Source organism: Ictidomys tridecemlineatus, chromosome 7, assembly GCF_052094955.1.
Source record: "Ictidomys tridecemlineatus isolate mIctTri1 chromosome 7, mIctTri1.hap1, whole genome shotgun sequence".
In the NCBI taxonomy this organism is placed as follows: Eukaryota; Metazoa; Chordata; class Mammalia; order Rodentia; family Sciuridae; genus Ictidomys; species Ictidomys tridecemlineatus.
This window is the reverse complement of record NC_135483.1, coordinates 60631792-61208507: the sequence shown is the minus strand read 5'-3', so window position 1 is coordinate 61208507 and position 576716 is coordinate 60631792. Positions and strand designations below refer to the sequence as shown.

The following is a 576716-nucleotide window of genomic DNA, read 5'->3' as shown; positions in this document are numbered from 1 at the left end:
GGAAAAAAAAAGAGAGAGATGAAAATTTCTACCTCACGGGATTTTTATGAATATCAGTTATTACATCTGGCACATTATTCTATCCAGTGTCATCAATCTGACTGTTGAGAGAGATGAGTGTCTTTGATTCAATTCAGGTATTAATTTTTTTAAAATTGTGAAACATTAGAATATAAATTAAGTTTAAAAGTATGACTTATTCCTACATCATTCAATGCATTCTAGGCTAAAATTATATATTATATATATATATGTGTGTGTGTGTGTATGTGTGTGTTTGTGTGTGGGTGTGTGTGAGTATAACAACTGACTAATCAATAGAGTCCTACAACATTAGGTGAATGATTTCAGGTTAAAGCTTGGGGAAAGGAGTGTGTCCAAGGGATCAGGGGAAAGTCCTGGGATGAGATGAGATTTAACTGTTGGGGTGTTGCCAACTTATTATGGTAGAGTGAGAAGATTGAAAGAGGCATGGAAAAACAGGTTTTAAAAGGCAAAATCCTACAAGAGAACAAGGAATTCCTATAGGAAACATCTGCTAGAATAAGGAGTACTCAACAGGAAGAAATAGAACTCAGGCTCTTGGGGTGCTTCCTCATAGCCCAGGACAGGTTTCATACCAGTCAAAAACATGCACATTATCACCTTCCATCTTGTGAGATTGCAGAGAAAGAAATGACTCAAAAGCAGTCTTTCGCTTAGGGAAAAAAAAAAAAAAAAAAAAGGTCTGATATTTACCAGACTGTCTGCATTTTTAAATTGTGTGTCCCTGCATTTATTACTAATCTTTCATATCTATCGTTATGATATCCAAAAGCTAAAGAATTTTGCCTAACAAAACGCTATGCCCATATACAATAATTATAATACTCAGTGAGATACTAATTCATAATCTAACTCAAGCTTAATTTGAACTAATTAGTAGTAGATTTTGGTGCTAGAATATTCCACATTTAATACTCCATAGATTAGGATTCATAAGACATTATTATATGTGACAAATAATGTGAAGTTAAAAGCTCTAAACTTCAACATGTAACTTATGCCCTTACCGTTTCCTTCAGGTTTATTTGAAGACTACAGACAACATGAAAGGTCAGAAAATCATAGGATAACTATGGAAGACATATATGACCTAGTAGAAACTTTGTGTACAGATAATTGGTCTGTCTTGAGATTTATTATTGTATCCTCTGTAGAACCTGGCAATACAGGTGAACTTTGTAATTATACACTCAGAGACCATAACTTACACTCAGTTGAAATCTTGACTCACAAAATAATTATGTTTGGAATCTTTGTTGCAGTCTAATGAGTAACATATGGAATGCACGTGGTATCTTTTTACCCTCCAATTACCCAAGCAAAAATGAAACCACAGTTACATAAAGACCATCCTTTTATTAAAACCCAAATGTTTTCAATTTGAGGTCTGATCTCCCTTTAGGACAATAGTAGAATCAAGTTTCTTTGGGCAGGATTTCCTTTTCTGTTCCCTTCCTCCTTCCCACAACCCATGGACAAAGATTCTATTTTATGGTCTTTACCTCAATTTTGTACACAAATGAAGGTAAGAAGTATGCTTCTTAAATGCCCATTACCAAGAATTGTTTTCCCTTAGTTAACTAGCATGTTTCTTGTCCATAAAAAATAAATATTCATTAAAATTTAGTATCTCATGGTTTCTAAGTAGCTATACATTTTAAAAGTAATTATCTATCTTTGAAGCTTTTTAGCAGTCATCCAATTGGTAGCACTGGTTTTTCTCCCTTTTTGAAAAGTGCTGTGCTTTCTCGTCTTAAAAACTCTTTTCAGTTTTAAAAATAATAATATTAAGTCATTTTCAAAGATCCCTAAGAGGTAGAGTGTATATCCACTGAAACTTTCATCTGCTCAATACTTTTATCAATACTCAATAACTGTTGCCCATTAACTATAAACTTGATTTTATGTCTGTTTACACTTAGCATCTGCTTTGGATATTAAAGAAAATTGGAATCCTGAAATTCTAAATTACTAAGTTCATTTTTTCTCTACTTAAGGAAGACTACATTTTATGTTGAAAGTAATAGAAACAATAGGTTGCACATCTCTCTCCATGTATTGAGTTGTCGAGCAGGAAAAAATACGAGTTTCTTGCCACAGAAACCTCCAAGTTCTTTACACCAAGCAACAATTCATGAGCTCCTCACATTTGGAGGGAGTGGTGTGCTCAAATTTAGAAATTAGTATGCTTTTACAATCTTCTAAAGGACCACAGACAATCCTGTGTTTTCAACAAAATTTCTAAGGTCAGAAACAACGTAGCCATCCTGCTATTTTCTGATCTTTAAACTCAGTATGTAAAATCTCCATCAGAGAAGAAGCTTAGCTGGGGACTGGTCAGAGTCTGTTTTCTGCTGCTACACAGACTGGACAATTGATAATGAACAGACAACCTATTCATGACCTAATAATCATGACCTCATACTTCTTATTAGACCCACCTCCCCACACTACTACACTGGAGATTAATTTTCCAGCACATGATAATTGGGGGGCACATTTAAACCATAGAAAAACTGATCTTTCTTTGATGCTGCTACTATTTTCATTTCATCAGACTGTTTTAATACAAAACTGTTTTTCAATTGGAAAAAAATATCTAATAACGGTAGACTATTTCTTTTTGTTTTTCTACGTCTTTGACATTTCTAATGGTCTGTAGTAACTACATTCCTCTTCTGAAACTTGCATTGAAAGTTTCATTTTATGTTTTAAAGAAGCCAACAAGAGCCCTACACATGTATATTTAAGAGGATTATTGATCTCTCTCTGACATCTTTCATAGAATGTATTCCACTAAACTATTTTCCCTTCCATTGGCATACAATCAGCCTGATCAAAGTATTACACTTTTAATTATTAATTTTCAGACAGTGCCTAGTAGTTGGCTAGTATTGGATAAATGAGCGAATGGATACTTTAGTAAACCTCATAGAGTTTTGTTGAAGGTTAGAGGTTATATTTATAAGATTATATTAAGAAAAGGCCCAGAACATAGTAAGTACTCACAAGATGAGTGGTATCCATCAGGATTATTGTGGTACAATGTGCCACATCCATTTGGTTTGAGCGTTGGGCTTTTGCTGTGCATACCATGAAGTTACATCAAATTAGTAATTCTGACATCACCTTTTATATTGGGTCTTATTCTTCTTTAGACTCAAAAAAACAGAGCAAAGTAAGAAAGGAGAGATCTTCATGATTAAAAAATCTTCATGAAGAAAAATAATAAGAAAGATATTAAAGTTTGAGGCTTCTGTATTTGGGAATTAGGTCACCAAAAGGCAAAAAAAAAAAAAAAAAAGCAATTGCAAAAAAGAAAAAAGAGAAAGAGAAAGAAAAAAAATCTCTCAGCCTACCCCTTTTCCACCCTTCTTTCAAGAAGCATTTTGCTCTTCTCTGATAACTTTCCCACTGTTCCTTTTTCCTTTTATGGTTACTGTTACTGATCAGTCTGTAGGTATGAGGTGTGTGCATATATGGTCTACTGTGGGACCCACCACCTCTGCCTCTACTTGAGGCTGGACCTATGCATAATAATTCAAAATACCTGATAAGTACTGGCAATCATTAGCTGTCAAAAGAAAACCTGACAGGTGAAGAAAAAACATGTTAAACTAAACCTGTACAATGAGTTCTCACCTGAGCAGGATGGAAAGTTGGCTAAAGTGAAACTTCATAAGCATCTCTCTTTGACTAAGAAAGCCCTGGGTGGGATGATGTTCCTTGCTTGAGACTCAGACTGTGGTACCATGAGTATCATTTTGAAACAAGAATTCTTTACCCTGCTAATATTATTACAAAATATTTTTCCAAATTGTTTCTGTCTTTGGCAGGTAGTAACTTCTTTTTAAAATTTTATTTAACTTTCATGGTCTTATTTGCACTAATTTTATCAGCAGTTTGCTTAGCTTCAGGTTTATTACAATTCAATTCTTTTAGGGCACTTATATTAATATTTTTACATACAGGCATATTTTTCCTTTTGTAAAAAGACTTAGCTTTTCTGCAATGATCTTCTTAAATGTTCCACCTACAATTTTACCACTCCTATAAAGTTTATTTTCATACCAGTCATTTCCCATTTTTTTTCCCTGAATCAAAGACTATTTTGAAATATGTACAGGAAGAATTATTTTGTTCAGCATATCATTTTATAACATAGGATATGAAAAGCAAAAATCTATAGAATGTCTTATATCAATTATTTTTAATAAGTCAGCTTTTAAAAATGATTTAGATTAATCCAGAAAGATGTCGTTGTATTCTTCACTTGCTGTATCTCAGGCACTATTAGTATTTGCGCGTGTTGGTGATTGTTTTATGTAATTACTCGTGTTGCTTTGTGAATGTGCCCCAAAACGTGGCTCTAATTAAGATTCTGACAACATGTCGCTTTGGTTGTTGAAATGCCTATTGAACAATGTCAAGTGGTTGTTTTCCAGACTAAATTCTAACATGAATAAAAATACCCAAATCACACATGTGTTGAAAGTGAGATTCTAGTTCCAAAAATGACTCTCTGGTTCCTATTTAAAGCAAGAAAATAAAAGGCACATACACACAGATAGGTGCCATTATTTGGACTGATACATAGGAAGATATATAATCCGAGGAGTACTGTACAGGACTCTTATCTCTCCTGAAATATCTGTTCCCGAAAACTTACCATTAAAAAATCAAATCACTGATATTTCAGGATGTTTTCGGGTTGTTCATTTCCCATCCTAAATCTTAGTTATTGGAGAGGGTGTTCCCTAATGGTCTCATCAAGTACAACATATGGAAATTAACTGACAGATGGCAGGGAAACGGCCTTTAGAAATGAGATGCACACAGGTACCTGGTTGAGGGCATCACCAGGAGAAGAATGAGAATCACAGAAAAGGAGCCAAGAGGACATCAAAGTCAGCAGGGTCTGCCACTGAAAATGACCTACTCTGAGCATGTGATAACAAAATACACCCCCTGTTGTTCTGTAAGGAGTGAAAATTTGAATTCAGAGATCTTGACCAAATCATTGACTGATATAAGCCTTTCATTTTAGGATTTTTTTTACATGTGCCAGAATATCAGATTGCAAATTTATATTTCTTCAAATACCTTTAAATAAATCAACACAAATCAAATTATCAGAAATTTCTTTTTCCTTTGTAATGTTTTGAACAACTAATAATAAAAAAATTTTAAAAAAGAAATTTCTTTTTCTAAAGGGAGAATTTGTAGAGAATATAACTGCAGAGAACAAGGTAGAGACATGAATGCTGGATAGAAATTAAACATGTCAAATTGGATGACCAAATATGGAACAATTCAAGGGACAAAATGAAGCAATATTAGACTATAATGCAAACTACCAAATAAATATTAGTGCAACCATACTACTATAATGATTGAATAAATAAATCAATGGGGGAGAAGAAACAGATTAACAAATAATTTTAGGTAGATTGTCTGATCTCAGGAGCATAACTCCCTACTCCTAAAACCTGGTGTAAACAGTGACTTCTTTCCAAAGAATAAAATCGGAAAAAGGGAAAATGAAACTCTATGGCAGAGAGATCTGCCAAGCACTACCTGAGCCAGGTTACTAAGGTCAACATCAACTGTGGTCATGTTGATAGTCTGTACCTTTGACATGATATGATAAAGTGCAATAAGTCAGACGTAGAAAGAAAAACACTGCATGGTCTCACTTATAGGTAGAATATGGAAAACAGTTGCATACATAGAAATGGGGCAGAATAGCAAAATCTAGGGGTGGACTAAAGGAGGAAATGGAGAAATAGGTCAAATAGAGTTATTTAAGGTGAATAGACCTAGAGATCTCATGCAGCACAAGGACTAGAGTTAATAATATTGAGAATTGATAATTTGCTAGGAAAGCATACACCAGGAGCTCTTACCACACACAAAAAGGTAACTATGGAAGGTGAAGGTTTTGTGAATTTGTTTAACTGTAAAAGTCATTTCACTATATTTGTATATATTTACATACATATTTATATATATCACGTTGAATACCTTCAATGTATATACACTTAAAATGGTGCTTTATCTCTGTGATATTTCTAAAAGTATATAAAAGCAAACTAATCACATGAAAAACATCAGTTGAAGAATATTTTTTCAAGGCACTTGACCAATTCTCAAAGTTATTAAATTCATCCAAACAATTTAAAAAAAAAAAGAAAAAGAAAACCTAAGGAGACCTAAAAACTAAAAGTAATTGTGGTATCCTGTATATGCCCTTGGAAGAGAGAAAAACAAAATGCATTAGATTAAATATATAAGGAATTATGAGTCATGTGTTTAATACTGTATTGGCATTGATTCATTCATTATAACAAATGTACCATGCTATTTAGTAAGTTGTTAAAAATAGGTGAAACTGGGTATGGGGTACATGGGAACTTTTAATATTACCTTTGCAAAATATTTAGGTAAATCTAAAACGATTCTAAAATAATGTCAATTAGAAATTTATCTAAGAGTGTAACTCCATGGCAGAGCATGTGCTTAACATGCAGGAAGACCTGGGTTCTATCCCCAAAACACACACACACACACACACACACACACACACACACAATTAATACAAGCTGCTTCATATTGATTGCTTGACACCAATTTAATCAAAAACACATAAGTATTGTGATCGTAGCAGTAATCTATAATCTTTGATTAATAGGTTAAATGATATCTAAGCATTAGATTTTCAATGTCATCTTATATATGCAAGTACTACAAACCATCCAGAATATCTAATGGTTCACTGAAGTAGAGGGTACAATATATTTAAAATTTGCAGGGCTTTCAGATCACCACCAAAGCAATCTCTAATCCCCTGAGAATCACACCTTAGTTTCTAAAATTGGGTTCAGGGAACATTATATGTTCAGTCCTAGTAACATTTCAGAGAAGAAAAGGGCAATGACTTTGGGTTTCAGCTCCACTGAGAGCTATTGGCTCTCATCTCCCAGTAACAGATGGTGATGGTAACTGACCTGTACATGTGTTATACCTAGAGTTATGTGTGTGAAGAACTATTGTGATGGCCTGTTCTCCATTAATCAGAAATTGCTGGTTTTAGTAACCAAGAGTCCTGTACTGTACTGTACAGTATTATCTGTACTACCACATCAAACCAATGTGGCCCCTTGAGATGCAGGGAATAAAGAAAGACCTGGATCCAAATCTCAACCTTGTGACTTCATACCACAAAATACTTCAGTTTTCCAAACCACACCTCCCAGTATGTAAAGTGGGCAGGATAACAGAGCAGATAGGCTTATTTGATCTGTAAGGAGAATCAGGCTATGTTAGTACAATTCACCCTCCATATCTGCAGGTTCCTTATCCATGAATTCAACCAACTGTGAATTGAAATATTTGGAGGAAAAATATATGTCTATACTAAACATACACAAATCTTTTTTTTCTTGTCATTATTCCCAAAACAATATAGTACAACACATATTTACCCAATCTTTACATTTTATTACATATTATAAGCAATCTAAAGATGACTTGAGGTATATTGGAGGATGTATGTAGGTTATTTGAAAACACTGTGGCATTTTTATAAGGGACTTGAGCATCCTTGGACTTTGTTATCTGTAGGTGTCTTGGAAACAATCATCCTCAGATAGCAAGGGATAGGCTCATAGCAGTAGGGAAAGATGGGTTTTGGTAAGTTATTGCATAATTCCTCCATGCCTTCTGCCAAGTAGCATATTGTTAAATTTTCAATGAATCATTTTACTTGACCAAAGACCATGTGGAGCCATGCTCCACAAACACTAGACCCTTCAATTCCTCAGTGGGGACATTATACTGAAAATAAAGGGATAAATTCCTGGGAGGGATGCCAATTCCTGGTTTGGGAGTACTTTTGGTACCTTTGCAACCCCAAAGACTAACAAAGAGTTGGCATTATTTTACAGGGTATTGGAATGAAACAAATTCTGGTACATCTCTGTGGTTTCACATTGTTCCAGTGCCACAACTCTGAACAAAGTAAAATGGAACTAAAATGTATAGAAAATAGGAATTTAGATGATGCAGTGAAAACAGAAATTTGAGACCAAACTCGTTAGTTACTAAAGTTAAAGTAATTTGTAGTTTTTACACATTCATCTCTGAGATATTCCAGGAATATAGATTCCAAGGACTGTCTGAATGAGATGCTGTGAGAGGTTCAAATTATAGAGTATAAATACATTTATTAATGTCAACTATGTTATGCTGTATGTATCAAGTTATTACTTGATATACACACACAAAAAAAAGACTTTATGGATCTATTTTATTGCTATGCTTCTTAATCCCAATTTAACTATGTGGTCACACTGAAGCCACTTAATTACAATATTTCCACTCAAGGCATCTTTATTCCCTAACCTCACAAGTGGTTTATTAATAGACCCTTATAAGCAGAATTCCTACTGACTTCCATTAAATGTTGAATGTTTATTTTCATTGTAACTAAATACTATAAAATATTAAAAGGAACACTGTGTAAGAAACGCAAAAGCATTTCTTTCTCTCTAGTCATAGCATACATGATGAGTTGCCTAAAAATAGCTTCATCTCCAGAGAGGTACTATCACTGCTTCACCCTTCTGGTATGTGTGCAATACAAAGCTGTGTATTTGGGGGGACAGGTTTTATTTCAAAGGATTGCTTCACTTCTATACTTCCTACCAAAGGCAAAGAAATGCCTGCGCTCTGAGTAGATGACATCAGCATCACAGATCGGGGTCATTTAATCTCTCTTGAGAGTCTTTCTTTCAAGGGGCTTGTAGGACACTATTTTTTAAATCTCTGTTCTGTGGGCTGGAGATGTACCACAGTGGAAGAGCATTTGCTTAATATATGTGAGGCTCTGAGATCAAAAAAATAATGTCTAAATAAAAATCTGTTCTCCAAGGTAGATTCTCTACAGTACACATTTTAAACAGTCAACATTACAAGGATCCAGTTTTCCCAGTGTTCATCCATGGCAAGAAGGGAAAGGGTGGAACTATGGACTTATTGGAGAAGTCAAGTGCTGAGAAATAGTCCTTTCCTCCTTGGCTTTCGTTTTCTTAGAATATATTAGTCCTTGGACAGGGCTGAATATCACAGGACACACACTCCTACTGAAGTAAGTCATAGACCCAATGATTTAATAAATGTCTACCCGTGGAGCTCAGTACTCAGAAGGAGGCCAGAGGATGGAAGGAAACAATTTTTTTTTCATCATAATATTTCTTCATTCTTTAAGTATTCTTTGAGTGTCTGTTGTAATTAGAACCTTGGTAGGCACTGGGAACTCATAATTTTTATAAGATTAATTTCCCATACTAACCTTGATTAAATAACATTAAAATTCTCCTTTGCAACGTTTATTGATTAATTGATTGATTTTTTTTGAAATGGAGTCTCACTATGAATTCCAGGCTGTCCTCTGATTCCTGGGCTTAAGTGATCCCCCTACCTCTACCTCCTGAATAGCTGGGGCTATAGGCGTGCACTGCTATGGCCAGATGTTTCATTTACAATCTGAAGACTCCTCCATCTTGCTGGTCACTAAATTTGCTTACTGTCCCTAGAACCAAGGCCAGAGGTGCTCCCGATTGATTCATGCAAAAGTGTCCTACCAGGCAATCACAACAGGAGAATCTGGTAAGGAGCACCCAGTGGAATTCTCTCCTTGAACTGGGGTGCACCAGTTAAATGCAGTGAAACTCATCTTGGTTTGTATGCTGACTCTGTGTGAGTACAGACCTCTCAGCTCCCTGACCTAGGAAACAGGTGATCACAGCAGTTACTACTTAAAGTAGCATGAAACAGAATTGTGTCAGAAAAGAATGTAACTTGTGGTAACACCAATCAATATTCTGTGGACATATCATTTATCCTTTTATTATTGGGCTATCATAACATTTTCGCATTCCTATTCGAGTATTATCATTCCATCACTATTATTATAATTAGAAAGCAGAAAAATGTGTGATTCATGAGAAGAGATTCCAAAACCATGCCACTCAAATGATAATCTCAGCTGTGCCAGTAGCCAGGAATTTACTTAGTCTCTCTGTGCCTCAATTTCTCAAGCCTTTATACAAGGACAATATTAGCACAGCTGCAGAGTTGTATAAAGATTCATCTAGTTAAAATTATTTAAAGAAAAAAGAATAAAAGGTTTCAGGCATACAAAAAGGACTACTTAATGCTGGTATCATCAGTAAATGATGATTAGTTACAGAAGTAACTGAAGCTCTGTTGGGTGAAGTGACTTGATAAAGTTCAGAGTGGACACTCAAACAAGGTAGTCACAGACTTCCTTCACTTATTAAGCAACAGAAAGAGTAACATAGAAATCCAAGTATGCAGCAATATATATTTACATAGCATCTTTCTTTCTGTTGTTAATACTTTTCTATCAAAGGTAGCCTGAACAGGCAAAACAACTTTGAGCAAATAAAACAAAGCTGGAGACAATGTGCTCCCTGATTTCAAAACATATTATAAAGTGATTGCAATCTAAACAGCTTGGTATTGACATAAATGTAGACACACTAACAGAACAGGATAGAAAGCCAATGTAGACTCTAATAAACTAACCATGATAGAGCTTGGAAACATTATGGAGAATTACACCACACAAGGAAAATGTTCATTATTACATATTTATTCTTCTTCCATTTTTATTTTCAGTATATTTCATTTTTAGCTATAAAGAAAGGACCATATAGCTCTCGGCGGTTTTTTTCCTTCTTGTTGGCTTCTAAAATGATTTTTTTTCTTGAAAAATAGCTTAAATGAACGATCACAAAAAAATTTATCTTATAGATACTTGAGAAAATTGCACCAATATTTTTCTTTAAAAACTCAAATCTTCAAGTTACCTTTCTTAATATTTACTCAGCAATATTTTACTTCTGCTTAATTGTAGCTTACAAAGTCCATAATAGAAAATGGAAAATATCTGTTTATGAGTCACTTCTTTATTTATAGTCTTCTTGCTTTTTAATGGAACTTTTGAATCTAGGCCACACCATAGTTTTATAGAAAAATCATTCTGTATTTTCTTGGGGAAAAAAATGCTTGGTTAAAGCCTATTTATATATATGTTCAAAAACTAAAAACTAGATAAGTAAAAATTGTTTCTTCTAAAAATGTAAAACCTGTGCCAAAGCCAAGCTGCAAAGCATTCAAAAAATTTTTAGTCTATTAGTAAATATTCCAGTGACATTTGGATTAATCAATTTCCCAGAAAGGGAAAGTTAAAAATGAAACAATATTTAGCTGGGGAAAAAACATCTTTTAAAAAAGAAGATATGAAGCTAGTTGCTTTAAGAAATAATAATGAGAAAATTGTATCCAAAAGGCCAAGAGGTGATAGGAAGAAATGTCAAAAAACCTAAAGGCAAAAAGGGTTTTCCCCTAGATGGTGTACATAGAAAGTTCTCAGGTTTCTTTTGTTAGAGGAAAGAAGGAAGTAAATTTTAAAAACAAAAATCTTTAACAGAGAAAAAAAAATCTGAAAGAATAGTACATTGCCTGAAGGTGTTCACTGGAGGGCTTTCTCTAAGCCAAAAATGATATTTGGTAAGATAAAGTTTATTTAATCTTTGTAGAGATACAAATCTAACCAAATCAGATTTAACTAACAAGATTTCACCATTAGTGAAATGGACATCTTAATCTACCTGGGTTCTTTTAATTTTTTTAATCATATTCCAATTTGAGTTTTCTCATTTTAAATATAATAAATTAACAATTTTAGCAAAGGTCATTTATTATGGTAATAAAATCTTACCTTAAAGATAATTAATAAACTAAAACTTTTACCCCAATTAATCATGCATGCCTAAGTCAGTCACTCTGTTAGAACTCCAAATATTTCACCTGGCAACACCATCTACTTATGTCCACTTGCCACGTTGCCAGCCTAGGAGAAAATATACACCAGATTGTTGGCCAGGCACATTTGAACCAATGAAGAATTTGTCAAATGTTAAAAATTCTACAATTTATTTGCTTCCATGGGCCTTTTTTGTGATCCATCTTTGCAAGGAAAAAAAAAAAGTACCTCTTTCTCTACATCTGCTGGAAGAACTATCCTAGTCAAAAGGGAATAACCAGAAGATTTGTTCTGGTTGTTAAAGATTTCCAACAAGGCGACTGGAAAAATCAAGAGTGTACCATCAGATGATGGTAACTTGGTAACCACAGGAGTGGAATCTCTGGTCTTCATGTTCTCTGAGACATATGTCACATGACATCCACTTGGCATGACGGACACTATTATGCTTATTTATTTGATATGACATTTGCAGATTTTACTGGACCATATCTCTTCATACATGCTGAATTCCCACTGAAGTAAAGAACCCTTCTGTTTACCATTGAAGTTTATCATCATTCTGTTTATCATAATGAAGTCAATGGGAGCTCTGTGCACACAAGGATCTAGGCAGCCAGCAAAATCAAGCTCTAAATACTACAAGTCTGGAGAGAGGCCAATGATGAACTGGCAGGAAAACGGAATTACCATCTTGCCTTTACAGCTGGTCTCTTCAAATGGGATGGGAGACTATTAGAAGACGCACTGCAAAAACAGTACCTCTGGGCAAACAGAAGACCAGAGCTGCGTAGCTGTCAGTCTGCCGCTGGATCTAGGGGACCAGTTTCCTCAGCCTTTTGTGAAATTAATTAATCTAAGGTGAAAATTAAAGCAGAGTTATCTTGAAAGCAAAAGATAAAAAAAAAGAAAGAAAAGAAAAGAACATCTAGTAGAGAAATGGTAAGTTCAATAATTCAAAAGGAAACTGGCTGAAGAGATGATCTTAGCCACATTACATCATGAGGTTCCCTCCAACCCACCCACACCCACCACAAACACTCATTTTCTGAAGGGCAAGATTGTCTCAAGGTCTTATCGGCACTAACTGCATTACCAAGGCACAGAGAATACAATCAGATCTCTCCCCTTCATAATGTAGATGTTGTCTTTTTAAAGCAAGCTTGATTATATTCTGAATAGGTCAGTCTGTGTGCCTGACATTTCTCCTCAGTTTCCTGTGACCTTTTAATAAGAATGACTTGGTTTCGCACTGCAGAAAATGGAACTGTCCCTTTTCAATCAGTGAATATGAGAAGCACAGTTTGAACATATCACATTTTCTGTACTGCATTATTATTCAGACAACAACAAAGTCAATGAAACTCTTTCTTTAAAAACATGTGTCCTATTTGGCTTTCATTTTACCTTCTTCTGCTCCTCATTCACCTACATGGGTAAATATTTAAACAAATGTGCAGTCACATTTGCTCAGGGAAAGTGACAAATTAATAAAGTCTCTGTTGAACAAATCTGACTTTTATAATGTATGCTTAAACAGATGTCATCTTTGAATAGTATTGCAGAGAATTATTAACATGGACCTCCCATGGTTATAGAAAGACAATTATCAACAGCAATCCAATTTTTTAAATTTCAGAAATGTTTCTCTTTATTAGGTTTCAGTGACAGTGGATTCAACCAGACAGATCATCAGTGCCCAGACGGACATGAGAACGGCTCTGAGCCTACTAAGCTAATGTTGTAAGTTCAACACCTTGGAAACCAGCCTCCCAATTCCCCACCAGAAAAATGATGGGCCTGTGAAATCCACAACAGGTATCCATCATGTACTATCCAGGAACAGAGGGTCTCTGTCTCAGGAGAATTCATATGTACTAGGAGAGAATTTCATGAACACAACTGAACTGAATTTTCCAATGTAGAAAGGTTCATATGACCAATTACACAAGAGTAAGCCAAGGACTGATAATTAACCTTGCGTGATGTGAACAGAGAGTAGCAGCCATAAAGTGGTATCTGGGAAATGACTGGAGACTGGGAAGTAAACCACTATATATACAGACAGACATGGTAACAAGATGCGTGTGAGGCACTAAACTCTACACTAGAGTACCCTGCACAGAGGACCCCTGTCCTTGTGGAGTGGGGAGGAAATGATCATCAACAAGTAAAAACTAATGAGAATATGATTGCAAGTGGAGGTATATGATCTAAAGAACAGAATGCACTGGTAGAGAAACATGATCCAAGTCTGGAGTTGGCAGACTTTTCCAATAAAATGCAAGATGGTAAATATATGGGGCTTTGCAGGCCACATTTGATGGCTAGTGCATTTTTTTTAAAGTTCTTTAAAAAAAAATAAAAATTGACATACCTAGTTTAAGGGCCTTACACAAACAAGAGAAAGGCCAGAACCAGCTCCATGAGTCAGTTTTTCAACATCTGATAGCAAAAGAAGAAATTGAGAGCCAGAAAACAATTATGCACAAAGGTTGAAAGTGGGGATTGGAAGCCAATGCAGGTAAGGTATCCTACAAGGAGAGAAGGGAAAGGAGCTCTCTAAAGGGAGAAGGAAGCCACTAGAGACTTTTGAGCAGGGGGGCAATGTCATCCAATTTATGTTCTTAAAAGGCCCGCTTGACTCATGTGTATAAAATTAGCACGAGTTTTATATACAGAGTGGCACCTGGAGCACAGAGAGAAGGAACAGAGGGTGGGCAGACAGGAAGGATGGGGAAGAAGATGGAAGAACATGAATTCAGGAGAAGGCAGGTCTCCTAGGCATGTTCCATCCTCTTGCTTCTAAGGACCTTCTATTTGGGTTATTGTTCCTGGCCATCATTTTTATTGTTTATACTTCTAAGAACCCAGTTGTGAATTAAAATGTATTCACTTTTCCTAATGTAATTGTTTAACCAACACTTTAAAAAAAAAAGTTTAAATGTATCTATTTAGAGGCATATGGATCAAATGAGTTAGAAAGATTTAGGAGATACTAACATGGTCCTTTTCTCTTTGTTTCCCTCTCTTCCAAAAAGGGAATAGACTTGATTAGACAGGCACAGACACAGAGGAAGCAGAAATCAATTGGTGACCCGTCTCCAGGATGTGACTCACCCTTCTACCTTCACACATTCCCCTTCCTCGCCTGGAGGACTTGGTGCACTTCTGCCAAAGTCACCCCTCCTATAAAATTGAGCCCAGCACTCACCTTTTCCACAAGCCTTTCCAGAAGGAAGGGCATGTTTGCCTGCTCTAACCAGATCTCAGGTATGCACACCTGTGCTTTGAGTCTCCTTTGTGGATTCAGCCTCTCTTCTCAGCTCCAGGTACTTATTCTTACTCTCACTTTCCAATTCTCAGCCGAGGACACTCAGGTATTTCGGGATGATTTCTACTCTGGGACATTTCCCTCAAAAGGGCTACCCAACTTGATAGTAAGAATTGCAGAAGTAGGAATAGTCTTATGAAAGGACATTACTAATTATTATTTGTGATAAAATATTACAAAGGGGGAAACCTCCCAAAATATTTTCCCTGACTCACATATTAAGGGCTTAGGAAATTCCCATCACTTCCTTAGGTTAAGCCACCAATATTCAAAGCATTTTACGCAGAATACCGTTCCCATTAAAGAACTATATTAAACCTACAGCCGGGTTTGGTCCTAGATATATATCAGGAGCATGCTGTGTACTTTCTCCCTTGGAAACAAATAAAGCATATTAGACTATTTAAAGACTGTGACCCTGTTAACTTTATTTAACCCGCTCTTTCCATATTTCCTTGAACACATATCTGCTTTACAAACACATAATAATTTCTCTAAACACTATGGGGTGATACAAAGTTAAGGCATTGGCCCAGTGGGCCTGGGGCAGGTTAGGGTGTTGGAGGGAGACAGCAGCTATTATTTTGGGTGGGTGTGACTCATCAACACTCCATTTCATGTCAAATTGGTTCCTTGTACCAAGAAGGTAACTCTGAGTTGGGTTTATAGGAAGAAGCACAGTGAGCTTGACTGGGAGCCACTTTCCAGGAAGGAATGGTCCAAGTCCACAGGAGGATGGCTGTTCATCCAAAAGTAAGAAAATGGTCACTTCCAAATGACTCTCCCAGCCAGGTGTTGTTGGAGATAGTGGGCTGCTAATCAAAATGACAAAATCATGGTGAGGGGCTCAGAGCAAAAAGCACAGGCCTTTTAACTCAAGCAGGATTGGCTTAAAATCTGGGCATTTTCTGACTTCCAGCCTTATGATTTGCTCAGTAAGTCCGGCTTCCTTCAGCTGTAAAATGGGACAAATAAATACTAACATGGAATTGTTAAAAGTATAAAAGACATTCATTTTTTAAACTAATATACTATAGCAAATAGAGCTATATAAATGAAACATCTGAAAGAACTCAGAAAGGGGTTTCAAGGACTATTCCTAAATTTACGCAGAGTCATCAGTTTTATATCATACTCAAATTTTCCTTCATGCAAATTTACTTTTTAAACTTTTATTTATTTGCTGTGTTAGGTTTGAAACCGAGGGCCCTGTACTAGGCAAGTACTCTCCCACTGAGCCATACCCTTAGCCTGGTACAAATTTAAATCAAGTGTTAGTTTCACTCAATTATATCCAAATCAAAATATATGTTTAACTTTTATCTCTTATTTTTGTAACAACAAATAAAATGTCCACTGTCACATAATTCTTCAGAATAAATGACAATTTCTGATGAATTAAAGAAGATGAACTGAACCCCATGACATGGATGAGTCTTGACTTACATAAATGTCAAGATTATTTATGTATTTCTTAAACACAAAGCTTTTCCATTAGAGATATCTCCAGTTTAGTTTCTTGTGCTTTTGGATATTTCTTTCATCAGGAAAAAAAAAAGGAGAATATTTTTATATGTAAAGTTAGAGATAAGGTAGAAAGTGAACCAATTTGTGTAACGATGGCATGAAGTGCCTGGTGGACAGTCATCAGAATTCTGCAGCTGCCCAAAATACTCTGAAAAATCAGCTGTGCTTACAGTCTCTAATTCTGACGGTGAAATGTTTTTGGCCCAGATAACACAGTATTTGCTACACAAAAGCAAAATCAAAACACATCTACCCATGTAAATGCCACTAAAAGAGGCAAATTATATGGAGGTGTTTTTGTTCATATGTCTAACTACAAGCAGCTTAAATTGAAAAGAATCTCATTATCTGAGCCTACCATATGTATGTGTGTGCATAAGTAGAAGGAAAACAAACTCAAAATATCGCCTCAGCGGGTAGGATTGTGAGAACCAGTCTAGTCTCTTTAATTGAAATATTACATATTGGCTTTAATACTAAAGACATACATATTTCAGAGACTTGCAAGTCTGGAGAGATGTAGGCCACATACACTTCTTTTATGCCTACAATTTATTAAAAATTAAATGATGAAATCTCAAATGGAGTTACCAAAGTTGGAGTCTGGTTTAAATGTTTCTTTCTGTTTTTTTTTTTTTTTCCCAGTAGAGTGACTGTAGATATCAATGACAGTGTACATTTCAAAAAAGCTAGAAGAAAGGATTTTAATGCTTTCACCACAAAGAAATTATAGATGTTTTAAAGGAAATAAATGTTTACCCTGATAGGAACATGACAAAATGTTTGTGTGTATTAAAATATCATGTGATATCCCTTAAATGTGAAAAAAATTTATGTCAATTAGAAAAATAAAAAAGGAAATAGAACCAAATGTTTCCACTTAACAATGTAAAAATTTAACACAAAAAAATGCAATGCAATAGAAATGCTTTTCACAAGATAGTTGTAATATATATTATAACTTACTATAAAACAGGTGGCCTAGTAATGGGAGAAGAGCATGAAGCTCTGTGATTAGCATTTTATTTTGTTTCTGTCAGAGTTTCTCCACAATAATGTGTGCAACAGCACTTTGAGATAATATCAAACATGCAAATATAAGACAGTGGCGAATATTAGGCAAATGTCCCCTCATCATCACCAACCAATGACAAGTCAGGCTTCCAGCATTGATCTTCTGTGTTTTGATAATTCCCTAAAGAAGGGACTTAAATATATACGCCTAAGTTCGTAGTTGGAATTAATATTAGACGTAATCTAATTCAGTGTAACTTAATGAGAAAACTGAGGCTTGGGAAGAGTTGCTTGTACTTACATACGTTTATTTATAAGAATATAGTACCAAAACCTATGTCCTTCAAGTATTTCCAAAATACTTTTATTTTATTTAATTTTAAAATGCAAACCCAAGACCAAGATCTGTTCAATATCATAAGTGGAATGAGGCCATGCACAGCGGGTACACACCTATAATCCCAGTGGCTTGGGAGGCTGAAGCAAGAGGATCTAAGTTCAAAGCCAGCCTCAAAAAGTTAGCGAGGGCCTGAGCAACATGGCAAGATCCTGTCTGAAAATAAAATGTAAAAGGGACTGGGCATGTGGCTCAGTGGTTAAGCACCCCTGGGTTCAATCCCCTTACCAAAAAAAAAAAAAAAAACGAGTGGAATGAGAACAATCTCAATTTGGGCATTTTAAATATTTCCAACGGAATTTTATAAATGACTAACACTGAATATAGAACATGCTGTGTACCCACCCACATATATTTATAAAGGAGCACTATTCATATACTGCTCTAATCAAAGAACCTAGTTAAACATATATAATATGGTGAATTAAAATAAATATGTACAATAAATCTAACTAGCTATTCAGGAGGCTGAGACTAGAAGACCACAAGTTGGAGGTCAGGCTGGGCAATTTAGTGAGACCCTGTCTCAAACTAAACTCAAAACAGGCTTCAGATATAGTTTAGAGCTAGCATGCAAGAGGTCCTGGGTTCAACCCATGGTACCACAAAAAATATAATAATAATAATTATTATTATTATTATTATTATTATTATTATATAAACACTTAAATCCATTAAAGTTGTGGAAAAAATTAATAATATTTAACTTTGCTGTGGGCTTGAGGGCTTAGTTACATATTAAAACAATGGAAGAGAAACTTCTACTTCTCCTTTTATTGTTTTCTGTTCTGTTTGAGTCTTGTAAATGCATGCCTTTCTTGATTTTATTTTATCAAAAAGTATCCAAGCTCCATACCTCTATTAAGAAACCTAATATGCTGCAAATGAATACTACAACTTCTCTGTCATACTCACAGACAATTATCTCAGAATTCAACCATGTATTAGCTGGGACAAACAGGAAGTCTCAGGAAATATAAAAACCAGAACTCAATGGGTATTACCGAACTTAATGAAATTAAGTCAATAAAGAGTTCTATTTAACTGCAAATAAAAGCTTTTTGTCCAACCAAGATGGAAAACTAGGAACCAGGTATTTATGTTCACCTGATACAACCAAAAACTGGGCACAATATATGAAACAGCACATTTCAAGTTACAGAACACCAGACAATAAATGCTAATCAGACCTGAGGGAGGGAAAAAGCAAGTTGAGCCACAGTATCGCCTACAGCTTCCTTCCTGGAGAGTTTCCAGGCAACAAATTGCTCAGGAGAGCATGACCCAGGCAAATCCAAGGGACTCTGAGTGGAGGAAAGAGAGCTGAAGTCCAAGGAGGTCCAAGCTGTTTCAGGATAAAGTACAGGAAAGCAGGGATGTTGCTCTGAGAAAACTCCAGAGAGTACCTTTGAAAAGTAATGAGTAATTTCTCTTGAGTATTGATCAATACATGCATGTGATAAAGTCACCTGAGGCTAGGAAAAGAACCATCTGAAGGATTAGAGGAAACAGTAGCCATCAGCACTCACAACACAGGTGATAATTCCTGATCTCACCAACTATATTACATGAACTCATAATTCCTAGGGCATTGGGTAAAGTACACAGAAAGTAACAACAACAACAACAACAATAACCATAAATAATAACAACATGTAAGTAGTAACAAAGAGCCCTAGGCCAAGCCATACACTAGACCCAAGTAATCCTAAAGACAAGACCTGAAGGATCACACTGCAATCATGTGCACATGATGATGCTGCAGTCAACAACAACCTGCATATTTAACAGTGGTCTTCTAAGTTTACCACCTAGTAACACTGGAGCCGTTTTTGTTTGTTAGTACATTCTATGATATTCACACAATCATTAAGCTGTGTAAGGAATCCCTTCTGAGAAATCGAGCAACATGTGGCTGTATTTCCAAGTAACACAGCTGAATGAAAACTAAGCATACGTATATCTGTATATCGATAAGGCAAAATTTCAATACCCCAAAAGTGAAATTTATAATACCTGGCATCCAATGAAAAGTCACTAAACATGCAAACAAGCTGAAATTCCTAACATATAATAAGGAGAAACATTTATTAAAAACAATTTAAAAATGACATAAATGTTCAAGTTGACAAACAAGTACATTAAAGCAGTTAATTTAATTGTATTTCAAACATTTAAAACATTAAATAGAGACATGAAAGATCTAAAAAAGAACTAAATCAAATTTCCAGAGATGGAAACTATAATGTCTGAGATGAAAAATATATTGGATGAGATTAATAGCTGAGTAGGTATTGCAATAGAAAAGATTATATTTAAAAAGACTGAGGTCATACAAAGTATTTTCCCTAACCACTATGGAATTAAATTAGAAATCACTAACAGAAAACTCTCTGAAAAATCCCTCAGCATTTGGAAACTAACATTTATAAATCATTCTTACATCAAAGAAAGAAATTGAAAGGGAAAACAGGAAGTATCTTGATCTGAATGAAAATGAAAGCACAATATTTCAAAATCTGTGGAGTAGTACTTACAGGAAATCTATAACATTAAATACTTATGAAAGTAAATAGAAAAGAAGAAAGGTCTCAAATCAGTGACCTCAATTTTTACCTCAAGAAATTCATGGGGGGGGGAGAGCATATTAAAGTAAGTAAAAGACAGAAACAGTAAAGATTAAAAACCAAAATCAATGCAATATAGAGAAATGAAAAATACTAGTGAGAGTCAATGAAACCAAAACCTTTTATATTTTAGATCAATAAAACTGATACACATTATATCCAGACTAATCAAAAAAAAAAAAAAGAGAGGAGACAAAAATTACCAATAACAGGAATGAAAGAAGCATCATCAGAACAGATTCCACAGTTAATAAAAGGATAATGAGGGAGCATGATGAACAACTTTTTGCTAATTAATTTGACAGGTGAAATGGAAAAATTCCTGCAAAGATACAAACTATCAAAACTCACTCAAGAAATAAAAAATGAATAACGTGAATAGGTCTATTTCTATTGAAGAAATTCAATTTGCACTTAAAAACCATCTGACAAAGAAGAATCTAGGTTCAAATGGATTGACTCTTGAATTCTGCCAAAGCTTTAAGGAACAAGTAATACCAATTTTACACAAATTCTTCCAGAAATTGAAGTGCACGGAATAATTCCCTCATTACACTATGATGCCAGCCTTACCCAAAATCAGACTAAAAAAGTTTTAAAACAAGAAAACTACAAGTCAATATTCTTCATAAACATAGATGCAAATATTCCCACAAAAAAATTGCACCAAATATTCCAACAAATTTTAGCACATGTCTCCAAAGATATATCAAAAATGACATATATTGAGGAAGTAGAATTAATCCCAACATTGTAAGGACTTACCACCTTTTTATTTTTTTATATTAAAAAGTATTTTTAATTTTGTCAATTGCTTATTGATTGTACTTGTGCTTAGAATTTCTCACCAATGCTTTGTAGTTTTTAGTGAACATGTCTTGTACATCTTTTGTTAGAAATACAATTGATTTTTATGTACTGATTTTATACCCGGCAACCTTGCAAAACTCACATATTAGCTTTACTAGTTTTTCTGGTTTCGTTTTGTTTTATTGCTGTCTTGGATAGATTAAATTAGATTACCTATTTAAACTATAATATCATCTGTGAATAAAGATAATTTTGCTCCTTCCTTTCCAATCTGTGTACAAAATCCTAAAATAATTATATATATATATATATATATGTATATATGTATATATATATATTGCTTTCATAAACAGAAAACAAGTATCAGGAAAATGAAAATATGTGATTATTTCTCTTCCCTTTTATATGTGAGTCTCCCCATTATATATGGATTGTAACTATTAAGAAGAGATATCAGAAAATGGGTGTTGTTTTTACTGCTTTTGCTGTCATTTAAGTAATCTAAACTCTGGTGAAAAAAATACACCATATACCATAATATTGAATAATCTAGTTCTTTCTAGATATTAAGAAGCATCAGTCTTCTGCCATTAAGTATAGTGTTAGTTTTATGGTTTTTGTAGATGTTATTTATTAGTTTGAGAAAGTCTCTCTATTCTGACTCTGTCGAGAACTTTTATAAGGAATTGATGCTCGATGTTCTTTATTTTTTCACTTCAATTGATATGATCACATCAATGGTCACCAAAAAATACCATTTAGAATCATGTAAAATATATGAAATAATTAATGATAAATCTGGCAAAAGAGGTGCAAGATCTGCATAGTAAAAACTCCAAAACATTGGTGAGAACCTGAAAAGACCTAAATAAATGAAGGTACCTCATGGTCCTGTGTGGTGAAGTTCAGTATTTCATTGATTAAAGTTTCTTTGGGCAGAGCTAGGAAGGAAGAGAGACAGCATATGTGCTGAGAACCTCTCTGAGAAAAGAGAATTCCAGGGAAAAGGAACTGCAAGATCAAATGCCCTAAAATGGGGCACATGATGTATTTAAGGAACAGAAAGGAGGTCAGTGTGGCAGGAGTGCAGAAAGCAGTGGAAGAAAAGAATGAAGATGAGATCAGAGAAATAGCCAAGTGCCTTCTCATGGAAGGCTGATGACATGGATTTAGGAGCCCATTGCAAGGTTATAGACAAGGGGCCATAATGATCTGATTTGGATTATGCTGGATACATAAACACGCAAGGGTCATTGAGAAAGTGATTTTGATAATGCATCGGAAGAATGGCGGTTCTGACAAGGCTTGTAAAAATGGAAGAGAGAATGGTTGGATTCGGAATCTATGATGGAGAGAAGGCCCCAAATGATTTGCTCATGGATTGTATGTGGATGTGAGAAAGAGAAGAATCAGGACTGAATGCACCATGTCTCATCTAGGCAACCTGGAAGAAGGAATTGCTGTTGAATAAAATGAGAAACATGACAGGAAGGGAAGGACAGAGAGGAAATGAAAAGTTTGCTCTAGTTCAAGTTCATAAGTCTATTAAGATATCCAATGGGAAATGTGAGCCTGTTGTTCAGAGGTGGGTACTGGCTGAGGCCATATGTTGGCATTTTCAGCCTGAGACCTAAGTTTAGACAGTAAGAGTATGCCCTGAGCTGCCTTGATGGTGGGAGGTGGAAAAGACAATGTAACTATTCAAACAGAGACTAAGAGTCTAGGTGAGTGGGAGAAGAAAAGAGAAACTTGTGTTCTGAGAGCCATGTGAAAATAGATGTGTCAAATCCTGCCTGGGGCAGGGCATAGTGGTGCACACCAGTAATCCCAACAGCTTGGACTGTTGAGGCAAGAGGATTGCAAGTTCAAATCCAAGCTTAGTAGTTTAGCATGGCCCTAAGTAATTTAGCCAGACCCTGTTTCAAAATAAAATATAAAAAGGGCTGGGGATGCAGCTCAGCGGTTAAGTGCCCCAGGGTTCAATCCTTACTAAAAAAAAAAAAAAAAAAAAAAAAAAAATCCTGCCTGAAGACTTATCACTGATTTAGAACCGAAGGGTTCATCTGTAACCTGAACATCAACATTTCCAGGTATGATGGGCTCCATGAGAGAATGGGAATAGAGGATTTATAAAAGAAAAGATAAAACTATTTTGAGGACATTTTCTGCAAAAGTGAGCAAAGAAATAGCACAAAAGCTAGAGAAGGAATATGAGATAAAGAATAAGGTGTGAATCTATCAATTTGTATTTGGATAATGGGATTATAGGAGGTCTTCTCCTCCCTAACCCCCACAGCCTTTTTGTATTTGTCTGTATTTTCCAAAGTCCTAAAATGATTATATATATATATATATATATATATATATATATATATATATTGCTTTCATAAAAAGAAAACAAATGAAGTAACAGAAAAATAAAAATATATGATCATTTCTCTTCCCTCTTATATGTGAGTCTCCCGCCATATATGGATTGTACCTGTTAGGAAGAGATATCAGGAAATGGGTGTTGTTGTTACTGTTTTTGCTGTTGCTTAAATAATCTAAACTCTGGTTTAAAAAAAAACAAGAAGAAGTGGGGGGCAGCTACAGAGCCTCACAATGCATGAGGAAATTCAGGCACCTTGGATCAGCCTTGCCATGCTGTAGGCTAAAACGAGAAGCATGTCTGCTGCCCAAGAAGCACCTTCAAGTCTGGGAAGGCTTTATGTTAGTACGCATCTGTTATGATGATTCATGCTGCTTACAATTATTTTGAATGGAAATTCAAATAATAACAGGCAATTTTGGTTTTATCCTATGTGTCAAGAATCCATGGCCTTGGGTTAACTATTTTTCTATTTAATTCAGCTTGGTTTTTGCTAAGGGTACAAATTCCAGGGAATCCAACATCCAGGCAGGTATACATACAGTACCACACTTTTTTAGATGATGCACTCTGTAGAGAGCACAAACCCTTCAAAAGTGAATCATCCATTGGATCCAGGAAGACATCCTGTGTTTTCATGCTTTCTAATGAAACAAATGAATAAACATCATATTTTTTGTTGTTGTAAAACAACTTTTATAAGTGGATTCAGCATTATTTTAAAAACACAGATTGGGCAAAAAAATCATGACTGCAGTCTATCCCTGGTTCTCTGGTCTTGTGATATTGTGAAATGTACATTTGGTGTTTTGTCCCCTTTCCTGGGGTACATTGCCTAAAAATCTTTAAAATGTTCAAAATCATACATTCTTAGGGTGTGCTGATGAGTCAACTGGTGGCTAGCAGCCCCTGTTTCAGGATATGGTTGTCACCAGAAAGACCAAGGTAGGATCAGAGGATTAGAACTTTCAGTGGATTCCTCAACCTTTGGGGAGTGCAGAGGAGCTGAATACCAAGTTGGTCACCAGTGGCCAATGATGTAATCACTCTTGCCTATGTGATCAAGACTTCCTAAAAACCAGAAAGAAGAGTTTAGAGAGCTTTCAGATAGCCAAACATATAGTGGTTCCTGGGAGGGGTGATACACTGGACAGAATACATTACCTCCATGCCTTTTCTCCCATACATATCTTCATCTGTATCTTTTGTAATATCCTTTAGAATAAACCAACAAATGCAATGTTTCCCTGAGTTCTGTGACCTGCTCTACAAAATTAACCCAATCAAGGAGGGGTTTGTGGGGACCCTGATTTTTTGCCAGTGTGTCTGAGCACAGGTAAATCAACCTGGGGCTTATGGTGGGCATTTAAAGTGGGGTACTTTTAGGGACTGAGCCTTTAATATGTGAAATCTGCTGTCTCTAAGCAGATTGTATCAGAACTGAATTGTGTCAAATGCTTTTTCTGCATCTATTGAGATGACCATATGATTTTTATCTTTAAGTCTATTGATATGGTGAATTACATTATTGATTTCCTTGTGTTGAACCAACCTTGCATACCTGGGATGAATCCCACTTGATCATGGGATTCATCTTTTTGGTGCACAATCTTTTTGGTATGTTTTTGTATTCAATTTGCCAGAATTTTATTGAGAATTTTTGCATCTATGTTCATAAGAGATATTGGCCTAAAGTTTTCTTTCTTTGATGTCACTTTTCCTGGTTTTGGAATCAGGGTGATATTGGACTCAGAAAATGAGATTGGAAGTGCTGCCTCTTTTTCTATTTCCTGAAATAAATTGAAGACTATTGGTATTAGTTCTTCTTTAAAGGTCTTGTAGAACTCTGTTGTGTAACCATTGGGTCCTGGGCTTTTTTTGGTTGGTAGGCTTCTGATGGCATCTTCTATTTCATTACTTGAAATTGGTCTGTTTAAATTGTGAATATCTTCCTGATTCAGTCTGGGCAAGTCATATGCCTTAAGAAATTCACCAATGCCTTCACTATCTTCTATTTTATTGGAGTATAAGTTTTCAAAATAATTTCTAATTATCCACTGTATTTCTGTAGTGTTTGTTGTGATATTACCTTTTTTCATCATGTATGCTGGTAAATTGAGTTCTCTCTCCCTCCTTCTCTTTGTTAGTGTAGATAAGGGTCTGTCAATTTTATTTATTTTTTTTCAAAGAACCAACTTTTTGTTTTGTTAATTTTTCAATTATTTCTTTTGTTTTTATTTCATTGATTTAAGCTCTAATTTTAATTATTTCTTGTCTTCTGCTTTTGCTGTTGATTTGTTCTTCTTTTTCTAGGGCTTTGAGATGTAAATTGAGGTCATTTATTATTTTTTTTTGAGTTGTAAATTGAGATAATTTATTTTTCTGCTTTTAAAAAATGAACTCCATGCAATGAGCTTTTCTCTTAGAAATGCTTTCATGGTGTCCCAGAGATATCGATATGTTGTGTCTATGCTCTTATTTATCTCTAAGAATTTTTCAATCTCCTCTTTGATGTCTTCTGCAACCCATTGTTCATTCAGTAGTATATTGTTTAGTCTCCAGGTGTTGGAGTAACTTTTATTTGTCATTGATTTCCAATTTCATCCCATTATGATCTGATAAAATACATGGTAGTATCTCTACTTTTTTGTATTTTCTAAAAGCTGCTTAGTGGCATACTATAGGGTCTATTTTAAAGAAGGATCCATGTGCTGCTGGGAAGAAAGTGTATCCACTTGATGCAGGTTGAAATATTCTATATATGTCAGTTAAGTCTAAGTTATTGATTGTAGTATTGAGTTCTATAGACTCTGTATTGAACTTTTGTTTTGAAGATCTATCCACTGGTAAGAGAGGTGTGTTAAAATCACCCAAGATTATTGTATTGTGATCAATTTGACTCTTGAACTTGAGAAGAATTTGTTTGATGAACATAGCTGCACCATTGTTTAGGGCATATATATTTATGATTGTTATGTCTTGTTGGTGTATGGTTCCCTTGAGCAGTATGTAGTGTCCATCTTTATCCCTTTTGATTAACCTTGGCTTGAAGTCTACTTTATTTGATATGAGGATGGAAATCCCTGCTTGCTTCCACAGTCAATGTGAATGGTATGATTTGTCCCAACCTTTTACCTTTAGTCTGTGTATGTCTTTACCTATCAGATGAGTCTCCTGGAAGCAGAATATTGTTGGATCTTTTTTTTTAATCCAATCTGCTAGTCTATGTCTTTTGATTAGTGAATTTAAGCCATTAACATTCAGGGACATAGTTTGTATTCTCAGCCATATTTGTTTATTTTTATTATTTAACTTGACTTGATTTTCTTCTTTGATTAGTTTTTCCTTTAGGGTACTACCTCCCTCTGCTGATTTTCATTGTTGTTTTTTGTCTCCTCTTCATGGAATATTTTTCCAAGGATGTTTTGTAGTGTCAGTTTTCTAGCTATAAATTCTTTTAACTTTTGTTTATCATGGAGGGTTTTTATTTCATCATCAAATCTAAAGCTTAATTTTGCTGGATACAGGATTCTTGGTTGCCACCCATTTTCTTTCAGAGCTTGATCTATGTTGTTCCAGGATCTTTTAGTTTTCAGGGTTCATGTCAAAAAACCTGCCGTTATCCTAATTGGTTTTCCCACATATGTAATATGATTCCTTTCTCTTGTGGCTTTTAAAATTCTCTCATTGTTCTGTATGTTGGACATTTTCATTATAATGTGCCTTGGTGTGGGTCTGTTGTGATTTTGTACATTTGGTGTCCTGTAGGCTTCTTAAATTTGGATTTCCAATTCACTCTTCATGTTTGGAAATTTTTCTAATATTATTTCATTGAATACATTGTTCATTCCTTAGGTTTGGGACCTCTATGACTTCCTCTATCCCAGTAACTCTTAAGTTTGGTCTTTTTATGCTATCCCATATTTTTTGAATGTTCTGCTCATGGTTTCTTGCCATTATCACTGTGTGATCTATATTTTTTTCTAGATGATATATTTTGTCTTCATTGTCTGATGTATGATCTTCCAAGTGGTCTACTCTGTTGGTGATTCTTTCATTTGAGCTTTTAATTTGGTTTATTATTTCTTTCATTTCAAGGATTTCTGTTTTGTTTTTTGTTTTTAGCATCTCTTGTCTCCCTGTTGAGGTGATCTTTTGCTTCCTGTATTTGTTTATGTAGCTCCTTGTGAAATTGATCCTTAACTGCCTGTATTTGCTCTCTGATATCTTCCTTGAGTTCACAGAACATTTTAACCATGTACATCCTAAACTCCTTCTCTGTCATTCCTTCTGCTGTGGCTGCCAATGATTCTAATGAAGTGGTGTCTTCATTTGTTTGGGTCACTTTTTCCCTTGTCTTTTCATGTTGCTCCTGTGTCTTCCTTTCCAGCTCTGTGGGTCTAGATTGTTATTGTTTTTAACCTATAGGTTTGTAGTGCTCTTGTAGGGTTCTAAGACCTCTCCTTTGTGGGGAAGAACAATGTTAACAGATCCCAATATCAGCAATATACTACCTATGAACACTTTGTTGTTATTAAGATGTTTACAGTTTAGTCTCAATGTCCAGAAATGTTGGATTCAATTATTGCCTAAAATATAATCAGTAGTTTTGTAAAAAGTTTCACAGTTTCTGACAGTGGACAATAAACTGGAGGTGGAACTTAGGACCATATGCTGAGGAGGTAGGATGTGAGAATATAGAGTTAATATATCTTAGGAGGTGTGAAGGAGAAATCTAATGAGGGGGGTTAGTAGCAAGAGAATAGATAGGAGGTAATTTAGGGTAGGCAAGTACGTGGGAAGGCAGTAGAGTACATAAAACATACACACATATGTATTTAGAAAAATACAGATGTTAAAACAGTAAAACTTGGAGGGAGAAAGAAAAATGAAAGAATAAAAATGAAAAGAAAAAAAAGAGCATATACAACACCTCTATATTATATTATTCAGATGACCCAGTCCTCAAAGTCCTATTTCATGCAAAGTTCTTGGTTTCACATATGTTGGGGATATGAGGGTCAGAGGATGGAGGGGTAAAAGAGAAAAAAACAACCAACCAACCAACCAACCAACCAACCAACAAACAAACAACAACAACAACAAAAAAAAAAACTCAAAGGAAGAGACCAGGGTCGTAGCTAGCTTTAGAGATCCGTATCTTTCCTGCTTCTCTTCTCATCCAATAGGTGGTGTCCTCTGTTGTCAGCTGGTGTCTCTGCCCTCTGGATGGCGGAGGTAACCAAGAGTGGGAAGAATGGTTCCAGCACAGGGCACCTGGATGCAGGGAGTGGCACTCACCAGTCCCCTATAGAAAGACTGCACCTCACTGGTCTCTTTTTGGGACCACTCGTTCATATGACCTGAGCGCCTGGTACTATCTCCCTCTCTGGCCTGGATATTCCCCATTTCCTGGTCTCCCTCTGCCCCACCAGTTCCCAATTGAGAAAGCTCTCACTCCAGGGCTCCCGTGGGTGGTTCCCTGGTTGCACTGCACACCTGTGTTGGGCAGCTACTGTGTTGGGTTACCCCTGCTAGGGAGGGGGAAGGTTGGAAACCTGGTACCTGGCCGCTGGCAACTGCCTCCAGCTCATATGGCAAGAATGTTGAGCCAAGATGGTGGGAGTCTGCTTTCAGCACCGGGCTGTCTGGTGAAGTGGAGGGAGCCTGGGGAAGTGGAGGGAACCTGGTGAGGTGGGGGAGCCTGGGGAGGTGGGGGGAGCCTGGTGAGGTGGGGGGAGCTGGCGATGGCGTTGTGCTGTGGGTAGGTAGCAGCTGAGTGACCTGCGTGGGAGTGGAGCGAAGTCTTGGTGATCTGCAGATGTGTTGTTAGGTGATTCTGCTAAGGCACTGGCCAAGTCGTGCATGGGCTAGGACTTCAGGCTTTGGTTCCTCCAGTTCAGGGCGTCCTACTCAAATGCTGAGGCCCGGAGCCCTGTGTGGGGTCACCGCACTGGTGATTTCTGCGGAGAGCAGCTCCACAGGGGTCCTCTAACTAGTGCTTCACACATGCTAGGCAAGCACTCTATCACTGAGCCACATCCCCAGCCCCAACATGGAGTACGTCTTATTGTAATTAGGATCCCAGTCTTGTGAATGTACAAGATGATGGGATTCACTATAGTGTTTTCATTTATGTACATAGAAAAGTTTCGTCTGATTCAGTCTATTATCTTTCCTATTCTATCCTCACCTCTCCATATTAGAGAGAACATTCAACCTTTGGTTTTGGGGGATTGATTTACTTCACTTAGCATGATAGTCTCCAGATCCTTCCATTTACCAGCCAATGTCATAAAGTCATTCTTCTTTATGGTTCAGTAATATTCCATTGTGTATACATACCACATTTTAGTTACCCATTCACCTTTGAAGGTTCCATAACTTAGCTATACTGAATTGAGCAGCTATAAATATTGGATACATTAATCTCTTAAGAAATACATGGTTTGTGAATGTTGTCTTCCAATTCATAAAACATCTTTTCTGGGTTATTGTTGTTGTTGTTGTTGGTTCCTATACTAGTTGAATATATTCCCATTTATTTATTTATTTAGTAGCCTGACTTCTGGTATAATATCCAAAAACTCTTACCAAAGCCAATGTCAAGTAGCTTTCTCTTATGTTTTTTTCAAAGAGTTTTATGATTTCTGGTCTTACAGTTAGGTCTTTTATCTATTTTGAGTTGATGTTTGCATATGGGCATAGGATGATTTCTTTCTTTTGAATGTATATGTTTTTCACCACCTTTTTTACCCTTTCCCATTAAATCGTCATGGTGTCTTGTTAAAAATTAGTTGATTATTCATGTTTGGATTTATTTCTGTGCTCTCTATTTTGTTTCATTCTGTCTATATGTCAGTTTTTATGTTAGTACACACTAATTTGATACAAATTATATTTGTAATATAATTCGAAATGAAGATATACAATGATTTTGATTTTGTTTTTTCTCAAGATCACTTTTTTTTTTTTTTTTTGCATTACTGGCAATCCAACCCAAGTATTCACATGAGCTAAGCAGGTAGTATACTATTGAACTATACCCCCAGACTTTCAAAATCACTTTGGTAATTCAGGTTTTTGTGGTTCCAAACAAATTTTAGAATTGATTTTTATTTATGTGAGGAATTACATCGTCATTTTGTTATCTATCATGTTCAATATGTATATTGTTCTGGGTACAATAGACATTTTAATAATAGGGATTACTTTTTATTTTGGCAAACAAAACACATTTACTTTAAATATTTATAATATGTACAGAAATTCATAAGAAGAAGTCATTTGTAAAGTGGTTAGTTTAAAAGATAAGAAGCAGGAAGGATCATTCCCCAATCCCCGCTTAGATTCCTGAGCCTTTATTGAATAGTGTGAGTAAAAACATGGATGTGGACAGAACACATTATCTGCATCTATCCTAAACTCAGTTCTCAGGCAGGTGTAAATGCCTAAGGCTTGGCAAACCTGGAAATGACAAAAGACTTCTCTTGGTATATTGAAGCTCAGGGTTTTTAGGGGAAGAATTAGGGCAAAAGGATGATGCACATTATAAATAATAAGAGTTTCCTCTTTCCATCTGCCATTGCTCAATCTGAATACCCTACTTATTGATGCTTTTATGTTTTAATACTGCTGTGTGACAGGTACAGTTAACATACTGGGAAGACAGAAAGAAACAAGACCAACAAAATCCCTGATTCCATGCAGTTTTCACAGTGATATAAAGAGGCTGATGGAGAGTCAGTGCAAATCCTGTGAGATTTTTTAAGCTATGGTGAGAAATGTACAGAATTTTATCATATGTGCAATGGAGAGGCACTGTCTGATTTTAATCAGGAAAACAACAGGATCTTATTTCCACTTTTAGAAAACCACTCTGACATCAGCATGGAGAATGAAATGGTACCAGACGAGAGAAGAAATAGAAAGATCAGGTAAGAGACTGTGTTAGTCAACTTTCTGTTGCCATAACAAAGTACCTGAAATAAACAATGTACAAGAGGAAAGGTTTATTTGTGCTCATGGGTTTAGAGATTTCAGTCCATGGATGCTTGACCCTATTGCTTTACAGCATGGCAAGAGCACATGTAGAACAAGCTGCTCATCACATGGTGGCAGAAAGCAAAGAAAAAGAGAGGGACAGGATCCCAATATCTCCTTCAAGGGCATGGCACCATAATATCCTTTCCTTCCACTAGACCCTGTCTTCTGAAGGTTTCACCTCCCAATAGCAACAAGAGTGGCAATCAATCCTTTAGTATATAGACCTCTGGGGGCCTTGTAAGGTTCGAACCATATCAGAGACTATGTCAAGGCTCTGTGATATGGGGGATGAAATCACACTCGGGTGCCCCTTAGGTCATACCTTGTTCATGCATGAGCTATGTGGCCTGCAAGAACTAACTTAATCACCTGTGCCTCTTTCCCTTGATTTGCAGAATGGCAGTAATGATTATGTTCATTTTATAGAGTTACTAGGAGGATAGACTAGACATATCACACTACAAGCGCTCTGTGTGGATTTAGTTTTGCATTATTGTGGGTTTAAGTTAGAAATATACTATTGAGGATGAATTACAGCCAGGTTTAGAGAGACCTGCTAATATTTTAATATTGAAAGTTAAGAAAAGTGATGAATCAAATGTATTCTCCTAATGTCATCTGCGTAGCTTCTTATAATTTTTTTTGGATAAATGGTAAGTCATCAAAGAGTTGAATTCAATCAGAGAATTTTCAATCTAGAAGGGAACCCAGAGCAAACTTAGTTCAGTGGTTTCCAAAAAGTGTTTCATGGAGCCCTGAAGGTTCATTAAAGCCCCTTAGAGTTAGCATCTAGGACAAGAGGGGCCTTTCCATGACAAGTCCAACTTGAAGATGGCACACTGCCTTCTACTTTTTGGTAAACATGACATTCTTTAAAATATCAGCAAAAAATTGATAGAATGAAGAAAATAACAAACAGGAAACAAGCAATTCCAAAGTTCCTTTGTAGATGTTATAATAATGTTTAATGGAAGTGACTAAACTCTTTTGCTATGGAATTACTCTAAATTTTATTTTCAATATCTTGAATATCCTGGTAACCAACTTAAAATGAGATGTTAGTTCTTAAAATATATTCCTTTTATTACTTGCCATCAAGGAATTTATTGGATCACCATTTTTTGTTAGAGTTCAGTCTCCAGCAACATTTCTGAGCTCTATCTTTGACCTCCTCCAGAACTTCTGTACCAGTAACGCCCATTTCTTATGAAAAAAAAAAAACAGTGCAGTTCTTTGTACCTTCTTGGGCCTACTTCCAAGCTCTAAATTTTCCCTTTCCATATCTAAAGTCACACATCAAGGTATTTATAAATATAGACTTTCCTCTTTGAAGAGAAATTTTAGTTACCAACATAATAAAACCGGTATTTTGTAGCTACTGTCTCTATAGGCATGGGTGGAAACAAAGCTAACCAGATTCTAGGGCTAACTTCCAAGGGGAATGAAGCATTATTAAATTAAGCCATTCATCATGGGTGACCACTTCAGGTACAACTTCAGATGGCATTGAACTTTACGGCTCAATCTGATGGGTCATGAAGAAGAATTATGCCCAATGTCAGCTAACAGAGAAGCTCCTTGATCTGGGTGATTCACCTAGTCTGAATCACAGTGTGTGTGATCACTCGTGGGAAGGGTGTCCATGAAGACCAAGGCAATCAGAATTGAACTGCATCCTGCTCTTGCCCTGAAAATTAGAGAACCAATCAGGACGTGAGCACTTGGGGACCATCCTCTGCAGCAGTAATTCTTAGAGGAATTATTGGGATTCTCTAGGCTGAGGAGGGCCTTGCATTTTGTACAAAAATTCTAATTCCAGGCCCTGGAGAAAGATCCTGAGATACAGTGTTTTTTTGGTAAGAACTACCTTTAAATATATGAGAATTGTCCTCAAAGATCGGTAACATCAGTTTCTATGGCTGAGCAATTCTGGGAAGGTTGACCATGATAAGTTAGAAGATTTGTATATATACAAAAGAAGAGTTACTTACTGGAAGCTTTGGAATTAGCTAAAAATCTACAAAGGGTTGATTTGGAATGCCTTGATTCATTTTGTCCACAAGGAATTTACAAGTGAATGTATTATGATTTTTCAGACATTTTAGGTTTTAAATTCTGGTGAATGAATTATTATTAATGGAGGAATGTGCATGTACATATAACCTTTATATCGCTGATGTGTGTGGGTGTTTTTTTTGGGGGGGGGCTGGGGGCATTGATATATGATGTATTTGTGGAAATAGTCTACAAAGTTTCCAGTAATGACAAATACTGTCTTTATATTTTCTATTATGTCATCCTTATAAATGTCTGTGTTGATATGTGCATATGAATCAATACATGCTAAATAAACATCTGTGGACTGCACATCTTCGTTTTTAAATGTGATCACAGGCACAAAGGCAGGCATGTTGGCCTCAGCCTACATTCCCTTTCACAGCAAGTACTTATGTTCTGTTTTGATGTGCCAATGTCTAGCCATGGGACATACTCCAAAGATAAAGAGATAGCCAAGAAAAGTGAGCAGATCAAGGGAAGGCAGGTGCAGAGGTTTAGAAACTGCCTTCACCATAACACACTGTCAACAGATAATCCCATTTTCAGGTGGTTATACCTTCCCCTAAATGGAAACTTGTTCTAATTATGGTACACAATTGAAATATCACCAAAATTAAATGACTTAAGAGAAAGAAATGAAAGGAATCAAAAACAATACATGCACCTATTTATTGATAGCTCTCATAAAAACCATTAATATGGGTAGAGTACAGATGTCTCATTTTTAAATACAGTGTTGAATTACTCTCAATTTTATTTCTGGTTTTTTTTTTTTCATTTTCACTCTCATCCAGCAAAACTCTCATCCAGTTTAAAAACTACAAACTCTCATTTTGTTTGACCAATAATAATATAACCAACTAGGATGGTTACATTTCTTCTTTTTCCATTTGGCCTCAAAAATGTGTAATTCGGTTTGTTTAATTGTGCTTGAGGCAACTGATTGCCATGCTTATTACAGCCATTATTATTTAAGAGTTTATGAATTTATATTCACTGCATCACATAGGCCAGCATAGCCTATTTATAATCATGCTGTTCCTCCTACACTTGTTCTGAGTCATGTTGACGACTCATCAAGTCTTGGCTTCCACAGAAGGTGCTGCTTCACTGTGTCATTTATGAAATGCCAACATTATTATCTAATTGGATATGTAAACAGTCGTTATGAATGAGAGCATTTTTCCCCATAGACTTGCATGTTGCCTAAAACTCTGCCCCCCTTTAATGTCATTTTATGAGGACTGTCATCTGATACACTGTTACTTTAACTGAACATTGTCTCAGAGAGAAAAGTAGTGCTAAAACATTGTCTCAATGGGTTTATCTGTTTAATTAACTTGTTACTGATTTACACAGCCTAAGACAAACAGAATTCAATAAAGAATGGATAAATTTTGGTTGAGATACACAAAGGAAGGCCAGAGAAATACCTTACAATCTCTTAAGTGCTGCTCAGAGTTGGTCAACACACTTCCTGACCTTTTATGGACTGTTCACTATTGGGCAATGGGAAAAGAGTACTAAAAACACGAACTAGATAGATTTGACCTCATGTGACTGCTGCAACTAATTGGAAGGACACTAACAGAGGTTCATAAAGAATTTAGGGCAACTTTTTTTCCTTCTAAGCAATTGCATGAAAATGTCTCATCAACTCTTCCAGAACTTCAGGCTTCTTGATCTGTTAAAGATTCCAGTAAGATTGGCAGCCATTATGAAGTCAAACAACAAGTGCTGGAGAGGATGTGGGGAAAAGGGTATTCTTGTACATTGCTGGTGGGACTGCAAATTGGTTCGGCCACTTTGGAAAGCAGTATGGAGATTCCTGGGAAAGCTGGGAATGGAACCACCATTTGACCCAGCTATTACCCTTCTCGGACTATTCCCTGAAGATCTTAAAAGAGTGTACTACAGGATACTGCCACATCAATGTTCATAGCAGCACAATTCACAATAGCAAGACTGTGGAACCAACCCAGATGCCCTTCAATAGATGAATGGATAAAAAAAATGTGGCATTTATACACTATGGAATATTACACAGCACTAAAAAATGACAAAATCATGGAATTCACAGGGAAATGGATGGCACTAGAGCAGATTATGCTTAGTGAAGCTAGCCAATCCCTAAAAAACAAATACCAAATGTCTTCTTTGATATAATGAGAGCAACTAAGAATAGAGCAGGGAGGAAGAGCAGGAAGAAAAGATTAACATTAAACAGAGACATGAAGTGGGAGGGAAAGGGATAGAAAAGGGGAATTGCATGGAAATGGAGGGAGACCCTCATTGTTATACAAAATTACATATAAGAGATTGTGAGGGTAATGGGAAAATAAACAAGGAGAGAAATGAATTACAGTAGATGGGGTAGAGAGAGAGGATGGGAGGGGAGGGGAGGGGAGATAGTAGAGGATAGGAAAGGTAGCAGAATACAACAGACACTAATATGGCATTATGTAAAAATGTGGATGTGTAACCGATGTGATTCTGCAATCTGTATTTGGGGTTAAAATGGGAGTTCATAACTCACTTGAATCTAATGTATGAAATATGATATATCAAGAACTTTGTAATGTTTTGAACAACCAATAAAAAATAAAAAAATTTAAAAAATAAAATAAAATGAAAAAAAAATTTCCATCTAAATCAATTGCCTAATAGTGATATTGGTCCTCCTGATGATTAAAATAAACATTTTTAATTAGCAAAATATTATGTTGATTAATGTAATACTTACATTAATACACTAATATATACTAAATGCACCACATAGAGAATAAAATCTTGATATATCTATCCCATGAAAGAAAAATGTCATCCCATTGATTGTGCCTGGAAAGAATCAAGTGCTCCATATTCTAAATGGTTTTGATCTTATATTGAGATTTACAGGAAGCTAATGCTGCATACTCAGGTTAGAGATGAGAGCTAATTCTGAAACACTGAAGTGTTTTTTTCAGATATCTGTGAGGTTGATTCATTTAAAATAAACCACAAGTCAAAGTAGCCAATATAGTAAATGTTTTTTAAAAGGAAATGTATTCCCAGACTCACATTTAAGCTGCTGCCAAAGAGACCAATTTAGGGAATTTTAAAAAGGCAGGTACTACTACCTCCCAGTACTTCAGCTCACTGTTCTTATTTTTAAAACTAAGTGCTCAGAGGAAAGAAACCCATGGCTGGAGGTTGTGGAGTCACAAGCTCCAGTGGTTTTCCAGATTGCTCTCCTCCTTTGTCTGACCCTCTCCATCCTATGTTTTGTGGTGGTTGACACTGGCCCTCTGCTAAGAAATCTGATTTCTTCTACTCACCTCCCTTCTTTATCTAAGTCATTCTGATCCTAAACAAAGAAAAAGAAGAGAAAGGCCATAGCAAACAAAGACAACGTCACCAGCAAAACTCTACCCAGAATAGACACAAACAAAAGATATTTAAAACATGTTTCAGTTTTGAAACTAAGAAGGATGAAATATTGATATTAAAAGTACTTTCAAATTATGTGTCAAAGTCTTTAAGTATTTCAAATGTGAAATTGGCCACTTTAGTAGTGATTCTAACCTGAAAAGAATGAAACAGCTTTGTATCTTGGTTTCTTTCTTAAAATCAAATAATTCCTTAGAAGAGATGTCAGTCAGGCCCCTGGTAGCACTCTTGGGCATCTTTTAAGACCCAGCTACTACCCACCATCATAGGCAGCCATCCCTCAACCACCAGTTCTTGAATGTTCTAGCACTTTGTTTCATAAAATGCACAATTGCAGTGACCATGGACGGTTCTGGAACTTCTTTGTGTGTATTTGTATCTTTGTATGTGTGTTGGTCAGCTGCACTGATATCTCCTTTAGGATAGAGTATCTAACCTCTAGATCATCCAAAATTCTTGTCCCAGTACTTTTGCATAGTCATCATCATTACAGTAATGAAATAAAACTAAAAGTTTTCCTGAATAACATCAACTCAACCTTGGAACAATATACTTTAAGGAAACCAACAGGGAAGTTAATTGGCCACCTCATAGTTAAATGTTGGTAAATAATAATTACCTACCTGCTTAATCAATTGGGACTGACAAAGCACAGATTATTAACCCTTATCACATTATAACACACAGAGAAATTATTTTGGGATTATATACTGGGGAATATGGACTGCTGGTGATGGAAAGTGACTGGTGGAAATCCATTTCTTGGCACCCCGGTGACCCATCCTTTGCTCGCCAGCATAGCATGGCAGTGTTGGGGGTACCTCTGCTATAAAGGATACACATGCTGTTACACAGTGACTTGCATAGAGAGGGTCCATGAGGCTTGATTCTTGCCATTGAAAAGTAAGGACTGAGAGGTTCTAATGTGCATATACTTAGAATCCAAGGCTAGAAAGGAGACAACAATGAGGAGGATAAAGAAGGCTTATTGCAAAAGGCAGGATTATGTTCACTGGGCCATTCAGAAACACCCATTGAGTACCTAGTGTACATCTGGCACTACGCTATGCACTGGGAATATAGTTCCAGCCCCCAAAGATCTAACTTGCAGACTTATGGAAAATATGCCTTATAACTACACTGCTCTTAGGGAGGTATATGTGGAGGCTTGTGAGAATGAAACTGAGTTCAACATTAAAAAGAAAGCTGAATTTTAATAAGGAGAGATGCAGAAAGGAGGTTGAGCTACATGAAAGACTGAAATCGAGAGACACCGCCTGGAGAAACACAGAGAAATACCCATAGAAAGCAAAGCCAAAGGTCAGTATGCTCCATGCAGAGGAAAATTGAGACCTCAGCACATTTGGAGGCAGATGAGAAGGAGCTGTTTACTCACAGTCATCAGAGATGGAAAAGGAACAAAGGAAGGGTGAAGTACAGCCTTAGGTAAGGTAAGGAGTAGGGTTCAGGTTTAGTGAATAGAACTGTAAGATGCCTAGGACATTTCAATTTCAGGCAGGCATCATAATTTTTTAGCATAAATATATCTCTTGTAATATTTAGGACTTGCTTAAGCTTAAAAAAATTATTCGCTGTTTATCTGAAAATCAAATTTAACAATGTGCCCCATCTTACATCAGCAATTCTAGTGAGAGAAATGAGATTTGGTGTCCAAGTGAAAATGAGACTTGGCCCTTAGATGGTTTCTGAGTTAGCTTGTGGTCCCCCTGCAACAAAATGGCCTTCAATACTCTGACAATTACAGATTCCTGGGCCCACTGCAAAACTGTGTCATCACCTTCCTAAGACAAATGCCGGGAACCTCTCTCCTGAACTTCTTCAATGGTTTTGTGATTGACCTAAGCCTGAGATGCTGAAAAAGGAGCACTTTTGCAAATAGAGAACATACAGAAGAGGTGGGAGCAATCACAGTGCAAAAGGACAGAGTGACAATACCTACAGTAGACAACCCCTGCATTCTGACTAATCTACAAGGTATTTTTCAGAACTGGGGAATCAGAGTTAAGTTGTATTTGAGTGAGCATTTTTTTGGTTGCTGTGACCAAAAGACCTTCCAACAATTAGAAGAGGAACAGTTTATTTGGGAGGCTCATGGTTTCAGAGATCTCAGTCCATAAATGGCCAACTTCATTCTTTGTGGCTCAAGCAGAGGCAGAATATTATGGCAAAAGAGTGTGGTAAGAAAGTGGCTTAATGGGCTGGGGATGTGGCTCAGGCGGTAGCGCGCTCGCCTGGCATGGGTGCCGCCGGGGTTCGATCCTCAGCACCACATACCAACAAAGATGTTGTGTCCGCCGAGAACTAAGAAATAAATGTTTTTTTTTAAAAAAAAAAAAAAGAAAGTGGCTTAAGGGGTTATATCAGGAAATAGAGAGAGATGAGAAGAGAGAGCTCTCTGCACCAAAATACAAACCCCAAAGGCACACCCCCGATGACCTACCCCTCCAGCTACACCCTAACTGCTTATAGTTACCACCAAGTTGATCAGGATCAGGGAATTAATTTACTGCTTAGATTAAGGCTCTTATCACCTAATCATCTTTAAACTTTCTTACAATGTCTCACATATGAGCTTTTGGGGACACCTAATATAAACAATAACTAGTTGGTCCTACGACAAGAGCTCAAAAGAATTGTTGCATTCACAACAGACACTGGGGATAGGAGTTCTCAAGTAATTATTTGAAAAAAATTAATCTCAGCAGAGTGAGATTCCCCAATTAGGCTAATTAGTATGAACGTGTAATAGATTTTCTCAACAACATAACTTTATCAACTCTTGACAGGTTAGTGGTAATAAGAGTAACAACAGAAGCTAGATTTGAACATTCATTGAGATTAAACTAATTAAACTAAATAGAAGGCAGAAATGGCAGGAAGTCAAAGATAAAGAAGGACTCCACAAGTCCACCCTGGGGAGGGAGTTACCACAACACCCAGGAAAGTGACAATGGACATTGAAATGCAGAACTACATCAGGATTAGATGGCACACCTGTCACAAAGAATAGTTTCTCTACAAAATAAAGGAAGATATTAAATAATAAGAAAGAAGCATTGGTATCCCTGATCTTCGAGTTGCTATAAGTTAAAGAGATTCATGGAATGGCCAGCCACTGACTCTAGCTATGCAGATCAGGAAGTTTGGGAAACAGAAGGCTGGGATGTTGAAGTCACCCTAAAAGACCTGAAGTCATTCCGAATTTGGTATTTTTAAAACTGTGCTTATTTATGTATGGGAAGTAAATCATAGATTCTAATGAATAAACGATTAGATTCTCACCTTTTGTGTGAAAATATTCCCCAAATGACTCTGAGGGTTATGACAGTTAGCTCTGTCTGCATAGCAACAACCAAAAGTTACCCTTCTATTTACAGCTTCTCCATTCTCTTATGATGCAAATATGTTTGTTTCCTATTGAAGAAAAGCAGCATTTTCTTCCCAATGATAAAGAGCCCTAGTTTATGGCAATCTGTGAAATGCATTAGGTGAAATGAGATTTTTTTTTTTTGCTTTTTCTCGCCTTTTATGAAAAAATTCAATAGCTTCACATTATATGTGAACATTTTCTCACAACTTTCCTATTTAGAAGCTATTATAAAATAGTCAAATGGGAAGTAAATGTTCTCTTTATTTCACAAACCACTTACAGGAAAGCACAAATGTACAGATAACAGATTCAAGAAAGTGTATGATGAAATTCTGGGGATGCCAAGAACAGAAAAAGCATCAGTAATGAATAGTCTCATCAAGATTTATACTGCAGAATTTAATCTCATTTAAAATGTGCTTTCTAAGTTCACCTGTTCTTAGAAGATTATTATCTAGAAGCGTCATCTCAGTTTTCATATCTGTTATCCATTGGACAGAAAAACATTGGCAGCATTACACTACCTGATAGAAAGACTAATTAAAGAATGCAAGTGTTCTAGAGAGGAAGATTTAGCATGTTCCTGGAGAGACCATCATAATGAAACCCAGCCTGAAATGGAAAGTACCATTAAGAGAAATTGCTGAAAGTTTATTGTCAGGGAGATGATGCATATTTCACCAATGGTGGCTCTTTGGCTGTTCAATTCCAAAGCTACCTTTGCCTGATGAAATTGTATTAAAAGTAATTTCATTTGTTATGTCACTAGGTACAATTTAAAATATACACCAATACACATTCCTTGACTTGCATAAAATTATATATAATTATAGTCCTGAGTGCCTAACAATAATCAAATTGTTACAGTATAATACATACATACAACACAATACAATGAAGCTAATAAAAAGTCACTTTCTTGAATAGTATTTATAATGTGAAAATATTCACCTTATATTGTTAAGAAAGGGAGACTCAAACCAGAAGAACTGGTTTGATTCAAATTGATTTTTTTTTAAAAAAGTGTGAGTGTGTATACATATTTAACAACAATTTAATCGGACAGAAAGAAAATTTATTTAAAAATTCATGAAAATTCATGGTTCTCTCAACTTGTGGAATTAGAGATTATTTTTATTATTTTTTTATGTTTTTCATTGTTTTCAAATGCTCTGAAGTAAACATTTATTAATTATCCTTACCAATAAATAAAAATAGTAAAGCATATAATCTGAGTTGTTAAAAACATTTGTGGGGCTAGGATGTAGCTTACTGGTGGAGAACATGCTTCGTATGCACAAGGCTATGGGTTTGATCTGCAACACACAAACAATCTTTAAAAAAAATGTGAAGCTCAAGACTGGAGCGTAAATGAGAGTTTGACAATTAACACCAGGAGGAGTCAGTAGTTGAAGCCTCTAACTGTGGTACATGAGATTGGATTTCCTAGGGAATGAGCATTTCTAAAAATCCACTATGAAATTATGGCATCCAATTATCCCTGGAGAACCCCCATTACTAATTTAATAAGGATAGCAAAGGACTGAATAATACAGTAAAGGTGGAACAATTAGATATGCATCAAACACTATAGGAATTCCTAATAGGAATCATGTCTTCTTGAAAGGGATTGTAATTTAGAGAAAGGGAAGTAAACGTTGGCATGACACACTCTGAGTTCCAGCACTACCTGTACTCCTAAAAATGTGTTCTGAGCAAGTCACTTAACTTTAAATCTATTTGTCCACAGGGGGAAAAAAAAGTTGACCTTACTGGATTGTTATAGGATTACATGAGATAAATATTGGAAGCATTTTATACGGTAGGTACTTACAAATCATTACCTCCACCCACACCATTCCAGTTGTCCAGCAGTTACAGAAAACAAACAGACATTCATACTGTGCCATGCTGAGAAAGAAAAATAGATTTTAAAACACCAAAACTTGTATGGGTTATTTTCTCAAGATCCATCACAATAAAGCCAAATACCAAACATTACAGGACATACAAACTCATAAGACACACTTCTCACAATAGCAGTTGTGTCAGAAAAAATACAAGATCACTATAAGGAAATATTTGTAAATCCATACAGAAGAAAACACTACACAATGAATCAGATCTGATGAAAATGCTAGAAATTTTAAAAATATATGTCTACTTAATGGGATCGAGTTTTGTAATTATTGTTATTTTTGTTATTTAGGGCAGAAAAGGCTTTCTAAGGCCAGGAGGTACCTCTGAGGTAGGGCACTTGCCTAGTACCTATAAGGCCTTGTATTCAATTCTCAGCACCATAGGAATAAAAAAAAATTTTAAATAAAAGAAAAAGAAAATTGGAGCAAGAAGAAAAATGAAAAAAAATTGCTTTATAGGAACACTGCATGTATATTCTTTGTTCTCTCATATTTTAATGTATTAGTGTTTAGCCAGAGAAAAATATCTTTAAAATTTGGAAATCTGAGTTGACCACTGAAGGATAATAATAGATTCCAGAAATCTATATATAATGGGTAGGCACTATTATTTCCAGAAATACTGAAGTTTGCATGAGAATAAAATGATTTGCACAGTAGAAAATAGATCAATGAGAAATCTAAAAGATTATTTTGATGGTAAGTGAATAAGCATAAAATTTTGAATTTCTAGTAAATATGATAGAAAAAAAGACTAATCAGAATAAAGAAGGAACTAAGATTTTTAAAGTATTATGATATACTTTTGGTAATTTTAGTTATTCAAATAACTTAATTTCTACAAAAATTTATAAAATATAAAAGTTAATGCAAGTTAAAAATCTATATAGGCCATTATATGTTGGAGAAATTGTGATATAGTTATTAAAATTCATTGCCTAAAAATACTAAATTTTGAGAGACTTACTAATTAATTATTCTAAATATCAAAAAAAGAGATTGTGCCTGCATTAGACTGAAAACAGAAAAATAGAAACTTCTTAATTTATTAAATGAGTAAAATATTATATGAACCTTAAGAACTTGATAAAGATATCAAACTTAGACATCTATGTAATGTCTACTAAAATTGATAATATGACATGTAAATGTGACTAAAAGCATATATACATATATAAAAAGTATATCTAAAATAATTAGGGGCTGAGATTGTGGACAGTGATAGAGCACTTGCCTAGCACGTGCGAGATGCTGGATTCAATCCTCAGCACCACATAAAATAAATAAAATAAAGGTATTGTGTCCAATGACAACTAAAAATTTTAAAAATAAAAATAAATAATAAAATAATTAATCAAGTAAAAACCTGAATATTTTTAAATTTTGTTATTTTTTTTAACAAATTCTGCCTCTTCCCCTTTAGGAGGGCTTCCACTAATTTATCAACACTTCTTTTTAATCACATATTAAATATTTTATCACTTCAGGTCAAAACAATTTATAAAAAATTGACTGACATTGATCCAGAATTGACTACTTAACATTAGTGAGAAATCCTGCTTAAAACAAAATTGATAGGGAATATTTATTTTGAGGCCAATGTTATTTTATGAAAATTTCATGATGACCAATTTGTTTCTTATAAAATTGCTTTCATTTGGGGCTGAGGACGTGGCTCAATGGGTAGCGCGCTCGCCTGGCATATATATATACACACACACATACATGATCTATCCTCCATGATGGCACACACCTATAATCCCAGTGGCTTAGAAGACTGAGGCAGAAGACTCACAAGTTCAAAACCAGCCTCAGCAATGGTGAGGCGCCGAGCAAGTCAGTGCAACTCTGTCTCTAAATAAAATACAAAATAGGGCTGGGGATGTGGCTTAGTGGTGAGTGCCCCTGAGTTCAATCCTCACTACTTTCCACCACCCACCCACCCCCCAAAAAAGAAAGGTCTACGTGGATAATTGAGCCTAAATTCAAAATGGAATCTGGTAGCCCTTTACTACTCAGGGTCACACATGTACCCCGTGTTCCTATAGACCTTGCCTGATTCAACTACCAAGATAAACAGCCTCCAGAAAGCCCCATTTCCCCACCTGAGCCTAACCAATGATCTACAGTCAAACTAAAACATCAACCAATGCCAAGGAGGACTGAGCAGTTCTTACAATGAGGCCTGGTATACGTCCATTTGCATAGCAGTTCTGAATGGGAGTCTGGGAGGTAACTTTCTCCATATAACACAGACCCTCTCCTTGTTCCTTCAGAGCACACTTCTGTTTTGTTCCAAAGGCTGTTGTCTGTGTTTTACAAAATGCTTCTTGAAATTAAGTCTCTTTTTTGTCTCAAATTCTGTCCTATACAGTGGTGGCTGGTTTGTTTTAATTGTTTTGAACACACTTTTCATAGATAGTTGCTTGTGCAAAAGGAGGGAAAGGGGAGATAAGGGAGGATAAGAGGGCATAGGAAGGAATAGAAAGTCAGTAAGAGAAATCTCAATGCCACAAACCCAGCAAAAGACAGGGAACCAAAAGTGTTATCATGAAAACCAAGAAGGAGAAAGCATAAATTGTTGAATAGCACATGAAAAAGGAAAATAAGTTAACTTAGGAGGAATGAGACAAGAGGTGATATATTACTTTTTTATACAATTTGGCTCCTGAGTTCTCTATGAACCCAATACAAATCCAAATCTTACTTGAAAGTGAGCGGACTAAAAGATGAAATAACCTGACAGGAGTTATAACCACTTTGCTACTTAATGCATTAATTAAGCTAAGTATACACAATTTCTCTAAATACTCACATTTCCACTTCATTTACAAATTCAAATGGCAGTTTACAAATATAGAGAGTACTAAAATTGAATACTTAGAAATATGTGGGTCATTGAATCAGAGTTTCAAATATTACAGCCTCTTAGACTGTTAAATATCTATTCAGACAGACACTTGCTTCAGTAACATTAATGTCTTCTACCTTTATTTGCAGTCTTGTACGTGATATTTCAAAACTCCTTTTAATCAATATCTATGAAAATTACCTAGAAGTGATAGTATCTATTGATATTACATTGATCTATTGATAGTATCTAATGAGCTTCAGACTATGCTTAACAGTATTATAATAAGCAGGTAGCAATATTTGCTGGAAAAGTAGAAAGAATCCCCCCAAAGCAGGCTTCATTTCCTGCCTTTAATAAGATAATCATTTTAGCTTATCCCAAATCACATCATAGTTCACCAAAGTGATGATTTGGGGCTGCCTTCTTGATCAATGAAGAGAATGCTTTCAGACCCATCAATTTTCTCTATTTTCTATCTCATTGATTTCCACTTTTTTCAGTCCTCTCCCCTTCCTTCTACTTTCCATGGGTTCAGGGTGATCTTCTTCTAGATTCTCAAGATAGAGGGCTATCATCATTCATGTGGAGATTTCTCTTTTTTTAGTGTCTTCAAAGCTATACTTTCACACTAAACATTTGTTTAGCAACATGGCATAATACTTTGTTCTCATTTTTAGTTAGTTAGACTTTTTGAACTCCCCTGTAACTTCTTTTTTGACCCATGGTTTATTTAGGAAGCTGTAGTCAACTTGCAAAACCTTGGAGATTTAGCATTTAAAATTTATTTGCACTAGTTTTATTGACCAGAATATCATCTACCTGTGAATGCTTATATGCTAATTTTCTGAGTTTGCCATAAATGTCTACTAGGTCTAATTCCTTGATAGTGTGGTTCATACCTTCTACATTCATTCTGCTCTTCTATCTTTTCTATCACTTACAGAGAAATGATTGTTAAAATATTCAATTATATTGGTAGAATTAATCGTATCTCTTTAACAACTATTCATATTTCCTTCAGGTATTTTGAAACTGTTATTAGGTACAAATATATTTAATTTTATTTTTAGAAATTTAAAAATGCTTTCCTTTGTAATATCATTCATGGCTTCAAAACTTAAATAATAGCTGCCCAAGTTTTCTCATAAGTTTATCATGATATAGCTAATTCCATTTTTTATCTTTAACCTACCATTTTTATATTTAAAATAGATTATTTTAGACATCTTATATTTACTATTGAGTTTTCTACCCAGCCTCTATCTTAATCAAAATTTAATTTAATGTAATTAAATTCAGGTCTAAATATGTCTTGTTGTTCTTTATCTCCTTTTGTCACATGTGTTCTGTGTTTTCTTTTTGTTGGGTGATTTTCTTTTATCCCATTTTATTTCTCATGCTGGCTTATTATCTGTCTCATTTTATCAATTATCTTTTGTGGTGACTAGGATTTGCAACATTCATCTTCTATTTAATTTAGTCTCCACCCCCTCCCTCCCCTCCCTCGATATATATACCTAGAAGTGATAGTATCTATTGAATGAAACAAATATGTATATTTGATTAACATAAAATATAAGAACCTTAAGACATGATACTTCTAATTCATCACATGTTCTTTGTGCTATTTTTGTTATATGATTTGAACATATTTTATAAACCTCACAATGCATTGTTACTATTTGGGGTTTAAACAATCGATTTTTTTTTACAAAAATCTAAAAATTGAGAGAAAAAGTTTTTTATTCATCCAAATAGTTATGATATCTGGTGTTCTTGGTTCTTGTGTGTCAATTGACACATCCATCTGATAACCTCAGATTGATTGTCTAAATTTAACCTGTCATATAGTGTGAGTCTGATTGTCATGAATCCAGTCACTTTATTTATCTGCAAAAAGTCTAAATCTGACTTTCATATTTAGAAGTAAATGTCCACTGCATACAAAATTGTACATTGGCAATGCCTGTTGCATTTTTGAGATGTTGTTCAAATGTCTTCTGGCAAGAAATGTGATATCATTCTTTGTATATCGTCTTTATTTTATCCAGCTGTCTTTAATTCTGAGATTTATTGCTTGTGTGAAATAAGTTGTTATAATGTGCTTGGTATTGGAAATTAATAATTTGTTTGGTATTATTTCTTCAAATCTTTTTTATTGTGTCCTCATCCTTTTGAAACTCAGCAGATATATTTGATCATTTGTCATTCCATAGTTTACTAGGCTCTTTAATTTTATTACATATTTTTCTTCTATGCTTCCTTTAAGTATCAGTTTCCTATCACTATGTTTTCAAGTTCATTTATCTGTTTTTATAGTGTCTGCTGGGCTATAAATTTCATCTAGTATATTTCTCATTTCAGTACCCCTCATCTTTAATTGTTATTTGATATAAATATCTTCCATTGATCACCTCATTACATGTTTTCCTTTAAATCTCTGCTTTCAAAATTCTCTTCTGCCAATTCCACCACCTTTGTCATTTCTGGGATTATTCTCTTGGCTGATCTTTATCTTAGTCATGGATGTACTTCCTGTTTCTTGACATAGCTAACAATTTCCTGCTGAATGCTGGATATAGCTCTGTTAAATCCATGAGGTCTGCACTTTTTATACTTTTCTGCTATAATTTATTACTTACAATAAGTTTGATTCTCATGATGCTACTTTTTAAGCTTTGTTAAGGGAGGTCAAGTGCACACTTTATCCTGTGCATTGTTTAGCTCTAATATTAACATGAGTTCATGTGGGAGTCTCTACTGAATTCCCTGAGTGATCAAACAAACTCTGCTCTAGTTGATAGGGAGCTTGACTATCTCTCCACTGTGTTTAAGCTGTTGGGATTTTTACACTTACAACTCCCTGCTATTTCTTCACCTAGATTCATGTACTTTCGCCCTATGCAAACAAATGTTAGAAGAAAGTACTCAATGGAACCTACATATCATTTTTGGAAAGTTTCATTTTCATGTAGTATCCACCCCTTTGAAATTTTGTCCTATAACCTCCTGCCTCTTCAGCTTCCCTACATTCTAATCTCTGTCTTCTGTTTAGAATTCCTCTCACTGCAATATGAATGGGAATGTACTTCCAAGAAAAGTTTAAAGCATTTTAGAGCTCATTTCATTTGTTTCCTTCTCAAAGACCACAGATCTGTGTTTTCTGTTCTCTAATGTGCAAAAAATTGTTGCTATATGTTTTCTCTCTAGTTGTTTATACTAACAAGGGAAATCTATTCCATATTACTCTACTTTTAGAATCTGGAAATATTGGGGGAAATCCCTCTTTGAGAGGTGTATATGTTAAAAAAAAATAATTCCTTAAAAACAAAGAAAAACTTGTAAATTCTAATGATGCAATTAACCTAATTAGTGTTAATTAAAAGCTTGCCTATACAGAATTATCCGTATTTCTTAAAGCCATTATTACTGTAAAAATTACATGTTTAAACAGCATATCCTTTTTAAATGAATGAAAACATTTAATGAATAAAATTTGAACTATATGTAAGCCCACTATGTAGAAATCTGATTACATTTCTTGTTATTGTAATGGTGTTTATGATATTTGTAATATAAGTTATTGGATTTCACATTTCACTTTCTTAGTACACTAATATTTTTGTGAATTGAGCTGAAATGTTTCTCTGCTAAAATCTAATTTTGGTAATTTATTCCAATTTAAAAGCAAAACAATGTTTGTGCGTTTGTGTTTAATTAATGGATCCATCAGAATATATTTCTCCCACATTTTCCTTAAATTTTGTCACAAATTTTTTTAATTTGTGCTTAAAATTTGTCCATGCATTCAAATAGGTGACTAAACTGATGAACAAACTACAGAGCATCAAAGAAAACCTAGAAATTATTTATCTAAACATATTAAGAATATAGTATTATTTTGAAAAACAGCATGAACATAATATAGTATTTCATGTTAATACAATTGTTCTTGGCTCGTGTGATGCTATTTCGTGTTTGTTGTAGTATGATTTCTTCAGGAATGGTCACATAAATAGTTTGAGAGTCATTGATGAATATGGTGTTGATTCTCTAATTTTGGGAATACACTTCTGATTTAGCATACTAATGAAATGTGATTTTTTATGAAAATATAGTTTATGTTTTCCTGAAATCTGTGGTTTTGAAAGGTAGAAACTATGATTGTAATGACTTCTTTTTTAATTAGCAGAAGGTAAAACTTCATTCAATTTGGTAAAAAAAAAAATTGACAATTCTTAAGTTCTACCTAATTAATACAAATCTGATCTTTAGTTGAAATAATTTCAATTATGGGAATTAGCTCAAAGCCTATGGGTAACTAAATATCATTGTCAAGAAAGAAAAATGTATGTTTGCTCTTGCTGAAAGCAGGAGTTGGAGATGAAATGTGAATGTCAAGTAGGCAAGAGAGAAATAATCCCACTTCTACTCTTTCCACCTAAGACTTAAAAGGCAGAACATCCATCTTGGTAACCTGGGTCATTTTGCAGGAAAGGTCATCTTTAATAAACAAAAGGCAAAAGAAATTCCATTCTGTTAGCCACATTTTAGGGAAAACTAGGAGATTCTGTAAGAAGCTATAGCACGGAAAAGATGAAATTATTAATAGTCATTTTTGGCATGTTATCACTTTGGCACATTGCTATTTGCTAATTTTCCAAGAATATCAGTTTGTCACCCCAGGATGAAAGCGCATTCCTGGTAGGGAAGTGTTACAAGCTCTATTCTATTTTATACCCAGAGTTAGACATGCTGGAGGACTTCAAATGCTAGCTCAATTCATTTTTTAGCCTGCTGTTCTTTTCATTAAAGTTATTTGCTCCTGCATTTTGATCTTCTAGAGATCCTTGTCTTTCTCTCATCTGTTACCTATGGGGGAAAATGATCAAGAGAACTTGAACAGGCCTTATGACTCAGACCCTTAAGAGAGAAGCTTAGTGAAAAGTTTGGAACTTTGTGCTCTAGCAGAAATATGTTTGTTTCTTTTCACCTTTCATTGCCTGCATATGGGAGAAGTAATGGCAGAGGCTCAATTACTTGCCCTGATGACAGTGAATCAGGACTCAACCAATTGTTGTTGTTCAGAGTAGAAGCTGTACCTTTATAATGTAGCCCTTTGGATGACCCTTAAGAGCTAGGACAGAGATGACTACATTTTCTGAGAAGATTAAAAATGAAATCTATTATCGGTAAGAGCAGTCAATACCACATAGATTTCCTGTTTCATCAAATGGTTAATAGTTGAGATTTATTACAGACAGAATTAAGACCACCTGCTTCTCCTCCTTGTACTATGTTTCTCTTAATAATAATAGGGTGGAATTTGGAAGTGGGAATTATTAAAAGCTCCCTTTTGTTGAGAATAAACAGTTCCTACACCTCAGACATTAAAACATGTTCTTTTAAAATATTGTCATCTTAAATTCTGCCTGATTAATCTCAGAATACTCTGAAAACACCTTTTTATTCTGCATTGCTATTGTTACAATGGACATTTTTAATATAATGCCTCCAGTGAGCAATAGCAACTTTATCCACATTAGTACACTGTTTTTCCATTCATTTATCCAGATAATAAATGTTTACGGATCTTTGTTTATAGCCAGACACTCTTCAAGGTGTTGGGGACAGAGCACTGATCCAACCATTGATCCACCAGAGAGATATTTCCTTCTTTTGGAGCTTGCATAAGTCACTGAGTAAACAAATAAAATAGATCATTTATAGTATGATAAGTGCTAAGAACATAAAAACATGGTCATATAATAGATACCAACCAGGAAGCCATTTTAGATACAATGAACACAACATGAATCTCGTGATAAAGACCTGAACAAGATGCAAAAGTTAACCATGAGAAAATTCCAGGAGAAAGGATAAGTACTGATTCCTCTCACTGAAAATAAACGTGGTTGCATTCAGGAACAGAATTAAAGCCCACTTTGTGAGTATATGATATTGAGAAAAATATATTTGGTCTTCTTCCCCATTTAATAGAATATAACCCCTAAAATTCTCAGAATCTTCAAAATGGTCGTAGTTTCTTTTTGTTGTAATGAGTTGATTGAATGCTAGCAGCCCTTATCTAGCTTCAGGATGATGGTCAGTCAAGGTAGGACGAACGAGAGGGCAGGGACATCCAGTCCCACTCTCCTGACCTTCAGAGAAAGAAGAGAGGCTGAAGAGGAAGTTGATCACCAGTGGCCTATAACTTAATCAGCCATGACTATGGAATGAAGCTCCCGTAAAAACCAAAAAAGATAGGGTAAGAGTTACTCTATTGCATGACAGAAAATCAGAATTTATTTCTGCTATCTTACCATTATTTAGTATGTACTGACCAACCCTTCTTTATTCCTCCCATTCTTCAGTAGCCATGGTTTGGCTCTCAACTTCTATGAGATCAACTTTTTTAGATGGAACACATGAATGAGATCATGCAATATTTGTCTTTCTGTGTCTGGGTTATTTCAGTTTACATAGTGACCACCAATGTCATCTATGTCATTAAAAATTAAAGAATTCATCTTTTATGGCTGAATAGTATTCCTGTGAGTGTGTGTGTGTGTGTGTGTGTGTGTGTGTGTGTGTGTGTACCACATTTTTTTCTTCATTCATTTATCAACTGATAGACATTTAGGTTGTTTCTATTTTTTGACTATTATGAAAAGTGCTGATGGCCTTTTGAAATACTGATTTTATTTCCTTTGGATTTATGCCCTGTAATATGATTTCTGGATTGTGTCATAGTCATGTCTTTAATTTTTTGAGGAACCTATATCTGTTGTCCATAACGTTGAACTAACTTATCTTCCCAATAGTGTGTAGGGGTTCCTTTATTTCCATATTCTTGTCAGCATTTTTCATATTTTTTTTGTCTTTTTGAGAATATCCATTCAACCAGAGGGAGATATTTCATGTGGTTTCTATTTTTATTTCCCTGAAGATTAGTCATGTTGAGAATGTTTGTATATAACAATTGGCCATTTCTACGTCTTGAGAAATGCCTATTGAGGTCTATTGATTATATTTAAGCAGATTGGTTGGGGGTTTTGCTATTGAATTGTTTGAATTACTGATATATTCTGGAAATTGACCCTTTGTCAAGTGTTGTATTAGCCATCTTTTCATTGTTGTGACAAATACCTTAGAAAAAACAACTTAGAGGAGGGAAGATTTATTTTGGTTCACAGTTTCAGAGGTTTCAATTCATAGTTGGCTGACTCCATTGCTCTGGGCCTGAGATGAAGTAGAAACCTTAGCAGAAAGACATGGCAGCTGAGAAACTGAGAAAGAAAGAAAGGTGTCAGTCCCCAAGTGACCTGGAGATACCTACCTCCTTCAGTGAAATCCCAGGTCCTATGGTTTCTACCACATCCAGTAATCCATTCAGCCATAATGGGTTAAGCTACTGTTGAGGTCAGATCCCTCATGAACAAATCACTTCCCCAAAGCTGCAATTCTGAACATAGCTACATGGGGGACCAAGCCTGCAACACATGAATATTTGGGGGACCCTCTATATCCAAATCAAAAAGGTGTATCGTTTGCTAACAGCTTTTCCTATTCTATAGATTGTCTGCTGTTTCTTTTGTTGTTCAGAAGCACTTTCCTTTGATGTAATCCCTCATCCATTTTGGGTTTTGCTTTCTATACTTTTGGGTTCTTCCCCAAAGACCCTTGCCCTTTGCAATGTCCTGAAGCATTTCTCCTGTTTTCTTTCTGTAGCTTCTTCGTTATAGATCTGAGATTTAAATTTTTAGGCCATTTTTGAAAGCATATGATGAGAGTCAGGGGCCAGGCTTCCTCCTGATGCATATGGATATCCCGTTTCCCCAGAAGCACTTAGTGAAGAGATTGTTGTTTTTCAGAGAGTGTTCTTAGCCCCTTTGTTGAACATCAGTTGGCTGGAGATGTCCATTTTCTTGGGAGCTCCCTCTTCTGTTCCATTGGTCTATGTGTCTGTTTTTGTGCCAAGTACCATGCTGTGGTGATTATTTAGTTTTGTTGTATATTTTGAAGTCAGTTACTGTAATATTTCCTGCTTTGCTCTTTTTGCTCAAGATGCTTTTTCGCTCTTCAGGGGTTTTTTGTTTGTTTGTTTGATTGATTGTTTTTGTAGCTCCATATAGTTTTTAGAATTGTTAAGTATTTTTTAAGTGAAAAGTCTCTTGTTAAAAACTATGGGGTGAAAAATAAAACAAATGCTACAAAACTATTCACTGACAATATCTATGTTCTGGGGATTTTTTGTGGTAAAAGTGGAAGAGTAGTTGTTTTTAAAAAGTGAGAAGCAATAGAGCAAAATGCTTATATAACTGCTATTTAGTAACATGGGTTCAGGCAGGTGTCCAGAGTTTGAGGAATGAATTTTTTTAAAAAAAAAACATATAATTGGACCTAAAAAAATTACAATTTTTAATCATAAACTTTTTCTAGTTTTGAAATAATTTTGGTAGATTTTTTGTAAGTTGATGCAAAAAAATAAAATGCTCTGGAATGGATTTTATCCTGTAAGTATCAGCTCTGAAGCCAGAGTGTTAAAATTTTTAAACAAATGAGCATCGTATTAGACTGGTTTTATTACAACAATGGTAAACATTGTTCTAAGCTACATAAGTAATTACAGAAATTATTTAGTTGCTTCTTTGGCAATTCTATTCAAGGTACAACAAATGATTTATTAATTTTTAAAAACAACAAAACATAAGTCATGTTCTTATGAGTAATTAACAGCTGTCTCTAATCATTCTTTTTTACTTTTCTTTCTTTTTTTGAATTTTAATTTGTTAAATATGACAACATAATGCATTGCAATTCATATTACACATATAGAGAACAATTTTTTATATCTTTGGACATACACAAAATAGTCACATCCTTCACATCTTCATATATGTACTTAGGGTAATGATGACCATCTTTCCTATTCATATGCTCTTTCCCTTTCCCTCCCTCCTCTTTTCCCCTTTGCCCCATCTAGAGTTCATTAATCCTCCCACCCCACCCTCTGCAGCATATTATGAATCACCATCCTTAAATCAGATAAACCATTCAGCATTTGGTTTGGGGGGACTGGCAAACTGACAGAATTTTACTTAGCATTATATTTTCCAGCTCCATCTATTTACCTGCAAATGCCATAATTTTATTCTCTTTTAATGTTGAATAATATTCCACTGCTTATATACACCACATTTTCTTTATCCATTCATCTACTGAAGGGCCTCTAGGTAGGTTCCACAGTTTAGCTATTGTGAATTGTGCTGCTATAAACATTTATGTGGCTGTGTCCCTGTAGTATGCTGTTTTTAAGTCCTTTGTGTATAGACCAAAGAGTGAGATAGCTGGGTCAAATGGTGGTTCCATTCCCAGTTTTCCAAGGATTTCCATACTGCTTTCCATATTGGTGTACCAATTTGCAGTCCTACCAGCAATGTATGAGTTTGCCTTTTTCCCCACATTCTCGCCAACATTTATTGTTGTCTGCATTCTTGATAACTGCCATTCTGACTGGAGTGAGATGAAATATTAGTTTTGATTTTCATTTCTATAATTGCTAGAGATGTTGAACATTTTTTTCATATATTTGTTGATTGATTTTATATCATCTTCTGGGAAGTGTCTGTTCAGTTCCTTGGCCCGTATATTGATTAGGCTATTTGATTTTTTGGTGTTTAGCTTTTTGAGTTCTTTATGTACCCTAGAGATTCTGCTCTGAAGGGCATGTGGTAATAATTTGTTCCCAGTTAGTAGGCACTCTATTCACCTCACTGATTGTTTCTTTTGCCCAGAAGAAGGGTTTTAGTTTGAATTCATCCCATTTATTGATTCTTGACATTAATTCTTGTGCTATAGGCATTTCTGTTGATCATTTCACAAATCCTCTGAAAAGGAAACAAGGAAAACTACAATAGCATCAAAAACAATAAAATACTTTGGAATCAACTTAACAAAAGAGGTGAAAGCCCCTACAACGAAAACTACAGAATGCTAAAGGAAGAAATCAAAGTAGACCTTAGAAGATGGACAGATCTTTCTTGTTCTTGGATAGGCAGAATTAATATTGTCAAAATGACCATACTACCAAAAGCACTATACAGATTTAATGCAATTCCAAACAAAATCCCAATGACATTCTGAACAGAAATAGAAAAAGCAGTCATGAAATTCATCTAGAAAAATAAGAGACCCAGAATAGCTAAAGCAATCCTTAGCAGAAAGAGTGAAGCAGGTGGCATCACTATATCAGACCTTAAACTATACTACAAAGCAATAGTAACAAAAACAGCATACTATTGGCACCAAAATAGACTGGTAGACGAATGGTACAGAATAGAGGATACAGAGACTAACCCACATAAATAGTTCTTATATTAGACAAAGGTGTGAAAACATATTGGAGAAAAAGTAGCCTCTTCAACAAATGGTACTGGGAAAACTGGAAATCCATATGCAACAAAATGAAATTAAACCCCTGTCTTTCACCATGCACAAAACTCAACTCAGAGTGGATCAAGAACCTAGGAATTAATCCAGAGATACTGTATCTATTAGGAGTGGATCAAGGACCTAGGAATTAAGCCAGAGACACTGTATCTATTAGAAAGAAAAGTAGGCCAAAATCTCCATCATGTTGGATTAGACCCCAACTTCCTTAATAAGACTCCTATAGCGCAAGAATCAATGTCTAACCATTCTTAAAAGTAGTAAATATAGTAAAAGTAAAACATCAAGTATATTCTAAAAAATAATTGGACAGTAGGACAATGAATGCTAGGGAAGAAATGGTAAGTTAGTATTGCATCCTGTCTCAGACCTAGCCACCAGGTCTGCTCCCTATGAATTCATGTCCCAGTTATAAAAGTATTGTCTGAAGAAACAAACTTAAATAATTTTTATACAAAATATTTGTAGAATTTTAGAAATAAAAGATCCTTTATTATCTGTTGTCTTGCTTTATTTACAAATTTTATTAGAGATTCAAACTGGATGAAAACCATGATGAGAGATAATTGGAGGGAGTTTTCTTTCTTCATCCTCATGACTGTGGAAAAGTATCATGGTGGGACACAATGCACTAGGATCCTTAACAGGATACAAGAGTCATATGTATGGGCCAATTCCTTATAGATACAGGTAAGACATCACTGAAACATCCACTACTCATCCATGGATGAAAAAATGATATATCCTTGATATAGTTTAGAAGATGACAGAAAGAGTTAACAGTGCTTAGAATATGAAAGAGAAAAATTAAAAGACAAAAATGGAATCAGCCAGAAAATCTTGCTATGGTGGTATAGGCTCATAGTCCAAGCTATTTAGGAAAATTTTATATATATATAGTGGATTTAATAGACTGAAGACTAGAATTGTAGCTCAGTGGTAAAGGGCTTGTTTAGTGTGTTTGAGGCCTTGGGTTCCATCCTCAACATTGTGAAATAAATAATAGATTGAAAAGACAATGGCAGATATTTATTTAGGAATCTATGAAGACTATCAACCTAATATTCCTCTGTAAACCTCAATAGGACAAGTGCAAAGAACTCGTGGGACACTGCAATAAGAGAAGAGGAGGAGGAGAAAGAGACAGGGAGAGGGACAAAGAAGTAGAGAGAGAGACCGAGGTTATTTCTTTAAATAAGGCTTCGAGTTGAGCTCTGAAGAGAAATATAGAAGTCAGGATAAAATAAAATATGTCATTACTATCAAGCTTAATGTGCTTCAAAACAAAGTTGACAACTTAGAATTTTATAACCAACAAAAATATTCTTAAAAAACTAAAAATGCTACCTGAGAAATAAAATATAACACATATTCTTTTCCTATAAAAGAAGATAAAAATGTAAAAGAAGGGAAATTATTCAGATATAAATGCTAAAGAAAGGGCTAGGGTTATGGCTCAGTAGTACAGTACTTGGTTAGTGTGTGGGAGGCACCGGGTTCAATCCTCAGCACACACTCAAAATAAATAAATAAATAAAATAAAGGTATTGTGCCCATCCACAAAATTTTTTTAAAATGCTAAGAAGAGTAAAAGATTTCATTTAAATAAAAATATATACTTGCTGCTTATGAGAGAAGCAACTATAAGAAACAATATTTTAAAAGTAAAAAAACAAATATCCCCAGTACCTCATAAAAAAATGTAAAAAAAAACAGGTTGGAAGATATATATCATAATAATACTACCAAAAGAAATATACTATTTTTATACCAACATTAAAACATATTTTGCTGGAGGCATAATTTCTAGTAATAAGAAGCAATATTTCATAATGATATAAGAATCAATTCACTTGGAAATTATAATAACTCAAAACCAATACTGTGCTCAATTACAAATTTAAAAAATGAAAAATTAAAAGAGCAGACAAAGCCATGATCATAATGAGAGGTTTTGGCATGTGACATTCTCAATATCTCATAAAACAAAAGATAAAAAGATATAAATAGACAGAAATCAACAAATCTAAGTTAAATGAAATATGTAGACTATTGCTTTCACCACCAACAAATACATATTTTTATCTGCATATAGATTTACCAAAATTAGTCATATGTTGCATCATAAAGTAAGCCCTAAAAATTTTAAATGGATTGCTTTCACCCAGAGAAGGTACTCTGCCAATAGTGGAATTAAACTAGAAATTAATGAGGGAAGATAAGTAGAAAATCACCAACTGTTAGCAATTAAGCAGCTAACTTCTAAATAACACACTAGTCAAAAAAGAAATCACAACAAAATTAAAAAATATCTTAGCTGAATGATAATGAGATCACATATCAACACTTTCATAATATAGCTAAAAGTCTTAGATTAAAATCTGTAGTCTTTTTAATGTGCACTAAGAAAAAAAGAGCTGGCATCTTTATGAAGATTGAAAAAATCCATCATCTAAGATTCCAAGCTGATAAAAACAAAGAAAAGCAAAAGAAAGTAGGAAGAATAAAATAATATTTAAAAATAACAGGAAATATCAATGAAATACAAAAACTAAAATATAATATGCAAAACCAAAGACACCAATAGTACTTGTTTGAAACAACTAATAAAGTTAATAAGTATTATTTATCTCCATTTAAATTAACATACTGTCAAAGACTTGAGTTAGACAATTAATAAATTTAAAAAGATAGTATCATTTAGTAAAATATAATTTATATTTAATGTTGTAAAAAGAAGTATGTTAGTAACTAAATTTGTATGCAGAACAGTTTGGGGACTATATATATTTTACCACTATATACAGTAGTATGTTTTTCTTATTCCTAAGTAGCTGAGTATTAACAGAAAAATTACCAATTAAACTGATTGGATTTATCTTAAAAATCATACTATTTAATTTCAACTGGACATATATTTTTCTTGGAAATTCAGTCTTTTATACTGAATTTTCATTGGAGCTATTTTGAACTATTCCCAAGAATACTGACATATTCCCCATAAACGGAATAAGTGATACACTGGTGAAGAATGGACTTGTGAATATAGGGAGGACTGAAGTAAATTTTGCAATTTACTGGAATTATTTCTGGCCATGTGATGGAAAAATTAAAATAGTATTGACTGGTTTATTATTTCATAATTAAATTTAAGTAACTAAGATTTGATAATTTTAAACTTCTCTTCCCTGTGGTTTTAATGAAGCTTCCAGCAGATCCTAAGAGTGGAACCATTAAAATCTACAATAAACACAACAGCATTTGGTAGCCAATGTAGACTGGGTGCTGGCCATTCTCACTTTTAGAAGAAACTAGTTGGAAATGGCACTGTTCATTCCCAAGGGAGGGAAAAATCTTTGCATTCACCAAAGGGGTAGCACAAGATTATGAGTAACAAAACCCTTCTGAATAACCCCAATGTACACAGTAGTCCCCTTTTCTGTAGATTCATTTTCCACAGTTTCCATCACCTGTAATCAATAGTAGTCTGAAAATATTAAATGGAAAATCCCAGAAATGAACAATTCAAAACTTTGAAATAAATTTTAATCATAGTGTTATATTTACTCTACTTTATAATATTTGTTGTTGATCTCTGACTGTGCTTAATTTATGAACATAACTTTATCATAGGTATGTGTATACAGGAAAAATACTACGTGTGGGGTTCAGTACTCTCTTTGGTTTCAGGTATCTGAAGAGTGCTATGGAGTCGACCCTCCGAGGATAATGGAGGTGACCACTGGTCAGCAAAGGGTGTGACTTATGATATGTCAAGAGCTTTGTAATGTTGTGAACAACCAATAAAAAAAAATAAAAAATTAAAAAAAAATGAGAAATGAGAACAAAAAGAGGTTTTTCATGAGAAAAGCATCAAATTCCACTAGAAGGGCATCCTACAAAAACCAGGATCCTGTGCATCCAAATGGTCAAAATTATCAAGAACAGGAATGTCTAAGAAACTCACAGGTAAGAAGAGCCATAGTGGACAGAAATAGCATGTGAGATCCCAAATTGGGATTTGGAATAGAAAAGGATCCTTTAATAGTAAAATCATGCCATATTAACATGAGATATTAATAATAGGGGAAGGGCAAATGGAAACTCTACTACTCACCAGTTTCTTTTTTATTTTAAAGCCTTTCTAAACATTAAGTCTACATTTTTAAAAGATTGTTGGTACTGAACTTATATTTAAGTAAGGTAAAGATCCTGGACACCTTTCCATACATCTAAAAGTTAAATTGCAGTTAAAATTAACTTTCTTAGGAATATTAAAAATCATGTAAGAAAAAGACGCCTAGAGATATATCAAGAGACTATGCTTTGGTTTGCTGGTCTTAAAGATGATAATTTGATTGCGAGTTACTTTTACAAATCATAACTCATTAAAATGGAAAATAAAGGCTTGAGGAGTGAGGGAGTTATTTACTATTTAGGACTCTATTTGTACCACTATTCTGCTCCATTTGTAGGAAAATCAGAAGTATTAAAAACAAAGCTCTTTTCCACCTAGTCAATTGCTTTCTAAATTACATGAGTTATTATTTAAAATGGACTTAATCTTTTATCATCCATTTGAGATATTACCATTCATTTGAGACTGCAGGAGTTATCACATATCTAAAGTGACATTTTTATCTTCAATAAATTCTAATTCAGTTCATACATTAACTGGAGAAACACAATTTTAGTGTGCTTAATCAAAATGCTTTATGGATTCTTCATTCCATACCAGTAATAGCATGATACTTTAACAAAAATAATAATTAGAGCATTCACCCTAACCCCCCTAAAGAAGGCTCTTCCTTTACTCCCTTCAAGGGGAATCTATCAAATGAACCAACTTTTGTCAGCAATTCACAATCCCCAAAGGTGTCAATCATATTTCAATGATTTAATTATTTTCCTAATTTCTTTTGCTTTTAAAGATTTCTCTGCAGGTATCATTTGGCAATTTGACTTTAAATAATGCATAAATAACTGAGTCTCACAACTCATGAACATATTTTATCAGCACTCCTATAAAAATATCTTTTTTCTAACTCAACATGCATTTGGTTTTAAGATAATTGACAAATGTGAATAATTGCACTAGGTGCGTTATTTTATACCATGAATGGTTGAAAAGCAGAGAGCACATTTTTGTATATAATTATAATGTCATTTTTCCACAATGGCATATTCTGAGAATTTTTTGTGAAATAATATCATATTTGGTGAATTCATATGAGCCTTACCATGCAATGTTGATGCATAAGATTTATTTCCATCTTGTGATATATTCTTGGTTTAGATTCTTATAATTAATACTCTATCATCCAAGATTTATAACCTTCTGAATAGCATTGACTGTGAGTTTAATGAACTTATATTTCTATGTATTATTTTTTAATCTAACCTTCTAATTTTCAATACCTTTAACTCCATGAGCATACAGCCATTAAGATGTTTTTTGTCTACAAACTAACATGCCTGTCTGATCAGATTTTTTAAAGTTTATTTTATAGTAAACTTTATCTATAGCTATATGCTTACATAAATGTTTTACACAGACACAAAGACACACACACAGTTTTTCTAAACCTCCTAAAAGTTTATTTTACTATTTCTATATTCTTTTGGAAACAGTTCTTACTCAGTGAATGGAAACACATATTTAATCTTTATTCAAGCCCATAAAAAAGAAGATGATCAACCCTATTTTTCCTTCAACAACCAAAGTCCTTTCAATAATATTTGAGCCATCATTAACCAAGATAAATCATGACAACATTGAACTTGTAATATTTCATTTTTTTCTCTAATATTATAGTTTGGGGCTTAAAACAAATAAGGTTGATTTTTGAGTGAGTATGTAAGCTTACTGCTAGCTTTTTAAAATATCGTAATAGTGACATGCATCCATTTTTAACTCTGAATATCTTTTTGACTATTAATATCATTTAGGGATACAAATTAGACTTCAAAAGGAACAAGTCTTAAATAATTTAGTCATTCCTTAAGGCAATTCTTCGTAGAGTTTTCACCAAGGATTTCAGGTTATAATGATGGAATATTTACTTTCAGCACAAGTTGGGAATGTGCTCTGTCTAGAGCCATAAGCTTGATTTTGACAAATACTAGTTCTCAAGTGAGGTAATTTGAGTGTTCATGTCTAGCCACTTTCCTTCCACTTTTTAATAATCTTAGGATGTCTGGGGCCAATAGTCTTTTAAACTTTAAATACAGGTTTTAGCTACCCTTCATTGCATTAATCATTCATTTGAAGTATTTTAACAAGTAAGAAAATAAATCAGCATAAAGTGGGATAAGTGAAAATCTTGCTATAGGGTTAATAGAAATCTGAATGCTATTTGGGTAAAATCCACACAGACACAAATTTGTTAATTACAGGAGAAATTGGAATATAGAGATAAAAGCACATGGGTATGGGAGAGAAGGGAATATGGAAGCAAAATATAGTCTTCATTTCTTTTCTACCTTGTTTTATAGAATTTTATAAAACTCTAGTTGGTCTAAAACAAAATATTCTTTTTTTATTGGTTGTTCAAAACATTACAAAGCTCATGATATATCATCTTTCATACATTTGACTCAATTGGGTTATGAACTCCCATTTTTACCCCAAATACAAATTGCAGAATCACATCGGTTACACACTCACATTTTTACATAATGGCATATTAGTGACTGTTGTATTCTGCTACCTTTCCTATCCCCTACTATACCCCTCCCCTCCCCTCCCATCTTCCCTCTCTACCTCCTCTGCTGTTGTTCAATTTTCTCCCTTGTTTCCCTCCCCCTTTCCCCTCACAACCTCTTATATGTAATTTTGTGTGACATTGAGGGTCTCCTACCATTTCCATATGCTTTCCCTTCTCTCTCCCTTTCTCTCCCCCCACTCATCTTTGTTTAATGTTAATCTTTTCCTCATGCTCTTCCTCCCTGTTCTGTTCTTAGTTGCTCTCTTTATATCAAAGAAGACATTTGGCATTTGTTTTTTAAGGATTGGCTAGCTTCACTTAGCATAGTCTGCTCTAATGCCATCCATTTCCCTGCAAATTCTATGATTTTGTCATTTTTTAGTGCTGCATAATACTCCATTGTGTATAGATGCCACATTTTTTTTATCCATTCATCCATTGAAGGGCATCTAGGTTGGTTCCACAGTCTAGCTATTGTGAATTGTGCCGCTATGATCATTGATGTGGCAGTATCCCTATAGTTCGCGCTTTTAAGATCCTCAGGGAATAGTCGGAGAAGGGCAATAGCTGGGTCAAATGGTAGATCCATTCCCAGCTTTCCCAGGAATCTCCATACTGCTTTTCAAATTGGCCCCACCAATTTGCAGTCCCACAGCAATGTACAAGTGTACCCTTTTCCCTGCATCCTCGCCAACACTTATTGTTGTTTGACTTCATAATGGCTGCCAATCTTACTGGAGTGAGATGGTATCTTAGGGTGGTTTTGATTTGCATTTCTCTGACTGCTAGAGATGGTGAGCATTTTTTCATGTACTTGTTGATTGATTGTATGTCCTCCTCTGTGAAGTGTCTGTGCAGGTCCTTGGCCCATTTGTTGATTGGGTTATTTGTTATCTTATTGTAAAACGAGATATTCTAACACAGACAAAACCATACCACACTTACCTCACACAAAAACGTTATTTTAAAATAGTTTATACTATATTTAAAAGTAAAAGAGTAAAAGCTGTCTATTCCTCCTGAGTTTGGCCACAATCGCAGTGACTGACATTATGTTATAGGCACATCCATCTTTCAATGACCCTCATAGTGACTAAAGAAACCTAAGATTGTAAAACCATTTTCAATTTTAAAAATGATTTAGTTTATATTTTTCAGAATGGGTATACTTTACCTAGGTATGCAAAAAAAGCTATCATTAATTTTAATATCATTATATAAACTAAAAGTGTTTGGAGATGAAATTCGCTTTTTTACCTTGATAAGAAATCATAGTAGAATCTTAGCTTAAATTATCTCTAAATCCGCATCTGATTTGTAGTGATGGTTTATAAGCAAAACAAATTTTTGTAGCTCAATTACTTCTCCGCATAGTAAAAATAGAATTCTAGCCAATAACAAAAGTTGAAATTAGAGAATGAGCAAAATCAAAAAACCCTATGTATAATTAGTTGCCTACTTGGGGATTTCTGAAAGAACAAATTTATGGAGTTAATGTAATGAGCAAGTCTGAAATCTCTTCCAAGAACATCAGCTTGTCTAATTAGAGTTTTGGACAATTTGCCAACCATAAATAAGTTACAGGAAAAGTTTCTAGTTTTTATGAGCAATATATTTTCCTAATCACTCCATTTCACTAAATTTGGCCTTTTCTCAAATCCCCATTTTATTCTTGAATATTTGTAACTGATGCTTACCCTTTTATTGATGATAGAATCATTCCCTATTTTCCAAATAAATTGCCTATTGGCTGCCACGTTCAGAGGAACTAACTCCTTTAAATGGTTCTGAGTTCAACATATATTTTCCTTTCCAGCCAGTAAAATCTAATTGTGTGGGTCATTTTAATGACTCAAATTTCCATAAACCCCAAGAACCTGTGTTTGCATTAATGCTTAACGATTAATCAAAAATGTAGCAGAAAATGAGTGGATTTTGTGTAATTTAACCTTACACCTTATTTAACTCAGCTTATAACATTCTTACAGTTTAATTATACACTGTATAGTTCCAATATACGTCCCAATGGCAACGAAGCAGTCAGCATATGGTGAGCCATGAACCCAAATTTGTCGCATTATTTTGACATTAAGGATATAAAATATAAGTTATGATGGAAATGAGTGCTTGTGTATTCATGCTGAGGAGGCTTGAGTTCAGATTTGACTTTTTCTGACCGACTTTTTTTGCCATGGTCTTTTTAATCTGTAGACATGTGAGAAAAGTAAGCCTTTTAATTTATTCCATCACAACAGACAGGTGGCATACTGCTCAGTATTTCTTAGAAGGTCTCCTAGCCCTTTATTTCCAGATTATATACAGAACTTCAAATGAAGTGATGCAATTGTGGTAGTATAAATATATTTTTCTTTTTTTATATATTGAGGATTGAACTTTGGGGTGCTTTACCACTGAACTACATCCCTATTCCTTGTTATTTTTAAATTTTGAAACAAGGTCTCTCTTAGTCTCTAAATCTGGCTTATAATTGGTGATCTTCCTGCCTCAGTCTTCTGAGTAGCTGGGATTACAGGTGTGTACCACCAGGCTCAGTGGTAATAAATATCTCTCTCTCTCTCTCTCTCTCTCTCTCTCTCATGAGAATTGAACCAAGGGACACTTAACCACTGAGCCACATTCCCAGCCAACCCCCCCTCCTTCCTTTTCATATATATTTTATCTAGAGACAGGGTCTCTTTGAGATGTTCAGTACCTCAATAAATTTCTCAGATTGGCTTTGACTTCACAGTCCTCCTGCCTCAGGCTTCAGAGTCGCTGGGATTACAGGCATGCCCCACTTCGCTCAGCAAAAATCTTTCTCTAGTGGCAGTGACACCATCCCACAAACCTTTCTCTCCTGCCAGGCCATGCAGCAGAACCAAGTGTAGTAAACAGATTTCTCAGACTTAGAAAGAAGGGGAGAAATGTCAGCTGTCAGCAGATTCTGGTATGCTTAGCTCTGCTGTAGCAGCTTGAAAGAAAACTGGAAAAATTTTAACTTTTTATCTTTGTGCATATAAATTTAGTAATAAACTTACAGCAGGAGGCTGTGCCAATTATAACCAGTTATAAGCGGTTACAACTCGACTGTTGGTCCTCACCATGTGTGGAAAGAGGATTTTGGTGTCAAAGCATAGAAGGTAGTAATGATAATGTCTTGCTCTGTTTTGTTCTTTTTTCTGAAATACGAAAGACAGGTAACTTGAGCAAATCATTACATTCTCTTCCCTACACCTCACCTCTCCCCAACCTATTTGTCTGTTTCCTTTGACTTGGGCTTCACACAATAAATGTAAATGGACAATGCAATTATTCATGGAAAGAAAAAAGAAGTGGTTTAGCTGAAACCTAAAACTCTGTTCTCTGCGTGTCCCTCCTGAAGATCCTTTTCATGTATGGCTCCATTGTCTTCTCAGTGTTGTTAAATGACACAAGTCAACTCTGTTCATCAATTTACCCACTCCCTGAGCCATCTCTGCCTCACTCTCTTGCCACATTAATAGTTCCCCTGAAATCCTATCACTTTGCTGGAGGATTGATGTAAGTCTCCAGCAATTAACATAATTACAAGCCTGATTATCTTCTAATTGCATTATGAGTATTTGGTTATTCACTACACAAATTAGAGAAAATTAAAGAGGAGCAAGATCCTGTGGTGTGGGCGTTGAGCTTTCTAAAACAGTTATAAGCATTTGAATGCAAAGTGATAACCAAAGTGAACACTATGTTGGATTCCTATTGGCTAACAGTTGACACACTGCATTTTGAAAAAAAAAGGTGCTTTATTTCTTCTCCTCTTCTTCTTCTGCTAATAGCACACAAAATTCTCTCTGAATTATTTATAAATTCTCTTCAAAATCCAACAAACGTAAAATAGAAAGTATTTTAAGTCAGACAAGAAATTTGTAAATAAAACATCATTAATTTGCAATATCACAGTAATAAAATTCCAGGATAAATTCACTGCTGTGAAGACAAATGAGATGTTAAACTCTGAAATTTGTGATCTTTGTAGACTGTACTGCAAATGAGAATTAGAAGATTAAATTTCTCTTTATTTTTATTTTATTTTATTTTTGAGTGTGTGTGTGTATGTGTGTGTATGTGCTCACGTGGCATGCACACATGTTACTGGGATGGAACCTAGGGCCTTTCTCATGCTAGGCAAATACCCTATTACTTAGCTACATCCTTAGCCTTCTTTTGAGACTTGCTAAATTGCCTAGGCAGGCCTTAAACATGGGATCCTCTTGCCTCAGCCTCCCAAGTAACTGGCATAATAACATGCCCAGCTTAAATTTCTCTTTAAATAGAGGGCAGAACTATCCATGATTGAACACATTTGTTGTGACAAGTGGAGTCACTTCTTCTCTTACTATAATTAGCCACCATGTTGCAGTCTCTCACTTTAATTCTTGTGGCTAGTCCTATGCTTGACCCTCAAGGACTCACACTTTTTTTATTATGATGATAACAAAAATGAAAACAAAGAAAGCAAAACAAATTATTAAAAAAAATTTTCCTTGGTTCCTCATGGTACATTTGGGAGCAGTTTGGCATTTTTAAATGAAACTGCATTAGATCCTTGGGGAGAACAAAATGAAAACAATTAGAGAAGAAACAAACAATATAAAATTGCCAACTTTCCAAAAGATAAGTTCCTAAGTCTACAGGAATTCCCCGAGCACTATTCAGCACCTCCTTTACCCCTGGCTCCCAGCCAGTATCTACAAGGTATGTACCACATCATTTCCTGTCCCAGGAACACATTATTTTGAGCATCTCTGTTTCTTTCGTTTTAAGAATCACATTCGCCTTTCCAAACCTTTCTCAGGCTGCACCAGTAAGAAAGACAAGTTCCATAGCTATATGGTAGGACTGGATGATCAAAACAACAGCCTCTGTCAATGCACCTAGAAAAATACTCTTTGCTACCTTTGCTGGCCCAAATAGTGTGTTATCCCACGTGATCAGAAATAGAATCATCAAAAACTGTCTCCAAATAGGTCTTAATCGGGAATCTCCAACTTTTTCTATTACCCAGGCTGGAAGGGTGGTAGAAGGAATGTGCTAGAAAGAATTTTGCTAATAGCAGGTCCTTGCTGACAGCTGAAATATTCTTGCCAATAATAACTGCAGCCAGTAAGAGAGAGCAGAGCCTAGCCAAGGTGAACTCATACAATGGCCCGAGTGGGAGGAATCAAACACTGGCTGCGTTCAACATGTTTTTTCATAAAGTTGTAGCCCGAAAAAAAAAAAAAAACAATTTTCTCCTTGCTCAGCAAAGCATCTTACCTGATCCATAAATTAGTCTTCATTTGTAAATGATTAGCATCCTCTACTAGAGTACAATAGCACTTTGCTCATCCAATCACTGATACAAGAGCTATACAAGAGAACACCTGACATGTGTTTTACGTGGTGATCAAAGCACATGCAGTCCTGCCTTCTCAAAGCACAGGGTCAAGTGGGAGACACTATAAAAGCTATAAGTGCTAAGGTAGTAGAAGTACAAAGTATAATGGGAGTTCACAGGCAGAGGCAACTTTTAGAAATTTTTTTTTTCATTTTAGTAAGAAAGTGCAAGTCAGGCAAAGCTGGGCAGGGTGGGGAAAGGTTTATAAAAAGAAGAAAGTCAAAAAAATAACCTGCACCAATGCAAACAGGCATGTGACCATGAGGTGTCTAGGAACAAAATAAGTAGCTATAGAAGTTTGGAGCAAACGGTAAAGGAGGCAGTGGTTTTACAACTTAAATAACTCTTATTTCACCAAAGTTGCCATTGATGGTTTAATGCCTGCCCTAGACTCTAAACTCCCTAAGTGTAAGCACAGCTTCTATATTGGTCGTCATTAAATTCCCTTGTATACACTGGGTGCTCAGTGAACATTGGGATAATGAGACTGAACTGAGATGAAGTCAGAAACACTACAGGAAGCAAAGTACAAAGTAAATTAAAAGCCACAGAAGAGTCTGAATATCATCCTAAACACAATCGAAAGTTCTCTACAAGATTCAAACAAGATGAAAGGAGCATGGTCTTGTTTGCATTTTGGAAGTGCTGGGGTTTTGTTGTTGTTGTTGTTCATTTCATAAATTTGGTTGAGATCCAGGCAATGCGGCAGCATCTGGGACTTCAGCTTTCACATAGCTGAGTCTTTGGGAGCATAAATGTGCTAACTGCTGTGAGGAAGGAATAGGGTTCTCTCATGTCACAGAGCAAAGAAACCTGAATGAGATTTCTTGGTCAAGAATTTTTCCCAGCCAGGTGCATGCCTTTAGTCCAACTTACCGGGGAAGTTGAGGCGGGAAGATCACTTGAGACCAGGAGTTCAAGGCCACCCTGGGCAATATAGGAAGACCCCATATATTAAAAAAGTTAAAAAAGAGTTTTTCCTGAGGAAATGACAGTGGAAGACGAGAAGGGAGGTGTGGAGAATGCTCCAGGCTGAGGGAATGTGACCTAAAGGGACGTGGAGCATGGGAGAATAGAGAAAGTGCAGGCTGCAAGAGAGAGGGGGTGAAAACATACAAAGGGAAAAAATAGGGCTTAGATCCTCTATCAACATGAAGCCATAGGAAAGATTCTGTTTTGTAACCATAGGGAGAGGGGGCAATGTAATCAGAACCTTTGAAAATATCATGAACTACCATGTGGATAATAAGATGAGGTGGGAGGAGTAGATGGAGAGGCTACTTAGAGACTATTAGAAATTCTAGGCAAATTGGGTAGGCTGGTCTAGGTTGGTGGTAATGGAGATTAGAAAGATGTGGGTGGATTCAAGATAGATCTAGCAGGTGGCATCTGCAGGAATGGATAGTGCATTAAACATTGAAATGATAATGAAGGAATATGGAGTGCCAAGCTGACTCCCACATTTCTGGTTTGTAACTTGAAGAAAGAAAAATGGAAGCTTATAGTTTAGCCTCCTCTATGTGGACTTTGGGAAGATTTGAGATTAGAGACATCTAAGTAGAAATATTTAGAAAGCAGTTGAATAGATGAATCTGGTCACAGAAGAGAAGTCTAGATTAAAGATCGAAATTTAAGAATGCTTGGTTTATAGATCATGAACTAAAGAGAAGTCTGAGAGAATGAGATTAGCTTTGGAGAGAGAACAAAGCAAACACAGGTTTAAAGAATATTTAATACTTAAATATTTAACTCCAATATTTAATGGATCTGTGGAGAAAGATTAGCATGCAAAAAAGAAAAAAAAAGTGAGTGGCCAAATAAATTTCAGGTGGATTAGTGTAGAAGGGATTCTGAGGATGGATTACAGGAAGACTAACAGCAGGGCAGGTAAGATAAAAGATAACTTGAACAGAGGTCATGTCTATGGGGATAAAGGGACTTGGGGAATGAGATTGATTGAATTATGTTATGTGCATATATGAGTAAGGCATAATGAATATAATGAATCTCACTATTATCATAAATATAAAAAACCAATTAAGAAATTGTCAAACAGTAGTAATACAAAGAAATTTCACATGGATGATGCCAGAGATTCTTAGTATATAGAATTGAAAAAGCTAGATGATGGAATGGATGGTGGGGTGGGGTGGTGGGGTGGGGTGGGCTTAGGGAAACACAGAGTTGATAAGATATGAAGTCTGTTGGTAAATTCATCAAAACAGGAAAGAGGAATGTGAGAGGCAAAAATATGAATGCATTTTAGAAATTAGTAAAAAGAGTTTTTTTAACAAATTGTCAAGAATAGTTCCAGTGAGATGATAGAAATGTTAATATGATTAAGGAGGCTAATGCTTTAACTTGGGTCACAAGTTATTTGAATATATTCTTATATTTTTTCCAACTAGATTTCAAGTCTCAGAAAGCAGGAAACATATGGAGCAAGATAACAGAATAGAAAGAGGAAGGAAGAGAACATGAGCTGGTAATTCACACCCAAAGGGAAATAATTAATAATAATTAAAATGAAACCTAATAACAAAGACATGCAAGTTAAACCAGTGACGTAGCTATTTCTAGCAGAAAATGTTTAAAATATTGAAGCTTACACACTTATATTCTTCATTAAAACTTACGTTTACATTTCCAATGCCACTTTTAATGCAATAATACAGCATAGATGTTTACAACATTAATATATACAATATAAATTATAAAATGTAAATTAGGTGTCTCCTAAATATGCAAAAATAGTAAAATGTACATGTTCTAAAATATGCAGTCATTTGCAATAAAAATTATAAAATTGTTCCCAACTTGAAATCTAATTATTGTCTAAAGTAACGTAAAAGAATAGCAAAAAAAAGGAAGTGACTTTTATTTAGTTTTTATAAAACTTACAATATGCGTGGCTGAGTTTCTACTTCTGAGTTCCACTGTGGGCACTCTGAGTGGGCATAACTTTCCTGGTTATTAGTAAGGAATAAGAAGACTCAACAAATAGTCCTGTTTCTCCAATAAAACTTTTACCATCAACATTTACCATTGTGAATTTTGTCCCAGACATCAAGGCTGACAGAATAGGAGAGAAAATTTGGTTGTACATTCAAACTCTTGAATTCCAGTCAACAGTTGAATGAGAGTAAACAGTGGCTCCCATCAAAATCATTGGAAGTGATGACCAGTCACTTATACCTGTAGCTCAAAACACATTCATGCCAGGCACATGCCTGTAATCGCAGCGGCATGGGAGGCTAAGGCTAGAGGATCACAAGTTCAAAGCCAGCCTCAGCAAAAATGAGGTGCTATGCAACTCAGTAAGACCCTGTTTCTAAATAAAATACAAATAGGGCTGGGGATATGGCTCAGTGGTCGAGTGCCCCTGAGCTCAATCCCCCAGTATCCCCCAAAAAAACAGCAAGCTAGACACACATAGTATCAGTCAGCTTCCCATCCCTATCACACATACTTGGGATAATAAATTTGAAAGAGGGAAGTTTTATTTGTAGCTTTCAGTCCATGGCTGGTCGGCCCTGTTGTTTCTAGGCCTGTGAAGAGGTAACACATGATGTAGGAAACAAATGATAGATCAAAGCTGTTCACCTCAGGATTGGGAAGTGAAAGAGAGGAAGAAGAAGGGTTGATATCCCAAAGTCCCCTTCAAGGGCATACCCCATACTAACGCCAAAGCTTGTACCACATGAGTCTTTCAAACTATAGCAGAAGTTATTCTTTCTCTTTTTTCTATTTACTATTTTGTAAGGCAGGGTCTGTAAAGGCAGGCAGTGAGGGGCATGAACAAGGGAAGGCACTTCCCTCTAAGGTTATCAAGTGGGCATGCGGAGACTGACCTTTCAAATGACTTAACTCCATTTGGTCATTTTTGACATCTCTGCTCTCGATTCCCCTCATTCTTGTGTTTAAAAAAATCAAGTAAAGCTAAATAAAATTAAGTGTAAAATATCTTAGTTTTTGCCAGGTCTATCCCTGTGTTCTATAACCTGACAAGGTCTCACTGTTCACTACACTTTTGTATGAAGTTACTAGTAATATGCTTTACTTGGGCTGCCTGACTTTGATAACGTCTTCTACATTTATACGTAAATAATTTCTTTGAGTACCCTTTCGAACCCAATAATAATTGCTTTTCATAAGTCAACAGTTTAAAACAAAACTTTTAAGAATTAAACTTACTTTATTAAGACATTGGGTGAAAGGTGAATTTCACTCTATTTTGTTTTGATTTTATCATTGTACAAAAAAAAAAATTTTTTTAAATTGATAAAGGTATCTTGGGTGGGAGTTTTAAGACCTTTCCTCCCAACTGCCCAGAGCTGTGAGGAGAAAGTTAATTCATTAATTAGTCACATGTATATATATATATATGCTTTGGAGATAACAAGCCAACTCACAAATGAATTATTACTATTCTTAAAAAGACTGCATTTATTAGTATACTTGCATGGTAACTTCGGTAAATTAGACGTTAAATTATTCTTTATGGAACAAATTAATTGTTTAATTAATAACTGGACTATGCAGGCAAAAGTCCTACACTTTCATACACCATTCTATACATTTATTATAAAATGAAACTTATAATTTCTGGGAAAATAAAAGTAACAGATTTTTCCATTGTAGGTGAAATGACTAAGCTTTGATACTAAGGATGTTAAAAAAAAAAACCTTGTTTATTAATTTTCCAGAGGAAGTGGTTTTATATCTTATAACGTTTAGTGGAAGACTTAAAATTAGGTTACCATTTTGCCTAACATTTGTGAAAATAGACTTTATTTTTAGGGGAGATCTTGGTTCACAGTAAAATAGAATGGAAGGTACAGACATTTCCATATACCTCCTGTCCTCCTACAGGCACAGCTGTGTCCAATATTTTCATCCCAAAGCACCTTGGTACGGGTGTCACAATTGACAAGCCAATATTTTTCAACACGTATTAACTAATGTTCACTCTGAACATTATTATTCAGTTTTGGTGTTGCACATTCCATGGGTTTGGACAAGTGCATAATGACTACAGAGTAGTTTCATTGCCTCAAGCATCTTCTCTGCTCTACCGATTTGTCCTCTGTCCCCATCCACCTCTGGTGGCCACTGGCATTTAGCCTCACTTTTACAACTGCAACCCAACTTCAACAAACTTTATGTTTTGGGTTATGAAAAATTTTTGCTTCTCTCCGATTCCCATCTACATCCGTTCTTTTAGTATTACAAGTTTTCGGAAATGAAAGCCTACAAGCATCAGAGCAAGAGAGTCCATTAACAATTAAAATTGAAATCCCAATGATCCGTTCATTGGCAATCATCCATTAAAAGAATATGAACTGAGAACCTACTTGGTGTCAATCTGCTATAATGAACAAAACAGATGCAGCCCAGGCTCTCACAGTACCTGCCCATGTTCTACCCACACATCAATATGCCATGGTTCCAGATGTTAGTGGGCCAGCGGTTTTCTGACTTTTCATCCTCTTGCACTTATCTGTTTGAAAACAAAAGGATAGAGTGATAAACACAAGAGTGAAAAACTATACCTCAGAACTGGTGTCCCAAAGAGAGCGGATATGGCTTTTGTCTTTCTTAAATTATTTATCAATTCTAGTTCCAAGTAGAAATTTCAAAGTTAGACGACTATAAAAGCAGAGAGCCAATTTTTTTTCTTTATTACAGTTATCATGGCACTTGAAATTTAAAAAGTTATTACATATGGGGTCTAAGTTAAATGATTCACACATGCATATGTATACTATCTTATCACAGCCTGATAAAATCTATATTATTGCCCGCATTTTACTCTCCCCAAAATACCATTGTTCAAAGCATATTTTTTAGCACCAGGATTGGCCAGAAATATGTGATAAATTATGCAAGAGATATAAAAATTATATTATTATTCTCGAATACAAAAATGTTCACAACATCAGCAGTAGATACATAAACACAAATTAGAAGCACATTTGCTTGTCCTTCTCACTTCTTCATTTTGTCCTTTGAGAAAAGAAACATCAAAGGCCCATCATATGCCAAACCCATTGCTAATTTTAAGACATGCCATGGTTAATAAGACACGATCCCTGCCTTCCAAGAGTACTTTCCAGTGTTCAATGGCAGCAAGTAAATAGAAAATTAAAATAATGTTGACTAATCATTGAACTATAGGTATTTACACAGTGGCCAGAGAGTCATGTGCATACCCATTAGGTCTTTCCCATATAGTCCTCTCCAATGTCCACAAAAATTCTTAAATTTCCCTATGTCCCATGAAATATGATGTTGGGAATCATTATGATAATTTGATAGTAATTTTTAATTTTTCTATTATTGCTGAATGAATTTAAAACAAATAGATGTTATCAAAGTTGTTGACCTAAAAATTTCAAGTCCCAACGTGAAAGATCTCCGGAAGAGCATGGGGAAAAGAAGGTTTTGGGTGGAGAATGAATTTGACACAAGAATATATTTAATTAAAATTCATGGAAATGTTTGGATCACAATGATGATATTCAGGAAAATATTTGCCACATACCCAAATTTGAAAACCCAGTTCATCCATAGTTGTTGTTTCAAGTAAAAATCCATGTTATATGAAAAAGTGGTTAGTTCCACTTGCAACTAAAACAATAACAAAAGTGTTTTTCCTGGAGTTGACCATAAGTGCGTCAATATGTAGCAGAGGGCTTTATGTGTTTACCATTGCTTCATGCAGAATATTTAAAAAAGGCATATATTGAAGATTAGGATTCAATCAAAAAAATTATTTTTACTGCTTAATCAAGGATATTCTTAAGTAAAAATGGCTTTTTTTCCTTTCTGCATGTGCAGGATGATAAAAAATATAATGAATTCTAGTAGAATTTGCTGTCACTGCCTTGATTCATGCTAAAGTTTCACCAGTATTAACCACAATTGCTTTTGCACCACCAGTGCAAATGTCTACAAAGTGCAAAAGACAAGTGCTCCCCTCTTAAGTCCACAGCCTGCACTTTGCAAACTACTGTATTAGAACATTTTGCCTCATCCCCCTCCTTCTTGTCTGTGTTCCCTCACATTCTCTCTCCTTTTCTAATTTCCTTTTATTCTCTAGTTCCTGGCCCAAAAATACAATAAGTGTTTCTGCCACATTTTTCTGCAGTATGTTATGCAATGTGAGTGATATCAAAAATTATAAGACACTACAGTTCTCAAGTCCAACAACTGTCAAGCTATCAGCAGTAGATACCACAAACAGGGTTAGAAGTAAACTTACTGGTTTCCTTCTAAATAATGTCATTTTACTCTTTCAGCTAAGAAGCATCAATCATCCAACATGTATGAAGCCGAATGCTAATTTTAGAAGGTATCATGGATAAATGACCTCATTAAACAAACCTGTAAACTTTATTCTATGACATACTCAGTAGAGAAAATGAAAAGATTACAGACTAGGAAATAATATTTGCAAACCACATATATATCATAGGACTGCTATGTATGCTATAAAAAATTTTCAAAAATCAATAGTTAAAAACAGAAACAAAAAAAAGAATAAAAATCAAAAAGATCCCAAAACAGGAACAGACATTTTGATGAAAAGGACATACAGCTGGTAATAAGCACATGAAAAGATGCTCAACTTCATTAGCCATGGGAAAGTGCGAATTAAAACCACAATGAGACATTACTACATACTTACCAGAATGACTAAAATAAAATTTTAAAAAATGTTGACAATGCTAGGTGAGAATGAGGATGCAAAGAAACCCAGTCATTCACACATCACTACAAGAATGTGAAATGAGATGATCATGATGGAAAAATTTTGGCAGTTTCTTACAAATTTAAATATGTCATAACCCAGTAATTTTATGCTTGGGCATTTGTATCAGAGAACGTAAAAAATTATTTCCACATAAAAATATTCAGAAATAGGTAAACCCAACGTAAACTTCATGTGGAGTCTCAAAAGATCCCGAAAAGCCAAAACAATCTTGGGGCAAAAGGGTAAAAGAACAAGATTGAAGGACTCACACTTCCTTATTTCAAAACTTACTAAAAAGCTACAGTATTCAAAATGGTATGGAACTGGCATCAAGACAGACACAAATACCAATAGAATAGAATTAAAATTCCTGAAATAAACTTTCATACATATTGTTAAATATTTTTTTACAAAGATGCTAGAAGCACTTAAATGAGGAAGGTCAGTCTTTACAACAAATGGAAATGCTGGAAATTTGAATATACACAGGCAAAGGAATGAAGTTGGACTCTTATCTCATACTGTGTACAAAAATCAATCAAAGATTTAAATATAAGAGCAAAAACTAAAAAAAAATTAGGAGGAAAACTTTATAATGTTGGATTTACCAATGATTTCTTGGCCATGACTACAAAAATACAGGCAACAAGAAGAAAAACTAGATAAATAAACTCCATCGAAATTAAAAACAATGTGTGTATCAAAGTACACTAAATACAGAAGAAAAAAAGATAATACATAAAGTGGAAGGAAATATTTATAAATCATATGTATAAGGAATAAGTATCCAGAATATAGAAAGTATTTCTACATATTAAGAACAACAGAAACAAAAACACAATTAAATATTACAAAGGATTTGGGCAGATATTAATCTAAAGGAAAAATAGAAGTAGCCAATAAATATGCAAAAAAAATGCTCAATATTGCTATAGGGAAATGCAAATCAAAACCACAGTAAGAATAACCTCACACCTATTAGGATGGCTCTTTTAAACAAACAAATAGAAAATAACAGTGTTAGCAAGGATGTGTGGAATTTGGATCCTTGTACATTGCTGGTGGGAGTATAAAATGATGTAACTATTGTGGAAAACAGCATTGTTGTTTTTCAAAAACTTAAACAGATTTACCATGATAGATACAGCAATTCTTTTTATGTAATTTTTTTTAATTATATATGACAGCAGAATGCATTACAATTCTTATTACATATATAGAGCACAATTTTTCATATCTCTGATTGTATACATAGTATATTCACACCAATTTGTGTCTTCATACATGTACTTTGGATAGTAATGATCATCACATTCCACCATCATTAATTACCCCATGCTCCCTCCCTTCCCCCTCAATCCCTCCAACAATTCTACTTCTGTGTATACCCCAAAGGCATTGAAACTGGGCACTCCAGCAGATGTTGGTATACTCATGATTATAGTAGCTTATTCACTTAGACTGAAATTGCCCAAATGTCACAAATGGACAAATGGACAAATAAATCTGACATACAAGTACAATGGAATATTATTCATTGTTAACTAGAATGGAAATTCTGATATGCTATGACCTGAACAAACCTTGACAGAGATTCTACGTGGAATAAGTCAGCAACAAAAGGAAAAATATTACATAATTTCACTTTCAAGAAGTACCTGCAGTAATCAAATTCAGACAGAAGAAGGTTGGGGTTACCAAGGTCTAGGAGGAAAAAAAGTAATGGAGAGTTATTGCTTATGACACAGAATTTCAGTCTAAGAAAATGAAAATTTTCTGAAGAATAATAGTGGTGATGGTTACACGAAATACGAGCATACATAATTAAAGCCACTGTACTAAAGGATTAAAAGTGATTTAAGTGACAAATTTTATGGTTTGTATATTGAACCACAATACATACTATATTTAAAAAAAACATTAAATTTTTAAAAACCCACAGGCAGGTATGATACTGTGGAAAAAAATAACAAATACAGAAGAAATGTTTTACTTTTTTAATTCTGTCTTCAGTTAGCCCTGCACAGATATGCACAATGTAAATATTTTGTGATTTTTTTTAAAAAAAACTTATCTTTAGATGCTTAAAATTTGATCATATGTTCTTGTAATATGGTTCTAATGCATTTTTGGAGCATAGGATATTTAAATTGGAACCAAAGGAATAATTGTGAAATGGATATATAAATGAAAATACAAGCAATGATACTATGTTTTCTGTAATTCTGGAGTTGAGGCTGACTTCCTCTGAGATGTGATCCCTCCATACTGAAGGTGAAAAGCAAATAAAGTATTGCTCCTTGCTTCATTACCTTATTAAGGAAGGTTGACTCTGTGCTTAGCTAGCAGGAAAAATAATTTGTTTCTCTGTCACTTTATTTATTCACCTGCAGCAAGGTAAATATAAGGTGATACTTGTTATTTATTTAGCTTTTATAAGACACCTAGCCCATCATAGGAAACATATGCTATTAAGAAAGCAATTCCCTTCTCGTCTCTGAGTACAAAGTGTATCAGTATTATTTACAGTAAAAGATTTCAACACATAAAATGTTCACATAAAATTTCTAAGAAAACACGTTTTTAAAACTTTAGAGAAAACCATTCAGTGGGCCAAATGACATCATTTGAGTAAAGTCATTACAATAAAATCAAAACCAAAGACCTCTAAATACTTACAAAAACATGGTGACATTAATTATGCCATGTCATATAGCTTCATATATGGATACGTTCCTATTCAACTTTATAAAATTTTTCAAATATATTAACTTTAATAGTTAATATGTAGTTAGAATGAAAATAAAGTAACAGGTAGGACTAAAACAAAACCCATAAATTTTTACCTCTCATATACTCGAATTAAACTGAGCAGACCTGGAAGTTGGCATGTCCATAAATCCTAGTAACCCCATGGAGGAATCTTCAGAATTCTAGTAAATTTATTTTGTTTCAAAAGAAGGGAATGATAGGGAACAAACCATCATAAGTGACTCTTAGTTCTTTTTACTGTACAATCAGATTAAATCAAAGAAATTCTGGAAAATAATTGTAAGGACTCCTTTGAGTCTCTTCCCAAGAAATCCTGATTGTCTGTGTGGTCCCCTGAGATTAACTGAAAATGTTATGATATAGGACCCTTTCAGGGTAAGGTACCTCCCACCTGCTTCTTTTTCCTATTTTCCTTCAGTCCTGTTCACAGAGTTTGATTGTAATCAGTTACAGATGAAAGGTCCAGAGAATTTCAAATTCTGTATTTCTTCACTGAGAGAATGGACATGTCTGTACACAAGAAGAACATCCTTCCATTGGTCCAATAGAACAAGACTTTCTTGGACCTTGAAGAGTATGGGGAGCATTTTTTCCTTGTAGTTGTTCTGAACTGGATACACAGTGATCCTGATATTTTTTACCAGATGGTTATCTTAAAATATTTTAAATTGTCTAAAAAGTAGGTGAGACCACAAGGCTTTCCATTAAAAAAAAAAAAAGTCGAAATTAACTGAGTAAAGAAGAGGACAAGTCTTTAGTGTTTAATTCAATTATTCAACAGGCTTCCCCCAAAATCACCAGCAGCAAAATTACAATGACCAAAGAAGCATAGCTGTACACAATTACCTCCAGTTGGCCTTCTGTACTCATAGGTCATGCATCCGCAAATTCAAACAACTGTGAATACAAAATATTCTTTAAATATTACATCTGTGGTAAACATGTACGGACATTTTTCTTATGACTTTTTCCTAAAACATACAGTATAAACAACTCTCTGAGTAGCATTTAAGTTACATTAGGTATTATAAGTCATCTAGACATTATTTATGAGAAGATATTTGTCAGTTATATGCAAATACGATGGCATTATATATAAGAAACTTGAGCACCCATGGATTTGGGGGGTCCCAGAACCTATTCCATGTGGACACCAAGCAACAGCTGCATTTATTTACAAAGGATCTGATCCATGAGGAGTGAGTCAGCCGGCAAGTCTGGAGGGTGTTGACAAACTATGCTGAGCAATCCTGCCAACATAGAGCTGGGTATAAAAATGGGATTCAGGGCTGGGGTTGTAGCTCAGCGATAGAGTGCTCACCTAGTGTGTTCGAGGCACTGGGTTCAATACTCAGCACCACATAAAAATAAATAAACAAAAGAAAGGTATTGTGTCCATCTACAACTAAAATTTTTTAAAAAATGGACTTCATATTTCAAGAAGAAGAAGTTAGCAAAAACAAAGCAGGGGATGGGCCTAGAACCAAGTAGTCTAAAATACAACATCAGAGGCCAGTCCTAGAGGTAAACAGAAATCTATATTTCAAGAACTAGAATGAAAACCAAGTCCTAAAGAGTGAGCAAAGAGGTGGACTATAAAAGGTTAGGTTAAATTTCCTGAGTTTCACTCCTTCTGTAAGTCCAAACCAGAATATAGATACAATTAATTCTGTATATCTGGTAGAGAGAGAATCCATAACACATTTTCCAGTCCATAAGCACATGGTCTGAGCCAAAAGAACAAGATCTGAAATTACACTTGAAGGATGATGTACAACTTCCCTTAGTGAAGGAATGAATTATCCTTTCTTTAGTCTGGTTACATCTGATCTTTATTTATGTGATATGAGAAGTAGAGTTAATAGTCAATGAAAATATTTTTTTTAAATCAGGAAGTATAACTGAGAAAAATTATATGGGTGGATCATTAATTATGTAAAAAGCATTTGATTAAATTCAACATTTAGGGGCTGAGGTTGTCACTCAGCAGTAGAGCACTTGCCTAGCATGTGTGAGGCCCCAAGTTCGATCCTCAGCACCCCATAAAAATGGATAAATAAAGTAAAGGTATTGTGTCCGTCCACCACTAAAAACTAAATTTAAAAAATAAATAAATTTAAAAAATATGTTCAACATTTGTTTTTTAAAAACCCTTAGCAATGTAAAAAGCGAAGGTAAATTTAGCCTGTCAAAGAAATATCTGAAAATTAACAACTACAGCTAATGGTATATTCAATGATGAAATCATGAAAATTTCTCTGAGAAACAATAAGAACACATATAATCAATTATACTCAACTGTTTACCAGAGATTTTGTTAGTATAATGAGGCAAGAAAAATAAATAAAAAGCATAATGAGACATTATTTAAGACATTATTTAAGACAACGTGGTTGTATATGTAGAAAATCTACTCAAAACCTACAGATATACTATTAGAATTGTTAAGTAAATTTTGCAAAGTTTCTGGATACAAAGCCAATAGAAAAGAATTAATTGCATTTCTACATATTATCAGGAAAGAGAAAATGAAAATCTTAAACAAATAATTTATAATAACATCAGAACCATCAAATACTTATAAACAAATCTAAATAAAATGTGCAATATGTTCACACTAGTATGTAAAAAATATCATTGAAAGCTATTAGAGATCTTTAAAAACTTCATAAATATATCCTTTTCAGAGATTAGAATACAAAATGATCAAAAGTCATTTGGAAATACTAAGCATCAAAAATATCCAAGGCCAATTTTGGAGGAGATTAATAAAATTGGTATATTATACTATAAAATATATAGAACACTATAAATTTTATAAATTCAGAGATTATGAATGTTATAAATCTACTAAGACAGTAACAAGCTCAAGAGCAGACAAACTGCACAACAGAGGTCAACAGAGTGCAGAAGCAGACCCACATTTAAACAGTTACCTAATTTGTGACTAGGGTGTCTGCACTGCAGAGGAACAAGTTCCTATGTGCATTCGTTATATATAAAAACAAGGAAAATACAGATGGATACAAAGCATAATGAAACTTCAGTGTTACATAGGTAACATACAGATAAATATAAAGCTATAGATACTCTGACCCCTACCTAACACCATAACCAAAAGTCAATTCCAAATTAATTAAAGATCTAAATATTAAATGTTAACAATAACAAAATAAAACAAAATTAAGGTTTTTAGAAGAAACCCTAATAGAACATCTTTGTAATCCTTGAGTAGTTAACAATGTCTTTTAAAAGACATTAAAAGGCTAACATCAATAATCATCAGAAAAAGGCAAATGAAACCTACAATGAGATATGGTTTATTCCCATTTGTATTATTACTATTAAAAAATAAAACAGAAAATTACAAGCATTGACAAGTGTGTGAAGAAATTGGAACTTTGATGCACAGTTGGTAGAACTGTAAAATACAACAATTCTTTTGGAAATAGTATGGAGTTTCTCAAAAAGTTAAAAATAGAAATATCATAAGACCCAGAAACCAACTTCTGGGTATATTTCCAAAAGAATTTTAGCAGACTCTTGAAGAGGTATTAGCAAACCTGTGATCATTGCAGTATTATTCATAATAGCCAACAAGCAGAAGCAATACAAGCATCCATCAGTGGACGAATGGGTAATCAAGCTGTGATCTCGATGTGCAGTGGAATATGATCTGGCCTTAAAAAGGAAGAAAACAATGCCACATGTTACAACATGGATGAACCTTGAAGATGTTAGGATAAATTAAATAAGTCAACCACAAAGAAACACAAATACTGTCTGATTCCAGTTATATGAAGTATTTGAAGTGGTTGAATTCATACAAAATAGAATGTGGCTCTCAGGAGGTGGAAGGTGGAAGGTGTAGGAGGTTGATGCTGAATCAGTGCAGAGTTTCAGATAAAAAGTTCTGGAGATCTGTTTCACTACAATGTGAGTGTACTAAACACCAGGGGACTATACATTTATAAATGATTAAAATTATATATATTTCATCTATTAAAATTATATATATATTTTATTTCATATATATATATTTAAACACAGATTTTCACTAAATTATACTACACTGTATTAAAATCAAGGATTTTTATTGAGACTGAAAAAGCAATTGATAGAATGAGATAAAATATTTACAATATGGCAACAGAATTGAATTCATATCTAGAATGTATTTTTAATTGCAAAAAATCAATAAGAAACAGACATTTAACTTAATAGAGAAATGGATAAAAGTTCTAATAGCCACTTGAAACAGAAGGTATTCAAAGGGCAAATAAACATGTGAACATCATTAGCTCAGGGAAATACTCAAATGTAAAACATAAATTAAAATATCACTATGCACCTGAAAGAACATCCAGATGAAAAAGAAGGATGATACCAAATTCTGGTGGGAGTGTGGAGCCAGCAGGAATTAATTCTCTTATTCTTAGTAAAAAATGAGTCCATGCAGTTAGCTTGGTCTTTGTCAATATTCATTAACACTAAATACATGAAAATCCTATGATCCAGCAATTCCATTCATATGTTTATATTGTATAGTCCTTTGCCCAGTTGTACTGGAACAGTGGGATCAGTTGCCAAGAGACTGAGGAAGACACCTGGGGATGAGATATCGATCTGAGAAAGGCTTCCTGGGAAAGCCCAGGAGTAACAGAACAGGCAATTCATGCAATGCCTTCAACGCCTCACCAGAAAGTCCCACCTCCTATCTTTCTCCATGCTTTGCCCTGGAGCACTGCCTAGAGGAGCACTTCACTCTCCAGGGTACTGTCATCTGTTGCCTGTTATTATGGGGAGGGGTGCTTTATAGGCTATGATAGAGAAGCAGCATCAATTTAGCACCAGTTTGTATGACCAGCATCCCAAGGAGCAGCTGTCCTGGTGTGCATGCAAGAAAGTATCTATCTACAAAAAATGTACCTTGCTCTAGTTGCTGGCATACATAAGGGAGCCAGTGTCCTTCAAGATAATAAGTATTTGGACATTCCAACCAGACTCACTTTTGTTGTTCTTTTTTTACTTATCTATGTTTGGGGGGAATGAAAAGGAGGATTCAGGAACATGGTGTTTTATCATCTTTCCTTTTTTTAAAGATGATACAATCCCCAGTAGGAATGTAAGCATTTGTTCACCACGAGAAAAGTGCTAGAAATTCATAGCAGATATGGCAGATTGCTGCTATCAGTACTATCAGAAATTAACCAAATGGCCAGAAGAAATAGAATGATAAATACATTGTGATACATTCATAGTAAATGGAATATAATTCAGCAGTAAGAATCAGTGGTATTTGACAATAAGAACCAATGAATACAACTGCTCCGTAAAAGAGATTGCATTTATATAATTGATTCCATTTACATAACTAGGCTCTGTTAGAACTCAGTTCTTTAGATGTAATCTATACCTGATATGATTCTTTAAAATGTGGCTGCTTTCCATTTGTGTAAACTTGTTGATGTACACATATGGATGTGCTTTTGTATATCTAGGTGATACACAAAAAATCTTAAAAGTTGAATAAATTCATAAGTAAGTTGTTCAAAATTTTCCTCTATTCTTCTCTTTCTTTTACCTTCTTTATCCAACTGCTCAAAAAGTTCCATGAATGTTCTTGTATACATTTTACATTTTTTCCCCAATAGCTCTGTACCTAGTGCAACTTTTGGTTTTGCCATCCATATTCTTTATTCATTCTCATTCATTCATTCAGTAATATGTATGAAACATACATACCATGTGCCTGGAACTTTATTTGAACTGAAGATACACAATGAACTAGGATGATAAGGTGAATCCTAGCCTGGTGGGTAAGGGTCTCCCATACACCATCTGTCAATCTGTCACAGTGATGGTCTCCCAATGTGTCACCCCACCAAGCCAGTAGGAATCCTCCCCAAGATTCTGATGGTCAGGGTGTGAATTGCTTTGAACTTTTGAGGATGCTTTCTGGAAATATTCATTAAAATAAACTGCACCCATAGGAAGAGGGTAATTTAGAGGAAGGATGGATGTCCCAGAAGCCCCTCAAGACCAGACTTATAAAACAGGACGATGGCTTCTCTGAGAGGTGGGTGAGTAGGGGAACTCACCAAAACTTAATACTAGGGAAAAAAAATAACTTATAGAGTCACAGAAGTCAGAAACATGAACATAAGAAATAATACATTAAAGAAGCACCAGGGTGGTGCCAGTGTGGCTGCCAACGGGGTAGGAAAAGGGAGGGCAGTGCAGCAAACAAAAATGGTGTGACCAGCAGATAAAGAAATTTAAGAATAAAGAAAAGTTGACATGGAGTAACCTGTGGATTGGAGAGGAAGGCTGATTTTAATAGATAGATTAGGTAGGGTAAGCAAACCAGTAAAAACAAATCCAGAAATAACTCAAATGAGAGAGAACGTGTTCTGGGCATGGAATAAGTCTGCCAGGCTCTCAGGGAAAGCCACCAAGATGGCACTCCCCACTGCCAGGGAAAACACACACTCGCCCTAGCAGAGAAAGTGACCACCTGCTGCATTCTTTCTGCCAAAAACCTCTAGCACTCCAGCTACTGGTATGGGAGAGAGTGGCCACCTTCTGCAGTTTTGCAGCCCAGAGAGTGTGCTCGCAAGTCCTCCACCATGCTCCCACCTCCTACAAAGTAGTCCCCCTTCCCCTGCCCAAGCTCCTTCCTGCCTCCTGAGACAGAAGATCATAGAGAGAACCCCTGAAGCTGACCCAAAAAGTTACCAGAAGTCACCTGAAAACAGAGACTGAAATAGACACACAAAAAAAAATTTGCCTGAGCAAATCAGATCTGGATCCCAAGGGAGAAAGCTCCCATTGCTTGTGACCTTACAGTGGACAGAGTATCTGTACTCGAGGACAGATTCCCAGTATTTCATATTCATAGTCATGAGGGTGAAACTTGTGAAGATTTTGTCCCTATACCCTAAAAGTGAATTTTATCAGAGACGCTAGAGTTCCACATATCCTGCAGTCATGGGCATCCCTTCTCCATGGAAGGCATAGAATAATTCTTGAACGCTCACTCACAGAGTTCCAAAGTTTCATCAAGACTAAACTCCAATTACTAGAGTCTCCAATTGAGAACTCTGAACACCTCTGCCACAGAAACACACAATTTGTCAATATGCAAACTGTGCTGAGCCACTGTATACTGAGAGACTGAAAGCTCAGGTCTACTACAACCAGATTTGCCTCCTAGCCACAAAGCCTGGGGATTAGGAGAGGAACACATAGGCATTGAGGTTAACAACATCCAATCCTCAACCTAAAGGTTATAGAACAACAACAACAAAAATACCAAGAATGAAAATCCATCCCTGCCAACAGTTTTGGCAGCCTCAGTGGAAATAAGCCCTTTATTTCTCAGCCAGATTTTTCACTTATTTTATTTCAATTTCTTATTTTTTTTCTCATCATTTCTTTTTTTCTTTTCTTTCCTTCATATTCCCATTTTAATCAATCTTTTATTATTTTTTAAAATTTAACTATTTTTAAAATTTTTTTCAACTTTTTTTATTTATTGTGTTACTTTTTACTTTTTTCTATTATGTATGATTTTGTTTTCATGTATGGGTGCATGTGGTCGGAGGGTATGTACTATGTAAATAGATGTGAAAAATATGTGTATAATCATATAATTTTAGTTTCACATTTATTGCTTCATCTTGTACCAGTTTATTATTTATCCTTCTTTTGTCTGAGGTAGGGTTCAATTATATGTGGGATAGAGATGCTTAGATCTTATAGGAACTGGTTTGTCAATACAAACCAGATAAGAGGGTTTGTTCTCATCCCTCTTATCTCCCTTCATCCTGCTCTTCCCCATTAAAAGCCAGATTTTTTCTGTTCCCATGTCCTCTCTTTCATTATTACCTTGTCAATCTTTTAGTCCTTCTTTACAGCAACATCTGCCAACTACCACTTGTCTATAGTTTGATTATTTTTTAAAATATTTCAAACTTTCTCTTATTTTACCACTTTATCTTCTCTGAGCTTTAGAAACTATAATCCCAATAAATAATATAATTATATGGTTTATGTAATTCATACCCTTTCATGCTGTTGTGATTATTAATACAGTGGATGACACAGTAGAAACTTATTTTGAGTGACTGATCTAGTCCAGTTTTGTATTGCTGGCACTGATATCAAAACCTGACCCCACCATGCCTACATAAATAGCAATTGGTGTTACAGAGATCAAAGTAGACAGTGGACATTTATCTCAAAACTACACATCTGTGGCTGACATTTGTTCTATTCCTGGCTCCTCCTCCCTGTGAGAGGAGTTGAAAGTGATTGGGACACTTCAAGACCACAAAGGATCCTTCTGGCAAGAAACACAACTCAGCTAAACAATAGTGAATCTTACCCACCTACACACAATCTAGCCACACTTGAGCTTAAACATTACTTCAATTCAAAGACCTAGGGAGACACAAACCCCAAACCCAAAACCAGGCCCTAAGGAAGAAAACCCAGAGGAGAACTTCGGGTCCCACCCCTCAATATCTATTCATACCCAAGACAGAAAGAAATTCTAGAATAAAAAATAACTACACACAAAAGGACACATGTATAAAAGAGGAAGGGGAATTCACCTCAATTGATGTGCAAATCCAGGACCTCTGACACATGAGAAAATAGGCAAACAAATCTCAGCCCCAAATTCACAATCAGTGTAATTAATGCAATCATTGAATTAATCACCTAATAGAGATTAATTGAATGTAACTGAAGCCAGATAAGGTGTGGCTATGCCTTTGAGGAATATATTTTTTATTTGCAAAGTGGAGTCACTTTCTCTTTCTCTCTCTCTCTCCCTCCCTCCCTTCCTCTATCCATCCCTCTCTCCTTCTGATCATCATGTCAGTTGTTTTCCTCCACCACACTCTTCTGCCATGATATTCTGCCTCACTTTGAGGCCCAAGGAGCCAACTGTCTATGGAGCAAGAACTCTGAAACTGTGAGCCCCAAAATAAACTTTGTCTCCTCAAAAATTGTTCTCGCCTGGTCTTTTAGTCACAGCAGCAAAAATTTAAAAAAGACTAAAACAATAAAAGATGAAAGACCAGTTCCATAAAGAAATAGAAATATTGAAAATAAACCAATAAGAACACCTCTAAATGAAAGACAAAATGAATCAAATTAATAAACCATTTAAAAGCATCACCAACAGAATATGTTTTGTAGAAAATAGAACTTCAGCACTTGAAGAGAGAACCTGAGGCCTTGAAGTCAGTATATATATATTTGAATACAAAGATTACAATAAAAGGAGAAAAAAATAATAGAACATAACCAGAATATACATGAACTCTAGGACAACATCAAGAGACTAAGTCTGAGAATAATTGGGCTCGAAGAGAACATGGTTATACAAGCTAAAGGCATTGAGAACATTTTCAATGAAACAGTCACAGAAAATTTTCCCTCATATCAGAAAGGAGATATATATCCACATACAGTAGGCATACAGGAGCCATAGAGTCCTGATCAGAAGAAAATTTCTCCAAGACACATCGTAATCAAAATGCACAACATAGAATATAAGGAAAAAATATTTATGTAAAAGAGAAACATCAGGTCACATTTATAGGCAAACCAATAAGGCTCACTTCTGATTTCTCAATTCAGATGCTAAATCAAGTAGGGCCTGGAATGAGATACTCTAAACTCTAAAAGAAAACATTTGCCAGCCAAGATTGCTATACTAAGCAAAGCTCTTCTTTATATTTGAAGGGGATACAAAAACTTTTCATGAAAAGGAAAAATTAAAAGAATTCTTGACAACCAAGCCAGCACTACAAAGAATACTTAAAGATAAATTGCACACAGAAGAACTCAAAAACAAATCCCAATCCTCTAAGTAGATGGAAATCAATAGACTAATCATCTAAATGAGGATCAAAATAGAACTAAGCATAAACAAAAACCAAAATGGCTCAAAATGGCAGTGAACCACAAACACATATCCATAATAACACTGAATATAAGTGGTCTTAATTCCCCAATTAAAAAGCATAGCTTAACAAAATGAATAACAATAATTAAAAAAAAGACCAACCATATGCTGTCTGCAAGAAATGCATCTCATGGGCAAAGACATTCACAGACTGAAGGTAAAAGTATGAAAAAAAGCTCCACACAATGGAGTCATAAACGAGCAGGAGGAGCTTTCTAATATGTGACAAAGTTGATTTAATCAAAAGAGAAAAATAAGGTCATTACATCCCAGTAAAGAAAACAATCCAACAAGAAGATAAAATGATAATACATGGATATGCCTTAAATATCAGCACACCCAGTTGCATCAAAAAAATACTCCTTGACATTAAATCCTAGAATGACCCCAATAAATAATACTGGGTAACTTCAACACACCCTTATTGCAAAAGACAGGCCATCAAAGCAGAAAATCGATAAAGATAAATTCAACCTAAATAATACTATAAATCAAATGTATCTAATAGACATCTTTAGAATATTTCACCTCAAAGCAGTTCATTGAACCTTTTCCAAAATAGACCATATTCTAGACACAATATAAATCTTAGCAAATACAGAAAGAAATTGATGTAATTCAATACATTCTATTGACACTAGAAATCAATAGCAAGAAATATAATAGAAACCATATAAACACATTGAGATTAACCAATATTCTTTTAAATGAAGACTGGGTCAGAGAAGAATTCAAGAAATTCTTAGAAATGAATAAGAACAGACAGACAACATATCTAAATATCTGGGATAGTATAAAAGCAGTATAAAGAGGAGATTATATTGCATTGAGTACATACACCAAAAAAATAAAGAGGGAGTCCTAAATAAATAAGTTTATTTTCTACCTCAAAGCCTTACAAAAGGAAGAACAAACTCACCCAAAATCATTTGAAGATGGGAAATAATAAAATCAAAGATGAAATTAAGAATAAAAAACAACAATAACACAGTAACAATGAAACAGAGAGTTAGCTTTTTTAAAAGATAAATAAGATTGATAAACCCCTAGCCAAACTGCCAAAAAGTAAAAGAAGATCCAAATCAACAAATTTAGAGATGAAAAAGGAGATATTACCACAGATACTCTGAAATTCATATGATCATTAGAAACTATTTCAAAAATTTAGACTCCAATAAATGGCAAAAATCTAGAAAACATTGAAAACTTTGACCTGTCCAAAAATTGAACCAGAAAGTTACAGAAAAACTAAACAGATTGTTAGGGTCTGTAAACAAGTCAAGATGGTGCCTGGCAAAATGCCAGAGGGAGTGGTTTGTGAAGTAACGCCAGATAGCCATTAAGTGTGGAGATTCCTTATTGGTTGACTGCTGTATCTAGTTTATGTTAATTAGATAAGCTGTGTGGAATGTATATATACCCCTCCTGTCCTACAATAAACGGCTCCCACTCCTGCTGTATCAATCTACACAAGTTGCTGGTCACCCCCACCCACCCACCGTTATTTTGCTGCAGCCGGACTTTGGCAACAGATCAACATCAAATAATGAAATTGAAACAGCAATTAAAAGTCTTCCAACATAGAAAAGCCCATGACCAAATGAATTCTCAGCTGAGTTCTACAAGATCTTTAAAGAACTAAAACCACTCTTTCTCAAATTATTCCATGAACTTGAAAGGTAAGGAACACTCTAAATACCTTTTATGAAGTCAGAATAACCTTGATTCTAGAACTAGGCAAGACACCTCCGGGAAAGAAAACTATAGAACAATCTCCTTGATGAACATAGATGCAAAAATCCTTAATTAAATATTAGTGAGCTATATTAAAAAACTTACTAAGAAGATGACACACCATGAACAAGTGGGCTTCATCCCAGGGATGCAAGATTAGTTCAATATATGTAAATCAATAAATGTAACTTATAACATAAATAGAATCAAAAACAAGAATCATATGATCATCTCAATAGATACAGAGAAGGCCTTTGATAAAATATAACAACCATTCATGTTAAAACATGGAAGAAACTAGGGATAGAAAGAACTTATCTCAATATTATAAAGTCTATATACAACAAATTCCAAACCAACATAATACTGGAGAAAAACTCAAAACTAAAAGTTTTTCCTCTAAAATCAAGAACAAGACAGAGATGTCCAATCTCAACACTTCTTTTCAATATACTTCTTTAAATTCTAGCAGGAGCAATTAGACAAGAGAAGAAAATCAAATGGATACAAATAAGAAAATAAGAAATCAAAGTATGACTGTTTGAAGATGACATGATATTATATCTAAAAGACTCAAAAATTCCACCAGAAGACTCCTAAAGCTGATAAATAAATTTAGCAAAGTAGCAGGACACAAGATCAACCCTCATAATAGCAATTCAGCTGAGAAAGAAATTAGAAAACTAACTTCTTTACAATATCAAAAAAGAATAAAACCTAGAAAGTAATCTAAGGAAATTAAAGATGGCTACAATAAAAACTATAGAACACTGAAGAAAGAAATTGAATAAGACCTCAGAAGATGGAAAGACATCCCATGTTCTTGAGTAGGCAGAATTAATATTGTCAAAATGAACATGCTACCTAAATCAATATAAAAATTCAATGCAAATCCCATCAGAAGGCCAATGACAATCTTACAGAATTTGAAAAAAATACAGTATTTAAATTCATTTTAAAGAATAAGAGAACTAGAATAGCCAAAGCAATTCTGCTTAAGAATGTGATGCAGGAGGTATCACAATACCTGATCTCAAATTATACTACAGAGCTACAATAAAAAAACAACAGCAACAACAACAATAAAAAACCCATGGGACGGCATCAAAATAGGCATGAAGACTAACCAGTGGAATAGAATAGAAAACACAGAAATAAACCCACATTAATACAGCCATCTGATATTGACAAAGGAGCCAAAAATATATGTTAATATATTAATCATTAAGATATGTTAATATCTTAATCATTTCCTTTGCTATGCAATAAGTGGGATGCCATCAAAATAAAATGCTTCTGCACAACAAAGGAAATGATTAAGAGAGTGAAGAGTGAGCCTAAGGAATGAGAGAAAATCTTTGGCTCCTTTGACAGGGGACTAAGAATTCAAAAACCTCAAAGCCAAAAAATAAAAAAATAACCCAATCAATAAAGGGGAAAAAAACTAAACAGAAGTTTTCCAAGTGAAGAAACATAAATGGCCAACAAATATATAAAATATTTTCAGCATCTCTAGCAATCAGGGAAATGCAAATCAAAACTGCAAATCAAACTGAAGTAAGATTTCATCTCACTTCAGTAGAAATGGCAATTACCAAGAATATGAATAATAAATGATGGTGAGGATGTGAGGGGAAAGGTTGTTTAGTGGGACAGCAAATTAGTACAACCACTTTGGAAAACACTATGGAGATTCCTCACAAAACTAGGAATGGAACCACCATATGACCCAGCTATTCCACTCTTTGGTATTTGTCCAAAAGAACTAAAATCAGCATTACTATTGATTACTATGATGATACAGCCACTTCAGTGTTTATAAGCAGCATAATAACCAAATTATTAAATCAACCCAGATTCCCATCAAGAGATGAATGGGTTGAGAAAATGTGGTATCCATACACAATGGAGTTTTACTCAGGCATAAAGAAGGATGAAATAATGGTGCCTGCTGGTAAATTAATAGAAATGGAGAAAATCATGCTAAGTGAAATAAGCTAGACTCAGAAAGTCAAGGGTTGAATGTTTTCTCTCCTAGTGGAAGCTAGAGCAAAATAAGGCAAAGCAGCAGTAAGGGAGGGGATTGTGTATCATGAAAATATAGGAAAGATCAGTGGAGTAGAAGAAGGAGAATAAAAGGGAGGGAGGGAGAGAGGAGGAAAAGGAAAAGAAATAGAGAATGAATCTAATATACATACATAAGTTTACCAAGGAGAACATCTCCTTTATGTATATGTAGGAAGTACCAACAAAAAATAAATAAATAAAGGAGTGAAAGGAATATTCGTAGAGAGAGAAGAGTGGGAGGGAGGAAGGAAGGAAAAGAGGTGGGAATTGTGATTGAAATCAAATGCCTTATATGTACAATTTGGTCAAAAGGAATCCGTATACTATGTATAATTATAATGCTCTAATTTAAAAAAAAAAGCTACACACAGGCTCTTTGACCCACTTTTATAAATCTATTTTACGGAAATAATAGCCCAAATGTAAGTGCCTGTGTTATTTGCAGTGATTTTATATAGTGACAAAACTTTACACACACATATATATATATATAAAACTGAAAAGCCCCAAGTCCATCTTGACAGTAATTCTTTCCTTTTATGATTTTCCCCTCGGTCTCCAGGCATTTCACCTTTTCCTCCACCTTGTGCTCACTCTCCTCTCCTTTACCTGCCATCTGCCCCTCACACTCTATGGTTGGCTTCTACCCATTCCCCAGGGCTCGGGTGATGCATTCTTGCATCTATAAAGTTCCTAGTCCCTCAAGTACTGTGGAATATGCAGCTTACTTTTTGCTTCAGTTTTACTCTGTGACACTTCTTTTGTAACCTTCAGTAAGTTCTATAAAGGATTACCCGTGACCTGTATGATTTAGTTCCAATGCAGTAGAGCGATTGAAAGCATACAAGCAGTCCTTCAAGCCAAAGTAACATTTTTGTTTTTGAAAACACCTCAAGGAGACTCAGAGTTCCCCAAAACACTTACACAAATCTTCTTTCTCCCTATCCCTAATAGGTTGCCCTCTTATGAGGCACCATAACTGACTCGAATTTCTCTTGTCCCAAATTACTCCATTGGTAGTCCTCCCTGCATTCATTTTATTATCCTCCCTTTTTATTCTTCTCACAATATTTCATCTCAAATGCATAAAAGCTCACCTGACAGGTATTCCACTACTTAGAGAGGAGAGAAAGAAAGGCACTAAAGTAGACAGATACAGAACCCTCCTTCACAGGCAGGGACAGGGAGAGGCTGGATATATTCATGGTTGTCAGCCCACTACCCATCTGTTCTAACCAATCCGTTGTATCATTGGTATTTTTTTGTTCAACTAGTTCTTACCAAAATGTGAGCTCCTTGAGGACAGGGATTGTATCGTATTTCCATTCTTTGGAACACTTGTACACCTAAATATATGATGAATACCTGGTAGACTGAATTCTGTAGATATACTGTGAATCTAACTTCGCACCTTAAAAATGCTTTTATCAGTACCATGGTATTTGCAGAGTTGTTATTTTTTGAGACAGATAACATATACTTTGATCAAAACATATTATTTCCTTCAAAGTGTATCGGTAGAGAAAATCTAACGGAGGCTGTTTTTTTCTTTTCTTTTCTTTTCTTTTTTTTTTAATGTACAGTATAATGTCCTGGACTGTATTTTTTGAACAGTCGAGAGTATTGTAAAATTCACCCTTTATCAAAAGAGCACAGGCTATGACTCAACAAAGCAGACAGCTTATACACAGGGAGTCCAGTGCTTTGATCTTAGTACCCAGCACAGTGCAGTTTGATCCTAACTCTCTTCTCCAAATTAAGAATTCTAGGTGAGAAAGATTGAATATGCCAGTGAGTCATCAGAGACTTGGTAGGTTTCCCTGAGATTTAACTAAGATGCTGAATAAAGAAGGCTCTTTGGAGAAACATTAAAGCTTCATGATACACAACAGATCTCATTCAGTTGGAATCTCAGGATAGGGATATGAACTGAAAGATATAAATATCAAATTATATTTCTCTGGCTGCAGGAATCTTTAATGAAATACTTGAGAAGGAACATCTGAAAGTATGGACTTTTACGATATTTTTCTGTTTCTATCAATCCTAAGTACTTGCCTTAACCACTATCTCACAGTTTAATTTTTTGTTGAATTTTGTTTGTTTGGGTTTGATTTTTAGTAAACATTTGCAGCTGAATTGTCTTATCAGTCTTAATTGCTTTTCTGGAATTGTGCTCAATTAGATTTTTAAATTTGTTTATTCTGATATTAGATTGTCATGGGCATTAGGCATAAAAATTTGTTTGATTTGATTATGTTTATACTGTTACCAATTATTAGTTTTTTCTTTATGATAATAATTTTTGGAAAGAAAATTGAGAATATTTTAGGAAAGAAATTATCTTTTGTCAAACTATCCTGCCTTGTAATTCTAGCATTCCTATTTTAGAGTGTGTTGTTTAGTGGTTCTTTTTAGTTATACATGACAATAGAATATACTATGGCATAATTATAAAAGCATGGAATGTAATGTTCTAATTCAGTCCCCAGTATTTCCCCTTCACACCCCCATTCCCTTCCCTGTACTCTATTTATCTTCTATTTACTTCTAGTTCTTTTTTTCAAAATCAATGTCATGTGGATAATGGAAATATTCAATGTGATATATTCATATATGTACATAGGAAAGTATGTGTGGTTTAAAAAAATTATTGCAATTTCGAGATTCACAATGTATGTCTAAACTAAAGGTCAGGTCACCAAAGGCATAACAAAATCACAGAGCTCTGCTGCTGGAAGGAGGCTGGAGAATATACACTCAAGAATGACAGTGACCTTGGACAAGGCACAATTTCTCTGTACGCAAAATATGGGTCCAAATGTGGGTGCTGACAAATGAAGTTGGATAAGCATATTTCCTGTTTTAGAGGATGTATGTTGAGAAGAGCCTGCAGGAAAAAAAAAAAGGTTAATAATCAAAAAAAAAGGCTGTGTATTTTTTGAACTTTGAAAATACCAGAAAGTTATAAAAATGTTTGAATTGTAAAAATTTAAAGGAAAATATACTATGCCACAGAAACTCTCTAAACATGGATTTGACAAGGCATATACACATAGTAGGGTAGAAAGTGATTTGACATTACACACTCAATAAAGGAAAGTTATGCAAAAGCTTACAGAGCAAGAATTGTTATAGCCCATCTGAAAGATTGCAGTTATTACATAGAACTACATCATCTGTGTCCCCTGCAATGCTCTAATTATATATATTCAAAATCCCCCTTAGCATCAGCTCTAAGAATGCATCCTTCTGTGGACTATATCCATTGCAAAGAATTGTGATTGTTTTGTTAATTCACTGGATTCTCACACCTTCTAACTATGACAAATATTGGGTCTAAATGGATAAACCAGGTTATATTTTTTTGATTCTTGTCTCTCATGCTTTCCATGTCATGATTCCAACAATAAAAATTGTGTGTATGAATCCAGCTAAAAAAAATGTATATCAATGCTTGTATACTCATATCAAAATGGATTTTGCTGTCATGTATAACTCAAAAGAAGCAATAAATTTTAAAAAAATAATTGTATATCACCAATAGATTCATTTTACTGAATCTTATTTTCTTAAACAGTAAATTTTCAGTCAAACTGAAAAGGCCCTCTTTATTATTTTAATTTTCAGAATTCATTAACTTTAATGAGATTTAGAAATGCAGAATGACCACAGGATCAGGCCATTAATTCTTCTGAAACATGAATTTTCAAAATTAACATTTGAGGAGGAAACAATCAATATCACAATGAAACCTTATTTTGAGTTCTTAGGTTGCTAAAGTAAAAAAATCTGATTTATTTTTACAGTATCACGAAGAGGAATGGGAATGTTATCCCTAGAAGGATTCATGGCTAATTAAAATTTCCAAATTGTATAATCTGAAAATTAGTGTTTGCAACTAAATCAGCCACTCAACCTTGAATGTGGCATTCTGTGTGCTCAGTTATAATGAGCTGCTTTCGTGCCTTATGCAGTCCTTGACATTTGTCATAATCCTTAGACCACCCAAATATAGCAATCTGCTATTCAGAAAGACTCCCTACAAGTTTCTCTCTTTCTCTTCTTAAGGCCATATTTTTAAAGAGCCATCAGTTATCTGTAGAATTCACTCATCATGCTAATGGCCTCTATAAATACCCTGACAGATCATCCTTCTCCAAGTTGTCTTGCAAAGAAAGGATAAGAAATGTGTCCTCAGAGGCTGTGACTAGGGCCAGGAGTTAATTCTCCACCTATGATGAGCACCACGAGCAAGCCATTGGAGACCCTACCTACTAAGTCTATGACAAAAGGTCTTCCAGGGGGAAAAAAAGTTTTAAAATACAAGAACACAGTAATTCTGAATATTTTTCAACTTTTCCCATTCTATGGTTTAAATGATGGACTATATTTGACTTACCTGAAGATTTCTTCAAGAACTCTTTTTGGAGAATCAAGGCATCTATTTTATTATCCTGTCTTAATTTGGGCTGCGGTAATAAAATTCTGTAAAAGAGGTGCTCTAAAAAAACAGACACTTATTTTTCAGCCACCAATTCTATCATGAAAACACCTACCTAGGGCTGGGGATGTGGCTCAAGGGGTAGCACGCTCACCTGGCATGCGTGCGGCCCGGGTTCCATCCTCAGCACCACATACAAAGATGTTGTGTCCACTGAAAACTAAAAAATAAATATTAAAATTCTCTCTCTCAGAAAACAAAAAACCTACCTCGTGACCTCATCTAAACTTAATCACCTCCTACAGGCTCTGTCTCCAAATACCATTCCGTTACGGATTAGTCCTTCAACATGAGAATTTGGGGAGCCACAAACTTTCACCTTTTGTAGCACATCCCCTTGAATAAAGTCAACACCTGCAATAACATAATCAATTTTCAGTTTCTTCCCTGAACCAATTGCATCACCTATACTCTTTTTTATTCACCGTAAAACTAAGAATTGCACTTACCAGCTGAAACCTATGTTCACCAGATAGAGGTGGCATGCTTTCTAAATTCTGAATTCATAACAGTCTTCTCGACCACCTGCAACAGGAAAGTGGGGAGTGCAAACTAACATTTGATGATGGTTATTAGAATGAACATATAATTTGTCATCCAAACTTTTGACACTGAAAGGGTATGCAATTAATGATTAGAATAATCACTAATATAATACAAGTACTAATTAATTTAATTATGAGTAATTATTCCAAGACAACAAGTATAATGTAGGACCTGTCCCTCCTGATGACTAAACCAGGCATTGTGCTGAGTCTACGACATGCTTTGCATTATTGATTATCTTACCCTCGCAACACAGGTAGAAAGAGTAGGTATCATCATGCCTGTTTGACAGATGAGAAACCTAATGCTTAGACAAATTAGTAAACCAAGGAACTGGCGTTTTAACACAGCTGCTCAATGACTGAGCTTTTTCTTCCATGTTTCTCCTGCTATGATTTAGAGAAATAATGCTATACACTTTTAAATTGACTACAAAGGAACATACTAAATATCACACACACACACACACACACACCTCCACACCTCCCCACCTCATCTGAATATAAGTAAACATTTGATCAAAACTAAAGATGTAAAAGATAATTCTGCAACCAGGAAAGAAAATACACATGAGATTTCACAAATCGTGAATTGAGTAACAGTATTGACTTCCACTATACTGATCTCTTTTATGGAATCACTGAGGCATCTCCTTTCTTCTCTTTGGAACTAAGACCCCAGACAAGCACAGCCTTAAGTAGCAGGGATGGGAAAGCAAAACTTTTGCTAGTGAATGCCAAAGGTCGTGCTGAGTGATGCCCATTCTTACATCATGACTTCTAGACCCATGAATCCTGCACATGGCAGATGTAGACCATACACTGGATGTTGACTTGGCACATATGCACCTCCTGGAGAACACTGACCTAGCCCCTCAAGACATCACCGATGCCATATATGGGTCTTCAAAACACCACTCCAACCTTCTATCAAGCTAAGGGTTAAGGATGAGGAGGGGCCTTGTCAGCCCAATGGGAACCATGACATGGGCCCACTGTCATGCTTCATTTGCTATGAATAAGTTTCTTGATGGAAAACAATAACGTAATAACAAAACAGTGGATAAAACATCCAATATATTCACAGAGTTTTCTATACAATCTTTGCAGGGAAGAAAATCAATTCCATGTCCAGGTTAAGAATGTATTTCAACAAAATCAAAATTCTATCTCATCCATGATGGAATGGGTCCAATATATTCAATCTGCCATTAGATTCCTGACTGATAGCCCCAGAGAATGATGCTCTACTGGGGACCCAGTGTTGGTCTCTGCTGATTGGGTACTCAGAAGAGGCCCTAACCAGGTCAGCTTTGATGAAAGAATTTCCAGGTTTCTGAGCCCGGGCATAACCTCCATCCCTGCTACCATGGTCACTTTGTTCATGAGTCTGTCAGGCAATGACAGAAATGCTGGGGAAACAGGTTGATTGCAATCCCCAGAACAAGTCATGGTATGGACTTCATCATTAAACTCTTCTTTGCCAACATCACCCATTAATGAGCATCCATGTGGGTCACAGACATCTTCACATTCTTAACCATTTGTAGACATCTAATTCTATACCTCTCTCCCAGACTTCCACATCACCAATTTTCTATGCACTATTTCTGTCTAATTCTGAGTTAGAGCAAGGGAGTTATTAGTTATTGCTGTTAGACACCAATGTTGTGCCAACATCGATCAGTCCTTAGAGGAGATATGCTCTCCAGTGAGGCAATTGTCTTCATGGAAGCCAACCCTGAAGACAACTACTGCTGAAAAACATCTTCCAGTTGCTACACCAGAAGCTGAGGGAATAAATTTGTTATTGATAAAGAAGTTCAGGCTAGTGTCTACCAAGTCATCATAGCATCCATATCATAGATCCTTGACTTCTGTTTTCTAAAAGCTAAGCAACTCAACACCAAAATTTAACAAGTCAAAATAAACCCAGCTATTATGTATAACTATAATTCACTAATAAAAACATTTTTAATTTAAGCTGGAATAGATGAATGTACAGAAACTTGACATAGTAGCCTACCACTAACATTAGCAATGTTGACATCAGCAAATTAAATTATAACAAATACTTACAATTTCAAGAATTAATTTACTACTGAACCTTTTAATCGTTGTTATTCTCAGTTTCAGAGAAGCAGCTTTCCAAGGCAGAGCATCTTTGGAATACTGGCCAGAGGTTTTTATTCCTCAGCCTGATTCGGGGCCCATTTTTTTTCTAAATAAAAAGGGCTCCATACTCCATTCTCTGTAACCTGAGTTTGACCAGATATCAATGATGGGCTTCATTATGAAAATCACTCCTCAGTTCCTTAAAGAGCCTACAAATTCCCTGGTTCTATTGATTTTTTAAAAAATTGCATAAAGTAAATTGTGCTACAGTTTCTCTGCAGCATGCACTAAATCTGTGCGGTAGAATGATTTGTAATGCTGTTCTTTTCTTGAAATGATATATACATCTAAAAGATGCCTTTATTAATGTGATTAAATCTTAATATAAAAACGGAGGTCTCTAGGAGTCTCTGCTGGCTCAGTCATGCCCTCCCCACTCCCCATTAAAAAAGAATAGAATAGCCCAAGTATAGAAAGCAATGAAGTATCCATCTGCCTGTGCCTCACTTAGCATGAGTGAAATAGTACCCATAGAACTTACTGAAACCCTCTTTAATAAACAATTTTGATAATTCATTGAGTTTTAAAATACTTGTTTTACAAAATAATTTCTATGTGGTAATTCAAAAAGGAAGAATGTATTTACTTAAGTAATTGCTTTTTATAGAATTGGCCTTATTCAAATCAGCTGAAATTTGTCACTGTGAGTATATTCCCATGTCCTCCAATTTAATTATTGACTCCCTACAAATCATTAAAGAATGAATGTCCTAGGCATTTATTTTTATATTTAAAACGTATGTTTTTTGTTTTGTTTTGTTTTGGTTTCTTAAACTAGGAAGTAAATATACATGAGTTATGGCAAGAATAGGGCTATTACATAATTTTTAAAAAGCCAGGACACTATCTCAGTGCCAACATTTTTTCAGGTAGAGGTGTACTGTCCACAGGGTCACTAGATCTCAACAAGCAGCATTCTTTCTGCCATTACTTTATAATGTGCAATGAACGGTGTCATTTATTTTCATTTCCTCACACTTAATTGCATGCTTCTTGCTTCCAGTGTTAAGCCAGAAGGCAGGTGGCAGAAGCAATGAGCTAAGCTGGGACTGTCGTGTTATAGGCTACACTTCCTCCCTTACATACAAGTCTTCTGTTTACAGCACAGCAGAAACCAGTGGACTGGAAAAACACTCCCTTCTTTTAAGTTCAGATACTGCAAAATCCCCTGTGAAGGCTAAAAGAGCTGCAGGCAAACATCCAACAATAGACATCAAACTAAGTAAGCATCCTGACAAACTATAAAAATTAACTGCTGATGAGATGATGAGAGATGGTCAGAGACAACTCTTGTTCAAAATGTATGGCTCACTCCTGACTACACTGTCTCTATAAATCAACCCTATTTGAAATTGATCAGCCAAAGGATCAGAGTAAGTCAGTTGAACAAATTAAATATCAAATATATAAATGCATATATATATATTATCTACATATAATTATTTGTACACCATTTAATGACATATTCAAAAGTAAACAATCATTTTTACTTGCTCAGAGATATCTCAGCATGGTACAACTTTGTAGCCTCAAAGTTATTTAATGTTGAGACAAAATAAAGTTAGTAAAAAGCTTTCTCTTTCCTCCAATAAGTGCAACTAATATTGGTTGAGAATTTGTTGACATGTTCCCCCACACGACAAACCCTCGTATTCCTACTACTGTCTTCAAGCAACAACTCATGACACACACGTTATGCTTTTTTTAATGATGTCACACATGTGTGGCTAATCAGATGTCCTATGGAATCTGAAAATGAACGCTGAATTGCAATGGTAAAGAGTAACAAATGTCACAGCAATCAAATTTCCTGAGGCAATTTGCTCTTTTGTTATGAAAAAAAACAACCATATTGTATGAAATGCACATTTTGCTTACTTTTGATAAATTTAATACACCTGTGGTTTGAAGACATGGAAATGAGGACTAGAGCCCGAGACCCCAACCTATTCACTTGCCATAGAATATAAGCTCTGAGGTCTCCTCGGGATTTTCCACTTTGGCCCCAAATCTATATTCTGGCTACATATCAAAACTTAGGTGCATTAATTATGATTTTTTTAAACTTCCCTCCATTGTTTATGCAAATTCTATTCTTTCTCTTAGCATCTTGCCCTAAAAAATTACAGCTGTTTTATACCCCAGCTCCTTTCCATTAGAATGTTATAAATGTTTATATTTCTACCTCCTATGTATGTCTTCCATCTAGGCAGCTGCAAATCTTTCATTCCTATGTCTGATCTCCTACAAAATGCTATCGCTAAGTAATTATTTGTAAAGAACCACAGGATACAATCACAAATATGACCACAACTCTAATACTGGATTGTATTTTTATTTGTGCCTCTTCTACCAATTTTTTTCAAAAAAGTATTTGTTATTTACCTTTATTGGAAGTTTCTGAGATCAAATAAATTTAGAAAATACCATCCACCAATTTTTTTTCATGGAAACTCAAATCCATATGCAACATGCAATGAAACAATCTGTTTGGCTCCGTGTCTTCCAAGCTTACCTGAGTTTTGAGTCCACCTTTTTATAAAATGCTCACTAACATTTCTTGGAACACATTTTAAGAAATATTGGCTTAGGAACTACATGGATAAGCAATTTTCAGATAATAATTTAAAAGCAATCAATAGCTACATTAATGAAACCACGGTGCTAATAAAGCAAATCAAAAATACATTCCAAGTATGATTTATGATATTAATATGAATAGTGTATTTTAATAACCATTTAAAATAGTTACAAAGACATGATTTGTTCATATTTTGCATTATAAAATCTAATTAGGCTGGAGTGCTGGCTTCCATTTATGCCCCAGCATAGAGGACCTTCTGCTGTTGGGAAGTTCCTCTGATAAAGATTGGAAGAATAATGTTGGCTGTTTACATGTTTATTGTCGGTCTGCATGTTTTGGCGTTTTTATGAATCTTTCCATCATCTGTTAGATGATTTTTTTTCATATAAATGAGTCAAAATCACTAATTTGTATCAATTGTAAGTTAGCATTTCTGTTATCTTTGAAAATGATTGTGACTTTCTCAGGTGGAAGACTCCTTCATTCACTCACTCAGTAAATATATATTGAGCATGTATTATGTGCTCAGCATTGGCCTCAGCTCTTGAATTCATCAGTGGAAAAAAAAGAACTAAGATGTCTTCCCTCATAGGACTTCTGTTCTAGTAGGGAAGGGGTTGTGGCTGTAAGTAAATGAAAATCAGTTCTGTACACATAACAGTACACATAACAAGGGAAAAAAATAGAGCAAGGTAAGCAACTTGGGAGAGCTGAAAAAGAGAAAGCCTAGATAAAGCAGTTCAGGAAGTTGACATTTTAGTTTGAACCTGAAGGTGAGACGGGTTTTAACTGGAGAAAGTTTATTCTTGGAACAAGCAGGTAGCCCATGGACTGGGATGAAACCTGGCACAGCCAAGGAGAAGCAGGAGAGGCCAAGTGGCCAGGACAGAGTAAGAGGTAGAGAAGTAGAAAATGAGGCCAAAGAGGTAAGCAAGGACCTGAAAATATAAGACCAAATAGGTTGCTATAAGACTTCAACTCTTAAAAAAAAAAAAAAGGCAGTAATGCCCAGAATTTTAGGAGAAAAGTAACATGACTAGGTCACATTTAGTAAGAAATAAATGTCTAATATTGAGGATGGGGAGGACAATTAAATGACATAGAAAAACTTAGGAAATACACTAATAAAGAGGATGGAATCACAAGCGTGAGGATAGACCACTGAATTTAGCAACATGAAGGTTTTTGACAATCCTGACAAGAGGGGCTCACTGGGTTGATCCATAGCAAAAGCCCTTCCTAAAAGATATAAAATGGCAGGTGCGTATTGGTTTCTAGACATCTCTTTCAGATATTGGAAGACCAATTAACTTTCTCTCTCCATAGTTTATGCAGATTCTATCCTTTCTCTTAGCTAGCATCTTGCCCTAAAAATTACAGCTGTTTTCATATCCCAGATCCTTTCCATTAGTATGTTATAAATGTTTATATTTCTGCCTTCCTATATGATATACCTTCCTATACAATCAGAAGAATATTAAAAGAGAACAAAGTCAGTGGACTGATACTATCCAACTTAAAGGCTTCTTATGAAGGTACAGCAAGCAGAACTGTGTATTATTGGCAAAATAATTGCAAATAAAAGAACCAGCCAACAGGAAGCCTGGAAATAGACCCCCATGAATATAGTCAACTGGTTGTTGGCCAAGGAGCAAAAACAACACAGTGGAGCAAAGATCATCTTCTCAACAAATGATGCGGTCACAACTGGACATCTATGTGCAAAACTATGAGTTTAGATGATAACCTTACACACTTCACAAGAATAAACTCAAATAATATCACAGATCTGAATGCAAAATGAAAAGCCATAAAATTTCTGGAAGATAACACAGGGGAAAAAATTAAATGATCTTGAGTTGATTGTGACACTAAGGGATCCTGAAAGGAAGAACTGGTAAACCAGGCGTGGTGATGCACGCCTGTAATCCCAGCAACTCAGGAGGCTGAGGCAGAGGATTGCAAGTTCAAAGCCAGCCTCTGCAATTTAGCAAGGCCCTAAGCAACTCAGCAAGACACTGTCTCTAATAAAAGATATTAAAAGACTGGGGATGTGGCTCTATGGTTAAGTGTACTAGGTTCAAACCCTGGTACCAAAAAAAAAAAAAAACTGGTAAGTTGGACTTTATTAAAATCAACATTTTCTGCTTTCAAAAAACATTGTCAAAAAGAGAATTTTTGAAAACAAGACAAGACCAGTATAATATATTTGCAATAGATATATCTGGTGAAGACTATTATCCAAAATATGCAAAGAGCTCTTAAAACTCAACAATAAGAAAACAAACAATCTGATAAAAACTGGACAGAGATTAACAGACAACCCACCAAAGAAGATATACAGAAAATTAATAAGCATATAAAAAAGATTCTTTGCATCAAATTTCATTAATGAAATACAAATTAAAACAAAAATGAAATTCTACTACCACCTATTAGAATGACCAAAATCCAGAACAATGACTATGCAAGGCACTTGCTGGTGAGGATGTTAAGCAAAAGGAACTTTCATTCACTGCTGGTGGGAATGAAAAATCGTACAGCCACTTTGGAAGATAGCTTGGCAGTTTATTAAAAAAATGAAGCATTCTCTTACCATATGATCCAGCAATTGCACTCCTTGGTATTTACCCAAAGAAGCTGAACAAATATGTCCACACAAAAGCCTGCTTAGTATGTTTATAGCTGCTTTGTTCATAAAATTAACAAAATAAGAAAACCACCAAGATGTCCTTCAGTATGTGAATTAACAAACAATGGTATATCTGGACAATGGAATATTATTAAATATGGAAAATAACTGGACTATTAAGATATGAAATGACAAGGAAAGAATATAAAGACATATTACTAGATGAAAGACACCAACATAAAAAACCACATTCTGTATAATTTTCACTATGTGACATTATGAAAAAGTCAAAACTATAAAAGTATTCTTGGTTTCCATGGTTTAGAAGAAGGGGGGGACAAAGGATTTTTAGTGCTGTGAAAATACTCTATATGATACTATAATGACATTTATATATTTTTATACTTTGTCGAAACCCATAAAATGTAAAACAAGAAGACAGTACCTTAATTTTGTGTGGTTGTGTCAATGTGATTTCAATAGAAGGCCATATAGTATCCTGATGAGAATATTGTCAATAAACAATCCATCCATGTCTCATGAAAAAGGATATATGGGAAACCTTCGTACCTTCATCTCAATTTTTTTGTGTATCTATAATCGCTCTAAAAAAAAGTATTAACTTAAAAAAAATAGATCTGGGCCTGGTGTACAAAACTTTCCTAAAAGATTCAAGATGTAATGTGAACAGTGGTTTCTAGGTGAAATCTTTAATGAACACAAATAGATCTTAATGACATTTTCTGTAGGATTTAGAAGTCAAGAACTCCTTAGTTGAAATGTACTCCTCCTGCCTGGAATTTGGGGATTAAACTCACATAGAATTAATAATAAAATCAATATTTATGGCTTTAATGCATGTATAGTTTAACAAGTATGAGAAAACTGAAAGTCATTCAACATTCTTCAGAAACATTGGTTATATGCCCAGAAAGATAATAATCATGGGAGTATCTGAATAAATAATAAAACATGTATTAGTCACAGTCTGCTAATGGCTGAAAATAGCAGTCTATTTCAACATGGGCCTGGGAAGAGTGGAGGATGGGTCCAATCCACTTTAATTTGTGTCACATTGCACCTCTACCAGCTCACCACATTGTCTGAACATCTTAGACAGCTAGAGGGATGAGTGAGAATGGGGCGGGGGGGGGGGGCCCACGGGGGGGCTGAGGGAAAATGTGGACGTGGTACAATTCTTTTTTTTTTTTTTTGCATCAGTTTAGAAATGACACATATTCTGCTTAAACTCCATTGGTTACAATGATTCACATGGCCCCACCGGAATGCTAGGAAACTACCAGGTATAGTTGAACAGTTTATATTTCCAAAAGGAAGTAATAGATTTGGTGATCATCTATCCTATATACCACAAGGCATATGCAATTTTATGCCTTCATATAAATTACCAGACCTAAATTTCTCCATTTGCTTCGTACACTAGAATTAGGAGAGCTGATCAATATTGAATATCATTCTAACATTGATAAGCCATTGCACAAAGATAACTATATAGCATGATATGATTACCTCATGTGAATAAAATTAATGATTTGTTTTCTAAATGCCATCCAAGAAAATAGTCTCACTGAAAACATTCTAAAATATTAAACTCACACAGGATATTAAGGAAACTAAAGAAAACGGTAGGAGGTTCTTTTCAAAGACTGCATTTAGGATGAAGAAGATTATTTCAGAGACATGAAATAGGATGTAAGAAAAACAATTCAGGCTAAAGAAGAGTGTAGTAGATATAACTAGTTACTGAAAGTAGGATGTGTATGAGGAAGTAGAAACAGAATCTAGAGGGATATACTCAAGCTGTATTGCACAATGCTTTGTCTATGATTTAAGGAATAAATGTTTTATCTTGTACTGGAACATCACTTTCCAAAACAAAGCATAAGACCAACGTAGCACAAAATGTCTACCATGAAAACAGTGCTAATCTGCAGATAACACAAAACAAAGGCAAATTCTTTATATGCAGAACATCCCATTTTATCCTTTTCAGTTAAATTCCCATACAAAGAATAATCATCAGCATTATAAGATTTCTGCATTTCAAATAAAGAAATCATAGCCTGGCTGAATTTCAGCTAATGAATTCCCTGCCTAGTCCCCTTTCTTGGAATCAAAACACTGACGTGGAAATTACAAGGTCCCAGCAATTCTAATGAGGATATCTGAGAAGAACTACAACAGTTGATAATCCCTAAACCTCACTCCAAAGCAACCATCACTGTTTTCCCTTTTTGACTGTCATGACATAGCATTGATTGTGGATACCGCCTTTGTATCTGGAATAGAATTAGAAACAAGAGGTTCCCTCTCTTCTTCTTGCAATCTCCATTCATAACCTGATATAAAGTCTATTTCACAGAAGGCACTTGGGATGGATTAGGTCCAAAAGGATGCTGCTAAGGCAGAGCAACCCAATGGAAATAACCCAGGTCAGGCTAATCATACGAGTGAACCCAGAGATTGGATAAACTGTATTAGATCACATTAAAGGTATTTATTAGGGAAAACTTCCAGTCTGGGCAAGATGATATTGAAAGTTTTTTCATTGTTTTCCTTACTAAACACAACTACAAACCCTTGAAGTGGTACAGGAGGTAACCAAAGGAGAAATGAGAAAGGCAATTTTTTTAAAAAGTGACCTGAATCCATGAAAACTTACCCCATTTTTTTTCTAAGAGTTTTCTAGCATTACATCTTATGCTAGGTCTTTGATCCATTTTAGTTAAATTTGGGGTATTGTGACAGGTAGCATGTCCAAGTTTATTTTTTTGCAGGTGGATATCAGGTTGTCTCAGTGCAAAAATAAAAACAATAAAAATAGATAAATTGGACTTTACTGAAATAAAAAGCAGTTGTGCTTTGAAAGAGAATAGGAATAAAGTGTAAAGGGAAGTCACTGAAAAGAAATAAATATTTGCAAATCCTATATCTTTCATGGGACTATAAAGAATACTTAACCAATAATAAAGAGATAACTAGTTCAATAAAAAATGAGAAAATAACTGAAATAAACATTTTTCCAAAGATATAAAAATGCAGAGTATACAGGAGAAGATGTTCAAAATCATTAGTCATTATGAAGATGCAGATCAAACCCTCAGTGAGAGTATCACTTTATAATAATTAGTATGACTGGAATAAAAAGATTCAGAAAACAGGAAGTGTTGGTGAGGATTCAGAGACATCAGACACTGCCAGTATGAATATAAAATGTTGCAGCCAATTTGGAAAATATTCTCACAGTTCCCCCAAATGTTCAATACCTGCTCCTAGGTATGTACCAAAAAGGAATCAGAAGCTTCACTCCTCAGCAGCAATGATATAAATAACCAAAATGGTGAACATCTATTCCATGAAATATTTTGCAGCCATTCAATATGATAATATAGGACATCCACTTTCAGATGGGATTTGATTACTCTCATGTTTCTTGTTAGAGTTACAGTCAGTATGCTAGGAACTGTGTGAATGGAGCCTGTCATATCTATACTGTAGATAACATTAAAGGTATTTTTTAGGGAAAGCTTCCAGTTTTCTGGAAGTCTAAAAAGAGAAAACACAAACCCAGTGTCAAGAATAAAATAAAAGATATCACTATAGATCTTGCAGCCATATCCTTTGATTTTTTGCAAATAAACTTATGAGCTGCTTTGGGAAATTAAAATAGAGAGCCCTCATGAAAGAAAAAAAAAAAAGAAAAGAAAGAACCAAAATGTCTAACAACTGATGGATAAACAAAATACGGCATATCCCTGCAATGAAATAGTATTCAACTATAAAATGGAATGAAATAGTGATGATGTTTTATGACATGGATAATCCTTGAAATCATTATGCTAAGTGAAGGAAACTCATCACAAAAGACCTTATTTTATATTATTCATGTATGATGAATAATTATAAAGGCAAATCTATAGAGACCAAAGAATAGTTATTGCCTAGGACTAAAGAGAGATGGTGAAGGCCATAAAGGGTTGGGAGTTGACAGCTAAAGGGTATGGGGTTTCCTTTTGAGTCAATAATAATGTAAAAATCATTCGTGATGATGGTTTCACATCCCTGTCAATAATAAAAAGTACTGAATTGTACAATTTAAGAGAGTGATATGGCATGCAAATTATGTCTGAATTAAGCTGTCATCAAAAAGAAAACAAGAGTGGCCATAGTAACATCTAATAAAATGGGCTTCAGGGCAAAGATAATTACCAGAGACAGAGAAACATTACACCACTATAAAGGCAATCCACCAGGAAAACTTAATGTTACTAAATGTGCACACACAAAATAACAGAGCCCTGAACACATGAAGCAAAGATGGATACAGCTGAAAGAGACAATGAACAAATCCAGTTATGCAGTTTCCCATTCTACTCTTAGCTATTGAGAGAATAAACAATATAGCAAATCAGCAAAGATACAGAAGATCTGAAACAACAGAACTGACCAGCATCACTGAATTGAAACAGAGAGAACACTCCACCCAACAACAGCAGGATATATATTTTTTCCAAGAAATAGTCACCACAAGAGAACATATCCTGGGCCTTAAAATGGATCTCAATAGATACAAATGAATTAAAATTATATAAAATAATAATCATCATCACAGTAGAAGAAAACTAAAAAAAAAATAGTAACTAAAAATATAACAGAAAAAATTCTAAATATATGAAAATTAAACACAGTTTCAAATATTCCATGCCCCAAAGGGAAAGTCTCAAAAATATTTTTAAAATACATAGAATGAAAATGAAAATTTATTAAAACATGTAGAATACAACTTAAACAGTGCTGAGAGGCAAATTTAGAGCAATAAACATTTATAGTAGGAAAGGGAGAAGTTCTCCAATGAATCACCTATGTTCCTACTGTGAAACCAGAAAAAGAAGAACAAAACAAACCCAAAGCAAGTAGAAAGAAAGAAATATTACAGATTAGACCTGATATCAGTGAAATTCAACATAGAAATATGATAGAAAAAATCAATGAAGAGAAGCTGGTTCTTTAAAAAAAAATCAATCAAAATCAAAATCTCTAGCAAGACTGACAAGACTAAAAAGAGAGAAAACACAAACCCCAGTGTCAAGAATAAAATAAAAGATATCACTATAGATCTTGCAGCCATTAAGATTAGTAAGGGAAAATCATGCCCTTACACAATTGGGGCTATTACTTGTGTGAGCATTATACAGTAAGCAAGCCAACAGCTTCCAAAAAAAACTAAAAGGGAGTAACGATATTGCTACCATGAACATATATCAGTGGTACCATCAAATAGTCAGGTGACAACGTCAAGTGGTATGATTAGGGGAAATCTCAGCAGGTTGATCTTTAAGCTGAGAGAGAAATAGTAAGAGGCAGCCCTAAGAAGACCTGGGTAGAGAACTGTATAGGCAGAGGTAATCGTTAGTGCAAAGACCCTTGGGCATGGGAAGTGTCTAGTGTGTTTGCAGTAAGTGTAACTGCAGTCTAGCGGGGTGGGGGGTAAACAGAAAGAAAGGTAGGCCAGGTCAGGGATTAGGGGATTATGCTGCAGAGTTTTAAGCAAAAAAGTGGCTTTTGTTCTGAATTATGTATTTGAAAGATCATATGGTTGCTATCCAAGAATGGATGATAAAAAGACAGGAATGGGCAAAAGATGAGTCGGGGGTAGGGGGTGGTGGCTTGGATGAAGCTTTTAACATGAACATAGGCTGAGATAAACTCAAATACATTTTGAAAGGTGATAATCTTTTGAACCAGCCTCAAAATTTAACTTATTGCAATTCCACCACTAAATTTTTTTCCCCAGTAGAGACATGCTAACAATATAGTAAATGCTTTTTGCTCTCCCTCATCTGCAATTATTATGTATTTTCTTGATTTCATTATGATTTGTATTGATGCAGTGCCAAAAGAGATGCAATGTAATAGTCACCACGTTTATTATTAGGAAACAAAATATACTTGAAAGAACATTTCAATTCTATACAATTTCAGCACCCGATCAAAATTAAAATTTTTTTGTTTTTACTAAGTATATATATATTTTTTTTTTTCAAAACATCTGCTTTTCCACAATTGGTTTGATTCTCATTTTAATTGTAAGCAGGACTTTGCATAATGAGACTGGCCTCACAATCATTAAAGTGCTTTTCATATTTAAAAGGGGTTATTTTTACCACTATCATTTTCAACTAAGATTTAGTTGATGTTCACTTCTATAACATGATCACATGCATATATAAAAAGAACAATAAAGATTACTCGAAATGTATAACGATACATGGTTTTCTGGGAAGACTCAGGTAATATGAATTGGGCAGTCATTAATGGAACATCTTTGTGTTTCATGGCATAAGATTTGGTAAGTTATCTGAATAAAAGAAGAAGCACTAAAGATCTATAAGTATAATCTTGCTGAATAACTTAAATGTTTCTCTAGCAGCAGCTCAGACATGTAACTCTTCTGTCATTTTGATCAAGGGTGACATCTTGGCCTCCCTCAATGGCACATGCAGGCGTGTACTAAGTCAACAGAGGGCTGAATATTCATAGCAGCTTTAAAAATGATCAACTTCTACTTCCTGCAAGAACTGGGAATCGGGTGAAGTTGCTGGCCTTCTCCAAATCACATCACAGATTTCTCAAGCATCAGAAATCTTGTCATTTCAGTTCTGTCGTCCATGAAGATAGAGAATGACTTTTCTGGGCTGTGTAGCCGAGCCAAAAGCTTAATAAACTACCAAATGACATTCCTATTATGTTTTAAGTGCTTTCCTTACGTCTCCTAATTCAATCAGGCTTAACTGGGGAAAAATTACTTCCTCTGTTGGAAGTTTTAATTAATAATTATACTGAAGCAAAACTTAGACGTTGATATATTTTAACATACATAAGAAAAGTCTTGAGGTTGATCAAATTCTCATTTTCAGACTTTCACTATCACTAAAAGAAAATTCTCTTGAAAAATATCTCAACAATGAGGCTTTGTCTTCAACTGACACTGATAAGATATGACTGGATAGAAAGGAACATTTGGCTGTGTTTTATACACATATTGGCAATCTGGAACCGTGTAGTTAAATTAAGGAAGGATCTTCATTTCAAAAACATTAACTCTTCTATTCCCAGAGCATACTAGTAATTGAAAAAAAATCAAAGCTTCTTGCCATGATCATTCTTTAATTTACTAACTTGGTGCAGATTTATCAATATTTATTTGTCAAAATGTCATGTACTAGACACTGAGCATATACCTATGAAGGAAGTAAGGTAATACCTTCTAAAGTATGTATTCTAGAAGGGGACGACTGTCCGCATGCAGGGAAAAAAAAATCGTATTAGTTAAGGGAGCTCACAAAAGACTTTGATTTACATCTGTCCCTGCCTGGGTTCTCCTGAATATCTCCTTGCATTCTTTGCTCCTGGCAGAAATGCACAATCAGAGGGTGCAAGCTGCTGAATATCCCCCTTCCCTGTGAGTACTTGAAGACTGATGTTTGCCACACCCTGTTTCTGCTGCCACTGCTGATGTCCCTCCAGAGTCAGCCTGCTTGGAAGGAAGCCTGGGCCGCTGCAGAGACCAGCTCTACTGCAATTGCTTCTAGTGGACAGGGCCCAGGCTGCTGTGTCCATATTTGATCTTTAGTCTAGACTGCAAAGCTCTAGGAGTTAAAGCCCATCGTGTCTCCCGATATGTTAGTATATACATTCCAAAATCCCTGAAACTGGGGATAGTCTCAATTCTTCAAATGAAGGAAGTCTTGCTGTTTTTTACCTATACGTACATACATATGATAAAGTTTGCTTTATAAATTAGGCATAGCAAGGAATTTAAAATAATAATGAAATAGAGCAATTATAATAATGCACTATGTCTTTTAACTGAGACAAGTAGCATATAAAGAGTGGATACACTAGGCAAAGGGATGATTCACAGCCACAGTAGGACAAAGAAGATGGGCATGGAATTTGATCACACTATTGAAAATGGCATGTAACTTTAAAATTATGGCTTGTTTATTTCTGGAATTTTCCATTAATATTTTTCAGACCCAAAGTAATGAAAACCAAGAAAATGAAACATGGATAAGAAGGAACTAGTACATACAACCAGTTCCACTATATAGCTATACAGCTTCCCCATTTTTCTTTAACCTTACATAACTTACACCTAAGTCATGGTCCTTGTTGTGATCTCTTTCAGATCCTCACGTGGCTGGCTCCTTTTCATCACCCAAATCTGATTCTCAAATATCACCTTTTCTTAGAGGACTCTCTTGACTATGTTATTAAAATGGATGTCCCCTTTCGCATCACATGACCATGTTCTATTTCCTTTACTTAACATTACCTACAATTATTGTATGCCATTGCTACTTGATTACCGTATGTCCCTCTAACTAGGATGCAGGCTCTGTACATGATGGGACTTTGTCTTGTTCTTTGGTGCATCCCCAGTGCAGAGTCTGAGACACCGTGTAACCTCAGTACACACTAGTGAGTGAATAAATGGTACTGCTACTGTACATTTCCTCTGCTTAGGCTGGCCCCTATGACCACACATTTTCAATCACATGGGGTGTGAACCTTGTGACACTCCAGAAGAACAAGTTTGGAAGGAATCACACACATTGAAGAGGAAAGATTTTCATTGCTCTCAACAAGTCTGCACTCAAAATAAGATGAGGACCTTCTCCATCTATCCTTCCAAACTTTATCCACATTGCCAAATGTTTCATATCTTAAAACTTTAATTCGAGTATTACATCTTGTGCAACCACTCTGGAAAACAGTATGAAAATTTCTCAAAAAACTTGGAATGGAACTGCCATTTGACCCAAGTATCCCATTCCTCAGTTTACACCCAAAGGACTTAAAAATCGGCATACCATAGAGATGTGGACACATCAATGTTTATAGCAGTTCAATTCATAATAGCTAATCTGTAGAACAAATCTAAGTGACTTTCAGCAGATAAATGGATAAAGAAAATGTGGAACATGTACACAGTGGAATGTGACTCAGCCTTAAAGAAGAATGAAAACATGGCATTTTCCAGTAAATGGTTGGAACTGAAGACTATCATGATAAGTGAAATAAGCTAATTCCAAAAATCCAAAGACTGAATGTTTTTTCTGACATGCAGATGCTGACTCATAATAGGACAGGGCAGAGTGGAGGTAAGAGAAGGGGATAGGAATGGGAATGAAACTAGAATGAATCAGACATAACTTTCTTATGTGCATATAAAAATACATGACCAGTGTAATACCACATCATGTATAATCACAAGAATGAGAAGTTACACTCCATGAATGTATGATATATTAAAATACATTCCACTGTCATGTATACCTAAATAAAAAGAACAAAAAAAAATCCTGTAACAGGAAAAAAAAGTATTATATCTTTAGTTCCTAGGCAAAAACAATGTGTTTCCTCTTTGATGTCCTGTAATACATTACACACACACACACACACACACACACACACACACATCTGCAGAGTAAAGTTTATGTGATAGTGAAAATTAAATGAGAAAAGAACTTACTGCTTCCAGAAGAATGAATAAAGTGTTCCCTAGAATAAAAAAAGAAATCATGAAACTGTACTGTGGGACAGCAGTTTTCAGGTTTATAACCAAAAGGAAGTGACTGTTTCTATATAAGAAATCAGAAATTCTATTACCTTTAAGCCATGTTCAGATCATCTGTCCCAAAGAGAAAATACTGTTCTTTAGGATATTTAAGTTAAAAAGACAGAGCCATAGTAGAATTCCTAAGGTTTAGAAATGAGACCAAATCTATGAGTAAAGAAAAAGAAACAAAGTTAACTTCACCAAAATGTATAATTTTGTGTATTTAAGAATATTATCAAGAAGATGAAAATACACACTTACAGAATAGGAAAAATATTTATGAATTATGTTTCTGATCAGGGTCTAGTGTGTAAAGAACTATTGCAATTTAACAATAACTAGGCAAATAATTCAATTTAAAAACTAAGCAATGGACTCAAAAAGACATCCCTCCAAAGAAAATACATAAATGGCCAGTTAGCACATGAAAAGATGTTCAAAATTATTAATTATTAGAAAAAAATTCCAGTTAAAATCACAAGAAAGTACTATTTGAATACTCATTAGGTTGTCTATCACCTTTCTAAATGGAAAATAATAAGTATTGGTGAGGTGGTGGAGGTTTGGAATCTTCATATGTAGCAAGTAGGAATGCAAAATGGTGCAGCTATGGTAGAAAAGTTTGAGTGCTCCTCAAATAAATAAATAAATAAATAATTGCCATATGGCCTCCAATTCCAATCCTAAATATTGACCCTAAAGAATTGAAAACAAGGCTGCACACTAACACATACAAATAGGTGCTCATTCCAGCACTAGTCATAATATTCTTTCCAAAAGAGACCAAATGTCCACTAAGTTATGAGTTAAATTGTGGCATATTTGCACAATAGAACAAGATTGCACATAAAAAGAATGAAATTCTGACACATGATAAAACATGGATGAACATCCAAAGCATGCTGAGTGAAGGAAGCCAGGCAAGAAAAGGTCACATATTATATAATTATAATTCAATTTATATGAAATATCCAAAATAAATAAATATATATAGAGAGAATGCAGATTAGTGGTTGCCAGAATCTGAGAAGAAACCACATAATAAGTACCACGTTTTTACTTTGGAGTGTTGGAAATGTTTTGGAACTTGATAGAGGTGGTGGTTATATGACAACGTCAATACACTAAATACCGCTGAATTGTTCATTTTTAAACAGGTGGTTTTATGTTATGTGAAATTTACAATAGGCTACTTTTTAAAATATGGGAGGAAACCAACAGTTCACTGAATATATGAGTGAGACGAAGTAAAGATCAATCAGCTCAAGCTCAGTTACATACAGCCTATATTTTGGTGTAGAAACAATTCTTCTTTTGTCTGTCTCAGAGATCAGTGTCCAAACCAAAACCCAAATTGAAAAGGAGCACTCTCATATCTTACCAGTCCTACCCCACCACCCCAGCTTTCTGATTTATTCAGAGACTGACGCCAGGAAGAGGAAATAATTCAGAAATATGGGTGCCAGAAGAACCCAGAATGAAGGTATGAGCCCACCACATGGGCAGCATTTCTTCAAGAGAAGAGATGTGGGTAGAAGGAGCCCTACAATGGAGATCTCAAACTTCAGGGGATCAGTAGTTCAGGAAGCCAGAGAGAGAGAGACAGAACAGTCTTTTACAGTATGTATATAACGTTTATACATAGGTATAGAACACCTTTCTTTTATTTTTGTATTTGTTCTTATTAGTTATACATGAGAGTAGTATGCATTTTGACACATCATACATAAATAGAGTATAACTTCTCATTCTTCTGGTTGTATATGATGTGGAATCATACTGGTCATGTAAACATATATGTACATAGGGTAATAAAGTCCAACTCATTCTACTGTCCTTCTAACCCCCATACTCCCTTCCCTCCCTTCATTCCCCTCTGTCTAATCCAAAATACTTCTATTTTCCCCTAGGCATCCCCTTTATTGTAAATTAGCACCCACATATAAGAGAAAACATTCAACGTTTGTTTTTGTTTTGTTTTGTTTTGTTTTTTTTGGACTGGCTTATTTACTTAGCATGATATTCTCCAGCTTCATGCATTTACTGGCACATGCCATAATTTCATTCTTCTTTAAGGCTGAGTAATATTCTGTTGTGTATATATACCACATTTTGTCTATCCATTCATCTATTGAAGGGCGTACAGGTTGGTTCCAAAATTTAGCTGTAGTGAATTGTGCTGCTATAAACATTGATAAGTCTGTGTCCCTGTATTATGCTGTTTTTAATTCCCTTGGGTATAAACTGAGGAGTGGGAGAGCTGCATCAAATGGTGGTTCCATTCCAAGTTTTCTGAGGAATCTCCATACTGCTTTCCAGATTGGATGCACCAATTTGCAGTCAGTGTATGAGTGTGCCTTTTTCCCCCACACCTTGTCAGCATTTATTGTTACTTATATTCTTGATAATTGCCTTTCTGACTGGAGTGAGATGAAATCTTAAGAGTCGTTTGATTTGCATTTCTGTTATTGCTAGAGATGTTGAACATTTTTTTTCATGTATTTGTTGATTTTTGTATTTTTTCTTCTTTATAGAATAGATTTGAAAATGAAGCCAGAAGCTATTCACACCATCAAGTGACTATGAGTCTTGGGGCTGACTCTCTCAGTGTTTGTACTGAACATGTGAATCTCTCTAAGAATGGGATGGGGAAGACACATAAAAAGACAATAAAGAAGACAGTCTTGGTGGCACACACCTGTAATCCCAGTTGCTCAGAAGGCTGAGGCAGAAGGATCTCAAGTTCAAAGCCAGCCTCAGCAAAAGCAGGGTGCAAAGCAGTTCAGTGAGACCCTGTCTCTAAATAAAAATACAAAATAGGGCTGGGGATGTGGCTCAGTGGTCGAGTGCCCCTGAGTTCAATCCCTGGAACCTGGAAAAAACAGAGAGAGAGAGAGAGAGAGAGAGAGAGAGAGAGAGAGAGAGAGAATAAAGAAAATGAAGGAGAGAACAAAAAAGATATAACAGTTGCATTTGTAAAGCAAATTAAAATAGCAGCAAAAAATCAAACTATAATAGCAGATATAGAAGCTATACTCAAAAGATTTAACTGAAAATGTTCTAGACTAAAATATGGAGTCTGTGATGATAAATTTTAGGCAAATTTAATTTAAAGTCTTCTTCATCTATACACAGCTAGGTTTCTTTTTTTAATTCCAAGAATTGAAAAAGATACTCTAGCTTTCAAAGGAAAAAAATTATCCTTATACTTCTTATAGCATCACTAAATGCCAGGAGAGCACAGAATAATGTTTAGAGGATTTTCAATAAACAATTTTAAATAGCTATTTTTATTAATTAAGAGAAGAAAAATAATTCTGAGACAAGCAAATGATCTCAATGTATGTGCCATCTATAGGACAATCTGAAAAATAAACAAACAGGAAACCTTGAATATATCTTCCAGAGACTCTGCACCTAAAAGAAGAAAAAGTAGGCCCAAGTCTTCATCACGTGGGATTAGGCCCCAACTTCCCTAACAAAGACTTGTATAGCACAAGAAATAAAATCAAAAATCAATAAATGAGATGAATTCAAACTGAAAATCTTCTTCTCAGGGAAAGAAACAATCAGTGAGGTGAAGAGAGAGCCTACAGAATGGGAGCAAATTCTTACCACACAAACATAAGATAGAGCACTAATCTCTAAGATATATAAAGAACTCAAAAAACTTAACATCCAAAAGACAAATAACCCAATCAATAAGTGGGCTAAGGAGCTAAGCAGATACTTCTCAGAAGATGATATATAATTGATCAACAAATATATGAAAAAAAAAACATTTAACATCTGTAACAATTAGAGAAAAGCAAGTCAAAACTAAGATTTCATCTCAAGCCAGTCAGAAAGGCAGTTATCAAAGATACAGACAACAATAAATGTTGGTGAGGATGCGGGGGAAAGGTACATTCAGACATTGCATCTGGACGGCAAATTGGTGCAACCACTCTGGAAAGCAGTATGGAGATTTCTCAGAAAAGATGGAATGGAACCACCATTTGACCCAGCTATCCCACTCCTCAGTTTATACCCAAAGGACTTAAAAACAGCATACTATAGGGACACAGCCACAATAATGTTTATAGCAGCACAATTCACAATAGCTAAACTATGGAACCAACTTAGATGCCCTTCAATAAATGAATGGATAAAGAAAATGTGGTATATATATACAATGGAATATTACTCAGCAATAAAAGAGAATAAAAATCATGGTATTTGCCAGTAAAAGAATGGAGTTAGAGAATGTCATGATAAGTGAAGTAAACCAATCCCCAAAACCAGGGACTGAATGTTTTCTATGATATATGGATGCTGATCCATAATGGGAGGGGAGGGAAACATGGAAGGAATGAAGGAACTTTGGATAGGGCAAAAGGGAGGGAGAGGGAAAGAGGGGGCATGCGATTAGGAAAGATAGTGGAATGAGATGGACATCATTACCCTAAGTCCATGTATGAAGACATGAATGGTGTAACTCTACTTTGTGTACAACCAGAGAAATGAAAATGTGTCTTCTAAATATGTGTGCTATGAATTGAAATGCATTCTGCTGTCATGTATAATAAATTAGAATAAATAAAAATTCAAATATATAGATGTATATGTGTATATATATATATGTGTGTGTGTGTGTGTGTGTGTGTGTGTGTGTGTGTGTGTGTGTCTTCCATGTGATAATGAGAATGAAAATCTCAAGGCAAAATTGTTTGGAAAAGTAGACTAGTAGAGAACAATGAAAGAAGTTAAAAACATAACTAAACCTTAATAATTTGTATGTAGATAATTATAAAATTGAAAGTAAACATCAAATCTATTTTGGAAGAAAATCCATATATTTTAAAATAACCTGAATGAGGCGGGGCCGCCGACCTGCTGGGCCCGAGCCCCACTGGAGCCCGCAGCCGGTGGCCCCGCACCCTGCCCTGCCGCCTCCTGAAGCCCGCCCCCCGCACCTCTGCAGCTGCCCCCGCTGAGCCTGGGAATGCGCCTTCCTGCCCAGGGCTGCCCCCAGCCCGCTGCTCCGTGACCCCACAGCGTCTCCCTCCGAACTGGGCTCCCGTGCACTAGAGACTTATCCCCGGACTCTGGACACTTCCCTGCAGACCAGCCTTCACCACCTCCTTCAGCCTCTTTCATTCCACCCTGTTCCAGATAACTGAAAGTAACGTGAGCGTGAATGAATTCAAGTGACTTAAACATGGAAGACAGAAGACCTCATCTGGAGGCCAGGCCCAGGAATCCCCATACCAACCACAGAGGGCCTATGGATGGAGAATTACCACCAAGAGCTAGAAATCAGGCCAATAACCCACCAGCCAATGCTCTCAGAGGAGGAACCAACCATCCTGGAAGGCATCCTAGGGCCAACAGTCATCCTGTTCCTTACCGGCAAAGGGAGGAGAGATTTAGGGCCATGGGGAGGAATCCACATCAGGGAAGGAGGAACCAGGAAGGGCATACCAGTGATGAAGCTAGAGGCCAAAGACATGGTCCAGAGAATGATACCAGGCAGAGAAATGACAACCAAGAGGGTAGGAATCGCAGACCACCATGGTCCAATGAAAATTTCCAGCAGTGGCGGACCCCCCACCAGAAGCCTACAGAATAGCCACAGCAGGTTAAGAAACTGGGCTATAAGTTCCTAGAAAGTCTTCTGCAAAAAGACCCCTCTGAGGTGGTCATCACACTTGCCACAAGTTTAGGGCTGAAAGAGCTCCTATCTCATTCTTCCATGAAATCCAACTTCCTTGAGCTCATCTGCCAGGTTCTTCGGAAGGCTTGCAGCTCCAAAATGGACTGCCAGAGTATTCTTCATGTACTAGGCATATTGAAGAACTCCAAATTCCTCAAAGTTTGCCTGCCTGCTTATGTGGTAGGGATGAGTACCGAACCCAATCCTGACATTCGAAACCAGTATCCGGAACACATAAGCAATATCACCTCCCTCCTTCAGGATCTTGTAAGCGTCTTCCCTGCCAGCTCTGTGCAGGAAACTTCCATGCTCATTTCTCTCCTGCCAGCTTCTCTTAATGCTTTGAGAGCTTCTGGTGTTGACATAGAAGAGGAGACAGAAAAAAACCTGGAAAAGGTGTAGACCATCATTGAACATCTGCAGGAAAAGAGGCGAGAGGGCACTTTGAGAATGGATACCTATACTCTGGTGCAGCCTGAGGCAGAAGGCCATGTGGAGAGCTACCGGACCATGCCCATCTACCCGACCTACAATGAAGTGCACTTAGATGAGAGGCCCTTCCTTCGTCCCAACATCATTTCTGGAAAATATGAGAGCACTGCTGTCTATCTGGATACCCACTTCCGACTCCTGAGAGAAGATTTTGTCAGACCCCTGAGGGAAGGCATTTTGGAACTTCTCCAAAGCTTTGAAGATCAGTGTTTGAGGAAGAGAAAGTTTGATGACATCCGGATCTACTTTGATACGAGGATCATCACTCCTGTGTGTTCATCATCAGGCATTGTCTATAAGGTTCAGTTTGATACAAAACCACTGAAGTTTGTTCGCTGGCAGAACTCTAAGCGATTGCTGTATGGGTCTTTGGTATGCATGTCCAAGGACAACTTTGAGACATTTCTTTTTGCCACTGTTTCTAATCGGGAGCATGAAGATCTCTGCAGAGGAATTGTCCAACTCTGTTTCAATGAGCAGAGCCAACAGCTGCTAGCAGAGGTTCAGCCCTCTGACTCTTTCCTCATGGTGGAGACAACAGCATACTTTGAGGCTTATAGGCATGTCCTGGAAGGACTCCAGGAGGTCCAGGAAGAAGACGTCCCCTTCCAGAGGAATATTGTGGAATGTGACTCTCATGTGAAGGAGCCCAGGTACTTGATAATGGGGGCAGATATGATTTCACCCCCTTAATAGAGAATCCTTCAGCCCCTGGAGAATCTCTGAGGACTGTTGAGGGTTTGAGACGTCCTAGAGTTAATGTCTTAGACCCTAGTCAGTGGCCCTCAAAAGAAGCCCTGAAGCTGGATGACTCTCAGATGGAAGCCTTGCAGTTTGCTCTCACAAGGGAGTTGGCAATTATTCAAGGACCTCCTGGAACAGGAAAAACCTATGTGGGTCTAAAAATTGTTCAAGCCCTTCTGACCAATGAGTCTGTTTGGCAAATTAGTCGCCAGAAGTTCCCCATCTTGGTTGTATGTTATACTAATCATGCTTTGGACCAGTTTCTGGAAGGCATCTACAAGTGTCAAAAGACCAGCATTGTGCGGGTGGGTGGAAGGAGCAACAGTGAAATCCTGAAGCAGTTCACCCTGAGGGAACTGAGGAACAAGCGGGAGTTCCGCCGAAACCTCCCCATGCACCTCCGAAGAGCCTACATGAGTATCATGACAGAGATGAAGGAATCAGAGCAAGAGCTCCATGAAGGTGCCCAGACCCTAGAGTGCACAATGCGTGGTGTCCTTCGGGAACAGTACCTGGAGAAGTACATCTCCCCCCGGCACTGGGAAAGCCTAATGAGTGGACCGATGCAGAACAGCGAGTGGATCTGCTTCCAGCAGTGGAAGCACTCCATGATGCTTGAATGGCTGGGTCTAGGTGTTGGTTCTTTCACTCAAAATGTTGCCTCAGCAGGACCTGAAAATGCAGCCCAGGCAGAAGGAGAAGAAGAGGAGGAAGGGGAGGAGGAGGGTTCGCTGATTGAGATTGCAGAGGAGGCTGACCTGATTCAAGCAGACCGGGTGATTGAGGAGGAAGAGGTGGTGAGGCCCCGGCGACGGAAGAAGGAAGAGAATGGGCTAGACCAGGAGTTGGCTAAAATGCTTTTGGCCATGAGGCTAGACCACTATGGCTCCGGAACTACAGCTGGACAGGAGCAAGCTACAGGAGAGTGGAAGACCCAGCGTAACCAGAAAAAGAAAATGAAGAAGAAAGTGAAGGTTGAACTTCGCAAACTGAACACCATGACTGAGGCCGAGGCCAATGCGATCCAGGATGTCTGGCAGCTGGACATGAATTCTCGCTGGCAGCTTTATAGGCTGTGGCTACAGATGTATCAGGCTGACACTCGCCGGAAGATTCTCAACTATGAACGCCAGTACCGCACATCAGCAGAGAGAATGGCTGAGCTGAGACTCCAGGAAGACCTGCATATCCTTAAAGATGCCCAGGTTGTTGGCATGACAACCACAGGTGCTGCAAAATACCGCCAAATCCTACAGAAGGTGGAGCCTCGAATTGTCATTGTGGAAGAGGCTGGTGAAGTCCTTGAGGCCCATACCATTGCTACATTGAGCAAAGCTTGCCAGCACCTCATCCTGATTGGGGACCACCAGCAGCTGCGCCCCAGTGCCAACGTGTATGATCTGGCCAAGAACTTCAATCTTGAGGTGTCCTTTTTTGAACGGCTAGTGAAAGTAAACATTCCTTTTGTCCGTCTGAATTACCAGCACCGCATGCACCCTGAAATTGCCCGCCTCTTGACCCCCCACATCTACCAGGATCTGGAGAATCATCCCTCTGTTCTCAAGTATGAGAAGATTAAGGGGGTCTCTTCCAACCTTTTCTTTGTAGAACACAACTTTCCTGAACAGGAAATCCAAGAAGGCAAAAGCCATCAGAACCAGCATGAGGCTCACTTTGTGGTAGAGTTGTGCAAGTACTTTCTGTGCCAGGAGTACCTGCCCTCCCAGATCACCATCCTCACCACCTACACTGGGCAGCTTTTCTGCCTGCGAAAACTCATGCCTGCCAAGACATTTGCTGGTGTCAAGGTCCATGTTGTGGACAAATACCAAGGGGAAGAAAATGACATCATCCTCCTCTCACTAGTGCGAAGCAACCAGGAGGGCAAAGTGGGTTTTCTCCAGATATCCAACTGTATCTGTGTGGCCTTGTCCAGAGCCAAGAAGGGGATGTACTGCATTGGAAACATGCAGATGCTAGCCAAGGTGCCCTTGTGGAGCAAGATCATCCATACCCTTCGAGAGAACAATCAGATAGGCCAAACACTCCGACTGTGCTGCCAGAACCACCCTGATACCCACACCTTAGTCTCCAAAAAGTTCCCGAAGGAGGCTGCAGCCTGCCCTGTGAGTTCCGGCTGGGCTGTGGGCATGTCTGCACCCGTGCCTGCCACCCGTATGATTCCCTGCATAAGGAGTTCCAGTGCATGAAGCCATGCCAGAAGGTCATTTGCCAGGACGGACACCGGTGCCCTCTTGTTTGCTTTCAGGAGTGTCAGCCTTGTCAAGTGAAGGTTCCTAAAACCATTCCTCAGTGTGGCCATGAACAGATGGTTCCTTGTTCAATGCCTGAGTCAGATTTCTGCTGCCAGGAGCCCTGCCCCAAGATCCTGAGATGTGGCCACAGATGTAGCCACCCATGTGGTGAGCTTTGTGTGCAGTTGTGTTCAGTAATGGTCACTGTGGAACTCAAGTGTGGACACAGCCAACAGGTGAAGTGTGGTAATGTGGAAGACCTCAAGTACGATATGCCAGTCAAGTGTACCACCAAGTGTGACACCATCTTGGACTGCGGGCATCCTTGCCCTGGCTCTTGCCATAGCTGTTTCGAAGGGCGCTTCCATGAGCGTTGTCAGCAGCCCTGCAAGCGCCTGCTCATCTGCTCACACAAGTGCCAGGAGCCCTGCATTGGTGAGTGCCCGCCCTGTCAGCGAACCTGTCAGAACCGGTGTGTCCATAGCTAGTGTAAGAAGAAGTGTGGGGAGTTGTGCAGCCCCTGTGTGGAACCCTGTGTCTGGCACTGCCAGCACTACCAGTGCACCAAACTCTGCTCTGAGCCCTGCAACCGACCCCCATGCTATGTGCCTTGTACTAAGCTACTGGCTTGTGGCCACCCTTGCATTGGTCTGTGTGGGGAGCCATGCCCCAAGAAGTGCCATGTTTGCCACCTGGATGAGGTCACACAAATTTTCTTTGGCTATGAGGATGAGCCTGATGCCCGCTTCGTGCAGCTAGAAGACTGCAGCCACATCTTCGAGGTACAAGCCCTGGACCGCTACATGAATGAGCAGAAGGATGACGAAGTTGCCATCAGGTTGAAGGTCTGCCCTATCTGCCAGGTGCCTATACGCAAAAACCTGAGGTATGGAACCAGCATCAAACAGCGACTAGAAGAGATCGAAATCGTCAAGGAAAAGATCCAGGGCTCAGCAGGGGAAATTGCAACCAGTCAGGAGCGACTTACGGCCCTGCTGGAGAGCAAGAGCCTCCTCCACCAGCTGCTCCCTGAAGACTTCTTGATGCTAATGGAGAAGTTAGCCCAGAAAAACCTATCAGTTAGAGACCTGGGGCTTGTTGAGAATTACATCAGCTTCTATGACCACTTGGCCAGCCTGTGGGATTCTCTGAAAAAGGTACATGTCTTAGAACAAAGTAAAGTGAGGACTCGACTCGACCAGGTCCATGAGTGGCTGGCCAGGAAGCGCTTGAGCTTCACTAGCCAGGAACTGAGTGACCTTCAGAGTGAAATCCAGAGGCTTACATACCTGGTGAACCTCCTGAGTCGCTGCAAGATGGCAGAAGGGAAGGTGAAAGGTAGCATAGCAGAAGAGGTCTACAGTATCCGGAACATCCTCGAGAAAACATGTAAGTTCACCCAGGAGGATGAACAGCTTGTACAGAAAAAAATGGATGCTCTGAAAGTCACCCTTCCCTGCTCTGGCCTGGGCATCTCAGAGGAAGAACGAGTGCAGATTGTTAGCGCCATGGGTTTCTCTTGTGGCCACTGGTTCAAGTGCCCCAATGGCCACATTTATGTGATTAGTGAGTGTGGAGGAGCCATGGAGAGGGCCACTTGTCCTGAGTGTCAGGAGGTAATTGGTGGTGAAAATCATACTCTGGAAAGGAGCAACCAACTTGCTTCTGAGATGGATGGAGCCCAGCACCCTGCCTGGTCGAACACAGCCAACAACCTGCTGAACTTTGAGGAGATCAGGAGGATGATCTAGGAAGATAGCGCACTGCTGCCTTTTGTCCCAGCCACCATTTGGCTGGGACCGGCTCCCTTATGGAGGAACTGAAGGGTTTTTTTTATTACTGTCCTTTAGTCTTAGCACCTACTTAAGGATCCACTTTTAGGGCTTGCCCACATTTGATTCTAGATTTACCCCTGCGCTAGAGTAAGCACTTTACCTCCAGAACTGAGAGCAGAGTTAATAGAGCTCACCTCTTTCTTTCCTGCAAGTATGGGACAGACTCTCCGAAGCACGCGTGGGGCTTCCACATAGGGCTACCTAGTGGTAACTCTGGGTCTTGACTGGATGTTTCTTCTGCAGTGTTCCCAGGGCACAAGTATGAGCTCAGTGAAGCTGACTGATGCTAATTATCAGATCCTAACCTGTAGACTAAATTTCATTGTAATAAGTGGCCCAGAGGAGTCTGGACTGCTTTTCCCTCCAAGGAGCACAAGAAACCCCACTTCCCACCTCTTCGGGCACCCCTCTTTAGAAGATGGAGGCGTGTGATGGACAAAGATTCTTCAGCTCACCCTGACCCACCGACATATTCAGAGTGGGGAAAGTGCACTACCCAATTGGAGGCTGTGTGTAGCAGGCCCAGACTAGCTGGGATGACTTCTGTGCCCTTTCCTGTAACTTACACCTGGATAGTGGTTTCATTACCTGCCATCCAAGAGGTTCCATAACAGTGCTGGTTCCCTGGCCCAAATGGAGTCAAGCTCACATTCAGTACCAGCATCACCTCTCCCAAGTGTAAGCCTTTGTCCCAGCACTCTCTCGAAGCTTTTACCTGGGCAGGGTTAGCATGCCAGCAGCTTCTGCAGGCCCCAGCCCCAGGCCAGAAGCTAGCCTCAGGCCAGCCGCCTGTGTCCGCATTCCCACTGTCCAGTGTTCCTTAGAACAGACACTTAGATATCTCAGGTCCTTTCTAATGTTGGCAAGAAAAAAACTCCCTTTCCTATGTATGCATTTTCTTTTCTGTCTTTACTATGCACTTTAGCCTATAAAGCCAATTAATAAAAACAATGACGGAGAAAAAAAAATAACCTGAATGAATAACAATATCCCCTGATGCAAGAGGATAAAAAGATATAAATTGATTATAATATCTTTGTTAAATCCTCCCAAATAAGTTGATGATGCCTATGAGAGACATTCCTAGACAAATGTCAGAAAAGGCATAGGGCATGTGTAAAGAACAAGTACTGCCATTATTAATTATAGGCAGATTATAAGTCACAGCTCTAAGTTTTAAAGCAAAGAGTGGTATATATGCATCAAAGAACAAATAAGTAGTTATTCATGAGATATACTATCATATTGAATAAAATATCATCACAGTATTTAGAACTTTTGTTTTAAGGAAAAAAAAAATCTTGTGGGAGACTTTAACATATTTCCCTTGGCCTTTATCAGATCAAAGTGGCAGAGAGTGTAGAATTTGGCTTTGTAATTTATGCCAGTATTAAATGTTTTGCTTCTTAAAAATTGTATTTTTTTGAAAGTCCATGGAACATCTATAAAAATTTAGGCAGAAAACTAAATTTCAAAATTTCAATTAATTTGAAAATTATCTGAATGGATGGTTGTGATCATAACTTGTGAAAGTTAATTTTGTTTTGTCAACTTGACTGGATTAAGGGATGCACGTATAGCTGGAGAAACATTATTTCTGGAAGTTTCTGGGAGGTTGTCTCCAGAAGAGACTATAGACGAAGTACAGAGGATCACCCTCATCCATGTGGGCAGGCGTATTCTAATCCATTGAGGCCCAGAATACAACAAAAGTTGGAAGGAGGATGATTTCTGTCTCTTCTTGAGTTGGCACATTCATCTCCTCCTGCCCTCAGCAATCAGAGTCCTGATTCTCCAGTCTTCTGACCCTGGGACTTGGGCTTCTGTCTGTCAACCAACCCCACCAGGCCCTCAGCCTTCACCTGACTTACATGATGGACTTCTGGTTCTCTAGCTTTCAGAAGGTACAGGGTGAGACTTCTTGGTCTCCTTTAATGACAAGAGACAATTTCCATAATAATCTGTGTGATAAACAGGAGAAAGGGACCCCCCCAAAAAAGTGAGAAACAAATCTGAGAGCCAAAGACTGTTCTCTGACACTCTCCTTTTTTTTTTTTTTTTGTACATAATTTTCTATCCCTCCAGTGTCATTGTGTTTGGGATGTTATAACTTATTGCAATGTACTTTATTGACTATCATGTTGGTTTTGTTTACAGCATAATAGCCTCTAAGTGAATAACAGTGTCTTTAAAACATATTTTTTCCTGAGTTTATTTTAAATTTATTTGGTACTATGTGGCTTCTTCCTTCATTCCATATTTTCAGTCTTGCAATTCAGGAAAATGCCTTCTTTCATCTCATGATCCTTCTGAGATCATTTTCTTCCTACCTGAAGTATATGAATTTTCTTTTGGCTGCATGTCTCTTAGCAATAAATTCTCTTCAATGTTATTGACCTGAACTTTTTTTTTTCACTCTTGAAAGATGATTCAGAATCAGCAATTATTTTCTTCCAAGCACCTTTCTTTTGGTTTCTGTTATGATGAAGAAGACAGTTATCTGTCTAATTATTTTTCCCTTTGTAGGTTATCTGTCTTTCTTCTGTGGCTGCTTTCAAGATCCCTTTGCCTTTAATATTTTGCCATTTAATTAAGATGTATTTAAACATCTCAAATCTCTTTTCAAGAGCCAGTACCATAAGTGGTTAAGAGCCTTGGACTCAGGAAACAAAGCACTTCTACAAATCCTGATTATAAAACCTTGGGCATGTTATTTAAGTTTTCTGTACCTCAGTTAACCTTACCTATGAGAATTAAAGGGTCAGCATTATGTAAATTGCTCAGAACTCTGTCAGTTTTGTGTGAAACACTTTCTCTGCATTTACTTTCTTAAACATTATTTTCCCTTCCCTTTTCTGTGATTCACTGAGCTTCCTAAAGCTAGGATTCATGTTTTCCTACATTTATGTATGTCAGTATTTCCTCTGCCTCATGCTTTCTGTCATGTTTGAAACCCTGATTAAACATTTACTGGATGGTCTTATTCTATCATAAAAGTCTCTTAACCTCTCATTTTTACAGGTAGGACTTCCAGTTTGCTAATTCTTTTCACAACTCTCTCTAATCTACTATTTAACCATCCCATTCTATCTCTAATTTTATTTCTAGGATCTTTATTTTTTTTAGTCAAATCTCTGATTATTTTGGTTGTCTCTCTTTCATAATACTTTCAACATCATCTTTTAAAGTTAAATAAGTCATCTTATATTCAATTAATTAATTTGTGACTCTAGGGATCAAGCTCACATGGATGCTAGGCAAGCACTTTACAAAGCACTCTACAATACCTTCCCCCAGCCCTTATATTTTTACTAGATAATCCACACATAGCAGTTAAAACTCTGAGTCTATAGTTGTGTTCTTAGTTTGATTCATTCAGTTGATTTCTCATACATCTGGAGATGGTTCTTGGAATGTCAGCCGTGGGAATTCCTTGAGGCTGGATTTTAAATGCATTATTCCAGAATATTTGGTTCTGTTCCTTATGGCTACTACGCAAGGTCTGAAATAAAGATTCAATAGTATGTGCTGCCATGATATCTAAAACCCAAAGGGCCTCCAGTAGCCAAACTGCTGCCCTCTTTCCCACTCAACTCCACTGGATAAGTTTCCTTTATCAGGGAGATCAACCATAGTACCTGCTTATCCCTGAGCGGAAGGTTTCAGTTTCCCATCCAATCTGCAGAGTTATCCAAACCAGCCAACCACAACCTCCGCAGGCGCCAGGGGCCACCTCACCCATTTAGGCCACAAAGACTGCCTTCCACAACCTATTTGTTCACTGTTTGCAAAGACATCCCCCATGTGATCCTGTGAGGTGGACTCCTCCCCCAAAGCTGCAAGTGTAGGTGATAACAGAGTGCTGCCCATCTCGTCCGTCTGTCCAGACCTGAGTGCCCTATGTTCAGCCACCTTCAAATCTTTCACCATTGGAGTAAAGAGGAGGCACATGAAACCTGGCCCAGGGTGTTACCCAGTTCCAACACCTCAATTCAATTTCCACCTTGAGAGTTTGGAATCTCATTAACATGTAGTGTAAATTCTGGCCTCAACACTAGGTAAGCAAAATGTATACCTTCTCTCAAGGAGAATTTTTTCCTCCTGGTTTCCAGCCTTTTCACCCCCCCCTTCTTTCCTCAGAGTCAACATGGACCCACATCCAGAACACTCACACACACACACACACACACACACACACACACACATTATTTCTCTCCACCCCCGCATCTCTCTCCTGTTTTTTCAACCTACTACAGATAGCAATCTCCATCCCTAGGTGTGGTTCTCTGATTATCAGAACGTCTTGGCCACGTGGATCCACATCCCCACTTGGCAGTAGCAGGCTGAAGCTCACGGTAGTGACTCCCTGTCATGGGACACCCACTCTCCTGCTTTTAATACTCACACCAGGATCACCTCCCTGACTCCTTATGTGAGACATCTGAATTGGCCAACTTGAGTTAAAGAGGAGAAAAGGAATTCTACTTAAATACAAGTGGAAAACATGGAACTCATTGTTTCCCAAAGGGTACCAATGAAAGTATAAATACATTCAAGGCAAATTCAAAGTGAATAAATCCAAAATTCCTTTGTGAAATGATGCTTAGTTACATGGCTTGACATTTTTGAGACTGCATCATAAAGAGCAAACTTTTTGCTTGTCCAAGACCAAATTTCAAGCTGGACCATTAAATATTACATAACAAGGCAATGGTATACATCACATGATAGATGTGTTTGTTAAATAAATAAAAACAGGTTTCCTTTCCCCACTCCACCCCTAAGTTTATTAAAGGCATAATAGTGAATAAAAATTATGTAGCTGAGCACCTTGTAATTTGTCTCCTGTCCATAACACACAGGAAGTATTAAATTCACTCAGGCACCTCTCAATTAAAATACTAACTTCTATGCTTACTTCATAATATAACCTTTATGCCATGCTAAAGAATTCTTTATTTTTGACTGAAGTTCCATCTTGCGCTAACCATATTTTTCTTTATTTTATGCAGCTTCTTTTTCTCCATACCAAAAGTGGCTTTCTATAAACATCTCTATCTGCCTTCACCCTCCCTCTTTCTTTCTTTCTCTTCTAATACACACATTCAGAATACAAAACTTACCTTGAGCATTTCTGAATATAATTAAATGCTTTTAAGCACATGCATATTATTGGTTTAACAGCATTTAATTATAGAAGTGCAGCAAAATTTACTAACACTTCTATTTTCAGATATCATTTCAAAAATCTTAAAATTTTCAGTAGTAATTAGTGCTACAACTACAAGAAGGAGGATAAAAATCTTTGGATCTGATAATTTCCTTAGAATACTTTCTTGGATATTTTATTAACCTGACAAAATGTATGAACTCTTTTGAGCCCTTGTTACATAGGCCAAATTACTTTCTAGAAAGGTTGTCCAATTTACCATTGGCTGCAATATGTGATGGGTGAAAAGTGATGTGTCTTTCATGATGTAAGGAGCATTTCCTGATTTCCCAAAGGGTGGAACATTAACTGAGTATGTTCTATGTTTAGCCAATTCCCTTGTGATAATAGCAGGTGATTTTAATTATCCCATTTGGAGCCTTGTTCATTTCTTTACTCAAAATATGTGTGAATCTTTCTCCACATACCGCACTGTGTTAAAATGAAGGATTAGCTCACCAGCCCATCATACTTCAATACCCATGGAATAACTGGTATACAAGGGAACAATTATGTAATGATGCAAGGAAATGTAGCGGCAAATGAAGGCTTCTGTTCAGCACACACACTGCTGCACCAAAGAAAAGATCTTTATTTCACTGTTTTGAAGAATCAGAATGAGCCTTAATGTAATCCCATGCTTTCTTTTGGAAAGAAAATACCATAATTAAATCTGAGTTTAAATGATCTTTAATTTGACTCTTTTGCCATTAATATTGTTCTTCCATTCCAGAACCTTTGGGGAACCATTCAGCACTTCCTGCTTTCCGTGCCAACAGCACACTCAACAAGATTGCTTATTTCCATTGTTTTTTGGAAGAGGACCTTCTGTTTGTCACCTAAAAAAAATGCTGGGATATTATTTAATCAACTCTACAACTGGTAAAACCATCCATTTTACTTAGTTTAATTCATTACATTTATGTGAAATCAACCTTTTTCTCCTTAAAAAAAAATCTTTCCATGTGATGCATCCTTTAGAACAATCATTCATTTGTCTTCCTGTTACACTGTCATAACTCTTCATAATAATTCTCCTTGTAACAAAGGCTACTCATGTGGAAATATGGTCATCTCAATGAAATTGTGTGATATCCCCACCAGGATGTTCCTTCCAACCCCAGATAGAGTTTCAGGTCTCTCTATTCCTTCACATTCAGTGACAGAGATCAGCTGAGCATATATGATACAGCGAGGACAAAAACTGATACACACAACTCAGTTGTCTGTGAAGCCAGCACCAGAACACAAAAGGGAAAAAATATATGTATATGGTCTGGGGTTGTGGCTCCGTGGTAGAGCACTCGCCTGGCACATGCGAGGCACTGGGTTCAACCTTCAGCACCACATAAAAAAAATAAATAAAATAAAGTTATAAAAAAGATATATATACATATATATGTTTTACATAAGTATACATTTTATATATTTATTGTGTGTTCTATTATAATGTTTATAATATTTATACTATATATTTTAATAATAGTATATTTAATACAAAATATATATTTAATACACATTCACTTCAAATACACACATACACACACATACACATAAATACATACACTTCCCCTTAGAAAATAGAAGTATGGAAAAATCAATGTGGAAAACAGTAAGCTATGTATTAAGGAATTTTTAGGGTTAGGGATATAGCTCAGTGGGTAGAGTGCCTGCCTTGCATGCATAAGGCCCTGGGTTCAATCCCCAGTGCCCTACACACAAAAATAAATAAATAAAATAAGTAAATAAAAGTTATGGAAACTTTTACTCTTCTTTTCCCAGTGCACTTGCTTCATGAAAGGGTCATTTTGTTCGTAGGTTGCCAGGCTAAACTGTCTCTCTGAACTCAGTCACTTCAAGCATAATCCTGATAGAAGTGATGGACTATCAGAGTACTCTACACCAAGTATGACATTTTTTAGAAAATTGTCTATATATTGAAAAAAAGAGAAAACAACAACAACAACAAAAATAAAGCAGAAAGGAAGGAAAGAAGGAGGGAAAGCAGAGTGAGAGATGGAAGGAGGAAGGGCAGGAGAAAAGAACTGCAGGGGGGTAAGTCAGCCCTTTGGCCCACCCTGGGTTTGTGCATGTAACTGTAGTCAACTTTACCAATCTTGGCTTCTTTCTTCCGTCATACTCACCATCATATCTACCTTCATGGTGACAGCATGGCTCAAAAAAAAGAGGAAATGGATGTGTCCTAGGCTTCTTCAGTCCTAGGTTTGAAACTAACCCACTATAGTTTCCACCATTTTCTACTTGTCCAAAGCAGATTCGGTGTCAACAGAAAATAGAGAAATGGATTCTACCTCCAGCTGGAAGAAACAAAAGCTGTGTGTTCAGGGACATGGAAAAGGAGGTAATGAAGAATTGGGGTTCTTTTTAAAAATCTTCTACCTAACATGATATTTCAATTAAAATTTTATATAAATTATTCTTAATTTTTCTTAAATGTACTCACATCTATACATGTAAGTTTAATAAAAACAAATCATGCTATAGATATTTACCTCCAAGTTTGTTGTATAAAGAACTCTATGGGATTTAGAATCTTCCCAGATTTAGCTACATCATTCTTTTTTAGGACTGTGTGGGTTTAATAAATCAGTGAACCATGATTTATTTAACCATCTCTCTATGGACAAAAATATAGTTGACTATGTAGTTTTTTCCTACTGCAATTATACCCTTACAACTACATTTTAATGTTTGTTTTCTAGAAGAGTAATTTCTGGTTCAAAGAGTATTTACATTTTTCCTATTAGTGGACTAAATTTACTTTGTAGAATGGAGCTAGTATTGTGATACTTTGTCATAGTGATTAATGCTAGTCACTGGAACAAATAACTGTAACAGGCGATGTCTTAACACAGAGTCAGATACATGTCAGTCCACTGTGAATACATGGTGATTCAGGACCCCCAGCTCTTAACACCAGGTGCCTCCACCATCTCGGGGATAGTCACAGAGTTCCTTCACTAAATCATTTGCATTCAGTGAGCTGCCAAGGATACAGAGAGATGGTACGAAAGATGATAAAAAGATAATGATAGATGTTTTAAGGCCAGTACTTGAAGTAGCTTAATTTCTTTCACCCCTATTCTTTTGGCCCAAATTTGGTCAGATATCCTCAGTTAATACCTCAGTTAAAACTATAAAATCCAAAAAAGATGTGCTTGAAAGGATATAATTTACAATAGGAAAAAAATCAACTACATTTTCATCCACAGGAAAATGGTTAAACAAATTATTTCTCATTGATTTTTTTTAAACTACAAGAGAGGCTGGGAAATATAGTTTTGTTGTGTGCCTAATAATAGGAACAAAATTGATGAGCATCTTGTCACTTTGTACTTCTAATGATAATAGGTTTCTACATGTGATGTTTCTGTTATCTTTACTATGATTTGAAAATCCTGAGAAAGTCAAAAAGCTATCATAATTCCTGGAATCATAATTCCAGACCTTTAAAAATTGTACAAGGAGGGGATGGGGATAGAGCTTGGTTGGTAGAGAGCTTGCCTCATATGCACAAGGCCATGAGTTCAATCCCCAGCACCACACAAAAAAAAAAAAAGTATAAGGAAATAAGTGTTTCCTGTTCATCCTCTCTCAATCTTAGAGATAAGCATTGCTAGTAATTTGGAGGTTCTCCTACTTGTTTTTTTTGTGTGTGTGTGAAACATATATTTATCTATTTATTATCACTACTTGTGGTTGGAATCCTCCAGAAGTTCCAATGTTGAAGTCTTTATCCTAGTACTCAGAATATGACTGCATTTGGAGACAGACAATGTCTTTAAAAAAATAATTAAAATAAATGAGGTTATAAAAATGGTCCTAAATTCAATATTACTGATAACCTTATAGGAAGAGATTAGGATACATATTTACACAGAGGAAGACCATGTCAGGACACAGAGAAAAGGTAGCCATCTATAAATCAAGGAGAGAGGTCTCCTGCATACACTTTGATGTCATACATGTAGCCTGCAGACTTGTAGGAAAATAAACTTTTGTTGTTTAAGCCACTACGCCAATGGCACTTTGTTATAGAAGCCTTCACATACTAAGAGAATACCTTACTTACACATAAAATATATGATTTCAAACTCTTTCGTATTCCTTCACATTACCCATTGTACATAAATCTCACCTTTTGCCTTTTTTGGGGGGCGGGGAGGGAACACTGGAAATAAATCTTTTTTTAGTCTTTGCCTGTAATGTTTTTAAAAATATGGGGAGAATGATTTTCACTTATATTTCTTTAATTTTGCATGAGTATTAGAATTTCTTCACATGCTATTCATTATTCATTTATTTGCATTTCCCATTCAGTAAATTGACAGTGCCATTTTCCCATTTTTAAGATAATTTTGTTATTTTTATTTTTATTTTGAAGAAATTATTTGTATGTTATGGATCATATTGCATTTTTACACAAGTTGCAAAGATTTCCTCCTCATGTGTCATTTGTGTTTTGACTTAGTTTAGGGAATGGTTTGATTTATAGATGCTTTACATTTTTCTAGTTCTTAATGAGCTTCTAACTGTTACAGAGTGATGCTAGTTACTGCAGGAGATGCTATGATAACCAAGTCAGAATTAGTATCCTCTAGAAGATGAGTCTCTGGTTGGTTGAGAAGGGTACACATATATGACTATTACCACAAAAACTATGAAAACAACTGTAGAAAAGGAAGCACTCAAGCTGGTTCAAGGAGATCAGGAACACCTTCACAAAGACAGTGGTATTTCTGAAGGATCTTGAACATAAGGTGAGGGATGGGGTGTGTATCAGTGTGGAGTGTGTCTTAGTTAGCTAATAACTTATTCAAGTTACATTCACTTATCTAATACATAGGGGCCTTGGCTTCAATTCCAGCACTACAAAAGGGAAAAAATAAAATAATAATAATAAAAAACCACAACCCTAATTTCTAATTGTAGTTTTTTACTTCTTCCTGCTTATTGAAGCCCAAAGGCCCCAGAAAAATCTTTTGAGATGTCCCCTCAGAGCTCCAGTGTTAATGAAGAAAAATTCAGAGATAAAATGATTGGATTCCAAGGGCTAGAACCTTATCAGTCCACCCTAGTTTGAATGGACTGAGTGGGTTGTAACTGTGTGCAGGTGAGGTATGGCTGGAGAAGGTGGGTCACTGGGGACGTGCTCTGAAAGTTTTATTCTTCCTGGGGCTCCTTTCTCTCTCCCTCTCCTTCTCCTTCTCTATCTCTCTCTCCTTCCTGTCCCCTATATGAGATAAATATTACATATTCCCTGGGGCCTTTTCTCCTTTCTCTCTCAACCTCATGGCCACCACGAACAGAGCAGCATCTCTCCATCAAGCCCTTCGGTCATTATCTTCTGTCCCACTTGGGCCCAGAGCAATGGACTTGGCCCACCGTGGACTGAACGAACCTCTGGAACCATGAGCCAAAGTAAACTTTTCTTCCTCTGAGTTGTCCTAATCAAGTATTTTTTTTTCACAGTAATAAATTACTCTAAGATAACTTAAACACAAGCTCTAAGGTAGGCTTATTCCAAATCCTACATCCTTAACTTCAAATACACCTTGGCCACATCTGAACTATTGAGAAATTCACAATATTCCAGGTCTTCAAACTGAGGACTCTTCATCTTATAGTTTATATAGTAAGACTTATTTTATCATTTGACTATACATCTGTTTCTGCAGATTCTAAAAAAATGAAGCTAGGCAAAAGATGACATGGTCTTAATGAATTTATTAAAAAGTGTTCTGATATGATTCTACTCTTTGAAATCAAGGTCACCAATAAAAACATATTTTGGAGACCTGAGGTGGCTCAGTGGTAGAGCACTTGCCTAACACCTACAAGACCCTGACAGGTCGGACATGGTCAGTCTTACTAGGAGAATTTCTGATTTTGCAACCAGAACCAAATTACATGACCTGAGCAACAACTTTGCAATACATATTTTGCCTGAAATCAAAAAAACAAAGTCCAAGGGTTCAAAGTGCTGTGAATTATATGTGTTCAAATCGTGGTTCTACGGCTTGCTATAATTACCGACTTGTTAAAATTATTCTGTCAACCAATAGTGGAGAGAATGTTGCTTGAATATATTTTAACTCAGTTAAAACATATAATAAATAAATAATTCTTGAGCACTTGTTATGTTCAAGAAATTGTTCTGGGTATTGTAGGATCCTCAGAGATGAACTTGATGTGGCAATATTTCCCCCCAAAACTTTGGGAAAGCTGAACAGGTAGATAGGATAAAATACATATAACTCTAGAATGAAGTAAAACAGGTGAAGTCCCATCAAAGCATCACCAACAGGTGCTCAGGAAATGAGAGGGTTGAAGACTCAGGTTCTTCTGGGCAGACCAGGAGAGATTTCCAGAAGGCAATGAGGTTAAGATGAAAACAGAGGCTAGAAGATCATGTCAGGAGGACCTGGAAGACAGGACATTGCCTGTGAACAACAGGACCAGAAAAAGCCAGAGCCTGTTAAAATAATGTGAAATGATCAACACAGATACACATACCAAAAAAAAAAAAAGAAAGAAAGAAAGAAAGAAAGGAATAAGACTAGAACCTAAGTCAGGGTCTAGAACTTTGGGTGTGTAGTTCTAACCTAATTCCAAGGGCAATAAAAATAGCCAATATTCCCTGATCTGTACCAAGTGCCTCTGGAAGCATATAGAAAGAGATTAAATACTAGCTTAAACTTTAGATGTAAATATACTAAATCAATAGGAAGCAACTTTATGAGTTTTCATATGTGAAAATAGCAGCTTAAACTCTGAATGGAAATTTATAAATTGATTTACAATTTTTAAGAATGTGTTGGAAGTTTATCACATTTTTACCAAGCAGCAGCCTCACTCAAAGACCTTTTTGCAGGAATTGAAATAATTAAATTGGAGATTCAGTGTACCTTTTCAATCATTTTATTAAAAAACTCATTCTGGTTTTTCTCTGAGGAAGAGATAAACCACTGCTAAGGATGTGGCTAAATCTTTTTTAAAGTACTGTATTCACCATAAAATATATAAAACTGTTCCCAAATAACACCTAATAGAAGCTGGTCACATCAACATCAGAAAATATTTACCTTTTTAAAGCTGGTCTTTTATACTCATTTCAATTCCAGATGTTGGGGGAACAAAGGAGATTGAGATATAATCTTGAATGAAGAAGAAGGTTTGCAAGCAAGTCATTATAACACAGAATGAAATACACAGTGTGTTTGGAGGAGAAGGAACTGACAAGGTTTCACTGAAGTCATGTTTGATTTGGTTCTGAAGGGAATAAGAGTTGTCATGTGAATACAGGTTTCTTAGACAAAGGGAACAGTAGCTGCAAATGTTCCAAATCAGGCAAAGACATGCAGGAATTCACAGGGAAGTCAATGGTTGGATGTGTTTGGGTATCAGAAAGCTGTTGTAGATCAAGGCAGTGGTGAGTTCATAAGGTCTCTAGTTTTGACAGTCACCATTGATGCACAGATCTGAATTGCAAGGGTGAAGACCCAATGAAAAGCTAGAGCAATAGTCCAGATAATGGTGAGAACCATGATTAATCATCACAGCAAGTGTCAAACTTGGCTTTTAAATGAGATAAGTATTCCAGGAGGAAAAGATTTATGTAAGTATTGCATTTATCAAAAGTATGTGTGTGTGTGTGTGTGTGAGTGTGTGCGTGTGCACTGAGTTTGAAGGTAGGCAAAAATACAGCCATGTATAGCTGTAGACAGCTGAAAGTAGGCAAGTGGAACTCAGAAAATAGGAAAGAGACATAGATTTTAGAGGGAACAAAATATGAATTAGAGTCCAAGTTTTGGAAGCAGATGACCTTATAGGAGAGGGTGTAGAAAAGCTTTGGTAGACTTGGAACCACTGCATGTCAGCACAGAGTGGACACTCAAGTATCACTTGTTGAATGGGTAACCAGCTGTGTGAGGGGACAGATGTGTGTCAGACACTCCCTTCTGGAACATTTTCCTCCTTTGGTATCTAGACGCTTTGCTCCTTGATTTCCGTTTCTCATTGGGCTAGGTTCTCCACCTGCTTTTTCTCTTTATGTGAGTGCTTCTAGGCTGTCTATGCACCAACATAGGTAAGACTGAATCTTTGAGCTCAGAAGCCTCACAATTTTATGGGAACCCACTTCTAAAGCTCCAAAAAAAGTCACATCAGGAGAGGAGTAAAAGAGTGCCTGGTGAAACTGAAAGATAAATTCAATGGGAATCTTAGAACAGTTTTAACAGAACATAGTCCAAAAGCAAACTGCCAGACTGCTATGAGTGAGTTGGAGAAGAAATGGGTGCGATGAAGAACAGAGAGGGAATCATTTCAAGAAATCTAGCAACAACAGGATGGAAGCGTCCAGAGCTCTATTTGGAAGGAGAGCAATATCAAAGCTGCTTTTGTTGAGGAAGGGGACGTTGGCAATTTATGGAAAATGTGAGTGTTCTTCAAGCCAAGAGCTCAGTAGAGCAGCAGGAACCCTGACTTTGCCCTCAATGTGCTAAGTAGTTATCACAGAAAACAGATATGCACATTGCACAGGGAGGTGCAGTATGAGAGATGCTACTAGCAGCCCTAAATATGAGAGCTGGAGGGTCCATAAGAGAAACAGGGGCTCTTCTTTCAGATCCCTGGCAACAGCACTTACGGCTGAGGAACGAGAAGAAACAAGGCAGAGGACTATTAAAAACATCAGCATGATGGTCCCTTGTTAGATGTGATTTCTCCCCATTTGAAGAGTATGTTTTTACAGTGTCCTCTGAAAAGTAAATTGTAGGGTCGTGATTTTTGTTTTGTTTTGTTTTGTTTTGGTACCAGGATTGAACTCAGGGGCACTTAGCCACTGAGCCACATCCCCAGTCCTTTTTTATCTTTATTTCAATTTGATGTGGTGCTGAGGATGGAACCCAGTGCCTCATGCGTGCTGGGTGAGAGCTCTACCGCTGAGCCACAACCCCAGCCCCAGCCCCACCCCCAGTCCTTTTTTGCATTTTATTTAGAGACAGGGTTTTACTGAGTTGCTTATGGCCTCTCTAAAGTGCTAAGGATGGCTCTGAACTTTCAATCCTCCTGTTTCAGCCTCCTGAGCTGCTGAACTTTCAATCCTCCTGTTTCAGCCTCCTGAGCTGCTACAGGTGTGCACTATTGCGCCTGGCTTGTTTTTTTTTGTTGTTTTTTGATACTGTCAGTTGAACCCAGAGGTGCTTTACCATTGAGTTACATTCTCAGTCCTTTTTATTTATTTATATTTTGTCTTGACAGGGTCTCACTAAATTGCCTTGATCTTGTATCCTCCTGCCTCAGCCTCCAAAATCCCTGGAATTACAGGCATGCACCACCATGCCCAACTAAAAAGTTTTAACTATTCTAAAATTCAAAGAAGCTTTGTCTATCCCAGCACGATGATTTGATCCTATATTTTCTTGTACTAGGTTTATAGTTTGAGCTTATATACAGGACTGTGCTTGGATGATTTTTATATTTAATGTAATATTGCACATGAATATCTAATTTTTTCAGCAGAATTTGTTGAAAAATTTATAAATTTACCATTGTATTACTGGGGCAGCTTTGTTGAAAATTAGTTGACCATTATTTGTGTCTCTATTTCTAGACTTTTATTCTGTTCAATTGGATTGTGTTAATCCTCAAGCCAATACCATTTAGTCTTCATTATTGCAGTTTTATAGTAAGTCTTAAATCAAGTTGTGTTATTATTTCAGTCTTTTCCAAATTGTTTTGGTCTTTTGAATTTCCATAAAAATATTTTAAGTAAACTTATTTTTAATTAAAATATAGTTATGATTTTTATTGAGAGTTCATTGGCTCTATACATTATTTAGGCAGAAAGATATCATATTATACTGAGGCCCTCATACCATGAACATAGTATATCCCACCTATTTTGGTCTTCTTTAATTTCTCTCAGCATTGTTTCATCATTTTTAATGCAGAGGTCTTATATATTTTTTGCAGAATTTATGTGCAAGTATTCTATTTTTATGCTTATTATGAGTAATATCCTTTAAAATACCCAATTGTTTGTGCTGGTATGTACAAAAACAATTAGATTAACATACTAATCTTGCATCCTATATTTTCTCTAAACTAACTTAGTCTGGTAGGTTTTTTTTTTCTTTTGGTAGAATCTCATAATGAACTTGCAACCCAATGTTTATATCAAGTATTCATATAGCTAAATAATAAGTGGAAAACAACTCAACTTTCGAAAGTCAGAAGCTTTTAACAAACTCATCATCAAAGAAGATATTCTAATTTCAAACAAGAAGAATTTCAATTATCTGCTCTTGAATCTTCATTGCTGCTTTATTCATAAGAGTTAAAATAAGAAATGATCCAAATGGCTATCAACCAGTAAGTAGATAGGTAAACAAATTTGTGTAATATTCAAAATGAAATGCTAGTTAGTAATGTAAAGGAGCAAATTACTCATAGACCTAACATGGACGGATGTCAAATATATTACCCTAAGGGAAAGAAATCAGACATGTAAGACTCAAGACTGAATGATCAGATGTATATGATATTTTGAAAAATAAACCTAGTAGTTTCTGGGATCAAGAGAGGGGAACAGTATTACTTACAGACAGTTATAGGCAAATGTTTCACATCTTTGTGTTGTGATTGTGACAGTGGTTTATGAATATACACATTAATCAGAGCTTACTAAATTTGTGCAATTACTTATTACCAGTGGATTTTATTGTAGATAAATTATCCCCTAATGGAAATGCTTAAAAAGTAAAAATCATTATGGGTAGGGTGACACACACCTGTAATCCCAGTGGCTCAGGAGGCTGAAGCAGGAGGATCGAGAGTTCAAAGCCAACCTCAGCAACAGCGAGGCACTAAGAAATTCAGTGAGAACTTGTCTCTAAATAAAATACAAAATAGGGCTGGGATGTGGCTTAGTGGTTGAGTGCCCCTAAATTCAACCCTGGTTACCCCCCCAAAAAATAAATAAAAATTAAAATTATGGTTAATTTGGGTTACTACAAGTATAGGTCTATAATTACTTATTTGATATCCTATAGTGCAAAAGAGTTTAAAATTCATATTGTTAGAAGTTTTTGAATGGTGATATGGTTTATTATAAAAACCTCAATTAATGCAGGATTTGAGGCAGTCCCATAATCAAACGCAGTAATATTTCCACCACGAAACATGAATATTCATTGAGTTGGATCAATGCATTCTAGAAAGAAACTTTTGTCAGCTCAGATTAGATGTTACCTCTAGGATTTCTTGCTAATATATCATAATCCAACTTAAAGTTTTGAATTTCCGAATTTCATTAAGGGTCTTACTCTTTGCCCAAGAAATTTGCTGTAATTTTAGATTATAACTGATTTAGATTATAACTGATTATAACTTTAGATTTTAGCTGATATTGGGACTGAATGAAAGAAATTGTGAAGTGGGAAAAATATGAGACTGGAGAGATAGGTAGCTACAAAGGGTTGACTTAATATTTAAAATTATTAAATATGTATGCAATATGTGATATACAATTTAATGTTTTATGCACACGTTTTTTTTTTACAAAAGTAACATTCTAAGATGTGTAAATTATTGTAATTCTTAGTTTTATGTCACATCTTAAATTTTGCCTGCAAAGTCGAATGTTTGCTTGTTTTTGTTTTTTATTGGTAAGTCCCTGAATATAGTCAAGAATTGCTGTTTTAAAAAAAAAAAAGTCGGGGGGAGCATTTTTAGACTTCAAAGATCACAAGAGAATCTTTGGCTCATTGTCTAGATGAACTTCACTGTATGTCATCTAAAATGTATGAATATGTTCAAACCTACTGTTGACTCCATCTTACAAAAGGAAAGCATATTTCAAGAAGGGCGTGTCAATGGGTGCACAGGTGTTTGGATGAACTCTCATCTGTTGTGGATATTTTAAAATCATCCTATAGAGAGTCCCAATAAGTTCAAGATCTCACTGATCACTTGTGAAATTCTTTTCATGTGCCGCTAACTCCTCTATCCTCTGGTATTACAAACACTCCCTCATGTCCTATTATCGGAGGTGTTCTGCCCACACTTGTGAAAGAACATTTGACACACACAATTTGAAGACATTACATTGCCTCTCAGTATTGTCCTTTCTAGTCCTGTCCTTTACTCTTTCTCAAAGGTCTTATTTTTCAATTCTTTAATCATCTCAGTGTAAAAGGTGGGTGGGGAACCTAAGTTCCCAAGTTCCAATCCCTCTTTGTCATGTGGAGGCACTAACATGAGCCCTGCAAGTTATCTTCCCTGTTTAAATGGAAACATTGCTGTTGACTCATCATGCCTTTTGGAAACACAACAATAACAAAACATAGCTACAAATATATTTCAAAATAAGATGTAGAGTGTGCAAATAAACCAGAATTATCTTTCCTTTGTATTACTCTAGTTCCATTTTGGGCCCCACTTCATGGAAAAATATAAGCCTTGATTATCCATTTTCACCAAAATAGCATTTACTCAGGCAAGAATATTAACTCAGGTAAGCAAAATGATTGTTCCTTTCATCTCAGCAATTCGACACCTACTCACCTTCCAATTGACTTTTTATAGAATATTAGTTTGCATTAAAAAAATCCATTTAATTGCATTGGAAAAACACTTTGCTGCCAGCTCCAGGCCCATACTATGTTGCAGCTGCTCCTATTTAAGGGATAATTGTAGCCTCACTTTTCTACAAGGACCTAATTCTGATTTTGAAAGGATTTGTCCTCACAGTTTATCCTGATGAGAGAGGACTGGATTATTGCCCTGTAAAATAGCTGAATAGTCCTATTACAGCTATTATGCCACAAATGTTGTATATTGTTGAAGATCAAAGTACTGTACCACACTCAATGGTGAGATGTACAAGCATGGCACACTTCCCATATTATGTAAAAAATACTGCATTTTATGAGTCATTTAGTACCATGTGAGGTATCTATGGACCCGGTATCATTTCCTTCAAACTTTCCCTATCATTCTGAAATCCTTTATTTTCTGGTTGAAAGACTTACAATCTAGTCATTTCTCACTAGTCTCCGCAGGAAATAAACTTTGCTACCCTGTGTTCTTCCATGGCAGGATATTACTTATTGTGTAGCATTCGATGTTACATTTAAATTAGTTCAGAAAAATGTTCAATAATCCTGGACCATTGTAAGTTCTAACTGATAAATTGACAAAATGTAAGTGTTTCTCATTACAATAATTAATGATGTATTTTTTGAATCTTTAAAATGTGTAGGACACAGTACTGATGAGGTTCTAAGGAAACCAACAGAGCTACTTTCCCTGTCTCCTGATTGGGAAGGTAAATGTGAATGAATACTCATGCATATGCCTTAAAATGCAGGATGGCCCATAGGAGGTGCCAAATGAATGGAATTTAAAAAGAATGAGGCTTTCTTCTACACAAAGATTGTATATAACCTATTGAGGAAAAACCTGACAGAGGAGGCCAGTAAAAGGACTAGATTTTAACTTAGTTATGCAATGCATTGCGCTTTTACTTTCAGTATTTGACACTTCAAAATCAGTCCCTCTGTGTGTTTCATTCTCACCATCAACCAATACAGGGTTCTTCCCACCGAAGAAAGACTAACTCCAAAATCTAACAAAAAATGCCCAACCGGAAGTGCCTTTTTCTATTGAATGATTTCTATAAGACTCTTACAAATCACAGGTAGGATAAGCTGTTGAGAGGACACATTCCATATATGTGATTTGGAGACATTACTAAAAGATTTAGGATTTACCTACATAATAGAAAGAATCAGTAAACATGAAATGTGGTCAGTGAAAATCACAAATTTGAAAACACAACAATTTATTAAACCGTAATTAAAATGAACATGAGTAATTTTGAGGCAGCAACATCAAATTCTGAATGTGGCTTATAATTATTGGTTAGGCTAGGCAATATAATTAATAGAGCTAAATGAGATAATGAAATTAAATATTTAAAAAAAATGAGACCAGGTCTAAGACATGGTAGGCATTTCCCGAATTGTAGGTATTGATATTATAACATCAATATTAATAAGAACACATTTTGTTCATGGACACATTTTACTAATTGGAGTATGTGAAGTTCCTAGTTCAGATAAATGAATTTTAACCTGGACCTATACAATAACTCATGCATGTTTATTTAGAGAAACTGGTTAAATGACCAAACTCCATAGTTATCCTTGATGTGTCCTGGTAAGGATCAACACAAAATGACAATCCAGATTATTGAATAAAGTGTAATGCTTTCAATATTTCCTTTGTGCTCGTTTTCTCATTTCTTATTGATCTGTGGCTCTCAATCTTTCCTGATCATTAAGAATCACAGGCAATTTTTAAAAAATTCCTCTGGTCAGATCCTGCCCTAAATGAATGGAATCAGAATCTACAGGGTACTTTTTCAAATGGCTAAGATGACTCAGCAGACTAGACAGGATTGCAAAAGACTGGTCTAGAAGACTATAAACTCAGCTTGAGTAGGAACCATTTTAAGTAATTTGTTTTCATATTCCTAACTTTTACACCATACATAGCATTTTTAGTTTGTGTGGCTTTCTATATATTTGTTGAATAATATACTAATGAGTGAATGGGCAACTAAATGAGTAAACTTGGCTATGATATGGAGTTGAGTGTCCTATAAATTGAAAAGTAACACAACGTCTGTCTGCTATTTTAATTCTTAGAATTCACTCAGGGGTTTAACTATTCAACTTTCCCCAAGTTTTTTTTTTTTCAATAAAATAAAATATATCCATTCAAAAGGGCATAGGTAGGGCATTAAGTTTTATTATTGTTTCAAGTAGTATTGTTATTATTACTATACCATGATGACCTTCATGATCTCCTCTCTGCATAAGTGAAATTAAAAGCTTCTTTCTTTCTTGTTTTTTTTTTTTTTTTCACCTCAACTGCTCAAATTCCCACCATGCAAAGCACAAAAACATATCCCTTGGACTGCACACTTGTTATAGAGAGGAAACCAGGCCCTTGAGTTTTAAGTAGAGGAACAACAGGCCCTATGAATTGGAGTTTTCCATCAAGTGGAGTGGTGGATATGATGTGCAGAAGATACCATTATCTGCCAGGTGTCAGGATGTTGACAGTGATATTGTTCTAGCCCTGAACCATATTATTTCATCTTCCTGATGTTCCCAGGGCCATCAAACATAAATCAGTTACAGGTCCTAGGAAAATTTTAAAAATCAACTTTCTTTAAATGATGGAATGTGTTGGTGATGAATGTGGGACTGATGACAGAACCTGAAGCTTTGATACATTCCAATTAAACCATAAAGGGTCTATTGTTATTGTGGAAGGAGATACATATAGACACATTTTAGCATCTACAGTTGAATTTTGAAAGCTGTTGCTTATAAACCATAAAACTCCATATAAATTTTATTATAAAGACCTTTATTAGGAGGATAACCACATTTTTTTTTTACCTCTTATTTTGTGCCTCAAAGGGTTTGTGAATGTGGAGAGGACTTTTTTTTTTCCCTTATTGCTTCATCTTCCCATCCCAACCTCCACCTTGTTAATCTTTATTTATTTATTTGAGAGAGAGAGAGAATTTTTTTTTCATTTTTTTATTAGTTGCTCAAAACATTACAATGATCTTGATATATCATACATTTGATTCAAGTGGGGTATGAATTCTTATTTTTCCACGTGTACAGATTGCAGTATCACATTGGTTTTACAGCCACGTTTATACATACAACCATATTAGTGTCTATTGTATTCTGCTACCCTTCCTATTCCCCCCTCCCCTCCCTTCCCCTCCCATTACTTCTCTCTACCCACTCTACTATGACACTTCTCTCTCTCTCTCTCTCTTTTTTCTTCCTCACACCATCTTATACGAGAGAGAATTTTTTAATATTTATTTATTTTTTTAGTTTTCGGTGGACACAACATCTTTATTTTTATATGGTGCTGAGGATGAACCCAGCGCTCTGCGCATGCCAGGCAAGCGTGCTACCGCTTTGAGCCACATCCCCAGCTCCACCTTGTTAATCTTGAAGGTAGGGGAAATGTTGTAGTTTTGCTATGTCTAAAACAATGATAATAGGAAGAAAGAAAACAATGATTCAGAGGATGGACACAGACTGCAAAGAGAGGACCAAAGACATTAATTTTATCATTTATTATAATGTTTTCATAGTTTTTTCTTGCTTTCCTTTTTGGTCTTTGCTTGAATTTGACTGGTACTCTTTTTCAAGAACATAAGAGACATAGCTGGAGAAAAGTTGCACAGAGCAGCTGGCAATCAACATGCCCTGGAAGGGTGTGTGGGGCAGCAAAATGTTCTCAATATTTTCCTTGGCCCCAGAAACAAACAAATGATGAAGAATTTCTGGGCTCCTTTGCAGGGTCTTGTGTTCTTAGGGAAGGGCTGCTCCACCCTGGGAAGATAATTATTGCCCACTACTATTTGAACTTCCCACCCAGGACAACCTACCCCATCCCCCACCCTTAAAAAAGATGTGCTAAACAGTGAGTGGCCAAGAGACCCCAAACTATTTCAAACACCAGGAAACAGAGTTGCAAGTCTCTGGCTTGGGGACACGAAGCAAGAAAACATGGTTGGTGATATATCCTTATTCCACTTTACCAACTGGAGAAATGGGAAGGCTGACTCCTGACTGCCAAGAGCACTATCCGGCTATAAAAAGAGAAGAGTCCCATGAGTAGCAACTAACAAACCCACAGGTTTTCCCTCTAGCCGGATAGTGTGCTGATAATCGTTTCCTTATTTACCCTTCGAATCACCCCTGTGGTCTTTTGTGAGTCCCCAAAGGCAGCCTCAGCCTTCACAAACCCTCCAGTGGGGTAGAGATAAAAGAGAGGTGCGGGCAGCAGGCGGAGCGAGAAAGAAGAGGAGCCACTTTCATAAGCCCATCTATTCCTAGACAGGAGGGTTCGGATCCGGTCCCTTGGACAGTGGCCCACTCACAACGCGCAAAGGGGTCGCGCTCCCTGCGGGTTCATGATCCCCAGGAGCAACGTTGTGCAGAAAAGTCATCCCCACCACGGTCGGGGAGTAGAAGATAGTACAGCAGTGACAGGGGCTGGGACAGTCGCTGAGGGGTAGGTGGGGGGGCGCAGATAAAGGGGTGGGGACAGTTGCAGAGTGGTGGCAGAGGGGGAGGTGGAAGCGGGGTGGGGCCGGGGCGGGCCCGGGGGCGGGGCTGCGGGGTGGGGTGCGCCACAGCGCCCCCTCGCTGCGGGATCCCCGCGGTGCCCCGAGGCCGCTAGTGCTCCGGCTCGCCAGCCCCTTTGTGTGAGACGCACTGCCCTGCGGAGCGCGGCTAGTGCACTGCAGCTGCTCCCTGGGGTCCCGCCGCTTCTTCCCGGGCCGGGCAGTACTTTCCTCTTCCTTCTCCTCTGCTCCTCCCTCTTCCAGCCCCCAGTCTCCAGCAGCAACCATTGGACCCCGAGCAGCCCGCGTCCCGCAGCGCTCACCACCCCGCCCGACCTGGGGCACTCGCCCCCCCCTCCAGTCCGGTCCCCTCTAGATCTCCCCCCACTCGCCAATCCCGGGCTTCCAAGGTGGAGAAAATAAACTAAAAGCAGAGCAACTCAGAGTCTCCAACAAAACGCCCAGTACCTAGAGCCTGAGCGCGTGTGCCGGTCGGCGAGGGGCGCGGGAGGCGGGGATGGGGGGGCGGGCGGGGGGACAATGAGCGCATGAAGTTACCTGCCCAGCAGCGGCGGCGGCGGCCGAGAGGCGGCGGCGGGGCGGAGAGGCGGCGGTGGAGCAGGCTGCGCGCTCGGCGCCGACGGGTGCGCGCTGCGCGGCTTAGGGGAGAGTTGAGCGCTTTTCCCCCCTCTTTTTTTTTTTTTTCTTTTTTTTTCTCCTCTTCTTCTTAAACAAACCACAAACGGATGTGAGGGAAGGAAGGTGTTTCTTTTACTCCTGAGCCCAGACACCTCTTTCTTTTCCGTCTAAGCTTGTTTTGCTGAGCACTTTTTTAAAAAAAGAAAAAAAAAAAGGAAAAGAAAAGGAGTTGCTTGATGTGAGAGTGAAATGGACGTAAGATTTTATCCACCTCCAGCCCAGCCCGCCGCTGCGCCCGACGCTCCCTGTCTGGGACCTTCTCCCTGCCTGGACCCCTACTATTGCAACAAGGTGAACGCTCTGCTTTTGTTTCCACTGTGTTCTGTGCTTGATCTCGGGAGGGGGGCTGCGGCGGCGGCCGAGCCGCCTTGGGACGGCTTGCCGGACGGGGCCGGCTTGCTGGAGACTGGTCCCGGGAGCGCTCGGCTTGCAGCCCGCTGCAGCCCTGTGTGCGCTAGGATAGTAAATATTGTGGAGCAGCTCCAGGGGTTTGCCAAACACCGCGATTGTGCGGAAAGTGACACGATTTGCTCGGATTCTTTCCTTCCTGCTGTTAGCGATTAGGGATCCATGTTTAGGTTTGCCGAGGCGGCGTTAAAAAAAAAATAAGAGGGAAGCCACGGAATACTTTGGGGGTGTGTCTGGGGTTTAGGGACCAAGGTAGAGTAAGAGAATTTAGTTTATTTCCCAGTTCTTCCTTCTTCCTTCCTCCCTCTCCTGGGTAGCGGGGGGGCTCGTGGCATCGTTTCTCAGCCCGGGATTAGTTGCCAGGGCAGACGCCGGGAGTTGGGGTACAGGAACCCAGGAAGGGTCCCTGCCCCCTACCTTGGAAATTGTTCTACAATTCTTGTCTCCCAAACCGATTCCAGCAGCCAAGCCCCGAATTCGGGTGCTGGCCTGCGCAGATCAAGGTATAGCCGGCTAGCCAGGTCATGATTTGGAGGACAGCTCCCCTTTCCAGGGTGCGCGCGGAAATTGCAAGTTTGTTGGAAGCAGGAGGAGCGCGTTGCGTTCAAGTCCAAAGCTCCCATACTCAGCGTCGGATTGAAGTAGGGTTCCGGGTTGGGCTGCACGTGCAGCCCACCGACCCTGGGTGCCATGTCCCAGGGGACGCGGACAAGGTGTACCATGCTGGTGACCCGGAATGGGGGCACAGGCCGGGGTTCCTGTGGAGCTCAGCTAAGACCAAGGCTAGGTCTGGGGAACGTAGGGAAGGGTTTACTTTCCGGCTGCTGGCACTCTCATCCCGGAGCGGGAGGACGCGCAGGGACCTGACCCCAAGGGGAGCCGAAGAGCCACAGCCTTTCTGGCCCACGGCTTGTTGGACGTGTCTAAGCAGTCCCACGGGATGAAGGTTGGCGGGGAGAACTGAGTTCTTTAGTCTCCGGGCGGGCCATTTAGACGCCCAATTCTTGCTTGGAGATAAACCCGCCTGACTCTTACAGCCCCTGCAGGCACTTATTATATGTAGACCTCCTTCGTGAATTTCAGGAGAAAAATCGTTAGAACTCCCAACATTTGCCTGGTGGCAAATCCTCACCAAAACGATTTTTAAGGAGATCCAGAGGTGTTTAGCAGGCGGTATTCTCAAACCCTGGGCTCCCCACCATGCGACTGACTCCTGGCTCCGAGTCTTGGTCAATCTGTGACACACACACACACACACACACACACACACACACACACACAGCTGAGAGTAAAGTGAACCTCAGGCATCACCCTGTGGAGAAGCTCCTCCATGCTGTGTAAGGTATAAGACTTATCAAAAGGGCTATGCTGTTTGTGTGCTGATGTTTAGAAAAGTTAGAAAAGAGGAAAATCTATCTTGTGAAGACAGAGGCTTTACAGTGGGAATCCTTTCGCTAAGAGGCAAGTCGAAAGGTATTGGGAACTTTGACAAGTGCAGAGGAGTTTGTGTGATGAAGTTTCATTATTTGCTGGTAACATAGTTCTTTTACTCTGAAATCTGTTTTGCCTTTACAGTTAGGTATTTTATGTTTTATTTTTATTTTGCTTACAATACGAATGATAGTATTAAATAAGAAACAATAAAGTAGCAGTTCTGTCTTGAAGACTAAAGACATATTTGTTCCATAGTAGTTACCAAAAACCAAAAGATCAGAACCATTCTGGCAATAAAACTGGACAAATCTTATTAAATTTATCAGTGATTTTAGGCTTCAAAAAGAAGGTAATGACTTGGATACACATTTCACTCCCCATTCTTGTGATAGTAGGGTCAGATTTAATTTAAAAGTTAAATGCTTTGGAAAATCAGGAATTACTTCAATATATTAAATCATTTTCCAATTAAGTGCTTTAAATAATTTTAGTGGGTTGTGCTGTGAATTGAATAAATTAATTTCCAAAGTCTTCAGAATTTCTTTACTAGCTCATTGAAGTTCCTTTTAAGTCACCCTGTGTATAAGAAGCAAACTGTTCTTTTTAAATGCAAATTAGCCATCCTTTCTATAGACTAGTTGCAAGTCTGCTATTTAACTTACCCAGGGAATAATGGATTTTTAAAAATGCAAAGTCATAAGACACATTTCTAATGGTAGGAAAAGACTTCATGGAAATGTTTCTCCAAGGACGCCTTCTCCTGTCCATTCCTGTGTAGCAGTCCATCAGATGTATTTGTCACTGACCCCTGATTGTATGAAATGTACTGAGTAGGTTTCAAGGCCCTACAAAGCTCAGGCACTTGTGTTTTCTACTCCATCATGATTAACATTGGTATGAAATTTCTCTCTACCTCCACTATTTTGGTTGCTTAGATTTTAGTCATCTAGCATTCTTTTTTCTTTCTTTCTTTTTCTTCTTCTTCTTCTTTTTTGTGATGACTTAAGTAGATTTGCAGAGATATGGAAGAAAGGCAGAAGTTCAGAAGAGGCAAAGAAAGAAATCAATATCTACATTAAAAAAAAAAAAGTTGGATCAGACTTACCAATAGAGACAAGACTAGAGACAGGACTGAAAAGTAAACCTTTCGTCTTTCTGAGGTGTAAGGAACATGAAGTTTATGACAAATAATAGTCACTTTGTCAGGTTATTTGTTTTTAATAGGATGATAAGATTATAAATTACGAATTATCTTCATTTTAAACCTGTCAACACTTTACTATTTAAAGTTGGTGGGCTAAATCCCAGTGGAACCAATATCTTTCTGTGCTTTAGTGTCATGCAATTTTAACTATAGTTTCCCAGTGACATTTTTTTCCATGTCAGTAGAGACCCTAATCGAGAAAATGAATATCCTCTTCCTGAAGCTTTTCTAAACTAAAATGTGATTGTTTTCCTCCACAGACACTTTGCAGCACTGTGGCTCTATAGATTGCCAAAACACTACTTACATTTTTCAGTTAATAAACTCTGTAGGAGGCAGTTTTGCAAACAGTTTAATCCAGGGCTCGATTGTAAGAGCACATTACATTATGAATATATCACTATGCAAACTGGCCTTCATTTTCACATAGCCTACTGCAGGAACAATGCAAGTGATGTTGGTTATAGCAAGTGTACGAGGCATCTCTTATACAAACAGAACTGATGGCATGATGTTGTATATAGGTCAGCCTTTGAAATAGCAGTGTAGCTCAGAGACTGGACGGAATTGTACGTTGGAGGGAACAGTATTCACTTCTTGCAGCTGAAAGCACAGTTATATTTTAGACATTGAAAGATGGGTACCAGAGTGGAATTTCATCTAATTAGACTATTTTAAGTAACATTGTATCCCTTAATTGAACTGAATGTTACCAAAAGAAATTGGATTAAATGAGCTCACAATTGGAGTTCAGTGCTAAAATATAGCCTTATTTTTTGTTCTAGTTGAAGATGTCAAATCATCAGTTTAAATATATACCTACAGAGTAATAACAGCTCCTTTCAGTTTCTTAGTGCAGTGTCATTTCTAAAGATTGTTTTCACTGATTTTATGTTAAAATAGGAAAAAAAGATGTGGCACTTTTTCATTTTTACAATGATGTGATATGTTCAGTTATTGCTCAGTATCTGCCCACATAAGGAGCAGTAATACAATTATGTTATGACATGGCTAATGACAGGGATGCTGACCTCGGCCAACAGTGGGAGGAGAAATAATGGGCTTTACTGTTTTCAGTGGATGCTTTTGTAGAATCATGTATTGAGTCTTTCTTTGGTGGATTTAAAAGTGAAGAAGTCCAAAACATAAACCCATGTTTAATACTAGTTACATACAAAGTAAAGAATAATAGGCATTTAGCATATTGGGCTTTTGTATTGAGAATGAGAGAGGTCTGTGTATACTCTTTCCATATAAATGCAGGGGGAAGTTCCCATTGTGATAAACTCTGCTCTTGAATGTTAGGGCAAACATTAGACATGTGATGACTTTTGAGAAAGACAAGATTGATTATAGTCTCTACAAAATCTCCTTTGAGGTTATTTTTCTATGTGTACTGTATCATACATTGTACTTTAATGTGGCAAAACTCATCACATCTAAAATACAAGACTTGCAAGCATACCAAGATGGAGTCACGATTCGTATTTTGATTAATAAATGTAAGAAAGAGGAGGAGGGTGGGAGGAGGATGGGAGGAAGGAGGGGAGAAAGGGGAGGGTCTTAGGCAATTTAGAGCATCATGCTTGATTAATTCTCTGTCCTAATTCATAACTTCTAGGACTTTGGGAAATTCATAGTGGATACTTCATACATCATTTGTATAATTAAAACTCCTCTGGGAATTTTATTAGCTGGAAGCTTCCACAAGTTTTGAGGTCTTTAAATATGTTTTAAATGTAGTTATAAGTCAGAAAGAGCATAAACCAAGAAATCATATGGCCCTGGCCACTAAATCAGATATGACACAAAACCCTCAAATGTAGCTATCTTGACTTTGTGGGATATTTCAGTGTCACAAAATCCAGTTTTAAATGTCTCTAAAAGGAAGTTATAGTTACAAACTCTGAAGGGACCTGATATTATTTATAACATAATATGCAGTTCAGTATTCTCACAACTTAGCATATATTTTTAAAATTACTGAATGATAATAATAAGGGAGAATTTAATAGTTTGGTTTGGTAGAAAAATTCACTAATATTTAAATGTCTAATTGAATGTGTAGTGTAGATGTTTTTATTTTTAAATGTTGGGATTGCAGAGGAATTGAGAAAAGAAAAAGCAGTAAGGTGTTTGGAATTGGAGGAAGTTGGGAAATTTTAACAGTGCCTTCCTGGGTACCAAACTGAGTCCTCAAGGTTGGTTTTGCCATGTAGGGCTATTTCTAGTAGTCTTACTGGTGTGTGTGTGTGTGTGTGTGTGTGTGTGTGTGTGTGTGTGTGTGTGTGAGAGAGAGAGAGAGAGAGAGAGAGAGAGAGAGAAATTGATGGACTTAATTCAAAAGGGATAGCCTGGAAAACTGGAGAAGGGTCCATTACCTGTGAAGGATGATTTATTCTAATGCTCCCCAACCTTTTGTTAAAACATGGAAAAGAAAAGTTGAAAAGATCCTGGAGATATTTCTCAAATAGTGGTCTTTCCTTCCCTAATTAAAACCAGCCATCAACTGCAGGTCTCTTACCTCCTGACTCCATAGCCCCTCCCCAGGTACCTCTGCTCCAGGGCCAACCCACCCCACTACTATCCCCAATTGTGTGTGTGTGTGTGTTCAAGTGCTCTACCACTGAGCCACATCCCCTCTCCACCATGCTTCCTCTGAACTAGGAAGTCTGTGCTTTCTAATATGAACTCTCTTCCCTCTGCCTTTAACTCACCCTGATGTTTGTCTTGTCTGCTTTCTTCCCCTTCCAGTTCACCACCATCCTTATTATCATAGGGTTCGCAAATCCATTCTTCCACCAGCATTCTGGCTCTGTTTTCTGGTATATTGGAATCTACCAGCTCTGAGGCCGATATCCACTTTTTGAAATCCTGAATTATGTTATTCTCCTTTCCCCTTCCCTCATCTGAATGAAAGACATTGAGTCTATAATAATAGACTAAGAAAAATTGAATATGGTGCTTAGAGGAAAAATAGCCATGGTTGATATTTCTAAGCTATCTTACTCTCCCACTAGTCTACTCCAAACCTGTGCAGTCTATTGGGAGCTCAGAGATGAGCTCCTTGAACTCTGTCCTCAGTGAGAAAGCTTTGATTGGTCTCCCAAATGGCATGCTGTGGTGCTTATGGTCCTTGGTGGGCATACAGTGAGATGGGTTACACTTATAGAGAGCAGAAGTGTTAGCATGCTTATGTGTATGTGTGTAGATAACTAAAATGGGCAAAGTAGGCCACGCAGAATTTATTGAACTAACCAAATTTAGATGACTTATAACTCTATAGTTCAACTCTGAGTGTGAATCTTATGATTTCTGAGGATAATTATTTTATGTCAATAAAAATTTAATTATCTTGAATTGAGTAAGTGCTATTAATGATTGCATTTTTAACATATTATTCATTGTTTAGACTAGAACTAATATTGTTTGCAACCAAATCCAAGAATATAAAATTTGTACTTTTAGGACCAAAAAAAAAAGACTGTAGCACAACATAGTTAATATATACAGTGGCCCTGAGGATCCTAATCATGGTTCTTGCCTGCAAGAAGCTTCTGTTTGAAGCATCTAACCACAAGAATGCTCCCTTGTTTGTTTAAATTGAATGTTTCCATGAGGTATTAATTTTACCAGCTAATTTATGGATGCCCTTTTGATCTTTCATCGACATCCACTTTGGAGTTGTTGATATATTTTCAATTGATCTTCTCTGCACGTGTACTTTTCAGAATCAGTAGCCTGTGGCCTCCCTTGGTTGAGAATGATTTGTGTTGTGTGGACTGCCCACTAGGAATCGCAGAGTGCCAAAGCGATACAGCTTACATCTATCCTCATGCATTTGAGAATTTTTGTTTTAAACCCCTTCTGCCAAGTTTTATCTTGAAGAGCAATTTCTCATTAAAAACAGTTGAGTTATAAACTGCTTAGAAATGTGGTTTATAATGGAAGTGCCAACAGACTGTTAATTATAGCAGTTCTTCCATAATACTTTGAGATACAGAATTCACATTAACCTGAATGAGCTTTTCCTGGTTATAACATGTTTCTCCCTACAGCGTTCATTTTGAAAATGGGAACATTATATTGCTCTGTGAGTGGCAGTGGATGGTGCAGCGGGAAGACAAGAGGGAGGGTCATAACAGAAAGAAACTCAGCTCTTTCATGGTGGAAGGTAGCAGTATTTTCCCAGACCTGTTTAGCTTGATCTATGGCAAGTTGCCTTACTTGATGAAAAAGTTTGAAGTTAACTTTGAAAAGGTATTTTCCTTTTACTCATGAAAAAAAATCACTGATATCTACTTAGAGTACCAAGTGTCACGGAACCAGTGGTACCATTAATGTTTTTTTTCATTTTTCCATTTTCACTTACCTGTTTTAAATCATTCTGCTTTGGCCAAGTGTTTATTGTTTTTCATTTTTCATGGTTTCTTATGAAATTGTCTTTAAAGAACTCCTAATTAAATGAGGGCCGTGGTTGGTAGGTAAGAAGCTTTACCAGTGGTCAAGAAAATATAATGTATTTTGAGTTACCGTGTGGACTTACAAGTTATTATATCACATTCATAGTAGAAATGAAATCAGCTTCTGGACAAACCGACTTTTGATTGATACCTTGGGTGCCATTCTCAGGGGGTAACTCAGCCAGAGAAATTAAGGTCTCTCTGTGTGTGCATACAGGAGGGCAAATGCATACTTTTGTGGATATATGTGCTCTGTGCGTGTGTTTCTCTTTCTCACTTCCCAATTTACTTCTGCCATGAGCACATATGAGATTTTATCGTCAATAGCAGAATCCATCAATGGGTATAACAGCAGTGGGAAATCATCTAGGTTACTAGGAATACCCCATGACCACTCACTCCCTTTGAAGAAACTTAACCATGTTTCTCAAGAAACAATGCTTTTCAAATGGCAGGACTTTAACTTATTATAATCTAATGAGACTAAAGAACCGGGTCTTTTTGGAATAAAACCCTCTGCTCTGCTCAATAAAAGTCACCATTTTGTTAATGACTTGAGATAAAGACCTGGTGCCCCTTTGCCTCCTGCCCCTGAGTTGACTTACCCTCTGGACCAAATAAAGCTGCATCCGAGGATGTGATTCGTTCCCTTTCTGTTTCCCATTCTCTCAAGAAGCCTGACTTTGATCTGTGACTGGTAAAAGTTACTGACACTAAAACTTTTAATCCATCTTTGTCTCAATCTTCTATGTATCCAGTAGGAAAAAAATAATAATTTTTATGTGTATGAAAAAAAAAATCTCATGAGAACTAAGGAATCAACAGAAGTATATAATTTCACAAGCCTGTGGGGAAAGACGTTCAAAAATTCAAAGAAAGGTAGGCCTTAGTAGAACACTGTACTCTCATTCCATTTCTTCCTTCCTGCTACCCTAGTGGAATAAAAGCATTCTCAAAAGTTGTAGAGCAGTGATTCTTTTGGGAAGGGAGTGAAAGAGAGAACGTTTCTGGAGGGTCAGAGGCGGATTTGGGAAAATGGGACACGTGTAGGTACAGCCTGTAATCTGCCTCCCTCAGATGTTGATAAGCCCCCCAGGGGGGCTCTTTTCCCTTCTGCACATTCAGGGTCCAGCCACCTAATGAGAGAGATGCTATTGATGGGGGCAGTTGCCTATTTTGCACTGTAAGAAGACAAGATAAAAGTTGAGAATAACTGCTACAGAAGGAAGTACCCTCTTGTAGTTCCTGACTTTGGGGAAGCAATATCGCCTCTCTGCACCTTCCTCTGATATATGGGTCAGAGAAATGTGCCAGATTAATTAGCAGATGGGCCAATTGGGTCTAAATAAAGTCCAATTACATTGAAAGAATACCTGTGCAATACCTGATTTCCGCAAGTATTTTTAACTCAATGAAATGGTTAATTTAAACATTGATGGATAAAGTGTTTTATGCACCAGCATCTTCATACCAATGTCAAAGCCAGTGCTTCCTTTTGATGCCAGTACCCCTCCACCTAAAATGCCAGTAACAATTGTATAAAGAGAAATGTTAATAATAAAGAGGCAGGATAACCTTTCAACAAAAAGTATATTTTATCATTTGGCAGATGCAGTCATGAACATTAATCATAGAAACCTGCAGATAGTAGAAGCTTAATATCAAAGCTAATGATTTATTTTATGTTAATGACTTTCTGCTAGGGTATAAAAGACTGTTCATAATGGACTCTCAGAGCTCTGTTCAGCTACTAAGGCTAATGGGATAATCTTTCCTCTCCCCAAATTAAGCTTTTTTTGAAATAAATTATGCTGTTATTTTTCAAGGTAACTCTCAAAAAATTTTCCTGCAAAACTAATCTTTTCAGAATTGCTTAAAGAAATAAAAAAAGAAGAAAAGAAGATCCCCAAGTAGCTTTCCTACTTCATGAACACTTTTACTTCATTAGGGAGAGAAAGTTTGCATGCATCTGATATCACTGAATCTGTCCTGTTGAATAATTTTAAAGTCAGGCTTCTGCAACATCGTCCCTTTTGAAATTTGGCCTTTAGAAGTATATCCCACAATGGAACATGTTTTCCTTGCCCATGGCCAGCCAATGTTGAGCTGAACGGCAGTAAAAAAACATTTGAATTTTTTTTTTTCACAGAGAAGTTTTGAAGAATCATGTTTACAATTAGCTATAACCAACATTATATTTCAATAAGAGATAATTTGCCTACTAAAGTTCACATAATGTGCTAATCATGTGTAGTGGTTAATAAAGGCCTCCTACCTCACTCCCCTGATGGCTATAAAAGGCTATTATATTCATGGCTGTAGTTCAGGTACAGCTGCTGTGTGTTAATAATGCATCATTGTCCCACTAATCAACACAGCAAAGGTCAGAACCCCTAAGCACCTAAACCACCTATTCTCTTTCCAAAATATTTATTAACACCTTAACAGCATATCTGTTCATTTTCCTTAGCCTCCAGCCAGTTAATTCCACTCCAAGCTACTTGTGTGATAAAGGTTTTGTAACCTAAGCTAGGTCGCAGAAGAGATTAATATATATTCATACTAATCTTCTCCCATAAACAGGTTTCCATTTCCACAGTCATTGACTGAATTAGGGTCGGGTTGCTGTGCCATGAGCCCCTTTATAATTAAGTATGTGGGTTCCAAAGTAAGAATATTCTTAGGTTTTACATATTATTTAAGGAATGTTTAGGAGTAAAACAACTTTTCAGTACCCAGAACCATTTCAAGTACACAGAGTAAATCAGGGAGTGGGGAGGAATGTTTAAAAAAATGTAAAGAGAAATTAATCAGCATTGGTTTATAGACCTGATACAGTGAAATATTATTTTCTTAATTGTTCTTTTGGCATAGGAAAGCAATAATAGTAAAAGCTTCTTAAGCCATATTTTCTGCACACAAAGAACATATTCACATGGGATTTCCATTTTGCTGGAAAATCGTGCAAATCAATAAGCCAGCACTTATCTGCATTAAAATTAGGTAGACAACAGTTTATAGGCATAGTGATAGTGTCGTTGTCTTCATACCCTCAGTTGGTGCTTATCTAAGATAATCCTTGCTTTTGTGTCCTTAGAGAGAAGCCAAAAGTGAACAAGATCTCATTTTCTCATCTTGTATTACTGTCTTCTGTTTTCTGTTACTCATTTTGATAACCTTGTGTGTGTGTGTGTGTGTGTGTGTGTGTGTGTGTGTGGTGTTTCTTTATGATTTGGGAACCTCAAATGTTTTAAGAGGAGGAAAAAAAAATGAAACTCAACTATGTTCCCATCATCAGGAGAAATGCAAAAGGCGAACTAGTAGGAGGAGCTTCTGTGTGTGCAGCACATTATGTACAATGGTACATTTGTCATGCTTTAAATATATAATGCCTACAATAAAATATGTACAGGCGCAGTTGTGATCTATGAAGTCCCTGGCTCCGGTGCCATTGTTTGTAGTCTCTACGGTTGTCATACATTGTTCTTTGCACATCATATCCTTACAGCAGAATTTGACACAATTTCTAGCTTTCAGTCCTGCACCATTTTCATTGCACAATATACATGAGTTTGACAGGGTGTGTTGAGGACAACTCTGGCAAGCAATTGATATTTTGAAGTGGCAAGCGTTTCAGCAGCTGCCTGCTTGTGAAAAAGGAATGATAAGATATACTGTATTGTTAGTTTCAGGGAAAGCATTAAGGTTTAAGCTCTGTAAAAATGTACACATTATTCGTCAGTGGTGAAGCAAGTCTTTTATGTTTTTTAGAGCTTAGCTCTCTGGCTGATGTGAACTACAATGACATCGGTCAGTAAATGAATAGGAGTACTTTGAATTTGAACTGCTGCCAATTTTGCACCAACAAAGGAACTGACAAAAGAAAGATTTTATGTGAAATGCAAAGCACACGCAATGTTTTTGGGGGCGGGGAAAGGAAAGGAGGGAGAGAGAGAAAAACCCACATCAGTGAATATTCTTTAACTCATATTTGCAAGGCTACCAAATAGTTAAAACACATCTCTTTTTCATGGCTCACAGCTACAACCTAAGCTGTTTTACCTAATGTGCTTTAAAAACCTGTTGTATACACATAGGCTTTCAGAATATGTTCATGTGGAATTTGGAGTGTTTTTCTAAATATCGCACTGTGCCCCGAAGGTCTGTTGGCAGAATATCAGAGTCACCCACTGCTGAAGTCCCTAACTCTCTCTGTATCTGGTAGTGGGAAATTGTAGTTTAATCAGTTATGGCACTTTCAGTGTGTAACCATCATTAGCAAGGCAATTTGTCATGACTGTTAATGGTCAGGATGCATCTGCTCTCTCAGTTACAAAGCATGATAAGTAAGAAGACAAATATTCCAATATCTGATAGTATTAACTTGTTTCAAATTTGTAATCCAAGGTTAGTTGCTCAAAACAGACACAGCAGCAGATTAACAAGCATCCTGTATTCAATTTTACTGGGCCCTGTTTTTATGGATTTATGGCCTTAAAGCACACTAATACGCTATTAGGAAGGGCACAGTCTTTGATTAGATGTTCTACAGAAACTAAGTTATGAGCAGAGTACCTTCTGGGAAGAATTTATGTGCATAATATTTTCTATAGAGCTCCATAAATTGAAAGGATTGATGCATGCAATATTTCTAACATGCTATGTATTCTTCTCATGATTAAAAAAGTCACTTTCCCATTGGTTGATAAACTGGCTGGTCACTTTTCATGTGAGTTTAGAGACTATTTTAAAAGTTAAAATTCAAGTGAAAAAAAACTTCAGAATGAATTAGAAATGGTACATTTCCCCCAGCAAACTGCTTTATAAGATCATTGTTCATTGTTCTAAACAGGAAAAAAAAAAAAAAAAAGTTTAACAGATTCCCCCAGTTGAAAAGGCCAGACTTTTTTACATACCTCCTATTCTCTAGGTATGACATCACATAGCTTGCCAGACAAAATCTTTTTGACACATTTTCATTTTTAATGAAAGATCCTAAAATTCAGAGCATAATGATTTCTTAGAAACTGAACCCGATCTTGGTTAAAAAAAAAAAAAAATCGTTCTTGCTAGTAAGAAAAGCTGTTACTGTTTAAGTTCCTGTGGAGCGGTTAGTTGGTACGCTTCACTGAATGTTGTCAAAAAGGCTTTCCTCATGATTGACAACCCGGCCGGAATGTGAATGGAGATTTTAATTGCGTATCATGTGTGCATATCAGAGTGAGTGAATTCATGACTCTGCTTAGCTCCATATCTCTGCAGGTCAGCCGAGCCAAAAAAATGCTCTTTTATGTGCAATTTTTCCAAAAAGAGAAAGGTGTATGTGTACCAAAGTCGTTCGTTATTCATTTCTGAAGTGAAACACTTGTGTTCCCTCAGCTTCAGAGTTTGAAAGTGGAACAAAAATCTATTTAGAGATTTCTTTCTTTTACTCTCTGCACTTATAATATACTTGGATGATGTAAATTTTTTTTCTTTTACAAGTTGGGAAAAGTCTGCCAGAACATATTTTTCTTATGGCACTTGCTATAGGAAGTGTGTTTATCTTTCTCCCCCCATCCCCCAAAGGGTACTTTGAAAAGAAAGAAAAGAAATGTAAGCCAGTGGAAAAATTTACTGAGGTCAACTGCCTCTCTATAACTTGCAAACTTCAGAAAAGACCTTAGGAGGGTGTGTGGGGGGTGCATTTCTAAGAGGTGGAAGGTTCATAACATTGTATCTGAATGTTTATAAAAATAGCAATAACAATGTTCACTATAAAGTGACATAACATATATGAATGTTAATTCCTTAGCAAAATGGCTTTTCAGTTGATGATGTAAAAGGTCAAAGATGTATTTCTACTTATCATTTCTTTATCAAGATACAATGGTGGTTATACTCCATTTACCCTATTGAAATGTCTAAAATCCAATACACTTGAGACTTCAAAGTGGAGTGAAACTTTCTTTGTCAGTAACATTGGCTACAATAACCCTAGACAAATGAAGAACTTATTAATCTAAAACCAAAAAACATTTTCATAATGCATATGCTATGTATAATTTTTCATTTGATGTGATAGGAAACTTTGGCACTTGGATTGTAAATTTATCACTTAAGTACTTTTCTGTTTCATTTTGAATAGGTGAGAAAAAGATTAGTGCCAGGGTCATTTTAAATATAACCATAGTAATAAGGAGGGTAATGTTGAAAGGATAGTGACTTGATAGCTTAAGGATGTCCCTTGGGGATTTAACCTTGTTCTGGGCTCTAATATGTTATCTCAACACAATTTAGAACATACCAGATTGCACCCTGAAGACTCAGCCTTAATATGGTATGCAGAATGGGGTGATGGCTATAATGAAGACACTACTACTGTACCTTTAAAATGCTAAAGCAGGAAAAAAACTATTTGATTTAAAAAATTCAGCTTTATGTATGGGGTGACATTTTTCTAATGTTATGGAAGACTATTTTGTACTTTCTACTGAGAGCTCAGGCAAGGAAGAAATCTATTTACAAAATGAAAAAAAGTGCTCAGCTGAATGCATTTCACTTTTAAAGATGATATTCTGGTAATGAACTTTATCAAGCAGAGAACATTTCAGTAAAAGTATTAAAGTAGTTCCTATTTTGGTTGCCTCACTTAGGGCTGTGTCACTGTTTCCATTATAACTTCTTATTTCCTAGGTAGCTCTGATGCAGTTCCCATACAAATATTTGCACAAGGATGAAATGAGAATATTTTAGCCTAAGTAGACTTTTTTTTCTTTCTTTTTTTTTTAATTTGGAATACACTTGTTAAGAAGCCTCAGGCATTGTTAATAAGGCATACTTAATTCATTTTTAGAAACTGAGAAGCAGTTACTAAACATCCACTGGAGGCAATTCCTTACTCTGAATGTGAAGCGGAGCTGGGAGAGACAGAGAAAGGAGTGAGATTTGGCCCCAGACTCCCTGTGGCTAATCAGGAGAGGACTAGAAATAACCCATAATGCAGCTGCAGCAAAACTGACATGCTACAATGTCTGTCGTCAAAGTGCTGGGGATGCAAAAGCAAAAGTGGTGAACTGGAATTGGAGCAATCCCCGATGCTTCCTGAAGGAGAAGGTATTTTGGTAGGCCTTAAAAACTGGGCAGCAAAGAAAGGGAAATAAAGTTACATCTAATTTTGGAAATTCTTTTTTAGATTTTTTTACTTCTTTTCAACATGAAATGAAACAACTTAAAACTAAGAAATACAGGAGATAGAAATATAGTTCAATGGTGGACCACCTACCCTAGCATGCTTGATTGGTTCCCTAGTACCAAAAAACAAATCAAAGAATATAACAAACAAACAAAAGCAGAAGAAGCACTCGAGGGCTATTCGTATTAATGTAAAATATTATAGCCAAGAAACAGACAAAAACACACTTCTTCTCCTCCATTTTAATGAAACTATCATTAAACATTGAAATTTGGCTCTTGGTCCCTCCCAGTAGGAACAAAACAAAACAAAACAAAAGGAAATGCAGAGAGTGACAGAATTCTGATTCTCTAAGAGATATACTGACCAACACTAATCATTCATGCAAAAAAAGTTTTCCTCTAGTGAAAAACTGCAAAACATGTAGTGTGAAAGGCTGAGGAAGACAGAGTGAGGAAATATACATGAAGATGTGACCTTATGGGCTATATGAGGAGGAGTCTGATATGGTGGGTTGAAGGTGCCTGAGGTAGGATTGAGCATCTGTAGAGGGAAGTGGGACTCAGTGAAGTAGGAGGGATTCCCTGGTATAAGCAACACAGAGAGAAAACTAAGACCAGTTAGGAATGAGGGGACCTGACAGAAGTAGCCAGTATTGCAGGAAGAGGCCTACATTATAGAAAGATGACCTTTGTACTTACACAGAATGGATCGAGGAAAGTGGGGCGGAATTGAGATTGCCTGTTATCAGTGGGCTAATGTTTGTCCCTGTTGAAAACATACCAGAGCCTATGCAATGGGACTTGCCTGTTATCCCAGCTACTCAGAGACTGAGGCAGGAGGATCTCAACCTTGAGGCCAGGCTTGGCAACTTACTGTCTCAAAGCAAATAATAAGAGAGGGCTGGGGATGTAGCTCAGTGGTAGAACACCCCTGGGTTCAATCTCCAGTAAATCACCCTCCCCACTACAAAAATACCAGAGAAGACTTCTCCAAAGGAAACACATGTGAAGATGAATAATTTGGTATTGACCTATTTTTTGATGATTTTTTTCCAACAATAGATGAATGATTATCTTTTAGAGGTTTAGCAAAAAGATCTTGAGTTACATTAAAATTTAACTTCTTAAAGTACACTAGAGTTGTCATCTACATGAGAATTATTATGAGAATTATCTGATTGATAAGCCCATTATCAACATCAATATTAGTGGTCAATGGGTAATCTTCATAATATATCTGCTAAATTAATTTCTTATCTGTTTTAATTGTGGTGTGATATTCGCTGAAATTAATGGTAATGACTTTCCCAAAATTTCTTGCTCAGTGATAAATATACATATTATTAGGAAATTTAGGATATATATTTAAATTATCCAAACATATTCAGAAATCTCTATTGAACTTTTGAAGTTCCCTTGAAATCTTCTAGTACTACTTGGTCAAGTTCTCAAATTTTTCCACTGAAGTGCTCGAATGAATGGGAGGGAACTTCTACCTCCAAGGGGCTAGAGGAGATACCAGGAAGTAACTCTAAAATCTACATAGGTCTTTAGAAGACTAATGTTTTATTTTTTAAAAAATATGTGGATTTGGGGCTGGGGATGTAATTCAGTGGTAGAGCACTTGCCTGGTATGAATGAGGCTCTGGGTTCTATTTCCAGCAGTGCCAAAAAGACCAGGAGACGGAGAATGTGGCTTTTATGTTATACTCTATAACACATCCATGTCTGTTTTAAAATAAATTGGATACTTTCTATCACATAGAATTGAGGCAACTGTATGTTCTAAGAAGATGGGATGGGTCATGCTGTTCTGTAGTTCTGCTCCTTTGCAATATTGTTTTGCTCCTAGGGATATGAATTTGAGAAGCATGAGATAGCATAATGGTCTTTTGTCTTTACTGTTAAAAAATGAAAGAGAGACCTTGAAGGAGTTTCTTCTACTAGGTCTTCTCTCCTACACAAAATGGAGTATTTTAAGCACCCTAATTCTTTTTCTTGACTTTCACTTGTTATCCTTCTTTGATAGGAAACTTTTAACAAAATATACTTAATCTTAGTCTAAACTGGAATACTAGCTAGGGGCTCAGTGGTTGCTAGTGCCATGGGTACAAGTGATGCTAGGTTTTTCAGGGAGAAGTGATGAAAAGGAAATCCTGTGTGTAGTTGGGAGGGTTACTGGTGCAAATTGAAAATGCTTGATGATAGATGAAGTTACTCAAGTGAACAACTTGAACTTGGCAAGAATTTGAGAAGTCTGAGAAATCGAAAGTATCTTGAAGAAATCAAACAATTATGGTAATGATTTGGAGATGAGGTAGGGAAAGGTATGGGGCAGGATGGGTCCTGCAGCACAACACATGGTCAACACTTGGAATATTCCCTCCTTCCCTCCCTTTCACCACAGGCAGAGGTAATTTGTGTGATGATTGACATTACTTTCAAGATTCCTTTGGAATCTTTTTTAGCTGCCTTTTCATTAGAGCTCCCTCTCTCTCCCACCTGCATCTTCTCTTTTCTACAGGGGGCTTCTGTTTCTGGGCAGCATCCTCTCCTGTCTTCACCATCATTAGGGTAAAGTTCACGAGACCCTCTGTCTTGGAACAGGAGTAGCTCTGGTTAGGCTAGATTCTAGGTGTGTGCATGGAGGATTTCTCAACAAATGCCAACCTACTTTTTGTTCATAACACACCCTTAAATCAAGGTGTTTTTAGTTTGTGTTAGTTCCCTCCTTCTTTACCTCATTTAATACTTGATCTTTTTTTGGTGGGGGGGTACTGAGAACTGAACCCAGGGGTGCTTAACCATTAAACCATATCCCCAGCCCCATTTTATATTTTATTTAGAGATAGGGCCTCACTGAGTTGTTTAGAATCTCCCTAAGTTACTGAGGCTGGTTTTAAACTCTCAATCATCCTGCCTCAGTCTCCCAAACTTCTGGGATTGTAGGCATGCACCACCACATCCGGCTCTTGATTGATTTTTAAAATGAGTTCATCACAACCAGTCAGGCACAGGCAAATAGTGGATGTTCCCTCTTAGTGACAACAATTATTTTTTTGTTAATTCTAGAAACTCACTTTTGGCAGGTGAACATTTTAAGTTGTATGTTTACCCAAATCAAGATCATTTTCTCTTACTTAAAGTATTTTGAAGTTTCAAATGAAATGGCAGCAGGTCAATGCACACAGGGTATGCCTGCCATTGACGCACTTTTATTCACAAGATCTCATAAAAATGGAACAAAAATTAATAACAAAGAGAAGCAGATTCCTTATATCTGACTCAAGGGCCTATTTTTTTTTTTCTGTGGGTTTTGGAGCATGTGGCACAGGTTTCTGATGGACTCAGTTTCCACAGAATGACATTTGTAAATGAGGTTCTGCATCAGCTGCCAATGGGCACGCTCTGGAAAATGCCTTGTTAGGCGATTTCATCTGCAAACCTCATAGTGTGTCCACATACTAAGACAGCTACAATATCACTGGGTGATAAAATCTTATGGGACCATCATATATGTGGCTTGTTATTTACCAAAACATGCAGTGTGTGTTGCTATTGGTTTATTTATTCATTCAATATGTTCTGTGTGCCAGGAATTGGGCTAAAATCGTGGGTGGGGAATCTATTTGTGCACTTAACAGAACTAATAATCTTAGGTGTGATACAAAATGCACTGTTAACAGGAGTTGAGGGAACCAAGGAGGAAGGGGACAACTTGGACACTCTAACTAAATACTTCTGCTGTGAAGCTTGGAATCTCTGTGCGTTCATTTGTGCATTTACCTACTCTACCCTCATTCCTTTCCTGTAGTCTAGGTGATACAGTGAGAGTAGAACCTGCATTCCTGTCCTTTCTCAAGTCTTGCCATGAGAGGAACTGATAGCCTGTGGGATGCCCGTAGCTTGGTAACCTGAACCAAAAGTGATTGTTTGTGAAGTAGCCAGAGGAATGAATTTTTAAAAATTGAAATTCTAATCGTGCAAATATTTAAACCTCTGGCAATTTGAACTAGGCATCATTCAAATATAAACAAAGGGGTTTATACTCAGCTTTCCCTTTAATGTTTTCATGGGCTGAAATCAGTGGCTTAATATTATTCAATACCATTTTTATATTGGAAGCCATTCAGAAGTTCAGAATGTTAGTCGAATGGCAAAATAATCACTGTTCATTCTGTTCAGGTTCATCATAATAGATTTCAAAAGGTAAACACCACTGTGCATTTTAAAATTATTTTTTCTTGACAAATTCTGCATAGCCTGGGAGACAGTCATTGCAGAAATGGCTCATAAAATAATTCTGTGAATCTCATGTTTTCTTACCATCTCTCTCGTTCCTTAGCCTAATATGGTATGTAACCAGACTGCAATTATACTTTCACAATTACTTTATTATATGGGCTGAAATATACTCCTGAAGCTCTTATTACCTTCTCCATACACCATTTGCACAGACCTGCTGATGGCTGTCAGCAGTGCTTCCTCGGGACAATCAGCCATTCTTAGCGGGTTGTGTTTAAATTCAGCACACCACAAATAGAAAGCACCTCTCTCTTCTTGCTGATGAATTTTTAATGTTCAAGCATTTATAATAATTCAAAGGACTTCATTACAACAGCATGCAGAATTAGCCCCGTGTGTTTTAGGATGTTGGATCTTTATTTGTGATCTTTGTCAAAGAGAGAAACAAATGAAAACAACAATATTAATAGTGTGTGTTTGTGTCTGTAGCAACCTGAGAATTATGATGTCACCCCCCCTTGTTAGGGCCCCTTTTCCCTGAAAGAGGTTGTTTAAGATTTTCTACTTCAAATAATTTGCTCAAAAGCTCCTCTATTCTCCATAATTGCATTTTATGGGAAAAAAAGATACGACTCTACTCCATGTCTTTAAATGGAAACTGGAATACCATATATTCAAATATGGAATACATTTACATTTAATAACAAAAATCAAGACCCTTTCTTTTACATTACAAAGAGAAATATTCTCCTTTAAGAAAAGCCAGTTCTTAGGGTCTTTGAGAGTCTTCCAAAAAGGAGGTTTGGTTGACTTTGAGAGCCATATGGTGCAGTCTGTTACCCTCCTTAATGAATTTTTTTCTTTACCTTTTTATTTCTCTCCCAAACTGTACTTACATTGGAACAACTACATATTAGGCCATCTCTTATAAAGTTATGACATTTAAAATTTAAATAATAGGAAATAGTTAAATTGTAATCACCTTATGGGTTTCCTGCTGTCAAATCCTAATATAGACTTCTAGCTTTCCCTTTGAAAAATTAGAGATTTGAGCCAAATGCTACTATACCCTATGGGTATGTGTATTCTTATAAGACTATAAAGTCAAATGTCCAGAAATGGTCAGATAATTGATGATGTACCTCAATTGTTTTTGGAGTGCTTAAATGTATGAATATACTTTTTGAAACAACATAATTGTTAATTTATTTGGTACCAAGTGATTGGGTATCTGTCTTCCACCTAACATCTTATATACTTCTGATTAGTGGTGAAAATGAACTTGAGTTATTAAATAGTCCTATTTTTAGTATCATGGGGTAGAAAGAAATGGAGATGGAATCCCAGGATGTAAACAATAATTATCGAGCTAAAGAAGATGTGGAGCAAGGGACTTAATTCTCATCTTTCTTATCTCAAAAACAAGGGATTTGATCATCTCTCAGATTCTTTCCTGCCCAGGGGGAGGGGGAACCATTGCATTGTTAAATAGAAAACTCCATCATATTAAGAGGTTCCGAGACTAAAAGCAACTAGAGAATCATCTCTATTGCAGACACCAAATTTAAAGCCTAATGCTGTTGTCATTTATTGCAGAGAGACACCATCACATCCATCATAATTCAATCATTATAATGACTAAAAGGCACAGTGGAGTACGTTTCCAAAGATCAAAACTTAACTTAGAGCAGACACTGAAAATGATTTTGACTAGTTGCATCATAACATCATAATAGAAAACTTCACTTTTTTGGAATTAAGGTATGTCAGAACCATTTTTGGTTAAAGGGCAACTTGAGATTATTGAAGTGACAAATGATAAAGCATTTCTCTAACGTGTTGTTGTACTAGTAGGGCAAGTCATGGATCCTAAGTTGGAAAAGGAGTTTGGGAATCATAAGTCAAGTAGGATAGCTGGCCAGAGATCCCAGAGAGCTGGGAAGGATTCAGAATTTAGCAAGTCCTAAAGGAGAAAGCTAAGCACCAGATCCAAGCATCTTGGTTAAAGCAGATTCCTACCTCACTTGCAGATCTATTATCTTAGTATTCTTGTATAGCTATAACAAATCCTAGCATTTTTGATTCAGGCAACTTGAAAGGCGCTATTTTAAGTGAAGAGTTTGCTGATTCTCAAAATGGACCTGCCTTCTATCTGCCTGCTTTATCTTGCTCAAGCATGATACCAGCAGGATTCACGGAGGCAGAGTTCCTGACTTAAAGAAGTTTTTTGCTTTGGGAAAAAAAAAAGAATATCAGAAAAACTAAAAAGTGCAGAGAGAATAGCATGAAAGAGAAAATATATTCTTGGCTCTAGATTTTGAGTCAGTTCTTAATCTTTTTGGTTCATATGTACAAGCAAATAGTCTAGAATTTCTAACACTGAATTACACTATATTCATCATTCAGTGTCTTATAAACAAAGTGACAGGAAATAGAAAAAGTAATTTTTATAGCTGCTATTCCTTAGCTTATTCTCTAGGCTGTTGAATCCATCTGCCACGTGCCCTCAGGTGATCAAGAGGCCATATTTTCAGATGTTCCAATAGCTGTCCTTTTTCTTTGACTTTGGTTTATTTTGTTTCTCTTAGGTCCTTTACCTTAGCTGCAACAAGATCATATTTGGGTAAACTGTTCCATATGACTTCCTCCCTTCAGTGCTTCTCTGACCAGATAGTACCATAAGTAATTTATCTCTGTTAAGGCAAAAATGAATGTTATGCTTTCATCAAAATTTAGAGACCCACCACAAAGAATTGGAAAACAATATGAAATGATTGAAAAAGTAATATGGTTAGACAAACAGTTTGACAGCCATTTGTTGAAGTAGTACCAAAGATAACCTTTGTTTATGGCATGGGGTAACAAAATATTAACATCCAATAATCAGAATCCATAATGCTTACATATTTTAAAACTTTTAATTTGTCAATTCCAAAACAAACAAACAAAAACCACTGGAGGATTTCTATACAACCCCATTCAACTCTTTAGTCAAGGACACAGTAATAATCGCTTGAGTGCTAATTTTTGAGTTGAGACAAGGGAGGATTTTTTCCAGCATCTCTTGAAAGGACTATGTCACAAATAAGAAAGAACCCTGTGCATAAAGAAGTTGAGGCATCAGGGCAAACTTGGGGGTAGTTTCTTCTATGCGCCTATGTCTCCCATTTGCAAATTGAAAATAATGATAACATTTTAATTATAAGATTTATGGTGAGGATTAAGTGATTAACAACTGTGTAAGGTGCCTTCCAAGCCACATGGCACAGAAACAGTCCATAAATATTAGTTGTTGCCATTGGTGCTGATGACCCTGGAAACCTTACTCTAACTGCACAAACCCTGCCTGAGAAACTGTGCTGTCTGTAAACTTCAACTCTTCTGAGATTCATTAGTAATGTTTCTCAGAGTCCCTGGATTGGTTTGGAAGATGGTGGCATCGTTGGTAAGATCACACCAGAACATCACGAGCCTGCCAAGGTGATGATCTCAGAGTAGTGCTCAAAACCCACCCAGAGATGGAGTCACTTCAGGGACAGCAGACTTCCTGATCTAGTGCTCCCTACATATAGCCCTGGATACCTTCCATCACCAGTAAACCCCTGAACAAAGCCATAGTCTTCTCTACAATTGGCCAGAGAAAAATGTGCATCTCGCCTGAGATTGCTCTTCAGCTTATTGCTTTAATACACTTACCAAGATTAACTTATCACATTAATGAGCTGATATCCTAGGATTCCAGAGATACTGGATAAAAAAAAAGATGCCTTTATTGTTCTATACACAGGACACATCATTTGGGCACAAGGTTGGAAGGAACAGGAGGCCTTTCACTGGGAGAGATTACATGAGTACACTTCTTCTATTTCTTGGCTATGCTTACCCTGTAGTTTCCCCTAGAAATGTTCTCAAATCTGTAGAAGTCTACAGAACGCCTCTCCTCCCATGCAACTCGGTACCCCTAGCTGTCTTTCTATTTTTTTCCAAAATTACCAGAAATAATTTTATAACCATTGTCTGTAAAGCAAGAACCAAAGTATCTTTGCTGTGGGTTTCTGGGTTGAGTTTTAATCTTTTAACTAAATTACAGACTTGCTTGTGCATCACTAGGTTTTAGGAGTGACAGGATAATCTGGATTTCATTGAACACAGTTTGATTACTATGTATTGCATAGAAAGGGAGAGGAGTTGACGTGGATGGTGGAGATATGCATTGTCTGTATTGGTTATCACTTTTACGTTGGGGTTGAGGTTAGTAATAGGTGAATTGCCACAGTGAAAGAAGTTCAGATGTGTTGGTAATTCCTTGCATATTAAGGGTGGAGCAAAAGCTGTTCAAATGGCCATTAATATTATTGGGAGTGCTGATAAGTGTTAAAAATTCAACTAATTGAAGTCATTGTTGAAGCCCTGTTAGTGTAGTTCACCAGGTGATAATAAGAGTGTGAAAGACACATTACCATTCCATTTTGTTTCTTTATTGGTAGCTTGATAATGAGCAATTATCCTTTAATTGGTATTGCCCTTATAGTTTTCAGTGTATTTTTGCATACATTTGAAATGTGTAGTAACACTGTGGGATGGCTGATGAGATGTTTGGGTCTTTATTTTATGGCCAAGGAAACTAAGATCCAGAGTAGGTATTTTAAAATCATGTGGCAAGAAAGTGAGGAATGAGGATGTGCTAAATGAATGAGCTGATACAAATACGTCTCCACAAATGCTATCCTACAGTCCATCCGTTCTGCTGAATTCTTACAGGAGGTTCCAGCATGCCTGACTAAACACTTGAAGTCATCGGCCCAAGGAAATGATAATTTATTTCACATTATAAAACTTTTGTTTTTGAAGAATGTGAAGGATCTTTTTATAAAAAAAATTTAATAGGATTTTTCTTATGGGGCATTGTTGGAAGAACTAAAGGCATATAAAGTCAACATTGATAATGCAAAAAATCCGGTTGAAATGATTGTTGGAAATTTTGAGCATAGCTGGGCATGGTGGTTCATACCTTAATCCCAGTTACTCAGGAGGCTGAGGCAGGAGGATCACAAGTTCAAGACCAGCCTTGGCAATTTAGTGAGACCCTGTCTCAGAATTTTAAAAATTAAAGTTAAAAAGAGCTAGGGCTGTACCTTAGTGGTAAAGCACCCTTGAGTTCAATCTCCAGTATTGAACAAAAAATTTAAAAATTGAAGTATAATTTTTAGCTTATTGGAATGTGGGAAGAATGTATCTCTGAAATTTCTATGGAAAACAACAAAAAAAATTTTTAAAACAATTTTTTAATTTCTTACATACATGACAATAATGGAGTGCATTACATTCATAATTATCCTTTCACAGCACAATTTTATGTAACTCTGTATATAGAGTATGTTCGTGCCAAATTATGCCATTATACATGAGCTCTCTTATTTTTTTTTGCATTACAATTCTTAATACACCTTTATACTACAATTTATCATATCTCTGTTTGTGTATAAGGTATGTCAACACCAAATTCACATCTGCAGGAAAATGGATGGCATTAGAGAAGATTATGCTAAGTGAAGTTAGCCAATCCCCCCCCCCATAAAAAACAATGCCAAATGTTTTCTCTGATATAAGGCGGGTGACTCAAAGTGGGGTAGGGAGGGAGAGCACGGGTGGAAAATTACCTCTAGATAGGGAAAAAGGGTGGGAGGCAAAGGGAGGGAGAAGGGGAATAGCAAGGATAGTGGAAGGAGATGGTCATCATTATACAAAAAAAAATTTTAATGTGTGTAGTTACAGGGTCAAGTTATATCCTAAAATAAGTGACCACAATCACTTTATTTAACAAAATCAACAGAACCATGGAAGACACAAACTTGATCGGGCATTCCAAAAAGTGTACTACTAGAACATATTAGGGTGCATAAGACATTTATACAAAGATCACATAAGAAGATAGTGGAGTACTATAAAAGAAATGCAAGTGTCACTAAATTTTGAATAATGATACTAGTGTGCCATTTACCAAATACAGTGACCTCAGTAAGACAAGAAGGTTGGTTGAATGTCCTTTCTTTAGGAACCATACTGAAAATAAAGTTGTTTAAATGACCACTAATATTATTAGGAGTGCTCATAGTGTTAAAAATTCAACTAATTGAAGTCATTGTTGAAGCCCTGTTAGTGTAGTTCACCAGGTGATAAGAAGAGTGTCAAACAGACATTACCATTCCATTTATTCCTTTATTGGTAGGAGCAACTATCCTTTAATTGGTATTGCCTTTATAGTTTTCAGTGTATTTTTGCATACATTTGAAATGCATGCAAATTTTTAGAGTTGTCTGTGGAAATGTAAACCTCTGTGGTATTGCCCTTATATTTAGTTAACTTTAAAAAATGTGGCTCATTCTTCAGAAATGCCAAGCCTGTTAAAAGTATAGTCTGGACCACTTTGGAAGGTCTTCCATACCCCTAATTATTCATTTGTGTTTCTTAAATATTTTAATTCTAAGCTCTTTTGAAATCAACTATTATTACTTCCAGTTAAATATGAAAATAATGAACCCCAAGTTATTATTATAAATCTTTCAAACCCAATAGTTATAGAATTGTAATATATTATTATTGGAATAGTAATATGTAGTAATATATAGTTAATATATTATATGCTATTATAAATAATATTACTGCATATTATACAATATACAACATGTTATTATATATAACAATACTACTTGTAATGGTAGAATGTATACTGATTTAATGTTATAATTATGTAATATTACAATACTTATTAATACATTTAATAGTGTTTTAAAGTGTACAGAAATTGTTAAAATAAAGTCAAAACATTTCTAATTTCCCTTTAATTCCATCTATAGAAATCATTTCTGCTAATAGTTTAATGTGCATCTTTCCCTGATTTTTATTATTTTAATTTAAGTATAAATATTTGTTATTATTAGAAATGCACATAATTGATATTGAATGTTATAGTCTATAAAATATATAATTTTCAACTAAACTGGAATCATGTTCTTTTCTATCATAGTTTTTCAGTGAATAATAACTGAAAATCCTTAGTTTGCTGATTTATGTTAATACTGTGCTACCCTTTTGATATTTTGATGTTATAAGTGAATATTTGTCTTGTTTAGTATGACAGGCCAATAGGCACATGTAAATGATGTGACAGTCTCTGCAGGAAACCTTGTTATCAACACCAGCTATCAATAAAAGTTGATCAAGTCTATAATTGATTCCTCCTGGGTTATTTATTTATTTATTGGTACTGGGGATTAAACTCAGGGACACTCGACTACTGAGCCACATCTCCAGCCCTATTTTGTATATGATTTAGAAACAGGGTCTCACCGAGTTGCTTAGCACCTCTCCATTGCCGAGGTTGGCTTTGAACACCTGATTTTCCCACCTTAGCTTCCCAATCCTATGTGATTACAGGCATGCATCATTGCACCCAGCCCTCCTGGGTTATTTTTAAAAGATTGAATTACTAGGGAAAAATTAGGATTTTGTAGCTATACACTCAAGCTACCACTCAAGTTATACACTTACTATTGAATCATGACCACATATGCAGAAGCAAGACTGTATATTCAAGCACACAGGCTGTAGTTGTGAATGAACCAGAGCAGAAAAGTTCATACTGTACAAGAGAAAGAAAACCCTTCACAGATATTTTCCATAGAGTGTTTGCTCATGATGAAAGTATAGAGATAGTTGTGCATATTGAATTATTTTTCCAGGCTAAAGAAAAACATTTATCAAAGTATCAATATTTGCAAACCTTAGGTCAAAAGCTTTTCTAGAAACTGAACTATTTCAAATGAAAGTAATGCACTTTGGCATTTAGGTTGTGTCTAAATATAACAAAATACAACAAAAAATGTTCATCACTGTTAACTGAGCACATACGTGTGCTTGGTTTTAATGACTATTAGGATAAGACATGGTTTGTTCAAGAACTCTGTAGTTGTATACACGTGTCCACATACGTTATACTTCAGCACTTCTTAATAATGTGGACACTGTCCTGGACAGAGGAAGCTCAGGCACAACAAACAAGAAGGTGTCACTGCAGAGTCTGTGTGCACAGGAAGGACAGAGAAGTCTCAGCTTCCCATGTTCTGCTGTGCCTTATCCTGTGCCCATGGAGAAATAGAAATAAAAGGTCCTGGGGCATTTTCTTGCTAGGCTCAGGTGAAACCTTCAGTTCCACTTCTAGACAGTGCTTGCTTGTTGGTCTGGGTGTCTACCTCACCACCACCATTTTGCCAGTTCTGTCTCATACATTTCCACTGTGTCTTGCTGCTTCTACACAGTACAGTAGTTTGTGTTTAAGCACAAACTATTTTTATGCATTTGTTATTATTTTGATGCACCAGGCTTGAGAGGTTAAAGATTAAGAGAACAGAGTTGATATTTGGAAAGGTACACAGTGTAGTATGGCAGAGAGACACACAGTAGATCATTATAATATATCATGGAAGGTTCTAAGGTAGGGTACACAAAGGAGAACCCAATTCCGCCTGGATTTTAAAGAAAGCATCATGAAGAGGAGGGATAATGGAAATGGAAGAATCAGTAAGAACTAGCCAGGATAAAGGTGGGAAGCTTATTCCCCGTCAAGGGACCAGAATAAGCAAAGGAGTGGTGTGTCAATCACCATGTGCCTTTGGGGGAGCTCCTTTGCAGTTTGGTTTTGCTAGAAAAACAGAGAGAGGGATGGGTAGGGTTAGAGTCTTTACTCATAAGTTATATTAAAGAGCTTGGCATTTGTGAATGTTTATAACCAACAATCAGTGGTTATATTATGAAAATAAGGTGTCAAGAGATTTTAGAGAGATTACTCTGATCTTGGTCTTCAGGAGAGTGAATGGACTTCGAGACAGGATGGAAAGAAGGAATACCAATAAGGAATCTGACTGACCATTTTTAATCGTTTAAGAAAAATCGTTATCTTGAAACTGAATAAATACAGATTATAGATAAAAAGGAATCCTAGAACTTCTCAGAATAGATTTTGAAAATCACAGAGTGAAGTAAAAATGAAAGGAGAATGGAGTGGCAGCCTTGAGCTAGCATGGTAGAGCTCACTGGGAAGATCTACAGTTAATGCAGGAGGGAAAATCAGATGTGGATGATTGGTTGGATTGTAGTCACAGGGAAAGAAAATGATTTCCAATACGACAGCAATACTGATATCATGTATTAGGTATATACGAAATTCTGTGCTGTTTACATGCATCACCTCGTTTAATTCTTATGACAACCTGATGAGAGATGTGCTCTTTTGAAACCCATTTTACAGGTAAGGAAAGTTTCATGCCTGGGCTGTTAAGCTGAAAACTGAGCTAAGACTACCACTCTTAAGACTGATAGATCATGTCTCTCGGTACTGTGCAAGAACTTCTTGGGAACAAAAATAATAGGCCAGAAATAGAATCATGGCACAGTCCAAATTTTAAGGGTGTGAAGAAAGAAAAAGATCCCTCCAAAGAAATAAGCAGCAATGATCACAGAGTAGTGGCATGGAAGCCAAGAGAACAGAGAGTTCCAGAAAATATGTTATCAACAGTGACTATTTTAAGATAAAGACAGAAAAGTGGCCATAGAATTTGCCAGTGTGGACATCATTGGCAACTTGAGTTGCCAGTGAAGGTGACCGGTTTCAATACAATGCTTCTGAAGTCAGAGCATGGTGGACTATGCATGGACTGAGAGAAAATGCAGGCTGTTGAGGTCAGCAGTATGGATAGCTCTTCCAGTATACTCGTTTGAGAAGGCAAGGAAAAGGATGGAGAGGTAGCTGGGGGAGACAGCCTGAGTGCTTATTTTTGGATTAGATAGTCATGGGTGTACTGACTTTCAGGGGGTACCACCACCAGAGAAAAATGTGGAAACCTGATGAAATCAAAGTTGATGGAGACAAGTTCAGAATCCAGGGGAGCTAAAGTGTAAGTCCCTTCAGTAGATGAAAAGACATTGATGCTTTCCCGCCAGAAGGTAGTGAGGACAGATGTAGAAGGTGACTGATGTGAACTATGGACCTGGAGGAAAGTTCTCAAGTCTATGTTCCTGGGCCCCTCGGTCCTTTGGAGATGCTTCTATTTCTACCAGGTGCTAATAAACAGGTGCCATTTTCTGGTTTTCTCTTTTCTTCTAAATTTAATTAGAAATACACCAAGGACCTATAATACGTGCACAATATCCATATCTTGATGATGTCTGGTCATATCCTGCATGGGAAACACATAATGAATTCTACCAAGGGCTATTAGATTTAAGCAAAACTTAGAGAATCATAGGGCCATGTTTCGGATAATATAATTTCATTAGCAGCAGCAGAATTTTTAAGACTGTTGCAAATATGTTTGTCTAGTGAAATGTTTAATAGGTGCTTCTTCCGAAATGTTTTCCTAGGTCAAATACATCAGGACATCTCTACATACAGTATTTTCTCCTTAGAGACTCATCATACATGAGTTTTTAAAAGACTCTGAGAAGACCTTCAGTAGTGTTAATTCTTTAACTTTGGGAATTCAAAAGAACATGCTGGGGAAAAACAACTTCATATCTAGTCACAGTACCACAGAAAGTAATGGACCACATCAGTGGCCGGCATATTGACTCTGGGCTAGGGGAGATGGGACTTCAATATGATGGGTTATCCCTAGAGAATGATGGCCAAAAAGCAGGAAGTTCCCAGAGGGCATGGCAGCCTTGGCCACAGAACTTCTGGACAAATGTTCATTAATAAGTTGGGTTGGTTTTGCCTCCCTAAGTCCTTTAGTGGTCAAGAAGTGAATGGAACTCCATCGTCACTCAATCTGGAAAGTTACTTCTATCCAACAACAACGTTAACAAAATAGGTGCTACTTGACAGATTTGGAGGAACTCTCTTTGTATCCTCCAAAATATTAGAGAGCCCAAAGAGGTCAGTATGGTGGTCCTATAACCAACTGAACTTCATACATGCCCCTAAAGTGAGAAGATATAAACTGGAAAAGACCAAAAGATAAAAGCTACTGTCGTACAACTCTGAACACGTTCTCTATGTCAGAAAGCATGTAAGCTTACGTCACGGGCATACTATGTGAAAGGCACATAGGCTCAGCCCTAATTATGTATGCTGCTATGATCAACATGGAGCTCTCTTAGCAGGCTTTTTGCAAAGTGAGTTCAAAGAGGTTAAGCTTTATTAAGATCTTGATTTCCAATTTGTCATGGAATACTATTATAAATTCTTTTGTAGGCCTATACTTAACTTTATCATAAGTAAACTTGGATGCTATCAAAGTTTACAGTCCATTGACGTTTTAAGTATAACATTTCACTAACTGTTAATAATACTACAATCAGCATTCGTTTGAGCTAATAAAAAGCCATTAATGTGATCTATAACTTGTGGCTAATAAGCACCTGCTAAAAAAAATGTGTAGCCATGTCACTGTGCAAGCCTACCCAAATGTCATCAGTTTGTTTTGATTTGCAAGCAGTGATGCATTGTCTGCGAATGCTCCAGCTTTTCTTACACCACAGCTACCTCATTTGCCAAATATGGGAATGATCCTTTGTTCATGTTAATTGAAAATGACATCCTTATTCATCATATGCAATTTTTTTAGTCATTAAAATTCTGTCCAAAGCCTATCCAACTAAGGGGAACGGCTGAGTAATACCCAGGGCTTGTTAATCTATTGTTATCAGCCTTCTGTTTTATTCTCCTGACATGAACCGAAACAGGAACTATGATGTCCAAACTTTGCCTTTAGATTCTGTACCCAAAATGTAATGCTGGAACAATTACATTCATGATCTAGAAACATGTTTTTGGCCTAATTCACTCAGAAAACATCTAAAGTCTTTCATTTCACTTGGAGGTTCAAAAATTTTTTTGGCCTGAAAATGCTCCCATTAGAAATAGAGAAATACAGAAAATTCCTACGATAAATTTTCCTGCACATTCTACCTATATATCTTTGTAGATGTACACAGAGTATAATATTGCAAAATTGATTACCATGGCAGGCTAAAATGAACTTTTGCGGAAAAAAAAAAAAAAACTTTACAAACATATTTAAAAATAAGTCTTGGGGCTGGGGATGTAGCTCGGTGGTAGAGTGTGTACTTAGCATGCCGGAGGTCCTGGGTTTGGTCTTCCAACTCATAGGGGAAAAAAAAGTTTGGGTCTAAATTAGACTGCTAATCATCACCTGAATTAAGATAGAGCCAGCCTGTATCTGTTTAATGTCTTATTCTTTTTTTTGTGTGACCTTCTGAAAAGTAGTAAAACACACATTAAAATAATTTATATTAGATGTCAAAAAAGTGTTTTTTATATAATAAAGGTTTCCATCGCTTTGATTAAATTTATGTTTATATTTGACACTTTCTTGAGGTACATAAATTCGCATGACAGTGAAAGTCCACACTCTCACAGTACCCTGGGCCAGGTTGAGTTGAATTTGGACACATGACATAAATAAAAGTGGTTTTATGTTTCACCTTCATCTGGTAGGTGAGCACTCCACCTTTTCTTGTGAAACATAATCGGTTGTGACATGGCAAAATTAGATCCTGGCTATTTATTATCTTCTGAAATCAAACCCCATAACTGGGAAAGCATGTGGTAGGTCTACTGGGGCAGCTTGCATGCAGAGAGGGAAGGGGGGGCTCTCTAGTTTTATAAGCTCAAGGTGATTTTCTCCAACATCTCAAGCATTTTAATTAATTACCCTGAAAGATTGAGTAAATTATTATTTGAATACTTTATGGCATTACATGTTAACATTTCAAGGACAAAGTGTTGTACTTTGCTTTTCAATAGTGTTTCATCTGTCAGAATATATCTTTGAAATTTATGTAGTTTGCTGCAGAGAAAAGGGGGCCCAGAGCCGGAGTCCTATGAATTATTAGGAGACACCAAAGTCAGATGATCTGTCTCACAATTAAAGGAATATTTGTCCATATCAGATTTCAAGATAGAAATTAACAAACTTAATGGTGAAATTGATTAGCTGGGTTTTCTCTAAACATTTGAAGCAATATTGGCTTTCTTTGATGAACTAATTCTGATTTTAACCCTTGGCAGAGCTGAAGGGCTAAGCTGATTTCTTCAAATCAAAACAAAATGAAATTTACAAAAATGGTCTTGGGCACACCAGCTTCACCCTAGGTGCCCTGCTTCACAAAGTGTGTTGGGAGAGGATTGCTCTTCTGTTTATCCTCACACATAAAAGGCACCTCAGCTTAGGTATTGACATCTTTAAAAATATATATTTCATTTTCAAAGCCGCCTTCAGCCTGCAGAAAGCTTTGCATGCTGAGTTTGACAAAGTCTGCTTAAAGGTAAAAAGTGCATAATATGTCATAGGCTGTTTAGTTGATCTGTGTAACCAATAACAAGCGTCTCTCTGCAGATATAATCTTTCTTTCTCCATAAGGGTGCTCAACCTTTTACTAACTTCATCCTACCATCAGTAGATTAGATTAAATCCCCATTTACTGCATCATATTAATATTTTCAATGGCACACTAATCCATGAAATAAATGTGTCAGTTTCTATGGCTACATTGTAATGGGCATAGCCATCAGAGAGTGCCTTAAGGCCACATAAAAGACTTAATGTACAGACTGAGTCGAAGCACATTATTTATTATGAAGCTATCAAGCCGAGAAATTTAGCAATCTCATTTTTTAGATTTGTTCATTTGACCTGGGCCAATTTGCCTGACTGATAATATTGAATATTTAGTATCACAATGTTTTTGCAGTTTTAAGGCTAAAGTGTTTCAGGCTAATTTGATTCTGAGCAGTTTGTTGAACTGAATGATTTTATGTCCCTTAAATCTTTATTGATAACTTCCTTTTTAGTCTTAGTGACTTAAAATTTTTAAGTGGAACTAAGGGATAGGCTCTATGATATTGGCCTTTATAATATCCATGGTGGGAGTCTATTTAGCAAAAATAAGGACAGAAAGAAACAGAAACATACCTATTTAGCCTGATTCTTCATCTGGGTAGGGACAGTTGGCTAGAGGGTAGAAATGGGGATGGATTTTTGGAGTGGAAGAATGTGCTCCCTGCAGATCACCACAACTCAAGAGTCAAACAAGGTTTTGCACTCTATGGGATTTGGTGGGATGGTTTGATTAACTCTGAAAATCTATGACAGGAGACTCGGGGAAAAAAAGGGTTTCAAGAAAAACAGCTCTCCTCTTTCTCCTAAGCCTCACACCCTTCCTTTGCTTACTACAATAATAAGAAAAACACCAGGAAAATTGAAAATGACAATTTCAAATTGGCAATTTGGTATCATAATTAAACAAAAATCTATCCAATGTGTTTGACTGGATCCAACTTTCCTTGAAAGTAAATGTACATGAATTTAGAAATTGAATACAGCCATTAGTTGCTGGTAGCTAAAAACTGGAATATGACCATTCATATGATCATATGAATAATATGGTTCATTCATTCATTGAACCACACATGAAAATAGAGGGGATTGCTTTCCTAAAAGTTTGGTAGAATTCTTCTGAAGTCAAAGGACTGTTTGCTAAATGTTACAGTTCAGTATTCGGAGGTTGCTTTAGATTTTTCAGGCAGATATGTAGGACCCCTTTCTGACTATTTTTTTATTTCTTCGGTTTGTTCCCTTTTTATTTGGCATGTCTTATCATTTAAGCAGACTTAGGATTTGGAGTTACCACCTCAGAATACACATTGACATGTCCAGTTATACTTATCCACTCTACTACATTTGGAAAATGGTAGTTTAGTTTGAGATTTGAATAGAGAATGGTTTAAAATGTGTGGATGTTTTAAAATATTCTAGAACACTGTTGAAAGACAAAATTGTTTCCCCTCATATTTCTTAACACTTCCTAAGAGAGCTACTAATAACGGCGTAAACTGTACCCTTGCCCATAGCTGACATTTCTAGAATTTCACATGTCAATGAAACTGTAAAGCAACATACAAAGCCGGTGGGAGGACAAGAGAGACTCAGCAGAGCATTTCAGTGGCTTTAAACAAGCCCTCCCAATCTATGGAAGTCTTAAACTTTATGTTCTGGAAAGTCTATTTCTAGTAAGTCAAAATAACACTCGTGACAACATTTCATCAGCGTTAGTGGTGAGAAGTAAAAGATGTTAATAACAGGTAGTGTAAAGTTGAGAAATGGGCAGAAACACTATTACCCAAGAATTAGTTGGAAATAACATATTTGCATGAATTGGTACATTTTCATTTTACCAGAATGGTACCTGTCCCTCTGTTAAAAAATGACTAATGTAGACTTTTGTGGCTCTTTTGCAGCACAATGTAAACATAGTTATCCCTTCTTTTTTCTTAAGATGTGAGAAAAGTATCTTTATTTTTGCAAAAACACCTATCTACGTTTTTCTTTATCTCTGTATCTCTAAGGATTTGGTTTATAGTCTGATAATAAAAACATAATATTTTAAAGCTTCTTTCATAATTCAAGTACAAATACCTGAAAGTTCTATTCTAAAATAAATGTATACTTTTGTAAACCTGGTGAGTGGAATAAGTATTTTAGTAAGAACATTTTGTAGTTTAGTCATATGAAAAGTTATTTAAGCCTGTGGGTAAAGAAACGTAATGTTTCCTACCATAAAAATTTTTTATAACCCGAACATAAAAGGATTATATGTATTGTGACATCTAAAACATTCTAGTATAGTACTGTGATAAAAATTAACATTCATATAGCAACAAGTGTCCTTTGTACGAACAGTATTTCTAATTTGAAGTTAAAAACTTGAGGATTTTTCTATTTTTCTACTGAAGAGTGTTTGTGAATATAAAAAGGGTAAGTGCACATATTCTTCCAGAAAAAAGAAACACACACACACACACACACACACACACACACACACACACACAAATGGAAACTTGTACTGCATTTTAGCCTCTTAGTTCTTAAAAGAGTGAGTTATTGTCTCTCTCTCCCATGGTCATTAATAATGACAAATTTACATGGTGCAGAGTTCACCTACATTATTGTCAGTAGCAGGACTGGCAAGAGAATATTTATTACAGGAGGAGGAGGGACAGAGAGACATAATGTTGAAACAGAAGACAAGAGCAGAGTTCAACTGTTTTTTCCCTACCGAAATAAAATATAATCGTTCTGTAAGCTTTCTTAATAGCGTTTACTTCAAAGCACTCTTATTGCAAATATATTTCATCTCCATAAGTGTTCCTTATTGTGTTGATTTCAAAACTGAAATGTTGAGGCACACATTTTTATTTTATTTTTTCCAGTAAACCTGTCTAATAACTAGAGGTATTTGAATAACCCTTAAAATATCACTTGAATTGTTGATAAGAGGACCATTTGGATTGTTAACGTCTCCTTCCTCCCATTACATATAGAATTTAAAATTATTTAAAATAGAGAGCTAGCGTTTAAATAGGGATTTGAACTCTTCTTAAATAAACATTATAATGAAGTGTAGGTTCCAAGAGGAAGAATTACAAAGTGCTTTTATGTAGCCTCTCCTGGAAGCCCTCCCCCACCCTTCCTTTCCTTCTTCCCTCTGCCCTTCCCCCACTTCTAATTTTAGCCTATTAAGACAACTAGACTTGGAATTCCTTTCCAGGGTTAGTCTGTTGATTGTCCATTGAGGTACAAAGGAAAGCCTGTCCTTCACTGGAGTCAGCTTTCCCTACCCCACCCCCATCTACAGCAACAGAAGTGTCCAGAAATGCAGAAGTCTAGTGGAAATACCTGACAGACTGAATTCTTTAAAAAAAAAAAAAATGTGATGAAGGGGGTGGGGCAGGTAGAAATGAAAATGTATAAATATGAGGTGCTTTTCTTCTCTGATTTCAGAATAAAGAACAGGGAGAGATGAGGAACATAGCTCTCCTCTCATTCATGGATAGAAAAATCACACAATTTCTTAAGGGTGGAGATACACAAGTGAAGATATAAGAAAAGAAAACTTAAAAGCTGTTTTATCACCTAGCTGTCAGAAATCATACAAATTCTCCACGTACTGTTTGGGAATGGTCTTTTTGTAACAAACATATATTCTAGGGTAGGGCACAGGGAAAGTAAGGATATTAGCTTCCTTTTCCATCAAGACACTATTCATGTCTTCCTTGTACCTCTTCTGCAGCAATCAGCATGCTGCCGACATGTAGAAGGCACTTAAAAAATGCATGCTTAACATGTGTGAAGAGTAGACATATGAACACCAATCAATTAAATAAAATTCATGTCCATAAATGCATGTTAAGATAGTTACTCTGTTGAATAACACGATTTGAAAGCTACCCACCATTGTTAGATCCGAAGTAATTTTCACAGTGCGGTTGGGCACAAGGAAACCTTCTACTTCGTGACCTCAAAGCCAAGCCCTCATGGACAGTTTGGCCCTCATGGACAGTTTGGCCCTCAGTGGCCAGATGGACGCACTGAAGAGTAATACTTTGATTTCCCCAGTTGTCTGTCTGGAAGATTTTCTTTAAAAGTAATCTTTAAAGCAATAGTGGTGCCTCTCTAATTTGAAAAAAAGAAAAAGAAAAAAAAGAGGAGAGGAGAGAGGAACTGCAAATTCATAACCAGCCTTGGCAATTTAGCAAGTCCGTATCTCAAAATAATATAAAAAAAGACTAGGGATGTAGCTCAGTGGTAGAGCATCCCTGGATTCCATCTGTAGTACCCCCTCCACACACACACACACACACACACACTCAAACATAACAAAACACACACACACACATATATACATTTATATATATTATGTAAAATTATATATAGAGAGATAAATAGATATGATTTTTTTTAAAGAAAGAAAAAAAATAAGCCCTTCTTAAAATTAAAACAAAGCCAAACAAAATAAAAAGTTTTAGGAAATAAAATTGAACAAATATTCCAAAATCACTAGCTGTGTCCTATGGAGTGACATTAAAGATAAGAAAAATTGAAGCCCATGAGTGTCACATGCCTGCAAACCCAGTGACTAGGGATGCTGAGGCAGGAAGAGAACAAGTTCAAAGCCAACCTGAACAACTTTATGAGACCCTGTCTCAAAATAAAAAAAAAAATAAAAAGAACTGGGAATGTAGCTCAATGGTAAAGTGCCCCTAAATTCACACAATAACAAAAAATAATTAATTGAAAAAGATTGAAACTGCTCTTAAAATGATGTTGTAGTTTCAGAAATTCATTCTCAGATAGTAAAAATGAATTAAATCACTACTTAGTTGACTGGAACTATTCTGGTCAGAGAACTAAATTAAAACAAATCTTTTGATTACTATGGCTCAAGGTAAAACAATTTTATTTTTTCTTCCCTTTATAAATATTTTATGATCTAATTTGCATTGTGGGGAAATGGAAAAATATATGCATACACAATTTTTGCTAAATGTATAAAATATTACAATAGCCAGGTAAAATCTGCTATGCAGTATTTTTTTTTCCTTCAAATAACTCCATTGTCACTTATCTGTTTTTTTTATTATTATTAAAAACAGGACACAGTTCCCTATTATTTCTTTGCCTCAATTTTATCCACTGCTTCACTGTTGCTTTAGACATGATGCTACAAGAGCTAGGGCTTCACACTAGCTGACAAGCCAGTTATTAGAGCTTTCCCAAGTATCATGATCAATACCCTCGCAGGCATTTTATTCTGTTTTTCTTAGATATCATGTAAAGACGGTTTTTCAATTCCACTTTTCAGAGATCCTGAATGATGCTCTGAGCACAAAATCAAAACCTGAAACTTAAAGCCACGGTGAACACACAGAGCCCCTCTTCTATTGCACTGTGACAGAAATATAAAAAACCTCAAGCAAATAAGTGTGTGTAGCTTAGGGATTTACAGGAGTCTGTGTGTAGGGGCAGTATCTACAGTTATGCTGTCTTTTAACTCATTTGTTCTCCGATATTGAATGAACTTCCAAACTGCCTTTCTGCACAGAATTAAATCCTTCCCATTTAATAACCGTCCACGTGTACTGTCAGATACAGCATGGAAAGTTTGTAATTTCCAGTAATCCACAGGTGAATTCTGGGCTGCAGGCTCTCAGATGGTAGATGACTGACAGATGTTTCCATAGACCTATGGGGACACAGACTACTCAAGCCACTTACTTGCCATCTCTGCTCTGTCATCATAAACAAATTGGTCCATGAGACTCTTTTTGTCCTGAGCTTGGGATGTAGCACAAATAGAACTGAGCTTAATGCCTTTTAGTGACATTATTAATATGCTTTACAATTTAGTTGTTGATGTAGATAACATTTTTTTGCTCCATTTACTTTTTTTCTTTTCTTTCCTTATGTTTTTTTTTCTCCAAAGCTGATTCATCTTCTCCCTGAAATGGTACAAGCATTCCCAAGTGTGGCCAATGCCCTCACTGGAAGCTACGAATTGCTACTTATTATGTTCAACATTTGTCTTACCATTATTAAGGGGCAAAAATGATTGTTCCATATATAGTCTTGCTAGTCTTTCAATTGCTTCTATTCTTTATAGTCCAATAAATAAATTTTCTCCTTTTAATAGCACATTTTCTACATCATAGCCCTTAGCAAACAAGCACGAATCAATAAGTATTGAACTTCATTCTGTATTAACCATGTAAATAAAATGTCAGTTGGTTAGGCCCTGAGTCTGAAAAAGTCTTAGTCTTTCATCAAGGCTATCTGGAACCTTCTGACTCCCACTGGGAAGGAATTGGTGCAGTAGCAGATTACTGTGCCAGAATAATAGCAAGTGTCTGCATGGATCTATCCAATGTCACTCAGGAAATTCTTACAAGAGGGACCTCAGAGACCTGTGGGTCAGAGCAAAGAGACACACATTCTTGGATAACAAACAAATTTTGTGCCTCCCCAGGTCATGTCCCATGTTAGAAGCAAATGGATTCATTGCTACAGAGATTTTATGATAAAAAAGTCACTGAAGAAAATACTCTGAACTTATATGCACTCTCAAGAATAGCTGGGGTATTTCCCAACATACTTACAGAGGAAGGTGGAAGCTGGTATCCCTGCGTAGACATGGAGTATCTGAAACAGTTTAAGGAGTAGAGCATTCATTGGTGGAGCAAAGATCATGAACTCCCAAGGTTATGGACTTTAACAAATGGAAGAAACATTCATAATTTAAGGAAAGTGGTTATTTTGACTACAGCAGTTTTTCTCAGGGATTTTCATCACAGAGCATAGATGCTTGTTCAGTCAATGGAATTCTGATACTGTGAGCCAGAACACTGCCAGGAACACAGGGAGTACAGGAGCTATGTGATCCAGCCCTTTCTGACTCTTTCTGCCTTCAATATTATTGCTTAAATTAGACAATTCAACAGGTTCAGTATTCCTTATCTGAAATGCTTGGGAACCAAAATGATTCAGATTTCAGATTTTTTTTCCAGATTTTGAAATATTTGCATATAGATAATGAAATATCTTGAGGATAGGACACCAAAGTCTAAACATGAAATTTGTTTATTTAATATATATCACATGACATAGCTTGAAAAGTAACTTGATACATATTTTAAATAATTTTGTGCCTGTAATGAAGTTTCCATATTTTGAGCCACTGGACTTGTGACATCATGTTGGTGCTCAAAAGTTTTGTATTTTGGAATATGTGGGATTTCAGATTTTTGGATTAGGAAGGCTTGACCTATATTGATTTTGTGGTTTGTGTGAGGGATAAGTTATAATGAGAGATAAGGCCATGTGAAATTGTAGGATGCTTAACAAATGACCGATTCATTGTGTCATAAGTTTTTGACTAGATTTTTTCCCTGAATTTAAATATTTGAAGGATCACGTGTTGTACAATTAGATAATAGTACAAAGCAGAAGGTTATTAAATGTGGGGCTGGCAATTTGGGCGCTAAAGAAAAGATACTCTTCTGCTCTCATACTTAGCAGAGAGAGTATCTTTTCACTTAAAACATACCTGAGACAATGTAGTTTTAACAACAATGAACTATTCTAATGTTTAAAAATCACCATTGTGAAAAATAACCTTTGTATTAATCACATTGTGTATTTTTACTCCTCTGAAGAATAGAAATTTGCATGCAGGAAAAGGCCAGAAACATAGAAGTTTTAAAATATCAAGGTAACCTCTTCAGCATTATTATGAATTCTTTAAAAAAAAACACGTAATTATGTTTCATTTGACTCTAATATCACCAGTGTGAAATTTCAGGTTTAGCATTTAAGCAAGTCAGAGTTAAGTGTCACGAAAAGACCTTCTCTCATCTCATCTTTGTCTGTTTCACATTTCCATATACCTAGAGCCTCCTTGCATCATTTGGGGGGTAGTGTATTTTAGTTTGCATTGATAAATAACTGTTATTTTCACTTCTTCACTAACCTTTCCTAATCAACTATTTGCAGCATTACTTTCACTTCAACCCTCTTACCACTTTGCTATCTCAGCGACGTCTCTGAGCTCTTCCATCTAAAGCCATTTTTGTCCTTAACTGGATTCTCTTGGATGCGCATTGTTCAGTGGAAAAATCTTCCTGACTTTGGAAGATCCTTCTCCTTTGGTTTACAGAGTCTTATTCTCTCTTGGTCCTTGCTTCTCGACCCTTTGCGCGGACCCTTCATGACTCCTTCATGGACTCCACCCTTCCACCATGAGCATCCTTTCTTTGCCCTTACTACTTTGGTGGGCACACCTGCTGTCAAAGTTGTAACTCTGACTCTGTGGGCAGACTGACATCTTTCATTTCAGTCTACAGACAGAAGGGAGGAAACATTTGTTTCCTTCTACCCTTTTATGTTCTTGGCTGGGATTCTGTAACAAAAGACACATTAATGACAGAAAAACTTACAAGTGTGTTTAATATGAGTTTTACATGGCACACACACCTTCATAAAGAAATGAAGACCTGAGCGCTTTCATACTAGATTTGATGAAAGATGGAGAGTGGTGGGAAAATGTGATAAGACAAAGGGTATGTGCTTGGTGTAGTGAACCAAAGGGAACAGCAAAGCCTCTCTGTTCAGATCTCTCTGGACTCCTTTGTCTGCAGTGGTAACTAAGGATGCTCTTTTCCTCTGGCTAGGGTGAGAATCTCTCCCTTTAGGATCTGGTGACCTGCTTCAGGGGAAGGTGAGAGAGTCCCTCCTATATCTGCTGTCTCTCAACTCCCTTCAGCTTAAAATCTTCAGCATTTCTCAGTCCCAGATTTAGGAGATGGCATGTTCTGAATCCATCCCAGATGTTTTTAGGCTACCATATCCCCAAACAAATCAATTGTTTCCCTTCCTCATATCCATCATTAGCATCTTTGTTCTTGACCTTCAGGTTAAAAATCTGGGAGTCTTCTTTGCACCCTTTTCTGCCTCCTATTAATAAATGTCAATTTGTCATATTGGATTATGACTGCATTCCGTTCACATGGGTACCTTCTCATGGCTGTGCCACCACAAGATTCTTTATCTGCATACGTGCCTTGAGCTTTGCGTACAGGTTACAGACTGGCAGGCAGACTCATTTTCCTTAGTCACAACTTAATTTTTTTTCATTCCTCTGATGGGTTCCTCGTTTTTTCTTGTGGGAGTCTTTCACCTTGTGTGACCTCCACATAGTCCCATCCCTCTGTTTCAAGAAGCCTGGGTGCCACCCATGCTCTCATTGGCTGCTGCACATTCTCGTGTCCTCCGTCTTTTCCATACTCTAGTGTTCACACAAGACTCAATGTTTGTTTCCTTTAGGCACAGACTCAAAGGCCACATCTTCTAAAGCTTTCCAAAATTCCAGTTCATCTTGATTTTTTTCTTCTGACTTCAATCTCATAACATCCAGAAGTGCTCTGCTGTATCTTATTACTTGGACATTGCACTGTTTTTATATACTATTTCATTCCATTCTCACCTCATCATAAACAATGTCTCAACAATTAGGCTCATGCTTCTAGAGTCAGTTTTTGTCTAGATCCATCTGGATATCCGCATGGGAAATGAACGCTCATTCAGTACTTACTGCTTCACCAACCAGTTTTCTGACCAGGAATAAGCTTCACTCATTACCTGGTTCTTTTTTTTTTTTTTTTTTTTTTTTGTAGTTGTAGATGGTCAGAATGCCTTTATTTTATTTGTTTATTTTTTTATGTGGTGCTGAGGATCGAACCCAGTGTCTCACGCCTTCTAGGTGAGCATTCTGCCACTAAACTACAGCTCTAGCCCCATTTACCTGGTTCTTTTTTCCCCTATTATCTAAATATTCAACTCTTTGCTGAGAAATGTAAATTCATGTCCTTTATGTAGGAAGTATATTTACTACTTAATTGATCCATATATATTTCTGAAGCACCCATCATATAAGTATTTGGGCAGCAATGTTAGCAGAGAACACAAGATTTTTGCTTCTCTTCAGTTGAAGTTCAACAGATGTTTGTTTAGAGAATGGATATACAGTGTCTTTGCAGATGAATTCGTTGTTAGAGAAATTAACCACTGAGAAATTAAGTGCTTGCTCAAGTTTATTTGTTTTTAGATGGTGCTTATTGCCATGGATTAGATGCCTGAAATTATTATCTGGACAATGCAAGCTTTAACAAAAACTCAAAATATATAAATATCAAGGACATGTGAAAACAGGAGAATGTTTTATCAATTTTGAAAATTAATGCTTTATCTTTGCATAACAATATCTATAACTTGTTCTAGACTTAAGTTAGATGAAGAGCCTTGTAAAGAGAATTTGGTTCCAATTCAGGGGGTCCACTGTAGGGCAGACGGAGTACTGAGCTCTTTATGTCATGTCATTTCTAGATGGCACTCTTAATATTGTTTAAGTCAGGTTTTCCAAATCTGTCCAAGGAAAGACTCTCAATTTCCATTAAATAGATTTATGAAGAACATGAACACTCTTCTCTAGCTCAGGGATTTGTATTTAATTTTCTGGGATACTATCCAATAATAATGTCATAAGCACTAGAATTCTGGGATAGAAAAACTAAGATAAAAGACCTTCTATTTTATGTGCTGGCATCAAAATAAATCAGACTCTAAATACAATGACCATGATCCCAACACCCCTTGAATTCCAATATCTATTTGGTTTTAAGCTATGTATTAGGGTGATTTTACAAGATATAAATATATATATATATACACACATATTTTTACCATAATATATATATATATTTTTTTACCAAATATATACATATATGTATATGTATATATATATATATATATATATATATAATTAATATATGTTGTTTTTAATTTTGTTTTGTTTTTGAGGTTTTCCTGATAGTTTTTAGGTATAGGAAAGGTCTATTTAGGGGTTGGGGTTTTAGCTCAGTGGCAGAGCGCTTGCCTACCATGCACAAGGCCCTGGGTGCGGTCCTCAGCCATGGGAAAAAAAAAAGCTAAAAAAAAAAAAAAAAGGAAAGGTATATTTAAAAAGATGCAGATGTAATAATGGTTATAGAATCTAAAAGTTCATATCATGCTGATTGATATCTGAGATGTTTTAACTCTTTCGAAAGTAATAAACAAAGCATTGATAGAGGTTTACATGTTTACCAATATCAGTTATAGGAGTTGTACCTGAATACAGGAAACTTTAGTTTAGAAATTCAACTTTTTGTCATTGTATGAGTTCCATTAAAAAGACCACACAGGGCTGGAGGTATAGTTCAGTGAAAGAGCACTTGCCTACCATGTATGAAGTCCTGGATTCGATCCCCAGCACTATAGAAAAGGAAATAAATATTGGTGTGTTGGCAGGGGGAGGAATTTTCCTTTTAAACTTTTCAGTTAAATATAAACTTCTTAACCATGCCAAAGAGAGCTATAATATAGGAGAATACTTTATTTATAAAATTATTTTTAAGTTCTGTCTTGTATTTAGTGTAAATTAGCTTAATTACTTTCAGCTGGTTATTAAATGCAAGTATTTGAGTTTGACAACAATATTAAATAATGCCCAATAAAATTAATTTAAAAGATTGTTTTGGAACTATTAATAAAAAATGTGAAAAGAAAATGAAATTACTATTATCCCTTATTATCAGTAATAGAATTTGTGATATTTAAAAATATTACTAAACTTATGGCACTTTAAATAGCTGCAGTGTAATAACGGCAGAATTAGAAATATGAGTGGTGAATGACAGGCATGCTTTGTCATGTTTCCAAACATTAAGACATTTTAGCTGGAGAAGATAGTATCTCAGTCTACCAAGATTAGTTTCAAATTTCCATGGTATGCACCTATATGGCTATGTTCAGAGCAAGATACTAAAAAAAACAATTTCTTAATTTATTATCATGTAATTTGCTATTTATAAGCATATTTGTGAAATTCTCTAAAATTGTTAATTTTTAATATGTTCTACAGAAGGCAGTTTTCTCAGTTCTTCCTTTTCAGTGGGAACCCTTCCAATGTCTTTTGGTGATATTGTAAATATACTGGAGCCCAACAATGATAAAACACCCCTTGATGCTAAAAAGAAAAAGAGATTCAGCACTGTTTTTACCTGCAGAGCAATATATTGAGGGTCATTGTTGCAAAATTATTTTTTATGTCTATATCAGAAGGCATTGATGATCAAGGAAGGAAGCAATCCAAATTGGTATTATCTTAGTTCTTTTTTGGTTTGAATGTTGACCTATTTTTTGGTATAGTTGTAAATTAAGGAAAACAAAAAGATCCTTGAACGGCAGTGAATTTCAATTCAATAAACTTTTTACCTGAACATCTATAATGTGTAATCTACTTGTTCCAGGGAGGCTGATAGAAAAGGATGAACTTGAGAAAATGAGAGTATGCCTAGGTCTTTCAAGTACTTAAACAATGATTTCCTTGATGTAATTTTAACTTTATATTTGTTTATCATTTTTTGTTGACTTCATAAAATTATAGGAGTGTTATGTAATATTCTGTCAGAAGGTGTTACAAAAAGACTTACAAAAATAGAAGATTTTTTTTATTAGTTGCTCATGACAATACAATGATCTTGACATATCATACATTTGAATCAAATGGGGTATAATTTCTCATTTTTCCAAGTGTTCAGGTTGCAGAATCACATTGGTTATATAGCCACGTTTATACATACAGTAATACTAGTGTCTATTTTATTCTGCTGCCCTTCCTATCCCCCCTTCCCCTCCCCTCCCCTCCCATCACCTCTCTCTACTCAATCTAATGTGACACATTTCTTTTTTTTTTTTCCCTCACATCATCATACATGTATTTTGTATAAGGATGGGGATCTCCTTCCATCTTCCGTGCAATTCCCCTTCTCCCTCCCATTCCCTCCCACTTCTCTTCCCTATTTAGTGGTAGTCTTCTTCTCATGCTCTTCCTCCCTACCCCATTTAGAAGATTTAAAACAATTGGAATTTCTTTTAAATTCATAATGTATTCAGATTTGTCTTGTTAGGCAAATCTGTCAGTAATTGGATCACCCCATGACAGAGTCAATAATCTAAGCTACTCAATGACTGGATGTAGATCAATATTCTATGGCTTCTCATGGCCACACACTCAGTTGATAACCTACTTACCTGGATGACGTTCACAGATAATTTCTTGTTCAGAATTCCCTTCAATTTAGCCTTTGAGAACACTTCCCTAGTTTAATACCTCAGGGCATTATTGTGACCAAAAAAGGTATATGGAATTTTGGCTATCTCATAACTCTAAAATTAATGAGTTTTATTCTTTCTGCAATTGTTGCCCAATAAATTCTGTATACCTTTTGCTTGTAAATGTGCTACTCTTTTAATTAAAACATAACTAAAGCCAGCTGCCACTGGAACTTGATAATTAAGCAATTAATTAAGAAAAGAGCACCTTTGTTTCTGAATATTAATATTCCAGGGGGAACAGGTACCCTGAAAGGAGAATATTCCAGATGAAGCTTTGTAAACTTGCTCACTTCTAAGACCTTCGCAGTTGGCTTGTGGTTTGTGGCATTTAAAAAAGGAGGGAGCATGAGTCTGCCTGCCTCGTGCATTGAGGGCGTTCTGATCTGAGACTTTGCTTGTACTCCAAAGTGCTGTCTGGCTCTTCTCATTCTTTTGCTCCATTTAAATTGTATATTGGTGAATTAGACACTAAACCCGCCTTACCTTTGATAACCCAGTTGATGTCTGTGGAGTTTCACCATTATGGTAGAGGGATCAACAGAAGCAATAAATAAATAAATAAAAGAAGAAGAAAAAAGAAATAAATATATAAATATGCATATTTCATATATGTAGATACATATATATTTCTACTAAATTTAAAGTTATAATGTAACTGTTAATCATTCTTTTATGTAGGTACTATCTGATTTTTCTTCTGAAAAATCAGAAACATTATATTTTGGCACTATAAAAGATATTTCTAGCTTTATCTGTGATTAAATTTTCTATTCTATGGGACTTGAGAGAGAGAGAAAAAAAATAAAACCTTTTTAGGATACAATCATGCAATAGCATCTTCCTCCTCTCCCATTTCCCTCAGAGGTAAGTGCACATTTTTATCTTTTTTCCAAACTTACTGTCCTCCTCATCATTTTCCAAAGATACACATGAATGCTTCTTCCCAACATCATCTAAACCTGTCTGCACCCACTGTACATCCTCTCTTGATGTTCTTGGATCCTGGTAGAGGAGTCATCTGCATCCCTCCCCACTTTGTAGAAACCTTTGGCCTCTGCTCTTGTCTCTGTTTTTTCTTCCCTAGCAACTTTCAAACTGGATCCATTATTCACATTCTCTCCCCTTCTTTTTCGGTATTAGGTCTCCTGGAGCTCTTGTTGCTCAACGTACACTCTTGCAGGTATCTCTTTTATTCTTGTAAATACATATGTGAGAACCCAAATTGCACTAAAGCCTTCTCTTCTCTCTTCTTCCACTGTCAATCAAATCTTTGAAAGGTTAGCTCACTCGGGTTGTAGTGTCTTCACCCCTATTTAGCCTCCAAGTCCCACTCCATGTTTCTTAGATACTTATCACTCTTAAAATCAACAATGATCTCCAAGTTGCTAGATCCATGGAACACTTTCCTTTCTGAAATCTTTCCTCTCTTGAACCTGCATGCATCTTGCTGTTTGAAGCCATGGTGAATTCACACAGGCCACCCTGTCTGATGCGAATGCCCCCTGCTTTCTTCCTCCCCTGGCTAACTCTGCAAACTCTACTCATACCCTCCTTCTAGGAAGTCTTTCCTGTCCCCCACCCCTGACACATTGTAGTTCCACAGACTCCCTCTGGATTTGGAGGTACCTCTAGATGCCTCACTCTAAACTTAGGACAGGAGGTACCACTTCAGTGAAGCAGTTGCAAACCCAGGCTCCACAATCAGTCTGGCTGGGTGGATGCCAAGCTCTAGCACTCGTGTTGGCATGGTGGCATGGTCCTTTACTGACTGGGCTTCAGTTTCCTCATCTTTAAGATGGAGAGAATATTTACCAAACCGATTGGTTGTTGTAAAGACCCAATTAACAAAAACGCAATCAGACACTTAGAATGACTAGGACACAGAGTACTTCTCAGTAGAAGTTTTCTTTTTATTCTTTCCAATTTTTTTTTCTCTTACTTCTTCCTCTTCATGTGTGTTCCCTCCTCCCCTTTCTCCTATTTCTTTTCCTCTTTTTTCTCTTTTTCTTCCTCTTTTTCTTCTCCATTTTCTCCACTCTTCCTCCTCCTCACATTCCTCCCCCCTTTATAGCCATCCCCTCTTCAGGAACTCTGTAAGGATCTGCAGTCACCGAGACTGTGGCCATATACCCTGATGTGGCCTTATAGGGAGTTCCTCTGTAACCTGTCGTAGAAAGTTGTTTTTTATTGGATATTGGAGAAAATGTGTTTTTATTTTCTCCTTTAAAAATTATTTTCACCACTCAGAGTTAATGGACATGTCTTATTAAGTTAATAATAAAATACAAAGATCTAAAAAGAACTGCTAATACGGCTCAGTGGTAGAGCTTGTTAGCATGCATAAGGCCCTGGGTTTGATTTCCAGTACCCAGGGAGAATAAATAAAGATCTTCAGGAGACCTATTTTGCAAATGCTGAATGTGAAAGAATGAGGTCCTATTGTAAATGCATGATAAGCATAATAATAATGTCACATATTTATATATCATTTACTGATTAATTAAGACATATATATGTGTGTATGTGTGTTTATAAACAAACTATATAAACACACTCACATATATATAGTTAAGCTATATATAGTTATATATATATATATATAATTAAGATATAAATAAACAATATATGTATACATATATACAGTTTGTTTATTTGGTTTTTGGTGCTGGGATTAAAAACAGGGTCTTGTGCATGGGAGGCACATGCTTTACCACCAAGCCATTCCCCCTTCCCAAAGACATTTATATATGAACTCAGTTCATTATTGTCCTCATTTATAACATCTAATATTTACAAACTATTTTATCAAGTCACATTTTTAGATGATGTACTTTTACACATAGTAATTATTATAATTAAATCTTTTCCTGCCAGAAATGGAGTGACAGATAGGATTTTCTATCTTGGAAAGTCAAAGAACAAAATGTCATTTGATCAGTGTCTTCTCTTCCTCCCTCTCCTCCTCTTCTTCTTCCTTCTTTTCCTCCTCCTCTCACGCCCACAGTTCTAATCAGGAATGAATTCAGTAATAGAAGATAAGCCTCTCCATTTTTGATAATAGAAGGAGTCAGATCCTTGGTTCTCCTTGTCCACTGTTTAGCAGCTTTGGGTCAACCAAGCTCACCAGAAACTGAGTCAGTTTTTTGACAATATGTAGGGAAGGAGAGATTGTCGAGAAACAATCAAGTGCTATGTTTGCTGTGATTGCAGGGTTTTCATTCTTTGTTTGTTCTCATGGTGCTAAGGATGGAACCCAGGGCCTCATGCATGCTAGGCAAGTGCTCCCCACTGAGTTACACTCTCAGCCCAACTGTTGTGGTTTTAAATAGAAACATAGTTAAGCTAGGCCTTTAAGATAGTTTTTGTTTGTTTGTTAGTTCTGTACCAGGTGTGGCAGCCTACCCTTGGAATTCCAGCAACTCTGAAGGCTCCTACAATGTAGTGAGGCCCTGTCTCAAAGTAAAAAATAAAGACTGGGGATATAGCTCAGTCGTAGAGCACCCCTGGGTTCAATTTCCGGTACTACAACCCTCCCCCATTTTCTACAAATGGAAAGGGCTTTGGGAATTTTTTTTTTTTTTTTTTTTTTTTATGTTTCAATTTATTTCAAAGTTAAAACATGACAGCATCTCACCCACCCCTTTCTGGATTGCAATGGGTTTAAGAGGCATTGAGAAGGTCAGCAGAAAAGTCAGTTGTTGATTTTGCCTTGGTATATAGCTCAGTATTTCCCAAGACACCCCCTCTTCCACCTCAGTATCTGTTACTATCTCCAGGTACATTAGTGTCCTATGAAACACAGTTCGCTAATATTCACATTTTAACTGGTTTGGGTTAGACCCTATAAAAGTGGTGCCTTATTTTTATTAACATTAGGGGTTTTTTTTTGCATTTTAATCATAATAAGCTTTTGTTCATAATGAGTTTGACCCTCAAGCTTGTAAGCTGAGAGTAACTGACAGTGAACAAGGAAATTAATTTGCAAATTAGACTCTTGGGGAGAATTTTTGTTTGCTTTTTTTCTTAACAGTAGCTAGAGCCTCTGAGTTTAAATGGCCTTCATCCTCGAGTTCAATTTAACATTACACGGAGCAGAAAAAGTAATAGACTGTTACTTGTTACTGAAAGAGTCTTGGTGAAGCTTTCCAATGTGAGGAATTGGTTGGATATACTTAATAGGGCTGAAGACTTATAATTTGGGTGAGGGAGATGCAAGCAATCCATAATTCATCAAGGATAGGGGCTCTTTGTGTTAGTCATCCTCACAAATACTCAGTATTATGGAATTTAGCCAGTATCTTTGATATGATTTCTTTTGCCACAGCTAATTAAAATCACAGGAACATATTATGCTGTTAATCTATTTTGAACAGGCAACTGTTGTGTGCCTGTTGCATTCATTTTTTTCTTTTATTGTTGTTTTGTTTTGTTATTGTACTGGAGATTGAACCTAGGGGCCCTCTACCCCTGAGCGACATTTCCACCCTTTTTTAAAATTTTTTATTTTGGAACAGGGCCTCACTTAGTTGTAGAGGCTGGCCCTAAAACTTGCCATCCTCCTGCCTTGGCCTCTGGAGTCACTGGGATTACAGGTCTGTGCCACACACTCATTTGTATTTTAAGGTGACCTAACAATGGGAGATGGAAGCTAATAGAAGCTCACTAATGTTGCTTTTGTACATGTGTAGTAAACTGTCACTTCTCCATCCTTAACCATGACATGTTTGTTCATTAAGTTATCCAGCAGCACATGTATGAAACTATTGTAAGTTCTTCTCTGAATGGTGGAAACTTTACTTGCCACTACTATGCCATATATGTGTTCTTAACTCTCCACAAGACTGGCATTCAGCAAAATCCAAGAAGGAAGAGGGTGGGTCTGTTTTCCCTGTGGTTTGGTACACTTTCCTTCCCCATTTAAATACTCCTGCTTTTTTTTTTTTTTTTTTGGTGTACCTTCCATGACTGAGGTAGAACCTTGGACTGATTTGGCTATCTTTTGTCTATTTGGAGGAATTCAGCTTTCAGCTTTGGGTTTTTTTTGTTTGTTTGTTTCTGGAAAACTCTTTTCCCACTCAAGCTGCCATTGCTAAATCATGGAAACACGGGATTCACTTATTGGTTGAATCCCTGTCTGAGACTTAACGTGATTGTTGGATAATTGTTGTTCCCTTTGGCACATGAGCTTTGGCTCTCCTGGGACATGGTAGAAGGAAGGAACCAGGAGTAAAAAAGAAACTGAACCTTAGCTCAGAATGGAATTTTGTTTGTACCCTAATTCACATAGTTGGTCCACTCTTTTATCTTTTTTTTTCTTCTGTCATCTCTGATGTGCAGCTGTTTCCACTCAGGCAGAGCTGTGTAGCAGAAAACTGCTGAGTTCCAGAACTAGTTCTTGTAACTAGCTAAATGATGAAGAACAAGTCGTTGAACTTTGCTGGGTCTCAGTTTCCTCATTTGTAAAAGGAAGAGGTCAGATTAGATAATCTGATCTAAGATAATGTTCAAGGATTCTCATATGCAAGTAATAAAAATACAAGACATGAAACTTTTACATCCTCTAAAAATTATTAATAAGAAAACTTGCTATCTACTTTGTATTAACTTCACTTAGCAAGAAGAACCTTAATGACTCCTGAATCCCCAAACACCACTGAACTAATGTGCAATTGTAATCCAAATTAGTCACATTGATTCTTTACTCCTTTGCCTATTTTAAGGTGCTGTGATGATTTTTGCTAGCTCTTTGGGAAAATGGTGTGGTGTGGTGTGGTGTGTGTGTGTGTGTGTGTGTGTGTGTGTGTGTAATTATGAAAATGTTATTTCAATAAATGTAATTTAATTAAAATGAGAATTTCTGCCAACTATTTCAAATAAATACAGTATTCTTTTACTAGTATGAAAGGAGTTACTATTTGCTGTCTCATTTCCTTACTAATATGCTGGTCTGTTTAGTTGAACCTGAGCTTGTGGAAGTTTATTCTTAACCAAAGCAGTTCCTTTTTCATGTAAGTAGGTTAAAAGTGAATTGGGCAGCCTCCTGGGTGCTTTTTTTTTGTTCACTTTTTAAAAAGCCCCCCTCAAGTGGGCCTCTTTTATAAACCTAGAATCATATGTTTGGAAGATTGATCTAAATTAACATTAGAATGGTCCTTTCATTTTTAAAAAAATTATATAGACTATTTAAAATATGCTAAATTGACATAGGTTGAAATAAAACTGAATAGGGGAAGTAACAGTTCTTGTTTTGTTCTACTTTTGTGATGAAAGAACTGAAATCAGAGAAAAAATGTAGAATAAGCTAAGGTACAATTTCTGCTTCCAAAATACAGGAGGAAATGTGGTAGTACAAAAGGTACAAATTAATGTCATTCATCTTCTTTTGACTTTATACGCCCTAGAATTCTGTAAGCAGATCAAGAGTTTATATATATATTTTGACTTCTGAGAAGCTTGTTTATTTATTTTTAAAGAAATATTACATTAATAGATTTTTAGAATTACATGTTAAATCATCTTGTTCTTAGAGATTCTGGCAGTGGATGAAGTATGTTAATGCGCTTTCTCATCTGCAAGTTATATAGCAATTTTGTTCAGAGTTAAAGACAATGCAAACATTTTAATTTGTTGGAAAAGACTGAGCCATTAAATATGGGTAAAATTGCTCAAACTGATTTTTTTTTAAAATATGCTGAAAAATGAGAGGACTATAAATGATGCTTTGGCTGTAATTCAGGACTATACAATAACCCAGGCCCCAAAAGGTCTCCCAAGAATGACAGAGAAGCCATGATTTTCAGACATGTGCATTATATATGCTAATAGCTTTGCAGTGAAAAAGGTCTATATCCTTGTAATAGAGGAAACACTCATTTTTAGCATTTCAGACCACAGGGAACATAGTAATTACAGCAGGCACCAATATCTGGCTCCTTTCTATCTTTCCTCTCACATCCCCCCACCCCGAGCACTTGAATAATCCCAATGGAATTAGTCAAAGGACTTTAAACCTATGTCATTTCCAAAGTCTTTTATTCTCTCTGTAGTACATTTAGCACAACACTGGTCCTGGAGGAATGTGTAGCATAGCTCATATATATAAATATATATTACAGCAAAGGAATTAAGAATGTTTTCCTTTACTTAAATATTTCTATAGACATTTTCATTTATGTGATTTACAGTGATGAGTTTTAGAAACACAGTGCACTAGTCTTTTATAGTTGAGATTAAGTCCAAAGATGCTCTAAGAGTGTGCACCGCTGATCAAGTAATCCCATTGTTAGCTAGACTTGTCTGGCCCCCATTCTATCTATTGCAACAAAATAAATTTGCCAATTTTACTGCTGGATGAGAAACATAAAATCAAACAGTTATTAGTCCTTAATTTATAGTGTTTGAAATACTGTGATAACTGCATGAGAGTAGTTAAGCAAATCGATGCTCATATGCAATACTCGGTGTTGGTAGTTGCAATATTTGATTTGAGATTCTTGTATTTTACTCAAAACAGGCAAAAATAATAATTAAAAAAACATAGAATAAATTCTTAAGCTTCCTTTTCTTCATTATGAAAAATTCATATGGTTTTAATTCCAAGGTATTAAATTAAATCATTTGGAAAAGTTAATCTATTATTAGAAAAAAAAAAGCTGGCTTAAAGCTTGACAGATCTGATTGTTTTCCTTTGATTCTTTATTTTTCTAACACTGTCTCTCCTACACACACACACACACACACACACACACACACACACACACACACACACACTTTCCCTTTCTTGCAAATGCTTTTCTAAGTCATCTAATTGTTGAGGAAAAATGAAAGTGTACAGGTGGCCTTGACTTCACTAGTGAAGAGTAATATATTGAGAAATTTTATGGTTGTTTCCACCTCTGTCGCTGGGAGCAACTATAAAACAAAAGCACCTGTTCTTGAATATTTCTCTTTGAGTGGGAAAGATAACCCATCCACCATAACCTTTTAAGCTCTCTACTTAGAGCAGGTGATAATCATCATCTAAGAAAGCCTTCCTGATATAGTACTTTTATATAAAAGCTTTAAGGAAACAGCCTCCTCCCTTCCTCCCGTGAAGCCTTCAAACTCAATTCACATTTAATTATCAGTGAAGTATTATGAAACATATTTATGAAATCATGATGCTTTCTTTAGTGCTCTTCTCGTCGCCACCTCCACCCCATGCCACCTCTGATGGATATAGATACTTGCCCTAAAAGTTGATATAAGAGGACATGTTCTCCCCTGTCAACCTAACAGGATGACATTCAGTCTTTCAGTCTCCTCTACAAAGTGTCTTCCCAAGGCCTCACTAACCTCTGGACAATTAAGATACACCCCCTTCCTTTTCAACTTCTACCACTCTCTACTCCTCATCTCCTGACCCAGATTTCAATAGAACATTCTTAGCCCTGCTTTGTAACTTTTTGTCAGTTTGCAGATTCCACCTATTTTTACTTTAATTCTTAAGGCAGAACTTCTTTGCCTTATTGATCTTAAATTCTCCAGTTCCCACAAGGTGTCTGGTGAGTGGTAAGTACTCAATGATATGTAGGAAAGGTCAGAGAAAACATCTGAGGTGACCTGAGGTGAAATAGATTGATGATGGAGAGGGAGAGAATATGAGGATGAATGAATAAATGGATGAATGGATGGACCAAGAGGAGGAAGAGGCACAGTGTCATGGGTAATGGGTATTACATGGAAATATTTCTTCGTTTCTTTCTACTTGACTTTTAGATTTGGCTTTTGACAAAACCTTCTGTTTCTGTTAAAGAAGAATCATGTAGATACTGAGGCAGAGTCTTCTCAGGGAGACATGAGAGATCTCAAAATCCTGTGCTGGAGCTTTCTTCTTGAAGTGGTTTGCTTAGGAAATGGAAATATTTCTCAAAACATGATTTTGGATTTATAAAATCTGACTGAAAATAATTAAATAAGATTTAAAAGAAAAAAAACACAAAATGTAAAATCAAAGTCTGAAACAACCCAGAAGGAGGATGAAGTGACATTAATTTACTCTGCTGACCCCGGATCCTGGGTACAGGCAGAGGATGGACAGATGTAGAATCTGCTTTTCTCTGGCTCTGCCCTCCCCTTCCATAGTGATCTCCAAAGGCCATCATTTCTGACCGTCTGAATTTGTTATCTAGATTTGTGTCAAACAAGTTAAATAGTGAAATGACCCAAAGTAAAGGAATAGGCTGAACTGAAGGAGTTTCTGTCCTCTAACTAGATCAGTTGGCCACTAACTGTGAAACTGGTTAAGAATCTCAAAAACCAGGTGGGGGTTTCACTAATAGTGAGGGACTATGGGGTAGGGGAAGAGAGGGGATTTTTCTATTTTTTATTTTTTACCAGATAAACATTTTTAAAAGTTTATTTTAAAAATGTGGTAGAGGAAATTACAGAAAAGGAGACTATCAAAGAGAGGAAATGCCAGGTAATTACTAAACCCTTACTGAATGTTATCTTTTAGAGATACAGGCTGCAAGGGGCTGAGCAACTGATTCATGGCATTACTGCTCATCAGATCTTTTTATCCAATGCCTTTTATCATACTAATCAGTACCAGTTGCTTTGGTTGCCTTTGTTGTCAATGATGATCTACCTTGATTATTTAGAAGTGGACGCACTGCCATTCATAATACCTTGATCCAGTCATTTAATGACATGTTTTTATGCACATATATACACACACACACACATTCAAACACAGATTTGGTCTGCAATTTTGAAAAAAGAAAAAAAAACAACAACTTGTTTTCATCTTCTGTTTTGCATTGTTGACGGTCTATCATTTTTACTGTACAGTGTCATGGTAATTTCCTGTAATCTTTGCTGACTCATTTCTCAGTAAATCCAAAAAGATGCTGCTTTTTGGAAGATCTTGAGTAGGGAGTGACAAAAGAGAAGAACATTCAGTGTGAAAAATCCTAATGCTGCTTTCAACTAGGTTTTTTTCCCCAAAAAAGTAGAGCTATTCTCTAGGGAGCCTTGTTTGGTTATGAGTGACTTAGTTTCTCATCCTTAATAAAAAATAGGAAGGATGCTCAGCAACAAGAGGCAGTTGACAACTGAGTGTCAAACCAAGGGAGGAAGCCCTGGTCCCTTATTTGTAACATGGAATAATGGGATTGTCTAATTTATAATATTGTGAGAGAATTGACTGGATTTTCTCAAAAAGTCATGTTCAGGCCAAGTGTGATGGCATACACCTCTAGTTCCCATGATTTGGGAGGTTGAAGCAGGAGGATTGCAAGTTTGAGGCCAGCCTCAGCAACTTAGCAAGATCTGATTCAAATGAAAATAAAAAAAGGACCAGGAATATAGTTCACTGGCAAGTGGCCCTGGGTTAAATCCTCAGTACTAAACAACAACAACAATAACAACAACAAAATAAAAAACAGAAGTTATTATTATCATATATGAAGTGATAATATGAAGAACATTGGTAAGATTGGGAGCCAAAGGATAAGGACAAAGGACAGAGTTGTGATGAGTAAATCTGATAAGATGTATTTATGTAGTCCATAGACAATGACATAGATGTACAAATTTGACCTTGACAAAATTAAATCCTGTTATAAAAATACTGGTCATGCCACCTGAGACAATGTCGAAAGATAAGAAAATGGCATCCTAATAAAATGGGAAATGGTTACAAGATTTGAGAAATTTGTCAAATTTGATGATCTATTTTCAAAAAAAATATGTTTTAGTTTTTTAAAACATAAGAACTAATGACTCATCAAGGAAAAACATGATAAAAACAGAAGCATGCATTAAGCCAGTACTCATTTGTTACAAAAGTCTCGATGATTTTCCTTCTAAAAGATGTTTCACTACATAACATAAAGGGTGGAAACAAGAGTCAGTAACTTCCCAATACTCCTGTGAACTGTTTTCTAGATGGTCTCTGCTCATTTTTGGCCAGAATAACATGAGTGCTTTTGAAACAATGCCACAAAGCAGCCCTAGGAATGGCCTCTCCCACTCGCTGCACATAAGGGAATCAAGTGGGAACAACTTCACTTAACTGTTTGCCAAGGTCAACTTTTCTGTTTTTCAAAGAGTAATGTGTTTTCCTTGACAAATAATGTAATCCTTTCTGCACTGAAATATGGGCCTCCTGATATGGAATTCTTTCTCGAATACTAATATAAATCCTTGTTATCTAATTTGACAGTAGCCCACTGTATGGACATTTAAGAAACAACATTAGTATTGATGTTGTTCCGAGGAGATGCTTTTTACTAATTCCTTTTGCTTCCTTTTCCATTCTGTCTCTTTACTAAGTAGTTGATATTTCTTCATAAAATAGTTTTTTAAACAGTAAAAGGATTTTTGTTTTCTTTTTACCTTCAGTTAAGTAGTTTCCTTCTCATATCTGGGATGGGATTCATCTGATCTTCAGTTGAACATCAAAGATAGCTCCACTTTCTTGGGCTCTTAGAAAGGATTAAATTTTATTTTAATTTTGGTGATGTGGAGGAATAAGAAGATATGATACCTTTGAGTTTCTCTTTTTCATATTCTAGATAAATGCTTGCTCTTAATTTCATAGAGATCCATGTTCAATACCTATTTCAAATACTTTTGCCTTTTTCTCTCTAACAAACTAATAAGAGAGCTGCTGGTGAACCTCAGCAAGTGCACCAAGATAAATTGGAGTCCTCTCTGTTCGTACTCCTCTTGCTCCTCTTAAAGAAGACTTTATTCTTTTTTGATTCCTGTGCTCTAGAAAAAAATCAGCCTTCCTGCCTTGTTCAGAAGTTGGCCATCGGTGTATGCCTGATTGGCAAGACTAAAAAACAAGAGCTGGGTATCTCCATGGATGCCCCAAGCTCTCTCTTGAATTTCTTTATCAAGGGAAACATTAACATGTTGAATAGACATTTTAAAACATAGCTAGTTTGCTCGCTCTCCTTCCTTCCTTCCTTCCTTCCTTCCGTGTCTTTTTGTTAATTGCAAACAGACAAAAACCTGCTTGGTGTACAAGGCTCTCACTAGATAGTGGTATTGGGAAAGAATTATGTATAGGAGTGGTACCATGAAGCATGCCAATTTAAGACTTAACACGTATGATCTCATACATGTCATGGCTGGGACCACCTAGTGACAATATGGCTTGCTTGCTTTCAAAATTGCTTTTTTATTTAAAATCAAAAAAGGGAGAAATTAAATGATAAAGGTACCTCTGCCCGTGGATGGGACTGTGGATCTAGCTTACGGTTTTCACCAGTTACCGCTACTCCTTAGGTTTCCTTCTGAATGCTCTGGTGAGGGTGGGTCGGGGGTTGCTTATTCTCTGCCACTTGAAGGCCACTTCCACCTCTGTGTCACTTTAAAAATGTATTCCTGAAACATACATGACTTCCTTCTTTCCCTTCAAAGCAGAGCTCTTCTCCAAACTTGGCTCTCCCAGAAAGTCATGGATAGGGCCATAATGCATCTTGGGGAGATAAGCTGTTCTAGCTTCCAGCTCTTGCTAAAAACTCTCCTTCTTTTATTATTTTATTTAGTGCTGAGATTTAACCCAGGGGTGCTTTACCACTGAGCTCTTGGTTTTTTATTTTGAGACAGGGTCTCACTCAGTTACGAAGGGTGTGAGTCTATACACTTGACTGAAAATTCTCCCCCTTAGCAAACTCACTTGAGTAGAACTCAGCTGAAATGAGATGATATGCTTAGTTGTCTAATCATGTTTTTTTCTTTAGGCTTCCAAATTGTAAGCAAGTCGGTGTCTAAAGAAAGAATGCTTTAAAACAGGGCAGTGATATTTATCTTCCATCTGTAGAATGTGATTTTTATTCATTAGAGCAGGGACTGACCTGCGGTCTGCATTCTAGGCCACCCTCTGCATCTTCCCCAATTACATTTAAAGCCATTCTCTGTTGACTTGGAGAATTTGGAACATTTGGAGGAACCATGTGAACTCTTTGTATCCAGTAGGGTGCCTTTTAGCACTGAAAGGGATGATTTGCTATAATTATAGTTAGCAACAAAGAAACTGCTGATATTGATGGTAAATGAAATGAGGCACTTCAAACTTCTAAGCCTTCATGATGTAAGTTTTCTGAAGATATTTGTATAAGAGCTAATTATTAAAGGAATACATATTGCTTATAGAATAGGCTTTGAAGATCTGGAAAAAGAAGCTATAAAAATAAGTAATTCTGTTAATCAACATACATTTTGTTCCAGTTTTTACACATGTAATATATAAATATGTCATTTGTGTGCATACTCTTCTATATTTGTACACTGCATGGAGAAGAGAAAGAATATACTATGTATTTTTGTTCAGACAGAGTACAGTTATAAACATAGTCTCTGGAGTTATTCGGTGTCCCTTTTGCTAGTTATTTAATAACTTTAAGCCTCAGGTGTTTGTTATGTGGATTCAGTGAGATACTAGGAGCTAATATTTATTGAGTGATTCTCATGTCTCACACATTGTTCTGAATATTTTTTTCACATACCAACTTTTTACTTTTAACAACAAATCTGTGGAGTGTGGACTATAAGGTTTCATTTTTCCTTGTGTGTAAATAATGCTTATAAAGGGCTCCATGTAGTGTCAGAGGTACAATAAATGCTATTTGTATGTGATTTTTATTTTTTATAAGATGTGGCTAGTTAGTAATAGGAAATTTTATAGCATGCTTTTCATTTTATGATTAAATACTTCCTCCAAATGATATTTTTAATGTAACTTTACTAGCTTATATCTTCAAATATAAATCAAGGGACATCTCTCATATTCTTTCTCCCAGGGAGAAAACTGAGATTCTTACATCAATAGAGGCCAAGGCCAACTTTGTATATATTATCTATTGTTCAAATCAATCTACAGTTTCTCTAGACATGTCATGACCTATCAGCTCTTGCCAAGTGGTTAGTTAAAATGGAGAGATTTAATTGGTGGCCCATATAGACCCATCCATCTTTCCTTTTTCCTAGTTATTCCCCATGTGGAATTCTAGAGCAGCCTACACAGTCTATGTCTCCAGCCCTTTTTAAAAAAATTTATTTTGAGACAAGGTCTTGCTAAATTGCTTAGGGCTCGCTAAGTTGGCTTTGAATTTGTGATCCTTCTGCCTCAGCCTCCTGAGCCTCTGTGATTCCTGGTGTACACCACTGTGCCCAGCTCACAGTTGGTTGCTTGATTAGATGTTTCCTGAACATGGGGAATGTGGATTTCCACTTAGTATAACAGAGTGGAAATTTCTGCATCAACATGCATACCTTTCATATAATGAATGCCATATGCCAGCAAATATTTTTTTCTGGGGTCTTTGTAAAATCTTGTAAGCAGGAAAGAATACCAGTGTCCAGATTCCATTTTTCAGGTCAGACTGAGGTTGAGGATCACAGCAACTACAGTCCCAGGAACATTATAAACAAAGTACTGAGAAGTTTAATCTCAGAAATTCTACTAAGGGACATTTCATCCGTTTTGTTATAAACAGTCAGCACAATTCATGGGGCCTTTTGTTAGGACAAACTTCTGTGAAGACTTCAAAAATTATTCCCCTTTACTAATTTTTACAGGAGATTCAACAACAAAACGTTTTTGATCTCCATGGCAAGAGAAATGCGTATGAGCAGTCTCTATCATGGTATCACTTTGCAATTACTTTAAAGTTCTTTTAGAATTTCTCAGGAGTAACTTGATATTTTGGGGGGGGCTTGGTCTCTGATGTCTACCAGGCCCTCAGGAAGGTCATCATCCTCATATGCTGGGCTGTGGCTTTGTGTCATCTGGCAACTTTAGCAGGATGGGACAGACAAGACTTGGCAGTTAGATATTCCTGATAATGGGAGCAAGTGCCACTAGGATTGGAGATCCATTCTGCTATTTGTGGAAAGATGCAGATTTTTAGAGTTTTGTGTTATTACTTAGGATCATCTTCCCCACTTTGAAATTAAAGTATCTTCTGCTTTGATGGTTTTATTTTTTTACTTTAAAACATTTGACCCCTCTATTGATTTAGTTTTTAATAAAGTGTGAGGCAGGGATCTAACAACGCCCCCCCAATATCTCTGTAATGGAAACTTTATGTATTAAATTTCCCATATATAGTAGGATCTGCTTCTGGCTCTTTCTGTTTGCTCAGTCCAGGCAGATGTTCATCCATGGTGGGCTATTCTGGAATCCTCATTTCCTAGCCAGTGCCTCCTGGCTGCAGCCTTTCTTGTAACCTAGAAGTTTGTGCAGACAAAATGCTAAAAGACTAACAGAAGAGGCTACATGCATCTGGGACTTGGTTATTTCTTCACAAACTTAATCATGAGAAAATGTTGCCTCTGAGGGGAACAAGTAGTGAAAAACCCTGCTTGGGGGCCCTGCAGGCTGCTGGTGATCCATGGGCAGGTTCCTATTGGCTTATAGCATTGCCTGTCCCCTGGGGCCTGTTTGCAGCTGATCTGAGAACAGCACCCCTCCTGCCTTGGTTATCACAGCAAGCTCAGCCTTTGAATCAACTCTAGGAGCATAGTTCAAAGTGAAGCAGCAAACTGGTGGTCACCCCAGCTCAGACGTAGTCTGAGAAAAGTCACTGGAAAACTTCCTGTAGGCTGTTAACAATGAAGCTGATTCATACAATTGGTCCTTTTCTTTCTTTCTCTCTTTTCTCACCATCTTTCCTTTCTTCTTCTTCTTCTTCTGCTTTCATTTAATCTTTCAATCTTTCTTCTTTCATTTTTTCTTTCTCTTCATCTTTCCTTTCTTCTTTTTCTTTTCTTTTTCATTCTTTCCTCTTTCTTTTCTCTCTTCTGTTCTCTTTTTATTTCTCTTTTTCTTCCTTGCCTCCCTTCTCTCTCTCTCTCTGTCTCTCTCTCCCCCTCCCTCCCTTCTCTCTCTCTCTTCCTCCTTTACCTTCCTTCTTTATCTATGAGATGGCAGTGGCTAGGGGGGCCTGGGAGAACATTTTTATAATTTATGAGTGCACCTTTAGAGGAATGTATTTGGTTTGTGGTGAGGAAACTTCCTTTTTCAAAGTTATAACGGGCCAGGGTTTAATATAATTCTCAGAACTACTCTTTCAAAAAAAAGTCTTGTTCCTGGAAATGTTGCTAAAGATACTCCTGAAATAATACATTTGTCTCAAAATTTTCACATCAAACCCCAAAACTTTCTTCCCTTTTAAGATTTCATCCTGATGATATTCAATTACGTGATGCAAATCATAGAAGTCATTTCCAGTGGACTCAACTGTAAGGGTAGATTGTTGAGATAAATAAAAGTTTCTGATCTCTGAAATTTTGGAGTACTGGATGAGGCTTCGAAACTGTTGTGTAGTTAAAAGGGTTTTCTTTCTGTCAGAAGGAGGAGAGTGGACAGAGATCAGAATATGCCCTATATGCTAATGTCCCAGGTACTTATGCCTATTCGTGAACTGTTTATAAAGAGTTAATTATAGCATAAATTACTTATTGGTATTCTAATGTAAGTATTTTATTAATAATTAAAATAAATTGCTATTCTGCATACGTAGCTTTAAAATGCTATGGAGTTTTATTAGATCATTCTGGGCATTCGTTATCACACATTAAGCCATGAACAATGAATTGGAGATTAACTTTCAAGTTAGTTCAAATGGTGGAACTAACAACTCTTTTGTCATTCTTGAAGATTTTTTTTTCTAATATGTTTAAAATGAATCCTAGACTTTAGACCAAAGTTGGAAAACAGTGTTAATAGCAGTACGTGTTATTTTCATTTGGACAGTTAAATTATACATACTGTTTTTGAATTAAGAATCATGTTTTCACTTTACATAAATAGGCAAGAGTATTGCTGGGTCTTGAACCACTATAATTCCAAGAAAAAGTGATATAAAAACATCATTAGAGAATTCTCCTTTTATTTTCCTTTTAAGTGGGCATACTTTAGGCATATGGCCATCTCAAGGCCCACGATAAAATCCAAATCCTTAAACACTGCACATATGTTCTCAATACCACTTACACATTGATCCAGATTCTCTGGATTCCATAAAGAAGCCATGATTGTGAGCGATAAGTCTTGCTGCAATGCTGTTTGAAATACATGACACTTACAGAAAAATGGCATAAAAATGTCAGTACTGAACAGAACGTGTTATAAAGACGACGTATCTGGATATAAGACAACTGAATTATTGGTCTTATAAAAGGAATGAAACAACAGTCAAGATTATGTTTTATGTTTTTCCTAGTTGAGGCAGACCAATATATTTCTTAGACAAACCTGCTGAAACACCAGAGGCGGCATGGTGAGAGAGAGAGAGAAAGAGAGAGAGAGAGAGAGAGGGACGGAGGGCAGGGAGGGGAGATGGAGCTGTGGGACCTGGGCAAACACGAAGCATGTGTTCTGTTTATCTTTTTGGTGAGGATTGAAAGTCCTTATTGTTTTATGGGAGATAACATTTTTTCATTGTAACATATTAAAAGACTGGAAGAAAGAAGGGATTTCTTCAATTTGGGGAGACAGAATAGTGAATGTTATGGTGTTTTTATTTTATACACTGTAGGGCTTGAACAATGAGAATATATGTTTGTGTATTAAGCAAAATGCTTTTGAACACAATTTTTTATCACTGACCTAAACAGTGGTTGGTTTGATAGTATATATGATTTTTCTTCATCCAAGAAATGTCAGGGGCATCCTCTAAAAGTAATAATCATCATTAGTTTTATTGCCATATGGATTTCAAAGAAATATTTAGACTTGTCTAAGTCTGGAATCATTTTGAACTGCATTTGTCATTCTTCTGGCTCATAGTTTGCTCCTACATAAGTAATATGAAAGTAGAGCACAGTCAAAATTTTTATTTTTTACTTTTTGGTGCTGAGGATTGAACCCAAGGCCTCACACATACTAAGCAAAAACTCTACTATTGAGTTACACTCCCCCCCCCACCCCGGCCAGTGCCTAAACACTTTTATTTCTAAGAACTTTGCAAATATGAAAATATTTAATTCTCAAACTGGCTTTTAGAGGTGTATTAATAATATTCTAAGAGATGTCATGTCAATCCTATGAGGCCCAATTTAGTATTACGAGAAGAAACTGAGGAACAGAGTTGGTAAGTCACTTTTCCAGCATCACCCAGCTGATAAATGGAAGAATGGGGTTCCTTTAAGGCAGACTGTGTTGCCTCTTGTGAAAACATAAGAGCATCTGTGGAAATCAGTTCAATAAGACCATTGGGGGCACAGCTTACAGCTTCTGGTAAATACAGAAATTGGGATTTTGTTTTAACAATGATCAGCTGAAATCCACACTTGAATTAATTCTGAAAATTAAATCTCCAAATTATTGATACTATCCCATCTTAGGTGCAGGCTCTCATCATTAAAATTCAACAGGAAAGGCGTGATTCATAAATGATGTGATTTATCTCTACGTCACATATGACTTTTGATTTTATTAAACTGATCTCTTCCATAGTCCAGAGTCTCGCTGCAGGCTCTGCAAATGCAAATGCATTGAAAATACCTTTAGTAAATTGCAAGTCGTTATGTGTGAAGATGCTCTTGGTGTGATTGTAGGAAAACATTTAGACATATCAAATAATGTTCTAACTATCCCTATGATGTTCCCACTACGTGTTTAAAATTGAGCATCCTCTCATCTATTTCAAAGTAGGTAGGAGAAAAGTGTTGTGAGATGATCCATCACGTAATCAGATTTTACTCGAAATGAAGTTTTCCCTGTGGGCTTCACATTATGCAGGACACCATGCCTTGGCTTCATTTTTTCCTCTCATATAATTTTTAATAGGGTGATGATTCTAAGGGATAAACAATGTAGAGAATCAAAACTTTAGGCAAACATACTTGCTGGGAAGGAAAATGGCTTTAGGATTGTTCATATGCACTCATTAGATCAACTCACTAAATAGAATTCATCAGCTTCTCCATTAATTTTACAACAGAGGCAAACCTGAAGTCAGAGTAAAATGGAGAGTTTAAATCTCAATTCAACTACTTTCATCAACTGTGTCACTTTATTATTTCCACCAGAAATCCAAACCTTTAATTCCATCCAACAGGTATTTTTAAAGCATCCATTGGATGCCCAGATTGTTTTTTAAAGCTTTTGAAGTTAAAAACATCAGATTTTCTATATATATTTGTTTGCTAAGATTTTAAATTGAGTAGAAACACCATGTTTTCACCGCAAACAACTGTGGTGCAATTTTAAATTAAAATGCAAATTGTGTTTGTTTTTACTTAGCTCTTGTATTGGTATATTGAAGATACTGCAATCTATTTGAAATCTATTATAATTCTTACATTTTTACTAATTTTTTTTAGAGTTACTCACTTTTTAAAAATGTTTTAAAATACGTTATTTATTTATTTTGAGACAGGGTTTTGCTATGTTGTCCCGGTTGACCTCAAACTCAAAATCCTGTCTCTGTCTCTGGAGTAGCTGGGAGGACAAGTGTGGGCCCCAGTCCCTCAGTGATTACTTTTGATGCTGTTTTAAACCCATCTACTGCTTTCTTACACATTAACTAAAAGGAACCTCATCCTTTTCAGTTAGTAGAAAATCTGTTCCTTCACAAAAGGAGCCAAATAAGCCTCTCTGACTTCAGTCTAATGCCCCCGCAAGTAGTATGAAATGCTGTTTTCTAGATTATAACTGTCATTGTATGTTGATGTCAAATGTTCAGGGTTTACCATCAACAACCCCTCCTCTTGTGTTTGGGAAGTCATCTATAATCATCCTAATTTGGCTGATAATTCTATGTCATAAATTGTGTCATAATTACCATAGTTTCTGGTACAATGCCTTTGTACTGGGATAAACGTTTGATGTTGAATAATTGATCTTTAGAGCCAAAGAATAGCTTAGAACTTTCATCAGAATTAATGCAGAGACTTCTGTGTCAGTGAAATGCCAAAGGAGACAACAGTAGCTCTTTCAGTTTTGTTTTTTAGAGATATTTCACATCAAAAGCAAACACAATTCAGTTCTGTCAAAGTGAAGTTATAAAGGTTGAGGAAACAACTTAGCGTACACCAAATGTTAACAAATGTAAGATCTGGAAGGTCAATTTGAGCTTCCTGATGTTTATAACATCTTCAAGGTTTTATATTAGTACAAGGAATTACAATGAAGTGAAAGTGTGGTCTTTGCACTGTAGAATTTGTAATAGAAATCAATTAGATTAATTTTAGCATTATGGTAGGGAAAAAATACTCAACAAAAGGTGAAATAATCTTGGTTTTAGTTAATTTATTATTCTGAGTTTTTAAGTACTGGATCAAAGAAATTAGAAGTGTTATTATTTTCTTAATGCTGGGGATCAAATGCAGAGTCAAGGGCTCTACCAACTGAGCCGTCACCCTAGCTCAGAGTGTTGCAGACTGAGCTGTAGACAGTCTATTCTCTGGTTATCACTTCCAATAGCTGTTGCATAGTTCACCCAACACGTTTGCAAACGCTATCCTAATAACAATCCCAGAAGATAGAATAAAACTGGCTGGAACTCCAAGTCTAATTCCCCATCAGCTCTGAGCCCTTGCTACCTTATATCTGCTTTCCTCTTGGGTTAGCCTTAATTCTGACTATATAATAAACTTTACAATAGGACAAAAGTTATAATACATTGTCACAAAACATGAAATTCCAAGCTCTCCTATATTTAGCACAGGGCTTAGTAGAGTGCAAGGATAGAAAATGTGCAAGGAAACAGGTGGCTGCAAAGCAACCTCACTTGAAAAGAATCTGGGGATCCATACGGGGCTTATGAAATTGTTCATGTCAGGCATCCCTGGATATGTTTTATTGCTTTTATTAGTGTGACTGTATAATACAAGAGCATATACTTCTGTGCTTTTAATTTTCAAAGCCTGCTTAGTATAGAAACCCCCCCCACACACACACACACACACACTCCACTCTTCTCTCTTCTTTGACTACATTCTGAAAGAGAGGCGAACTTTCTAAATACTCATATTTCAAACAGATTCACTTTCTTTGGGGAGACTATAAAGCACTCTGTGATCCATAGAAGTGGTTTAACTCAGGAGTTCATAAAGGTATCAGTAGCCAGCAGAAATGCTCTTCTACCTGAGTGTTTGAAATCTATTGTTTGAAATCCTATTGAAATCTTTTTTTTTTTAACAAGGGATTTAAAATAATTTATAGATTAGAAAAATGGAGAGCTGGGCAGGTTCCTCATGCTGCTGTTTTCAACAGGCTGAATAATTGCTTAGCTACAGCTCTGCTTTCGTTATCTTATTCAAAGATTTTTTTTTTTAAATCTAGTTTCGAACACTTCATACTTTGATATATTGTAGATACCATCATTAACACAGTGGATTTAATCTGTATTCAAAAGGAGAACAAGTTGTTGGATTTTTCAAGTGCTCATCCTAGTATTCGGATAAAAAATGCATATTTCCTCTACTTTATTTAGAAGAACAGACTATAAAACTTTGGGGTCTTTGTTATCCATCGAAGAGGAGAGTTTATTGATCAGCTACTTAATTGCCATTGATTCTCTGGATGACCACATAATTGCCAAGTGAAGTCTGAGTCACATTTGTTAGCAGTTGAGTGATTAATTAACTGTTCTTATGGTCCTGAAGTTGAAAGAGCAAAGCAACTTGTTTTATGGATTTAAATACAGTTAAGATGCTTTGAGCATGTCAATTCTCTTATATCACCAGCAATTTCGTTTTTCATTTTCAGTATAGTTTTAAATAATTGGTAGACAAAAGGATTTGTTTTTATTGTCTTTGAAACTGAGTCCATGAGACATATTCCAAACTAGCCAAAGAGAGCTTATGGCATAGATGAAAAAAAATTTATTTGCAATAACTATTTCATCTACTAATGTCTCTATTAAATTTTTACAAACTTATAAAAAGATGAATAGTAGTATATAAGTACAAGTTATTTTTAGGGGAAAATGTTACTTAAATGTTTAAATAATGTCTGGGGAAAATCAGCAGTTTCTTTGGGGCCTTCGTTGGTGATGGTATAAAACATGAGAGAACCTCTAAGAAGACTCCTTACTTACTTTGCCTGTTGTTGGGGTAAAGTGTATTAACTTGAAGTCAGAAGACAGGAAATTTTGCTCTACTATATATAAATTCTATCTTTTTAGGGAGAGTTTTCTAACTTCTGGTGTTTCAATGTCTTCGTGGATAAAACAAAAAAAATATCTATAGTGTTAAAATAGTGAGCTTTCATGGAACTGTGTGTGGGTTTGCAGACTCAGTGAGATACCTGGAGGCACAGACGGGGAGTCACTGCTAAAGGTAGACAAATAGGTTCGTTAGCCCAGCTGCTTCCTGAGTGTTGCTACAGATAATGACCAAGAACAGAACTTGCCAGTTACCTTTAAAACTGAAAACTGAAACCCACCAGCATATAAAGGTACTTTCTAAAACCAGACACAGTGGCCTCTTACCTGGCTTCCTTAGCTCCTGTGGAGGCAGTTTGTGCATGAATAGCTGTTCAAATTGGTATGTCTGTGGGGAGAATATCATTGGAGGATTTTTTTTTTTTTGGTACCAGGGATTGAACCCAGGTGCACTTAACCACTGGGCCACATCCCCAAACCTTTTTGTATTTTATTTAGAGACAGGGTCTTGATGAGTTGTTTGAGGACTCGTGATGTTGCTGAGACTGGGTTTGAACTTGCAATCCTCCTGCCTCAGCCTCCTGACCTGCTGGGATTACAGGTTGCTGGACAATGTTATCCAGCCTCCATCTTGCTCTGCCTGAATATTTTCCCCGGGCTCAAAGAGAAAACTTTGTAATGCAGAATGATTTTGAGAATTTTTTTTTTATTCTGAGATGTTGAGCAGTTATGATTGAAGTCTTTGGAATCATGTTCATCTTGTGGACATAGTCTCAGGAAAGTAGTTATTTTCTATAAAGATTTACTTGAAATTATTTTCTAAAGTTACATTACTATAATAATACTTAATCGATATTGACAATTATACACTATTTAATTTACTTCTATTCTGAATATCATTCCAAATTTGGCCTTGATTTTAAAAAGTTTTATGTAAGAACTTGTATTGTAAGAACTTTTTATTGGACATAATACTATTTATTCATAGTGCAAAGATAAAAATTTTGAATAAAACATTATCATTAAATAACATCAGTCACTTTTATGATGATTTTAAATATTATCTTAATGTCATTCTCTGATGTTTTGAAATGAGTTCTAAAGGTATGCTATGGTACCTTTTTAGGTCTCTTTTATCTTTAATATTCTCTGAATTGTGTTCAAGAGTTTTGGTGGCAACATGATTGCCAGTTTTATCTGAGGTTTATTATGGAATTACTCAATAAAACAAACCTGTAACTAAAAAAAATGCATGTAAGTAATTTGCAGAGTGAGTATATGTGGATATTGCTATTAGCAGGAGGCAGATACCTAGAGGCTGGAACTTGTGCTTCTTGCCTTTCTGTACGTACACAGTCTCCTCCAGCCGTGGTGCAAAGCCTTATTACCTGTGAGTAGCCATACATGTGTGCTGTGCCATATGCAATTTTAAAAGCATATCACTGAATTACAGGCAATGATCAAGTTTATTGAGACCTCAGGCTCAGAGTATTATTTTCTAGTAGGATGGTGTTTGTTCCTTCAGTGCCTCAATTGCTCCCTGTTTGTAAATTATGATCCCTCACAATCCTGAGTTTCATTAACACCTAGGTTATTATTTACTTCTTTGAAATTGCAGCTTGCCCAATAAGACCCTCAGGACCAAAAGTGTTGATGCAGCTTGAGCAGTAGGAGAATTTGGTTGTCTTGAATTAAACAATCAACAGCAGGGTAAAATAACCATATTTAATTTATAGAAAGCTTCTGCAATGGGCTGAGCATGGTGTGTGTGACTGTAATCCCAGCTATTTGGGAGGATGAGGCAGAATGATTGCAAATCTGAGGCCAGCCTTGGCAACTTAGTGAGATCCTATCTCAAAAAAAATAAAAAGGCTCAGGGATATGGCTCAGTGGTAGAGCACCCCTGGGTTCAGTTTCTAGTAATGTGTGGGAGTGCCATTGTTAATTCTTAGTTGAGAATTTAAAATGATTTATGTGATATGTGTATTGATCAGAAAATGATCTGGCAAGTGATTGGCTCTTCCTAAGTATGGGATTCATGTTATCATGATTTTTGTTGCTATTGTCCAATGAATGATTTAATGAAATGGTGCCACATGTAGGTTAAAAATCATCATCTAGCAGTAAATTTCTGTAATTTGTTTTAGTTTCTTAGAAGTCAGTATGCACAAAGGTCTTTAAGCTCAAGTGATCACAGTCATTGTTGGACACAAATACAGACAAGGGTCATATTTGCCGGAAAGGACCTGCTGTCACAAAACACAGTGAGTGACTTCTCTGGAACTGCAGCTGGAGCCCTGTTTTAATTCTAACTTTCTGGTAAATTCTCTGAAGTTCAGGGCAAAAATAGTCCTTTAACTCTTTTGGATGCATTCCATGATAACCACAGGTACTCTGCCAGAAAATTAGTTCCATAAAAGTCAACTTCTACTAAATCATTATTTAATCCTTACATTTATGAGATCACTAGATTTTTCCAGGCTGGAGAGAGAGAGAGAGAATGGAGTACAAGACCCTAGAATTTGGTTGATCTGATGGAGATGTTTTTTGAACACTCATTGTGTTTGCTTTCCATCTCATTTTAACGTGAGTGACTGTTTGAGAGGCCAAAAGCACTCTAGAATTTCTAGTGACCTTGCAATATTCTGCAGACTTAACTACTGTGCATCTAGACTGTGCCATTATTCAAATAGCAACCATGAGTAGGAAATAGAATTCTGGCTATTAAACATCAAACATGATTCCTTTGCATCTCAGCAGCAGAATTATTTTTGCACCCGTTACAAGACTTGCCTATGAATTATTTAAAAAATAAAATCCTGAGCTCTGAGGCATTTTTGAAAAATCTTTTATTACCACCATCACATAAACATAGAAAAGAACAGATGTGTACTATCAAAGGTGAAACTCTTTCATATTTTAAAAGAAACACAGGGCATTTGCTTCTAAATATAGCTTGTTGAAATAATAACTGTGAAAAGTGTCTGCAGGTAATTAAAGAAGTAAAAATCTAAAAAAGAGAATCATGTGAACATATCGAGAAAAAAGGTAAATAATTGGAAAAAAAAAAGAATGAAATTATGGAGGGAAAAATGAGTCTACTTTTCACTCCCCCCAAAAGGGGATTGAAAGTAATAAATCCCATTATTTTACAACTTGAAGACAATTCTGCACAAAGGTGACTGTCTACCATTTTTGTTTAAAGAAATGGTATGTTGAGAGCTAAATGGCCCCAAGGCCTAAATTCCCTAAGCCATTCTAGAATTAAAACTTAAATTTCAGATTAGTTTTTGAAAGAAGCAGAACACGAGGCTAGCCAATTATTCATTCATACTGTTAAACTCTTGGTTCTTTATTTTATGCATTCTTGTATTTGATAAACAGTCTGTTTATATTTTTTTTTCCCTAAGAAAGACATTTGAGTAGTGCCAGTCATTCTTAAAGTACATCATCCAACTTTGGTCCTGCCTTTAAGTATGTAGAAGGAGGAAAAGGTTGCATTTTGAAAGAGTCCTGGTGGAGAATTTTTAAATTTAGATTTTACCCCCTCTGTACTAGGTGAAGAAAGAATACATATCTGTGAAAACAAGTTAATTTATTTTAAGTCATAAAAAAGTCATTTACAGAAAACCCTCTGAAATGCTTGAAATATAAAATGTTATAAATATACTGTTATCTCCTCCAGGATTTCAAAGCCCTGACTGTACCCTGTGGAAATATGGACAGGGAAGCAATTCTCCATAGTCAGCCAGGGACAGGTGGAGAATCGTGTTTTTGAAGAAGAGTGCTCTTGTAGTAGCAAGTTACCATGGTCAACTTTCACCTCTGCCAAATGCGTGATTGGCTTAAGCTACTTATATTTTCAAATCTGTTAATTATTCACAGTTTTGGCAGTGCTGATGCTTCACACAGTGTTGGTGGCTGTCTTCCACCTTTTTTTTTTTTTGATGAGCACCATGAAAGGAAAAATGAACTTTTTTTTCTTCTGAAGTTTTTAATGATTCTGCCATAACTTTTCTGAATATGAGACAATTTTACACTTTTATTATGGAATGGTTGCTAACCTCTCAGTATAATTCTGTGGTTTCTGAGTGTTATACCAAAAGTGGCTCTGGGAAATAACAACATTCAGAGGATATGATGGGTTCCAAAAGAGAAAGGGGAACAGAAAAAAGGAAGAGTAGATTTTGTGGTTGTAAGACTTATGGTTTAGGACACCCCTTGGGGTTCAGTGCCACTCAAAGACAGGAAGTATCCATTCATAAGTCTTGGGCCTTCTCTACTGTGTTTGGTACCATAATTTAAATGAATTCAGGGCTGAATGCCAGCACCAATCAGTTCCACATGTTTGATCAAATCTCCATTCTTGCCTAATAGTCCTTTTAAAACCACAGCACCACACACAAGAGCAAAAACAGAAAAATTCTGTAGTGGAGGGCTGGGACTACTTGGAGATCACATGAATGGAGCATTTCTGCCTAGTTGAGGGAAGTCCTATAGTTACCTCCATGTTCTATAATGAATAAAATTGCAAGAATTTATAGATCCATATAAGCAACATCCCATTTAACACTGCATAATGAATCCAAAAATATTGCCATTATTTGAAACATTCTGAGAACACATCTTCCATAATTTTCTACAGAAAGGGGATTTATAAGTCATGATATATATGAAAATTAGTTTAGTTAGTTAGTTTATATTACGTTATAGGGCCAGTGAGCAACAAAACAGATTACCTTCGTTATTCATTAAACTTAGCTCTGAGTTTTTTTCCTGCAGGTCAGTATTTTGAACATATTCAAACATAGAGCAAACACAACAGATTTTTAAATGGATATTTAATTTTGTGTAATATTTTCTATACTTGCTCTAACATGTATCTGGTTGACTTTTTGGTAGTTTATCCAAATTTAATTCCCCCTGAAATTTTTTTTTTTGTTATCTCCCTCCTCTCCTGCCACCCCTGCCCCCCATACGAAAGAAATTAAAGACAATTCCAAAATAGGAGTTGTGAGGTGCAGATGGATCCATCTGAATTCTCTCGAGGTAACTTTAGTACTTTGAAAAGGACTACTTAAGTTCCAGTATGCTGGCTTAAAAATTAGCCTATCACTGTAGAGTCATTCCTCATTCCTGGCTTTAATAATTTGGATCTAGATATTTCCAAACACATGGAAGTACGTTTAAGGTTATCTAGTAAGAACTAGGTATATAGAGATTTAATTGTTAGAGGTGAATTTATTGAATACCTACTGGTACTTTTGAACCCTTACATTTTCCCTTAATGATAAAAATTTAAGTATTTTCTATGGAAAAGTAAATTATTATGAGTTATTATGGATTATCATATAAACACATATAATATTTGCCTTAAAAATGCTAAAACTTCCCCTGAACTTAAAATCTTAAGCTCTGCAAAGCTTTATTACTTTAGTATCAAGTATTTGAGGAATGTTAATATATAGGATGTGAGTGATAAGAAATGATGTTTGAGTGACTTGCATTTTATCCTTGGCAAGTAATGCTTTGGGCTCTTTGACATGTAGTACAAACACTTATAAGTACATAAATAAAAAATTCCTGTAATCTTGGATATGTCTCCTTTACCACTAGTGATGAGCATCCTGCAATACTTGAAAACAATTGGGTTTGCCTTTTTTTTTTAAGTATTTCCAATAGAAGGGAGCATCCTATGTAGAAAAGAAAATTGGAAAAATTTTCTTTTCAGTAGCATTGTATCTGGTAATATGTTAAGGAATTCTATGAGAACATTAATACAAGAAAAACATGCAAATATCCCTTAAGAATTATAAATACACAGATGAAGAGAAAATTTTAGAATTTCAAACATAGAAAAGACCTCAGAGAAACTATTTTGTTTATGCTGCCTTGTTTTACATAAACATGATGATAGATCACTTAATAAAATAATAATATAAACAATTAGTGTTGATTTCATCCACTGTTTTAAATTTGCTTATTTGATAATTGGCAGCACCAAGACAAGAATCTTAAGATTCTTAACTTGCATACTTATCACTTTCCTATGTTATGTCAAATATCACAAAAATGGGGTTTTTAACTGTGTTTTACAGTTAAAGATACTGGGCCTCAGAGACTCAGTACCTTGCTTGTAGTGACACAGTAAGTGTGAAGTGGACCAGGATTTAAATCAGTCTGGCTGGTTCAAGAGTCCATGCTTCTAATCATGGTAGATTGCTGCAAGTGAATGAATGAATGAATGAGTAGTCAGTGAGGCAGAAAGATCATGTGCCTCATCATTCTTAAAGGAAGAAATGGTAAAAATCATGCTAGATTCAGGGGTACAGCTCCTGAGAGTGCCTGGCCAATATCCCCGAAGTGGGCTTGAGGTGGGGGAGTAGAAGAAGGTGCCAAAGCAACAGAGTTTGGAAATGAAAATATTTATGAAATGAAAAAATAAAATAAAATACTATGAAATGGTACACACACACACACACACACACACACACACACACACACACACACGAAGTCCCACTTACATAGTGCCCCCTGCTGATGCCCAAAGGTGTCAATGCCAGGGAGTGAGGGCAGCATAAGACTGTGACACTTTCCATCTGAGGTGGACAGTTTTGACCTCCCCTGGTCACCCCAGGGGGCCCATGGGAGTTTGAAGCAGGATGTCTCCTGTCTCCCGCTTGCATTACATTTCTCTGGTTTTCAACAGATGCAGGGGAGCCAGGGAGAGGAGACCAGAAGGCTTACCCCAGATGAGGAGGCAGTAGATGCTTTTTCTAAGGCATGGCATGGGATTCCAAAGGCAGTTCTGGTTTTCTGCTATTTCCAGACGACCTTTCAACTTCACGGTCAAGGGGCCACTCATCTGTGCTCAGATAGGGTGGCCTCTGAGATCCAGCAGAAGTGTATAATTGGGTCCACTGCACTTTAGTAGTTGGCCAGGGTATGAAGTTGATCCCTCTGTGAGCAGATTATGGTCATTTGAGTGTTGTACACTCAAACGGTTTGTTTATTTAACTACTGATTAGTGCCCTTAGCATAGAATATTAGCACTCAAATTAGTGTTTGTTGAGCTTGACAAAATGCCTGCCGTTGGCAGGATGGAGGTTGTTGCTGGACCTCTAGAGGCCTGAACTTCAGTTGCAGTGATTGGTCTGAGATGGTGTAGGACCTCCAAATGTTTGGGTGTTTTTCAGAACCTAGTTTGAACTAAATTGTTTTTCACAGTTTAAATTCTCAGTGAATTTCTTTTAAGCGAGGAACATTGGAATTACACTTTTATGAGTTTTCTTTCTTTTTCCTTTAATGGTTATAAAACTCTGTAAGTCAGTCAGAATACAGCGTTAACTATAAAGTGTTGATACAATAAATAATGGGTCGTTTCTTCTTTGAGAACACGATTTTTTAATAAAATGCATTTAAATTAGCTTTCTTCTACCGAAAACCAGATGTAAATACATACAGGCTTTATAAAATTTTTGAAATATTTTTCTGAAGGAAAAAAAAAATAAGCCCTTTTCAATAATTTACAGAAATGTTTTAGATTCTTCAATGTTTAGCCTAAGGGGAAAACTTGTGAGATGCCAGAATGAAGTAGTTAGGGTAATTCTCAGAGAAAAATGAGAGGAAATAAAGGACAATAGAAGGACTTCATCCTGTTGGAAAGATAATGAAAGGAGACAAGAAATTTAAAAAAAGAGAGAAAATTTCATAAAAATGGGGAAGGAAATTCATTGTGTATAAAGAAATAATAAAGATATAAATAAAAATCCTAAAATCCTTAAACCTTTAGCTGTATGCATATATTTTTTTCCATACAGGGGAGTATTGAACACTAGTTATTAATAAGCAACTCAGAACAACTACAGGGAGAATAAAGGAAAGAAAAAAGTATAACAGTCCTTCTTTCCACTATGTAAACAATCTTTTAGGTTCATTAGAAGACAATTTGGAAAATATTTGATAATTGCTCCTTTCAGTCATAACAAGTATGTGAACAATACACATGCAATTCATATCAAATCCATTTGATTAAGGTTGGTTGAGTTTGACATTCTTTGCTTAATCAAGCTTACTCCATACTTTTTTAGATAAGTCCCGCTAATGAATGATTGATGTGAATTGACATAATTTAGGATTACCACAGTGTGGTTCTTAAGTGACTTCTGTGTATTTTGGGAATATTGTTTTAATTCTAAAGCAGGGAAGGGAGGTCAGAGGGCATGAAGCCCAACTGTCATTTGATAGAGGAAGAAAACAAAATCTGAGAGACTCCAAGCACCTCTGCCTGAGGCCCAAAGCTGGTTAGGAGCAGCCTAAGGACTACTCAGTTTCCCCAACCCAGTGAGACATGTGCAGCATCTCAGGAGAGTGCGGGGAGCCAGAATGCTTTCTTTTTTGCAGGCATTGTATCAGTCAACTCTTTATTCACTTCCATGTGGACTCAACCAAAGGGAAAAATAAGTAAAAAGTTTTTAAAAGTATAGTCTAAACTGCAGGAGCTATGGAGAAATGAGCACCCGTCCTGTCTCCAGAGGCCCTGCTAATTAGGGAGCATGGGGAGACAGCAAACCCCCTTTAGCAGGGCTTGTTTGGGCTCGAAGGCAGAAGCAGATTCTGATCCAGATCAAAGGTTTTTCCCAGCTTTTAAAAAGATAATATCCCTGGGTCCCAATGATCATTTTAAAGGACAATTGTGATTTATGCTTTATCAAAACGAGGGAAAATAAGTCCTATAATCTCTCTGAAGTGGCTACTGTTGTTGAGAAAGGATACTATTGCCTGAAAATCTCAGATGGAATGTGGGAAAAATGTTGATAACTCAGCTCTGCATAGCGAGGAGGTAGCAGAAGCAAAGAACAAATTTTTTACTGTAAAAAAACAAAACCAAACAAAACCTGACCTCATGTTTGCTATTTAATGGTCGGCTGCCTGGTTGTTTTTGCCTACACATTTATTTGATTAACATGAAATTTTAGAAACTGCCACCTCAACTTTGTGCTTAGACAGCCATTGATTATGATAGGAACTTATATATTTCTCTTTCCTTGGAACAAAATGAAACGCCCACTGTTATGAGAGAAGGAAATTTGTTTATTTTTTGAGGTGCTGGGGAGAGAACCCAGGGCCCTGCACATGCTCTGCCACTAAGCCGTATACCAGCCCCTGAAATACAATATTTTAAAGACCTCAATCAAAATAAACTGCCTGAGTTTACCATTATAACTATGATGTATGATTAAAGTAAATACACAAAATACACCAGGCACTTCAGATCAGATACTTCCTTTATGTCACTCTTAGGAAATTCTTCCATAGAGAAGTTTGACACCTCAAAAGTCTTAAAGACACTAGTTACCAGCTTAACATTGCCCCGGAAGCCCCAGATTTTCTGATTTACCCTTGGAATGTTGTTATGTCATAATGCTTTTTCAACAGTAAATCAGAACAGAGAAGCATACAATGTGGATATCTTAAAAAAGGAAAAGTGACTTGTTAGGATAAGAGTGAAAGAAGAAACAAGTTTAACAGACAATTGAAGCAAAGTGCAGAAAGGAATTATTAAAGCCAAAAAAAAAAAAAAGGGAGGGGACATGTTTTTATTTCATTTTGTTTTTTTAGAGCCCAGAATTATGAGCATAATACACAGTGTGTGCAATTCACAAGAAAAATGAATGTAGGTAGATTGTGATTCTGACTCTGCTTTGAATTTTACCAAGAATTTAAGAAAGGGAAGAGGACAAACTTTTTGAGACAGAATTTTAAAATGCCCAAAGAAATATACTACATTCATGAAAAATAGAAAATGAAACATGAACATTTTGATAATGTGTGAAAAAAAATCATGCCATGATATAATTAAATTGAGAGGGCAAGATATAGATGGGAAAGAAAACATTGGTGCTTCTGACAGTTATGTCTTTTCAATACAAAGCTCATCTGATCAATCACAAAGTCACACGGTATGACCAAATGACATCTCAAAAACCTTGCATAGCATAATTGTGGGCAACCCTTGAGGTGCATCCCAGGTTGTGTAAGGAATTGCCAGATGCTATTCTAGAATGTCAAGGATTATGATGATTTTTTTTTCTTTGTGGTGATAAAGACTGAACACAGGGTTTCATGCATACTAAGCTGTATGCCCTCAGTCCAAATGACCCTTGTTCTCTTCATGAGAAAGAAAAATGCATGAAGACTCAGATAGACACATAGAGCTATGCTTAGGAGTGAAGAATTACCGAGGCCAAAAAATCCAAAAAACAAAAAAACTTGTTTATTTTAAAAAATTTTTACTGTTGTAGATGGACACAATATCTTTATTTTACTTATTCATTTTAATGTTATGCTGAGGATCAAACCCAGTGCCTTACACATGCTAGACAAGCATTCTACCACTGAGCCACAACCCTAGAACCTATTTATTTTTCATTTAATATTTTATATGCTTTTGGGGGGGGTTAACCTTATTTTTAATTTTAATTAATTGTACATACTAGTGGGATTCAGTGTGATATTTCAGTGTGTGTGTACAGCATGTACTGATTAAATCCAGCTCTCTTTATCTTTCCTCTCTCCACTGCTTACCAACCTCTATCAATCACATATCACATATCTACATTGGGTTGATTTTTGCTTATTTTTTAACTTCTGCATATGAGAGAGGGCATGGGGTTCTTGTCTTTCTGTGACTGCTAGTATAATCAATTTAACATGGCCCTTATCAGGACTAATAACATCAAATAATCTTCAGATCTTCAGACACACACACACACACACACACACACACACACACACACTCATCCCTAACTTATGAAGAATAAATTATAAATTGTACCAGTGTTAAGATCAATAATGAATAAAGTAATTTCATCCTATAAACACAGATACTTACCATAGAAATAGCAGAATGAATTACCTAATGTAACTTAGTTTTATTGATTCATTGACTGATAATGTTTTCATTAATAATTTAAAACAGAGTGCCACTATTACACATAGTTGAAGAGCTGGGTAGAGAGTTTGGACACTACATATATTTAGGATTTCTAAAAGCTGTACTCTCTAGTAAGACCAACAAAGTCCTGAAATGATTAAAACTCCAAATGTCAAACTTCCCACAAAAATGCAGAATGAAATGAAGTAGAGATGAGAAAGTCCCTGTAGCGAGCAGGACTAGTACCTGTGCGAGAGGACCAGGTCTCTGGGCTTCTCTCTGTTTCTTACAATGGAACCATTGCCAGCAAACTGCAGTCTCCAAGACGGATCAGCTGTGTCTGGACTCCCTGTCTTTAGAAACTACCTCACCTTTCCAGAATACCTTCGACATCCCTTTCACCTAAATTGCTCTTACTCGAACTTTGAAATTCTACTCAAAGTATATAACTTCCAGAATCTTTCCTAGTACCATCTGCCCCCACCCACTTCTGACCCAACTGCCTTTTCCTGAGCTTTTAGAATGCTCTAAACACATGACAGCTAAGTTTTCATGGTTGCTCAGAAATGCAGCTAAAGGATATGAGGGAAAATGTCCACTGTGGTTGTTTTTCCAGAGGGGGTGGGTAGGAGGAATATGGACCTTACAAATAATAGTCTCCCCTTATCCAAAGAAATAAGTTACAGGATTCTCCAATGGATGCCTGAGATGATGGAGAGAACTCAACTCCACAGATACAGTTTTTCCCTATATATAATACCTATGGTAAAAGTTAATTTATAAATTAGGTACAATGATAACAGATGGTAAAATACAACTATTATAATAATACACTGTAATAAATGTCTAAAATTTATAAATGTTTATATATGGAATTTTCCATTTAATATTTTCAGACCCTGGGTGACTGAAACTGTGGAGAGAGAGAGAGAGAGAGACTGTGGATAAGTGGAGACAGTGTGTACCCTTTAATACTACATGACAGTTCAAATGTATTCATTTGTTGTTGTTTTTTTTCTTCTAAAATCTAGTTAAGCAAAGTTGTAATTATTCAGGAGTAGAGCAGGCTATTAAAGAAGACTCTAGCATCCTATAAAAATGGTATTCATGAGAAGCTCAGGTGAATGGTCCATTGACTGTCAGTAAAGAGGGTGGACCATAATTTTCCTTCTCTCATTTGTCTTCCAAATGACTTAGGAAGATCAAAGCCCCACTCCACTGTCCCTTTTCCCAGGATTCTTGTCACCTTCCCCCTTTCCTTCTTTCTTTTGTGAGACTTGAAGCCTCTTCTCAACTTCTTTGTATCTAAATTTGCTCATCTACAAAATGGGAATTATAACCACTTCTACCTCATAAGAGTTGTTCGAGGAATAAAATGACCTCATATTATTTGGAAGCCCTCTGAACAGAATTTGACAAGCTGTGAGAGCTGGGTGTTGAATTATCATTGCCTTTAAATTCCTCTAACTTACATTTTCTTCTCTTCAAAATATCCAAATGCAGAATGGGATGATGGTGAGCCAGAGGGATAGAGGTGGACCCTGGTTAGAAATTCATCTTTAGATTTGCTTACATGAAGGGTTCAGGGAACTTTTCATGTGTCTTTCTCACCTTCAGTGTTCAATAGGGGGCATATGCACTTAAAGGATCATGTCAGATAGAGAGTACCAAGCCAGACTTTTAGTTCTTAAATGGGTAAGAAACTATATAAATCACTGGTTTCATTTGGAATACATCTCAAGCGTGATATATTGCTTTTTGTGAGTGATGAACTGTCCACACAGGGTGGAGACAGGGCAGGGTGTCCACCACACCTGTATGCTCCAGGTGAGCTGGGAGTGGAACCACAACCTCTCCTCCTACTTCTACATCAGAGTTTGCATTTTGGCAGTAGTCTGTGTAGTAATTATAGTAGAGATTACTTTAAAATAGGACGCATAGATTTCAATCTTATCTGGTAACAGTTAACTTATTAATGATCATTTTGGCCTGTTGGCAGCCGTTCTGTCTTTAAACTGTGAGACAGATACGATCTCTAAGGCTGCAAGGGATAAGTAATTGGATGGGAGAGCTTGCAGAACTCATGTGTATTACAGGAAGCATTTTCAAGAATTCAGCCTCTGTCACTCAGACTGGGACTAGAGTTGCTGAGGATAAATATAAATGGTACATGTGTAAATCAAAATCTTGGCTGTGTCCAGATTATTCTGTGGGTACATTTTCTTTGAGTTCCTTTCCCTGGCAATCCCAAGGACTTCAGTCTGAAAGGGAAAGAGCAGGTAACAAATTACAAGAGTCATCTATGCTGAGGCAGGCTGATCTGCTGAGATACCAGGATCTACCCCATCCTGTTTTCCTTGATACCAGAAAACACATTCTATAGACAAAACTATTAAAAGCCTACACACTCCTCTTGGAACACAATCTTTACGTGCATTCCAGTGTTGGCTCTGTTATAAATAGTTTTCTTCCACTGACATGGTGGAGGTATTGGATATATAATTATGACTGGCCCCAATGTGGTAAGACAGCTTTTCTCTATGATAGATTCTCCTAACTCATGGCTTAGCAGACATTTATATTCATGTCTGAAATAAGTTCCATCTCATTCCTCCTTTCTTGCAATAGCGTGGACAAGCCATTGATCTTTTAAAAAATGTTATTGTGGTAAATTGCATAAAACTTACCACTAGAACCATTTTTAAGCATATAGTTCAGTGACATTAAATACTTGAACATTGTTGGGCAGCCATCACCACCCATCCATCTCCAGAAAGTTTTCAACATCCCCAACCCAAACTCTGTGTCCATTAAACAGCAACTCCTCATTCTTCCCTCTGCCTGCCCCTCGTAACCACTGTAGAGAGTTCTTTCTCATTTCTAGCAGCTGTTTTTTACTGAGTGCCTACTGTGTGCTGGGGGAACAAAACTGGTGCTGTAAGGACAATCAGATGTGATGCTTGCCCTCCAGGGTCTCGTAAGAGGAGCACTGAATAATTTGGGGACCATGACTTAAGTCTTCTGATAATTCAAACGAAAGAGAAATACTCAGAGATTGTACAAGGGGAAGAGCTTAGCCAAGCCTTGGACATCAGGGGAGGCCCTTGGGGGGAACTTCCAAATGGAATCTTAACTTTCTTAGCCTTAGTTTCTTATTACATAAGATTGAGATAATACTTTCCTCTTAGGGTTTCTGTGAGCTTTAAATGAAATAATGTCACTTAACCACTCATCATGGTGACTGGTGTTAACCAAGCAATCATGGGGATTAGCATTCACTATAATTTAAGGAAGTGGAGACACTAGGTAGAGGTCTAGACAGAGAAAGAGTAAGAGAGTGGGCTTCATGGTGGAAGCAAAGTTCCTCAGGCTTGACCCATGGTGTGCTAGGGAAACCACGGAGGCAACCATGCTTCCAACCATGGTCAAAGATGGAAAGAATATTATTTGTGGATTCATTAATAGTAGTAAATATGAATTAAATTATTTAATATAAGATATTGAGTAAATTTAATATTTACTTCATAGCAAATATTAAATAAAATATTAAGAATATTTCTGAATATTACTTTTGAGAGATTTGATATCACCGAGTCCCAGGTCTACTTACAAACTTGAAGGACCTCATGGAGAATTCTAGATTTTTTTCTTTACTCTGTGCCTTCCCCAGTGTTTCCAGCTCAGAGACAGTCAGTCCCTTAAGGCAATGTCCTCCAAGTCACTTTTGTGTCCCACCTCCCTTCATGCCCATGTTTGCTACGGCTCTTCCTCTATCTCTGATATTCCCAGTCTAGCCCAGCCATGATTGTGGCTCACCTAGTTTGCTGCAGAACCTTCCTAACTAAGTTTCTTGATTTTTTTGATTACTCTTCAACCATACTTTCTCCATTAGAAGGTCACATGAGGTCACTGATTCACAATCAACCCTCAGTTTCTTCCCATTACACTTTGAGGGAAATATCATTTCTTTCATGAATTCAAAGCCTTGCATTCTCGAATCCTGGACATCTCTCAAACTCAAGTTTTTAAACACTTTTCTCTGATCTCTGATTTTTTTTCCATTTTTCTCAAATTATCCAAGCTATGCCATCCAGCCTCAGGGTTGCAGCCCAACACACTCTTCTAGGCTGGCACAGTCTTCCTTTAGACAGGCTCTTTATCATTCAACTTTCAGCCTCCAAGTCACCTCCTCAGAGAAGCCTTTCTTGATTGTCCTTTTAAACCCCACCACCACTGCCATTCATTGCCTATCCTTACAGTCAGCTTTGCCTTCTTCGTGGGTTTGTGTGATTGGAAGATATCCATTTATTGTATAGCTTTTGAATCTTGTGTCTCCCCTTACTAGAATTCAAGGTCGTTGAGAACAGGGACATGCCTCATCGTTCTGCTCAATAACTTATGTTCGGTGATTAGATGATGCCTGGAACATGGTATATGCTCAGTATTTGCTGAATAAGTGTGTGAATCTTAGTAAAATCAGTAAATGGTTGACTGGGGTTCATTCTGTGTGAAACATGGACACAGCTTTGGGCACAATAACTTACTGATCTAGCTGTAGAAGTTTTCAAACTCAAACACAAAGTTTCAGTGCGCCATTTTTAATTGAAACTAGAAAAATACAACTTTTTACTTTTCACAGTGCTTCAACCTAATCCCCTTTCTCTGATCGAGTTAATCTCTTCATTGTTTTTGTTTGTTTGTTTCTTGTTCCCCACCTCCATTTCTTCTCTTGCTCATTTTTTCATGTCTAACTGGGATGTGTTTCCAAAGCTTGGTGGTGCTGATCAGTGGAGGATTGCTTATATTTGATAATACTGAGTCCCAGGTATTATTGTACCACGAATAATTTCTTCTTTGCATATGGTAAATACAGCTTAGACACTCCATTGGTATTTTTATCAATTGGCTCATAATTACTATGAATGCGATATTTCATATGAAATAGTTGGATGTGTTTTTACATTGAAATTCGGATTCTCGGTGTTGCTGACATAATGACCGGCATGTGGAGTAGCTTTATAAAGAAAAACGAGGAGAGATCCTGATTCTTACTTTAAACACACACAGGTAATGCCTACCTTTTCAAAAGTTAACAGAGGAAATCCTTGTGGCCACAGTGTAAACATTGTAAATAAGCAATCTGTTATCAATCATGTTTTATTACCATTGGAGCATGTTGAGTGCTTTGATAATGACCTTGGGAGCCAATAGGCTCAGTAACCTAGATGTTACCAAGGAGCTCTAGAACAGCTCAGAGCCTAAAACACTGACCTTCAACCCGCCTGGAAGCAGATGGAACACTCTGTGAACAACTGGCCATGTGTAAATGTTAACCTGTTTACTTTGTGACGTTAGAAGCAGCAAACGAACAGCCTATGCTTATGTTTTTCCATTTCGTCGAGCTTTGGCGGCTTTTGTTAAGGAAAGTTCTTCAAATATTAAACAAAATGCTGTGAAATATTAGAATCATTAGAAATGTACAGCTTACCACCCCTCACTACCATTGCTTTAGTGGCAACTGCGCAGCGTGCTTCAAAAAAAGTAACATTAACAAACATTACTTATTTCTGTGGTTGTCAACATTTAATTAAACAGGGCCCCTACATCTTAAGATGTCACTGTTTTGTATATGTGCAATAAAAGGTTCAAATTAAAATACTGTACAATTAGTTTGCACAGAAAAATGACTTTTGCAGACCTCTACAATAGATAGTTTAGAGAAATAAGCATTTTGTGTTTAAATTGTGCTCCTTATTATTTTAAACAGATGGCAATGGCTTTCCTCTTGATTATAACTTTGAGGCATGCTTTACTAAATGGAATCAGCGGGGTTCATTAAGGTCCCATTTGATGTATCAGTATTATAAAAATACCATGTTAATTATCCTCAAACGTTGCAAGTTACCTCCATTTTCCTGCAATCAGAAGATGAGAGAAACCCTGTGAAGCAAATTAGTCCTAATTGAAAGAGGACTGATTAATATTTAAATAAGGCATTGTGTGAGGGATTCTGCCATGAGAAAAATAGGCTGAACATCTGAATTAATTGCATAGCAGGTTAAATTAAATTTCATATAATGGGTTGGAAGATGAGTTGGCACAGGGCTTTAGCAGTGAGCACAATGGCTGAAATACCAGTCTTTTCTTTCACTCTTGGCTGGATTCCATGGAGGTCCTTGTAGCCATTACCTCTTTGTTGTCTCTCTTTCAATGCAAACAAAGGTACTAACAGAAAATTGCTACCACATTTTAAAAAATGTTAATCCTTTTTGGGAGACAGCACCTGTCTACATTTTCTCCATTTCTCTTCCACCTTGGCTGTAAAATTGGGAAACATTAGTATCTTTTTCCTTGCCAGGTTTAATGAGGATTGATGTCATAAAATGCTAATGGCTAGAATATAGTTAGAATTGTGCTATTAGTGGGTTATCACTGTCTGACATTTTCACTGCACAGGAGCGCGCATGTGGAGCCTGTTTAAAGTGATTGGGTTACTTAAGGGTCCCTGTTAGGGATATTTAATCCAACATAAATTACTTATGCACTTTGTTAGTGTTCAAAGGAAGAGTGTCACGTTGTACATGCTGGCAGTTTTCCAGTCAAGAGCTGTTAATTACTGTACAGAGAGTGAATACATTTTGCTCCCGTGGAAGTCATGGAGGTGGGGGTGGGCTGGGGTGGGAACTATATCTATATTCCATCTAACTAAAAATGAATAGAGGGAAAGAAATAGACTGAAGTCATTCTTGCCCCCAGGAATTATAGTTCCATTTGTTTTCATTTTGAAAATAAAAACAAATGACAGTATGATTCCCTCCAGGGGAAGAGTACTTTAGTTATAAAACATTCCTGCCCCCAAACAAGCAATTATCTATTTCTATGCTGTTGGAAACCAAAGAAATTTTTTTGAAAGCCTCGATTCACCATTTTATAACTTTGTGAACCTCCAGGTTTGCAAGATATTGGCAAATCAAGCCCCCAAAACCGACAGCAGTAATCAAAAACAATTTCAAAATATTTTTGGGTTAGCATAATGTTTCTAAAGTTATCTGTTTACAAGCTTTGGTAAATTAGGAACTGCCTTTTCAATGTAACTTTGAAAGATGGAGCAGACATTGTTTATAGTCATGTTATGAAATCTGCTATTGTTTGAAAACCTAAGTGTGGAAAAAGTTCTTTCAGAAGGTCTATTTCTTGATTTGATTAATTTGCAGCCAAGTTAAGGAGCTGACCTAATCTGTATCTCTGGGTTTGTACCTGTGATGTTATTTAGAAAAATGTTATATAGGCTTTATATGTACATATGCCATATATGTGTATTATAGAGACATGCATACGTAAATATATTAGATCTCCCAAATACTATCCATGTTTTTGGAAATAGCTTGCAGCATACATCATGCATTTTTTTTTTCAAACAATCCATTTTCTGTGTCTAAAAAGATACAAAATATTGTTTCCAAACATTTGTAAAAGAACCCTTTTTCTGAATTATGTCTCTGAACAAAGAATGTTTCATTTTTGTAGTTATTATTTATGGCCACCACTTTTAAATTAAGAGCTGGCAAAATGTGGCTAGCATATTTATAAACTTATATTTGAAAAAAGAAAAAAATGTATTTTCTTACAGAGGAATGATAAGTTAGGCGTAATTGGGTCAAACAGGGGTTGCTATTTTAAAAACAGAATTAAATATTTTGATTAGCAATTTTAAAGGAATTTCTCATTAAAGGGAACTCATTACTGTTTTGTCTTTTTTTTTACAAATAAAGTCTAGTAACAGATACAAATCCATATGATTAATTCTAATGTGCAGTGTATTATCTATTTATGAAGTCATGCTTCGAAAGATTTCAAAGATGTTTCTGCTTTGAACACAGAGTTGTAAGACCTGATGTTGGGGAGTTGATGCTTAATAATTCACATGGGATAGCAGAGAAATATGAAGCTGTCCTTCCTCTAACTGGCTAAAACCACGTGAACAAAGAGCAGCAGGTCACAGTTATGCAAGACAGGATCTATTACCACGTTCAAATACATAGAGGTCTATATTCATCTTTTGATGAGGATCGTATGGATATGGGTAACTCCTCATGAGGCTAATATGAGTTCACCAGAAATATTCTTTGTGCATTTCTGGGCAGTGGACCAATATCTTGAGTGTATTAGGAGTGATGAGACTATTTCAATGAAGTCCATAAAAAAAAATAGAGCAAAGGTAATAATTCCTTCATAATTGGCTTAATGATGAGAGGGAACATGAGAAGATATAAATTGATGAAACAAATCAAGAGTGTTTTAGAAAGGTGCTTAGACGTCAAGCCAGGTGGTGCTGTCAAACAGCAAGGCTGGTTTTATTTATTTAAAAATTTTTATTTGTTTTAATTAGTTATCCATGACAGTAGAATGCATTTATGCACTTTGATATATCACACATAGATGGGATATAATTACTCATTTTTCTAAGTGTACATGTTGCAGAATCATTTTGGTCATGCAGTCACATATATACATAAAGTAATAATGTCTGTTTCATTCTACTATCTTTTCTATCCCCGCATAGCCTCCCCTCTCCTTCCAGCACTTTCCTCTTCCTGTTCTAAGGTAATGCTATTCTTCCCTAGCCACCCCCCCACTTTATTGTGAATTAGCATTGGCATATTAGAGAAAACATTTGGCCTTTGGTTTTGTGGGATTGGCTTATTTTGCTTAGCATGATATTCTCCAACTGCAACCATTTACTGGCAAATGCCATAATTTCACTCTTCTTTAAAGCTGAGTAATATTCCATTGAGTATATATATCACATTTTCTTTATCCATTCATCTGTTGAGGGACACCTAGGTTGGTTCTGTAGTCTAGCTATTGTGAATTGAGCTGCTATAAACATTGATGTGGCTGCATTACTGTAGTATGCTGATTTTAAGCCCTTTGGGTATAAACCAAGGAGTGGGGTAGCAGGGTCAAATGGTGGTTCCATTCCCACTTTTCTGAGGAATTTCCATACTGCTTTGCATAGTTGTTGTACCAGTTTGCAGTCCCTCCACAATGTTTGTATGTGCCCTTTTTACCACATCCTCGCCAACATTTATTGTTGCCTGTATTCTTGATGATTGCCATTCTGACAGGAGTGAGAGGAAATCTTAGAGTGATTTGCATTTCTCTAATTGCTAGAGATGTTGAACACTTTTTCATATTCTTGTTGATCAATTGTATTTCTTCTTCTGTGAAGTGTCTGTTCGGTTCCTTAGACCATTTATTGATGGGGTTATTTGTTATTTTGGTGTTAAGTTTTCTGAGTTCTTTATATATCCTAGAGATTAATGCTTCATCAGAGGTGCAAGTGGTAAAGATTTTCTCCCAACCTATAGGCTCGCCTCACGTTATTAATTGTTTCCTTTGCTGAAAAGAAGCTTTTAAATTTGAACCCATCCCATTTATTGATTCTTGATTTTACTTCTTGTGCTTTAGGATTCTTGTTAAGGAAGTCAGAATCCTAGGCCGTCATGGAAAATATTTGGGCCTATCTTTTCTTCTATTAGGCACAGGGTCTCAGTTCTAGTGCCTAAGTCTTTGATCTACTTTGAGTTGATTTTTGTGCAGAGTGAGAGAGAGAGGTTTAATTTCATTTTGCTACATATGGATTTTCAGTTTTGCCAGCACCATTTGCTGAATATGCTATCTTTTCTCCAGTGAATGTTTTTGCATTTGCATTTCTCTAATTGCTAGAAATGTTGAACACTTTTCATATACACCTTGGCACCCTTGTCTAGTGTGAGATAACTGTATTTATGTGGATTTGTCTCTCTGTCCTCTATCCTATACCATTTGTCTACAAATCTATTTGGATGCTAATACCATGCTGTTTTTGTTACTATAGCTCTGGAGTATAGATTAAGGTCTGGTATTATGATGCCTCCTGCTTCACTTTTCTTGCTAAGGATTGCTTTAGCTATATTGGGTCTCTTATTTTTCCAAATAAACTTCATGACTGCTTTTTCTATTTCTATGAAGAATGTCATTGGTGTTTTAATAGGAATTTCATTAATCTGTAATGCTTTTGGTATTATGGCCATTTTGACAATATTAATTTTGCCTATCCAAGAGCCTGGGAGATATTTCCATCTTCTAAGGGTTTCTTTGATTTCTTTCTTTAGTGTTCTGTAGTTTTCATTGTAGAGGTCTTTCACCTCTTTTGTTAAATTTATTTTATTTTATTTTATTTTTGGAGGCTATTGTGATTGGAGTGGTTTTCCTAATTTCTCTTTCAGTGGATTCATCTCTGATGTATAGGAATGCTTTTGATTTATGAGTATTGATTTTATATCCTACCACTTTTCTGAATTCATTTATTAGTTCTAGGATTTTTCTGGTGGAATTTTTTGGATTTTCTAAATATAGAATCATCTCATTAGCACATAGTGATAGTTTGAGTTCTTCTTTACCTATTTGTATCCCTTTAACTTCTTTCTTTTGTCTAATTGTTCTGGCTAGAGTTTCAAGGATGATGTTGAATAGAAGTGGTGAAAGAGGACATCTTGTCTGGATATTCATGTCGTGTTCCAATTTATAGCGAGAATACTTTCAATTTTTCTCCATTTAGGATGTTGCTGGCCTTGGGTTTAGCATGTATAGCTTTTACAATGTTGAGGTGTGTTCTGCTATCTCTGGTTTTTCTAGTGTTTGAACATGAAGATGTGCTGTATTGTGTCAAATGCTTTTTCTGCAAATATTGAAATGATCATATGATTTTTTTTTCTAAGTCTATTAGTATGATGAATTACGTTTATTGATTTCCGTATGTTGAACCAATCCTGCATCCCTGGGATGAATCCCACTTGATCATGGTACACTATCTTTTAAATATGTTTTTGTATGCGATTTGTCAGAATTTTATTCAGAATTTTTGCATCTATGTTCATCGGGGATATTGGTCTGAAGTTTTTTTTCCTTGATGTGTCTTTGTCTGGTTTTGGTATCAGGGTGATATTAGCCTCATAGAATGAGTTTGGAAGGGTTCCCTCCTTTTCTATTTCATGGAATACTTTGGGGAATATTGGTGTTAATTCTTCTTTGAAAGTCTTGTAGAACTTGGCTGAGAATCCATCTGGTCCTGGGCTTTTCTTGGTTGGTAGACTTTTGATGGCGTTTTCCTTTCATTACTTGAAATTGATCTGTTTACATCATGTATGACCTCCTCATTCGGTTTGGGTAGGTCATATGTCTCTAGAAATTTGTTGATGTTATTTCCATGTTGTAAATCACCTTTAAGACTTTAAAAATAAACTTGTTCTTACTACATAAAGATATATTTTATGTGAATAACACAGAAACAAAGAAAATAAGCTGCAAAAAAGTCTGCAAATGGCAAAGATGACACTTTTTGATCTGAAGTACAATTGAAGAATGATTTCATGGTTTGTAATTCTAACATCTCTGAGAGAGTCTTTCTGCCTACTGGAGATTGTTTATGTGTATATTTGCATTTGAAGCCTTCTGTGTAACCTAGTGTTTTACTAACCAGTAATGCTCCAGGGCCCAGGACTAGACTAAGTCTGTGCAAAACTTGAACACTGAATCAAAAACCTGAAGCAAGCATTCCCTTTGTTGATTGCACCCAGTTTGTTTTTTAGCAGATTGTAGCATTTATGTGAGACCACACATAAAGGGGTGCAAAGGTGCAAATGGGACTAACCAGTAGAATTTTGGTCATCATTATAGTCTCCAGCAGTTACCTCTCCATCTCCAGAACCTCCCTAATGTCCCCCCCTTCTATTCTTATCACAGGGAGTTTTGTTCTTTTTGTTAGTTTTATTTTGCTTTACAGATATTTGGTAGCTATATTAAATTGTCTCAATCTCATGGAAATTTTGCATCCAAATATTTGTTGCTCCTGGGGCAAGGGGTACAGAAAATAATATTTGTTAGCTAGTGGAACTTGAGCGAAATGTATTTTTTTCCAGCAACTTGAAACTGAGTAGTTAAATGATTCAATCACTCTTATCTAGTACATGGTACCCAAATGTCACTCAAATGGCAAGTACTCTTAATCGTGTTTCTCAGAGTCCCAGGGTTATAGGCTTATGGGACTGACAATAGTGGACTCTAGATCATGTAAGCATTCTCATTGAAACACAGATTGCTGAAAAAAAAATAGCTCATTCGTCAGATTGAGAGAATTCCTTGCAGGATCTATAGCATGATGCTGTGAAGTACATGCATATGGAGTTCATAAAAGTGACCAGGTACATCCTCGTCCTGTCCTTGTTTGGGGTTATTATTTTTAAAAAGTGAGGTATGCATATTTTTGGTTTGCTAAGTCTCACTCTTTTATTGCTTTTTCATGCATTCTTCTCAGGCCTTTATTGGCCCATGATTTTACTCACACTAAAATAGCTCTTTAAGATGCAGCAGAACTCAGACTAGATGTAATTCATCACAGTGACATAGAACCTGTGGTGGCCAGTCCCAATGGCATGTGCCTGTGATTTCAAGTATTTGGAAGCTGAGGTGGGAGGATCATTTATTTGAACCTAGGAATTTGAGATCAGCATGGGTGACATAGAGACCCCATCTCAAAAATAACAGGAAAAAAAGAGCAAAAATTAAAGAAAAAAAGATAAGAAATTATTGATTATTCTAGAAAAAGTATACCTTCATGGGTTTGCAGGTAATGTGCAATATCCGTATTGACTCCTTTGGGGCTTATGTTGCTTGTTGGATGAATAAGTAAAATTAAGTGAAACAAATCCCTTTGATCCCCTTGAATGAGTGAAGATAGTAGAATCTCTAGTTTTGTCAATGTCTTCATTTTTTTTTTTACTCTTGAAACTCACACTTGATAGAGCTGTATCCGTGAACCCTCTAGCACTGATGCAATACATCTCTCACAACCAATTGGATTCTATTCACTAAATTTTGAGCACCTGCTCCATGCTTGGAACTCCCCTAAGCCTAGAGGTTAAATGGAAAGAAGACAAGGTCTCATCATTTCAGGGTCCTCCCAATGAGGAAGGTAATTTTAGGAACACAAGATGTTGGGACAGGTCCTGAGTGCAGTGACGGTGATGGGGATGAAGGGTGGAGGCAATGCAGGTGAGTGCACAGTCCTACCTGGGAGGAGGAAGAATACTGAGTGAGCTGGAGGAGATGATTATGCCAACTGAGGGATCAGAAGGAAAAGGCAGAGGGACAGTTGAACCAGGCAGAGATCTGAGGAAGTGTATTGGATATTCCCTGGAAAGAATGATCAAACTGATGTGCTTAAATATGTAGTATTTATAGCATTAGAATGGCTGCAGAGGAGGCTAAAAAACTAGGTTGGGATTGTATTCGGAGTTTTTTCTGTGTCTGGCAAGGAAGGTAAACTTCTTTCACTCTTGAAACTCACACTTGATAGAGCTGTATCCATGCCTTTTTGCTAATATGTGAGTTACCTCCCCCACTGGATAATAGTTCACCATTAGGAGCAGGGATTGGGCTTCATTTTTATATTGGGTGTGCAGTATTGCTGAATGGATATCCACTGAATAAAATTAAATAAGCAGCTAGTAAATTGATTTAAATTTACTTAACGTTTCTTTTTTTTTCTTTTGCATCACCCCCCCACACATAAATTATAATAAAGTGTCAATTAAGAAATGGCACAAAATCAGGTCCTTTCATCCTGAGAGGGACCTTAGGGGCATCATGTCCAGAATGTAAATCTTGCAGATATATACTGAGTGACTTGCAGAGAGCTGAAGTTCTAGGGGCTATCAGGGTATAACAAAATCAAGTCAAGTGTATTTTTCACATTAAGGTACCTATTAAAATTTCCTGACATATATCACTAAAAATTATGTTGTTTAACCTTTCCTACAAGGACTATATTTTTATATCAGAGAATCTGAAGACAGACTAGAAAGTGTTGCCCAGTGGTAGAGCACTTGCCCAGGATGTAGGAGGACTTGAGCTTGATTCTCAGTACTGTCAAAATATTAAAAAGAATATAGAGTTAAATATAGTCCTTATTTCTGTGCCATTTGAGAATAGGTAAAGGACTTTGTGGTAGAAGCCTGGTGATAGAAATTTCTTCCTTCATACAGGATTTCAGTGGCTACCATCATCTTCTGCTGATAGTTAGTATTTAAAAGACAGTTTAATATTATTTTTAAAAGTCCCATTAATTGAAAATGTTGCCAGATTTGACGGGGTTTTGGAATTTGTATGTGATTAATAGTTTTACTTTAAAACACAGTGACTCTTCAGATACATTGTCAATCTAAATTATATGGGATAATAATGCCACCGTTTTTCTACATTTTACACTCCTTTTTTCTTTGAGGTGGTAAATAAAGTCAAACACATAAGTTATTTTTAAAATAGTAGCATTCAGAAGAGTTGTAATTCAGATTATCTTGAACTCATGTTCTTTTTACTGTGTAGATGGGTTGGTGGTAAGTTGTATTAGACCACTGCATTTAGAAACAGCAAACTATAAAGGGCTGCTGGCTACTCCTGTCAGGCCGTTAGCCAACCACAAAAAAAATACTGCAAACTGACAGGTATGAAGGATCCTGGAAAGCTGTTTTAAAAATACTCACTTCTAAGAATTAAGAAGCATAAAGACCTGGGGCCGTCCTACAACACTAAGCACATGCTTCATAGCTCCTGAGAAAATCATCCTATGGGAGATCATCATTAAAATTACAACCAAAACTTCTGATTTGCCAAGGGAAAAGAAACTATAAGCTTTTTAATAAAATAATTACATAAATTTATTTGAGAAATATTCCCATTTAAAATGGTTCAAATTGCTTCAGCACATCTGTCCTTTCTGAGCTCTAAGTAAAAGAAGGCCTCCAGACAGTCTCTCTTAACTTCACCCAGCACAGGCTGAATGCTGCTCTCGTTCCGGGCCCTGTGTTGGTAAGGGGGTAATCAGGTAGATGTCTTAAGAAGTGAGTGTCTTGCCTTCCAGAAGCTTATAATACATGTAAGGAACCAGGAAACCCAATGCTAAAGAAAACACCACCGCTGGGAGAAAGACCTAACTATTCCGAAGTCTTCTCTAGCAATTTCTGTGTGGCTTTTCCTTTTTTTTTTTTTTTAATTCTTTCCCTCTGTTATATTACTTATTCTTTTTGTTATATCTGATGTTTATTTTGCATTGCTGGGAATGGAACCCAGGACCTTTGGCATGCTAGGCAAGCACTCTACCTTTGAGGCACATCCCCAGCTCAAGTATACTCTTGATTACAGTAAATCTCTCAGCTCTTTTCTTCCTGATTTTAACTGAGTGAGACGATTAGTAAACTCAATCCTGTTTCATCAATTTTTTTTTTTAAGCCTGAGGTTAGTGGCCCAACAGACCAGCTGTAATCATTGTGGAGTATGACACTCTATTGGAAGAACAGCACCCCATTTATTTGGTACAACAGCGCTAACGTGTTGGAGTCAATATTTTTATTCCCACTTTGAGGTAAGAAAAGCAAGATTCAGAGAAACAAAATCAAATTACTTGGTTTCACAGAGCTTATAAGTTAGGTTGGTAATTAGTAATGGTCTTTAAGTCTAGAAAATAAATCTCAATGACTTTCCATGGTATCATAACACTTAAAACTTCTCAGGGGGTGCAGTGGCACACATCTGTAATCCCAATGACTTGGGAAGCAGAGGCAAGAGGTTTATAAGTTTGAGGCTGGCCTCAGCAATTTAGCCAGACCCTGTCTCAAAATAAAAAATAAAGGGCTAGGCATATAGCTCTGTAAAGGGCCGCTGGGTTCAACTTCCAGTACCAAAGGTAGGGGGGACTTCTGTAAAAAATGTAGAATCTTTGTAACATAGTGGAAAGAGTCACCCACTCTTAGGATATTTTGTTACTAAACTGGTAATGGCACTTTGAACACACCCCTTAACTTCCATGAGTGAGTTTCTCCAATTGTAAAATTAAGGTGTTGACTGCACAAAATGCACGAGTATTTTCTTTTTACCTCTTATATGATTCTTAAATATTGAAAACCAGATTTATGGACTACTGTGGTTGTATCTGGTTTTAAGTAAAAGGAGACTACTCAAATATTTTCACAGTTCATGAGAGTATGAAGGGTGCCTGTAGCAATGTTATTAGGATTATGGAGTATTGTAGTGACAGGCATAGGTATGTCATAAATAGTGTGTTAAGCTAGACTTATAAATTATTCTCAATGCTATAAGATGTATTCAGCAAACGTAAGCTAAGCTGTGGGCTCCAAAGGGTTCTCAGAGACCTTCAGTTGCTTGGCAAGATGGGATCTCAAAGCAAATTGGCTGAACATCATTAGTAGAAGCTTCAAAAATCGTAAAGAGGAAGTCATTTGCCACTGAGACTTTCTTGATTTAAATGTCACTGTCAGGGAAACGGGTTTTGCCTCATAATTATAGCTGGCGTCCAACCATCTGGGAATGGTGTATGTTTCTCATAGTCACTTTCTTTTTGCCTACTGGCGTAGTCAAGGTCTCAATTCCAAACCTCACAACAAGCTGGGCTTTGCTGTCCTCCCTCACGACAGTGGCCCTTTAGGCAAAGTAATACAAAAATCAAGGTCACCCCATGGCCAGGTCAGCCAGCCTTTCATGCCTACCTCTTGATGGTTCACCTGTGTCTCTTTGCTTTGTGATCATTTGTCCTGTCTTTAAGGTCCATGTTCATGATCTGCTTCCACCTAGATATCTAGAGGACACCTTACTTCATCATGAATTTACAACACAGCTGCTGTGTTTCTCGAAGTAGAAATCATTTAAGAAAAAGCCAATCAATCATCATTCATAAATTCACAAGTACTGAATCACTATGATGACAAGAGGAAAGCAAGGAGTTTGGAGCCGGGGGTGTGTGTGGGTTTTAGTCTTGATTGCCGTCACTGGCTGAGAGAACCCAGGGAAGATCAGTCTCCCTCATTTCTTTATTTGTAAAGAAAACCTAGAGAGCAGGCCTCCTAGAGTTGTTCTTGTATGTAAAATGACAGTCTGTATAAAGCTCCAGAACAGTGCATGTCAGATTTTCTACACTGATCCTCCCCCTCCATTAGTGAGATAATTGTGGGTGATGGAAATGAAAATCAGGAAGTTGAAGGACTGGGAACATGCTAGTGAAATTCACAAAACTCATGAAACTTAAGTTTAACTCTGTTTACGGTATGATTATAGAGTTTCTAAGTCATAGTTAAAATATTCAGTCTAATTTGGAGAATCTAAATTGATATAATGATGGTTCATAAACACCCTCTCCATTTAATCCAGGGTGCAACTTAACATTTCCTAATTAAAAATGGTGAAATTTCAGAGGCTGATAAGTGACAAATGGCTTCCATAATGATCCCTTCCTACAAATATGAATCATTTTGTAACAGAAAATAACATGGTACGTATAGACTTTTAAAAATCCCTTCCGTACAGACAGACTACACAAGATTTTAGTGATTTTTTTCTCCTTCATCTTCTATTATGGATCCACATGGTACTATTGTGCCATTTATCACATCATAAAATTTAATGGAAAGTTTTAGGAAAAGTTAATAAAAAAAAAGATAATAGAAGCCCAGGTGGAATGGTTGGAATCTCAATCATGATTTTGACTGTTTTTATATATGTGAAAGAAAATGAAAATAGTTTATACCAGTAGGTGGTAATTATTAATGGGTACCTATGTACAGCATCACTCTGTTGTAAAGAGCTGTTGCACTATTTGACAAAAACAATCTATTTTCTACATTGGATATCCTTCCAATTCCCCACAGAGACTTTTCTATCTTGGAGGATGATCTACTCAGTTAAGAAACAGTACCATATTTTTTTTCTTCACTTACAGAAAACCTGTTGCCTGGCAAAATTTAACAAGTGACCTTTTTCTTCAGACAACAGATGGCAGTGTTTTCAGGAACAATAGCCATGTATTTATTAGCTATCAAAGAATCTCATACTGTATTTCTCTTTCCTGCCTCCCCCTCCCACCCTGCCTCCCTGAGTAAGGAGCTGGTATGCACAGGGGGGCTGGGTGGAGCCCTTGCACTTAACAGGATGCTTTGTTAATAATAATAATAATAATAATAATAATAATAATAATAATAATAATAAGATTGAAATGAATTGAATGGTACTGACCTGGTTACAAAATTCTAGATAAATTTCATTTAATAATTCTACTTCTTTTAAAACAAGGAAAAGCTTCCTTTGTAGATAGGAATGATTATTGCCTACACGGTATGCTACAGATGAATTTTTGAAGTAAAGTTGGTAATCACTAAAATGTGTGCTTATAGTGGGAACTGTACTTGTAACACTTTCAAATGAAATTTACAAAGAAATCTTAGGATGTCTGATTTTACAACTAGTTGATGGCTTTTTCATGTAAGTACTTGGATTTGGGGATTTTGAAGAGAACTCTATCTTTATTCCCCGATTATATTCATTTAACACATGTTTATGCATTGTAAGGCTGGCATGAAAAAATGTCTACTCTGATGGGGTTTAGAAAGATAAGTTTGGGACATGCAAAGAAAATAAAGCATTTTCAACAACAACAAAAAAAAAAAAAAAAACAGGGAAGTGGGAAGTCATAGAAGTGACAAATAATTTAGTTTATCCCAAGTGAAATGAGTAGAAGACATGATCGTACTCAATCCTATAGATCCTTGAGCAACTCCATAGGCCAGCAGTTTTACATTAAAACAAAAAAACACAGTGTTTGCCTTTCATAAAAATAAAACATTAATGGAAATCTAGTATAGTATATGAACAAAACTAATAATGTAGTTTCTTCTGAAGGCTAGTCTATGAACCACCTCCATAAAACTCTTGAAATAAGTTGAGTATCCCTTATCAAAAAATATCAAGACCAAAAGTGTTTCAGATTTTATATTTTTTTGAATTTAGGAATATTTGCATATACATGAGATATCTTAGGCATGGGACTCAAGTCAAAACACAGAATTTATGTTTCATATATATCTTATACACATACCCTGAAGGTAATTTTATATAATATTTTAAATAACTTTATGCAAAGTTTGATAGTGTGGAATTTTCTACTTGTGGGATCATATTAGCTTGAAAGGTTTCATATTTTGGGGAATTTTAGATTTTCAACTTTCAGATTAGAGATGCCCAACCTGTACTGTCTTCTGAAATAAGGTGAAAGCTGTCAATGTGAGAATGATTGACAGACAAGATATGCATTCATTCACTTATTTGCTTATTCATTTACAAACCAAGCACCTACTATGTACTGCTGTTATTTTATTTTTGGTTTAATATTTAAACTATTAAAGAGAAACATAATTCCTTATGGGGAATACGGTCGAGTTTAATGAGGAGAGAAGTATTTTGTATAGAAAGTCAACTCCTAAACGTCATATAGATAAATTGCAGGACATATTAGATACACTGCCTGTTGAGTAAAATAATAATCTGCAGTGATTCTACAGCAGAAAAATACATGTATCAAGCATACTCTCATGCATTTCATGTTGTCAACTACAAATGCCATCTATATGTCTACACACAGAGTACACTGCTAAATGATCATGTATCTATATGAAAAGAGTTAACCTTATTAAATTGCCATTTATTTTTATTTCACTTAGAAACGTTTTCTTCATAATTTGTCACTTGAGACACAAATTAAAATTTCATTTTTGTCTAGGCAATCACTTTTGCATTGTCTTCAACTTTCGACAGTAGTTTGTGTCTACTGGGTAAAAAGTAGGACTGTCCTCTTTCTGTCTGTTTCCATTACACTGCTCTTTCTCTGCTGCCTTTTCTTTCGCTCTGTGCCTAGTGGGACATTAAAGTTTCTATAATTATTTTGATAAGATCAGGTTTTTTGTTGTTGTTGTTCCACTTAGTTATTTGCTAATAATTCAGCTTCTGTGCAGGATAACATTCTTAATTTACAATGCACTTTTGAACATTCAGAACACAACATCCTGAGAAATACTCTGGTTAATCTACTATAAATTAGTTTTTCAGGTCATGTAATTACCTCTCAATTTTAGGAAACATTCTATATAATGTTTAAATTTTGAATTTTAAAGGAAGCAAATGAATGTTGATTATTAAAGAAAGTAAATAGCACTGACCTGGTTAGAAAATTAATCAGGATTTAGCTAAAAAATTTTATAAAATAAAGATTCTCTAACAATACAAAATCTCATGTTAAGAAACCAAAACAACGTAACAATAATGATGATTACCTGGACCATGAGACTTATAAGCAGAGCTCTCTGAAGTCTTCTGTACTGTTTTGGCAAGTTAAATCTATAATCAACCATGAACCAGGTCAACCATAACAATCTGTATCTTTTTAAAAGATATTACAATTTTTCTGTTCCCAGTCCTGAATCATTATGGTGGAATTTTTGGCTGGATCCTGAAAATCAGCACCCCACCTCCTGCCCCCAGGAAGAAAGACCCTAGCTATGAACATTGCTTTTTTAAAAATTAACAAGAAAAAGTTAGAAGTTTCAGGTCTACCTTTGAGGGTCCACGGTTTTCTCTAAGTTCTAGAATCCCAGAGGAGGAATGAAATGATTCATGGAAACCTTAGAGAATACAGAAGTGGAAAGAACACAAGGGATATTTGGACTTAAAACCCTTTTGTGAGACTCAAAGCCCTTGGGAAATCTTGCTATAAAGACACTTGTTCCACCTCTGTTTAACCTTGCATGTGTCAACTTATTTAACCTATTTGAGCATAATCTAGTGTCATATTGTGGGACCCTCTTTGAGAATTATTATTCTAGAATCTTCCAGATCCTGAAATAATCTATTAGAGTTTCCCTGTATCACTCAGCCCAACAGCCAGGGCTAAGGATGGAGAAAGGATGAGGGAGTGGGACCCTCTTCCTCTTTCTCTTTGTCACGCCCACTTCAGACATTTCCTTCCCTACCTTGTCGAGGGAAGGATCAAGTCACTCCTCTAAGGAGCAGCTGTGAAATTGCCATAATGCAGCAACATATATAAAATAACACTGCTGACTCCTTAAAACGATACCATTTTAATGGCAGAAATGTTTTGTTGAACAGTATGACATTGTGAATCCACTCGGCCTTTGCTGCAAACTTTGGAGTCCTAAATAAATTGAAAACTTGGATTAATCACAAAATTTTTAAAAAATAAGAACTTTGTCCTACCAGGGAATACAAAAGAGTGCTTTGTATTTATCGTTTACCTTTGTGGTTGTTGGTATGATGGAGAACATACACTCTCTCTTTTTGACTAGAACACATCAAGGTAAGCAGTTGAGGGAGACGGAAACCAGCTGTTTTTCCATTCACCTTATTATTGAGCTGTGGTTATACAACTTCCGTTTTTGTTATCAAAAGATCTTAACTCAAGCTTCAGTTATGCCGGGAGAAAGAGTTAACATTTAGAAGGGTAGGAAAATAGCTCTAGACACCTGTTCCAAGTTTATAATATAATATTCAGAATAATATTACCTGGTAAATTACAGTTTGAAACTGGTGTGAGAAACTTGTCTTATTATATTGTCTATCATGCATTTATGCATTTAATGTCTTTGTTCTTGTTTATTCCTCTTACTCAAGTTTTAAAGAACACCTCTCTTTCTTCCAAGAGACCTAATGCCTAGTAGGTATCTGATAGTGGAATGTCTCTGTGAAAATTAGCTCAAAGGAATCTTCAGCAAAGGACAAGCAAGTCATTAAAGACTAGCTTTAAACTGACCTCGAAGCTTTACTATTTACCGGCAAGGTATACTTGGCTTACCTCCCAGGGGATGTTATAGTGCCCGGGTAGCATTTTGAAAGGTACTGGAGGAAGCTCAAGGAGTGAGTGAGAATTTCCCCAATGCACAATTCCATTTAGAAAGAAAGGGAGAAAGAGAGGCACAGTTTAAATAGATATGGCCTTTCCCGTTCCACTTTAACATAGAAAGTCTAAACAACATGGCAATATGAATTTCTAAACAATGTGGCAGTATGAGAAGCAGCATGTTAATTACAGCTAGCTAAGGGCCTACTTGTAGCAGGACGTGGTAATTGTGTCCTGTAAGCTGGATGTGCTTCTCAAGCTGCCTGGTGGAGGTATCACGCCTCCCAGAGGTGAAACGTGGACTCTTCAGGGAGGAGGGATGTCCTCCATCCCTGTGGAAACTGTTTCTGGCTGTGCACAGTAAAGAAGCAATATAGACATCTTCAGCCAGGAGGTATTAACCTTCCTGCTAGAGGAGGTGATAGATAATATTTGGATTGGGAGAATGACCCAGAAGCTCTACCAGACTCGTACTCTACACAGCTATGAAAGTCATAAGTAGAAATATTTTATTGAAAACTCAGCATCTTAGACAGGTAAAGCAAATGGAGAGGAATCATACGGTAAAAAATAATTTATTCATATATACATAGCTTGTTTTGTTGCACAAGCTCAAATTGCCTTTTCCTCTGCAGCTAGTTTGGATCCAATTGAATACAATAAATGTCTTGTGACAGTGCTTGCATTTTTGCTTTGTGATTTTGAGCAAATGCAGAGAGATAACCAATGCATTCCTAGTATAGAAATATGGTCTCCATTGATTGCATTGACATGATAAATAGCAGTTTTACATGTTAATATTTATTCAGAGTTGCTAGTGCATCTATTATGAGCATAAGTGCTTATAGAACCATTTATCAACATTCATTTTTGGTTGAGCCAAAGTTATCATTAGTGGTCTTTCTGCAAATAGACATTTGACACTTGAATATATTTAATACAATGTATACTAATTGTGTTTACCTGTGTTCATGAGTCACAGTTTTTGAATGGAGAAAATTAGGTTGATGTAGTTAAGAAATGGATCACTCCAGTTTTGGGAGGAAAGTGAGTTATGTAAATAAAGATAATTAAAATAAATAGTTTATTTTGTGCTGATTATTGGGGACAAAAACAGTCTTCATTATTTTTAACCAGCAATAATTGAACCCAGCTATACCTGTTTTTGAATTCTTGTGTATATCTCATCATCTAATATAATACTCTGCACACAGTAGGTACTTGAATATTAAGAAACAGTGTATTTTAAAAAGAGAAGACTAATGCCATGACTAAATTCCACTAAAAATTGAAGTCTTACAATATGGATTTCTTTAGACTAATTTGTTATTTAGGTCATCAATATTAAACAGTCTGAAAATGGCCTTCTAGAGATTATCATTTAAGAGCATAAAACTGAAAGCTGGGGCGGGGGGTGGAGGGAAGATTAGTAGTACTCAAGTATTTTCTGTATTCTCTTTAATGCCAACATAGCAAATAGAAATATCTCAAATGACTAACCATTAAAACTTAGCCTCAACACGAAACCATTTGCATGTTCTGGTCCTTCTCTGAGCCACACAACCACTGTATATGTTACATTAAAAGAGTTGATTTTTTTTATTGTCTTCCTGGTTTTCATTTCATATTTTTGCAATCATCTTTATACTGTTTGTTTTTATTCCAGGGTTAGTCAGCTCTTTATTTCATTAGTATCGAGCAAAGCAAACGAACAGATAAAGAACTGTCTTTTTTTTTTAATCTATGTCTTTTATAATCATTTCTTTTTTAAGTAATAAATTTACATTTTATAATCGTAATCATGAAATTGCAAATGAAATCAGTTCTAGAAAGATTAATTCAGTCGTGCTCACAGCTGTGAAGATTGTGGAAATAAATATCATCTTGCAATAATGTATTCTTGACAAAGGGCATAACAAAAGAATGATTTCTATTCAGAGATAGTGGGTATATTTATTTTGCATGTTGGGGGAGGGGCACCCAGCGCTAGCTTTTCGACCCTGACCTAGTTTTGGAGCTACTTATTATTCAGCTATATGTTTGAGAAATCTCCGTAATTTAATTTGGCATCTTCTTCTGCATGTCTGCACCTAGCAGTAGGGGCTCATGATATTAGCAGTGTCCCATGCTGAATCGTATTTATTTTAAAATATCCTAACTCGCTCATAACTCAGAAAGAAAGTGTTAATTGTTACCAGGGAACCACTGCCTGATTACAGACTGGCTGTCCCGTCCAGGGCCCTGCCATAATTAGTAACCACTGTTGACATTTAGATTTAAATTGAATTTCCTTCTAATTAAACCCAGAGGGGGTTGATCCTCTCAGATGTACAGGTTAATAAAATTAGTCAGAAACTGTTAAACAGTAAGCTGAATTCTCCAAGAGAGCTGTCCCAATGTATTGTTAAGAATTCTGTAATTAATATTAAAGGCATTCATTAAATTTGAATTGTCTTTTTCTGCTTTGAGTTGCGTATGGTTTTGTAGCAGCTATTTCTTTAATTAGGCCTGTTTCCTTTGATAACTATAGTATTACTAATTTCTCCCTGTGTTTGTAAATTTTGCATTATAAATACCATTCCCCCATTCCATTCTGCTATGCATAATCACACCACCATTCTTCTAGGAGTACCCAATGAATAGTAATCAATGCTAAAAATAAAGACAGTGGTGGAATGAAATTGAGGAATTCCAGATGACTCTTAACTGCTATTTGTCACTGTCCTTACAACAAAGGTTTTGAAGCTTTGCAGCAGGTCATCAGCATTTCCCTGGATAGATTTTTCTATCTACTATTCACAAGTTTGGAGGATAACAGTAGCTTGAATTTGGATTGCTTTGTCTGAGGAGGGCAGTCTTTGCAGCTCCAGCTACTTTGTAGGTTTCTGCATATTAGGATAGGCTTGCTTCCTCCTCCCTTTCAGATGGAGATTGGGGGGTCGGGGAGATGAAACACACCACATTTAGTATGAAAATAGATGGCAGGAAAATGTTAAATGATCAGTCAGGAAAGAAAGTGAATTTGGTAATTTCACAAGGAGGCATCTGATTTTAACCTATGGATCGTTTCTGATTTAAAGGGACTTTGCCAAAGGCACAGCATTAACTCTCCCCTGTTAGCAGAGTTTTAGTTCTGACCTCATTTATAAAATTTCGTATGTCCCCCACAGAGTAATAGTGTATTGTCAACTTCACCATTGTACAGAAGTCTTGTTTTCGATATACTGATAATAGTTTTATGTATTAATTCTTAATCATGTTCTCCAAATAAGCTGGGGAACTACAGTTTCTTTTTTACATTATTTATTTCTGAAACAATGACTCTTTTCTTCCTCCCACCTCCCTCCCAACAATAAAAACCTTTAGTGGACAGACCTAGTCACTTGAGATAGTGGGTTTTAGAAATAGATTCGCTCAGGATTTGTCAAGGTGCTTTGATGTTATACTTAGTGCTCAAAGAGAGACATGGGTCTGTGAAATGCTTCTTAGTATCCTAATCAAAACAAACAGAGGAAAAGAATATGACTTAGTTTTTCTTGCTCAGTCTACTTAACTAAATTGAATTCAATAAAAAGCGGTTTGAGGCACAATTAAGTTCAGATGGGGGGAAATTTGGGATCAGAATGGGATCAGCACATGACTAGCCTATCTGATTGTTAATACTTAAAACCTACAGGATTTGAAATTATGGAATGATTTCTTTAATATAGTATGAAATGTCATACGTGTGTCGTTATGGATGGAGCACTTTATATAATTGATGGTAATCTCATACAGCACAATCCAAAGTGGTTCTATTGAGACTCTCCAAACCAGGATGAGAGCAACATCCTGGAGGAGGAGGAGTGATAGATCAACAACAGCAAGCCTGTGGGTAGAACGGTCTCACTCAATGCCTTGCTGGGAATCCTAGGACTGAGAAAATGTTGCTGTGTTCATAGGGACATGGAGAAATATGTAAAATGAATGACTTCTGCTAGCTACAAACACAGAAGTAGAATTGCTGGCCTGTGACAAAGAACTGTATATCACGGTGTGAACCACAGGATGGATTTCTCTGTCACCAATGTTTCCTGACTCAGTTTATTTGAGGGTATTTTTTATCCTCTGTAACAGATGTGGGTGGGGAAAAGTGTACGCTGCCTGGAAACAGGAGTTTTCTGCCGGCCAGCTGAGCAAACTGGGGCTAATAATCATTTCACTTTGCATCTCAGTTTCCTTTTCACTAAAGCTGAGAGACAGTGAGCTCCCCTCACCTCACAGGGAGTCTATCATTTTTGAAGTCAAAGAGAAAGTGAAGAATTGGCAAAGAGGCGATTCTTTAAAAGATATATTATGATCACGGTTGATATTTAATTGATGCAAGATAAAATTATGAGGATTCATGAGAATTAATTTCCTAGTTTGGGTTCCATTAATTAGAACTTCCCAGATGCTTTTCTAAAGAGAAAACAATATTCTGACTCTACACTGAGATTGAATATTATTTCGTTGAAAAAAATTTCAAGTCAGCTCCGGGGTTCAGGTTTGAGGCCCCTGCCAGCTGCAGGTGAAACACTGGAGTAGGTCAAGCTTTCTCTGACCACTCTCCCCCTGGGACAGTGTCTTCAATCCAATTTCCCCAATATCCTACTACCTTGGGGCCTCCTTGGTCCAGGTGCGCCCCCCCATGTTCCCTCCTGTTATCCCCAGTGTGCCCCAAACTCATAGCTGAAACATCTCTTTCTTGAGATCTCCCAAATTCTTTCCCCAAACATGGCATCTGACTTTGGATCTAAACTAATAATCAAAGATCCTCCAATTGTTCTTTGCTCCAAATATCACAGAGCTTGTTGACTTAATGTTAATTATGTTACTAATCCTTATAGTAGGATTCTAGGTGTGTTTGTCAGTTTTCCTTCTCTGTTGCAATACACCTGAGAAAAATAACTTAAAGGTAGAGAGACTTATTTTGGCTCACAGTTTCAGAGGTTTCAGTCCATAGCCAGCTGACTCCATTGCTTTTAAACCTGTGGAGAAGCAGAAACATCATGGTGGAAGGGCATAGCAGAGCAAAGCTGCCTACCTCGTGGTAGCCAGGAATCAGAGAAAGGGAGAGAGAAGCAGAAAGAGGGAATGAGAGGAAGTGGGCCAAGGATATGATACAGTTCCCAAGGGCATGCCCTCCACCTACTCCCTTCAACTCGGTCCTACCTCCTACAGTTTCTACCATCTCCCAGTAGTCCTACAGTCCATTCAATTATGAATCCATCAGTGGATTAATCCATTGATCGGAGCCCTCATGATCCAATTAATTCCTTAAAGCCCAGTCTCTGAACACTGCTACACTGGGGACCAAGCCTTCAACACATGAGCATTTGGGGGATATTCCAGATCCAAATCATAATGTTAGGTCATTTGACATTGATGCATGGAAGAGAGAAAGCATTTTTGTTTATTTATTTGTTCTTGTTTTTTTTTTTTTTTTTGAAGATACGAGGTTAATGGAGAGGAGGAGGTGGATGCAATGAGGCTGGGTGGCCTTGCCTGACTAAGGAATGGTTCAAACATCAAAGTCAGATCAGGCCATGTTGGAATTGTGTCCCTTTCTTTTAAATTTGTGTAAAGTCTCGCCCTGTCCTTTAATGAATTTCTCTCTGTAGCATTTCTGTACCCATCATGTGTGTTACGGGTTCCCTTGAGGAGTGGCGTCAGATCACAAGCTGAATCCTAGCCACTTACAAGAAAAAGTAGGTGGTATAGGCCCCTAAGGAGAGGGGCAGGAAGGAAGAAAATATATATTGGTTATTATTATATCCTCAGCAACTGAGTAGGAACCTTTCATGTGACCTCACGTAATCTCCAAGAAACCCAAAAAAGGGGTATTATTATTATTATTATTATTACTACTACTACTGCTGCTGCTATTATTCCCTTCTGACCAATTAGGAAATAGACAAGAACAAAGGGGAGAGGTTAAACACCGGGATCGAAGTTCCAGACAGTGAGTAATAGAGGTACCAACCGTGTGGCCCAAGGTTAAACCTAGTTTAAAAGAAAGATATGATGAACAAATGCAGATATTAGTAAGAAGATTTCAGGACCCTGGAAAAGGAATTTTCTCAGTTTTACCAATCCAGACTGCCATGGCCAGGAAGCTTAAGTTCTCTTTAAAAATAAAAAACAACAACAACAACAACAACAAAAAGATGCTGCCTTCCTCTTCTTCTCCCTTCCTAGAGCTATTCAGTTAGAGCTAGCCTGGCATGGCAGTGCCTGTGGGTGACACTAAGCTGCTTGCAGTCTTTCCTGGGTGAGGCTGCTTCATGGGGGGAAGGGATTCTTCTACACAGAAAAGCTGCTCATTGTGCTTAGGAGATGGAATAGAAATAAATAGGATTTTCCTCCAAGAGAAAGAGTTTTTGATGGATTGAAATCACATTGGTGGCAGGCTAATCTTAGGTCTCTTTGTTACCTGGGCTTTTGTTAAACAATGTCCAGTTACTACCTGTATCTTTATATTCTTTAGATAAATTATGTGTAATTGTCAAGCCTGACATGTTCCATGAGCCAAGAGAAAAAGGATCTAAAAAATACAATATATCTGAAATTAACTTCATGGTTTTTCCATGAGTTCTTCCTTTATCCCAGTAAACTTCTATTCCCAGAGGCTTTGGCTTTATTTCATTTCCCAAAGCAGTGATGAGAAAAACCCCCTTTCTTACTATCACTTTGTCAGGATGTTGATACTGCTATGTAAATGGGCCCATGTTCCAGCAACCGGGACAGTGCAAGAGAGGCTAATGGAGTTGACATGTACAATGATCCTTTGTCAAAAACCCTGCCGATCTTTTCAATTAACTCCCATTTGTTTTTAATAGGAGTTGTGACTGTAGGAGAAATATACTTGTGTTCTCCTAGTGTATCTCGAATGAGTGTAATGGCACTTGACTCATTATAAAGCATTGTCAAATGCATTATTAGAGTTGATCCTCATGATAACACTGTGTGGTAGGTATTATTATCCCAGTTTCATTGAAGAGGGTGGTAAGGACCAAGGCTCTGAAAGGTTAAATGGCTTTCATGATCTCATACCGTGATCAGATGACACAGCTGGGCTCAGTCCCATTAGAACCCACTGCACGGAGGGATAGCTAGAGTGATTGCGGTGGGCGAATTTCACATTTCTATTTCAATGGGCCCCTTGACTGTTAAATTTATACACAATATTTTAATATTATCTCATCAGCGACTCCCCACCAAAAATACTTCAGCCATCTCTTCTGATTTTTATATTCTTCTGTGATGGTCTCTCTAACGTGTAATATTAATAATCACCACCATAATTGCTAACATTTATGAACTGTTTCTTGAGTGTTAGGCAACTTACTAAGTATTTTACTCACTGTATTGGCATTGGACTTTTGATTAAGTGCTCTTTTTTTTATCCTCATTTTATTCATGAGAAAATTCAGGCTTCCAGATTTTAAGTAACTGGTCCAAGATTTCACAACAACTTAAATGGAAGAACCAGGAGTTATTGTTTACAAAGTTTTCACTATTTTGTATCTTAGATATGACCCTTGAAGATCATTTTAAAAGTCAAAACTACAGTTCTCATAGAAAGCCTACAGCACTCTAAACTTCCAAACTAAAAAATAACAAATTTAGATAAGATATTCTCTGCTCCTTTCTTGTTTATTCTAAAATGGGATTACAAATTACTCCCAACTGGTCGGTTTTTTAATACATTTTGAATTTGTAAGAAATAAACAAAAATATCTTGTTTATTTACCAAAAATAAATAAATAAATTTACCAAAACAACCCCCCCCCCAAATAAAAACCACCAAATGCATTTCTCTTTGTTGGTACGGTGGTTGCTGGTAAGATTAATTGGCAACACAAAGAGCAAGACTGAGAGTTGATAACTTTTTATTAGATTGCTCCAAGGTCATGGTTAGAGCTTGGGATAGAGAAAAGAAAGGAGCCTTTAAAAGAAAGAAAAAGAAAAAGAAATCTTCTGCCTCATCATGGAGAATTAAGAAAAAGAAAATCATAGATTGTGGAAGAGAAATAGTATGGGAAAGAAAGGAGAATATTGAAGAACCATGATAGAAGATGAGAGTGAATGTTTCTGAAAACTCTCATTCAATAAGAAAGAAGAAAGGGAAGGGAGGAGAGGAAGAAATTAAAGAAGGAAGAAGAAAAGAAAGAAGGAAGGAAGGAAAGGGCAGAAAAAGGACTGGAGGAAGGGAAGAAAGATTAAAAATTTAAACCAAAAGAGAGCTGGAATGTAGTATCTACTGAAGTCTTCCTGGGTACATCCTCCCTTTCTTGATCACAAACAACATGTTTATAAGCTTTAAACCAAAATAGTTGCCAATTAGTAATGTGCTAAATTCCATAGAGAAAGTAACTTGTTGATGGATGTGATTCAGGCCATATTTACAGCCTGACAGGTGATTTGCTGACATTTCCAGAGAAAATATCAAAAGACAGCCACCATGAGAAGCTTTGCTTCCACTGAGGAAGCCTCAACATTGAGACTCCTCTGAGATCATGGCAATACATTGAACCCTGCAGGACTCCCTCGTGGTCTTAAAGTCTCGTGGACTTTCAAGAGCAATCCTTCTTTTCTTGGTGGGGCCAGGGGTGGTATTTGGAGGCATCTGCCTCAAGCAGCCTAAGCATGTGGCACTAGTCCTTTTAGGGTTTAGGACAGGCAGACCTAGCATTAAGGGCAAATAAACTGCTCAGCAGCGCCTCCTGCAGGACATAGTTGGAGTGAGTGCAGATTTTTTTCCCCTTTATTGAAAGGTAACTACATCTCATAGAACCCCCACTGTTTCTCATTTATTTTTTATCTGTTAATAATCTTGTCACACAGATAGCGATTTAGACATGAACAATTTCTTCAAGATATTCAGCCTACATTAGTCTCAAAACTTGGACAATTAAGATAACTTGTAAATGTATGTATAGCTTAGACCTCCATCCAAACAAATGAACAGATAATTCAACCGGCCTTTTACCAGTTGGCCTGAGAAAATGGAAATCACTCCAATTAAAGCAATTTTCCTGTGATAAAAGAAATTGATAAGGGTAAAAAAATTAGTCTGTAAAAATGAAAAAAAAAATGTGTGGCATGCTTTATTCTGAAGGTCAAAACAACCATGAATTCAAATTTAAATTCAACATGAACAGGTGAAAGATAAGTGCTTGTAAAAAGATAGCCATATTAAATTAGAAAACAAGTAGGATTATCTTAAGAAAGAAAGCTTTTCAGTAATAGCTTCCAACCCTCACATAAACTTTCCTAGTTGGTTATCCCAGATTGACAGAAGATGTCAGAATTGCCATTACCCCAGTGTTTTAATATCTTTAAAGAATATTTAAATAATGTCAGTATATCATATAATTTCATGGACAGAATGATAATAATTTATCCTCAAAAGCCAAACATTACTTTATTTATTTTTATATTCCCCATATATTACTCTAGAAAGCACTAAAAGAATTTTTATTTTTTATTTAACAATAGTATTCATTCCTACTGAAATTGTGGTTTTGTAGGAAACAGATTACATCACTCAGATATCATCATTCAAAATTTCTTCATCGATTTCTAATTTCAACTGAACAGTGTGCATCCCTTCATATATATACATTTTTTAACATAGGTCCTTGGTTTATATTTATTTGATGCACTGTTTTTTAGATTTCAGTAGGTAGTTTAGACCCCCATCCTCCATCTAAATTAGTTACACACACTGTTTTTTATGAAATGCTTTAGAGTTTACATTAAGCTCTGTTTGTGAGGAACAGTTCTCTGGTTTTCTTCCTATGTTAGACACATTCTCAGTAGATTTAATTAATTTTTCAAGAAAAGAATTTCATCCAACTATGTCAAAAGACATAGCATATAATAAAAATGTTGGCATAATTGAAAAAAATGATGATGCTACCTTATTTTTCAACAGAGCAGTGGAGATTTTGACAGCTCTGAGAACATTAGAGAAGTAGTGGGGGTTTTTGAGGGTAATGGAAGAGAGAAAGGGATTGGGGAATGCACTATTGTTAGGCATGGGGTGATAAGCACTTCTGGCATCTTTTAGCCTTTGCAACCTGGGATACTGTTACCCAATGGGATTCATTCTATCAATAACTGTACAGTAAGTGTGTGCCTGTGCTTACCATTATTGTAATTAGAACAATTATTATTATTTTGTAAGTGAAGACTCTACCATTGGGCTATACCCTCTAGTCCTCAGCATTATTCTTTATGAAAACTAAGAAATCTGTCCATTCTAGAGTTAGAAAAGAGGCTCCAGAGAAGAACTTAGAATTTGAGAATTGAATGAGACAGCTAAATACTTGCATTTAAATATATTTTCCTTTTCTCCAAGAGCTATTTTTTGATCTAGGGGTTTGTGCTCAAAAAGATCCAGTTATTCTAAATTCGGTTAAATGTTTACAACTAGTTGTTAAAGAATTAAAGACCAGTAGAGTACCTAAGTCCCAAGTTTCAGATTATGCTTAAAAGAAGGTTGCTGGTATTGCTGTCAATATTAAGTTAACATTTAATGAATGTTGCTAAAGGATAAGATATATATTAGTCCTTTGTATGAAATATAAGAACAGAAAAGACGAGACACTGGTTCATGATAAATTTGCAATCTAGTCCTTGATAGTAGTGGTGGAATTATAGAACCTAAAGGGATCAAAAACATGTGAGCATGCATGTGCCCAGTCACAACTATTTTCTGCCTTCTCCTCCTATCCCTTCCTCCAGTGAAAGCATCCATCATAATAGAGCAGAAGCTACTTTTTTCAAAAGGGAAAGTAAATCCATCAGGGCATAGAATTACTATAAAAGCCCACAAAGGAACCCAGTGAGTTAGCAAAAGAGCATCCTGGCTTGCTTTTTTTGAAACCATACCTTTTGTTCCTCCTCAGGAACCTCATAATATATGTTCCTGCATATGTGGGCAAAGACCAGAGGCTTAGGAGGGATGTACAAGACATTTTCTTTTACTAAGTAAAAGAAGCACAGACACAATGCATCTAAAACATAAACAAACGCCCAGACATTTGTTTTCTGACAAATGAAAGTGACAAGCTTTGCCATGCTTATTCCAACACTATAGACAATCAGGAATTCATGGGAAATGGATCCATAATCATGAGCACATGACAAGGAGTGTGTTCCACAATGCCTGTGTGTGCTTTTGATAAACTGAGGCATGGAGGGCAGCCAAAGGCTGTGCCTACAATAATCTGACAAGTTCACACCCTGGAGTGTGTACTAATAAATAAATGATCTGAGAAAGAAACTGCATTGAATTGCTAAGTTAACGCCTTAAATCCACCCAGGATAGCAGTTCTCTTTCAATGTCAGCCAAGGGACTGGTGGACATGAGTAGACTGGGCTTTGAGCTTCCCTGCAGTAGGTGGAGAAAACATAAAAGACAAAGTGTTCCTATTCCAAGAAGTTTGTCACTGAACAAGTTCGTCAATCCAAAGCCAATTTGATTAGCAGACCCTTCTCTGTTGTTTCATGATCATTAAAAAAATAAATAAAAAGAAAGAAAGAAGTTAAAAATTTGAAGACTAATGGCTATACTTCTGGTAAATTGTAATGAAAAACTATACAGTTAAATATTATTGTAATAATTCTTACTTTTCCAAGATAATGTTATTATTTAATAAACATAACAGTGTGATTAGTAGCATCATCATTTGTATATGTAAGAATCCATTATTTATATGGATCAATTATGTATGTGTAAGAATCCATTATTATATAGGATCTCATTTTCCAATTAAGACTGCTTTTTAATTGTTATGAATTTGTAGAAAGTATCACCTTCTTTTTAGACTTATTTAGAAGTTTACCATGTTTAAATAATTTATAATTGTAATACTTGTGATAATTTTCATTGGTAAAAATTAAAATCCACTTATAAGAATGACATTTTCATGTTGAGATTACATGAAATAAATTTCTAAAAATATTTAAATAATAGCATTATTTGCAAAATAGAATCAAAACACAACCACATAATCTAGGCATAGGCTACAAGTTAGATTTCTTTTAGTGCTGGAATAAGTGAACAAATACTGTTATTTACTGTGACCACTGAAAAGTATTAGATGTTATTAGGTTAACAGTGATAATAATAAAAAAATGAATAATAACAGTCACTAATTACCACAATGCCTGGACTATGTGTCTAGCACTATATTAGATATTTACTTTGTTTCAGTCTTTAAAATTGCTCCTGAAAGATAGGAATTTTATCCTATTTTTCAGGCAATTTACTTGAGTCTCATAGAGATTAAATAATCTCCCCAAATTTTCATGGTTAATAATGGAGAGAAGCCAGGGATGTTGGCACACGCCTGTAATCCCAGTGATTAGGGAGGCTGAGGCAGGAGGACTGTGAGTTTGAGGCCAGCCTCAGACACTTAGTAAGACTCTCTCCCAAAATAAAAAAAAAAAAAAAGAGCTGAGGGCATAGCTTCGTACCAAAAAACAAAACAACAATAAAAGTGGGCCGTGAACAACCTTACTTCAAACCCATACTCTTTCTAATCTTAAGTTTAGTAAGTCATTTTATTCTAGTTTGTAACAGATCTTTAATTATTATAATGCATACAAGTGTTAAAGTCTCTGTTTCATGAAATGTAAATGTAATGCATGGATGAGTGCCATATGTGAGCCCAGAAGGATGGCTCACAGCTTGACATAAAAGCCAACGCAACCACAAAAATTGAGATAGTGTTTTGTGGATATTTCTCAAAGTCACCTCAGTGGGGGGAAAGATAAAGCTATAGAAAATTGCACTTGACTGGAATCAAACTACACTAGTTGCTTACAATTGATTGTGTGTTGTTCAACCACAAAGATAAATTAGAACATGGAATACTGCAATAGAAAAGTGGTTTAGATGTCATAGAGACGGTATGACTATTTTTATCTCTCAGTTGTAAACCATAGCTTACAGTGGCTGAAATGACATTGAACTGTTTTTCTCTTTGATGATTTACAGCCTGGATAGTGCATTTGTAAGAGCAGATGTCACATTTTATGTATTTGAAAGTGTCAACTCTGCTGACTTATGTCTGAAGATTCTGTTCTTGAATCGATAGAATGTAGTGATTTCCATTTCTTAAAAGTGATTTCCCCAACATCATAAAAAAACACGTAGTGAATATTGGTCATTATAATGCTGCAGTTAAACTCTTATTTTTGGTCTTGTATTTTACATACATCATCCTGTTGATCATGATTTCGTGGAATCCAACCTTAATAAAAAGGAAAGCTAGTGAGCTGATCATGTTTGTGCTTAAATAAATTAAAAAAATGTTTGCATTTCACCCTAAACATAACTGTCCAAAGTCTAAGATGGATTGAGCAAAGGAAAATACATCAGGGTTTTCATAATAAAAAATGATTCCCAGAAAGTCCACATATACTTTATTCATCCCATATTTCAAATTGATTTTCATTTTACCATTTAGGGTGCAGTTACGGGTAGTCCCATCTTTTAAAAAGTCAAATTTGCATTTAAATAGAAACTGTTTCAATCATTTAACATCGGAAAATCCAAACATTTTATTCATTCTTTTTTTTTTCCTTTCTTGCCTTTCATTGTTGGAAAAAAAAAATCTTGTGTTGTGCTTTTCCATAATCATCATGAATTCTGAACTTCCATAAAGACTGCAGTGCTCTCTTCCTTATGGCACTCATTAAAATCTCATTGCTAATGGCACTTTGAGAATGCACTGGGCTCAGGTGAGAATAGAGTACATAAGATAAAATAAAGAACTTCACAGCTGAGGAGTCATGGTAACACAATATTTTCTTCAATCACATCTGAAAAAGAAAACATTTCAATTCTTATTTGGCTATACATAAGTCACCAAGTGAGGAGAAAGAGGCATTGAAAATAATAACATTCAAGTTCTTTTCTAATTGAAATAACAGAATAGGGTTTTTGTTTGTTTGTTTGTTTCTAGTCAATACAACAAACATTGTAACTGCTTGAAGAGGAGTAAATATATAAACATGTTTGGAAGTTTGATCCGTTATTTATTTAAAATGAATCACATCCATTTATTTTTGAAAGAAGATAAAACCAAAGATCAGTTTTATTAAAAACTGATCAAAGACCTCATGTTAAAAATAAGAAAACAGATTAAAGCTTCAATGTGATATAGGTTTCAATGGAAAGAAATGGAATTTTCCGTGCTAGTGTTTGTTTGTATGTACAAATCCCTTTTTATTCATTTTGAGGCACCATTTCTAACAATTTAAGAACATCAAGAAATGACTTCAGTTGATGTGAACTCTAGTGCATTTATTCTGCAGCAGAATTGCTTAATGTTAATAATTAATTTATTCCTGCTGAGAAAGATCATTTTGTGATATTTACTTTACTGGCCCTTTACTGTTTTTTTCCACTTATTAAACAAAACAAAAAAATTGTAATTTTTACTTACCTGGTGGTATCATATACATATTAAATACACAGAAGGCATTTTAAATTGTTGGTGTTTCATATTATTACATGCTTTTATTTTTAAATAAAATATTTTGGTATTTTTCATCATACCATTGTCAAGGATTTTTGAAAATAGAGACTTTCATTGATTAGTGGAAAGTTGCTCAGGCCCCCTTATATATAAGACATGTTTCTCCTATGACTATCTTTTCATTTATTTTTTTTTCTGTTTGCTATTTGTTTTTGTTTTGCAGCTAACAGTGTGAATCTTTCATTTTTATATCTGACCAAATTTATAGTTATTTCTTCTTGAATATAATAACATTTCTTTTAAAAAGCAAACCAGATTTGCCCCCAAAACAGTATTTTAATCTTGTTTTGTTCCATTAGTAGATCCTTATCTGTAGAGGTCCTTATTTTTTATCTTCAAATTCAGGACTGTCTTTAAAAAAAATTCCAATGTGGACACGTCAACAAGGGCCAAAGTGACCTAGAATTTTTATGGCCAAGGGAACTTTATAGTCTGAAATCATACAGGTGTCATTCAAAAGCCAAAATGTGGTCCTGAGTGGGACTCTCTTGAAACTCCTCTGGGACACTCCAATAAAACTGGAGTGCAGACGATTCACAAAAACTCTCATTTCTGAGAGGACCCACTCTCTCCTTTAAAAGTGTCCCTTTCCCTTGTTCTATACCTTCAGTAAACTCATGCCTGTTATTCTGAAAAAAATAAATAAAAATTAAAAGACCCCAATATAGTCTTCAAAAAATAAATAAAAATAAATAAAATAAAATAAAACCAATAACTGACACTTATTTGCATCCCGGAGTGATCACAAAACTGGGTAAGGTACAAAATACCATATACCCAATTATACTCAGTCCTGTCATTTGACTTCCAAGCAAAACTGATGATGGATGAATTGCAGTGAGTTGCTAACATGGCTTTCCTCATTCTTAGATTTTGCCTGTCTCTGAGAATAGCTTTTTAGGGGTGAGGTATGTGTCAGGTAGAAGTGAGAAACACTGGACCACCCATATTTAATATTACTTAACTCATAAAAGTGTTAGTATAGATTTAGGAGAAGAAAAACAAAAACAACTGTTAGAAAGTTATAGTTGATTCTTTGATGAATCAGCATCACAGTTTACCTTGGAACAACCAGAGCTTGACACTTGTCCTAAACACCAATAACTTGGGAAAGATCCTTGAGGCCACACTGGAGGTGAATGAATGGAAGCTGATGAAAATTCATCTTAGTTCTTGCAGATGGTTAGCAGATCTCTTTCTGCTTGAGATACTGTTACAGATATTTCTCTTGTGTATACATTAATCACCAATCATATTAAGGTTGCTCTCATAATTCTACTGTGAATTCATATTCTCTTTCTGGCTTAGAGACACTAGATAGGTTAGTGGTAAGGTAGACAGAAAGACATACAAATTAGATTTTTTTAAAAAAAGCACCTTCACATTTCATAACTGAATTGTCTGGTTTGAATTTAATTTCTTGAATTACTTTAGCATTTTACTTAGTATTTTGAATTTTTAATCTGAAAGTCATATGTGACAAAGGAGAATTTCATCTGTAGTGGGGTTTTGAAATTGTTAATGTGTATGTTTCTGGCTACTGATGTAGTATTGCTATACAGAGAGCAAACATGACAATTTTTCAACATTTAGTTTCTGCATGTGACAATAATAAAAGATTCAAGGCAATACAGATCTGGAGCAAGTTCTCTGCTAAGTAACTTATGCTAAATGATCTGAGTCAAGTTAATTACACCTTTTGGTAGTAGAATTAAAATTAAAAGATCCAAAGCCAAACTAAGTCTTTCTAAACAGGAAAACTCTGGTACTCTTGGGTTGATCTAAAAGGTATTTTATAAGAATAAAAATTGGAGTCAATTATAAATCTCTCTGATAGTAAAATATCTAATTGCATTTTTCTATAGCATCCAGCTCATTTTTCCAATGAACTTTAAATAATATTCACCTAGCCTCTAGCACCTCTTTATACAGGCTGGGTATTCCCATAGTGTCTTCGCTATAATTACTTTATTATTTCTAGAGTGTATAACCATAGACACAATTTTCCTTTCTTATCACTTTCTCTTTAATATCACTTCTCCCCTGCTGCCAATCAATTTGATTTAGCTTTATTCTATACCCCCACAGCTATTATCTGCAAGAACTGAATATACACATCCATTCTTTTCATTTCCTCCCAAGGATTTCCCACTCTTTTACCGTATACTTAGTGGATCTCTTTAGATCAAATTCTACTCTCTATAAAGACACGACACTTTTAAGGGTACCCAATTGTGTTTTTTTTTTTAAAAAAAATTCTACTTGTATTTTGATTAAACATTTAGATTCCCATTCACCTTCATCTTCCTGTCTTGATTTCTGCTCTTGTAGAATCCTAAAGAAAAATACATTGACATTATTTTAAGTTTTAAATTTGAATATTAAAATCAGTGCAACCCCTCTTGTGTCTATCATATCAGCTTCTATGTGGATCATATAAAATGGCTTGACTGTTTCTTCCCAACCATGACATAATAGCAACTCATTCAAGTTAACAAATCTGATTTTTCTCTAGAAATTCCCCTGAGTCACACTGTGAATCTGACTTGATAGCTCCTCATACCTCTTTCTAAAAAAACAGATACCACCTAGCTGTTCCATCTAGGGTACAGTTGCCTCCAGTGATTTCCTCTGCCTGTCTTTGTTACACATTGTTACAATCCCGTTTGAATCTATACCCTTTCAGTTATGTCCTGCATCAGCATCTCACCTTAAAAAGTGAGCAAACCTCTTTTGTAAAATTCATGTTTCATATCAAAATATGCCTTAGGTGGCCACTAACCCCAGCAATTCCATCTCTCCCCACTTCCTTCGGGGTCTGCAGTATTATCACAGTCTGGACAATCCCTTTAGCTCCTGTTTTCTATTTTTCAGACAAATACTTTGTCAACTTTATTTCTCAGTTTTTTTTTTTTTTTTTTTTTGGTGGGGGGACTGGCTGCACCATAGAACCTTAATGTTTATTTTCAAATGATACAACTCGTAGTGCTTTAAGTTCTTCTTTCTTCTTAAAATTATTTACTGATGTTCCAAGGATCAAATAATTCAGCTTTCATCATTTGTTTTTGGACTTCATTAGGCTCTGTGTGTGTGTGTGGTGGTGGTGGTGGTACTGGAGATTGAACCCTGTGGACTTTACCTCTGAGCTACATCCTCAGTGCCTTTTATTTTTGATTTTGAGACCTGGTCTCTCGTTAAGTTCCCAGGCTGACCTCAAACTTGCAATCCCCTTGCCTCAGCCTCTCGATTTGCTGGGGCTATAGACATGAGCCACCATGCATGGCTCACCAGATTTATTTTTAATGAACTGGCCATTTGGATTGTTTTTAAATCTTTTTTTTTTCCCAGTCATGTCTATAATCTCAAAAGCAAAAATATCTTGTTCTCCCTTAATGCTAGTCTGGTTACCAATGAGATGAAAAAAAATACTCTAAATAATTTGAATTTAGTTTCTTTTCAGTTACTGGGAATTTCAGCTGCTCTTGAAAACTCATGTCACCAAAACAAATGTTTTAATTTTAAAGCAAACATTTTGATTATAAATGTAATGCCAAAGAAAACATTTGGTAGGTCTAGGAAGTAACAGATTGAACTGAATTAATAAAATAAATTAGTAACTGATGATTTTTGGAGTGTGTTCTGTTGGAAGGATTCAGAAATCATAGACAATTCACCTCTTTTTTTGCACTCAAACTATCCTATTATTTCAGATCAAGTTTAGCCTTTGGACTTTCATATTCAAAACAGATTATCTGAATTGATTGTTTCAGTTATTAGAATCTTTGTAAGCAATGAGTTTTTAATCTCTGTTCCTAATTTTTGGGGAACAGATACATCTTTTAGACTGCTATGATTAATAATTAAAATGTTAGGCTGGGTGCAGTTCAGTGTTGGAGTGCTTGCCTAGAATGCATGAGGTCTTGGGTTAGATCCCCAGTATAGAAAAAATAAAACCAGTTCAAGTTCTAATCCAAGGCTCTCCAGTCTGGCTTTTTTTTTTTTTTTTCCTTGATTCTGTTTCTCTGAGCTACTCATAACGATCTCTTTCTCTGTAGCTCTCCACTTGGTACAATGCTTATCAAATATGCTTGTAAATACCTTTCTTACCTAATGGGTAATGGGCTCCTGGATCTTTCTCTGTGTGAACACTTGGAGGAAAAACCTGTTTTGCATTGGAGACAGTCCCATGTATTTTGGTGAGGTCACAGGGGTTATCCAGTTGCGCTCTGGTTACACGTAGGAAGACATGAGTTTCATGTAGTCATGCATTTCTAAAAACTCTTAGGTAGGAAAGCCACCACCACAGCTATCTGGGTCTGAAAGGGGGAGCCACAGTATATCTGCCCATAAATATTCTTCATGTCATGTTTTTCTCCTAGTAGAGCACACTGATATAATTCAGTACCAAAAGTAGCAAATCTTTTTTAAAAATCATAAAATGTACAAGAAGAGGTGCTGAGTCATTAAAGGATACAAAGAAGCGAGACAAAGTTATAAAGAAGGAGCCTTGTCTTAATGTATCATTAATTTTTAAATTACTTGTTTACTTATTTACTGCCCTTGTTAAACTTGTCTTTTTCTACAAGGGATTTCAAGAAAGGTAAAAGATTCTAATCGAATTTGTGTACAGGTCTGAAACCTTTATGATTCTGAGATAGAATAATGTTCTAGGCTTGCTCTTCCTCTCAAATGAAAGGAGAGGGAGGGAAGCACCTTAAAACTGGACTTAGAAATTGAATTTGGTCTCAGCCAGATCAGCCCTCCTCATTCCACAACATTTATCTCTGCTCCGTTTCCTGGTGTGGAGAGAACATTTGTGAGGTCTTTTTTTGTAGAAACTAATTAAACAATGCATGCAGAAAATTTAAACCCTGAAGTATATGTTACACATGCAAGAATTTTCAGGAAAAAATGCATTTCTTCACATTCTCCAGGACTAAAAAGAAGAGTGGAAATATGCTTGTCAGAAAGAGTAAAACTGCTATAAAAATTACAATGTTCAAACTGGACGAGGAATAGATTTCCATATTTATTGAGTAAGGAGAAAGAAGCCCGGTAACGGAGGGAATACCAACTAGATGAAATGTGGCATCTGGGACAAGTAAATTAAAATGATTCCAAGCCCCAGGAAAAACCCACTAAAAACAACTGCTTTTTACTCTATCTCATTACTGAGTGAGTCACCTCGGTTTTGAAATGGCACAAAGTAATCGAAATGATATTTTACCTGTTGGTAAGGATTCATTCAAGCAAGTAACATCAGCCACTGAGGTACAAAATGCTAAAGTGTATTTTTCAAGATGGAAAAGATGACCAGCATATGAAAGGATGGGTCTGATTTCTATCCTCCAATTCGCCATATTTTACAACATGAAATGAACACATTTATTTTTCCATTTTGGAGGTAATCACTTTTGTGTGTGTTTCTAGCTTTGCTGTTGAACCATGTTCTTTCAGTGTCTCTGTTATGCAGAGAGGTGGAGAGATCTTGATGAACAGTACCCATGTGCTCTCTACATGATCTCAGTTTTATATAAATAATAAGTAACACTCATGGTGACATTAAAGTGAGACAAGGTAATGGTCATTTTACAGTCTTATTTCGCTTTTTGAATACATTCTTGTTTGTTAGTTTGCAATTTATTCTCTTAAGAGTCAAATCAGAAGAAATTTGGGGGTGCCGAAGCAAAATTTCAGAAAATCTTTTTTGTCTTTGAGAAATTAAAGTAGAAATTTTGCCTTTTTGAAATAAATCTCTAGCCTCTGTTTTATGAAGGAGCTACTCATTGGTGTTTAGCTTACGCAAAACAAATAAATCACATTAGGAACTAAATTGGGATTTGCAATAAATGCTATATTCTTAGAGCTGTATTGCTGTTATCATAGCAATTATTCCTCAAGTGAGATTTAAATAAAGTGGCAGAGGATATGGAAGTGATGATACTGGTGATGAAAGGTTAGAAATTTATACAACCTTTGCTTAGTAAGTGTATGAACTAAAGTGGTGGCATTGAAGTGCTCATAGTCCAATAACACAGACTGTTGTATAAATAATGTATTGAATCTCAATGTAATGTACACAGTGATGGAAGGGCATAGGGTACAAAGAAGGGGGAGTGACATTGGAAGAGGATAGAACGTAAGGAAGAAGGTGTCTGAAGTGACCACAAAGTAAAAAGAAGCCATTGGTTCCTCTTGTCTCCAGGGCAGTGATCTGGATGCCCCCGACCCTGGACAGGGGGACTGCTCCCGCTGTGATCTCAGGGTATTGAGCCAGCTGTGTGGGATGGGGATCCAGATGAGAGAATAGAGGCTCACAGCTTTTCCTGAAACAAACTCATTTTAGGTCACCTCTGAAGGACTAGGAAACACCTTAGAACCTCTGTTTGATTTAATATCTATTTAAAATTTTATGTCCTACTTTACATGTGTCCTCATATGTGTAACACAGTTCTATCACAGAACATCTGCCATTGGGTGTACTTCGAGGTTAGCAGTGGGGAATTAGCAGTCATGTCAGGACAGAAAGTCAACATTCCACACAATAGGACTTTTCTACTACTGCAGGACTTGGAGTTTCAAACAGGCCCTTAGGGATTTAGTCCTTAATAACATACATGTGCATACACACGCACATACACAAACAGTTGATGTTGAAAGCTACAATATATAGATATATGACTTAACTATCCTTTTTTCCTTTGTGGATGTATGTGCTTGTGTGTGTGTGTATGTGTGTGTGTACCTGCTGCACATTCCCTCATTGTACAAATCTGAAAAGTCTCATGTTCTCCTTCATCACAACACTGATTATTTCTGAGACCATCACTTCTTGGGTACTATCATGCCACTTCATTGAGCTTCCTCCAGAAGTGCAGACATTGTCTTTTTAATTTTTTTTTTTAGTTGTAGATGGACACAATACCTTTATTTTGCTTATTTATTTTTATGTGGTACTGAGGATCGAACCCAGGGCCTCACAGGTGCAAGACAAGCGCTCTCCCGCTGAGCCACAACCCCGGTGCCCAGAAAGGCAGACTTTTATAGACAAACATCTGTCTTTTACAGAAGAGTGATCATTTCACCTGGGGCTTCACAGAAGGAAAATGACTGACCAAGAATGATGGCCATTTTCAGTGACTGACTTTTGTGCTGTCTGGCTGTTCTAGTCTTCTCTCAGGTTTCTAGAAACCCCTGATAGATACTGGCAAGAAAATGTTGTGGATTTAGGTTAGAATAGGCTGTGTTCTATTTTTGAAAACTTCTTCCATGGGTAGAACATTTCACAAACTCTATACTTAGACCACACTCTATGCTGCTATGGCAACAGGCCACCCATCCAGGCAGAGTGCTCATCTCTGTGTTCTGAACAAAGCTTGGTAGGATGCCTTTCCCCCTTAGGTCATCACAGAAGATACCAGAATTGCTGAAAGTACTATTACTAATCAATGGAGGATGCAAACTATATAAAAGGGCAAAATTAATGACTGAAGAATCGAGATCTGTGATCCCAGATTTAAAGGAATATTTGGATTATCCCCTGTCTCTGCCTTTGACCCTATCCAGTGGCTGGAAAGTTGAATGACAAGGCCATGATGAAAGGCCATTGGCCTCAGAGCCCCATCTTGGCTTTACCTGTGGGCATTATTCCTATTTTTATTTCCTCTCAGAAGAAATTCTGGTCTCAACTTCTCTTAAATGCATTCAGTAATTTTCCATGGAATGTTTTGCAGTTCTTATACCTTGAGGGTGAGAAAGATGTTTCCTGGTGATTTCAAGCCTAGGCTTTGGAACATCTTCTGCTCACTTGACAGATTCCACCTTCCCTTGTTCCTGGTGAAACTGTACAACAGTAAATATTACTATCCACCAAAGTGAGGGAGCCTTTGAAGAGGGAAATATTCCTTGGCACATACCACTGTGTCCCCCAAATAAAATCTAATCTTAATTAAAATCACACATTTGCTCTGGCAGGAGAGCTCTAAGAATAACTCTAGATATCCCTTAGTTCTGACGTCCTCCTTGTTAGGAACTTCTTCACTATCTGTCAAATCTCAGAGCTTGACAGGTGACATTATGGATTTCGTTCCGGTCTGTGGATGCAGTTCCTACCCTCTGCCTTGGGAGCATCCCAATTCTCAGGGCACATGTGGAACAGAGAGGCCAGGCAGTGATTGAGTATTTCCTGTCCAAAGACCTCTTGTTCTCCTTCTCTCTGTTTTCTAACTTTGTTCTGGAGTTCTCCCATCCCAACCTCCATCATTGGAATTTTACAAAATTAAAATATTTTCAAAATATAATAGTTAAAAGCTAGAAAACAAACCCAATCTCAAGAAGAAGAAATTAATATCTTCACATTTTTGTTACATTTCCATCATCAAACTTTTAGGTAAATACAAAAAAAACATATTAAGCCCATTATATATTTATTTGGCTTTAAAGAAAAGGAGAAATGCTTAATTTTATAATTGCTACTTTGGCTTAGGAAAAATTGTCCTTTGCAACTTAAGATTGGTTTGTAATTTTTTTTCATAAGAGTAGATGACTACTATTCTCTAAAGAAATCTAACATTAAAGATTTTTGGTCTCATTAAATTAGCTTAGGGCATCTCTGAGTTGCTGAGCCTGGCTTTGAACTTGCAATCTTCCTCTCTCAGCCTCTGAGCTGCTGAGAATAGAGACATGCACCACTGCAATCAGCTTAAAGATTCTTAAACAAAGTTCAGAAGTTGATAGTGTAGGGCAGGAAATGTAGCTCAGCGGTATTGCACTTGTCCAGTGAGTGTGTGAGACCCTAGGTTCAACTCCTAGCAATAGTTAAAAAAAAAAAAAGTGTTGACATAGTATAGGTGACCATGAATCCATATATGAAAAAGAAGAATGAGAAAGAAGAAACTTGTTACCAACCAAAAAATAGTATCAGGGGGCTGGGGTTGTGGCTCAGTGTTAGAGTGCTTGCCTTGCACGTACCAGACCCTGGGTTGGATCCTCAACACCACATACAGAAATAAACAAGTGAAATAAAGTTGTTGTGTCCAACTACAACTAAAAAAAAAAAATAGTATCAGGTATCTAAAATGTACAGTTGTTTGTTTGTTTGTTTTAATGGAAGAGAAGTGGGTAGCATGAATACTAAGCATTTGCTCACTTGCTCTATCACTGAGCTACCCACTAAGCCCTTGTGCATGTGATTTTGTGATTTTGCAGGAAAAATGTATTCTGAAATACTTAAGTATAAATAATAAATACTTTATGTCCTGCTTAAGCAGTCATTCAGTGTCAATATAAGGAGCAGAAAAAATATCTGCTCAAGATTATAATATTCCACTTTTTTGGAACACTTATATGTTTCTACCTACAGCAACTGTTTGTGTACACTGACTGACCAAGACATCAAGGGCAAGTCATGTGGCTGCCTCCTGGCTGTCAGTCAACCACGGAACAACTCACTCATCAGAATTCTCAGCTCAGGCTTCTGTGTTTCACATTCATTCTCAGCTGCGGTCTCTGCTTGCTACCCTTCCACTTGCTTTCATTTCATTTCAGAAAACAACTATTTTTACATAAACTACAAAGTTGCAGCCGGCAGCATGTGCAGCCGAGACAGATAGCCTGAGGTTGCCCAGGGACTTTTTGTTTTATCTTTGCACAGAGCCAACACGGCCTGCCAGGTACAACTAGTGTAACAGGGCTCCAGAGTGGTCCCAGTGCAGTCAGCCCTGCCACGCTGAGATTTGTGCTGATAACACTGGCCGCTGACAGTGAGGCTGGTTCAGTGAGTCCTGCTGCTTACATTGAAGCCTGGAAGAATGTTAACCCTCCTTAAGCCCAGAGATACACTGTCTCCTCAAGTGTCTGTTTGTGACATCACTGTGTGACGTGGAAGCTTCTGGAAGATGAATTCGTTGCTGAAGATAAACTCCTTCACCAAAGATGGAAATGAGAAACCAAGTTGGAGTACTGTCTCCCAAGTTTCTTTAAACAATTTTTTTAGTCACAAATCTTATTTATTTCATAAATTGCTGGTGCAGAAAGTAGGTTTGAAATACATTATGGCAGTCGGAGTTATGTTGAACATTTTAAACTGAAGTACATGGATTTTTTTTTTAAAGAAGATATACTTTTAAACTAGGCTTTTATGGTCCAGGAAAAAAAGTTTGGAAAACAGAGATGAACAGGTTGATGATGTTCCAAATAACAATCCCCCTCGCCTTGTGAATTTATTGTAGTTTTCATTTCTAGTTCTTCGATTATACATTGTGAATCAGGGTATTAGTCACCTGTTCATTTCTATGACAAAGTACTTGAGATCAGTCAAATTAAAGGAGAAAAGGCTTACTTTAGTTCATGGTTTCAGAGGTTTCAGTTTGGTCCTTCTCTCTTTGGGCCTGAGATGGCTCAGTACATCATGGTGAAGACATGTGATGGAGAAAACTGCTTACTTACAGTAGCTAGGAGGCAAAGAGAGAGAGGAAGGGGCTTGGGTTCCAATATCCCCTTCCAGGACACACCCAAAGTGACCTAACTTCCTCCCACTAGGCTCCACCTCCCAAAAGTTCCACAACCTCCTCACAGCACCACAGGCTGGCAACCACGCCTTGCATATGGGCCTCTGGGGGAATTTTAAGCTCCAAAGCAAAACAGTAAAGACACTGTTAAGTTTTCCTGAATAGGACTGTCATGCTGGGAACTCAAACTTCCTCTAATGCTTGAGACAAGAAAGTGAGTCACTGTCTTTTCCAGCTTGGGAGCCATTGCTTTATTTCTTATTAATTGGATCCTAAATGAGCAATTCTCTTCAGCTTTATTAAATTGGAGCATGTAATTTGTAATTATAAATATTTTTATCTTCATCACAATGTGTGTTTGTCAGCACATTTTCCTGGTTGCCTGACCCCAATATGAGGTGAGAGGGTTGGGTAGTAATGAGGATGTCCTGTCTAGGACCTGCCACCTGAATTTCACCCTCTCAATACACTTCTTTTTAGCCTCACTTTTCCTCCTCTAGAATATTCCATATGATTTTTTTCAGGGCTTTATAAGAATTAATACAGATAAAGTACTTAGGAAAATACTCAACTTGATAAGTGCTTGGTACCCATTAGATTAAAAGACAAACAAAAGGCTCTGGATAAAGAAATTATCTTTGAGGAGCTATGACAAAAGAGGTCACCTTTGTTCTAAAGGAAATTGCTAAGGGACATATTTCGCTTAACTCTTTTCCCTACTATGGAAGGAGGAACAGAAATTGGGAGGATGCTCTGAGCGCCCAGGTAGATGAATAACTGGCCTTGACTCTACCATCATAGAGTAAGCTGCTGAATGGGACAGAGATACTTTGGCAAGGAAGTTGTGAAAAGGGGAGAATTTTAACAATGGGCAGTGAGTAGGTGCGAACCTATAGTTGGTGTGATGCTGACTTCAGGGATCCCTTGTTCCAGCCCTCTTCCCCATCTGTGACATTTTCACCTATTTCTGCATTGTAGAGTTTAGGCACTGATGGTGGCTACTGATGGTTACTTTGATATCCTTTGATGTGGTTTACAGAAGAAATCTCACTGGGAAAAGAGAGGAGTGCTTTCTCCATTAAATTTCTTCGGGTCGCAAGTAACAGAAACCAACTCTGTATCGCTTAAGCAGAAGAGTCAGAAGGATGTTGAAATAGTTCATGGAATTGAGGGATTAAAAAAAAACAAGTCTTACCTGTACACTCAGAAAAATGAGAAATTATATCCCATCTGATTCAAATGTATGATATGTCAAGATCATTGTACTGTCATGTGTAACTAATTAAAAAAAAAACAAGTCTTGGGAGGAAAAGCAAAACTTGAGACCATACTGCATGATTAAAACACAAAATCTAGGCCCAACCCCTCTCCTTTACCTGTCCCCTGCCTCAGTTTCCCCTTCTGAAAAAGAGAGATAATAACAGCACCCGCCTTAATGTGCTTATGTGAATTAAAACAGGCAGAATCTGAATGGGCTCAGGATAGTAGACATGGTTAGAGTTTTACCAGAGTTGGTTAGGTTAAACCAAGGCGCTCTCCGACACTTCCAATGAGTCAAAGCCATTCCTGGGACTCAGTGCCAAGGAATTTTTGTTGCTGGAGCACATCTGATTGACCGGATCAAGCTGACATGGATGCTTTGAAGTGTGGATTGTACTCCTGTGTGCTGAATCTTTTCTTTGGGGACAGTGTCCCAAGTAGGGGCTTTGGTCATCAGTCTGTTGACTAACATGCGATTCTACCCTTTTGAGTTAAAAAGGAAGAGTGGTCATAGAACATTTCATTTGCAAATAGTTTATATTAATAACCAACACATTGTCTCATGCTGCTAACGGGAATACACTTAATTTTTTCTTTCTGTAGAAATACCAAGTCTCCTACAACTCTAATATTTGAAGAGCTTAATGAGATGCAAGTGCAATAGCATATGTTCTTTTGTTAACACTAGAAGGGATACAATTGCTCCAGCAGACATTTAGCTCATAGTTAATGGGAACAAGAAACTCAAGGCACAGTGTGCAAAGCTGTTAAAATTATACACCAAATGCTGGGCACAAGATTGCATAGAGGGATGCTCCATTCTCTCATGGTTACTCTGCATCACAGGGCATATTTGGTTTCTTGAAAGACCCAGGTTTAGGCTAGGAAGGGCACTTTATTGTACCATATACTAAGTACAGCTGAAAGAATTTATATCTTCTGAAGTTTTATAGTACAAACATTTTCCACTTTACAATGGTTCAACTTAAGGAGTTTTTGACTTGATGGTGGTGTGACAGTGACACACATTCATTAGAAACTGGACTTTGAAATTTGAGTGTTGATCTTTGCCTGGGCTAGCAATATTTATTCTGATTCTCTCTTTTGATGTTGGGTGGCAGCCGTGAACCACAGCTCCCAATCAGCCTTGTGATCATGATGGGGAACAACCCGTCTCTACAGTGTACTCTTGCTGAGCTCAGATGTGTGATAGGTCAGTTGTATTAAGTGGATTTTCAACTTAAATGACATTTTCAACTGAGTTTATTGGGCTATAACCCTACCGTGAGATGGGGTCATCCATAGATGAGTTGATCTCTGCTAGGTTTTTGGAGGAGAACAATTTGATTATTTTTATCTTATATATAAAATATGCAATGATCAAGAAAGAAAATAAATGATATTTTTTTCCTAGTCTTGGCAGGATTGCTCTCCTTTCCATCTTCCTCCACATCTCCATGGTTATAGTAAAAGTACAACTTGCTGATCATTGTGAGGCTACTGGCTTAGTTCTACGTGTGCACATTACTGATCTAATAGGTTGGATATATACTGTATAATATGATACCCTGCACTTCAACTTGAAGACACCTAGTGCATACTGACAGATTGAAGGACAATAAATCCTCTAGTAAGTCATTTTCCAAGACTTTCCTAGACTTCTTGGTCCTTTGAATCCACTTTTACAGAATAACTTAATAACCAAAGGATTTAGTTTTTTGAGTCACAGTTTGAGAATTGTCCATCTTGACTAACAAATATGACTAGTTCATAGCACTTTTATTCTATCCTAGTTTCGTCCTGACTTAGTTCAGAGGTTAGAAAACTTTTCCTGTGAAATGTCAGAGAGTATTTTTAGCTATGCAAGCCATATGGTCTCTGTGGCAATTCCTTATCTCTGTCACTGTAGCATAAAAGCAGCTTTGGATAATACAGAAATCAATGAACATGGCTGTGTTCCCATAAAACTTTATAAAAACAGGATTTTTGCCTGTAGTGATAGTCTATGGACCACTCACATAGTTGAATAAATCCACTATTAACCTATGTTTTAGGTTGGGGTGTATCTCAGTGGAAGAGTGTTAACATAGCATGCAGGAGGCCCTGAGTTTGATCCTCAGCATTACCAAAAACCAAAATGAAACACTAACAAACCTGTTTCTTTGGTAGTCTTTGACTCATTCTTTTAAGTTTTTAGAGTCTTTGCAATGCTGAAATAGTTAGTTTAGTTCATCATTTAATGTTCCATATCACTATTCACCCAAATGTACACCTTCGTCTAAACTTTGTATTTATCTGCTGTGGTTAATCAAACTACAAGTAAGTAATGAATCCACTTAGGCCCTGGGGGTTCCAAAGACCTGAGCTAGGGAGGATTTCTTCATTACTTCCAAGTAGTTGTGATATGGGCCAAGTTCTTTTGTTGAGTCTTAAATCTCATATTTTTTAGAAGGAAGTACTTTAGTTATAGAGCAGGAGTCTCCCACTAACAGTTGCATTTGGGGACCCTCACCCAGTGTGGACATGAGATGAAAGATGTGAATTTGACCTCACTTCTGCCATCTCTGGCCATTGAGCTTAGTGCTAAGCTGACCAAGATCCAGATGGTAAAGAAACCTATCAAGTTGCTAAGCACAAGACAAATACTTCATCTGACACCAACCTGGAGATGATGCCTGGGGTTGACCAGGAGTTTGTGAGGCACAATGAAGTGACTTTGAATGGAACACCAATACTACAACCCACTCCATCTCTGATTTTCTTTCTTTTTTCCTTTCCTTTTCCTTTCTCTTCCCTTCCTCCTCTTTTCCCTTTCCCTCTCTTCCTTTCAGTGGAAGAATCAAGCCCAGGGCCTTGCCCATGCTATACAAATAAATGCTCTACCACTGAGTGGCACCCCAGCACCCATCTCAGATTCCCAACTCAACTAGCTTGAGTCAGAATTAGTGCATCTATTAATTTTATAGTCCACTTTTTCATATCTTGTGGGCTTAGAGAGTTCTCAAATGCAACTTGTACTGTCCCTATTACAGAGAAAACAAATGATAGGCTACTCTAAGGAACACAACTCCATCTTGAACAAAACAAAATGAAAAGGGACCTTTCCTAGCTCACCATGACTCTGCAGGAGTAGCAGCTGTCATTCCTGTGCAAGGCCGCCTCTCCTTTGGGCCTTTCTGTTCACAATGCTGAGGGGAGGTTCCTGTGCATCCATTGGCATGCTGTACTGCATGGCCTGAAATGCAGAAGCTCCATTTCCTTTGATCCTCAGATGATCTGAAGCACTAGAGTAGAAGGCTAAGTCACCTCATTGTGCCTCACAAACAGCTGGTCAACCTCAGGCATCATCTGGGCTCAACTGACTGCCCCCCCCCTCACCGCACACACACCTTTTCGGTCTTAGGCACCAATTTAAGAACCTAACCCTCATGATATGTCCACGACTTCTCCAAACATGTTAATCTCTAGCTTGCTCCAAAAGGGCAATAACTTTCAGAGTAGAGGCTTCTAACTCCTGCTTCTTTCGTAGGATAAGACAGGAGAGATACCTGGAGGCTACAGGAAGGCTAGTTAGTGTGTGTGGCAGCTTCTCTGATTCTTATTCAACCCTTTTTTCTGTCCTAATTCGTCTTTTCTCTGTGTACTCAAGGCAGCAAGTGAGTGTATCATTTATCGGCTAATAAGTCATCTGACAAGATAGCTACTTTGTACCTAATTGTTCAGTTTATTTATGTATTATTGATGAGCCCCGACATGAACTCTGCTTCCCTTGGAGGCTGCTTGATAAATCTCTTGACTAATCCTAAAATGCTGAATTACCTGCTGGAGCACAATACATGACATTGCTTTTACTTTGTATTCCTAAAAGGCCCTGGGTATACATTTCAATGCCTGTGTTTAACAGTAAGAAATAAAATAGGATGCATAATTCAAGATTGCTCTTTGAGCTGAAATAAAAGAAAGCATAAAAAGCATATTCCTCAAATCTCTTCCTGATTCTGGAGGCTTATTCAATCCACAGTGCTTAAAGTTATTTTGAACTGCATGAACTAAGTACCAAATTATAATCTCACTTGCTTGTCCATGGTTTCAATGGCAACCGATGAAATTGCATACCAGAAATGTTGAGTTTGAGGGTGGAACTCAATATTCTATTTCTAAATCCGATGTTAGTTTTCAGTAGACACTCTAGTTGAGATTCTGGTACTCAGCTGTAAAAACCATAAAGGTTTTCTTTCTCTTTTACAGTGCCTCCTCTGATTAGCAGAACCCTGAGTAACTTTCTTTAGGTGCCTGATTTATCATGTTTCTCTATCAGTAAATTTAAGGGATGGATCTTAATACTTTGTTGACAAAGAGTAGTGATAGTTGGGCATGGTGGCACACACCTATAATCCCAGTAACTTGGGAGGATCATGAGTTCAAGACCAGGCTCAGAAACTTAGTGGGAGACTCAGCAACTTAGTGGGAGACTCAGCAACTTGTGGGACCCTGTCTCAAAATCCAAAACTTAAAAAAAAAAAATGAGCTAGGGATGTGGCTCAATGGTTATGCACCCTTGGATTTAATCCCTAATACCAAAAAAAAAAAAAAGGTAGTGAGGATTTTTTAAATAAGCTAATCAGAGTGCACTGAGACTAGCACACACATTTAATATTATTAGGATTCATATTTGAACAATAATCAGAGCATATTAATTGTTGTTTGATTGTGAGAATTTTCTGTCCCTTATAAGATTTATTACTCTTGATGCATTGTTACAAAGGCCACTGTGCTTTCCCAAGATGAAGAAATGGAGGTTTTAAAAATGGAAGGACTTCTTACAAACTACCAACACATAACTCCTGGTGAAGTCCAAAGAGTAGTTCACAGAACATTAGGATGCCCTTCACCAATTTTCAAAAAAATGATAAGAAAAGAGATATGAGTGGTCAGGAGATCTCTTACCATGAAACCAGACAACTTTTCAAAAAAATGAATACTCACCTTGTTTTTATTTGACATTTTAATATTTTGTTCATAGACTTTGTTCAACTATTTTTTAAAATTATCACACATAACAAAATTTAGTGTCTTATCCATTTTAAGTGTGTGGCTAAGTATATTCACAGGGTTGTACAACCACTGTCCAGCACTGGCCTCACCTTGTGCAACTGAAACTTTGCTCACTAGACAACAACTTGGGGCTGGGGACATAGCTCAGCTGGTAGAGCATTTGCCTTGCTTGCACAAGGCCCTGAGTTCAATCCCCAGCACCATCAAAAAAAAAAAAAAAAGGCAATAACTCCCCATTCCCTCCTCTCTCCAGCTCCTGGTGACTGTCTTACTACTTTAATTTGAGTAGGAACTTCTATGTCTGCATAATCATACAGTATTTGTCTTTTTATAACCAAATTGTTTCACTTAGCATGATGTCCTCAAGGTTCATCCATGTTGGGTCAGAACTTTGTTCCCTTGTAAGTCTGAACAATGTTCAGCCTTGTTACACACACACACACACACACACTATATTTTGTGTATCCGTTGTCCATTAGTGGGAACCTGGGTTGCTTCTACCTGTTAACTGTTACGTGTAATGCTACTGTGACAAGGAGTGTGCATATGTGTATATATATATTCTAGACCCTGTTTTCAGTCCTTTAAGATATATATTCAGAAGTGGAATTGCTCGATCATATACCAGTCCTATGTTTAGTTTTTTTGAGAATCTGTCTTACTGTTTTTCATAATAGCTGCACAATTTCAAATTCCCACCAGCAGTATACAATGGTTCCAACTTCTCCACATCCTCATCGACACGTGTTATTTATTTATTTGTTTGGTCAGTAATAGCTATTCTAATAGATGTGGAACATTATCTCATTGTGTTTTTTGATTTGCATTTCCCTACTGGTTTGTAATGTTGAACATCATTTTATGTGCTTTTGGTCATTTATATATCATTGTTGGAGAAATACCCTTTGCTTATTTTTAAATCAGGTTGGTTGTTCTTTGTTGTTGAGTTACTGGAGTTCTTTATACATTCTGGACTTTAACCCCTTATTGTAAATTTGATTTGCAAATATTTTCTCCCATTCCGTTGATTATATTCCTTAATGTCTGGAAGTTTTTAATACTGGAAGAGTTCAGTTTATCTATTTTTTTCTTGGGCTCCCTGTACTTTTAGTGTCATATCCAAGAAATCATTGCCAACCAATCCAGTGTTATGAAACTGCTCCATCATGATTGATTTCTTGCATTAATTTTGATTTTTAAAATATTATGTTAAAATATCATTTATCGTGACTGTATTCAATTCTTTAGTGCTTTCTTAAGTTTTTACCCTGAGGCAAATTCATCTCATCCTAGTACTGGCCATGAATTTCAAGGACACATATGGAATGAACCAAGTCATTCATTTGCTTTTCAACTGATGGGCCAAGTTGTTTTTAAGTGCATTTTGCAAACCAAGTGGGGAATTTCTGAAATGTGTTCTCTGCATCTGATCTTAAATATAGCATTGGTTTTATCCAACATTTTAAAAAGATGGACCTCTATGGGGGTAAGGAAAGGAGGTGATTATTTTCCTAGAGAAAAAACCTCAAAAAATATACCCTGGAGCATGGAAAAAGAGGCATTGAGAGAAATGTCACCAAAATGGATTTGACGTTCCAAGGTGGATGGCTTAATTATTTTTATTCACTTGACATTTATTTATATGGAGTTCCAGATTTTCAGTGATTGATTTTAACAACCATCTTAGATGTATGTGTGTATTATGTATGTATGTAGGTTTGGCATTTTTTCATGGGAAGAACTTGAGCTTCAGAAAGTTTGTCTACTCATTCAAAGTTCCATAGCACTCAAGAAGAAAAGTGGAAAATGAATTTCACCTAGAAGCTTTAACCCTGTGCCACTGGTTCTCAAAGTATGGTTCCTGGACCATCAGCACCAGCATTATCTGAGAACTTGTTGGATAGGCAAATTTTCAGATCCCATTCATGACTCACCAACTCAAACACATAAGTAGTCTGGGTCCAGTAGTCTGGGTTTGAACAAGCCTCCAGGGAACTCGACTGCTTGTCAGGTGTGGGAACCAAGTCTCACAGTCTCTGCTCTAAGTGAATCTACTTAGTTTATAGTTAGAGTGAGTCACATGCGCAAATGCTTCAGGTAGATAGTGATACCAATATCAGAGAAATAGTGATAGAGAATTTTCTAATTTAGAGGAAGGATCAACATCGCTTCGGTTTAAGGATCAGGGAAGGGTATAAAAGAAAGATGGCTGAATCTGGATATATGAAGATAAAGTAAGACATTCCAGCCAGAGAACCACAGAAATAAATGCAGAGAGGAGGGCAACGGGGATCTCAGAGGGCATGTGCAGCAGCTTGGTTTGGCAGTGGCTCCAGGTTCTCTGAAAAGCGAACAGATGGCAGAAAGCTTTGGATATCAGAATAAGAAGAATTTATTTTATTCATTTGGCAGTGAGAAGCCAGGACATATTGTTGAGCAGGGGAGGACCAGGATGAAAGCTGAAATTTAATGAAAATCATCTTGGTGTTCTATTAGGTGGTTTGCATGAAGAGAAGCTGGGAAGGCCAGTGGGTAGCTCAGAAGTAGAATTTGTACCCAGCATGCCCAGAGCCCTAGGTTCAATCAGCAGCATGAGGAAGAGAGAGATAAATGAAGCAGAAAATAGAAAATCAGTTAGATAAAGACAAGAGGTGAGAAGGGCATATTTAGGCAATGAGGAGGTGAAAATGGGAACTGAGAGTTACAATCTACGGGCTTGATGTGCAAAGGAGAGAGAAAGACCCATAGATATTTAAAATTATGAGCTTCAAGGACTATGGAGCATGAGTTGTACCATAAATAAAAACAGAGGAACAGTTTTAAAAGAGAAGAAGAGTTGAGCCTTGGACATGGTCAAGGTTCGATTCTGATAGGTTTCTTTAATGAAGATATTCAGCAAGGATTAAAAATGAAAAAATGGAGACAGGCAGAGATGCTACTTCTGCAAAGATATTTGAGAGAGTCATTCCTGTAGAAGAGAGTTCATCCTAAAAAAGAAAAAAAAAATGTGATAAGCCATCATGTTGCAGAGTATCCAGAGATAAGAAAAAGGGAGTGAGAATATAGAAAAAGCTGTTGAGTGGACCCGTATAGATGTCCAAGACTGAGATCCAAAGGGAAGGGCTGGCTATCAGTTATAAATTAGGGCAAGAGAAAGAGGAACCGAATTTAAGAGGTAAAGATGTCAAACCAAGTCTCAAGAAGTCAAGGAACAAGTGAGTGTTGAGAAAGCACACAGAACGAGCATAGCATATTACTATAAGAAGTTTGGCGGTAATGGAAAGTGGAAAGATAAACTAGTATCTTGAGAGGGTAGCTAAAGATAGGCAAGAGCTCATGGTTGTTTGGGCTTTCCTTTAAAAGAAGGAGAAGGAGAAGGAGGAGGAAGAGGAGGAGGAAGAGGAGGAGGAGGAGGAGGAAGAGGAAGAGGAGGAGGAGGGGGAGGAGGAGGAGGAGGAAGAGGTGGAGGAGGAGGAAGAGGAGGAAGAGGAGGAGGAGCAGCTAAGCTTCTTTTGTAGGCTACAGGAGAAAAGAGATGAGGGGACAGAAAAATCATGGAACTTGTTCCGGCAGACTTTTTTTGCATATTCAGAGACAAGATCATTCTCAGAGAAGGTCAATGAGGATTGGGTATTCACAGATAGAAAGAATTGAGAATAGTCAAGGTGGAAAATGTGACGGCAGCTCAAAGAAATGGTTGAACAATAAAGCTAAGGCCAAGGTAAGACTGGAAAACATGACTGCAGAATGGAATTCATCAACCCAAATTCATGATTATTTCTAGTAACTTTATGTGACTTTGAATCAGGGACTAAGAAAGCAAGAGAGTTGGATTTCCCCCAGGATTGTGAAGGCCTAATACAGGTAGGGGCAAACACAAAATAAACTTTATAAAGCAAAGCTTTTAAAAGAGACAAGGATTTTAGAAGGAGTTTCCTTGCAGTGATCAACTCTGAACTATCTATCTTCTTAAAGTCAATGCCAAAACTAAGGAGAGAGGAAATAAAGGTAATTGAAGGAGCAGAGAGAAGACTATGAAGATGTTAAAGAATGGAAGGAGTGGGAGGGTAAGAAGTTCAAGTCAGAATAAGGGATTTCACAACTGGGTATCCATGTAAATTGGACCTACGTGGTAACTGTATTCACAGTGCTTATGGGAAGCTAAGGTGTGGTCATTAATTAAAACTGCAACACCAGCAAAACTGTAAAGCTACTTTTGAAAAGATGAGCAACAGAGGGATGGAAATTAGAAAGGGCAGTGGTTAGAGGGGAAGGAATGAAGGAGGTGTTAACAAGAGATGACACCAGTTAGGAGAGAAAAATATGTGAGATAAGATGATGGCGTAGCCTCCAAAGGAGAAGTTGACAGTAGTAGTGGAAAGATGTTCTGGAAAAATCTGTACTAATCTCTACCTCTTGATCTGTGAAGGAGTGGGAAGAATGATCTACACTGGAAAGGGTTTTAGGTTTTCTTTTTTAGGTGGGAAATAATGACTGACTTGACCGAGAGGCAGATGCAGGTGGCCTGAGCCACATTAGCCCAGAGTGACGAAATCTTTGAGGGAGAAGACCTAGTTATTTTAGTCTTTTGCCCCTCTGCTTTCTAGGAAGATTACTGGAACATGGGAGTGGTAACAAAAATGCCGAGTTAATCATTAAATCAATGAATAAATTTTAAAAATCATCAGCAACAAGGTAATCAGAGTGAGGGAAGTGATACCTAGAGTATTGTTAGTCTGTACTCAGTTATTTTAGTTGACACATAAAAGGGCATTTATTTATGGGAAACCATGTGATGTTTCCATATATGTATTCATTATGTGATGTTCAAGTTCAGGTAAGCATATTTATCTCCTAGAATATGTACCATTTCTTTTTGGTGAAACCATTCAAAAGCCATTTCTGGTGGCTTTTTAAAAAATATACAGAACATTGTCATTATCCATACTCCCTGTATTATGTAATAGAACAACAGAACTCACTTCTGTCTAGCAGTAATTTAGTGCCCATTGGCCAAACTTTCCCTACCACTCCCTCCCCCTATACTTCCTAAACTCTGATAATGATTATTCTGCTCTCAACCTCCATGAGATTCAGATTCCACATATAAGTGAGATCATGAAGTGCTTGTCATTCTGTTCCTGGCTTATTTAAGTTAACATGATGTTCTCCAGTTCCAACCATGTTTTCACAAATAACAAAATTCCATCTTATTTATGGCTGAATAGTATTTCTTATATTTCTTTTATCCAGTGATCACAGATGGACACATGGGTTGATCTCATTTTTTGGCTAGTATAAATAGTGCTTCAATAAACATATGAGTGCAGACATCTTTTCAACATACTGACATCAGTTCCTTTGAATATATTAGTAGGATGGCTAGATCACATGATGGTGCCATTATACCTGATCCTAAGGAACAGAGAGAAAGGAAATAAAGCATTGAGGAATAGATTCTAGACACAATTCTAAACAAAGGTTCTTGGAAATTTTTTTAAGCTCACCTCTGAGTGTTGAACATATCAGTAATAGTGACTTATGGGCTGTGGGAGGACAGACTAAGGAGAGACATGCAAGTAACATGCTCTACAGGTGAGATGTTCTATGGCTTCTGGACTGAGAAAGAGATCGCATGATGGGAGGTGACAAAGGGGCAGACTCTAGCTCATTGGATGGTCTCTCTTCCTTCCCTATATTTCTAAAATCTTACTCTTAGGCTCTTCAGGAGTTAAGGCTATTGAGTTATAAGACTACATAGTTGTTTTTAAATAATAACTTTATTGAGGTACCATTTAATCACCATGAAAATCCTCTGTGTTTAATAGACAAATGATTTTTAAATTAAATTTACAGTTATGTAACCATCCCCTAAATCTAGTTTCAGAACAATTTCATCATGCTATAAAGATCCTTCCTTGGTTTAATTAGTCTTAATGATGAATTTAATATAAGGACAATGGATTTTTTTGAGAGCATCTCATGGTATAAGCTTTATTGAAAACACTTTATATGCACTGGTTTGTTTAATTATCATAGCAACCCATGAGGTAAGCAATATCGTTTCCCACTCTACAGAGAGAAAAACTAAGACTTTGGCTCCATACATAGGAACAAGCAGAGTCAGGATTTATACTCAGGAATGCAGGCTCTGAGGTTGCCTGTATTGGCCACCATGCTGAATGGAATTATTTTTACATATATACTGGCCATTCAAATGGATAAAAATCACCATGGCTACTTATTTTTCTTTACTGTTTCACTTTACATCATCAATACAAAGTGAGAATTACAGTTTTAATGCAAGAATATCTATGTATTTATATATAGTCACTGATATTGGAGATACTGGGAAAATCATGAATAATTTTTGGAGTTGGAGTCTTTCTAGTTACCTGCCAAGTCAGATCACTGAGACAACAAAAATAGTTCTATTTGGTGGTTTGAAATATCTAGTGTGGCTGTCCACATTTATCAGATTAATGGAATAATTGCTAATTCTCTACTTCATTCTGAATCAACGTAGCCTGAAACACAAATGGAATTTTTGTCCAAATGACATAAATTTAGTCACTTGCACATATTCCTGGTCACTAACCTAGAAAGACTGTTGGGGAGAGTTGGAAATGTTCCCAGACTTTGAGTTTGAGTATGGAACAGCACAAGGGGTATAATTGTAGTATTACCTCTTTATGAAATCAACTACTGACATTTTAATCCATGTAAAATCCTGTGTCTACTTACAGACGTTTCTGGAACGGTACCATATCAAATAAGCAGAGCATTAAATAGGCATATCATTTTCCATAACCCTTCCCTAATATTAATTTAAGAAAAATCCAATTAATGTTCAGTGTGGGAGGGACTACAAGTAGCAATTCAGTCCAGATGCTTTATTTTTAGTAACAGTGCATTTTGAAGGTAAATATAGACAATACTGGCTAAAAAGAATCCTCCTAATGTAAATTGAATAGACAAAAAAATAATACTCAAAACTCTCCAGCGTAAGTTTTTTTTCTGTATGATACTGTAAAGTTTTATACATATCATTATACATTTGTCAAAAGCCATAGAATATACAACACCAAGAGTGAACCCCAAAACAAACTATGGACTTAAGTGGTGACTCCATGCAGGCTTGTTAGTTATAACTAATCCAATCTGGTGGGAAATTTTTGTAATGATGGGGGTGGTGGGTGTGGAGATAGGGATGTATGGGAATTTTCTGTGCATTCTGCTCAATTTTGCTGTGAACCTAAAACTGCCCTTAAAAGTAAATTTTATTAATTTTAAAAAGCTAAACACTATCTCACCTTAAAAACAAGACCAGTTAATGTATAATTTCCATCTAGGAATGTGTTTAAATACTTACAAATATTAGGTACACACATTAGGTAGTTTATGTCCTCTGAGATTATCAGAACACTCTGTCTGAAAATGGCCTGTCTGTTTCATGAAAACAACTTGACTGGTTTGAGTGGTGGGTCCCAGCTGCATGGAGTGTTGGGCATTCCAAGGCTTACAAGAGAATTCAGACCACGCCCTCCCAGATTTCAGCTTTATGTAAATAGTTTTTCTCTGAACACTACCAACTTGCTGGCATTTTGTTCTGATTCTACTCAGACTGAAGTGGCTTTAGGCCCCCCTCTCACTTACAGTTACAGAGGGGATCATCTACTTGGTGGGTTGCCTGGGGCCAGGTGGAATCCCCAGCTCCCTAAGCTTCTTCGGCCTCTCCCTGCATTCCTGAGACACCTCTCCATGCACGGCCACCCCAGGAGGAGAAAACCACACTTATAATGTCCTTTACCAATTAAATCACAACTGGACAGGCAAAGATACTGCTAAGACGTGTGAAATACATTCCAAATGCAGGACTCAACTGATTTTAGATGACTTGCTCTTTTAGAGGATTACTTGTTTATAGATTCCTTTCTCCTGCCCCACCCTCTTGGTATGGAAGATTGAACCCAGAGGCTGTTGACAATCGAGCCACATCCCTAGCCCTTTGTATTTATTTATTTATTTTGAGAAGAGGTCTCACTAAGTTGCTTAGAGCTTTGCTAAATTGCTGAGGCTAACCTCGAACTCACAATCCTCCTGCCTCAGTCTCCTGAGTTGATGGGATTATAGAAGTGTGCTACCATGCCTGGTTATAAATTTCTTCTCTTTAGCAAATTCAGAGAGATGATTTTATATTATTTTAAAATAGCGTCTGCCTCCCAATAATGTTTTTTTATATAATATTACATACATAGTGTTATGTTTATATTTACATCTGAATAATTCATAATGCCTACCTGATATCTAGTAAAATCACTACTTGAAAAATACTGGATAGTATGATTTGCATGTTACTGGGTTTTGTTACTGTAGAGAACTGCCCTTTTAGAATTTTTAACTGATACATAAAAAAATCATGCATATTTATGGGGTGTTATGTGATGTTTCTATGCATGTAAATATTAGGTAATGTTTAAATTAGAGTAAACATATCTATTTCCCCAAATACTATTATTTCTCTTTAGCAAAAACATTCAAAATTCTTTCTTCTATCTTACTAAAAATAAACAGTATAAAATGTACAGTCACCCTACAGTGCAATAGCACGTCAGGTCGTCTTTCTTCTGTTAACTACAACTTAGTGCCTGTTAATCGATCTTTCCCTGTTCATCTCCCAACACCAGCAACTCTCCTAAGCCTCTGATAACCACCATTCATACTTACCTTGTATGGAATCAATGTTTTTAGGCTACATATGAGTGAGATCATGTACTTGTCTTTTTGTGATTGGCTAATTTCATTTAATACAATGACCTTCGGTTCCAACCATGTGATCGAAAAGAACCAGATTTCATCCATTTTTATTTCATTGTTTATATGTACCACATTTTCTTCATCCATCCATCAGCTAATGAACACCTAGATTAGTTCCATTTCTTGGCGGTGCTCAACAGTGCTGCAATAAACATATGCGTGCAGGTGTGTCTTCAACATACGGATTTCGTTTCCTTTGGCTATATACCCAGCAATGGGATTGCTGGATCCTATGTTAGGTCTATTTTTAATTTTTTGAGGAATCTTCATACTGCTTACCACAATGGCTGTGCCAATTTACATTATCCCTGACACTGTGCACAGGTTCCCTCTTTTCCACATCCTGGATGGCAGGATGTTTTCTTTTGTATTTTTGATAATAACCATTCTAACTAGAGTGAGTGATATCTCACTGTGGTTTTGATTTACATTTCCCTGGTGACTGGTGCTGTTGAGCATATTTTCATATACCTGTTGGCAAGAGCTGCCCCTTTTAAACAGCTTGTATCATGTGGAAATATTCACTTGTTCTAAGAAGTGCTTGAAACACAGTAGTGAAATTTCAATTCCATTTATAAAATTAATACTGCCATCTACTCTGAATACTAATGGTTTTAATGAAGATGCAGCATCTTGCAAACAAATAATTAGTTTTGAGCAGGAAAGGATAAATAGAATCCTAATTAACAAATCACTAATTTTTCTTAGAGCTTTTAGGTTTTAATTGTGACAAGTGGCAGTTTTTTATGTGCAGTTTGAAGAATTTATTATTCTCTCTCTATGAAGAATAACTGTAACTCCAAAGTTTGTGCAATTTTATGTGTTTTTTTTTTATTATTATTGTAGTGGCAAGTCTGGAATCATCAGGCCTCTTTAAGTCTTTCGAATAGCACTCCCAGAACACCTGAAATAGTGCTACAGGTCTGATCAGACTTGGATAATTTTATTCCATTGTATAGACTATCCAGGCCACATCTAAGTGATTTTTTAAAAAGACATGTTGAGATTCAGAAATTGAGCTACCTTTAGTATTTATGTGAACCATTTCACAGTTGACCTCACCTTCTTTTTCACATTTTTGTCATGAAAAGGACCAAAATTACAAACTCAGCACATGTAATGGACCAGAGCTTCTCAGCTACAGCACTGTTGACATCAAGCTGGATATTTCACTGGGGCTGAGGATGTACAGGCGCATCCCTGGCCTTAACTCACTAAATGGCAGGAGATCCCATCAATCATGTCAATCAAAACTATCTCCAGATACTGTCAAACATCAAATCCCCTCCCCAGGGTGGGACCGGATCACCTCAGTTGAGAACCACATCACCCCCAGTTGAGTACCCCCAGTTGAGAACCAAGATGTGAGTCACATTGTAAGTCCTTCATAATATTATTAAATAAGAAAGATGAAAGCTATGGCCAAGCAATTGGAAAAATGAAATCAAAACAAAACTTGGAATCAAAAAAGAACCAAGGAAATATGCTAATAACCCTTTAAATAATAGGACTGCTTAAACCATATAGTTAATGCAGCTGGCATCACAGAAACCTTTCATTAAGAGAGCCTCACACCTCAAAGAATGTTTGACTGAAAACAGTGCTCAGTGGCTGCTAATGGAGAACAATAAAGAGGACTTATGGAGAAAATAGCAGATGCATGCAACCTCACGTGTTTTTCTAAAAATGCATGTTCATAAAACCTTTCCTTTTCAATAATCTGACAATGTGAAAAAATACGCTTTAAGAAAATATAGTTACGGTGCACAGAAAGGTTGGGAAGCACATGTTTCGAGAACTACATTAGCTTTTGAAACCACTAATACAAATGGACTGATACAAATGCAGGTTCATTATCTGAAAATGGAATGCAATGGGTATTGTAAAATGTGGATTTTAAATATTAGATGTAGGATATTTCCTGTCATGTATCCAAAGAGCTTTGTTGCTTAATTATGTAGAGTGGAGAACAGGCCCTGCCTTGCAACTTTGAGGGGAAAGTTATATTAGTTCTAAAGAAAAGGCAAAATTTTTCTGCTTTTTCAAAATAAAAGTTCATTTTAGATCATTTAATCTGTTCCAATGTTTAATTTCCCTCCTATTCTTACTTCAATATGTGTTTAAGTTATTTGTTCAAGTTTAATGTCTCAAGTGTCATTGAAGGATTTCTTGGAGACAAGACTCATTTGATGTATTTAAAATATGTACATTCTCCTCAGAACTATTCAGAAGGCATTTCAAGCAAAAAAATTCTTGAAGCCACTTAATCTGACATTAATATTAATTTACTTAATGGTTAAAAAATATATTATGCCAGAATCTTTCATAGCAAATATGAAATGTGCAGAAGATATTAATAATGTACTATTTCTTACAGAAGGTGAATAATAGGAGACAGAGGAATAGAGATGATGTCATTTCTTTGATGTGAGCAATACAAGGAGCATTGATGGCTCCAACAGCTTAGGTTGCTAGCAAGGTTGTGCAATTGTTGAACTAGAACAAAAATGGTTATCCAGTTCAATGAAATACAATAAACGGTAGTTATCTTGTAGATCATTTAATGTTTAACACTAATATGCTATTAAAAAAATAAAATGCTATAGAATTCCTGTTTCATCCTGTATTATACTACTGTATTGAGGTATAACCTTGTACTTTTGGGGGGAAACTCTCTGATACTTTAATTTTTATGACAATAAGTTAGCCTTATGCAATTTTTGTGAACATGGTATGATGTAGTTTGTTATAGGGGGTAGTATTTTCTGTATGAATGAAGAAGAATTCAACAACACTTTGCATTTTCAGACTATTCTTGCAGTTTTTAATATGATTCCATAATGACTGATCACCTAGGTAATCTAAAAAAACTTAAATATTAGCCACATAAAAACTTGCAAGAGAAAAATATTTTGTACACACAGAGTAACTAAATACATATATATCCAAAGAAGATATATATATGTATATATCTATACACATATATATGTATGCTTATCCTAATGTGAAAAGACATACACACATCATGAACTACAAAGTTTTCATTTATTTGGGGATTTTACTATTTTGTTCTTTTGTCCTTCCGTCACTTTTATCCTATCATCTCATATTTAAGATGTGGCTGTGTTTACACATGTATAGATAAAACATTATGTCCTCCTGTCATTTTCCGTATTAAAGACCTTTTCATAGGCAAATTTAGGGTACGTGGAGCTTGATTCTTTCCGCTACTTTCCACCTATTGCTCTTTTCAGTTATTAATGGAAACAGTCAAATAAATTTACCATGAGGGGGAAGTACCATAGTTTCCAGAATGTAGCACTGCGTATATAAGTATAAAAATTATAATTGACAGATTTTTTGCATATCTAATTTAAATCTGAACAATTACGTAAAGAAAGTCTGTTTTTTTATTCTTGTTTCCAAGACCAGTGTGTAGGAAATGTCAGGATGGCACTCTCACCTGGGTCCTTGTATCTCAAACCTCTCTGTGATAGCATCTCTTCCACTCTGTCATACCTCTAAGAGCTGGAAACAAGATCCTGGAATGACCACAAACCACACAAGAAATAGAGAAAAACAACTGCCTTCTGTCGGCCAGTCCAGTGGCTTTTCATTAACTTGCTGGTAGAGATTCAGAGCGGAGTGTTCACCAGCAACTTGACCTCAGTGCAAAAGAACAAACCAACTTGATTCTGAGCATTTTAGGCAAAGTCTTCCCCCTGGGAAAACAAACAAACAAACAAACAAAAACGTGACTGATCTGTACTGTGAAGCTTTTAGCTCTTCTCTAAGCTCTCATAAAGTGAACTTCCTTTCAAAATACTCAAACTTGAAGAAAATTTGGCCCCTATAAAACGGGAAGAAACAGAAAACTGATGCATATTCTGGTTTATGGGCACTTTGTCCCACACCCCTGGGAGGATCAGTTATTTTTATAAACGGGCATTGACTTGGAAAAAATGCACAGAAAATAAATACAAGTGTGGAATAATGTAAGAGTGAGATAGTGAAATGATTTTTACCTCTCACAGTATTGCACTGAATTTTATTTAATCATTCATTTAATGTCATTGGGTAATCATCAAAATAGCTTAAGTGCTGGGGTAGGAAAATAAATAGGATAGTCCCTGCCCTTTCTGTGCCCATAATCAATGTAGGAGAGAGGAAGTGAACAGAAGACATTACAAGAGATGCGGGCAGAGATAAGTATGAGATTCCATAAAGAGTTTATGTAAGCACAGAGAAGGAATATGCACTCATGGCAGGAAAAGCTTACCTTCTAGGGGAAAGATTCCCAGTTTATAGGATCCCCCCAAGTTTATACCTGTTGTACCATCATAATTAGCACCAGTACCTCCTTTCACACTCTAAAGGGCTCCAAATTGGATGATAAATTCTATGACCATCTTAGAAAATATGGAGAGAAAGAACAGGAAGCAAGAGAAAGACAAGAGGAAGAGGTTGGGGAAAGTCTAGAGGCAAGGGCCATCTGGCCATGTGCACATCTCTAGGCCAAGGATGAGATATAGCATGACATGAGAAAGTAGAACAGTAGAAGCAAACAGGAGTGATGTTAAGAATATCTAACACTTAATATTCTAGGGCTCAGTTTCCATGTTGATAAAAGGAAGTAAATATCACCTGCGTCACAGGGTAGTTATGAGGGTTAGACGAGTCAGGCATGTGCGTGCCTGGCATATAGTTCTTAGGGGCAAAGTGGGTGTTTGTTGAATGAATGAATTTTACCATATTTCTATGTAGGAGTATGTCCATTATAATGTATCTGACCATATTAGGTGTCTTACACCCATTAACACCAAGCCGTATTACTTTCTTCTCCCAGTTTTCAGCCAAAAAAAGCACCATAGGATTCCATTCCAGGAAGTATGACAAAGGCAACCAATCATCCCTCACCATACGGAATAAATAAGGCTTTGGAAGCAGGCATGCTACTTCTAGCAAAAAAAATTTCAGTTCCAGGTTCAACATGTTTCTGGAAATATATCATGCTTTCAAACAGACACCCTCAAAGTGGGTGGGTGAAGCAATTGGGAAAGTTCTACCAAAAAAAAAAAAAGGAGGAGATGGAGGGAGAGGAAGAGGAGGAGGTCAAATGGGAGTGGGAAAATGAATGATCTGGGGGAGTACTTAGAACGTCTACAAATAAGAAACAATAATTTAAGCCAGGCGCAGTGGTGCACATCTGTAATCCCAGCCACTCAGGAGGCTGAGGCAGAAGGATCACAAGTTCAAAGCCAGCCTCAGCAACTTAGTGAGACCCTGACTCTAAATAAAATATAAAAAGGGACTGGGGATGTGGTTCAGTGGTTAAGCACTCCTGCATTCAATCCCCAGTAACCGCCCCCCCCAAGAAAAAATAAGAAGGAGAAGGAGAAGAAGAAAAGAAACAATTAAAAAAAAAACTTTGAATCTGAAACTCTAAAACTCTAAAATGTATGTGATGAATGTGTTTTGTGTAGGGGATTTCATATACATGAAGCTTTATGCTGAAGAGTGGAAAATGATTTTTTTTAAAAAAATGTTTATACATCATCAGAATAGTCACATCAAATTGTGGGTTAAATATCAAAGGAAACTAAGCCCAAACAGATGCATTCTTATAGTATGAAGCTAGTGTACCCCTTTGGTTTTAACAAATTAATTGAATAACTTCTGGAATTCCTTAAAATGAAGTGTGCCAATGAATCCTTCCTTCCTTCCTTTCACAATAGACAGATCCATACTCAAACTCAGTGACTGTAAGGATTTGTTTTGTGCAATTCTTCAAAATGTCATTTGTTTTTTCACTTAAAAAAACAGATACTCTGGAATCTGAAAAAAAAAATGTCAGAGATGACCTCTAAAAGCAAATGGAGTTAATTGAAACTGAGCCTCTTATATTTCTAATTGGTCAGGTGCACCCTGAATATAGCAAAATGCATTTTGACATCTGTCTTACCATGAGGAGATTTTAATCACCAAAAGCCTATTCTTGTAACGTGATTGTTCTACTCAGTATCGATGCTATTTGAGTAATAATAATAAGGAAGTGAGAATATCCATTTTAATAAAAACCATGCATTCTTATGTGTATTTTATTTGGTATTAACACCTTACTCTCAAAATTATTCAATAATTATTTGTCTTCAATCTTTTTTAAAAATTAGGTTTCTTGTCTGCCCACTCAATTGTCACCTATAACTTCTGTTATTCTTATTTTAAATGTACATCTTTCGTTCAATTCTCAAAATCTTTTCAATGCCCCACATTTCTTCTAGGCTTGGATTTTTCTTATTTTGAGATTCCCAGAACTGAGCATATTCTTCTAGACTAGACATGTGTTGAAAAATATTCTCACCTTTCTCCCCACATGTCAGATACTGAAAAATGTTCACTGTGCTTAAAAAAGGAATACCAGCAATAAAAGAGCCAACCACCCCCAAAGTAATTACTTTCATACTTTTCATTCCACATCTATGTAGGATTTAGGTACTGTGGTAAATGAGGTGAGAGCTGATATGATGTGGAAATAAATGAGCTTAGGAAAGGATTGCCAGAAAGTTTGATGTACTCTCAAATTGTTCCCTTCATAGATGGATTCAGAAAATTTTGTCTAAAACAAGACAAGTCAGAGGAATGTTCTGAACCAAACATTTGGAACTCTGCTTAGTTCCAACTATGTGAGTATAGTTTTAGAACTTTAAGCTTTGTAGAATTTCAGAAATTAACTTGGAAATCCATTTCAAAGAAAACAAGACCCGTACATGGAATAAGAAATCTTTACTCCTGGTTTTCTGATATCAGATATTTTGTGGCTATCTTTTTTAGTAAAAACCAGTGAGTATTATCTTGACTATCTTGTTAAAATTATCTTATTAAAGTCATTTCCATTAAATTCACCAGAAAGATTTAGAATTAGCTTTCACCCACATGTTCTTTTCTTTTTTAAGTAATACATAATGAAAACGGACTGTTTGGTGTTGGAAGATTGGGATTAATGTAGTTTTCTAGAAACTTGCATTGCTTTTTTTCCAGTGGAGTAATACTTTCATGATATAGGAAATTTTTGTTTCTTCTACTTATTACTGTTTCATACTTTTTCATAAGTTAGTTTCTACTTTTGCATAAGAATTTAAAACAGTAATTAATGACTCCTAAAATAATAATTTAATGAAAAGAACAAAGAGGAATTACATTAGTATAACATTGCAGATAAGTGTGCAGTTACCAACTGGGACCATCAGACATTGTTTTGATCCAAGTTCCCTAGAAAGCAGATCCTACACTGAAACCTCACATGTTAACCCTGGGAGTATAAACTGAAGGAAACCAGAGTGAGGGGAAAGGAAAAAAAGCAAGTAGGCAGGAAGAATAAAGTTGACAGTGCATGTCTGCAAGCAGCCATAGTTTGGCAGCAAATCATCACTAGTTGTTGAGCATGAGGGACATCTCCAGATAGACCACAGCAGATGCCATGGGCCAGTCCTCTCCATTTGTAATTCATCTTCACTCTCAAGGATCCATTACCAGGCTATGCACACACTGATAAAGGCAAAACTTCCTCAGTTCCCACCCTGGGGTAGAGCTTTTTGATGTAAGTTGGTGCCCTACTAGCAAACATCTAGGTTTATATCCATAGTAACAGCAAGAGTGGTGCCCTGGCAGCTTAAGGATCATGGAATGGTATCAGCCATTGCTGGAAGCAAAAGTCAGTAGACAAGTCCTAAGGGTCAGGCAGGCTGAGCCAATCCAGGGAGCATGTAATTGAAAAAGTTGTAAACTTGAATCTCAGTTTTATTGTTTATAAAATAGGAGACCATTGTGGTGACTTATTACAATATTGTGACAAAAATTAAATGGCTTAATATATTTAAGTGCGATTAGAAAGTGCCTCCAAAGGATGATGTTATCAATGCTTTGAGCCACGATGGCATTATTATCTTATTACATATGGAACCTATTAGGTGACTATGTAAAAAAATACAATGTCCATTCCAATTAATAAGTTCAGTGCATTTGTTTAAAAACAACAAAAACATCCATTAACAGTAGAGAGAAATCACTGTTTCTCTCCTTGAGATCCATGCCTTTGAGCCACATTGTCGAGCACAAAGGACAGACTTAGGAAAAATGCAAAGCACTATTATTGAAAATTTTATCTATCAGAGTTAACAAAGGGAACATGATATATAATCCTTTGATGAATAAATATAACACTAGGACAAAAAAATAAAATCCAAATTCAGTTCTGAAGAAAAGCCCAGGTTCCAAGTTGTGGGGCTAGTATTTCCCCTGGCTTTGGGCAAGTCTTTTCAAGAGGCCATGTCATGCTCTGGCCATTTCCCCCTCTTCATCTCTTCCAGATCTGCAGGGAAGTGCTCACCAAATCAAGTTCAAATGACAGGAACCTGACCTAGAGAGGTTCCTCTTCCTTAGTTCCATTCTATGTGCCCCTGGGTTGGAACACACCTTTCACCAAGCACTGAAAGAGTAACTCCATGATCCTTTATTTGGATGTTGATAGCAGGGCTCTGCCTAATCACTTTTCCTTGCAATGTGAGTTTCTTCTCTTGGCCCACTGTGCGAAGCTAGGACATATTCTTGTAGCTGGTTCAGCATGGACACAGACATCCATAAGACTAGCTTGCATCAATATAATTGGCTTTGAAACTGGGAGATAGACAAGTATTCCCTCCCCAGAGCCTCCTGACCAAAAGAAAATAGTGAATATGTGTCAGAAGCGGGGGAGTTCACCTTCTTTCGTGTTTTACTGGATGCATGTTACTGCGTGTGAACTGTGCCATAACTATGCTTATGTTCATGTCACCCCGTTCGTTTTTTATGCTTAGCTTTTCAAATGCGTTTCTCTAAATGAAACAGCAAAGTATTCAACTTTGTTGCCCAAACTTAAGTTATTTCTTCCATCACAAACTAAGAAAAAGAAATGACTTGTAATCTTATACTGGGCCAAGAAACTCAAAAATGGAAATTTTATTTTAAGCATATTACCCTTTCTTATTATGATTTATCATAATACATCTTCTAAGAGAAGTCAAATTGACTCCCTGTTATAAACAGGGAGTTTTTTCCATTTTTAGCTCCTTAAAAAAAAATCAAAGATTCAAATATTCCTTCAGAAAATACCCAGAAATATCAGGTTTTTCCCCTTTATAGGCAATACAATGTGGTACTGTTTCATGAATGCCATGATGGGTTTTTTTTTCTTTTCCCTTCCCTAAGCAGTAGTTTTCTGGTTTGCTTTTAATGGTTTCCCTAAAAAAGATCCCATTTTCTGTGCCAGTGCTGATGATTGATTTATATTTCACTTTCTGTCTTTGATTTCTCTGTTTTAGTGGTTTGGGTAGCCTAATAGTGCCCAGTTCTGCTCATCATTCACGATGTTCAGACAGTGCTAGAAGTCTGCTTTCAGTTTTTAAATAGAAGAATAATAACTACCTGGTTTGAAAAGCTCTTTGGGATTATGGGTTTGGTTAATATCCTCTAAAAACAATTTTTAAAAAACCGTAGTAGATTATAAATGACTTTTTTATGTGATTGCATCCCCTGGTGCTTTGAAATAAAAACACAATAAACAGTGTGAAAGCACTTGGTCAGAAAGGCTAATCCTGGGTTGATGCCATTTAGATTTAGATTCAAATGTCAATCTATTTACTCTTTTCAAACTTTGCTTCAGGTTTTACATTAAAAACACATAGAAATTAAAAGCCCTCGCGTGCATCAATATGTTTTGAAAAGTTATGATGCCTAACTTTAGTTGACTTCAAAAAATAACAACTGAGATAAATGGAAGGAGAAAAGAAATGTAGATAGATGTGCTTGATACAACAAGTTTATTGCAGTCATTATTAACGATGGTGATCAGTAAGCAATCCACATAGAGGTATCATTATAATGTGGCCCTGCCAGTGTTGGGCCTTCACTTCTGTGGATCTACAAATATACCAGGTATGATGGTTGGACTTCAGGATTTTCCAACTCCAAGATTTTTTTGACTTATGGTGGTGTGCAGCTTATGGCGGTTACCAGCTTTGTCAGTAGATTTTGAATTTTGGTATCTTCCTGGCCTAGCAACATTGGGTCTGGTCTTCTCTTGTGATAATACCACAGTTCCCAGGTAGCCTTGGGATCACCCTGGGAAGCAGCCAACACTCCACATGCACTGTGTGACTGAGCTGCAAATTTGGTAGTTTGGGTGGATTCAGTTCATTTTTGACTCACAATATTTCCAACTTAATGATGATTTTATTGGGACCTAACTGCACTGTAAGTCAAGGAGCATCTGCAGCCATAGAATCTAATTCCCATTTTTAATGAGTGATAGAATATAAAACAGTATGTCATAGTGGAAACCTTTTCTACTAAGAACCTAGACATTGGTTCTATTCCCACATGGACTGTGTGACCAATATTCTATTTCTTTATGACATAAGAGATTCACTAGTTTATCATCAGAGATCTTTCAAAAACTGAAATTCTATGACTCTCTGTTAGCTGTAATTCTATTTCAAACGACTACTGGCCATAAGCTCATGACATGAGATGCCTTCTAAGGCTGTTGGATCAGCAGGAGACCTGTCACAACTCCTGGAAATGGCTCCTGAGAGGGTGCTATTGGGTAAGCTGTGATAGCCTGATGGAGCAGAGCCCATGCCAGGCTCTTGCTTACTGCTGGGCCTGACGGTTTGTCCAGCTACAAACTTTCAACCATAAGGGGAATAAGGTGGCCTGTTCTGACACATACATATTTTTGTTTGGTAACTCAAATTTCTTCAGAAAGAGGACATATACTTTATTTTATTGTCAAATCTCTTTTGAGTTCTCACCAATCTAAATATTTAAATAAAATGGAATAAAAATCTTGAGAATTTGGGTATAACATTTGAGTAGTGGTGTCCTGCGCATTTCTGTACCTCTCCCTTTCTTTCTCTCCCTCCCCCATCTTCTCTTTCTCTCTCCCTCTAAGGCTGTTTCTATATCAACCAATTTCAATTCACTGTAAGATTTTTTTTTTTTTTTTTTTTAGTAAAACATCAGAGCAAGAAAAGTAACTCCATGGTTGAGCATTTAACCTAGTATGCACTAAGTTCAGGGGTCAGTCCCTAGGACCACAAAAACAGAATCAAAAATTGCTAGAACATTCTTGGAAAGTTGAATCTTCTTCCTCTCCTAATGTTGCTGCCACTTTCTCTAGGAAGGTAATTTATTTAATCAAGAAAATATGATTTGATTTTTGTTAATTAGTCAATAAACGTTTCCTGAGGACTTATCACATGCTGACCCTAAGCTACACAGGCACTAAAGATAATTGAGATGTGTGGTGTCCTCTGGTAGCTCCTACTCCAGTGCAGTTAATATTCCAGCAATAAAACCAGAAGCAGAAGGCTGCCCATAGAAGCCCAGAGGCTGGAGAGGACCCAATCCTCATTCAGAAGAGCGGAAGAGTCCAAGAAACATTTGAATAAGGAAAAGGGAAGGAAGGCATTCTCTAGAAAGGGGAGTGATTGTATGCAGATTGAACAAACACAAGAAACGGGCATGATGGGAAACAAGACCAGAGACTCTCATAGCAAAAGCAAAATGGCCCTGCTCTCTAGAAAGCAAGTGACTGAGAGAAATCAATGTATTTCTACATTGTAGACCCTTTAGAAACATGCTTTTGAGCTCTGAATATCATGATAGTAGTAAAAGAGCACCTGTATTAAGGTTTTTCAGAGAAACAAAATCTGTAGGTTATGTGAAGAGATATTTAGGAGAGCAAGAGAGAGAGATTTCTTATAAGGATTTGGCTCACCCAGTTAGGGAAGCTGAGAAGTCCCTAGATTTGTAGTTGGCAAGCCAGAGACCTGGGAGAGCTGATTGAATAGCTCTAACCTGAAAGCTGGCCAACTTGAGATTCCAGAAAAGCCAGTGATTCACTTGATTCCAAAGCCAGGCAAGAGCTGATGTCCCAACTCCAGAGTCAGGCAGGAGGAATCCATGTCTTCTGAAATATACTGATTGATGCTCACCTACAGAGGAAGGAACATGTGCTTTACTCAGTCTACTGGTTAAATGCTAATGTTATCCAAAAATACTCTCATAGAAACATTCAGAATAACATTTCATCAAATATCTGGGCACCACATGGCCCAGTCACATTGCACATAAAATTGGTCATCATAACACCTCAGTCTTTTACGTATCCAATGATATTCTTGGATAATTACTAAACTAAATTATCAAAATACCATAACCCCATGGCAACTATTTTTTTTGAGAGCCTCACAATACCACAGAAATTCTGAACAATTTCTCTAAGTCATTGGAATATAGGTTGAATATCCTTTATCTGAATGCTTGAAACCTGACATATTTCAAATTTCATATTTTTTCAGATTTTAGAATATTTATATATACATAGGTATAGCCTGTTTTGTTTTGTTTTGTTTAGCATTGCTGGATATTGAACCTAGGGGCTCACACATTCTAGGCAAGTGCTCTACCATTGAGCTCTAGCCCTGGCCCTGTTTGTGTAGGAAGAGATTATCTTGGGAACAGAACCCAGGTCTCAACACAAAATTAAATTTTGTTTCACAGACACCAAATACACAAAACTGGAAAGGCAATTTTATGCAATATTTTTAGTGCACTTGTTTTGATGAGGTCAGATGTGGAAACTTTCACTGGTGGCATCATGTTGGTGCTAAAATTTAGATTTTGGAGCCTTTCAGATTAGGAATGCTCACCCAGGTTGCCATCATTGCTGTGATAGTTTATTGACATTATTTTCAGAATTGATAGCTAACTCATGATTTTGATTCAGAATATGTTGACATGCTTTGGTGGTTAACTGCATGTGCTAGAAAGACAGTCTGCCTGGGTTGGCATCTCAGCCATGCCTTTTACAAGCTGTGTAACTTTGAGTATCTAATTTAATTTCTCCATGCCTTTGTATTTTCATTTAGAAAGTGCAGGTATTAATAATACTTAACTGTGTTGCAAAGATTACATCAGTGAGTTCACATTAATGAACGCACGTAAAGGTGTTTGGGACATGGAATGTACTCAAGAAATAGTTGTGTATGTAGCCACATACCTATTATTGTAAAATTCTATTTCAGCCTTGGCTCAGTAATGCTTCAATATTGGTTCTTTTTGAGGAAAAAAAGTCCTCATCCAAAGCAGTAACATTGACTATACTCAATTAGCGTACACTTTCGATAGACTAAAACCAAAACTTAAAGCCTTAGTTGGCTTGAGAATGACACCAGATTTAGAAAATGAGTTAGAGAGGATGAAATAGAAAGTAACACATTTATAGAATATGCATAGGCAGAGGAGTATTTGATTCATTTCACTACTTCTGTTCTGTTTAGTTTGTTGTAGTCAAAGAAACTGTCCATATTTGAAATGGTTCTTTGGCATCTTAACATTAAAAAACATTTGCAAAGAAACTAGTGTCTTCCAACGTTGGGCACTAATTGAGAAATGCATGATGGTGCTCTTAGTCAGGTCTTGAGTTGGTAGGAATAACAGTCAGATAGATTGGGGCCAAACTGTGCTTGAAATTCACCTGACTGATGGAACAGCACTCTTGGGTAAGTCACTGGGATTCAAATCTCCTCAGCCAGTTAACCAAGCAACCAAAATATCCAGCTCTCCTTTTCTAAATGTGTTATTTCTGATTTGTACTAACAACCACTTCATTCAATAAGTGACCTCATATCTGTTTCAATAAGTTGTTTGTATTACATGAAATATACTTGCTGGGTGATAGTGAGGAAATTCTTTGATTTTCTTTGAGTTTGACCTAGTGAGTGCTTCTGTGTCTTTGGGAAGTTCCTTACTTTTACAGTGTCCATTGATGAGGGTCTTCAAGTCAGCCACTGTGGCTGACCACAGTTTAGAGGCCTTGGTACCTCTGAGTGTTTATATAAGTTTCTTATGAGGCTAGTAACTCATAGGTGATGGAATGTGATGCCTATAATACTTTTTTTTTCTCTTTTAATATACATTCTTTTAGTTTTTGGTGGCATATATGTCCATATCACCATGAACTTTGTATATACGTCCACAACTGCTCTATTTTAAAAAGTAATTTCCCACATTTTCAAGTTCCCATGCCTGACAAGTCTGTCACTGAACATATATTCAGACCCAGCTCTTTGAAGTTAGCTGTATTTGTCTATTTGATTATTACCTTGGGAAAATTCTTCTTCCAACTAAAAAAGAATGCTTTTCTTCTTTTTATCAAGTGACTAAAGATAGCAGAGGATTAAGTCTGAATAGAGTGATTACTACTTTCAAAAAACAAAATCATGAAAAGTATTTTGTTGTTGTTATTGTTGTAGCTTGGACTATTTGATAGAGTTCCTGCAATTGGACTGCCCCTGTAAATTCCCTTTTCCCTCTTATTTCCTAACTTGCAAATCTGTGGGTGAATTTCTATGCATTTGTAATACCTACATTAATTCTATGTCTTCAAAAATTTTAGAAAGGAAAATTGAATCATCACGTCTGTATGTCTTTATTGTTATTCGTGGTTATTCTTATATTCATTCTTAGCCGTGGGGAGAGTGGTACACGTTCTTTTCAAATATTACTATAAAGTTGATTTTTTTTTAAACAGAAGGCTATTATGGAGAAGCCAGTTTCAATCTATTATGAAAACTCTGCACTTTTTTTGAGAGCTAAACTCCGAATGCACAGAGCTGTGCCTTCTTGTATTTTCCATTATTCTTTTCTTTCAGAAATCGTGCCATTCATTTAATACTTCATTACAACCGAACTGCAATATGTATACATGGCGTGCAAAATGAGCCATTTTGTTTTAAAACAGATTGCAGATGAAAGGAAACCATTCATTTCTTGCTTGCTTGCTGTAATTACTAGAGCACTAATTACTCCAAATCACTGACATCCAGGGTCAATAAGGATGACAACAGAAACATCAAAGAAAAGATGTGGCTTGCTTGCTATGACAGATTTTTTCATATTCCCAGCCATGGTATTTTTTTATGGCTACTGTTTTCCAGTTTGATGGTGAAAAAAAAAATACAGTCAAGATTGCTGAATGTTTACTATTATTTCATTCGCAGTTTGACGGTGAGAACATGTATATGAGCATGACAGAGCCGAGCCAGGACTATGTGCCAACCAGCCAGGTGGGTTAATTAATCTTCTCTGCCTTGTTTCAAATTGTAATTAAACAAATTCAAAGAGTTGCATTGCAAATGAGTAGCACTATCAGTAACTGCCGCAATCAGGAATAATCATAATTTATAAACAAAGCATTTAAGCCTTGTTTCCAGTTAATGAGATGGAGCTGATAAAATACCAGAGTTGGCATTTGTTGAAAGATGCTACCTTGTTTCCTCTCCAGAACGGCAAGCAGCTGTTTTGCCAGCATGATCTTTCCTAAACAGTTGTTTTACCTTTAGGAAATAAAGTCTTTACAGGTGCAAGTTATTTGTGCTTCTGACTGTAGATGAGTTAATCATTATAAGATACACATGTCACAAATAGCTTTAATTATCGACTATTGGGGCCATTTTCAACAACATGTTATGTTCATCACCAAAATCTCAGGGCCAGGACTGGTGGGCCCTACTAGAAGACTGACTTTAGCACTTTCTGGGGGGCGTAGTAGGGGTGTTAGGGAGTGGTTTTGAGGCCTCAAAGCAGCATGTGATTGAAATCTTTCAAGGGCACCTTTGTATCCATTTCAGTGGGAATGGTTGACAAGGCATTTAATCATGAGAAGTGACAACAAATGTCCAATGAGAATCTAAATGGTTACATTTATGAAAGAAAATGCCTGTTTATTTATTTTTGGATACTTAAGACCAGGCCCTTCATCCAGAGAGGGCATTTAAAGCAACATTATAACTGCCCTGGGGTGCCAGTAAAACATAAAATATAAGAACATTTTAAGCAAAAATAAATAAGTGAATAAATGAGAGGGAAGGAGAGTTCATAGGAGCATTTTGTGGGATGAACAAACTTTTTATCTAGAAGAGTGAAACCAGCTTGGGATTTTACATATCAATCACTATAGCATAAACTCTAACACAGTTAAGTAGTTTTCAAGGCCTACTTATCTATCTAAATAGATCTGATAACTGGGAGGAGCAGAGGGGGAGAGTAGTATGAAACTATTTTTCTTCCTGATGGTTGTCCGGGAGTTAAATCTAATCTACCTGTTGGGGGTATGCTTCTGGAGCAAAATGCCTCATGCTTAACTCAAAACAGACAGGCCTATATCTCCATGAACTTCGCATTTATTTAGAAGCCATTATGACCACTGCCTTCTCTGCTGGACTCTGGACATGACACTATATTGTTCAGCTGAAAAGGTCATCATGAAGCTCAAAGATCTCAAAGCTCAAAGGTTTCCTTCCTTTCAGTTGAGTTGATCGATCTAAGGCTACCTTTGGAAGGCGAGCTTTTTTGCAATTCAAATTCTTACTCAACTGAATTCATGCTGCTAAGTAGTCTCCAAGATCCATAGGTAGTTCTGAATAGGACTGTTTGATTAAAAAATGAAAAATGTTACTATTAATTTTCTTCTACCCATCAGTCCCAAAACTGTACTGACAAGTTTAGTATTACTATTAGATTAAAGCAACCCGGTACCATCTCATCGGTGCCTTTAGGGTTTTGAAGTGTAAGGGCTAATTGAATTTGTTTGAAACAGTAGAAACACAAACTCAATAAATGATTACTGCTATAAAACAGCTGCTCCCTTTCAGAGAATCATTATGTCCGTCTTAAAGAGTTTTGGATAAAGGATTGGAAATTCAGAACATATGCATCATAACAACCCAGCTCCTTAGATTTCTAAATTCAAATACAATGGGTGATATTCAGCCCTTACTGAATTCAAACAACTGAAATTATTTTTCTTACTATTTCAGTCAAGAGTTTCTAAGAATGTTTCAAATACCAGTGATAAGTTATATAAAAGGAATAAAGAGTTCCAAATACCTTTATGCTTTTTAAAGATATGGCAGGTTTGTGAGCCAGAAGCAAACTATTTTTTAATAATGCAGCATATATGAAAATGTTTTTAGAATGAGCTATTTTAAAAATTAGACTAATGTAAGATAATACATACCCCGGAGGGGAATAAACTCCACAAATTACATAAGTTGAATGGCCCTTGCTATATTTTTCACTTAACATTCCTTTTGTTTACTGTAATATAGTGTGTTCAAGAATTCATTACCTGGTATTCTTTTAGGAAATTTTAATCAATTTACCCCTTTAGGCAGCCATAAATAAGATTTTAGTCATCCTGCAGGAAAAAGGAAAATAGTTTTGTTCCTTTTCCTACATAACATCAAACATCTGCATAGTTTAGTAATCCAAGACAACTTGCCTCATAGCATCACTCAACAATTATAATTCCTGTTCAATTTTCAAATCAGTACATGCTTTGGGACTTATAGACTAAGTTGCTAAGTAGCAACATATGGTGCACTACTGTTCCTGTGATGTTGCTGCAAGCATATAGCATAATTCTAAACTTGAAATGATTTTTATAGAAAGCCAATGCTGGAACTGCTCCAGAAATGAAAGTACACTGTAAAAATTAATGATATTCTTTTAGATGGTCCCAAAGGGCTCTTTGGCCCTCTCTGCAGCGTGCATTCTATACATCTTAAGCTATGTATACAAATCCTTAAATTTTTTTTTTGCATATAGCTTTGTAATTGATAGGCAGCTTTTAAATTGAACATACCACTCCATAATAAGACTGACAAATAAGTAATAAAAACCCATAACATTTCCACTGTACTCTGGCGCCATTCTTGGAATATTGACTATTTTTCCCTGTAATAGCTATAACTGAGCTGGTCATTCAGTACCTTAAACACCATTTAACTTTTTTTTTTTCTTTTTATTGCTCTGGATAAAATGTGAACCATGCAATGCAAGATTTCTTTGTGTTTCCAAACCCTGTCTAAAGGGACCCTGTTGCTCATGAACTTTGCAGAATCCTTTTCTATCATTTGTGGAACAAAATGAGTGGGCTAATGAAAGGCAAGACAGAGGAAAATGAAGGCAACAGCCCCTCAGGGACTCACTCCCTTCTCCTTCTTAATCTGTCGTGTTTGATTGAGGTTATACTCAGGCTAAAAAGTCACAAATGCAGATATACAGGATGAACAAGTCTAGAGATCTACTTTGCAACATGAGGACTGCGCATAATAAAGTGTTTGGAATTTTTGCTAAATGAGTAGATTTTGGTTGCTCTTGACACACACACACACACACACACACACACACACACACACACACACACACTGAACACATCAATAAATGGCAGCTATGTGAGATGATGGATATGTTAATTTACTTCACTATAGTAACCATTGTACTGTCTGTATGGGTCTTACAAAATCATGTTGCATATCTTAAATATATGCAACAGAATTTGTTTTTAAAAATATCTAGACCAGTGTGCCAGAGAGCCTAAGAAGACAGAAGGGACTTGGGCTTCCCTACCCCCATGCTGTGTTCCCACCAGAATCTTCTTAGCTCATTCAGGTACACGAGCTGTGGTCCTCATCTCTCACTAAAAACTCAAGCCCTTATCTCTACCCCTAGAGTCTTTATAGCCCCTTCCATAGGTCCTCACAGTGACTATACTCAGGTATCAATGACTATCTGAACTAAATGCATCAGAGGAAACAGAAGAAGAGTTCCATTCTCTTCCCTATTTTATTTTTTCCATTTTAGTTTTGAATATGTGACATTGCTTTTCCTTATTCTTTCTTCTATGGCAGCTCTGAGACTGGCCTTCTCCACAACCACCTGTGCATTCTGTACTTCTGTAGCATTGTGCCCCAGTCCTGTGGACTCAGGAAGTCTGTTCTTTCCAGGCCTTCACCTGGAACTGTGTAGAAAGATGGTAGAATGACTGATCTATTTTTGTTTTTGTTTGGTGCCAGCGATTGAACCCAGGGATGCTTAACCACTGAGCCACATCCCCAGTCTTTTGTTTTGTTTTAATTTTGAGACAGAGTCTCACTAAGTTGCTTTGGACCCCACTCATTTGCTGAGGCTGGCCTTGAACTTGTAATCCTCCTCCCTAAGCCTCCAGAGTTGCTAGGCTCACAGGCACCCACCACCATGCCTGGCTTATACTGTATGTTTTCTAAAGAAAAAAAATGATCCCTTGATAGGAATAAATTAGATGAATTTTCTGGTGTTGGGTAATGGAAAAGCTTAGATTACTTGATTGACACAGGTATTTCAATAAATATCTTCCTCCAGGCCTCGGCCCTCACTGTCTAAACCAGTTTCTTCTATTTTGTTTCTTTCTCTCCCTCTTGCTTCCTGCATTCCCTCCCTCCTTTCTTCCTACTTCTTTTCCTTCCTCCTCCTGTGAATGGTTATCCTTAAGCTTAAAGGAATTTTTGCTGTTAATTCTAAGAATCCTAATAAATGCTAAACATTAAATGTCCTGGCCTGAGGTCATCATTTAGGTTTTTCTTGGCTCGTGATCACTTTTCTGTCTGCTTCTTCTCTACCACCAACCTCTACTGGAATTCTATTTCCTACCTGGTTCCTCAAGTCTTGAGATTAAAAATAACAATGAAAAATGCTATAGTTTGGATAAGTGTCCCCAAAGGTCCATGTGTTCGAGGCTTGCTCCAAATAGTGGCACTGTTGGAAGGTGGTGGAATCTTTAGGAAGTGGGGTCTGTGGGATGTTCTAGAGTCACTAGGAACATACCCTTGGAGGGGACTGTGGGGGCCCAGTCCCTTCCTGTCTATCTTTGCACTCCTGACCATGAGATGAGCACCTCCACCATGTGCTCTCCACCTTTGCTCTCTGGCAGGCCCACCAGAGGGCTGAAATCAAGAAGTCTGTCCAATCATAGACTGGACACTCTAAAACCACAAGTCCGAATAAATGGTTTCTCTTTATAAGTTAGTTATCTCAGATATTTATTTTGCTATAGAAATAGGAAACTGACCAACATAGTAAGAACACAGCAATATCATATCTTCCTGGAATCTCACAAAGGACCCTTTCACATAGATTTCCTACGGTACCTTTTGAATATAAAAGTTAATGAGCATCTGTCCATCTAAGGCAGCTCTTTCATGAGTTTCAGGTTGGATTTCTAATCCAACTAGGCACCTGTCCCTGACGTCAGCTCAGACTTAACACATCAGTTCATCAACATGCAATTCATCACCTCTTCTGCCGCCTACTTCCTTGCCTCCCCCCACAGATTTCTTCTTCCCATATGCCTTTAGTCATAAGTATTAATACCACCTACCCAATCACCCAAGATGGAGCCTTCAGGAGTCTCCCTTACCACTCAGTTAATTCCAGAGAGTATATATTCTACTTTTTTTTTTTTTTTTTGTCTTTTTTACTCTTTCCCCTCTCCACAATGACTGCATTAATTCTGGGCCTCAGTTTCTCATAAACTCCTCTCATCTTCTCGCTTCCATCTTTCCATTTCTCCTCACTGTTCCTGGATGGTTCACACCACAGACCTTGCCAGTGTCTACACAGGAGAGGGGCTGAGGGGCACACCTGCCCCTCTGTGACACATGGCACACGAGAGTCGCCGAGGATGTTCTTGTCTTGCCCATGTGACTGTGAACTTTTGAAGGTGGGCCTTGCTCCTGTGTTTCCCTGGATCTCCTGTTTCTAGAATAGTGCTCACCTATCTGAGTTACACAGTATTATTGGTATAAAAATGAGTAAATGAGTTAAAATATTTTGCATACTCTTTCACCACATAATTTTTTGAGTCTTCTACTTGCAATAAGTCTTAGCCCTATATTATTGCAGGCATTTGGGAAATCTAATTTGGTTCACTACAGTAGCACCCCTTATCTGGGCCTCAATGCTATGACACATTAATATAAGGCTCAAATGCTCCCTCTGCCTGAGAGTCATTTCAAGGACAAGACTTGAAGAATTAATGTGATAATAAATCACATAATAATAGGCAATTATATAAAAACAATATCACATTGTTTACAAATAGCAGTTCAATGGCAGTAGAACCACTAGGACTCTCCAAGTTCTTTTTTTTGTACAGTATTCTCTCAAATCTGCAGTTTAGAATTGTGTTTTAAAATTTGCAAACGTATCAATGACTCTCTAGCTTGTGATTACATGTTTTCCTAATGAGAAAATTCTCCAGGTCAGAGTGTAAATGAGGTATGACAAAAAGAACCTAGAGAGGATAGTGTTTTTAAGAGCGGTTTTTTTTTTTTTTTTTAAAAATCTTTTTACTATGGGCCATAAAATGTCCATGATCATGACAGAAATGTGAACTATAAATTAGACCAATTACTTTTAGATTGGTTCCTTTTGGAGAAATTTCAGGAGTAAAGTCAACTTGACTTTTTGACCATCGGCCCAATAAAATGATAAAGCTGCCACGCTTTGAGTAATCTAGTTTAGTCCAACAAAGTCTGGCATCTTAACAAGGCCAGACTAGTTACTCAAACCAGTCTTCAGTGTAACATTCAAATGATTACTCTGTGCAGTCCCGGAGGTATTCATTACAGACAAAATTGCTCTTGTTGCCTTGCATACGAGCTGAGTTTTCAATGGGAAATGAAAGGATGCCTGGAAAAATAGGCCACCTAATTAAGTTAAACTACTCTAGCATTTGGCTTGACATCTTCATTACTCAAAATTAAAAAGATGCTTCACTTGAGCACACAAGTTACTATTGTTTATGTTGTTTTCTCCCTAAATTGGCTTCTTACATAGAAGTCTGTTTTTTAGCATTATATCTTGAAATAGCTCCCATATTTCTTACAGTTTATAAAAATGTCTTAATAGCTGCGTGGATACTGGATGCAGGCCCCATACAAATATCTACATATATTTGGTCTCACGATCATTAAACACACATCAGTTCTGCATATTTTCCCCATCATTTGTGTATTGGTGTGGTGGAACAATCGAATCCTTACCCACCCAGCCTTCGTTATTATGATTATTATTATTGTTGTTATTATTATTATTATTTTAGCTGGGTATTGACTCTGTTGATTATAAATGACCATTCATAAGAAATATGAATTTCTCAAAAATGTAGATCATGAAATTAAAGCTGAAATTCATTTGTCCAGTAGAAGTGTTTTCTGTCAACCTCGCCAGCAGAGCTATTTTAGGAACATTTTTAAACATAAACACATGTAAAGCTCACCATCTACTGATTGCCAGTTTCTACTCATTGACACTAATGAGGCTGCTGACAGGTTAAATGTTGTGTATCATACACATTTCCAAGCTGTGGGATTTGCGAATGTAAGACTCATTTTTTATTTCAGGAAATGAATGTTTGTTGCTGGGTATGCTAGAGAATTTTATTATAATTGTTGAACAGTATGTTTTTTTCCAACATTAGTAAAAAGTATATCAGATATCAGATAAAAATTATGAAAATATCTGAATGGGATAGCACTAGTGGTGTAAATAGATTCTTAAAACATCAAGCTCCATGTGGTGCATAGTTCACTCATTGGGAAAATGTCAAGAGACACCAAGATATTTAGGTGATGGAAAAAGGGTATGAGGCTCTAGTACGCAGACTGACAAACTAAGCAATAGCATTTGATACTTTTTGAAATCAGCATTTTGGCTTGTTCACAAATGTATTTTGAATTTTTTTCTTTAGCATGTAAACAATTATGAAAACTTAAATGATCTTCCCCTGGTAAAATTTAAAATTATAACAAGCTATACTTTTTTTTTCCTTATACACCTGTCACTAAAAAATGCCCAAAACGTAAGTGTAGCATTTCACATAGTAATATGCTGCCTAGCACAGTGGCCACGCCTATAATTCTAGCGGCTAGGGAGGCTGAGACAGGAGGACCACAAGTTCAAAGCCATCCTCAGCAATGGTGAGGCACTGAGTAACTCACTGAGACCCTGTCTCTAAATAAAATACAAAATAGGGCTGGGGATGTGGCTCAGTGGTCCAGTGCCCCTGAGTTCAATCCCCGGTACCAAAAAACAAACAAACAAACAAACAAAAAAATAGTAATATACTGAGTAATGTCACTTGTCTACAACAACTTAGTTTCCCAACACTTAGTTTCCCCAGTGTTCTAACAAACACTAAAACTTTAATACATCAATATGTCCAGTAGAAGTCGTGCCATTTTTAATATAAAACACCTAGGCTTAAAAAAAACACCTTTTAATAGTGTCAAGTTTTTCTTTATAATTTCAGTTCCTCAGTTTGGAAGCAGACCTAGCTGGACTTCCCAGAAACACGTAGAAAATTTTGGTTTAATTCTTACCTATGTCCATGAGTTTTCTTCCATGTTCTTTCTGGTGTATATTATTTCACTGAATGAGTTTTTTTTAACTATCACTCTGATGATTTTAAATTATACAAAATTAGTTGATCACTACCTTGGAAAATGTTTTCCATATCTCCCTTGCTGTTCTTTAATTATGATAATTGATCCTGTTGGTAGAAAAGCCTAAGGAGTGACTTTTAAGACACAGCATCAAATTATTCAAATGGAAAGGCCTGATCTGAAATTCACAAGAGCTGTAGTACTCATGAATTGCAACCAATAGAGAGGACTTTCCTGGATACAATTGGACTTCCTAGCATTTCAGGAAAAGACCACTCTTCAAGAAGGGCTAAGCCTACTATGAGTTGCTGTTTTCTAAAATCATAAATCAGAGTGGCCTTAGAGAAATGGGGTTGAGGGAGGAAATAATTCTCAGGCTGAGGTAGGGCCCACAGCTATGTTCTGAAGTTTCCTTCAGAGAAGTCTGGATTCAACTGTGCTTTGGGTACCCAGCTGTTATTTTCTAAAACCAGATACTATCTCACCCAGCTTCTTCTGTAGTTTTGTGAGGGTAGTTTGGTGAGTGAGTAGCTGTTCATATTAGCATCTCTGTGGGTGAGGATTGCAAGATGACAGTCTTCTTCAGCCACCATCTTGTTCCACCTCCATCTCAGCTGTGTATTCCTTATGCTCTGATTTCAGTTAAACTTCTTGCTCTCAATGATGATAGTTAAGTTTCAGTAGGAAGCTTCAGTTTGGCTGGAAGTTTAGGTTAGTATTTTCCTAGCCCAATGTTACAAATGAATTGGGTCCATAATAGCAATAGCTATCAGGTGCAAGCTACCTGTTTCTGGCAATGAACTGAGCAAAGGCTGTGCCTACATTATCATGTTTAATTCCTACAACAATTCAGTGAAAATAATCCTGATTTATTGACTTGGGAAACAAAAAGTTACTAAATTTCATAGTGAAGGACTCTGGCCTTGGGAAGGTCTAAGGCCCAAGTCAGACTCCATCCTTCTTTAACTAAGCTTAATTTTACGTTAGAACAAGATGAAAATGTTGCCAGGTGAAGTGGTCCTTGCCTATAATCCCAGTGGTAGGAAGGCTGAGGCAGGAGGATCACAAGTTCAAAGCCAGCCTCAGAAAAAGTGAGGCACTAAGCAACTCAGTGAGACCCTGTCTCTAAGTAAAATACAAAATAGGGCTTGAGTTGTGGTTCAGCGGTCGAGTGCACCTGAATTCATTCCCTGATACCAAAAAAAAAAAACAAAAAAACAAAAACCCAAAAACCCACAAAATATTGATATACTAAAGTCAGTTCTTTTCTACACCAAGATAACTGCAAAGGGTTATTCTGAAAAATATTAGGTTGAACCAAATGAAACCACCAATATTTAAACATTTTAGCTACAAAATCAGCAAATTAATATTTGTTCACATATGGAAGCTGTGTAAATATAAGGTGGTTTCTTATTGTACCTGGATTTGTGTTTCCAGGGTGATGATTCCTCCTTCCCCTTCTTTACTAGCCTTTTCCATATCTATACCACCCCTTTTATGCACTTTACAGATGAGGAAACTGAGGCCCAGAGAGGTTAAAAGATTTGCTTGATATTTTTGGACTAGTTGGGTAGATGGGAATCAATAACATCATTATTTAGATTCCTTTTTTACATTTAATAATTGAGTAAAATTCATTAGGTTTTAATATACTGTTTTTAAAAGTGGGTAGTCTTTGAACTTTAAAAGATTTTACTTAGTAAAAACCTGAGTTGATTTTTCTTAGATCCCCTCTTGAGCATAAACATTAGACTCCAGAACGTTATCCTAAGGAAAGAAATGGATAAAGTTATTCATGACAGTGATTTATAAGAGAAAAATTAGGAATACCCCCATGTTGAAAATATCATTATATTCATGTTATACAATTTATTCTATCAGTTTATTTAGCAATAATATAGATGGTATCAATTGACATGGAAAATTAGTCACGATTCATTTTACATGATCAGATTAATCTATATAATGGTATAACAATAACAATGTAGCTAACATCTATCAGTTGTTTTCATAAAGCAAGGTATTGTCCAAAGTATGTACATTATTTCTTTTGCTTTATTAAATCCTGATAAACTCTTGAATGCTACTATTATCCCTACTTTACAGATTTGGAAACTGAGGCCTAAATTAATAACAACATATACTAAGATATGACCAAAGATTTTCATACACCATTTCTAGCTCTATAATCAGATGTCTGTAATCTGGCTTCTGTTTTTAAAAACAAAAAGTTCATAAGGAAATAGCAAGTATTCATTTTTTTTTTTTTTTTTGGGTACTAGGGATTGAACACAGGATCTCATGCTTGCTAGGCCAGAATTCTGCCACTGAGCCTCATCCCCAGCCCCAAAAGGAATTGTGAAATACACAAATTTCAATATTTTGTTTTGTTTCTGAATGGCTGGATTGAAAGTGATTTTTTCTCACATGTATTTTCTGTTAAAAAAAACAGACTAAAATGGGTTATTTATAAAATTTCTAAAGTACAGTAAAAATATAAGACTAGTCTCAGAACATATCAAGCCAATATGAGAAATGAAAAAAATCAGATGAGTAAAAAGTATGGATTACATTTTACATAAGATTATAAATTAAACAATGCAATTAAATTATCCTCTTTAAACACTGAATATGGAATGGTGGCCTGTCACTGAAAAACAGGCTTGAGGCCCATTAGGGTTTGGGATTAGCTCCTCCCCTTAAATCTGCTTCCCTAATCATCCTATATGGGTTGTAAGGGGAGCACATTATTTGTTTTCTGGAAGCTTGATTTTAATTTTTTTTAAGTCGAATAAAGACCTTTATTATAACAACTACACAAAACTCTTGGTTTTAAAATATCCTATAAAAAATACTGCCTGGAGACCCATGCAGAATTCTTTAAGTGATATGAAGGCAAACCTCTTCTCCATCCCAGAATCCTTAATGATTATGGTAGGAGCCCCTGTATGAAAAATCTAAGGACTTTTCTGGAAATACATGGGGGAGGGAGTCTGACACCAGCCATCAGAGAGGACTACTAGAGAACCCTGCCCCACCTACACCCAATATGAATCAAGTGCTGGTCTCTGGAACCCCAGATCCTCTAATCTTCACCCCATTAACTTCAACCTCCAGGTTCAAAGCTCTTTTGCTCCTCCAGGAAGAACCAGTGTCAGGCATCCTCTGGGCAGGTTCCAATTCACCCTGTTCTCTGGTGTCATTCTGGCTTTGTTTTCTAGTTTTCTATAACTGAGCAAATTTTACCTGACACCCCAGGTATAGTAGAAGCCTACATTTAACCCAGTAGCCTTAGCTTGTTTTGCTTGGGAAACTAGTCTTGCCCTTGAAATTATCTGAAGGTTGAAGAGCTGACCTTAATGTGGAGCCTCCTTGTTGCTGCTGGTACCGCTGCTTGGGCTGGCTTATGGGTGTGAGTCCTCTTGGATCACTTATATCACATCTCAGCAAAAGGCCCTGTTATCAGTGTAAATCTGCTCATACTAATCCCATCTCATTCCAGCCTCAGGTCCTTCCTCTCTCATTTACATTCTGAGATCACTCAGTTTAAGACTTCAAGTATGCTGCTCCTTATTGGGAATCTAAACTCCTCTTTCTTTCCTCAAATTTATTCCTTTAAAATAAATGTATCTTCTTGTTCTTTGTTTCTCAAATCATCCTTAGCAGGATGCCTTACACATAGTAGGAACACAACACATGCTTCTATGCGGAGTAAGGCACTCACTATCTTTTACTTAATGTGGGTTACAAAATTAATGAGCATAAATAAAATAAATGCTATGCTTTCTACCAAAAATTTCATTTTGCTAACTGTTGCTTGAAAAATTAGTACATTGTGTGTTTTTAAATGAAGATGATTTATTGCTATTGTCTAACATGTGAAGAAAGACAAAAAAATTGTTTGCAGGATCATTGGCTTGAGCACATCAATGGCACTGTTGGACGATTCTTGCTGAGTGTGAAGATGATTTATGTAACAGACCGAAGCTTTCCACAGTAATACATTATAGTCTCGAGCTATCAACCCTTGTTCATGCAGAGACAAAAGAATCTGAAAAAATACCTACTTCTGAAGGTCTCCTTAAAAGAAATTAGAGATCATGTTGATGCTGTTTAAACACTTCTGGGAAAATCAACCTTACGCTGCAATATCTTTACTTCTGAAAATGTGCAGAGGAAGTTTATTATTTTTCTAATAAATTTCTCACTTCACTTTGCTTTCCTTTGAATTATTCGAATCATGCAACAAGAATGTTCAATAATAGAAGATGAAACATGTTTAAACATTGGCATTTTTCTATCTTTGGCTTTAAGGAATTATGTTACAGATTAAAAATTAAGGCATTCTGTATATGTGTGATGGCAGCAGTATTTATTTATCTTTCAAATAAAGATCTATATGAGAAACATATTTTACAATGTTATAACCATAGCCATATTTTTAGTCTATGCATGATTGCATGGATCCATCACATAATTTAAAGATGTGTACAAGATGATATCTTTTGAATTCTTCTGAGTTATGGGACTTCTGTCACCAGAGATTGAGTGCTAGTTATAATGATTGCAATATGTGGACAGAGACCCACAAATATAGGGCCCCTCTGGTAGAGAATTAGATTTTTAAAAGAGAAGAAAAAGCCAAGCCAAGAGACATTCCCATTATTTATTCCTGGTCAGCATACATTGACACTGTATTTGGACAAAATGAAAACATGCATTCTCTACAGTCAAAAGAAAAGTCTGTGTAATTAACATTCCACTTGCAGATGCAGTAATGTAGAATGAGGATAAAAAATAAGAACAGGCTGTAGCAAAGGAAATGTGAATTGCAGACAGAGAAAATAATGTAAACAGGATACCCAGGTCATTGACTATGTAAAGCATCATGATTAAAAAGGCGCGTGAGTCTGTAATTAAACAGACAGGGGAAATGAGATCTTCCAGAAATTAGGTGAGAAGTTTCTTTTTCTTTTTCATTGAAATGGGGAGCTGAGGAGGGTTGGATATGCAGGAAGAATGTTGGTTTTAGTCAAATGGCTGAAAAGACATCCATGCAAGCAGATCAATCCAGAGGAGATCTGAAGGATCCCCTTTAACTTCCCTAACCCCAGTCTCTCGATTCTAGACTCAGAATTTATCCTTTTGATTAGCAATTTTTTTTTTTTTTGGTACTAGGTATTAAACCCAGAGGTGCTTAACCACTGACCACATCCCCAGACATTTTTTTAATATTTTATTTATACAGGATAATATTGCAAAGTTGCTTCACTAAGTTGCTGAGGCTGGCTTTAAACATACAATCTGCCTGCCTCAGCCTCCTGAGCTGCTGGGATTACAGGCAGGAGGCACCATACCCAGTTGAAGATGGCCTATTTAGCGGCACAAGTCAGTGTATTAGAATGTTGTATCTTTTGTGCCCATTCAGAAGTGGACATTTCAGTTCACAAATGCCTTTTACCTTTTACCTGGGTTAGTAGGAGTTGGACGGCCAGAAACTCATCAGGCCAGTGCTGCAGGCCTGCAAATAAAGCTCCTTGAAGGAGGGAATTTGTTGATGTTCTGCACATTAAGTTTTTAATAGCACTTTCAGCATCTTTTGACTACTCCCTGTTCCCCATTCTCTTTTTATCCTTCAATGTAAGGCATGCAATTTAATCCCACCAAAACACAAGTGAGGCTTTAGCTTACCTTTTCATGGAGAGCAATTCAATGCATTATGTATAAATGGGGGTACACTTTTCTCCACTAGGATGCTTATATAATGGCAAATAGATGGAAATTCTGTCATTGTAGGGAACATATCTAGATCCCTAGCACAGTGTCTATTTGTTTTCTTAGACTCTACTCAATCCATAGCATGTCTATGAACAACCATAGCTACGCAAAGCCACCCTTTATTAAGAACTTTTAATATGGCAAACGTATATTATAGGACTTTGCACAAATGTTTTTGTTTTTAATGCTCCTAAGAAACCCATGAAGCAGGTTTTGAAACTGAGCCTCACAAGGAATAAGAAACTTGCTTCAGAACCCAACCTCAGAAATGCTTTCAAGAACCTGGACACAGACTTGTACATTGGACCCTGAAGCCTCAATTCCTTCCAACAAGCTCTGTGACTGTTATTAGTCATTGAAGGAATCATTATATGTACTCTCAACCAGTCCAAAATCTGTCTCCTTGTCGTCAGAGAAAGATGTAGCCCTTTATAAGCTAAATGTGCAAATACCACCTTTTAAGGTTTTAAGAAAATGACTTACAAGAGTCATCGACTCTATTATTTAGAATTGTAAAAATACTCTCACAAGGATGATGATATTTTAAAATTACTACTTTAATACTTCCAACACTCCCTTTGTAGCCTTGAATAGTTCATATGTTTTCTAGAATTAGCCAAGCCTCATGACAGTACACCCCCACCCCATACTCTTGGGCATTTGGATCCTTCTCCTGGAGAGAGTTAGCCATGGTGCCTCCATAGTGGGATGGAAGGGTCCCAATATGCCTGCTAGCACCAGCAACATGACAAGACTTAAGATCAGGGAGAATCTGGTTGGGTAACAACCATATAATTTTGAGTCATTTGGAGCATATAGACTGGCTATAGTTTGAACCAAATCACTTTGCATATTTAGTTATTATGGTGAAAATCTAAGGTTAAATGAAAGGTATTACCGTGATTTTACCCCACTATCCTTAAACGGTTTCTCACCATTTATGCAAGTGGTCATCGTTGACGTTGACTGTTGCCTGGGAAGAGAAACAGGCAAGGTTGAGGCTACGGTTCTGATTCTGGCCTCCTGGATGGGATAGATAAAACATAATTTAGGTCATGATCTGGCAGATGATGCTACCTTTGAATGTCTATACCTGCTCCGCCCCAGCATTCTCTACTGGACTCGAGCCCCAGAGAGCCTCCCAGGTCATGGGATTTAATCCTTGGTGGGCTCGAACTCAGGCTAAAAAAAAAAAAAAAAAAAAACTGTAGTTCTGTGATTGTGTGGGAATTTAGAGACCCTCTTGGAAAAGATCAAATTTCTTTGTTCCTGAGAGGGTTGATGAATGAATGATTATTCATACTCAAAGCCACGCTGAAATTTGAGGGATGGAAATATGTTGAATGGAAAGAGCCTGAGTCTCCTGTATCACTGGATGGCTGTGATGTAAACCTGCTCTGACTGCACAGCCCCTGCTCCCTCTCCTGTGTTCCTATTGCTGGGGTCAGAGGACCTTCTCAGGCCCATTCATCTAATTAGGCACTCACTGCTGGCCAGGTATGGGCATCAGAACTGCTGCCATGACCTGACTTCAGGTGTCTAAGCATTCACCCAAAGGGGCCCTGATGTCCTGCCTGTAGTATGTATTAAACTTCACCAGCTTCTGAGAACCAGAGGCCCATAAGCTCTCCCTTAGGAATCTCTGTGTCACCATGGTATGGTAAGTGCAAGCCAGATCAGCATCCAGAGAGGGACACAGACTTCTCCACCCAGCTGTCCCCAAGCTACTCAAGCTAATACTCTTCTAACAGAGTGTTTTTGGCCTATTGACACGCTGTGACCTGAACCGACCAGCACAAAGTCTTGGGAATACAAGATAATTATTCAAACCCAGGGAATAATAGGGGTATATTCAACAAACTTCTTGCCTTCAAAGGCTCATCTTAGCATTGCTTCATTCAAACATTTATTCATTCATTGTTTTATTTATTCATTCAGAAACATTTAACATTAATTTTAACCAAGCAGCTTCATAGATAATGAGAGAAGATACTAGATCATATCTTATGGTTCTTCCCCTACTGCAAATTGTCAGGAATATAAAATGTATTATTAAGTTAAACACCTTCCTAATAAGTTTTTAAAAATCAAAGTTAAGCTGTAATGTCATAGAAATCAATGTTGCAGAATTAGCTAATTCATGTCTATGTTTTTTTTAAATAAAAATTAGTCTGGCATTAACTTTTTAAACATTTCTGGGATGTTTTGACATTTGTACAATTACCATAAGGCTTTTACATGGCATCAGTTACACTGTTATGCACTCTCAGCAAATAATCACATCATGACTTCTAATGCAAAGTACAGAAACTACTAAGTAGCCTTACATTGTTAAAATTCTTGACCCAAATAACTACCGATTACTGGTTAAGTTGTGGAATCTGTGGTTTTGGTATATAATTGCATGGATTAAATAACGTTAATGTGTAATTACATGAAAATAAACCATGTAGCTTAGTTAAATTGCAGTACAATTGTTATCACTGAATGTAAAGGGATACCAATTAAACCTTCCTTTAAAACACCACAAATTAAGATTTAACTACTGAAGAAACTCTAGAATATAAAGTCATGGTATACTCTGGATAGAATATCTCAGTATTTTCAGAAGTTTAATGGTGTTTTTAAAATTAAAAACATCTTTCTTCTTTACTTCTGCATTAATTGTGACTTATTCAGGAAAGTTTCAAATAGGCACTGGATTAACTTCTTAAAAGATGTATCTAAAAGATGCAGCATTGTAATATTGAAAAAGAAACAATTAAGGAATTAAGAATTCCTCTGCTCATATAAAATAAATAATTTTAGTGGGTGGGCACTGGAGAAGAATTCGGAAAAAAGGAAAAAACTTGTTACTAATGCTGATTCTGTTTAACAAAGGAAATTTTGTTTAACACAATTAGGAAATTTTGTTTAACAGAGATAGTTGAGGATTAGCAATTTTGTATCATTCGACCTAATAAAATAGTAACAACTGAACCACTTATATAAATGTTTCTAAGCAAGAAAAACAGTTTCTTCATCATCTATCCAGCTCCTTCTATGTACTGAGTTGCCCGTTTACAAGCTAAGTGAACTTGGACAGGTAGTTTAACCTCTGAGCCTCAATTTTCCTTTCAGGGAAATGGGTGGTAATGATAGTTATACAAAAGCATATTATATGGTTCAACTAAAGACAGTGCAGTCAAAGAATTCCATACACTACCTTTTATGAAATAGACATTGATAAATATGCTTTCTTCTACTTCCACACTGGGCATCTTTTAGGCTTCTGTGAATATCTGTACAAGAAACTGATGACTTAGATCTGTAGACTTAGGATCTATAATACATCAGGTACAGGAGAATTTAATCAAACTGGTAGTTTTGACACAGGTCACTAACATATATTTTTCAGACAAGAAATACATATCGTTATAGAAGAATTTAGTAATGGGTGATTGAACTTTTCAAGCTGGTGACTTTTTAAAAACAGAATGTCAGAAATATCAAGAAATATGATCTATAAGGATGAATCAAATTGTTCCTTCATATACCCTAGACTGTAACCCACACTTGCCTCTCCATGACCAGGTCTAAATTTCAGGTGTTCAAAGTAACTCTTCATTTAATCTTGTCTTCTGACAGCACCTCAACAAGTATATCAAAACTTGTACAACATTTAGCAAGTGCAATTTGAAGATTTTCTTTCTGTTAGACAAATAGACGCCATCTGGAAAAAATAACCCCAGGCGCTTGGACGCAGGAGCATGAAGCTTATTGGCTGAACACCCAATGAATACCTTACACTACTTTCTTTGGCTCCTACCCTTTGCCTGCTCATTTCAAATCTTGCACACTTCAGTAGGCTCTGTGCTGTTAGACAAGGGGATCCTTGTTACCCATGCACGCAAACACTCTGAAGGCTCTCTTAATTTGAAAGATAGGCTTGCAAGAATTATCTGGACGGAAATGTTTCCTTTCACATTGAGACACCTGTTCCATAAAGGACTGCTAAATATAGCTGTGCATTGATATTAATTTCTAACAATGTTTCTTTATTCAGTTGTTGCTTATATTTTTCAACTTTTACCACATTCCATTTTTAGACATGAGTGTCTTCATATAATCTTCCCTTCCTTCTTCCCTCCCTCCCTTTCTATTTTATCTAAAGCTTGTAAAAGAAAAAGCCCCAGGTGCTATTACTTTTAATACTATTTATTTTACTGATTGACTTTTATTCCAGAATTAGGAGTATAATAATATTAGTATTATTTTGTCTGTCACAATGGACTGCACTGAATTTAAACGGTTGCAATATTATTTATCAGCTTTTAGGAGGAGATCAACTAAATGTTAATAGAAATCATGAAAGCAATCTTCACTTTTGTTTTGATGATAAAATCTTTGTGATAAAATTAGCTTTTAATGGCATGCTATATCAAACTTTTGGTGTACCCACATTTATGCAGGAAGCTTAAGTTACTTCTTTATTAGTAACTTTTCCTTTGTCAGTTGTGAGCAGGTAGCTTTTCAAAACCCAAAAGCAATTGCCCCAGACTTCTGGAATTCATTTTTATTACATCCCATAATCTGAGCAGTAGGGAGCCCTATGAAACATGTTCAATCAAACATTAATTTTATAAATTGCCTTCGTTCCCCACAATTCCCATGAAAAAGGTATTCAGCTAGATTAAAACTCTGGAAAATTTTAATGGAACCTTTGAAATCTGTTTGAGCTCGGCTTCCTGGAAAAATAAAAACTGCCTAATGGAAGCAGTCTTTATACCAGAAGTGGATGTACCTTTGAGGCAATTTTCTTCTATGTGAAATAGTGAAAACTGGCAGCTGGGTAATCTGAATGCTTGAAATGTCTCTGCCAAATTCAAGGGTCATGTGTGCTCTCTCACGGTGAGGAAGAACAAGTCTATGAAATTTGTAACAATGTCACTCTTGTCTTCTTCTCACAGTCCTACCCTGGTCCAAGTCTGGAAAGTGAAGACTTTAACATTCCTCCCATCACTCCACCTTCCCTCCCTGACCACTCCCTGGTACACCTGAATGAAGTTGAAACTGGTTACCACTCTCTGTGTCACCCAATGAACCACAATGGCCTGCTCCCATTCCATCCGCAAAACTTGGACCTACCTGAAATCACCGTCTCCAACATGCTGGGCCAGGACGGAACGCTGCTCTCCAACTCCATTTCTGTGGTAAGAGTCTGCTTACCTGTTTGTGGCAGGGAGGGAGAGACATAATAAAGGCAAGGAGTCATTTAACCCAAGGACCTTTCAGTTGGGATGATGGCATTCTGAAATGATGAAGACATTTTTAGCGTTGGAGCATGCGTCCTATAAATCTTTCAAATTCCTAACATGATTTTCCATTTTATATTTATGACAAGGCAAAATCAGTTAGTTACTTGTGTGATCGCTCATATTTGCAACCCAAAGTACTAAATGTTGCTTAACATTGAATATGCTGTCACACAAACTGGCTTCCCAGTTTTTAGATAAAAAGAATCCTCCTAAAGGTAAGATCCCCACATCTCTGAACAGGAACTGCTGTCAATCTTGATTCCTGCCCCTCCCCCCATTTTCTACTCTCAAATTTCACAAATTTACCTTATAGTGGAGGCAAGAAAGCAGTTTTTATTTCTATTTTGGGAGTGTAATTTGTTTGATCAAAACTCACCCTTTGAATTGTTGGACAGTTGAAATTTCTCGAATTTAGGGGGACTGTTTATCACCCAGAAAAGTAGTTAAAAACTGTAATTCCCAGGACCTGCCCAGAGAGTCCAGGGGTCTGTATTTTTACAAGCATCCCATAATTGAGAAACACTGACTTACCATAAAAGCTTTCCTTCTGGATTTTATGTCATCTAAAAACTTAATTTCTCTGTCTGTATTACAAGGAGTGAAAAAAATGTCAGTAATATATGGCCACGGGCAGAACTTCTGACCACGTCATTAAAAACTCCTCTCAGGTTAACTGTGACTTTTAATTAGCACTCTTTGATTTTCATTGTTCAATAAGTTAACAGTCCAACTAACTGTGTGTTTTGTTTTGTTTTGTTTTTTTGAGTCACCTAACATGGCTGTCATGTTCACAATGAGCAAATTGATTAACTTGCTCATATTACATTGCTTCTGATACAAAATGCATTTCATGTGACCACTTATCTAAATCACTTCCAGATACATCTCTAACTAGAGCCACTTCACAAGAAGGTTTTTCTGATAATCACCAACCTAATGGGGAGGGGCTAAAAGGAAAGTCAAAAGAAATCCCCAAGTGGTTTTGGAAAATGAAGCTGAATGCCACAATAGTTCATGCAGTTCTCCTGAAATCTGACAGCCAAGATGAGGAAACTTACATGCAACAGCATCAGTAGGAGAAATCCCAGCCCAGTTGCCCTGGTTTTTAGGTTAGACTACATCCATCTGAATAGATGTAGTAATCTATGAATATTAACTATGACTCCATAAGATAGAAAATAGATTTTTTTTTTGAACAAGCATGCTAAACATGTGATTCTAAACACGTTATACATGAATGGGGTCACTTTGACAAATCACATCTGTTCCTCTTTGGGTCTCAGCCTTCAGACCCAGTTCATGAGCCCACTCAGGCATCCAGGTCATATCTTTATGGGGATCCCCATTTTTATGTGGGTGTGTAGTACTGAGGACTGAGCCAAGGGTACTCTAGAACCAAGCTACATCTCTAATCTTTTTTTTATTGTTGTTTTTATTTTTAAAAAAATTAAATTTGAAACAATCTCGCTAAGTAGCTGAAACTGGCCTTGAACTTAAGATCTTCTGCCTTGGTCTCTTGAGTCACTGGGTTTACAGACCTGTGCCAGGGTGCCGAGGAGAAGCCCCATTCTTTATAAAGGAGTGGAAGGATGAAGTCAGGATATAAAATGCCAGTTTTGTCCTCCAAGCTTCATCCTCATGATGCAAATCAGAGTTGGACTGCAAGAAGGATCTGAGATGCTCAATTATACGATTTTAAGCCTCAAGGGGATTTTTTTCATTATAAAGTTGAACTCCTTCCTAGTCACCTTGTAGTCCCCTTAACATGCTCAAGGCCCTCCCAGTGTAAAAGGCAATCTTTGAGAGATGTATGTGCAATTTTAATAATGGTAGATCTGGGATTCTTCCAGATTTGCTGCCTGTAGGAGTCACTCTTGTCTTCTGATGGCACACTCATGATGGCACTTGGTTGCAACTATGACACAATCTACCTTCTAGGCCTTTCTCCCACTGTGCCTGCCCCTCTTTCTATCAGGAGCTTCTGTTCATTCATCTCTATGCTTTCCCTACCCAACCAACCGTCAAAACTGGTCTTCGGGCTGGGTGCAATGATGCATGCTTATAATGTGGCTCTGGGGGCTAAGGCAGGAGGATCACGAGTTCAAAGCCAGCCTCAAGAGGCTAAGCAACTTAGTGAGACCTTGTCTCTAAATAAAATACAAAATAGGGCTGGGGATGTGGCTCCATGGTTGAGTGCCCCTGAGTTCGATTCCTGGTACCCAAAAACAAAACAAACAAACACACAAACAAACAAAAAACTGGACTTTGGTATTTTTGACTCAACATGATATTTCTCTTAACTATGTATTTTGTCCACTTAGATATCTATTTTGTCCACTCACAGTACTGATCTGTGCATATAATACTGCAGACAAAAGGCCACTCTGATCAACACCAGCATTGGTGTGCCTTTGGCTGAGCTTTGTCACTGTCCCGTAAATTTGATACGATGCCAGAGCTCTTCTGTAATCTGCATGCCAGTAATAACAGTCTCTTGCTACTGAACACTTAGATGCAGCTCATGGAACTGAAGGACCATTTCTATATTTTCACTCAAGTACTTGACGTATAAGTATCCACATGGACCTGGTGGCTACTGTGTTAGACAGTACTGGTCTAGTTAATGATGTTGACTCTAGTTAAGTCTGTATTAAACCTATTTTTTTCAAGCAAGCCTGGTCTTGAAGAAAGTAGATTTGGAGATTAAATTTGTTGTTCTTGTTTCAAAGCTTGGCTCTCTGGCTGGATTCCAGGAGCCCAGAGTTTGATATACTCTAAAGTTGTAATGGAAATCTTACAGCGTTCAGAGAACCAGGAGCTATCTTTTGTCTCCCAAATCCTTTGAGAAACAAAGAACCTCTTCAGTTCTTGTTTTGAGTTTTTATGTGACTAGAATGCCATTCCTTCGTATGTACATTTTGAAAGCTTACCATGGCCTAAATGTTTGCAAAGGCTCAGATGATTGATGGATGGGACACCACCACTGTCTTCCAAGAGCTTTCAAATCACACAGAAAACATAAATAGTTATGAAAATTAGAGAAAAACATGAAGCAATTAGAGACCAAGGAAAGCATTAAGTGCAGTTCGACTGACCATGACCTCAGTGGCAATGCCTAGTTGGAAGAGATCACGGTAATCTATCTGGTTTGGGTATAAAGCTTAGTGGAAAAGGCAGGACTACAGTGAGAGCTGAAGGATGGTTTTGATTTGGATAAAGAGAGGGGAAAGAAAAGGCGTGTTGGAGAGTGTTCAAAAATCAGGTTGAGTATTTTAAATTGGGAGATTTGACTAAAGCCTTCAAAAACCAATGAAAGAACTCTGGGCTTGAGAGGATGGATTGTAAGAAACCATTGGCAAAGTTCAAGAGACTCAATGCAAAAGCATAATGAAAGCAGTGTTGTAGGAAAACCCTCTGGCAATAGGGAGCTGGTGGATGGACAGCAGTGGTGAGAAGCTGAGGGTGCTGACAACCCAGGAGCCTGCTGTCCCAGCTTAGCTAAGAGGACCTGCGAAGCTCTACCAGAATGATGACCAGCAGAAGAGAGAGTGCAGCCATATGCACATCGTCCCCAACAGTATGTGGATCTAAAGATGAACAACACTTTGTATTTTAATGTTTAAAATTTAGAAAGGGATTCTTTTCTTAGCAAAAGACTTTGAGTATAAGATTTCCTGATTGTACTTCCTTATAAAAATTTCCCAAAACACTTTCCTAACAACTTTGCTCATACTTGACATGATCACAAACAGCCTATTGAACATCATTCAATGCATACGTATATCAAAACATCACAAAGTACCTGATTCAAAGTTTTTGTGTCAATCACAAAAATAAATTTGAAAAATTTTAAAGAACAACCAAGCTACCACCTGGTTTGCCAATCGTTGAAGTATATTATAAATAAGGACAATTTGGGTTGTCAATGACCATACAGACAAGAAAGTAGCTGCTATAGAAATTAAGATGTGAACACTGTCCAGTTAGGAATTACAGAGCTCCTCTGACAGCTTTCAAGGTCACATGCAATATGAAACAACTAAAAAAAGCTAACATTTGTAGATTCTAAATAATGAATTTGCTTTGAATTTTAAATTCCAGGAATATAAACCAACATGGTCAGATTTATAGAGAGGATCAACTATCTCAAATTGCATTTTCCAAATGTTTTTCAATGTTACTAAAGTTGAGTCTTTTGCTGTTCGTATTGTGATCATATCTTTGTTAGTATTTTCACAGAGTAGAATTTTAATATTTAAATGAATCTAAATTAGGAAAACATTTTAGTTCTTATTTAGAGATTATGTCTATTTTAGATGTTATTGTGATACACAATACATATACATTATTGTGTTACATATTTTACTATGACAAGTAATAGTACATTATTTATAATCTCTAGTGAGATTTCATTTTCAAGGTAAATTTTTTTTATTTACCTTTGTGTCTTATCCCCAATGGTAATATAAGTGATATAGCTGCATCAATTATGAATGTTTCTTACAAATGTCTAATAAATTACACATAAAAATTTAGTCTATAATTAAAAATCAATATCTGAGTGAAGTATTAATACCCCAGTTTTGCAAATAAAAACTGGAGGTTCCAAGTAGTTAAGTGATTGCTCAATTGTTCTGCAAGCAAATATTCCAGTTCCATTATCTGGAAAAATGATGATAATGATAGTCCTTACCTCATGGGGTTAAAGATATTTGAAAAATTGCTTAGCCCATTAGCTGGCACATAGGAAGCATTATGTAAGAGTTGGTTAAATAAAACAAGAAAAGCAAGCCTGTGTGACTCTTTTGAAGAAGTTAAAATGCATGGGAGAGAAGATTTTTTGAGTTATTTATACTTTAATCCTTAATCTTCTTCACATCTGTCAGAAAAGACAGCAGTAAGCCTGCTATTAACCAAAGAGGTCTTTACCTTTTATTGAGTGTCCTTATATTTCATTGTGATTAAAATCGACTTTTTAGGGCCAGACTTCCTCAGTTCAAATCCTAGCGCTTCTGCTTAACCATAAGTGACCTTGAACAACTTACATAACCTTTTGTGCCTCTCTTTACTTAAATGGGTATAGCTGGACTTGGTGGCCTACTTTTGTAGTCCCAGCTTCTTAAGAAACTGAGGCAGGAGGATCTCTTGAGCCCAGGTGTTTGGGGCCAGCCTAAGCAACATAGTGTGACCCTATCTCATAAAAAATATTAAAATAGGGCTGAGGTTGTGGCTCAGTGGCAGAGTGCTTCCCTAGCATGTGTGAGACACTGGGTTCGATTCTCAGCACCACATACAAATAAATAAAAAAAATAAAGGTCCATCAACAACTAAAAAATAATTTTAAAAAATTAAAATAAAATAATGGGGTATAATAAGAATTAATACCATAATGTCATGATAATTAAAGTAGAATCTATAAAACAGTGCCTGGTACATGATAGATTCTTTTTTTTTAAGAGAGAGAGAGAATTTTTTAATATTTATTTTTTAGTTTTTGGTGGACACAACATCTTTATTTTATTTTTATGTGGCACTGAGGATCAAACCCAGTGCCCCACACATGCCAGGCAAACATGCTACCACTTGAGCCACATCCCCAGCCCCTACGTGGTAGATTCTGAGTTTATTTAATGGGAACCTCTTTTGAATAAAAAAAAAAGTCACCAAAGTGAGATATCTATATTACCTTCTGAAATTTATCATAGACCTATGAAGTATAGTACATACAGAGTGAAAGTTCTTTCTCAAGTTTCCCACCACTTTTTTTTTTTTTAACCTAGTCTTGCCTGTGCCATTTTATGATCAGTTGGGACTACTTATCCAGTAGACAGTCGGGAGTCTTGCAACAAGGTAGATTCTGGCACTTTAAAAAAGATTCCATTTTCTTAAACTCTATTTCAAGAACAGACTATAAAATAGGGTAGAATTTCTATAAGTGCATACTGTTGAATTAAGTGCCAATTAGTTCTTATTCTCTAGGTCCAAGTTCAACAGCCATTCATGACCCAAAATATGTAAAAGTTCCAATTTCCCCTGAGTTATTTGGATAGGTGGGCAACTGATTTGTCTTCACACAGAATATGGGTTAGAAAAGCACCTACATGCGAGTGTTGGATAAGCTTGTTAATGGTAGGTAAATCACAAGCTATGGTACCACTGGACTTGCTTAGTGGTTCCCTACTTTTAAAAGGGCAAGCCAGGAACCAGCCAGTGCTATATTGCTTTTGTGCTTCATTTCTTTACATTTCTTTTAAAAGTTTCCTTGAACAGTAGATTGCCTCCCCCAAAAGGTGGAAAGACCCCCCAAGACCAGCAGATCTCTTTGGTGCTCTCCAAGGCTAGCATTTTTCCTATCATTCATTTTCTCTTGGCCCACACAACCTTGGTCCAAACTTCAGGACTCACTCAACTTCTCGCTTTGGTTACTTAGTAATGTTTCTTGCCATTCCTTTGGTCTTTTGAGTGTTGTAACTGTGTCCCCCTCAAAGCCTAATCAGCTGTGAAGATATCTGAACCTGATGAACAGATCATTTCTTTTGAGGGGAAATGTTATTCTGTCATTAAAAAAGAAGTGATGTTGCTTTGTATGGACAGATGGGGTTTTCATGATGTTAAAAAGAAACTAGAAAACTATTTGGGGAAGAAAGACGAATGAGAAAATGCGTATTAAATATTCATGGCTTTAAAAAAAAAATCCTTTGATTCCTGCAAACTGAAATCAAGCGCCTCTCTTCTTTCTCTCCCACTCTGGTACTTTCGCTGCTGGGTTTAATCACGGATTGGTAGAAGAGAGTGCAACCTTGTATAAAGTCATCGAAGCCTCTCTGCCCGGCCTATATGTGGCCATTGCTTGTTCTTTGTGCAGTCAACAGAAGCTCTTTCATACAAAGAAAAACCGTGCAAAGTTTTAGAATGGCCTCACAGAAAGGATTCATTTAGAACCTGGGCTTTTTTTTTTTGCAGAGTGTGGCTCCTAATGACACATTATAGAAAATTTACAATGAAAAAAGCAACAAAGGAGATTTCAATTTCTTTGAATGCTTCAAATTTCCAGTTCTGGAGTTTAAAATGGAAAAAAGATGTTAAAAGGCAATGAAATTGGAGGGTTTATTTCCCAAATGCCTTCTTTTTTTTTCCAGGCAACAAAAGCAGGCATAATGTATATACTCAGATTTATTGTCATTTTTTAGCATTCAGTCATGGCACAGTTTGCATTCAAAGGCCACTGTACAACTGTTTTGACAACCATCACTTCAGTAGGTACCATACAGGACTCATGAAACGGAAGCAAGAGTGTTCCTCTGGGCCCATAGGGAGTGCCGTACATCAAGGAATTCAGATGTATTAGAACAGCATGAATTTCTAATATGTTGCTATTATGGAAAGGACCACTGGCATATTGAATAATGCAGTTTTCAAAGCCAGGCAGAAAATGTGATTACAGACAATTTGATTGCTGTTTTTAAAATAAATATTTTCAAAATCTTGAGGTGTTTTATTTCATGTAATGCATAAAATATGTAACAGTGGACAAGAGCTAAAGATCTTTCAGGACACGACTGAGCAGATGATGTTGGCCCCATTTAAGTATAAAATAATGGCAGCATTAGTTTAAAATGGAATGGATGCCACAGTGGCTTGTTTCTTTCTTTCAAAAAATAGGAAAAGGGCAATAAAAAGACATAATTTTGCTCACTTTGATAAAAGAAAAAGGATGAAGATTATTTAGCATTATGCCATAATTCATCAAATTTTACGTAATTACAGTCTGTTTTTTTCTCCGCAAATTATCCTTTTCTCTTGAACACTGCAGAACATGAAAGCAATCTATTAAAACACTTTAATACTTTGAAAAATAGGCTGGGTTTTTTTCTTAATTTTGAACATATATAACAAATGAGGTTTTTTTTTCATCTTTTAGAAAAATTCCTCGTAAGACTCAAAATAAGTGTTGTGTGGGGTTCGTTGTTAATCTTCACTGAAGCCATTTCTTTGCTCAAAACAGACAACTTTGTGATGTTGATACGTAGTTCATAGACTCGATATGTTAATGATTTGGGGCTATCTTTTAATGCTATAATAAAATGTTATTCCAAACTGAATTCTCCTTAATAATATTCAGGAAAGGAGCCAATTTTAAAATAAATTTAAAAAAATGTATGCCAAGTAATCAAAGTCAAGATTTACGGGTATGTGGGACTTCAACTTTTTCTTCAGTCCTAGAATTCATATGAAAGTGTGCCTCACTCAAGCAAGATAAAAGCCAAAAAAAAAAAAAAACTATAAAATCAGTTATATGATATGTTATTAGCAAACACTGGAAGTTACTCAATTCACTCTCTTCAGAAGTAAACCTAAACCTTTTAAGATATGTGGTTTTCTATCTAAGAGCCAAGATTCCACAACTCTCATTGGTAGCCTGTTTGTGTTTAATTAACCTTGTAACATTAAGTTAAATTTCAGTAAGAGATTTAGATTCCTTCCAGGAAGTTCCTCATTAAAATTAAACCAAAATCTCTTACTGCAATTTTAGCCTACTTTGTCTGCTTCAGCCTTCTGAATACTTGGACAACAGTTGACTTCAAATATTTGACATTTATTAAGTCGGTACTACAGTTGTGTTTTACCTGGCCCAAATAACCCCAATTCCTTGAGCCGTTCCTCAAAGGTCATTATTTTTCAACTCGTAAATCAAATTAGCTTCCTTTTTTTTTTTAACATTTATAATCTGAAGGAATGTTGACCACAGTGGAAGGCAGAGCTCCAGAGTCTGAGATTGCAGATTCGTTTCTGAATTTTTCAATTTTTTTTCTCTGCCCCTCATGGACATTTTATGATAGAGTCCTTAATAGCATCATTGATTGCTGATGCATTTAATTACTGACTCATCGATCTCTCTTACAGTGTGTCTCTTGCAGCCTTGGTATCTAGCTAGCTACTCTCTGTCATGTATTTGTGTAACTCATCTCACGTCCTAACGGCAAATGTCTGGGAAGGCCATTGTGGTGTCCCTTGAAGGTGTCTTTTTTCCTTTCCTTTTATTTATTTATTTTTTTCCTGATTGGATATCCATTAGTTAAATAGCCCTTAGCAAACAAAGAGGAAATAAAATAGAGTTATGTCTACATAATTGTCTTTAGACAAATGGGTTCTATGTAGGCCCATACAAAAGAATTCCCCATATTACAGCAGTGAACTTTTGGTCACTTGCTAAAACCTTGACATTTTTGGTAAAATGCAACCTAAAGTGTTGAGGGGAGAGTTTGAGAAAAGCAGTGCAGAACCTGGATGAAAAATAGATAGAAGGAGAAATAAACAGCAAGTAAAAACAGAACCCTAGGTCTGGGTATAGCTCAGTAGCAGAGAGTGTTCTTAGCAAGCATGAAGTCCTTGGGTTCCATCCCCAGGACTAAAATAATAAAGTAAAATACAATAAACAGACCCCTGCTCAGGGCCACAGTCATACCACACAGGCTCAATCTGAGTAGATGATTCCTATTTTACCCCTTCTTCAGTGCCCCTGCGGAAACAGAGCTGTTGTTTGCAAATCTATCTCCTTTCTGGCCCACCAAGTGTTCCATGCTCACAGCCCGAGATAATAATAATAAAAATGTCAAATGTTGCTGTTTCTGCATTCTTTCCCATTCAACATTAAAAGGATATAACCTGCCTGTGGAGTGGGAAGTTTCTTGTTCTCTCTCCTCTGCCTCAAAGATTAGTTACAGAAAAGAACATTAGAAAACGTGAGAGCGTACTTGGTTTTGTTGTTCAGACTTCCAGGTAGAAATCACTGACAATAACACTCTAAGTAGTGCACAGGCCATGGTAGCAGCCCACTATCTTTGGTCAAATATTTGAATAAACCCATTGGTCCCCATTGGAACCTGCAGTCTTTTCCCCAGATAGCTATAGTACTGTTTTTGCTTTTTTGTGTGAACACCTCTAAGAAGCTGTTCAGTGTTCTAAAATGATGCCAATGTTCCAAATTTTCTAAATGTCTAATAACTTATATCGTGGGGTCTAAATGCATTAGCCTGCTGTAATACTTTCAATTTAATTAAATGAAATCAAGCCCTGAAACATACATATAATCCTTATAGTCTCAATATTTAATCAGCTGATTGCTAGTTATTCTAACTCTTATCACTGTCATATTGATATACTTGGCAATTAATAGATTACAATGTATAGTTGACCCATCTTTTTATTTGAATAGTTTTATTTTCTGGGTGGAGCTACTTTTATGGAGGAAAAAGTATCAGTAGAATTGAAAAATTATTCTAAAGTCACATATTTCTGCTTAGGCTCCCCATCCCCAACTCTTGAGAGTCAGAAGTAGCAATGTGAAGAATTAACGTCTATGAAAGATTTGCCCATGTGACCATTGTTGACTTTTTTAAATTATTAAATGATTTTACGTTGGCTTGCCATTTGTTTGATTTGTGCCGGTAGATTATTAACATTAAAATGTTGCATTATAAACCCATTTTGTCATGGAGCCTTGGGAGAATTAATCTAAAATGTGTTTCAGGAGAACAATGAACCAGTTTCATTTCAAAACGCCACTTCCTTCATTGTTCATTAACTATTCTTATCTAGAGCATACCGAAATGTTTTAAGAGCAGGTTTTAGTTTTGTATGGCTTTTTTTTTCTTTTTTCATTTCATTTTTTTTTTCTGCTTTGAAAGTTCCAAGTTCTCTTATGGACAAGTATTACCTACGGGAATATAATAATATTTGTCTTTTTGTATTAGCAATTTATATATTTCTCTTTGCCAGCAGCAATACACATTGCATGAGAGAAAAGGTATGGAAAGCTGCAGGGATTTCTTCAAGTCACTAAAATATTAGATTTGACTTCCTTTTTTGGGTGATTTAAAATATCACCAATATCATAATCTTCCACAGAAGAGATTTTTCTTTCCTTCACCTAATAAAATATATTTAACATTTTGATAAACATATAATCACAAAACTGATAGTTGAATGTGCCTGAGTTTAGTGGATTGTACAAATTCCCCAGGGAAATATTAAGTATTATTTGACAGAAAAGATTAAACTCCTTTTTGTTACACAGGGTAGCATTTCTATTTTTGATGGGCAAGAGACTTTCTCAAAACATTTGAGAAGTATTATCCTCCAACATTTAGGAAGCTTTGTTTTCTGTAATCACGATCTTGATTGTCTCTAATAAAAAATTACCCAACCCTGAAAATATATTATACTATTAAAATTTTTCATATTTTTTTATATCCATTGTATATTTAATTGCATTCTCCACTACACAGCAGACATAACTAATGGTTTACCAAATTGAGATAGGACCATCCTTCCTCCAGTGTGAAATTTGAAACTGCTATGAGTGAAAATAACTCTCTTCAGTTCTTAAGATGATGGATTCTTAAAGTTTATTGCTAGGAACACACAACATTGTTAAGATTCTCAAAAGGCAAGCAAAAGTATTGGGATTTTGAAGCATCCTTTTATTGTTCTGTATGCATGGAATACTGGAAAGTATTATAGGAAAAGAAAAACAGTCAGGTTCTTGTGACCATGGCCACCAGTGGCCATATCCCCATAGGCAGATACAGAATGGAACGTTAGGTTAACAGCCACTATGCTGTGGAGGATATTCTCTTCGGTGTCTGGTTGCTTTCACTTTACCCCAAGCAGTGTCATTTCTGATTCCCAACAGTACACCAGGCCATCCTGTGTTTCTCAGCACATAGTCAACACCGTGATTCTTCGAAGCTGCACTCCACCATGACATCTCCATTTAGGGTACCTTTATTGTACCTCAGATCTGTGAGATGTTATGTGTAGCACAAGTTAGAATCCAGGAACTGACAATTCACTTGGGAGACTGAAGTTAGCATACATAAAACATAGAGAAAATGTGGAACCATGGAACATCAAATTCTCAAATATGGGGCACTCCTTAATCTGTCTGGGGAGTATTATAGTCACCCACAGAATCTTCCAATGACTTTGCCATCTTGAAAAGCCATGAGTGTAGATGCACCAGTGGTTTGTGGTGACAGGGCCTTCATTTAAAATCTTGGTCAGCTATTCACCATCTGTGTGTGACCGTGGGCAACCTTGACTCCTCTGGGCCTCAGTTTCCCCATGGATGGTGAGGTGTAAATGGATCTGTGTCTGAAGCCCTCTAAGCAGTACCAGCAGACAGCAAGTTCTACATCAGCTGGTTTGTTATCCCCTTCTCTGAACCCCTGCACCAAGTTTACCTTATGCCTCCTGTCATCCCTCTTCTAGTTAGTGGTGTTCGTGTTCCATGGAACATTCTGTGAACTGCTATGCTCACTCTCATTGGACACCTATTGTTCCCAGTTATTGCAATTTGGATCTTGAATGTTTCCCTAAAACCCATGTTAAAGCCTTGGTCACCAGCCTGTGACACTGTTGGGAGGTGATGGAGCTTCTACAAGGTGGGGCCTCATGGGAGGAAGTTAGGTCGTTGGAGGCGTGCCCTTGATGAGAGTATTGGGACCCCAGTCCCTTCCTGTCTTTCTCTGTTTGCTTCATGGCTGCTGTGACATAAGCAGTTTCTTCTGCCACATGCTCCCCACCATGATGGGTTGCCTCACTACTGGTTCAAAACAAAAGAGCCAAGCAACCATGGACTGACATCTGTGACACCATGAGCCAAACTATTTTTTTTCTCCTTTGAAGTTGATTTATGTCATTTTTAAAAATAACATTACAGAGATTAAAAGGCTGGCTAACATACCACATCCCAGGCTAGGGGTGTATGCAGTTTCTTCCTTAATGCTCACAATCACACCAGGAGGTGAGTGGTGTATCCTCATCCAACCCAAAAGGACCTGTGGATACAGAGGCAGACATGGAGGTGGTAGGTGGTGGACAAGGCAGCAGGGTGCTTAGCTCACCCCTTCAAAGTGTGCTTTATTTTAGCTAGAGGTTAGTAAATTTTTACTGAACAACTTGACTGAATGTTTGCCTCTTCCCTCTTGCCCCTCAGTGAGTCCTGCTGAGCTTGGCCATGTGGCTACTCACGTTGACCATGCCAACCCAGATGACACTCACAATTTTGCTCTTTTTCTTTTCTTTTATCTTTTTTAGTTGTAGATGAACACAATATCTTTATTTATTTATTTTTATGTGGTGCTGAGGATCGAACCCAGTGCCTCACATGTGCTAGGCAAGTACCCTATCATTAAGCGACAGCCCCAGCCCTCTCCTTTTCTTTTTTCTTTTTTTTTTTTTAAATAAACTCATATTGTTTTTTATATTGCTGAAATAATAATATGAGATTGAGTAGAGGAAAAGAGAAATCCATTATTTCAGTGAAAAATAGGATACATTTAGAATTCTGGCTGGGTGACTTTGACAAATCACTTGATCTCTCTAAGCCTTAATTTCCTTAGCTGTAAAAGAAGAGGGGGAAACACGTGACAGCAATAATATTTACATTACCAAGTGGTTGTGGGGATTGAGATGCAAGATTAGAATTTCTAGTACATAAGGGTTTAGGTGCATTGTGTGGACATCATGTTAAATATATTACCATTTCAGCTAAAGAAAAATGCCAACTATTTGCCAAAAAAAAATTAATTTAAATTAAACCAAGGAAGACATTGTCACCCACTCAAATAGAGTCCTCCTCTATGGTGTATTTTCTGCCATGATTTTGGGTCTGTGCCACCACAGGCCCAAATCAATAGGGCCAAATGAATATGGATTGAAACCTCTGAAACTGTGAACCAAAAAAAAAATCTTTCTCCTTTTTAAGTTGATTGCTTCAGGTATTTTGTTATAGAACAGAAGCTGACTAACAGAGTACCTGAAGTTCCAATGATCATGTGGTGATTAGAGCATGAGCCTTCCTAGGTATAGTAACTATCACAGGGTACAACTTCTTTCAAATTTGTGACATGGGGAAACTCATCGGCATGTGGTGTTCTTTTTCTCTTGTTTTAATGAGGAGAGAAATCTCTGTAGGTTCTTGTATATAGTCAATTACAAATAGGTGATAAGTGCTTACTTGAATGTACTCTAGTAGTGTAACTTCATTAATCTTATGAGAATTTATAACAACAATGAATTTTTTTTTCAGTATTGGAGAATGAACCTAGGGACACTTTACCATTGAGCTATATCCCCAATCTTTTTTGTTAATTTTTTTAAAGTTTAGAGAGAGGGTCTAAGTTGTTAAGGATGGGCTTAAACTTACAGTCCTCCTGTCTCAGCCTCCCAAGTTGCTGGGATTACAGGCATATGCCACAAAACTCAGCAAAAAACAGCGAATATTTTATATTATATGTCATCAATATAATGTGCAAGGTGTTGCCTTCTTATATGTATCCATTGATAATTTTGGCTTTTTTAAATAAAAAAAAAAGATTAAGAGATTCAAGTTTTCTAAAGTTTACAAACAGGATTTCTAAGTGTAGGGTTCGGGTTAAATATAATTTCCCCTTTAATTTGCCATTCAAAGCTTTGGTATTAATGGTGAGAGAGAGACAGGTGAGCAAAGTGGCATGGGCTGTGACTGAGGAGGGGACACATTTCCGTGTCAGCCCTAAGAGTTGTTCCTCTACAGCCAGGAAGGAGAGACACTGAGTGTGCCTCACATTGTCTCATATCATTCTGTAATGACCATATTAAAAAAAAAAAAACGGAAAAATGTAGAACTATCCCCCCCACACCCACCCACAAAAAAAAAAAAAACACAAGGGAAGTAAACAAAAATGCCTATAATATACAGCTTCTAGAAGAAGCCAGAAAAATAAAAAAAAATAGGAATTAAACTTCCCTGGGCTATCTATCAAAATGTGGAGAAAAATATATCACTAATGAGAAAATATCAAACACCTATTGGGAGACAAATGCATGTAGCTCTGAATCGTGGATCACAAAAGGGTTTCCTCAGGCACCTAGATGACAAATTTATGATGCATAAAATAGTGGATTGTCCCTGTAACAGATTATTGGATAAGCACCTTCATGAATGCAGGGCTATACCATCCAGGGGAAGGAAGGCCTTGTCCAGAGGGCTCTTTGGTTAAGTTGTGAGGAAGATGTCACTCAGGCATAAAATGTACACGATGAAAAAGCGATTAGGGTTTTGTCCACAAGAGAGCAAACAAATGTTTGCATGAGGAATAAATCTGGTTATGGATCCTTTTCTTCAAGAATCTTTGAGTGAGTGTTTATGGCAATAATCCTGCTGACAGTCATCAGGGAATTTCATTTCAAACTCTTTCCTACTTCTACCTACTATAAAAAAAAACAGAGAGCTGAGCACAACTCTAGTATATACTGTACATTGAGGAAATCTCTTCTTATGTCTTTTGTACTGTCTGTGGAAAATTTTAAAAATTTATCCAAATACCAAAAATGCCTGTTTGCCTAAAAAAGAAAAATGTTTGAGGCACACAGGTCTTCAAAGATCTGCAACTCATTATTCTGTTTTCCATCTCCTATTTGTAGACAGAGCTTGAATTTCTGCAATATGATGGGTCTTGGCATATCGATTGGGCTCTTTATCAGAACAGTATTACTTTAGATTTCATGGAATCTGAAGGGTTTTAAAATTGATCTCAAAACTGAATCCCAGTTTTGCTGTGTTGCCCTCATATACACAGACTTTGCACCTTAGAAAGGAAAAGCAGTTGGGCATCTACTCTATATGGTGGTTATATCATTCAAACCAGTAGTTTGAGAGCGTATATCTACTCTTGTGTTAGTTAGATTTTCATGGCTATGACAAAAATACTCACCAAGAACAACTTAGAGGAGGAGAAGTTTGTTTGGCTCATGGTTACAGAGGTTTAGTCTATCATGGAGCCACTCCATTGCTGTGGGCCCAAGGTGAGGCAGGATGTCATGGCAGAAGGGTATGGTATTGGAGGAGCACTTCTCTGTTTGTGGTGGCTGGGCAGCAAAGGGAGCAAGTTCAGGAAGGGGCTACAGGAAAGATGGACCATTCCAGAACACACCCCCAGTGACCCATCTCCTGCAGCCATGAACGACTTACCTATAGTTGCCATCCAGTTAGTTCATTAACTGGACTAACTGGACTGATTGAATGACAACTCTCATAGTCTAGTTATTAACCCTCCAAACATTCCTGCATTAACCCAGGAGCTTCTGGGGATATTTCATAACCAAACCGTATCAACTCTCAAAATAGTGACTAGATTAGGCTTCTGCTACATGTAGTAGTATATCCTTAAACTCAACAGAGTTTGAGAACTGGCCTTTTCTCCTAACTCTTGTTCCTCCACAATACACTCTTCTCCAAGGGTCCATATGATATTTTTAGCATACATTCGCTTGGCCACTCCATATTGCACCTAGGATAAGGAAAGCAGAAGGGAGACCAGTAGTGGATGAGGAACTGGGGAAGGAAGGGGCGGGCACTGATGAATGAAAATGAACAAATTATGTTATATGCATATGTCACAGTGAACTTCACTAATATGTATAATGATAATGCACTGATAAAAAAAAGTTAATTAAAAAAGAAAAAAAGTTCATATTTATGAACACAGTATTTAGGTTCTTCCGAGCTATCTGACACATTATTCTCTCCCTGTCCAAAACAGTCATGCAAACTTTCTGTCTCCCACCTCCCACCTTGTGACCTTTGAGCTTGCTCTTCCTTGTGTCAGGAACCTCTTGCCTCACATCTTCACCTTCAGTTCTCAGCTCAACTGTCACTTCTCAGAAATACTGGTCTAAAGTGGCACTTCACCCCTGCCCGGCCACTCACTCCTATCAGTGCCATTTTATGAAATGAGTTAACACTGAAATACACCTGGTAAAAAAGAAATGCATAAATATTAGCCATCTGGAACATTTTTACCCTCTGAAATCATGTGGTTTATTTAATGAGATGGCAGTTGCCTTCTCTTGCTATGCAGGAAGGTCTGTAAAGAAGTGGGATCTTGGCTGTCTAACCTCACTGTGGACCACACAGCTAGAATAGATGTCACAGGAGTATGGACATGGTATTTGTTGAATGGCACACATATGTTGAGTGATGTAGCTATGATAGATTAAAGGAGTACTTGAAAAATTAAAGACTGGATGAAAGCGCATACTTTCTATCTTACAAAAACAGAGATTCTATACAAACAGTTTGCAAATTTGTATACACCAATAAATATCTCATATACACTCTCATGCAAATATGTTAATTGGTAATTAGAATATGTTTTCTGCTTTTCTTCCTTTCCTGCCAAACTTCAACCCTCGAAATGTGAAATTAATAAAGCACACAGTTAGGACAATCCCAAGAAAGCATACAGATATGATTGAGACACCAGGGAGACTGCATATAAACTATATGAATTATCCCACTCTTAATATATATTTGCATGGCACCTTCATTTGGGAAGATCCTAAATTAAGAATGTTATTATATCTAGCTCAACTGCTTTAGATGGTGTCAGCTACAACATTCCATAATCCAGCAGAGGGGGAAAATTAGAGACCAAGAAAGTTGACACACAGTTCTACTTCCCATTCCAATGTATTTGATGATAAATATTCCTGATGATAAAACCTGGGACTGTACAGATAATATAAGATCGTAATAAAAATTATGTAGTTAACTGGGCTTCCAACATACCTTTGAAGTGTAAATATTAAGATAAAAATATTCCTAGTAAATAGCTTTGAAAGCCTAACTTCTTTCAGAGATTTTAAGAATTAAGAGGCATTTAGGAAGCACTTTAGTGACCTAGTTTTTAAAAACAATTATAAAAAATTCAAGCTAATTCAGTTTTAATGAGATCTGGAAGAGTGGTAAATAGTTTGCATAAGTATTTACAAAATGTACAGAGAAGGTCAGAAGAGAGTTTGAGGGATGTTTGTCTTTCCCATTTCAGCCTCTGGGAATCTAGTTTTAAAAGAGGGCATGTTGTTTAGTGAAATTAGCACTCCTTTTGAAAGCATTAGAGATATTGAGAGTGTATCTGAATATTGTGATTGTCATTTAATTTTCTGGGCCTTAACACCAAATGTATTCTAATAACCTTTTTTGGTTAAAACTTCCTATCATTACTGATAATAATTTGGGCTTTGAAAAAATGTCATACAGATTTATGTCATAAAGAAGTGTGTGAAATTTGGACCCCATCTATTCCTATCTAGATAGGGATACCAGCTAGATACTTGTTTGAAGTTGCTTATGAACTCTGATGTGACTTGACTATTATTTTTATCTTTAATGTTAATATATCAGTAATGGAATTTCAAAAATGATCATTTTATGTCACTTAAAATAGAAATAATTTTTTAAATTAAATTTTATTTGTAATTAAATTTAAATATGGTTAGCACATCAGAGTCCCAAGTCCCAAGCTGAATTTTTCTTTCAGCATTGTGAATGATATAAACCTCCAATGAATGACAGTTTTTGGTTCTCTTTCTTTTATTGACCCGTGTCTCCACCCAAGGCAGACTATGCCCTAATAAATGATTGAACACTTAATGTGAACACTCAATGTATGTGTCACTTGTCCATGAGTAATAGATGTAGTCTTAGGAGAATCTGAACAGTCTATCTCCACAGAATGATTAATGAACTTGGAATAGCAGATACTTATAAAATTATATAGGTATTCTTATAAAATTATATATATATGTATGTGTATGTATGTATACACACACACACGTACACACACACACACACACACACACACACACACACACGATGTAATATATTGAGCTCTTTTTCTGTTCCCAGAACTATTATAGATGCTAAAGAAATAATTTCACACAGAGATGTTTTATCTGGATCTCTAGATCTGATAGATCAGGGATTCTAAACTTTGGCACTATTGACTTTTTGAGCTAAATAATTCTTTATTGGGGAGATGGACGCTGTCTTTTGCCTTGCAGAATGTTATTAGCAGCACTGGCCTCTACCCATCAGACTTCAGTCCCTAGCTGTGACAACCACAAAATCTCCAGACATAATCAAATGTCTTGAAGGGCAAAATGCTTCTGAAAGAAAACTACTCTTCTAGGTAGATCATTTTGGTCAGTGTGGAAAGTGTAGTGATTAGAGGTTAGCAGAGACCTTCTTTTAAAAGCACACCACAAGAGCAAATGGCAGGGGAGGGTCTACCTATCTGTAGCACTAGACTTTCAAGAGCAATCACAGAATTTGAGATTTGAGCTGGAAATTATGTGGCTCACTGGGCAAAACTTTCATCGTACAGCCCAATCAAGTCAAGTCTCAAGTTGATACAGTTACCAGAAGCAGGACCAGACCAACCCCTCTTGACTCACCTTGGTTCTTTCCATCATACTTCAGTGCTTCTGGATAAAGGAGGCATTGGTATTGACAGCGCAGTGCTTAGGACATGACCTTTACCGTTTTCCTTGGGTAACCATTTTGACAAATGCCACTTAAGCCAGTTTCCATGGTTTAGTCAACTGCAGAATGAGGCCAGGTGGACCTCCTGCCACTACAATTCTTTCCACCCCATTGGGCAAACTTTCAGCTCTCTCTCTCCATTTCTTGTCATTCTAATAACCAGGTCATGATTTATACTTTTTCTTGAAAGATGGTAAGTGAAAACTGACTTCTAGCAAAACACCAATTCCTAAACTCTAAGTCCAACTTGTTCTTGTTTTGCAAGAATCTAAAAATCCATCAGTAAGTATTTTTTCACACTTTTGAACAGGGATTCTTAAAAAGCTCTCATACTTCTAAGTATTGGTCAGGAAAATAGTAAACATTCAACATTTTAACTGAACATCTACTAGCATCAAAGAAGGCATAACACTACCCCTGGAAAATATGAGTATCTATTGAAGTGATTCATAAACAAATCAATTTAAAGCAAAAGTCAGAAGATGGAATTTACCATGATGCCATAGATAAAGCACTAAGACAGTGAAGAAAAGAGAAGATCAAGGGGCCAATAAATGTTTCTTAACAGCAAGAATATAACTATTGTTCTATGCTCTGTATGAACAATAGTCCTGTGATTTGAAGGGGATATGACTTTCCACATTTAAAAGAAAAAAAAATTAGTGAAAGCAAGGTAAGCTAAGGCACGTAAGAAGAAAGGCAAAACAAAGAAAAATTTCAATTTCGTGACATCATAAAATGGGTGAAGGGGGAAAATGGTGTATCATTCTCTGGAGACAGAGAAGCCAAATCTTGCCAAGCATTGAATGGATGTGGATGAAAAACAAAGATAAGATTGGGGCCAGGGCCTAGTGACCCTTGGAGTGTGAAGCCAAGGCCTTTGAACTTCATTTGTTGTCATTGAGGACCATGAAGGACTTGTGATCAAAGGAGAGGTGATTGGACTTGTCCAACATACCATTGTTTCCTGAGTCATTCTGTGGATTTTGTGTGTGGACAGAGAGCTCTGTCATAGGTGAAAGCATTACTGGAGCACATTTCGAAGGACCGGGTCAGCACATTCATCAGGCTTCTGGAGAGAAAGGAGAAGGTGTGCTCATTTGGTACAAAAGCATGAAGATATAGAAAAAGAGAAGCTGGGTATTCCCATCCCACGTGCCCCACTTTGTCTAGAAACTAAGTTCACTCAGGAACCGTGGGTAGCCTCAGCATCACCTGGAACTTTGTGAAAAGGTAAACCTGGGGTCTCCAGCCCAATGGTGGTTGTCAGAACCCCCAGGTCATTCAGCTGCACTCTAGAATTTGAGAATCACTGTCTTAGAATAACTCAAACTGAAACCAAGAATATCTACATTTTCTTCCCAGAGAGAAAATAATAATAATAATAATAATAATAATAATAATAATCAGTTTGCCCCTAAAAAGGAAAGGAAATTTGTAACCATTACCTTAAATATGTATATAAAGAATCATAGACAGAGTTTGATATAGCCTAATAAGATATACATTTTGATATAACCTACTAATGACAGACAAAATGAATTAAATCCTGTTCAATTACCTGGCCATATTTCCTTATGCCTATAAGAGGAAGTAACGGTCTAGTTAAAAGTCTGACTAAACGTCTACTTTAACTAAAGGAATTAGTTAAAATAAATCATATTTTTTTATTTCAAAATACAAATTCATTAAATTTAAGAAAAATTATGATGAAATCTGTAGAGACAGACAGAATAAGGTTCTATAACCAGAAAAATATGTGATAAAAATGTAAGTCCATTTCAAAGATACTTTCTGAAAGACCAAAATTCCATTTTCATTTTAGCTGAAGCATGGAGCTACAGTAGTCCAGGCAGTTACACTGAAAAGTAATTGAACTTGAATATGAATATATTCTTCCATTGTTCTGCTCTGCGATGACCTGATCATCTCTGAAGTTCAAGATGATAACTTCAGTTGCCATGTCAGCATTTGATCAATTCAAAGCAATGTAAAACTATCAGTGAAGGCATATTTTAATATTTTATGAAATTGTACACTTTGGAAATTTGATTATTAATATTATTAAAATACAGTTAATGTAGTAAAAAGATATATGTGTCACACACACACACAAACACACACAAATGTCTATACCGTGTGAGAGAAATAACAGAAAGGGAAACAGAATTGAAGTCAGAACTAGCTATTTCTGATTCTATTTGGATATTTCCATTCTGCTGCAAGTTTTACCACTGAAATGTTTGGACATTTCTAATGACCTCTTTGGTTTAGACCCAAGATATTAAATTAAATAACTATCCTGTTCCAAACTGAGAGTGACTAACTTCAGACAGCCCTGTTCAACACTTTTCAAAGGGAACTGTTTAAAATGGGCCATCCCATATTAAGCCATAAAATAAACTCCCAAAGGAATTTGGAAGACAGCCAAGAGTTTGTATAATTTTGACAGTGAAAAGAAAAAAGACTATGAAATACATTATAGGGAGGAATGCTTTCCTGAAGAAGAAAAGAGAGAAAAAACTGGAAAATATTTCACCAAGCAATTGAATACAGCAATGTTTTTATAAACAGAAATACATTTGGTTATCTCAGATGCACTTTCTGCTGATCTTCAGACTTCCAGCATCATGTTGTCATGAGGGCACTATCTTGCAACCCCTCTTTGAATCTCTTTGCTATATGCCAATAATAGCTTCAGACTAGAATGGGGGCCTTGGGTTGGGAATACAGACAGCTAAAGTAGAAGAATACAAATAAGTCTTCTACAAGGCCTATTTCTTTGTGCCTTGGAAAGACTTGACAGGGCTATGCCACTAAGGAAACACTCTCTTTTAAAAGTGCTTGTAAAATATACTTTGGTAAATCAAATCATGCTCTTCAATGATCTTACTTTAAACTTTCAAAATTGTATTCCAGGAGAAGGAAATAAGTTCCCAAGTAATATAATTCATATTGTCACAACATCCTTCAACAAAATGTGAACCACCTGCTAGACACAAGAATATATCCACTGCAGAAAAGCCAGTTGGACATGGAAACCTTATGTTATTTCTGTTTATACTAGTTCTAGTAACCATCTACCCACTCTTTGACATGTTGACCTTAAATATTTTAACTCTAATAGTTCCCAAAATTTTATATTCTAATTTCAAAATTTTATCAAATTTCTCCCACTCTATCATAGTTGAACTTTCGAGATTCATTGATTCAGGAAATGCATAACTTAGAAGATTTGATAATGCTGTTAAGTTAATTTGTATTTTACAAATCTCTATAGCATCTGTATAGACTTGCAGAACACTTATCTGATATATTTTTCATTTATATGGTTTGCATATGGATTCCTCAACTTTTGCACTAACTCCAAATGGTCTTAATTTAAACTAGGATTTTATCACATTGATGTGTTAGAAAATTGGGGCAATTTAAGATGATGCCGGAATGGTCTCTAAGACTGATGTCAATTTTTGTCCATATTACCTACCAGAAACAGAGATGGCTTCCTGATGTGCATTTTGGAAACTTGAGATTTAAAATAAATTAAGAGTTATTCTCAAATTTGAATGTTCATGCAAACCATTGAGATCATGTTAATGTATAAATTTTGATTCTGCCAGTCAGGGGTGGGACCTCATAGGGCAGCCTGTCCTGCTGCTGGTCTGTAATTCACATTTTAGGTAGTACAAAGAATTCTCTTTTCAAGCCAAAGTACTCAGCAGAGACATAGTGCACTGGGCTCCATCCCAGAGCCATTTGATCTAACTGTTCTGGGTGGGGTCCAAAGATTAGTATCTTTTCACTATTCCCCAGGTTATTCTAACTCTCAGCCAGGGTTAAACACCTCAAAGCTCTACTCTCCCCATGTTCCTTTAATGCTAGGTAATCCCTAAACTTCCCTAAAATTGAGAATCAATATCATCTTGTTAATGAAAAACTCTAGGAAACCAATGAAAAAGGAGAGAAAGTTACAGGCAGTTTTCCCAATTTGTGCAATAAAATAATTTGTATAAAATAGGTGTCTATGCCTTAAGCAGGCCCATTGGGTTGAAATAATTGTCCCTAGAGACTGAGGCCAGAAAACTCTTCATCAAAAATGGGAAGACGAGATGCTTATATTAATTCATTCGGTAACACATATTGTCTTCTGTATTCAAGGTGCTAAGCTAGGCAGCTTTGATTCTGCAATGATATAGCAGCCCTTGCTTTCACTCTCAGACATGGACAAACTATTATAACATGTTATGATCATTGCTTTGGAGAGGTATAGACAAATGCTTAAGGAACATAGGAGAAGTTGCTCATGAAACTGCCAGCAATGTTCAGAAAAGGCTATCTAGACATAGTCAAAGTTAAGGTTTGCAGTATTTGGAGGAGGGAAACCCTCAAGAACAAGAAGGGCAAGCTTTCAAAACAGCATAATCAGAGAAAGGCAGAGAAGTGAGAATGACATGGTTGGGAAACAAATAATAAGTGCTAAAAGAATAAGATGCATGAAAGAAAAGGGGACCAGCCATGTGAGCTGGAATCCTATCATAAAGGATCTCTGTGTGCTGTGGTTTGGATGTGAAGTATTCCCCAAATCTTCTATGATTATAAGTGCTGTGACCTAATTTGAATGGGCCAAGTGGTGGTAACTCTAGGCAGGTGGGATATAAATGGAGAAAGTGGGTCACTGAAGCTTGACCTTGGGGATTATAACTTGTCCTCCTGCCTCCTCCCTCTCATTCTCTTTCCCAGATTCCATTAGCTGAGCCATTTCCATTGCCATGCCCTTCCGCCATGATGTTCTGCCTCACCTCAGGCCCAGAGCAATGGAATTGGCCAACCATGAATGGAATCTCTGAAACATGAGCTCAAAATTAAACTTTTCCTCCTCTAAATTGTTTTTGTCACAGCAACAAAGACCTATTAATTATGCCATACTGAGAGAGTATATGTAACCTTATGTGTAAAAGCTTGGAAATGATGATGCTCAATATTCTCCATCCATGCAATTTGATAGTACACTTCTAAGATGAGGGATTTTAGATCATAAAATGGATATGCTGGGCTGGGGATGTGGCTCAAGCGGTAATGGGCTCGCCTGGCATGCGCGGGGTGCTGGGTTCAATCCTCAGTACCACATAAAAAAGTAAAATAAAAATGTTGTGTCCACCGAAAACTAAAAAATAAATATTAAAAAATTCTCCATCTCTCTCTCTCTCTCTCTCTCTCTCTCTCTCTCTCTCTCTCTCTCTCTCTCTCTCTCTCTCTCTCTCTCTCTCTCTCTCTCTCTCTCTTTCTCAAAAAAAAATGCCTCATGTTTAACAAATCATAATTTCCCCTTCTAATTTATAAGTTTGGCACTTTTTTATGTATTTGAAAACTTCTAGCAAATTTGAAACCCAATGAGTAGAATTTGGATCACTTGCCTCACAAGCTTCTTTTTTAAAAAATTTTGGTTTTCATTGGCACATAATTATAGATATTTACAGAGTATGATGAGATGTTTACATAGATGTATACATTGTATAATAAATAATTAAATCAGGCAGGATATTTAGCATATCCATCATCTCATATATTTATCACTTGTTTTTGGTGAGAACATTCAAAATTCCCTGTAGGTATTTTGGAATATACAATACAGTAGTGTTAGCCAAGGTCATCCTACTGTGCAAGTGTAAACCAGAACTTATTCCCCATGACTACTCTTTTCCTATTGCTCCATTCCCTGTACCTCTGATAAACAGTATTTTCTCCTTTTTGAGTTCAACTCTGAACATCTTGCTTGTGCCCTCCAGGAATTGCCCCTGGTTTTATTCTGTTGGTATTAATTATACCAACTCGAAATAGTCTAGCGGTCTATTAGAGAACATCATCAATGCTAGGCTAGCTAGACAGTTCAACATGAGAAGGATCCAATTCAGCCTTTGGTCCTAAAATACCATGTGTGCTTCCTCCATGCTTGAAAACAATATTTCTGGTCCTCCATTAAGCTGGTTCACTAACTTTTTAAACAAAAAGCCCTTAGTTATCACCCACAAATATCTTGGGACAAATATATAGGACTGGCAAGTCCTTCACTTAAATGGACCCTCAGTGGAAAGGAAGCAAAGCATGCATGATTTAATTTGTGCTAACTATTTGGGACATTTCCATGGCATCTATGGCAAGGTGGACAACCTAAGAAGAGGAAGGACAACTGAGTGCCTTAGAAGTTCATGGGCAAGAGAAGTGCCAGGGGTTAGGATGGGAGATCTCTGGGAAAAGTCCTCCCAGTTGACCAGTATTTTTCCTCCTGTGGTCCACTAGCTTGGTCCTCCTGGTGTCTGTAGAGGGTTTCTAGGTCTTGAATATCAGAATGTAATTATGAAAAGAGACTTAGATTTTCATTGCTATAGACTGGAGGAATTTCATGATCTCCAAGACAATCAGAAGCCGTGTTGCCAGAACAGCCCCAAACTGTTGGTTTTATTCGTAATCTCATGCCAGGAGAGAGAGGGACATAAGCAAATATTTTTGTATTTTGAAAAGGATGTTTTATTTTACAACATCTTGAAGGAAAGAAAGCAAACAAGCCTGGCTAATGCCTTTTTAAAGGGGAGAATATGTTTTTCCTAGTTAACGACAAAGATTTCACTGAGATGGAGGAAAAAAAATGTAGCGTTTATAAAAATGTTGATGTAGATATAATTAGATCCATTTTAGGACCAAAAGTTTTATGCAGAAACTGACAGAAGGATACACAATAATTATAGTTTCCTGACAAGCTGAATAGAGTTTTCTTTTTTTATCTTATGGTTTTAGAAAACCAAACTGTAAATAAATATGCAGTTTGACAGATTGTAATTGCGATCAGCAAGGCGTCTTTTCATTTAATCAGATGGTGTTATTAAAATGGGGTTACAATTAAACATTTTATAATGTGACGTAGAACTCCATTAAAATTCTCCAGCAAACAGCAATTTACATCTGATGTTTCTGCATCCCTTTTCTATTTGCAGAAACGTTATTGGCTGTGACCTTCCACTGGATGGGTCTCTGTTTTTCTTTTTTCTTTTTTTCTTCTTACTTTGATGAATGATATTGAGCAGCCACCTTTTTTTTTTCCTTTGCACAACTGAGATATTAGTTTTGTATGTTCTTCTTGAATTATTGTGACCCTTATGGTGGATGTACTGGACCAAACAAGGTTTGAAAAAGGCATGTTTGCTTGACAGGAAATTCATTTTCTCTGTTTATATAATAGGCAACCCCATCAACTTCAAATTAATATTGAACTTACAGTTAAATTTGTTTCAGAGAAGGATTAATAGGAAGCTTTTGCAAAATGTAAATATCAGTTAATATTCTATATTCCTAGAAAAGTACATCTTTAAACAAAGAATGAAAAGGTATGAAATTGAATTTGACAGTAATTAAAAGGAAAATGTTCTCAAAATGGTGGTGGGACAAAATTATGAGAGACTTTCCTATTCTTTCATAGAGTCTCTGGCCTGAGTGTGATGATACGTTGTCCCATCTTCCTAAAGAGCATTCAAAAATGTGACTAAACCTTGCCATAAGCTCAACAGGGGATGACTGGGTCATGGAGCATAATGAAAAAGGGAACCCAAATTGTAACTGTATACTTTTGACAGTACAAAGGAATAAGTCAAGCATGGGACACAGTGAACTTGCACTGTGCAGTCACTAGAAATCTATCTCCACACAAAACTTAGATAGATTGATAGAACAGAAGGCAAATTCAGCAAGATGTTATGGGAGAGCTTCTTAGTCTCATGTTCATACCTCCCTGTATGTCATCCAGCAAAGAAGACAGAGTTTACTGGTCATGACCATGATCACCCTCTGACGACCTGAATATATCCCATTTTCAAAACAAAGCAAAACTGATCTAGTAAAGTATAACTAAAGTTTTTTTTTCCAAAGGACATGTTTCAAATTAGAGAATGTTCAAATGGTAAATAGAGTGATGTGAGGTCCTTCAAGGAAAAAAAATGATTTCAAATTTGTTAGGCATTGTATGTAGATCATTTTGATAATTTTCTCTCCATTGTACAAATGGGGAAGGAACCCCAATTCTGGAAAGTTAAATGGTCATACAGCTAAGTCCTGGACAAACTAGAACAAGGACAGATGCTCACTCTGAACCTATTCTAGTTCCTCTGCAATGGGAGTACCATTTATTCAGATGTGGTTACTTTATTTTACTCATTCATTCAGTAAATATTTATGGAACTCCTACTATGTGGCAGGTCGGCTGATGTTGCAGTGAACTTGCTGAAACTGTGAAGAGAGCTCTCTCTCAGAGAATGCAGTATGGGGAAAGGAGAAATGGACCACAGCATCATTATCAGGGCCAGGCCCCTGTTGTCACTGCTTAAGAGTAAAAAATAAAAGTGATTGGTGGAGTGGAGCTCTTATCTCTGGGCCTGCCAGGAATACAGTGGTAGAGCTTGTCATTTTGTGTCAACAGAACGAGGGTGAATGTTGTTTTCCGGAGACTGCCAGATCTCACCCACAGGTGGAAATGGTTCTCCAGTCCCCAGTAGGCTCTGGAAGTAGAGTGAAATAATAAATGAGAAAATGCTTTCTTTGTAACCCGGAAAGCCCCTAAGTAATCTAACAGCAAACGTTTATTATACCTCCTACTGAGAACTCGGCTCTGTGCCTTAGCAGCATGTAGAGCAGTACACAAAACACACACATACATACACACACACACGTGTGTGTGTGTGTGTGTGTGTGAGACGTGTGTGTGTGTGTGTGTGACGTGTGTGTGTGTGTGTGTGTGTGTGTGTGTGTTTGAGTATGTTTGAATATTTTTCTCATTGGAACAGATCATTTCTAATATATGATCTAGACCCAGTTTCCTAAGTATATATTCTTTCCTAATGACTTAAGTAAGGATTTGGCAATTCTCGTGTGATGGTCCACTTTTACACTGCTTGATCATCTAACCTGTATAACCATGCATAAAATAATTCATTTTATTAGAAATATATAGAGAATTTAGCAGCATAGGAACAAGAGCCCTGGATGATCAAAAGAGGATTGAGGATTAGGAGTTCTGGCCTGATGTTATGCATTTCTGTTTCTTTGGGCAGTTCATTAATTAAATATCTCTAAGTTCACCTAAGAGGACCCAGATCTATGTTAACTCATTAGTAATTAGTCCTCTTCCTCCAAGGAAAGATGCAAGACTAGTTGATCCCTAAGGTCTCTCCCTCTTTAGAAATTCTCTATTTACCATATGCCCCCAACTCAGTGAGACTTTTAGTAATGTAAATATTAGCCAATATTCAAAAAGATCCCTTATTAAACTTGGAAAGCAAAGATGAATATTTCTAGAGTTGATGGAAAACCCATCCGAGTCCACTTGTAAATACCATAGAGGGTAAAAAACGCAGCAGCTGTTTAGCAGTGCAGAGAAAACTACATCTGAATTTTGGATTAGAAGTGAAAAATACCTTATCCAATTGAAACTACAGAAGGAATTTAAATAGGATGTAATTACACAGTTGGAATTTGTCCAAAAGCTTTTGACTAACCCGCCTCCTTCTACAAGAAGTACATTTACCATGGGATCTTTAATGATGGCATATGATCAAGACCCTCAATTTTAACACCCAATCTAAAACAAAAGAGTCCACTACACATTTGTAATATTGTGAATTCCCTTGACACCCATCTTGGGACATTTGTTTAATACTGAGTTTCAACAGCACCAATTCTTACAACATCTTGTCTTTCCTCCAGGGTCTCTTGCCTCACTCTGACTTAATGTCTGCAGTTCTTAATTTTTGTGATCAGTATCTGGAATGGTACCGATGAATCCTATGTGCTCAATTGGTGTTTTCCACAAAAGGTTAAGCTCCATGCAATAACATAATATTTTTTTAAATGTTAAATGGTGTTTTTAAAATTTAGGACAACTACTTTCATCTTCTGTATGCAGGCCGGGCTGTCAGCCAGAATTTAATGATAGAGTGGAGGATAGTATAAAGTCATTTTACGGCTTTGTAATGGAGTGACACTTACCGAGAACTGGTGGAGCTGACATTATTCTAAGCAAGTAGATCCCCGGTAGAGTTCATAAGAATTCATGAAAAATTTGCTGGATTTTCAAACACTCACAAAGGAGATTCAGCATTTTTTCTATTCTTTTTTTTTCCCTTTGGTACAGGATGGAATGAAGAAGAAACAAAAAGACACATTTCACTGTGAGGTGGTAGATATAACTCAGTCAGCTGTTGAGAGAAAAATGGACTTAAATAATTCAAATGAGCAGAGGATAGGAAGATTTATATCTTATTTTTGACAAAGTAATATGATCAACTAACTAACTCATCTCCCCAGAAAACATGTAGGATGCACCCTTGTTACAATATAAGACACACTTTTATTATAATAAAAGTTCCCTGATGCAAATACAAACTAAAGCAATACTCAAATTCTAGATTTGGAAAGGCCTCTAGATTTTAAATAGTTTCCTCAACTTGGGTTTGAATTCCAAATTAAGTGTTTTCCCTATCAACACCCCATTTCCAGAGATTCCGATTTATAGAGCAGGATGAGTCAAATGATTCTCTTACAGGTCTCCCTCCAAATACCACCAGCTTAGAACTGCTGATCTGGATGAACATGTAAATGATGGAGTAAATTGTTCACGTCTCATTTGTGCACAAGAATAAAGACATACTTGTTATTTTTCAATCCAGAAATTGATGATGGCGAATAAGTAAATGCAATAAGAAAGAGTTAAATATGGAATCTATCAGATAAAGTCTATTACATTTGCAAATTGAGGAGAAAATAAGGGGGAAATACATGCATTCTAATGAAGATCGCCTTGGGTTAAAACCCTACATTTATTTTTTAATTCAATGAAATGAATCTGTGTATAAAAAAATGTAGAGATAAGTTACCATTATGAAGAAAATGAAAATGATGTTTCACATTAAATCAAGAGCTATGTACTATACAATGAATACGGTATTGCATTAATATGCATTTTCCATTTGCAACAATGAGGTAAGTTGCATAATGCATTCCAATTCTGTTGAATAAACTAAATGTGGACATGCAAATGTCCCCAGCATACATATACCTGTTTGTGAAGTCTGCCTAGGTTATTTGAAGACTTTCAATATATTCTCTCTATTGTTGTATTTTTACATTTGAACTTGTATGTACCACATATTTATAAACCATCCTGATCAAGCTGGAACCAGCTTGATTACTTTTGATTTGTGCTGTAAGATTTCTTCATTCTTCCTGGAAATTTCAAGACATTTTACTCTAAACCTATTCTTTCTTTCTTTAGATTTATTTACTACCTTTAGAAGTAGAAAAGTCCAATTTCAATCATGTTTGAAATAACTCATTTTAGACAAGTACGTGCTGCTCTGCTTACAAAACATATATGAGTGGAATATGCAATTACTACAACTCAGTTTCCTGCCACAGAAACATTTCAGCATTATAGCATTACAGAAATAGAATGACATGCATAATGAAAGATTTCAAGATTCACCCAAGGCATTTATTCTCTTCACCTTAATGTTCTCAGCAGTAGCAGAGTATCCATTAAAAGGTACTATGAATTATGGTTGCCTAGCAACTGGAAGGAGCTTGTAACAGCACCAAAGAATGAAATGGCTGGTTGATAAAATGAATTTTCTCTGAGCATTAGCCTGTTGAAACTGCCTTTTCTTGTGGAACATAAAGTGCATTTATTTGTCTCATGCATTTTTTATTAGAAAATTATTTGAGTTCCAGGGACTTGAATCGTTTTGCTACAGGAGATATTTGATTTTAATGTGTTGTACTAAAATAAGTAATAAAAGACACTTTCTTCAAAGCAAAGTCACCAAACAATCCTATGTGGATTTTTGAAGGAAGAAATAAAATATTTGATAAGCTATTCCATTACCAGGTTTCTAATTAAGAACAGCCTCAGATACAATTTAAAATTCTACTGATGCTGTCCAAGGTATAATATTAAAATAGTGGGTTCATCTTAGTAATATGAACTATGGAAACATCCTATTGGCAATGAAATACAAAAGGAGACTGGATTATTTAAATCTTAGTCATTGGGATTTGTAAAAATTCATTTCAACAAAAGTCTAAATATTTACCAAAAAGTTTACCAATTATACATTATGTTCATTTCATCTTATATAATTTTATTACATTAGAGATCACCTTTGTGTTCTGTCCACTTGGAGAAAAGCATCGATTTCACCATCTTTCCTAGATTTTCCTTATTTGCTGTGATTAAATTGTCGTCCATATATTACTTTACATTGCAGATCCTTTGTCCTAGAAAATAGACTCAGAATTGAAATTGTTATATTACATAAGCATTATTTAAATTTAAATTATATCAGACTAACCAACAATTGGGGGGGCAGTTAAAAACAGCCTAAATCAGAAACACATAAGAGTTGATATATGTATACAATTATTATTGTTTCACAATATCATCATTGTATATACATGGAGAATGCTTCATATGCTATTTATATCGTGCTTTGTAAAATATAGTACCATATTTATTCATCTAGTTGTATGTATGGAAATGGGATTACTTAAATACCAGGCATTACATTTTTAATAGCCATTTTATATAATATATTGCTTCTGAATGTTAAGCACATGATTCATTTTATGATAACATAATTTCAGGTTGAAAAAAGTTATATTGAGCCAATGTTTATTCCATTTGGTGAACAGTAAATACTTTTTTGTCCATAAGTAAATGGATAATTCAAACTAGGGCCAGCACAAGTTAGTTTCAAGAGGAAGGTCAAATGGGAAAGTTGTTGATCACTCTAAGGGGACTCATATAGCTAGCAACAAAAAGACCATATCCCAAAGTAACAATCCTAGCACTCCTTTGGAGTCCAACTAAGGAAGAGCATTGAAATGTATTTGTTGAAACATATCAATGTAGGCAAACAGTTTTGTGTGCGGTTAACAGTACTTATTGATAGTGTTTCCTGGGAGCCAGAAATTTTTTAACAATAGTTTTACATCTTCACTTCAATGAGGGGGTTTAAGCTTTTCTTACATTGTTCCCTTAACTAAAACTAGGATACTGTATTTTCCTCTTTGGGAATTAGAAAATTGACCTAGCTTTCTCTTTGTCAAGGTGAAGTTCTCATATGAGCACTCTATCACAATTGTGTATAAGATTTAGATACCGTTTTGCTTGAGCAAGTCTCAAAGCACTTATCAAAAGAGATAGAATTTATATCTTTTAAAAAGACTGTGTCTACAGCACAGATTGTAGCCAAAAATATAAAAATGAGGATGCCTACCTACCTTGATGATTAGTGTTTTCCCAAAATAATTATCTAGAGGGCTAATTTTCCCTGGGAAAGAATAAGAAGCTTAAAATATTGTTAAGTAGTTAATTCAAAAGCAGGAAAATAAAGATGAGAAATGATCATAGCATGAACCCTACATTCTCCTTTTGGCTTCCATAGAACTTCCACATACATGATGGCATTTGATTTTCACAACCACCCTGTGGTGGTGGTGAGTACCCTCTGATATAATTAGAAAAGACAGAGTTTCAAAAAAAAAAAAAAGCACTAGATTTATAGTGATAAGATCAGGTCAAGGCTTCAACCTCCCTGTATCTGCTTAACTAAGTCTCTCAAACTTTCAGAGCTTTTATTTTCTTTAAAGGAAAAGACCTCAGCCAGTAAACCTCAAGATTAAGTGTGTAACCTTGCATGCAACTTTAGTATGTAATAGATCCTCAGTAAATAGGAATGGAATCTGGATTGAAATGAGCAATTTGCAACATTGAGACTTGGAGTAGACAATGGACTTCCCAAGGATAAGCACATACAAAGACATAAAAGGAATTGAATATCTCTAAATCCTATTTAGGGTTTGAGTGGGATTTCACCCTACACTTTCCATTGTGAAGGAATACTAGGACTCCTTTCATTTGAGAAGAAGCTGGATTGGGGAGTGCAGGAGAAACTTGGACTTGAGCAGATATGTGAGCACTAATGATTGAGTTATTCACTTGTCTAAGCCCAAACACTTCCTTTAGCCCCCATTCCAGAAACCTTTCCCGAGGGCTCCCAACTTACATATCCTGAAACATGTGACGTGACATTCTACTACTAGATCACAACTGTGTCAAACTTAGAAGCAATATGAGTTTCTTCCCCCAAACCAGACATTTTGTAGAATAAATTTTGCTTTGATCTTTAATGCACTAGCAGTGATGTTACTAAAGTTAATTGTAACCTGTTGAGATGAAAATGTATAGCTTTCCAGCATAACTAAAGATAAAAGAAGGCAGCTCAGAGAGGCAAGAACCATCTTTTTAAAGCCATATATGAATAGTCAAACATATGAATAAATCAGACATTAATCACAGCTAATATTTTGCAAAGGTATAAATTGAAATTCCAGAGAGAGAGCTTGACTGGTTTGATTAACAATGAGTTTAATACAGCAGAATCCCACTTGAACGTAAAACTATTACACTCATAATAATCCTATGTTGCTATTGAAGAAGCCAAATTGAAAACTCTTTCTGATATTTGCATAGAATTATGAGATACAGACTGTATGTGTTTACCATGTACTTATGGGCTAAAGGATCTTTAATGGAGAAAGGTGCCCAAAAATATTTTTACGTTTTTATCAAATTTATTCTCAAAATGTTATGATATTGCTGTAGTTTAGGACCCTATTATTAGTTTATCTTGTGATTATAGGAAATGAGTATTAAATTCAAAATAACTGTTTTCTTTTCACATGAAAACCTTTAATTTAAAAATGTTTTCTCCATAGAAGTAATGAGGAGCTAGCCAATCCTTTGACCATTTGCCAAGCTGTTAAGGATAAAAAAAAAAAAAAAGCTATAGAAATAGCTAACATAAAGGGGCAAACAAGATTTATCATTCATGGGAAATACATTCATGGTTCAACCACGATTGTTACTGACTCATATATGTAGGATTTGTTTTAAAAAATTCTATTTAAATGAAATCCCGCTTCTACAGCCATCTATGAAAAAGTGGCAGAATCTAACATTTTAGTCTTGGAATGACTACAGCCTCATGAATATTCCATCACTGACAGTTGCCAGGATCTTCAAATAAGCAACAACAGAAGGTCAAAAAGAAGCAGAGAACACATTACTGAGTTTAGGTTGATGTTGCAGTTTGATTTTGAGAGAGAGATTTCTCCATACAATGAGTCCCTATCATGCCTGTGGTTGACATGCACTATGAGATATGGCATCTGCCATCCTGGATGTATCCTAAACACGCCATCTTCACAGGGTATTGTTTTTCTGACATGTTAATTTATTCTGTATATCCAGGAATTCTACAACCAAATTCCTGAATTCTGCCAGCTTGATAAATCTTTTAAAAAATTTAAGTTAAATATTACTCTTATAAATGTGCTTATACAGTAAGACGTATGGGATAATTAGTTGAAATGGTGATCATGATTTAGGAAAAGCAGGGCAATTTTGTTTAGGTGAATTTGCTTCTAGAACTTTCTATATCTAGGAAAGTATTGTATAATCCAAATGGATAATTGCCCTGATTTTTCAAACCATCAGTACCCTTAATAATGATACCAGAAGGTGGATACAGTTATTAGGGATGTTGTTTATTATCTTCAGAGATAGTACTCTAAGAACTACAAACATAGAGCTTTAATCTAGGAAAAGCAACCATCTGACAAAAGACTAAAGAAGTGTCTTACATGCCTTTATGCAGATTGAGAGAGAATACATATGTCTCATCCCTAATTCAGGAATATGTTGCTAAAATAAATCTCAACATTTCTTTGTATATGATGCACAAGCGTGAGTGAGTAAATGATGGGTGTCTTGCCTCTTCTTATGCAAGATGTCATGTGGTCCACACTGGGTAATTGTACTAAGCCCAGCATGTTAGACAGAAGAACATATTGGAGTGGCATTTCCTCTGTTGGGTAAAAAAAGGATTAAAAGAAAAAACATGTTGGGGGTAATATGGTGCTTTGGTGGCCACTTCAAAAAGTGTCATACCCTTCACCTGTTACAAGAGGTTCCATAGCAGAGCCACCTCCCATAAGTTGGGGATGACATACCCAATAGCCAATTTGGCTGCATCCTAATGGAGCCAGGGCTCTGTCACTCATGCCTCCATATGAGCATCCCTGACTCGTCATCTCTATCATGGCAGAAAATTTTTACCCCATATTTGCACATATCCAATATAGAAAGCAAAGAAATTTAGGGAATGGAAGTTTTGTAAACACTAGAATCTTAATAGTATTGAATGAAAAAGAGTCCACAAAAGGTCCAACAACTAACATCTATTGAGGTTACTTACAGTCCTCTCTGAAATAATCTATATGTATTCTGATTCCCTCTTTAATAACTTACAAGTCACCCACTAAGGGTCCGACTGCACTGGGAGATTTATAACTGAGTTGTAATTAATCTTCATAGCATCCTTCAGAGGTAGGTACTTTAATCTCCTTTTCCATAGACAGAGAAACCAAGGCTCAGAGGAATTAAAGCAAACATCAAAACTCAAACTGCCTCTCTGGTGATCTTTCCAGAACATCCACAACTCAAATAATTTGCTGTTATGCAGAAAAAAAAAATAATGGAACCATAATATATCCCTGCCTAGGACAGTTACTGAAGAGGAGCCTGTGACAGTGACACACAGTGATGCAGACTCACATGATCTTTGAATCAGGAAAAATGCTTTCAATCAGATTTTGGGTTAATTCTACAACCAAACTACGCACAACAAAATGTTTTAACTCCTGTACTTTATATCCTGCCTTATTAAGACTTGAGTGGTGAGAACCAACTTACAAAATCACTAAAGCACTACAGGACTTAAAATTTCCTAAAGATTTTTCCTCTTCTGTACAGCTTGGTTTGTGTTTGATTTTTACATTCTGTTTTTATAGGGTATCTATATAAAAATAAATGGTATAATGAACATTTTATATCATATGTATTTATTATACACAAATAATCTGAAGCATAGTGAGCTACAATCTTTGTATTTATACAGACTCTCCCTTTTATGTTTTCCAAAGACAAACTGTACTTTTAAAATAGGTTGAAGATGATATGTCATGAGCTTTGTAATGTTTTGAACAACCAATAAAAAAAAAATAAAATAGGTTGTTCAACTAGAGCTAATAACATTCCAAATTATCAGAACCCTAAAATTACTAAAATTATTAATAATGCACATACAAAGATAGATAAATAAATGATTAGCAAACTAGATAATATCAGTTATTTTTAAGAATACTTCATTATATCAAAATTGACATTAATTTAGCTTTTTCTCTTCATCTTTTTAAAACAATATCAATAAAAAGGCAATGTGCCCCAGGAGTGAAGCCAGAACACCTAGGTTTTGAAAGGTCAACTTAACCTCTTGCTAAAAATGGATGACAGTTAGCCTTAATAAGCCTTTATTAATTCATCTATAAAATGGGCATAATAGAACCCCCCACACTGAGATGTATTGAGAACTGTCACAATGTTTTAAAATACCTGTGCAGATTGCAGTAGCTACATTTACAATCAACAAAGATTTTTCTGAATCCAAATCTGAAGAAGTGTCTCATAACATGGGAAGATTTTCAATTTTCAAAGAAACATTGACAATGGCCGTTGTACCATTATCTCAAAGCACATATGCAATTTAGGAACATTTGCAATACAATTAAAAACAAAGAGTGCATTCTCACAAACGAAGTTTCCAATAAGCTAACAAGAACCATTTTATCCTAGCAAGTAGTTTTTGTGTTCAGTCAGAAAGTGATCCTTATTCTTAACTGACATGGCCGCAGGTAGCCCCTCCATGGACAGAAAGGGTCTCTTACCCATTACCTGAGGCAGCTCCTGTTTTTAACTGTTCAGGAAGAAGCAGCACACATGAAATTCACTGCTTCCTGCATTTACAAATTCACTGTTTTCTTTCCCAGTGCCTTCATTGGTCCACCATAAGCAATTTGGAAGTTGAGACCAATGTTCAGTTGTATCCTCAGGTGAAGTATTTGAAAGCTTCAATTACTTTCTATGGAAAAACAACTTAGTCTTATGAAGTGCTTTGTTGGTATTTATGGGGGGGAAAAAACACCATAGGCCACCAAAACAATGAGAACCCCCAGACTAGAAAGGTTGCTATTTTGTTTTATTGAAGAGCTACTGAGTTACCTCAGCCAAGAGAATAACTGCATTGATTGAACATTAAAGGGTTTTTATGAACATGCACTGAAAGGAGTTATGTGCTCTGTGTTTTAAATTATATTTTCAGTTTTGAAAAGATTTTGGTGAACGTTTCTTGGGTGCTGGTAGTGAGTATCATCTAGAGATGGGTAATATCTGGAATAGGAAATAATTTCAGAAGATAAACTATATCTTTGGAGAAAAGAAGGATTTTTTTCCCTGATCAACCAAAGTATGGAATTAAGAGTTGGATTTTTGTCCCATATCATAGCAGTGTATGCGTGTGTGTGTGTGTGTGTGTGTGTGTGTGTGTGCATGTGTGATTAATTTGGGGTAATTTGAAGGAGAGGTCATGATTTCCATACAAAATTTGTGTCTACATAATTATTGTAGACACAAAGCAATTAAGATTGCTGGGTTAAATGTCAAATAAAGAAAATGGTAGGGAAATATAATTTATCTGCATTTATACTTTTATTTGAACTCAAGCATGTGGTATTGGACCAATAGATTCATCTGCTTCTAGGTATTTGTAAGACTAGTTACATAGTTCTGTAACTTATTTATTTGTTTGTTTGTTTGTTTGTGTATTTAGTGCTACCGAAGCTCAAACCCAGGGCTTTGCTAGAGCTAGGCAAATGCTCAGCATACATCCTCAGTCCTTTTTATTTTTATTTTTTTATTTTGAGACAGGGTCACACTCAGTTACTAAGGGCCTTGCTAAATCACTCGCTAAGTCAAACTTTCAATCCTTCTGCCTCCACCTTCCCAGTAGCTGGAATTAGAAGCCTGGGGTATATTTTATTTTACTGTTGCTTACATTTTTGTAATTCTAATGTTTGTAATTCTAATGTTTAAGCCCAAATTACTCCTCCAACACTTGGTCAGTGAGGGGCTCCATTTTATTGTTAAGTAAATTGGGGAACTCAATTGGGTTAAGTGACTTACCCAAGGTCATAGAGAATCAATGCAGAAATAAACTAAAAACAATGAAATGTTTATTCGAAATGTAGTATTCCTCCATAGACCACCCCAAAGAAGAAACACAACCCATCCATTTATCCTGGACTCTGACATAGACAGCCTGCATCTGTCTCAGATTTAATCAGTTTTACCTGTGTCTCTGTTAACCAGTGCTTCTACTGCACAGGCAGAGTTCTCGTGACCATGTGACAATTTTAAGGGAGTCCAAAGTCATATTCAATTCCCTTTCATCTGTTTTGGATACAATATAGGTAACATTCATCTTGCAATTGTTATCCAAATCAATTTCAATACAATCTCAGGGCAGTTGAAGTTTATATTTGTTCATTTTAATTTTCAGTATCTATTAGAAAAATGCAAGAGACAAAGCCATGAGGAAAAGCAGTATTTTTCTAAGTGGAGAAGAAACTGTCTGTTCCTATCAATTTATGTGTTGTGTGTGTGTATCCCTCTCTCTCTCTCTCTCTCTCTCTCTCTCTCTCTCTCTCTCTCTCTCTCTCTCTCTCTCTCCTTACTTCTACCTATCTTAGAACTTTGTACCTTCTGGAATTGAATCCATCATTGCTTTTACAATAACACATTATAAAATGAAGAAACACTGAGAATCAAAATGTTAGACAATGCTCAGAAAGTGAGGCAAAGCAATGATAACAATGGTAAATTATTGAGTTGCTGAAAAACTTGATAATGAAGGTCTTTGAAATGGTTTCCACCCAGGAATGATGGTGTTTCTATCCTTTTCATATGATGTCATCCTCATTGTCTAACTTTGTCTGTCTACAGCATGTTACAAATACAAATGGTTTAGAAGATATTCTAGGTTGTAGAAATTGGGTGCTATCAGCAGCAGAACAACTTGTGCAAATGAACAGATAGGCATAGCTCTCTGACAAACAATATTTGCCAGAACCAGAGCCCAGACCCTGCCCTTCACAAAGCCTGCACACAAGGCGAATTTCACTTGAAAACTAGAGCTGCTTCCTGTATTTAAAATCATGTTCAGAATCAAGCTATCCACTCCTTCAGTTCCCAGCTTGTTAGTTTGGCAATGGAGCTGAACTTCTGTGAATAAGGAAATCAATTATCTCACAAAAACACTTCAACTTTCTTCTTTCCTAATCTAAGGAATGTACTCTAAGATTTCACCTATATCCTTTCTCTACGTAGGTAGTGCAGAGGCGTGATGGGTGGCCAAGGGTGGAAACTACTTGAATCGGGAACCCCGGAGCACCCCACTATTCATCCTTCCAGACTCCTCAACACTCCTTGCCCCCTTACAGACACCTGGGCCTGAACAGGAGCATGCAACTTCTTAGTCCCCTGAATATCCGTTCTCTTTGCATCTGGCAAAGAAGCGTCCTTCCTTTTTCATTCTTTTCCCCCTTCTTCCTTTTTCTTCTAATTTCTTTCTTTAGATTAACATAACTAAAAGTGTACTTGACCCTCTCGTACTTCTCATTAGTTTAAATATTAGCTGTCTCACTCCAGGCTTATTTCCTTCTACCTACAAAAGTATTCGAGTCTCAGTTTCTTAAAAAGGACTTAACTATTCCTAAAGATTGCTGTTTTCTCAAGAGCTGTCCCCTTCTCTCCCTTCCTCATTCCTGCCCCAACACTCAAAAACGGCTTTATTTTCCCTCTATGATTTCCTGGTGGTCATCGGCTCACTCTTCTCCCGTGATGATCTCCGTTGCTCACCTGTGATCTCACTGTGATCTCCATTGCTCACTCTTGTCTGGAGTAACGTTATTCAGATCTCAATGTACAATGCACGGAAGGGAGGAGAGGAAGGCAGACCTTAGAGGTAAGCGTGGGGATCCAAGGAGCTCTCTGATCTCTAAGATCCTTTCCTGCCTGGATGTGATTCCAGCTCCCATCCCCTCACCACCCCTGGCTTCTCACCAGCTCCATCTCTCCTGGGGATCTGAAGTGTGCTCACCACCCAAGGTTCTGTGTCCTCAAGATCTCCAGCACACCCATAGTTCTATCCACTCCCTCATTCAGGGGAAGGATACGTCTGTGTCTTCTAGTGTTCGTCCACTTTTTTTTTTTTTTGTCACTGTGACCACAATACCGGATGGGAACAACTTAGAAATGGGAAAGTTTATTTTAGCTCATGAATTCAGAGATTTAGTCCGTGGTGAGTTGACTCCATTGCTCTGGGCCCAAGGTAAGAACAACATCAAGGCAGAGGGTGTGGTGGAGGATTGCTGTCCATTCATAGTTTCATGGGTGGCCAGGAAGCAGCGAGAGAGAGAGAGAGAGAGAGAGAGAGAGAGAGAGAGAGAGAGAGAGAGAAAGAAGATGGGAGCAGAAAGGAAGGTGAGCCCTTTCAGGGCATGGTCCCAGTGACCCCCCTCCCCCAGCCACACGTCACCTGCCAATCATTATCTCTGAATATTCCTGCACTAGCAAGGAAGCTTTTTTGGTGGGGGACACCTCATATCCAAACCACAACACCCACACCCCTCTCATTTTCAACTTCAAATTGACGACCTCAGATGTCTAGTAAACACTGTCTTCAGGGTTTTCTGCCAGCATCTTGGACTTAACAGTTTTCTCAATATACGAGTCCTTCCTTCTGACTTCATCGCTGTTCCTGCGATTCTCCTGGTTGTCAGGACTGAAAGCCTCACTAGCAGCATTTTCTGCTCACTGGTCTCTGTCTCTGCCTCTGCCACATCTCTCACAGGTTTGCTCCTGACATATTCCAGGGAATGCTTGGAATTTTCGGAGGCTTCTAATAATCCCAAATGGGAGAAAGTGAGAGATCGCCTCTTGTCTGGAGTAATGTTATTCAGATCCCCAAGTATTTATTCCCCTGCTACTTCTTTACACACAAATTACCAGAGCAATTCTTTTCAATTTCATTTTATTTCATCATTTCCGTGCTCACAAATTTTTTACTGGGTCCCCATTGTCTGGTCAACAGAAGACATGCTCCATGAGCGGAGCAGACATTAGGTAGAGCAAGGACCCTGAAATTATGTGACCTGGTGGCCTCTCCTCCCTCCTATTCTATGTCATGAACTATCCATCCTGATTAGAGTCCTATTTCTCTTGTTCCCTGTAGAACCAGTAAACATTCTTGTAAAATTAAACACTTTGACACTTATGAATTCTTTCTGTGCTTCCTGCCACCTGAAATTATTTTGACTTGGAATTTTATATTTTCTTTTCCTCTGCTTACTAAAATTCTACTCACCCTTCAAAGTGAACATAGTCTGTCTCCTAACATACCATGTGACCCTCTCTTGCTCTTTATCATTCTCTCTTTCCTTGGTAATGCTTGTCCTAATTTTGTGAGCACTCTGAATACAATAACTACACTGGATCCCTCTTTAAATTCCAACCACTGTGGAATAACAATTATATTTTGTACATGATAGCCCTCATTTATTCAATCGATTGATGTGCATTGTTTTTAAATATATCTTGTTATTAAAAGTAAAAAAAAGTTTATCAAAATTATGAACATAAAATATTTTGCAAAATGTGTGGAATGATTATACCTCCACGGGTCTGATTTTTCACCAACATAACTTTTTAAAAATGATTTTCAATGTTCACACCCAACCTTGGTGAATAATACATATCCATCTGGAAAGCTGTGAGTCATATGTCATAACATATATAGCCTTTCATGTTTTTAAATTGAAAAATCTTGTGTCTATAGTGTTAAGAGATCATTTTAGTTTTTATTTGAATCTTGAACTCTTGGTAACTAATATATACCTTGCGCTGGTGTTGAAATGCAAATTTAGCACTATTAAAGTGATTACGAGATGCGTGATATTGAAATTTTGCTGGGACAAGTCTTTTGGACACAATAATTTCACATCCTAAACCATGGTTTCCATGGATATGCATCCTTCTAAATAATGAAACCTTTTTTGAAGAGGCCTATGGAAGAGTCATCTAGTACTGATGACTGTCTTCAGATCAAAAATGTCATTTTGAAATTGTTAACTTTTCCTTTTAAAATGCAATCATTTGAATTAGTAATACAAACACATAGGACAAAACCAGAAAGTATCTCCTTCTCATCCCAATCTTCCCCTTTCTACGCCCCCACAACCAAGCAAGACAACCAGACTTGTTTCTTCTGTCTCCTCCCAGAGCATAGAGCTTCTTATTCCATCTGCATTTCCTTTACAAAAGATGACGCTCTGCTCCGCTCTGTCCTTTATTTCACTTGCAGACAGACTGTTCACGTGACAGCTACTGCTTCATTATTTTTTATTGTTGTACCTTGTTCTGTTGTTTGAATTCTTCATGATTCAGTTAATCCATCTCCTATTGAAAGGTATTTGTTTTCAGTTCTTGGTTTGTTTGTTTGCTAATGTAAACCATGCTTTAGTGAAGAGCCCTGTCTAAATATTTTATATGAGTTCAAGTGCTGTGGTGGGATTTTGGGATAAAAAGGTAATACATTTATTATTTTAACAGATATGCCAAATTGCACTTCTTATGTATAAAACAGATTTACATTGTCATTATCTAGATATAGGACTGTTTGTTCCCTTAACCTTATCAAATTTTTGAATTCCGAACAATCTGATACATGAAAAAAAATCTAGGTATATGTTTTCTACAATTAAGAACTATAGGTATTTCCTCTTGGAGGAATTTAAACTTTCAGAATTTATCCTGGTATTTTATAGGAAGTAGGTAGGATTCAGTTTTCTTTACTTAGCTCACCAGTTAACTCAATGGTATGCATTGAGCAATGCCTCCTTAATTCTCTGGTTTGAATCCAGAAGATTATATGATTCACATCTGTTAGGTATTATAGTCAAATGAGCATATTTCCAGATTTTCTATCTTCTTTCTTTCCCTGCAATACTCTACTGTTGTGATTTTTTTTTCAAAAGTTTCAATGGATTTTAGTATCTCTTAGCCTTAATCCTTCTTCATGGCTTTTCTCTGCAATTTCTGTTATTTTTCATTTGTGCTTTAGGACAACTTGCCCAACTCCATGAAACAGAATGAAAAAAGTTAAATCCTGGTAGTCTTCTATTCATGTCACACTATATTTATAAACTAATCTATAGAGAACTGGTACTTTAATGATGTTAAGTCCTTTTCTTTTTAAGTATATTGTAAGTACTCTATTTCCATTTTTTTAATCTTCTTGCATGAACTTCAGCAGTGTTTAAAGTGTGTGTGTGTGTGTGTGTGTGTGTGTTTTATACCCTTTTTATTTTTATGGCTTTTTAAAAAGGATTTTAATATTTTTATAATTTTACAAATGATGAAACAATAATACTCAGTTACTATACACAAACAATAAGAGTATTGAACAGAATGAACCTGAAAGAAATCTTTATATATCTTATACAATTCTTAGTAAACTTATTACTAACTACTTATTACTAGTTATATTTCATGTTGCTTTTGTAAATGGTATGCTTATTCTATTATATTTTATATGTGCTTGGAGAATTTCTTAAAAATAAGAAAATGAAATATGACATATCAGAACGTATAAAATGCAGCATATTCTGGCTTACAGGAAAATTTGTAGACTTCAATACTTGTGTTATAAGTATATAAGGTCTATAAAAATGAAGCTGAAATGTTAAATTTTAGTGTTAGACATATTAGGAAATAAACAACAATAAATATGAGGAAAGCAAAAAAAGGTATTATGGAAGAGCAGAAAATAACAAATTAGGAAACAAAAAATGGTAGAACTAATAAATAAATTTAAATCTAGTTCTGTTAAAAAATAAAATGAAATATATTGGTTAAAGAAAAGAGTACAGAAGAAAACAGAAAATAAACAGTATTATAGAGAATTAAAAGAATTATTAGCAACTGCTTTCTTCAATTCTTCATAAAAATGTTTCAAAAATCTGGAAGAATCTAATTTTTTAAGAAAAATAATTCCAGAAGAGATAGAAAGTCAATGTTGAGTGATATTAAAAAATGGTTATAAAAGTTCTCTCCTTAACCAATACAAATAACAAACATGTCTCAATGGCTCTAGAGGTGAATTTTAACAAAAACTGTCAAAAACTCTTTGAAAACAGAAAGGGAAAAATGAAACTGCAACTTTTTTGGTATGAAGTTAGTATTACATTGAGATTAAAAATGGAAAAGAATTGCACACACACAATGAATGAGAAAGAAAACACACTAGTGAATATATCAAGATAAAAGCATAAATAAAACATTAGTGAACAGAAATCAGGAGTAAGAATTACCCCTGACCGAAGAAGGTTTAGTCCAGAGAAGTTTAAGACTGGCTCAATTTTAGGAAATATTAATTTCACAAGAATTATGTGATAAGTCCACAGCAGTATCTAAAAACCTCAACACCTATTCTATTTATTTGTTTGTTTGTTTTACAGTAGAATGCATTTTGACACATTGTACACAAATGGAGCACAACTTCTCCTTCCTCTGACTATATATGGTACAGAGTCACTCACATAGAGAATTCATGTATGTACTAGGGTAATAATGTCTTTCTTTTTCTACCATCCTTCCCATGCCCACAACCCTACCTCTCCCTTCACTCCCCTCTACACAAACCAAAACATTCAGCTTTTGGGTTTGGGGGATTGGCTTATTTCACTTAGCATGACACTCTCGAGTCCCTCCATTTACCTGCAAATGGCATAATTTTATTCTTTTTTAAAGCTGAGTAATATTCCATTGTGTATATGTACCATGTTTTCTTTAGCCATTCTTCTGTTGAAGGGCATCTAGGTGATTCCATGGTTTAGTTGTTGTGAGTTGAGCTGCTATAAACATTGATGTGGCTGCATCACTGTAGTATGCCCTTTTCTTGACTTTAAAATTTAATAAAATAAACCTTCACAGATACTTCCTAAATGTTCAGGACTACATTTATCTAAGCATAAAAATCAGTCTTATTTACTGGAGAAATATTAATAATCCTCATTATAGTTAAAGATGGGACAAGGATGTCCCCTTTAATAACTGTTTTTGACATTAAAAGTAGCAGCCAATACAATTATGCCAAAGAAAGCAATTAAAGATAGAAAAAAATAGAGGGAAGTAAAAAGGTAAAATTGTTCTTATTTGCAGATGATTTAATTGCATGCTTGGAAAGCTCACAAGTCTAGAGTAAACCTGCTATAAACAACAGGATGATTCAAATGAAAATTTGGCATAAAGGAATTAATATTTGGGGGCTGGGGTTGTGGCTTAGTGGTAGAGCACTTGCCTATCATGTCCGAGGGCATGGATTCGAACCTCAGCACCACATAAAAATAAAGACAATAAAGTCCATCAGCAACTAAAAAATAAATAAATAAAATTAAAAATAAATAAATAAAATAAAGATATTGTGTCCAACTACAACTAAAAAATAAATATTTTGATATACTATTGTCAAAAACTCAATATTTGTTTGAAGAATGTTTTTGTTGTCTTGTCACTTGACCATCATATAATTATTTTTAACTACCAAATATGTAGATTTTTACCTGACCACAAGTAGAATACGTCTTCTCTTTGCCATTGGTCTTCCTACTTTTCGTGTATGAAGAAATCCACTTCAGACACATATAGGAAGTCCGCTTGTGTCTTGGCTGTGTCTCAGCAAGGAAGGCATTCAGTTTCCAGTTACAGTGTCAACAATTTCAACTTCTGCCATTTGCAGCAGAAAATGATAGATTTAGAAAACAATTTGACACAATAACTAGGGTTAGTTGCACTTTGAAATTAAACTTTAAGGCGCTCCTGTCATTATTTGCCTTCCTTAATATCTGGTCATTTCATGACAGTGTCAGGAACTTAGGGTGTAAGAGGGCAGCCGACTAAGAATTCCAGCATTGTGCTGAATGAAGTCTGAATCCATTTGAGAATATCTAGGCAGGAGCACATCAAGCTAAGATGATTGTTCTCTCCTGGAAATTCTTCCCTGTTAGCCTCTGCAGTAGCAATCAATTGGTAGATGCATTCTGAGACAATCATCAGGAATACATGGTGACAGGGATACAAATGTGTGAGAATCGAAACCTCAACATGCAATTATTTTCAAAGTTCCAATCTCCAGAGTATGTTGTCGATGGAGTTGTGATTTACTATTCCAGTAAGACTCGTGTGGTTGCAAATTTTCTATTTGAGGAATCTCTGTAATTGACATTTCAGAACCTATAATGTGTACATTAATGAAGTAACAGACAAATTTTACAGACTCAATACTCAAAGTTCACAGTGAAGCTTGAGTGTCAGGGATTGATATACTGCAGTTAACGTGGAAATCAACACAGCAAACAAGAGACTAACTTGCAGCACTTGAGGGCAGAATGGCTCTTGTTAACCAGGGGCTCTTGTATTCCTTGTCATGAAGCCACAACAGTGAATCATGGAAATATTATCAAAGCACAGGCAACAAATGAATCTGAATTAAAAATTGGGTTTTGGTGCTATTTGGCATTGGCAGGGCATATCAACTTTTCCCTCCCCACTAACATAGTAAGACTCTTTAGATACCCAAATGAATGATCATTTTTATAGGGATAGGGCCCATTTGGTGAGAACAAGTTCAACAGTTAGCATGCCTAGAGAAGGTGATATAGCAAGCGATAGGATTTAACATGTAGCTAAAGCTACCCAAAAAAAGAGACTGTTTGAAAATAAGCACACCTGTATCAGCTTTGTGGCCAAAAGTAACAACAGAAAAATTTCAATCTCATTACTTTAATAAAAGAAAATTATGTGTTAAGTGATTTCTTTTAAATAAAATACAAATAGCCATGAAATTGCTTCTTTTCCCATGTTTCCCAATACAAAATAGGAGTGATAGAAAATATAATTTTTCTCTGTTGTGTATATCCAAAGTAAGTGCATATCATCTATGACCCATTTCTCTGACAGAATATCAAACTAGCCTTTCAATGAGAAAACTCTTCCTATTTTCTAAAAAATATTAATACTGTTTTAACTTAATTCTCTTTTCCTGGAGGACAAAGAGTACCCGAAAATGATCTGATTCTTTTGAAAAATAGGAATATTAAAAACATTGTTATACATGTTTATAAATAAAAATTTCAGACCATGTTCAGTTTTGAATCACTTCATTACTAATAGCTTAGAATTTTAAATGCTTGGGAATGTATTTGCTATTAATATTATCATGCATGGAGTTAATCTTACAGGAATAATTATCACTGGAAAAAAGCTAATGAAATTTAAGCAAAGGTTACAATGCACCTTTGTAGGATAAATGAAGAAAAGAGTTTTAAAAGCCTTTATAAGACAATAGTAATTCAAAGCAGGAGTAAGGATGGACTAAATTGAAACTTGATATTTTTAGGCCAACAAGAGACAAACATAGTTATTGCAGGTTTGTTGTGTTGGTGGTGGTGTGTGATTACTCTAAGCTATCACTATTTGGGGAAAAGCACCAGAAACAGCGTTCTTAGGTCTGCAAAGCTCTTCCACAGTCTATTGTAATGCATTTCAAACAACTTATAAATCATTTTGCAGAGACTAATGATTTATTACCGCTGTAATGAACTTCACAGGCATCAATACATTAGTATCCACTTTGAAAAGAAACTTGTCAGGTCCCATTGGAATGATGATCAGTTTACTATTGTTATTAATGACCCTGATCAGCTCTTTGGATCTAGGAATAACCTTTTTAGATGACAGAGGTCTTCCATTTGGGGGAGAAATCAATGCATATGTAAAATAAAAATATATGCTGTTCTTCATCCCTTTATCAATGCCATGGGTTGTTGTCAGCTTTCAAAGCTTAAAGCTTTAAAATTATTTTCAAGTCTACCTAATTCAAACCTATTAAAATGCTAGTGAATACATCTTAAAAAGGATATTGTCATTCCAATTGCTTGTCTCTGTGTTACTGAATTATGGTGTTTTCTTTCTTCCTTTAAACCTCAGCTGGACTCTGGTGGTTTGACTAAAATAGAAATTACTATGTTAGGGCTTTTTTTCCTTTTTTTTTTTTTAAATGTTCGGTGATGTCAGACATTTGACCTGTGAGGCTTTTAAAACTGACCTTGTTGCTTCTTCCCATTCATTAAACTACAACCTTTGCTCTCTTGTCATAAAAGATAAATGAAGATTCACACAATCTTTGTTTAAGAGAAGATTTATTGTTTACATTAATGTAGATTAAGTGGAAAGATACCAATTATTTTTCAAGGCAATCAGATGTCGGCTTTGAGGTTTCAATTTGTGGACTGTTTCCTGTTATTATAATATTTGTATACTCAGTAGAACTTTTTTTCAAATATGTCATACAAATGAACAGAAATCCTACATTCCATACTTTGTCTACTTATCCAGAAAAAGAAATTCTCAAGTATGATGTTTTTTGAAAAGTGATTAAAATTGGTTTTAAAATGGTAGTGTTCATTCTACAAGGCTGTCACAATGATTAATTTGAACAGGTAAAAATTTTGGAGAAAAACTTTTTAAGTAGGGTGATTATTTGTAAGTGTAGAAAATAGTCTTAAGTATAGAAATGATACAAACTGTATAAAATTTAAAAAAGCATTTTGATCACTGTGTACAAAAATACTGAAATAAGTCAATTTGAATGTATAATTTTTAAGGCTTTCAAAGGTTGCATAATTGAAAAATAAGATGGATATTTAAAACGGACAATCTACAAAATATAAATATGTCCTGCAATCCAAGTTCTGTCTGTTGGTAAGAAAATAGAAGCCAGAGCTTAAGGAATGACCTCCTGTCCAAAGTTCACAGCGCACTGGTCAGGGCAGTCTGGGTACTGGAAAGTTGTGTGTTGAACAGGTTGTAGGGACTGCAGGTGAGATCCTTAAACACTATAGCTCTAACCCTAGAGCTAAGCACTGTCCCTGTCTGTGCAAATGATCCCAGTGAGTTTGATGGGTCAGTGGTGAGGACAGAGATCACTGAGTAAATGAAATACAAGAAGAAAATCTCAAAGCAAGTGAGTTGTAACTTGTGGTCCTAGAGCGCCTTCTGCTTCTTTGTCTCTCACACAACCATGTTTACCTGAAAACAATGGTTTACTTTTATCTAATGATTTTATTTGGACATTTGCAAGTGAAATATGGTCTTCCTGTACCTTAAAGAATAGACTCCCCAATTTGGGTGGATGTGTGGATGTGTCTCATGAACTCTAGATCCCATCAGTAAATAAAACTCGTGAGAGTTTGAGGATTCTCGAAGTCAAGAGTGACATCACCAGGTAACTTGCTTTGCAGTATAGTAATATATCCTACACAGTCTCCACCCTGTGTTAGTCAGGCCTGTGCATTAACACTCTGAGTAATGGGAGTTGACTTCTTTGCCTGGCAGACCATTCAAATTCCCTATAGTCTTTTGTTGAAAGGTCTTCTTTATGTTGAACTTGACCTGCCTTTTAAATTTTTTTTTTCAAAATATAGTGACATTGACTGAGTGCTTTTAGAGGAAGTGGGTCAATGTCTAGTGAAATCAGTCTGACTGTATGGACACAGGTGCCCTCAGGTTTAGATAAGCACAGAGAAAAGCAGGGGACAGGACAGCCTCTCAAACATCATTTGAAATTTATTTTCTTATTGTCTGATATGATGATCACTACATGTCCAATGAAAATAAAGGTAATGTGAAGGAAGGCATAGAGTATTTCAGAAAGTTCAGGAAACCAGGTTCCAAACAAATGCATTAGGACAATCTTCCTATTTCATATGTAGGCCATCCTGAGGGCATTAGGGTGGCATAACAGCGAGAAAATCAGAGTATTTATTTTCTGTAGCAGTCATGGTCCAGCAGGTGTGTATGTGGGATCTTGACATGGCTACTGGAGTGGAAGAGATGGGTTTCAGTCACAATCATACAATAGATGAGCCTCCGGCAAATGATTGTACCTTTCTGAGTATCACTTTCCCCCTCTCAGAAAGCGAGTGTTATGCCTTTCCTATCTGCTTTATAGGGTAAAGATTGAGATGATGTATGACCAAATTGTATGACAATGACAAAAGGATCCTTACTGTGCTCCTGACACTCTGTCTCGGTGTTCATGACAGTTCACCTGAACTAGACTGTGGGCCCTTAACTGGAAGGTTATAATTATTCAGATATCCATGCAAGGATGCACGCTAGTTAATCCTAAAATTGTTACTGGTCCTCAAGAAAAAAAGGAAAAAGGATGAAATTTTTTCCTTAACTTAAATTCTCTTTAGAAGATGGTTTTTTCTTCAAAAATGATCTTTCAATTTCATCGGTTTTAAAATTTCTTTCTCTTATGAATGGTAGTGCTGAGGTACCAATCACATTCACAATGTGCTTATTTAACAACCTAATCAAATCTATGTCATACCCAGCAACTGGAAAACACTTTCTTGGTGATGAAATCCTTAAGTTTGGGCAACCCTGTTCTGAATCTTTATAGCTCACCTCTTCCTACTTACATCCACTCAACATAGCCCACCCCAACCCCCGTTGAATAAAATAATGTATTGGTGATGTGATTGCTCTAGAGCCTAGGGGTAACTATTGTAACTATTTATGGGCATCTTCAATGTATGCAACCAGATGGAGTAAAAGTAACGCTCTGCTTTCAGCATGCCCAATAAAACTAGTTGCTTCTTCTCCAGTAATACTTTATTAAATGCATAAATGACTTCGATAGATGGAACAGAAATATTACAAGATTCAAAGACAGTGTTAGGTACTTGTAAGTATTTAACTTTTCATTTTGTTCTGATCTTATCAACCATATGAGCATATTCACAGTCTTCACCTCTCATCTTACTTTAGTGTGTTTGGTTTTTAATCTTAAAGTAACAGAAAGGGAGGGATTGCCCACATTTACTATTATTTCATAACCCATCCAGCATCCATTAAAAGGGATACTCAGCTGTGCCATTCTGATCTGTTCTGAGTAATGGGAGTTGACTTCTTTGCCTGGAAGACCATTCAAATTCCCTATAGTCTTTTGTTAAAAAGAATTGTGAATGTGATTGGTACCTCAACACTACCATTCATAAGGGAAAGAAATTTTAAAACCATGTTTATTCCCCCAGATAGAAAAATAAAGTCTTAAGTTTATTAAAACTTAACTCCAGTTAATGACTAAATTATAATAGTCACTCCTGTTAAGATTTTACTACCAGCCATATATCATACATACACCATAATTATGTGTCTGATAACATTTCAGTCAACAAGGTATCACAGGTATCATCTCCATGCCCCTAAGATTATAATGGAGCTGAAAATTTCTTCCTGCCTAGTGACATCATAGTACAGTGCAGTACTCACATGTTTGTGGTGGTGCTGGTGTAAATGAACCTACTGCATTGCCAGTCATATAAAAGCATACCTCATACAATTATGTACAGAGCATAATACAGGAAAATAGCAATAAATGACCATGTTCCTGGTTTGGTTTTTTAACTATACTTTTATCGTTATTTTAGAGTATATTTCTACTTATGAAAAAAGGGTTTACTATAAAACAGTATGCTGTGTTGCATTGGCAGCAGCCTCATACATCTGGTATTTATGTATCTCTTGATTGCATCAAGGGGCCACATGAAGTGATTGGCCTAGACCATCTAGGTTTGTGCAAGTGCACTTTATGATGTTCACATAACAGTGAAAGTGCCTTATTCCTCAGTTCTCTGAACCTGTCTCCATTGTTAAGCACCGCCTGATTGTATTTATTTCTCACAGCTCTCTGAGAACCCTGGGTTTTATTTGCACCTTCTTATATTTTAGGGACTTGAGCTCAGGTCTATTTAATTACTTGCCCATAGCTTTCCCTCTTGGTCATGACTTCACTCTGTAATGCCATCACTGATTTGCCCACCCAGAACTCTGGCTTCCAGGGAGATAGGACCAACATGCATCCCACTATGCCACTCTATCCCATAGCTCCCTGTCCCTGTCTTAGGAGTCTCCCAGGCCCCAAGAATAATCTCTCCTGCTCTCAGTTTCTTCAGAGATGAATTTCCAGAAGCACATGTGTTTCTTTTTCAGTGTTCCAAACAGAGCCCAGAACAGTGTTAAAAGTCACCGAAGACAACAAAACCTAATAATTGTCTCCTCAGTGCCATTATTGCAAGAATAAACGGGATAGAAAAGACAGGTTTCAAAATGAGTTTCCTGATACCTTGATGACATAACAGGTGAATGACATTATAGAAAAAGAATTTTTTTAATTCTTAAGGATAAAATAATTAGATTATGGAGAGATTTGTTACAGTTCATCCCATAAAACTTCAGTTGTTTTTGCAATTTGATCAACTATAAACACGTGTTTTCTTGGTTGTTCTTTATTTTTTTGTTTGTTTTTTTGTTTTTTCCAATCCTTTTTGTTTTTAAGAAATGCTTTGCTTGCTAAGAGCCAATTCCTTGATTTTTTTTGCAGGGAATGTAATGTGGCATTTCCCAAAGGACTAGTCAACCACAGTGAAGAATTTATTAGACATCTAGATTACATGGTTGAGCACTTTGGGGGCATATTTTTTTTTCATTTATAATGAAGTATATTTGTTTGATGTAATGCAATGACTAAAAATATGTTAGTGAACACAATCTCCCAGTCACAAAATTAGGTGATTTCTTTTGGTCTTTAAATAGAAATTAGGGAGGGTTTCTTGAAATGTGGTAACATTCCTTGGGAGAAAATTAATTTCTATTCTGTAGGGAGAACATCTGATTTTTACTTAAAATTCTGGAAAGCTTAAGTATAATTTCTAAATTATATGCACTAATTGACATTTCATTTTAACCACCATGGCAAAACTATCTAAAATAAATTACCATAGAAACACAGAAATTCTTAGCTATCATGCCAGCAGTCTAGTATGGTTTCTGTACCAAATATCAAAGTATCATCAATCCTATAGAATTCTAATTGGAGGCCTTTGTACATGAATGTAGCTCTTAATGGAAATGAGATTTTATACATTTTCCTTCTGTCGAATTTACCCCAAACACAATTCTGTCTATTGGCAAAGAATATCACATCCTTAAAAAAAATGCCTTTATATTTTTTTCTCTTTTCTCCATAAGAGAGCTGGAAGATACAGAAAGGCTTTGGGAGTGCTATAGGACTCAAAAAAGCTTCAGAAGAATAGAATTCTTATCAAAGACAAATCAAGTTGACCACATTAGGCCAAGAATGCATTGTTTTAGTAGTGGTGTTGTGAAACAGAACTTGATTAATGATTTTTCTGCTTTCAAATGATATGGTTTATTTCCACATTCACTTAAGGATTAAGGAATTATTTCAGAGCAAATTTAAAAAGAAAGCTGGTAAATCTTACTGATTTTTAAGGACGATTAAGAAAAAAGACGATAAACCTAATATTCTAAAGTGTCTTTGGCATGCAAAAAATTTTCATTTGCAATTTTGAAAAAGGAGATTGTAGAAGCATGTACCAAAGCTGACCTTGGACAGACAATTCCATACTCTTTTGATATTGGCTTGAACCTATAGAGGGCAACTTTGAGACACTTCCTCTTTTCACCTTTCCATAAAGAAGGGGAAAGAAGAGTAAGTCAAGATGGAATACACCAAAAGCTGATTGCACTGCTAATAGTGAGTTTCAGAGCTGAATTCGTACACCTAAGAAGGAGTCTGTGCACCCTGGTTGCTGGGAACCCTTGGACAGTTGGTGCTCCGTGTTTGATTCTGTTTTTCTGTTCCCCACCAGAGTCACCTGAAGCAACTCTTTTGTCATCCTCTTTACCTTGAGCAATCAGAACACAATATTGAGAGCAGGTAGAATCAATTGGAGAGTTTTCCTGAGGCTTTTTTTTTTTTTTTTAAGTTGCAAGCTTTCTCCAAACACTCATCTATTTCTACAATGAAACAGGCTGTTGCCAGGATTGAGAAGTGTTTGATAGGCCTGCACATTTTAGTACACGGCACGACTTCATGTTTGCTTTGGATGACAGACATATATTTTCTTTCTGCCTGAAAAGTCTGTTTGTTTTGTGAAGTACAAGTTAAAAGAGACTGAATCTAACCTAGAGGACATCTGTCAGATCCTTGATTACATATATCTTTGGTGGTGTGAGTTTTATTGGATTATGTGCAGTGCTGTGATTCCACTAACTGTGTGTGCAAACAGCAGGCAAGTTTGGAGAGTTATTAAAATGGCTTGTTGATTCTCTATTTCACAAGATTGAGTAAGGGAATACGTATATTATAAGCAGAGTGTGCCAATGCAAAATTAAAGAAGTTTGGGGAAGAGGTGTGCTGGTCTACAAATTATCTCTCATACTGCTGTAAGTAGCAATATTTGTGCTTTTCTCTTCCTTTCTTGAACTGGAGCCCATGTTATAGAGTGAAGCCCAGTGATAGAGTGCTTACCTTGCATGAACAAGGTCCTGGGTTTGATCCCCAGCACCCACAAAAAAAAAAAAAAATATATATATATATATATATATATGTATATATACCCACACATTGTTTATGTTCAAGTGCATGTCACTTTCATTGCTGTTCTTGATGGATAAAGGCAACATGAAGATCTTGTGTTTCTAAAGGAGTTATTTGGAAATCATATGTAATGCTGCTATAGATCATCTAGAGGCATTGCTGTAATAATTAATGAAAAGGATGACATATTGAAAATCTTTTCATAATGAAAAACACAATTCTAAAAGTTGGTTCCAGCTTTAGCTCCTTCTGTAAACTGAGATCTCAGGAACTAGGACATAAATCATTCTGTAAATGCAATCCGTTAGTCCAAATACAGTCTCCATAAATATTTTAGCAGCATTTGTGATGCTTTTAATTCTACATCATTTCACTTTAGTTCACTTCAAAGCTAAATTATTAATGTGCCTCGTCCTAAAAGTTCAAAATAACAATATACTGAAGGGACTGTGCTAACTGGAATTCAGAACATTCTCTGAATGTTTAAAAATAGATTATCTGTATTTATTTGCATTTCTCGGAGAAAAAAAAATAGGGAGGCAAAGTTGTCATTGTTCCCTTCCACTCTGCAGAGAGAAATGGCAAATAATAGGTGCTTACAAATCATCGTGGAATGAAGTTCCCAAATACAAATTTTATTCTAGTTTCTAAGGCGTTCTTCTTTTCTTTTCCATAAACACCCAAATCTCTTATGCTATGATAAAAATATGTATAAAACTTCAAGTATAATATGCATATAATATAAACTTGTAGATAATTCAGAAGTATGAAGGGTAAGAGTCACCTTTAGACTTTCATTAATTATCTTAATATGTCCTCTCGCGGATGCATTAAAACAGATTGTATATACAGGTATTTTGTGCAAATATTTACATTTCTGAAATACCTATTTCTAAACCTATTTTATTAATAAAATATTAACACCTGACATAAAAATAAGTCCTGCTTGGAAGCTTCATCAAATATTTTGGAATAGGTATACAAATGAAAATAATCTAAAATTTGAGAGTCAGTATGTAGTAGCCTCTTCGAGTAACAGTTACAACTTCAGTGATACCAAAGCACTGCTGTTTCTTCATTCTTCTATAATTCATGCAACGAAGAAATACAATCCCAGAACAGGAGAACCTCAGCAATCATCTATTTTAAAAAAGAAAACGGAGGCATGAAATCTATTTGTGGTTGCCAATTGTGGTTGACTTGGAGCCACCTGGTTCACTCTACTGACCCTTCCAAGACTTTTGAAAGGACACGATCCATGCCTTCAGCTCACTTCTCTTCTCTTCTCTCACTGCACGCAAAACCCATTGCCTATGATTGTCACCCAAAACATCAAAGGTGGCTTTTCCCGAAGAATCGGGTTTAAGTTATTCTGGTACATAGCCAGGAGATTGTACATCCTAGCCTTTTAGCATCGTATGCTCTCCTTTTTAGGGTGCTTTGCTATTCTAAGAGGAAATCATTTTTCTGAGTGTAGGCTGTCATGGAGACTGCCCCCACAAAAAGAAAAGTTCTCAGAACTCAGAATATTATCTTTGAGGAACTTAATGATAGAGAGAAGATGCAGAAAGGTAAAATTACTGTATGCTAGATAATCCATGTCAGAAGGGAATACTTTAGCAATCCATGTACTCAAGTCCTGGAGGTTTTCTGGTGACTTAAGAGTTTCTACAGAAAATCATCTCAGCAGACAATGTGAAGTGTGTGCCGTTTCACCATGTTAGAAACCACTACCTCTGTTTTCAAAGACATAAAAGAAATATTTGAAAAATAAAGAAATAAATTAAAGATCTCCTGAGTTGGCTTCCCATGGGTGCGGTAGAAGCTGTGATGAAAGTCATCTCCAGAAAGGCTTTGTCCTGAATCCCAAACTCTAACCTGAGAAGTTCAGGTGGGACTCACAGATCTGATCTAGTTTCCTCTCTCCTAGGACAAGTGAAACGCAGAATAGACTCCTCTTCTCCAGCATTTAGATTCAGCCTTCAAAGCCAAATGATAATGTTTTTTCACCATCTACAAAGTTCTGAGCAATAGTAGGAATTCCCAGTCTCTTAGTGTTGGACACCCTACATAGTTTTGCATTCTTTGAAACATTGTTTTCTGCTTCTAAAAGACTTTTATAGCATAGTATCTGCATTTTAAATGAAGGTGGATTAAAATTAATTTTGCCTCATTTTTCATTTGCAACATCCATTGCGATTTTTAGACATCCTTCTTTGGGATTCAAGTCCAATACAAATAGACTCTCCTCGCTCAAGAATAAAAACTGTATGAATCTCGCCTTGGCTCTGATTTTCTACTCTTGGCTCAGAAATGCCTCAAGTGGGCGAATCCAGAAGCCAGTGTTACCTTAGTGCTCACAACATCTTAGGAAGCCAGAATGTTCTTAGGAACACATATATTCCTACCACTGTCTACCCACACACCTTCAAAACATCCCTCCTACTATTCCTTTCCCTAAACAATATTAAAATTCCATCATTCTGAAAAGGGACTCTTGTATTCCTATGAAAACAAAAAGATTACTAAAACTTACTAAAATTTTAAGACCGAAGTTTTTAAAAAAATCCACCACAGGGTTGGTTATGAGGAGATTGTTCAGTTAACACAGTTCCAGCACTTTGAAATCTAGTAGAATGGATGTCAAGACAGATGGATGTAGCCCCTTACAGGAAACTCTCTAGGTAAGAGACACACTCTGGAAGTTGGTTTGTCTTCCTTATGATTAATGATAGGGCCCAGCTTTCTGTCATGCCTGGTCAACAATAGGCCCTCATCTATCATGGAGAGAAAAGCTTTCTGGCACTCAGGTTGTATATTTCATTCAGAAGGGATAAGTCACTCAGGAAATCTCTGGTCTTTGTTCTTAAACAGATTATGGATGAGAAATATCCAATATTCATGGAACATCTGGCAGCTAGGTAGTTAAATAGAGTCTCTCTCATGAGCAAATACCAAAGACAGTCAGATATTCTACTAAATACCATCCACTGATGTTTAGCAGAAATTTAGCACTTGCATCTCGAAAGATTCCATCAAATACCATTACAGTGAGTACTTGGGGAGTGACAAAAATCCAATTATAACACCCTCAGCCACACTTTGACTCACACATGGGAGATTGTAGCATGCAGAGAATTACATTCTACTTACAGTTAAAATCATTAAAATATAGTAGAAAGATCAAGAGACAGTAGTTACTTGCTTTCAAAGGCAGTTAAACTTGTAAGTATCCAGTCACGTGGGGGTAGAACCAAGGCGATGTCTGTGTTTGATCCCATGTTTGTATCTGTGTGGTCCTTTAGTATGAACAACAACCATAATACCATGTCTTTGAAAATTTTGCTAGACTTCTTTACCATGTTGCCAGAAGCTAAAGATTTTTATGAGACAATCTAAAGGATGATTCTTTATGGATTTGACACTATTTTTCGTAATTGTTTACAGTATCATGTCATAATCAAGCGGCAAGTTTTTAAGCAACATGTCTTTATTCAGTCTTCCAGAGCTAATTTAATAATTCTCTTTGCATGCACTTTGATTTGATCAGTCTGAATATTATTTGAATGAATGTTGTAATCACATTAACAAGTACAATGGGCATAAACAGATTTGAAAACTAATATTCCTCATTATTTGCTAGGGTGGAACTCAATTTTTAGAGAGTAAAACTGGGCCAGGTTCTTTTAAATGAATGTTTTATTTTGGAAAAGACTTTCATTTAAAAATTTATTGTGAGACTACTACATAGATGTGTTAGCATTTCATCACTGTGACCAAATCCCTGACAAGAGCAACTTAGAGGAAGAATAGTTTATTTGGGGACCATGGTTTCAGAATTTCAGTCCATGGACTACCTACTCCAATGGCTCTGGGCCAAAAGCAAGGCAGAACATCATGGCAGGAGAATATGGTAGAGAAGCCCTTCTCAACTCTTGGCAGCCTAGAAGCAGTCAGAAAGAGAGAAGAGCCAGAGACAAGATAGAGTTCCTAAAGCCTGCCCAAAGTGACCTACTTCCTCTAGGAATACCCTCTGTCCTACTTTCACCACCCAGTAGTTTGTTCAAATTACTGACCCATTAATTGTGTTGATGCAGTGAGGAGGTTACAGTTCTCAGGATTCAATCACCTCCTAAAAACCTTGCTGCACTGGGGACCATTTTTTCAATATGAGATTTGGGGAAGTATTCTAAATCCAAAATGTAATAATATACTTCCCAAACTTCATTTCTTTTGTTTTTAACATTACATTGGTATGGTACATGTGTCACACTTATTAAACCAATGTTAATACTTTACTATTATGTAAAGTCATATTTCATTTGAATGCCTTCAGCTCTTCCGGAATGTTCCTTTTTTTTTTTTTTTTTCCAGGATCCCATCCAGGATACCACATTACATTTAGCCATCATGTCTCATTAGACTCCTCCTAGTTAGGATAGTTTCTCAGACTTCTCTTGTTTTTTGTTGACCATAACAGTTTTGATGAGTTCTGGCCAGATATTTCAGAAATTGTTCTTCCATTGGAATTTGTCTGATGTTTTTCTCGTGATTAGACTGGTGTAATAGATCGTCCGTGTGAATCATCACTGTTGATATTGACATTGATTACATACCTGAGATACTGTTTGTCAGGTTTCCCTACTCTTTTTAATTTCTTCCTTTCCATGCTGTACTCTTTGGGGGAGACTCATTATGAGCAAACCACACACAAGGAGTAGAGAGCTATGCTCTCACCTCCATGAAGGTGAATGTCTATACAAATTGAGTTTCCCCTGTACTAAAGACTTGTCTACTCTCACATTTATTTATTTGTTTGTTTGTTTATTCATTCATTCATTCATTCAAGCATTTTCTTTTATCTTGATGGGCTTATGAGTATTTTTATACTTTGAGTTATGATTCAACACTACTTTATTTTTATCTATTTATTACTTATTTATATTTGCTCAATGGTTTTAGCTTTGGCCAGTAGAAACTCTTTCAGTTGGTTCTTATATCCCTTCAGCAAATATTTTATCAGTGTGTTTGGAGTTGTTTTTATAATTTAAATACTATATTTATATACTATATAAATACCACTATAAAAGATGAGCTCTAGATTTTTTTGTTTTGGTTTTGTCTGAGACAGTGTCTCCCTCCCTATACTGCCTAGACTAGGCTTGAACTTGTGGTCCTTTGGCCTCAACCTCTCAAGTGGCTGGGACTACAGGTATGTGTCACTATTCCTAGCAATGAGGATCATCTTGTGTAGTTTCTTCTTCTGCCTTAGAACCAGTCATTTCTTCAAGGAGACCTGGCTCCCTTTATTGGAGAATAGTATCAACTAAGATCTGGTAACTGCATGTGGTCATTGCTAATGGGGTTTCCTTGTTTCATGGCCCTCTTAGCTAATGGAGCCCAGGGATAGATGTATGAATAATGACTTAGATAAATACACATATCTATAAATATTATTACATATAAACATCTGTATATATATTAAGCTAAAAGGTATTCGTATTAATGTTTTCAACTCTAATCATTTCCAGATAGCTCCTTCCCTTGCTTCTCTTACTAAAGCCTCCTACCAGAAAGAGAATCCTGGCCTACACCATCCCCTGTCCATTGCTTCATTATTCCATTCCATGATTCATGTATAGCAATATCAGAATTGTAAACATCTATCCCCACAGGAAACAGCTTTATCTACAAGGGCTCAGTGCTTATGTACCATTCTTTTGCCTTTATTCTTATTCTTTATTCCAGGCTTAGCTAGATCAACATCTCATTTTCCCACTCCCTTCCATGAGGTTGATTCACACATGTGCAATACACTGAATATTTCTGTTTCACTATACACTTCATCTTGGGATTCCCCAACAGCCTAAAAAAATTTAATTTGTATACATTAAGGTATACTATTTGTATAGTTGGAGTTCTATGGGTTTTAACCAATGCTTACTATCTCATATTCACTATTACATTTTTCTTACAGAATAGTTTTACCAACCTAAAATAACCCCTTTGCTTAGCAATCAATCAATGTTTATCATCTCTCTAGTGTTGCCTTCTCCAGAATGTCATCTAGAATCATAAAATACACACCTTTGACTTCTTTCACTTAGCAATATGTATTAACATTTCTTCCATGTCTTTTCATGACTTGATGGTTTGTCTATCACTGAGTCATTTCCATTGTATAGAAAAGCCACAGTTTATTTCTTCATTCACCCATTGAAGGACACTTTTGGTGATTATGACTAATTCTATTTTAAGCATTTGTGCACACATTTTGACGTGGACATGTTTTCAAATGTGCTGGGTAAATCCCCATAAGCATTATTGTTTAATTTTACAGGAAAGTGTCCAGTTGTCTTCCATAGTAACTGTTCTATTTGAATTCCCATTTGCATTGAATGAAAGATCCTATTTTTTGTGGGGATTTTTTTTCGCATATGAGTATTAAACATTTCCTGTGCCATTTGTGGAAAAGACTATCTTTCTCCATTGAATTGCCTTTGCTCCTATTCCAAAGATCAGCGATTATATTTGTGGGTTCTATTTCTGGTTTCTCTATTGTGTTCCAGTGATCTGTGTGTCTTTTCTTTCATCAAAACATTCTGTCTTCATCATTGTACCCTTATAGTAAGTCTTGAAACCTACCAGTATGAATTCTCCAACTTCGTTCTTTTTTAGATTGTGTTGCTTCTTTGGAGAAGTCCTTTACCTCTCTGTATCAATTTCAGAACCAGTTTGTCAGTATCTATGAAATAGCTTGCTGAGATTTCATTGGGATTTCATTGAGTTTACAGATCAAGGTGAGAAGACTTAGACATGTTGACAATATTAAGATTTCCAATCCGTGAACACTAAATTATTTAGATCTCCTTTCCTTTTTTTGATTCAGTGTTTTGTAGGTTTCCATACATCACATCTATGTATGTTTCCTTAGATTATAACTAAGTGTTACATTTGGGGAGTACTATTTTGTAAATGGTATTTTAAAATTTTTCAATTCCAAATTTTTATTGCTATTTTTATAGGAAAGCATTTTCTCTTAAATACTTTATGTATTATTTCTAGATGTTTTAAATTTTAAAATTTTTAAATTGAGCTCAATTATTTTGAATTATTGACTTACAAAATCATGTCATCTGTGAACAGAGACAGTTTTATTTCTTCCTTTTCCATCTGTATAGCCATTTTTTTTTCTTTAATTACATTAAGTCAGACATCCAAGACCTTGTTGGACAGAAGTAGTAAGAGGGGGACATCCTGGTCTTGCTTCTGAACTTAGAGGGAAATCATTCAATGTGGTATTGAAATTCATTAGCTGCAATCTGAATCTCCTCTCTGAGGTCAATTCTTCAGTGTTCCTAAGTTTGGCACCAAGAAATGAGCAATAAACAAAACAGGCCAAGTACCCTGCCTATAGAATTTATATTCTGGTCAAGGGAGTCAAATAAGTGCCTTTCTACTCAGAACTTGAGTCCTGCACCAGGCATATTGGCCCATCTTGGAGTTTAGTAGAAATGTGGAGTACAGGCCTGTCCCTGGAGTTCAAGAATCAGAATCACATTTTAGTAGGATCCCTAGGAATTTCTTATGTGTGTTGAAGTTTATAGAACATTGTCCTAAATAATTGTAGACTGTGATGAGACCATGAAAAAGATGCCTAGGGTGGAATGAATGGGTCTTTTGATAGGCTTGTCAGGTAAAAATCTCTCCAAGGAGGTTGCCCTTGAGTGAGACTGAAGAGTAGAGACTTGTCCATCTATACTCCTCCTCTTTAGTTCCTCCAATCCCCACCTGCAAATCTGGCTCAGCATCTGTGTGTGTCAACCTTCAGCAGCAGCCAAGAAAAATTGAGAGAAGTGGTAAGCAAGGAACATACCCCACCCACCCACAAGTGACTTCCCTATTTCATTAAAAAAAGGAAAACATTAAAATATAAGTGTTTATAGGTTTCAGCTAAAATACCCCTAAACTATAAAAGGGGAAATAAAATATAGTGCACTTTTCCAAAAAGTTCTGACTTTTGCCTTTCCCAAGAGCATGTATTTTTCTTCAGAAAATAAATTATGACTGAAAAATTCTATTAGCTTTTGTAAGTGTAGATGTAGAAAAATGATCAGGTGGTATTAAATTTAAAAACTGCTGGGTAGATATTCTTTCTTGTTCCCTTATAATAGGCTCTAAACTTTAATAGTATGAGTTTTTCTCTTTCCTTCAGTTGATCAATGTAATTGAGATTTTCCTCATTTATTGGAGCTGTCATCTTGTGGTCATATAATAATGCTAGAGATATTAAATATGTTTTCGATGCAAAATTGTAAATACAATACAGAGGAACTGTGAACTTATTTCCATATCATTAAACCACATTTTACCCATGAGCAAAGTACATTTTTCATAACTTGCAAGAAAGATCTTCCCTTTGTAGTAGCAAACATATTTTACATTCTTTTAAAAAGCCTCTCAATTTGACATTGATATTTGGATTAATTTATGATCAGAGAACAAGAGAACAGCAGAGTTGCAAGTATCAATATATACATGGCCAAATGGTCAGAGTCTCATTCTATCCTAAATACCATTCTTCTGCCAACTAACATTTTTTCAGGAGGCCAAGTTATCATTTTGGAAAAATCTACCTAAGTTAAAATCTCATTTTATTGCTTATGAAAGGATAGAAAGCATAAAAGTTTGTGTCCAAAGGTAAATTCTAATAAAACAGGGATTCCTATCTGTTACTTTGTTGCAATTAAGTTTTAGTAATAAATAATGCTGCTATTTTTCTTTTCCTGGCATTGCAATGTCTGAGACTTTTCAGTCTTGTAGATATGCAAATCCCAAAATAATTCACCCTTTGCAAAATACAGAACTCTGCTCCTATGGGACTGTATTTTTTAACCAGTGCTTGATGAATATGTCAGTAAGTCACCTTCCATATAGCAATCTCTATACAGCCAAATTCGAGTAGAGTCTTCTATATTGCCAAATGTACTCTCGGTACAGAATTTTATTGTTTAAATAGTACTGTTAGTACAGCACAATGATTTAACCTCAAACAGGCTTTAGGCTTTAGCTAAAGTGATAACAGTTCTCTTTGCCAAAGTTATTATTATATTTCTTTTTAAAAGGTATTAAAGTAATAAATGGAACATTGTTCTTAACAAAAGTTATCTATTAAGAGTGCAACCTGGGCTGGGAATGTCGCTCAAGCAGTAGTGTGCTCACCTGGCATGCATGGGGTGCTGAGTTTGATCCTCAGCACCATATAAAAATAAAATACAGATGTTGTGTCCACCGAAAACTGAAAAAAAAATAAATATTAAGAAATTCTCTCTCTCTTAAAAAAAAGAGTACAACCAAACAAGTGTCTCACTAGTCTATCATTTATATTTCTTTTTTCTTTTATTTTTTCTGCATAGCACTTTAAAAACTAGAAATACATTTAATAAGAAGGATGTGTCCATAGATCAATATACAGACAATTCAGTCCAGTTTGTTCCACATTCCACAAACACAAAACAGCAAAATAACTAAGAGGAAAAATGACGTTCCTGAAATCATTAAGAAATATGAAAAGTATGCATTCTAAAACAGTTTTCAACAATATTTGAAAAAAAATACTAGGATACCAAATTTAAATTAAATGAAAAAGGACTAGAAATGTTTGGACATCTTATCAAAATTATGGCACCCAGATTAGTGGCATGAATATTCAGAGCTAACTTAGTTGAAACTTAATTGAATTCTTATTCAAAGATAGTCTCCCAGTAATGGCAAGGAACACAACCAGAAGGTTATAATCAACCTGTACATACATCACCCTCCTGTTTGAAAATAGACCTCCTAGACCATTTCAAAAATTTAGAATGGCACACAAATTGGTTCCTTCAGGTTAGGCTGCGTCTAAGGTAAGTTCTCCAGTGGGATCAGGAAAGATAATATCTAATGATTAAATCTAAAAACTTGTCTTCATCTAAATTGAGTATAATATGTATGGAAAGCTCTCCTTTCCATTAAAATTTCCTAATACCATCTCATCAATCCATGAACATCCAGCAAACAGTATCTACTTGTTTATTTCTCACCACAAATCTGTTTTCAAGCACTTTTTCCCTTTCCTCCCCACTAGGAATTGAACTCCCTACTAGGAATTGAACTCAGGGACACTCTACCATGGAGCTACATCACCAGTCCTTTTAATTTTTTTTTTTTTTTTTTTTTTTTGAGACGGGCACTCACTTAGTTATCCAGGCTGGCCTTCAATTTACTCTCCTTGTGCCTCAGTCTCCTGAGTGGCTGGGATTGCAGGCAGTGTGCATCCACATGCCTGGCTCTTTTTCCTCCCTGTGGCAAAGTTTGTAAGCTTGCAAATCATGAATTCACGAGCCTGATTTGGACCTAGAATGAGACTCCTGTGCTCTACTTTCCCTGAGCATTCTGCTTTTCTTCTTCCCTCTGGATTACAAGCTTCACCAGCAAGTGGAGGTCACTGGTTGACAAGGCAGGCAATATAAAGAAAGGTTGTGACCAAAATGCTTGAGGCAGTCATTCTAGAAAAGCATAATTTATGTGGCAACATTTTTACCTAATGAAGTTCATACTATGAGGATCCAGGTAAACATGACGATAGTTGCTATGCCCATAAAGGTTTTTAAAGACCCAATGAAAAATCCTGAGCTATTTTTGAAACATTAAGACCCCTGTTTAGGCACTGGTGAAATGGTCCTTCTGTTCAGGTAGCATCAAATGTTAGTGTATTTTTTATTTTGGGGTTTCTCTCAGAACAACTTTCTACTTCAGAACGTAGTCTTAAAACCAGGATGAAACACTTGACAATCAAAATTGCTAATTGCTCAATGGAAATCAAACTGGCAGATTTCTCTCATCGCAAGTTTAAAAATATAGTTTGATGATATGTTGAATATTTAAGGTTTAAAATGATTACTTGAATATCATTCTTTACTTTTCATCTTTGAATTAGAAAAGGCCCTGATACTTTTCTTTCATTTTATTTCATATTATCTAAGATAAATCATTACTTTTATGAGACTGTAACAGATAAATTCCAACTGGCCAATAATCGGAATGTGCAGTGTCGCAGAGTGTGTGCGTGGAGTGTGGAGTGTTGCATTGCTTCCAGTGTTAAACTCTCCTCATTCCCATTCTTTATATGTCTTCCTGTGTTAAAAATCATTCTGTATCCTAAGTGATCATCATTGTAGTTCAATGTGACTCAGACAGACTCACTGCAGCAACATTCTCTGAAATTCTAAAGTAGTGTGTTTTTGGTTACAACAACCTGCCTTGTATCATGATACATTTGCCTGCCCATGAGTCCTTAAACATAGGAGCAGTATTATCTGCCTTTATTTCCCCTGAGGTTTCTCCTAATACCAAGCACAGAGTAAATGTTCACTAAAAAAATTTTAAGTTGAATTTCCTTTCCAAGGAATCAAGGATAAACTTGATTCCTTGTAATGGCAAGGAACACATCCAGAAGGTTATAATCAACCTGTACATACATCACCTTCCTGTTTAGTCATTCTGGGTTCAAGCTGCATCTTCTCCAGCCCTTCCAACAATCTTTTGTTAAAAGGACATCTAAAAACATGAGAGCTTACACTAGGTTAATAATACAGGAGTCATGGCTTTGGGGTATGCTTTAAATATCAGGCATCCTAGGACACATTCAAACTGATCCACCTGATCCACTTACTGGTCCCTCATAGGTAAGAGTGACCCTGATGACAGGAACATTCTCACCTGGCTATTGTGAGAGCTTAATAGGCAGGGCATTGCATGTAAATTTCTTAGCACTGTGCTTAGTATATCAAGTGAGATATACTAAGTATGAAATATTATAAATGAAAGAACTTGAAACCAGGATCATCAAAAGATGAGAATGAACAGCTGAGGAGACTGGTCTATCGGTACTAACCTGTCAGTTAGACACCAGTTGAAATTGGTTGTGCTAAATGTAGTTTGCTGGCAAAATGGATTTAAATTGTGAAAGATAAATTTGCTATTTTTATAATAATAATTGATAACCAAATTTATTGTTGCCATCCACCACAGATGATTCTAATACAGAATTATGAATTTTTTAACTCTTTAGGCCATAATTATCAAATTTCAATATACATTCAGTAGGTGTTAAACCTGTAAATGATGGATAATTCAAATTATTAACATTAATGTTTTTAAATTAGCCATTATTAAAACCTAATTATTGGATGAGAAGTTCTATGTTAGTGGACATAGAAAGCTCCAAAAAAAAGATATTTGGCCAAATTAAAATTAGAACATGTAGCTCATATATTCTAAATGAACATGTGTGCTTCTGTAATAATAATTTTATTATCACCAAGTTACAGGATAGAGTTTTAATTATAACCTTTATATCAGTAGAAGTCATGTATTTAGGATTAAAAACCTACTGCTTTAACTAGTCTTGTTAAAGACTGTGACTTGATACATTCTGGGCTCCAACTTTTATAAAAACCAGAGAACACTTCTAATAACACTTTTCTAATTTCATGGTTCAGTGCACAGTCAGTAAAGATTTAAATAATTCAGAAAGAAAGCCTATTCTCTTTCCTTTATTAGAAGTTTGAGTCAGGCAAATTCTTTGACATTTAATAGGTTTTTAACCCTTTTAATAACTTTTTATAATGAAATTTATTGGCAGTTGTTTTAAAGAAAGGGTTATTATATTAGCATGAATAGCAGTCAGTAGTTTTTATGATTAGTTTTGAGACCTTGACCTTATATGACTCAAAGTGTCTAAAAGCATAAATGAGTGAATACTGTTAATGTTAACGAAATTAGGTATACTCAGAAATATAGGAACTGTATATAACCACATTCATCCCATTATCTAACAGGCTATAAAATTTTGGCAGACAAATATTTGAATCTGTAATTGTTTTAAAGGAGCTTAAGGTCACTTACAGAGTCAGACACTTTAAAGGAACTGAACCACTTTGTAATTTTCCCAGACTGATTTTCCCAAGTTATTAATACCAAGCTCAATAGGACAAGATTTCTAGCCTTTCCTTATCTTGGTTTCATGCTATTTTAATGTTTCATAATATATTATTAAAAGGATTATTTCCATAATAAAATACTAATTTAAAATTGTACTTTTAAATACTAATTTAAAATTGCACTTCAAGTCTCCAATAAGTTGGGGGCGTACAAATATTCTGCATAGGGAAACTGTCTGGTGGAAGCAGAATGTAAGGTTTTAATTTGCTTCTAGAAATGTACTTTTAAGCTGAATGTCATGTGTATCTAATAATTTAAGAGCTTCCAAATGAACTCAAATATCATTATTCTGAACTGATGTGAAGAAGTCAATATTCCACTTGACATCTCCAATTTTACTAGCATCCTATTAACATTCCAGAGGAAAGTATGAGAAAGCAAGTTAAATTCTCAGGTTTAAATATAGTTTGAAAAACCATTTTGGCTGCCTTGTGCTGCTATAAATATATGGAGCTAGCTCTGGTAGTTAAACCACAACTTCCAAAGGACATATTTCAGGGGACTTCCCCATTTTCTTGTCACCTGCCATTCCAATCCATTCCTTTTGTTCCAATGCACACAATCCTTTGAAAGTACTCTGGACATAAGGTGCAACATTCAGTCTCTTCTCATGGGCACATCAAAGTGAAAGAGATGAGAACAGACATTGGTGTGTTTGAATACAATTTTAATATAAGATGATAGCCCCGTGTGAGCAAATCACTGTTGACACTTTGCATACAGATGCAAAAGTTATGCTCTATAAAATTTCAGGGTTTCGTTGATTCCAATCAAAGGTAGACCCAGAGCAGATTCATAGACTCCTATTCACAGAGATGTGCAGCTTTGTAGGAACTACTAATTCAGATGTTTTAGAAATCAGAAGGTGGACTGCATGATATCCCAAACCCTTTAGACAAGACAAAACTCTAGCCTATGATCCTCCTTTCCCCACCCTGGACACACACACCTGGTCCTGCCATTGATTGGCATAAGTCAACTTTACCTGTTGCCTATTTGCATGTTTCCTTTATTTTTGCCAGGCAAAGGAGCCATTTTGAAGGTCAACTGAAGCACAGTGTATCAAGCTTGGTAATATTGACACTAATAGTTTAAAAATCACAACAGCAGACAAAATACGATTGGCATGAAGCATTTAGAAGTCAAGTGGCTTGCTGTGGGTCAAAACCATAATCGTACAGCTTAAAGTATCAACATACTCCATAACCTCCTGGCCAAAGTGGTGATCCAAAGGAGAGGTTATGTGTACAGAATTTATGCAAGAGAATTCTGTCATATAAATTGGAAGACCATTTTATATATCACATTTTTTTTGAGCCTTGTATCTACCAGTTGCCTATTAGCCTTAATCAGGCTATAAAACCCCAGATTTTAACTTCAGCCTTTATTGAGCCTAGTTACTTTCTCATGGTGAAATCCTCTGCCCTGTGACATAAACTGCCCCTCTTATCCCACGGAAGGCCACCACAGGTTCAAGCTTTTGGCTGCTAAAATGCTTGATCATGATTGTGTCAGCGGCTCCCCATGAACTAGAACTAGTCACAGAAAGCAACACAAGGATGTTAACAGCAGATAAAACATCAGCATGAACCACAACCACAAAAACAAGTTTATTTTTGAGAAAACCTTTCATAGTCCTTATCTCAGTTAGTCCTTGGAATGATACTTTAAGGCAAACGTTTAAAGCCATCTCTCCTCTTGGTCTTTTAGAAAATTATCACTATCAACCAAATGACATACAATATTTATTTAGTATATTTTCTGTTTCTCCCATTAGAAACTCAACTGCAAAGGGCAAGGATTTGGGTCTGCTTGGTCACTGCCCCTTAGCCCCGTACCTAGAACAGTGCCACAACATAGTAGGAACGCAATATTTGTTGTTGAAAGATTATCCCCATGTTTCAAAGGTAGCAAATAAGAGACAAATAAGTTAAGACAACTTGTTAGCAACAGAGGAAGCCCGATGTTGTGAGGTGGGTTCCCTCTATTGGGACACACCACCTCCCATGTAGCAAAGGAAGAAAAGGACCAGAAAAGAAAATGGAGTAAGATTGCTTTCTCGATTGTGGATAAAAATGAGTCTGGAGAGCCAGAATGAATCTAGAACCTCTAAGACACTTCTTGCTGGGTTTGCTGGATGAGGCAGGAACAGAAGTCAAGTTTTGGAGAGGAGAGCCAGGGCCAGGTGAGGGTGCTCAGGATGCTGAGGGTTCTCCTGGCCTCTGTTGCTTACTTCTCTTCAAATTTCTGATATTTGGCTCATTTCTAGGAGATAAGAGTTAAAAACAAAATTGGTGAAATAGTTTTTAGCTTTTGAGATTTTCAGCTATTTCCAAATCTTTTTAGCATACCAAATCCCTTCAGTGCTTGGGGTCCCTTTCCTGGAAGAGGCCACTGTGAGGGAGAAACCATGGTCTAAAAGAGGAAAAGGGCTGGGCATTGTGGAAGTTCATGTGGACTTGGAAGTTTGTTTCTTGAGGCAGTTTTAATCTTCCCTAGGGGTAGTGATTCTAAAAAGCATTGGCTATCTATGTGGCAAATGTCTAATGAATTGTGCCCCGGAATTCTTGCTTTCCGGTGATAGTTTTATAATGGCTAGTTACCCTAACTAAACTACGAATACTCTATTTTTGCTTACTATAAAGGAATCTGACCCCTACTTGTTTCTGTTGTCTTTTGAAAGAAAATTCAAAGTCAGTTTTGTTTTTGGAAATAACGAAGTTGAAATCAAGTTATTCCGATTTAAAATGTTGAAAATAAAAAATATATTTTCACAAAAATGTCTCATTTTTGTTTAGCAAAGGAAGAAAAGGAAAAGAAAAGTGAATACTTTTCTAAATCTTTAAAAAATACAGCATGTGCTGCCCACGGGCATATTTTCAGATTTTTCCTAATTTTTTTTTACATTATCAATGTTCAATATCAAAAGCCTAATAGCAAAAATTTTAAAGTTTATTTAAAGTACATATTTCTAAATAATAAATAAATCTCACAAGGAGATCACATAAAGATAATTTATTTAATTTGTTTAGAAAACAAATAATTAAGCTCTCTTGGAAATGCATTTAGGAAAATAATAAATAAAATTTGATTATTAAATTTACCCACACATTTGTTCTGGCATATACATTTCCATATTAATTGAATCCCTGGTAAAAATGTGTAATCAAATTAGGGGCTTAAATAATATCAGCATTTAGATTCTTCTCATAGACTTCATGGAGTGCATTATTCGTAAGGAAAAAAAATGAAATCGTTTTGCCTTCCTGCCCTAATTAATCATGCAAGGTTGCATGGACAACCCGGAGCAAGGCTCAGAAGTTTTTCTTCAGATGCTAAGAATGGTATGTGTTTGATAGTGTATATAAAAGGAACCAAGAACAAGCACTTGTCACAGCCAAAGCCAGCAGGGTCTCCTCATCGCCCTGGGGAAAGCACTCTACAGTGAAGGGTGTCAAATGCTGACAGACAGGGGTAAACGCAAGGGCTTCAGAGATTCTTAACGTTCTCTTGCTCCTGCTGCATCTGGCAAACTTCCAGGCGTCGCCTGCCTAGACCACAGAAAGCAGCAGCTGGTGATCCACATTAGCAAATAAGGCCTCAGGGCTACCCCTGTTCCAGCGCTCTGTTCACCAACTGCTATTCACTCAAACAGCTGGATCAGAGCAGAGAGAGCCAAGGCATCGTTAGAGTTTTATGTGTACAACTGTTTTGATATAGATTGTCTGCTAGAGGCAGAGATAATGATAGCTTTCAAGGCTTGCACGTTGGACCTGGAAGGATGCTGATATTCGAAGGAACTGCGCAGACACAAGGATTGTGAAACACACCCGGCTTTCAATACCAACAGGCAGGCCTTTAGTTGTTCTTGTGACATTGAAGCCTGCAATTTCAACATATTTAGTCACTAATCTTGCTAACATCACTGCAAAGATTTTTTTGGAGGGGTATTACAGTTATACCAAAATATTTATTTTCAAAAATCCACAACATGGGTATTTTTTTCCTTTTCAAGGAAAATACAGTGAAAACACATGCTGAAATATGTATCAAGTACTGTATGTAAATTTTCCCACTTGAGCTCCATTCTCCACCTGGTACTCTTAAGATATAGATACAAAAAGGAACAGGGAATATGGTATTAGCATCAAGAATTGGTTGTACTCTGGGTCATGAGGAGGAATATATGATATCTGCTTTGGTTTCTTAATTGATTTGAGTGAAAGTTTTGTTTTCTATTAATTGGAAAAAGGTTTTAAAGGAACTCAATTGAAATTTCCTCTTCATTATAATCTTTCTCCATTATTTTAATGGACAATTTTTTTTTACTCCCATAAGTAGAGAAAAAAATTGGTCTTCAAGAGCAATCTGGATAATTTGAGGAAACAGATATGGTTTTCAAACACTGAAATGTAGCACCCATTTTAAAAATGGACTGAATTTTCCAAATGGGGAGATGAATATAAAGAGCCACTTAAACTAAAATGCCAATTACATGCAAGACTTTCAGCCAAGACAATATGAAGTTCACTTGGCTTGAATATAAACAAAATGAGAAATACACACATTAGTAATTGTCTTTGAGTCATCTGAGCTCTAGAATTTAGCAAATAAAGTTCCCAAGAGAGCAAAAGATTTATTCTACTATTTCTGTGTAGCCAGCATCAATTCCAAATGCATCTTGTCAAAACATCTTTTTAGTGTAACTCAAGAAATATGTGTTGAGTACCTACTGTGTGCCAAGACTTCTGCTACAAGATCTCTGCTAGGGCTACAGCGGTAAAAGAAAGGAGTTTTTCTCCCTACTTTTTTGAGTTTATAATCTTTAACATTTATGTCAAGAGCTTTGTAATGTTTTGAACAACCAATCAAAAAAAAATTATACTCAGCTGCATATAACAGAAAACATCAATGACAATCAATCTGTAAAAATAGACTCCTATACTACATACATTGTCCTGCTTACATGATAACCAGACCCTTAAGTCTTTTTCTTGTTTTTCTAGCATCCTTAAAGAGCTGCCTTTTGGTCTACGGCATTTTCCAATCCCTAATCTTTACCATACATTTTTGCTAGCAAGAAGAGTAAAAGAGCAAAAGGGGAAAGAGTTTCCCTTTATGGAGACTTCTTGGAAATACCATACAACATTTTCACTTATATTTCATGGTGATATGACCACACACAGCTACAAGGGAGGCTACACATGGACTCTTTTTGCCAACCACTTGGCCAGACAGCTAAATGCTGGAGTCATGTTCCTTATCACAAAATGATAGTGTCACAAGATACAATTTGGTGTTTCTTCCACAAAAGGAAACAGACATTAATCAGCTTGTGCTTAATGTTAATGAAGTTTTCAGGAAAAAAAGAAAAATCATTAAACTGGTTAAAATAGGTTTACCTGACAGTCTTCAATCATGTACTAACATAGCAAATATTTTCTGAATACTTGGAATAGCATTTAACTAGGAAAAGAGCTCTTGAAGGATCAAAAAAATGTCTCAGCCGTAAATTAATCAAGGCAATGATTGTTGGGAAGTTACACACATGTTCAACTTAGAAATTTAAAAAGCAATGTCCCATAAAGAAAGTACAAGAAAATGCTTTGGCAGTTCAGAATAAGAAAGTGTTTGGAGCTTTGTAGGTGAGCTGACTTTTGAACTTGACTTTAAAGTGCCTTTGGAGTTTGAATATGTCAAGATAGCATTGTAGAATGGTTTTGTAAAAAGCATACATATTTAAAATAAGCATATTTCATTTCTACTTTGGTCTCTTTTGATAGAGCTATCTAAAATCATTTAACTTTCCCCTCCTCAATAGGCTTGTGCAAAAAGCCACCTACATGGGTATGTCAAAAGTCTCAAAAGTACTGGGAAAATCACAAATTAGCAAAGAGTTCTTCCCCTCTTTTTAGAAATTTCAGATAGCAAATGCTCAGAAAATGGTTATTGAGTGAGGGGCAAAAACAGCATAAAAAAACACATGATCAAGGGTGAAAGACATAAGCAAAAAATAGTAATTAATTTGGTTTGCCTAAACAAAGCATGCATGAAGGACAGTCATAAGGAATAAGGTTTATTTAGATCCATCCCTTCATGTCCTACTGAAGAGCTTTGATTTAATTTTATAGGTATACATATAACATTGGAAAGTTTTTGAACCCATGGCTCATAAGGATTAATTTTGCAACACTCTTCAAGGTACATGTGAAAATATTATTTTTAGATAAGCAGTTATTGGAAGTGAATAGGTGAAATAGGTGAATGAGTAGAATTGGAAGGAGGGGTGGGTGGAAAGGACTGATATTTAATAGTAGAGTCAACAGAACTCACGACTTTGGTAGAAAAGGAAAGAGACCAAAATGAACTGGGATGTTTTAAGTAAAGGTGACAAGGAAAGTGAAGATGTTATCAACAAATTCGTCATCTAGAAAAAATAGATTTGAAGGGCTGTGGACATGGTTCAGTGGTAGTACCCTTGCCTAGCATGCTCTGGGTTCAATTCCCAGCACCACGAAAAATAAAATAAAAATAAGTGTGAGAAGAAAAACTTCTTTTATCTTTCCAGCAGGAGTGATGTCCAAGTAACAATGTCCAGCAAACAACTGCAGAATTAATCCTGGAGTTTGGGTCATAACTGTACATTTTTCTTTAGAGCATTCTCCATTAATAAATCACGATGAATATTAATTGGGTGAAAAGAAGGTGGCTCATAACAGAATGTTAGGGAATAATTTAGGGTTGGAAATTGGAAAAAGAAAAGAAGTCAGAAAAGGAGTTCAGAAGAATCAGAACAACTGTTGCTACTAAGCATGACCTAAGTAAATTATTTATGATAAATTTAAAATATTGAGACTAAAAGGAAATAATATCTTGCTAGTTCAGATTTTCCATTTGACATTAAGGAACTAATAGTCAATCTATACCTTTCTAGAAGAAAACTAGTAATCAAAACATTTCCTTACTTTCATGAGCCAATAATTCTTATTTTCAGTCATCAGACTCATCCAGCTTAATTTTTCCCCATATCAGACATTAGGCAGTGATTAATGCAGAACTAGCTCCATGAAGGCAAAGTAAAGTGAAAATACTCCTCCAGATTCAGAAATGTCACTAAGGGTTTTGAAGGTCCCAGTGTTTGTGAGTATATCTGAGGGCTGAAGAGACGGAGATTCTCTCTCATCTGTGCCTTCCTCCCTCTACACAGAAAGATTATCCTTTGATGCAGTGTTAAAGTTGCTGTCTGCCTCATCTACCACCATTGGTGACACGATATTTTGAATTAAGATGAATCAGTGGGAAGAGTTCCCTGTTGAACACTTCTCCATTCTTAATCCAAATTGATTCTTTGCTCCTCCATGGTCATGTCTACCTCTTGCTCTCCTATACAAGGTCAAGAGTTCTGGTTTCAGTCTTCCAGGCATCTACCGTCAACACAAATTAACATGAGAAAACAATTAAAGATATTGCAGAAGAGGGGAAGATATAGGTCCTATAAAAAGGAGATTGCTTTAAGCCTTTGGAAGAATACTCTTACTTGTCTAAATCTGGAAACTCCATATGAAAATCAATTTAGAAATCATCCCTTATAATATCATGTTAAAACTACAAGATTTCTGAGAGGATGAGATGAAGTGGACTTAAAACAGATTTGCTACAAATTGTCCATGTTTGGTAGCTTGAGATTTATGTGAAAGAAAAATACTCATATCAAGTAGTTAAATATTTTTGGAAAGATAGTTTAGTCAAAGTATGATTTTGCTGGTAAACACTTTTAATTTATAGAGCTGTAAAATCTGTTCTATGAATATGTAAGTTTGAATGGATGAGAAGAGGCTATGTTGTTTACTGGGTTGGGAGAGAGGGCTGTGTTATACAGGATAGTGTCCATTTATGGGAATCCATGATTCTATGCCCATAACAAAAGCTTTTCTACATGCTAAGAGTCTAAGAAAATAATAAATATAATTTTAGGACATTTCAGAGTAAACTTGAAGAAAATGAAAGAAAGAAACTTAGTGTCTACTACCTCTTCTTTGTATTTTCAAAAGGTGGAGCTAATTTTTATGATACCTTCTGTCAATGGCACAATATTCAAGATATCTTTGAAAGCTATCTCATGAGGTAAATTAAATGGTAGAAGTTATATGAACATCTAAGAAGTAAAAACAGTAAATGTCAGTGGAGTCAATATGAATGGACTAGATAAAACAATCCGATTTGGGTGGACGACATTTGAAAATGAGTTTTTAATTATCTTTAATTGACTATAACCCTCACGCTGGAATACCTAAAATGTTGAGTCAGCTACTTAATACAGTGGGAATTATCAAATCAAATTGGAACATACAGATTTAACTCAAACTCTGGTTGGGGGCAAGTCATTTAACCTCTCTGGATTTTACTCATGTCTACACACATATTTATTGCAATAAATACTCGACATTTCCCCACCTCATCCCTCAGTTTCTTCTCCCATAGACTGAGTCTTCTTAAGAGTGCTGTAGCTCTAACATGTATCATTGAATCATAATTACTGCTTAATGGGGGAATTATTTCATAAAAAGGAAAATTATGGCTACTTTTGAAGGATCATATGAATTTGGTTTGGATTATTGAAAAAATTTTTGGTTTGGACTAGGAAGACAGCAGTTACAATTCCATGAAGCTAGCCTAAGCTTCACCAAGAAGAGCCAGAAGTCTACAGCACCTAGAATTGAGCCTGAAAATGCAGCAGGAAAATAAATAAATAAATAAATAAGACCTGGGAAAGGTTCAAGGGTGGGTGAAACTGACTAATAAAATATCTCCTAGTGGAGGTGGGAAACCTGTCACTGAGAATGAATACAGGGCTTTTGCCAGTTCAGAACAGCCACAGTTCCACTTTCAGATGGATCTTACTAGATTGGTGAAATGACTTGAGAACATTGGTTGAAAATGATATTATAACTGTGAGGGGGAAAAAAAAAAGTGTGACCAGGTTACTTATTTGACCTTCACAGTATTTCCATGTCACAGTAACATTTGCACACAGGTAATTTTTAAGCATCTGACACTATGTGGGATTCTTTTTAATGAAACAGTAAGATAAATCACTAATTTATTTTTTCAGTTCCAACATGTAATTTTAACCATATAGTCATTCACTCCTTCACCCCCGCTCCTTTCCCACAGTTTTCTTTTTTTCTCTCTCTTGAGAACACTCTACCTACCTGAGTTCCCTAAGTCCCCTCAGAATGAAAAAAAAAAAAAAAACTGAGCTGTGTCTATAAGCACCATGAAATAGTCCCTATTATTTTAAGTTTTAAAGTGCTGGAGAAACATTAAGTGAAATCCACCATACTCCTCTTACACGACGCATTTGACCTCTAGATAACGCTAAGCGCTTCATCCCCCAATGCTTTTAATTCTAATCCTTGCCGAGACAAAATTCATTGCTTGAATTACAAGAGTGAGTCTCATTAAGGCTAAAAAAGCAGTGACCCAGATAGCATAATGGATTAATACAGTGACCTTGCAATTTCAGAGCTTTTCTTTCAAATCTGACTGTGCAGTCAAATCATTTCAATAGTCAATTAATCAATTGCTTAATACCAGTCAGTAAGCATTCTAAGTCTGGTAGTTAGGAGACCATTTTGGTCAGTGTTATTCTATAAAGAATTAAACTGAGAACAATGGTCTGCTTATTAACTCTCAAAATCTTTCTCCATTGATCAGAATTTTTCAAATAGCATTGAGTGAATTGCTGTGATGCCATAATCAGTAACAATTGTATAATTTGGACAGACATTCTCATAAGCACCGACATTCTGAAACTTAAATTGTAATCATATATACATATTAATGATATGTGTTTACATGGCATTAATGCAAAAAGATTGTAAGGTCTAATAAAAGTAATGTTGACTGAATTACCAGATTATTATCTGGCTTATTTGTTTTCTGTGGTGTGGAGCTTTGTGCACACTAGGCAAGCACTTTCCCCAACCTCATGTTCTTTAAGGTCACATATTGTCAAGATTATTGTGCCACAAAGAAAATTAATGTGTGTATAGATCAACAAGACATCCTGGAATCTACAGAATTTATTTTGGGGAAAAGGGGCCATAAACATAATTCTGAAATTTTATTTATTTATTTATTTATTTATTTATTTATTTATTTATTTATTTATTTATTTTAGATGCAAGATATTCGGAACCCAGAAGGAACTCAGTATAGCTCCCATCCTCAGATGGCAGCCATGAGACCAAGGGGTCAGCCGGCAGACATCAGGCAGCAGGCAGGAATGATGCAGCATGGTCAGTTGACTACCATCAACCAATCCCAACTGAGTGCTCAGCTTGGTTTGAACATGGGAGGAAGCAATGTTCCCCACAACTCACCCTCTCCACCAGGGAGCAAATCTGCCACTCCTTCACCATCCAGTTCAGTGCATGAAGATGAAGGCGATGAGACCTCTAAGGTATGAACAGGTTATTTTTAAGGTCCATGGTTACTTTTAGTACCCATTTTGTCATCTTCTTTGACCTCTGGGTGGCACAAGTCTCTATCCTTTAAATGAGAAATTTTGGTGGAGACATACACTTGGTTAATGAAGCATGAGGTTTCAAACCAAATGGCTTAAACCATGTGCCTGGCCAGTTACACTTGTAGGTTCCCAATTACCCTTTCAATACAGATGTATTAAGCATAAAAGTCGCTCCCACCCATGAAAAGCACTAGTCTGCATAATAAGGCAGAATAAGTCTTACAGGACTCAACTTCCAAATTCAAGCCTAATTTATACTTGTTCGGTAACATCTATTTCAACATAACTATTTTATCTTAAGAAGGCAACAGCCCTGCAGGGGTAAAAAGGCTATGTGACTGTGAGTGTGTGTTTGTGTGTGTGTGAATGTGTGTGTGTGTGTGTGTGTGTGTGAGTGTGTGTGTATTATAATATGGTTAGTTGAAACCCTTAAGATCACCTGACCCAACCATTTCATATTGAGGACAAGGAAAGAAAGGGCCAGGTGTAAGAGATGGGTTCTTTTAAAAAAGAGATGCCTGAACATTTTGTGGTATATCTTTTGTAATCCGCATTCCAATATGGTCACCTCTGTATGTCCAACATCAGTGGTATCATTCTTTTCAAGTTATCTAGATAGGAAAATGGGTTAAGACCTTAGGTGCAGAAGGTAATTAGTTCTCTAAAATACTATAGGCAACTTTTTTGAATGACTGCATGAAAACCAAATGCACTTTCACTTGAAAACACCAAAATAATATTTTTATTGCCTTAATCATCAGACAAGCATCCCAAATTCACCCCCATGAGAAGGACTTTTGTGCCTAGTTACTGTGAAAAAAAAAACATTATTAAATAAGCATTGTGTGTTCCTCCTCTTTGTTTCCTTAAAAATCTTACTAATAGTCATTAGTGTCAGCCTCTCTATTCTCTTTTCACCTTTGTAAGAATTTTATTTTTGGTAAATGAAACTGTCAACCTGATGCCAAAGGTAACCTTATGGGACTCTGAGATATATGGTTAATTTCTAATAGCTACACTAATCTTTTAAAGGTCCAGGTGAATCACAATTCATAGATTTCTTTAGCCTGATGACAAGACTGCAATAATGACTGTATTTTCTTGTTTTCTGTTTTCTTGGTACTCTGGCATTTAGGACTTAATCCTGGGGAGACTACCCCTAGCATGGCTAGCTAATTCCTGGAGGTAGCAGATGACACCCCTGGAAGCCCCCTTTTGTTATACAGAGCAACCTACCCAGAGCCCACTTTCTTACCATCTTTAACACACTCTCACAAGTCTGTATTACCCCTGCTCTCTGTCACCCCAGGGCCAGGCATCTGACAACTGGGGACCATCCCTCCAGCTCAGAACCTGCCCAAACTATTCAAGCTGTCAATCCTAAACTTACTCAGCACTCCTGTCCTGCTTCCCTATTCCTTCCCACAAAATTGCCAACAGATTTTCTGGACCATGCTCTGCCCTTGTCTCCTTTCTACCTCCTGATTGGCCAGAGTGCTTCCCCGCGTGGCCCTGTGTAGCAGGCCATGTCTCCTCATTCAGAGTGATCTATGAGTCTAAACTTCTTTCTTCATGACTATCAGTTCTGTTTTGCCATCTTCCCATACCTGATTCAAACACACCCCAGGATGAATACCAGAACAGCTGCACAACCATGTGTTGCCAATGTCAATTGCCCCCACACTCTGGGACTCTCCCTTTTGTCAGTGGGACAGTCACTCATGACTACGGTGAAAAGACAGAAGGCCAGTTGCTATTAATAATAATGTATGGGTCAGTGGAAGCCTAGACTTTAGCTGACCCTTTAGAGGGCAAAATCATTTTCTTCAGAAAATATGGATTATTCTAATGTGAATTCTTGAACCTAAAAGTAAATAATATCAAGAATTTGTGGCCAGTGTTGTAAATATTGGGTTATGCATCAATGATTCAAGTCAATTTCTTAAACAAAGGTGGCATATTGTGTATTATAAGGAAAAAAAATAATGTTCTGCTCATAGTAAGGATCAATTTGTGCATCTAGATTGTATCTTTATCAGTATTCCTTGCTGATATTTCAGGAAATTAAATGTAAAATCAGTAGCTCTTCTGAAGGTAAAGTTTATTCCGAATTGTTCTTAATTACAAGAGCCTTTTCCACACCCTTCAATTTATAGGAGTCGATGAATGAGTAGAAACCTGAGATTCATAGAATTTATGTTCTCAGATTCTGCCATTTGCTATTAACCCCTTATATCCACATTTCATACTTTTGTTAAGGCATGAATTTATACTTTATAAGTTTCCAAGCTGGTGTGAAATTTTTCCAGTAGAGTTCCTACTCAATTGCTAAATATCCACATCTCAAAATAATGCATATTTCTTTATTGGTGATTGTACATTATAATTCATATGCTATAGGTGCAGAACTAGAGATGGATTTGTTCAGGTTTAAGGATGGATTCTAGAGATTGTACCTGTTAGAAACAGATTTTTGTCTACACAGACATGCGTAAGGTCCTGTCTAGTTTAAGTATATTTTCTATCTCAAGAAAAGTCACCACCCCTTTCCAGCTGTATGCAATCTTCTTCACTTTCCCTTCCATTCAAAATCCTTCTACCCATTTATTCAATTTATATTTATTAAATTGCTAGAAAAATTCTTTGATGAAAATGCTCAAGCCTTTTTTTTTATCACAGTTAAGGATTAAAGTGAATTTTCCTTTGTATATAAGTAGAATTTATGTGGAATGTTGTATTGCAACAGCTCCAGTTAGATTTAAAACAGCATTAAGTCAAAAAGATCATTTAAATCATTTCAAACAAGCAAACCAAAAAGGAATATTGAGTTCCACACCAGAAAAAAAAAAAAGCAGCTTTTAAAGCTTCCCTCTTAACACTTTGTGCTCTCTTTAAGCAATTACATATTGATTCCAGTTTATCTAATTGAACAATTAAACGAAATAAGTCTGTTTTGACAGGGAGAAATATTGTAAATACACCAGTAGAATTAATTATCACCTTATAAACACTACCCATGGTTTTGATTACTCTGAAGCTGTGTTGGCAGCTTTAAGTCATAAATGAGACATACAGGAAAGCATCAAAGCAATATAAACTTAGGCAGCTTGTGGTTCTAAGCCTGTAATCCAGTACTTGTAATTTAACAGACACTTTAAGACACTTAAAAGTATCTGGCATTACAAGAATATTTTTGGCAGTTTTCCTTTAAGGAATTTATGGGCTAAGAGTCACAGTATATATATATATATTATTTTATCCTTTTACTTTCAGTTTTTCTGTTGAAATTATCCTTATGTCTTATATGTGTCTCATGTAAGTAGCTTATAATGAGATGATCTTTTGCTTTCACATAAAGCATTTGCAGCATTTATATTAATATAAGTACTAAAATATTGGGGTTTATCTTTCCGTCTAAGTGTGATACTTTTGATTTTCTCCCAAACTGTTCAATTTCTTTTTCTTTGTTCTTATTTTCGTCAATCCATTATTTTTTTCTTATAGGATTGAAATTTTTTTACTTCCTTTTCTCTTTCAGTAGCTTTCCCTAACATACAATCATGGAAAAGTCTAAAATTGATCAGTATCTTTACCCACTTCCTTAGATTTACTCCAAACATCTTCTTTCCTATTTATATTGGAAAAACTTGTTCATTTTCAAGGTAATTTGGTTGTATCCTCTAATTTAATAAACTCCATAAAACATTTAAGTTATTTTATATGCTCTTTTATCCTCCAGACTTAAATACATATTTTTTCACCTGACATCACTGAAAGGATCAATGTTAGAATTTCTCACCTTATCCTTCACAATTATTTTCTTCTACATTTGCTGCTTTCTTGTCTGCTGTGTTATATTCTAATTCATTTATATTTCTTTATCAGTTCATACTTTCATGTCTTTTTTCAGCTGTATCTAATCAAAATGAAATTCAAAATTATCTATTAATATTCAAATTTCAAATATATATCTCAAATATATTCTCAAATCTGGATGTTTTTATAGTTGCTTGTTCTTTACTCAGATTTTAACTCTTTTATTCATACAAACAAGTTAAATACATTTGTGGTATACCCTTTCTTTGCTAATTCCAGTACATGAAATCTTTTGTGGACTGATTGTATTTTAATAGCCTATTTTGTTTCATTTCTCTTTTTATTCTTTATTTATAATCAATAATAATAACAATAGTAATAATAATAATAATAGGGCTGGGGATGTGGCTTAAGCAGTAACTCGCTCGCCTGGCATGCGGGGAATGCTGGGTTCGATCCTCAGCACCACATAAAAATAAAATAAAGATGTTGTGTGCACCGAAAAACTAAAAAATAAATATTAAAAAACTCTCTCTCTCTTAAAAAAAAATAATAATAATAATTTGCCTGTGGAATGAAAGCTGATATTTATTTAAACTTTAAAAGAATTCTTTTAGATCTGGCTTGAAGCCAGCATCTTTAAAATGCTGATGGAGAATAATAATTGAATCTAGAAATTGTATACCCAGCAAAAGTACTTTTTAAGGTAAACATTCCCAACAGACTCTCAAAAATGAATTCTTTCATTATCTTCAAAGATGATTTGTAGTTGTTTTTGCCTGATATCTTGGACCATTATAATCTAGAACCACACTTTAGATTTTCAGATGACCCACATGGTAATGCTTTTGTTTTTCAATTTTAGCAAGAGATTTTTTCACCTCTTAGTATCAGGATTCTAGGACAATCATCCTTATAGGTCCTAAGATGACCCTTACATGGAAAATTACATTACTCTATCCTTGCATTGAGAGTCTCTTTTACATCCTGGCTTTAATAGAACCCTCTTATAAACATACTGCCTTGGTGACCCATGGACTTTGTCTTCTATCTGCTGTACCCTTTAATCCATTGCAGCTGGTTCCGTAAAAATCTTCAGGATGAGAGCTGATGTCAGTATTCTACTTACTTCTCTGGGTTTCTTCTTTCACCAATTTTTTTGCCTTCAAGGGTCTTAATAATTTCTTAATTTATCAGTGTATGTGCTCTGACAAACTAGACAGAAACAAAAAGTTTTTATTCTCAAAGCAAATAAGACAAGTCACTGCAGCAGAAATTAAATAAGCCTTTATTGGTAAATAGCAGGTATTTACTACTGTTCCACTGTCAAGAAGACTCCTGTAGTAAAGTAAAAATGATAGTTTTCTATAATCATCAAGGAAATGAAGCTGTTTTAAAACCAAATGTCCTGTCACTTTATTTAGTGATGGCACAAAATACTTAAAATTGGTACTTGAAAGCCTAGTATTTTCTACATCAAACTATATTTATTATACAATTGTTCAATACCTCAAATGATGTAATATATATGATATTTTTAAAGAATTCCTTAGACTCCAGCAAACAGATGTTCCTATTTTTTGATTGTTTGTCTGTACTAGGAATTGAACACAGGGTGCTCTACCTCTGAGATGCATCCCTAGCACATACCCCTTTTTAAATTTTATTTTGAGACAAAGTCACATTAAATTGCTGAGGTTAGCCTCATACTTGCAATCCCTCTGCCTCATCCTCCTCTGTCGCTGGGGTTACATATTTTACCCCCACCCGTGGCTGTCATTTACCCTACAAAAGAAAAAGTATCCCATTTGTTAGACCTGAGCCTAACAAATTCATTCAGGAAAAAATGATAAAATTCAAACAGCCAATATCTGATTCCAAATTATTTTTACTAAGATCTATTTAAATAATTGAAATTATGCTAGGATAGAGTATTTTCAGGGAGCATGTATTCTTAGGCATGTCTTAGATGACTGAGCATATTTGATTAATTCATGGAATAAAAAGAAAGTGAGACTTAGCCACCTGGCATTTAATTCAGTAGGACCCTACCTCAACAGCTTGCATTCTTTATAAAGCAGGAGAAACCCTCAATCCAAAATAGGAAAAAAATAAACATATCACCCTACTCAGACAAATTTTAAAAAGATCAAGTGGCTCCAATAAAATTGACAAATATAACTAGTAGGTGTATATAATTACAACTAACCTTTTTTTTCTCATTTTAAAATGATTTCTCTGGACAGTAGCCCAAACTTTCTATTCCACATGAGGCCAACTGAGTGCCTTTGCTAAACTTGTCCAAAAATAATACTAAGCTGTGTATGGCAGAACCAAGGATCCTTAAAAATGAATTTGTGTTACAAACTCTGATACAAACACAACGCGCCACAGTTGTGACTCATTTCAAAAGTAAAGCCCTTCGTGTGTGTTTGATGTTTTGAGTCATTGAATGTTCTGTTATTATTAATGGTACTAATAAACCCAATTGTAAAATGAAAGAAGTGCTACAGCCTTGCTGATTTCACAGTAACTAGATGACTTCTTTCCGTGCTTATTTGAATTCATTCTCATAAGGGGATTTTAGATAGCACAGTTCAGAAAGAAAAGAATGAATTTAAGCAGCAAAATTTTCACTTAGAGAAACAGTACCATCACCAAAAAGTGCTGTGATGTGCCCTGTTTCTATGGAGAAGATTTTATAATATTTACTTTATATGATAAGAGTTATAAGTGGAGTTCTATGTTGTTTGTTCAGCCTATTATGCAGATGGTGCTTGATTAAAATCTATTTTAAACTACAGCGATTACTGCAAGATAGTGTGCATTAAACAGCTCTCCCAGCTCCATTAAAGGCTTTGGGACCATGGCAGTTTATTTTAAATATGCTTATAGACGTTTCTAACTTCTCCAGGGACGTTTTAGAATCAGTGATTCTCTTTCCTTAATAATATTTTTGGGGTACTGGGGATCAAACCCAGGGCTTTGTGCATGCTAGGCAAGTGCTCAACCACTGAGCTACACAGCCCCCTTTCCTTGATAATATTAAGATCATGTGCTCTGAATTCTTAAGAAGTATTATTTAAGCAATACTGTTAGTATATACTTTTTAAAAATATTATCATTTCCTTGTGGTATATAAGTTAAATGTATCCCTTTAATTCAGCAATAAGACATGACAGGAGGTGAATTACCAGAAGCCTAAGGATACTTCTAGGTATTTGAGAGACATATCAAGGTCTTTGAGCGAGTTACATGAAGCATATGCATCTGGGAAAAGTTTATGCATGATTTCATTTATAAGTATTAGTTTTGTATTTGTGTAAGCATTTATTTATTCATTAGTGCTTTAACTGAATGGGAAATAAGTCTGTGGGTGATCAGAACAACATTTTGGGCTTTAGATCAGCCATGTTTTAGTAGCTATGACTTTCTTTTTGTTGTTGTTTAAGAGAGAGAGAGAGAGAGAGAGAGAGAGAGAGAGAGAGAGAGAGAGAGAGAGAGAGAGAATTTTAACATTTATTTTTTAGTTTTCGGTGGACACAACATCTTTGTATGTGGTGCTGAGGATCTAACCTGGGCCGCACGCATGCCAGGCGAGCGCACCACCGCTTGAGCCACATCCCCAGCCCAGTTGTTGCTATGACTTTCATACAGTTTTTGTATGCATTTCACATTTTCTTTGCCTTGTAATTCTAAGCATTTGCTCAGTGCTAAAAATTACAAGAGCAAAAATATATGATGATCCACTATATTACAGCATTGTACTATTTCTATGAAGGATGCAGCAATGATTAAGACTTACTTTGTGCTTAACCTCATGAGGAGATTTTATTTTTATTATAAGGTTTCTCCTATATTCTAAAGATCATGATGTTGAAATTGACTCTCCGGTCATAAAAGCCCAGTAACTTTAAAAATATTGTACTCTAGAACTGCCTTGTATACAGTGTTGTACTATGCAATACACAAGTCACTAGTTGTCTATAAATGCTTGCATTTAAGTTTAATTCGTTACAATTCAGTTCTAAAATTTTGATTCCTCAATTGCGCTAACCACATTATAAGTGATCTATACCCACATATGGCTAGTGGTTACCCTTTTGGACAGTGTAGAGAACAATTCTGTAATTCCAGAAAGTTCTCTGAGACATTGCTATTCTGAACTATGGAAATCAGAACTTCTTAGAAACTTGAGATATAAAATTGTGAGCTTGTATCCATCAGTGCAAGAATTTAGGATCCAGATATCTGAATACAAGGATAGTGCTTGCTAATTCTTTTTGCCTGATCAAACTTCAGGTCCAGGGATATATTATAAATCCATTTAGCAAGTTTTTCTACCACAATCATATTTATCATTATTGTGTTCATCCCAAATAATCTTTGGTCAAAAGAGCCAGGTATTTTTCAAAATGCAATCCATTACTGGCATATGAGTGCATCCAAATTATAGCAACATTTCTTTTTTCAAGAAAGCTTTGCATATGAGCAATGACCATATTCTTTTCACATAATTAACAAAACTACCTCCAGAAAGTAGGTTTTATAAACTCCCAGCTTGTTACATAGAATCTAAAGTGGCAGATCATTTCTGCCCCTTTCCGATGCAAGAAAAGTGTAAAAATTAAAAAAAAAAAAAAAACAGATCAAGGGGCAAAAAGAATTAGCAAGCACTATCCTTGTATTCAGATATCAAAGACATCAAACCACAGAGTGAATTTCCATTCCATTTATTATATCCTAAAAAGCAAATCTATTGTGCATGCCCAGTAAGCCTTGATAGAAGAACATCGAGCAATATAATGAATAATTCTCTCCAAAGCACATTTTATTTTTATGAAAAGAGAGATCTTTCATACATAGCTTTTTTCCTAGCTTATCTAAGTCTTCTGTGGAAATTGGGCATTATCTTAAATAAATCATAGGTGGGTTCTATTAAGTTCAATTCTATGAGTGGTCAGAATATTATGATCCAAAAATATAGCTTTGATAATCTAGTTTAATTATTGAAGGAAAAACAATGAGTCTGGAATAATGAATCTGGAATATATTAGGTCTGTCCTTTAGATTGATCTTTCCAGATGCCAATTCTGTTTCATAATTTATAATTTAGACCAAGGTTACTATGCGTATACATATATATATATATGTTTAATGGCAAAGCATAGTATGTTGTCAACTGAAAGCAGATCCATATGCTTTTACCCATGGCAAAGACAAAGATGATGTGCTGTTATGAAACTGTTGGGTAGCCTGGCTTTAATGGAAGTGACAGCCTGCTCTGCAGCTTAGTGCCTCTCAAATACCCAATCAGATAGACAATTGAAACTTCAGAGTTACATCCCATAATACATAAATGATGTTTTCTGAGCCTTCAAAATGTGGAGGCAGAAGTCATGACTTCTATTAAACAAAGCTCTGAGACTGAGAAAAACTGTACCCTGCTAACCCTACAAGACAAGCCAGGAAATTCTAGGAAAACCTTCCAGATAGCTGACCAAATAGGTTGATTGCATGAAGTTAAATTTAGAGTTTTCTACAGGGTTGCTATACATTGCCTCAAAATGATAATTTGTGATTTTGATACACTTAATATTTGCATTTCTTACTGGCAGTAACAAGTTCTCCTGCTTCATCCGGTTTTGCCTAAAAAGTAGAGCCCTGTGTCAAACACAAGAGGATAACTGTTTGAATACCAGTTTAATAAGAAAATGACCATTAATACCTGTGGTCCAAACACAATTTTAGATAACAGAGGAGGGAAAAATAATTTGGGGAAATCCTTTAATGATAACATTTACAGTGCATGATAGGAGATTTATCTCTGTGATTCATATTTGATTATTTTGCAAAAAGTTTGATATAAACTGCAGTCATGGAGATTTCAATATGTCTGATCATTAATTTTTTAATTAAAGTTTAAGATGAGTCTAGGTAATTTTCAACATGGATAAGAATTCACTTATCTCTGCACTTTTATTCCCTTTTCCTAAATATCCCTGATCTTTGATGAAATATGCCCTCTAATTTCACGATCACTCTTTTTTATCTGGGCTTACTGAGGTATAATTGACAAATAAAATTGTGTACAATTAAAGAATACAACATGATGATTTGATACACATGTACATTGTGAAATGATCACTATAATTAAGTTAATTACCTCATCTACCCCTTCACATGGTCACCTTTTTTGTTGTTTTCTATTAGTTGTTTTTTGTTTGTTTGGTTGGTTGGTTTTTTGTTTGTGTGTGTGTGTGTGTGTGTGTGTGTGTGTGTGTGTGTGTGTGTGTTGCTAGGAATTGAACCCAGGCCTTGTGCATATGAGGCAAGCATTCTACCAACTGAGCCATATCCCCAGCCCTATTTTTTCTTTTTATTAACAATGCTTAAGGTCCACCAGTTTACTTGTCAAGTATACAATACAGTATTGTTAACTATAGTCATGATGCTGTTAAATCCTCAGAAGTTAATCATCTTGTAACTAACTGAAAGTTTGTACCCTTCAACCATTCCATGTTTAATATTCTTCACTGTGGACCTTGCTCACTTATTTTTCTTTTCAGTAAGTGATTATGAATGTAAAACTGCCAGGTTTAAAAAATTGGAAAATTATTTAAAAATTAGAGAAAAATTACAAAGACCCATCCTATAACCAAGGAAATTACTATAATTATGTCAAATACTTTTTAAATCTATGCATGTTTTCTCTTTCACTGCATATTGCTTATTGCCCTCAAGTGCTCAAATAAATTTGAGAAGTTTAATCTCCTGTAACAGAAACCATTTGTGCTTTCATTCATTCATTCTTCCAATTATGCTATGATTTTGTGATTTTATATTTGCTATTATTATGGTACATGTTAAACAGTTTCTGCATTTTAGGAATGATTATAAGGTCAGTGAGCAAAACTAGACCTGGATCTTGACTTCATAGTGCAGGGGCAGAAGATTATCTAACAGCCACACACAGATTATTGTATACGTTTGATACATACTATGAATGGAACTATATAGAACTAACTGAGTGAATAAGAGCTCAACTTGAATTTGAGATATCTTTGAGATTTGCAAATACACATGCCCAACAATCACTGTTTCTATGCATGTAAAACTCAGAGAAAACATGAACTTAACAATTATCCAGTCACAAATGGCAGTGTAAACCCATCATACTTATGAGATTACTTCAGTACAAACTCATAGAAGAAGGGGATTTACAGGAAAAAAAAAAAGCAATCAGCAATGCTACTATATAGTGGCCACTTGGAGAAAAATGAGCCCAAAAAAACATGATTCTTAACCAAACAAGGCCAGCAAAACAGGAGTGAAACCCATGGAGGGTGGTATTATGGAACTCTTGGAAGACAGGGTCTTCCCGGTGAGAATCAGGTAAGGTTGGTGCTAAAAAGTCTTTTGGATTTAGCAATGTGGCGGGAAGCACACTCAAGCAATCAGCAGAGGCTGCATACAGCCAACACAGACTACCACTTGGGGGAGTTTACTTGAGGAGAAAGATATGACTATATGTAACCTTGGGGCACAGGGAAAGTTTTCTTGTTTATCGGTTTGTTTTTTTCTCTCAAGGTAGTTAAATGTCAATTAGAAGAGTAAAGAAGAACAGTTGAGAGTGTGTGAGACTAGTCTCCAACCCTCAGACATCTGATTACCCATATAAAGTTAAGACCTGGGCATTGGGTATTTATCAAAAGCTTTCCAGGTGATTCCAGTGTGCAGATATACTTGAGAATCTCCATTCTGTGTCACATAGGTCTATGTGTTTAATTTAGAGCCAGCACACCCATTTGTCCTATATCAGCTCAGCCCTATCATTCTAGTCCTCTGATAGGCTTACATGAGTGCCAACAATTTCACAGGACCACCTCTCAGATCCATCCTGGGGAATCTATCATCTAGAGTTAATCTACATTAGCTTGTCAACTCGGTTCAGAGCATCCTGTCCCCAAGGGGCTCTTTGATCTGCTTCAGTGGATAATTTCAGAATATTAATCTTTTAAATATATTTCTCAATAAAGACAGAGAACTCATTTAGCTTCCTTCCTATCTCTGTTTGAACTTGGGCATATCTTTCAAACTGAACATAAGGTATGCAACATGAGGGTCATCTCTTTCCATTCAGTGAATTATTTTTAAATCTTCTAAGGTATCATAATTAATATTTGAATGTGTTTAATATTTTTTAAAATATATAACTAGATGCTACCTCAGTGATCATAAAATGGTACTGCTACTGTTTTACAGAAGAAGAAACAAGGGCCCAGAACAACTAACTTAATGAAAAGAACACAGCTACAAATAATAAGTAAAAGGAGAGCGTGAAGCTAGATCTGCTGATGTATCCACAGGTTTCTCAGTAGATCATTCCTGTGCAATGGTGGCAATTATTTTATACAAATGCCCCACCCACCAAGTTATGTGGATCAAATATATATATTACATTATGTCTGCAAAGAGGAGAAAAGTGAAAACTACCACGACAGTGGACAAAACTACCACAACAGTGGAGTTATCCACCATGACAATGGCCACTCAGTCAGGAAATAGTGCACATGGGACTTACATTGGTGGAAGTGGCATGTGGAAAAGGATTCTTCATTTACAGGACTAGTATGTACTCTATTGACTCATATAATTTTATCAATGGAAAGAAATCATAGCCTGAATTCCTGATTTCATAGAATTGGTTGAAATGGGATCACATCTAGTCAAGTAAAAAAAGATGATATTCAGACATAAATGTCTTAAACACATCAAGAGTGGTTCCCCACCACCACCATTTTATCAGAATAGCAATTAAAATTATCCAAATAGTCATACTTGAAACAATGGGAGAACATGGAATCTATTTTTAAATGGAGTAAAACGTTGTCCTATAAATCTCTGAAATCTTGTTTTTAGAGGTACATTCTTCAATATGGTAGCCATTAGCTATTTGAATTTGAATAAGGCTAAAATTTAGTTCCATATTTCCTGAAGCCATATTTGAAGCGTTCATTGGCTTCCTATGGCTTGTGTCTATTGCATAGGATAATGAAGATTATAGAACTTCTCCATAATTGCATGGATCTAGGGTCAAAATTATGCTATTCTTTACACTATGAGCATTGCTAGGTTTTCCCAGCAGCATTCCATAGACCTAAGTGTAAAGTGAAAAAGCCATTTGACTTTACTTACTTGACATGTTGCCGTTATGGTTTTAAAATAATTATGAAGATAAGAATGAACTCTCCAGAAGCAAGTTAGATTGCTCATGCAATCACATCACTACAAAAGAAATTTGCTACTGCCACTGTTACAGTGAAAGAGAAGAAGAAAAAGAGTTAGGTATAATACTTAATTGTGGAGCAATATTGTAAAAAAATATTATTATTATTATTATTATTATTATTTTACAGTACCAAGGATTAAACTTAGGTCCTAGCACATGCTAGTTAAAACTGACCTATACCCCTAGCCCTTTATTTTATTTTGAGACAGGGTTTCACTAAGTTGCCAAGTTTGGCCTTGAATTTGCCATCCTCCTGCCTCAGCTTTTGGAATAGATGGAATTACAGGGATGTGCCTTCACATTCATCATTAAAGTTTTTTAGAACTATGTAAATTGAGCTGAGAGAAGAATGAATATGAAGATATGAATGTAAATATGGAGAAGGATGAATATGAAGACTATGAAATACAAAAGGATTATATCTTTGTGCGTATGTGTGTTTGTGTGTGTGCATGTGTGTGCACGTGTGTGTGTTTCCCCAGTGCTAGTGATTGAACCCAGTTCTTACATACTAGGTCAGCACTCTACCACTGAACTATATCCCCAGCCTCAAATATGAAGTTTTAGCTGAGACAACAACTTTGGCCACAGTTTTTCTGTTCCTCTACAATTCTGTGTTGATTTTTGTTTCAGATCAATGGAGGAGAGAAGCGGCCTGCCTCTGATATAGGGAAAAAACCCAAAACCCCCAAAAAGAAGAAGAAGAAGGACCCTAATGAGCCCCAGAAGCCTGTGTCTGCCTATGCGTTATTCTTTCGTGATACTCAGGCTGCCATCAAGGGCCAAAATCCAAATGCTACCTTTGGAGAAGTCTCTAAAATTGTGGCTTCGATGTGGGATGGTTTAGGAGAAGAGCAAAAACAGGTAAGAAGGGATTCAAAATGGAGAGGTAATCAACATGATTTGAGACAATGTATTCACTCTTCAAGAGATGGTTTCTGAGGGCTTTGGGTAAATTCTTCTGTGGCTGAGAATGTGCTCCGTCAGAACCAGACTTTAAGAGATGTTCATATAAATTTTATCATTCCTCTATAAACAGCACGTTAGTTGCTTAGTCTCAAAGTTTATGTAGCGTAGTTACTTTTGGAAGGACTTCTGCATATCCCAGCCAGGATTACCTCATTCCTCAATGTTGCCAATGTGATCATAAAGACTAAAAAAGTCCTTAAAGTATTTTGAGAACTGTCCACACCTCTCTTCAGCACTTATTGTTTATCCTTTTGCCATCAAAACTCTCTTTGCTCTTTGCAAAAATGAACCTCAAATTGAAGGGTTCTTACCCATAGTCATTTCCTAAAGACCTCTATGGTGTCATTCAACCTCCCCATATTTATTTATACCACATTTCTAGGTTGTGTTAACTGGGACCAGATGCCAGCCTTTTCCTTCTCTTGTGGATTGTCATAGTGTAACTGAGGACCAAATGACACATGGTGGCAACAGCACAAGTAGCTCAAAAGAACTTAAAGTGGATGCAGGATCATAGAGACAGAATGAGAGTTCAGTGAACAGATATAGCCACACTAACAAATAAGCCATTTTGATACTCCACATCAAAACCAGGAACTAGATGTGCATTATCACTATGTGGACACTTATTGTCAAAAAGAAAACACTAAATAAGCATGATCATTAAGATAAGTCATTGGAATGACTATGCAGATGTACTTTGTGCATTGCAAAATACTGAGTTGCATTAATGATCATATTTGGTTATTGATAGAGACACTTAACTCTCTTCACCATGTCCTGAAAAGTAGGTAAAAAAAAAAAACTAGAAAATTTCAAACCTATTTATGCATCTAGAAGAATCACTATCTATAATATTTAGGGTTTTATTAAGCCCTTTTATTCATTATCTCATTTGCTCTCTTCAATACTCATGGGTATTCAAATTTTGCAGACTGTGAAATGGAGCCCAGTAAATTAAATGCATTGGTTTATGAAGACATATTTGCTGAGCACTTATTTTCCAGGCATTATTTTAGACACAGGAGATATGGCAGAGAACAAGTCCTATTGTGTTGAAATTTTGTGTAAGATTACATGACTGATACATGAAATTACTATGACTAAAACTTGTCGCTTAACTTTCAGTTCTTTTCCTGACGAACTCTTTGTAATCAATAATAATCATAATGATTAAATCAGTTGCTAAGGAAACATACAACCTGGCCCTTTGGCTCTCCTCTCCTATGTCAAAGCTATCTTCTGTCTTCTGTTTGTTCCAAGACTACCAGTCTGAAGGGATGCCTTCATTGGAGAGTACAGGCTCCTGACCTATGGAGCACTGTGCTGTAAGAGCCATCTTCAAGGATGGAGAACACACCACTGAAACTTTCTGTGTACTGAATTAAAATATCCATCTCCCTGTTAATAGGATAGTTGATATTGTGTTGTGTGATTCTAATTAAAACCTAATATAGTTGTTTCAGGATTTTAGAGCTGGTTTCTATTCTAACTCAGATCAATTTGCTTTTCTATTCCCAAATTCTGAGATATGGTTCCCAGTGGCTTTTGGACTTGAATCAAGGAGGAATTGTACAGGGAGACTTCAGTCCTCCTTTAGTAGAGCATTGCTGAATGATAAACTAAGTGCATGGGAACCAGGAATCCCAACTCTGTCCCTCTTGAATCATTCCACATTAGTGCCTCCCTGTCTTACCCATGAAGTCATGTGTAAGGACACACCTCTCTCTGCTCCAGTAACCCCTCTGTGTATTCTTGGATATGCACTCAGCTTCAGTACACTTAAACTTTTTTTTTTTCCTTTTTGAGATTGAATTTCCTGAAAGAAGCTTCCAGAAAGTAACTTCCCTCCCTAAGGACTGCATGCAGCAACTCTTGTTCATGAAAAGATAGGCATGATTTCCTGCTCAGCCCCTCTTTCCTACCCAAGATTTGGTGACTGAATGAGCAATATTGTTCCCAGGCTCCTTGGTGCTACATTAGCTTCTACTTTTGTCAGAAGCCTTCTTTTAAGGAATGTCAGTCGCCTCTACTAACATTCATCTTACTGCTAGCTTTCTGATCCCAGTCTTCCTAATTATTTCCCACATTCAGGATCAGTGGTTTTCAAAGAGGAAGATTGGTGAAGGTCTTGCCTGGTCTAGGATTGGTCCTTTATATTACCGATATTAAAAAAGAAGTACCTGTTGTTTCTGGTGGAAAAGAATAATGTTCATATGATAAAAAGCAGATAGTTCCTTAATGCAGTTTACATAAATCAGTGGATTTCTTCCCACCAAGTCCATTGTAATATGGCTTTTTGTTTTTTATATAGCAAGAAGGAGGCTCCATGGTAGAGCATTTGCCTAGAAAAGCAAAGTCCTGAGTTCAATCCCTAGTACCACAAAAAAATAAATAAATAAAAATAGCTAAGATAGAAAGAGGAGAACATTAAGATCATATCCCACATCCTTTCTGTCTGACCATATAAGGTGTTTACAGACCCAAAGAACATGAGATTGACCCAAAGAACAACTGTGATGTTAAAAAGAGAAATTATTCTCATTTTCCTATTCTAGTTTTCAAAATTGAGGCCAAGCCTTTCTAATGTAGACAGGATCACAATTATGATTTTTAATGGCATATATATAATGACAAATGTTTTCCCTTTTTTCTCTTATATTTTTTTCTAAATTAGTAAGTAACTCACAATCAGTCTACCTTTGGGATCTCTCTTCATGTAAATAGTTGGGGGAGAATTCATTTTTATAGATGAAGGATGAAATTGCATATAGGTGACCTATATAACTCATTACGTATTATAAAGCAATCTCAGAATCAAAATCCAATTGCTAACAAAAGTTCAACCAAGATTGTTTTGGAACATACTTTGAAAGCAATAACTCCATGTTTTGTTTCATATAAAAAGTAAATGTTTTAAAATTTGAATACTTATTTGAGAGTTACCAAAAAAAGGTATTGGGAGCAATTTGGGTCACCCTAAGATGGTTTATCCCCAAGCCTGATGCTCCTTTGACTTAATAGGGATTTGACATAGCCTGTTCCTTCCTCATAAAAGATGATCTTGCTTAATAAAGAAGAAAGACTGCAGATTATGCTAAAAGGTTTGGTTTATGACATACACAAGATACAGGCCCATCCCAGGGACAAGCAAAGGAGGGTCAACTGCATGAAATCTGACGCTGCTTACAAAAGAGAGCATGTTGCATCAGACAGGCCACCTCTCTGCAGCAGTCCCCAACAGTTTGCAAGAGTTGCCAGCAAAGCAAACAAGCCTCCCTCAAAGGCACATTTGGGCAACCAGGAAATTTCAGCAAAACATCCCAAAGTGTTATTATGCTCTATTACCACCTGTTCTCTCCTTTTATGTTGACTCATGGTGCCAACATACCATAATATCTGTTTCAAACTTAAATTAATTGTGCTTTATTCTCATTTAATATTCAAATTGGGGAGCATGCACACTGCTATGTATTTTGAAAGGAATATTCTTAGAGAAGATTAGAGGCTTAGTATTAAACCTCATAATTTTGGACAAACATGCATGTTGCAGAACAAACCCACATGGTGTTTTCATCATTGTGTAGGCAGCTGGCTGGGGTAGAAGGCTAAGATCTCACGTGCCACAATTGTTTGAAAATCCTGTTGTCATAATAGCCCTCAATTACGAATAGCTACAAATATAAACACAAACCGGGCAAAAGAGAAAAAAATTATTGATGACTTTTTTTTTTGGGGGGGGGGGACGCAGGAAATTACAATATTTAAGGAAAAACAGTTATTAGTGGGATTACAACTGAATGTTTTTTTGACAGCCAGAGGGAACATGACTAATAGAGAGGCTGTGTGTTCCCAGCACCCTCTCCTTCTCGTTGTGGAGGATAGGCAGGAATAAGCTGCTGCAGATCTTGATTTTTCAGAATCCAATTCGGGTGAGAAACTATATGTACTTTGGTTTCTGCAAAGAATCTTTCAAAAGAAGAGAAATCAAAAGGGAAGCTGAAAGAAGCGATAAAAATCCTCCAGGAACACAAAACCTCCCTCATGAATCATTCCTACCAAAGCCACTGAACAAACTCTACATATCAGAGATCTCTCCATTTTAATACTTTGGAAGATGGTGCTGAATCTGGAATGGAAAGAGAATTGTGTTTGGGATTCCAACCGGGGGTTTTAAATGCTAATGACTCCTAAGACAATGAGGAGCCCATTTCAGAAGCATACCAAGTTGTTTAAAAGGCACCAGATGGAGAAAGGGGAATAAAACACAAATAATGCTGTGATGTTGGTCTTTGCTACTTATCTTCCACTGACTGGAACCTACAGAGAAAGAAAAATAATAAGTTAACAATATCACGCCCTTTGTATTTAGGCTTCTTGGAGTTTCAGCCACCCTTAGCATATTTTTTTAATGATATTCCAGCTAAATTTCTTATATACCTCTGTAGCTTCTGAGTTTTCAGATTCTGGTCATACTAGGCTAGGACTTGGGTTCCACGGTGACAATATAGCACAAATCAAACCTGACAAAATTAAAAAGGCAGTTCATCCTGGAAGCAGAACAGTTTGGTCCAAAGAGCAATCAAGGGTTCCTGAGTCCTTTCTAGCCCCGGAAAGTCATCTTAAATCAGAACCAGATGTAAATTACTAAATGAACCTTAAGTTCCTAATTGGAGACACAGTTGGGCTGTGAGACATTTAGCAAATTACAAACAAAATGTTCTTGTTTACATTACATTAAATGGCTTTAAAGCTGCAGCCAAAGAGCTAAATAAACATGCTGTTATGCTAAAAACGGAGTGGAAAGCCTATTCAGAGTGTGGTGCTTTGGGGGACACCAAGCCCACAGGGACTGAGAGAAGGTATTTCTGTAAATGCTGGTCCTATCCTAAAAGAAGGAAGTGGATCTACCTGGAGATGCAGAGCCTAATGAGCAGATATCACTTGCGGAGGAACCTTCTGAGTGCTATAACATATGCCTTCTTTCAGGATGCATAATTCATATCCAAGGATATTAGCCACAGCAGTTCAGCTCAATAGCAGCACCTCATTATTTTATCTCTCAGTATTTATTCCTATGTTTGACGCCTCATGAAATTACTGTTAATGTGTTTATATAAGGGCAGATCTGACACAAGTGGGAAGAATGTAATTTCCTACTCATTCTTCCCTGCCGCTGCGTCCTCTTCCCTAGTAGAAGTGGCAAGTGTAAATAGTTAATTTGCTTCAATTATGAGCCTGTCCTGCTAAATTAGAAGCAGCAGGAATATGAAGAGCCAGAATTATACTTAGGAGGCAGCTGACAAATCCTCTGAGCCCACAGAATCAAATCATTTACTCCTCACTGGTGCTCAAACACCCACTACATAAATGCTGCCGGGTTTTTTCCCCCCTTATCTTATGATAAAATTTGGATTTTTATGTCAACAATACTTAAGGTTAAGAAAAATCCTGTTGCACTAGACCGTTCACATACATTTAGTTTCTCCATTCTTTTAAGGCTGGAAGGAAAGGATAGGTAAAACAATTGTTCATTGAAAAATTGTAGCATGTAAGTGACGTTCATCTTCATCAATTTGAAACTCAAAAATTAAAGTGTATAACATGACATGGTGAGCATATTTTATTTCTTAAATTCAGATAATCACCTATACATAAGTATTGGTACATCATTGTGGTTATGGTTTATCATTATGGGTACAAACATATTTAGTGCCTTTTAAAAAATATTTTTTTAGTTGTCAATGGACCTTTATTTTATTTCTGTGCGGTACTGAGAATTGAACCCAGTGCCTCATGCATGCCAGACAAGTGGTCTACCACTGAGCCACTACTCCATATACACTGCTGGAATAGATATTTCCTTTGAAAGTTTACATGAATTTCAAATGAAGGGAGATAACTCCAACATGATTCTCATTCAAGTCTGTTGTGATTTATGTATTATGTGCAACAATGTTTGGGGTGGGTTATATATCTGTCCATCAAACCTCTTATTTCCATGGATGTATCTTCTCTTAGAAGATGCAATTTAGCAATTTGTCCTTGGCGCTCATGCTAATGCTGATTCATAACAGAAAAAATCCTTTTCAAGGGATTATACACTCAATAAATAGTCATGCACTGCATAATTGACGATGGTCCCATAAAATTATATTGCCTAGAGATATTGTTGTCTTAGTTTGTTTAAGTGCATTTCATAATGTCCCCATACTAAAATATCACCCAAAGGTCCATTTCTTAGACCATACCCTGTTGTTTAGTGTTGCATGACTACATTTCATGAGCACCTATTATGAACCAAAGACTTCCTTGCATGCTGGGGCTTCAGCAGTAAACAAGATACAGGACCCTGTGATTGTGTACCTCACAGAGGCATCAAAGAGAGTTCTCACCACTAGGCAGAGCCACTGAGCAAACAAAGATGGATGTGTATTTTTGCCAGATTTCTTGGATTCCCACCATGGTATTGCCTGCCACATACAGGCTTTAAGATATTGGGTAAATTGGTTATTCATTCTAGTATGACCTTTCTTATCTGTAAAATGGGCATGATAATACCAATGTAACATCATTCATTTGTGGGGGTAGATGGGGAACTGAGGATTGAATCCAGGGGTGCTTTACCACTGAGTTACATCCCCACTCCTTTTTATTTATTCATTTATTTTATTTTGAGACAGGGCCTTTTGCTGAGTTACTGAGGTTCTCACTAAATTGCTGAGGCTGATCTGGAACTTGTGATCCTCCTGCCTCAGCCTCCCAAGTTGCTGGGATTGTAAGTGTACACCATTGTGCCCAATCAATGCAACATTGTTATTGAGAGAATTAAAGATTATACGTGTGTGTGTGTGTGTGTGTGTGTGTACATATATAGTGCCTGACACATACACACAAAAAAATGCACACAGTCAAGACTATTTTTAAATACATTTTTATTCCATAGCTTCAGTACCTTGCAACATAGTAGGAACATAGCAGATACTCAATCCACTGGCTAAAATTAATTAAACAACATCATACCTACCTAGTCATCCTCACTTAAATCAGCAGATATGAATTATAGTCATTTTTAAAGGCTAGGAGCTTGCTTCTGTTTCCTACCATCCCAGAAACAGATCATACCAATATTATTGAGACCCTTTAGAATTAAAAGTCCTCAAAAGTGATCATGGCAAGATTTTTTTTAACCCATTTTTAAACACTACCTATTTCCTATCCTCTGAATGCAACTTTGCAAAAATTCTTGATTTGGAGTCTTTAAGAAAATGCCAAGGGGCTGGGGATGTGGCTCAAGCGGTAGCGCGCTCGCCTGGTATGCGTGCGACCCGGGTTCGATCCTCAGCACCACATACCAACAAAGATGTTGTGTCCGCCGAGAACTGAAAAATAAATATTAAAAATTCTCTCTCTCTCTCTCTCCTCTCTCACTCTCTCTTTAAAAAAAAAAGAAAAAGAAAATGCCAAGCAAATAACATAAGGTGGAAATTTAACCACAGTGAAGGGCTAAGCACTATATCAACACAGATGCACTTGTTGCAGCTGACCTAAACAATAACAGCCTTAACCAAAGGTATATACTCTAAATTTCCAAAGCATAGCAGGGAATTGTGATTAAATTATCCCTCTTTATACTTAACAATGTTGCTAATCATTTCCTTTAAAATAGGTAATTGTTGTGAAAATCACATTAGAATTTAACCAAACTGAAAAAAAAATTAGGTTTTTCTACAGTGTTTGAATAGAATCCAGAATTGGAAGAATTTTACACTTTTTTGCTTATGACTATAATAACTGTCGAAATAAACCACTAGTAGAGATTAAGAGCCAGAACAGAAAAGAAGTTAAAAAAGAATTCAATGGTATTTGTAAGATGTTGCTTTTTTGTATGAGTTGGATGGATTGTTTGTTTGGGGAAGGAGAAGAAAGTGAAATAATGAAAGGACAAATTGTATAATTTTTTTTTCTGTTTAAGTCTGTTTTCCTCATTGATGAGGAACTGCTGATTTTAATTAGAGATCGTCAGCCTATAAAAACATGTGCATGCTGGTATTTAGTGCATTTTAAAAATGACTTGGTGAATCACTAGGTCACGCGAACAGGATTTAGATTCTCCAAAGTTGCCATTTGATGTGTATCTACGTATGTTTTAGTTTAGCCATTATATATGTTTTAGTTTAACCACTGAGATGCAATCCTTAAATAGGATATGGTTGCTTTCTTGGAATAACAAACCACAGCGTATAACTAAGTTAGGGCAGGATGAATTCAAAAGTGTTTGGATGAGCTGGGGGAAAATGATAAATGATGTATTATGATTTTTAAATCCTCATCTGGCCAACTTTGCACTTTATTTCAAACAGCTGTGGACCATTTGGAAGCCATTTTGTAGCTCAACTGAGTACTAATATTTACTGTATGAATCACATACCTTTAAAATATTTGTCTTTCCCTGAGAGAGAGAGACTGTTTCTTTCTGAAACTTAACTTTGACATAAATCAAACCCATCCTCATAGGTTAGGTTTGTGCACTTGATCATTGCAGTGGTCATTCATTGCCAAATGCAATCCTGCAAGCTTAGTGGTGTTTTCAAATAGAGCACTTTCTCCATTTGGAAGATTTGAAACGTTTTGGGGGAACATTTTACTGAAAAAAAATTTTAAAATATGTTCTAAAATAAGAATTTCCCCTACTTACCTTGTGTGTCTGTAATTCTTACATACTAGTATCGTGCTCTTATATTTGAGCTCTTTGAACAATTCCATTAAATATAAAATTCAAACAACATCCTTGTCCAATTTTAAAAGGTAACATCAGGAGAAATACACAGTGAGTAGTATATTGGAGTCATTAGGTAGTTCTCAAAGGTGGAGGTTCTGATTATTGTGGTGTAGACCACCTCGGATTTTAATTCTGATCTGGACTACTCCCCTTTAAACACAATTACAGAAATATACCTCCTGAAATGACCCCCCTTTGAATTCTCCCTCTGAACATCTGCAGCTATTCAGGAAAGAGTGGATCCATTAATCCAATGTAATGTGACGTGATGAGTTTACTCTTTTCTAAAGTGGCATTTAGGCACTTACACGATGATCCCAACATAGCCAATCATCAATAGCCAATAGGGAGCCATTTATAGAAAACAGAGAACTCTGAATGCTAGTCAGGTATCCCATAACAACATCGATCCTGGAGTGAAAGCAGGGCACATGTTCAGCCTGAAAAGCATGGAGTTACCACCTTTCTCCCCTGGTTGTTAATCAACAAATTTCAGGAAAGTTAACACTTTGTGAAATGTTAACTGCCAGGAGCCCCATGAAAGGATAGCATCGTAGAAACACTATTGCTGTTTCAATAGAAACTCAATGAAAGAAAGATGAGAGATGCTAGAATCAGGCCATCTGGCAATATCATCTCATCTGCTGCTACTAAGCAATGACACTTTGGGCGCTGCTGACAACCAAAGTGTGTTCTGTTTACCTTTGGAAGCTAAACGAACCCCAGTTAACTGATGGGGTCACCTGGTGTAGCCTATTAATAAAAACATGATACAACTCTGTAAGGTACACAAATGTGTATGACCATCAAAGATATATTTACTAAATATTTCCTTCCAAGTCCTCAATAGTATTTCTATCTGTGTGGGAGGAAAACTCTCTCAGAACAGTTTTAAGGTTTTAAAAGTAAATGTAAACTTTGTCAGTTTGAGGTCATTAATTATAAATTGTGTCTGGGGAAGAGGTTTAAGGAAAAATTATAAACAGAAGTCTCTCAAGATTTCTACTACTTTTTGTTTAAAAACAACAAATGAAAGAGATATGGAGTATTGTTCAAACCATTTGCTCCACCCTAGCATTTCTCTTGTTTTCTTGGGTAAATTTTCAAAAAGGGATTTGAATGAGAATTCCAATAAGTCAGTTCAATAATTTAGAATATTCTTGTAATTTTGAAATACTTCTGTACTTGACTCAAAAGATTTATTGCCTTTTCACTTTAAAAAATTCAAAACTCTTAAATAGAATTTTTAAAGTTTCTTCTTTTGCTTCCTATTTAGTAGTGAGGGCAAATGATCATATGATTAATATTGCACTAATTCTTGAGGCTTTTTAAAATTGGCTCTATTACACCAAAATGCCAAGTGTAAAAGTCAAGCCTAAAGGCCTACCTACAGGAGAATAATTAGCACATTCATTTCATAGGGTCTTATTATAATTCTGTTGACAAGGTTAGTCATTTGTTTACCTTAAATAAAATGATCTGCTGTAATTAAAATATTCGTGAGTAAATAATTTTTCTCACATTTTGAATTTTGCAGTTGGAGCCTGGGCTCAGCAACCCACAGTCATCATTAGAAACCAGAAATTGACCTCTCCTGCCAGCTAGCAGATATTTGGTCTCTAGACATAATTTATATTTAAATACTCTGAGGAATTCTAAAGCCACTTTTCAATACTAACCAGTGTCTGGTTTTGAGCTGAGCAGTATGAAAGCCTTGTGCCCTGCTGTAAAATTCAAGATGTGGGAAATTTAAAATAGTCATATCAAGGAAAACACATTTTCGTTTCCACAGCCAATGTTGAAAAATTTTTTGTTCTTTGGGGGGCTCATTTCAAAAGATCGCCAAACATATAGTCTAAAACCTTGAAAAAATCAAGCTTAATGGCAGATGACCACTGGGCCCATCTTTCACTCTGCAATCCAACGACCCCTCTCTGTTTAATTTAGCAATGTGACCTTTAGCATGCAAGCAAATCCTTTTTCCATTCTTTGGCCCAATTTTGGATGATTTTACTTTTATTTTCAAGATGATTTCCTCTCAAAACTGAAAACTTGTGTAAACGGAAATTCATTTTAGACTATTGTTGTCTTTTCAGAATGAGGTGTCCACGGATCCTTGTCTTCCAGTGGTTTTGTTGAAAGGGACATGACCTATGCAAGCCTGGCATACATGTGGTCCTCAGCTACTGGGGGTCCCCTTCCACTCCCACATGTGTTCTTGACTGTGACCCCTGACTCCTGGAGTCTTTGAAAATAGAACCTCAATGCTAAAAATCTTAAACTAATGATGCAACTACAAACTCTATTGCATGTCCTTTGATTGGCTTATTGAACATGATATGTCATTTTTTATTTCTCTTTGTTTTTGTATTTAGCATGGAACATAAATATTAGGATATGACAGCACTGTGGAATTGTCTGCCCATCATATAAATGTGAATACATTATTTATTCAGGTGTGGTTTCCTTGGGAACCTTCATCAATTTTATCTATCTAAGCCAACTACTTCTGTTCTCAAAGTAACCCAGATAAAGCCCTTTCATGTGCATTATGTAAAATGTAAAATTTTAACATTGTTAATCTTCTTATCTTGTCTACTTCTGATCTTTCAAATTTGTTTCCATGGGAAAACACTATCTTCAGGGAGATATATATTATTATATAATTATATGTATGTGTGTGCAATTATCATTCTGTATTGTATGTCTCTGAAAACAAAAGCAGATGCACTTTCTAATTTAAGACTCTTTGTTGTTGTCACAGGTCTATAAAAAGAAAACCGAGGCTGCAAAGAAGGAGTACCTGAAGCAACTTGCAGCATACAGAGCCAGCCTTGTATCCAAGGTAACGTGCAATTGTGTGGTATTGTGAAGGATTGTGGCCATCTCCGTGCAGACTTTGATAGTCATTTAAAAACATAAAAGATCACTCTAGCATTCTGCACAGTCTTCTTTGTTGGGAAAAAAATACCATCCTAAACAAAGCTATAAGTTATGGAAATATTTGTTCATCACTAAAAGATCAGAGCATCACCCTCTTGGCTTTTCATAAAAAGCTGTCCACACATGAACTTTTGGTTTAGTAGAGTAATCGTGATACATTCTTAATCCTGAACCAACTTTCCATTTCTCCATACCCAACTCTTAAATCACCTCCCTCCTTCCCATTGGCCTTTACTGAGGAGATGCCAACTATTTTAAGTTCCAGCCTCATTGCATCATGATTAAAGAAAAAAAAAGCTGGCCATGAAGGAAAGAAATAAATCACATCATTTTGTTTGAAAATAAAAACACCACTTAAAAATGTTTTGTGCTTCAGAATATCTTACACACCGAATCCTGCTCTTGGAAATACTCAAGAATTTTCTCAGTTTGGTCTTGTGTTATTAAAAGTGCATTTTCCCCTCGCAGAATCCTCAGGGAGGTGACCACAGAAAGACTGGGTTGAGTCTAGAAGGATTTGGCACTGTGTCAGCTCAAGTCTGGACTTGGCTGTTAATTTGTTCATTGTGACCTTGGGGCTCTGGACTTCATCTCATTCACGCATGAAATACTTCCTTTTTTTCATCCACAAATATCCATTCCCATTCTAACAACTCTAAAATAATTATATGAAGTAGCTTCTTTTTAAGGAAAATATATGCTGAATTGATTGATGCAGAAAAATACGAAAGAGGGCAAAATACAAATAAGGAATTTCAGTAGTGTTGGTCTAATTCGACTGCCTATTCCACTTTTAAAATATGACACTGTGAGAAAACTTAGTATTCGTGATTTAACCTTCTAACTCTCTTGCATTGTCTCAGGCTAGAGTTCACCATTGCTAATTCATCTAACTCTTGTATTTTTTACTGATACCATTTCACATTTGTGTGTGTGTGTGTGTGTGTGTGTGTGTGTGTATGTGTGTGTGTGTGTGTATACACACCAAAATATGTGTGTGTATATATACATATATATATACACATACATATAGGTGTATATGTATGTACATATAAATATACATATATAATTCACAGAATGTACATAAACTCATAACAAAATTTGGTGGATAAATATACATAAATATAATACACGGAATGCACATAAAATTATAACAGAAAATAAGCAAATCTTGGATCCTTTCAGTCATTACTCATATTGATATTGCTACAGATCGATGGACCAAATATAAAGGAGACTTGGAAAAAATGAATTCTCTCTATCTCATCCAAGATAAGTTTCATTTTTGAACATTTTAAATAGAGTTTCAGAGCATTTTAACACATGAGAAAATCAATACAGGAAGTTCCAGTCCCAATACAAAGCACTCTGGTTAATGACATGCAGATTGCCAGAATGCTATAGTACTGACTAAGCCTTTACTTCCAAAACAAGTGTCCTCAGATTTGCTCTTAGCTGCAACTTTTCTCACTATTCAGCCTCAGAGCTGCAACCCCCAGTATATGGCAATTTATATAAATGCTGCGAATTGCCGTTTCTACATTTAAGAAACCAAGCACTTTTTTTACAGCTTACTCTGACATTTTTCTTCTCTTTGGCAGTGGGGATTTTGCTAGAGCTGTTGAATCTCTATTTATGTACAACTATCTATTATGGTATACAAATTGAAGGAAAGTTACAATCACTTTTCCAGGTTGGGAAAAAATGACTCTCTTGATGCTGTATGTGAGCAGGTATTTGCTGTATAACCTTCTACACACCTACAGAAAATGTACCAAGCTACCCTCCCAAAACATATGGTACATATATAAAAATTCATTTCTTTTCAATTTTAGTTGTGACTAGGCAAAAATAATAGCCATTCATATCTAAACATATATTTTTCTACATTATAGGTTTTTTAACCATGTTTTAAATTATTTCCCTATTCCAAAAGTCTTAAAGCAAGCAGCAAAGAGAAAATTCTTCATAATATAATAGTTAAAATTCTAAGGAATCACATGTTGACAGCCAGGCTCTTTGTTGATTTTTTTTAAAAAAAATTTGTCCACTAATTCATTATTTATTTGGTAAATTTTTTTCTGGGCATGTGGTCTTTGCCAGGTTCAGAAGATGCAATGGTGAACCAGCAAATTCATTCCCTAGACATTAAGAACTTTTTGTTATATTGAGAGACCAATAGTGAAAATTTAAACTAATAAATAATCAAGGTATTTTAGAACCTACGGGCATAAAGCAAAGGATCTGCTGGGCGGGGTTTGCAATAGTTTCTTGAAAGAGGTAACATTGAAATTGGGGATCCAAGGAGGACAGAAGAACAGGCAGCTCTTCAGCAAGTGCAAAGACTTTGGGGTGCAAAACATCTCTCTGAGTTAAGAGGAGATCAGTATTTCCAGAGCTAAGTGATCAGGAGCATGGATAGAGATGAACCTGGGAAGGTGGACAAGAGCCCTTCACAAAGGTCTTGCAGGATGGTAAAAGGAACCAGAGTTTATTCTCACTTGGAAGGGAAGCCACTGAGTGGATTTCAGTAGGGGATGGCATGAATAGGTGGACATTTTTAAAGGATCACTTTATGTGCAGGAGTTCCCTTAATACTCTTGCCTTACTCCTTGAAGTAGGTTTGATTCCCAACATTTCACTAAAGAGGAAGAGTAGCACTCAGGTAAACAGAGACACAGTGATGAAGTTGGCATTGATCTAAACCACCCCTTGGCCCTTCTTCCTTTTCTTTTTGTCGGGGGGGGGGGGGGTGTGACTCAAGTCCTATTTTGGTCTTTCTGAGAGCCCTGCTCTCTCTGGGTAGAGACTAAATAGCTTGCCTATGGTGAGGAAAGAACACTAGTAGCAGAATGAGGACTCACTCCTCAGTGTCCTGGTCCAAAGGTTCTAGGCTTTTCTCTACCTGAGCAATTGTCAAATATTTGCATCCTTAGAACTGGTGCCTCTTATTCTCTCTGATAAAATTCTGTGCCTCCTTTTAGATATGAACAGTTTAGAGTACAATCCAGCAGGCTGTGTACTCGTAGCTGTCACACCACATCACTGCATCTAGAGACTAACCAGAGACCTTCAGGGAATCTGGCCCTGCAAAGAATTTGGAAGCCACTACTTTGTACCACCTTGTCCCAGAAGAGTGGCTGCTTCACCTGGTCATGTGGAACCAGTGACAGAAATGCCCAGTTGGGCTACTCCCCATGGTTCCAGCATGCTGCAATTACCCATCAATAGGAGCATGGAGTCTTGCAAACAGAGTTAGGTAGACCCCAGAATAACTTACCCAATTTTACACTCTGTAAGTTAGTAAAGGGAGAGGTGAGAAAGGGAAAATAATTGCTAAAATATCAAAGATGAAAAGGTAGTAGCAGAGAAGAGAGGATTCAAGTTTATTAAACCCGCAAAATAGAGAGGGTGCTCAAACCAGCAGTGGAAATTAGACATAAGACAGAGATGACTCAAAGTCCATTTTCTCGCTGTAGGTTCCATTTCAAACTAGAAGCATTAATCAGATCGGGGCATTGCTGAAATCTGGAATTGTTGTACTAAAAAATTTCTTTCCTTAAGAAATATAAAAGCAGAAGCTTATAAATGAGAATTGAAGGTCTCTGAGGTACCCTCAAGCTCCACATTTCTGTATGGGTTTTTTTTTTAAATAAATGACAGCAGAATGTATTACAATTCTTTGTACACATATACAGCACAATTTTTCGTATCTCTGGTTATATATGAAGCAGTTTGACATCAATTCATGTCTTCATATATGTACTTTGGATAATGATGTCCATCACATTCCACCATCCTTACTAACCCCCTGCCCCCTCCCTTCCCCTCCCACCCTTCTGCCCTATCTAGAGTTTGGCTGTATGGGTTTAAGGGAGCCATATTAGAGGACCTCAAAAATAATCACCACTGTCATACTGGAGAGTGCTCAGAGGACAGAAAAGTCTGGAGCCACTGGGAATGAAGGAATCTGGGTTCAAATTCCAGGTTTTCTACTTTCTAACTCCGTGTTTTCATTGGGTCACTTAGATGTTCCATGACTCAACTTGCTCAAGTGTTAAACAGAGAAGGCACCATTTATGTCATAGAATTTCCAGGAGGATAAAATAAGAAAATCTATATAAACTACATGGTTCACTTGAGGACATTGCACTAAATGAAATAAGTCATTTGCACAAAGACAAGTGCTACACAATTCCACTTCTGTGATGCATCTAAAATAATCAAATGTAGAAATTCAAAAAGTGGAATGGTGGTTGCACGAGGCTGGGGTGGAAATGGGGTGCCGCTAATCAAAAGGCCTAAAGTCTCATCTAATCAAGATGAATTAGCTCTAGAGATCTCTTGTATCCTAGTAAACAATCAATTTTTGCCCACCTAAAAATTTAAGAGGATAGATCTCATGTTAAGTATTCTTACTACCATAAAATAAAATTTTAAATATTTAATGATGAACTCTGTAGTTCAGGATTTTGAACACAGGAAGCGCTTAATAAATGTAAGCAATTCTTGTTAATTTTATTTTTAGCATTATAGGTGTGCAAAGGAGTAGGAAAAGATTTGTGTATCATTGAAAATTTAGCTGGGTCATATTTTTAATTTAGCTTCAAAACTACTTTGTATAGCTGGGCTCAGTGGAACACAACTGTATTCCCAGTGGCTCTGGAGGCTGAGGCAGGAGGATTTGATTTGAGAGTTCAAAGCCAACCTCAGCAAAAGTGAGGTGCTAAGCAGCTCAATGAGACCCTGTCTCTAAATAAAATACAAAATAGGGCTGGGGATGTGGCTCATTTGTTTCGTGCCCCTGAGTTCAATCCCCAGTACCCCACCTCAAAAAAAAAAAAAAAAACTAAACTAAAACTACTTTGATATAAAGATATTTAAAAGCTAACATTAAAAATAATTTTTACATCATCCTTTCATCTCTTTATAAAAATAAGAAATAGTATCTAAGTGTAAACAGAAATATATTCATCTCTAAGGGTTTCTTAATTGAAATGGTCTTTTGAACCCTATATGTGATTACAAGGTTGGGGCTTCCTGACTTAGGCAATTTTTACACATTATTCCAGGTCACATTCAGTTGAGCTGTTAAGTAAAGCTTAAGGAAATGTAGTTTTTCCATAGACAAAGAAATTCTTAGACATGAGTCTGAATTATTATGCTGAAAATAATGTATAACTTTAAAGCCATGGAACTACTTTCATTTTACCACATAGACCAGAATTTATAATTCCCCAAATGAGTATTGCATTCAAAGTAGTCACCAGGGGAGGTTACAAACCCATTTTATTATTGCTCCCAGAGTTCAAAAAATTTTTTGAAACTCCTCTTTTAGGATTGCAATCAGGAAAAGTTTATGAGCCACACAAGAAAATCAATCTTGTTACATAGTTTTCACATCTCATTCTTTTCCCCAAACATCACCTACATGGAACCCACAGCCTTGGCTTCCACTGACTATTAGCTGTTTCCAAAAATCAAAATTGCCATCAAAAGACAAAGAGTTGTCTGAGGATATGTAAAACAGTGTCCCACAGGCTCTGAAGAGAATTCCAGTAGGGAAGTTCCCAAATATCCCAAAAAAAGGCAGCATTATTGAAATAAGAGTACAGCTTCTCATGAGTGCCAACCCAGGAGGAGACAGAATTTGGATGGTTGTATTCTGGTATGTTAAGTAAAAGCAATAGGATTCATTTACTTTAAGGTCACACATCAAATTGAGATTTTTGTTTCTGCCTTAAGGAGTAGTTCATTAACTACCAAAATAACAAAATCTTAAAAAAAATACCATATATATGCATACTATATATATGTATATACAATATACATTTTATATGTATATTATATATTATATATACATACATGTATATAATATGTACATATATGTATATTATATACATATAAAAATATACATATTTTATATGTATATACAATACAAAACAATATTAATTAAATTAAGAAGTTCTCTATTTCTATGATTGATAGTAAAGAAACTTAATCCCTCAGATTGCATTAAAGGAGAGTGAATTGGAAACATGAAGAAATGATTTTTCTTCTTACAGAATGAGGTAAACATAGAATTCATGCCAGGGAGAGCTGTTGAGACAAACACAGAGTCTGAATTTGCAAATGGAATGGATCATTTTATGACTGTTAACATAAAATTTGCAGCTCTGTAAGCCTAGATAGTGATTTAAAGACAATAAAATCTCATGCTTCAGGGTATAAGTTAATCACCTGCAAGGACCAGGACGAATTTTCCTTCCAGAAGTAACAATGCACAATTGAGTAGGTGCATAAATTTTGTTTAATTTCCAATGTGTCAAGTATTGGTCAGTGCTGAAAACAAGAATCAAATTAGATGGGCTATTAATTTGATTTGGTTCAGCAACTCCTATATTGTTGCTTCCACTGAATTTTATGTCTTGTGTTTATACTTTGCTATTTTAAATAACAATTACTTTGTCAATCTTTCATTTTTATAACACAGGTTGTCCCAGAATGGGGACATTTATACACTGTGCAGTATTATCTTCATTATAGGAAGTAAATGGGATTGAAATTATCTTGGATAACATCAACTTGGTTAATAAGAATATCTTAGGGCTTATGGAGGTGTATCTTATATGCATTTCACTCACAACAAAAGAAGTCTCTGCAGATAAGACCCCAATGGTCTCTGTTGCTCCTATCTTGCATTTTTGCTTATAGCTGATGTCTTCCAGAATCTGTGGCCTAAAGGCAAATAGAAAAATGGAAATACTTAGAAATGAAGAGCAAGAACACACTTTTCCCTAAAAAAAAAAAAATGTCAGATTCACAGGTTAATTTTCAATTTATGCTGGTAAAAATCACATTTGTCGGGTGACCAACACAAGACACTCATTGTGAAGTAAAAGTGATTAATCTATTTAAAAGTAGAAACAAATTTAAATTGTTTACTATGTATAAGAAAATAGTTCTAATTTCTGAATGGTAGGTCTGGAGATCTTCAAATGCAGTATAATTGATTTGCAAAACTATAGCCTTGCTTTCAGAATTTAATTGGAAGGAACTGGTAGTGAGAGTATATTAAGTTTATGATTTCTTCATATTTCCATTTAATCAGATTATGGATTCATAGCTGTTTGCTATTGAAAATGAACTTGTTCTGTCTTCTAAAACATTGAAATAGCTATGTAATTAATAGATGGCCTATTGTATTAGTCTGATTAATAATTAATCAGAAGTGAAGGTAGAAGCAAGCTTTTTCCCCAACTAAATGAGTGACTTTTATATAAAGACACAAATTCTCAAAGTGTGGGTGGAACACAGTAAGCTCCTCCACTGATGTCGTCCTGCCTGGAGCCAGTGAGGCCCAAAGTGCAGAGTACCTAGTCAGAGGGCAACACTGAGGGCTTTATTTTCTCAACACTTCAGGAAGTGTGTGGTTCATGCTAAAAGAAGAGTAGAGAATGGGGCACATCAATCCAATATTCTGTACGTTTTCCGAGTCATGACTAAGTGAGAAGTCTCAGCAAAGACAACAGTATCTACATACAGTACTGCCCCCAAATTGTCCTTCGCTCATTCAACAAACGTGTGTGTCCTCTATGTACTTTACACTATGCTGTGTGCATGTACTACAGATTTAAGTCCCCACCATTTTTTAAAAAATCGCTTCCTGGATTCATAACATCTCTGTTTCTATGTTTACCTCATTCTGTAAGAAGAAAAATAATTTCTTCACGTTTCAAAAAAAACCACACAGAGAGCAAGAACTCATATTGAAGTGCCTACCGTGGATAGGGATGTGGCTCAACATGATGTTTAGCATGTCACATTCAATGATTTAGAAAGTAAAGGAGAAAAAATATAACTTTTCCTCCCTCTTGTTAAAAATTATATTCCAAGTGTTATCTGAATCATTATCTTTGGAATCTCTTTGAGGTTATAATAGTCTTAATGATGATTCAAAGTTACCATCATTTCAATATAGGTTTGGGGGAACTGGTCTTTATATGCTTTGGTATAAAGAAGGTAAATGACAAATGTCTGAATACAGAAATTGTGTTTAATCATCCATAAGCAAAGAGAGCCTTTATTAGGTTGACAATAAAGTATCTCAACTTAGAATGCTATTTATTTCTATGAATACAGATGTGTATTTTTCTATTTATCTAGCTCTCATCTATCTATTTATTATCGAGATGCTATAGGGTAGACTACATGCTATTATTTAAAAAGGAAAATTCAGAAAAATTGGATTCACCATTTCTTTTAAATTCAACATTTTTATTTCTGTAGCCAATAATCACCTTATTACCTAGTAAGAAGGTATACATAGAAATTAAAAAGGAAAACATTTTATGATGAAATACATTTCCTAGTTTGGGTTGTATAGGAAATGTCAATTATTTTTATTCTTTGTAAATTAAAAACAATGATAAAGCAAAAAATTAAAATGCACCAACATGTATTAATTTGAATTAGATACCATTTCTTTCCAGTATGAAGTTGATGTAGTCCATGAATAGATATGAAGTTTGCCCTTTTGTAATAAGCTAGAAGAGACACAATCCAAACACAACAAAAACACTTTACCAGATGACTTCCACACGGAGACACACAATAAACATATGATCTTGACACATATGGAATAATTTTTGAGACATTATCAATTGCAGTACATGTTTTTCTGATTTAGAAGGAGTCACTGTTTACCCAACCTCAATTAACACATTTGACTTTTCAAGTGAATTGTTAACTATTTTACACATCAATGATAAAAATTTTTAAATGAAAATTTTAAAATAATTTTTAAACTAAAAACTTTTTTAAATTAAAAGTACCTTTTAGGTACTACCTTTAATAAGGTTCTTTAGTCTAAAGTCAGTCTTTAAAATTTTTGGTAAATGGTTTTTTTACATTTTTAATGTTAATGCAGGAGATGGGAAGGCTAAACATTTATTCCTATTTCAGAAGGCTGCATCAACATTGACACACAGAAAAATGTCCTAATAAGACATTTGGGGGAGCGTGGATTCTTTGAGTATACCTTATCATATTTCTGCAGGGGATCATCATGGAAATCCATATTTCCATGGCTTGGTGTGTTTTAACAAGCATGTGATGTCTCCTTGCTATGAAGACAGGTTATGGGGTTAATAGTTCACCCACTACTGGCAGACCAGCACCACCTTGAGAGTGAGCACACATGCAGCATCATTGTTTTAATTTAATTTGTTCGCATTATTGAGGACAGATTAACCAGGTGGCTACCAGTGCTGCAGGCTGACCTGTTATAATTCAGCTAACTGGCTTGAGTTTCTTCAAATGCCTGGGTAGTGGGACCCTGAGCCGGAGGGACAGGAAAGACCAGCAGTCCCCAAAGTGCTAAAAGCAACAAGACATTAACTGACGTCTGAAAGTGTTAAGAGTGACATTAAAGTTGCAGAGGAAGGGCATACTTGCATGCACCAGACCTTCTTTTGACAATGTGACTTTCTCCAGAACAACATCTTAGCATTTTTTCTTCTCATTGATTTTACCTTTCCCCATTTGTTAGGTCAGTCTCTTTCTCTCAGCAAAAGTAGGAGAAAAAGTGTCCAAGAGGTAATTCTTGATTCTTTTCAGCTCCCAGTGAAATGTCGAGTGTTGAAGTCAATTAAAAGATTATTAGGAAATGACCCTATGCAGGTGTAGAAAAAAATTAGGGCAAAATTATATTAATTTATGATGGATTATAAAATTTCTAAGAGAGATTATTTTTATCCACTTCATTAAGGAGGATAATTCATCATCAACTTAAAAAAAAATCAAGATGAGTTTCGTGGTTACTTTGAAGCCATATTAATGTGATTTTATATGACTTCAGAAAGGTATTTTAGAACTTTTTCTTCCATAGCCATTTCCAGCAACCAGTTTTGTTTTCTTTGTGCAAATATCTAGGCCAAGGCTCCGTGAGAATATAGGGGGAGGGGGGCCAAACACCTAATCAATATGAGAACTGCAGAACTGAATTACTTTGAAAGTGAGCTATATTGTGTTTTCCATTAGACTGATGATGGCATCCTTCCTACACCCACCCCCCATCTTTTTATCTTTGGATGAGGAGAAGAGTCCACAAGTTAGAGCTTAGCATTTAAGCAAAGGAATAAAATGTCACTGCAGATTGTTTTAGATTTCATAAAAGAGATAGAATTAAACTCAGCCTTGTATAAGTTATGTTAAAAATAACGATGGAGGAATTCTTAGATAAGAGAGTCAAGAATAGCCATGGGTGTTGATTCTCACGAAAGTTCGTGCATAAGCTCACAGAGCATCTTGTTCATCAAATCCGTGTTCCATGGATCCTACTTCTAATCCTTCTCTCATTTGTTTCTTCCACAGAGCTACAGTGAACCTGTCGATGTTAAGACGTCTCAAGCTCCTCAGCTGATCAGTTCCAAGCCGTCAGTGTTCCATGGGCCCAGCCAGGCCCACTCAGCTCTGTACCTAAGTTCGCACTATCACCAACAACCTGGAATGAATCCTCACCTAACTGCCATGCATTCTAGTCTCCCCAGGAACATCGCACCCAAGCCGAATAACCAAATGCCAGTGACTGTCTCTATAGCAAACATGGCTGTGTCTCCCCCTCCTCCCCTCCAGATCAGCCCACCTCTCCACCAGCATCTCAGCATGCAGCAGCACCAGCCACTCACCATGCAGCAGCCCCTTGGGAACCAGCTCCCCATGCAGGTCCAGTCTGCCTTACATTCACCCACCATGCAGCAAGTAAGCACCATAGCTCCAGACTTAGAATCAGTACTCCTCTTCTGATGGGCTGGGAGAGGGATCTGTTCGTTCAGTGGAGGCTGGGGGACATGTGTTTTCTCTTCTATTTAAATGGAGAATCAAAAATATTCTACAAATATCTGTTGATGAAAAAAATAATGTAATTGACAAGGGATGGGTTTGTGGAACATGATGTCATCCTAGCAGTTGATAGTTGCTTTTCATAATCACTGGTTTCTTCCCCAAGATATCCATTTTGCTTTATCTTTCTAATCCCCTTTTTGTTCTGTTTCTTGAGTAGAGTATATTTATTATTTTGAGATGTCACATACTGCCATTGATCTTTTTATAATAGAAAATTCTATATATGTTTTTTAAATATTGCTTGTAGATGAGAACATCTTGACTGGTCTGCCAATTAAGTCCAATAAATGCTCTAAAATAAAATCAGGTTCAATAGCAAATTTGATGGAACCCTGAAAATTTTAAGAACTAAACATTCTAACCAGAGTTTTATTTAAAAATGGATATCTGGGGCTCAGAGGTAGAGCACCTACCTGGCATACACCGAGCCTTGAGTTTGATCTCTAGCATCATAAAAAAATATATAAAGAAAGAAATAAAGGGAGCTCACCTCTGCATAAACTGGAAAATCTGGCGGTCTGAGAACCTCCTTACTCATTTCTCGATTATTGAAGTCATTTGTGGGAAATCTTAGCTTAGCTTAGATTTTGATGTTATTTCAAAATTTGGAAATTAGGAGCAAACCATGTAAACTCAGTTGACCATACAGTATTCAAAAATACTAAAAACTTGTCTTTAAAGAAGGGAAAAACCTAAAAATTGTAGCAAATTCAGCTATCACTTTTATAGTCAAATTACTCTTTGTCCTCAGATCTTTATGTAAATATGTAAACACAGTTCTCCTAAAGAATTAGTATCTAGCCGTCTATGAAATTTCAGGCTTAAATTTGGTGAGAGAAGAGGCAGAAAGAAAAATCAAATATATGTAGTCCCAAATTCATAATCATCATCGTCATCATCATTATTATTATTAACAGGTATTAGTAGACCTTAATACTTTTAGCTCATCTTCTCAGAAAATTTACAGTTCAGATACCAGCATCATCTTTATTTTACAGATGAGGACATTGAGGCTTGGCAGAGTTAAATAATGTACTCACAAAATCAGAGCTGGTATTCAAACCTGAATCTGTTCAGAAATCAGAGCTTGAATTCTTATATATATTTAAAATTAGGTTTTATTTTAGGCATTTAGACACCAAAACCAAAATAATTAGGTGTGTTTTTATTATTTTCATCAGTTCTAATCAGTTATACATGACAGTACAAAGCGATCTGATTCATTGTGCACAAATGGAGCAGAATTTTTCACTTCTCTGATTATACACGAAGTAGAGTCACACCATTTGTGCAATCATACATGTACCCAGGGTAATGATGTCCTTCTCATTCCACTATCTTTTCTACTCCTTTTCCCCTCCCCCCACTCCCCTTTGCCCCATCCAAAGTTTCTCCACTCATCCTATGCACCTCCCCACATTATGGATTAGCATCCACTTATCAGAGAAAACATTCAGCACCTGGTTTGGGCCCCGGGGGTGGAGGGGTGGCTTATTTTGCTTAGCATGATGTTCTCCAACTCCATCCATTTACCTGCAAATGCCATAATTTTTTTCTCTTTTAATGCCGAGTAATATCCCATTGTGTACATGTATCACAGTTTCTTTATCCATTCATCTGTTGAAGGACATCTAGGTTGGTTCCACAGTTTAGCAATTGTGAATTGTGCTGCTATAAACACTGAAGTGGCTGCATCACTATAGTATGCTGTTTTGAAGTCCTTTGGGTATAGACCAAGGAGAGGGATAGCTGGGTCAAATGATGGTTCCATTCCCAGATTTCTAAGGAATCTCCATAGTGCTTTCCAGATTGGCTGCACCAATTTGCAGTCCCACCAGCAATGTATGAGTGTACCTTTTCCCCACATCTTCGCCAACACTTATTGTTTGTATTCTGGATAACTGCCATTCTGACTGGCATGAGATGAAATCTTAGAGTAGTTTTGATTTGCATTTCTCTAATTACTACAGATATTGAAAATTTTTTTTTTATATTTGTTGATTGAGTGTATATCTTCTTCTGAGAAGTATCTGTTCAGCTCCTTAGCCCCTTTATTGATTGGGTTGTTGGTTTTTTGGTGTGAAGTTTTTTGAGTTCTTTATATATCCTGGCGATTAATGCACTAACTGACGTGTGTGTGTCAAAAATTTGATCCCAAAATGTACGCAGAACCTGAATTCTTAATGCTAGGCTTGTTGCCCCTTGCTATCAGTTACTCTTGTAGAATAGCAACCTTTGTATTAGAAAACTTGTTTCTTCCAAGAATTTGGAGGGTCTGTAAATCCCAGTTAGTTCTGAAATCAAAATTTTTATGGCAAGCAAAAGGATCCATTTCCTTATGGAAGTCTCCCTTAGCCAAGGTCACTATAAAGTTGTCTTGCCTGAGAGATGGAAAGGTCAATGGGTAGCAAGTGGATGAGGAGAAAGAGGTGGGGACAGGGTAAGAGTCATCAGCAGGTCACTGGAGCAGGAGCCTGCAGATTGAGGAGACTGACAGACCCCACAGGACAATCATACTAAAATTGAGATCAAAAAGTCCATCAACCCAGAATGTCTTAATCTGTTACAATCACAAGAGTTGTTGGGAACAACATTCAGGTCATCAGTGAGACTTCAGCCTGTACATGTTGTCCCAGTCTACCAGGAAAATGAAGTATGTTTCATTTTTATAGCTTAAAAGTAAAATAATGTTATTTCAGGCTTTGCCTGTAGATTTCTTGGTCTATGATTCTTCTGGTATTTATGATTTGCTTAAATTTAGATGCTGAAGTTAACTAAATTTTCAATCTTTGAACTTTCTAGGTAGCACATAATTTGGTGTTTATAAACTGAAGTCACCCATTTAATCTTAGCTAATAAATAAAAAATGTTTGCATGATATTCTCTCACCCAACTTAAGGACCTATTTTCATAAAATGGGGGGAAAAAAAGTGATGGTTTTGGTGTGTGTGCAACCCAAGTCGCGGATAAAATTTGACCTGTCTGATTCATCATCCAAAACACCTTTGTCCAAAGATGTTTGCTTACTAGTATGTGGATTGTGTTTCCATGTGTGTGCGTGCACGCACACACACCCCAAAGGAGAGAGAAAAAAGAAAGTAAATGACTACTGTATTTTTAAAAGAATGTCTCATATTTCAGTATTACTTTAGCTATTTTATTACCCTTTTGAAAATGAATGTATCCTACAAAATGGTTGTATAGTCCCCCAGGAGTAATAGTTTCACTTTTTTTCTAGAATAATATTTTATACACGGAACCCAGGAACCTCTTTTTTGGGGGGATCCAGTTTTACACCTATTTTTCTACTCACTGTATTGTCGAATGAGGTCAAGAGAAGAAATCATTAATATCTGTCAACTTCCTTTATAACCTTAAGAAAAAAAATCTTTGTATGATATCACATGGACAGATTTTCAATTTCCTTGTGTAATAAACAGCTGCTTTAGGATTTGGGTGTAATTTAAAGGTTTAAAAAAAAATCACATTGAGATTGATGAATAAATCAGTCGTGAAGACAAAAAACATTGACGCCCTGTTGAAAATACCTCTCCAGACAGGCAGGAAATGAAATTAATTTCCAGTAAAGTGTGGATATGAGGATCACTGTTTGGTGGTGCTGTAGGATTTTTCGGACTTGCTATGGTGGCACAACAAAACTGCTAGGGCTACAGAAATCTAATTAAAGAGCAAATGTCCCTTCTGACATCAAATTAATCTTTATCATGTTTCCTATTTTTATTTCAATCTGGCACCAGAAAATGAAATTTAAAATTCCAGGCATGCTACAAAACAGTTGGTGATTTTTCTCCTGAGCATTAAAATGCAAAATATTCAGTCTTGGTTAATTAGACTGCTAAGCAAACATTTTCCAAAAAGTGTATATCATTGTTTTTTTTCCAATTTACATCAGTTATAAAAATGTACTTAGCTCTAAGTTTGACCTCAGCATCTCTTTATAATATAATGTTCAGAAGCATGTTTCATTTTCCAACTTGAAAGTAAAATAGTGTTAAATAATGTTACTTCAGCCTTTGCCTGTATATTTCTTGGTTCTTGCAAGTTTTGATATTAGTGATTTCCTTAAATTTATATTAAATTTTAGCTAAATTTTTAATCTTTGAACTTTCTAGCTAGAATACAATTTAGGTTTATAAACTGAAGTCATCCATTTAATTTTAACTAATAATCTAAAAATTAATATTTGCCTGATATTCTCTCACCAAACTTAAGGATCTCTTTTCACAGAATGGGGGAAAAAAGATGGTTTAGGGTGTGCGTGTGTGTGTGTGTGTGCATGTGTGTGTGTGTGTGTGTGTGTGTGTGTGTGTTGCTTTTTCATGTTTCCATACCTTCAACTCAAGATATTTTCAATTACTCTTTGTTTTGATACTTGTTTGCTTTTAGGTTCTATTTTGTCCATTGTGTAACAATCCAATATGGAGAACTTTACATTAAAAAGATAGGAAAACCCTGGCATTTACACGTTTATCCACCCTGATGCTTTCTAACAGTAGCATTGAGTAATCTGTACTAAACTTTATTTATTGAAAGATATAATTTATTGAGCCACTACTATGGGCTAGGCCCTGAGAATATCGAGTAAGCACTGTAAATACCGTCAGATCTCAGGGTCCCCTAAGGCAGCCTTACAAGGGGGACTTAATAAAGGAAGTCAACACAATGCTCCCTCAAAGCTCTCTCCTGCCCTTTGCCCAGGAGCACACTAGACACTAGGGAAGGAAGTCAAGAATGCTGGACAAGATAACAGGACTCTAAGGAAATGAAGACATTTCATTAAGTAAGACTCCCGCCATGTTGGAAATCTGGGCAAGTCTAGAGAAAGAGGATTTCTGCCTGGAAAGGACAGGACTCCCAAATTACCAGTTAGACCTCTTTTCACTTTCTCATTTAGAAGACATTTACAGTTTGAGCTAGAGGTGGTGTATACACAGACAAACTTATTTCCCACAAATCAGTTGTTAATTTAGAAAATTTTTAGTCTATATAAGGTCAAACACCCAGTCTGGATGAATTCTCCACTCTTCAATGACAGTTTCCCAATATCCAGAATTTTAGCTTGGGTGGGAGTGAGGGTAGACATTGGTTCCAAGTCTATCATTTGAATGGAAACTAAATCAATATCTTAAATCCTATATTGAGAGTTGAAGACAGTTGCTAGTAGGTATTGTCTTGGAGTCATTACACTGGAGACATCCAAACATAAACTAAAGTCTAAGGAAATATCCTTAGTTAAAAAAAAAAAATCAATCCTCTGAGTATCCTGCTGAGTTTAAGAAAAGTAAAAATTCAACAATATTAGGTCATCAAAAACTTCCTCCAAGTAAATAGGGAATGATTCTGAAATCTCTTGATTTCTCAGTGGTTAAAACTCATGGATGGAATCTGTTGCAAGACAACCACAAGATTAATTAAGTTGCTTTTTTCAGTCACTTGCAGCAAAGCTTGCTTATGCTGCTCTTGAATTCACCACATAAGCTAAAAATAAATCTTTGCATATAATGCTTTTTGTGTGCCAGATATAGCTATATACTTCAGAGATTCTGTCCTTGAGTTTTTAATAGCTTTGCTAGGATTAAAAGTCAACACTTCACCATACTAGTGAATTCAAGGAATCTTCCTGAAGTCCGATTATTGTTTGCTGGTTAATAGACTTTTCAATTAAAAAATATTTTCTCTGTCTTACACTTTTCCCTCTCTGTTTTCGAACGGCAAGTTGTTTTGCATCTCTTTCCCTATATTAGTCCAACAACTGTTAAAAAGCTTTGGTTGAAATTTTTTAGCTGAGAAAGAAATACAAATAAAAGAAGAAGCAGATGGTCTCTTTGTGATTGAATGAAGAAAAAGGGGTTTGAGAACAATATGTGAATAGGTGTAGTCTAATAAGACACTCAGCCACCTGCTGCCTGAATCCTTCAAAAAAAGATTCTGTTTCATATTCTGGGGATTAACTATTAATGTATCCTTAGGTTTGATAGAAAACAAACTTTGAGGGGTTTAAGCTTTTTTCTCCCTTTGTTTTGATTGAGTTAGCTTCTCTATGTTTTAAATTGTTTCTCAAGTCAATTTATCTGCTCAAGAGTATAATTAAAGGTTTTCTGACACATGGCTAGATGAAGGAAAGGTAAGTAGACCCGAGTTTGGGGCATTTCTTTTCTGCATTTGTTTTAAGTTCTCTGGGCCCTTCCCAAAGGCTTGCCCTGACAGTGACAGGAGCAAGGTCTAGGGTGTTTGCAAAGAATTAATAAATATTTAGTTGCATTTCTTCTTTAAAAGGCACTTTGATCCTTATTTGTGGACTTGCATTTTTTTCCCCTTCAGGGATTTACTCTTCAACCTGACTATCAGACTATTATCAATCCTACATCCACAGCCGCACAAGTTGTCACCCAAGCAATGGAGTATGTGCGTTCGGGGTGCAGAAATCCTCCCCCACAGCCTGTGGACTGGAATAACGACTACTGCAGTAGTGGGTAAGCAGCCAGCAGTCGCCACCTGGTGGTAAACAGCATTCATAGCATGCGTCCTAGTGGATTCTTGTTTTACTCCAGCTTTCAAAACTGCTATCTGGGATGGTTGTTCATTCAGGAAAGACAAAGACATCTCTCCAGAAACAATTTAAGCCATCTTCTAGATCTTCCAAGAATGAATACCTTTAGATCACTGTTCGCTTTAAATGTAGGTTAACTACCCATGCCCTTTCCCAGTACATAACTCCATCCCTCGAGCTAGAGCAAATAACTCAAAGCCATTGACCCCGGCTGTCCCCTGGAGCAGATTGTCTTGTAACAAGAAATTGTCTGTTTTCTCTCCACACAGGGGCATGCAGAGGGACAAAGCACTGTACCTTACCTGAAAATCTGAACACCTCTTCTTTCCACTGAGGAATTCAGGGAAGTCTTTTCACCATGGATTGCTTTGTACAGCCAAGGCAGTTCTCCATTTTATTAGAAAATACAAGTTGCTAAGCACTTAGGACCATTTGAGCTTGTGGGTCACCCACTCTGGAAGAAATAGTCATGCTTCTTTATTATTTTTTTAATCCTTTATGGACATTGTTTTTCCTCCTTCCCCGAAGGAAATATGGACCATTCAGATTTTATGTTGGTTTTTTGCTGTGAAGTGCTGCGCCCTAGTAACTGCCTTAGCAACTGTAGATGTCTCGGATAACAGTCCTGGATTTTCCATTGGTTTTCATAATGGGTGTTTATATGAAACTACTAAAGACTTTTTAAATGGCTTGATGTAGCAGTCATAGCAAGTTTGTAAATAGCATCTATGTTACACTCTCCTAGAGTATAAAATGTGAATGTTTTTGTAGCTAAATTGTAATTTGAAACTGGCTCATCCCAGTTTATTGATTTCACGATAGGGGTTAAATTGGCAAACATTCATATTTTTACTTCATTTTTAAAACAACTAATAGTTCTATATTTTCAAAATATTTGAAAAAAAAAGTATTCCCAAATGATTTTAATTTAAAAACAAATTGGCTTTGTCTCATTGATCAGACAAAAAGAAACTAGTGTTAAGGGAAGCGCAAACCCATTTATTTTGTACTGCAGAAAAATTGCTTTTTTGTATCACTTTTTGTGTAATGGTTAGTAAATGTCATTTAAGTCCTTTTATGTATAAAACTGCCAAATGCTTACCTGGTATCTTACTAGATGCAGAAACAGATTGGAAACAGCTAAATTATAACCTTTACATATGGCTCTGTATTATTGTTTCTTCATACTGTGTCTGTATTTAATCTTTTTTTATGGAACCTGTTGCGCCTATTTATGAAATAATAAATATAGGTGTTTGTAAGTAAATTTGTTAGTATTTGAAAGAGGTTTCTTTGATGTTTTAACTTTTGCTGGCAAAAAAAAAAAATTCACGCTTGGTGTGAATACTTTATTATTTAGTTTTTACAGTGACATGAATAAAGCCAAACCTGCTTTTCATTTAGCAGCAAGTTAAAGTAACCAGTCCTTATTTCTGCATTTCTTCGGTTGATGCAAATGAAAAACTATTCTCCTTAAGAACTTTCTTTCTTCTTCAATATAATGGAAAATTGCCCCCAAAGTCACACAGCTCCAAGACTAAACACACACATCCTCTACCTAAAAAGAGTTGCTTTTGGGTTCTCAGCTGATTTTAGTCAATTCTGAAAATCTCACACACACACACACACCCCATAAAATTCAAGTCCAGTCACCTAAAACTCAAGCTGCATGCTTCTCACAAAGTCTCCCAAACATGTAAGAACAGATCCATGCAAAGAAAGGAACAAAGGGAAACATACTGTTAGGAAGAAACCTAGAAATGAAAGGTGAGTAATCAGACAGCAAAAGAGAAAGGAAACGCATTCCAAATTTGAAAGCTGTTTTTATGGATCTGACATTCTTGCTGTCTCTTGTGTCTCTAGAAGCAACTTCTCTTCCCAAAAAGAATTCTGAGAGATTAGCTAGGGAGGACCAAAAATTCTGAAAATCTGGATGAGGATTTGCATAGATTTTACACCAAAAAAAAAAGAGAGAGAGAGAGAGAGCTAGAAAATTATTCCCTTACACGAGGCTATCAGCTAAGTTAACCTGGTTGAAAATCCAAAGAATGGTTAATGTCTCTTTCGTGGAATGTGCGAAATGAATCTAGCAGTTTAACGAAATACAAATATATGCATTATGTAACCCAGTCAGAATTAAAAAGACAAAAGGTATGCTTGCTTTGGAATGATTTTAGGCATTGTACAACCTTGAGTCACTTGAGCATGTAATAACTAATAAATAATGCAGATCCAATGTGATTATTAAAATGACTGTAGCTGAGAGCTCTAATTTTCCTGTCTTGAAACTGTATAAGAACTCATGTGATTAAGTTCACAGTTTATTGTTTGTCTGTTTAGTATTTTAGAAATATACCAGCACTACTAATTAACTAATGTCTTTTATTGATTATATTATGATAAAGTAAAAATTTCTCTTGCATTAAGTCTAAACTGAGAAGGTAATTACCGGGATGAGAATAAGCAGCTTTTGACTTCGACAGGCGGTTTGTACAGGGAAGTGCGATGTTGTTTACAGCTTCTCCAGAGCAGGTGTGCAACCAGGGTAGAGAGAGTGTTGAAATTTAATACCAAATACAGTAAAAACAAATGTAAATAAAAGAAAATACATCATCAATAAAAACTCTTACCATGCGTGACCGTATTCTCTTTGGTGATCCACCAGTCTCTAAAAGGCAGGCCCAAATGAGAAATCCCAAATAAATCTCAGGGCAGAAGCGAATTGGCATAGTAGGGATTAGCAGCTACCATGGCCTCCTGTCTTCTTTCCTGAAACTCTGAAAGTGCCCTCTCACCTGTCTGAGGCCCTCCAACATTGAGTCATTGCCTGAGAAATCTGCCATCTTTAAACCCACCATCTTTACGTCTGCCTGAAGTGCTCCATCTTTTAGTTTATTACTCAGAGGAACAGTAGTGGTATACACAGACTTCTCTGCTGAAGTACATCAAAAGATTTCTGAACCATAAATCAACTCATTCTAAGAAATTCAGGAATAATACTGATCAGAAAATGTCTTCACCAACATGTCCCCAATCAGAATTATAGCGAAGCACAAAAATTTGATAAAATAACATGACAGTGAGTAGGAGTAAGTTGAATCTCTAACATAATTAAGAAAGGCTGGGGTTGTGGCTCGGCCGTAGAGCACTCGCCTAGCACTTGCGAGGTCCTGGGTTCGAACTTCAACCCCACATAAAAATAAATAAATAAAATAAAGATATTGTGTCCCGCTACAACTAAAATATATATATATATTTTTTTTAAATCAAGAAAGAACAGTCTAAAAATCCCATCTAAATGGTAATGAGCTGACAATTTTAAAAAAATGAGTCAAATAATGACTTCCAGTTGAACAAGTTCACATATATAGCTAAGGATAAAGTTGTTCTCTGTAATTATTTTTGTTGGTTGTCTAAAATGCAAAGAGCACCCTCTTCATGGGACATGAGCTGTCCATAGAAAGCCGTGTTTAACAAAAGTAGTGTGTCCTTTCTCAGATTTCATTGCGAAGAAACTTTTAAAAATTTAGGAGGGCAGAATTTAGGATTAGCACATCAGTAACCAATAACCATTTTCCGTGGGCCTGTTTCACTTTGCAAAAGATTGCCTCACTCACTGAAAGGTCACTAGATTGATCCATATGAAAATGCCAGTGTTTGAGCCTTTATCTACATCAATGGTGATCTCTTATGGTTTCACCAGATGTTTTTGGGAACTAGGGACAACAGAGTTTTTAGCTACAACTTAAGATATAATTTCAAATGGAATTAGAAGTACTTTACAAAGTCCTAAGTGGAAAGATTCAAAGTAATTGGTCATGCTTATTTATAAGTTACTCCATTTAGAATTCATCCTAGATTACTATGTCATATTAAACAAAGAATATTTTAAATTATCAGATTCAATCCCGGTAACCATCATTATTTCTTTATTATATGAGATTGTTTATGTGGAAATTTGTAATAAATAGGTTACCTGATGGAACATGAAAAATGTTTGTTAGACATGGATGGTCTCATATTTATTTGTTTAATGGGGATTTGACCTGCATTTTCTTATTCTACTCATGATTCTCATTTTAAAGTAAAGATAGAAACAGAAAATTCATCTCAGTGGCTGATGGTTAAACACTGAAATAGTGGCAAGTTAAGGTAAAAGATTGATTCACGAGTTTAACCCCTAAATACACATTACTCTGAGTCACTTCCAGTTAATGCCTCGTGTGAGACACCCCACAGTACTAATCTCTTTTTGACTACTTGAAATTGAATAATTTCTTTAACTCCTAAAAAACCTGGAATATCATAGTACATAGTAGGTACCAAAGAAATGTGATCATAATCAATGCAAACTCACAAATTTTCCTCCATGGGAATTCCATGTTTTCTTGATGATTTACAAGCTTTTAAATAAAAAGGGAATTACATACGTGCCTACAGACAAGCATTAAAGGGTGAAGAAGATGGAAATATTTTTCTAAGATTACAAAAAGATTGAAAGGATTTCAAAATGAGTTCTACCATATTATTTTGGCCCACGAAATTGAACAAGAGTTTTTTCTAGTTGTGACAAAAGTAAAAGATTTAATACACACTCATCCCATCAAGAGTGTAAGAAGCAAGGGAGAAAGAAGGTGCTAGACATGTAGGAGTGTTGAACACGAGAAATTTCAGGAGACTAGTTTTATGGAATGCTAAATTAAAACACTGATGAACAGGACACTATGTTTTTTTGTTTTTTGGGTTTTTTTTTCTAACAACTGAGTGTGAGTATGACTTGGTGAAGCCAGGAGCAGACTCTTATTTTCCTTGGGGTCTTTCTAAACAACCCCAGGATCACAAGAAGTGGTTCTCTTTGTCAAGATGCTCAAAGGAGATTTCCATACTTTCATTTGGCCCCATTTGTCAGTATGGGAAAAACTTTCCTAACAAAAAAGTCTTCACATCCTTGGACAAGACTATTACTTAGAGAAAGGGAATGTAGAATCCTCCAAATCTCATCAACCATAAAGGAGCAAGACTAGAAACTGCAGGAGGAGGAAACTATAGAGCTGAGTCATATAGAACTGAATTGGATGCTCTTGGCAGTCTAGTATGTACAAAGAGATTCGACTCTGCCTTCTCATCTCATATTTAGCCAAACATCTTGTCATTTTGTATCCAGCACCAGACTGCACCACAGTAGATTCCGAAGAAGCAAAGTCCTTGGTACCGGATGGGAGACAACTGAGAGCATCTCTGTGTAATATTGGAACTCCATCAGAACTGTGGCTAATTAAAGAAGACCACCAGCACGAATCATTTCACATTTTATTAACTTCCTGTGCTAGCAAAGACATTTGAAAGTGAAATTTCATTCACACTGACATAAGTCCAGAAGAAAATGATATGTGGTGACCAAAAAGTAAGGTAGAAAGACGATGGTAGAGAGAAAATGAAAATACCATTCAAAAGAGACTATGAACCAAACTACAGTATTTTTTTTAAGTCTGGAGCGTCCCTGTTTGACAATTGTGTGTTTACAATAAGCCCAAACATAATTGCTCTGATGGGCTGTCAGGGAAAAGATTAATTTGGCAAAGATTAGTATTGACTTGCTGTTTATTAAGGCTTTTAAACAGCTGTATCTGGCAGCATTCCTGTAAGTGGCTGTCATATCTGAAAATCAGCCTCACACCCTGGTGCTCGCCAGCTGTTACTAAACAATCTTCTACCACTTTGAATGTCTTTCTCCAGGCCAAACAGCAAGAGCAAACTATTGCCAAATGAGCCTTTTTCTCCTCCTGTCACTTTTTTTTTTTCTTTTGGTGGGGGTGGGGAGCTTCTCAATGCTGAAATGTCAGCTCATAGCTGATGGCTTAGCTGATAAGAGGTACCGGAAGCCAGTGGGTGGTTTGGGTGCAAGGTTAATACATTCCCCACACGGCAGCACTGTTAGTCACCTCACACAGACAGAAAAACCACAGCTTGCAAGTGTTATAGGCAAAAGGTTTTAAAGACAGTTAGAAGGTGGTGGTCCAATGTTTAGAGTCTATGGAATTCCAAAACAAATGTCTTACTTCCCCAGGCCTGGCACCATCCCCTGTCTACCACATCACTAGAAAGAGACCCCACAACTAGGAAGTTGAGGCAAAGTTCAGGAGTGGTCTTTAGTCTTCAGCATGGAAACTGGGGCTTCCCCCTGGAACTAGTCTGAAAGAGAGCTAGTCACTTGGTAAAATATTCACCTTGCTCTTATTCAGTGGAAATCTGTAGAAGAAAACAAGTTTGACTATTTGGAAGTCTATAAAAGAAAGGGTAGATGGAGTTTTGTACTGGAGTAAGAGCCAGTGGTTTCAAATCCAAGTACTGTCATAAAGGCAACGGAAAGAATAACATTCCAACATAGTTAAACATCAGACTACAAAGGACTCAGTGTTGTGGTGCAAGTCACATTAGTCTTTCCAATACACTGATGGTAGGGGTTAATCTCAACCTTTTCATATTGCATCAGGCTAGAATAAGCTGTGAAAGCAGATGCAGAAGGACACTGTCATGACTTAACCTTTTCTCTGCTGGCACTTGCCATTACATTCTGGGATGTGTGAGGAGGATGTATTGTTGGGCTAGAGCTAGAAGCTAAGCTTTCTAGAAGGACATTTCAAGCAGGTGCTTGCCAAAATTTAACGCTCTATAATTCTGCCTTGAAATTTTTGCTTTTTCTTCACTTGGATACCTGACATTTGGATTAGGATCAAATCCACCCAGATTCCATGGTATAGACAAATGGACCATATTGCTTGGCCCTTGGTATGTGCCTATCTGCCATGAACACCCAAGAGCTCTGTCTCCCTAGTCCTTTTCACATATCATTTGTATGCACATAGGGGGATGGTAATCGCGTGAGAAATAATACTAACTCAGCACTTAACAATTAGAGAAATGAGGTGGCTAGGCACAAAAGCAAGATGTGACGTTGGTCTAACATCAAAAGTCATAAGCCTAAAGTCCAAGATACAGACAAAGGAAAGTCAAAGTGCAAAATTCACATCAAAGAAAGTGCAGGATCATAAGTCACAGTGTGCTAAGTTCCAAAATGTTTATGGGCACTATGGTCATTTTCTAGGAAAAGAGCCATTTTTACAGAGGCCTGGCCACTCTGAAAAATTAGGTCAAGTGTTGAATTGTGCAGAAAAGAACCCTCACACTTAAATCCAAAGGTACCTTGAAACTTAGACCAATGCAGGAGTTCCATTGTTGGACTGAACACATCCTGTTGCTAATTGAATTAAGAAATATAGCATCGACCCTGTATTCTAAAAAGAAATAAAAATACTGCTTTTAATAATAGTCAAATAAAGACCAGTGTAGGGGCAGGGGAAATCACTCACATATATTATTAGCATGCTTTCCAGGACAGCATTTAACAAAGATTTTCTTCATAGCTTCTTTATATATTTGGTTGTCTCCCAATGACCTATAATTCTTGGATTATTCAGATAAGGATGTGAAGGGATTTCCTATTTTCAAGAGTGGGTCAGATAAAGCCAATGAATCCAGAGGGGGTCCCACTCTGGTTACACAAAAAGCAAGGTAGTTATCCCCATTGCTTGTGGTCTATTATACCATAAACACAACAGTCTTGGTGTAATGCTCAAACATGGAGAAATAGCCCCCAAATAAAAGTAGCCTATACTGCTAGATTTATCTTTTCAAGGACTATCCAATTTCCCCAGCATAAGGAAAATTCTCAAATTCAGCTCTATATAAATTATAACCAATTTTGTAATTTTGTGGCATGGTCGCTTTTTTTTGTTTTGTTTTGTTTTTAATCAAGTAGCTCCACAAAAACCTAAATCTGGCCTTGGTAAGAGTTTCATACAGGAAGAAAGAAAGAATGGCATATCTAAGTGAAACTTGCAATTTCTGGGTAATATTACAAAATACACATACCTACAAAGCTGTGCTAGCTGTTGAGCTGGGTCGTTTTTGACACCTGGTTTCATGATGTGGTTTGAGCAGACCAACATAATAGAAGAGACAACCTTTTACAGCACTAAGTCCATGGGGGTTGTTTTAGATTAGCTTTTATTTTCTTTCACTTTATTTTCTTTCCCCTTTCCCTCTCTTTCCCTCTCTCTCCCTCTCTCTCCCTCTCTCCCTTCCTCCTTTCTTTTCTTCTTTCCTAACAGGAGAGGAAATCTGCCATTTTATATGACCTATCAGTTTCCTGAAATAACTCTGGTCTTGCATTCTCAGAACATTCACCTTCAAGGCATCCATAATTGGAGGAATAGGATTTCCTGCAGCTCCAGTTGGCCTCCAGCCTTCCCTTTGCTGATCATTTTGTTAATTCCCAGATAAATGGAGAGAGAGCCCATTTGCCCATTTTTCTCTCCTCTCCCTCCCCTTTCTAATGAGGAGCGATCAGAAGTCTCCAAGGACTTTTCTATATGACTTCCCATTTCACACCACAGATGGTTTAGATAAAAACTATTAGTTTCATTTATTCAAACAGCTTCATTTCACCAAAATGTGCCTATTTTTAGCATTTTGCCTAAAGGTTTGTTTTCACATTTTTGCGGATGTAAAGGAGTTTTTCTGATGTCTCAGACTTTAATCATTCCCGCCACCCAACAAGCTTTTGGATGACAGTGGAGCTGATGAGTCTTCTAAGAGGGAATAAACTTAAAAAAAATAAATAACATCAGAATTGCCGAGAAATCTGATTCATGTATATTTTCATACAACATTGGAATGTTTGCATTTTTCCATGAGGTTAGTTTTGATCATTTCAATTTCTGCATAAGCACCGTCTATGCTCTGTCAAACATAATGATGCCAGCTCTTTATCTTGGTTTTATCTTGAAGTCATAACTTTAGAGACCATTTCCATTTGGACAACATACCAAAAAAAAAAAAAAAGAGAGAGAGAGAGAGAGAAAAACTGCAAATAAACAAGTCAAAACTTTACCCACTTCTGGTGGTTGTGCAGAGATGGTGTAAACTGCTTATTCAATGTTACCTTCATCTTAGTTTCTGTGGTAGCAGAAAAAGAAAAAGAAATCTTCTAGGTTACTTAAAGACTAAAATTACAGGTGGAAATACGTAATAATCAACTCTAGTCTGTTACACAGTAAAAAACGATATAGTGGTGTGAAAACTGGTTTCTTAAAACTATCCAACTTGATTTCCAATTCCATTCCCTCTTCCTTCATCTCCTTTACTTCTATAGGAATATTTCTGATTTGATTTTCCACAGAGGAATCATGTGTACTAGTAGGCTTGGTACTGAAGGAGACAAAAACACTCACAACACACTCTCCCATTATTTCCCCTTCAGTTACTTAGTACTGAAAGATTTTCTGATTAAAGCTCTTAAATGGTTTATCTTACACAACAGGAACTCAAGGTGGGTAGGCTAGAACTGCATCGGGCTGGATGACACCATTTTCCTTGTGATCCTCAACATGTAGGTGCTCAAATTCATCCTTCTTGTTTCCTCTAATATTCTTGGAAACGAGAAAGAGCAAAAAGGGAAAATGAGAAGGAGCAGTGCTTGTCAAGAAACCATAAACATTTCCAGAAATCCCCAAAAGACTTCTTCTTCTGTGTCACTGACCTCAAGCAGTCATCCTGCACTGCTCATTGCCCTCTTAATAAACCCAGTGTTCTATTGGCCAGGGAGACAGGGAGAACCAACATTTGCAGTAAGATCAGCAGCGTTCACCACACCAACTTCCATGCACTCAATGGGAGCCTTTTCTACTGCACCCTTACTGACATTTTTTTTTTTTAAACCACGTATTGGACTCAGGGGCACTTAACCACTTCCCCACTTCCCCAGCCCTTTTTAATTTTTTTTATTTTGAGACAGAGTCTCACTAAGTTGCTTAGAGCCTTGCTAAGTTGCTGAGGCTGGCTTTGAATTTATGATCCTCCTGCTCATCCTCCCAAGCTACTAGGATTACAGGCATGCAGCATCATGCCTGGCTTTGACATTGATCTTCAAAAATATCCATAGTGATTCCCGATTGCCAGTTCCATAAGATTTAAATTTTCGATTCATTTTCCTTGAGTTCTCTGCTGTGTTTGACAATACTGAAACTCTCTCCTAAATCTATCCCTTCAGTCTGACCTCTCCAAAATACTAAACCATAGTTCCACTGACCATGAATGGGCAACTCTATTCCATGTCTCAGAGGCATTAAGAGTTGCCCCAAAGAAACTCATGACCTTCCAATTAAGACTCACCCCTCCCAAACCCCTTCTCTTGGAAAACAGTATCCTGACTTACCTAGTCTCCCAAACCACATTTCTTCATATCCTTAACGCATCTTCCTTTCATCCCTCTGAAAAGAGAACAACATTTTGACAATGTTAAATCCTGATTAGCATTCAAATTTCCTAAATTACTAGCCATTCATTCCTCTCCAGAAGCTTAGTTCTATCTTCCTGTAGTCTCCCCTTGAAACAACACAATAGTGACTTAAGTGGATTCCAAGTTTACAGACAGCCATTAGTTGTGTTTTTTTTTATAACCCATACTTAATATTACAATGGCTTCATTGTTAAACTCCTGTGGCTCCTGCCTTGCTTATAGACTAAAATTCCAACAGCTGAGCCCAATGTAGGCAGCCATGCAAAATCTGGCACCAATCTACTTTACTTGCTACTGTTTCTCAATTTTCCTTCTCCAGATTCTAAAATTTGGCAACCAAATTCCTTGCCAATACCAAACACACTAGACTATTAGGCTCTGCATCTTGCAATTATTCTTTCCACTTCCTTCTCTTTTTCTAAGGACTTCTCTCCTTCTAAACAAATTGAACTTTCCATTTTCAATATTTCCAAAGTGCTCTGCTCCACTCTTAGAAGAACGTTTTAAAACACATTGTGAATATTTGCATCTTTGTTTATTTTCCTGACTAGATTGAGAGTTCTTTGATCATGTTTAGCTTTGTGAACATTTCACTACCTATAAGTGCAGTTCCAGGTAAAAATGTGTGTAATATATAAGTGTTGAATGAATGAATAGTGTATTTTATTCTTTCAAATGAAATCTCACAAGCACATGATGATCCTTCAGACCAAGAGATATAGGAAATTATCATCCTATGAAGTCGTTGCCTAAAAATAATGGAGATAGCAGACTTATAATCACAACTGCCTAAAGGAACTGGGTCCTATTTAAAAAAAAAAAAAGTTTTGGTTTTATTGTTTGCTTGCTTTTTGTTCTACAGAATACCATGATAAAATTGCATGTGCAAAGATGAACCAGGAACTGAGTTTAAGGGCTAGAAAAACCTGAGTTGTGCAACCAAAACATAATTTTTAAAAAGTGCTGATAATTTGGGGTGGCAGAAGGTACTTTACACAGAAAGAAGTAAGGGAGCTAAATGAAAAAGGAATTTAGTGGGTATAGAAAGTAACATGAATCTAGGGCTCTAGGAGAAAGACGTAAAGGAGCCATTGGTGGTTTTTTTCGGTCTGTTTCTTATAGACACTATCACAATGTGTTCGAGGAAAAATAAAAAGAATGAACATTTTAGCACAGTATGTAATAGCTATGACTAAAAACAAACTAAATATTCATTAGCAAAAAAATGAATAGATTGTGTGGAATATTAATCAGCAATAAAAGAGAATAAAATCATGGCATTTGCAGGTAAATGGATGGAGTTAGAGAAGATAATGCTAAGTGAAATTAGCCAATCCCAAATAATCGAATGCCAAATGTTTTCTTTGTTATAAGGAGGCTGATTCATAGTAGGATAGGGATAGGGAACATGGGAGGAATAGACAAACTTTAGATCAGGTAGAGGGGTTGGAAGGAAAGCGAGGGGGCATGGGTTTAGAAATGATGGTGGAATGTGATGGACATTATTATTCAAAGTACATGTATGAAGACACAAATTGGTGTGAATATACTTTGTATACAACCAGAGATATGAAAAATTGTGCTTTACATGTGTAATAAGAATTGTAATGCATTCCACTGTCATGTATAAATAAAAAAGTAAAAAATATAATTAAGAAAATGAATATATTGTGAAATATTCATGCAATATAATACTATATTGCTGTTAAGAAATGACAGAGATACATGCAAAAATGTTGACCAAAAGTAACGTAAAGAATGTTATTAACAGCTTATATCAATTAATCAAAGTCAAAAAACATGTAATACATTATAGAATACTGATTATGGCTACATATATGTGTAAAACAAATATAAAATCAGATATGTGGATAATAAGGGCTAAATTTCTGAGAGCAGCTTTCTCTATAGGGGAGGGAGAGAAACAACATCAGAGAGTTTTGCACAGGAACATCAGTTATATCTATAATGTTTTGTTTCTTTAAAAAGATGCTTCCAAAAAAGTATAACCTAATGTCAAGATTCAATCGGGTACATTGGTCTTCATTTGATTATTACTCATTACTGTCTGTGGGTTTAAAATATTCCAAAAGTTGAATTTTCTCAATTTTTATCCCCAGTAGTATATAACCTAAGGACATTTAAGAACAAGAATATTACATCTGAAATAATATCCATTTTGAGATTAAAACCTTATTTCTCTCCCAACTGCTACCACCACTACTATTCCCATGCAGTTTCATGAAAACCTCTTTTATACCCACAAAAATTTGTTTGTGTAAGTTTTGTACAATCATGGGAAGGAGCTAAGTTACACATCTGGGTCAGTGCAATGAGAAGGAGAGACAATTTGCATAAATTGACAAGATAATAATAATAATAAACTACCCCAATTCAGCAGATTGAAGTCCAAACACAAGGATCCCAAGAGGTATAAGGACTATTTTCTCACCTACTGTCCAAAAATTCACAAGAAGCAAGGAAAAAGCTTTGAGTTTCCATTGGATATGGAAAAAGGGTCTTTATCAGCTCTCACCAGTCCTTCAGAAACAATAAGATTTCAGAAGATGTAAACATATGCTATTGTTCTTACTATAATTCATAAGAAAGAGCAATCTCCCAAGTCTTTGGATAAACATTTAATTATGGCTTTGATAATCAGAGATTTCTTTTTTTTTTTCCCTTCTATTCTGAGACAATCTCATGTGTGATTATTTCTCCTTCTTACTACTGTGGCTGAGCTAAAGCAAAAAATAACAGGCAATTTTCTAGATTTTTATTTCTCTATCTCAAGAAAAGTTGTATTCTGACTTCAGGAGTCCTCGGCCGGTGCTTTATAGCATCCTGAATGGGATAAAGGCTCATCTTTACAATAATAGACCTGAAGGAACCCACACCAACAGGTGGGACGGCCTCTAACAACAAATTTGGAACTTTGGACACTCCAGTTTCTTGGATATATTAACCTTTTATCTCTGAACTGACTTGTTTCAAAGCCAGAAATTTGGATAGAGATAATTTTACACAGTAATATTGAAATAGGTGATTGAAAATGCAAAGACAAATCTTTGGCACAACTGCTAAGGTTTGGATATGGTGTGTCCCACAAAGTTCATGAATGGGAATCTTGGTCAACAGTAAGGTGGTGTCGCAGGCAGTGTGGGACCCTTAAGAGTTGGGTTTATGGGTTGTTCTTGAGTCACTGGGGGTGCTTCCTTAGTTCTCATGGGTAGAAAAGAAGAACCCCTCCATGAATCTTGCTCTGGATTCCTGTCTGGGGACATGATCATTCCTTCTCACAGGTACTATTATGGTTTGGATCTGGAACGTTCCTCAAAAGCACCAATGTTAAGTGCTGAAGCAATGTTCATAGGTGAAAAGAGTGGATCATGTGGGCTTGGACCTCACCCATGGATTAATCAGTTTGGTGCATTCCTAATTTGAAGGGACTATTGGGAGGTGGTGAAAACAATAGGTAAGCTGGAGGAAGGAGGTCACTGAGGGCATGAGCTTGTTCCAATCCCTTCCCATCCTCTCTGCCCTTCCTGCTGCCTTTAAATGAACAGATTTCCTCCACCAATTAATTGCTTCCACCCCAATGTTCTGCCTCACCTCGTGCCCAAGAGCAATCGGTCAGCCTGCCTAATTATGAGCCCAAATAAACCTTTTCTTTTTTAAGTTGTTCTTGACAGGTATTCGTGATGCCATTTTACACAAGATCCTTACTAGAGCTGGTGTCACACCCTTTAGCCTCCAAAACTGTGAGCTAAATGAACCCCTGTCCTATACAAGGACTCATCCTGAGGAATTTTGTTATAGTAATGAAAATGGACTCCTACACCAACTCAGGCACCCTATAAGCATATTCACTCCATCCTGAGTCTTTCCCCAAACCCAAGGTTGGGATGCAAAATGAAGTCAATTAGGTGAAAACATCAATTCGAGTATTATCCAGTCCTATTAAGAGCTTGAAGGTTGACAGTTTGTTCTTTAAGTCCTATAAAAATCTCTCTCTTTCAAAATGGCTTCATCAAGCTGAATTCTTCCAATATACCACATCTCGGAATCACACACCCACACATGCTGGGTGGCTGTGAGTATAGGAAGAGGAAAGAGAGAGGGGGAAAAAAAGAAGTCCTGAATGTGCCACTGAAAACAGAAAATGACTAAAAGTGAGATGGGGAAATTGTGGTAACTGAGTTATTTTAGGTTTACTTAACCCTGAGTAATTCAGATCAGAAGTCCCCTCATGAGAGACTGTATCTGTGACTTTATCTACACCAGTCTCTTCTTTTCTTTCTTTTCCAATGATTTTACTTCTTCTGCCAGTTATTTATTTAATTGGGAATTCTATCTGATGCAGCTATAACTATGCAGGAAAACATTTGTTGAAAACCAAAATGATACCAATTGTTTTTATAGAAGAGTGGCAATTGCTCTTCATTTCTGAACCACAGCCAGGAGAGTTACTGGCTGGTATGTCGGGAAGACTTTCCTGGCCTTTGGATTTTGGTTTTGGTATATTTGTTAGGTTTTTAGTTGGAGCTTTCTAGTTCTCTAATTCAGCTGCGTATGTTAATAAAAACGAAAGCTCAAAAGACACTTTGTTGTTTTCCCATATAGATCTCAGTTTTCCTGTCTCTCTCTCCCTCTTCCTCCTTCTCCTGTCTTCCTTCCTCTCCCTCTTCCCTCCTTTTCTCTTCTCCACCCACCTCATACCCGGTAAGTTAAAAAAGAGTCACTTTGAAAAATGACTCTTTCCTGCTTCAATCATAAGACGAAGCAGCTAGTGGGTAGCATGATTTAAGATTGTTTTTAGAAATCAATGGTGTTTTAACATTACCAAAATTATTCCAAACTAAATAATAACCAGAAAACTACTTTGTTTATACCATTAACAGAGAAGGAGGGCGATGCCATTTTTAAGAAAAACAGAAATCAATGCTTACTGTGAAGGTGAGCCTGATGTCTCCAAAGTGGTGTCTGAGGGAGGGTGTTCTAATTGCCACTCTGAATAGACTTCTGAAAGTTGAGCCACTCAAATAATTGCTTTGAAGTATGTCATATTAAATTAACATGATAATTTTTTCCCCAAAACATGCTCCATCATTGCTTTTATAACTATCTAACCAAAAGGGGTTGAAAGCACTTGTGCTCACTTGGGATCAGAGGTGATTTTTGAGATGGTGATGATTTGACTGCTGTGATCTGTCTTCCTGGGCAGCTGGTACAAGATGCAGCTGATGCTAATGCATTTCTCACTGTTCACACACTCTCCAAATGCCAACTTCACACCTAATGCCACCATCAGGAGGTGCCAACAAACCCACACCAGAAGAGCAATATGAGTTCTTCTGATGAAGAGCTAAATTCACACTTTCACATCCTAAGAACAGTCTCATTGGGCATAGGGTTGAAGACGATGTTCAGAATCTAAACTTCTAATCCACTCACTAGAAAGTGTAACTCTGTTATAAAATCCCAGCAGGCCCAAGAGCTCTGAGTCTAAAAAAAATAATTCAAAAAGTATCCCTTAACCTAATAAAACCTTACTTTTCTGTCTTACATCAGTGTTCCTTTGGGGCCAGATTTTTTAAGTAATATGTTTGAGAAAAAAATCCTGGCAAAAATGTACCTTGGTTAAAAAAAAATGTAATCAATTATGGTTTCTCCAAGCCAATGTGTGGAGGAAACTGGATGGCAGTGGGCAGACCAGTGGGCAGAGGCTATGACACTGCTTGGTGACACTGCTTGGTCTGTGCTAGATGACATAAGCCACACGCGTTTGGAAAGCTCTGACTTTCTAAGACCATTTTTAAGACATTAGAGAAATCCACAAGATGGTTTATTTTGGCTCATGGTCTAAAGACTCTAGTCCATGATCAAGAGTTCCCATTGTGTAGGACCTGTCGAGGCAGCACTTCAAGGCCAAGTGTGTGGCAAAGCAAATAGGATCACATTGTAAGCCAGAAAGTTAAGAGGAATGAGGAAGGGGCCAGGCTCCCCCAATCCTCTTAGATGGCAAACCTCCATGACCCAAGAACCTCCCATTAGGTCCTGTATCCTAAAGTTTCCATGACTTCCCAATAGTGCCACCCTGGGGACAAGGCTTTAACACATGGACCTTTAGGGGACACTTATCCTAAGGATAGAAATAGGAAACACTGAATCTCATGAGAAACAGAAAGTGTTAAGCCACATAAATGTGCATTGAGTCCCTCTGCATGACACCCTGATGGCTTCCTTCAGCACTAAGACATTCATTCCCCAGCCATTCCAAGTGCTAGCTACCAGCCCCTCAGCCACGATCCCCTCTGGGAATTCTCCTAACCCAAGAAAGCTGCCTTGCCCAAAGGTCATGCCCAATCCTCAGGGACAGCCCACACCCAGCAGTGAACACACATGGTTAGAATAAGGCCCATCCTCCTTGCTTCTGCAGGGCCACAGCCCAAGTTCTCCTGATGCAACCCCTGTGGTTACTGCATGAGATTGTCCTTGGTTTTGTTTTGTTTTTTTGTTTTTGAGATCATCCTTCTGTCCTTTCCTCTACCCTCATCTCCATCAGTGACCATCCCTGGAGTACCATCTAATAATATTCTTACACACATATGTCCATTCCAGAGTGTTTTCTAGGTAACCTAAGAAAAGTACTGCTACTCTTCTTGGTTTCTTGGAAGAAAAAGGAAGTACTAATAAGAAATATACACGTATGTTATTTTAATAAAAACTTTTTGAAAAATACATTTTATATGCATAAAATTGTCTAGTTTCCAAATAATTCACATGGCATTAATCATTTACAGGGAAAAACACACAAAAAATCTATCTAGTTATTATCTTCCACCTGCTTATCTGGGGAAACCAACCTAGACTCAAATGGTTCCAGGGTAGCAAGGTCCCTCTGTGGGGTCTGACAGAAGCACAAGACAATCCCTCGGATTTTGGTGATGCAAACATCAAATGATTAGTTCTGTGTTCCTGGACCCTAATTCTCAATGCATTTCTCTGCTGGAGAGTTTCTCCTAGCCCAGTTCTTGTCCGTGTACTGCCAGGAAGGGAATTCCCCTCATATTTGACCTCTCATCTTTGTGTACAGATTGGTATAAAGAATCTTACTTGAGGGTTTCCCTCAGGCTGCTCATTGGACAAAAGTTTAACAGTTTGACAATAAGAATCTCTAAAGCCGATTAGTCAGAAAGGTGGTCCTCAGACAAGTTAAAAAAAAAAATAACCTTTAAGATGTGGTTTCTTATCATCTACGAAGTCCTGTGAGCTCAAGGGCAGAAAGATACTATAGAATAATAGATACCGAGTCACCTTTTGAAATTACTATATGCACATAAATCCTTCCTTTTAAATTATGAACCATAGTACATTAGTGGTGAAATTGAAACTAGGTGAATGAAATTCAAGGAACCAGAAATTATTACTTAGAATTTGCTACACAGGATCCTGTCTATGGTGAATATCTAAAGGGAATATGAAAATGAGCTAAATAGGTGTGACATTTGTATGGACCCTCATGATCTTGCCTCTGTAGATATAAAATCCACCTCTGATACTCACAGGTCAGTTTCATTGAACCTGACAATGAGTTGTAGAACTGTGTTTCAAAGGTGACTACCAGTCCTTTTCTTTAGCTTCAGGGGGACTCAGTATTTCTAGCCTCTCTACAAGAATGGCATAGGAAATATACTCATTTTGTCCTGTAGTATTTAATCTTCATATTTGAATAATGGCAGGAATACAAACTAACCTCCAAGAGAAGCAATATGGAAAAAAAAATCAAAGTTCACTTGCATGCTATAACATATCCCTAAATCCACATATTCATACACCTAATGGTCTATAATTTAGGGATATGGTCATGCCCTTGGCCCACTCATTGATTGGGTTATTTGGGGTTTTTTGTTTGTTTGTTTGTTTGTTTTTGGTGTTTAGCTTTTTTTTTTTTTTTATTGGTTGTTCACAACATTACAAAGCTCTTGACATATCATACTTCGAACAATAGTTTCAAGTGAGTTATGAACTCCCATTTTTACCCCAAATACAGATTGCAGAATCACATAGGTTACACATTCACATTTTTACATAATGCCATACTAGTGACTGATGTATTCTGCTACCTTTCCTATCCTCTACTATCCCCCTCCCCCCCATCTTTTCTTTCTATCCCATCTACTGTAATTCATTTCTCTCCTTATTTTTCTTCCAATTCCCCTCACAACCTCTTTTATGTAGTTTTTTATAACAATGAGGGTCTCTTTCCATTTCCATGCAATTCCACTTTTCTCTCTCTTTCCCTCCCATCTCATGCCTCTGTTTAATGTCAATCTTTTCTTCCTGCTCTTCCTCCCTACTCTATTCTTAGTTGCTCTCATTATATCAAAGAAGACATTTGGTATTTGTTTTTTAGGGATTGGCTAGCTTCACTGAGCATAATCTGCTCTAATGCCATCCATTTCCCTGCAAATTCCATGATTTTGTCATTTTTTAGTGCTGTGTAATACTCCATAGTGTATAAATGCCACATTTTTTTAATCCATTCATCCATTGAAGGGCATCTGGGTTGGTTCCACAGTCTAGCTATTGTGAATTGTGCTGCTATGAACATCGATGTGGCCGTATCCCTGTAGTACGCTCTTTTAAGGTCTTCAGGGAATAGCCCAAGAAGGGCAATAACTGGGTCAAATGGTGGTTCCATTCCTAGCTTTCCCAGGAATCTCCATACTGCTTTCCAAATTGGCCGAACCAATTTGCAGTCCCACCAGCAATGTATTAGAGTACCCTTTTCCCCACATCCTCGCCAGCACTTGTTATTATTTGACTTCATAATGGCTGCCAATCTTACTGGAGTGAGATGGTATCTTAGGGTGGTTTTGATTTGCATTTCTCTGACTGCTAGAGATGGTGAGCATTTTTTCATGTATCTGTTGATTGATTGTATGTCCTCCTCTGGAAGGACATACAATCCTTCCAGAGGAGAAGTGTCTGTTCAGGTCCTTGGCCCATTTGTTGATTGGGTTATTTGTTGTCTTATTGTCCAATTTTTTGAGTTCTTTGTAAACTCTGGATATTAAGGCTCTATCTGAAGTGTGGGGGGTAAAAATTTGTTGGTGTTTAGCTTTTTGAGTTCTTTTTATACCCTAGAGTTTAGTTCTCTAGCTGATGTGTGAGGGGTAAAAATTTGCTCCAAAGATGTAGGCTTTCTATTCACCTCACTGATTGTTTCTTTTGCTGAGAAGAAGCTTTTTAGTATGAATCCCTCCCATTTATTGATTCTTGGTTTTAATTCTTGTGCTATGGGAGTCTGATTAAGGAAGTTGGAGCCTAATCCCACATGATGGAGATTAGGGCCTACTTTTTCTTCTATTAGACGCAGAGTCTCTAGTTGTATTTCTAAGTCCTTGATCCATTTTGAGTTAAGTTTTGTGCATGGCGAGAGATAGGGGGTTAATTTCATTTTGTTGCATATGGATTTCCAGTTTTCCCAGAACCATTTGTTGAAGATGCTATCTTTTCTGCAATGCATGTTTTGGGCACCTTTGTCTAATATAAGATAATTGTAATTTTGTGGGTTAGTCTCTGTGTTCTCTATTCTGTACCATTGGTCTACCAGTCTGTTTGGGTGCCAATACCATGCTGTCTTTATTACTATTGCTCTGTGGTATAGTTCAAGGTCTGGCGTAGTGATGCCACCTGCTTCACTATGTTCAGCTTTTGGAAATGATATCCCAGAGAAACCTGAAATGTCAGAAATGAAAAAAGTCAAAGTGGCCATTGGCAGAAGCCTTCAACTGGGGGTATGGTTTCCTCTCTGTATACACGTGTGGCTTCGTAAATTTCCCTACTTTGCAAATGGAAATCTTGAGTCCCAAACTGGAAGTAAAACTGTTGAAGGGACAGGTGTCTTTTGAGAAACTGAATCGATGAATCAGCCAAGAGCCCTAGGGAGCATTCATTCAGAAATCAGGTAGATTCCTTGGATATACATCAAGAATCAAAGTCTATGACCAGATCCCACCTGGCCTGGCAAGGCAGTGGAAATAGGCAGAACATTCTCTACTGAGAGGTCAATACAACAGGAGTCAGGTATAGTAGTCGGCTCTGTCAAGGAACAGTAAGACAATTTCCAGAATATCAAACAGCAGAAAATGGGAATCCCACTCTTATTAGCCTTTGTTTATATTACAACTTTCTATTTCCATAATGGCTTGAACTTTTTCAAAATGTTCCCATCCATGATTTCATTTCACTGTAAGACAAACAGCACCACAAGTGCAACATGAAAATCAATATCAGTATATTTATGTGCAGACTGCTAAGAAAGGACCTCGATGCTCACAAACACTAAATACCCAGACCACCATGCCTGACCAGGGTGCCTCCTTGCAGAGCAAGGCTACTCCATCTCTCAGCCATGCTTGGATAGGTACAGGCAGCTCATTTTCAGGTGCCTTTTTTTTTTTTTTTTTAGCAATGTGGAGACAGATTTTCCTCCTATTTTTGAAGGATTGTCAGAATTCTGGCTTAAAGGCTCCTGGGCTTTGTTGAATATCCCTTTTCCTTTTGCTATTTAATGTCCGCTTGAATCCTAAGTCTCAAAAATGAACCCAAAATGGGGAAGGTAGAGGGAGTTATCAATCAAAAAATTTAAAAGAATCATGTGAACTTCTCCTATTCACCTGTACGCCATTCTAATGACTTCAGTGACATCCCATTACAAGCAAAACTAATTTTTTTAACTCAATTGACAGGTAGACAACCTTCACAAATTTCAGAAAGAGAATGCCTAAAGGGTGCTTACATAAGCTTTTCACTGAGTTTCTCAGTTGCACCATACAGCCAAGGTGGTAGCTCCACAGAAGTGAGGCAAAGAACCTCACCCCACCTCAACAGCTCCTAAAAGATCAGCCAAGACTTTGTAATATAACTAGGGTAAATCTTGCGGAGGGAGTAAATTTAAACAGCCGTCATCAGAATAAATAAATAAATAAATAAATAAATAAATAAATAAATAAATAAAATGAAGTCAACAAAGGAGTGATTCCAGCAACATGGAAGCTCTGCTTTGGAGAACGGTCTTTGCACGATACTATACCTTCAGCAGCAGGATAATCAGGACTCCATTCCATATTCAGAAAAGGACTGTCTTTGCAATCTCTGTCCAACATAAATTACATGGCCCACAAGTCATTTCTAACTTATGTTTTATTTTAAACTATGACTTGAAGTTAAGGTGACATCTTTGTCCCAATACACTCACAATTCTGGTGTTGCAAAGAGAAAGAAAAAAAAAAGAAATGAGAATAAGGGGAGACAGTTCCCCCATAAGTAGTGAATGTTTTATGCCAGAAGAGAGCTCTACACCCCACTACTCAGATTCCTATCAAGGGAGCCTTGGTGGGTACTGACGAGGCATGGGAAGAAGCTTTAGACTAACATGATCCTACCCTCACTAAGGAAGTCCAGAGGAAACACAAGGGTTTGCACTCCTTAGGGAGCCTGAGTATGTCATTTTAAGGATGAGAAAAATCCAAAGTCTGTCTTTCTCCTTCATAAATCAGAGAGAAATTATTAAGTTTTTGAAGCCAATGGCAATCAGTCTATATGGCTCTCAACCAGTTGAGTGCAACAAAATTCTTATTGCTCCAGGGACCATTCTTGTTTCAGAACTGCCTAAAATTTATGACTAGAAATTAGAAGTGGAACAAGGAAAATGATAGCAGGAGGTAGTTCTGTGTTTCTTAAGATGAACCTCAAGTATCATTCATCTGTTCTTGCACACAAAATATCTGTGTGCTGAAATGTACTGGGGCAATGGAAATCCAACCAATCCTTTGACTGGTCAGAGAATGGAGCCCAAGAGTCACGTGACAAGCAGAGACGTAGAAAAGTTACAAGTCGAGGAGAATCAGTTGCTTCCACCATTTTTAGGATCATGGCTAAATAAGATGAATGACATGAACAACTATAAGAATAAAAAGAATGCCCTATGATGTGCCTGTCTCGGGGATGAAAAGGAAGACCGGAAGGAGAATCATCTATTAGAAGAAAAAGGAGCCAATTGGTGACCAGCAAGGTTCATGAGGTGGTTCAGATCGAACTACTCAGCAACCAAAAAATGAAGGTTACCAAAGCAGCAGGCTAACCCCCCAAAAGAAAGACTAGAAAGTGCCAGATGGGGCGTCTGTCAGTGCAGGTAGGTCACATGTGACCATTTGCTACCAGGTGCTGCCAAGGTGACAGGCAAACTGTGCCTGGATACAGTCAATCCAAGTTATCATTCTGGAAAAAAGCAGTTGCCTGAGGGAAACATCTGTTCCCCATCACTCATGGGCTTAATTGTGAGGCTCTTATCACCCAGAAGTGTTTATCTACATACCACATGCCCTTCCTTATGTCCAACATCAATGAAACACCCACCCAATCCAAAGTGACCTGGAGGGATGATTAGTTATTGGACTCCTAGCCTGGTGCTTTCAACCAACTTGATTAGCTTCTTTGATAAGGAGGACAAACACAGAAAGATGGACTTTGGAATTTGAAAGAATTTCCTTGAATTAAAACACACAAACAAAAACAAAACAATGTCAGGGTGAAACTGGGAAAAAAAAAAAAGTTTTAAACTTATTTTCTGGTTCCCATTCATTTCTGGAAGGTTTGGGGCTAGAGGAATCTAAGACCCCATACACAATGGGCACTTCATAATACATCTCCTCAGCGATCCCAGTAATGTCAATGTACTTTACCTTAAGCCCACATGGAAGTAGAAAGCTGTCTGCCATTTTCTCCTCCAAGACCTCTCTCCCCTTGGTATGCTACCCCTGTCTCCTCCCTGAACCAGGCACTGGATGTGCGAGCTGAAGGTCTGATTCCTGTCTCACTGAGTGAACTGACTAGAGACACACAAACCAAACAGTACAGGCTTCTCTTTAGTAACTGTCATCCTTCCACTCAGCTGGAATCCTTTGCCTGAGATATAGCAAAACAAGAGTAACAGAGCAAAGAGCACAGCTCACAACCCCTGCTTCCTGTTTTTGTCTGTTTGTTTTTGTTTCTTTTTTTTCTGCTTGAACCAGAAAGTGTTTGACCTGCCCTTTAACACCTGATGCTACAGTCTACACCCTGGGTGCCATGTTTCAGAGGTCTATCTGAAATTCCTGCGGTTAACCCATTCCAAGAAAATAAAAAGCAGTCACGAAATTCATTGACTTCTTAGGAAACAATTAAGTAGCCATGTCTTTCTTGGATAATATCTGGTGAGAGTCATTAAGGCAAAATAATCCTAGAGAACCCTAAGGAAATTTCCATCAAAAGCAGTCTGTTTACTCCACTACAGCAGATGACGTTTTATATGCCTACCTTCTCTAGGGTTTCTAAAACATAACAATAACTCAGATGATATGGGTACCTATGGGGGTTTTTTGGCTTGTTTTTTTTTTTTCTATTTTTCTGTATCCAACTTATGTAGATAAAAATCCCTGCAATGGAGGATAAGAAGTTTTGTAGGGACACAAAAATGTTTCATTAAGAACATCTGCTTCTCATAGAAGATTTTTCAGTCCTAGAAATTATTCCAAGAACAATTACAAGTATATCTGAGTTTGAAGAATTGAGTTATTTTCACACTAAATGAAGGCCAAATTCTGAGTGTATCAGTTCCAAGACAAAGCTGTTCACAAGTGGCTTCTGTGGGCTTTCAGGCAATGAATCTGTACCAAGCCTTCATTTATTAAAAACAACAACAACAAAATTATTCATTGTGCTTTTAAAATACTAACATTGGGCTAAAATAGTGGCCAGATGTTCATTCCTTTAATTCTCCAGATTGCAATTCTGTGATTTTTATTTCTTTAGAGTGGTTTATACCATGGTGACCCTGTGGGCTTCTTTTTGATTATATTTAATTTTAGGCAAATATTTCTGGTAAGATTGAACCCACTTCCTAATTAGGTTTTAAAATTGCCACTGTCCTAAACTTTTCCTATCTCAGTTCAATTCAAGATTAATTGGGTAGTTACAATGAGGAAAGGATTATCTTAAATGTTGGAAATACGTAATAAACCACAGAAAGACATCCTCTTCCTTCCAAATTTTCCTATTTTCTGTTTTCATTCCTTACAACTCTTCTGATTTTTTCATATTCAGTCTTTCATCTCTGTTTTTTTCTCATCACCAAAGAATTTACCAATGAACAAATCTAACGATGCTATTTTTTGTTACATAGACAAAACTGAATTCATCATGTCCACCCTCCCTAAATCTATTGTTTTCCCATAGGGCCCCAACTCAATGAACAACATGACCATATCCTCCACCCTCTTCTTGTTAATATCAAACCAATCAAGGAGGTCACCCTCAACAAACAACACTTGCCTCTTTTTATCTCCAACATGAAATAGTCACTAAAATCTAACATTATATCCTTCAAAAGACTTCCTTCATCTAATGCTTTCCCTTCATCCCACTGTTGTTGCCTAGTTCTAGATCTAATTTTATCCTCATCTGGACCTTTGCAGTAGGCAAATGGTCTTCCTATTTGCTATTCCTTCACTCTGATCCATTCTTTTGTGTCACCTAAGTGATGTTTATAAAATAGGAAACAGACTACTCAAATCCCCACTTAAAAGTCTTTCAATGGCACTTTAATTGTTGCAGATGAAATTCAAACTCTAGGTAGTACATATGCATGACCCTTTGTGATCTGTGCTTGGACATATTTAACTGGACATACATAGAAAAAGAAATTAAATATTTTTTAATTTTTTAAGTTCGACTCCTTTATCCACATTCTTCAGTAGTCTACAATGTCAACACCTCCCCTTTCCACATGGAATTTCTTCATCAACACATAGTTCAATGTTACCTTCTCCAAGATATATTCTCTCACCCTTGCTCTCTTCTATGATGGCATATGATTATAATAGATCATTTATTTCATGTACCTAAACTATTTACATGTCTCTCCCAAACCATATTGTGAATTTCCGAAGAGCTCTCTCTCCCTCCCTCTCCCTCTCTCTTTCTCCACTCAATATTCTCAGCATATAGCCCTGTGCCCCACATTTAATATGCTCTCATAAAACAAAGGTTAAGTGAATGCTGATTTTCATCCTCCTCATAGTTTCTGCAGCGTTTATATCAGTTGACTGTTGTTCCTTCTATAATTCTCTAAGCATTGCTTTGTTTTTATTTTCCCTACATTTCTGGACCATCTTTTATCCAGATCCTCTGATCAAGGAATAAAAGAAGGAATAGGAATTAACATTGGCATTTCAGCAATTGATATTTCCATTCCTCCCTTTTCTCACATGGCTTCCATTCCCTAGATTGTATTTTGAGAACTTTCTTTGTAAACCAAAGTTCTGAAATGTTACCAGAGATACCATCAGGCAGAGACAACCATCATAAAATGAAAAATTTCTGATGTTTCCTTCTACTCTCAAGGTGTTTCTCCAGCAATGAGGCATGTTTTCATGGCACAATTAATATTTATACTTTTATACATATTTTAGCTTGAATCAAATTATTATCTTTTTATCAATGAGGAATCACTGAATCCAATGTCTTTAAGAGATTCCAAGACCATTTTTGTCTGTCAGTACTCTGTTGTTATGACAAAATACTTAAGAAAAACAACTTAAAGGAGGAAAGATTTATTCTGGCTTACAGTTTCAGAGTTTTAAGTCCATAGTCACTTGGTTTTATTGTTGTGGACTTATGGAGAGGCAGAACATCATGGCAGGGAAAGGGTGACGGAGTGGAGCTACTTACCACATGATATCTAGGAAGCAAAAAAGGAAAGAAAAAGAGAAAGAGATGGGTACAAGATGTACACTTCAAGAAAATGCTCCAGGGTGACCCTCCTCCTCAAGTTTCCACCACCCTCTAATAGTGCCATAGGTTGGTGGCCAAGTCTTTAGCACAGGCCTTGGGGGGGGGCATTTTGGATCTCAACCCTAGCACCATTATAACGGTGAAAACAAATAACAGCCTATGCTCACCAGAACCAAAAATATCCATGTAGACCTAAGAGAATTCAGATAGAAAATAGAGGTATATTTACTTTCTTTTTCTAAATGGGAAACTATTCATGGCAATTCATTATTCCACAATTCTTAGAGTAACTCCATCCTAAAATACATATCCCATTTCCTTGGCTTTATCTAACTTATGTGAAGAGTTCAAACATGAGGCAGCTGCTTCATTCTGGTGGAGTTAAAGCTTTCATAATGCTGCCATTTTTAAGTCACCCTACTGGGAAGGCACAAGCAAGTAGAAATTCTCCTCCTAGAAGGACAGCCTTCTTCCTATTGGTGGATGATTTTATTTATTTATTTTTTAACAAAGAGCTTCCCTATTTTCATGAGATTAGATAAAGCAAGAATCATGTTCCCTCATGCTCAATTCACATTTAATTATTAGTAGCTCACTTGGCATTGGCATCTGGTTCAAAGCATTGCCCTTACAGGGAAATATTTTAGTTTCTGAAAAGGATGGGGATTGTGCCACAATTATGCTTATTTCCTCTGATGGAAAGAACATAATTTACTAAAATTTCTAACATTTTACTCTGTATAGATGTGTGTGTGTGTGTGAATGTGTGTGCACATATGTGTGCTCATGCTTTAAAGCAAACTGCTTCGCTATAACTATACAGCTTGGAGATAAAAGAAAATCACTAATCCTGCTTCACTCACCATAAATTGTGCCTGTTCCTAGCCATATAGCTATCAGCAACCTTGACTTATTACAATGATGAAGTTCTTTAATGTTCATTTCCAGTGACCTATCTTCTCTTTTGGGATGTACAGTGTCTTCATCTTTGCCCCAGAGCATCTTGCTCAAATTTTGATACTATAATTCATGTTCTACGGAGCTGTGAAAATATAATTTGTCTAATAATTATCTAGCACTCATATCCTAACTATTTCTCTTAACTGGTCCAAAAGTGTGATGGAATTGACGGCTGCCTCCATAACACTGATCTCTTCAACTTTTCTTTTTCCAGTAGAACTCCAACTGGGAGGAAATTCCACTGGCTTTCATGTAGCCATGCATCTCATGAAACCCATCTTTCCTTCCTCCCACTGGTAATGGGTTGGGAATGGATATGTGATACTATCCAGGACAAGAAAAGTCTTCCAGGGATGGCAGTGGCTTCTCAGAATGGTCTTTAATGATAAAAGGACACACATAGTTTTTTTCATACTTCTCAGATGACACATGTGACATGAAATTTATTTTGAGATACATTAACAAGGTAACTGACATCAATGAGCTTGCATGTTAGCAACCTTGGGCAATAGTAATTTGAACAGAAAGAATTTATGTGGAAGGCACCTACCTATTTTATTTTACCTTATTAACATCTTCAATTAGGATGAGTCACTATCGTGGTATGAAGTTAATGCATCAGAAGACTTAATTTCAACTTACATAATAATAATTAGTCTAATCATGTCCTCAGGAATGAAAAGATTGCCCTGACAAGGAGCACTGAGAGATCTTCCAGTCTTAACAAACTAATTCATGGTGTGGGAAGGAAACAGGTCCAGCCTAATTTCAGAATAAATCTACTCCTCCAGCTCTGCCATGTGAGTGAAAACCAATGGCAAGGCAGACGGAGCCCTGGTATGTACCAGGAGGGACACAAAGCCTGATGAGCTGCAACTCTAGAGTTCAGTTTCCTCTTATTAGACAAAGAGTTGAACTTACTGACCCCAAAATGCCTCTCTTACACAGCTGTTCTCCAATGCCATGGTGTACTGACAACTGCCCCATATTCCAAAAGCCACTGCTCTCTCGTTCAGCAGAGGTGACCTCTGTGCTTCCTACAGTCTACCCTGAGTGCACCAGGACTTTCCATGTTCACTTTTTGGCTCCTTCAACCAAGAAGACCTGACAAAGGACAGTGAGAGGAAGAAAAGTTTATTTGAGGGCTCACGGTTTCAGAGGTCTCAGTCCACTGACGTCCAACTCCATTCCCAGGAGCCTAAGGTGAGACAGAAAATCATGGCAGAAGTGTGTGGCAAAGGAAAGCAACTAGGAGCATGGCACAGGAGCAGAGAGAGCTCTCTCTGCTCAATAAGAACAAAGTATATATTCCAAAGGCACATCCCTAGGGACCCACCTCTTCCAGCCACACCCTACCTGTCTACAATTTCCACCAAGTTAATCCCTATCTGTGGATTAATACACTGATTAGGCTAAACCTTTTATAATCCAATGATTTCATCCCTAAACCTTCTTGAATTGTTTCACATATGAGCTTTTGGGGGACTCCTAATATCTAAAATATAATCCTTGGCAACCGCCTACTTGAAGGAAAATTATACCCCTGGCACTAGTTAATTGTATATGTCAATTTGACTAAGATGTGATACCCAGTTTTAGGTCAAACACTGGTGTGGATAATGTTATAAAGGTATTTGTTGAAGTGATTTACATTCAAGTCAGTAAATACTGAGGAAAGCAGATTATTCTCTATAACATGAATAGGCTTCATCTCATCAGGTAAAGACTTTCATAGAAAAGACTGAGGTCTCCCAGACAAAGATCTACATGGTCCTCAGACAGCCAAAGACTCCAGAATACAGCATTGATTGTTCCCTGGATCTCTAGCCTACTGGCCTGTCCTGTAGATTCTGATTTGGATTTGCCAACCTCCACAATCTAAGCAGCCAGCTCCCTGAAATAAATCTCTTTCCTTTCTCCAACTCCACTCCCTCTCTTCCTTTTTCTCTCTATCCAAGCATGCACACACAGAGACACATACAGACACACGCACACATATTCACAAATCCTGTTGGTTCTGTTTCTCTGGAGAACCCTAACACACCCCTAAAGGCACAAATCCAAGGCCCCCTGAATCCAAAAGACAGAATCTGTAGAACCAACATGTTTTCTGGCTCATTAATTCCTCACCTGGTTTATATGCTCCAACTACACAGAGCACTTTGTGAGTGATTATCCAGAGTAATGCTAAGCTCTCCCTGGAGTAACTGATGATTACAATAGGACTGAGGTAAGAAATTTGATTTTATGTCTAAATTAATTTTTCAGATATGTTGGCAGACTAGAGCTGCTTACCCATTCTGGAAAGTTTCCTCGGTGTTTTTTTTTTTTTTTTCTACAACATACATTTTGTTTCCCTGTTGTATTAAGGAATGATTTCTTTTAGTTTTCTATATAAAAATTTTCTGGTTGGCTTTAGTGTTTTTTCCTGGTGTCTGGTGCTCTCTTTATTTTTTAACTTGGTATGAAGTGAATGGGTAAAAATATATAGATATATAATGAAAATATGGAATCTAGGAATCTAGTACAAAATTGAATTTATTGTTTAGAACACCATCTGTAAGGTCCTTTCTTAGCATCTGGATGGCCATCGTATGTGACAGCCACCATTTTAAGGAAAAAATTTGGCTTTCCCACCCAAGGGCGTTTCTGAGAAAGGCTCACCACTCCCTCATACCAACCCAACCCCTAACCACAGCATTAGGACCCACCCAGCTCTGATTCCTGAGCCTCCCCCATAAAAGTCCCCAAACTCAAGCCTGTTTTGCCTCTCTCCTGTAAAGAGATGGCCTTTATTTGTCAGTTCTGACAAATAAACTCTCATGTGTATCTCTGCCTGGTCTCCGTCTTTCATTTCTCACTTACCTGTCTCCTGTTCCTCGCTTTCCCTTCACCATCAAAAGTAATAACTGAAATAAAGTAGCTTCCTAATCCTTTTCTGGAATATATTAGAAAATTAATATATTAAATACATAGAATATGTTTATATTCTAAGAATATTTAGTCACAGAAGCTCCAGGAAATTGACATTTATGAAACATTCCCACATATCTGCTAATTAGCATTGATCTAAGTTCTTTCCAATTTTCTCAAAATGTTATAAAAATAGGAGACCCTAGCAAGGAAATGACAATGAATCTGAATGAAAGCATCTAAATTGTTTAAATCAATCAATACTAAGATGGCTGAAAGCTGTTGACTTGTCTATTTGGTTGAACTAATTTCCTGAAAAATAACAGAGTGAGTCAACATGAATAGGTATGTCCAAATGGGCTATTGGATGGACATATCATATTGGTGGCACTGGTGTTATTATAAAAGAACTCTGTTTCTTGGTCTTTCTAACACCAACTCTTGATCTTTTGCTCATTGCTAACTGAAAACAGAACAGTGGATAGAGTATGACTGTCACATGCCTGAACCCTTAAAAAAACCACCAAAAGTAGAAATACCATTTCGAGCTCTCTGAGTCCTTTGGAACCCCTGTCTATAAAGTGGATGGATCACATCAGAAATTCCAGAACTAAATCACCAGAAAATCCTGGAGATAATGTCTATACATTCCCAATTCCTTTGTATATTCGAGTTAGAATCCCCAGATTTGAGTACCGATAGTAAACAGATAATGCCTGACTTATAATGGTTCAACTTACAATTTCAATTTTAGGATGATGTGAAGCCAATATTAATTCAGTGAAAATTGTTCCTTGAATTTTGAATTTGGATCTTTCCCATGGTTAGTGATATGTGATAAAATCTCTCACGATGCTGGGCAGTGGCAATAAACCTCAGCTCCTAGTGAGTCATGTGATCATAAAGACAAAACTGACACTATACAAGGGATGGTGTTGCTAGACTCTGACACTTGGTAGGTACACCTATTAAATGCATTTTCAGCTTATGATATTTTGAACTTATGATGAGTTTATGGATACATAACCCTATCTTAAATGCAGGAGCATCTGTACAAATCTTCTTACAGTAGAAACAAGTCGGATTTTATAGGAGAAAGATGCCTGGACTTTTCACTTCCATTTAAAAATTTATTCTAGCAAGAGTGCTCACATAAATTATTGAAAGGGGAAAGAGTCATTGTTGTTTGCTCCATTGTAATATGTTGTTTTAATTCTTCCATGATGGCTGGGAACTTTTAGGAACACTAAGTAAAACTAAATACTAGGCACTGGGGTTTTTTTCATGCTTCATGTTTAATAAGGTTTATTTGCTACAGACTCAGATTGCATGCTAAATCATGTGGTAAGTCATATTGCAGGGACACCTGCCCTACTCCAAGGAGACCTCCATAGAGACTTCCACAGGCTTCTCCTGTCTATTAGCACTGGGCCCTCATTGCTCCCTATAATGGAAAGCTTTTATCAATTCTTTCTGGAGCACAGGATTGGTTTTGTAATTCTGGCCCCGCTTCAACTTCTCTACAAACCTACCATCTGATACTTCAGCACAAACTACCTCCCTTGAATAAGTTCATCTCCTTAGAGATTGATAGACGATTATGGTTGGTATCAATTATAAGTTACATGTTGAAAGTTAATATGGATGGCATTCATGTTTTATATTTCTGGGTATGTCCCCAGAGCTCCTGGCTTGGGGTTCTAAGCCATGCTCTAAAGTAAAACACAAGGAAAAAAAGAAAAAAAGAAGGCCACCAGCCTTCAGAGTGACCTGTGAATCTTTCAAGACTCTATTCTGTTGAGAATCTGTTGTTTAAAGCCCCTTAACATTCCTACTTGGCTTAAAAATGTGAGTAGCATAGATAGATCCTTCGTGGAATTACCTAAATCCTCCTTGAACTTGTCTATACTGTTGACCTCTCCTACCTTCTTGGAATTCCTCCACATCCTTCAATTGAAGTTGTCAGTGCACATACCCTTTCACTGGATCTGAAGCAACGTTTTCTAAAGTTTTATGTACAGAAGTCCCCGCCCTTTTTTCATCATTTCACTTCCCACTGCTTCAGTTACACACAGTCAATTACCACTAAAAATATTAATGGAATATTTCAGAACATACAATTCATAAATTTTAACTTGTGGACTGTTCTCTGTAGCATGGTAAAATCTCGAGGCATTCGGCTTTGGTGGGCCTGGGCCCACAATATATATGCTACTCACTCTTGGCTATTGAGAGACAGGGAGACACTATATTCACATAACTTTTGTTACAGTTATTCTATTTTATTATTAGTTATTATTGTTCATCTCTGCCCAATTTATAAATTAAGCTTCATTATAAATATATATAAAATATATACACATATATGTGTGTGTGTGTATAGGAAAAACACAATATACACAGTGTTCAGTACTATCTGTGAGTTCAGGTACCCACTGGAAGTCTTGGAAGATATCCCCATTGATAAAGGGAGCTATTCTTAGTATTCTTGAGTTTAACTGAAGTCACCATTTAGTTTAGCCATCCCCTCAGCTTGTTGAGGATTATCGATATTATCCTCAGGCACTAAGGACACATAAGGAACAGAACAAAGTCCCTACTACAATGGAGCTCATTTCTAGTGGGAAGATACCATAATAAGCAGTCATGGTAGTTACAAGGGCTGGGCAGAATTATACTGGTGCAGACAGGGCCAGCTTTATGGGCAAGTGACTTTGTTGTTCTAGAGGAGTCCTGCTGTCAAGGCCTATACCTGAAGTTTAATGCCCAATGTCACTGTCATGAAATTAATAATTTTATTTTTTAAATTTGGGTTTTGTAAGTGTAGCCCCATGAGACAATGAAGCATGCAGTGGAGTCTTGGAGCCTCAGTCTCTCTCTGACTCCCCTTTATCCAGATGTTATTATTCAGAACCTCCCTGATGCTCTCTTCATCTCCATCACCTCCACACATCACCACCCAGCACCCTCAATCCATGTAAACACTAAAAGAGGTGCATCATCCTATAGACAGTTTTTGCAGGTACAGACCTAAATCCAATTGCCTCCGCCTCCATCCATGGTCCTCATTCTGCCTTTCTGCCTTGCTACTTGTTTCCTTTTAAAAATGTTATCCCTAGATATCCATGTAAAGTTTCTCTTTGTAGAAAATAGGAATCACTAAATTGTAGTGCCCTTACCAACTGTGCGAACATGGAAAAATCACTTGCTCTCCCTGGGCCTCAGTTTTCCCTTCACTCATACAAGGATAAGACATGCCAAGATGTCCTAAGGAAAAAGAGAAGTAACATTTGTAAGGTGCTTGACACAGCGTCCAGCATCACTGTGTGCAGTCTAAATAGGATAGATTTTTTTAATTAAATAAAAGGATTAAAAAAGAAAACAAAACTATTATTTAATCCAACCACAACAATACAACCAAAGGCATTTTATGACAACGTTTTTTATAGTTGAAGACATTTTTTTAATACCTCTAAGTTAATTCTCACCAGACCCTTGAGCCAACAACATGAAGAACAATAGTGTGTTAGGCAGCATTCCATTGCTGTAAAAAAATCCCTGAGATAAATAAACTTAGAAAAAGCAAATATTTATTTTTGTTCACAGTTTTTGAGGTTGTAGTCCATGACCAGTTGGTGTCATTGTTTTGAGGCTGTGGGAGCACAGGTCATCATGGTGGAAGCTTGTGGTAGAGGAGGCCCTTTCACCTCATAGCTAGGTGTGGACCAAAAGAAAGGAAGAGACTGAAGTCCAGAAATCTCCTTTGAAGGCATATATATCCCCAATGATGTAAGACCTCCCACTAAGTCCAATACTGCCCTCTGGGGAACAAGCCTTTTAATCCACAGGTCTTTAGGTAACACACCAGATCTAAACTCTAGTAAATAACAATTGAGTTGAACTAGTTGCTGAGTCATCCTGGTTATCTTTCTGGATCCTTTCCACTTTATCAATAACCCTCCTCCTTCAATATATCTTCTAGAGCTGGATACAACATAGAATGGTGAGTACAAAGAGTACTGGGAAATTCACCTTGACCTTAACACTAGACTTCTAAGAACACAGCTTGGGTTCAGTGACTTCCTTCCCCAGACTCTTTCCCAACCTCATCCTTTATCACAACACTTGCTTCTTTCTTTCTTTAGATGTGGTCTATTTTGCCCAGGGTGGTCTCAAAGTCCTGGGCTCAAGTATTCCTCCCTGCTCAGCCTCCCAAGTAGTTGGAACCATGGAGCACACCACCATTCCTGGCTCTACAATATTGCTTACCCTCAGTAAAATAATATGCATTTATCCTCTTGGATAGTAATTCATTAAACTTAAAAATCTAGCCTTCTGAGAGAATCTTGATCCTGTATATGTGTGACATACTCAGTGAACATATTTTTTATGTTTTTAATTATATTCTTAATAATAATGTTAACCTGGGGCATTACCAATAAGAACCTTTCTCAAGTTTGGCAATTATCCACTAATACATATCATTTGACTTCAAAAATATCTGCATCCATCTAAATTTATCATTTTCTAAGATATGTTTTTAATTGTTCTATAGTGACATCATAAAAATATTTTTCTGATACTTTGACAAAATTAATAGTGTTTTAGTCAGCTTTTTCGCTGCTGTGACTAAAAGGACCTGATCAGAACAATTGTGGAGGAGGAGAAGTTTATTTAGAGACTCACAGTTTCAGATGTCTCAATCCATAGACAGCAGGCTCCATTCCTCTAGGCTCAAGGTGAGGCAGAACATCATGGTGGAAGAGAGTGGCAGAGGGAAGCAGCTCATAGGATGATCAGAAAGCACAGAGAGAAACACCACTTGCCAGATACAATATATATATATATATATCCCAAAGCTATACCCCAAATGCCCTACCTCATCCAGCCACACCCCACCTGCTTCCAGTTACCACTCAATTAATCCCATCAGGTATCAATTCAAGATTAGTTTAAGGGTCTCTCAACCTTATCATTTCCCCTCTGAACCCTTTAGCATGGCCTCACATGTGAGATTTTGGGGGATACCACATCTAAACTATAAAAAGAAGTATTACTGCTATGAAAGGAATCCCCATGCCCTGACTTCAGATATTAAAGCCCCTACTCCCAATGTGACTATATCTGCAGAGAGGGCATTTAAGCAAAGTATTTATGGTTAAATGAGGTCACAAGGATGGAGTATAAATCCCATAGGCCCCGTGGTCTTATTATAAGAGGAAAAGATGCCTATACCCTCAGTAAGGGTACTCAGGAGGCTAAGGCAGGAGAAATGCTTGAGCCAGGAGTTCAACATCATCCTGGGCAACATAGACCATGAAGAAAAAAAGGAAGGAAGAAATGGAGGGAGCAAGGGAAAGAGATAAGTAGGGAGCAGAAGAAAGAGAGGGGGAGAAAGAACTGGAGGAGAGAAAACTCTTTCATGCACCAAAACCAAGGAGAGTTCCTGGGAGAGGTGAGAGGTGACCATCAGCAAGTCTTGAAGAGAGCCCTCACCAGAACCAGATCATACTAGCCCCTTGATCTCAAACTTCCAGCTTCCAAAACAGTAAGAAAACAAGTGTCTATTGTTTAGGCCACAAAGTCTATATATAGTATTTTGTTATGGCAACTGAAGCAGAATAAGACAACCCTCTTCATAACATCTTCCATAGCTCACAAAAATAAAAAGCTAACCAAAAAGTGGGTAAAATATTTTTAGAAAGATTTCCTCTTAATAAAGCAATTTTGACTTTCCAGGGCTGATTCCCCTCTTTTCTAAGTGATCATAAAATTTTGTTAAATAATGACGTCAAGACTTTCTCACAGTATCAACATTATTCTTATAGTTTCAAGAAGCCATCTTCTTTTCCTTTTGAAATTCAAACTTTTGACTATGTCTTATATCCTGACATTATTCCAGATCACTACAACTTCACAGAGATTACTCTTGGTAGATACACAATCACATCAGCCATTTCTTGTAGAAGCCTGTGACCTTGCTGTGTTGCAGAAGTCAAAACCTTTCTGTTTCACCTGTATCTCGTCTTGACATCTCCTGGGCCCAGCGCAGTGCCTGGTCTGTGGTAGGTGCTCAAAAACTGTGTACTCAAATGGAACTGAACTTACAGAAAAATAAATATGGTATTGTTGTTAGTTTTTCATCACTATGACCAAATGCCTGACAGTAATCAATTTAAAGGAGGAAAGATTTATTGTGGCTCACGGTGTCAGAGGTTTCAGTCCATGGTCAGCTGGCTCCATTACTTTGGGCCTGAGAACATCATGGTGGAAGGACATGGCAAAGGAAAGCCGCTCAGCTTCTATCAAAGAGAGAGGGGTTGTGAGAGGGAAGACCAGAGAAAAGATACAGTCCCCCAAAGGCATGTCCTCAAGCATCCATTCTTTCAACGAGGCCCCATTTCCCACAGCCTGTACCACCTCCCAGTAGTCCATTCAGCTATCATAGATGAGATCAGAGCCCTCCTGATACCCAAAAATCCCACCTCTGAACATTGCTGCATTGGAGACTCAGCCTTCAATACATGAGTCTTTGGGGGCACATTTCATATTCAGTTTGACAATAATTAATGAAGTTATTGTATGGCAGACCCATATGAAAAGTCTCAAATTTTAATACACCAAAGAAAACCTAGCAGGAGTTAAAAATGGGCAACACATTAGGGATATCCAAGATAACAGGAAGTGGGTCATGCCACCTTAGAGGCTTCATGAACTTTGTTATGGAGCATATTATTTAGGGTCAGCTAACTCTTGCAGCAGATGAACACTATCCTACATAATGGCTCAAACATAACCAGTTTAATTCCTAATCTGATTGGGTGGAGGTATCTACATCTGGCTGGCGGAAGACAGTGGGATGAAACAGAAAGAGGCAGAGTTGGACACCATGCCAGAGTCACCTCTGGGTCTGCCTAGCAACTTCTTGAATTATCCTCCTTTTTTTCCTTCAGATGTGGGGCATGGTTCAGAAACTCTGAATCTGTTGTGCTCTGGAAATACCAACAGGAGAAAAAAAATAAAGGAGATATATTTGAAATATAAAAGGAATTTCTAAATGTAAACTTTAATTTCCCATCACTTGAAACCATGTCCCTTCCAACCACTCTTTTAACAAATAAATAGGTGACCTTACCGAAGGCATTGATCTGCTTTAAGTCTGTTCAGAATTATTGAGGACAGAAATGTTTGCTGTAGACTCCTGTGAAACGAATCACTGACTACTGAACTCCACTAAATGAAGGGAGGATGTTTTCCTCAATAAGTCCATGGTCTCGAGGAAAAATATAACATACATTAAAAAAAAAAGCCCATGTTACTAGGAATATATTGACAGGTATTACAAGGAGAGTTAAAGAGAAAAAAAATTGACAAAGATATTAGGAATTGACCAAGGACTAGTATCAGCAAAAATGTTTAGAATAGAGATGGTCCCTATTGGCAGGCATCTTCGTCCATATGAGCTCCTATAACAAAATCTGTAAACTACAGGGCTTACAAACAACAGAAATTTTTTCTCCTGGTTTTGAAGGTTAAAAATCTGAAGGGAGGCCCTGGAAGATTTAACATCTGGTGAGAGTATTTCCTTTGTCTAAGCAATTTTACTTCTAACCATTTGTCTTAAAAAACAATGAGACAAGCTTGGAAGGCATACATGTCATTCCCTTGCATGGTGCATAATGGGAAATTTTGGTATATTCATTTATAAGGAACCCACTAAATAAGTGATGGCATACATATACAAAGAAGCACCAAGCAATTATTTTTAAAAGATGAAACAAACTTAAATGGGTTGAAATTTAAAGGCATCAACTATTTACAGTCAGTGATAAAAAGGAATTAATTAAACATAACATAATCCTAATTAGGGAAAACTACACTTATAATAGCATTAAAATATCCAAAAGGATACTTACTAAATTATGTACCATAGTAAGTAGAGGGAATTCTAGGAATTGTCAGGGTTTTCATTTCAACATCATCATTATGCTCATCAGCATCATTATCATCATCATTTGGGGGAATATACCATGTATCAGATGCTAAACTAGGCCATTTACAAACAGACCTCATTAAGTCCCTAGGCAGCCCTGTGTTAGCTATTGTTATGAAGACTTTCAATATGAAAAAGTGAAAGGTCCAGAAAAGCGGCTTGGCCAATGTTCCACAGTTAATGAATTACTGAGCTGGCTTTAAGCAGTTTCACCTGTCTTAAAAGCTACCATTCATCCCAATATCCTAGATGAGATCTGTTACTCTGCCTATAAAAGCAAGTTTATGTTCGTGCGCGCGCGCGCGCGCGTGTGTGCATGTGTGTGTGCGTGTGTGTGTGTATATGTAACTGAGAAAACTGAGAATCATGGTAATAATAATGACAATAATTACTCACTTATTTAGTGCTTACTACTTACCAAACTCTGTGCTAATGGAAATAATAATGATAATAATTACCAACACTAATTTAGTTCTTATGGTTTACCAAGTTCTCCTAAGTATTTTAGATTCAAAAACATGTTTGAACCTCACGGTGCCTGTAATAGGTACTATTATTAATCCAGTTAACAGACAAGAAAGCTGAGTTAAAAAGAAGGGCAAAAACTTTCTCCAGGTCATGCAATTTCAGGGTCTAAAAGTCACATAAAAAAGGAACCATCAAATTTCATGAATGATAGAAGAACAAGTTCCTTCCAAGAGTGAGGAAGGAAACTTTCCCCTGGAATTCAGAGCCTAAGGGAGAGCAGAAGAAATAACCCTGTGATAAACATTTGCTGAATGGACTATGGAAGATAAATTTGGAAAGCTAGGTTAGAAATGGGTGATAAAGAGCTTTGAATGGCAGGCAAAGGATTTGGATCTTAATAAAAGAGGAATTCATTAGGATTTTTTTTTTTTTAGCAAAAGGCTAATAAAAATAGATTTGGGCAGCAAGTAACAACTGGTAAGACAAAATGAAGAACAGGATAGAGGATTAAGAATATTAATTAACAGTACAGATGAGACATTGTGAGATTGTTATGCTAAGGACTGAGAGAAAAAAAAGGAAACAAAGGACATTGAAAACAGATAATTGGCAAAAACTTCTTTTGAATTGGTTCAAGTAGGGCATTGTGATTTGTTAAAGATGGCTATAAATTCTTTGACAGTCTTCTCTCTGGATAGGGTTTATGTCACCTCACAGGAGGGAGCTGTGCTGCTTCAACCAAAAGAGTGAAGCAGGTGAGATACTTTGTGACTTCCAAGGCCAGATCCTAAGTTCAAGCAGCTTCTACCTGGCCTGGCCAGGTAGTACAAATGTTACTACCCTGAGACCTCACACTGGAGAGGCCATTTGGAGCCACCCCAGTTGACTGTCCCTGCTGAACCCAGTCTTCTGCTATCCTTGCCAAAGCCCTGGAGTTCCCATTCGAGCCATCCTGAGCCCTCCAGACCATCCCACCTGCTGATGGGGTACCAGCAAGTAACTGTATCATTCAAGGCCAATAGAAGTAGATTTCCCAGATGAGCTCTGCCTAAGTTCCTGACCTATACTGTCATGAGCTATGTTAAAATGGTTGCTTTAAGCCACTAAGCTTTGAGAGTGATTTGTTACATACATAATTTATCACAGAAACTAGGATACTTCGGGGAATGCAAGTGGGTGTTAATCATTATACCTAAAACAGCTTAATCAGGAGATAGTTTTCCTATCTACAAGTTTTTAAAACCTTATTCATCATTACATTCAGCATTTTGCATCCCCATGTTGATTTAATAAATCAAATTTATTTCTTTTTTTCCTTATTAATGTGAAAATGACAAATCTTAAGTGAACGGCTAGAATAAGTTTTAAATGCAGTAAGCCCATTAACCACTACCTAGATCAACATGTACAAGATCTGCTGGGTGAGTACAGAGGCACATGCCTGTGATCCCAGTGGCTCAGGAGCCTAAGGCAGGAGGATTGAGAGTTCAAAGCCAGTCTCTGCAACTTAGTGAGGCCCTAAGCAATTCAGCAAGGCCCTGTCTCAAAATGAAAATGGCTGGGGATGTGGCTCAGTGCTTAAGTACCACTAGGTTCAATCCCCTATACCAAAAAAAAAGTAAAATTTGTTTAATTTCTCTCAAGTCTCTCTTTTATCCTCTTCTAGGCTAAAACCATTATTTCAATCCCTAACACCATAAATCAGTTTTGTCTGTTGAAGAGTGTTAAACAAATGGAATCATACAGTACAGAATTGCTGAGATTGTTTCTATAAAAGTAATCCATGTTATTGTATATAATAATAGTTTTTTTTCATTTCTATGCAGGATTTCATTTCATGAATATGCTGCAATGTATTTATCTATTCCATGCGTGATGACGGACATTTTGGATAATTACTTTGGGGGACTATTATGAATAATGTTTCTTTAAATATTTTTATATATATTTTGATTTATCAACTGACAGATATCTCAATAAGATTTTCTTTCTCTGGGTTTACTTTGCCTTTTTTAAATGAAATTTTAGGAATCACTAGTTGATTTGATTATTCACTTTATCAATTCTGGGAAGAATAGTTTTACAACTTTATCAACATTTAGCAAGTAATCTTTCATATGCCTGCTCTTCTCCCACTTAGAGGCACCTTTAACTCAGCACACATAGAAAGCAAAGAGAATTGTAATATCTTTGTCAATATGTATTATCCCAGGTTTAGTCTCAAAAATGCCCCTGTTTGGATGGTAGATTTTATAGCCATCTGTGTTTCTACACTATAGGTAACACACTGCAGCAATAACCACCATGCGTGAGAAGCATGCCCTTCTTTTGTAAAGTGTAAAAAATATGATTAATGGCAGTGAAGGTGATTTGCATGTGCATTATCAGGCATATATATTTTAGTAAAGAGTAAACATGGAAACTGGAGATCCAAACACTGAATCCCTTGAAGTCTTTTTGTCTAAGGACCACCTGATGTACTTTTTGGTACATCTCCAAAAGTACCCACTGTGAGGACAACTGATGTGTTTTACCTAAAATAGAGCTCTTATGACAATCATGAAAATGAATTTACTAATTAGAAAACATCAAAACTGGTTGTTCAAGATCTAAAGCTAATTGGTTATGGAAAGGACATTGTAACACAAGAGCTTTTGTCCACTTGCAATACTTTTCAAAAATTCATTCATTTATTTAACAAATATTTCTTGAGCTCCCAAATATGGACCAGGCATTGCACTAGGTAGACACTGAGAAGCCAACAGTGAACAAAGCAGATATGTCCGTAAGTGCTAGTTTATCATCAATGGACATAAATAAAAAATATTGATGGAACCTGAGTCCTATAGAAGGAACTATGGGAAGAGACCTTTTGATAAACATCAAGGGATATTTTCATTGCTTTTTGTTTGTAATTTAAAAAGATATAATTCATTCAAGTGTATATATGAACATATGTTTCAATATACTTCCTAATTAAAGCCATCAGCCCTATAATGGATGAAACATAACTGAGCAGTGTGCACCCCAGATCCCTGAAATGTGATTATTTAGAGTCTTGTCTGGATTTCTATTGCAGCCTCTAATTGTGTATTGCCTGTAGTGAACTTATAGATACATTCCGATTTTGTACATCTTGCTTTTGAAGTTAGGAACAGACTAAATCAATAGTTCACATATGAACACTTAAAACCAAAGCCATAGTGTTTTATTTAAATTTACATGTTATGATCCTTCACAGAGCTGTAAACAGAACTCTGGTTCATTAAATTGGTAATGACTCTTCCCTGCTGAGAACATTTATTTGTATTTAGTCATAAGCTACAGGTTCATTCTTACTCACAAGCAAAAGGCACTCACATGACTCGTTATCTGGGATTTGCCAAAAGATTTGTTCCCAAATAACTGTCCTCTTTAGCCCATGGAGGTATATGAAATAATCAAATGGGAAATTCCTATATTTCCCAGAGACAATGATTCTAAAATCACCAACACACATCTGTCACACAGATGTTTGTCATATCTGAAAGGGGGGAAATCCTTTAGTATCAGAAATTTATTAGTGAGAAAACCAAGACAAGGAGCTCTCAGCAATCTTAATGAGCTTGTATTATCATTTTAACTATCCAGTTACCCAGTATAGACCCAAAATAAAGACAGCAAGAGAATAGCTCTCTTCCTAAATCCTCTTTTCCCTTATGACACAATTTTGAGCAAAATTTAAGAGGAACCTGAGACTATTCAGGGGTGTTCAAGAAAGTCACCCATTAAAAAGCCTTCCTAGGCACAGAGTCGTCACTTGAACTCCCCTTCCACTCAGCAAGTTGTTTTCAGAGAACTACAAAAATGTTTCACTCCTAGGTTTCCTCTAGTTGTTTGGTGATGGCTGCCTCCTGGTTTGTATGGAAATATATTCCTGACCACATCTGGACTCTATGAATGTTATGATCTATTAGTACTGTCTACCACAATCACAGGGAGAGGACTGGCAAGACAGATGTATTCCTCATGCTTTTGATCCACAATGGAACTTCAAGTTGGGCAAATTTCAAAGTTCAGGAAAATTAGAACAATCATCTCCTTAGTAAATTAAATTTGAGTATCAGTTCATTTGCTATTCCACTATTTTCCCCTTTAGCTGAGCCAACGAACAAATTATTCATTGATTCTCACTGGACTGGATGTTTTCTTTCTTAAATAAGACTAACACGTGTGCTCGAATGCACGTGCATAACAGAGGTTTTAGGTAGAGAATTATTCTCTCACCTTTTTATGGATCCTTGTTAGATAACTGAATAGTTAAAATGATGAAATGATAATAACACTCATGGATATATATGTATATATATATTATATATAGTATATACAAAGCTATATATATTATATATAAAGTATATATATAAAGTATATATATATATATATATATATATATACATTGTATATATATATATAAAATTGGTAATGACTCTTCCCTGAAAACCATATGTATGGTTATTAGTTTTGTTTCCTTATGGTGCTGGGGATTGATCCCAGGGCCTCAGACATACTTTGCATGTGCTCTACCACTAACCTACACCTTCAGTCATAAAATATATTTTTAGAAGAAAAAAAGCTAAAAAGTGGATTTAAGTGTCTTATTTTCTAAATTAAAAATCTATCCATACGGAATAACATAATTTTGTGATTCAAATCATTTAATTAAACCATCTATTCATAAAACGTAAACAAAAATTAAGCAAGTTATTTGTTAAATTGGCTAGTTCCATTCATGTGCAGCAGGCAGGGTCTTTATAAGCTCCTACTCTGCTGAAAGCTACCTGGAACATCCTGTCTCATGTTTTTCCATAGTAACTCTAGACAAGTTGTTTAACTCCTCAAAGCTGTCTTTCTGTGTTGTGAAATGGTTATTATAATAGTTCTTTCTTTGGAAGTGGTTTTGAGGGAAACACTGAGATAATCCTGGAAAGCACATGTTATATATTAAGTATATTCAATAAATTCTAGCTATCATTATCACAGTATGAAAAAACCTGGGGGAGGTATTTTGTATCTCATTCAAAACCCAAATGGAAATAAATTAATTTGACTTTACAAATTATTTCACTTTCATATATTTTTTTCTTCTAGGATAAAAACATTTAATTTCTGACTGTGTTTTGGTTATTTTAAATATATTTACATTTATGGGTATTCAACATGTGGGAAGGCCTATAATATCCAGATAATTAAAGCCAAATAAGGCAGGAATTAAATTACTTATTTATAATTCCTTTAATTCTGTTTTTGGGTATAAACATGACCTCAAAATTCATTGGCTATTTTTTTTCATATTATCAGAAAATAATTTTTATTTAGCAGAGACCAAGTTTGAAAAGATTCCTCAGGTATCTGAGATTTCTCCTAGAAATTCTAACATTCTAAGGGAATTCACAGTGGCAGGCAGAAGAATAAGAGATAGGACTATAATTCCTCAAAAAGGTATAGCTCTACTTACAAGGAAACTACTCAATTACTTGGTAGTGTTAGGGGACAGATAGATGAGGATGGTGAGAACACAAGGTTAAGAGCATAATTCTATATAATGGGCCCACTGTGCTGACCCCTACCTGCTTTCTTTGCCAAAAAGCAATTTGCCTGCAGCCCCACCTGGCCTAAGTGGACAGGATATGTCACATTCCTCAACAAACTACCTGCTATCGTCAAGGAAATGCAGGCAAGAAATAACATTGATAAGAGGAACACAAGTTACTTTGGAGGGAGAGATTTTTGTGACACTTTTCACAGACCAGATTCTGGAAGATAAGGATAGTTCCTCCTAACCATAAAATCTGTAAGAATGTATGGCTGAGAATCCTACGAGAACCATTCGGCATGGGCCAAAGTGACATAGAGCTATCATGGCAGTGGGGACGTGAAAGTCTGATGTCACCCTACTGTCAGTTAAAAGTCAAAAGGTGGAACCTGGGCGGGACTCTCTAGATCCTTCTCTGGGATCCCAAATAAAACTGAAGTGGAGGATAGGCACAGTGTCCTCCTCTCTGCGAAGACCCACTCTCTCCCTTGAGAATGTCCCCTTTCCCTGTCCCTTCAATAAGCTAATTCCTGTTATTCTGAGCAATGTGTCTGAAATCTTTCTGACTTGTTCCCAAGAACTGGGGTGTAGAGGAGGTCTTTGTGTTACCTCAGTTTCTCAGAAGGCCCCAGCTCTGTAATAGCAGCTCCCACTTTGACATTTTAGGGCCATTTTTTCCATTTTTTCTTCTCTTTCCCATAAGTATGAAATGGTACAATAATAGGTTAACAAATTGTCTTTTTCTTTCAGGCCTATTGGTCATGGTCTACAGTTCCAATGCAGGAGGATTCTCCTGAAGGAAGCACATAAATATTAATGTCTGATCACATCTGCTTTAAATAAAGTAAGTTTTCCTGAGTTAAAAACACTCCAACTATAAAAGAAGTTTTTACCCCTTGTGGGACATAATTTTTAATGTTGGTTTGTTTCTTCTGTGTATGTGTGTGGTTCTTAATCAGAAAAAGCCTTAATTTGCCTACTTAGAGCTCTGACTGCTTTTATGCTTCAGATGGAATGTCACACATCATCTCATTAAGTAATTTAAAAATTAGCTCCCTCTTGCTTAGAAATTAAAGACTGTGATGTATTAATCTTGATAGTGCCTAGATTTATGTAACAAGTTCCATTTCCTAGACTCAAATCCTGAGATGGGAGTTTGGGTATAAAATCTTTGTTAGGAACTCATTCAAAAGGAAGGAAGAAGGCTAAAGTGGATTCGGGCAGATAAAAAGGAGAACTGCAATGCAAGCCCAACGAAGCATTGGTCATCCCAAGAGAACATCTGGAATGGTGGTCAGTCTGGCTGAACTTATGAAGGCTGGACTTTTAGGTCTACTTGATTCTTTTTTTTTTTTTTTTTGCTTTGTTTTTGGTACTAGGGATTGAACCCAAGAGCTTCTAACCACTGAGTCACAACCCCAGCCCTTCTTATTTTTTATTTTGAAACAGGTCTCACTAAGTTGCTTAAGGTCTCGCTAAGTTGCTGAGGCTGGTTTTGAACCTTTGATCATCCTGCCTCACCTCCCAAATCACTGGGATTTACAAGCATATGTCACCAAGCCCAGCTTGACTCTTGGTCACTGGTGCTGCCTGCCCTGGAAGAGCATCATTTCAACAAGCGGGCTGTTTGCAGCTGAGGATCCTGGAGTGACTGACAGATGGACTGTCTGCTGAGCAGACTCCCTCAGTCCACTCTGTATCTATCACTGTCTGCTTGTTGACACCCTTAATACCAAAAGTCTCTAGAGTCAGGTGACTAAAAGTGATCCACAGGAGGTGGGGAAAAATACTAAGAATTTGCATTGATTTCTTAATTCATTTTTTAAATTTTGGAAATATACACATTATATTTACCATCTTATGCATTTCTAAGAGTAAAGTTCAGTAGTGTTAACTGTATGAAATTATATATAAATTTTATACATATATATGTGTATATATATATACATATATATATATGTATATATATATATATATATATATATATATATATATTTTCAGGCCCTAGGGCCATTCATCTATCAATGAACATTTGGGTTTTTGTCACCTTTTGTCCATGGTGAATCATGCTACTATGAACATAAGTGTATAAACATCTCTTCTTGACGTTGTTAGTAATTCTTCTGAGTATTCACTCAAAAGTGGAAAATGCTAGATCATATGGTAATTCTATTTTAGTTTTTTTAAGACTATTCATCCAGTTTTCCATAGTGGCTGCACCATTTTACACTGCTACCAGTAATACATAAGGGTTCTCTGACTTCTCCACATCCTTGTCAACACTTAACTATTTTCTAGGTGGTATAATTATTATTATTACTACCATCCTAATCAGTGTAAAGTGATATCTCTTGGAGTTACTTCATCTTTTAATGTTTGCTTCTGATAAATAATATAAACACTGTACTGTGACAGTGGCAGATGTATGAATCACTCACTCAGCAAGGAAATTGGAGCAGAAGCAGTGACCAGAACATGTTCAACTTGGGGGCCCTGGGAAGACCCCGAGCCAACTTGGAAACTATAATATGATAAATCTGTAAATGCATGTTGAAGTGGGCTTAAATATTTTACAAATAAAGATATAAGATTGAACACAAGCTTGGAAACAACTGTTTTAAGAGGAGTATTTTGGAATTCCAGAAAACAGAGTCTAGAATCCACAGTTCTTAACAACAACAACAACCCTTATAAAAATATTATCATTTGGCTTGTACATATTAAAACATACTAAAACCTAAAATTAAAATGTTCAAAATTCATTTTTGGAAGAGAAATAGAAGTTGAATATACAGTAATAAAAACCAAATGAAAGCTAAGTATATTTAAATTAATCTCTAAGAATTAACCTATAGACAAGACTCTTAACTCTCTACTTGTTATCGAAGACAAAAAAAAAATTAGCACAGAAAATGTCAATGTTTAAGTGTTCAATGCAAATTTGAAATGATCTGCACAGAATTACACTTTTTGGGGTTGGTTTTTTTTTTTTTTTTTGACTGATGACTTAAATAACTGCATGCCAAAAAATAGCACTGCAAGATGGTAACAAAAAAATAAATGGAATCAGACAGTCTTATTAGACACGGCTCTCCTCTGTGTAAGTTCACCTACTGAGTGAGTGTCAAAAGATACAAGTGCACAAATGAACTTCCCAAGGCTCTCTCACTGTTTTGGAACCAAACGCCAAGTCATCTTTTTCCATCCAAATCCTTTCAAACAATAGGGCTCCAGGGGAAGACTCAAAGCAGACAGGAGATTTCTAAGATACTTAGAATATATCAATGTTAGATATCAAAATGATGAGCTTCTTACAAAAAAATATAAAGGACTAATTTAGATAAGCCAATTTATATATTAATTTCTATTGAGGAATTACATTAATCCCAGGAGAAATTTAGAGGATGACCTGAGACCTATAGGAAGTGAGCCAGTGAAGTATTCCAGAGAGAAGTCTTAGATTTCATGGCAACCATCATGAGCTTTCAAGATTTGACCTGCCTTTTAAAAACAGGAGCAACCATGAAATATAGCACCAACAAATTTGGTATCTAACCCTCTACTTGCATTTATTTCTCAGGTGCTTTTGCAAATCTAGCTAGCTCAAACGATCTCTAATTTCAAGACGTTGTGTGAATAAAATGTTATCATTGAGGTTTGAGCCACTCATGAATATCCAGGTGTCTGAAAAGTTATTGAAACCATTGGAATAATAAAGTAATCTGGATGCAGATCCAGATCCAGGGTGCAGAGCTGGATTTTGTTATTCTCCGTGCTACCAGATGCAAAGCCAAATGTTCCCTGTTCATAAAAAATGCATCTAGAGTTGTCCATATTCATAAACAATATATGCATGCATGAATTTTCCATTTCATGTGATATTAGATCTGTGATAAAGTAGAAAAGCTACTCTCATGGACCATAGTTAAAAGAAGATAAATCTTTTCAATGAGCATCTGCCATTTCCCTGTGAAAAGGGTGGGTTTGGGTTTGAGGGGGTGGTATTGGGTTGTTGGGTGTTTTGGGTTTGTTTGTTTGTTCTGGGTTTTTTTTTATGACTAAGTTGACACCATATGGGAAAAGCAAACATAAGCCCAAAATCTATGATCAGTTCAGTTCCCCAAGGGTAAGCATATCATACATAAAAACATAGACTACTTAGCACTAATGATTTTATTGAAACCAAATTATTCCAATATGATCTAAAATAGTGGGTGAACTTAGTTAGAGCAAAATCAAGTCACAGATGGTCACAAAAGAAAAGATTTTAAAACTAGACTCATTGTCTGTGAATACCAAATTGGATGGCCTACACTTGTCATATGAAATTTGTATGCTTTGAAACATAGCCAAAGGATACTAACTACCAGAAGAATCATAGTGGACACAGCCTCACACCTCTGGATTGTCCAGCCTGGTTCCCAAATGCAAGGGCCATGCCAGAATAACAGCTATTCCAGGTTCAACAACCAGATGTTTGTTTTTTCTTTTTCTTTTACTTTTTATTTTTTTGAAGGGGGGTACCAGAGATTAAATCAGGGTCACTTGACCCTAAGCCACATCCCCAGCCCTATTTTGTATTTTATTTAGAGACAGGGTCTCACTGAGTTGCTTAGAACCTTGCATTTGCTGAGGCTGACTTTGAACTCATGATCCTCTTGCCTCAGCCTTCTGAGCCCCTGGGATTACAAGTGTGCACCTCCACACCCAGCTTGTTTTTGTTTTTGTTTTGTTTTGTTTTAATTAAAGGTGTTGCAATACTTTACATCCAATTTTTAATGGTTTCATTGAATATAATGTCATTAATAGCAAGAGCTTCAATTATTATGTGTTCTTACTATATGATAAGCAATAAGGAAATGTGTAAAACACCTTTAATATGGATTGTTTCATTTAATTAAAAAAAGACATATGAGGCTAGAACTATTATTGTTTCCATTTTACAGTTGAAGAAACTGATAATTAGTAAAGGTAAGTAACTAGGAGGGGCATCTGTTTTTTTTTTTTTGATTTTTTAAAAATATTATTTTAGTTGTAGTTGGACACATACCTTTATTTTATTTATTTATTTTCATGTGGTGCTGAGGATTGAATCCAGTGCCTCGTACTTGCAAGGCAAGCACTCTGCCACTGACCACAATCCCAGCCCAATTTTTTTTTATTTTTTATTTTGTGTAGTTGTAGATAGACAGCATGTCTTTATTTTATTTGCTTATTTTTATGTGAGAATAGAACCCAGTGCTTCACACATCCTAGACAAGCGCTCTGCCACTGAGCTTACAGCCCCAGTGCCCCCAGCCCAATTTTTTTGATCTTTAAAATTTTCTATTTTGTACTAGAAAAGGGAAGCACCAAGATCTAAACTCTGGAAGGCCAACCATCACAGTTCCAATTTGCAAAATGTCCCCCAGGGAATAGAAGTATGGGTTGACTAAAGTCACAAAACAGACCAACAAACAAAGTCTCATCAGGAGTAGAAGTTCCCTTTGAAAGCAGTGCTAAAAACATCTCCAGTATGGCTTATCTTGTATTTTGAAGTTCTAACAACTATCCCAACTTACTCTTTTCTCTTGCCATCAATTTTCCCAATTTCTCATGTCTGGGATGTCTTAAACATTTTCTCCAATGTATCAAAATACAGTCATGTGTCATTGTACAATGGCGATATGCATTCTGAGAAATGTGCCATCAGGCAAACCTGTCATTGTGCCCATTGTGCACTTAACTCAAACCCAGACTGGCTGGATCAATCACTTCACGTGGAGTCTTGATGCCATCAAGAGACACTATAACTACAGGAGGGATGAGGCTTCTGCTGGCATAACAAGGCATACTGTGTCACAGTACACTTTTTTTCTTTTAAGTAGGGGTACACTCTAAAGTATCAGTGAAAATTATAGTACAGCAAGTACATAAGCCAGTAACATAGTGGCTTACTATCATAGTCAAATACTGTAACTGTCTATAATTGTATATGCTCTATTTTTGTACAACTGCAGTGCAGTAAGTTTTATACCAGCACCACCACAATCATGCAATGCCTTGTGCTAAGACATTAGGACTAAGCTATAAGAATTTTTCAGCTCCACTGAAGTCCTATGAGAGACCACTGTGATTGACTGAAACATTGTAATACAGCACATGACTGCATTTATCCTTACAAAACACAGGATAATTTCCAGGAACTCCAAGTTTGCAGAGTGCTGTGACTGAGAGAGGACTTTTGTGCAGCCTTACAGAGGGCCATGGAAACATGGCACAATCAACCAAGGGGCTGCTTCTTTCCCTCTCACCCTTAATAGCTATGGGCATCACCTGTCTCATTATGGAAATCTTAGAAATTGGAGTTGTTGTTTCCGTTGGTCCCAATTATCTGTAGGCCACACCTTAAAAGTAACTTTACTTTGATCTAGTGGAAAAGTCCAGTAGCTGGTATAAAGCTCTAGCTCCTGAAAAAGAAGACCTGGATTTCCTTTCTTAACCCTAAGATACTAAATTTTCTGGTATGATAACAAGAATCCAAGGGTAGTACTGAAAATGATGTGCCAGTCTGCCAGATAGTTGATCCAAACGTCACAACAGGCTTCCCTTACTACCCAAATACACTCATACTTGCACAGAAGAAGGAGGTACTAGAAAGAATCTAGATCCAATAATCTTAGAGTTGACCTGGAAAAGTTCCTCCAAGATTGCATTTGGGAACCCAGCTAGGTGTGGTAATTAAGAACCTGGGGAAATGAATCAGAAAATTTGGATTCATATCTGTGCTCTGACATTACTACCTGTGGATTTAGAAAAGAATTTTTCAAATACCTTGATTTTTTCACCTGTAAAAAAGGAATACAAATACCTTCTCACAGAAGTTTTGTGATTAAGAAAGTAGACTGGTGCATGAAAGACTAATAGAAATCCCAGCATGTGGGAAGTATTTTATAAATGTTACTTTGTTTGTTTGGTTTGAAGTGTGTGTGTGTGTGTGTGTGTGTGTTAATACTGTAATACTAGCTTTGGCCTATTTTCCCCACTCAGTGAGTCAAATTGATTGAATACTTTGGCATCATCGAGACAGACTTTATATTCCTTTTGCTCAACTGTTAAGTGTCTCTATGTTTAAAATAAAGGAGAGATCAGGTTTAGATATTTTTAATAATGTATAATCCCAAGTATATAATCACTTTTGTCTGTGAATAGTTTCCTACAGATTCAGGAAGAAAAAAGAAAAATATTCAGCACATTATGGATTGCAATTTAAAAAAAAAAAGAGCAAATATTTAGAATTTTTAATAGTCCTACCAGCTTTTGAAAATCTGCAGAAAACGTTTGCTTTTTGTAAAATTGATAAAGCCCTGTAGGTTACTTTGAGTTTTTTGGAAATAGTGCTTCATGAATAAAAGATGTTAGCCAGAAACCTTTTTGTCCTCAAGGGTGCACCCTCCTCCAGGACCCAATGCCTGGTAGAGCAGTGGCCATGAGAGGGTGCTCTGCTCAGTATGTTCCTAACAAACTTCACTCCCTCCTGCCCCCCAAGCATTCCCCCTTGCATTTCTATCTCCCAAAACCCATTAGATTCTCAAAACACACTCAATAAGCCTTTCTCTACTGTTGAACTCACTCTCTTCATGACTACATGACATGCCCCATCATCCACCGTTGTTCTCAGCAGTTTAGCTTTATCTTCCAGAAGCAGATCACAAATTTCTCAGTGGTAGAGACTATACTCTTCTGTTACCAGCCTCCATTAAGACAAAGCATAACTGTTAAGCACCTGTACTCTGAAACAGACTGTCTGGGCTCAAAACCCAGCAACCTACACAGTATCTGTGAAGTAAATTTCTTGACTCCGTATAATGCAGGAATAGTAAAAGTACCTTTTCACTGAGTTGTTATGATTGAACAACATAACATCTTAGGGAAGAGTACAGCCTATCATAAGTGCTGTGTAATCCTAAGTGTTTATTACAGTACTGGCCAAGTCTGTTAAGTCTGCATCAGTGAGCGTGAGAAGTGGTAGATGACCTAAAATATGGGATCAATAGATTGCTCAGTGTATAGCATGTGGGAATCCCAAAGGGAAAAATGATCTTTCTACTGTGACAGTTTGGATCTGGAGTGTCCTACAAAGTCTCGTGCATTGAAGACTTGCTCCCCAGCTAGTGGTGCTACTGGGAGTCAGGGGAAATTTTAGTAGGTGGGATCTGGTTGAAAGAAGCTGTCACTGGAGTCTGCTCTTGAAGGGTATATTGGGACCCTGGCCCCTTCCTCTCTCTTCCTCTCTCTGTGACTCTCTGCATTCTGACTGGCATGAAGAGAGCAGTTTTGCTCTACCACCCTCTTCCACCATGATCTGCCCTTTCACCACAGGCCCCAAAACAATGAAGTGAGCTAACCATGGACTGATAATTCTGAAACTGTGAGCCAAAATAAACCATTCCTCTTTTAAGCTGATTTATATCAGGTATTTTGTCACAGTAACAAAAGCTGAATAACATACTGCTCCCTTGGAATTTACAATCATCCTAGTGTTGTAGAGCCCATGGTACAAGGTGGGCTATTCAAGATATACCTGCTTTTAAATTTATTTTTGTTATTATTGTTTTATATATTATGTATTACTTTTTAATATTATTTTACAATATAATTGTGTTGCTATTATTATTGTATTATTGCTTTTACTTTGAAGTTATTTTAAATGATTAAGTGCACCATTTGACTAAACAGAGGAAAGCATGTGGTAGGTGTCTGAGGATCCACTAATGCTACACGATGACCCCCAAAGGGCTGTGAATTGAAAAACTTCATGCAACTCAAACGTGGTAGCATTTAAAATGAATGGTCAAATGCCTCATCCCACCAGCTTCGGCTAGCTCTACTTGTGTCCTTGAATTGGTTTATGCCTAGATTGACGGACACAAATTGAGCCAAGGCTGCAGAGTCAAGCCGCTCCCCAGGATGGCAGCTGCAAAGACCACAGAACCACATAGCAGGATTGTAGTGTTCCCCACTTCTCATCTCTCCACTCCTGGCTTACCAGGTGTTTTATTTAGCTTATAATCACTCTGAACACAACTTAGAGAAGGAAAAGGTTTATTAGGGGCCCATAGTTTCAGAGGTCTTAATTCATAGATGGCCGTCTCCATTGCTCTGGGCCCAAGGTGAGGTAGCACATCAAGGTGGAAGAGTCCAGACAAGGAAAGCTGCTCAGCACATGGTGGGATCAGGAAGCAGAAAGAGAGAGGGGGAAGGAGGCACAGGAAAGATATGTCTTTCCAGGGCCTGCCCCCAATGACCCACTTCCTCTAGCCATACCCCACTCTCCTGCAGTTACCACCCAGTCAGTCCTTTTAAATTAGGATGGACTAATTAGGTTACAGCTCTCACAATCCAAAAATTATTTTACCTCCAAACATTCTTGCATTAACACAGGATTTGGGGGGGGACACCTCATATCCAAAAAATAACACACGTTTTCCCCACACAGGAGACCTTCTATTAGGGATATATCTTGTTGAGTCCCTCCCATTTAAAACAGCTTAGTGCTGTGGATCCAGCTAATGAGGTTTCTGAGTCTGAATTGCTGCTCACTTCTCCCTTTGCTGTTTTGGGAAGTTGGCTTTTATTTTTGATTTCCCAGGTTAAGTTTCTACCTGTGTACCCTATGCCTATATTCTCAGGTAATGATACAACGACCCATCTTTCTCTACCCATCCCCTGTCAATTTCTTCCCTGTGCCTGAATTCCACCCCATCATTGACCTCTACCACCAATTTTCATACCTCTGTAGTTCTATCTCCTCCTGGATACCTGCCTACCTGAGGAGATACATCTAGATCCGTCGGTTCTTGCTCATCACAAGAAAGTGCGACATTATGCTGAACTCTTTGGATACTATGGCTGCCTAACCAGATTACTCCCAAGCTCCAGTGGCATGAGTGTCCAGTGCCTAATCCCTTTCTCGTTTTCCTCCTTCACTATTGAATCTCAAAGTACACTAGAGCAGGGTCCACCTCGATGGATTGTTGCTAGTCTCTCAGGTGTAGAGGACTTCCAAGAGCCTCAAAACAAAATATAGTCAATGGTGCTCACCATGAATTTCATTTCCCTAAAATTTATTTTCTGAAATAGTTTTGGTTTGGTTTTTCTTTTATTTGTTTGTTTGTTTTGGCCAGTAAAAAGGAAATGTTGCCGAGGCTGACATAGAAAATCTTCTGTTTTTTGCAAGTGTCTAGTTATACCATCATGTATTTATGCACTCCTCATCTATAGATGACTATTTTTGTTATTATATTCTTTAATAAACACTTTTCTACATATTTGCACACATGTCCATCTGTTTGTTTAATATAGATTTCTGAGAGTGGAAGTGTTGATTCAAAAATGTTCACTTTTAGGTTTTCTTAAATATTCAATATAGAAGTCGAGCATCCCTGGTCTGAATGAACATACAAAATCCAAAATACGCCATACTCAAAACTTTTGCGTGCTGTCATGATTCCACAAGTGGAAAATTCCACATCTAATTTCATGTACTAGATTGAAATCAAAACACAGATACACTAAAAATATCATATAAAATTACCTTCAGGTTATATGTGTATATGGAACATAAATGTGTTTTGTGTTTAAGATTGGGTCGGATCCCCAAGATACTTCAGGATGTATATACAAATATTCCAAAATGTATATACAAATATCCCAAACTATTCCAAAAATCCAAAACACATCTAGGTGCAAAGATTTCTGATAATGGATACTCAACCTGTATGGTCCTTCAGAAAGTTTGGATAGCTTTAGAATGTCATCAGTGTGTGTGAGTCCTAGAATTCTAGTGCTACTAGCAACTTGGATAATCATCTTCCTGGCCTTTTATTTTGGAGGTGAGGATACTAAAACCAGGGTTAAGCTATTTATCCAAACATGGAATTCATAGTGTAATTTTTGACCTATTCAGTTTTTGTGACACTTTTCCTTGGATTCTAGCACACAGTTGTTATTAGTGATAATGCAACCTGAATATGAGCAACAAATCCTATGTCCCTATAGTCACTCATACTTTTAAATTTTAATATCCTATACCACATTATAAACTCATGAGATAGTTTCAGTATTTGTGGAATATCTCAAATTACCAAGAAGGAAATTCTGGTTGGAAAAATGCCTGTAGCTCAATGCCTGGCCCCATCTCCTGCTCTTTTTCAAACCCATCTGTTTTATTGATGGACAGGACTGGGCTCAGAAACCAGATGTGTTTTCCAAAGAAGTTGCTCTTCTTCTAGAGAATATAATGTCTGACACATGACAAAAGGCAGGAATTTTCTTGTTTATTTTAGTGTTCAATGTGGAACAAATCAAAAATATGTCTCTTCTTAAAAATGCTTTGACGAACTGTGACTCTTTTTATATTTACAAATCTTTGTTAACATAAGTACAGTATTACTTTCCTTAAACCTTACCCTAATGTTAGCTAACCTGAGGTGCCTCAAGCAGCCCCGAATCCTGCATACTCTCTAGAAACTTGTCATAAATACAGACTCAGTAGTAAACAAACGTAGCTTCTTATTTGTGTTCTCAAATAATTGGGCTGGAGAAGAGAAGGAATTAGTGATGTAGCAGGTATCTGATGGCCACATAAACATTTTGAAGTGTCATGTAATAGAGGAAAAAAATGGGTTGATTAATCTGTACATTAATTGAACACATATCTAGTCCTAACCATCTATCAAGTACCATGCTAGATAATCAGAGTACAATACAACAATGAATAAAACAGATGTGATCAGAACATACAGTGAAGTTGTTTTCTTGTTTGGGGGTTTTTCACTGTCTTTGCTTACATCTAGTTGCTAAATAACCTTATCAATTTAGCTCTGGTTTCCTTGTGGTGCCAAATATCACCTCTTGTACTTGAATATCCTCGGTGAGGTCCTTGGTGAACATCTCTCTCTCTTACAGCCTAAAAGCTTGAAGGTACCGTGCATGTCCTACTCTTTCAGGTAGAAGATACAAATGCCTAAAAAGTCTTCTCCATGGGGCTGGAGATATAGCTTGGTGGTAGGATGTTTTCCTACCATATTTAAGATCCTGACTAATCCCCAGTACCACAAAAAGTGCCAGTTCTATTTTTCCCCAAATGTATTTCAATAAGATAGACAGGATCACATTTATTTATGCTGGCCTTCATTTGCATTCAAAGAAGAATCCCATTGAACTTAGAAATATCAGTGTGTAAAGATTTAAGTTACTATAAAAAGCCACAAATCCTTAATTCCAAGATACATTCAATAGGTCTTGGCCAATTCATGTCATTTTAAGTCCTAAAATTTCTTGTTAGGAGTTCCCTTGGTGTATCTCTGCAATAAGTCGATTTGTTCCACATTACGTTCCTTTAAAATTGGTTGTTGTCAGGACAATTAGTAAGTGTCCTACAGATTTGGGCTTAAGGAGAGTCATGTACAGCAAAACAATGTTTTGGCCAAAGACAGATCACACATATGACAGTGGTCCTATAAGCTTATAATGGAGCTAAAAAATCCCTATGGCCTAGTGATGCTATAGTCATACTAACAATATAGCATAGCACATTACTACAATGATTGTGACCACACAGATGTCCACAAACCTGACATAAAGAAGTGGCACACATAGAATTATGTGTGCTAGGGAACACTTGATAATGTTGTGTTGCTGGTTTATGTATCTACTAGACTTTTCTTGTTATTTTTGAGTATACCCCTACTTAGCAAAAAATAAAAAGTTAACTGTACAGCAGCCTCAGGCAGGTCCTTCCGGAAGGATTCCAGAAGAAGGCACTATTGTCACAGAAAATGATACTACCAGGTGTGTTACCACCCCTGATGACTTTCAATTAGAACATGGAACAGGGAGGAGAATGATGTTAACGATCCTGACCCTGCATAAGTCTAAGCTCCTGTGTGTGTTTGTGTCTTAGATTTTTAACAAAAAAGCATAAAAGTGGACAATAAAATAAAGTAAAATGACTTAGAAAAAGAAAAAGCATCTTACAGATTCAGGCTGTAAAGAAAGACATTTTTTTTTCAGCTACATGATGTTTCTGTGTTTTAAGCCAAATATTATTTAAAAAGTGTCAAAAGGTTTTTAAAAATTGAAAAAAGTTTATAAAGTAAAAAAAAAACTGCAGTAAGCTTAGTTTATTAATGAAGAAAGAAACCTACTTTTTGATAAGTTGAGCATAGCCTAAGTGTGCATATTTTCCAAGTCTACAGTAGTGCAGAGTCTTGTCCTGGGCCTTCACATTTTCTCACCATTCACTCACCCAGAGCAACTTGTAGTCCTGCAAGCTCATTCATAGTTAGTTCCCTATAAATGTATACCATTAAAAAAATTATACCATTGGGTTCATTTTTTCCCCTTTTTATTATTGGTATTTATTGATTTGTTTGTTTTGCAGTGCTCTGGGTATAACTCATGGATTCTTCACATGCTTGGCAATTGCTTTACCACTGAGCTACATCTCCAATCTGCTATGTGCACTGTGCCTTTCCTGTGTTTAGATATGTTTAGAAGCACAAATACTCATCATTGTGTGCAGTTGCCTTCAGCATTCAGTGCAGGTTTGTAGACTTGGAGCAATGGTCTATACCAAATAGCCCAGATGTGTAGCAGGCTATAATGTAGAGGCTTGTACAGTACACTCTATGAGGATTGTACAATGACAGACTCACCTAACAACACTTTTGTCAGAATGTATCTCTGTTGTTAATTGATGCATGACTATATAATCAGGACAAACCATTACTTGAATTAAATCTAGACCATTCATTTTGGTCTATCCTTTAAACTAGCAGTCCCCCGCCACATACACACAACAACTAAACACCTCCATACAAAACCAACTCATAGCACATAAGGTTTAGGACCTTCGAACCCCTTTTCTCTCTTTTTGCAAATCACCACACCTGGAAATCCACTATCAAAGAGTCACTGCATAGTGTTTTATTTCTATTAATATCTTCCTATGAGTTCTAAATGAAGATAGGAAGAATAAATCCCCATTCATCCACTCCTTCATTTGTCAACTTATTCTCTTAGGCCTTTGGTTCATTTTTTCAAGAAATATTTTGGGAAACTTTTTTTTTATGCTAGGTGCTTTACTTCCTTTGTAGAGCTCAGAGTACTTAAGAATGGACGTGTCCACAGCACTCCCCTTGCCACCTCACATAACATGCAAGCTCACGTTGTCAATGAAGACACCAGAGAATCAGAGGTCTCAACCAACATCAAGCTTTAATAATTTCAGGACAGAGGTCATTGTGAGCCACAGAAGCGAGAAGAGGTCTGTAACCCTCAGTGTGGCTCTCTGTGGCCTCTCCTGCCAAGTTCATATGGACATGCTCTAAAGACATTAGCATGCCTGGTCTCTAACTCTGTATGCAGTTCATATCACTTGTTCAGATGAGAGCTATCTCAGGCAGAAAGTTTTTCCGTGTTATGGTCAGAAGGTCACATGGTTTATGTGACATATTCTAGAAGGTGATGCCCCATATATCCATAGATTCCAGGTTTGTTTACCACAAGCAATCCTACACGAACAGTCACATCATAAAAACCATTTAGCTGTTTGCCAGCTCAGCCATTAATGTGTTTATAGAAAGATTACAAGAGCTCCTATAGGAAGTGAATGGATTGTAAACCTGCTGCTTTGTCAATTAACTTCCCATTACTCCATGTGAAACCAGCTCTAGAAGGGAGCTAGGAGGACACCAGAGAGCTTTAGAATGGACTTGATGATTTCTGCCCAGTGTTGACCTTGACAATTTAAATTGAATCCACCAAGTACTTGCCTGGAAGTTAAGAGAGAGAAGAAACAATATATTGTCACATTTTGTAGGTATTTTTCTAAACATTTTCCAAAGCCAAATTCTCTTTCATGCATTCCCTTCCATAGCTTAGAAGGGACACTGTCAACATGAATATGCTTGCTGCTACCACTTGCCACTATCTTCTGTGCTACACTGTGGCAAGTACTGTGCAGAGTATTTACATATAAAGTCTCATTGAATTCTCAGAGCCCTATGAGATGAGCACTATTAATCTTATACCACTCTAATATAAGTAATTATTCTCATAAGTAATTTTTAATATAAGTAATTATGCTCATAAGTAATTTTGCTCATACAAGGAAGAGCTGAGACTTAAAGAAGTTTCATTCACCAGTTACCTGAGGAAATTCTCTCCAGCCAGTCTAAATCAAATCTGGAAGGTCTACTACCACCTTCTGCCAGTTAGGTTAGAATGAGGTGGCTCAGAAATTCAGTAGTCCTCTCCTGTGTATTCAGAAGCTATAAGAGAGAATCCTCCTCAAGGAACAGGTAGCGTTTCTAGATGGTTCTATGGGTAGGGAAGTATTCCACTTCTCCAATACACTGGTCTGGAGGGAATTCGGGTTAAGAAAAACCATAGCACATCATGCCAATAAGGACTCAGAACAAAGGTAACAAATAAAGGGCTGAGAGCATCCATTTTGGTCTGTGACAATCAGGAAACTTTATTAACCTCAAAAAAAAAAATCCTCAGAAATCTTTCATAACTTCCTCTGTCCTTATGTCTCCCAAACTCTACATTAATGGAGGCGTCACTTTTTCTACAGCACTTGAGGGAACAGACATCCTGGGGAAGCACCTATCCATATTATCGTTACACAAATATGTAGGGATGTTTTTGTTCTCCAGTGGACAAAAAATGTCCTGCAGTCCACATGGTACAAATGAGCAAAAACAGAGGCTCCTCTGTGTCTATTCCTAAAGTGAGTGGCGCTTCAGATCATAACAAACTCACATAAGAGTACAAAAAGTCCTTCTAAAATTGTTCTCAAGTTTTCAAGAACAGTATAACTAAAAACTTTTTTTTTTTTAGTCAAATGATAATACTTTCCCAGGGCAATTAAAATTAGAAACTTTTAATCATATAGATTTTATAATTGAAATTGTATCTTTTTTTCTTCAGCAGTAATAGAGGCAATTTTTAAAACACCTTCAGAAATAAGTTGGACATGTGCAACCAAGACAAAGACCATTTTGAGGCAACACACATCTGTGGCTACTGAATGCCTGTTTTGAATTACATTGAAATTGCCTGAAGAGCATTTGGCAAATGGAAAATTTTAACTTGGTTTAAGCTTTTCCATGGACAATTTAGGTTTTGTACTGTTATTGTTATATCAATGCTTCTGCATTCAAATCTTTTCAACCAGCATGGAAAAGAGAAAAACATTGTGTTAAAGGCTTTTTAATGACATAGTAACTCCTCTTGACAAACAGTGGATCTGTTCCATTATCTTATCTGCCAAAAAAGAAATATCTTCCAGGAGAATAACATGTGCTTAATCATGAAAGCCTTCAGCTCTGAAAGCTGCAAATGATAGAATCAGCCTCAGAAACAAGTACTCTATATCCCCAAATTAGATGTGTTCTTTTGATTATCTTGCAGTAACATCTGTGGTAATAATACTTTCTGGAAACCACTGTTGATGTTCCCAAAAAGCTGTACCAAGTTTGCCTGGTATATCATGTGAAAAATCAGTGGCTTAGCTAAGCAGGGAATTGTCCCTCCCCTTGCTATTTGCCCTTTGGCTTGGCTGCCTCACCGGAAACTCAGAGACACGGCTGTGTGCTATGACTCTAGAATACCACAGTCCTCTAATTTCTGTAGTCGGCCCTCCATATCTGTGGGTTCCATATCCACGGATTTAACCAATTTATGGATAGAAAATATTCCGAAAAATTGCATTTGTACTGAACATGCACAGGCTTTTTCTTGTCGTGGTTCCATAAGCTATACAGTATAACAACTTTTTATGTAGCATTTACATTGCCTTAGGTATTAAAAGTCATCTGGAGACGATTCAAAAAAAAAAAAAAAACAAGAGGGTGTGCTTACACTACATGTAAACAGGATGCCATTTGATATCAGGGATGTGAGCACATGCAGGTTTGCTATCTTTGGGATCCAGGAACCAATCCCTTCCAGACACCAAGAACACTCTCCTTGTGAGTAACCAGCCTCCCACGTTCCGTGAGGCCAATCAGCTCCTTTAAAGTCACCATCACTTCTGTGGTGTTGAGGATTTCATAATTACAATAAAACAATAATTTACAAATTCCAAAAATGCACACACTTAGAATATATTGTCCAGCCTTGAGATAGTGTTTAAATTTTTTTATCCCCAAGACCTAACTACCTTGCAAGTATATACTAAGCAGGTTCTATCTTACCTCTATGCGCTCAGATTAGAAGTCACATAACTACCTTGTCACGCTGGTAATCTCTATAAACAGGAAATTCCGTAATTTGACCTCATAAAGAAATAGCACCCCTTCTTCTTCCTCTGCATTTGTAGACTTCATGCTACATTTGGGGGCACTGATTAAAATAATGTTAATGTCATCGTGGCAGAGAATATAGGATCCACTTCAATCAGGATCAGAGTTGGTATATTTGTAGAGCATAGTTTGCTTACTTGGGAGGACGTAAATTGAGAATCTGATGAGGAAAATATTAAAATATCAAAATTTGGGAAGTTAAATGTGTCCTTAGTTGTCAAAATGCTGACAGACATAAAATTTCTGAGAGATGTTGAGTTAGTGGAATACTACAGAAGAGAATGCTAAGAATTTTCCAAGTTCCTGCTCCTATATTTTTAATTCTTTACCCTATTTCATGTTTTACAAAGAAAAGAGGATATGCTGCACCCTAAAACTAGAAATAAATACTTACCCTTCCAAAACCAAAAATTAGTTCATTACTCATGGTGTGTACTGTCCCTAAGAGATATCAAAACTCTTTTATATTCTATATCTTAAAGGAAATATTAGTGCTGGAACAGAACCAGGGAATTTGGTTCTCACAATGTTATACTTCACATGGAAAGAATAGAAACAGAGGAATAAAACTTGAATGAATTTTGCAATCTGAATAATATTCCTGTGTCTATGTATATATATGTGTATAAACATATTTACATATATAAATGTTTATACACATATATACATGTTTTATATATCACATTTTATCTGCTCATTCATTGATGGACACCTTGGTCTGATTCCATAGCTTGGCTATTGTGAATAGTGCTTTAGTAAATGTAGGGATGTAAGTATCTTTTTGATATACAGATCTCCTTTTCTTTGGATATATACCCAGTAGTAGAATATCTAGAACACATGTTGTTTGATATTTCATAGGCTCTTGTTCTTCAGCAAAAAGTCATCATAACATAAGCAAACTTAGTATCCTACGTGAGAAGATTGTCTTATTCTTATGAATGCCTTGTTGGTAAGATCCGCTTTTAGGCAGTTTTGCAGGAAGGCAGAATTTTAATAGGAGCTCATTCGGGTAGTATATTTGATTTTTAAATAGCATATAAATTTAGGCTGTAAGTATGCTTCTCTTTTGTGTTAGAAGCTCTTTCCCTTTACTAGGAAGATTTTTTACTGATGAGTAATGCATGGTAAACAGTTTGGTGATGGTGATGGTAGTAGTGAAGTTGTGAGCAGCTGTGGTAGTGCATTCACATACCAATTTTATTGGGCCTCTGTGACAATGCAGATACACAGCAAATTTGGAGAGAAAATGTATAGCCATTCAAAATGAACCAAAATACATCCTTTGAAAAACTATTATTGATGCTAACGGATTTTATACCTGAATTTTGAAGAGCAAAGTAAAATTAAAACCCATTAGAGAGCATTTGGGGGAAATTTAGATGATGAAAACCTGACTTTATTAAAAGACAAAGAAAGATAGCTAATGTGAATATGACCTGATTCAGAGTTTATTTTAATTAAGAAAGATCAGTCTTAATAATTTTGAAGGAAACTATGTAATTGTCTGCACTTGAGTAGGGTTAATATGAACAACTGCCAACATTTGCAACTGCAAATAGACAGTTTGGACAACATGTGTGTGTTTGTCAGCTTTCTGTAGCTGTCACAAAATACCTGAGATAATCAACTTATAAGGAGGGAAGGCTTATTTGGGCTCAAAGTTTCAGGGGTTTCAATCCACAGTTGCTTGCCTTCTTGTCTTTGGACTTTTTGAGAGGCAGACATCATTGTGGGGAGAGTGTGGTGAAGCAGAACTGCTCACCTCATGGTGACCAGAAAGCAAAAGATAGAGACAAGAAGGGTCCCAAGTCATAATATCCCCTTCAAGGACACACCCTACTGACCTAACTTCCTTTTACTAGGGCCCCACCTTTTAAAAATTCTGCCACCTCTAATAGCACCACAGATTATGACAAAGGCTTGAATACGTGGGCCTTGGGGGACGCTTATCTAAACCCTAGTAATATCGCCCTAATACCTATAAGGTTCAACTGAATCCATTGGTTGGTTTCATTTTTTTTGGTTGCCTAGAAACTGATTACAAAGTATTCAAAGCACTAGTAAACTGTCAATTTGATGTGAATACTGAAGTTATCTGGGTAAACTACATTTGGCCCAATTATTTTGATAATTGGAATTGGCAACTTGGGTATTAATATAAACAATTCTGCTCCAATTATTCTGAAAATGATCGAACTAAGAAGTTGTGGAGATGTAGACATTCACATTCTCATTCTGCAAGTCACACTAAGGAATCAGAAGCATTACTAAGCCAAAACTCGTCAACCTCAGAGTTGTGACTGTTACTGGTTATCTTTGGCTCTGGATTCCCAACTTTCAGTAGTAAAATCAATTAAACATATTTCCTAGGTAATTTTTCTGGCCAAGGATAGTTCTTCTCAGTGTAAATAGTTTCTTGCTTACAGGGACACTAACTTAAAAAAAAAAAAAAAAAGTCTTGGGACTGTTCTACATCATTCTAGCATTCCCCAGAACTGAAATATTGGATTGTTTTTAAGTTTATTCAAAATTTCCCACACGTACTTACCACCATCACTGGAGGTGTAGCAGAAGAATGAGAGAACTTACCCAGAAACAGATATTGACAACAACTCACAATGTCCCTGAGATAGGCTGGGTCAGCACAAAGTCACAGTCCTCTGGAGAAGGCCATGTGTGAACATAAAACAAAAGGTAGAATACCAGTGACTCTTCTTTCCTTGGCTTAAAGGGATTTTTAGGTAAACAACTTGATGAATCCTTCTCCCATTGCTATTTAATTTTGTTATCCACAACTAGGTCAACGGTGAATATGGGGCGAGATCTGGTTCATCTTCTTTGTCACATTGCACTCCTACAGAGCAGCCATCAAGGTTGATGGTGACATCCTGCTATTGCTCCGGAAGTCATAGTAAAAAGTGAACATTGAAGTGGGTGATAAAGAAAGACCATATCTTCAGAGGGGAGAGAAATCTAATGGCATCTTTCCTGCACAGGACAGGTAGTCAATCAAACAGTATCGAAACCCAGTATGGAGAGAGAGTAAGGAGACTTACTCAGTGTGATTGAATTCCACAGCCCATCCTGTTTTGTGAGATAGACTCTTGAGAAAAGAATGAGTTAAACCTCAAGACAGGTGCTCCAAATTGTTATTTTTTATTTTGGGTATACTTCCATAGCAACATATGTATGTGAATTTTAGGAATCACAATTGTATCTTGAATATATATTTATGAATTATGTGCATTCACTAAAAACAAAATAATATATATGGCTAAATCTATCCACTTATACTAATCTATGAATTCTTTCATCCTCTCTTTTACTTTACCCTTGCAGATATGTAGTTTAGATAAAATTAATCATATAAATTGGATAAGTTGGTTATCCTATATTCTCTCTTAATTATGCTATGATCAATCAGTGGGTAAGAGGATCAAGAAATTTCCCTTTGGTGTTAACTAATTACACAATTAGAGTGAGAGGTGGCTGGTCTAATCTGGTATAATCACCCTCCCAAAATCTGCCTTACTTCGGAGAGACTCTGTGATTGTTCTCAGAGAAATGTCAGAAACTGAACAATTTAAAAGGGAAAGAAGCCCAATGGGAAGAAAGTCTTCTTCCCAAGATTGGTTGCTGTGTAAGAAGAGGATGATACCGAACATCTACTGTCTCTATCTTGATCCATACTCAGATCAAGTCAACAATCAGCCAAAAATTGAACACGGTGTGATGTCCTGATTTCAAATCCTTGTTTCCATCCAGAGTTTTTAAAAAATTAGAAAAAAATGAGGGGACATTAAAAAGTGTTCTAAAGGTATTCCTCACCCATTCCTGAGTAGACAGATTTAGTGGCCATCACTGGGTGTTAGGGTCTGTAAACAAGTCAAGATGGCACCTGACATTTTGCCAGAGGGAGTGGTTTGTGAAGTAACACCAGCGAGCCATTAAGTGTGGAGATTCCTTATTGGTTGACTGCTGTATCTAGTTTATGTTAATTAGATAAGCTGTGTGGAATGTATATATACCCCTCCTGTCCTACAATAAACGGCTCCCACTCCTGCCATATCAATCTACACAAGTTGTTCATCACCCCCCGGTTATTTTGCTGCAGCCGGACTGTGGCAACTGGGTCTGGTCCTTCCCTTTGTCCTGGCCTTATGGTAGATAAATCCTGGCTCTTTGGCTCAAGGTTTATCTAGCACAGGAGGAAAGAAACCAGAATTGACCTCTGGGAGGGAAAATTGGTTCTAAAAAAGAAGAACTTGTCTTCCAGGTGGGCAAACATCTAAGCAGGGTGTGCTGGTCTTGGCTCATATCAGTGGGGTCAGAGAGAGGACAAGAAAGGGACAACTCTGCAACTGTGTTCCAGAAGGAGTTTCCTGTGGTCAAAAAGAGAAAGTTCCACAATGGAAGTGTGACTGCAGAAGCTTTCTGGATATTGGAATCCTAAGTCATCAAATGAGCCATCATCTTCTTTGGGAACTAAGCAGGTTCTCACCATGGACAAGTAGCCTGCACTGTTGCATGTTTATCAACATGCTACATGTTTTATCTATGGGTCTGTTCCTGGACCTGACTTTAAGCATGCTCCAAGGACACAGTGACCCCATGCACTGTCTCCTCTGCCCTCCAATGCATTTGGCTAGTAAGAGGCTCCAAAAGATCAGAGGGCAGGAGAAAATAGCTTCAGGGGTAGTTCTCTCTCCTCCCCTCTCCCTGTTTCAGTGCCCCATTCCTGCCAGGGGCTGTTTCCTTTAGAACTCCATGTACTCTGAGACAGCCCCTCTTCCTCAGGCCTCAGGTGTCTGAGCAGCTGTCGTCTCAGCTCAGCTCTCTCGCCCATGCACGTCCACACCTCTGCAACTGACGCCTTCATTAAATGATCTTAAATCCTTCTGTTTCTTGCCTTGACCCTCACATAGACAAAGCAGTCCACTTACTGACTCTCAGTGCTCCAGACCCCTCTTAAACTTCATTCTGGTCTTCAGATTCATATATTTATCCAACAACAACAAAGAAAGATTTAACATCCATTGTTTATTAGATGTTTAATAGGTTTTACATTTATAGCAGTTAACAGGACAGTCTTCGCCGTCATCTTAGAGCCTTCCATATTCAGACAATACATGAGTAAAGGGGCCATTAAGTAAAGTGTACATTAGAAATTTCTAACTGGGCCTGAGCATTTCTTCTTCTGGGTGTCCCACTAATTTTCGTACCCAGTATATTTTTTTTATTTACCCATTTTTATTGGTGCATTTATATTTGTACATAGTGATGGGATTTACTGTTACATATTTGCACATATGTACCATATAGCAATATAATTTGGCCAATATCACTCCCCAGCACTCCCCGTCCCTTCCTGACTCCCACCCCTAGGTCCCTTTCCTCTGCTGATGTCCCTTGGATTTTTTAGGAGATTCACTCCTACCTTTTATTCCCCCATTTTCCTCTCTAGCTTTCACTTATGAGAGAAAACTTACTTTCTCAATTTGACTTATTTCATTTAACATGATGGTCTCTATCTAGTTCCATCTATTTTTTCCTGCAAATGCCACAATTTTATTTTTCTTCATGGCTGAATAAAACTCCATTGTGTATATATACCACATTTTCTTTATCCATTATCCATTAATAAACACGCAGGTTGGATCTATAGCTTGGCTATTGTGAATTGTGGGACTATAAAACATGGATATGTATGCATCACTATAAATATGGAGAAGTGTTATAGCTGAGTCACATGGTTCACACCAAATATTTAGAGATAACTCACCCCATGTGCCCACTCTCCTTCTTCTTTTGCCTATCTTTGATGATAACACCAACATATCATATACCCATTTGTCTGAATTAGAACCCACAGAATCATCCTAGATTCTTCTCTCTGTCCTTTATCAATTATATACCCAATCCTGCAAATTTCAGCCTAAATAATTCTCAGATCAGTCATATTTTCCTCCTTTCTTATTTCAGATAGATATCCACTGCATTTCTCTCCAAGATCTCAAATCTTCCTCCAATTCATCCACCATCATCCCTGCCACCATCATTCCTGAAAAATAGGAGTCTAGTCATAGTTCTGCTCTGGTCACAGTTTGAGATTTGAGGTTAAAATATATACTTCCATGGAGGAGGGTAAAATATATACTCCTTTATATGTCTTACGAGACTTTTTGTGATCTAGCCCCTAATTACCTACCTAACCACTGCTGAACAACTATCGCTGACCCCCAGCAAAGCTAAAGTAATTGTGGTTCCCTAAACATTCCATGTGGTCTCCTGTTGTGTTCCACTGACAACATTCTTCTTTCAGATCTTTCATTTCTTCTTCAAATGCTGCCATGTCTTTGAAATCCTTTCTTTGACGTGCACCTATAATTCTCCTGTTGCATTTAATGCAATTCTTGCATAGAGGTGCTCTTATTACAACTTTTTGTTCACAAGCGCATCTCCTCCCAAGGTTCCTAATTCCCTAACTGTAGGAACTATGTATTTTCTCTTACAAATATATGACATGGGCATTTAGTAAGTAACACTTGAGAAAGAAATATATGAACAGGAGCTTTACAATTTTCAAATCATGCACACCTTGTCTCTTTCAGTCCTCCCCAGTGGTAACTATAACAGTTTAGTAAGGAATTAATTGGAGCCAAGTTGTTGGTAAGCCTTAATCTTCTAAATATAACCTTGTGGTGAAGAATATAGACCCAGACACTATGGAGCCCTCCCCTCTAACTTTAAACTACAATCGAGGTATCAAGCCTTCTTGAGTGAAAATAATAGTAATAATAATAATAATAACTATCTTAGAAGATACTGTGAAATCTGATGATAAAATGCATCCTTAGCATGGTGCCTGAGATGTCTCAACATGTCAGCCATTTCTACCCTTTCTGTCACCACCCCACCACAGCCAAAAATATTTCTTGTAACACAGGTCAGAAGACACAGAAACCTGTAGATATGTAGTTAATCTGTGCACCCAAATTACATTGCCTTCTTTTTTAAAATGTTTTTCTATTTTATATTGCCTTCTTTTCTCATGTTTTCATCTACAGATTGAATATCTTTTATCTGAAATGATTGGGACCAAACATGTTTTACTTTTTTTTTTCTTTTTTGGGCTTTGGAATACTTATATATAAATAATGAAATATCTTGGAGAAAGGACCCAAACACAATCACAAAGTTTATTTATGTTTCACATACACCTTATACATATCACCTGGAAGAGATTTTACACAATATTTTAATAATTTTGCAAACAAAACAAAGTTTCATGGTGTGCAGGTTTTCACTTGTGACATCACATTAGTGCTCAAAATGTTTCAGATTTGGGAGCATTTCCAACTTCAGGTTATCAGTTAGGGATGTTTGATCTGTAAATGTAACTATTAGAGAGTGTCAGTAGTATTCCTAACCTGCCCTGAGCAAGAATTCCTCCAAATTCATGTGTCACAAATCTGATACCTATACAGAGAAAGAAGTAGAGGAAGACCAAATAGGGGAAGGAAGTAGAGAAGAAAATACCCCCAAAGGGGAAGGCAGTTACCAATCTTCCTAATCTGCCTTCTAAACAGGAAGCACTCATTCAAGTAAAGAGCATGTTTACCTTGAAACTAAAAGTCATCTCTCTGCTATTTCCACTGTCAGAACAGGCAAAAGCAGTTTGCTGGTGGAACCCCAGATTTGTCCACTGAATTCAGAGGGTGTCATTCTGTGTATTCTCATTTCATGTATCTCGCATCTTTTTCCAATTGTCAACATTTATTATAGCTATCTGAAACATCCCTAGCAATTGTAGGAAAAACATTTAATATCTCTTTGTGGAAGAAGCAAAACACAATATGAAAAATGGAGCCATTCTTTTCCTTGAAAATTTGCATAGGGATAGGGTGCAATTAGAAACTTTATTACCACAGCTTTGGTATATGCTCATCAAACATACATTAAGAATTTGTTTGAACTTTTAGAGCCACTTTCCATTTTTCTTTGTCAATATAAATGTTTCCATTACAATTATGGAGCCACATAATTATCTCTAGGAAGGTAGTGAAGGAATTGATAGTAACGGTTGACATGCTTCTCATTTAGCTTATGGGTTTCCATTAAACATGCTATTAGAGTGAGAGGAGATGGGTCTAGGGGTAAGTAATGGGCCACAAAGCCTTTCACCTGTATTCAGTGGTCCGGCAACTCACTTAGGAAGGCCTGGGTGTTTCTCAGTAATTCAAAGGCCTAATACCAGTAGGGTTCCCTAAGGAATGGCCCATTCTCCAAATGGTCACTCATAAGAAAGACCACTAGATTAGGAGTTAGTTATAAGACCTGAATTCTAGTCTCGATGATCACTACTTTATGTCTTTCCCATTTAACTTTCCACCCGTCTCAATTTCCTCCTGTGGCAAAAGAACACAATAAAAACATCTTGCATATTTTTGATGCTCTTCAGTGTAAATATAGATTTCTCTCCAGTATTCCTTTTCTTCTGCCCAAATGATTTCCTTTAATATTCCTTATTGCGTATCCCAGGAGCCTCCTACACCTCATAAAGGCAAGGTGCTTTTAAAGTGCTTTCAAAAGTAGTAATGGCTATACAAAGTGTAATCCTATAATCCCAGAGCAAAATGATTCTGATCTGCTCCACTGATGCTGCAGGTCTTTGAGCATCTGAGTTGTGTCGCACAGGTTGTACCAACCAGGATTGCCCAATGCATGCATGGAGCCCACTTAGCCAGTTATTCAAAGGGAATTTAGCCGGGAATAGTGGTGCACACCTGTAATCCCAGCAGCTCAGGAGGCTGAGGCAGGAGGGTTGTAAATTCAAGGACCGCCTCAGCAACTCAAAGGAAATTGAGTAAGGAGCTGTATGTGGCTCAAAAAATTATTGGGAGAGCTGAAAAGCAGATTGCAGGCTGACCTCCTGGGAATAATTCCCAACACAACACTGCCTTCTGGGGCCACCAAAGTGACTGCTGCCCTTCCAAAATCCAATGAGGATTGAAATAGCCAGATCCTGGTCACATGTCACCTCTGCCACAGTCCCACTCAAAACACAGAAGCTTCACATTCTGTTCCTCTTCACTGGTTCATTTGGACTTCTTTTTTTTTATCTTTAATTGACAAATAAAAATTGTATCTAATTATAGAATATTATGAGGTACAATGTGATGTTATGATATATGTATACAATGTGCAAAGATTAAATCAAGATAATGAACATATCCATCGCCTCATATACTTATCGATTTTTGTGGTGAGAAAATTTAAAATCTATTAGCAGTTTTGACATATGCAATACATTATTTTTAATTGCAGTTGCCTGGATGTGCAATTGACCCAAAATCACTTCCTTCTGATTGAAACGTTGTATCCTTTGACCAGATATCTTCCTTAACTCTCATCCCCACTTACCAGACTCTGCCAACCCCCCTTCTACTCTCTTCTTCTTTGAGTTTTGACTTTGAGTTTCACACATAAGTAAAATCAGGTTACACTTGTCTTTTTGTGCTTGGCTCATTTCACTTAGAGTAATGTCCTATAGTTTTATCCAGGTTTGCAAATGACAGAATTTCCTTCTTTTTAAAGGCTGAATGGTATTCCATTGTTTATACATTTTCTTTATTCATTCACCAGTGAATGGATACTTCAATTGATTCCATATCATATGTGATTCAGCATATTAACAGAAGGAAAGACAAAATTCATGATTCATCACAATAGATGTGATGATGATTTCAAAATGCCAATGAAGCAACTGATAGGGTGGACATATATAAGCAAACCTGGAACTGTCCTATTTTTCTCAACCCTGTAACGTAGGTAATATGTGTAGTTAATCATTTCATTTTCAATTTTTTTATTGATATCATGTCTTCATAAATACAAACATAAGGGCTGGGGATGTGGCTTAAGTGGTAGTGCGCTCACCTGGCATGCTCGGGGCGCTGGGTTCGATCCTCAGCACCACATAAAATAAAATAAAGATGTTGCATCCACCTATAACCAAAAAATAAATTTAAAAAAATTCTCTCTCTCTCTCTCTCTTTAAAAAAAATACAAACATAAGTGTGACAACTTGACTAAATGAAAAAACTTAATTAAGTTGGGAAACATGTAAACAGTCACACTAAAGTGTGAGGCATTAATATGTTAGGCAATATGAAGGATAGAGAAAATATTTTATGGTTGTTTATTCAACACATTTTGGACTTACACTTACTGATAAAGTACAGCAAAAAGACTGGACTCATCCTCCACTTGAAATAACCCAAAGAGAACAATAGCAAATTATGAAGTGCTCACAAGACACTGTCTATACAGGCAATAGAGGACAGTAATCCATAGGAAACAGGAAAAAATGCGGTCAGCCCTACAGTTTTTCTAGCTTAGGGCTTTGAAATGATTTCTAGGTATAAGGACAGATGAAAGGGAAACAGAGGGTCCTAGAAGAATTGCCGTTTAAGGAGATTAAGTTGAAGATCCAGAAAGACCAATACCATTAGTGTTCATATGACAGAATACTAGAGAAAAGAAATCTGCACAGAGAGATCTATAGAGGGCCTCCCACAGAAGTGAGCATAGTTCAGGTCATGTGGTACAAATAATGACACCATCAAAACCATGTAGAATTAGGTGTAGCAGCACTCAGAGCTTTTAACAGGCTGAGAATAGTGTCCATTCCCACCAATCAGAATGGAAAATCTCATGATTCATGGAACATGGTGAAGTAACCAGAAGTGCCTTACCACAATATTAGGTAAAAATTATCACTAGAATGAGCACAGCTCCAATCTTGTCCAATAAACATTAAAATCTAGGCCTGAAAGAATCAGAATGTTTCTATATAACTTCACTGTGTCCTTACCCCTGGAAAAAAATGCAAAAAATGATAAAATATAAATCATAATAAGGAAAGAAAAAAATCAATCAAAATAAACCCAGGGTAGATAGAAATATTAGAATTAGCAGGGACAATATTAAAGAACCCTTATAACTGCATCCTCCATGCTCCAAAAGTTAAGTAGAGACATAGAATATATTTTTTAAATATCCATATATAGCTTCTAGAAATAACAGTTACAATATTTTTGATGTGAGAATTACACCGGATGTGATGAACAATTAACAGCAGATTAACTGTTACAGAAGAAAACATCATGAACTTGAAGTAAACGATCAAAACCACCCAAAATGAAGCCCAGAGAGAAGAGGATTTTAAAAACTGAAAAGAGCATCAGTAAGCTGGGAGACAACGTTGAGGATGGGAGGTTGGTACAGAGAAAATATTCAAAAAATAATGTTTAAAATTTTTCTACTATTGATGAAAATTATGAACCTACAATCCAAGATTCCCAAGAAAACCATGGCTGAGAAACATGGGGGGAAACTAACAAGGAACATCATATTGCCCCAAGACAATAGCAAAGAGAATATCTCTAAGGCAATCGAGGAACAAAGAGGGCAACAGGGATGATATTTCTCACCAGAAGCAATTCACACATGAAGGCAATAGAACAACAGTTTAAAATACTAAAAGAAAAAAAAATCAACCTTAGTTCTTTCAATTCTATTTTCTTTCAAAACTTAAATAAAAATAAAGATACTTCAGATACATGAAAACTGAAAGAATCATCACCAACAGATTCTCACTACAAGAAATGTTAAAAAAAAAAATCCTTAGACAGAACAAAAAGAATGCCAGATTAAATCTGAATTCACACCAAAGACTGAAGAACATGGAAAATACAAAAAAATCTTAAAAATTATTTAATTCTCTTTTAAGAAAAACTGACTTTAAAAAATAACATAGCATGAAATTGATAACACATGGCAAAATAAAATGTCTGAAAAAATAGCATGAAAGTCGGAAGGGGAAACATGAAAGAAAAGTCATGCATTGCTTAATGGCAATGTGCATTCTGAGAAATAGGTCATTAGGTGTCTTCTTCATGGTGTGAACATTTTATCATGTGCTCACACAAACCATGATGTGCACACCACCACCACGAGGCAATATAATCTTATGAGCCCACCATTATACATATATAATCCTTGTTAACCAAGACATTGTTATGCAGACATGGCTGTAAATGATTGTCGTCCTTGTATTAGACTTATGGTCACCAACTGATCCAGTTTACCCAGAATTGAATGATTTCCTTTGACACCAGTTCCAGATGTAAGTCAAGACAGTCTCAGGAAAACTGAGATCATTAGTTAAGTGGTGTGCTATCATTTGAGGGTATTCTACGTAGCTAAACCGACCTTGGCCAAGCCTCTTAATCTCTCTTTGCCTTGTGATATATTCCTCTCTAAAAGCAGAAACAATAATGCCTTCTTTTCGTGTTATTTCAAGAATTTAATTATATGATGCATGATATAAAATGTGTGGTACAGACTAGAGATTGCTAAACAGTTGCTGCTTTTGTAATCTAATTTGGCTTTGGGGAAAAAAATCCAAAGTTATATAGGAGAAAATAAATAAGAAAAAACATGGCAGGAAGCAAAAAGACAATTTAGTTGACAACTTATTCTATGTTTTAATTCTATGTTTTAATTTTGGCCCAGAAATTCATATATTTGTTAGTGGATAGACTTAGCCAATGGGTAACTTTTCTCCTCTGTGCATTAAAAATATTTTTTAAGTGTAAAAATAGAGAAAGAACATTTCAGTCAAAGTAAGAAAATGTTTTTTCCTCTTTGAACCTAAATAGAAAGGCCCATATGAATCATTAAGTCTCAGCAATTCTTCTCTTTTCTAATCTAATAAAATAGTTTTTTATTTTAAATATTCATAAAAAGCATGTATGGATATACATTTTTAAAGTCTAAACAAAAATCTTTCTACTTGCTTTTAAATTCCTAATAGAATAATACGTTTATTTTTTTGTTTCTTTTGCATAACATTTGGAACTTAACAGACAACTAAAATTGCTTAAGATTGTCAATGCTGAAAGAGTGCTTGCTTAATTATTTTTCCTTTTTTTTTTTTTTTTTTGGTACCAGGGATTGAACCCAGGTGCACTTAACAACCAAACCAAGAGCCCAGCCTGTTTTTATATTTTTATTAGAGACAGAGTCTCACTGAGTTACTTAGGGACTCGACAAGTTGTTGAGGCTGGGTTTGAACTCAAGATCCTCCTCAGCCTCAGGAGTTGCTGGGATTATAGGCATGCGCCACAGTGCCTGGCTTGTTTTTTCCATTCTTGAGGGACATAAAGACTATCTGAAGTATTTGGGGCAAAAATGATGGTCTTTCACAGCAAAGACAAAGAAGAAGAAAGCACAGGGTAATGTTTTACATGAAAAAGTATAGCATTTGGATTTAAAGTCATGTGCACAGTTTATTTAATTTTCTATCAACTTTTCTACCTTGAAGATGTGATGCTGTGATTCAATTCATTTATGGACATACAATACAACCAAATCTTCACAGAAAGAAATAAAATTCAAGGTCAGTCCTTCCATTGAACAAAATGACAATTCAGTCATCATATTCATGTTTATTGAGTATTCACCTCTCTGAGCCATTGGATTCTCTGCTATGAAAAAATACAGATGCAAATAAGATATAATCTCTGTTTCTGGACATCTTCCTATCCCCCCCTCCAAACACAGCCTGCCACGTGCAGAGACCACTGATACACAAATAAGACCCTTAGAGTCCTTGCCCAAATAGAAAGCCTTCAGAAGATTTATTTAAGAATTTAGATGAAATATTATACTAGAGTACAAATCAGGAAAAAGGCATGTTAAGGTTAGTTGAGATTCATGTATCTTTTATGAACATTGTTAGTATTCCACATAGCACTAACAGGTTTGTCTACAGTTTTGCGATTCCAAATTTTGATACACTTAAAGATGATTTCCCACAGAGAACCTATCAGCCATCTGACCCCCACGCCCCTCTGGAGCTGAACCCATAGTTCTCTCACATGCTAGGCAAGCATGTTACCATTAAAGGATATCCCAGCCCCCAGTTTCTTTTCTTTCTTCTTTTTTTATGGCTATATGAAATGTGAAACTAGAAGTCAAGACTTTATTGGATGCACCCATTTTCAGCAAAAGCATCCAAAGGTAGCCTCACTCATTCTTCATTCGACCCATTTCTCTTTGCCAACTAAGAATTTCTTTCCATTGCTTACAGCTGAAGAACCACAGCAACAAAGCCTTATTCTGTTTTAAGATTTAAGAAAGGATGCTTCTCCAAGGAGGAAAGCAGCATCCCTCCTTAAACCTGCATAATGTAAGCCTACCAAACCACATTCTTGCTGCCAGTATGCAAATACTCTGCCTCTTCCTGATCTGCTGGGAAGTACAAGGAGGATGGAAAAATCTTCTCCATTCCATTCTTCCAATGAAATAATTCCATTTGAAATTGTGTGATTCACACATTTCTATCTAGCCTCTAACAGATTAGAGACAAAATGACTTCTTTCCCTAGGGCTTATAATTTGGAGATGTGGAAGAAGCAAGAGGCAAGAGGACACCACAAGCTCTGTTTGTCTGTCCTAGAGAGTTTGAATATATCTTTTTTTTTTTTCAATTCGTAAAAACAGCTGCAATTCTTCACAAATTCTTAATCCATTTTTCCCTGACTGAATATATCCAAAGCTCGAAGCCAAAAAAAAAAGACTTTTAGAATTCACAAGTTCTAAGATTATGGAAACACTTTGAAAACACAGTAATGCATCAAACTTCCATGGAGGATTAACCTGTATTCTATGTTAGTTTAGTGCCATCAAGTGGAGCAGTTGGAGAAGTTGCATTTCTGAATGTTTTTATTGCTAACTTGTGGGCATTTTGACCCATTTTTACGCCTGAAGGCATTTCCTGAAAATGGAGTAAACTAAGGAAAATCTTGACTTTCAGTTTCACATTCCATATGGTTATAAGAAAAGAAATTGGCCCACATTTTCTGCAAAATTTTATGAAACAGATTGTCATTGTCAACAAATTCTACTAAGAATCTTTCTGTCTATAACACTTACGGTAAAAAAAACAAATATGACTATCAAAGTTCAGAAAAAGTCTAAATGTTCATGGTTGTAAATATTAATTAAGCACACTATATTCTTTATTAAATATTTTCTAGAGTTAGGAAATTATAATTTTCCCCCAAAAGGCTGAATAGATGTCATATTCTTTTTTTGTCATAAGTAAATATACGATTTAATGAATTATTATAAAATAAATTATAATATTCCAATTAAGATATGAAATAGAACATTCTCAGGACCAGAAAAGACCCCAAGTTGTCCCTCTTTATTTATAATTTTGCCTTAAACTAAGTATCCTTAAGAAAATGTCTAAATGGAATCACAGTGTAAAATCCTAATAGCATAATAGTTCCTAATAGCATAATAGTTCTCTCTCTATGTGTGTATATGTGTGTTTTTGTACCCATGCCTGATTCTCCTACTCAACCACAGATTTTTAAGAATCATCTACAACATTGGAGAATTGTGTTTTGTTGATCTTTTTTTGTTGCTATATAATACTCCATTGCATGAATTATTTATTCATTCTGTTGTAGGTTGATACCTAGGTGCTTTCAACTTCACCACTGAGTCACATCCCCAGCCCTATTTATTTATTTATTTATTTTTAATTTAGAGCTGTACAGGGTCTCACTGAATTGCTTAGTGCCTCCCTGTTGCTGAGGCTGGCTTTGAACTTTCGATCTTCCTGTCCCAGCCCCCTGAGCCCCTGGGTTACAGGCGTGTGCCACAACACCCAACCAATTTGAGGATATTGTAATGCTGCTATGATAACATGTTCATATGTGTGATTTGGTGTTTATTATCAAACAATTATGAAATGTATGCACATAAAAGTAGATGTTGGGGATGCATATTTTCAATTTTCTTCACTAATGCCAGCAGGTTTTCTAGAACATTTGTGGAAATTGATGCTTCCCTCCAGCAATATGAAAACACCTGGTAGGCCATAATCCTGACCAGAGTTATTATTGCTAGATTTCTTTTTAATTTATTTTAAACAATCATTTCTCAGTAATGGTTATTCATTTTTATTTTAGTTTGCATTTGCAATTATTAATGAGGTTAAGTACATTTTCATATGCTTGATGGCATTTTGATTTTTCTTTTTTGTAAATCAAGCCTGTTCAAGTCTTTTATTTTTCAATGGGCTGTCTGTTTCATACTGATTTAGGAGTGCTTTATACAGTCTGGATATGAACTTTGTCATTTACACATAATGAAAATATCTTCTACTCTGTGCCTGGCCTTTTCACTTTGTAAGGTATCTGGATGAATATGACTTCATAGTATTATTGTGGTCAAATTTGTCAGACTTTTCTTTATGATGAGTATTTCATATCTTGTTTAAGATATTACATAGACATGAAGATATTCTCATGTATTATCTCCTAAACTCTTTAATGGTATAATTATTATTAATTGTCATCTTTCACATTTGAGACAACAACCTGCCTGAAATTCATTTTAGTTCTCAGTGTGAGGTAGGGAGTCTAATTCCATATTCTAGTTTGTATGTTCAATTTATCAACAAGGTTCCTTTTCCCCCCCCCTGCCATTTAGAGTCATCATTGTTATGAAGTGCCAAATAGAATATCTATTTCTACAATCTTTGTCTTATCCCATTAATCCATGTAACTGACCTATACCAACACCACACTATCTCTATTGTGGTAACTTTAGACTGTCTTAACATCTGGTAGATCAAAGCCATCCATCTTATTCGTTTCTAAGAGAGTCTTGGTTAATCTTCATTCTTTGCATTTTTAAAGAAATGTTATAATCAGCTTGTCAGAGGACTGGAGGTGTATGTAGCTCAGTGGTAAAGTGCCTGGGTTTGATCCCCAGCACCACAAAGTCTAAAAATAATTATCTAGCCATCCCCTCCACACTAAAAAGTTAAGATTTTGATTAGAATGACATTAAATCAATAGAACAATTTGGAAAGAATTTCCAACTTTGCTGTAGTAATTTCCAATTCACTCACACAATATATCTTAGTTTAATTATTTTTAAAAGTCTCTTATTATAGTTTTATGACTTTCTCTATTGAGCTCTAATACACATCTTTTATTCATTTTGTTCCTTAGGTAATTGGTAATTTTTACTTTGTTGTATTTTCTTACTGCTTGTAGGTGCAAAATAGAAATGTTTCATTTTTAGATCTTAATAGTATATACAAATGTTTTATTCATTAATTAATGCTAGTGATTTTTCTACAATATTATATTATTGGCAGATGAGATATTAATTTATATCTTTATATTCCTTTATGTTTTCTCTCTGTTTCTCCCTGTAGTGCTATTGTTTGTATATGAAAAGTACCTCAAAAGTCCATGTGTTAAAAGGTTAAAGACTCTGGTGCTGCAGAAGGTGGTGAAACCTTTAGGAGGTGGAGCCTATTGAGAGGTCTTCAGGTCTTTGGAGGTGTTCCCTCAAAGGAAGGGGGTTGTGGAGAATGTAGTTCTCTCTCTCTCTCTCTCTCTCTCTCTCTCTCTCTCTCTCTCTCTCTCTCTCACACACACACACACACACACACACACACACACACCTCTCTCTCTCTCTCTCTCTCTCTCTCTCTCTCTCTCTCTCTCTCTCACTCACACACATATACACACGTACCTCACACCCCTCCTTTCCATTTGGTATTTACCATGTTGTTTATCTATTTTTTTCCTTTATTCTGTCAATGTAGCTAAAAAATTACTGATAATCTAATGTTAAACCAAAATTTGCATTCTGAAAATAAAACTAAAATAACTATGATGTATTATCATTTTTATACATGAATCTATATGGATAAAGTTTCCAAATCTTTTATCAAAATGCTTGCAGATAAATCGGAGTGAGATTGACATAATTTTTCTTCCCTCTACTAACCTTGTGGGGTTTGGGTATCAAAATTATGCAGCATCCTGAATTGGAGAACTTGCTTTCTCTAATCTCTGGAAGGATTTTTATGAGATTAGAATTATTTCTTACAGGAGGCTGATTCATGGTGGAGTAAAGAGGGGGAGCATGGGAGGAATAGATGAACTCTAGATAGGGTAGAGGGGTGAGAGGGAAAAGGAGGGGCAGGGGATTAGCAAGGATGGTGGAATGCAATGGACATCATTATCCAAAGTACATGTATGAATACACAAATTGGTGTCAACATACTTTATATACAACCAGAGATATGAAAAATTGTGCTGTATAAGTATAATAAGAATTGTAATGCATTCCACTGTCATTTATTTTTTTAAAAATCAATTAAAAAGAATTATTTCTTACATAAATATTTGCTAGAAGCCACTTAAAATCAACTCAGTCTGTAATTTTCTCTTTTGGAATATATATTCAATTTTCAAAGTAGTTATAAGATTGCTTTCTGTTCTTCTAAAAATTTTGGAATGTTGTGTTTTTCTCAGAAAGTAGCCTTTTCATCTAAAATTTCCAAGTTTATAGGTTTACACTTATTCATAATAACCTCTAATTATTTTTAACGTTTGTAGAATCTGTTGAGATATCCTTTTTGGTTTTGAATTATAACTTTTTATTTATTTTATTTTTTCTTATCTACATAGTCAGGAATTTATCAATGTTATTCAGGTTTTTAAAGATTTAATTATCAGCTTTGGTGATGTTCTTCCTATTTTATTTGTTTTCTATATCAATAATTTCTGCTCTTATCTGTGTTATTTTCTTATTTTTATGTTCTTTGGATATATTGTGCCATCCTTTTACTAATTCCTTAATACAAATGATTATCTCGTTCTTTTGTTTCTCTAAGGAAATTACTGTAAGCACTGATTTTGCTATAGAGGTTTTGACATATAGTAGTTTTATCATCCAATTCAAAGTATTTTCTAAATTATTTTCTTTTCTTTGTGAGTCTTTAAAAGAACATGTTAAAGTTTTAAACCTTTGAAGGTTTTGGGGAGGAGGGAAACTTTCATTTTTATTTCTAACACTAACATCATTGTATTAAAAGAATACACCCTGCATTATTTCAATCCTTTGATATTTGGGGGATTTTCTTGATAGCTCAGGCTGTAGTCAATATTTAAAATGTTTCTATGTATTCTGCAATTGTTGGATGCAGTTCCAATATTTGTTCACTGCATAGTTCAAATGTTCAAAATTCTTCTGGGGTTTTTTGTTCTCCTTTTTGTTTGTTTGTTAGTTACACTAATAGTTACTGAGAAAGGTGAGTTTAAAACCTCATTGTGATGAGATTTTATGATATTTTATGATTCTGGGTTTATTTATCACTGTCATTTATTATTTTACTTTTATAAATGTGAAAGTATAAATATTTAGAATTCTTCTATCATCCTAATGAAATGAACATTTTAAGATCATGAAACAACTCCATGTGCTCCTTACCTTAAAATTGTATTAAGGCTCCATCCCAGCTTTCTATTTTTATTATTATTATACAGGTTTTCATCCTTAATCATTCAAACTTTCTAAAGCTTGAGGTTTTAGATATGTCTTGTAAAGACTACGTAGTTGAATTTGGTTTATTATCCAGTATACATTTTCACTATTTTGAATTAATTTTAGACTGATAGAAAAGCTAGAAAAATGATACAATACTCCTTATATCCTTTAATTCCACTTCTAAAGTTAACATATAACCATAGTATGGATTGTCAAGAACAGGAAACTAACTTTAGTACAATGTTATTAACTGAACTACAGACCTTATTTGAATTTCACCAGTTTTCCCATTAATGCTGTTTTTCCATTCCACTTGGTATTTACTACCTATTTGTCTCTTCTATCCTGTAACTGTTGTTGTGACCATGTTTGTCTTTTGTGATCTTTATTTGAAAAGCACTGATCAGTTGTTTTGCAGTATGACCCTCATTTGGGATTTGTCTACTGGTTTCTCAAGACTGGGGGAGGATTGTGCATTCTGGGCAAGAATACCACAAACAATGGTCTTTTTAGTGTATTATATCAAAGGAGTCATGACATCTACAAATGTTATTGCCTATTAGGTTTACCTTGATTGCTTGGTTAAGGTGGTGTACTCGGTTCCTCTACTATAAAATTACTATCTTTTTCTCTGAAGCGAATAAATATTATAGGGGAGATAACTTGAAAATAAGAAAACTTTGCTTCTCCTCAAACTTTTGTCCACCACATTTAGTATCTATCAACAGATGTTGTCTACAACATTTATTCTCATGGTATTTGCCTAATCATAATTTTCTATTTCCAACTTTTCTTTTAAACTTATTAGTTGAATACTTATTTTAAGACCTATCTTCTTTCCCTGGCTTATTTTTTCAATATTCTATTGATGTTGAGAATCACTCTTCTGTATTCTATTGTTAGAAGTAAGTCACTAGGACCAGCCCACAGTCCTCTATTTATCCTAGAGCCTTATAACTCCCAATACCTTCAAGCATTTTTTCTTGCTGTGATTTAACTGGTTTATATATCTGTCTTCACCACTACAAGCATATCTTCCATAGAGCAGCAACGAGCAGTCAGGTTTATGTCCCATATATTACAACAATGCCTTGTTTCTAACTGGCACTATATAAAACACATAGATTCACTTTAACCTGATCTGTATTGTGAACAAAGTATTATGAACAAAGTCGGCTGAAAACCAACCAAGGACAAAGCAACTCTTGGCTACCAGCTTCAATAAAGTTCAAATATGTGCATAAAATAAATGTGTGCCAGCCAGGTGCACTGGTATAATCCCAGCTCTTCCAGAAGCTGAGGTAGGAGGGTTGCAAGCTGGAGTCCAGCCTGGACAGCTGCTGAGGGCCATTGCCAAGTAGGAATGACGCATCGAAATTTCCTTGCCAGCGTACCCCATGTTGCTTAGAGGACATTCCATGGGACATTGCATGTATGCTTTAGTAAGGTGACCTTGCTCAAAGACCAGGGTGGATCCGGATTTAGAGCTGATCAAGTTTGAGGAAGTTTCCCCGCTCCTTGAGTTTAAGGCGTTCCCGGTTTAAGACAATAGGGGTTTTAGGGAAGTTGGAGGTTGAAGATTATTGCTGCTGGGAATAAGGCGTTTCTGCTGCCTGAGTTCCCACTGAGTTCTCGTGGAGAGAAAGTTTTGGGACGTGAATTGGTGGCAGAACTTGGATTTCCCCAGAACCTGTTTGTGTAGAGGCTGGTGTGAGTTCGGGAATAAAGGATTGCTGTTTGAATCTACAAGGTGTGTGGTGGCTCGTGATTCTGTGCCAAGCCGAGACATTGGCAGACAGCTTATTGATATCCTCTTGCAAAATAACAAAGAGGATTGGAGATGTAGCTCAGAGGTGAAATGATCCTTGATTCATTCTCCAGTATTAAAAAAAAAAAAAGGAGAGTTGCACAATTGGAACCCTTAAATAAATATTCTTAAACTTCAACAGTATTATTCAAATACATTCTAGTACGTATTTGAAGATAAAGAAGTGTACTTTTCACCCATGTTGCCATGCTAAATTGTGCTCAATGGATGCTGATTTTTAAAATCCATATGATATCAAATTTTCCTGGTGGTATTGTGTGAAGGAAAAAAAACTGTGGATTTCCTCCAATGTGGGCAACAAAGGTAAAAATCAATGAATTTTTGGAAACACTCTCAACAATAATTCTTGATGCCTTTTTCCTTAGACTTTTTGGTAACTTCACCCTGCCACCAACCACACTTGTTCTCATGTTCTGCCACGTCAGCTTCCAAATTCCCTCAGTCTCCCCAAGCAGAGCTGAGACCCAACTGAGAGACAGCAGAAGGAGATCATGACTAAGGGTAGAAGTTCCAGTGACCCACTGGATGTGGCTGTTCTCTGAACCTGCCAGAGCAACCCTGTGAGGTCGACAGTATTGCTACTCCTTCCCAAGTGAGGAAATGGGGGGATACATAAATGATTGCCAAGATTGCACATAAGCAAGTACTATAAACTCAGACTCGACTCTAGAGTCCAAATTCTTCTTTTTTTCCATTCATTTTTATTAAGTTTTTAATTGTACATTATAAGTATACACAATTGTGGCCTTCATTGTTACATAGTCATACATACCCAAAACATAATTTGGTCAGAGATCAAGTTCTTCACTAAATGTCCAACATTTGTGCAAAGTCTATGCCTACAAGTTAGCCAGCATCACAAGGTTATCAGAGAGAGTTCACTCATAATTGTAGAGTTGTATGGAAAATCCCTAACTTTTGAAAATGGACACACCTGGTTTAAATCTGTCACTAATTTGGTGACTTTAAACACCATGTGGAGCTGGGTGTGGCCAGCTACTCAGAAGGATCACCAGTTCCAGGACAGTCTTGGTAAGTTAGTGAGACCCTGTCTCAAACTAAAAAATAAAAACGGCAGCAGGTATAGCTCAGTGGTAGAGCACCCCTGGGTTCCATCTCTAATACCAAAAAACAAACAAAACAAAACAACCCACCATATGGAAATTCTCTGAGCCTTAGATTCATATTTCATTATCTTGTCATGTAGATTAAGAGATAATACATGCACTATAACTAATAGTGCCTGGTATTTGGGAGGTGTTTAATAAATGCTAACTGTAACATTATGACTTCTGTGTTAACGTCTTGATTTCTAGTCTCTGTACGCCCATTAACATTTCCATGTGTTGACAAGGTCCACATTGAGTACACTTTAAAAAAATGTCTAAAATCATTTGAAATCTATAAAATGATATGATGCTAAATAATACCCTTATAGGTAGGTTGACTATCCTAATTTATTCAAGCTGCTATAACAAAATGCCATAAACAGGATACCTTATGAACAACATAAATGCCTCACAATTGTGAAGGATAGGAAACTCAAGATAGGGTTCCAGGAGATTCAGTGCTGGTGAAAGCCTACTTCCTGGTTCATAGATGGCACCTTCTCTAGTTCTGCACAAGGTGAAAGGGGTGAGGCAGCTCCTCCTCAGATTTCCTTTTAATGCCTAATCCCATTCATGAGGTTACTACCCTCCTGACACCTTCATATATCATCACATTTATAATTAGGTTCACCCATTTAAATTTTAGGAAGGGCATAAACCTTCACACCATAGCAATGACCATATAAATTCTTACAGACACAATTGAAGTGAAAGGGAACAATAGCACACATATATAATTTTTAAAAAAACACTTTCAGTTACAAGGTCTATTTTTCTGTGGTTGGAGTAGGCAGTTAAAAAAAAAAAAGAAAACATTACTGACATACAAGTGGTAATTTTAGGAAGCCATAGCCATATTCTAGACAAATATATCTGCATTTGAGTGAAACTATACATGTTTTAGAGATTATAAATAAATCTTATCATATAAAAATCTGTATTTCAACCACCCAATCCCTACACATATATTTTAGTTTTACTTATGGTGTAACAAATACAGTATATATTTTTTTGCTTGTTTGAAAGTCCTTTGGCATTTTAGATGAAGTGACCGTTCCTTCCTCCACTGTTCTATGTAACACTCTTACTTAGAAAGGTGAAAAGCTAAGTGCCCATACACAAATACCAAGTTCTTATTGTTTCCATTTCGTGTTCACCATGTTCAATATTTTAACACGTTTTGTTTTCAGAAATATTACCTAACATTTCATAGGCTTTAACCTTACTGACCTATTTATTAGACTTCCCAGTCCACTTACCAGAATATACATTTCCCAGCCAGTTAATCTTGGAGACTATTCCAGATTACGTTGTTCAAAGATAAAGATTCTCTGAGTCTTTTCATGAAATTGTTTCCTTATGAAATAGTAGATGCTTGTTTAAAACTGCTTCAAGAATTTTCAAGATGAAGTGCTATAATCATATTCTTTGGATTTTGATTACTCTTTAGATTATGCAAAATAATTTATAAATATTGTTTTCAATATGAAGTAAATAGATCAATGGCTCAATTTATTGCAAACCACATGGATAGGTAGAAAGGGAAAAATTAAAATACCCTTAGTCCCACCACCAACACGATTACTTTTAATGTTTATTTTTAAATTTTTCTATATACCCCAAAATAGGACCACACTTATTGTTTTGTAGACTGCCTTTTTATTCAACAAATTGTCATCATCCAGTATAAATAAACATTTGCCTACAAAAAAATTTTAAAGTGATTACAATGTGTTATAGATATCATTAATCTACTTTCTCTCTAATAGAGTTCCCTGTTCTAGACATTTCATATGAATGGAATCATACAATGCATGATTTTTCATAAGGGGCTTCTCTAGGTTTTCAAGATTCACGCACATTGTACCTTGTACAAGTATTTCATTCCCTTTTTATGGTCAAATAATAGTCCAGTGTGCAAGTATGACATACTGAGTTTATCCATTCACCAAAAATGCATCCTGTTGAGATTAAGTTTTAATTTGCCTTCATCTTTTTTTTTGTTTAGATTTTCATTTTTTAAATGGCATGTGTATACATACAATGGATACCTCCCAGAAAAAAAAACAGGGGCAAAATTTAAATTTGGAGTTATTAGAGAATCATGTTTATGGCAATGTCATCCCAGTGTTGCATATTACAAATTTTAATTTTAATAGCTTAAACACTCCTGTTATCATAACAAGTTTCCTGTTATAATTCTTCTACTAGCTATCTTCCACATAATTGTCAAACAATAATATAGACTGCTTTGATATTTAAGATATCCCTCACATTATTAATGGAATTTCACCAACGCCTCGCTGCACACTAATATCTCCATTCATTCTTTCTTTTTTATTATTTAAAACTTTATAAGATACCCAAAAGCACAGATTTCTACCATTGAATCATTATTTCTTTCTACTATTACATTTTTTTTAAAGAGAGAGTGAGAGAGAGAGAATTTTAATATTTATTTTTTAGTATTTGGCAGACACACCATCTTTGTTGGTATGTGGTGCTGAGGATCAAACCCCGGCCTCACGCATGCCAGGCGAGCGCGCTACCGCTTGAGCCACATCCCCAGCCCCAACTATTACATTTTTTTAAAAAATAATCCTTAAGCTTTTTAGTTTGATATAATCCCTTTTGACTCATTTTGCTTTTATTGTCTGTGCTTTTAGGGCCCATTAATTTCTAAAAATCATTGACTCTACCTATGCCTTGAAATGTTTCCCGATGTTTTCTTCCACAGTTTTGTAGTTTCACAGCTTACATTTAGGACTTTGATCCATTTTAAGTTGACTTTTGTGAAGAGTAAGAGATGGAGGTCAAGTTTCAGTCTCCTACATGTGGATTTCCAGTTTTCCCAGCATCATTTATTAAAAAGGCTGTCCTTTCTCCAGTGTAAATTTTGGTGCTTTTGTCAAGAAACAGTTTTTTGTAGATGTGTGGGTTTATTTCTGGAATCTCTATTCTGTTCCATTGGCTACTTTTATGCCAGTAAAGGAAATAACAGAGTAAAGAGACAACCTACAGAATGGGAGAAAATATTTGCAAAGTATTCATTTAAGAAAAGATTAGTATCCAGGATACATGAGGGTTTTAAAAGCTTATCAACAAAATAGTTCAATTAAAAATAGGTGAATGATCTTGGTAGATATTTTTCAAAAAAAAGAAATACAAATGGTCAAAAATATGTGGAAAAAAGATTGCTAGTATCATTAGCCATCAAGGAAATACTAATAGAAACCATGATGGTTATCTTACCTCAGTTAGAATGGATATGATCAAAAGGACAAAATATGACTGTCAGCTTTTACCCTGCTGTGACTAAAGAATCCAACTAGCAAATTGTAAAAGAGGAAAAGATTATTTGGAGGCTCATGGTTTCAGAAGTTTTAGTCCATAGAAGGCCAGCTCCATTCCTCAGGGCTGCAGGTGAGGCAGAACATCACATCGTGGTAGAAAGGGAGAGGGAAGTGGTTCACGTGGTGATCAGGAGAGAGAGAGAGAGAGAGAGAGAGAGAGAGAGAGAGAGAGAGAGAGAGAGAGAGAGATCTATTCTCCAGATACAAAATATATATCCCAAAGCCAAACTCCAATTCCCACCTCCTGCAGCCATACCCTACCATTTCAGTTAGCATTCAACTAATACCTAGCAGGAGATTAATTCAGTGATTGGGTTAAGACTCTCATAGCCCAATCATTTCTCCTCTGAACTTTCTTGCATTGTCTCACACGTGAGCTTTTATGGGACACCTCACATTCTAATCATAGCAATGACAAATGTTGAAAACTATGTTGAAAAAAGAAAAGACTTGGGCTGGGGATGTGGCTCAAGTGATAGCGCGCTTGCCTGGCATGCATGCGGCCTGGGTTCGATCCTCAGCACCACATACAAAGATATTGTGTCCGCTGAAAACTAAAAAATAAATATTAGAATTCTCTCTCTCTCTCTCTCCCTCTCCATCTCTCACTCTCTCTTTATTTAAAAAAAAAGGGAAGTCTTATGCACTCTTGGTAGAAATAAAAATTAGCACAACTTTATGGAGAAAAGTATAGAGGCAGAAAGGGAAGACTAGAGGGATAAAGGTATGTTGGTTAACAAGTACCAAATCACAACTAATTAGAACAAATTTTAAAAAATAGGAATGTCAATCACAGATCACAAGGAATAGGAGAAAACACAGCAATACAAAAGATAAATTCCAAGAAAGAGAAAATAGAAATTCTTTAAAAAAAAGGATTTCTAAATATATTTCTGGCATGCTCAGGAAGACTTCGTATATTACAACTACAAAAGACAGAAAAGTATGCTATGATAATGAATAATCAGAAAGCAAAGAAAAAGAACTTAAGAAAGAAAAGTTTTAAAGTTAAAAATGGAAGCAGAGCTTACTGTTTTAGCCAGTTTTACATTTCTGTGACCAAAAGACCTGACAAGAACAATGGAGGAAAGTTTTATTTGGGCTGTTTCAGAGATCTCAGTCCATAGGTCAGTTCCACTGCTCTGAACCCAAAGTGAGGCAGAGCTTCATGGTGGAAAAGTGCAGCTCAGAACCTGGAAACCAGGAAGCAGAGTGAGCTCTGCTTACCAAAGACAAAATATAAAGCCCAATTTCATGGCCCTAGCAACCAGCCACATCCTACCCGCTTACAGATACCTCCCAGTTAATCCATATCAGTAGATTAATCCACTGATTAGGTTAAAGCTCTCATAATCTGATCATTTCACCTCTGAACAAGCTCGCATTGTCTCACACATGAGTTTTTGGAGGATACCTCATATCTAAACCATAACACTTACAAAACGTAATAGATGAGGAGGGAAAGAACAAAAGGCCACTATAATATAGATGTGGGAAGATAAAGTTCAGGAAATATCCCAGAAAGTGAAATTTAAAAAGAACAGAAAATAAGAGAATATAAGTAATCACTTTTTCAGGTCCAATGCCTGAATAATGGGTACAGTCAAATAAGATTTACCAATAGAAAATAACATGGAATGAATGGGGACATATCTACATACGTCCACATAAAAGATAATTTTGTAAACCTTCCAAACAACATGAACAGGTTACCTACGGAAAGTCAAGAATTGCCTGATGCCAGGCTTATTCACAACCCTGGACAATGAAGTCAAGACTTTAGTGGTTTGATGTAAAGTTCTGTACTCAGCTTAATTACCAATATCAATCAAGTGTGAGAACAGACTAAAGATAAGTTGAAATACACACAAGCACATATAAATTTTAACCCCTTCATACTCTTTCTTAGGACCATCACATGAAGATCAAAGAAAAAGACACAAGGCATAGTAAACCATCAAGAACTTGAGCAATAAAGATAAATACAGAAATGAAACAGTATGGTCACTCTAAAGACACATGGGCCAGATGGCAGCAGAAGATCAAGGAATGGGGAGACCTCCCCATTAGGAAACAGGACCCCACATGAAAGAACCCAAAGCAACAGGTAGCACAACTGCAAGAATGTGAAAAGTTGAAGAGAATTAATGCTATTATTTTATAAATAAGAACTTAAAGTTACAAACCCTCAACAAAAATCAAAAGCTGTTAAGGGAAAATCGTGATCCATTTTAGCAAATTCAAATATTTTATGACTTTTTAAGTGCTTGGAAATATAGTTGAACTTGATGTTGAGAGCATTTTTCCTGAAACAACTCATGGTCTGTGACCTGCTGAGAAGAAAATACAATCTTAGCATATTATTTGATCTGAAAGTGAATGGAAATTCAATAATCATAATAAGGTAAATGCTTATAGACATTCAGTAAGTTATCACACAAAAAAAGCAAGTTTGGAGAATTCAATACAAAGATAGCAACCTTTAGCAATATTTGCAATGTACAAATAAAAAGTGCGATTTATAAAAGAAGGGAGAAAATGAGAGCCCTATGGTTTGAATCTGTCCTCCTGAAGGTATATATTGGAAACTTAATCCTCAGTGCAATAGTTTTGGGAGGTGAGACCTAATGAGAATTGAGCAAGCCAGAAAGTGAATAGATTAATATGGATTAATACTCTTATCATAGGAGTGGGGTTTTTTATTGCAGGAGTGGATTTCTTTTTTTTTTTTTTTTTTTTTATTGTTGGTCGTTCAAAACATTACACAGTTCTTAATACATCATCTTTCACAGTTTGATTCAAGTGGGTTATGAACTCCCAACTTTACCCCGTATACAAATTGCTGTATCACATCAGTTACCCTTCCATTGATTGACATATTGCCTTTCTAGTGTCTGATGTATTCTGCTGTCTGGCCTATTCTCTACTATCCCCCCTACCCTCCCCTCCCCTCCCCTCCCCTTTTCTCATCCCTGTTTAATGTAAATCTTCTTCTCAAGCTCTTCGTCCTTACCCTGTCCTTGTTTACTCCCCTTATATCAAAGGGGTCATTTGGTATTTGTTTTTTAACGATTGACTAGCTTCACTTAGCATAATCTGCTCTAATGCCATCCATTTCCCTCCAAATTCTATGATTTTGTCGTTCCTTAATGCAGAGTAATACTCCATTGTGTATAAATGCCACATTTTTTTTTATCCATTCATCTATTGAAGGACATCTATGCTGATTCCATAATCTTGCTATAGTGAATTGTGCTGCTATGAACATCGTTGTAGCAGTGTCTCTGTAACATGCTCTTATTAGGTCTTTAGGGAATAGACCGAGAAGGGGAATAGCTGGGTCAAATGGTGGTTCCATTCCCAGCTTTCCAAGAAATCTCCATACTGCTTTCCAAATTGGCTGCACCAATTTGCAGTCCCACCAGCAATGAACAAGAGTGCCCTTTTCCCCGCATCCTCTCCAGCACTTATTGTTGTTTGACTTCCTAATGGCTGCCAATCTTACTGGAGTGAGGTGGTATCTTAGGGTAGTTTTGATTTGCATTTCTCTAACTGCTAGCGATGGTGAGCATTTTTTCATGTACTTATTGATTGATTGTATGTCCTCCTCTGAGAACTGTCTGTTCAGGTCCTTGGCCCATTTATTGATTGGGTTATTTGTTATCTTATTGTCTAATTTTTTGAGTTCTTTGTATATTCTGGTTATTAGGGCTCTATCTGAAGTGTGTGGATTAAAGATTTGTTCCCAGGATGTAGGCTCCCTGTTTATCTCTCTTATTGTTTCTTTTGCTGAGAAAAAACTTTTTAGTTTGAGTAAGTCCCATTTGTTGATTCTAGTTGTTAACTCTTGCGCTATGGGTGTCCTATTGAGGAATTTGGGGCCCGATCCCACAGTATGTAGATCATAACCAACTTTTTCTTCTATCAGATGCCGTGTCTCTGATTTAATATCAAGCTCCTTAATCCATTTTGAGTTAACTTTTGTGCATGGCGAGAGATAGGGGTTCAGATTCATTTTGATGCAAATGGATTTCCAGTTTTCCCAGCACCATTTGTTGAAGATGCTATCCTTCCTCTATTGCATGCTTTTAGCCCCTTTATCAAATATAAGATAGTTGTAGTTTTGTGGATTGGTTTCTGTGTCCTCTATTCTGTACCATTGGTCCACCCGCCTGTTTTGGTACCAGTACCATGCTGTTTTTGTTACTATTGCTCTGTAGTATAGTTTGAAGTCTGGTATCGCTATACCGCCTGATTCACACTTCCTGCTTAGCATTGTTTTTGCTATTCTGGGTCTTTTGTTATTCCATATGAATTTCATGATTCTTTTATCTATTTCTACAAGAAATTCCATTGGGATTTTGATTGGCATTGCATTGAACTTATAGAGAACTTTTGGTAATATCGCCATTTTGATGATGTTAGTTCTACCTATCCATGAGCAGGGTATATTTTTCCATCTTCTAAGGTCTTCTTCTATATCTTTCTTTAGGGTTCTATAATTTTCATTATATAAATCTTTCACCTCTTTTGTTAGGTTGATTCCCAAGTATTTTATTTTTTGGGGGGATATTGTGAATGGAGTAGTTGTCCTCATTTCCGTTTCAGAGGATTTGTCACTGATATACAGGAATGCCTTTGATTTATGCGTGTTGATCTTATATCCTGCCACTTTGCTGAATTCATTTATTAGCTCTAATAGCTTCTTTGTAGACCCTTTTGGGTCTGCTAGGTATAGGATCATATCATCTGCAAATAGTGATAATTTAAGTTCTTCTTTTCCTATTTTTATGCCTTTAATTTCTTTCGTCTGTCTAATTGCTCTGGCCAGTGTTTCGAGGACTATGTTGAACAGAAGTGGTGAGAGAGGGCATCCCTGTCTTGTACCAGATCTTAGAGGGAATGCCTTCAATTTTTCTCCATTCAGAATGATGCTGGCCTGTGGCTTATCGTAGATTGCTTTTACAATGTTGAGGTATGTTCCAGTTATCCCTAATTTTTCTAGAGTTTTGAACATAAAGGGATGCTGTACTTTGTCGAATGCTTTTTCTGCATCTATCGAGATGATCATATGGTTCTTATTTTTAAGTCTATTGATGTGGTGAATAACATTTATTGATTTCCGTATATTGAACCAGCCTTGCATCCCAGGGATGAATCCTACTTGATCATGATGTATAATTTTTTTGATATGTATTTGAATCCGATTCGCCAGAATTTTATTGAGGATTTTTGCGTCAAGGTTCATTAGAGATATTGGTCTGTAGTTTTCTTTCTTTGAAGTGTCTTTGTCTGGTTTCGGAATCAGGGTGATGTTGGCCTCGTAGAATGAATTTGGAAGTTCTCCCTCTTTTTCTATTTCCTGAAATAGCTTGAAAAGTATTGGTGTTAGTTCCTCTTTAAAGGTTTTGTAAAACTCTGCTGTATACCCATCCGGTCCTGGGCTTTTCTTAGTTGGTAATCTTTTGATGGTTTCTTCTATTTCCTCTATTGTTATTGGTCTGTTTAGGTTGTCTATATCCTCCTGACTCAATCTGGGCAGGTCATAAGACTTAAGGAATTTATCTATGCCTTCACTATCTTCTATTTTATTGGAGTATAAGGATTCAAAATAATTTCTGATTATCTTCTGTATTTCTGAAGTGTCTGTTGTGATATTACCTTTTTCATCCCGTATGTTAGTAATTTGAGTTCTCTCTCTTCTTCTCTTCGTTAGTATGGCTAAGGGTCTGTCAATTTTATTTATTTTTTCAAAGAACCAACTTTTAGTCTTGTCAATTTTTTCAATTGTTTCTTTTGTTTCAATTTCATTTATTTCAGCTCTGATTTTAATTATTTCTTGCCTTCTACTTCTTTTGCTGTTGTTTTGCTCTTCTTTTTCTAGGATTTTGAGATGAAGTATGAGATCATTTATTTGTTGTTTTTTTCTTTTTTTGAGGAATGAACTCCAAGCAATGAATTTTCCTCTTAGAACTGCTTTCAATGTGTCCCATAGATTCCGATATGTTGTGTCTGTGTTTTCATTTAACTCTAGGAATTTTTTAATTTCCTCCTTGATGTCTTCTAAAACCCATTGATCATTCAGCAACCTATTGTTCATTCTCCAAGTGATGCTTGATTTTTCCTTCCTTCTTTTATCATTGATTTTCAGTTTTATTCCATTATGATCAGATAAGATGCATGGTATTATCTCTACCCCTTTATATTGTCTAAGAGTTGCCCTGTGACATAATATATGGTCTATTTTTGAGAAGGTTCCATGTGCTGCTGAGAAAAAAGTGTAACTACTTGATTTGGGGTGGTATAGTCTATATATGTCAATTAAGTCTAGGTTGTTAATTGTGTTATTGAGTTCTATAGTTTCTTTATTTAACTTTTGTTTGTAAGATCTGTCTAGTGGTGAGAGAGGTGTGTTGAAGTCTCCCATGATTATTGTATGGTGGTCTATTAGACTCTTGAACTTGAGGAGAGTTTGCTTGATGAACACAGCTGCACCATTATTTGGGGCATATATATTTATGATTGTTATGTCTTGTTGGTGTATGGTTCCCTTGAGCAGTATGAAGTGTCCTTCTTTATCCCTTTTGATTAACTTTGGCTTGAAATCTATCTTATTAGATATGAGTATGGACACTCCTGCTTGTTTCCGCATTCCATATGAGTGGGACGATTTTTCCCAACCTTTCACCTTCAGTCTATGAATATCTTTTTCTATCAGATGCGTCTCCTGTAGGCAGCATATTGTTGGGTCTTCTTTTGTGATCCATTCTACTAGCCTGTGTCTCTTAATTGGTGAATTTAAGCCATTAACATTTAGGGTTATTATTGAGATATGATTTGTTCTTCTAGCCATATTTGTTTATTGATGTTTCTAAACCTGATTTGTTATCCTCTTTGACTATTTTCCCCCCTTTACTGTCCTATCTCCCATTGTTGGTTTTCAATGTTATTTTCCATTTCCTCTTCCTGTAATGTTTTGCCAAGGATTTTTTGAAGAGATGGTTTTCTAGCTGCGAATTAAAAATATGGAACGCTTCACGAATTTGCGTGTCATCCTTGCGCAGGGGCCATGCTAATCTTCTCTGTATCGTTCCAATTTTAGTATATGTGCTGCCGAAGCGAGCACAGGAGTGGATTTCTTATAAAGGACCATTAACATCCTCTGATAAGTGGATGCTAATCCATAATGGGGGGTGCATGGGATGAGTGGAGGAACTTTTGATTGGGCAAAGGGGAGGGAGTGGAGGGTAGGGGGTATGGGGGTAGGAAAGATGGTGGAATGAGATGGACATCATTACCCATTAGTGTATGATTGCAGGAATGGTGTGGCCTTACTTTGTGTCCAGAGAAGTGAAAAATTGTTCTATTTGTGTAAAATAAATTGAAGAGCATTCTGCTGTCATGTATAACTGATTAGAACAAATAAAAAATAAGGGGCAATATTTTTTTAAAAAATACTTATTAAGGGTCTGGGATTGTGGCTCAGTGGTAGAGCACTTGCCTAGCGTACGTGAAGCACTGGGTTTGATCCCCAGTACCACATAGAAAAAAAAACTAAATAAACAAAATAAAAGTATTATGTACATCTACAACTAAAATTATTTATTAAAAACTTATTAAAGGAGTTTTTATAATCTTAAAAAAATTAAAAGAGGACCAAACTCTCTTCTCTCCTCTCCTCTCCTCCCCTCCCCTCCCCTTCTCTCTTCTCTCTCTCTCTCTCTCTCTCTCTCTCTCTCTCTCTCTCTCTCCCCCCTTTGCCCTTCTAGAATCAAGAACCAATACATTTCTGTTCTTTATAAATTGCTCAGTCTTGAGTATGCTGTTAGATCGCTATAAAATGGACAGGAAGGAAATATAGATGTGATAATATCTTCAGCTTAGAGAGGAATTATATCTGATGAAATAGGAAAGAATTTTATTGCATAACTAAAGTGTTATTGATCATAGAAATGGAACAGCTAAATCTGAAATTAAATTTTAAATAAAATTAAAATTTAGATGTTATTTAAAAGTTATAAATCAAGAAATAGCATTTTACTTAGCGTTATGAAATAATTACTATAAAGAACTAAGCAGAGCATAATTATTTCTTCCAATGAGTGAGTCTAGAGAGTGAGGACTAGAAAAGAATGTTTGTTGTGTCAAAGCCATTCTGTGCTTTTTGATACTTTGCCATATGCATGTGTTACTTGAACGTTAAAAAAAAATTCATGAAAAAAATATATTTGTAGAAGATTGATTAAAGGAAATATAGGCTAAACCTTTTTCTAAATTTTCTTGACCTAAAGCCAGCTTTGTGTTGATCCAAGGGCCATATTGCTCAGGAAGTAGCTTTTACTTAATTGTAGTTTATTAGTGCATTTTCTATTGCTATAGCTAAATGAATGAATCTGAATACTTAATAAAGAAAAGAGATTTATTTGTCTTACAGTTTTGGAGATTGAAAGCCAAAGATCCGTGATCCAATTGATTTGGCCTCTGGTAAGGGCCTCATGATGGATGCCATCATGGCAGGAGTACAGGAAAGAGGAAGAGACCACATAGTGAGACAGGAAGGCAGATTGCAAGAAATGACCAGTCTCGCTCTTTTAATAATTCTCTTTCTTGAGAATTAACTCACTCTACAAGATCATCATCAGTCCCTCTGAGGGGAGTACTCCCAATGACCTCATTATCTTCCACTAAGCCCATTTTTTAAAGGTATCACAATCTCTCACATTGTAACACTGAGAACAAAGTTCCAGCACATTAACCTTGTTGGGGGACACAGTTAAACCATCCACATCCAGCCCACAGCCTGTGGTTAAGCATCATGCTACGGATCCCTATTGAGCAACAGTACAAGAAGTAGCCCCAAGAAACACACTGTTAAATTTACTGTCTGGGTATAGAGACATTGTTTAATCCTTCCGTCTACCCTGCTAATGAGAACTTATAGAAAAACATTTTCTCTGGACTTAATACCAGAAAAAAAATGTACTTCTAGGAATGTTTTAGTGCTTATCCTCATTGACTCAGCTAAAATATCACATTTCCTTCTCTGCATTGTCTCAGGGGGTCCTTTTCTAATGCAAAGCAGACATTATTTTATTTTATTTTCCTTATAGTTAACCTCTCTCTTTCCAAATTTTGCTTAATTATCTTTACTTTTGCTTTGTGTTATCTAATGAACTTCTTTAAACTGCCTTAAACTTTTATTGAAAAGACACAGAGGGAAGGGACATGGGAAGAGAAAATGGAGGATATTTAGTAGACAAATTGAGTAAGTTTTTCTTCAGAACATCTTAGTAAATTCAGGAAATTACTTACAAAGAGACAATAAAAGTAATCTTTTTATATTAATATGGAGATTTTTTATTTATAAAAAAAATTTTATTGCTTTAAACCCACCAGTTATGATGCTATAATTCTAATACATGAAAAAATAAATAAACTTTTGTAGTTAAATAAACAAAGTTTCGGGAGGAAAAGAATAGGTAACTTATGGCCCATGGGTGGCAGTCAGATAACTCTGAAACTACAGGTAAAATTTTGAAAGCACATACATTTCCCTTGGGGGACTGGGACTGTAGCTCAATGGTAGAGCACTTGACTTGCTTGTGGAGACACTGGGTTTGATCCTCAGCACCACATAAAAATAAATAAATAAAATGAAAAAAAAAGATGAAAGTCTACCAACAACTAAAAAAAAAATGTATCTGTACTGAACACATAGAGACTTAAAAAAAAACATGATTTAAGTGAAAGAAGCAAGACACAAAGGCCACATATTGTATGATTCTATTTATTCAAAAGGTCCAGAATAGGCAAATCCATTGAGAAAGAATGCAGATTAGTAGTTGCCTGGGTCTGGTGATCATGGGAAATTTGGAAGATGATGGTTGAAGGGAGTAGGTTACTTTTGAGGGTAGACTTATTTTAAAATTAGATTGTAATTGTTGTGCATCTCTGTGAATATACTAAAACCATTGAATTGCATACGTTTTTCAATAGTTTTATAGTAGATGGACACAATACCTTTATTTTATTTTTATGTGGATTTATCAAAATCCAGTGCCTCATACGTGCTAGGCTATCACTCTGCCAACTAAGAAATAGTCCCAGCCCTGAAATGCACACTTTTAATGGGAGAATTATATGGTATATGAATTATATCTCAAAAAAAAACTATTATTTGGGCTGGGGCTGGGGCTTAGTGGTAGTGTATTTGCCTGGCATGTGTGAGGCAGTAGGTTTGATTCTCAGCACCACATATAAATAAATAAAATAAAGATCTATCAACAACTAAAAAAAATAGTTTTTAAAAAAGCTATTACTTCAAAAAAGTATGGTATTCTAGAATACTAGAATTCTTAAAATTTAATATTATAATTGCTAAGAGTTGAATTTTTTTATGGGTTGAGACCCTAGACTTTATAAACACTAAGGTTCCTTTAAGACCGTAGAAGTCTGAAAATTATAGAATTTTGGTTTGGCATAATATTCCTTCAGCACAATATGTTGGTGTGGTTGTTTTCACTTCAAAAATGCTAGTGGGGGCTGAGATTGTAGCTCAGTGGTAAAGTGCTTGCCTGGCATGTGTGAGGCACTGCGTTGATCCTCAGCATCGAATAAAAATAAATAAATATATTGTGTCCACCTACCAAAAAAAAAAATACATTAGTGATCCCTGAAAAAGTTCAACCCCACTGTTATGGTTTCAATCTGAAATTTCCCTTAAAGCCCATATGCTAAAGACTTAGTAACCAGGCTATTTTGCTATTGGTGGTGGTGAGACCTATAGGAGGTGGGGCCTCATGGAAGGACATTGGGTGACTGGGGATGGACCCTTTAAGGGGTACTTTCTTATTCTGTTAAAAAGTTAAAAATAATTACTTACAATATACATTCTCAAGAATTTACCCGTACCTTAAAAAGTCCTGAATAATACCTATAGCTCTTGAAGTAAAAAACTCAATCCTAATATTGTAAAATTTTATTTAATTAAATGCAAATTATGAACCTAGCAATTAAGTCTTTTAAAATGTATTTTACAGACAATTAATTTCTCTGATTATCAAAAAATGTACTCTCATTGTTTTAAGAAGAAAATAAAATCATGTAACCATTTGACTTAGCATTTTTAAGGAAATATTCTTCCAGTGTGTCTTCCTGTCAGTTAATTTTTGAATATTACAAGATTTATGGGCTTATGACAAGAGCTATCTGATTTTTTTTTAGAAGACATAAAAGCCACAGAATATATCTCAAAGAATGTCCCCCTAACAGCTATTCACTGAAAGGCTTTGGTTGAACAGAAGGGACTTGGGATTTACTACCTTATGCCCAGATTTCTTGCTCAAAAAACAAACAAATAAACAAAAACAGCTGTTGAAGGAATCACTATACTTTCTCAATTCTCTAATTCTCTATTTTCTCACTCATCTGCTGGAACAATAGTTAATAACAATGTCTACTTCATCTATTCTCCTGGTTTGTTTTGGAAATAAGTTGAGACAATGTAAGTTGAAATTTTTTGTAACCTCCAAATAAATATGTTTTTATTTTTTCTTTATTTCAAAAAAAATGCTTCTATTTCCCATGACATTTCTTCATTTATTCTTTTGGAGTTACCTGGAAAATTCATTTATTCATTATGTAGAGAAAGACATCTCATTAATTAGTAGTCGGCCCAAAGCATATATTACTGTTTCTCTGTTTTATTAACCGTATTTCCTGTCTCTCTCCAAGAAATCAATTCTACTTTAGAAGATGGATTATTTTGTCACATAACTAGTATAACTAAATACTCTATATTCTCCGGAGGCAAAGCCACAATTTTAGATAAAAATCTTTCTATTAAGTGTTTAATTTTCCATTGTTGTGACTTTAAAATAGAAAACACTCATCTCAGTTTATTTTTAATATATTCACATGGTTTTCTGGTCACATTTTCTAGTGCAGAGCAACACATGATTGTAATCTGTGATGCTTTATTTCATTTCAACATCTGTACAGTCTTGGTCCATTTAGGTTGCTACAACAAAATGCCATAGACTGGGTGGCCTATAAAGAACTGAAATTTATTTCAAATGGTTTTGGATGCTGGGAGGTCCCAGGTCAACATACCAGGAGATTCAGGTAAGGTGCTCTTTCAGATTCATAGATGGTGCCTTCCTTCTGTATCCTTATCTAATAGGAGAGAGAGATCTCTCTCCACCTTCTTTTATGAGGACACTAGCCCCATCATGAGAGCTTTGCCCCCAAAACCTAATCACTTCTCAAAGGCTGTACCTCCTAATATAATCACCTTCAGGATTGGGTTTCAATATACAAATTTTGGGGAACACAAATATTTCAACTATAGCTCAAATAAGTTTTTATTTATTTATTTATTTGAGGGTGGTATTGGGTATTGAGCTACTTCCACAGCCCCCCACCTTTTTTTTTTTTTTCTTGAGATAGGTCTCACTAGATTGCCCAGGTTGGTCTTGAACTTGAAATCTTCCTGCCTCAAACTCCTGAGTCACTGGGATTAAGGACATGCACCACCACACTCAAAAGTACTTAAATTTTACTTTGTAATTTATATGATGTGACAAAGAGGAAGGCACAGTAGGATAGATACAAAAAGATTCAAAATTTGAAAGGCACAGGTACTGAACTACACACATCAAAATGACTAAGATGGTAAAGTTTGGGATGGCTGTCTTACCACCTCCAGAATTTGAACATTTCTTCAGTTGGTAGCAACACCCTTCAAGGGAGCTAATAGTCATATTGCCCTACTCTATCATACCTGTTCTCAAAAAGTATATTAATATAAGCAAAATGTAGCACAAAACCAAAGACCTTTCTCCACCTTCACTCTTATATTAATAATTAGTTCAAATCATCCAACAATAGAAATATAAAATCCATCCTTTATATTGCAGGCAGAAGAATAATCATCTACTAGAGTGATTATCATCTGCCTCCCCTGAATTCCCTTGTCCCTTTTCTAACAGACCCAAGTTGAGTAACTATTCTTAATTTGTAAAGCTGAGCATCATTCTTTTGTTTTGTGTTTCAAACACAACTGTTATTTTGCTTGGATGACCAGGTCTTTGCAATCACTCTGAGACTGAATGGATGCAGATGCTGCAGATGGATGTGTCATAATAGTTTTACACCACCAGAAGGAGCTCTAAAACAGACCACGGGGAAGTATTGGCCCGGCTGGCAGAGACAGGAATGTGATATATTGCCTACAGATGGAGAATTTAAACCACATTAAAACTTAATAAAGAATTACAGAGTGGCTAAGGGAATTATAACGCTAAAAAGTCTTCCAAAGACAAAATACAAACGCCTAAAGTCATTATGTTAGTGCTGTTTTTATTTTTTTAAGGGAAAAAAATATACAAGAAATATTGATTCAATTAGCAAAGCCAAACAAACCATGGGATTGTAAATGAGAATGAATTTACACAGAGCTTCTCAGATCTTCTATCTGCCAAAATATGCCTTCTAGTGGAGGCAGCCCTGTGCCTGAGCATTGGAGGATAATTCAAAAGATGCCCCAAGTTTCCCTTAATAAGAAATCTCTCCTCTGCTTCTTTCTGGTACCTGAAATTCTTAAGATTTACATTCTACCTTAAGAATTTTAATTGTGTCTTAATTTTTCTCCCCTGATACTAGGGATTGAACTCAGAGCCTTATACATACTAAGCAAGTGTTTTTACCATTGAGCTACATTTGTAACCCCTCCCCCGCTTTTCCCCCCTTTATTTTATAATGAGACAGTTGCCCAGGCTGGCCTGAAACTTTCAATCTCCTGCCTCAACCTCTCCAAGAGCTGAGAATACAGGCATGTTCCACTTAACTTGGCACTCTTAACATTCTTAATGCCTGGGTGAGTGACTTCATTATTAGGAATATTTAGCTTAAAATGGCATAATTCTTTACTATGCATCATCATCATAGAATAGGAAGGCAAGGCTTTGAGGATTCCAATGGTGATAAGTTTAGTTGCAGCGGGAGACAAGGTGTATGAAGCACTGTCTGTATTGGGGAACCTGCCAGGGATGTGGGCACATATGGAAGAATAGCATCAACCATAAAGTAACTATGAAAAAGCACAAAAAGAACATAACATAGGAAAGATAGCAGAATACAACAGTCACTAATTTGGCAGTATGTAAAAATGTGGATGTGTAACTGATGTGATTCTGCAATCTGTATTTGGGGTAAAAATGGGAGTTCATAACCCACTTGATTCTAATGTATGAAAAATGATATGTCAAGAGCTTTGTAATGTTATGAACAACCAATAAAAAAAATAAATGCAAAAAAAAAAGAACATAACAAATTCTGTGCTTAGTATCTCTGGCTACCATAACAAGATACCACAGACTGAGTGATTTTTTTTTTTTTTAAGAGAGAGTGAGAGAGAGGGGGACAGAGAGAGAGAGAGAGAGAGAGAGAATTTTAACATTTATTTATTTTTTCTTAGTTCTCGGCGGACACAACATCTTTGTTGGTATGTGGTGCTGCTGAGGATCGAACCCGGGCCGCACGCATGCCAGGTGAGCGCGCTACCGCTTGAGCCACATCCCCAGCCCCAGACTGAGTGATTTAAACAACAGAAATGTGCTTGCTCACAGTTCTGGAGGCTGGAAGTCCAAAGAGTCAGCAGGGTTATCTCTTCTGAGTTCTTTCTCCTTGGCATGTAGACAGTCGTCTTCTCCTTGTGTCTTCATGTGTTCTTTTCCGTTGTGTGTATGTGTCCTAATCTCTTATGAAAACACTAGTTATATTGGCTTAGGGGACACCGTAATAACCTCAGTTTACCTTACTTCCTAAAGACCCCATCTTCAAATACAGGCATACTCTGAGGTACTGTAGGTTAGGGTTTTGACACGCATTTGGGGGAAACTCTATCAGCCCATAACACCCCTCTTCTGGCTTGTTGTTTCATATGTCTTAAAATTCTGTAGAGCAGACAGGTGGCTATGAGGAGGTAGGGGAGGCCTGAGCTGGGAATTTGCCCTGTATTAAAATGCTACCTTGACCACTTGCAGCAGTTATTTAGACTCTTTACCTTGATTCCCCTACTTGTAAAATGCAGCTAAAAATATTTTCCCCACTAGGCAGGGGCAAGAGTCAAAGGAAGTGACTACTGGGGACAAATGGAGATAGTGTTTCTCAGATATGAACCAGAGCCCTTCTATGGCTCCTCCACCTGGAGACAGCCATCTAAATCTTCCTCGTGGGCAACAGGACCCTGTGGGATCTGATCCGTCTCTCACCAGCAGACCCTTTCTAGGTGAGAGGGTCCCGAAGTGCATCCAACTTCTGATGCCTCCCACAGAACACTAGCTAATGCATAAATGCCAAAACAGGAAATGAATAACTATTGTATGGGGTTAAATGTTTAATAGATCAATGCTTTAAACAGTCACATATACTTCAATTACACAGAAGTCCCCCTTATCTCTGTTTTCTTTCTTTTTTTAATACTTATTTTTTAGTTGTAGTTGGACACAACCTTTATTTTATTTGTTTGTTTTTATGTGATGCTGAGGATCGAACTCAGGGCCTCGAATGTGCTAGGCAAGTGCTCTTACTGCTAAGCCATAACCCCAGCCCCCTGTGTTTTCATTTTGAGGTTTGTTACTGAAAATATAGCAGAGTACAAAAAATACAGTGTTTTGAGATAGACCCGTATTCACATAACTTTTTTTAGCATGTTGTTATAATTGTTCTATTTATTATTAATTATTGTTAATCTCTTACTATGCCTAGCTTTTAAATTAAACTTTATCATAGGTGTATATGCATAGGGGAAATATCATAGTATGCCTAGGGTTCAGTGGTATCTGTGGCTACAGGCATACACTGGGGGAGATTGGAGCATATCCTCTGCAGATAATGTGGGTCTTCTCTGTGTACAGACTCAGCTGGAGATAGCTCAGGAGTCTTAAGTTTCTAGATCCATCCATTTACTGGCAAATGTCATAAAACCATTCTTGGTGGCTGAGTAATTTCATGGTGTTATGTAACACATTTTCTTTATCTATTCATCTATTGAAGGACATCTAGGTTGGTTCTATAGTTTAGCTATTGTGAGCTGCTATAAACATTAATGACGCTGCAGCCCTGTAGTATGCTGGTTTTAACTCCTTTGGATATATGCCAGCAAATGGGTGGATCTGGGGACTATCATGCTAAGTAAGCCAGTCCCTAAAAACCAAAGGTTGAAATTTTTTCTGATACGTGGAAACTAACCCACAATAAGGGCATGGTAGTGAGGAATAGAAGAACAGCAGATAAGAGAATGGGGGATAGAAGGAAGGGAGGGGGAATAAGCAAAGGAAAGAGAGTGGAATTACATAGTTTTCCTGTGTGTATGTGTGTGTGTGTGTGTGTGTGTGTGTGTGTGTGTATGAAAACAACACAATGAGTCCCACCACCATGTATATCCATAAGAATGGAACTAAAAAAAAAAAGCACACATTTTACCTGCATAATATTTTTTCTTCTGATAAACTATATGGCAAAAACAAAAACAGAATGGGACTCTAACTGGATTAAGATATATTCTGTGCTGCCAGGCATGGTGACACAGGCCTGTAATCCCAGTGGCTCAGGAGGTTGAGGCAAAAGGATAGCAAGTTCATAGCCAGCCTCAGCAATGGCAAGGTGCTAAGCAACTCAGTGAGACCCTGTCTCTAAATAAAATACAAAATTGGGCTGGGGATGTGGCTCAGTGGTGGAGTGCCCCTGAGTTTGATTGCAAGTACCAGAAAAAAAAAAAGATATATTCTGTGCTTGCATAATTATATCAAAATGGATTCTGTTGTCATATATAATTAAAAAGAAGAGATTTTTTTTAAAAAGTGTCTAAGTTTGAGGCTATCACAAACTTGAGGCCAGGCCTTTGCACCACATCCCTAAGCAGCTCACAGCCAGTCAGTCAGTGCCCGGGGAGACTTCTGCTTTCTCTCTCTTCACTTTGCCAGCCTCCTTCCTGCTCAGGCTCTTGCCTCATCACACCTGACGATTACTCAACTTTTCAGGCCTCAATTCTAGCCTCATTTCCTTAGAGAAGGATTCCCCCACCCCCACTCATGCCCAATCATTTCCCCTGCAAGAAGGAATCTGAGTTTGTCACACACACAAATTCTTTCCATCACCTAACACAACCTCGTCATGCCCTGTAGAGTGACCACAAATGCAAGTAAATAATTCACTGTGCAATTTGTCACTTAAAAATTCTTGCTTCTTCTGGAGAGTGTTGGCTACCCACCAATAGGGACCTCTTCTGTCTTATTCATCCTTCTCTCCCCAGAAGTACTGTGTGCACGTAGAAATTATACTTGAGTCAATAAATAGGTGAATCTAAGGCAAATGTTGCTGTTCAGGACTTCATCCTCCACGGATAGACTTCTGAGACTCTCTTCTGTGAATGTCAAGATACATTTACTTCCATTTACTAAAAAATAATCTCCACAAAACCCCTAAGTTTGATATATCTGTGTTATATATAGTTATCCACACATGATCATTTATTAAAATAACAGACAGTTATGAGGAACAGAGTGAGAAAGAAAATATCTCCATCAAAACAGCTGCTGTAAATTTTTATCCACAAAACCTTCTGGAAATTCCATCATAAAACAAAGTCATCCAGTATCTGCAATTGTTCACTCTTGAATGACCCACAAAGGCCCAATTGTTAAAGGCCTGCGGCACTACTAGGAGGTGGTGGAGCCTTTAGGAGGTGGGGCCTAGTGGGAGGAAGTTAGGTCATTGGGGGTTTGCCCTTGAAGAGGATATGGAAAGCCTGGCCCCTCCCAACATCTCTTTTTGCTTCCTGACATGAGGTGAGCAGCTTTTCTCCACCACGCTCTTCCCCCATGATGTACTGTGATCCCACAGGCCCAAAGCAATGGGGGCCAAACATCCATGGTCTGAAACCTCTGAAACTGGGAGCCAAAATAGACATTTCTTCCTTTGAAATTGTTTATCTCAGGACTTAAAATCAACATACTTCAGTTGATGCAGCCACATCAATGTTTTTAGCAGCTCAGTTCACTATAGCTAAGTTATGGAACCAAGCATGTGCCTTTCAACTGATAAATAGGTAAAGAAAATGTGGTACATATTTATAATGGAATATAACTCAGCCATAAATAATAATGAAATTATGGCATTTGCAGGTAAATGGATAGAACTGGAGACTATTGATCTAAGTGAACTAAGCCAATTCCCCTAAAAAAACAAAGGCTAAATGCTCTCTCTGATGCTAAATCACAATAGGCTGGGGGTTGGGGGAGTATAGAAGTACTTTGGATTATACAAAGGAGAATGAAGGAAGGGCGGGGGAATGGGAGTTGGGAAGATAATAGAATGAATCAGACATTACTTTTCCATGTGCATATATGATTACACAACCAGTGTAACTCCCCATTATGTACAACCCAAAAATGGAAAGTTATACTCCTTATATGAATAATATGTCAAAATACATTCTACTGTCATGTATAACTAATAAGAATAAAAAAAGGCAAAATTAGAGATAAAAAATAACCAATTTAGGATTAGTTCATTTGAATACTTCTGGCAGGTTCTAGGACACAGGGGCTGCCCATAGTTGCCTGGTACCTGGCTCTGCTTGATTTGAGACAGGAAAATGTTGGTTTGGAGTGTATGTTATATAAGAAAGGGGAGAACAGGGTGCAACTCAGGATGAGTAAGTCCTGATCAGTTAATCCATCTCACACTCCAGTCTCCTGTTTTCTGTGTTAAACTACCACAAATTTTTCATTCTTTCCCAAACAGGCCACAGCCTTTCATGAATCTGCCTTTTTAATCTCTCTATGTTCCCTCTACCTAAGATAACTTCTTTTCCCTCCCAATCTGGAGAAATTTAAGAACTAACTCCTGGGACTACTCGAGAGAATGAAGTTGCTGCTGCTTCTGCGTTTCTACCACCCTTGGCCAAGTAGCACTTATTAAACTGTTTATATTTAATTGTATATGTGTGCATAACCTATTAAGTCTATAAGTTCTTTAAAATCAAGCAACTATTTTATTCTTATCTTCAAATATCCAATGTCCAACATAAAGCTTAGCACAACATGGAGTGCAGAGTAAGGAATCGACACATGATTTTTGATTAATTAGTTTGTTTCAGATACTTCCAGTGTTGAATGGAAGGAGCTTTGGGGTACTATGCAACCACTCTCTTGCATGCTGTCAAAGCTAATTTTCTTTACCTAACACACAATTGCAAAGACTTTTAGCAAGCGTAAATATAATAACACATATACAAACACTTGCTTACATTGGGTTCTTTGATTGCAAGCTCAACACTGGGTATTTGGGCTCTGGATAACTTAAGCAGAAGGGAAATTACCTGGAAAGATATCAGAAGTATACAGAATCATTGAGTAAGCTTGGAAGCAGGGTCTGAATAGGCAGCAATCAAGGTGGCTGCAGGGATTAGTAAAGAAGAACAACAGGAATGATGTGGTAACAAGAATAGCTTTGCCTGGGCAGAATCACTAGAATAAGTCAATGCAGCCATTCTGAATCTGTGTCACTACAGTCAAAATGTAAATTTCATGGAAAGTACGTGCTACGGCTTAGGTAGAGTTTAAGTGTCCCCTAAGTTTCTATTGTGCTTGAAGGCTTGAACTGCAAGGTTGTGCTATTGGGAAGTGGTGGAAGCTCTTGAAGGTGGAACCTTGCTATAGTTTGGACCATAAATGTCTTTCAAAAGCTCAGATGCTAAGGACCTGGTCCACAGCCTGTAGCACTATTGGAAGTTGCTGGAACTTTTGGTAGGTACAGCATAGTGGAAAGAAGTTAGGTCATTGGGGATGTCTTGAAGGGGATATTGGAACCCCAGCCTCTCCTTCTTTGCTTCCCAGTTGCCATGGGTAAGTAGCTTCCTTTGCCACAAGTGCCCTACCATTATATACTGCCTCACCATACACTCAAAACTTTCCTTTTTTCAGTTGATTGTATCAACTATTTTGTCACAGTAACAGAAATCTGACTAACACAGCCCCAATGGGAGGGACTTAGTTCATTGGGGTATGAGGTCATTTGCACAAAAATTTTTACACAACCTCTTGAAAGTTCTCATGTGACCCCTTGAGTTTTCATGAGAAGATTGTTATAAAAGGAGCAAACCTGGCCCCACCTGACCTCCCTCTTCTTTCTAGCTTGAGATGTGACAGATTGCCCTGACATGAACTCCCACCATTGCCATCTGTCATTTGATATGAAGTCCTCACCAAAACTGAACCAGTGCAGGCGTCATTCCCTTAGACCTACAAAACTTTCAACTAAATAAACCTTTTTTTCTCAACAATTATCTTGTGCCAAGTGTGGTGTTGTAATAACAAAAAGCTGACTACATGGAGCATCAGTTGGCTGGCCTTGGGTTATATGTCCAGCCATCAGCTTGCTGAAGCAAGCATATTTGGCCAAGAAACAGTTCCACCATTTTAAATCCAGTGAGAGATACAAACAGTTCTCAAAAGGAAATTAGCATTTTATGAGAAAGGCATTAAACGATGAGATGTCAGAAAACCACCAGCATCCTCTCCAGTTATGTCCTAAAATCCACTTTAACTCAACGATATAACAACTCTTACAATGCAATCATTGCTGAATCATATTATTTTAATCTGTAGTCTCTCACTCACAGACAATAGACCCTTCATTCAACAAATTAACTTTTTTTTTTCCTAAGCCTCTAACTTATGTGACACTCATGTGCTATGACAGGACTTGGTGAATAAATAGTGTAACAAATGGCCAGGAGTACAGCAGTATCAAGCCATCACCATCCATCTGGACCATCATCAAATCCTTATTGTTGTGGCAGGATGGTGTACAGCAACAGAGAACCGCAGCAGCCCTTTGGGGCCAGTGCTGTGTTACAGCCCATTTAGCCCCTGCGTCTGGCTCCTGGAGCCTAGTGTTGAGAGAGGCATTGACTCAATTAACTAGCATTAAAATTCTGTACCTCTGAAGTCATAACCAGGGAACATGATCGTTTAGCTCACAAAATATCTGAGACATTTTCCCTGCTGGGTAGACAAGGAAAATCAGATAAAATAAATTTCCAATTCTCCATATGTGAACTATCTACATGATAATTGTCAATTCAAGAGTTGTTATTTGTCACCACAGTCATGCCTATGACCCACTTGGTTTGGATGTGGCAGTTGAAAAATCATATGGATTTAATATATATATTTCTGGTTATTTATGTTGTGTATTTTATAAAAATAACAGGAAGAAAGAATGTTTCTTAAAGTGAAAGGTTTATTTTAGCTGCCATATTATTCCTCTTGTTTCAAACGTCCCTTCAGGCATTGTAGACAGTCCAGCCTTTCCTTGATCTACAGTCTCGTTCATCACCAAGTTTCTTGGTGGCCATGTTCTCTAGGTTGTCTTCAAAACTCTTTATTGTCTCATTTTTCTTTCTTCTTTTTATGAGGTACCATTATCTCTTTTGGCAAAGGGTCAAAATGTCTTTAGTGCTTTTACATCATTTATTACTTTTAGGGGAGGGAAAAAAAACCTTTTATATTAAAGCAACACATTTCCAATTCAGGTTGTCCTATAAACCAAGAATCTGAACAGTCATGTGAATAGCTAGAAATGTTTTAGGGACTGTGATATTTTTAGCCCACCCTAAATTGACAGGCGAGTCAAATGAGACATAGAGACTAATATTTTTTGAAAGCCCTTCATCTGAAGCTACTGGATTCTAGAACTCCCTCAGGTTTTTTGTTTACTTAGCAATTTTCAAACTTTTGCTCTCTTGAATCCATTACAGCCCTAAGTTTTGCTGGGGGTGGAGGGGAAACAGGTAATGGGGGTTGAACTCAGGGGCACTAAACCACTGAGCCACATCTCCAGCCCTATTTTGTATTTTATTTAGAGACAGGGTCTCACTGAATTGTTTAGTGCCTTGATTTTGCTGAGGCTGGCTTTGAACTCATGATCCTCCTGCCTCCCAAGCTGCTGGCAGTCCTAAATTTTAGTGTGAACTTTTTTATCCTCTCCAATCCTGCTTTCTCCCCCTTGGTACTGGGGACTGAACTCAGGGGTTTTGTTACTGTTATTGTTACCACTAAGTTACAGCCCCAGTAATTTTCATTTGTTTGTTTTGTTCTTTTTACAGACAGGGTCCCACTAAGTTGCTGAGGGTTTTGCAAAGTTGCTGAAGCTGGCCTCAAACTTGAAATCCTCCTGCTTCAGTCTCCTAAGCCACTGAAATTACAGGCATGCTCCACAGTACCCAGCTAGTACTTTTCTCTTTATAGGTTATATCAATTAATATTTATCATAAATAGATGTTTTTTAAATATTTAATCTCTTCTAAAACTGTCATGGATTAATATAAATAACATTCACATTAAAAACATGTTTCTAAAGTAAAATGGATTAGGAGAATGTCAAGCATTATTTTATATTTTGGATTTTTGTAAGTGACTGGCTTAATAGAAGAAAGGTGGGTTTTCATAATCAGCTTCTGATATGTATCATTTTGGTTGAAGTCTATGAAGAAAATCCAGGCTCGTGTGGATATACAGTTAGAGGAAAGGAGAATGTTTATTAACCTTGTTACACAATCGGCTATTCTTTGGTCAACATTGAAACTCGGCCAGTGGCAACTTCTTAAATGGTGGTTACAGTGGGGAAACTGAATTGTGTCAGGGAATTTTCCTTCCTTGGTTGCATTAAAATGCATCAGGCTCCTTCACATTTTTTTTTTAACTTTTTAGTTGTTGATAGATCTTTATTTATTTTTTAATTTATATGTGGTAATGAGAATCAAACCTAGTACCTCATACATACTAGGCAAGTGCTCTACCACTGAGCCACAATCTCAGCTCCCCTAATAAGTAAATTGTAAGCATACTTTTTGTATGTGTGTGTGGTGCTGGGAATTGAACCCAGGGACTTTTACATGTGAGTCAAGCACGCTACCAACTGAGCTATATCCCCAGCCCTCCTCTTCAGATTTTAATTGGATCTTTAATCCATGTGTGATTTTGTAACTTCTAAATGTTGACAGATTTTATTATAACAATGTCAAAAATCATACTTGCTAATATCCCATTAATCCCATCAACATTCTTTTCAGTAGGAAACTGGCAAGCTTATGATAAGAAATACAGATTTTTTTCAATAGTTAACCTCATTTTATTGTTAGAAATATTCATTTGTATCATAAAGTTTGTTTTGTATAATTTATACCCACAAATAAAAGATATTCAACAACTGATATAATCTGTTATGTTTCATGTTTCATAAGACATACATACATATCCAAAAATTTTCATACTGATGCAGTTCAGTTTCCTACTTGTCTTTAATTTATCCTTTCTACTTTCTAAAACTAGACCCTACAGTATTAGAACTTTTTTTGTTTTCCTCCCAACCTGTATCCATGCTATTGCTTCTGTGGCCTCGCTATAGGAGACCTACACACTAACCCTCCACTCCCACCACTCTAGAACTGGGGATTGGACCCAGGGGTGCTCTATCACTGAGCTACATACCCAGCCCTTTTTATTTTCTTTTATTTTGAGACAGGGGTTCACTAAATTGCTGAGGCTGGCTTTATATTTTATTTTATTTTAGGAATCTGTCAAAAATAACCCCACAATTATGAAATACAGATTTTTTGAAAATTTTAATTTTTGCTTAAAGTGTTATGTGTGTGTGTGTGTGTGTGTGTGTGTGTTTTCAGAGAATGCTACCTCAGAGCATTTAGAAAGAGTGTTTACCTGGGTCTTGATTCTTGATTCCTGGTATAAACGACCTTTGAACCAGACCTTTCTGCAGATAAATTGTTTCTTATTTTGCTCATTCTCAGTTCTTCATAAATTTTTCATGACATAAAAGTGATATATGCTCACCATCAAAAAATCAGAAAAACAATAAATAATAAATGAACAATCCATAATCCTATAACAAAGGTAACACTGAACATTTTAAGGCATACAGTGTTCTCTTTCTCTCTTTTAAGTAGTCAGCAGTCCTTCCCAGAAACAGAATAATCAAAGATAATGCATGTGTCATTTTCACATTTTCCATCTCGATTACAACTCTAAGCCAGGTTTCCATTTTTATTTTTCTTTCTTGGAAGAAGTTCCATTACCTCTTTCATACTGTCCTGTAATGATTTCCAATGGCTTCTGCATCAAATTTCCATTAAATGCAGGGGCTTAAAACAATGCACATACAGTTATTTCAGAATTTCACTCGGGTTCAGGGTCTCACTGAGCAAGGTGATGGTGGGGTTGCCTTCCTTCCTGGACTCTCCAGGTGGGAATCTGATTTTTCACCTTATACAGCTGCAAAGGCTGCCTGCATCCCTTGGCTCGTGGCCTCCTTTCCCTGGCATCAAAACCAACACAGGCAGATTAAATTCTTTTCACACGACCATCCCTCTTGCTTTCTCTCTCCACAATGGTGTCTGCCTCTGACCACAGCCAGGAGAGGACCCGCATGATTTGACTGAGCACATACAGTTATTTCAGAATTTCAAATTCCTTTCAAAGTCTTTTGTCCATGTAAGGTTAACACTCACAGGCTTTGAGAATTCAGGTGTGGACATTTTTTGAGGAGCTATTATTCTGCCTTGCACAATTATTCTGAACCAGTTTCACTACTCTCAAAAGCAATTTATAAAATTTAAAAAGTAATAATGCTTGCACAGGCTTCACTAGATTATATTATTCATGAGTCAGAGCAGAAGTAGATTTGTATGTTTTGTTTTGTCCTCAATATGATTATTTAAAGGCTTATGTTCTAATTTCACTCCTAACAAATTTAGAAATAGATTACATATCTCTGTCACTGGTCAATACCCTTTAAATAAATTAACACATTTAAACATGGCTATCATCAGTAATCAAAAAAAGCCCAGTTTACTTTGTGACTAACATCTCTTGAATATTGAGATGTATGCAGAGAATTTTTCAACTTTCTCCCACAGTGGCAGCCAAGGCTGTTTCAAGTCCATTTTCCAAATTGATCTTAAACACTGGTGAACAGATTAAGAAATGGGATAAAACAAACACCATTTTTCCCCAACATTTTTTAGTTGGGGGTCAAATACTCATTATAAAATTTACCATCTTAACCATCTTTATTCAGTACGATTAAATACATTTATAATCTTGTGCCACCTTTATGACCATCCATCTCTAGAACTCTTTTCATCTACTAAAATTCAAACCCCATTCAAAGAGAACTTCCCACCTTTCCCTCCCTTCATCCCCTAGTAACAACACTCTATCTTTGGTCTATATGATTTGGTAGGGGCAGGGGGCTAGGGATTGAATGCTGGAGTGCTCTACCATTGAGCTACATCCCAAGTCATTTTTATTTTCTATTTTGAGACAGGGTCTCATGAAGTTGCTTAGGGCCTTGCTAAATCACTGAGGCTGACTTTGAATTGTGAAACTCCTGTCTCAGCCTCCCAAATTGCCTATATGATTTTGATACTCTATATATCTTATATATGTAGAATCACACAATGTTTGTCCTTGTGTGACTGGTTTAATTTATTTAGCATGGTTTTTCTCAAGTTTTATATGTTGTAGCATGTCAGAATTTCCTTCCATTTTAAAGATGAATACTATTCTATTATATGAATATACCCCATTTTGCTTATTTACTCATCCATCAATGAGTACTATCATATTTACCTTTGTGAACAATACTACTGTGTACAAATATTTCTTCAAGACCCTGCTTCTAGAAGTGGAATTGCTGGATTGTATGGCAATTTTATTTTGATATTTTTGAGGAACTGTTACCTGTATTCCACTGCAGTTGCAGCTACCTCATTTTTATTCCCATCAACAGTGCAAAAGGTTCCAATTTCTCCACATCCTCACCAACATTTTAATTGGGTATACAGTGGTATCTCACTGTAGTTTCAATTTGCATTTCCCTAATGATATTGAACACTTTCTCATAAGCTTATTGGTTATTTGTCAAACTTTTTAAAGATAAATCTCAAGATCTTTGCACATTTTTTGTTAATACCTTTATTTAATTAATTTATTTATTTTATGTGATGCTGAGGATCAAACCCAATGCCTCATGAGTGCCAGGCAAGCATTTTATCATGGAGCTACAACCCCAGCCCCACCTTTGCACATCTTTTAGTCAGGTTGTTTTGTTGTTGCTTTTTACTTTCAGGAGTTCTTTATATATTCTGGATATTATCACCTTATATGATTTACAGATATTTTCTTCTAATGTAGGTATGCCTTTTCATTCTATTGATAGTGTTTTTTGATGCAAGAAAACTTCAAATTTTCATGAAGACAAATTTGCCTATTTTTTCTCTTGTTGCCTGTATCTCTCATATTATTTATAAGAAATCATTGCCAAATAAGTGTCATGAAGTTTTGGCCACTTCTTTTCTAAGAGTTTTATAGTATTATATCTTCTTTGATTCATTATGCTGCATTCTTCTTCCTTCAAAACTCAGATTTTCTTAGACGTTCATGAAAGCAGGCTATATCATCTAATATTTTTGTTTGTTCTTATGCTCTATTGACGTCTTAGGAAATCCACCTAATTAATGGAAAGGCTTTGGCTTTGGGCTAACTGAGTTCCTCTCCTTTTGATCCCATCATTGTCCTTGAAGTCATTCACATCTATATGGCTGACCATTCCACATCCTGGCCTATTGGTTCTTTACCCTTCTCACCTCTGACCACATGTCTTAGTCAACTTGGGGTATCATAACCAAATACCATAGATGGAGTGATTTAAACAATATAAATTCATTTTCTCACAGTATTGGAGGCTAGGAAACACAAGATCAAGATGCCAGATGATTTGTTTCTGAGAAGGTCTCTTTTTCTGATTTGCATTTGGTCACCTTCTTACTATGTTCTCACGCAGCAGAAAGAGAGTGAGAGAATGAAATATCGCTTTCTCTTCATTAAGACCCCAGTTCTACAAAACAGTGTTCTACCCTCATGACTGAATTTAGTCATAATTAGCACCTAAAGACTCTATCTACAGATACAAACATATTGGTGATTAGGGCTTTAATTTGTGAATTTGCAGCAGGGGTTAGTCCATAGCACCACAGTTTGTTAATGTCATCTCAGTTGTTATTTAATTTCTTCTTAGCACTTATCATGATTATCATCATTTTATTTTATTATACTCAGTTTTTCCCACTAGAAAATTTGTAAGAACTGGATCCATATCTGCCTTATTTATGCTTATTTCCAGTTTTTAGTGCCGCAGTCTGGCTGGGCACAATTCAGGAGCCACTTGTCAAAAGAAACGAACTTTATTTTTAGAACCACACACGGCAAACAAAACAACTCCTCAGGAAAACCTTCAGAGCCCAACTGCCACCACCGGCTTCCCACAAGCCTCTCAACCTCCCCGACTCCTCCTGCTCTTGAGGCTGATTGGCTGGGTCACATGGGCAGAGCCAAAAAAAGTCCCCCAATGAGAAGCTCCGTGGTCTGAAAGGGCGGGGAAACAGCCCAATGAGCATCACTGCAGAGGAGCCAATCAGTTGGCAGCTAGAAGTTTGCTGGGGCCGCTGTGAGCCAATCATCAGCTGGCAGCTGGAAGTTTGCTGGCAGCTGGAAGTTTACTGGCAGCTGGAAGTTTGCTGGGGCCCCTTTGGCTGTGGCTCTCAACATCTTAGCATTATTCACAGATGTTAAATTAATGATAAATGGACAACCAACTTTGTGTGGGAAAATATTTACAGATAAGGTGTGAAAAGTAGCAAAGGAAGGCTATTAAGACTCATCACACCAGGCACGGTGGCACGTGTCTCTAATCCCAACAGCTCAGGTGGCTGAGTCAGGCGGATCTCAAGTTCAAAGCCAGCTCAGAAAAAGCAAGGCGCTAAGCAATTTAGTGAGACCCTGTCTCTAAATAAAATACAATATAGGGCTGGACATGTGGCTCAGTGGTTGAGTGCCCCTGAGTTCAATTCCTAGTATCCCCCTACTCACCCCCCCCTAAAAAAGACATCATGTGACAAACAACAAAGTTGGAATTCCTTCTGGAGACACACATGTGTGAGTTGGGGCCTTCTGCCCTAGCACCCTGCCTTGTAAATAAAATTGACAGTAAAGCACATGATTCAAAGCCCTTTCCAAAATGTTCCTCATTTCTCTGAAGGTTTCCATTTTCATAGCTTCTTCTGTCCTTTTAGTCCTACTTTTTAACATATGATCTGTGTTTTCACCATATGTTGGCCCTTTATTTGTATACCTCCTCCGAGTCCTGCAGTGTTGCAGTCTTCACAAGACAGCTGGCCCAGGATGGAGAAACATCAGTGAAAACTGCTTTAAAAACAATAACAGGAGACCCTTCAAAATGGTGGGTTAGAGAAGATTGCTTTCCTGGTCACTCCATGGCATGTAGCCAAAAATTCAGACACACAGTTTCTCATTCTCTCTTTTCCTCTAACAGCCAACCTTTATTAATCTATCACTCATCCTCTATTTTCTACTTCTACTTCTCTCCTCTTCCCACACAAACAACACATCCTACGTTACTTCTTTTCTATCCCTGCTCAAAACTTAAAATTATAAAACCTTACGTAAACTTACTATTTTGACCACGGGCAACTGATCATATCATCTCTATTTATTGTGACAATTAACATAGTAGATGCCAAAGCAGGAACTATTTGATTTGATGCTGTAAATTGTTTACATTAGTTGTTATTATCTGTCGCCCCCTAAACCATAAGGTACTGGAAAACTTTAGAGTACCTCTAAGTTCGCAGAGTAGAATCTCTAGTGCCTCAAAACCATATTGTCAAATGGGCAGACACACAAACAACATGAAAAAATCAAGGAACAAATTGCCTCAAATAAACTAAATAATATAATTCAATAACAGAATCCATCAACACCACAGTGGAAAAAAATGACAGAGAAGGAGTTTAGAATGTTCATAGTGAAATTGATTCATGAGGTAAAAGATGATATAAAGGAGAAAATACTGGAAGCAAAAGATCATTTCAATAAAAATAGATTCTGAAAAAAAGAAAGAAAGAAACAGAAATCCTCTAAATGAAGGAATCAATAAACTAAATTAAAAATTCTTTGGAAGGCATCACGAGCAGACTAGACCAATTGGAAGACCATGTTTTAGGCAAAGAAGACAAAATATAGAATCTAGAGAATAAAGTTACCCATGGAGAAAAGATGTTAAGAGACAATGAACAAAACTTCCAAGAAATATGGGATAACATGAAAAGACCAAGCTTAAGATTTATTAGGAAAAAGAAAATCTTGGAGATACAAACCAAAAGAATGAACAATCTTTTCAATGAAATAATATCTGAAAATGTTCCAAACCTTAAGAATGAAATGGAAAATTAAGGGGCTGGGGATGTGGCTCAAGCGGTAGCATGCTCGCCTGGCATGCGTGTGGCCCAGGTTTGATCCTCAGCACCACATACAAACAAAGATGTTGTGAACTAAAAAATAAATATTAAAACTAAAAAAATAAATATTAAACTAAAAAATAAATATTAAAAAAAAGAAATGGAAAATTTAAAAAAGAAATGGAAAATGAAATACAGGAGGCATATAGGACCCCAGATATACAAAATTACAAGAGACCCCACAAAGGCACATTGTCATGAAAATGCCTAACATACAGTATAAGAACAGAATTTAAAAGGTTGCCAGAGAAAAAATGACAGGTTACTAATAGATGGAAACCAATTTGAATATCAGCTGATTTCTCAAACCAGAGCCTTAAAGCTAGGAGGTCTTGAAATAACATATACCAAGCTCTGCAAGAAAATGGATGTCAACCAAGAACACTATACCTGAAAAATTAAGCTTCAGAATTGATGACGAAATAAAAACTTTCCATGATAAACAAAAGTTAAAAGAATTCACAATTAGAAAGCCTGTGGTACAGAACATTCTCAGCAAAATATTCCATGAAGAAGAAATGAAAAATAAAAGAGAAAACCAGTAAAGAGAGTAATAATGCTAAAGGGATACTCAATCAAAGGAAAAACTAATTCAAATTAAAAACCAGAAATAAAACAAAATGACAGGGAATAAAAATCATTTCTCAATAGTAACATTGAATGTAAATGGCTTAAACTCATCAATAAAAAGACATAGATTGACAGATTGAATTTAAAAGCAAGACCCAACAATATGCTGTATCCAAGACAAGTATACCTACAACTGAAGGTAAAGGGATGAGAAAAAACTTATCATTTACATGAATCTCATAAATAAGCAGGGGTTTTTATCCTCTTATCAGATAAAGTGAACTTCAAGTCAAAATTAATCATAAGGTACAAAGAAGATTCATCCATCAATGATTGAACACACTTTCTTATCAGAAGCACACAGTTCCTTCTCTAAAACAGACAATATTTTAGGCCAAAAAGCAACCCTTAGCAAATATTAAAAAAAAAATAGAGATAATACTTTGCATTCTGTCAGATCAAAAAAGGAATTAAATTAGAAATCAACAATAAAATAAAAACAGAAGCTACCTCTTAACATCTGGAGACTAAATAATACACTATTGAATGACAAATGGATAGAGAAGAACAAATCAGTGATGAAATAAAAAAAAATACTTAGAGGCAAAGGGGAATCATGACATAATTTATCAAAATTTCAAGGACACTTTGAAGAAAGAGAAAAAGTATTTGGGAATGAATCTAACAAAAGAGGTGAAACACATCTACAATGAAAACTAAAGAAAGAAATTGAAGAAGACTTTAAAAGTTCTAAGAGAAAAGTTCATGCATTGAGCTCATTCATTAAAAGAATAGAGTCACCAATTAAATAATCTAATGCTATACCTCAAAGTCCTAGAAAAAGAATAAATCAACACCAAAAACAATAGAAGTTGGTAAATAATGAAAATCAGAGCTGAAATTAATGAAAATGAAACAAAAGAATCAATAAAACAAAAAGTTGGTTCTTTGAAAAAATAAATAAAATTGATAAACACTTTACCAAGCTAACAAAGAGCAAGAGAGGGAAATGTCAAATTATTAAAATTTGTGAAGAAAAAGGAAATATCACCACAGACAACACTGAAATACAGATGATAATCAGAAACTACCTTCAAAAATCTATACTCTAATAAAATAGAAAAGCATGAAGACATTGATATTATAAAATATTAAATTTTTAGAGATATATGACCTACCCAAATTGAATCAGGAGGACAAGAAAATTTAAACAAATCAATTTCCAGCAATGAAATTGGAAATGCCATCAAAAAACTACCAAATAAGAAAAGCCCAAACCAGAGATAGTTTTTCTCAGCAAAGTTCTACCAGAATTTTAAAGAAGAACTTAAACCAATATTCCTCTTTATTCCATGAAATAGAAAAGGAGGGAACTCTTCCAAACTTATTCTATGAAGCTAGTATCACCCTGTTACCAAAACCAGACAAGGAAAGAAAACTTTGGACCAATATCCCTGATGAACACAGATGTAAAAATTCTCAATAAATCCTGACAAATCATTTACAAAGAAATATTAAAAAGTTCGTGTACCAGGATCTAGTGCGGTTCATTCCAGGAATGCAAGCCTGGTTCAACATAAGGAAATCAATAAATATAATTCATTACATCAATAGACTTAAAGACAAGAATCTCATAATTATCTCAATAGATGCAGAAAAAAACATTTAACAAAATCCAGCATCCATTCATGATCAAAACAATAGAAAAACCAGGGATAGTAGAAACACACCTCAACACTTTAAAAGCTCTATATGCTAACCTCAAGGCCAACATCATTCTAAATGGAGAAAAATTAAAAACATTTTCTCTAAATCTAGAACAAGACAGGGATGCCCTCTTTCATCACCCCTCTTTAACACAGTCCTTGAAATCCTAGCCACAGTAATTAGAAAAAAGAAAGAAATTAAAGGGATATGAATAGGGAAAGAAGAACTCAAACTATCACTATTTGCTGGTGACATGATTCTATATTTAAAAGACCCCAAAAAGACTCCATCAGAAAGTTTTTAGAACTCATAAATGGATGCAGCAAAGCAGCAGGATAAAATTAACACCCATAAATCAGTTGCATTCCTATTCACCAATGACAAATCAGCTGAAAGAGAAATCAGAAAAATTATCCCATTCACAATAACTACAAAACAAATATTTGGGAATAAATCTAACAAAAGAGGTAAAACACATCTACAATGAAAACTAAAAAAAGAAATTGAAGAAGACCTTAGAATATGGAATGATCTCCCTTGTTTCTGGATAGGCAGAACTAACATTGTCAAAATGGCCATACTACCGAAAGTGCTAGACAGATTTAATGCAGTTGCTATTAAGGTTCCAATCTCATTTTTCATAGAAATAGAAAAAGCAGTCATGAAATTCATTCAGAAAAATAAGAGGCCTAGAAGAGCCAAAGCAATCCTCAGTGAGGAAAGTGAAGCAGGAGGCATCAAAATACCAGAACTTAAGTTATACTACAGAGGAATAGTAACAAAAACAGCATGGTATTGGCACAAAAACAGACATGAAGATCAATGGAACAAAATAGGAAGACACAGTCATACCCACATAAATATAGTTATCTCACACTAGACAAAGGTACCATAAACATGCATTGGAGAAAAGACAGCCTCTTCAACAAATGGTGCTGGGAAAATTGGAAATATATATATAGTAGAATGAAATTGAACCCCTATCTCTCACTCTGTACAAAACTCAACTCAAAGTGGATCAAGGACCTATGCATTAGACCAAAGATTCTGTGCCTACTAGAAGAAAAAGTAGGTTCAACTCTCCACCATGTTGGTTTAGGAACTGACTTCCTCAATAAGACTCCTAAACTGCAAGAAGTAAAATCAAGAATCAATAAATGGGATGGTATCAAACTAAAAAGCTTCTTCACAGCAAAGGAAACAATCAAGACTGTGAACAGAGCTCCACTGGCTGCTTTGAAATTCCATCTTTGCATTGTTCCTGGATCCAGCTACCCACTGCTGTCTCCGCAACCACCTCTGCCACGCGTCTCCTCCACCATGGACTCCAACAGCTTTATCTCCAGAGTCCCTGAACTCTAGTTTCCTTTTTAACCCACTGCATCCATCACAGGCCTGCCCCAGCATACAGACACAGCTGTGGACACTAGCTCCAACATCACCACTAAGGACTTAAAGGAGAAGAAGGAAGTTGTGGAGGAGGCAGAGAATGTAAGAGACACCCCTGCTATTGGGAATGCTAATGAGGAAAATGGGAAGCAGGAAGTTGACAATGAGGTAGATGAGGAGGAGGGTGGGGGAGGAAGGTGATGGTGAGGAAGAGGATGGAGATAAAGATGAGGAGGCAACTGAAGCTGAAGAGGATGATGTTGATACCAAGAAGCAAAAGACCAATGAGAATGACTAGACATCCAAAAAGGAAAAGTTAAACTAAAAATAAAAGGCCATTGTGACCTATTCACCCTCCACTTCCCGTCTCGTGGTTACCTTCCAGTAAAGAGGGCTACCCACCTGCCCACCCACCAGCCCACCCCAGACAGTACCACCCTCAGATGACACAGGCTCTCCACCACCCAACCAAAACTACAAGGTGAATTTGCAACAGGGGAGGGAAAAAAAGAACCGAAACTTCTAAGGCCATGCTTTTTTTCTTGAAAGTACTTTAAAAAAGGAAAATTTGTATTTTTTATTTACATTTTATATTTTTGTACATATTGTTAGAGGTCAGCCATTTTTAATAATTTCAGATGACCAAACCAGCCTTGGGAGCATTCTCTGTCCCACTTTTGAATTTACTTGTAGTGTTCATTATAATCTCAAAGGAGGAAAAAAAAAACTTGTTTAAAAAAATGCAAAACAACAACAACAAAAAAACCTATTCTGAGCATTCCAGTAACTTTTTTGTGTATGTGCTTCAGCTGTGCTGTGCTGTAAGTAGTTGGTTTGTATGAGGCCAAAGATAAAAAGTTTTTTCTTTCTTTTTTTTTTTTTTCTTTCTTTTTTTTTTTTTTTTTTTAGAGACAGAGTCTCGCTGAGTTCCTTAGCATATCACTTTTGCTGAGGCTGGGTTTGAATTCGCAATCCTCCTGCCTCAGCCTCCCAAGCCTCTGGGATTACAGGCACGTGCCACCATGCCTGGCTTCCCCTCCCCACTTGTTTGTCTATGATGTTGCTGTTTATTTATTTATTTATTTTTGGCCTATTGATGTATGTGTGAAATAATGTTGCCCAGCAATAAACTCGAATTTTATTTTGCTAAGTTGTTCTAACAGCAACAACAAAAAAAGAAGGTGAATAAGAGCCTACAGAATGGGAGAAAATTTTTACTACCAGCACCTCAGATAGAACATTAACCTCCAGGATATACAAAGAACTCAAAAAACAACACACACACACACACACACACACACACACACACACACACACACAAATAACCCAATCAATAAGTAGGCTAAAGAATTGAACAGGCACTTCACAGAAGAAAAAATTCAAATAGTCAAAAAATATATGCTAAGTGAAATAAGTCAGGTCCCCCCCACACACACACACACAAAGGCAGAATGTTCTCTCTGATGTGTTTATGTTAATGATGAAGATTAGATGTTCACTAGACTGGACAAAAGGGACTTAAGAGAAGGGAGGGAAGAAGGGAATAGAAAAGACAGTACAATGAATTGACATATCTTTCCTAGCCTTATATATGAATATATTACCAGTGTAACTCCGTATCATATACAACCACTATCGTAGGATTCTAATTGGAACAAGTTACACTCTGCTGTCATGTATATCTAAAATGAATGAATAAATAAAAGAAAAATATATAAACTATTCCTTAGTCTCCCACTTAGGATTTTAAGTCTACTACTGAGGACTTCTCTTCTCACATTGTCCTTCCATAAGGGGTACAGGCTCACATCTTCACACTTTCTTCTCTTCTCTCCTCTTTCCTTACCTCCTCTACTTTTCTTGTCAAGAGCAGCTCAAACTTTAGTGAGCCTCAAGATTATCTGGAAGACTTGTTAAAAACACAAATTTCTGGGGCCACTCTCAGAGTTTTTGATTTGCTTCTGAAGTAGGATCTGAGGATCTGCATTTTTATAAAGCTCCCTGGTAATGTCCATGCTGGTCTTGAGACTGAGTTTTAAGAAATACTACTTTGGGGCTGGGGTTGTGGCTCAGTGGCAGAGCACTTGCCTGGCACGTGTGAGGCACTGAGTTCGATTCTCAGCACCGTATATAAATAAATGAATAAAACAAAGGTTCATCAACATCTAAGAAAAAAAAAAGCTAGAAAGGGGCGGGGATGTGGCTCAAGCAGTAGTGCGCTCACCTGGCATGCGTGTGGCCCGGGTTCAATCCTCAGCACCACATACACATAAAGATGTTGTGTCTGCCAAAAACTAAAAAATAAATATTAAAAAAACTTTCTCTCTCTCTCTCTCTCTCTCTCTCTCTCTCTCTCTCTCTCTCTCTCTCTCTCTCAAAAAAAAAAAAAAAAAAAAAAAAAGCTAGAAATATTACTTTGGGGCTGGGACTGAAGTTCAGTTGTACAGCACTTGCCTAGCATGCACAAGGCCCTAGGTTAGATTGCCAGCAGCATACACACACACAAAAGAAAAAAAAAACTTTTTAAAAGAAAAAAATAAATACTACTTTAGAATAACAAATTCTGGGGCTGGGGATGTAGTTCAAGCGGTAGCGCACTCGCCTGGCATGGGTGTGGCCCAGGTTTGATCCTCAGCACCACATACAAACAAAGATGTTATGTCCGCCGAAAAACTAAAAAATAAATGTTAAAAAAAAATAGAATAACAGATTCCTTTCCAGGCCTCAAAAAGAGCAGTTTCATGCCCTTTGGTTGATACTTTAGTATCAATCAATACACACAACTTGGGGGCTCACATTTTACTCAAGCACTTAACATTTCAAATATGTGTAATTCACTTCCTGTTAATGTCCCCTCCAGAACTTAGATTGAAATTTAATTAATTGCCATTTTAATAGTTATTAAATAGTTATTAAAACTAAAGGTGGGACCTTTACACAGTAATGGGTTAATGGGGGCGTGTAAGTTGTATGGGAGTGGATTCCTGATAAAAGGGATGAGTCTGGCCCAGTTCTCTTTGTCTCCCATGCTTGCTTCCTTCCACTGTTATGATGCAGCATGAAGTCCCTGCCAGGTGCTGAAGCCTTGCCCTTGAACTTCCTAGTCTCCAGGCTTTGAAAGAAAAAAACACACACATCAGTGTGTTTGGAGGAAAGTAGGTAAAGAAAAGAACTTGGTTTTCTGTAAGGTCAAACTTAAGGAAAAACAAAGGGCTACAGTGTATGATAGAAGTCACAGGAGAAAGGAATCCAAACTGATTCATGACCATGGCAAAAAGAGCAATCAGAGACCCAGGGACAGGCCTGGGCTGGGGAAATGATTCTGGGCCAAGAGTGGAACTTTTATAGTGGATTACTTGAAATCTTGAGTAGAAGTAAAAAATTTTTAAAAACACAACTTTGGTGTTTTCCTAGTTTAGAAATTGCCTAGAAAAAAAAATGAAAAAAGAAAATACTTGGATTCTCTCTGTTTATGTGCTATTTTCTGCATAAGAAAATGAGTAATATATGCAGTTTGCTTTGTAATTTCAGAAATAATATATATTCTTTAGAACATTGATAGAAATATAGAGAAGAAACCAAAAATCATCCATATACTCTTCATTCAAAGATAACTACTATGAACACTTACTGTATTTTTCTAGTACCTTTAAATATATTGGAGTTACATAAAACATTACTTCATGATTTTCACAAACATATTAGTTATTTCTGTAGGTAATTAAATCTCCATCAGAAACAGGATTTTAAATGTATGTGTGATAATAGCCATTGCAGGTTTAAGAGCATTTTAAATACATACTTTAAATATGTATATATACATTTTAAATGTGTATATGTGTATGCATACACACACACACACACACACACACACACACACACACACACACACACATTCATTCCAGTCTGCATCTGAGGACTTGAGAACAAGTGAATAAGCTTCAGTTTCAGTTTGAATCTGAAGGCAGGAGAAACCCAGTTTCTCAGCACAAAGACAGCCAAAGAGAGAGAATTTTTCTCTTACTCCACTTTTGATCTATGCAGGCCTCCAATAGATTGGATGAGGCCTACCCACAAAGGGAACAACAATCTGCTTTATTAAGTCTACCAACTTAAATGTTAATCTTAAACAGAAACACCCTCATAGACACACACAGAATAATGTTTAAACAAGTATCTGGTGACCCTGTGGCCCAGGAAAGTTGATGCATAAAATCAGCCATTGTAGGGGCTGGGGATGTGGCTCAAGCGGTAGCGCGCTTGCCTGGCATGCCTGTGGCCCAGGTTTGATCCTCAGCACCACATACAAAGATGTTGTGTCCACCGAAAACTAAAATAAATAAATATTTTTTTTTAAAAATCAGCCATTGCAGAAATTGTTAGCTCAGTTATCTGGAAATCAGAGTTAAAAGGTGCTTCAGGGTTTGTTGAATCAGTGTCTAAAGAATTCCTTCAAAGTCAACAGTTTTTCTCTAATTGTTAGGCCTTTAGTATTGTTATCTGCATTTTAAGTGCTGTTCCTCTCCTTCTCGGGTTGATTATATAATATTAATGTCTATATATACATACATGCATATATACATATGTGTATATTTAATAGCCAACATATAATATTAATATATAGTCTAGTATATAATATCTGAGTAATAGGATGTACATCATCCATAATCTGGAGAAACAAAACTAATTCTCTTTTTTATTTAAACAAAAGGCGAAGAGGAAAGGGCCATTCTTCCTACCTTTCTAATGTTTTATGCTGTTCGTGTAAGTTCTAAGCTTCCATTAGGCTAGTTACACAATGGTCAGACTTAAAAATTTAAATCCAGTCATGTCGTGCGCCTGCTCTTAAACCCGCAATGGCTTCCATTGCATATTAATAACAACAATAATGCTAATGACAAGCAAGTGCTCTCCCTGGCCTCGCACCCTCTTGACTCTGCTGCCTTAGCACCCCTTATTCTAGTGTGCTGTGCCAGTAAGTCTGTCTCAGGGCTGCTGCATTTCCTGTCCCTCCTGCCTGGAGTGCTTCATGTAGTTACCAGCTCGACTATCAACCTTCAGAGGGCCTTTTTAAAACTCCTTATGTAAAGGAGTTTCCACCCCATTCATACAATACTCTACCCAATGTTCTGTTTTCCTTCATGGTACTTATCCCTGCCAAAATTTATATTTTTCACTTTTTATATCTGTTGGTCTTTCCAAAATATAAGTTCATAAGGGCAGGGACTTTTATTCATGACACTGTCTCTAGCACCTAGAACACTTCCTGGGGTATAAAAGGTGATAACTGTTTATCAAGAACATAAAAAGAAGAAACTAAAAGTCTCAGGAGCTTTCTTCCTTAAGAACTATCCATGAATATTCTTGTCTAGTTTTCATTTTAGTAATGGGGTACCCCTGCTGGTTGGGTGACTCACCCTAACCTCTCTCTACCTGGTTGCTTTTCATGATTGGAGTTTCATGAGTTAGAACATATTTTCCTAGCCTCCACAGCTGCTATGCAACAGGGAAAGGCCAGTGAAAGACTGTGCAACCCTTTCTGTTTCCTTGTAAAAGGAACACACAAGACTGACTCTGCTCTTTGTCCTTATTCTGCTTAGAAGTGAGGTATGATCATCATGATGAAGCAGTGATCTTATTAAGACTGTAAGGTTGCAGGACTAAGAGAATTGCCAGACTTAACACTATTGAGTTGTTCAATCTATGCCAGTGATGAGAAAATGAACTCTGATTGTTGGCTGAGCTTTCTGTTCCTTACAGTATGACAAATCATAACAGGACACAAGTGGTGACAAAAGACAGTGTAGTCTTCAATCCAATAAATATTTTGGGGCAACCACTAAGAATAAGACATTGTGTTGTGGATATAAAGACCAAGTCACAGTTTCTCTCCCTGAGAAGTTTCTAACCTAAATAGAGAAGTAGATTAACGTGAGGTAGGATGAAATCACTGTTTGAATTTTCTTCTGACTGTGAACTTCATGAAGGCACCTACCCAATGCACACCTCAATGCCTGATATATATATTAGTGTGAAATATATGTATGCTGAGTGAGTGAATATGAGATTAATTCCATTGTGGTTTGTTAGAGAAGACTAAAAGGAAAACTTGACTGAGAACTTAAAGGGCATATTGGAGAAATGTGAGAAAAAGATAGAAAGTCATTTTAGGCAAAGACAAAGAAGTTTAAAGGCATAAAAGAAGTCATAACATACATAAAGGAATGCTGATTACTTATTTTCTTTAGGTAAAAAATGTCTACTACTTCTAAACTTCAAAATGGTGATTATTAAATGTTTGTGCCTTCACAAATTTTAAAAAATAACTTCCTTAGGCATTCTTCAGAAATATTCACCAGTGAAAGACTGTTATTGTTGTTTTATGAACAAAATAAAGGTAAAGATAATGTTGGTGTTTACTCTGATGATGAACGCTTTGCAAATAAGAGCAACATAAATTTACAGATCCTTATTTTCTGCAACCAAGTGCAATTTTTTTTAAAGATGCATCTTGCTATGTTGCCTAGGCTCTCCTAGAATTCTTGGGCTTAAACAAACTTCCTGGCTGGGACTGCATCAGGCCCAGTTACAATGGTCATTTTTAAAAATATGTGCAAAGTTCTTAGAAAAGATTTTAGAGCTTAGTCTATGAAGTCAAAACATTACAAAAAGCTCAAAGATGAGTTTTATGAATTTAAAGTCTCTCAGAATAAGAGTAGTTTCAGAATAATACAGCTCTGAGATCTGTGAGGAGATGGGGATAGCTGGGTGTGGTTGATGCACACCTGTCATCCCAGCAACTCTTGAGGCAGAAGGACACAAGTTCAAGGGCAACTTGGGCAACTTAGCAAGACCCTGTCTCAAAATTAAAAAAAAAAAAAAGAAAAAAAGAAAAAAAGAAACGAAAAGAAAGAGAAAGGGCTAGAATATAGGTCAACAGTAGAGTGTGGCCAGGTTCAATCTCCATTACCAAAAAAATAATAAAAATAAAAAAGATAAGTGGATGAATCCTCTCCCTGAGTTCATCACATCCCCTGAGATGTGCAGTCACCACCATTTGAGGTAATAGTGCCTCAAACTAGAGAGGTCAACCATTAAAGATTAAGGTAAGATTGGTTTAAGCCTCTATTTAGCCTTATTTAAAGTCCAATATTATCTACAAAGCTCCTGTTTCCTAAGGGACATATATTTCAAAGTTAATCTCTCACTCATCCTCTACTGAATACTTTTATGTTGCTTTAAATTTTGAGACTTTACTTCCTGTCTTTACTGGTAGGTACCCACATGGTAGAACTTTGGAAAGTAAAGCAAATCAGTTTAATACACACACATACACACACACACACACACACACACACACACACACACACACACTCCCAGACAGAAGACTTCACCTATGACAAAGTTGATGAGATGTTTACCCTGAGTCAAATGCAAACAACTTAAAACTATCAGACCTTTCTTTCCTCCACAGCCCTTTGGCCCCTCTTACATGAAACTGGTTGAAATTACCAAGTCAGTGAGTAGAGATAATCAACATTGAGAACTTAAGCAGAGCTGGTGTTGTAGTGCACACCTGTAATTCCAGTGCTTGGGATACTGAGGCAGGAGGATCACAAGTTTGAGGCAAGCCTCAGGAACTTATCCAGGCCCTAAGCAACTTAGGGAGATCCTGTCTTAAAATCCAATATAAGAGGACTGGGGATGTGGCTCAGTGGTTAAGCACCTCTGAGTTCAACTCCTGGTACCAAAACAACAACAAACTTAAAATTAAGCAGGAGGGCTGGGGGTATAGCTCAGTGGTGAAGTGCTTGCCAAGTATGCACAAGGTCCTGGGTTGGATCCCTGTGACTGAATGAAAAAAGAAAAAAAGTTTAGCAGGAGGAAAAATCAAACAAGGGTAAGAAAAAAGCAAGGAAACTGGGTCTTTGGAATTAAGAGGCAGAAAAGTATTCCAATAAGGAGCCATACTGAATGCTGTGTTCAGCCACACTGGGTTCTGTTGAGAGTTCAGATAAGATGAAGCTAGAAAAGTGACCAATGAATGTGATGATTTGATAAGAACCACTGCAGTGAAGTGGTGAAAATGGAAGTTCAATCCAAATGCACTGAAGAGGTTGCAATGTGAAAAAAAATTGAGGCAGCTTGCGTAGGAAGATGTTTTAGGAAGTTCTCCTAAGAGGAGCTGGAGGGAGATGTGGGATGAAGGGAAAGTTTTTTGAAAACTGTTATTTATATTTAGATGGGGATGATTCAATAATGAGAAATAGACAAAGCAAGAAAGAAACAGAAAGGGTATTTCAAAAGCTAAATTGTTGGGATAAAAAGAGAAGTTGGCCTTTGATAGAAACAGCTACACCTTAAATTAGCAGGAACAAAGACAAAGCATAAGGGAACAGAGCTAGTGGGGTGGAGACTTAGTGGTGGGAAGAAGAAGAAGTACCTATTGCAGTTCTCTCCTAATTCATCATGGATTCTGTTACAGCAGAAGCATCTCTATTCTGAATTATTATTCAAGAAAATCCTTTTGAATGTTTCTTTCCCTTTTCCTAATATACAAAGCCAGAAGCTAGTTAAAGTGATAGTTTTTAATCAGTAATATATGTTTGCAGTAGGGAAGGGGGCTCAGCATGAACTGAACTCAGCTTTGATTTGTGCAGAGGTGAACTAGAAAATTTGAAGGGTGAATGGGGAAGGAAGGAGTAGGGCAATGGGTGGCTCAGCAGAGTTAGGGCAATGAGTAACTATAAAGGACCTTGTAAATGTGATTACACAGCTATATCTGCTAGTTGGCAATTATTATCTTTTCTTTTTTCAGTGCTGGTGATTGAACCAAGGACCTTGTGCATGCCAGACAAACATCCTACCATTGAACTACATCCCCAGCCCTTGGCTGGCAATTATTGAATAGGGAGCCTATCTTCTCAGGGAGACTGAAAGATAGAGGCCCTATACTTCCTGATGATTATATTTCAAAGGAACAGCTTTTGAGTCCTTGAGAAAGATACTTCTGAGTTGTAGGAGACACACATATCTCAAAGGGACTTTTGAATGATCACTCTTTTAATCACTCTTTTTAGTGATTAAAAATGTAAGCCCTTTTTAGCAAATGTGAGAAAGAGTGATAAGGGACCTATGTCAATTGTAGACTGGAATAAACAGTAAATTCTTTGGGCAGCCTTGAGCAGGAACTTTCAGGGGGTTAGGGTTATCTTAGGGAACTATTAGAAACTATGTCAGTGCTTGTTTAACTCTTTCAAAGTGGAAGAGGAAGAAGACAAAATTATCTGAGCTGAATCTAGTTTTTATAGGCCATGGTCAGGGCCTAATTAGGAGGGTTCAGAGGAAACTGGCTAGATTTTGATCAAATAGAGAATCTTTGTCTCTCTCCACCTACCAGTTTTACTTCTTTATTTAATATTTAACCAAAAGAAGAAAACTTATAGTCTGATTTGTTTCTTTATTTCTCACCTTTTTTCCAGCTTACTTAATTTCTCTTCTCTGAATTCATAGTATCTATTGCAGTACTTCTCACATAGAAAATGGGTTCATGTGGTACCTCTTGGCAAATCTCATCATCTCATTTCATCATGTACCTGTTCATGTATTTTTATCTTGGCTACAAGATCACAATATACTAAGAAATAATGACCCAAGGTCTCTGATATCTGTTTACCAGTAATAGGTTCTGTGTACTACTTGGATAAATAGAAGGGAATCAAAGCACATAGAACTCGGGTACTTTGAATTCTTCCAAAAAATATTAATGTGTGTCCATTGTATATATTGCATTTTGTCCACTGTTGTTGAGAGGAATTAAATTCAAAATGCCCAGTCCCAGATTTTCTTCTTGGTTCTCCTGCCTTCCCCACCAGAGTCCTGCCACTTACCAGAGAGTTGAGATGCATTCACTCTGAGACTTTAAAATCTAAATCTGAAGAAACTGGTTCTTAATATTAGATGTGTTTGAGTAATCATATAATTTAAAAGCATGTTTTTCAAGCATCCCTCAATGGTAAACAATCATAAGTTGATACTCAGAGTATTTTAGGAAGTCATAACCACTGTGGAATAGCAGGCATACCCACTAGGATAGCCCTAATCAAAAAGTCAGATAATAACAAGTATTGGAGAAGATGTGGAGAAATTAGAACACATTTACACTGCTAATGGTGGGAGTGTTACATGGGGGTAGCCACTTCAGAAAACAGTCTGGCTATTTTTCAAAGTTTGGAGATGGAGTTATATATGCCCCAGCAATTCTACTCCTGGATTTCAGTTTCACCCAACACAAACGAAAGCCCAAGTCCACAGAAAAATTGATGCATGAATGTTTACGCCAGCATTATTCTTAATCACCAATTGATGAACCAATATGTCCATCATTAATTAATATAGTATATTTATATAGATAATATATTTATATAATTATATAGTATATTTATATATATAGAAATTAATATAGTATATTTATACAATGGAACTCATTCCAGGAATAAAAATCAAGTACTGATTTGTGCCACAGCACCGATAAATTTTTACAGCATAGACCACATATTGTATGGCTGCATTATTTGAAATGTCCACATCAGGCAAATTCAGAGACAAAGCTGATTAGTGTTTGCTATGTCAGAGGCTTTGGGAGGGGTGGTTTGGGGGAGTGATAGGTCAAGACTATAGGTTTCTCTTTGAGGTGATGAAAAGGCTCTAAAACTGTCAGGATAATTGCACAAGTCTATGAATATACTA

The 576716-nt window shown here is 36.5% G+C and overlaps 1 protein-coding gene, 1 long non-coding RNA gene, 1 other non-coding gene and 1 pseudogene across 5 annotated transcripts; 2 read left to right on the top strand and 2 right to left on the bottom strand.

Moving 5' to 3' along the window:
• Positions 1-119667: 119667 nt before the first annotated feature.
• Positions 119668-125588, top strand: LOC144365478 (NFX1-type zinc finger-containing protein 1 pseudogene; annotated as a pseudogene).
• Positions 125589-147064: 21476 nt separating this feature from the next.
• LOC144365477 (uncharacterized) lies at positions 147065-148772 on the bottom strand. The gene is made up of 2 exons (XR_013423953.1): positions 148634-148772; positions 147065-147338 (listed from the first exon to the last, which is right to left on the bottom strand). It is a non-coding gene; the product is annotated as an uncharacterized LOC144365477 (long non-coding RNA).
• A 2-nt stretch (positions 148773-148774) lies between these two features.
• Tox (thymocyte selection associated high mobility group box) lies at positions 148775-448287 on the top strand. 3 transcript variants are annotated; one of them, XM_005322978.4, is made up of 9 exons: positions 148778-149065; positions 304493-304558; positions 323488-323730; positions 402023-402304; positions 416112-416342; positions 427994-428074; positions 438547-438933; positions 445420-445571; positions 445918-448287. In XM_005322978.4, exons 1-9 carry the CDS (start codon positions 148964-148966, stop codon positions 445952-445954), a joined length of 1581 nt encoding a protein of 526 aa, XP_005323035.2. In that variant the 5' UTR covers positions 148778-148963; the 3' UTR covers positions 445955-448287. The 3 variants fall into 3 exon arrangements, with proteins under 3 accessions (XP_040149908.2, XP_005323035.2, XP_021580597.2); XM_021724922.3 differs by lacking the exon at positions 148778-149065 and adding an exon at positions 150462-150524; XM_040293974.2 differs by lacking the exon at positions 304493-304558 and having other exon boundaries at positions 148775-149065.
• Positions 448288-539859: 91572 nt separating this feature from the next.
• LOC120883859 (U6 spliceosomal RNA) lies at positions 539860-539966 on the bottom strand. Its single transcript, XR_005726038.1, has one exon. It is a non-coding gene; the product is annotated as a U6 spliceosomal RNA (small nuclear RNA).
• Between the last annotated feature and the right edge of the window lie 36750 nt (positions 539967-576716).

Bases quoted from the DNA above. Each gene is read 5' to 3' on its own strand.
- Tox (XM_005322978.4), top strand. From the start codon at position 148,964: ATGGACGTAAGATTTTATCCACCTCCAGCCCAGCCCGCCGCTGCGCCC. The intron at 416,343-427,993 runs GTAAGAAGGGAT...TTGTTGTCACAG, and splicing joins TAGGAGAAGAGCAAAAACAG to GTCTATAAAAAGAAAACCGA. The intron at 428,075-438,546 runs GTAACGTGCAAT...TTTCTTCCACAG, and splicing joins GAGCCAGCCTTGTATCCAAG to AGCTACAGTGAACCTGTCGA.